This window comes from Syngnathus scovelli, chromosome 2 (assembly GCF_024217435.2).
Source record: "Syngnathus scovelli strain Florida chromosome 2, RoL_Ssco_1.2, whole genome shotgun sequence".
In the NCBI taxonomy this organism is placed as follows: domain Eukaryota; kingdom Metazoa; phylum Chordata; class Actinopteri; order Syngnathiformes; family Syngnathidae; genus Syngnathus; species Syngnathus scovelli.
The window spans coordinates 17,500,382-18,077,097 of record NC_090848.1 but is presented as its reverse complement, the minus strand read 5'-3'; the positions used below and the strand labels follow the sequence as shown (position 1 = coordinate 18,077,097).

Genomic DNA, 576,716 nt, shown 5'->3' with positions numbered 1-576,716 from the left:
TCAATTAATTCAACTCACTTGTTTATCTAGTTATCAGTACTAATAATCAGCGTTTTAGTATCAGTATTATATTACATTAAGCCAGTAATGGTGTAATATAACGAGTTACGACTTAAGATAATGGCCGCATGGATTCAGTGTATTACATAAAGATGCAAAATATTATTGTGTGGTCTTTATTGCTTGCTCTGTTTAGGGTCTGCCAATGCTGCTTTTCCTGCACGAGGCAAACGTCCCAAAATAGGCATTACACCACTTGTGAATTATGAAACATACATTGATTTTTACTAAGTTATAATGAAGTTGCCAGAAGTGTGCCCTGCAGTGACAGCAGTAAGTTCACTTCATCAATAAAATACCCTGAATATTCATAAACTAGAACGGCCTCAAATGCTTTAACGTTGTTTTTGTCCCTTGTATGCAATACATAATGGAAAGCTCTTATTAGTTGTTTGTATTCAAAAGGCATTATTTTGGGCTTATGTACACACACCCAGAGGACATGTTTAAGGTGATCCCAAATGTGGTGTTAAAGCAAATGACATTTTGGACCATAGTGTACATTATTTTTAATGTACTGAGAAGCAAGAAAATAAAGTTTGCCATGCTCAAAAAAGTAGGACAAGCAATTTAATTCTAAATTTGATTACTACGACAACTACAGAGTGCATTTGCATTGACATAAACTGAGAGCAAATATGACTTTAGGAGGTGATGGAGACTTAAAAATGAATACAGCAATTAAAAATATGTTGTGTTAAAAAGCCTTACTGGACAAATATAGCTTCAATCTGATTTCTACTGAAGAAGGCAAGCAACCACAACAGAACAACAATGCAGAACAGACATACTTGATTAAGACAATAATAAAATAGCAAAAGCCCGAAGGAATGTGAATAAAAGTGTTTGTTGGGTGGATGACAAAAGATTGTGGAAAGAAAGAACAGACATCAGAAATGAAAACATGACCCACTTGGAAAAGATAATCAAGTAGTGGGTATGTTGACTGGACCACAAATACAAAAACTGTTTTCATGTTCCTAGGGGGAGGGGGGGGACACATCCGTTACGAATTATTGCTGCAGTTTATATAATCTGTAGAGTTCACCTGTAAGGATATTTATGTTTATGCAAACGTCCAAGCACAGCTCAGCCCACAAAGCTCAATAACTATGGATACATTTCAAATACATCTTTGTTTACTAGCTGGAAATATGTTAAGTGGTTGTCAAACGTGAGACAACAACATCAATTTACTATGTTCTTTAGTTCCGACGCAACATGACACAGTTTGGGATTTGGGATTGGTTTAGACATGAGCTGGAAAATAGTTCCATTCCACAATTACACGGTGCTTAGTGTTGTTCTGTTTGCGTCACTGTTGCACTGTTGCCGATTTTCGCATTAAAATACTTTAATTTCAGATCTTATCATTGTTACATGATACTGTCATTGTTTCGCTAGCTTCACATTAGTTGCCCATAATGACAACAGAAAAGTTCCCCCTTGGATTCCACTTTTTGTTAAAAATAAGAAAAATACATAGATTATTCCTCTCAATACTAATTTGCTGAAAAAGACATGCTCTGGCCAGATTTACAATGACGTGTTCTAAGCTTCACCTTCACACCTTGACATTTTTGCAAAGTATAATTAACAATCGACTGTAGTGTTTTTCTGTTTTTCTTTAGTATCTGTACCCTATCTGCAGTAAGTTAACTTTTTTCTCAGACCAGAAAGAATATATGCCTGTGGTTATTTTTAAATCATCTCCATATTTTCTTCCATCCATCCATTTTTTGAACCGCTTAGTCCCCATGGGGGTCGCGGGCGTGCTGGAGCCTATCCCAGCCGTCACCGGGCAGTAGGCGGGGGACACCCTGAACTGGTTGCCAGCCAATCGCAGGGCACACAGAGACAGACAACCAATCGCACTCACACTCACACGTAGGGACAATTTGGAGTCTTCAATCGGCCTACCAAGCATGTTTTCGGAATGTGGGAGGAAACCGGAGTGCCCGGAGAAAACCCACGCGGGCCCGGGGAGAACATGCAAACTCCACACAGGGAGGGCCAGAGGTGGAATCGAACCCGCACCCTCCTAGCTGTGAGGCGGACGTGCTATCCAGTGCGCCAACGAGCCGCCCCATATTTTCTTTTGTTTGTTATTTAAAGGTTAATACTATACCACTGATGCTAATTTGCTTTTGCATTTAATAACAATTTATTATACTGTATTTAAGCATTCAAATAACAGACAATTGTAAGTGCAAACACATTTTGTGTAGTAAAATTCCTGTCGGAGTCAATGAATGTCTTGAATGAAGCACACCTGCACTTTTTTTTAGAACTGTTCGCTATCCAAACTGTACACCACAGTGAGGATAGAATAGCAATGCCGATGTTCATGTGGTATCAGTGTCATAGTATCATATCATTTTGATTAATATGCTTACAAGTACAGATGTATGTCTCGTACCATATCAGTGGATCCCTGTTTCGAGACAATATAGTGCTGAAAACGTGTGAATAATTTGTGTCAACATGTTGTCACTGGAAATGGGCAGCTGGCTTCTAAATATTGAAATTCATCCAAGGGGAAAATTAGACGTGTAATTTTGTTAATCATCTTATTCTACTTTGATTGACATTAATGTGATTCTTTTAGCTGGGCCTCAGTGTTCATCTCGCCCTCTCCACCAACACCAGCTGAAACCTCCATGCACCAAAGGACAGCACACATTGTCTCTAACTTTGCTATTTCTTGCAGCGAGAAAAAAAGAGGTGGCAGCTCCTCTGACCAGCCGAGCTCTGTCGGTATAATTGGGGGTTGTGTCGGTAGTGGGGATGTTGGACTTTAATTGGACAGCAGCCAAGAACTTGTGTGGATGGTTGTGTAAGTATTTTCCCCACCAATCTCAATTATTCCCCTGCTGCAAAAGCTCCTTGCCATCAGAACTTACACAAAACAACATTCATTTCTGCCTGAAACCTGTGTGTCTGCATGTGTGTGTGTGTGTGTGTGTGTGTGTGTGTGTGTGTGTATGTGTTTGTGAGAGTGTGTGAGAGTGTATGTGTGTTTAAATTTTGGAGTAGGCATTGAATCTAATGAGATGCAGTCATGCTTGTGTGTCAACGTGTCCATATGTTGAATTAGTAAGTGATTGAACTCCATAAGCATCCAGATAAGATGTTACCATCTTGATTCTGGAGACCTCCAATCCATATTTGATACAGATATACCAGTAGACTGTTCCTGCTACCATGTACCGACCACCAGCCTCTTAACACCCAGCTGTGATATGCTTCACCGTTTCTGGGGCTTCTGTGCCCAGCCTACACCTGGGATCCTGTATCATGTGGTAGATAGACCCCAGCCATCACTGATCTTGTGTTTAGTGCCTGTTCTTGTGATGCCATGATGAGCACCTTGTCTTTCAGTACAGCCTTTTCAAGCCACTGGGTACATCATATGTATACATCATATGTTTTCTCAAAGTCAACCAACTTCTTCAATTTGTCGGTGGTACGTGCAGGGGCTTGTCTTTCCATGACAGTTCATCTGGCTCCGTCTCCTTACTAGGCTTCTGTTGCCTGAGGCATTCACTAAGCGGGTCGTTCCCAGAGGCCATCATCTTGATGTATTCTTGCAGGGCTGTTGTTTCCTCCAAGATGGTGGCCATGACGCTCACTAGCCCACGGCCCCCCCTCTTTGTGCTTTGTGTGCTGCCTCAGGATGCTGGACAGGGTGGACCACTCTGCAATATAAGGTTTCATGTCTTGACATCAGTGGCTTTCATCTCTTCCAGAGGCCAGGATATTATGCCAGCTGGCTATCTGATAACTAGCAGGTCAAAGGTGTTCGACTGGATCCTGTTTTTGCCATTCAGCTGATGATTCAGCATCTGCCTCTAAGTAGTATTTAGCTGTGACCGCCCTTTGAGCTGCCACCTCATGGCGGCTAGCCACCTGTGGAATTCCAAGGGGCTTGAATCCTGATCCAGGCGAATCCTAAGATCCAGCTAGATCCTTAGGCTATATGCCTCGGATGAGTGATTACATTAGTGTCATACCGGAGCCTGGTCAACAAGGTCCATGGCAGGTGTTGGGGAACTAAAACTCGATGGGAGACATTCATAGATATAATGCCCCAAGTGAGCTGGGATAGGCTCTGCTGCATCCGTGACCTCAATGAGGATTAAGCAGAGCAGATAATGGATGGCTATTGTAAAACATTTATGATTTTTTAATATTTCATTTTCGTCTTACTCAAGATGACTCAGCGGCTCCCTCTAAAGGCAAGCCAGACAAAGTACAGTGTATGGATGATCGGAAGTTGCTTTGTTATAATACAGTTCATTTGAGTAGATTAATAATTAAATTTAAATATTCGTTCCCACTCTTATGTAACACCATTGATTTCAGTGTGTGACTGTGTTGTACATTATGTGTTTGGAGCCAATACCCTTACTCTGCCCCTTATCCCTCAAGATAAAGAAATACCTAAGACTTGTTTGGCCAGAACACTTTTCAGTGTGAATATTTGGATATAAGGGATTTCAATCAGCATTTGTCCCCTTGCAAATGTTTAGCAGTAACTAGCTATTACCACCATGGACAGTTTTTTTTTCTATGGTAAAGTCTAACCTTAACAATGAAAGATAAAAAAAAGGACCTTTACTTGAACTAATTTACAAAAGTTTACAGCTATTAAGCACTCTAAGTGCCACATTGCAAAGATTGCCAATGTCAGCTGGGATCAGCTCCAGCTTCCAACATCCTGAGGCGAGCTTGTGATGTATGAGAGCGTTTTTCTTTATTGCACACCAACAAGCCTTAACCGCCTTTTCATAATACTTCTACATCTTTTTTTTCTTTAGCGATGCTTTAAAAATAACTTAGTATTTATTAGTTTGTGACCGTTGCCATTATGGTCTTCATTTGACAATATGCTCTTCGTCATCTGACATGCTATCATAGATGAGGGGTAATGCTCACATATAGACACTGCACACGATCATTGATTTGTCTGATGCAGTAATTAAGGTACATACGTCACTTTTATAAATGTTCTGGCAATAGAGTTCATATGTCAAGCGTTAGTTGTAAGTAAAATATTAACACTGTTAAACTTGCAAATTTGCACAGATAATGAAGATGATTGTGAATGGTCCTTCCAAAGACTCCCTTGTCCCTCAAAGGGTGTAGCGCTTTTGGAAGTGACTTGTAAATACTGAATGTATGAAGTGTGGATGTGTTGCTCGTGTACTGTGTTGAATGGAAAAAGAACATGTTGAACCATGAAAACATTTTTATTTTCTTTATGTGGCCTAATGAATACCTGACAAACGCCCACCCCCCAAAAAATAAGAGTAAGATATCACCATCCACCTGAAAAGCACCTCTGGGAGATATTCTGAGTTGAGATGAGAACCCAAAACCTTTAAATACAAACCCTTAAAAATAACTTTTCTCCCAGTTAGAGTACACTTTATGGACAAAACTTTGTCCTCATGACATCATTTTGACCTTATATTACCGACGGCGTCCAATTTTCAAATTTGAAGTATGAAGCTGACATTTGCACTTAATTGGGTCTTCTTGTGTAGCTTGGACTCCTCACAGTTTTCCAGGCGGATGGTTTAAGGGTATGAAGAGTAGCCACCAAAACGTAAAGTGTTAAGTGTGACACGGATGAGTACACATACTTAGAAAAAGCTAACAACGCCATAAGCTCAATTGTTATCCCACAGCATCCTTGGCTCACCTCACACATCCCTGTATTTAAAACACTGTTTAATGATGCATAGCAATTCCTTTAAGCTATTTAAGACTGGTGTATCCTTGATAGGGATGAATGAATAGAGTTTTTTCCTGGTAGTAAGAATACGTGACAGGTAATTAGTGAACTGGATGACAACTATGAAGGAAAAAAAAACAGCAGAAAAGAAAAAACAGGATCCACTTACAAATGCACCACATGGCGTTCAACATTGCAGTTCAGAGAAAATGAAAGAGATGGGGAGGGATGGAGGGAGACTACTTAATTCACATTTTATTGCTGGATTAAAACATACATTTTCCTCTTTAATTTATGAAGCCAAACGACGGGAAGCTAAAAAGAGGATTGCTAATTTAAGACCTCATTTGACACACCAAGAGTTTCCTCATTTAAAGCCTTAACTTAGGGCCCAACCGGTACTTATGAGGGAGCAAACAAGATTATTCAAGTACTCCATTAATGCATTCATTTGCATTTGTGAACACACAGGAAGCAATCTCGTTGCAGTACTTCAGTTATAGGATCCGCAAACCATACGCTGGTGGGAGCCATCCCCAAAGATCAGGTGGACCCAGTGGAACCCCCTTTCGCCACAGCATTCATTTAACACCCAGTTTAGACATTTGATAGGAAATGATTTTGTGTATGGCTACCCTTTTTGGGAGGATGTTTGGAATATCAAAGTTAACCTCACTAATGCATATTTTTATATAGCTGAAGAAAATACCCAAGCCAGACAGGACGTCGGGCGTCGGCATATGAGGTAGATTCGGTATATTTCCAAATAAAATGGTTCTGCAAACTCAATTTTTTTGTTCACAAAACATTACATACGCACAACATACAGACCTCCCATTTCAGCTAACTACAAAGCACAACTGGTATGAATTGCACCGCAACACTTTTTTTTTTTTACAATCAGTGGGAATTTACAGTCAGCAATACTTGCTGGTTAACCTGAATTAACCCCAGTGGTAAATGCCGCTGACACTCTGCACATGGAAAATGATTGCTGTTGTTTTTGTTTCTGGCAGTATTAGGCAGAGACAGACCATTTCCATCTATTCTAGGCACCCTTGAGGGTGTAATAGGATTTGAGCGTAGTGGAGCAAAAGTGGTGGGTGGGTTGGTTACTCTCTATCTTCATCCTTCTTAACCTTTCCTTGATCACTTTAAACTCTTTTACACTAAAAATTCACACCGATGATTAAAAACTTTTTAAGTTTTTCACTAGGAGAAAACTCTAACAAACCCAGAGCAGATATTCAAATTTCAAACTTAAGAACTTTGAGAGAAACGTTTTAACAAATATTCCACTGTATTGTGTCAAGCTTGTGGCGAAATTGATGACCCAAGTATAGGTAAGCGAACCAGGAATGCAAATGTAGGTAGCTTACTTAAAAAGGAAAGAAAAAGGCAAAACAAAATAGTGATAATCAAAAATACAAAATCAACAAACGTAAGCAAAAACTAGCAAAACGGCTGTGAACATGGAATGATAAACAAATAGTAGCAAGACTGGAACAAACAAAGGAACAATAGGGAAAAATAAAATGAACATTTCTAATCATAAACCAAATCAACTAAGACCATGACAGTACTGCCTCACAACCAATATTTGTTTTGTGAAGTAAATGTTAGGAGATACAACTACTCTCGAATATGCTCCCTCTCTACACATACTACATAAAATTAAATTGAACTAGTGTGACTTGTGTTTGCAGCACACTTGGATTTGAGTATAGTTCCAAATGTGATCTGGTCCACTTCACGGCAACAGAAGCAGACAGGCTTTTCTGGCATGTAAAGGGGAACAAACTCTTTAGCACTCATACTGGTATCACATCCCTTATGGAGACAACTCGAGAGGACAGAGCAAAAGGCGATGGGCTCGTCTGCCATGCCGCCAGGGATCTGCAGCACGTGTGCCTGTTTAATTTACACTACATATGTCTTCATGCAGCAGGGCTCTCTCTCCAAGTAATTTTCAAACTTGACTCCAAGCTTATAACAGCAGCCAAGGCTGTTATAAGGCTTGTGGCTCAGGGAATACAAACAGAGGGCTTATCGGCCGGCCACTGCCATCCGGCCACTTCTCTCGTAAGGCTGGCCAGGGACAGAAAACGTCAAGGCCCCTTCTACAGCCACTTTAGTGTTTGTTTTATTCACAGCCATAAGTGTTGCAAGAAAAAGTTGCTCGATTTTGCCCTCTTCAGTATGTGCTTTTATACCAAATGATAGCAACTCCTTGTTGCCCCATTTGTATAGCCCTTTCTTTATTTTTTTATCTTTCTAATTCTTTTTAATGATCATATTAGAAAACAGAGCAACAGTGTTCCTTCAAAATGTCTCTGTCTTGATGGCCAGCAATTATTTTAATTTCAACTTTTCAGTCTATTCTGCATGCTTCTGACTGAAAGTTCCATTTTCCTCAAAAATGTTCTACCAATTGTCAAGGCATTGCAGACAAAGTAAGCATCATGTTGGTTCCAGGTGATTTTTAGAAATTAGCAACAGTAAATTAAGGGGAGTGAGACAATTAGAAAGTGACATGATGCGTGGTTCTAAAAGCTAATGATACATTTTAATTACCTTAATTTTCTTCTCTAATTTAATAGGAGGAATCACACAGACCCTTTTACCACAAGTTTATTGAACGCTATTTTGAACACCCACAAGTTACCAATAACGGCTCCCGCTGAAATATTGTCCATATTCCGTTTACTCAGGTAGAATTTTGGAAATATTGAACTGTAAATTATTCGTTAAAAGGTCAGAGCACTGTCACCTTCACCACAATGGCTATTGACCTTCCCCTGGTGAGCTCAAACTTTAAATCCTGTAAGACCTTTCAGTCCCACTAGGAACCAAAGGGGCCCCACCTGCACATACTGGCAGCAACTACTAAACCAACTGCAAAACTTTTCAAAGCCATCCATTCCTACCTTGCCTTTTCTTTGATTTCAAAGTTAACGTGTAATACAGGTCGGCCTGTTCATTATTTACTCTGTATAAATTAAGGTCAGATCCAATTGATTAAACACATCCAACTCAGCACGTTGCCCTTTAGATGCATGTCCGCTCTGGGCTGAACGATATTTATTAGACGAGTTTACGGGTCCGCCGTCAAGCTTGTGGCAAAAGGCAGGGAGGAAAATAGAGTGATGAAAGCAAGCAGAGGAGGCAGTCTAAGAGTCAGTCGACAGCTGTTCAATCTGGATGATTAAATCAGCAACTTGTGCTACAAAAATGTGCACGAGGAGGCTGGGAATGTTTTGAGAATTGGTTTTGGGAATAAAGGCTCCTTATCGTGCTTTAAATCATCTCAAGCCCGAGGACTGGGTTGACTAGTTTTTCTGGTATTTTACAAGTGACATAAGCAGAACATGCACAAGACAAATATTATATGACTTCGGACAAGATGACAATGTGCATTTACATACTGCCACCCCCACCCGTCGTCATATCACCTTGTATATTGTGCTTAAAGCCAAAGGTAACTGGGTCTACGAATTTTAAATAAAATCAATAGGGGACAGCCTGCACAGTTGGCATATCACCTTGGGAATACACAGGTAGTGTGTGGGTGTAGTACCGTAATTTCCCGACTATAAGCCGTGACTTTTTTCCAAAATTTTGGACCCTGCGGTTTATAGTCAGGTGCGGCTTATATAAGATTTTTTTCGTGATTTTTGTGATGACTTGATCACTTTTACTCTTAACACTATTATATACAGTAAAAGGTACAAAACAAACTGACAAAAAAACTCGTTTTCAAATCAGACGAGTAAAAACTGGTCAAATATTAAAAAAAAAAGTTATTATTAAAAGTGAAGACAATTTGCAATTCTAGTAATGACACACGAATTTGATGCACAATTTGTCTTCGCGGGCCACATAGAATGATGTATCTGGCCCCCGGGCCTTGAGTTTGACACCTGTGCTCTAAACTCTTTCTCTTACTCTGCCATGTGACTCAGAGATTACACAAAGCAGTGGCGCTGTTTGGACCATCTGTATTGTATTAAAACCCAATCAATCAGCGTTTGAATTCAATTCTTCTGACATTTTGCTCACCAAAAACAAGTTGTAATGAATGTGAACTTTTAATGCATTTTATTCAGAAGGTTACTTTGAACCTTAAACGGCGGCGTGGCGTACTTATGGATTTTTACGGCCTCCGGCCTCCAGGGGGCGCTCTAGCAGGAAGCAAGAGCAAGACAGGCGAAGAAGAGATAATGCGCCGAAGAAGACGTGCTAGTTTGTGTTTACATTTCGCGCATCACGCAGAACGCGATCAAGACGGACATTACTGAAAGGAAGCTTTTATACACAAACCGCCATTATGGGGGACAAAAGAAATGCATATGATGCCGGTTTTAAGTTAAAGGCAGTCGATGTTGATGACATTGTGTTGCAGCACCCTTTTCTTTATTTCGTGGTCCCGTCTACTGTGGAGCTATACGTGTCGCTCGCTAGTTTAATGTAATTTAGCGCTTCGTGCATGAAACAGATTAGCATGAACAGACCCTCTTCACACTCGAAGAAATGCATAAAACCGACGACGAAAGAGAGACTGAGAAAGTGTGAGGCGAAGGATATCTAACGCTATTCCAATCGGACACTAAGGAGGAAGACTTCAATAGTTTCAGTGCACAGGAGGAAGATGAAGACGGCTCTTTTTTTAGCTTTACTGGTATGTTTTTTTTAACCAGCCCTGTTAGTGCTGTGCTACCGTGTTGCTGCTGTTTTGCTGCTGTGTTACCGCCGCGTCTCAGTGACTTTGCTCTGTTACTTCCGTGTTGCTGCGGTATTACTGCCGCGTCACAGGCAGTGTTTGGAAAGAAATGTTAAGGTATGTTATTAAAGCTTTAAAAAAAACTTTGTGTCCAGTCTTTCTTTGCTAATAACTCGCGTGCACACTTCCGCGTTGCTGCGGTACTACTGCTGCGTCACAGGCAATGTTTAGAAAGACATGTTCAAGTATGTTATTAAAACGTTAAAAAGGCTTTCTATGTACTGTCTTTCTTTGTAAAAAACTCGTGTGCACGTGCAGCTTATAGTCCGGTGAGGCTTATGTTAGAAAAAAACTGAAATATCCCTGAATTTTAGCTGGTGCGGCTTATAATCCGGTGCGGTTTATAGTCCGGCAATTACGGTAAGTCATTTGAAATGTTGTATAATGTGTTGACAGAAGAGTGAAATGAGCAGCCACTGCCCTGGTCACAGTTGAATACCCCATTAAAGTCCAGTCACAGATAGAGAATTTGCAGCAAGGAAGGACAGATGAACTACCAAAATTACTGTGCAAGTAAAGAAGCAAAGATGACAAGCTCCATTACTGACATACTTAAGTGCCTGACATTAAAGTTTTTTTAAGAGAGCCGTCGGCTCTGAGGAAGACTGTCAGCAGGTAGCACCTTAAAAATCTTTGATTGTCTGAACAAACGAATTTGCTTACATGATCACAAAGACATGATGAATCTCATCGAAATAACAGCTAAGATATCTTCAGGATTTTACTCCGGAACAGTGAAATATTTCCTCCATTTGTTACCCTCAAATAAGTTATATCCCATCAATTACCATGCATTGACAGCGAGGGCTCACCCACAACACTATTTTTTCCTCATTCTGTATGGATCTAAACGTGGAATAATGTATAGAGTAATGTATTATACTCATATTGATTTGTTCATCTGTTCAATTTTGAGGTGTTGAGGGAATGTTCTCATCGTTGAGCTGGAGCTTGAGGGTGATTTCATGCACAGTGACTGTAAGCTTTGGCAACTATATCAAAGAGTTCCTGAATGGGAGATGCATAATACTGATTTTCTCATCTTACACAGTGTAGGATCAATTGGAACCTCTTAAAGCTTCTTACTAATGCCAGTGCCTTGAGGTTTTAATCTGCAATTATTATAGGGTGTATATTTTTAGTATGTTACATCCGCAGTATATTGTACATCAATGAACTAACCTTGAAGTCCTGTTGATGTTATGCTGGCTTTAGAGAATAGGCTCTCTTTTGTTGCCATGGTGATGCCAGATGACCCAAATTACTGGTGAGCCCCCATCCTAACATTACTTAGCACAGACTTGTGTGCACTGCTATTAAACTTTGCCACAAACTAAATTTCCATTCCAAGTAGTCAGAACTAGGCTCAATCTCATCTTTTCCCTTTTCCCTAGAAACGCGCGCTAACCAGGTGACAACAACATTGGCGATCAAAAGGAAAAAGGCTTTTTTTTTTTTTTTTTTTTCCAAACCTTTGTCTTTGTTGCTGAGATGGGAATGAGATTGGGCCCAAATCACTTAACTTGACCTCTTTGTGTTTTGCTGTTCTCTTAGCTTTTTGTGAGTTTTATATTTTATTTTATTTTATTTTATTTTATTTCATTGTTCGGTGTGGCTGGGGCTTACACACGTAGAGTCATGTTACCACAAAAATCATCTTCTGCTGCATGCACACTTGCCCACATCATAAATGCACAATAGTTAAAAAAGATGAAGAAGATATACATTAAAGCCTAGTATTAAGAGAATTGTTTTGGTTCAAATAACAGTATACTAGACCATAACATGTGTTACATGTTCAGAATGAAATTAGTTTATAGGGTCCCTTTACTATTCATGTTCTTAATAGAGACTGTAATAATATCAAACTCTCACAAGTCTCATGCGGATCCTTAGAGCAGCTGCTTTGTTCAGCACGAGCTTGTGAATTCTGTTTTTGCATGCCAGTTAAGTTTTACTACGATGTTTGACTCATGCTACTTCAGCACTTATGGCTCAACGTTTCACCATAGATTCCCAAAACACACGACTCATTACCCATGGCACCATTCGTCTTCGAATTGGAAAGTTATGACTTAAACCTGCAAACATCTCAAGGCCGTTAACTATACAACCGGATCCTGTGTGGCAGTCCAATGTGAAAAAAAAAATCGGATGCACGATTCATTTAAGATCAATGGACGGAGGAAGTGAAAGAGTTCTTAACACATAAATACTGTTCAAAATTGAGACTTAAAAAAATACAATCTGGAATGTTGTGTAAGGACATAGTACAGTGTACCAATGGACCTTTTCTGTGGAAAGGTCAGATAGCATAAAAGTCTCCTGTCAATTTGCTACAAGTTACAGTGATGCCATGTGAAAAATAACCTCTGTTATTAAATGTGTGGTAATATCGGTTTGCCACCATTGCGGTGTGTATACAACCCATTGAGGGACTGATGATTTTAAAATCCTTATTAAATGATTGTGGTTTGTCCCAAAAAGCATTCCCAAAGAAACGTAAAACTGGGTCAACCAACAGTGAGTGGATATGTGCAACAACCACAGAGATTTGAAATATCCAGTTTAGTATAGAGCAAGGTTTCCATTTCACTAAGACGGATGAAAAATATGAAGACACACTCCAAAATAGATTTTGGTACGGGGTAATGCAGGATTTAAGTGAAAAGTAGTCCTAATTTTGAGGAACACAATACTACAACTAACACTTTTAAATCTTTGCGTGGGTGGACTAGATGGTTGAGGCAGCCCCTGTAAAAGCAGAAACCACCAAAGTGGAGCTGAATTGCTGAATGCATTTTGTTCCTTCGTCATTATTTTTGGATACAAGAACCCTGCCACAAATTGAGTTTGGTGTTATGATGTAAAGCCTAAGGTATTAGTAGAAAGTGATTGTTTCACATACTTTCTCAGAGTTTTTGCATTTCCCTTTTTTTGCTAGGAGGTACGTATACCTTCAGTTTGATCACTCCGCACAGCATAGCACAGTCACTTTGTCAATGATGAAAAGAGCAAGTGAACCATCAGATGGCTGGGGAAACTTTAAGCTATCACCTCCAATGAGTTGCTGTGTTGAATTCACAGTGAGCAACTTGATCATGACTATGAGATGCATATTGCAATGCTCAATGGCAGATTTCCAGACATTCAACCTCTGTCTCAAGTCACTGTATTAAGACTTTACCGTTCACATTGTCGCTACATTTTACAGAAGAGAAATAAACCATTCACTTTCACACTCAAAGGTGGAGCACACCTGAAGTGTCAATCACAGCACTGACGGATGCAGACTGAAAATTATACATTCAATAGATGGAGACTTGTGTTTGAACATTTCTAAAGACCATGGACCCCCACCCCTTGCTGTACCACAACGTGCAGGGCATTTGTTTCTTACTTTTAAAAAACAGGAGCAATCAAATATTTGGTGAAATGAAGGGATGTTTATTACTGCCACGAAGCACCAGTAAGAGATCATGTGTTTACGATCGGAGGTTTATTTATCTGTTTGTTTGCGGGCAGTATAAAGCCATAATGACTTGGCGGGCAAAAGCATGGGCCAATGAAGAAACCATTCAATTTTTATGCAGACCTGATAGCAGATCTGCAATTTCGACTCAAGGCCATGCTGAATAGCAGGAAAGAGAAACAAAAGCTAAATGAGATGAATTTGGCATAACACAGCGAGAGGCCTTATGTGATGGGCGGCATCACTTCAATCCATCTTCATGGTCATTAGTCAAACAAGTGACAAATAAAGATGTACTGTAAATGAAATGACTAAAGACGAGGCAAATACCAATGCATATATAATGGCAGACGTACAATGCTAGCATCACTCTTGTAATGCCACTCTGCATTTGAAAAAGGAAATTGCAATGCCAACACGACTGCACACCCTGATTAGAAGTCGAGTGCCGACCTTTGCCAATGTACAAAGAATGCGGTCTGTAAGTCAAAACGCAACGATTTATTCAAATTGTTATGCTATTTATTAAAGTGAAAATATAAGAACAAATTAAGATCCTCAAGCAGCGTTATGAACAAAGCAAACATAGTATTTCACACATCAGAATCAATGTAGTGCAATCACTTGAAATGTGGAGATGGGAGGTACAGCACTCGAGGTCAAAGGCTATTTTCAACTTTTAACGTTACATTATACGTTATATAGCGTTACATAGTGAGTTTATAGTCACATTTGATTGCATTTTGGGGGTGCGATATATTGAGATGCTCGTTACTAAAGAGTATGGTGAATGCAAAATCTGAAAAGGTGCTCTTATATATAATCTTATATAAGCCGCGCCTAACTATAAGCCGCAGAGTTCAAAATTTTGGAAAAAGGTCGCAGCTTATACACCGGAAATTACGGTAGCTGTTGTAGGTTTTTATTCATCCCACTGTTCACATAACCGCTGCTGTCTTTCAACCATATGTGGCACATATATGATTAAGACTAATCAGTAGTTCAACAATTTAGGTTAACTGTCTCTCTTGGATGCAACAGTGAATCAAACGTGAGAAAGAAGCGATGTTTCCTCAAATGCCGTTATGGAACTCCAGAGAGTTTGGTTCAGCACAACATTTGATATCTGAGGTCCGGATTATCCCTTTAGATTGATATATTTGTAAAATCTACTGGAGACTGAGCTGTTCTTATCAGAGAGCAATATAAGGAGAACAGACGAATACCGGAATATGGAAAAACATCAAATGGCATGGCACTGAGTCTCCTTTGTTCTTCAGCATCATCAACAACTTGTGAGAGGGTGTTCTCTAATTCTCCAATAAAATAGGAGTAGTTAAAAAAAACTTGTTTTGTTTTCAAATAAAAGCAACATTTCAAAAGAGACAATGCTCTTTCTTTGGCCATCCAAATTAAATGCATAGGCTAATCCTGCAATGAACATGATGAAAACCTGCCTCAATACCCGAAAAAGAGTACGCCTGAAACGACACCCCTTCCTTCACTTCATTTGAAGCTTGACTGACCCCAGCTACTCTACTAAGCAGACAAACACACACACACACGCACACACGCACACACGCACACACACGCACACGCACGCACGCACGCACACACACGCGCACACACACACACACACTTGTACGACGGCCGAGGGAGGCAGATGGGGCTCAGAGGAGAGAAAATGAATGGCATGTGAGAGAGTGGAAAACATCTGAAAGACACTTAGAAAGAGGCTGAAGGAGGCATCACGGGGGCGGTATGTGAGACTAAAACAGCATGAAAACGCTACATTAGCTCCCTCTCTCCCACTACTGGTGGAGGCAGTAGCCTCCACAATTTGCAACTCTAATGGTAATGTGGTGATGAGAGCTAATGGATACCGTCATAGGAAATTAAAAGGATTCAACTCCTGCAGTTCCCCTCTAGCCCCATCCCCCTTTTTCATGTTCTTGATTGATAGTCGAGCAGACGTTGCTCTACATTTAGATGTAATCAGGACTGTCTTATCAGAACAGATGAAAGGCCTCTATTCCGGGGTTCAATCCATTTATACGCCACATATGATCCAGCCACTTCATCTATCAGTGACACATCTCAGCCCCACTATTGTTGGAAAGTGACACCCTTCTATAACTGAAATTCTCACATGCCTGGAATATGATATACAGTACTGTATGTACTATCCAATATTTTTATGTACTGTACAATAGAGGTTAATGTTTGGCCGATTGATTTTGTCATTAGCATGTTAATAAATCCTTCCGTTGTGGTACAATGGCAGTAATTACTTTTTAGTGCTCTGATTCCTATATGTGGACTTGACTGCCTTTTTATTATTATTGTTATTATTATTATTATTGTTAGTTTTTTAGGGAATTTATTTCCAATATTACATCCCATTATAGTGGACAACTAGAGTTTAATGAATCTGAAGCAAATTGGACAAGGAAAAAGTAATTAAACTATTGACTAAAACCTCTGGAATCATTCAGGAAACAAGCTATATTTTACTCACTGTAGTTGTGAAGTGTCTTTAATTTTGTTTTTAACGCATTGTAAAAGGATGATGCTGAAGAATTTTGTTAACATAAAAAACAAGGTTGGAAGCGGTGAATGTACAATTCATATGCAGATTAAGCAGTGTATTTTTATTCTTAGTTTGCAGTTCTTAGAACAAATGGTAACTAAATTAGAAAAGCAAAATCTGCACACGTGAGTCGTCACCTTATCGTGGTGGAGGGGTTTGCGTGCCCTTATGATCCTAGGAGCCATGTTGTCGGGGGCTTCATGCCCCTGGTAGGCCAGACAAAGCACGGCTCACAGAAGCCCCTTATGACGATTGAAATAAATGGACTTCGTTTTCCCTCGCCCGGACGCGGGTCACCGGGGCCTCCCTCTGGAGCCAGGCCTGGAGGCGGGGCTCGAAGGCGAGCGTCTGGTGGCCGGGCCTTCGCCCATGGGGCCCGGCCGGGCATAGCCCGAAAAGGAAACGTGGGTCCCCCTTCCCATGGGCTCACCACCTGTGGGAGGGGCCAAAGGGGTCGGGTGCAATGTGTGCTGGGCGGCAGCCAAAGGCAGGGACCTTGGCGGTCTGATCCCCGGCTGCAGAAGCTGGCTCTTGGGACATGGAATGTCACCTCTCTGGCTGGAAAGGAGCCCGAGCTGGTGTGCGAGGCAGAAAAATTCCGACTAGATATAGTCGGACTAGCCTCCACGCACAGTTTGGGTTCCGGTACAAGCCCTCTCGAGAGGGGCTGGACTCTCTTCCACTCTGGAGTTGCCCACGGTGAGAGGCGTCGAGCAGGTGTGGGTATACTTATTGCCCCCCGGCTGGGCGCCTGCACATTGGGGTTCACCCCGGTGAACGAGAGGGTAGCCTCCCTCCGCCTTCGGGTGGGGGGACGGGTCCTGACTGTTGTTTGTGTCTATGCACCAAACAGCAGCTCAGAGTACCCACCCTTCTTGGGGTCCCTGGAGGAAGTGCTGGAGAGCGCTCCTTCTGGGGACTCCATCGTTCTACTGGGTGACTTCAATGCTCACGTGGGCAATGACAGTGAGACCTGGAAGGGCGTGATTGGGAGGAACGGCCCCCCCGATCTGAACCCGAGCGGTGTTCTATTGTTGGACTTCTGTGCTCGACATGGATTTTCAATAATGAACACCATGTTCAAGCATAAGGGTGTCCATGTGTGCACTTGGCACCAGGACACCCTAGGCCGCAGTTCGATGATCGACTTTGTAGTCGTGTCATCGGATTTGCGGCCGCATGTTTTGGACACTCGGGTGAAGAGAGGGGCGGAGCTGTCAACTGATCACCACCTGGTGGTGGGTTGGCTCCGATGGTGGGGGAAGATGCCGGTCCGACCTGGCAGACCCAAACGCTCTGTGAGGGTCTGCTGGGAACGTCTGGCAGAATCTCCTGTCAGGAAGAGTTTCAACTCCCACCTCCGGCAGAGCTTTTCCCACGTCCCGGGGGAGGCGGGGGACATTGAGTCTGAGTGGACCATGTTCCGCGCCTCCATTGTTGAGGCGGCCGACCGGAGCTGTGGCCGTAAGGTCGTTGGTGCCTGTCGTGGCGGCAATCCCCGAACCGCTGGTGGACACCGGCGGTAAGGGATGCCGTCAAGCTGAAGAAGGAGTCCTATCGGGCCGTTTTGGCCTGCGGGACTCCGGAGGCAGCTGACAGGTACCGGATGGCCAAGCGGAACGCGGCTTCGGCGGTTGCTGAGGCAAAAACCCGGGCGTGGGAGGAGTTCGGTGAGGCCATGGAGAATGACTTTCGGACGGCTTCGAGGAAATTCTGGTCCACCATCCGGCGTCTCAGGAGGGGGAAGCAGTGCAACGTCAACACTGTTTACAGTGGGGATGGCGTGCTGCTGACCTCGACTCGGGACGTCGTGAGTCGGTGGGGAGAATACTTCGAAGACCTCCTCAATTCCACCTACACGCCTTCCATTGAGGAAGCAGGGCCTGGAGACTCTGAGGCGGATTCTCCAATCTCTGGGGTCGAAGTCACTGAGGTAGTTAAAAAACTCCTCGGTGGCAAGGCCCCGGGGGTGGATGAGATCCGCCCGGAGTTCTTAAAGGCTCTGGATGTTGTGGGGCTGTCATGGCTGACACGCCTCTACAACGTTGCGTGGACATCGGGGACAGTGCCTCTGGATTGGCAGACTGGGGTGGTGGTTCCCCTCTTTAAGAAGGGGGACCGGAGGGTGTGTTCCAATTACAGGGGAATCACACTCCTCAGCCTCCCTGGTAAGGTCTATTCAGGGGTGCTGGAGAGGAGGGTCCGTCGGGAGGTCGAACCTCGGATTCAGGAGGAGCAGTGTGGCTTTCGTCCTGGCCGTGGAACAGTGGACCAGCTCTACACCCTCGGCAGGATCCTCGAGGGTGCATGGGAGTTCGCCCAACCAGTCCACATGTGTTTTGTGGACTTGGAGAAGGCGTTCGCAGCCGAGTGTGAAGCGGTCGGGATGAAGGTCAGCACCTCCAAATCCGAGTCCATGGTCCTCGATCGGAAAAGGGTGGAATGCCCTCTCCGGATCGGGGATGAGATCCTGCCCCAAGTGGAGGAGTTCAAGTATCTTGGAGTCTTGTTCACGAGTGAGGGGAGGATGGAGCGTGAGATCGACAGGCGGATCGGTGCAGCGTCGGCAGTACTGCGGACCCTGTACCGGTCCGTTGTGGTGAAGAGAGAGCTGAGCCAAAAGGCAAAGCTCTCAATTTACCGGTCGATTTACGCTCCTGCCCTCACCTATGGTCACGAGCTATGGGTCGTGACCGAAAGAACGAGATCTCGGATACAAGCGGCCGAAATGAGTTTTCTCCGCAGGATGTCCGGGCTCTCCCTTAGAGATAGGGTGAGAAGCTCGGTCATCCGGGAGAGACTCGGAGTAGAGTCGCTACTCCTCCACGTTGAGAGGAGCCAGATGAGGTGGCTCGGGCATCTTATCAGGATGCCTCCTGGACGCCTCCCTGGGGAGGTGTTCCGGGCATGTCCCACCGGTAGGAGACCCCAGTGACGACCCAGGACGCGCTGGAGAGACTATGTCTCTCAGCTGGCCTGGGAACGCCTTGGGATCCCCCGGGATGAGCTGGATGAAGTGGCTGGGGAGAGGGAAGTCTGGGAGTCCCTCCTAAAGCTGCTGCCCCCGCGACCCGACCCCGGATAAGCGGAAGAAGATGGATGGATGGATGGATGGAAATCTGCACATTATTTTTTACTTCATACAAGAAATATGCATGATTTATTTTATAAACTTACAAAAATTGCATTTGCTGTTACACACCCGTTGCCATGGCCGGAACATGGGAGGTGGTGCCCACTCATCAAGATGCCACTTGAGTCAGAGGTCTCTTAAAATTAAATGGTTTTTAAAATGTAATGGTTATTCTATTTTTCCATAGTAAATATTTTCCAATAAGAAATACTAATGTTAAATTTGACATTAACTATAAAGCAACAATGTTGTGATTTTTGTTTGATTGGCGCTCAGTCTAATCTGAAAGGGCTTTGCTGAGAGTAATGTTAGGTCAGCAAATTTACATGATGAATATTTAAGTGGTCCTTTTCATGCCTTACATCACAGTGGATGTGGCCATTATGTCCAACATCAATTTGACAAATTGTATTCGTACAATGGTGTTAGAATGACATAATATAATAAAAATTAATGGTTCAGTATTAATGCCATGAGTCCTGGCTTCATGATACACCTTCATAGAGCAAATTAATGCGGCATCTTCTAAGAACTCTTCACTTTGCCACATCCAGCATGTTTGTGTCATTGACATTTGCTTGGGCGCTAAAGACAGGGTCTATGCATTATGCAGCATTAATGTTGTTTCCAGTAACACTTACTGCCAATGCCACAAAGAACACTATCCAATACTAGTGATTGTGTACAACAGGGATGTCAAGCTCTGGTTCTCAAGGACCGCTGACCTGCATGTTTTTCCATGTCTCCCTGATTCAAACAATGAACTCATCAGCAAGCACTGAATAATTATGATAACTGTCCTCATTATTTGAGTAGGTGTGTTGCAGCGAGGAGATGTGGAAAATCGGTAGAAAAGGATCAAGTTTGGACACCCTTACAGTATAGTATAGAATCATCAAAAACATAGAGGAAAACACATACTGTCTGTAGGATAATAATAATAATTAGACACCCCACACACATTTCCTGTGCTACCCTTAAGACTGAGGTCTGATGATGGATCTGCATAACATGCAAGAATAGGGACTGTCACTGTTGGGTGCACCAGTCTACAGTTTTATCAATGTCATGTTTGTCAAGAAAGTCAGCCCTGAAACATTTCATAGTTCCTAGTTCTGATTTTGTACTGAGCATTTACTAAATAATCTGAAAATTAATAAATTAAGTTATTATAAAGTAGAGAAGGCACTGGTTTAGCACATCCGCCTCACAGTTCCGAGAGTGCGGGTATGATTCCACCTCCGGCCCTCCCTGTGTGGCGTTTGCATGTTCTCCCGTGCCTGCGTGGGTTTTCTTCCGGGCACTCCGGTTTCCTTCCACATCACAAAAACATCCAGGATAGCTGATTGAGCACTCCAAATTGCCCATAGGTGTGAGTGCTAGTGTGGATGGTTGTTCGTCTCTGTGTGCCCTGCGATTGGCTGGCAACTGGTTCAGGGTGTCCCCAGCCTACTGCCCGATGACTGCTGGGATAGGCTCCAGTGAGCCTGCGAGCGCCGTGCGGACAAACGGTACAGAAAATTGATGGATGGATAAAGCAGAGAGTTGATGGATAAATAATTAAACCTGATAGTGTCTAAACTGGCACCAGGTTATTCTGCATATCTAAAGTAAGTGAAACATGAATACAACACAAATAAACAATGCTTATGTTGGAGATCTTGGCTGCCGTCCACATTTGCAAAGTTAATTTTTTTCACAGGTGTTGGGATTTCACATTCGCTTAAGGGCTTTGGTGTTCTGTGTGCCGGCCGCAAAAGTGTTCATCCTGAAGTTGTGATTTAAGCTGCCAACACCTTGTAATTACGCCAAGAAAATAAAGGAAATGGGCCAACATTATTATCACTAAACAATGAATGAACTCATCATGTAAATTTCACAATAGTGAGTGAAAAGTAGCTGGCACAGAGTTGAGTTGATAATTCTACTTGGCATAAATGAGCAAATAGCAAACTCTTTTATTGGCACAATTGCATACTTTTACTGTGTATCCTGTTGGCAAAAAAAAAGGACCTCCATGCACCAAATTTCAGGAAAATTCTGCTTAAATTGCATCGATTTGGATTTACAAAATGTGTACATTGAGTCTAACTGAATCAAATCGTTCTACTTTAAAATAGAGGAATATATTTATTGAATCGTCTTTTATCGGCGAGCTATATATTGCCACATTTACAATACTCTATTGACAAGTTCATTAATTCTTTTGAAATGACAGACTCATTGCGTCACCCTCTCGAACTGAGCCATATTGAATCAAATCGCATTGCCATTGAATCTAACCAAATGGAATCGTTCCAACGACCTTAAATCATATCATAGCCCATGTATCAAATTATGTATCAAAGCTTATTTTATTGAAGAGGCGCACCATTAGTCAGTACCAATGTGAATGTGCGCTTCTGTGTGCAGTGTTGCTTGTCAGTCATGTTTAGCACTATTTCCCACAGTCCATCTATCCATCCGTCCATCCATCCCTGCCTCCCTCCATCCACCTACTTTCTTAAAGATCCGGGGTAAGGTTGTGGAGCCAACAGCTCGAGCAGCCCAGACTCCTGATATTATTCTCCCCACCTATTCACATTGTCCTGAGTCAAGGTCAGCAGCTCTGTCGAGTCGCTGATTATTGGACCAGACCTTACTTACGGAACTGCTCCCATGCCTTATTTTTGGCTTGGTAACAGCCAAAGCTGTGTTCCACTTGGCCAGCCGGTACCTACTATGGAGGATCCAACAGGCCAAAAAGGCTTGATAGGACTCCTTCAGCTTGATTGCATCCCTGATCACTGTGTGAGGTGATGGCCACCACGGCTGGAAATGACCACCTTAGGGTCGCAGCTCCAGTTGGCCTCCTCAGACTCAGCTTTCTCTCAGAGGTGGGAGTTGAAACACCTTCTGACAGAAGACACTCTGCAAGATTCCTAGATTATGTTTGAGTCTGCCGGGTCAGACTGGCATCGTCCCCTGAATACTTATTTAATGAAAACTGCTTTTCAAACACCTGTGTGGTTGTGGACCAAGTGGAAAAAGCCATCTTTGTAACAAATGCACTCATTAAAGTGGGGTTTATGTTCCTTATAGAAAACCAATAACGCTGTGCATTGGGCAATGCACCGAGCGCAGAGTTCATAAAATCCTTATAGCGTTCAGTGATTTAGAGTTTTTATTAACCTTTATTTACTGGGTAGGAAATCCTAGATCGTGGTTGAAAACCTCACACGACAGGGGCCCAATTGTACTAAATGCAAGATGGCATGCTAAAATATAAAATGTAGAACAAATGTGATAGGACCAACTTTGTAAACAAGAATCATAATACGAATATTGAATCGGTTAAAAAAAATCTGTTGGAAAAATCAAAGTAGTGAATTGTATATTGATTTCTTTTGACTTTAAGCTGTTTCATTCCAAAATATGTTGATGACCATATACTTGTAGTTACTGAGGAGATGACATTTTACTTCATAGAATACAATATGAGAGCAGGAAAATGAACATGCAGTATGTTTTTCACAAATGATTTTGTTTTAAAAAAAAAAAAAAAAAAAAAGAACATTTCGTAAAATTAATTAATGGAGCTGTCAACCACATTCAGCGTCTTTAAAGAATGTTATTAAAGTGATTAATTTTAAATGAAGCAAGAAATTAAACGGGCCTTTCATCCTTTTTAAGGCTTCAGTAAACAAAAAAAGATAAATTCATACACAGAAATAAGCGGCTAAATCCAGTATGTCACAAACAATATTACATTATTTGTGGAAATAAACAAATGAAATACAAAAAATTAAGTGATTGCATTTATTCAATACAAGCGGATGTTCCAATGGATTTTTTTTTAGATTCACATTCATACTGCACATTCATCATAGAAGGACAATTCCGTATTGATTGGCATTCCAGTAGATTTAAAGGCTTTGAGCGGTCATCTGGGATCCAAAAGCAACTCTGAAATGACTCAATGATTCATCGGTGCATTAACCTGCAGGCTGGCTATCATTGACACTCACTATAGTCCAGAATCAACAAGCAGACCTCACATATTCCCACAGGTTTGCTGTGAAGATGGATGGGGTTATGTAAATGGGGCTTCCACTGGTGAGGTAAGTCAAAGGTTATTTTGTACTTCTACTCAGGGGAGGTCCTCCTTCTACAACCATGCGCATTGTGATATGGGAAAACAAAAAAAAAAGGAAGCACTACAAATGCCTGCGCTGTATACAAAGTGGACATTACCGTGAACAAATACAACCTTTTGTACTAATATGATCAAATCACAATGACAGTTGTTTAAAATGAAAGTAATTTTTTGCATAATGGATTCCCACTCCGTGATTAATGCATCATTGCGGGTGACCGGGATTAACTTGAATTTTCCAGTCATGCATTGCCTTCAATTTCCCTGCAGAGATGGTGCACCCTCTCACCCACACAGTACCCTCAATCCGTTCATTTTCTATACTGCTTGTCCCCATGGGGGTCACGAGCATGCTGCAGCCTATCCCAGCAGTCATTGGGCAGTAAGTCCAAAGCCAATGAAAACCTCATGTTTAATCACGCTTTTCAGTTTAACATTGGATTTCATACATGAAATTCCCTCATTTAACATCATGGAGGGCATTTGTACACTCAGAATCTCTGCTTTATACAATTTATCCATTTTTCCATGTATGAAGATCTCTCTCTTTTCAAAAAACACACTATATAAAATACTCAGAATCTCTGCTTTGTACAATTTTTACAATGTTTTTTTCTTTTTCCATGTATCGAGTTTTCTCTCTTTTAAAAAAACACAAAGCTACTAAACTTCTTATTTTCTAACTTTGCTCCCATACTTTACTGTAATTTGCTGTCAGCATCTTTTCTCTGACTTCCTTGAACACTATTTTTCCATTAGTAAAAAAGACAAAAGACTTGCCGCTGTTGAAGAGTTGGACTGCCTGCAAACTCTACACAGCATGGGAGCAAGGACGTAAGCATTTGCTATACATACATTATGAATCAAATTGAAGTACTCACCATGAATTCAAGACTCATGCTGGTAAGTACACAAAAACAAACTGAATGAGAACTATCACCAAAAAATAGAAGAACTAAGAGTATATCTACACCACGTGTTTTAATAAAAAATGTATAACTACGTTTTATGTATTTGTTGGAATTTAGGTCCACAGGCAAACAGTCATCAGTCATTTAAAAAACAAAAATCAATAATTCAACATTAAAAATCCAAACTGAGAATGAAAACAAGCTTTGTAATTGTCTCTGGTGAGCAGCTGTTTAGCTCTCATTTCGTTGCTCCAACAATACAGATAACTCGGGGGGAGGGGGGGGTAGCAAAGTAAAGATCATCATAAGTGATTACTTTATTGACATTATCTTGTTTTCTTTTGTGGTGGAGCAATAAATGTTTGTTTTTACACGTTTGTCATTTAGCGCGTCATTTAACTTCATAGTCTTTGTGTCATATATATTTTATTCAATTGGCATTCAGGATTATAAGGTTTCATTCCATTCTACAAAGTAACACTTATCTTTACGGCTGCCATTTCAAATTCATTATCAAGTGTCTCGCAAGCCTTGCAATCTTCTCTTAATGGCCAGCTTGTGTGGGAAGTAAATTGTGGTGGCTTATTGTGTGACCCTGAGTCTCCAGTTACATCTCGAGGTTATTGACTGCACCCACGGACAACTTTGAATCAATACAAAGGAGTGCAAAAGTCATTGCATTTTCATTGATCATTTGAAGCAACGACTCTGAGGCGAAACTTCAGCGGATGACCCGTTTTAATGATCGGCACAATGTTCGACAATACTATTTGTGTAGCTGTGCAAACATTTACAATTGCCTTACTCCCATCTCCATTATTATTTTAAACTTTAGGCTTATCCTCTCATTACTGAAGTGATATTGATTCGACTGTAAGAAAAATACGCCACCCATATTTGGATTTTTCCAAACGAGGACACACATTGTTGCAATGTGGAGGTGTCATAATTAACCGATGAATCGACATCTAATCAATTATCAAATAAATCAACGATTTTAATAATCAAGAACTCAAAATTCTGTTTTCACCCTCTCAAGAGTAAAATTATTCACTGATTTGTGTAGCAGACTATTAATGATTATCCTGAATAGTGCAATGAATATGTAGCCTGTACAAAAAATTGCTGGAAATCTGCCCGTGTTGCTGCTCTGGTTCCCGGGCTCCAGGAACTGGCCCACTCATCGGAAACAAAGAGGAGACAGATGCTGCATTCAGGCAGTGCTCACGCCTTCCTCTTACCTCCTTGATCCATATTCACAATATGCAGATTTTTTAGTTGCTTTAATGTAGGCTGGTCCATTAGTAGTGCAACAAAAAGAACTTGTGCATACTGCTCTGTCAATTTATAAAAGCATTTTGTTGTACCAGAAAGTCAACATGGGCATTTATAGCATTTCCCTTCATGGCTTATGCATTTTGGTGACCATCATTGCTGCCAGCATTTTGATGGTCACATCGTCATACAAGAATTATGAAGTCAAGAGCAAAAGTTTCTGTAGTGGGTGTGTAGCAGCTTGTTGCATTGCTTCCAAGGCTTGTTTAGGTAATAAATAATCCAGAGTAACAAGGCCTGAAGATGAATTACTGCAGCAGATGCTTTCATTTTTCTTCCTTGGCCAGGGTCAATAAAAAAGACCCTCGTGGCTATATTTCAATGACGGCATTCTTGCAAAAAAGGATGCGATTGAGGAAATGAGGATCAGCCGTACCGATGATAGGTGAATGAACACGCTCATTCACGTTTCTTTTTATCCCTGCCTCCTGATGTTACGCTTGTCTTCTATATTGAATGTTTGCTTCTTGACTCTTTGGAACAGATTGCACCCCATGTTTACAGATTAGCTAAAATACATGTTTCTTGTTATACTGATTGAGTAGGACTTTCAAATAGGTGGCACGGTGGCGCACTGGTTACCTCGCCTCAGAGTTCAGAGGTGTGGCGTTTGATTCCGGCTCTGGTCTTCCTGTGTGGTGTTTGAATGTTTTCTCCAGTCCTGGATTGGTTTCATTGGGGTGCTGCGGTTTCCTCCCACATTCCAAAAATATCCTTGGTAGGTTCATTAAGCGTTCTAAATTGTCCTGAGGTGTGATTGTGAATGTGAATGGTTGGTTGTCTGTGTGTGCCCTGTGATTGCCTGGCAACCACTTCAGGGTGTCCCCTGCCTACTGCTGCAAGTCAGCACGCCTTCGACCCTCGTGAGGATAATCGGTTCAAACAATGTATGGATAGACAGTGTTTGGCTTATTTTATTTAACTTGTGGGACTACGTGTCTAGTGGATTCTGATAGGCTGGGTTCTTTTACACTTCATATGTCATTTTGCATTAAAATTGTGCTTTGAAATTTTCCAAGCTAATAAAGAGCATCAGAGTCGTGGTGACATAACACCTTAAGTAATGGAGATTTGAACACACTATATCTATTTTTTAGTCTTTCTAAAAATGACAACTATTACAGCAGCTTACCGATTCAGCTATATTTCTGTATTATATTGCCCCGAGGTGGCCAGGGCACACACACGTCTAAGAATCAGAACAATGTCCAATGAATTGAAGCAAAAAATGTGGCATGAACTCTTTCTATTTTCTGGATTCTATTTAATCATTTTGTTAGTGTATGGTTTTATACATGGTTTGTACATTTTTAAACACATTACAGATTTTTTTGTGCTTTTGTTTAGAGGCTGCAACAGATGAATGACATTCATTTAAATGAGTAAAGTTGATTTGAAATACCAATGTTTTGACGGAATGAGGTCGAAATACAAAAAGTCCTGCCTAGCTACAAAAACAGATATGCTCAAACCTCAATGAATAAAGTACATAAGCAGGCAAGTATATTCACATATTAAATAAATAAAAGAAACATTTTAAGCATATAATTACACCTACACACCGAATCGCCCATAACCAGCACCACTCCCATGGAAGCAGACTCTCCTTCGAACCTTGAAGACTCGTCACCCATCAAACTCGGCCCACACTGGCATGTGCAGCTGATATAAGCTAACCAAAGAACCTTGAACGTTGCCTTTTCTGAATGGAGACTTTTCGCTCTTGAAGGGCCCAGCGCTGTATTGTACTTTCCTGAAAACAGAACATTTTGAACAAGAATTGTGATTGAACTCAACCAACCTGTGTAAGTCTAATTTGTGCTTTAAATCTGAAGAGATCAAATGAGCATGCAGTGAGTAAATTGGATAACAGGTGATTGGCAATGGCTTTTGCCGTGAGGCGCAGATAACGCGCTCCCTAAATTGTGGACAGAATCCAGCAATCACAAAAATTAAACTCAAGGCACCTCTTTACAGTACGCGCACGGATACGCAGATGCACAGACACACAAAGCTGTGGCACTTAGCCATTACTGGCTCTATCTCATCTCCCAGGGTTTCTTCCCTAAATTGAGGGTAATGTTCAGGTTCAGGTGACTTGCTGCACTTGACCTCTGGTGATCCATCCACTAGGCTTGAGGGGGGGAGTGAATAATGCGGTTGTTTAAAAGTGACCCAGGACACTGTGATTCATTCCCAATTGCCACCAGGAAAATAATGGTGACCAGAAACATACTAAAAAACTGCAAGCCATAAAACAGATAACACAGAGAAGAAAAAAAAAATCCATTCTAGTAGTTAATTGATTCAATTAATAATACAAGCACCGGTGTTTACACTTTTTTTTTTAACTATTTGACATACAATACCGTGTGTATGAAACTAGAATATGGACCCATGTATTGATATTACACATCATAATCCGCTACGCCTAATGGTCCGAAAAATATAATAATAGGCAACACCTTCATTGTGAGTTATAAGGCAGTATTTTTTGTGGCACAGCATGCAGGGATGCGTAAGAGAGTTATCAGAATGGGAGATCATAATGTATGAAAGCAGTGCAGTCATTATGTCTGATACTTTTTTAAAGATTATGACTAAAGTGGGAGAATGTTATTTATTCACAAATAAAGACCCATAATGAACAGACTCTTCTACTATCACTGTTCTGTAGATTGTATTTACAGTGCACAATAAAATGACGCTTGACATTTAATTAAAAGCCAATGAGCCAGTTTCATTGAGGAACATGCAGGGCAGCAGAGGGCTGACTTTGAAGACTAAGTGCATTTAATAAAAAGCTATCAAATCAATAAAATGAAAGATAAAGGGAAACAAACTGGCTGCAGGTATTACTATTGTTATTCTCATAACATTATGCTTTTAATTGTTATAATACTATGCCTGTTTCCTTACAATTTTACCTTTTTCTCCCCAAATAATCACCTTTTTTCACGTGGATGTTCCTAAAATGCTAGTAGAGACACTTTTGGTAGTGCTCGCCACTTTTTGCAGTATTCACCACTTTTTGTAGTACTCACCACTTTTTGTTTGGAACAACTGTGACCTCAATCAACATTTGACAATTCTGTTCATGTGTTTTTTGAGGTCTCAAAATAATTTTAATTTATTTCCAAACATGTAAATGCTTTGGGAACAATTGAAAGAAGATTTTTTTTAATGATTAAATATGTTTTGTAAATAATTAGGCTGTACAAAGGTTTTGCACAGAAATAATTGTCCTGGTGGAGTACATAAAATCTAATTTGTCTACCATGTCCTCCAATCAACTCCAACACATGTACTTTATGTCTGGCTTTAACAAGTCTTTCACCAAAATGGGACAGGCTCCTGGTTCCTTCTTCACTGATTTATTTTTGGATTTGCCATGCAAGAATTCCATCTGACAGTCTAGTCTGAATGTGACTCCAGACCATTACTTAACTGGTTTGACATCTGGGAGCACATTCTTGTCTCTTTTTGGCTCAATCCAACGAGGACACTCAGACGCACACAAAAATGTGTAGTTGTCCAAAAATTTGCATTATCTCTCATGGAATACCCCACAGTGTAAAGATTACTAAATCAGTATTTATTTTGGTCTACGGCCTTATGTTAAAATGAAGTATTTTTGTTTCACCTTAAAGCTGAGTTAGCGGGCTTGTTCACTCCCTGACTGATATGCAAATGTATGGGTTTTCTTGACATTTTGAACAGGGAAAGCCTTGGAGACTATAAAGTAGGAATCCTTGACTTTTCTTCATGATTTACCATGAGGCTATGGAATGTCAGCTATATCAAGAAAGTAATTAATTTTGTTGTTCTTTCCTCGCCTTTTTACACTTTACTCGTTGTGATAAAATGGTCGCATCTTTGCTTTGGGGACTTTCTTGGCAGTTGCGCTTCACAGCTTGTGACAACTACCACAATATACAAAGGACTGATAGCGCTATTCTGTTTCACCTGGTAATTCATCTTCCTGCCAACTCATAAACTGAATGATCACTGCAAACATCTGTCCAATCCTTCTTCTATGGTATGGTTTCCTCATTAGGGTCACGGGTGAGAGACAGGGTACCCCTTAATATGGTCAGCAGTCAATCGCAACCCACGTACTGTATTAGCAAACATGCTTTCCCATTCGCGCATATACAGTAGACAAGCTTAAATTCCTCCTTATGGAATGTAAGATGAATGACTCCGCAAAAAAGTACCGAAGTATTCATTGATTGTAAATGAACCTAAAAACTTTTAGATTTAGTAACTGCTAAATAAAAACATCCCAAAAATTTTATTGGACTCAAGCATCACACATTTATCTGACAAGCATCCAAAAACAACAATCCCTCTGGTAAATATTAAACATCATTACAGTTGTTTATTTTAAAATGTGAGTGGATCTGGATTTTAGAAAGCAGTTTTGTTATCGAAGCCAATCTAATCCTCGTAATATTTTTGGAGCACTCATTAGGGATGCCTGATGAAGTTTATAATCAGTATGCAGATTAGGAGCACATCAATTTGTTGACAATTCTGCCGTCATATTTTTATCCCTCAACACGACAATCATGCGAGAGAGCAAGTGAACACACCTCAGCAATACACTGTAGGGTGTGTTTTTTTTCTTTTGTTGTTTTAAGATTTATGTTTGTATGGCTGCTGAGTTGTTTTTAGCAAAAGTTTAAATTGTTTAAATGCATAAAATTACTGACGGGAAAAAAATATTCACCATATTATGTATTATGTGTCAGTGTAGACAGAATGTCCTTCCTTGCTCTCATTTCTCTCTAAAAAAGAAAAACATTGTTTACCATATTTGTGAAAACAATTATTATAACTTTCTGGGAGAGGAGGCATCTCAAAGAACCATTTATAAGTCAGTTTTTTCATAATAATATACAGTATGTCCCCTTTGATTCTCACTTTCAGTATCAAAGTGCTTCTGCTCATCACCTTACCATCCATTTTCAACACTGCTTATCCTGGTCAGGGTCACAGGAGGTGCTAGAGCCTATCACATATAGAGACGAACCATCAGACACAGCCACATCCACATACACACCGCCACTGAGTGGGAATTGAGCTCACGATGCTTGCGCACAAGTCAGGCACGTATAGCCCTACACGATCAGCGACTTACCTCAAAGTAAAATTGTTTTTCTAATAAACTTTTGCATGCAATACATTTATTCATTTATTTTTTTTGTGCGTATTGGCAAACCTCTATTTCAAATTCAATATCAAACTCAAGGAGAGAAGCATGAGTTTTTTTCGGAACTTAAATCTAAATGAAGTTTGCGACTCCACTTGAGAAAATGTGCAGAGAATAATCAGTCTTTTGGGTATTTTTAAGGCTGCAACTAATGAAGGTCATTATCAACACATTGGACTTGATACAGGCACTCTTAGAATCGTCTCTTCCGTGTATTGGAAGTGAAAAATGTTGAAAGGTTGGGGACATGTTTTGTTTCCTGTGCAGCACGTCAACCACAGTTGTGAAATGTTTTTAAGCTGGATGGGTTCTGAACTCATAGATGCACAAGCTTACAATGCCCCAGTGACACTAATGTTTCTGAAGAAAGACATCTTAACTTCTTGAGATTGCATTGACCATCTTCACAGCCAAGCAGTGATATCTCCAAATTTCTTTCCCAGATTTGTTTGCGAGTCTATGCTTTTACTCCATGATTTCTATCTTCTTTGGCACCCTAATTTCGACTCTCTGCACTCGAGGGCGTGATCCCTGTCAGGCAAGCTCAGTATGTACTCGGTGTTGAGTTATTACCATAGATTTGCCAGCTCAGCAAACATGACCAAAAAGTCAGATCAAGTCTATATCACTTTTGGGAAGTCTCATTGCCCTCAAAGCAGTGGACTTCTCTTCTTGTCAACTGTTGGTTTTTGTCCCCAAAACAGAATCTAGAACTCTCACCCCAAAGGACCTCTTCTACGCATTTTTTTTTTAAATCCATCTTTGATGAATGAACTGCATGTTTTATAGACTGTACTCGTCGTGTTCTAGTCTCTATAGTATTGCACCATATAGTACAGGATTAAAAGACAAAAGAAAAAACAGTAGGAATAAAAAAATCCCGATGCCATCAAAGACAAATATCACAACAATGTTAAAAAATTCACAAGCAGCACCATCCACAAAGATATAGCGCATAAAGAACCCACCACACAGTGAGAACTTGCTGAAAGTGTGCATGTGTGTATGTATGTATGTGAGTAAGAAATAGTTTCCAATTAGAGGTGGTTAAGAGCTCATTAACGCGGACCGATCCACCAGGGTTTTCCACAACTTGTGAGAATGCAGGTGAGGGAAAGGAGCCCATGCCAAACCCTGGGCTCAGGCTCCATCCCCATCACCCTACTCCTGATATACTCACTATCTTGCTTGCGGAAGTATCTAAACCATCTAAGTCAGCTCTCTAACTTTTGACCCAAAACATTTAACTTTGGCTGTCCCTCTGATAAACTCATCTCTGATCCTATCTATCTTGGTGACACCTAAAGAAAAACCTCCACATCTTCGTTTTCACCAGCTCTGCTTACGGTTGTTTCTTCTGAGCCACTGTCTCCAATCCACACATCATGGTTGGCCTAATCACTACTTTCCCCTCCATCATAGCAGAACCTCTTCTGTCACGCAACACTTTTCCTCCACCTTTGTGAAAATCGCTCTAATGTGACTGTAGGCTGAAGCTCAAGCTTGACTCACAGCTGTTAGACAGTCAGATGTCCCAGGAAATAAGAAAACCTCACCTTTGGCTCTCAATATCGATGCACTTTAAACTGTGTCAATGAGTGGATCCAGTGGACCTGGTACTCAGAGCTCCTGGACCCGAGAGCGCTGAACCAGATCGACCTAGCAGCAAAGCCCAGATATTCCACCCACGTACGTGTCTCACCATCCCAGCAGGCCACATTTGCACCAAAATATAATTACATTGTGCATCTTCACCCCCCCTCCCAAAAAAAATTCTAAAATTACGCTTTTCTGAGCCCACGCGGTTTAAAAACAGACCAGAACCTTCCACTTTCTGCATGCAAACATTTTTTTCTCCCCTTTCAGCGCCTTCATCTTCAGTTTGAAGGATGGCACTATAAATATTGCCACCGGTGCACAGTAATTCTTTTAGTAAGCATAAAGTTTGCATAAAGGCTGAGTCACTTAAAATGCTATGTCAAGTGACGGCACAGTATTTCATTTGCTAGGGCTAATTCACACCCTTGACTTTTTTTCTGGAGGTCAGTCACCTGAAAAAAGTAACTTATAAACGCCCTGACAATTAAGGCTGGAGGGTATGAAAAACAAAATGCGGACCGGAAATATATACTCAAATAATTATCGTCATCTTTATCAGATAAAACAGGTAATGATCACTTTAATTACGACCACTTAAAATGATTTTTGGATCTTTTAACACTAGCCCTTTCCAAAGTAAGCATCTCACAAAACTTTTACCTCACTCCTCCCCTGAGCAATCAGGGAGAGAAGGTCACACTTTTGTCTTTTCGTCTCCTCAGAAGATATTTTCGTCACTTGAGCAGAAAAATCATTAGCAATGACACCATGTCACCTCGCAAAGCTGTCAAAACCCCCTTTGGAGCGGTTGCAACCCAAAATGTCAGTCCGAGGGCAAGACCAAAAACCCAGATATGAAATAATCTTTTTGGTAAGACCTCATAACAGCATGATTGCACCGACGGTAACATTTCAGCTTTGGAGGTAATGGAATGGCGATTGGTACACAATATCTTCATAGAAAGGTTTTAAACTACTTGTTCATTCCAATAATGAAACTGCATAAAATGTAAAAGTCGTAAAGTCATTTTACTGCTCATTGCTGGGCTTTTTTATTTTTATTTTTATTTTATTTTTTTTTTACACACACATCATGATGGACATCCTTTCCTATGGTAGTATTACTAGTGGGAGATGGAATCTGTCCCAGCTGAAACACAGCCAGACAATTATTCACACTCAATTTTCTTGGTCACCAAGTGGGAACTGAACCCATTCTGAGTGAGGGAAGTGAACCACAGCAGCATCATTGACAAACACAAAGTCCATTTTAAGGCAATGAGCCATGTTGCCACAGCTATCTTGAAAATGTAACAAATAAAATTAACACTGGTATCCTTCAAAACTTTGTAGACTTAAAACGATCGTGAACAGTCTCTCAAGCAGCCTTCCTGGGCGGAGCGCATATTCTACATATAAGAATTGAGAAAAAAAAATGTTTTGTAGCAATGCACCAGCTTATTGCAGTGCATTCTAGGACATTGCATACATAATACACCATTGGCCATGTGTCAAGGGCACAGGTACCAGACTTTGAGGAATTAGGCTGATGTCATTAAGGAGGAGCCAACATGTATGAAATCTTAAGATTATGGATACCGCATTGTAGTGACATAAGTTGCTCTATTTTCAAATGAATGAAAACCATTTAATATTTACAAGTATCAACTGTACGAACTGGGTTCCAGGGAAAGTTTGCATTTGCAATACCCTTATATTCCATTGAGTCTTCCCAGTAGACAGAAGCAGATCAAACCCATCAAGGAAATTGAATCTGTTACATCCTGTGATGATGAGCTTACACTCAAAGAAGATTTGCCGAGCTGATTAGACATTTTCTATGTGTGTCTTCAACCAAGACAGCTTGCAAGCATACTTTTAATTGAAGGGAGTCACTCTCGACACTATTAAAATTAATTGCCTATAAGTCATCACTTGTTTCGAGGAGATTAAGTACTCAGTTGCAATGTCAATCAGGGCAAAACTTGTATCATGCTAACCAAATTAAAAGTCAATTTTACACCGTACACTGACAGCCATTTTACACTGTAGAAAACGAGCATGTGTGTTTTCTCCCTGTATCTTTCTTTGAAATCAGATTGAATTTCCAGTATTGAATTAGCTACTATCTTTCATGAAGTGACTGCATCTGTTATCAGCTCCGACAGTGTGATGGAGTGTGTTGCATTTCACTGGTTGCCTATTTATATGCAATCCATATGGTCACATGTGTATATGTCCACCTTGCAATCCACTCAGGGAGAGCATGCATCATTATTCTCAGCGTAAACAATGACAAACATTTGTCTGGCAAAGACACATGCACCAACAAATATGACATCTTATGTGCATTGTTAGCATTCACAGTTTGAAGGCATAAAACAGCAGATTATATGTATTTTTAAGATTAGCTCGCCACCACCTGCAAAGCACAATGGATTAGTGCTTTTATTAACCAGTTCTATACGGGGCCAATTAATTTTAAAAATGAGCTTCTTTATAGAAAGGTTCAACCGTAGTCTTTCAAAGGGTATAGAAAGATAAACTTCAAAAGGTCACTTATTCACCTTTCATCTTTGGACTTGTGTCAATATATCTGAAGAACTTTGACCCTGACAGAGCAAAGGTTGATTAACTATACCAAGAGAATAGAGTTCAAACCATAAAAGCAGCCTTGCTGCTCTGCTCACCTCGCAGGGCTTCTGGCCAAATGGTGCACTGTTGTGCACAATGGCATGTGTAACAAGGCAAACTTACCAATTAAAAGCAACTTAGCATTTATTGCATTTCAGCCGCTTGGCAATTACTGTATTTTGCTCCGCTTGCATTTTTTACAAAAGGAGCCAAAAGCAGATCCTCTTTTAAAAAAATACAATCGTTTCTATGACTCTGGGATCAATTAAGTCCTATCTTGACATGGCTAATGAGTCCCCTTGGTTGAATGTTTCTTGCTGTGTTTTCAGAATGCCAACAATTTGTTTATTTTGTAATGAATGGTTTAGAGGCAGTAGCAATTTTTTAATTGCATGTTCTAAGGTCCTCTGTTTCACCATCATGAAGCAATGGGGTTTATCAAATGGGAGTAATTTGCCTTATTTGTTTTTATTACATTGTTTCTCTTTGGCGGATCAACTGTATTAGTTTTCGGTGAAATTAGCCACTCTGGGGCTTACGGTTTCAACTTTCAGTTACATTTGCATTTATTTAATTGCAGAGCACATCAAGAGAATAAAAGAACATTTTATAATTGTATTACACCTACAAAAAAGGATTTTACACCTTACTAGCAAGGTGGGGGATGTCCCATGGAGTAAAGTAACTGAAGCGCTTCCAAAAAATGTTAAGCGTGAAGCCCTCTCACCGGCTGTTAACTAAAGTGAACCGAAAATTAGAGACTATGCTCATTAATCCCTATCTGCACACTATTGTAAAAGTATATCACCATGAAACAAATTAGGATGTGGAGCCAGAGGGTACGTTAGTTACATCATCAAGTTGACAGCACATTGGCCTATTTGAAAATCGCATAAAGAAGCACACCATAGACAAGACAAAGGAATCCTAAAAAAATAAAACTACAGTTGATGCAAGAGTAACAAGTACAAAGTCAGTTACAGTATTACTTGCAAGTTATTTATTTATTGTGTGCTAAACTTTCTGAAAAAGACTATAAAAATTGGATATTTATTTTTCTTCACTAAAGAGTCCAATATACATTTTGAATAACTGAGCTGTTACCTTTTTTTGGTTGCTTGAGTCTAGAAAAAAATGACAACTGCCCTGCCAACCCTATAATAATGTCAACATGAGACAATACCATTATGGTGCTTGTCTCTGCTGCACAATATTTCAGAAAAAAAATGAAAAATCAGTCTATGTGCCAGATGTCAGTGAAGGGTCGCAACATTGCCACCAGCTGCGTCACTCACTCTGATGCTTCTTCAGTGACAAAACAGATGACCTTTGAGCAGCTTCTCACTCACTATTTTAAAATACCATCAACCCAAGTAGTGTAATGAATTCTCTTGTCACCTACGCCTCATTCCGCCTCCCCCTTCAAAGGCTGCACTCGTGCTCGCATGGTCCTGGCTGCATCCGTTAATGCACTTTAGTAAAGCAATGAAGGGTTTGGCAGGATCAGTACATTTAGGAAATCTATTGAGGCAGCTGAGCTCAAGTGTTGGTTTTAACGCCAACTGGGGATGGCTTGATGGTAAGACATGTGGTAGAGGGCAATGTCACTGAACCGTATGATAAAGAAAACTTTTCATCGTTGTGACTGGGTAATTGATATTTGTTACTAAAGATCAACTCCAGCAGTTGCTATTGAGATCAATTAGATTTGGAATACTGTATTTGTTTGCTGATAGTATGTGTAAGTAGTGAAAATTAAGTTAAAACTTCTTTCTGCGTTTAGATCACAAGAGAGTAGAATGTTGCAGCTAACCAGTCGGTTGATGACTCGGTAGAAGCTAATGTAGCGGTCTACATTTACACTCAGTTTCCTTTCTTATTAAAGAGCACAATTTGATGGACCCACATACTGAACAACAGTCACAGAAGGTCCACATCAAAACATAAAAAGTGCTTAATAAGTAGCCTGAAGGAAAAGAACAGGCTCAAGTAATGAACAGAATATTTCCATTTCAATTATTTCTCATGAGAAGTGATGAAAATGGCACGCAAACAAGCAGTTTTTTGTGTGTGTTCTGTCTTCCTGAATTTGCAGTACATCATGCACACATTCCAGGCAAACTGCACCAGATGACACCCTGTCAGTTAAACCCCCGTCACTGCGCCTTAAGAGGACCAAGTGTATAAGCTGAAAATTGTACTGTTGTATCGCAATGGGTCATGTTGCGTAACATGTTTGTTTGGATCTAAATGTTGCACTTTTTTTTAAGCTTTAACAGGCATCTGTGGCTTTACAGCAGCCCGACTGTTAGGCTTTCCTTGCAACTGTGACAGCCCGTGCTGACTCATCTTACCTCCCCTCTCAGTTCACCAGCTTAATTCTGCATTAAATCCCCTGCAAGCTGGTGTGTCAGATTCAAGTGTCTGTCTTCTTTGCAACTGTCTTAAGGCTGCCATATTTTTGTCTCTATGGTGTATACAGATGGGTGTACCGGTAGCTATTGTGGTTTGATGGCTGAGTCATACGCAATAGCAGCATCAAAGTTCCTCCCGATGTTTCCGTGAAACCAGCTTGTTTTAGGGGCCAGCCTGATCTCATGCTCTCATTCAGCCCTTAATACTAGTGGGTCAATGGAGAATCTGACTTTTGTTACAATAACAACCTGTGGCCTGGGTCTTTCCGGGTGAGTGAACGCATATTGGCTGGCTAATGTTTTGGTGTTTCCTGAAATTGAGGTCTATTGAGATGCACACATGATATAATAGTGTCACCTCGAGTGACTGCTTATAAACCTTGGATATAATTTTCATCCAAATGTTGGTAGAACTACACGTTTTACAACTTTTGGGGTGTTCAAATTGCAAGGTATGAACTGTAAAATTTTTGGATATTCCATGGAGGTAAGTTTGCCGCCCTTATGGCAAGGATGTAGATCATAACGGTGATGATGGTCTGTTTCCTTTTGATGGCACAGTGAGGAACACGGGGCTCATTGAGAGGCAGTCAGTCCATAAAGGCTTCATTGAGTCTCTTGCATGGCAAAGACTCTCCATGGCCTCCCAAAGTGCACCTGCCACGACCAATTGAACCCATGGAGAACCAGACAGGGAGCCATATAGAGGAAAGGAGAATTGCTGAATGGGGGAGTCATTGTAGATGGAGAGGAACTTCATGTGTGACCGCCTTTGCCATTTAATAGGCATGTCCTATGACTTCCGAGACAGCTATTAAAGCCAGAGGACAGTCATTCAGACAATATGCTACTGAATAAAGGACTACTAATACAGATGCATGAGTAGAGAAACAATGCATTTCAGTTTTTTCACAAAATTGTTTCAAGTGATATAATGGGCACTTTAGGTACAATTTCCAATTATGGCGACAAGGATCATTTGGTACCAGGTCACGTGGATATAACGGCACAGAGCAGGTTGCAGACCACCACCTTTGCCAAAACAATAATGCCATAAAGTGGTGGATTATTGCAGACTATTATAACAGTTCATATGGTTAGGAGGGAAAAGAAACTGCAGAAACTGATGTTAATCAAGAGTTAATAGCCGTGGATAATGTGCCCCTCAACTTCTGTTGATGTACACAACTAAGCATGTGAGAAAAGCTTAATGATACACATCATTGCTGCTGAGATTTTTTTTCAGCCATCATCATCATCATCAGTCATCCATTTTCTTTTTCACGTGTCCTTTTTAAGGTCATGGGTGAGCTGAAGCCTATCCTAGCTGACCTTTGGTAACAGGCAATATACCCTCAGTTGGTTGCCAATGAACCTCAGGGCATATATGTAAAATAATTTCACGAACACATTATATAGATGTCTTTGTAATGGTGGAGGAAGCTGCAGTTTCCAGAGAAAACCCATGCACCCCAGTGTTTTAACAATGAGGTGGTGGCTACTTGAGGCAAAAAAACACTACCAGCATGAGGTGCTTACAGCAGAGACTAAAGATGAATAATTAGTCCAACAGCCCCATAGAACGGCTCACTGACTGTCACATTTTCAGTGATAGGAAAATGGCAAAAGATTTACAGGGTTGTTTAATTTCACATTATGATAGTAGATTTCCATAATGTCCCCTTTGAAACAAAACGTGTGACACAATTGCCAGTACTCCATTTTGGAAATGAGTGTATTTAGTTTGGAGAGAAAAGAGTGAACTCAGCATTGATGACTAATGTGCCCATCATATTCCCGTATAATGGCACCCCGGGGGCTTATTAGACCGTTTCAGTCTATATTCAAACATAATAACCCTCCATTTTGTCACTATCACGCAGACACTAGCTGTCAATCAACTGTATACCCACTTTTTCAATTAGAGTAAAAAAAAAAAAAATGGATTGAAGACAGGGCTCCACTCAAATAGATGTACAAGCATTCGACAGTGATGTGTCATTCTTCATCAGTAAAAGTCCCTATCTACCTAGTAGGTGGTGCCTACAGTGCCATAAAAAAGATAACCCAAGTAAACATAAACTGCAGTCTGTAGATTAGTTGTTTGCAACACACACACACATGCACGCACATACACACACCTCTCTCCCCAGCGCATTATTTTTCTTCTGATTTTAGTACCGTGAGAAGACGTCAGGAATTAAGAAGACATTTTGTGATGAAAATGAATTAATATTTTAGCATACCTTTTTCTCTAGAATACATTTAGTCTCATTTTTATTCGTGAACAATTACACACTGATTTAGTTAGCGTTACCGTCATGTGAGCAGCACTGTGTCTTGTCTGGTCTCCCTCACATAATAAAGTATGGTTGATGAAGACTTTTTTCAAAACTCGGAAGTTGGTTGTTATGTGTTGATGGTTTTAATGGCGGTGACCAAAAGAGGGAACCAAGTGTAAGGCAAGGATGTACGTACTCAAAAATAACTTTTGCTTTCAAATTTCTCTTCTCTTTTTCCATTCATTGTAATTGTAATGAAATCACAATTTAATGTTTTTGTATTTGTTAAAATGTACTAATTAATTGACATCTTTAATTGATTATCTTGCAATTTACATCATGGGCAGGAAGCAGTATCTTCAATGGATACAGCATGATATGGTGAAGGTCGGCGTAAATATTCCTTCTCAAACAGACCTGGTGATTAATAGGAGGACACGGGAAAGATCAGTCTAATCACACCACCCAGATGACACCGTCTGGGCTCAAAGCCCCCCTGCTGTGTGTGGATGAGTGCCCGGCTTGTGACCCAAACACCCCGAACGCCACTCCCTTTCCTCACACATACACTAGAGACTAGACACACTGATACCTTCTCATCTGTCCTGCTTACATCACCTGGTGCTGGCTCCTAAAAGTATAGCGCTATTCTAGGACCAAGGTAACAATCAACATGGCCAACATCGTTACCCTCACTTTTCCCTGTGGGTCAGACACAGAAAATAACTTTCCTTTTTCCCTGGCATCTGCAGATACCGGGCTAAATGAAGACATACAGCCCGCAGGTCCAGCGGCCTGCTCAAGGTAACCTCTGCTGTCAGTGCACATTTGCCAGCGCCGCCTGTCGAGGGGAGAGGGCACGGAAGAGTAGAAAGTAATACGCCACTGAGATAATGTGCCATGCTTGCAATATTAATTAATGATAATTCCTGCTTCATCCCAATTCATGTGCAAGACAACATTCACAATGGGGAGTTCTACACCTTGGATTACAACACGCAAACTTCATGTTTCAGACCGAGACCGGATCTCATTACTTTCCAGACATTCACGTTGTGGCATTGACAAATGAGTGCATTTTATATTACAATGATTAACTTAAACTTCTTAGATACAAGTGGAGATGAGAAAGGAGCTGTGGATTGCTATGGAGGCCCAAAGGTGAATGTGAAAAAAAATATATAATATATATATATATATATATATATATATATATATATATATATATATATATATATATATATATATATATATATATATATATATTTTTTTTTTTTTTATTCTTATTTTATTTTATTTTTTTTCACCTTTGGGCCTCCATAGCAATCCACAGCTCCTTTATATATATATATATATATATATATATATATATATATATATATATATATATATATATATAATGCGCAGAGGCATCATGTTTAATCCACAGACACTACAAGGACAATAATACAAAATATAAGGTGGCCTAAATAGATACATTTTGTCATTTACATTGATTTGGGCAGCACTGTGGAACACTGGTTTGCATGTCTGCCTCACAGTTAGGAGGGTGCAGATTCGATTCCACTTCCGGCCCTCCCTGTGTGGAGTTTACATGTTCTCCCCGTGTCCGCGTGGGTTTTCTCCAGGCGCTCAGGTTTCCTCCCACATCCCAAAAAAACATGCTTGGTAGGCCGACTGAGCACTCCAAATCGCCCCGAAGTGTGAGTGAGAGTGCGGATGATTGTTTGTCTCTGTGTGCCCTGCGATTGGCTGGCAACCAGTTCAGGGTGTCCCCCGCCTACTGCCCGATGACGGCTGGGATAGGCTCCAGCACGCCCGCGACCCCCGTGGGGACTAAGCGGTTCAGAAAATGGATGGATTACATTGATTTAATGTTCATGCTTTGTCCAACCATGTTCTCTGAAGCAGTCGAATAATCAATCAGTCACTCAATAGGCTGTTGTGTGAAGCACTAATGTGTTGGCAAATTCAGGTACTGTAGATGTCATTGACATTTTTATTATCAATAAACACAGTCCATTAGGAGAATTGACTGAGTGTGGTAATAATTAACTGTTAAAATAGACAGAAAAATCAATCATGATCAATTCTTTTCGATGATGGAAAGTGGTCAAATGTAAATTTACTCATGCACCAAAAAAGTTTCCAGGCCAAATAAGTAAAATGATGCCTAATCCAAACATTCTTTAGTCTACAATTTACCAAACATTTTTAGACCAATTTAAAAAATATAGATAATGGGAGACTACTATTTGAATTGAAGGACCGTGTGTAATTGTGTCAAACACATAAATCAAAATACATTAGCACTTATTATTTGGATGATATTGCCATGTTCTTGAAAATATGTTCGTCCTGTAATATTTTGTTCAAATTCAGTGAACACATCTCGGTACTTGTATCAAGACGCCATTCGAGAGTGGTCTTTATGTTTTCCTTTTACCCACTTGAGATAGAAGATAACAAGAACACAATCTTCCCCCCACCCACTTTTTGATTCTATCGGGGCTCATTGAAAAGAGGCAAAGATATACTTGAATGCAAAAGCTAGGAAAGGCAGGTAAAATATTTCTCTTGGGGCCAATACAGCACAATACTTACATGTTTCTGATTTAGTGACATGGCAAACAGATGCATTTCTTCTCTGGAGAAAATCAACCGTCATTATATTGGATTTTCTTTTTATTGTTGTTGTTTTTAAAAGTGTTTAAATGACAGCTTTACGACTAAATACTATACGGTGCAAACGGCTTTATATACTAGACCACTGAGAGCAGTGTTTAAAGTCCCATTGCAGGCTTTCCGCCTATAATCTCAAGTGTCTTCTTTATTAGACTGATTTTGAATTACAATGGGGCTACATTCTTGACCTGGTTACTCTAATAACCTGGTTTTGTTGAATGCGTCAAAGAATAACTGGGTTACTCTCTGATCATGAGTCATATTCATCCACTACTGTCACTGTAAATTTCCATTTCAATGTCCCTATTTATAAATCCTGATTACAATAAAGTTTGGATGCTAAAATGGAAATAATAACAGAACATAATGATTTGCAAAGAAACTAAGAAATAAAAGAGGAAGTCAGTAAGAGCTTCTGCAATAAAGTCTCCTGAATCTCAGCACCCACAAGTGACACTTTCTTACCGACAGTTCAGTCAGAAGCGAGTTTACCTTAGCTACTCTCTACAAAATGAAGTATTGACTTGAGTTATTTTTCTTTCTTTATTGGTTCCACACAATAGGACAACAATGTCGCCTTTTTTTAAATCTTTGAATGGCGGATTTAAGGATTGCGTGTGGATTAGGTCCATCATCGTTTTGGAATACAATCCACAGACATCCTTTTAAAGTAACTTAAACTGTGATATTTTTCTTGGTTACATCTGTGTGTTTTTTACAGTTCAGCTTTAAAGCAGGAAATCCCAAAATGAACTTCTATTGCACCCATCCAGGTCACACAATGATGGAGACTTAACTCATGAGAATCATTGAAAATTAAGGACAATTTATGGTGCTTTCTTGCAGGAAATCTAATGTGAAAGGGCCCCATTAAAAAGCTATCCACCTCTCGAAGCACACCCGGCACCAGCAGCCTTTCACCAATTCACTTGCGTCAAATGTAGTATGGCCGACATCAGCTTGGCGGATGGTATCACACGACTGTCAGCTGTGAACTATGCCAAGAAAGAATTACTCTACATTGATGTAAATAATTAGCTCAAGTATTAGGTGCAGGATGGTGGTGGGTTCATGCATTTTTAAACGGTTACTCAGCGTCAGGCATTCTACCGAGTTGAAGTGACAGTCAACATAGTGGAGCGGGCCTAAATGGAAGATTACACATCATCTCGACTCTCACAGAATAGCAGCCTTCCTATCCCTCCCAACCTTTTGTCTGTCCCCCCCCACATGTAAACCATTGCCTAAATGATCACCCCTACTTCCATCTCACCCCCCCTTCCCAAGGCATCTTCTTTCTGTATGACAGCAGTATGTAGCTCCTTTGGGAGCTAATTAGCAAAAAACTCAACACACACACACACACACACAGCTGCTGAAAACAAGGTATTCAATTCTCTTACTTGGTGTATTACAATAATGACAATGCTCGCAGTCTGGGGATGAAGAGAGGTGGCATACAGAGAAAGTACCTGGGCATCCTTAGGGAAGGTTGGGCAGAGAACGCTGCTTTGGTAAGCCCAAACATTAATGCACACAAGGTCCCAGGTGCCAATTTAAAATCACTTCATTTTGTCACTCAAAGGCAATGCAGCTTGTTTAATCTCATATAGCAAATGGAACTCAAAATAAAGACAACATAAAACCTAAGAATGAGCCTACTCAAAAGGAGACATATTTCAACAATCTAGGGAGAAGATGAAGTACTTTTCCTTCCCCTAAGCACTTTGTTCACTTGCAAGACCTGAGTATAGTTTGCTTTTTGCCTTTTGTTCTGCAGGTTAGTAAACAGCACCATAGGATAAGTTCTCAGCAAATTCACCCGGTGGTTATTTATCTCATACTGTTCATAATCAAGCTGCCTGGTCGTTCTGTGTGTGGTCGTTTTTTTGTCTTTTCCCCAAACCCAAATACGTCGGTCCTCAGAGTTGTTGGAGCTCAATCAAAATAGTATCAACTAGTCACACTTTGGCTACCAGGTCCTAGAGATAGGTTGTGATTGTGTTGCGTGTGAAGTTGTGCAAAAAATACTGAAACAGTTAGATATGCACATTCAAAGGTTTACAGAAAGTCGCTTTAAGTTAACCTTTAAAGGTTATCGTGGATTTTAAGTTCATGCTGAAATTAAACCCAGATGTCAAATGTCTGAAATAATCTTTTGTGACTAGTGCACATTGAGAACATTCAGACTCACCAACATGATTAAGGCGCATTGATTCAGCTTTTCATTATTAGTGTTTTTTTTAAACCCAATCAGAAAGAATGGAAATAATCCGTGCCACTGTCAAACTAACATTCCTAATGGCCGGAAAACCTTTACCAGTGTTGGATGTGGATGTTCATCTGTTCACCACCAGTTGCCCCTTTTCATGCTCACTAATAGATATCAACTGATGTCTTATATGATGTGCAAAAATGTAGATTGAACTCTGAATTAAATATAATAGTGTATAGGTTCTTGCCTCGCGTAAGGTGTTGTTAGACGACAATGTACATTAACCTGTGACATGTTCTCTTTGAAATGATTTTTCCCTAATCACTGAAGCAGAGGAAAAATACCCGAATAATAACACACTGATGGATGATACCAAGCCTCATAGTTCTTGTGCAGCCTATCATAGCTACAGTCAAGTGTCTGTGAATTAATCGGCAAGGCCCTTTGTTGCTGTGCACATGCAAATTATGTTATTAGAGTGTAGAGTGAGATGACACAGCTGCAGCTGCAAGTTTGCATTTGTAAAGGCAGTGAATATAAAGTGTACACGGCCCTTTTAGGAATGTAAGCCAGCTCTAATTCTCAATACGTCCAGCCAGCATCAGCCATCGTTTCAGGGTCAGTATACTCAGAAATGAGCGCTGGTAGGCAGATGAGTTCTTTAAGTGAGGTTTAGCGTTGTCATGGTTACAGTACAAGTCCCTGTTTGGTTCAGCTTTTTATGAACGAAAGAGATACTGAAAGAAGAAAGAGCACAAGAACATTTTGGAAAATCATTTTTAAAAATGGTGAAGGACCTTGATCCTTGGTATGGGGGGGGGGGGAGTTCAGTTGAAACCATATTCAAAAGCTTTTACATTTGTGGCTAATTTTATTTCAGCGATCATCATATTCCATTTGCGTGCAGTCAATTCTGTGAGCAGCATATTCCATTTGCGTGCGGGCTGAATGCGATATTAGTTAGCCGACTATTTTATACATGAGAAATGTGACAATTCTAAAAGCAAGTGTTTGGAGATTTGTGCCAGCACCCGACAAACACCAAGATGTATTTGTTTGTTTTTAATGGGGGCAAATAATACTATATTGTAAAATAAAAGAATACATACATTTGTTTTAACTATGTAAGTGTAATAAAGATGACTATCACATACACAGTGTGTTGAATGAGGGGGGCATGGTCGTGACTGACAGTTGCTCCATTTGCGCCAATTGACTATCTAATGGTTGGTTGTATTTTATTATTTTATTTTCATTTTGTACTTGACTGTTGCAATTTTTTTTAAAGATTTAGTTAACAAAAATTAATAACTACCAAAAGCTAATTTTGAAAAAAAAAAACGAAAAACAATATACTACAACTATTATAACTGTGCTTTATCGCAGTGGCACCTCATCTGAAGCTTACTGTTAATCCAAATTTTGGCTCATGACTCAAAGCACATAACTGGCCTCCTGCAAAATTCTAAAGTTGAGGCAATCATAAGTCATGGTACTACCACAGTATTTTAAATGTTTCTTACTACGTGGAGCAAATATAAAGTTATCGGGTACGTGAAATATATCATGCCTTCTTCAGAAACTTCTGAAAGCATCGTCTTGCAAACCCAAGATGAATAGCCCAATGATGCTAATGTGTTATTGTAAACCACTGAAGATGGATGGATGGTCACACTGAGGCATGACGAGGAAAAATGCGATAGCTCCTCTCTGAGTTTGGTGTGAAGGGACGGATGATCAAACTGTGCCAGAGCATCAAGGAGGCGGCTGAGGATAGATGACTCACATTTGTCTTTGTGGACTTAAGGAACAGAAAGGACAAACATATTTGGATGGCTTCCAAAAGACGGTGCCTTTGCAAGGAAAGGCATGTGACGACAACAAAGTTAAACCAAGCTTAGGAAACAGCAGGGTTTAAACTTTTATAAATCCTTTGGAAAAAAAAAATCAAACTTTACGCTGCTGGTTTTTAGTAGCACAATGTCAGAATCCAGAATACAAATACAAACGTGATCCACGCAGTAAAAGACAAGAGTGCACAAGTACTGGCACATGCTATCTAGTTGTGAGTTTAGTGCCTTGCTCAAGGGTTGACCGATGTTGCACTGGAGGACAGGCGGCACTGTTGTGGTCTGCAGCGCTTCACAAGATCTGCCCTCCACCTCCTGTTATATGTCTTCTAGCTTGGTTACTGCCGGCCAATGATATGAATGAAGATTTTTTTTTAATTCTTTATGACCCCCGTTGACTTTCAAGGTGTTCAAGTTTGAAATGATTAAATATATTTTCCCTACCCCCTAAAAAAAAGTGAATTTCTTAATTGTAGGTTTAAATTATCACTGTCAAAGTATCAAGAAAGTTTAACCACACAAAGTCTGAAAGGGTGCAAAAAAGCACAAAAAAATTACAACTGTTCCCTTTTTGAAGAAGTGCAACTGACATACTAGAGAAAGAACAGTAATGTGTTCATCACCACCTACTGTCTTTTTTACAGTTACAGATAATATGTCGATCATATAGATAATAGTGACCTGAATGAAGTTTTTCGATAGATACAAGCTGTTGTTTGGCTGATTTAATTTTTGTTTTGACTTTGTTTTTACAGCAAACATTTGCTGTATGATGGACATGACCTCAACTCACTTCTCAATAAGCATATATTTGAGCATATATTATTTAAAAACTGTTTAATTATTAACATTCCAATTATTTACAGTACGACATTGGTGTATAATTTCATAAAGTACAATGATATACATTGCTATATTCAAAAGAAATGCTATTTTGTTTTGCTTGAGCAGTTTAATATAAATTCCATCTTTTTTTCAATAGGGAAAAATGATTTGAGTGTTTTGAGTTGGGATAAGATACTGGAACAAATTACACTTGTATGTCAACCTTAGACAACTGCATTGCTGGATTTGAAGAGGTTCCAAGTCTGTCTGTCAAGCAGCATAAGCACACGTCTTCGGCGTTTTGGTGTGTTGTTAGTATCATGATCAACATGGTTGCCTGTGAATGCTATGTTACCTTGTGTTGCACACTGTATTACTGCATTTCTGCTATTTCTAAGTATCCTTTTTGAAATGCACCACTGAACCCAACCAGTTGCTCTTGATGCCGTATCATCAATATAAGTAATATTTATTTATAGAGCACTTTCATGGACAGTGCTCCCCAAGTGCCTGAACAGACTGGTGCAAAAATGCAGCCTGGTCAGAGATGAACTAAATACACAAAGTATAAAACTGTGTATGTAGAACCATAAGTCTGTAATACAGTGTAAGTGTAGTACTTGTGTTGGGAAAATATTTCTTTAAAAGTATACATTAAAATTATACATAGTGTATAATTCAAGGTAATTTTAACATGTTTTATTTTACTGTACGGTGTGTACAAAACCTGTAGCCCTTGAGATGAATCTGTCCCCAAGAAGCAGCTCTCACTTTCAAAAAGGTTGGTGACCCCTGTTCTACAGTGAGGTCCAATCATGCCGAGCAAAGAATGCCCTGCCTCCCTGAGTGATGTCTTCAATTTAATTAAACCGCTTCCACTTTTAAGACTGCGGATTGCACATAATAAAAATCAGATACTATACAAAATATAGCCCTATATACTGCAATTGAAAGTGCAACAAAATGTTTAGTGCTGCATTGAAATTTCCATATTCAGTCGAATAATTAATTAGAATTAATTAATTAAATAATGGTAATTATTATTAAATCCCACCAGCAAAGTAGTAACCACATATGTTTCAATCCACCTCCATGATAAGTCAACAATGCGGGGCTCCTTTGAGAGTAGATTTGATTGAACCTTTTCAGCTGTCCTGGTTCCGAATGAATGTAAACAGCCCTGTGGTGTTCACACCGCACTCACCACTTGTCAAGCATGAATCGAGACAGATAATGCATTCACACTCTCTTCCAGTGCATATGAATGAATTAACATCTTCAGGCATAAGCTCCATAAACTGCCCGAATGTTCAAACTTGGAAACCTTAGATGGGAATTATCCATACACTGGGAATTTCCAGGTTTGGCTATAACAGGGAAATGAAATGTATTTGGAAATAAGAACTAGTGACTTATAGGAGAACATTTTCTTAATATGAAAACCATTTTTGAAAACCAGTATATATTACCTCCGTGAGTCGTCACCTTATCGTGGTGGAGGGGTTTGTGTGCCCCTATGATCCTAGGAGCCATGTTGTCAGGGGCTTCATGCCCCTGGTAGGGTCACCCATGGCAAACGGGTCCGAGGTGAGGGGCCAGACAAAGCACGGCTCACAAAACCCCTTATGACGATTAAGAAAATTGGATCTAGTTTTCCGTCGCCCGGACGCCGGTCACTCGGGCCCCCCTCTGGAGCCAAGCCTGGAGGCGGGGCTCGAAGGCGGGCATCTGGTGGCCGGGCCTTCGCCCATGGGGCCCGGCCGAGCACAGCCCGAAAAGGAAACGTGGGTCCCCCTTCCCATGGGCTCACCACCTGTGGGAAGGGCCAAAGGGGTCGGGTGCAGTGTAAGATGGGCGGCGGCCAAAGGCAGGGACCTTGGCGGTCTGATCCCCGGCTGCAGAAGCTGGCTCTTGGGACATGGAATGTCACCTCTCTGGCTGGAAAGGAGCCCGAGCTGGTGTGCGAGGCAGAAAAGTTCCGACTAGACATAGTCGGACTTGCCTCCACGCACAGTTTGGGTTCCGGTACAAGCCCTCTCGAGAGGGGCTGGACTCTCTTCCACTCTGGAGTTGCCCATGGTGAGAGACGTCGAGCAGGTGTGGGTATACTTATTGCCCCCCGGCTGGGCGCCTGCACATTGGAGTTCACCCCGGTGAACGAGAGGGTAGCCTCCCTCCGCCTTCGGGTGGGGGGATGGGTCCTGACTGTTGTTTGTGTCTATGCACCAAACGGCAGCTCAGAGTACCCACCCTTTTTTGGAGTCCCTGGAGGAATCTCAGTGAGGGTTGGACTCTGCCAAGGCTGCCCTTTGTTACCGATGCTGTTCATAATTTTTATGGACAGAATTTCTAAGCGCAGCTCTACACCCTCGGCAGGATCCTCGAGGGTGCATGGGAGTTTGCCCAACCAGTCCACATGTGTTTTGTGGACTTGGAGAAGGCGTTTGACCGTGTCCCTCGGGAGGTTCTGTGGAGGGTGCTTCGGGAGTACGGGGTGCCAAGCCAACTGATAAGGGCGGTTCGGTCCCTGTATCACCGATGCCAGAGTCTGGTCCGCATTTCCGGCAGTAAGTCGGATTCGTTCCCAGTGAGGGTTGGACTCCGCCAAGGCTGCCCTTTGTCACCGATTCTGTTCATAATTTTTATGGACAGAATTTCTAGGCGCAGCCGAGGCGTTGAGGGGGTCCGGTTTGGGGACCTCAGCATCGCGTCTCTGCTTTTTGCAGACGACGTGGTGCTGTTGGCTTCTTCAGGCTGTGATCTCCAGCTCTCACTGGAGCGGTTCACAGCCGAGTGTGAGGCGGTCGGGATGAGGGTCAGCACCTCCAAATCCGAGTCCATGGTCCTCGATCGGAAAAGGGTGGAATGCCCTCTCCGGATCGGGGATGAGATCCTGCCCCAAGTGGAGGAGTTTAAGTATCTTAGGGTCTTGTTCAAGAGTGATGGGAAGATGGAGCGCGAGATCGGTGCAGCGTTGGCAGTAATGCGGACTGTGTACCGGTCCGTCATGGTAAAGAGAGAGCTGAGCCAAAAGGCAAAGCTCTCAATTTACCGGTCGATTTACGCTCCTACCCTCACCTATGGTCACGAGCCATGGGTCGTGACCGAAAGAACGAGATCCCGGATACAAGCGGCCGAAATATGTTTTCTCCGCAGGATGTCCGGGCTCTCCCTTAGAGATAGGGTGAGAAGCTCGGTCATCCGGGAGAGACTCGGAGTAGAGTCGCTACTCCTCCACGTTGAGAGGAGCCAGATGAGGTGGCTCGGGCATCTCATCAGGATGCCTCCTGGACGCCTCCCTGGGGAGGTGTTCCGGGCATGTCCCACCGGTAGAAGACCCCGGGGATGACCCAGGACGCGCTGGAGAGGCTATGTCTCTCAGCTGGCCTGGGAACGCCTTGGGATCCCCCGGGATGAGCTGGATGAAGTGGCTGGGGAGAGGGAAGTCTGGGAGTCCCTCCTGAAGCTGCTGCCGCCGCGACCCGATCCCGGATAAGCGGAAGAAGATAGATGGATGGATGGATGGATGGATGGATGGATGGATGGATGGATGGATGGATGGATGGATGGATGGATGGATGGATGGGATGGATGGATGGATGGATGGATGGATGGATGGATGGATGGATGGATATTACCTACTCTATATGTGACCCAGCAATCAAATGTTCGCATTTAAACACTTTTAAAACAGTCTTTGTGCAGCTTTGGAAGCAGACCCCCCCCCCATTAAAATATAAATATCTGTATTCAGAACAGAGAACTTCAGGGAAATTAATCTCTAGAAGTTCCAATTTATATCACAAGAAAACTGAATTATATTGAAAAATGACCAGAATCAGTGCCATTAATCACAATTTGTTGATTAGTAGGTTAAAACAAATGAAAATGACGTCTCTTTAATATATCTGCACATTCTAATTTCTTTTTCACTGCTGGCAAAGATGAAAGTGATATTTTAATGACGTATTATAAGTCCATGAATTTGCATTCCAAGAAAGAAGGAGCGATGTGGGCGGTCTGGTCTGATGGTCTAGTCCACAGCAGTGTGAGCTCTCCAGGTTCCAAGCTGATTAAGGAGAAAAAAAGATGAAAAGCTGGGAGAGCTCCTGAGATGAAAGTTGATGGCCACTGGGTGGATTGTGTGGACACCTTTCTTGGGGCATCAACTTACTACAATTGTTTTCAGTAAGGCACAACTATGAGCTCGCCTCTTAAACGGTTCAAGTTTAAACTGCAGGTGCTAGTTTTGCTTTAACTGCTGACGCAGCGGGTTGAGAGGTGGCAAAAAATAAATCCATCTCTGTGATAATTTGGAGGAAGACAGCAATGGCATGTGCTGGATTTAAAGGAATAATGATTACATTTAAATAGTCATTTTTGTATTAAGAGCACAAGTGTGTAAGGCATACCCCAGCAATCTAATTTGTGAACGGGAATCTCTCCAACCTCAGCTTCAATGGACCCAAAAACTCTGGCATTGAAACTCCCAAATCATTGTTATTCAATAGTTCATTGAGTCGCTATAGTCGGGTGATAATTAAACAACAGTCGATCAATGTAAACTGGGAAAGGCAATGGATGGTCTTAAGGTGTATGATTGGTAATTAACTTTCTCACCAACTGCCACTGGAGGAAGTGACTTTGCACCACTTCTAAGTGGTTCACTGTAATATCTATGTTAATGAAGACAGCCTACACTTCATGAAGAAAACCATGATTTAGGTGACATGGACAATATAGTCCAGAGCGTAACCTCTGGGCCTCTTGTCCAAAGTCACCTAGGTTAGAATCCAGCTCAAATTATCTACAGTAATTGTATAAAAAAATAAAGGGCATTAGGGAATGCTTCATTATTGCGGGAAAACAGAATTATTAATATAAAAAATGGATTGAGGTGTGTGACTCTATGAGCCCAAGGAAGACAGAAAATGGATTTTTCTACCCGAATCAACTCCAGAATTGTTTTTTTTTTTATCTGCACCGTTCACCAGTTGATGAGATGTCTGTGAAACACAAACATATAAGCATATAGCCCTTCACATTGTATTGAAGACAAAGGCAATACAAAAACAGACCCTCATCTATTTTGGATAATATCTGCACCTTTATGATTTGGCCAAAAAAAAAAAAAAAATATATATATATATATATATATATATATATATATATATATATATATATATATATATATATATATCAGGGCTGTGGACTCGGGCTCGGGGACTCGGACTCGGTCGGACTCGGTCATTTTTGCCGGACTCGGACTCAAGACTCGGTGCTGATTTTGACCGAGTCCACCGAGTCCGACAATAAAAAAAATACGTTCAATTTTATTTTCATCATGCTGCTGAGAATGCGCGTAGGAATACTGTCCACAGCCCTGCTTACGATCAATGCGGCCACGTTGAGTTGCACTTAGGCTAATGTTTACATTATGTACCAATGTCAAGGACGATTATGTCACCCAGCTTATATCATTGATGTGTTTCGATAGTTGTGGGGTCGTCACTAATTATTTGTGTTTAGATAAATGTCTGAGCTATAATGGTGTAATTAATGATTAAAAAATATTATCTTACATGTCCTGTGTTTCAGAATGGCTATTTAATTGGGCGAGAGTGTGTGTTTTCAAGCGTTTTGCCTCATGCCAATGGCACTCAGGGCTAAGGATGGGCTTCAATGACTATTTTTGTAAAGCCACGCATTTAATACCATGTCAAATAATATATTAGAGTGTAGGTTATGTTCCAATGTATCCACTTCTATCGGTTAAATTGTCAACCGTACATTTATGACTACGCCATGAGTGATATACGTTATGAACTAGCACAACTACAGTAGGGCAGGGAAAATGTTATCGATCCGACGTCCGACTGGAACGTCGCCTCACTTTTACATCCGCGCTCTCAGCAAGGGATCCTATATAAGCCGAACCAGCCAGTGTGAAAGCAGTTGCGTTCGTTCTGTACACTACCGTTCAAAAGTTTGGGGTCACCCAAACAATTTTGTGTTTTCCACAAAAGTCACACTTATTCACCACCAAACGTTGTGAAATGAATAGAAAATAGAGTCAAGACATTGACAAGGTTAGAAATAATGATTTGGATTTGAAATAAGATTTTTTTTACATCAAACTTTGCTTTCGTCAAAGAATCCTCCATTAGCAGCAATTACGGCATTGCAGACCTTTGGCATTCTAGCTGTTAATTTGTTGAGGTAATCTGGAGAAATTGCACCCCACGCTTCCAGAAACAGCTCCCACAAATTGGATTGGTTGGATGGGCACTTCTTGCGTACCATACGGTCAAGCTGCTCCCACAACAGCTCAATGGGGTTCAGATCTGGTGACTGCGCTGGCCACTCCATTACCGATAGAATACCAGCTGCCTGCTTCTGCTCTAAATAGTTCTCGCACAATTTGGAGGTGTGTTTGGGGTATATATATATTATATACGTATATATACGTATATATTATATATATACGTATATATATAAAATGTGACAGTGAGTTGAGGTCACATGTAGAAATGCTGCAATGACGATTTTAACAGAACAGAGAGGCTGTTGAGGTAATCACAGATTTTGAGTGCAGGGCTCAATCCTCTGCAGGGTCTGTATTGATCACAAACACGGCAGTTCTGTGAAAACAACCGAAAGGTCAAGGCGGCGGGAACACCATCTGCAAAATATGAAAATCTTAAACTTCTGTGATAGTAACGATAGAATGTGAGCTCCTCTGTTGCCTGCTGGCAATTAACATCTAGAGGGAATATGTCAAGACAACTAGAATTAATTTCACAGAGGATATATGTGTTATCGACAAAAAAAGAAACGGTGCATGCATCACGCTCTGTTAACAGTATGCAAGACTCAGCCATAGATTCCCCAGTTCGACAAGCAAAAACATGAGCACTATTTCTTCTATTTGACCGCTGCATTTAAAGTGCATGAGTTGAGTGTATATTTCTAGCATTCCCAGTTGCTGTGTTTCTTGTCAGAAGTAAATGCTGAACAGGATTAAATAAGAGTTTTTTTTGGGCTCAAAGCAGATGTGATTTTTTTCTCCCCTGCTTTAGTCTTGCAAGTTGAAAGTGGGGTCATCAGTGTTTGTGTTCAAATGCGGAAATATAGGAACATCCTTTTTGGTTTTATGGGTGATACAATACTGGGAAAGAACTGGAGAGTTCAAAATAAAAATCAGTCTATCAATCCTGCTCAGTCTTTAACAGAACATTTCTTAAGTACAGTACTTCTTGCATCTCTCGTGCTGATAGCTTATCATACATTATTGTCAGACTGTTATTTTTTTTTCTTTTCTGTTATCCTGGTTATCGCTAGATCGTACACAAAATCAAATGAAACTATCTTCTCTCATCTGACGGAAAGACACTACAGTTGGAGAGAGAGAACTTAAGCCTGAGATGACAGATTGAAGCTCGCAGCAGCTCACCCTTCTTTAACTCGGTCCTTTTATCACTGGACTTTTGATCCCCTCGACCAGCCATTCTGAGAGAAAGTAATCAAAGTTATGTGTGGACAGGAGAAGAGCATCATTGTGACGATGAGAGTAGACCGGGCTGCACAAGAGAGACGTGGGGAGGCAAATCTAGACTGTCATAAAGTCAATGTGTTCGCTTCAAAGGGAGACAAGAGCAGGTGGAGGGCAGCAGGGTTTTGGTGGGTGGAAGCTTCCTTTGTGAGAGGAGATGATAAAACCTTCGGGCGGCAGCTCGCCAACATTTAACATTCACGGGGAGGAAATCGATAGCTACAGCGGGTGAATTCTCTGTGTATCTATTGTATTGTGTATCTCAGTGAGATCAGCTTGAGGTTTCAACAGGCAACCTTTACCATTCTGGGTGTCCTCCCCAAAAAAAGACATCATCATAAATTTAAAGGAGATGTGTCTGATTCTCTAGAAGTGTGGTCCAGAAGTGTGACTTGAGAGCCAAATTATATACTTGCTCAAAACAGGGTCAACATAATACCTTCTTTAAATCAAATCTAACTGTTGTATGCCCTGAATAAATATAGTTCACTCCACAGGTGTCAAACTCAAGGCCTGGGGGCCAGATAAGGCCCACCACATCATTTAATGTGGCCCGTGAAGAATAAGACAGGTATAACAATAAGACCTGAATACAATATTTATGTTCGTGGATCACTACTGAAAACTAACTGTTCATACTCCTAAAAAACTCTACCCATCTATTTATTTGAACAGAATCCTTCTATACCACATGTGTTAAACTCAAGGCCTGGGGGCCAGATAAGGCCCGCCACATCATTTTATGTGGGCCGCGAAGACAAATTGTGTATCAAATTCGTGTGTCATTACTAGAATTGCAAATTGTCTTCACTTTTAATAATATATATTTTTTTAAATATTTGACCAGTTTTTACTCATTGATTTGAAAACGTGTTATTTGTCAGTTTGTTTTGTAGCTTTTACTCTATCGTATAATATGAGGTGCTCATACATTTATTTGGGTTGACGGTCTTAATGGCCCTCCAAAAAAAAGCCATGACTACAATGCGGCCCGTGAAAAAAACGAGTTTGACACCCCTGGTTCACTCACTCCTTCATTCACAAGAGCTTGATGAATGCTGTGGTCTCATCCATTGTGTCATAGTGTACCGAGCAGTCAAGTAAAAACAAATTAATTAATTATTTAGAAAATCATTTCATTAAGCAGCGAGACCACTTTCCAACAACATAGTGTTCTACCTTGTTTTAGTTCACCAATACATCATAATAATATTATTATTATTAATTATTATTATTATTATCCATCCATTATCTGTACCACTAGTCTGCATGGGGGTCACGGGCGTGCTGGAGCCTATCCCAACAGTAAGCGGGAGACACACTGAACTGGTTGCCAGCCAATCGCACGGCACACAGAAACGAACAACCATCCGCACTCGCACACACACCTACCTATGTGAAACTTAGCGTGTCCAATCGGCCTACCAAGCATTATTTATTTATTTATTTATTTTTGGGACGAAGAAGGAAACTGGAGGACCCGGAGAAAACTCACGCAGCCACGGGGAGAAGATGCAAAACATAACACAGAGAGGCTCGGAGGTGGAATCAAACCTGCAACCCTCTAAACTGTGAGACGAACGTGCAAACCAGTGCATTATTTTTATTATTGACACCAAGAAACTGGTTCCAAAAACAATGGTATTCTATAAGCTAAAGGAAAGTTATTTTAAGATGATGCCACAACAAATGTATGTTGTAATCCACGCTGAAAGGCAGAAAATTAAAATGTATATACACTTTGTTACAAAGCCATTATAATCATCATGTAGAACGGCTTTTGTGCATATGTAGACCTGTTTGTATACAGCATGATAGAAAACCCAAGCTCCACTGTGCACGTAAGTGGTCTATGATAAAGCTATTCTATCAGCCAGTGAGTTGGAGGTTATTGCATCCGTTCCGCATCCGTGAACACGCTGCTTAAAACCCCGGCAAAGCAGCTCTTGGGGAGGCCTGTTTGCAAGAGCTTGATTCACTTTATGGAATGTAGAATGACGTGGCCCCAAAAAGAAAGGGATACACTGACTGTTTTGCATGAATGCCTAGTATCTCTCACAGGTAATGTCACAGAAAACACGGCGAGAGACGGTGGAGATTGTGAATGTTTCAGCAAAGTTTCTGACCTGCAGTTAAAACAAGCGTCTGTATTTCTTGAGTCAATATCCGTTGTGGATGCAGGGAGGCTGATCTATGTTTAGCCATGCAAATGTGAGGATTAAAACTTCAGGCTATGCTGGAAAGCGGGATGGCGCACGCTGCTAAATTAGTCATTCTCAGAGAAATGCATTCACAGGCAAATGCGTGCATGCGGGCTCACATGAGTGAGACCCAGTTTTTTCTTTTTCTTATTTTGTTTGGTTGCGGTTTTCTGTCAAATTTTAATGTCAAACCGCTTTAGAAAAGTGTTTGATGTCAAGAATAAACTGTAAATCTACTGGCTCGCCATTTTTTGATGATACGGCAGGGTGAGTGATGTCTTCCAAATGTGACAAACATCCGCTGTCCTGGGGACAGCACCAATCTTCTTTGGCATCAATCAGCCTGAGGCACAATACTTGTCCCCAAAGCCCATTCGGGTCCTCTCATTGATGTGCTTCCCTCAAAAAGGTGAATCATTTGTTCCACCCTCAGACATTCTCTAATTGGATTGTAAATCTTCCATGATGATTAATCATACAGCCCGCTTCAGAGGTGCTAATGAGGAGCTATTTTAGCTGAATGACATCACCACCAATCACCTCTGGCCACTCCAGGCTATACGACTGAATGTATTTTCAAATGTGTCTGTCAAGGATGAGATGAATTTGATTTTAGCCCTTTTAGCTGTAAGCACTATCGAGTTCATCTCCCAACCATCTTCTACATTTTACAGACTCATTTCTACGTGACTGGGGGGTGATTAAGATAAGCGTGTGTTTTTTTTTCAGTATGGCCTTTATGTTGGATAGCCTTGTCCAATTTTAGCACTTTATGGCTATATAAATTATGGCCTCAAAGGATCAAAATCAAAGCAAATCAAGGCAACTATAGCCATTCTCTGTCAGGCATTGGTGATTCATTGTTCATGCCGAACTCTTCCATATTTAATCATTAAAGAGTTCTTAATGCTTCTTCTGTACTGTACATTTATGTAGTCTTATAAATTACTGGCCCTCAAGCTTTTTATTTTTTGCCATGGACCAGTTTAACATGAAAAAAGTGCTTCTCAGTTATTTTCTATAACACCCCTGTAGGAAGAGGGAAATATTTCACCCCACCCCAACTATAAATAATATCAATTGTCTATTGCACCACTATTTGAAACAGACTGACATTACACGACACACTTCTGAGAGCATAGCTTAGGGTAACTACCGAATATAACAGCTTTACTTAGCTCCTGGCTATGCTGTAATTTTACATAAAATGTGTGGGAATTTGAGGTACATTGCCTCACCAACAAGCCTGTCACCACTTATTGTGTAGAGCAGCCTTGGTGGGGGAGAAATACCCATCACTTTAAATCCACATACTATCTTTTTGCTATCTTGTGGGCATGCCTTATCTCTTTCTTTTATACATGGTATCATGGGACCGAGACCGGCAGTTTGACATGTATACAGACTACAAAGGCATAGGCAGACCTACCTGACTCATCAAATTCCATTTTTTTCCCAGACAGGTGTTCAATGAGCAATGTTTTGTTCAGTTTCTCTGTGCAATAGGATAACAAATGGCCCACATACTGGCACAAGGTTTTGAGAACCACTGGGTAGATAACTAAATTTACTGTCTTTTCACACTGTGATGGGACATACGTACACAATCGTGGCCACAGCAGAGCTAATTCAAGTTTCAGTCTGAAAAAATGATGTACCATGTCTGCACCATCTAATGACAGTAATTGCTTTCGATTGTATTCTGTACAGTAATTTGCCGGATGTTTTTTGGAGGGAAATTGTCGTAAGAGGGATCTGGATAAACACTAAGTTGGATTAGCCATCCCCGCCTCAACAATGGTCTTGTCTCTAAGAAGCAGAGTGAAAAGTGTGTTGCCAATCCTTAAGGTGTGTGTGGAGTGGGTGGGGGCCAGGTGGCCATCCAAAACTGGAGAAGGCAATAGTGGCAGTCTTGCCTGGCCCTCGCATACTTGCCCAAGCTGCCAGTGAGAAGCGGCCTGGGCCCTCTCCTCTATACTTAGAAACACTGGACTAGTCAACTGTACTGTCCAAGCCCTTGAGGGGTGTCAGTGTCTTTGGCAGGTGCAGGTTTGCAGGCAGGATTGATCACACCACACTAAAGTATCTCCCTGGCAGCTGTTGGCATGTGCTGTCCACCCCATTGATCCGGACTGCCTGTGTGGGAAGGGCTGCATAATTCTACTTAATGTATGAGGAACAAGGGGGTGCTGTAGGCTTGTCAAAGTCAGTGTGGACGTATCCATCTGGCTTCATTCTAATGCCGCCAAGCAATCGGTCTACAAGGACAGGGCCCAGCTTTAGGGAGTACTCATTCTGCCCGTGCAAATCTGTCAAACAGGAGAACACTATTTCTTAAAAGACCTAGACAGCATGAGTATAAAAAAAAAAAAAGAAAGAAAGAAATCAGGTTACGCTGGTTGATAGGCGTGGACACCCAAGTATATTTTCTTTGATCATAAGAAGCATGTTGATCAGGCTAATGGATGTGACTGAAATGTCTTGATTATAGTTTGTGGCAAGGTTTATGAGGAAAAAAAAAAAACAGTTCTGTGGATCTGTCAAGGTAAGTGCTGTATTTTCCAGACTATAAGCCGCTAATTTTTGCACCAGTTTTGAACCCTGTGACGTAATTCAAATTGAAACATTACAACACCTGTTATAATCCAGTGCAGCTTATATATGAACAAAACAGGATTTTCCCCTAATTTTAGCTGGTGCGGCGCATATCAAAGTCAAAATCAAAGTCAGCTTTATTGTCAATTTCTCCACATGCCAAAGACACACAAAGAAACCGAAATTTCCAGGTGGGCCTTATAGTCCAGAAAATACGGTAGTTAATATAAACAAAACTTGAAGCGCATCACTCTCTCAGGGCAACGAGTCAACTTTATAATCGTATTTACCATAACTATTCGATATGAGCTTGTCTATTTACCACTGCATATACATTCAAGTCTGAATTCTCATAATGACTAGGGTTGTATTCTCCCAGCAGCTAAATCAGAAACGTTTTGATGGAAATGCACATTAAATAAAGATTTATGTACCTTTCCTCTTGTGTGCACCAGAACCCCGTGAAGGTGAAACATCAGACTGCATGTTTTTAAGTCACTGTGACAGCCATAACCATCTGATCCACTGTGCTGATGTGCCAAAAGACCTCATACACTGGCCAGGTAAACTTTTTAGCCAACACAGATTTTTAACTACCAAACACCACTGACATAACTCAACCATGCAATAATACTGAGACCATTTTTATTTTCCTCGACACCCATCAAGGTAACTCATGACATTTCTTATTGAACAAAATCAAGCATCCCAAGAGATCATGTTGATTTTAAGACCCCACAAAAAGTACAACAAACATCCACCCATCCATCCATCTTCTTCCGGTTATCCGGGGTCGGGTCGCGGGGGCAGCAGCTTTAGGAGGGACTCCCAGACTTCCCTCTCCCCAGCCACTTCATCCAGCTCATCCCGGGGGATCCCAAGGCGTTCCCAGGCCAGCTGAGAGACATAGTCTCTCCAGTGCATCCTGGGTCGTCCCCGGGTTCTCCTACCGGTGGGACATGCCCAGAACACCTCCCCAGGGAGGCGTCCAGGACGCATCCTGATAAGATGCCCGAGCCACCTCATCTGGCTCCTCTCAACGTGGAGGAGTAGCGACTCTACTCCGAGTCTCTCCCGGGTGACCGAGCTTCTCACCCTATCTCTAAGGGAGAGCCCGGACATCCTGCAGAGAAAACTCATTTCGGCCGCTTGTATCCGGGATCTCGTTCTTTCGGTCACGACCCATAGCTCGTGACCATAGGTGAGGGTAGGAGCGTAAATCGACCGGTAAATTGAGAGCTTTGCCTTTTGGCTCAGCTCTCTCTTCACCACAACGGACCAGTACAGGGTCCGCATTACTGCCAACGCTGCACCGATCCGCCTGTCGATCTCGCGCTCCATCCTCCCCTTACTCGTGAACAAGACTCCAAGATACTTGAACTCCTCCACTTGGGGCAGGATCTCATCCCCGATCCGGAGAGGGCATTCCACCCTTTTCCGATCAAGGACCATGGACTCGGATTTGGAGGTGCTGACCCTCATCCCGACCGCTTCACACCGCGGAAGTCATTCGTCAGCCGTCCGGAAGTCATTCTCCATGGCCTCACCAAACTCCTCCCACGCCCGGGTTTTTGCCTCAGCAACTGCCGAAGCCGCGTTCCGCTTGGCCATCCGGTACCTGTCAGCTGGCTCCGGAGTCCCGCAGGCCAAAACGGCCCAATAGGACTCCTTCTTCAGCTTGACGGCATCCCTTACCGCCGGTGTTTACCAGCGGGTTCGGGGATTGCCGCCACGACAGGTACCAACGACCTTACGACCCTGGTAGGGTCACCTATGGCAAACGGGTCCTAGGTGAGGGGCCAGACAAAGCACGGCTCACAGAAGCCCCTTATGATGATTAAAATAAATGGACTTTGTTTTCCCTCGCCCGGACGCGGGTCACCAGGGCCTCCCTCTGGAGCCAGGCCTGGAGGCAGGGCTCGAAGGCGAGCGTCTGGTGGCCGGGCCTTCGCCCATGGGGCCCGGCCGGGCATAGCCCGAAAAGGAAACGTGGGTCTCCCTTCCCATGGGCTCACCACCTGTGGGAGGGGCCAAAGGGGTCGGGTGCAATGTGAGCTGGGCAGCAGCCAAAGGCAGGGACCTTGGCGGTCTGATCACCGGCTGCAGAAGCTGGCTCTTGGGACAACAAACATGTTTGGAAAAAAAGCCAATTGGGTTTGGAAATGGAATCAAAATGTAAAAAAAAAAAACCATCTGACACAGCACCATGACTTGCGCAAGACAGGAACACAAACCAATGAATTCAACAGACTCAGGTTAATCAGCCGTGTGAGACACAGCTGGTTGAGGACAAGGGCACGCAAGGAGCTGATTAGATGAATTGGATGGAGAGGTGCAGAGCTAATGACAGCAGCACAAACTAAAACTAAACAGACACAAGGAGAGCATCTTGAAAAGCAAGGAGCAAAATAAAGCCTAATGCAAAGCAATGGAATCCCCTCTGAAAATTGTCACAGTTGAGATAATAGGTCACTCCTTGAAGTCTAATTGTAGTTTTAGTTTTCATTTTTGGTAATGGTGCAATTAGCTTTGTGCAGTGGCTGAGACAGGTCACAACAATTGCAAACACTGCAACGCAACATAATTTAACCTGCAATGGAAGTGACCTGTATTGTTCATCTGGGTTCACTGCAAAATAACAATTTTTTTCAAGTCATTTTTGTGCTTTTTTTTTTTTTTAAATAACCTCAGTCATCAATTTTAATTGTATACGATGTCCATCCTGCATGTCATTCAATACCCCCAAATGAAATGGCAGAATCACCTTGATAAAGTGTTGGGCAATTCACTCTGCTTTGTCAAGGAGCCAAACCCATGATGCACCACTCCTCTTTTAAACAGACTGTCCTCACCTCCCCCCACTGATGCATCCCAGCATGCATTGTGGCATCCAAAACTTTACTTTTTATTCACAGCAGGGATGTGTTTGTTACCTTAATTTAAAAATCTAATGTTGGTTTAATTTGTTGACAGCATAATCCTAATACAGTGGATCATGTTCAGCAAGGCATGCCTTCCAGTATGATGCAGCTGTTAAAGAACCGTCACAAACCACTGCAGAAGAAACAACCACATCATGGACTGGGACAGGGGGAAAATCCTAACAGAATCTAAACTAAAGCGGTGGATCAAGGATGCCATAGAGATAAGGAAGCGAGCAAGCGGGACCATCAACAGAGACGAGGGGGCGTACACCCTATCACACACCTGGGAGTCCCTTCTCCAAAGACCCTAACCCAGCTCGACGGACTTTGACAGGTCTGCCGAGCCGGCCAATGGATAAATGACACGTCGGATGACGGCTCTGAGGAAAGACTGGAGAATCAATCGAAACTGTCAGCAGGTAACAACTTAATTTTTTTTTTTATTGTCTGAACAAAGGAATTTGCTCATATAGCTGCAAAATAGGAAAGACAAATGCATAAAGAATCAAACTTAAATGGATATTTAAGTATTTTATTTTGTGCAGTTTGTCCTGAACACTTCTCACTGGGATTCATGTCAACAAATTTATTATAGAACAAGCTCATGTTGTTTTACATTTTATTAGGAGCAACATCAGAGTACTAAATGTACAGAGGAAGAATCCAATGAGAATCGCATTTACAGTGCTTGCAAATACAGAGCTTAGTAGTACAAGAGTAACCAAATCAAAGTCACTTGGAAATTGTAATGTGTACCGATACCTACAGAAAGAAGAGGTGCGGTTTCTCAAGACAAAACAAACAAATTAAAGTTATACAACAATTAGCCGTCGCGGAGACAGACTTCTTTGTGAGTTGTGTTGTTTGTACGTGTTTGTAAATACAGGTCATAAAGTCATAGGTCTTGTACAAAAGTTCACAGAGGTACTCATGTATATATTAAACACAAATATAAAAACATTTCGATACAAAGTACAAACCTCTCATTTTTATGGCAACAACACAACTTGAGTCAAGTTTCTCATGATAACTATGAATTGTGATTGTACTTTAGAACAGTGTGTCCCTCTCAACCAAAGAAAATGTGCCTATTCAACTTCACTCTTGAAAGTATATTTAATAATTACACAGTTAAATATTTAATATATTAAATAATTATATTACAGCCCTCTTCCAATCTGATTTCAGGATCCGTCTGTGGATCGGAACATTCGTCAATGCATTCCTGATTCTATATCTGTAGTTTGGAACTGAGCTGTTAATTGGGTTGGTTGCTATCTTGATGGCTGGATTGACAGATTCTATGTGTGTCCTTCTATTCTTGGTTCCTTTTAATCATGTTGTGTATTTTGAGGCAGAATTTGTCTGAAAGGCTCTGCGAATGCAGACCTGGCGTTAAGTACTATCAATTCAACTCTCCACTTCCTGCAAGGCTGTTAGACAATTCTATTGTGTATTTTGTCTCATATATGGATTATACCATGAAACAATCTATCCAGAAAAACACCCCAGTATTTTGTCTCATATGGATTATACCATGAAACAATCTATCCAGAAAAACACCCCAGGGTTGGTTTGTTCAAAAAGCCAGTTTTTTTTTTAAGCAGCGCTCTAGTTTTGTGTGCTACTTTGGGATGCTACGTAATGAGAAGATACTATAGCACCTTAATGTGTCACGTTTTTCCATCTTTTCCCCTCTTTAGTTTAATCCAATAGTGAGGTCCGGCCTGTGGTGGAACTGCTAATTAAATCAGGGCATTGTGTTATGCACTGCCTAAAAATGTGGTTGTATTAAAAAGTACGATACTTATTGTTTTTTTGGGCAAGGGTGAAAAAGTCATGTTTGCATCAGTCTCCTTCAAGAGCCTGTTTGATACTGCAAATTGCCGCATCAGAGGCATGACTGCAGAGCCCACATTTGTTTACCTATAATTGTGGGACTGAATTTGTCAAAGCTGGATCTTGTGTTTACACAGGGGCTGCAAGTTTGCACATTTAGATAATTAGATACACGGCAAAGCCAGTGACTGTGATGGTGACAGTTGCTTCCAACACAGAGTCACGAGCAGCGAGTTTGTGAGGTGTTACTCGACTTGGCAAATTCACAAGTCAAATTCAACCCTTGATGGCTTACACACAGGACAGCCAACGGGGTTGACTTGGATGGCAAAGTTTTGAGATGAAAAATTATTGATAGGATGGATAACTGCTGACCTTAGATTTTGGGAGGAGAAAACAGGGCAAAATTAACTAAAATGGAGACAAAAAGCTCTTTTTTCACATTTTAGCAAACCAAGATAAGCATGTCTCCTCATTTCCCTGACTCAAACATTTTAGTTGTCAAATGAACCATTTCTTCGCCAAGTAATTCCTTTGGTGTTGATTGTAAAATCAATTCCATCTTACCGCAAGCGAGAACACAGTGGTGGTAATTAAAGAGAATTCATACACTGAATTTGCCCCACCATCTGCCTTGTACTCATAATCCTCTTTCTCTCAATATTGTTCACAAATCGGTCTCAATCCGTGGGAGTAGTTTATCGTCTATTTGTCATTGTAAAATTGTTTCAAGAGGAAATCGTTCTTTTATATACGTTGAATGTCTTAGATCTTTTGAGTTCTGCTGATGAAAAATGCCAGCACCTACTAAAGTGTAGTTTTGTTTAGGGTATAGATAATTGCCAACATTAATTAACACGAGTGCGATATGGCAATGCAGTGTCCCCATTTTGACCGGATTTCTTGCTGTTGGATTGATTGTGCTGAGAGGAGCTCAACTGAATGGGGAGATAAGGAAATGGAAACAATAGTCTGAAAATATCCGGTTGTTGTCACAAAGGCATGTCTAGTCTTTGGTGTCTCGTTAAGACTTTTCAGCTACTTGCCTGTTTTTTCTTTTTTGAGATCATTACTAGAATACACCAATCTAATAGGCAACAACTACAAGATACAAAGAAAAAGGCAACAAAGCACGAGTCATTTTTCTTATATATCAGTTATGATTTTTTTTTTACCCAACTAAATGTAATTCTGGAATGCCAGTTTGAGTTCCAGAAATTCTAGTCATAATGAAAACTATTTCAGAGTAAACTTGCTCAAGTTTCAAACTTTCTGGCATGGTTAAAGTGGTATCAATTTTCACCACTAAATGGGTTCGCAGTTGCCAGATACAGTGAAAGTAAGTCAGAAACAACTAAAATATGTTCACAGTCTTTCTGGGAGCCTAAACATGGTGAACATTAGTCTATGTGGCTCTGAGTACATATTTTCACAACATGTGTTTTGTGTGTGATGATTTGGGATTAGTGCAACTTGGGTTTTATGTTTGTGATTCATTGTTTTCCAGCATAACATCAACAGTAATCTTAGTACAAGTAGCCACCACTCACTGCATGGAATTGTAAACAAGCAATTTGTATCTCCACAAGGAACATAATTATCATTTCATCAGTTTTGTTTTCATTGGCAGGAGGGCAAAATCATAAGCTTTGCAATAGGGACTTCATGCAGCCATCATAGATATTTTCCAATTCGTTAAAGATGTTCATTTGAAGGTGTTACTGTGTGACAGTTACAATTTGACTTGAGTAAAACTCAAAGTTTTGCTAATATACCTATGGGTAAAAAAAATTATTCCTAATACACATATGGTGTCAACATGCTCCAATTTTACTTGCTCACTGAATGACAAGATGCCCACATGCAAGGCAGGAAAACAAATTAGTCATGCAACATGTGGTGGAGATAGCCCCTTTGACAAATAGCTGATTTGCTATTTTGAAAAAAAAAAAAAAGATAAAGATTTAACATGCTCACAGACGTGATGGTCATGTAAAGGTTGACTTGATATTTTGCATTTTCACTACGTTATGAGGGGAAAACCAGATGCATTCCGTGACAAACCAAAAGTTCTTGGTGGCACTGATAGTTTAATCAGGGGATCAAAAGTTGATGTGACGAGTTTCATCAAAAGACTGAGACTGTTTCTGCAGAAGCTTTTTGACAGGCCATCCAATATTTAAATATTTCAGTTATTTTATGAATTATTTAAGACGCACAAGACCGACCATCATATCTCTGTGACTTGCAACTCAAGAGACACACACAGAGTTTAAGATAAGGCCCAAGTTGAAATAACACAAGTTTATCCTTTGATACAATTTTCCATATCGCATCAGGCACATCTCAAATCTTGGCCTTTGGAGTCGGCTTCAATTCGTTTCATTTACACATCAAACCTATTGCCATAATTGCTGTAAATATTGTGGTAAATCACATCTTATTTGGCAAAATATGTTATAGCATAAAAGTGTGACAAATGAATGTAACACTATCTTGTACAAAAGCAATTAGTTGGCTTCCTGGCAGCTACTGTAAGTTTTGTACCATTTATTTTTCATGTGATGAAACACGGTATATCATAATTACCACGTAAATGACAGTAAGTCATTGGTTTCCCAGCCGAACATGAATACAGAAGAACCAAAGATGTCTCATCGTCACTGTTTTTCCCGGAAATTAAGTTCCAGTTTCTGATCTAATTGCAGCGTTTACAGAAGTATTACACTGGTTGTCTAAAGATATCATACATGTACTGCTTGAAAGTGCGGATAAGAAGCTTGGCACAAGGTTAGTTTTGTGTTTTGAAAGAAAGACCGTAATTACACATGTAAACAAAGACACTATCTCAGACCTAGCTTAAATTGTCCCGAAAACGGGCAAAAAAACCTCAAAAAACCCAAAACGTTACACACCTGTACACAAATAGAAGCAAATATATATAAAATACATTTACACGTGTATAATATACATTTTTTTCATCATAACTTTCTATCCATTAAGAGAACACTCTTCATTCAAAAATATATATGTTATGTCAAAGAAGCAACTCAGCAGCCTGACACACGAGTGAGGCTGAACTGGTCTATGTCATTCATGAGAGTTCGGTTTTCATGTCGGAAATGGGCAAAAAGCAGTTTTGCGCCACAGTGTTTTTTTCCCAGGCCATCTGGGTCCCTCCTTAATAGCTTGCATTTATGATGATGATCTCATGGGGGGAAACCTGTTGCAATGTATCGGAAGGAAATGACTATAAAACCATAATCACCTTGGTGACGTCCGGTGACCAATGCAGTTAAGTCCACATCTGTCAAGTGCTATCTACAGCCAAAAACATTTATAATTGCAGAAATGTATTTGTGCTTTGTACAAACCGACAGTACATACAAAAAGTCGACCCATCGGTGGCTTCCTAAAAGCACAAACATAATCCGTTCTTTCAAGGATTGTGTTTCATTGGGAACTTATTGGAGCTCAGAGGATCTCATGAGAGCCCTAGGGTGCTTTCACACTAGCACCTTTTGGTCCGTTTTGATCCATCGTGTGTTTGTATACCCCCTTGGTGAGGTTTATTTTGTCAGAAACCCAGGTGGAGACCAAATCAACTGGTGGCTTCCAAACAAACTTGGCAATAAAATCTGCTGCAGCTGACAAAATTAAATAGATATTACAGTGAGATAATGAAAAATAAATCATAGCTGAAAAGGAAGACTTGCACCCTTATCCCACTGAGTAGGCAAACATTTCTATTGGCAAAGGTCGAAAAATACGCATTAACATCAGAGTTTGTCACGCTTCATTCAAGGTCGCAAAGGTTCACCAAACAAAATGTTTGCCAACAGTTTTCGCGTTTTTGCTTGTCGCAAGGAAATTTTTGGAGTGAACGGCTCTAGCTTCTGTTTGGTGGTTATTTATGAGATTAAACGAATCGTGACAAGAATACAATATTTGCTGCCTTTGAAAACACTCGCAATTGTCGGCAGCTGAGAGGGATAAGGGCTTTGGGAAACTAGCTTTTTCATGTATAAAGTGGCTGTGTGAAAGTTAATTTATTTGCAACGGCGCATTTAAGTGAAAACGCACATACAAAAAAATCGGAATTAACTTTTTTTGATTTGGGTGACTCATGTTGACATACTTATATATATTTTTTATTTTTTTATTTTTTAAACCATGTGAAAAGACACCAAGCCGGGGGGAGGGCGAGGGGGGGGGGGGGGGGGGGATATACAAAGCACTCAACAGTTTAGGACCAGAAAAGGAGAAGTATGAAAGCCCGAAAGTATGGATCCTGAGTTACCCCTTTTTTGTATTAATTAGTCTACATGTAAAAGTGATTATTTTGTTTGTATTAGTGATATTTTATTATGTTGTGTTTCATTAGACTGGTTTTGTTTTTTCTGATTTTATAAATATTAACCAGCTTCATAGGTGGTGAAACTATTGTCTCATAAATGGAATAAACTTGGTAAAATGTCACTCAAGAGGGTTTCATCTTGTATTTGTTTTCCCATTCATAGGAATAGTCACATCCATATTAAGACTTATTCGCTTGTGAGGCTTGTTGATTGATCACTGAATCATGAACAAATATAATACTGATCTCAAAACTGCTTTTGAGGGTAATAATAAATTAGACCTGAGGCAGACAAATGTCCTGTCCAGCTGTACGCAGTTTGTTATATAGGTGTCCCTACTGAATCCATTCATACATGGGCAGCTGTGAGATATGTTGCAGCAAGGAAATGTACTTAAAAAAAAAATCAATTTTCCCAGTCATTCAAATCAGGGAATTAAATCTCAAACTTATTTCATAAGAGTGGAAAATCCAAGGGGCTTTAAATCGTTGTCAAGGGGTGCGGCAGACTTTTCTGTATAAAAAATAGCAGTTTTATTTTTAAAATGGGACTTTATATTATATTTTGTCTTCCATCTTTCCAGTTTATTAGTTTTAAATAAATATCTTCATGACCCATTTTCAAAATATTTCGTAAAACTACATATCCAAATACATTTATAGCATTTTGACATTTCTTGAAAAAAAAAAAAAAAAAAAAAACAATGTTGATACTCTCTTTGTTTAGTCCATCGGTTGTCATTACAACTTCTTTCTATCCAGGTTGTGGCACATAGTGGCATTATTGGCACATTGTTCAGAAATTGAGTTCATTTTCCACCCGCAGAAGCCTCTTTGGGTACCTTGGTCAAATGTCATACATGTATCAATGATTAGATGTACCAGTCATTTTCACAGTCTCGTCCACATATCCTGTGAATGTACCAAATACGGTATATAGTCTACGTCTTGATGATGAAATATGGGCCGGGTATGAACTGTGACTGCTCTGGATGTCATCTCTAGAAAAATAAATATCTTCACCAGTGTCCAAAGAGAGATCACACTACATTACAAAAGAAGCCGCCGCTCTGTCCATTTGGATCCTGCGGAGATGCAAAGAACAAAGTAATGAAACTTGATTAGGAGCTCGGTTTTAAAAAAAATGTCACTGCAACAACTGATTAAAACGCTTGTTCTTGTTATATACAATTTGTTAGTTGAAGTTAGTTTGTTTCTTACCCCGGCGCCCCCAAAGAATATAGTACATTATCATACATTAACTATTATTTATTAGGCACTATAATGGAAAGGCAATAGTATAGTGTGTGTGTGTGTGTGTGTGTGTGTGTGTGTGTGTACTTGTTTTTATTAGTATGGGGGGTCCGAAGACAGGGAGCCCACCAACAAAGTGGGGCCCTGTGTCGTTGTGGGGTCCAAAATCATGGACCCCACTCGGGAAACCACTCTAAAACAGCTTGAAATGCTCTAACAACATGCCTCACGAATTTTTTTCACTTACCCCTCATGGTCGCAATGTTGAGAATTGTGTGTGTGAAGTGTGTGTGCTCAGTAGCGGCCCCCCGACCATGGCAAGTGGTATTGCAAGTATACACACTACCGGAAGTGTGTGTGATTCAACCAATCAGGGCACCTCGTGATCCGAGTGTTGATTAAGAAAATAAAATGCTATTTCCTGTAGATTTAAACCAGGTAATTATTATTTTAGTAACCATAGCAGCTAAAATAATACTGTAAACATAAAATTCCTGCATTACAATTGCAATTTATCTACGTTATTTAATATTCATTACACTTGCTTTATAAAAATACGCTCATTCTATTAGGCTTATTTTAAAAACTGTCTCGTGCATTTTTCATGTTCTAAACATAAAAATAAAGGTATAAATAAATAGTAATTTATTCTTTACCATCAGTTTACATATTAGTTAAATCAGCATCTCGTGCATTTTTCATGTTCTAAACATAAAAATAAAGGTATAAATAAATAGTAATTTATTCTTTACCATCAGTTTACATATTAGTTAAATCAGCAGGTATTGCATGTGTTAGCTTCATGCGGCTAAAACCACCAGCTTAACGTCACTTCGCCACGTGTGACGCCGCCAGACTGAGACTGCTCCGCGACGAAGACACGTTGCTCATAACGAAACACAACATACACGGTGAGTAAATCAACTGCATGTAAATACTAAGTACAAGAAACTGATGTAGAAATGCTTTTTGTCCAGACCCCGAGGGGTTTATATGCAATGATTATGGCTTCGGATTCGGTATATTGTCACTCGGATGGCGTAACGTTTTCCCCTCAGACAGTCCGGCTTTTTAACTTGTTATTCATCTTAGCTTGCAGTGGTTTTAAAAACAATGGTGTAAAAGAAAACGACAGAATGTATAATTGCTCCGTGTTATATTCAGGATGATTTCGATGTGCTAATGTTTCATAATTGCTAAGCCCAGAACCGGACTCTGGCCGTAATTGCCGAAACCACTTCAAAACTCGTCAAACACGTGTGTGCTCAGTGTTATGATGTATCTGCATGTCTTCTGTATTTCTCGGTGGTTTTCTATCAGAATGCTTTCTTTAAATAACACAAGCATTCTGACGCAAATAAAACTATCCGGAAACTAGCTTATTGGCTAATTAGCTACCGCTAATCAGGATGCTACGTTCACTTTTCAAACACAAACATAATAAAAACGAGTTGGTAGCTCCTGAAAAGTATAACGAGTTATACTGGTAAAACTATTGAAATAACTTTTCTTTGGATGCAGCACCTGGTTGGAACTGTGACTAGTTAAAAGTAACAAAGCTCAGCTTCAAACCGACAAACATTTTCATTAATATATCAGTATTTTCTGAAAAATATTCTTTCTTTAATCACTCTTGTTCTGTTAGTTCTCAGGCCAGGCTTATTCCTTCAGTCTTTATACAGTGGATGATTACAAATCTTTTAAAATTAATATAGAGTGCTTGTTAAAGTTCTCTCTGCCATGTTTTGAATTATTTTTTAGAGCCAGAAATGTCCAAAAGGAAAGCAAGAAAAAAGCCTGCTGATGAAGCAGCCTTTTACATTTAATCCTCAAAGGACAAACCTGGACTAGTGGAAAGATTTATTGATGATCAAAAAGGTAATAAACTCATTTTTAGACCATTTATCCATTAAGTATATATTTATTTATTTTATAAAACAACACAAAAAACAATCAAATTCAGATTGGTTGTTGTATTTCTGTTTCTAAGCGAGAACTTAGTATTAAAATTGTAAGATAACACCACAATTATTTGGTTAAAGGTGTATCTTAAAGAAATATTTTCTCATAACCAATGGTTTTATATAAAATGTCCTTGCAGGAAGAGGCGTGTTTGCTACCCAGCACTTTGAACAAGGAGAGTTCATCTTATAATACAGGGGTCAACTTCTGTCAGCAGAAAAATGCCAAACAAGCAAGTACTCTGAAAAGGAGAGTACATTTCTCTTTGACTTTGAATGGCAGAATCATTACTGGTGGTATGTATATCCAAATATTTTCTATACAATAATTATGAACTCTAGAAAGAGACTGGAATAAAATACCCTAAATTAGTGAGTCACTCAGAAGCAATATTTCAATAACACATCAGGATTGTGGCATTAACAATTTTTTTTATTTAGTGCTATGATGTTCAAAAAGACATTGTTTCCCTCTCAACTTTTCTTTTGAAATGTTGCAAGTTTTTATTTCTGTAAGCCAACTTTTATTTTACTAAAAAACTAGTTATATGATACAAAATGTTTGATTTCTGTTTTTTCTTTCCTAGTATTGATGCATCAACAGAGGATGGCTCTCTTGGAAGATTAGTGAATGACAACCACAAGTCTCCAAACTGCACCATGAAAAAAATAGTAAATGACGAGCCCCATTTGTGCCTTTTTGCCATCAAAAACATAGAAATGGGAACTGAAATCAATTACAACTATGGTGATTCTAAATGGCCATGGCGTGAAAAAGTAAGTCAGTAAGATCAAGTATGCAAGTTGGAATATTAATTTGTTATTAAAAAAAGGAAGATTTTTGTCTCTTTTATTTGAATTACTCTCAGTATGATGTTGGTAAGTTATTTGTGGTTTTGATTCCAGGTGACAGGCTCTCAGGCTCCTGTTGACGGTGCGCTGCCTGAACCAGCCAGAACTTGGCAGGACTCTGGCCCTGATGATAACATCAAACAAGATGCCAGCCAACAGGTAACATTCAGTTAGACTTTGTTGTAAGAAATAAACTTTGTAGACCTTTTCTTGTTCTCTTAGTTTACAGCTTTTAGTTGGAAAGCTGTTCTTTAGTCAGAAGGTACCTTAAACAGCATTCAGCCAACCATTGGATCACATGGTTTTAGTGGTTCTCCTCATAGAGCCCAAACGAACCAGTGGCACACACACCTATAGAAGGATTGTTGAAACATGCGCCCATGGGTGTCCAACCAAGCCAATCATTCACACACACATAACAGATTTCTGATGGCTACTTGTGGGGCCCTCCGTATGGATCTAAAGTTGTCTTGGTTATTCCAACCAAGCCAATCATTCACACACACACAATAACAGATTTCTGATGGCTACTTGTGGGGCTCTCCGTATGGATCGAAAGTTGTCTCATGTTTTTAGATCATATTTTGGTTATGGACATTATGGAGGCTGATTATATTACAGCTATAGTTCCACACATCCTCAACAGCAAAACGACTAAAGTGTCATGCTGAAGGATGCTCCACTACATCCATAAAGATGCTGTTATAGGACCTGATTAGACATCAGGTCTGACTGGAACACTTTAGTTAGAAAAGCTTGTTTGGTTTTGGGGACTAACTTCACATGATTTAACTATACAGGTCTTGAGTCTGTCATTTGTGGTGTCTGTATGATGTTGGTAAGTTATTTGTGGTTTTAATTCCAGGTGACAGGCTCTCAGGCTCCTGTTGACGGTGCTCTGCCTGAACCAGCCAGAACTTGGCAGGACTCTGACCCTGATGATAACATCAAACAAGATGCCAGCCAACAGGTAACATTCAGTTAGACTTTGTTGTAAGAAATCAACTTTGTAGACCTTTTCTTGTTCTCTTAGTTTACAGCTTTTAGTTGGAAAGCTGTTCTTTAGTCAGAAGGTACCTTAAACAGCATTCAGCCAACCATTGGATCACACGGTTTTAGTGATTCTCCTCATAGAGCCCAAACGAACCAGTGGCACACACACCTATAGAAGGATTGTTAAAACATGCGCCCATGGGTGTCCAACCAAGCCAATCATTCACACACACAACAGATTTCTGATGGCTACTTGTGGGGCCCTCCGTATGGATCTAAAGTTGTCTTGGTTATTCCAACCAAGCCAATCATTCACACACACACAATAACAGATTTCTGATGGCTACTTGTGGGGCCCTCCGTATGGATCGAAAGTTGTCTCATGTTTTTAGATCATATTTTGGTTATGGACATTATGGAGGCTGATTATATTACAGCTATAGTTCCACACGTCCTCAACAGCAAAACGGCTAAAGTGTCATGCTGAAGGATGCTCCACTACATCCATAAAGATGCTGTTATAGGACCTGATTAAACATCAGGTCTGACTGGAACACTTTAGTTAGAAAAGCTTGTTTGGTTTTGGGGACTAACTTCACATGATTTAACTATACAGGTCTTGAGTCTGTCATTTGTGGTGTCTGTATGATGTTGGTAAGTTATTTGTGGTTTTAATTCCAGGTGACAGGCTCTCAGGCTCCTGTTGACGGTGCGCTGCCTGAACCAGCCAGAACTTGGCAGGACTCTGACCCTGATGATAACATCAAACAAGATGCCAGCCAACAGGTAACATTCAGTTAGACTTTGTTGTAAGAAATAAACTTTGTAGACCTTTTCTTGTTCTCTTAGTTTACAGCTTTTAGTTGGAAAGCTGTTCTTTAGTCAGAAGGTACCTTAAACAGCATTCAGCCAACCATTGGATCACACGGTTTTAGTGGTTCTCCTCATAGAGCCCAAACGAACCAGTGGCACACACACCTATAGAAGGATTGTTGAAACATGCGCCCATGGGTGTCCAACCAAGCCAATCATTCACACACACATAACAGATTTCTGATGGCTACTTGTGGGGCCCTCCGTATGGATCTAAAGTTGTCTTGGTTATTCCAACCAAGCCAATCATTCACACACACACAATAACAGATTTCTGATGGCTACTTGTGGGGCCCTCCGTATGGATCAAAGGTTGCCTCATGTTTTTAGATCATATTTTGGTTATGGACATTATGGAGGCTGATTATATTACAGCTATAGTTCCACACATCCTCAACAGCTAAACGGCTAAAGTGTCATGCTGAAGGATGCTCCACTACATCCATAAAGATGCTGTTATAGGACCTGATTAGACATCAGGTCTGACTGGAACACTTTAGTTAGAAAAGCTTGTTTGGTTTTGGGGACTAACTTCACATGATTTAACTATACAGGTCTTGAGTCTGTCATTTGTGGTGTCTGTATGATGTTGGTAAGTTATTTGTGGTTTTAATTCCAGGTGACAGGCTCTCAGGCTCCTGTTGACGGTGCTCTGCCTGAACCAGCCAGAACTTGGCAGGACTCTGACCCTGATGATAACATCAAACAAGATGCCAGCCAACAGGTAACATTCAGTTAGACTTTGTTGTAAGAAATCAACTTTGTAGACCTTTTCTTGTTCTCTTAGTTTACAGCTTTTAGTTGGAAAGCTGTTCTTTAGTCAGAAGGTACCTTAAACAGCATTCAGCCAACCATTGGATCACATGGTTTTAGTGATTCTCCTCATAGAGCCCAAACGAACCAGTGGCACACACACCTATAGAAGGATTGTTGAAACATGCGCCCATGGGTGTCCAACCAAGCCAATCATTCACACACACATAACAGATTTCTGATGGCTACTTGTGGGGCCCTCCGTATGGATCTAAAGTTGTCTTGGTTATTCCAACCAAGCCAATCATTCACACACACACAATAACAGATTTCTGATGGCTACTTGTGGGGCCCTCCGTATGGATCGAAAGTTGTCTTGGTTATTCCAACCAAGCCAATCATTCACACACACATAATAACAGATTTCTCATGGCTACTTGTGGGGCCCTCCGTATGAATCGAAAGTTGTCTTGGTTGTTCCAACCAAGCCAATCATTCACACACACATAATAACAGATTTCTGACAGCTACTTGTGGGGCCCTCCGTATTGACCGAAGGTTGTCTCATGTTTTTAGATCATATTTTGGTTATGGACATTATGGAGGCCGATTATATTACAGCTATAGTTCCACACATCCTCAACAGCAAAACGGCTAAAGTGTCATGCTGAAGGATGCTCCACTACATCCATAAAGATGCTGTTATAGGACCTGATTAGACATCAGGGCTGACTGGAACACTTTAGTTAGAAAAGCTTGTTTGGTTTTGGGGACTAACTTCACATGATTTAACTATACAGGTCTTGAGTCTGTCATTTGTGGTGTCTGTATGATGTTGGTAAGTTATTTGTGGTTTTAATTCAAGGTGACAGGCTCTCAGGCTCCTGTTGACGGTGCGCTGCCTGAACCAGCCAGAACTTGGCAGGACTCTGACCCTGATGATAACATCAAACAAGATGCCAGCCAACAGGTAACATTCAGTTAGACTTTGTTGTAAGAAATAAACTTTGTAGACCTTTTCTTGTTCTCTTAGTTTACAGCTTTTAGTTGGAAAGCTGTTCTTTAGTCAGAAGGTACCTTAAACAGCATTCAGCCAACCATTGGATCACACGGTTTTAGTGGTTCTCCTCATAGAGCCCAAACGAACCAGTGGGACACACACCTATAGAAGGATTGTTAAAACATGCGCCCATGGGTGTCCAACCAAGCCAATCATTCACACACACAACAGATTTCTGATGGCTACTTGTGGGGCCCTCCGTATGGATCTAAAGTTGTCTTGGTTATTCCAACCAAGCCAATCATTCACACACACACAATAACAGATTTCTGACGGCTACTTGTGGGGCCCTCCGTATGGATCGAAAGTTGTCTCATGTTTTTAGATCATATTTTGGTTATGGACATTATGGAGGCTGATTATATTACAGCTATAGTTCCACACATCCTCAACAGCTAAACGGCTAAAGTGTCATGCTGAAGGATGCTCCACTACATCCATAAAGATGCTGTTATAGGACCTGATTAGACATCAGGTCTGACTGGAACACTTTAGTTAGAAAAGCTTGTTTGGTTTTGGTGACTAACTTCACATGATTTAACTATACAGGTCTTGAGTCTGTCATTTGTGGTGTCTGTATGATGTTGGTAAGTTATTTGTGGTTTTAATTCCAGGTGACAGGCTCTCAGGCTCCTGTTGACGGTGCTCTGCCTGAACCAGCCAGAACTTGGCAGGACTCTGACCCTGATGATAACATCAAACAAGATGCCAGCCAACAGGTAACATTCAGTTAGACTTTGTTGTAAGAAATAAACTTTGTAGACCTTTTCTTGTTCTCTTAGTTTACAGCTTTTAGTTGGAAAGCTGTTCTTTAGTCAGAAGGTACCTTAAACAGCATTCAGCCAACCATTGGATCACACGGTTTTAGTGGTTCTCCTCATAGAGCCCAAACGAACCAGTGGCACACACACCTATACATGGATATTTGAAACATGCGCCCATGGGTGTCCAACCAAGCCAATCATTCACACACACATAACAGATTTCTGATGGCTACTTGTGGGGCCCTCCGTATGGATCGAAAGTTGTCTTGGTTATTCCAACCAAGCCAATCATTCACATACACATAATAACAGATTTCTCATGGCTACTTGTGGGGCCCTCCGTATGGATCGAAAGTTGTCTTGGTTATTCCAACCAAGCCAATCATTCACACACACATAATAACAGATTTCTGAAAGCTACTTGTGGGGCCCTCCGTATTGATCGAAGGTTGTCTCATGTTTTTAGATCATATTTTGGTTATGGACATTATGGAGGCTGATTATATTACAGCTATAGTTCCACACATCCTCAACAGTTAAACGGCTAAAGTGTCATGCTCAAGGATGCTCCACTACATCCATAAAGATGCTGTTATAGGACCTGATTAGACATCCAGAACTGACTGTAACACTTTAGTTAGAAAAGCTTGTTTGGTTTCGGGGACTAACTTCACATGATTTAACTATACAGGTCTTGAGTCTGTCATTTGTGGTGTCTGTATGATGTTGGTAAGTTATTTGTGGTTTTAATTCCAGGTGACAGGCTCTCAGGCTCCCGTTGATGGTGCGCTGCCTGAACCAGCCAGAACTTGGCAGGACTCTGACCCTGATAATAACATCAAACAAGATGCCAGCCAACAGGTAACATTCAGTTAGACTTTGTTGTAAGAAATAAACTTTGTAGACCTTTTCTTGTTCTCTTAGTTTACAGCTTTTAGTTGGAAAGCTGTTCTTTAGTCAGAAGGTACCTTAAACAGCATTCAGCCAACCATTGGATCACACGGTTTTAGTGGTTCTCCTCATAGAGCCCAAACGAACCAGTGGCACACACACCTATAGATGGATATTTGAAACATGCGCCCATGGGTGTCCAACCAAGCCAATCATTCACACACACATAAAAGATTTCTGATGGCTACTTGTGGGGCCCTCCGCATGGATCGAAAGTTGTCTTGGTTATTCCAACCAAGCCAATCATTCACACACACATAATAACAGATTTCTGATGGCTACTTGTGGGGCCCTCCGTATGGATCTAAAGTTGTCTTGGTTATTCCAACCAAGCCAATCATTCACACACACATAATAACAGATTTCTGATAGCTACTTGTGGGGCCCTCCGTATGGATCGAAGGTTGTCTCATGTTTTTAGATCATATTTTGGTTATGGACATTATGGAGGCTGATTATATTACAGCTATAGTTCCACACATCCTCAACAGTTAAACGGCTAAAGTGTCATGCTCAAGGATGCTCCACTACATCCATAAAGATGCTGTTATAGGACCTGATTAGACATCCAGAACTGACTGGAACACTTTAGTTAGAAAAGCTTGTTTGGTTTTGGGGACTAACTTCACATGATTTAACTATACAGGTCTTGAGTCTGTCATTTGTGGTGTCTGTATGATGTTGGTAAGTTATTTGTGGTTTTAATTCCAGGTGACAGGCTCTCAGGCTCCTGTTGATGGTGCGCTGCCTGAATCAGCCAGAACTTGGCAGGACTCTGACCCTGATGATAACATCAAACAAGATGCCAGCCAACAGGTAACATTCAGTTAGACTTTGTTGTAAGAAATAAACTTTGTAGACCTTTTCTTGTTCTCTTAGTTTACAGCTTTTAGTTGGAAAGCTGTTCTTTAGTCAGAATGTACCTTAAACAGCATTCAGCCAACCATTGGATCACACGGTTTTAGTGGTTCTCCTCATAGAGCCCAAACGAACCAGTGGCACACACACCTATAGATGGATTGTTGAAACATGCGCCCATGGGTGTCCAACCAAGCCAATCATTCACACACACATAACAGATTTGTGATGGCTACTTGTGGGGCCCTCCGTATGGATCTAAAGTTGTCTTGGTTATTCCAACCAAGCCAATCATTCACACTCACATAATAACAGATTTCTGATGGCTACTTGTGGGGCCCTCCGTATGGATCGAAGGTTGTCTCATGTTTTTAGATCATATTTTGGTTATGGACATTATGGAGGCTGATTATATTACAGCTATAGTTCCACACATCCTCAACAGCTAAACGGCTAAAGTGTCATGCTGAAGGATGCTCCACTACATCCATAAAGATGCTGTTATAGGACCTGATTAGACATCCAGAACTGACTGGAACACTTTAGTTAGAAAAGCTTGTTTGGTTTCGGGGACTAACTTCACATGATTTAACTATACAGGTCTTGAGTCTGTCATTTGTGGTGTCTGTATGATGTTGGTAAGTTATTTGTGGTTTTAATTCCAGGTGACAGGCTCTCAGGCTCCTGTTGATGGTGCGCTGCCTGAACCAGCCAGAACTTGGCAGGACTCTGACCCTGATGATAACATCAAACAAGATGCCAGCCAACGGGTAACATTCAGTGCGACTTTGTTGTAAGAAATAAACTTTGTAGACCTTTTCTTGTTCTCTTAGTTTACAGCTTTTAGTTGGAAAGCTGTTCTTTAGTCAGAAGGTACCTTAAACAGCATTCAGCCAACCATTGGATCACACGGTTTTAGTGGTTCTCCTCATAGAGCCCAAACGAACCAGTGGCACACACACCTATAGATGGATTGTTGAAACATGCGCCCATGGGTGTCCAACCAAGCCAATCATTCACACACACATAACAGATTTCTGATGGCTACTTGTGGGGCCCTCCGTATGGATCTAAGGTTGTCATGGTTATTCCAACCAAGCCAATCATTCACACACACATAACAGATTTCTGAAATATGGTTTCTTGTGGCTTCTTTGTTGTAAATTTTGGAGCCTTTTCCATGTTTTATATGTAAAATTTCCTGTGATATAAGGTTTTGGCATATTTCAGAGGATGTGTACAGCACCGGTCGTCTACCAGTTAAGATATTGGACAGAAATTTTAATTATTTTGAGCAAAGAAATTCTAGTCTTTATATTAATACAGCATATAAGAGTAGCTTGCAGAAACTAACAACACATTTCTTTTAATTCCCTCCATAGAGCTATCAATTATCAAAGGAGTTTCTCAAAGTGGACTACTCAGACAGTGATGATACTGACAATGATTCCCAAAAGGACTGCTCTGTACCTCTGCAAATCAATCTGCTCAAAACAAGAGTATATTAAATTTGACCAAGCATTCTTATACAGGTGCAGTTAATTTTTGTTTTAGAATATTGCTATACTGTGTTTTTTTTCTGTACTTAAAAATCATCATTTCAGATGGGCTGATCCCAGAAGTGATAGAAGTGACCTCTTGTACCTCCGCATCTCGTGGCCCAAGTAATGAAAACTCTGCCAAAAAGGGAGGTGAGTTTAGAGTAATCCTTTTCAATATATAACTTTATCACAGTTGCTTTTAAATTGCCCAATTGTTACTACTGTATCAGTATCTAATTATCCTCACATATGCTGCTTACTAAGATTTAGATGACCCAAGCAAGATATATTAAACACCACTTGACTTTTTTTCTTAGACATGTAAGGTCTAAACTTTTGAATTTTGTCATAAAATGAAAATTGACCCATCCTTTCTCATGTGAGTTACAGGTCATTGCTAACCTTGATTATATGTGAGATGTTTGTTTACATCTATTTTTAAATAGAGGTAATGTATACATGACACATTTACCTCAAAAGAGAGAAAGAAAAATTGCTCTAGATTAACCTATTAGTGAATATGCAAATTCACACATTGTCACACCAAGGCAGATACCATTCTTATACAGCTTGCATTTAATTTTTTACACACTATATATTTCCAAATTTACTTTTATCATCTTTGTTTGTCCATGTGTAGCACGTTATCAAAGCAAATTCCCCATACATGTAAAACACTGTCTGAAAAAAGTTTTTCTCTGATTTTTATTTTTTATTTTCCCTGATTTTGCAACAACTTGTATCTGTTCTTAATGGTTTTGTCAGAGAAATGGTGCATCCCAATGTGCTGCCATGGTGGAGTTTGACTGCCTGTGCAACCTCTGTAGGGTCCAGGAATTGCTTCATCTACCAGCAGTGACATTCTGGTCAAATGCAAAACTGCTTAAAAGTAATCAAGAAAATGAGAGACCTCTTTCCCCCACCACCAAAACTGGGGGCATTCTAATGTTACCCTTTTGTGCATCTATTTTTAATTTTGTTAATATCAAAACAGCTGACACTGAAGACCACCTAGCAACTTAAATGACCGGATTAATATCTCAGATATTAACTGATTTACTTATGTCTATTGTAGGCTCATCACTGTTGACAAAGATAGTTGACGTTATAAAATATCTCATTTGAATTATATTGTCGGATAATTGTACATAAAGTGAATGTATTCTTTATGCAATTTTGTTCTAATTAAGTTGTAAACTAAAAAGTGCTCTTCCTATGCCCTTAGGTAACGGAAAAGTTGTGAAAAGAAGCTGGACCCCAGAGGAATGTGCTGCAGTAAATAAACATTCAAGGAAGTATATATTGACAAATCAGGTTCCTGGTAAGCTTGACTGCGAGAGATGCATTGCTGCAGAACCACAAGCACCGAGCTGTTAAGTACTTTGTCAAAAAGAGAATAACCACCATGAGGAGAAAATATGAGTGAAACAGCTTCCCTTAACAGAGATAGAAACACATGGCTGGTCCTGTTTCACCATTTGTTCACTATTTGTTTGTGATTTTTTTTATGCTCCACTTCTCCTGTTCGTAAATGTTAGATTAAATAAGTTCCTTTATTCATTGGCTACATTTGTAATGTGTCCATTTAAAATTTTGACTCGACAATTATTACTTGTAAATCCTGTGTACTTTATAGTTAGCTAAAATGCAGAATTTAAATATTTTAAAATGTACCAATATGACTGAACAAATTGAAGAATATTAAGACTGTGACCAAGGAAAATGGACCAGAATCTGAATAAAGACTTCAGAATGTATTTTAGAATGCACATTTCAATGTATATCTAGTATATTTAGCCAGATGAAAGTATTAATAACACTAACAAAATTTTTAGGTTTTCTCAAATGATTAAGTCCACACAAATGCATGTTTGGGTTAGATTAGGGTTGGGGTTGAACTTGATAGATCCTCTTTATAAAGGCAGACCTAACAAGTCTTAAATCTTAACAGCAAGCTCCATAACTGGCTAAAAAAATAATGTGTGTATAGGTAGACCTCTTAAGGTTGAAATATTAAAAGCGATCCCCATAACTGACTAAAAATCTCATGTGTGTAAAGGTGGACCCCGCAAAGCCGGAATGTTAGAAACAGGCCCCAGATATGACTGAAAAACTGACATGAAAAAAAAAGTTTCAAATTGTGTTTATTGAAAGTGATTTTTAGTAACAAGATTTTTTTTGGGAGTTGCCTGATTTTTTTCATAGTTCTTGGACCACTAGAAAGGGTGGACCCCAGAACTCGGTAAATTAAGTTGGGTCCTGCAGAGGGAGGTTAACAAGGATGTGTGTGTGTGTGTGTGTGTGTGTGTGTGTGTGTGTGTGTGTGTGTGTATATATATATATATATATATATATATATATATATATATATATATATATATATATATATATATATATATATAGAGGCACTCGTTCCTTATAATCTCTGCAATATAAAGAATGAGTGCCTTTTAGGAATGTAGCAACGGGAACTGAGACTAATGTATGTCTAGGATCAAGAAGATGCTTTACTCTGCCTACACGACCTGCAGGAAATGTATTCATTTTCAAATAAGAGTCAAAGGCAAACCTAATACCTTCTCCCGGGATGACCTGCGGGACCAGAGCACTTGTTTAACTTTCACAATTTGAATTTCAAATGCTGCCCATTCAGGCGATTATTAGCATGGTGTATAATGTATAAAAATGTCAAGTCTTGTGACATCGTCTCATTAGTGCTAGAAATAATCAAAAAACTATTTCGTATGATTTGTCTGTTTTACAGACAAACCATACGAAATGATGCAATTCTTGTTTTCACTCTAGCGTCTTACATATCCTGTTGTCGTCATGTTCTTAGTTTACTTGATTTGTTTTTCATGTCCCTGAAGTCAGTGTTATGTTTTCCTTGTGTTCTTATTCTTTCCTTAATCTCGGATCGTTGTTTCTAACTGTTCTTGTTAGCCATTCCCCCTTCCAATCAGCTCCCTCAGCCACTTGTGTCTTGTCCTGGTGTTCCTCGTTGCCTCTGTTTGTATTTAGCTCCCTTCTTTCTGGTCAGTCTTTGTTGGGTCAATGTCCTATGTGATGTGCATTGTGCTGTTCATGTCACGCCTGGTTATTGTATGATCCCCTTGCCATGTGCAAGTCTGTTTAGCAAGTGTTTATTTTGATACTTTGTTGTCTGTAATTTTGAGCTTCTGTTTCTTTAGCTTTTCCATAAACAACAGTGCCTTTGCCTTTTGTTTCATTTAGATTTTTTTATTTATTTTTTATTTGACCTCATCCCCACTTCCTTGCTTCCCTATACTTGGGTCCTCATTCCCCAATGCCTGACAGTTGTGGCTCCCACAAGTTACTTTAGTTTGTTCACCATTGATTTTCATTTGCAAGTTGGCATTTTTGTTGTTGCTTTCAATTAGCATACTTAGTGGTTCTGTTACTCTGCTGCCTTTGTGCAATAAAGTTCTGTTTAATTTCTCGGACTTTATTTGGCTGCTTTAGGGTTGAAGATTTGGCGTATTCGCAAATAACTATAGTTGTCATGCTTCTCTATCGACGACAAACAGCACCCCTGCTCAAGTGGTGCCAACCGTTTTACACTAATGGCATCAAGACATATTTAATCAACAATCAAGTCTATGTCATGGACAACATTCTTAATGGCTGATAATGTCAACCTCAATGTTATTGACAGGAAGAGAGAAAAAGAAGGGGCACATAAACATACAGTACATACCAAAGCATGACTTCGGGAAGCCTCTTTCTCCAAAGGGATGTGAACAAGGCCTTCAGCTTGTCAACAAGAGATCTCAAACCATTTCTCTGACACAAAGGCGACAGGAATCAGTTGTCTTTCGGAAGGTGAAGGCCTGTGAGTGAAGTATAAATGTTAGAACCTCAACCAATGATACAATGAACAGTTTGTATTGTAATGAAGTTCACTATCTATCGGCAACTGTATGGATAGGCAGTTGTCATAATAATAAAATTTGTGTAATGTGCCGCAACAACCCAACAAAAATCATGTGCACCAGCAGAACACTTTGTAGGTAGTCTGTTCAAATATTAAAGACACTTTGGACTGTTTGCACCAGATGATTTACTCTTCCCTCACTGCCAGCATAATAAATCTGTTGCGGGCTTTGGATACAATAAGTAAGTGTGACCATCTTTGCATGCCCAGCAGCTCAGATGACACAAACTGTTATCCACTCTGACAGTGAATGCTGTTAAAATGAAGAAGCTTCTCATTATGCGACACGTACAATGTTCAAGGTATAAAACTCCAAAAGGAGATTTTTACATGGTACCCCTGCCCGCCATGTTCGTCCACAAAGCAAAATGCTGTCTTTATTGGCGTGAAATGCATCAATGCTTTACCAACATTTGTGTTTTGGGATCCCCCACTGGTGAACATGTAAACATGGATTTAAGTGTTAAGTTGCAGTGGTGACTATTTTATTAAAACTGACTTGGACGTATTGCCTTGTCAAATATTACATTGTGAGCCTTCTGGGAGGAGAGGTTGACGTTTCAAAAATAATATACTTGCCTGCAATTTCTATCAGGCAGAAAAATCCCCGTAGAGCCTTCATAGCCCATTTCACCACATCTATTGGCCGACTCATTATACACAATAACAGCAGCAGCGATAGCCCCTGGTGGATTACAGTCATACAGTTGTGTGCGACTTTATGTACAAGGCATGCTGCACATCCAGCATTCTAGGGTCCTGGATTTGTGGCTCGGCAAATTTACTTTGGTTTAAATCAGTTAATTAGGATTAAAAAGTGCACCATGTAACTATTGCAGAGCAGTCGTGGCGCCTGGGGGCAAGGATTCCTCAAACATTCAGACAAGTAATGGGCCTTTTAGCCTTAAGTAGCTGGTTCAATGGTTTTCATTCGAGTGTGTTTCCATTATAGTTGACAGGAAAAAAAATAGTACAATCTTCAGTTTGCAAACACAATTGCGGTTGTTACGCTTTGTAAAGCCTGACAGTTAAATAATAATCAATATAGCCAGAGGAACCTTTAATGTCAAACATAATCTGCCCCGCGTTACGGTCGACCAATTTCACAACAGTTTTTGCCATGGAAACGAAAATAATCTGTTCCTGGTTAAAATTGTTCCGGCCATACAAAATTGTTGTCTCTATCTGTGTTTCTGGTTTAAAAGAAAATAAACGTTTTGGCACAAATAAAATAAGGTTAACTCATGACAAATAAAGAGTAATGGATGGCGAGTCATGTCACAGACCTTAGCTCCTTTTCAAAATGTATCAAACAAACAGCTGTCTAGTATATTTTTAATTGTAAACAATAGAAAGAATGAAACACTTTACAGTATTGTTATCACAAGTGTACAAATATACAGCACTTTTCCTGGTGGTTTGGAAGCTAAAACGTGCGATTTTGAGACCAAAATTTTTGATGAAATTCCAACTTGTGCAACATCAAGAATTCCATTGTAATAAATAGTACACACATTCTGTATGAAGCACATGAAATGAAATGCGTGCTGTGTCCTTGTCAAGTGTACCTGTTTCCATTGTAAGCAGACTTGTAGACGGGCGTCTGCTGGATCATCTCATCAGTGTAGATGGGCACCGCCGTCCGAACACACTCACGAGAGCACTGCAGGCTGTCATTGTAGGCAGTGAAAATATCCACCTTGCTTGGAACCCTGGCTGGGGTGAAATCTGTCAAGTTTTGGCAGCTTTCTTCCTGCTGGTGGATCTTGCGCTGATGGCTATTGTGGCGGCCATTTCCTGACTGTGCACAGCTACAAAAACACGTACCAAAGACAAGAAACCAAAATAAAATCATACCTTATGCTTGAGAATTCTACAGACATATCTGAAGAAAATTGTAAAGTTTTCTCTACATTGTTTTGTCAGACTAAAAAGAAAGGAGACTTTCCTACCAGTTTTTAAGGACGAGTGTTGTGATCAAGGCTGCGATAACCATAATGAGAGACACAGTGATAGTGATTATCTGGTGAACTGCCAAACCTAAAATACAGTCAAGAAACGAGAAGAGACAAATAAAATTAATAGTTGAAAGCCCCCCTAAATCTAATAAAAAACAGAAAATGCTCAGTGTTCTTGGTAGGGCTGGGCAATATGGCCTTATTGATATTGACTTCTCTTGAAACCAAACACAAGTTTTTAAAGATTTTAAAATAGAAATAATAATAATAGTAATAATAAAATATTTCATTTTTTAACATCAGAAAACTAAAAATATTTTCTTAATTAAAATTACTTCTTACTTTTCGTAAATTAATCACATAGTCCTACTCATCTGCTTGCTAAATTTGATATGGGCTTACTATGTATATCAAACCCTTAGTTCAAAGTCTGTGCAAGATACTGGTTGAATTTCTTTTCCCCACACTAATGTAGACGATAACCCAAACCCACAACAAAAACCGTGACGTTATGTTTTTTTTACACAAGTTCATTGTTTAATATTATAGCATTATTAACATGCCATTTGTGTGAGTGACCATGCATGAAAGTTGACTGGACACAATGATATATTGCAGCAGGTGACATGCTTCAAGAGGAGAAAGAAAAGAGCCGTCATGATGAAAAGGCCTCAGTGGGCCTTATACATCTCACCTCTCCATCAACCAGCTGTCTAGTGGGACTGATCCAAGCTAATTTGTCTTTGGAAAGCCCAAAAGGCAGTGCAGCTCAGTCATTTTGGAAAAGCCGCCTGCCGCCCGGCTGGACGGCCTCCTCTCGGATTATAAACTTCTCTGGTCCAAATCAACCTTGGATAAATGATATCTATACTTGGCAGGGGAAAGCCTTAACTTCCTGCTGCAATCAGGAGCCCTTTACCGCAGAAAAGACAGATTAACTTTTGACAAGTCATTTGCATTTCCTTCATAGCTTCTCTGGCCATGACTGACGACATGGCTGTGTCCATTTATAGAACAACATCTGTCAAAATGCTCTAAATATGGGAAAAACTGCTTTGAAAACAGCTGGAAGTGAGTGAGTTAATAAATAATGATGCTTAAATAAAATATGTTACAGTAAAAGTGTTAAGTGAAACTAAGAAGAAAAATGAAGAAAAAACAATTATGGAGCTACACGAAGAAACGGAGGAGGAAACAGAAGGACCATTTACATTGAGTATGTATTAAATCATTGTGCTGCCAGTCAGGCTGAAAAATCACTTTTGGCAGGCACCTTGCTTTAAAGGTACTACGTTTGGTGAAATTGCTGGCAAGTAAATGCGGTAGAGAAGATGATAAAGAGTACAGTAGATAAAGATGAAGGGTACAGAAGAGACCTCTGGAAAGCAAGCGATGCAGTCTCTACTAATGGCTTCCTGATCCTTTGATGTACACGACAAAGGATAGTGGTGAAATGGATTATGCCCCCTTGCTACCTAATAAAAGATCTGGAGCTTTATATAAAAATTCTGAGCCCTGTTAATAAATGTGCATGTAAAGGTAATCTGAAAATACACCAGTGCAGGTTGTATGACTGTACACACATTATCTATTAAAAAAAAAAATAACAGTGGATAAAAAAATTAAAAACTATCAACCAAGTAAAAGAAGGAAAAATGCAACAAGGGGTAGGTGGAGAATCAATACAGTAAACCCCGTATTTCACTACTTTATTTTTTTTTTTCAATTGAGGGACTTAGTAACCATTTTATTAATCGAAAAAGAAATCACCTAAAATCGCTTTCTGTCATGCCATAAGATTCCTCCCAAATGGCCAACTCCCTCCACATTAGCGGCAGAGTAGCGAGCGTGAGCTCTAGTTGCCAGGGTTGACAGGGAACAGCAATGTAATTAAATATTCCAGTGTTGGTCCGACGGGCAGTTGAGGCTCCTTGTGGATTTGACGCCAGAGAACGCAAGGCGGTAAACTTCTCAAGATGATGCAGAAATATGCCCACAGTAATGGAAGTTAACAGATGATTAGCGAGTCACAACTAACTTGTAATATTTGGAGGCCAAACTGAAGAAAAGAGAAGAGCCTTTTTGATACACTCTATATATTAAAAAAAAAAAAGTCTCTCTTTGTGTCTGGGTTTTATCCTTAACCCCTAACGTGAGCATGTGTTTATTTTTTTTTAATTTTTAACCATGTATTGTCATTTTTAGTCAGTGACGTGGCAATGACAAATCTGCTCGACCAATGAGCAACCAACAACAGTTTATGCTTGTATGCTTGGAATTTTATGTGACAAGTTACTCGAACTAGTACAAATCAGGTAAAAGGGCAATTTAAGCAATCGGTTACCGTACATGAAAATCTGTTGTGAGAACGGCTATGAATTCAAACTATCAAAGAGTGAGGATGCGGAGGCTATTTATCTGCTAAAATAAATGACGTAACAGTTGATTAATGGGATGTATACTAAATAGGAAGGGAGTGTGAAATTGCTAGGTGTCAAACAGCTTTCATTTTGTGCGTCTGCCTGGCCATCAGTGTATAATTGCACTGCAGGCAATTGGCATAGGAGACATGTGGAGCTAATGGAGACAACACCCACGCAGCTTTTGCTCATAATGCCTTTGAATCATGTGGGGAACGGCCCTTATCTGTTAAACAGCGACAAAGCTTAAAGAAATACGGCGACCTCACTACCAGCTGTGCTTCACAAAGACATATTTGATACACCCTAACCCTTTGTAACTCATCCAAGCTCACCTCTGCCAGAACCAGAAACCTTGACAGGACAGGTGAGGGGAAGACTTCCGTCAAAGGCGGACTGCTGATAGTTAGGAATTGGCAATTAACGTTGGTGTCAAAGTGTCAATCTATACTGATTTCCACTGAGCCACCAGGCAATCTAAAACACTTATTGAAGGACAGAGTGCTGAGAGAAGCAAAGTGGAGTGTGGGGCAGAGAGAAATGAGGGAAAGGTTGAAGGAGAGATCAGAAACAATTGCTCTACAATGCATCGCTCTCATTGTCAAAGGCATCCCTGAATAATTTAGTTAGTCTGGATGGAAATTTCTCAAAAGGAGGCCAAAAAGAGGAAGCTGGGGCATATTGCTACTATGGTGGCATCGCTTATAAGAGATTTGTGCATTTGCACATGTATTACATTTATTGAATATGTCACATCCTGTAAATGTTTGTTGGGAAAAAGAGGGAATTTAACAATTATTTAAAATTTTATTGCAATGGTGGAATTCTCTCTGGGTGTTGAGAACTCTGGCAGTGTTGTATCAGGCAGTATAATGCAGCCAAAAGAAATGATCAGACGTATAGTAGCATGTCATCCATCTCAAATATTCCAAATGACTATCTCCCGTCTAATAGTGGGATCAGAAATGGCCAGCATCTGCTCCTCTCTTGCTTAAGGCGAATATGTGAAGCCCTGAAGAAGTTGCTGAGCAAAGGACATACAGCATCTGCACATTCTAGTCTCTTCATGTCCTCCTGGCTGGGTGTAAATCGTGAAAAAAGGGGGTGTGCCTCACCTTGCCTCGCCTGTCAGCAGACATCAGCATTTAAGTCTAGATTAAATACCCAGGAGAAGAAGATTGATTTTTATCCACTTTCAATCGTCACTAGTGATCGCAGGCAAATGAATTGGACTGCCAGGTTTACTGATAGTAAAAGTCGTTTCTGTATTTCCATGTCTTTTCTCTGTATGCTATTTTTCAAGGGGCTTCTTTAGTTGTCTTACCACAGGTTTAAATGCTACATTTCAATGCTCAGTGAATGTGCTACTTTAAACTTTAACTCCTGAGACACTTAACATGCATTTTACATGTCCTCGCATTGCGCTCCTGCGAATACAAAATTCATTTATTGACTCTTTTCATTGACCTCACTTACTTACTCAACCTTCCAGTTACTCAGTCACCTCTACACTTTAGGCTGGGGGAGAGCACAATATATCACAAATGTCCCAGTTTGCTTTTATTTGCTTTTATATTAGTATTTAACTGGAATTTGTTGAGGGCAAAATTGTCAAAAGCGCTTTTACTGATTATGTTTTCAATCATCTCTTATAGCCTATACAATGGTGACAAAAACGCTGTGTGTGTGGTGTTGAGTGAGTTGACGGTTTAAACAACACCAACAACATCAAGAATAATTTTCATATTTTTTAGTTTCTCTCTTGTTTATAGTAGGTGTAAGTACAGTAAGTAATTTAGTGATCAGTTCTATTGTTTTCGCCCAGTTGCGTTATTTGGTGACAAAAGTGCTGTGTGTGTGGTGTTGAGTGAGTTGATGGTTTGTTGAGTTGACATTGATCTTAGTATTTGCAAAATACTACGACTATTGAATCCTTTGGTTAAGCAATGGGTTACCTTTCATGTTCTGTTTTGGCTGAGCAAGCTAGTATGAGTGGTATTGGTCTGCAAAATGGGCCATAGGGAATGTCATGTTGCGGTCATTGGATATACTGCTTTGCTCCCACTACTGTGTCAAGAAAGAGCATGAGGCTCTGAATTACATCATCCATTATCCAATGCAAGGGGGAAAAAAAAAGTCGATTTGTAGTAATGACTATATCAACAGGATGGAAGAGACAAAACGTCCATAGCAAGTTCAATTAGGATTGCCTGTGTGTATACCGAAGAGCAAGAACATTTGATGTAATGTACAGAGACGTTTCATTTTGGTAGACAACAAATCTTGACAGTGTTTTTATAGCATGCTCAGAAGATTGCGTTTCAAAGTTTATTGTATTAATACTTGATACACAGAAATGTCAACTGAAGTCTACTCCTCACCAACTACTTCAATGTCAGTGGGATGTTTTTCAGAATTAATTAGAGGACTGTGCACTAAACACCCGCACACCAAGTATATTCTCGACAAATATAAATGCACGAGATAATAACGGTCATATTATATGCATGCTTATTCACTCAGACAAAGCACGTTAATGGCTTTCATTTGTGCTGACTGCTGACGTTATTCATGAGTCAGTTTGACTCATGCAGATTATTTAGTGCAAGGGTGAGTGCACATACTGTAATCTCACAGTTACTGAGAGCCTGTCTAATTATGATAAGTACTTTTTTCCTAATCTGCAGTGACAGAAGCCTTATGTAAAGTTATAATAAGTATTTAAAAAAGTTATACAGTATACTGCAGTTACTTTGAATGTATTCAATTAAACTAATCATCTGAATCTGGGGGAAAATGTGTTTTATACGTCAACAATGTTACATTCAGCAGGGAGTGCTGTTGATGCTAAATGTGTTTAAAAAATAAAGTGCAACTTTTCTTTGTTTTTTAGTTGCAGATGCTGATTGCCAGAGATGTGAGTCACCCGGCTCACTCTTTGTTTGACCTTCTGCCCTCTGGGAAGAGGTACAGGAGCCTGCGCTCCCGCACCACCAGACTCGCCAACAGCTTCTTTCTCCAGGCTGTTAGGGCCCTGAACTCGCTACCCCCTTCTGCGTAGCGTGCGGCACTGTTGCGCTATTTTCGGGAATGTCTGCTGTACGCGCACTTGCTCCTTTTTTTTTTTCTGCTCCTCCTATTTATTTATTTATTTATTTATTTATTTATTGTTGTGTTATTTATTCATTATTTATTCAGCGCGCTTTTGTTATACTTGTTTACTTGTTTGTCTGTTGTGAGCCATGTCTTGTCACCGTGGGATAGGGGGGAACGAAATTTCGGTTTCTTTGTGTGTCTTTGGCATGTGGAGAAATTGACAATAAAGCTGACTTTGACTTTGACTTTGATAACATTGTGGTTTGAAGGAGGTGCATGATTCACATAAACACATAATATATACACACACACACACTCAGCTCTCCTGTGGAACTTTGTTTCCATCCACATTGTATTTAATCAGCCATCTTGTGCGGTTAATGGATGTGTGGTAATTATATCTTAGCTCAGGGCCACTATGAGCAGACATGTCTTAATGTGTTGGGAAAGCAAAGTAAGGTTTTCTGCAACAGTAAGGCACCTGGGCCTTGACATGCAAAGTGATTCTATTCATGTCTTCTGATGAGTCTGTCCATTGATGTAGTAACACGCACCCAATTGGAAAAATCTGACCTTTTTATTCTCCCATTATCTTTCATTTAGCAGTTGTTCACATTGTTATTATTAAATCAGACTTTTAAATCCCCTGCTAACCTCCCAATCATGAAAAAACGGAGAGATCAAAACAATGCTGACAAGACAATTGTCTTCTGGCATACAGCTGCAACACATGTTCAAATGTTGTTCAACATGACGTGTAACTACTCCATACTGAGTCGTCTTTTGGACTTGAGGGAACTGTTGATCTAATATTCCCTACAGGATAATTTTTGTATGTTAAGTACTGGAACACACACACAAACTAAAGAGCCAATAAGGATGGTGTAGAAGTGCACCAAGTTAGAATAGGTTTTAGTCTATATATCAACAAAAAAAATACCTGGCAAAAGCATTTTACCACAATCTTTTAATTTACATTGCTACCCACCAAAAAGTCAATCTGTTATTAATAATGAATCTATAATATAATACTTTTCTATCCAAAAGCAAAGAAACTATAAAGAATCTATAAACAAAAAAACTGACTTTACTAACTTTGGTGGTAGGGGTGAGTGGCACATAGAGTGAACTTTTAAAAAGCGCAAATAAATATTAGTGATGAACATTAATAAAAAATATTTCTTCCTCGCAAAGTGAAGTCATGGTTCATAATGTGATATACTGTGAGTGAAACAGTAGTACTGTACGTATGTGCATCTGTGGCAAGGTGGAGTCTCAGTCTACAATTTTCTTTCGCTATGCACCAAAATATTATCGATCCACAAAGTTAATGCAGATCATTTGTGTATTTTTTTGTTCAAGCCAAACAATGTAACTAAATAACACAAAGACAACCAGGAGGGATGAAAACAACCTCTCATCTTGTTTGGTGGAGAGAAAAATCTGAAAGCAATCCAAACAAGACTGTAATCTTTGTTCTCCGCACAATAAATCCATGCGGCAGTGATAGATGAACTGGTAACCAAATCAATGCCGATATCTTACCTGATGTATCCCCATATGGCTTTGGTGGCTTGACAGTCTCCCCAAAGCTGTTTGTGGCCTTGGTGGTGCTTAGCCTCTTGGGGTCCGGTGTAGTCACCATAATAAATGTCCTTTGGGAGAGCCTTGTACTAGTGCTAGTGGTTGCAACCACTGTGGTAGTTGAGGCCCGAGTGGGAAGGTTAACTTTGGGCTCTTGTTTACCATTCTCATCTACACTATCTGTCCCTGTGGGTCCCCAGTCAATAAACCCGGCCACTGTAGTAGTCCGGCCCTCCTGAGACTTGTCAAAGCTCTCCCATTTGAGCTGTCTTCTGGCTCTAAGGAGCAACCTTGCTTCGCCTCCTCTGTTCCTTCTGGAAAAAGCCGCTGAAGATTCCGCTATTACCGGATCACCCATCTCCTTTTCAGAGTACACCAACTGGCATTCCTTACACGGTGTCGGTCGTTTGTGCACGGGCTTACGAGGCTTTTGCACTGTAACTTTTGGCCCGATCCCTAATTTACTGTCTTGTGGCGGAGGGATAGGGCTCAAAAGCCTGCGCGCCAGAGGACTCACTGTTCTCCAGTGGATCTTGTTCGGCGTGTCCCAAACGGGCTGCAGACGAGGTCTTGAGCGAGGCACCGGCTTAGGCATGAGTTTGAGCCCCAAACCTTGACTGAGGGGGCTGCAGTCGGAGAAGTCAAAGGTCATGTGGGTCATTGCCAGCAGAATCCACACCCGGTGCCCCACACAGCTGCCTGGCCTCAAAGCAGATGGACTGCAGATAAAAGAAGACATTAAAGGAAAAAAATCATTTTAGATTCAGGCTGTGCACTACTTATTCAAACCATACAAATTTGATAAGTAAGGGGCTATGATTTCGATTAATGTCTGTATTTACCCTCCATTTAAACTCTTGGCCAAGTTTTACTCCATAACTTCTACTCAATTAAGGGGCAATAATAATGAGTTTCACTGATACCCACTTGAATTAAAAGTGTAAAGGTCAGCCAAAAGTGAATGCACAACATGAAACGATTATGGCTTTCTCCTTTTACGTTTAGAATTTGGAACTTGAATTTACAGATGCCTATGAGCCCAAGAATAATTAAAGCAACACACAAGGGTACATATCCTATGAATAATTTTCATTTCATGCCTTAGTTACTGCAGACACAACAGCATATGTTTCCCAGAGGCTAATTAAAATACTCTTAAGTGCATTGTGATGATTGATAGCACTCCTTGAGTTGCAGTAGACCGAGAACAGGACATATATCAAAGAAATCTTGACCCAAAGGGATGTTTGCATGAAGCGCCTCCATAAGACTCACTAATATTAGGAGATCATGAAACTTGCTTCCGGATATAAAGCGTGGAGAGGAAAGCACAAGTATGCTGGCTGCGAAATAATTTAGGGTGGCATTTTAATTGCGCCATAAAAGTTAACTGATGTAGTCATGACACAGCAGTGACAAGGTCGACGTACAATATTATTGACAGGTGAAGTTAGTATTTCAAGAACTTTGGCCATGACTACTGAGATCTTGGTTATCATCACACTGGAGGCGATTCCAGGGTAGAATATTGCAATGCCTGGATTTATTTTTATGGCTGTTTGCTAGGCACCTTCCTTGCCTTTGCACTGTTGCTCGTGGCTGTGGCAACAGCAAAGAGGCATAGAGAATTTATTCTGCTAAATTCAAATACAGTGGCTTCTCTGTTCATAGAAAATAACATATGATGCAGTGTTTTTTTTTTTTTAATTAACCGATGAATGGGATGAAAATAAAAAAATTTAGAATGCCCATTCCTTTATTCATTAATTCAAGTTGGCAGTGTAAAAAAAGTAATGAATTATGGAGAGGAAAAAAAGGTTACTAGCTAATTGATTGATAAGCACATTTACTCAATCAGATTGGAAAACAACAACACCCCATTTTTTAACACCTCCGGGTAACATACCCATCAAGACATAAATAGGGGGGATACCACACTGAAAGAACTGAAGAAGACTTTTGGATTGGAGATGTTTTCAACAAACAAGACCAGGCCATCTGCCTTAATAAAACACTTGCAAGCTGTCCATACCTTTGGAATTTGACCCCCCCCCCCCCCCCAACAAAAAGAATTCAACAGCCAATGTAAAAGTCTAAAATTTTGACATCCTATACTGTGAAAAATGTGCAGCACAGATGGCAGATAAAAACTGTATTAGCAATGTGAGCATACCGGATTGCTTTCTGATGGAAATGGGTTCTTTTTAAGACCACATGTTCCATCATAGCATCATTACCAACTTAAGTGAAAAGTTAAGCCTAAACAATACGTCTGGAAATCCCTTTAGTGCAGATTGTGATGTTCCCTGATTCGGAGCCCTGGGTGGGTCACAAAGAATTGTGGTAGTCTATGCTTTTTTTAATGGAGAAAAAGACAGATGGATTTTTATTTGAAAGCCACATCTGGAGCTGAACATTAAACGATTAGAAACTCTGGTGTAGTGGGGAGGATTCCTGTTCATGTTAATAGCAAGAATGGGAAGATTAGAAAAGCTTGACCTTAGCACAGAAAGTTGATTTCATACTTTGATGTAACCATTCCAAATTTCAATAGCCATACGCCTACTACTTTCATCCAATACTATAGCAGTGCCTCAATTGCAAACATTTTTAGATGTTTTTTTTCTCATTTGTTTGTTTCCCCCAGTCCCAGCTTTGCAAACACGAACAGTGAGGACTCACTAATTACCCGAACGTTCCAAGTCCTAAGCACCATGAAGCATCAAATGACCCACATAATGCCAAATGAAGCAAGGATGGTCTTCATAGTTAGGTTCACAACAAAATGCTGAACAAAATGAAGACTGAAGGATGAGTATGAATGTTTTTACTCTGTAGTTATTCAGCTTTTAGGATAAAGATTGTCCTCATAACCTTTTTTTAATGTGTGAGCATTAATCTGTTCTCTTGAGATTTGAAATGACTCAGAATGGAAGTTGAGAGCTTTGGAAATATGGGAACTGACACACTTGAGAAAATTTATTATACAGACATTCTTTTTGCTTCATTTCAGCACTTCCTCATGGATTTCATATAGATGCAGTATGATAAACTGACAGTGGTATTTTTCCGAAGAGAGAGAATTGTGGCCTGGAACTGTCAAAACAGCTGAGATTAATTGCGCAACCACCTGATGCCACTATGAACCAGCTTCCACATGTTCTGGTCTTAGTACCATTTGTCACTGCATTAAAATGTAGGTTGCTGTGAACTGGACACTATCCCAGCTAACTTTGAGGCAAAGGGCAGGGTGCAATAATATAGTGTCGATTGCAAATGTGTCAAAGAACACACCCTCTGAGTGACTGAACAGATCACTTCCTGAACTGATTCATTCTTTTCTCAGTTCATTTCCTCTGAGCGGCGCACTTTCATTCGGGAACGGAAGCTCACCATCAAGTGACGTTACTGCATTCACTGTTCTTTTGTATTCTTAAACAAATCGGGCCATACTCTTGAATGTGACACTTTAACACTGAAACAGAAACTGGTTACATAAAGTGACTTTACTGCTGTTGACCTTGTGAACCAAATTAAAAAACTAAGTCATATTTGAGCCCTTGGTCTGCTATTAGGGGACGTTCAGGTGTTTAAAACCATCCAAAATAGGAACACCCATTTGTGGGTGCAGTTGGATCATACGTATTGACTTCCATATTGACTTCTAGTGTCTAATATTACACTGATCGCTGGTGTGGAGTCATGCAAGTCTTAGTTGGAACTTGAGTTTGCAGAAGTGATGCTTCAATAGGTGGTCTTCCCATTTGAGGGGGGTGAAAAAGGCATCTCTTCTTTCATCATATTGCCTCGCATCCCAAGGCTGTCGTCGCTAGAAATGTTATCAGCATGGTCTTGACAGCCTCACCACTGAGTACACATCATTTTCTAACCCACACAGTGATTGAAAGGTCCCTTGATGAAGGTGACTCCAATCCTGTAAAAGGCAAGTGTGGTAGCAGATTTTCTGTGCTAGACAGGATTTAGACTGAATCAATGGTTCAATGGCTGCCTTGTTTTATCTCTCAGTGGGACGTTCCCGTGTCCCGTTTTGTGTTAGGTATTCAGGCCCTTGCTACATTTCCAGTGAACGAAACATAACTAGCTCTGTTATTCATGGGAGCACTAGCAATTGATAGTGCATCTACATGTGAAATCTCTCAAACACACACACACACACACATCTATAAATGTTACAAAAAAGCCACAAAGAGAAAGAGTTGCAGCTTCAGTTGAGGAAGTTTCAAACTACAGTGAGTGGTTTTCCCTGGTGGATCCAAGCAGACAGCGCAGGTGTAGAGGGAACTTTCTGAACATATTAACAGATATCTTGTTATCACAAACGTTTGTTAGATAGCAATTAGGTCAGGTTTTTTTTGGGTGCAAATTACGATTATATTTGTTCTCTGACTGTGATGGTGCACTCAAAGTTTCTGTTTTAGCGGGTGATATGTAACTTCTTAATTTGAATTCATCTGACGGATGTTTTGAAGTTCAACCAAATGTTTTAAAAACTCTCTAAGTTGCATAAAATCCTAATTTAAAACCGCTGTACGTATTAAATTACATGAGAGTGAGATCACACTCTATCGGGGCCCGACCAATAAAGTTGGATGATTTCATCAGCCAATATTACCTCTATTCAAAATAATGCTATTGGGTCAGAGATTTGTCATTTAGTAACATATCCTTACTGTCTGTAGAAACAGTGATACCATATTGAATGGATCGCGGTCAGCCCTCAAGGATCCTTTGTTTGCGTAATATTTATTTATGACAATTATCAATTTCTACACAGAAATTCTATAAAAATGTAACAATCATCTATTTCTTTGGCCTGGGAGATATTTTTCCAATTGAAAATGACTGTGTTGTATTTTATTTATAGCCAAGATTTTTTTTTTTTTTCCCAGCAAAACCTTGAAACACTGTTTTTTTAAAACGCCTCAGGGGAATGAGCGTGAGGATTATGGCTCCCTTTTAAGTCTGATACTCGAGGACATATGCCTAAGTATCTACGAAAGTTGTCTTGCTTGATTGAGCAAATTCAAAAGGTTCATAAAGAAAGACAGCATATACAGGAACCATCAAGTGATGCTGGTGAGAGCTCATAGAATGTAGTTCCATCCATTCCACTTCCCCTAATTCTGCCAGCCTCGAGGACAACTGGTTCACACAGGGGAGAAGACTTAAAATAGAGGGAGGGAGACCATGCATTTATATTACCCAAACAGAGCAACCGATTGAAAAAGAAAAGAGAGACCATGGAAGGAGCGAGGCAGCAATCTTTCCCCTCTCGTGGGGTGTGTGAAAATTCTCTGATAACATCCAGGCCAGAGAACAAGGGCACGTCCCCTTTCACAGCTCACTGTGAGGGCAGATAGGACTCCACCGGCCGGCTAAAAAAGCTGCATTTGACTGCTTCATCAAATTCTAACAATGGCCCCACGAGTGTGAATACTGAAAATATACAGGCATACCAACAGAAATATGCAGTATAGGCAGACTCGGTGTGGATGGGTGTCTGACTGACTGAATTCAATGACTGTGATGACTACTTACTTATTTTTAAAACAGTAATGACCTGTAGTGACCTGGCGTTCAATGATCAAAAAGCAACAAATGTTTCTCAGCGATGTGTGCACATTCAACTGTGTGGCCAAAAAACATCATAACTTAAAAATAAGCTGCTAGTAGTGAGTGTTTTGCTCCATGATGTTGCAGACACGTTATTTGAGTAATCATTGATTCAGAATCATGTACACCCGTGATGCAACTAAGAATCAGTTTGGTCCGACCCCGGTGGGGTGAGAACTGCACTCATGTCACCCTAATTGCTACAAGAAACGAGTCATCAACCAATAATTACAATTAATACAATACTTAACGTTTGACTGATTAATTATCATGCCCATCCTCGACAGTCAGTATAACTTGTAAATTAATTAGATTTCAGGTCAAATTGCACTAGATTGTTTCCATCACTGTGTGTTTATCACAATGGCCTTCGTGTCTGACTTCACAATGACAGCTCAATTCTCGTAAATACTACATGGCTCTGATAGTGCTATTGTTTGGTCCATCAAACAGTGCAGACATGCTGACAACCCGACATTTACTGCTGAGCCTTGACAATAAAGTGAAATCTTGTGACTGGAGTAAGCGCATATATGGACTTGTATTGTCCAGGAAATGTATACACCTTCTACTCCAGAGATCACTGCCAGGGCAGTGGAAAACTGTCAGACCATTCTAACACGTGGATATTGCTATCCATTCATTTATGCTATAATGTCAATAGTCAAATTACGAGCACATTGGAGGCAAACAGCTCTCTCTAAAAGTACATACTCCACAAACAATGGACAATAACAAACAATAAGTAATGATTAATAATGTATTCTTCTAAAATCACTCTCACTGCTGCCTCAAAAAATCCACAAACAATGGACAATAACAAATAAGTAATGATTAATAATGTATTCTTCTAAAATCACTCTAATTGTCCTGTTACGTATAGAAAACATACAGTGATATCAAGTGGAAATTATTCGGACCTTTATAAAATCGCCGTGGGAATTTATTTTCACACCGAAAGCCAGTCTGTTCACAAAATGAGGGCAAATCTCTGCCCTTGCCAACGCTATTAGTTTGGGAAAGCAGCTCTAAGGGAACGTGACCCAGAATAATCACTTTTGTCAAGAGGTGTACGCTGGCTTATACTCAGGCTTGATTAATAGTCTCTTTCTAGAAGAAAGCTACAAAGTATATAACTGATGGTATTTCATTATATTCAAATACTAATTTGAGCTTTCTAATGGGTTGGGGGAAATAATCAATTCTTAGATGCAATCAGGGGCATAGCACCAGAGTGTGGGCCCCCATACGTAATCGTCATAAAGGGCCCCACACCACAATTTGTCAACAGGAGTGGGGAGATGTGCAAAAGCTTTTTTCACATCAGTAGGGTGAAAGGTAATTGAGGGTGCTACTTGTTTTTTTTTTGTTTTTTTTACTTTGAGTCATTGCTATGAACTAACTGTGCACTTAACGATAGCATCCATCATCATCGCCTGATTGACGGCTAAAGTCACTCGGAATTTACTATCTTGTTGTTTTTGTGGGGACCAGGAGCCCATTAAGCAATTAGAAAGCATTTTTACAGAGTTTGCTGAATGGAGGGATTATGTCCTCCTTTTAAGAAAAGGATGTAAAATAAGGGAGTGAAAGGTGGTCTCCATAAAGGATAAATTGCATGAATTATATTTTTTATTCAACGGCCACGCTAAAAGAACAATCGATGGAAGCACTTTTCATGTATTTCACTTAAGATTTAAATAAAAATATTATAACTACTAGCTGAGATATTTGTGCTCCGTGGTGTGTCGTGACCTATAATACAATGTGTGACTTGGTTCAAGAAATGTTGGGAAACACAGCACTAAAGAGTTGAGCTTGGATGCACGCCCGGCCCGTTTACTACGCCTAATGTGTGTTGAAACTGAAGATATCACTTTGACTGTGCAATAGGGGAAACCAGCGTGTATAAATGCACACGCACATTCAGCCACACAAATGTCTCTGCAGTTGTGAGCTTGAATGTCAACTCGCTAATGAACAAAGCTGTTGTGTCGTTATTCACTCCCCATTGTACATTTACCGTCCACTTGCTGGCGCAGTAGAGCAAATGAAGCATTGTGACATTTCTGTCTATAAGTGAAGCAATTGGATGGAAAGCTTCAATGCTTCATTTCAACATCATTGCTAAATGTGGAACTGCGATACATTTGTAGCCTGTTGTTGATGTGGAATTTCTGACTGTGCAACCTGGGAAAACAGAACCCAGCACACAGCCACACAGGCACACAAATGTCTTTGCAGTGGTGAGCTTGAATGTCAAATCGCAAATGACCAAAATTGCTTCCTACTTCTGACAACAGAGGGGGTCACATTGGGCTGAATGTTAGCCTCAGTATACTAGGTGTGCATTTGGGAAGTAAATATCAGTTGAATGGCCTCTGTATAGGAAATATAAAATGTAAATGTAAAAAGTATCAAATATAAGTAATAATAAAAATATGTGAAAATATAAATAAGGCTGCGCAGCTGCAAGTCTAGCGGGGCAACAAGATACTTGTTACACTTGTGAAGTTGAACCTTGATTCCGAGTGAAGCCAAACAAAAGCAATTATAATGGGCATATGTGGGGTATTATAAAGAGTCTAAGGTGCGATGGATTTTGCATCGCTCTAATTACTCTCTGTACGCAAGGACTTCGCTACAGTGTGAATGACCCTCACGCTCGAAACGTTACGCAAGGCTGCAAAGTGCATGGGAACAGGGTGAAAAAGAATAACGATCCAATACGTTAAGACCATTACATTCATATCTATTTTTATTGCAGCCCAAATCTCAATTCACCTCAATTCCAGTGCAGTGGCTCAAAGATGCTGTTATCATTTACAAAGTATTTCTGTGAAATGTGGCGCATTGAGAAATGCCCAGAGAAGCCCGGTTAGTGGCAAGGTCCATGACAAATAAATCTGATCTGTTGCAGAGTCTGTATTGATCCAGTGAAAATGCAATATATAAACCGGGGGTGGGGGGCTCTGTGTTGTTAGGTTCTTCCCTCTGTAGTATGGACGTGCTTTAGCAGGAGAGACGCACACAATATGTATAGTTGACCAAAGTGAAATGACACTCATTGACTCCTGCGAGCAACATGGCGAGAAACTGGACGCTGAGATGTGAATGTGAGGGTATGACGGAACATGAATGCCAGGTTGTCACAGCCCCGAGCCCGAGTCACTGCATATGTGCTTGCTGAGTAGAAATGATCCGTCTCTGATGTCCTGCTCACTCGCATCACCCACGGTACACGCAACTGCTCTTTAATGGAAATGCTGTGGAGGTTGCAAGGCTCAGCCAACTACAACTGCAATTCAGAGAGACTGTTATTATTATCTGGAGGACTAAGTTGTGGTTTCATAAGTAATATCACGTAAAGTTGAAGTAACTGGAAAAGCTGTCAGTGGTACTTTGGCCTGACTTTGGGTCAGGAATTATGGGTTTACTTCCCATTCAGTGACGGTGTGAATATGAATCTGAATGGTTGTCTATCACTATAAGTTACTGAGACTGAGAAGTGGCCGGTTCAGGGTGTAGTCCGCGTTTACCTAATTATCTTCATGTGCGAAGCTACAATGGCTCCGTAAACAAGCATTTACAGAGATGGTGATGTCTTGCTTTGCCAAATTTTGTCTCAAAGGCAAAATGAATAAATCTTGCTTTGCTTTGAGATGCACCAATACTAAAAATCAGTATTATATCAATAATATAATTCCGCCTTTGAGATAGCTACAATTTATTTATGAGCTTGTTGAAAATGGATTTATGTACAAAACTTAATGATCCAACACCCAAAGCCACTCGGCTTTGTCATTTCTGTACAAGTTGTTTTTCCTCCACTTCACTGCTTGGCAACAGTGCGGTTTCCAGCAGGAAATCGCATGCATGTTTTGCGTTGATGCTTTTTCACAGGGACGACCAGTCCTGGTCCTTCTGCACCGGGTATTTATGACGCTGGACCTTACAGACACACAGACATCTCCGGAGGATAGAATCTGAGCAAAGCAACAGCCTATTTCACTGCAAATTAGGGTAATCATGCTCCAGAGAGGCCTTGCTAATAACCCTCATAGAAGATATTAGGGTGGCACCTAAATTACATGAATACGGGAATGTCAGTAATATGCCACCTTTACGCCTGTGAAAAATTTAACTAGCCATATCAAAAATAATTCATGTCTGACCAGTAACTGCAGAAACAGCTTTGATGAGAAATTGGAGGTAGTCTATTAGACCAATTATATTTTATTTTTTGTGTTGGAATTAAAACATATTGAACAATGAAACCGGTGAATCATTACAACAATTTCAAAGTTGTTGAGCCAAACATGTTTTTGGATAGCTGAACAGAAGTCAAACTGTGCTTTCTTTCCGAGGCAAAAGTAGCGATCGATCCTCATAATTGTGCATGGAAATGATTTTGTCAAACCTGAGGCTGAGCATCCATTCAAAGCAGCACCCAAATCATTAATTTGAGGTTACCAGCTTTCGTTTGTTCTTACGTACACCTAAACCATTTCCTATATTTAACTATGCTTTTGATGTGAAGTGCAGCGCCCACTTGAAAGGCAACTCGTGTCTCTGCCAGGGATATTTTTGCCATTGTACCATGCTGGATATTCTTTCCAGTGGCTTGGTGGGAGGAGAGCTTGGTGCGGGGAATATTAACCACAGAATAAACATGAATGCTAAGGAATGATCTTTGCTGGTAAAAAAATCAAGCTAGATTACAGGTTCCCCCCATCACTTCTATACTTGACATGTTGAGAGTTCTCATTGTCAACCAGTCTTTTTGTTTTGCATGTTTTCAATAAGGAAGAAGATTTTCTTACTATCGGCGCATAGTGATTCCTGAATGACTCCGTTCCTACCTCTCAGGATACCTTTTAAATACATGATCTGTCTTTGGCTACTGCTCGCCACCTGACTCGTACTCGTAAGAGGGAGCACATAACTCCTATCCTATTCTTTATTGGCCCCTTCATTTTAGAGTTCTTTTAAGAGTCTGTTATTTGTTTTCCAATCTTGAAATGGCCTCACCCCACCTTACTTCTCTGAGTTCCTGCCTTAGGTCAGCGTACCAGACGTTATCAGAGTTACCGAGGGCTCAGGGAAGGCTTAGACAGGGTCATGCGTTTGGAATGACCGCTAAATGTTAGGGAAGGAACCTCGTTGCCAATTCTTAATCTTTGGATTTTGACTCAATCAGCAAGAGACATGCTTTTGTTTTTAATGATATTATATTTTTCTTTATTGTTTACCTCTGCTTTTTGTCACGTCACTTATTTTTCCATGTACAGCACTATTTATGCAGCGATGGTTGTTTAAAGTGCACTTGAGTTTGATCTAATTCCAATTGCTAAATAAAAGTTTGGTAGAAGGTGATCAGGCATAGAATGCTTCATTGACAATATTTTAGATGTAATCTTTTCTTCATCTCCATGGGTGCTAATAGCAGTACTACCCTAACACCTACAACCTTTTTTTTTGTCTGTCCGAACAAGGAACTAGTAGTTTGCTTGCTTCATTGAATATGTTCGTTATTGGACATCATGTTATTGACAGCTCTCTGCCAAGTAATAAAGGAATAGTTGGATCTAATGTTGATGAAGACAAACTGGGTTACTATGACTGGCTTCACTTTGAAAGGAGTACATCCTGTGAAGTAGAAACATAATCGAAGCATTTTCATGAACTGGAAACTGGCAGATCTGCACAGCTGCACCAGCTCATACAAAACTATGGTAGGCCTATTTGCACGTTCCCTTTTACATCTCCAGCGAACACCATTTTTCCGTGAGGTCAACCTTGAGATGTTCAGTATGTCTCATGCATGCATGCAAATGATAGCTATTTGATCTGAGAACAAGTATCTCAACTGCTGGTAGGTTGCATGTATCGCATTTAAACCTGTGTTACCCAAAAGAACATAACACTTAATGAAGTGGAAATGTCTGGGATGGTCTGGTCTTCATTTGCCTCCCTTCTGTTGTTTTTTTTTTTTTTTTTTCTAGACAACAACAAAAAGCATCCATTATTGGTGTTGTTGCTTTCACCCAATTATAAGCCAGATAATTGCGCGTGTGTGGGTGCGTGTGCTCTCACAGGTGGGGAGTAGACCCAGCCTTGAGTATAAAGGGCTGCTTGCGCCGTTACATTGGCGCCCCCGAGCGTTCAGGTTATCAATTGTTCACTCAACGAGACTCCTTAAAATATAGTATGTAATAATAATAATAATAATAATAATAATAATAATAAAAATAATAATAACATAAACTGTTATTAAAATAATAATAATGATGATGATTTATGATGATGATAATAATAATAATAATAATAATAATAAGAATAATACAATAACAGCCACATCTGATTTGAAAATAGTTACGGAATATTTCTTTAAAAAGCTGTAGCTAACAAGAATGAACTGTTCTCAGTCTCTCCTATGAAGTGACGTAGTTTAAAAAGCCTTATGAGGAGAGGAGTGAAAGAAACACGGCGCACATATTCCAAATTAACCCAAACATTCAGTACGGACATGTTTACTTTGTTTATTTATGTATCTATCTATTTTTAATCTTACCTGCGTGCGACACTTCGTTTTATCCACATGTTCTCCTTCTCAAATGCCGAATCAGTCCACCGGGTATCCTCCCATTTAGATTGAACGCGTTCAATCAAAGTCGACAGTGCTTATTGCCACTCAAGTGACCGACTTTTCTCCATCTAACGGTGACGCCAACATCATTTAAGCCATATCCACTGAGGTGGCGCAAGTATAATTCCTTCAGCGACGCCTGGAAAAAAACTCTAACTTAATCTACTTGGTAATAATCTTCAGAGTAGACGGGATGAAAAAAATGTGAGGGGGTTAATGGGCGCGTGTAGGTGGGCAGGTGAACCGGAAGCCAAAAAAGGAACCCTCAAACTTTGCCTTCATTTTTTCTCAAGGCGAACAAGACTAAGAGAAAAAAAACAGAAGCTGTAGAAGGCATCTTCGTCTGCTCTCTCTCCTACATCGTAGTCAGGCTGATCAGCGTCCAGAAATGTTGACATACAGCTGGAGAGAAGTCGTGTCGAGTTAGAGGATCCAGCATCTCTAACGAGGAGGTAACATCTCTGCTTGGGGTAATATCACTGGTTGAGAGGTAGGGAAAGAAAAAAAAGGCTAGTGGGGGAAAAAAGGAGATAAGAAAGAAAGATTGTGGAGGGATGACGAAGGAGATGGTTGCGGTAGTTTGGGTGAAGTTGGAGCGAGAAAGAGAATGCGAGCGCGTCGATCAGTGGCGAAATGGAGCGAGATAGGAGGGAGGGTGTGAGAGAGACACACACACACACAGAGGGAGGGAGAGAGAGAGAAAGGCAGCTCCGTCTCCTCCCGCCGCTCGTCTTCTCTGCCGCTGACAAACGAGCTGCCTGCTGAGGCTCGCGCTTTCCTGACGTCATTTTAAAGCCGAATATGTCATGCGCCTGAGCCTGTCACGTCAACATGGTACATGAGGGACGTTTCCTGAAACCCTGGGGCCCCCAATTAAGGAGGACAATGAACACCCCTCCTAAAAAAGAAAGAACCTGCAAGATGGATAAGCAAATTGAACATTTGTCATAAATGCCTGCTAGGTAAACAAGCCTGGACCATTATTAATTAACCTTAAGGTTATCATTGCAGTATCCAAAGTAGTGCCTTTGTTTTGTTTTTGATTTTGGCCAATGTCCGCTATCTCTCGGGGCCCCCTTCAGCAATAGGCTCAATGCACGCAATATTTGTGTGTGCAGTTTAAGTCGACTTTCAGTTGGCATGTAAACGCATATATAATGAAATCAAGTGTGTTGAAACTCTAAACCGAGTCGATGCTGGACATAGCGGCAGACCAGAGTGTTGGCTGGAAGAGCTGTCTCCTTGTCTTTGAAAAGTAATCGTATGTCTGTTTTCCCACTGTTTTTACCTTAATGTACTTGACCATTATGTACCATTTACAGTTGTTGTAGCAGTAGTTAGTGGCAAGGGTTAAGGTTATTTAAGTTTTATTTTATTTATTTAAGTGTAGTTTTAAACACTTTTTTGTTTATTAAACACTTTTTTGCACATTTTTTGTGAAAGTTTTAAGGACAAGCTGACTCTCAGAAACATTCTTATTTACTAACTAACTACTTAAACACTTTTGTAAAAATTTTCACTAAAGTCTCGAAGTAAAAAAAAAAAAAACTTCCGTGATGAAGCGTAAGTCTGATATGTTGACACAGACAGTGCGGTAGGCTGAGCTTAATTGTAGTTAGAACTGCTAAGCCAATCAGCTGCAAGGACAGCTCAACTTGTTCCCATTGGCCTTTAGTGTCATTTGGTCAGACAAAGCTGCGCGCTCCAAGTGACGCCCAATGTCGCTTATTAAGGAGGATTGCACTTGCCTGACTTGTTGCCTTCTTGTATGCTTCATTCCTGCACATGGCGATGCGAATGTGTGTGAGTGTGACGTAAAAAAATTAAATAAAAAAAATCCGCGACTCACCGAATCTGTCCGCAATATTTGTTTAGAAAAAAATCCGCGATAGAGAGAGGCCGCGATAGGTGAAGCGCAAAGTAGCGAGGGATTACTGTACTCATTGTCGTCTCCTGAGTTAAACTTCAACTCACACACTGCTGTATATTTGTGTTGCACAGAGTGCATGCACATAGACTAAACATGTGCTGGCATGCAAGGACAGATGTCAAAGAAAAAGGGGCATGCAAATCGTGCCGCACCGCTTGAGTTTGGGTGAGAGGTCAGTGCCTTGCTCAAGGGCACTTTTAATAGTCATCAGGAATTTCATCTCTCTCTCTCTGATATCATTTTGTCTGCAGCAGGAGACAAACAGTGACCCTCTAATTCCACAGCCCGAATCATTCCAAATGAGCTATTGCACATTTATTTATTTATTTATTTATTTATTTATTTAGTTAGTTAGTTAGTTAGTTAGTTAGTTAGTTAGTTAGTTAGTTAGTTAGTTAGTTAGTTAGTTAGTTAGTTAGTTAGTTAGTTTAGCCTCCTCTCATAAACAACCTCTCTGTAGTTGCCAGAGGATGAAAGCAAACTCTCAAATTCTGGTTGAGTTAAAACACAATGACAGTAAAGCATAAGTAGCCAGATAATTGAATACCTACCCAGTGGCAACACTGGACACAAAAATTCCATCAAACTTAATCTTGCCCAAAAGCTTAATGTACACAGAACAGACAAGAAGTGAAAATGTCTAAATCTGATGTTATTCTCTAACTGATTATTTTTGCGTTAAGCAAAACAAATGTGGGATATGTGCTTTGGCTCAAAGCTTGAGAAACACTTTGCTAAACTATGGCATTTTTTTTTTTTTTTTTTTTTTACTCATTCACGAGGAGTGCCAGATGCCTAAAAATATTGGACCACGGTTCTTAACACTTCAATTTGTAATAAATGAGTGTCTGGAGGGCTACATGCTGGATGAGTGGTTTGCACATTAGCCTCAAATTCCAGAGGTAACTCTAGAACACGCAAAACACTAGAACATGCAATCTCCGCAAAAAGGTCTGCACCCTGACCTCCTCAAATGTCATGCAATGTCCCATTAAATTCAGCAGATGCTGCTATTTTTTTTTTTTTTCATAGTCAATAAAGAGCAGTGATGTCTCACAATGATGTAGTGCCGTTTTTCCCTTAGTGTGTCGATGTCAGCTCTCTGTTCTGACCCAGTCGGCCTACGGGAGGGCTAAACTGAGCCCTGGTAAGATCGTTAGAAAAATGTCGCCTTGTGAGATGTGACGTGACCAGGAAATAAAAGTCAGAAAAATGCTGCTCATCTAGTACATTGCTGTGTGTGGCACCCAGCTAAAATTTGATTTCAGTTGTAACAGTTTACGGCTTCGTTAGTGCAGTTTTCCTGCAAGGGCAGAACAATTTACGAGCACATCTTCATCACAGTTGTGAGGTTTTATTTCATTTCTATGTGCTTGATTACCGATTAAGACACTACAAAGTAAATCTGGACAAAAATTATGTTTATTTATATATATATACACACACACACACACACACACAAAAACTCCAAATTGTACAATAGAAGTTATAACTTCCACATGCCACCTAGAAAATTTCAAGACAGGCCCTATGTATAATTTATTAGGTTTTGTGCAAAAGCAAGGACGGACATAAGCATAAAAGTACTCAGGTTTAAAAATGCAATACATTTGGATCAAGGCTAGAGCAGTCGTAACAGCTAAAGCAGGTGTGATGCATTCACCGGTTTGACGCTTTGACCCGGAGGTTGGCAAGAGAGTCCGCCGCATTCTCTCTTGTTCTCACGCAAGAGTTGATCTTGTCATAGGTGATTTTTGTGTGCGTGTTTGTAAGGTAATGGATTCTGCCTACTGCTGACATCTTGTAGTACAGGGATGTCCAAAAGCCTCCGAGGTGACAGTTTAATGCTGCATTCATGTCACGCGGGCATATGTAGTAGAATAGGAAACCCTCCCAAGTTTAGTCCATTTCACTATAGCATTCTGTTGGTTATGATTACGAACTTCTTAAAATTCAACTCAGACGTTGCGATGCTCAGCATGATGTGATTGATCCTGATGTCTAAGTGTTCCCAAAGTCTGACATCACTACATATTCCAGGTTTTCTCCATGTTACTCTCTTTCTTGATGCGTTTTGTGTTCACTGAACTTGGCAGGCCTTTATTTTTAGCTATGGACCCACCAAAACCTGCACAAAGCCGTGACCTTTGAAGCAGCGGAGGCTTCAACCTGCGTACAAATTATTTCTTGCACTTTTGAGTCCCACACCGACATTAACGGCTGCCTCCTTCTCTCGCTGACTCAGCTTTATTGTGAGCAAACAGCCAGAAAACAAACTGTGAATATTACATTACATAATACTCATTATGTATTTATTTTAAAAGGACAAAAGTGTCCATCTGGCTTTGACATGAGGCCTATGATCAGACTGCACATCTCTCATCTGGCCCAGCAGGAAGTGAGATGCATAGTAATCAGCTGCAATTTTTTTGACCCAAAATACTGGACACAGTTGCATCTAATAAGATCAACTACCGAAAGTCATGTAAAAAATATCAGAGAAGTTTCTTTTGGGACGTTTTATATCTTTTTCAGCTCATTATTTTTTTATTGTTATACTTAAAAGCTAAAAAAATGAAGACATGCAACATCGATCTTTGGACTACGTTCCAGTGAGATGAGATGTGCTATTTTTTGTGTGTGTTTGGGGGTGGGGAGCTGTCACACACACACACACCAGATCTTCTGCAAGAGCTCCAGTCAGTCCAATTATGCTTCCAATATGAGCTTCATCCCGTCCTACCCTGAACTGAAAGGGAATGAGGGGAGCTGCTTCAAGTCGTTATTGTTCAATCCCACAATGGTGCAAACACTCCTTTCTTAACTGTGCTCATCAATGAAAATACCAAAGCAAGCAAACTTTCCATCCACACAATTGGACTGAAATTTGTGCCAAATTTGCGCTGGCCAGAAGAATAAATGTCAGGTTAGGCTTCAGTTCCCCTGTGAACCTGAACAGGATAAGCGAGAGGAGACGGATGGATGCACCAGTGGAGCCTACTCGCGTTCTCCAATTTAAAATGAACTTACTTTGGACTGTAAAGTGATGACATTTCCATTTATTTATTTTCTCCGATTATCAAAGTCACGATGGTCATAGATTTTGTCATATTAAATGCTGCTTTTTCTGAAACTGACTATTTTTAAGGGGGGGGGGGAACGCAACAACCAACCATATTACTGTAATCATTGCTTGCTTGCGTGATGAAATACATAGTAGACATTGGCACCTTTTACATTAGATGCCCTTCAGGTTTTCAATTTTCAATTTGAATTTGGTGTGGGTTGTCATACCTTTAAATATAAAACCCTCAAATAGATGCAACTTAAAGGAATTTTGTAACCAAGATAAGTAAAAATTTTGCCTTTGGGTTGAGAGTTAAAGCACTAGAATTAGAATTACAGCTTCAAATCAGGAGCTCACCAGTGACACCGAAAGCGTCATTGGTAATCATTGTTTCTGCATCTTAACCACCGATGATGGAATAACTTTTCAACTTGTATGGCTGTTGATAAGAATGTTAAAGCTGGACTTTAAAATGCCAGGTGATGTGCTAGAAAGCTGCTCACTAATGTCAAAGCCAAGTTTGTTAAACAAACTGTTTATATCATATAGTCTTTTTTGGTTCACTTTTTGTAATGGGGAACTATATTTTTGAAATTCCCCAAATTCTGAGGTTGTTTAGCAGCCTTGGAGGGTTTGCTTCATACCGATTCATTTCTGTGTGAGTATCTGCGAAGAAATACTCTCGAGCTCCACAGGAGATGAAAGCTATTATTCGCTTTCTCTCCATCACTTCCTCCTTTTCTTCCCTTCTCATTCACACTCTCTCCTCCTCTCCAATGTTTTGCCTCCATCTATTGAATGACTGGCAAAAAACGGCAGTGCAGTGCAATGTGACCAGGCTTATTTTAGCCCCAGTGACACGGTCACAGGTTGTCATGCATGTCTACGTGTGTGACGGCAACTCACTTCAGCTCACATGGACGCAAACGCAGCACGCGGTAGCAAACATCTGTTGTGTAAGTCATTAACACCCCACCATGGCAGTGCGAATTAAAAGGATGAGGGATTTGAGAAGAGCTCTGTATCTGCTAAACTCAAGTGAGTCACTCGCTGCAGAATTTTGGGTGTAGTTTGTAGTGTTAAGCAGAATCTGGTACTATAAGGGGAATAATGTGCTATACATCACTAATTATTATTATTATAAATTAGTAGTAGTCGTCATTGCAGTATTTATCAGGAGTATCACAAGTTCCCCCTCACTTTTTCAGCACCCATGCCTAATAGCGTTGCAGGCTATGTCAAATGTTACTTTTTTGTGGATATCACAGGCCACTGAAAATGGACGATGGGCTGTACTTGGCATCTAGGCCTTAGTTTGGACCCACTGTTATAAAGTCAACTTTAATAAATCTTATCCAAGATTATTATTGGAAGATTATCCCATGCAGTTTTTAGACTTGAATTCATGAATGCCTTTGATGTTGTTATGAGTAACATAACTTCTTACGCGTTTTTCTTTGTAAGGATTTTGGTGGTTAGGAATCATCCTCCTACTGCAGATGGCGTTCCCTTGTGTGGAGCAAATCAGAAAATACTTTATTTAATTGAATTTAATGTCACTGAGTAGTGTGCACGTTCTTTTCGTAAAGGGGCCTTTTCAAAGTCAAAGTCAGCTTTGTCAATTTCTCCACATGCCAAAGACACGCAAAGAAACCGAAATTTCGTTCCCCCCTATCCCACGGTGAACGAAATTTTTACGCCTTGATTGAATTAATAACTAATTAGACATCCAGATCATGAACACCATTTATTCTTATGCAGATCTAGGTGACACAGTTTGTTGACAGCTAATAAATCAGGTAATAGTATCGTTCACATTCTAGTCCAGAATAATTAGTTTAAGACCAAACTAAATTGTTGTAGATTCAACACTAAGGGCCCCAGTTTCATGGCCGATGCAAGTCAGGCACAAGGCACGATATGCACAGAGGCCGGCAAAACTTTGTTTTAGTATTTCACACAACAGCATGGCCCTGTCATTTTGCACTGGAGAAACTGATTTGCTAGAATCCATACAGGAGGTCAAAGTGCGCAAAGTATGTTTATAAGAAAGTGCAAGCAGGCCAACGTGTAAAGTTGGACAGAGGTATCATAGATCGGTGGAATGGAAACTTGGAGACTGCTTTCTACTCTGATTGCACATGTCCATCTATACCCACACACCCCTATTACACACCCCTATTTGCTCGACCTCGTGATACGCACTGCGGCTAGGGAGATGATCTGAACGATATATAATGAGGGTGATAATAAAAATAATTGTTTCTGCAATGATTCAGAGGATTCGATGCAGGCAAGGCCATCGAGGCTTTTATCGGCATGAAAATCAGGATATGCCCGTTTTGATGCTCGAGCTCAATTGCGCTGTGTATAAATATGAAGCACTAAGAGTGTCGTTTCCAGCTGGAAGCAGGAATGTTCTGTTAATCTATAACCAGAAGCCATCTTAGTATGGGGGAAAATATAAGAGATACTTCAAATTTAATATTTTTTATTCTGTGGGGAAAAGAAATCCCTGTTTTAACAGAAGCTACGGTATCTGTTATCTCTGAACTACCAATTAGAAATCTGTTGTATGCTGACAAGACAATTAAACTTTTTTTTTTTTGTATTGTAGTCCCATCTTAATTTTAAACGTGATAGTGTTGGAACATAGCAGTCGAGATGAAATCACAGCAGGCCTGCATGAGGGTACTTTTTATACTTTTGAAGCAATTCCCAACAGATTGTTTGTTATTTGATAGGGGGTGTCATACTGAGTAATGGGAACTTATTAATTTTGTATTGGGTTACAAATTTTATGATGCATAAAACGCAATTACTCAATATCTAAAAAGCTTGTAGACTACATTTCTACACGAGTCCCGTTCCACCACAACAAGCTTACTGTTTATCATTATCTCTGATACAACTCAGTCCATAAAAAGTGGATGTTGTAGCCATAGCAACAACATCAGTTTTGGATGAATATTACAGAGGCAGCTGGGCTGAATATACTACTGTAACTTGGAGGATCATTTTTTATTTTTTTACTTACAACAAGAAGTCATTGAGGAAACATAGGTCAGTTTTTTTATGAGTGACAATTTATTTCTAGCTCGAAAAAAATACAGAAGACTTCACAAAGAAAGCAAATGACATGACCACTATGTTTAATAATTAAAACTAATGTTAATTCTCTCAATTGTTAGTAAAGGAATTTAACCAAACATTGTCCTCAATGTCCGGTCTTGTTTTAATCCAGTGTGCTGACTGTACCTAAGGCAACATTTCTTTTTAAAAGGAATATTTCCATTTGAACTGTTTTAACATGTTAAAGATCCTTCCTTCTCGCTTAATATTAGAGCAGGCAATATAACCTGCATCATCTTCTGCCCACTCACTCACCTTTAAGAGACCCAGTTTTGTTGATTCAGTGACAGTTGGATAAAGTAGACTCCTTCATAATAAAGAGATTTTTTTATATTCCCCCTAGGCTGTCTCTCTTGCCTTCAAAGTCATAATGCTTGTTTTTCCTTTCATCATGTATTCCATCTGAGATGCAACTCCCTCTTGGTATAAGAAATCATATAAATATAACTAAAACCACAAATCCTGTCATCTCTTTACAAAAGACCCTTGTCAGCCCTGTTAGTTCCCGTGATTTTCTTTCATTTTATTCATGCAGTTAATAGGACGTCACCTAAATTGGGCATTCCGTCCGTCTGTTTTGAGTAGGATATATTATATAATCTAATATATATAATCTTATATATATATATATATATATATATATATATATATATATATATATATATATATATATATATATATATATATATATATATATATATATATATATATATATATATATTTATGCTTGTTATAGTTGTTTTTGGGAGTGAGTGGTAATACCATTAAAAGTTAAGATTCTACTCACCATCTTATTGTCGTCAGCCTTATTAAATTCAGTATTATTAACTTTGGTTAGCACAGGTATTATTGTACACATTTTATCCCTCTGGAGAACATGTGCACATTAGAAAATCAAAGGAATTGAATGTGACGAGTGAGCACGCAGGCACTTGGTGAAGATGAAAGCCAACCGTAAAAAGTTAGTAAGTACTATGATGATGGGTGTTGAGCCTTAAACAATCTCTCGTGGCTCTGAGGAACATTTGGAAAGTGTGAGCATTTTCATGTTTTTCACATGCTAACAGTGTTGGTGTGTGAGATTTTACTGCTTCACTTTTATTCTGAGGACAACTTTTGTTTTGATTCATTTTTTTATATATTTTTCCCAAGCCAGTTGATTCCCTCGGCCTATGAATTATTACCTCTGTCAAGTAGATTTTCTTTGCCCTGGGTTTGTTTTTGTAATATTTTTGATAAATCAACCTTTTTTTATGGAGGCTTGGCTTTCTTGCAAGAAATATACTTTTAAATTTGTGTGAGAATACCACACAATTGAGAAGGCCACAAAAATAAATCACAATAGCCATGGGCAAAATGTCAGAATTTGATCAAGTTTTACTCAGTTGCAACCAAATTAACAGTGTCAAAATCTGTAACGTGAAGGAAAGTTTAACAATTTCAGCTAAAATGCCAACAATTGTCAAACTCAGTTTACATTTAGTTTTGTTCTGCTTTGCTAGAGCACTGCCGGCAGCGCTAATGAATGCCATGCAATTACTTTTTTTGGGTAATAAAATTACTATACGTCTGTTGACATGTTGAAGTCCAGCATGTTTTCTCAATGGATAAACATTAAATCAAACACTCCTTTTCTTGCCTTTTTTTCCTTGAAACATTACTCTATTGAAAACATGTGATCACAAAACATGGTCTTTTAATTGTGGGCTTTTGTACTTGATTTTTAAAAATACTGAAAAGGCTTGAATGCACACAGCGTCCAATTTCATCCTTAAATCAATTTTTGAGCAATTTTGAGTTGGTATGAAAATGCTTGATGCACTCTTGATTGAACAACACTAATGTGCAGTGTTTTGGGAAATTAAAAGCTCAACATTACGTTTGTTGACTTCTCGGATATATCCGTTTAGAGAATTCTCAGTCCCTAAATTGGTAGTCCATATTCCATTTATCACATACAATATTTAGAAAGTTATTCAAAGCCATTTAAGGCAGCTCATTTGACATGGTTTGTGCGACATGATTTGTCTGTTAGCAAATGAATTGTGAGTAAGTGTGAGGGAGTCGGCTGTTAGAGGCCGAGCTTGGACTCACAACACTGATTAAATGTCATCCGGCTCTTTTAAACTCAGAACTCATATGTAAGAGTCCGACTGGGATCAGGATGCATAATGCATGAATATGTGTGTACCCGCTTCCTTATTGTATTCAATAATAATCCTCACGAAAGGGACTACTACCGTAATTTCTGCACTGTTAGACGCACCTAAAATTTACTCAAAAAACCACAGTGCGCCTTATAATGCAGAGCGCCTTATATATGGATCAATTGATGAATTTGTTGATCCATACTGGTTGTACACAGCGCTCTGCCAAAATGTTTCAGTACATTTTAGTACGACTAGTAAATAACAAGTTCGCATCGCTTCCCAGCATTATGGCAACCGTGGTCAGGGGGTGTCACTAAATAGCAGTTGTACCCGTGAGGCTATTTCATTACAAAATAGGCAGTTCCGTTAATGTTTTCGAGTACGTTTACGTATCAATATGCAATGGAATCATAAATAAGCAGCACCAATGTGTTAAATCAGTTCCGATCACTTTTATGGGAAGGAGTTTGAGAAACGTGATTGTTTACCGGGGGCCGTCATGACACTTTGCTGAGGCTCATGGGAGTCTGCGAGCTGGGGCTCATGGGGGTTTGCGGGTGGCTAATGCTATAATGATAGCTGCTATACGCACAAGGCTCTTCAAAATAGGCTGCTCCGTTAATGTTTCGAGTAAAGTTACGGATCGATATGGAAGGGAAACATAAGTAAGCGGTACCAATGTGTTATATCGAACTATAATCGGTTCTGATCACTTTTGTAGGAGATATTTTGAGAAACACGATTGTTTACTGAGGTGCTCATTGGTTATTGGTTATTGCGCATTTTTTTGTATATAAAGTTTGACGGAATAACTCATTGACTGGTTTATCGCGGTACAAATCAAATTAAAGAAAGTTTATGACCATAAAAAAATGAGTGGCGTTGTTGGACCAACAAGCCAAAGCATATCACTTTCAAACAGAAAGGGAGTTGGACTTTACCTCATTGACTGGGTTGACATTCCCTTTAGCACAGCATCATCCAGTGGATACATACCGCAACCCTAGTCAACCTCAGTTTGATGCGGTATAGCTTCTATTTTATGCGGCTTTTAATCCGGTGCGCCCTATATATGAAATCATTTCTAAAATAAAAAAATTCAATGAGGGTGCGCCTTATAATCCAGTGTGCCTTATAGTGCGAAAAATACGGTATGTCTATATTTTTGGGTTAGTGCCAAGGCCCACTAAGTGAGAGCTTTTTAGTTAGTAAGGAAAGGTTGTTTCAATAAATCTTCAACGTGGTTACATGCACATGTACATATGGATGGAAACCCATGAAAGTGTTTTTATGCTGCCGCTTGCTACTTCGTTCAGAAAGCCTGACACAAGAGCAAAGCAGCAGTATTGATTCGTTGATTTATGGTATTTATTTTTGGCTCCTGGGCTACCTCACACTTAAACTCAGAGCAACATTTAGTATTTGCAAACTTACTGTATCTGGAGGGTAACAATCTTTTTTTTCTTGTGCAGCAATGGTTGTCGAAGCACTACTTCCGAATGGAAACATTACTTTGTACTATGAATGAATGATGTGGGGCACAGTACTCTATGAATGCACTGATAGTTGAGGTTGCACCAATTGGAGTTTGGTGCAAAATAGGCTCCAAACATCAAACAAGCAAAAAATTTGCCAGAAAACACGACATGTCAGATTATCATACATACGTGCATGCATGGATCTGTAATGCATTTGAGTCAATCTTTTAGTGCTGTTTTACCAGAACAGTGAATTTAGATATCACCAAAATGGTTTGTTGCCATATGCTAGGTAGTTGGGATCAAAAATTAAAGTGGTTCCACGTTATAAGAATATTTTAATTATTCTACATGCAGGGATTGTTTAATTTTATATTTTTGACAAAAAATAAAACATACAGTAGATGTGTGAGGTCCGAGTTAACATGTATATTTTTTTCATATTACAGAAATTAATAGTGAGGGTTTAAAATGAAAGGACAGTGAAAAATAAAATCATCCTACACACTGTTACTTTGTGTTTTTCTTATGGTAACAGTTTGCACTCTGGGAAAAATTAAGTTCTAATATAATTGATCTTAATGATGTTTTTTTAGGGTCATGCAGACAGGGGGGTTAGTGGCTTGCACATTGGCCTCATACCGTTTTTATGCTCTTGCTATGAGTCTATTATCCCAGTGCATATTTCTCACCTCACATCAGGTTTTTTTTTTTCTTCAAAAAGCAAATTATGGAATCGACGTCAGGAGCTTAGTACTTAGGCACGTCCGGCTTGAAATGTTGCACGTTGCAATACTTCACTCCAGATCTGTGCTGTGTTTTGTCATTGGCTTGAATCACACAAAGACAGGCGGATGAATCAGTCAGATTTTGAGCTGCGTCAGCTCAGCGGTGCCCGTGGAAGAAAGAAAGTTTTGAAGTGAGGAGCTGTCCTTGAAGGAATGTTCAATTGGTGGTACTGATGGTGGTGGGCTGGATTCTAACAAAATAGCTCAGTATCCAGGAAGGAGACAACAATGGCAACTATTGATATGTAGTAAAGGGAAATGATTCGATATGACATAATGACAAAACAATAACATGATATAAATTTAAATTGTGGTAACTGATGCCTGATCATTTCCCCTAAGGCAAAACTAACCTATTGTGGCTTCCTCTATTATTATCGCTTTTAGCGCACAATATAGGAGTCACAAAGCCATTATGTTATGTATGCTTGTTGTTGACAACACCAGAGAATGCTCAAGGACGATTGACTCAACTAGCGATGTCAGTCTTGCAGAGGAGCTGTAAAGACAAGAAATTCTTGAAATAAAGTGTTGTCATTCAGGCAGCTCTAACCTGGAAGCACAGCGCGTGGGAGCACAGGAGTCATCACTATGGAAACAAGGATAACACTGACAGACTGAGGCATTCATGACTTAAACTGTGGTGCTGAGGGAACAATGGTTGATGATGGGAGGAATGTGATTGTCACCCTGTCCCGAAAATGTTGTGATCAATATGTAGACACAATTGAATCGAGGAGTAGGGTAAAAATGAAACCGTAAGATGTAAATCATTCATTATTTTAAACAAACACAGACTAAAACAAACAACCAATTTTCCCAATTTATTATTTATATTGTTTTTATATTATTATTATTATTATTATTATTATTATTATTATTATTATTATTATTATTATTATTATTATTATTATATTAAAGATGGGAGCCTCACCATGTTTAACCGGCGGCATTCTCTTGCATTCACCTGCATTGAGGTTGAGTTAATTGGCTCCAATAAATTTATGATAATTAGTTGGATTTTTTTTCCGAGTTTGACAAGGACAAATGAACAAATGATAAACTGATTCACATTGAGAGCACAATTTCATAGAAAGCGCATAGGAAAACATGTCACAAGCCAGTCCTAGTACCTGTAAGAGGGCTCCATGCAATACACAGGAGAGAAAACAGAGTGTAGCTAAGTGTAGATAAAAACATACACACACATTCACTGGCCCCACAAAACATGCATTTTACCTTATAGCTCCATCTGCTGTTTTGGGTGGGACATTTCCCCACTTGCCTTTCAGTGCAATCACAATCGGAGTCTTTCCATCAACAGCAGGCTCCAAACACCCTTCACACACACACACGCACACACACGCACGCACGCACGCACACACACACACACAGACACACACACACACATGCACGCACGCACGCACATACTTGGATCAGATCCTGTCCCTTTTTGAAACGATTTGAGGTAGATTACCCACAGTTTCCTTACAGATGATGACACCACTCACAACTGCAGCGCAGAGGTTGAATCATGACTATTGGAAACCCAGCAAAGCCAATATCACACATGGTTGATTTTGGCATTAACAAGAGCGAGGTATCTACAAAGAGCGAGGGAGGCAGCAAAGGCTTCAGATAAATGGATTAAATGTACAGAACATGGCACTGGCTCTTCCTGAATACAACCCACATGGACTAATATACTGTACACGGGCTCTTCTAGTACATGAAAGACCCATCAGTCAATTATCATGTATATTTATGCAGCACCCTCATTCAGCCAGTGCACTGCCTCTCATTTCATGAAGTCATGCTTGTACTGGAAAATAGTGGAGTGGACTTTATAGATTTCTGGCAGTGGGGAGGAGGGGCTGCACTAAACTATAAACACAAATAGCCAAATATGAGAATAAATAAACGAGATTTTACCCAGATCATTGAAAAAACTTAATTTCTATTATCTTCATTAGTTTCTTATCTTGCATTTCATGAATAAATAAAATCATTTATTTTGCTTTTTGTGCTTGCTGAAAGTATGGGGCAATGTAATGGATTGTTGTTGGGACGTTCTCTGTCGTTCTTGGGACTACAATAACTTGTTTTTACACGCTTTAAATCGACACGATCGCATAGTCTTGATCTACCGTGCAAATTAAATGTATTTATCACAAGGCTACTCCAGTAGAATGCTGTAAATCACAATACAGCTCAACAATTAATTGTTGACCAGACAACTACAGTAGTTTTCCTCTTCCCGTCAATTTATATTTGTTTTCTTTATTCAACTGTTATTTGTCCAGGTAAGGCAATAGAGAACAATTTCTCATCTTCAGTGGTCACCTCGCAGTAGAGTAAAGAGTGAGAAATTGTGCAATAAACACAATTTGACATTTGGAAGAGCCCCTTAAAGCTAATGCAGCTCACATGCTATCATGCATGTAAGCCATCAGGCAATACCACAGCACAAGCATTGTTTGTTACAGGCGGAACAATAGCGATAAATGCTTGTATCCCGCCAGCATGTTTCGAAGACCTTAATAGGTTGCACTTGCTTTCATCTGCAATTGAAAGGATTTCCCTCAACATAATAATTTGCCTTTTCTGTCCTCAGCTTTGTTGCTTCTCGTGGGTGATTCAGTTCACATTCAGCAGTCAGGATTTTGAGGGAGTACTCGGTCGGGGTTGTGTTATTTATTTGAGCTTGTCTTGCCACTCATCTCTACACCTATTTTTCTCGTTAGTACTCCCCTACGTCTGTGGGCTGTGGCACTGCCAGTGACATGAGGGTCGCAAATCCAATAAAATTCATCACAGGCTCAAATCAGATTAGTTTAATCCAGTCTTGGGCAGGAGAGAGAGCCACTTCTGTGGGAAAATAAAAGCCTTAACCTCTACCTATTCGATAATATTGATCAGACCAAGCTTTTTTCTGTTTTCTTCAAATTTTAACGGCGAAAAGCAGAAGACTTAAATTTGTGAAACTCATTTGATTCTGCCCATGTTGTGCTAATGTTCCTATCAAATAGCTTCTACATTTGGACTTGAGTCCCGGAATGAATTTTGCTTGACTATTGAGAATCCACTGTTGTCAGCGACAGAGTATTCCACTACCATCAAACTTAATTTAGGAAACGATTCTGTGTGAATGATGTGTTCCTTCCAATTCTCTGATAAGCACTCTCCCCTTGCACATCAACCTTTAACACAGACACTAGTTTAATCCACCTTTTATATATAGTTTCAAGCTTGTTTCTCTTTTTATTGCTCACTTCAAGCCCTCGCTATGGGATCTAATTAATCATGAATGTATTGATTTAAGATCAGTTGGCTCTTTATGGCTCCAATTTGTTAAGATGTTTGAGAGCCTTATAGAGCTTACCCGGAATCTTTGCCATCTTGCCATCACCTTTCAATCCGCGCTCGTGATATATTCCTCATGCTTAATGACAACTGATTTGAATGATTTATTATCTTCTTCAGTTGCACATTGTCTTAGTTTTCCTGCTGACATACAGCATAGAATACCAGAGGAGTGTGCCGCTTTCCCGATTTGAGAGCCACTTGCACTGAATACATTTGCACATATTGCTAATTGGCGGAAAACTTAACAGCGTTTGTATCACGTTTGCTTCCCAGTGGCATTTGATCATTCCTCAGCGCAAGAAAGACAAACGGTTAGATGTCATGCTGGAGACATGCAAGGACACTCGCATCGCCACCAGCAGTCAAGTAGCAGCCAGCCTGGCGTGTCCTCACATTTGTTTTGTCCTTTTTCTGTCCGCTAAATCCACTAGAAGATGACCCCGGGGCTCCCTTTGTATTTCTCTCACATGGGGTCTACTTGTCCGAATGGCAACGAACATACGGTAATGATGCCGAGACAGGGTGGACAGACAGCTGCGAGTTACAAAGCAGATGGAGTGATGTACCCTTTTCTGAGCTGAATGTCATTGGCTGGCATTTCCTACCATGCCTTGTGGGTAAGACTGCAGAAATGGCCTTAAGCAGAATGGAAAGGCCCATTTCGGTGCAGAGACGTTCATTTTGTGGTGTAGAAGGAGATTTATATAAAGAAGAGATTACAGAGATAAAAAGAAGTGTGGTCATACGGCGCCTTGGTGCAATAAACTAACAGAACTGGTAAACATTGAAATTGTCTTGCTTCCTTGCCTATACAAAAACAGGACTTACAGAAAATGAAAAAAAAGTGTGGTCATACAGCACTTTGAGACTTTCTTGGTGCAACAAACTAACAGAACTGGTAAACATTTAAATTGTTTTGCTTCGCTCCCTATACAAAAACAGATACTTCCTTGGTGCAATAAACTAACAACTGGTAAACATTAAATTGACTTGCTCCTAATTCCTGCGCGGGTTTCCCCGGGGTGCCTCGGTTTTGTCCCACATTCCAAAAACATGTATGATGGGCCCATTGAGCTCTCCAAATTTCCCGTACTAGTGAAAATGAATGGTTGTTCGTTTATATGTGCCCTGAGATTGGCTGGCAACCAGTTCAGGGTGTACCCCGCCTACAGCCCAAAAGAGTGCTGGGATAGGCTCCAGCACACTCGCGACCCTCGAGAAACGATTCAGAAGATGGATGGATGCCTTTATTAGTCGCCCCCACCACTAAATAGGGACCCCAGCTTTGGGGTCTTAGAATAAATCATGTTCTAGTCTGTTTTCTTTTATACCGAAAGGCCAAGTGGGAAGAGTGAGCTTTGCACTAACAAAATTTTTCTACGTGGAATGCTCACCAAAACACTAAATAGTGTTACCAGGAACAACTGGTGTGAGGTCCAAGCATCCCACCCCCACCCCCCTTCTTTAATTTGGAGTCTGCCGTTGGCGGTAGCAATAACTGTAGATTAGTAGTAGGGGGATTTCTCTCGGGAGAGGGACTACAGAGGAAATCGTTCCAGGCCATTCCTCGGCAAACGCTTTTCTTTCCAAATGCCGGAATGCTCCGCTTCATTGTCTTTGCAGCCCCCGTAATACCCCCAACACCACCGCTGCTGTTTTATGGCTCTTCTGAGGGACAATTTGTTTGTTGGGTCATGGTTTTATTTGTTGGTGCTCTGCGAAGGGTAGGGAAGGACATCAAATGAAAGCCATTAATCACCTCACAGGCCATAAGAGATAATTGTGAAGGGAGAGAGAGAGAAAGACATTGAAGTGTTCTGGAAAGGAGGTAAACGAGATAAATCACAAAGTGTGATGTTAAGCCTCTACATACAACTGCCTTGGCCTTCAGTCTTACTTGATTTACTTGTGCACACAAGTGAAATATGAGTTGGACCGTGGGATTGTTTGGACCAACAAATTGTGCAACTGATGAGGCTGTATTGTGTTTTAAAGGACAGAATAGAGCATTTAGGACAAATGTTTATTGAAAAACTTTGACAAACTGTTGAATAAAAAATGACAAATTAATAGTTATGATTTATTGTCTGATGCGTGAGTGTAGTATGGGTTTGTACGGTTGGCATTCCAGGGATTGATGTTGAAGAGACAAAGAAGGTACTATGTTCCCTATCTGGTGGATGCCTCAAGTGCAACTCAAATGATTTATGAAGTCATCAAGCAGCTATTCTTCTGCAACCTCTAATGAGCTAAAGATATTTACATAATTTCTCAATACAGCCGATGGCCACATCTTTTTATGTCTTTACAGTGAAATAAATGATTGATGAACACTACATATTTCAACGTCATTGCTTCAATATCGCACAATAGAACGTTAGAGTTGAGAGCTGCGTCAAATGTCAAAAACATCTATTTTAAGCAATTATATGCAATAAATGGACTTCAAAGTGGCAACCCCAGATTTATGACAATGCCACAATGGCGTGAGTCCTACGCTATTCAGAGCCCTTGCTTTTATAATAGTGTATAAAAAACATATATTTTTATGTCATGCCTTAAGAACAAACTGGACTGGACTGATCACACCCGCGCCATGTACAAAAAGGGCCAGAGTTCCCTCCACCTGCTGAGGAGACTGAGGTCCTTCGGTGTGTGCAGGGCTCTCCTCCGGACCTTCTATGACTCTGTGGTGGCCTCAGCCATCCTCTATGCTGTGGTCTGCTGAGGTGGGGGCAGTCCTGACCGGGACAGGGGGAGACTGAATAAGATGGTCAGAAGCGTGAGCTCTGTCCTGGGCTGTCCCCTGGACTCCATTGAGGTTGTGGGTGAGAGGAGGACGTTGATTAAGCTTAAATCCATCATGGACAACACCTCTCACCCCCTCCATGAGATTGTGCGGTCCCTGAGCAGCTCCTTTAGCGGCAGACTTTTGCACCCTCGGTGTAGGAAGGAACGGTTCCGCAGGTCCTTCATTCCCTCTGCTGTCAGACTTTACAACATGCGTGGCACCTGATAAAATGAATGTGTTTCGTCTCAACTAGCAGCATTTGTGTGTGTCCTTGTCTGTTATTCACCCTTTTTGGAAATTTTGCCACTTGTTTTATTCTTGCACTCGTATTATTCTTGCACTCATATGCGCTGCTGTGACAAGTGAATTTCCCCACTGTGGGATGAATAAAGTTCTATCAATCAATCAATCAATCAATCAATCGGTTTCACAGCATAATTAGAAGTCTGTAAGTGCTGCCAAACCTTTCCAACTGGATATGTAGAAATAATCTTAAAATATAACACTCTTGTGCAAAATAAGTGTCAACTGACAGTTTGCTCCGGTAGTCCTTCTTTCTCATGTTTCTCCTGTCATTCAAAATTAGACCTCAGTATTCTGTCATATTATGACACTTATATAAGTGTTTAATCATTTGTGAATGTTGACTCATTTGAGTGATGTACAGCCCATGTAGCATGTATGTACATCACTCTTGGTGTTTTTTGTTTTATGGTCCTGTTTATTAACACAAATGGAAAGAGTTGACGTATATACTATTCAGACGATGGTGCGTATCAGGATAGTATTAAAATTTGAAATCAGGAAATTGGACAAAGAATGGGTCAGTGATCTTTTTTCGTGATTAAGACTCCCAAATGACATTGTTAATTAATGCATTTTAATCTCGTACACAAACCCAAGTCTAGCAAGGAGGGCGCTTGCTCCAGCATAGCGAAATTCTTCTTGGCCTGGAACTGTCAGATGCTCAGGGCATCATGAGCAGATGCGTTGAAAGAGTGAAAAAGCCACAAGCTGTCCTTCCACCTGTCCTTCTCACCTCTTCTCACAGACTGAATGACCCATGCTGCAAAATATCTTTATACAAATGCTTGTTGACCCTCTGGTCCATGTTGGGGGGGAGGGTGGGGGTGTGTGTGTCACAGTTTAATTTGGATTTGCAATATATACTTAATGACACCAGTCATGAAACATTTCTGACACAGTATTCTGTATACTCCATATATACACATATTATTAAAGGTCTTGTGCTGTCCAGTTAAATCCCTAAACTATCGTATTTTCCGCACCATAAAGTGCTTCGGATTAAAAAGCGCAGACTCAATTTCCGGGGCTCTTCTGTACTTAATCATAGGGTGCACCACATTACAGGGCACATGCATGCCATGGTTTACGATAAACAAAAAAATGAAACGATAGCAAGACAGTAAGATCAGTTGCACTTTATTCTGCTATTTAACCATGTACTCTACTGTACTGTCCTCACGTTATTATTAATCGCAAATCCACTAAAGTCCTCATCTTCTGTAAATGTACAGATTTTGAAATTTGGGCCACCCAAAAGACGCGCTTTTGGTTTTTGAGAAAATTTAAGGCTTTTAAGTGCACCTTATGGTGCGGAAAATACTGCAGTTAATTGACGAAATGATTACATTTTATTATAAAATAAGCTACCACACTTAAAAACTTAAAATTTACTCAAACAAACACAGTGCGCCTAATAATGCAGAGCGCCTTATATATGGAACAATTGGTGAATTTGTTGATCCATACTGTTTGTACACAGCGCTCTGCCAAAATGTTTCAGTACGTTTTAGTACGACTAGTAAATTACAAGGTCGCACCGAAGGAAGCTACTACTGGTCGATCGCATGACATTTAAAAAATAAAACATTCTTCCATCGCTTGATTGATATACAGATAAGCCTGTCAGGAGGCAATCGTAGTGAACCGCACATACGCAATAGACAGTGACCACACCCCCTCACCGCAGCAAGTTTGGCTGCACATAGACAAACTCAGCACCAAAGCTAATCAACGCATTACGCATCAACGCACACACTCGCTTTTTTCTTTTAAACTAAAGAAAGTTTATGACCATCGGAAATGATTGGGGCTGCTGGACCAAGTAAGAAGCCAAACCGTATCACTTTCATACGGAAAGGGAGTTGGACTTTACCTCATTGACTGGGTTGACATTCCCTTTAGCACTGCACCATCTAGTGGATGCATACCGCAACTCTAGTCAACCCCAGTTTGATGCAGTAGCTTCTATTCTTTGCGCCTTTTAATCTGGTGCGCCCTATACGTATATGAAATCATTTCTAAAATAAAAAATTCAATGAAGGTGTGCTTTATAATCCAGTGCAGAAAATACGGTAATTGATTAGCTAAAGCCTTTCTCATTGATGACCTATTGCAAACATTCCCATGGCATTGACTATTTGCCTGCATATGCATAGGCCTCCACACCCAATGGCTTATCTCTGGTGCTATTTAACAAAACATGATTATAAAGTGTTGTTTTGCCCACATGTTGATACACTGTTTACACTGTTTTGTTCTTCCACGTGTGGGGTCTCTTACGCAAAATTGGTTACGATGTTAAAAACAGTTACCCTGCCCAACTCAAATCCTCCAAGCCTCTTGTATTCCCCCCAAACGACTCTCCATTTTTCTCCCAGTGTTTTTTAATAAAATTCCCATCTGCTGTTTTGAGAGTAACCGGAAGCTGTGATTAAATATGTTCATTAGTGTCCCTGTGTGACTGAGTACCACCATGTCATTTCTGCACAGGTCAGGGAGGCCAAGAGCAATATTCATGAAAGAATAATAGCTGGCCTATGTTCATTTAAAAGGGGGCAGACATTATGATGTGCCTACTTTTGAATAGAATAGAGATTTTCTTTAAACAACTCAAGATCAGAGAAATATTTAAGGCTACATTCACATTAAGTGGTGGACAGCCACAGAAACTCTGTTACAGACCAGCATGGGCAAAAATGGATGGTCATTGGACAATGCAGGGTGATGGGATTGTGGTGGATGACCAGGAAGATCGTAAACCCCTTCAAAACACCACGGTAGAAGACAAATTGATGAAACATTTCTCACTGGTTTAGTTTACTTAAAAAAGTTGGTAAAGTGAGTGCCTCCAGTTTTGTTTTTTTGTTTGTTTAAAGCTAAAAAAAATAGGTTTGTATGGAGACAGTTTGGACTCTAATGTTCATCCATTTCTACACCATTTGACTACAATTGATCATGGGTGAACTTGAACCTATACCATGAAAAAGGTGTTGTATTGTATTGCGATAGAGATCAGTGGAAAAAAATGTTCAGAATGTTGACCAGATGAGAGTTGCAAGTTGCAACAGTGTTACGGAGTGTTGTATTTAAAATGTACTTTTAGTTTAACGTTAACATTTTTCAACATTGCAGTTCATTCTAATTATTTCTGGGCAGATTTTTGATGAAACCATATCAGTTTTCACTCCATCTATCTCAGAGCTGCTTCAGAGTTTAACCTTTGAATGATGGCATGGACAGGAACCTAGCGGCAGCAAACGTTTAAAGCTGCCTATGGGATATATCGCCATGGTGACCTTGTTGTGCAGCAAATCATCAGAGGTTGTGGAGATGACACTTGATATTTCATTGTGACAAGAGGTCATATGATTTATTTTGTGTTTTGACTCAAACCTTATCCTAAATTTTGAGCAAAACCTCACTTTTTCTGTGAGTGACACTTTGAATCACTCCACTTTTAATCCATGTCCCCATTTGACTTAATTTCCTTGCTTCCCAATGAAGGTTAAAGCCCTGAGCAACCTGTAAACAAATTATCTGGCAGATGTTTGGGTTGAATAATCAATCAATGATGTGAGCAGAGCGAGAGGGCCATCCCGTTTAGCGGGTATGGCGTTGCCACGTCTGCACGTTTGTCCTGCATGTCTCTTTGGCAACAACTGGCCTCTCTGGAACAGCATTTTTGTTCAGGGCACAAGGATGCATTCTGTCTATTTAACATAGTTGCATAACTGAACACTTTACAGATTTGCTCATCAACGGTTTGAATTATTCACTATGGCATTAGTAAGGCTATTAATAAGGGTTTGTGCATGGCTATTTATTTTTATTTGCGTTCATCCATTCATTTTCTATAGCACTTGTCCTCATTAGAGCTGGATCCTATTCTCGCTGACTTTGGCACACTGGGAATGGTCACAAGCCAATGACAAGTCAATGGCATTTTCCCCCTAACCTTATTTTTCTTAGGTCGAATAAATTCCGAGTGCTGACCCATTCATAAAATGTACCGGTATGCACATTTGGCAGGTGTGTTCCTCCTGGTCAAAATTATCCATCCATTTTCTGACCCACTTTATCCCCATGAGGGTCGAGGGTATGCTGGAGCCTGTCCCAGCAGTCTGTGGACAGTAGGCATGGTACGCCCTGAACGGGTTGCCAGCCAATCACAGGGCACACATGGACAAATAACCATTCTCACTCGCCTATGTGTGCAGAGCAAGGCCCTGAAATTTGACGACTGGCCAATTCAGTTCCACAAGGTCAGATCTCTCCCAAACGTCTTGTGTGGGGATGAAGGTGCTACCTGAAGAGATTCATTGGTGCCCCTATTGGCTTTTATTCCACTCCTGTCACTCCCTTTCCCCTTAAACTCTGTGTATGCACATTGGGTTCCATATCTCATAAGTTTCCAATACCCCCGACGATGCTGGTGGTACTTGGAACAATTCATCGACACTTGCAGCTTTAATTAGTATTGTAATTAGTAGAGCTTACTCCCGCCAATAGTAGTCATTTAATTGAATGTGAAATGAAATAACAATAGGGATCACATTAATAAGACACTGAAGGGAACTTCGCTGATCCGTTATCTTTAATGCTTGCTACACTAGCATAAACTACCAGCCGGCTATCAATTAACTTATTTAACGAATGCCAGAAAACTCGACACTTGACTGTTGAGATAATATTCTACTGTCAGGACCTATAGACTTTTGACATAGTATTGTATTTTCTGGACTATAAGCGCTACTTTTTGCACAAGCTTTGAACCCTGCGGCGTATAGTCTAGTGCGTCCTATCTATGGATTTTTTCAGATATTTATGATATTGTATGATCTGTGCATATTCTCTTAAATATGGAAATTAAACATTAAAACACCTGCGTCTTATAATTCAATGTGGCTTATAAAGAACAAAACAGGATCTCCCACAAATTTTAGCTGGTGCGGCTTATATTCGGGTACACCTTATGGTCTAGAGATTACAGTATATGACTAGTTTTGTCTTATGAGGTGTGAAAAGTTCATGGACTAATGTCGTAAAATACATCAAACCCAAACTACGAACTATGAGTAAGCCGCACAACTGTAGCTTCAGCTTTCTGCAGCTACTGAACTTTTTTCAAAATGCTTTGATACACATATATCCTGTGTCATGTCATCTGGCAATAAGAAGTGTGACTGAGGATGTGACCAATGAGATCTAACTCAATAGAGTCATCACTGGTCATGAGTCATGGGTCTTCAAGTACAACACGCAGACAAAACTCCAGAGCCTTTGGAGGAAGAGTGCCGGTGTTGCCACGACTAAAATAAACAGGACAAGTCCAAACTCAGTGTTGATTAGGCCAGACACTCAAGTAAAATCTTCACTTAGAGATCCTGTTGCGTTTTACCTGCAAGAATAGGTGCAATACAACTCATGACTGCTTCACCATGACAACACTCCTGTTCACAATGTCCTGAGCTGCCGGCCCTCTAAAATGAGAATATCATCACTGGGCTGGATAAGGAGAGATACTGAACCCTGAGCTAGAATCGAACCCACAACTTCTGCATCGTGAGGCGGACATGCTAACAGTGCTCCACCTTGCCCCCCTATGATGAATGTATTTTTATCTATTTGTATTTGTATCTTATTTTATTTGTATACGAAACAAAAGGTATTAAATTTCCCAGTGAATTCTCTATTTTTTAATCCAAAAGTTACAAGTTTTCTGTCACTTGTCTAGAGTTGTTATATTGAGAAGACATCCAAGCATAAAGCAAAGAAACACAGAGATATTTCAAATATTGCATGGAATTCTATTGAAGATATGTCTATTTCTTTTTTGCTTTGCTCCACAGAGACTGTTGTATATCATCTTTGGAATGAAAATAGTCTGAACTAGTGGAAGCATGCTTCACAACCTCTACCTAACCCTGTTGGAATATTCATAAGCATCATTTCATTTTAGAGTCTAGGCATGTTATTAACTATTTTTCTTCAAGGGCTAATATTGTATAAAAGCTTAACAAAAGTCTGCCCATTAATACTGATGCTATGGTTAAGTACTATATTTAACAGTTTTTACAATTCTTATAAGAATCAGTAACATACAAAGTCAAAGTCAAAGTCAGCTTTATTGTCAATTTCTCCACATGCCAAAGACACACAAAGAAACCGAAATTTCGTTCCCCCCTATCCCACGGTGACAAGATATGGCCCACAATAGACAATCAAGTAAAACAAGTAAACAACAGCGTGCTGAATAAATAATGAATAAATAACACAACAAATAAATAAATAAGAGGAGCAAAAAGGAGCAAGTGAGCGTACAGGAGACATTCTAGAAAAATAGCGCAACAGTGCCGCACGCTACACAGAAGGGGGTAGCGAGTTCAGGGTCCTAACAGCCTGGAGAAAGAAGCTGTTGGCGAGTCTGGTGGTGCGGGAGCGCAGGCTCCTGTACCTCTTCCCAGAGGGCAGAAGGTCAAACAAAGAGTGAGCCGGGTGACTCACATCACTCGCAATCGAGGTTGCCTTGCGGGCGAGATGGGAGGCGTAAATGTCCTTCAGGGAGGGGAGCGAAGCACCAATAATCTTACCAGCCGTATTCACTATGCGCTGCAGGGCCTTCAAGTTCTGTTCAGTGCAGTTACCACCCCAGACAGCAATGCAACTGGTGAGGACGCTCTCAACGGTGCCACGGTAGAATGTAGACAGGACTGCCTGAGGAGCACTTGCACGCCTGAACTTCCGCAGGAAGTACAGGTGGCGCTGAGCTTTCTTTGCCAGTGACGCGGTGTTTGCGGACCAGGAGAGGTCCTCACTGATGTGCACCCCCAGGAACTTGGTGCAGCTCACCCTCTCCACCACAGCAGCGTCGATGATCAGCGGCAGGTGTTTTGTGTGACCTTTCCGGAAGTCAACAACGATTTCCTTGGTCTTGTTTACGTTCAGCAGGAGGTTGTTGTCCCTGCACCACGTGGTCAGAAGGTCAACTTCCGACCTGTACCGAGTTTTACTGTGGTAAATTCAATGTAAATTTGTAAAGAAAATCATGATAGTATTTCACTTAGTCACAATTGGGCTCTGTTCTAACCCATTTTAAACATTAGGAATTACATTTGTGTAATCTAGCTCTGAAACTGTCAGGTTTACCAAGCAGGTTGCCCACAAGGCAAGGCACAATCACTTCCCATCTGAGACAATTCAAGTTTATGCAATATTGGTTTCACCTTGAGCCCAGAAACTACAGCCATTTCTGTTATACTCTTAAGGTCAAGTCTAATGGTAGTTTTACTGTTTTAGGGTCAATCCTTCAATCACAAATTTTCTTGGTCCAACGTAGTGTTTCTTCCTTCAGTTCAAAACACATTTTTAAGTCTGCCCTTGATACACATCATAAAGCTTGAACGGTAATGTACCGGATCAGTGATGTCGGCCATTCTACCTGCATTGATTCTGTTCCCTTGCCACAGCAGAAGGATAAATGATTCCACTCTCAACAATGACAAGCACAGTGCCTGTCGTGTTTTAATAGACACCTCCTTCATCCGTGGCTTTGTCAATAGCCCACGTAAATACCCAGACAACAAATCTTTGTGTACACTCCCTGCTCGCAGCAGAAAAATAGACCAGACAGAAGGTCGTGATAATAGTCTTATCTGTCATTTTGTGCTGACTTGATCCACAATGTTGTTTCACGCAAGTCAGCGTGTTGACAGACCCTGAAATTAGTTTTGTCAAATGTTCTGCTAGTTTCGATGATTTCTCTTTTGTTATTGTGAAGGAAAAAAGAAAATCAATCGTGAAGTCAGGTAAAACTTTGACAAGAGTGAGAGGACACCTTGTCCATGCGCCAACAGCTTCCAAGTGATTAGAGAAGAGACCAAATCTAATTAGCCAATACAAATACACAGCGAGTGACTTGGTGTAAAGCTACGTGCTTCCAACCTAACAAGAGTGATCAAACAACGTCAGACAGACTGTGAAGCCCACCGTCCTTGTTTGCTTAATTAAGGAAATGTGTTTTTGTTCAAATTCAAGCTTCCAACTCTAACACAGAGATGAGACATTTAGTTTTTGCTGGGTGCATATATTACAGTTGTCAAAAGTTGAATGAAACATTTGTTTTCCAAAAAGAGTTGAGCCATTTTGAGGAAAGGAAGGTTGATTTGAACTAAGTATTATGATATATTCAGGACTATACTGTTATGTTTTTTGTTTGGTTGGTTTTGATTTGGACTTTGGTTTACATTTCTTTCTGTCAGTGTTATGTTTTCCTGGGTTTCTTTGGATGTTTCATGATATCACTGTTTCCATCTGTTCTTTTTAGCCCCACCCCTCGAGTCTTCCAATCCGCTTGCTCAGCCACTTGTGTCTTGTCCTGGTGTTCCTCATTTTCTCGTCAGTTTGTTTGTATTTAGTTCACTCATTTCTCGTCAGTCTTTATTGGGTCATTGTCCTTTGTTGTATGTGCTGTGCTTTGTGCTGTCCATGCCACACCTTGGTATTTTATTCTCATGTTTCTTGAGGCCTGCCATGACCAGTAGTGCATTGTTTTCCTGTTTTCATCTTTCTAAAGCAATAACCTGCAAAAGCAAATCAAACCTTGTTTCTGTTGTGATTCGATCACAATATGGACAGATATTCTTGACTTTAGCCTTTTTTTCATTCTTGATCGGATTCATAGCCTATTTATGCCTAATTGATAGGCAGTTGAACATCATAAAGTCCAAAGTCACTTCAGTAGTACATCTCCGATCGCACTTATTAAACTTCAAGTCTGTCCATTCTCCCACTTTACCAGTCTCACCGGGGCTCTGTCTTGGTGCCACTTCTTTTGATTAGATTTGACCGACAATTGGCTATTTGTAACTTGACCTTAACTGGTTTATTTAGCATACACCCAGCTCTCAACTCAATTTTACCCCCTCGCCCAGCTTACTGTCTACTACAAAAAATCCAGTTTTCTGAAACCCATACAGTAGTAGTCTATGTCATAGAATATTATACCAGCAGAAGCATGGTGTGAGAACTGCAGTTGAATTTTTGTAGCTTTAATAGAGCATGACAGAGGTGTTCAAAGGTTCATTCAGTAACGGAAAAAAATTCACATCAATTTAACGTAACAAATGACGAACACAGATACCCAAATTAGGTGAAAATTATCTTCACGTTGACACAATTTACTGAGGATACCAAACTGCTCAGAGTAATGCAACAACAACCACAGGCAAGCTATTAGAAAATGACAGTCCACACTAATGCAAGCAGTCTGGGGACGCAGAAATTCATTTTCTTGTTATTGAAAAATTATTCAAACGAAAAAAAACATTCATAATATGATTTCCGCGGAAAAAAATCCTCATGAATCCAATTGGAGGAGCAAGTTGATAAAAAACCTTGTCTGAACACCACGAAAAAGATGAAAGTAGCCTCTAGGGTTGTCATGTTAAGTCATTGATAGAAGACATGCCTTCATCCATGTTCCTTTGAGTTTGTTTTTAACAAGGATTTTGACAATAGATCAGGACTGTGCAAATGTGCAGGTTTCGTAACCTGTGCTAATTTTGCCATCAGCTCGCAGCGACGACCCAATTCCCATTAAAAATAATCTATCACTTTAACACTGGCAATAAAATCCAATGGGGCAAAGACAGGTACTGTGCCAGTTTTAATTTTCTCACCAACAGCTTTCAACAGATGCTCTCTGTTTATTTCTCTTCACACTTGAAGGAAAGCTTTGCCTTTCTACTGAAGTCTACTCTACTCTATTTCCCCCTCCATCCCAGCTCGCCACTTTTGTCATGTAGAGTTCTCTAATGTTGTCTGACCATGTTATGTTACTTTTATCTTGTGGGGTGAGTGGTGGTACTAGCGGAGGCATTATGATCATGACACCCAGAATGCAACTGACCTCAATGCATCATCTTGTCAGAGCTGCAGGCAGGATTAACAAACTCTGCAATAACAGATTGTTGCGGCTTTTAATTGGTGTGAAATTACTTTCTGGTGTAGTATTTGGCTTTACTGGCTATAACTGAATTTAAGAATCTGGAATGCGTGTGCTCGTGTGTCTGTAGATGAAGTGCTGTTGGTGATGGCGGCGTAGCATTTACTGTACGGTAACAGCTCCAAGTTTGAATCACAATAGTTTTCCATAGAAAAACTACCACTAGCTAGAGAAGTACAATTACATAGCACAGCCGTCTCACGGTTCTTAGGTTGGCAGTTCAAATCCAGGCCCAGTTGGAGTATTCCCGCATTCAAAGTCATATGGTAAATTGTCTCTAAAGACTCTAAATTGTCCATAAGTGTGAATGGTTGGTCTATATGTGACTAGTTCAGGGTGTACCACGTCGCTCGTCCAAAGTCAGCTGGGCCTGGCTTTAGCTGACCTACGACCCCAGTGAGAATAAGCAGGACTGGTAATATTTTTTTTTTTGTATTATTGGTTGATTTAAGCTTCATTAAGAGCGTGGGAAAAAAAGACATTGCCGATTTTAGTAGTTTTTCTTTTATCAAACAGCAACGTCAGTAACATGCGAAAGAATAATGCGCATTCACAATACACACAGCTGTTGAATGACATTTCATTCCTGAGCCAATTTTGTAGTGTGAGTTGCTCTTCAGTGGACAACACAGACAAGCTGATCCACAAGTATTCAGCTGTTGGAAAGTTGGAACTTTCAGAATCTCATCCCAATGTCTGTCTACGTCGACATTGCCTTCAATAACGCAAGGCTTTCCAATGATTGAGATACTTCCCCACACCCTACCACTGCCTTTACAAAAAGGCGTTACTCTGTCAGTGCATCAACTGACACAACAATCTCCTTGTCTTCTCCACATTCTGACCAACTTCCGAAAATAAACTCATAGGATTTTGTACAAAATTATTGTGAGGTTTCCATTTATTATTAGAAACTTCAATCATTATCAAATAATGACACTCAGTGTAAAATTCTACTTACTAATTCAAATGTTGGTTTTAGGTTGCTGAAATTGGAAACTAGTCAGCTTGATAGTTGTTAAATTAAAGTACTAAATCATAATCAGTGATGTGTGAAAACTGAAAATGTTCTTGTCATTCTTGTTTTTCACCTAAAATAATTGATAAATCAATAGTAAATAAATGAATAGAAAAAAAAAGAAATAGGAAAAAAGGAAAATAAATACAAGGATGAAAAAGACTTTACTATACTAAATATATAATACTAAAGTCTTTTGAACTCTTAATTGTTTCTGGGGAAAGCAGTTAGATAATTTAGGAATTGCTGTAGAGGTCATGTAGCGTCATAAAGCAAGGACTACAAGTTCAAAAGCCTCATCCTATAATTGAGTCGCTGTTGTCTTGTGAGAACCGATGAGTGAGGCAGTAGGGCCTCATAGATTTCTGCTGCCGTGATATTGCAACAGCCTGCAGAGACAAATAGAGCGAGACATCGGGTAGGCCACCTGGGGGTCTATGGAAAGCTTGCATGTAGAGAGACTGACTTACTTTGCACAGCATAACAACACTTAAGAGATGAGAAAACCATATGACTCTACTGAAGCAGCCAGCCTAAGAGGCCAAATGTAGGTGGTATGTAAAATCGAAGGTGTAGCAAGATATGGAACAACATGCAGTAAATCCGATCACACTGCTGATCATGCCAGGCCGGCCACACATGATGTCACATTGCAACTGCTTGTTTTCTCTATCAGTCTTTTGAATACTCTTTATCTATGTAAACAGTACAGTATGTGATTTGCAAATGAAGATTTGGCTGACTATGCGACTACTTGAGATGATGCGGAGATGTATTAAAGGTACACTTTGGTGTGCTAAAACTGTTAGCTATGACAGCCCTGTTTCCATCATTCCTGTTTTGTCTGCGATGCACTTACCATTTCTAGCATTTCAGTGCAATTTCAATGATATTTGTCATGTTAGTTGGCTACAAAGAACAATGTTTTGCAAACCAACTACTTGTTGCGTGGCAGAATTAGCGGAAAACATTCTTTGCTTCTTTGAAAAAGTAATTTTCAGATGAACACTTTGGTTTCCTCGGCAACTAAATGCTGTCATTTTATGGCACAGAAAGGACTACGAAAGGAGGCAGTGTTTTGTTTTGTTTGAATTAAAAAATGGTGAATGCAAATAAAAGGCTTTACCATGACTATCATCCAACTGTAAATAACTGAAATTGAAAGAGGAAAATCTTGATCTTGTGTCTCTTGCATCTTTTGATGTCAAATTTAATTTTTTTTTACTGCAAAAATAAATGAACAAATAAAGGGACTAGCCTCATGGTTCCAAAACGTATAAAAGGGGTGTACAAGGACGGCATAACTGTCTCTTATCTGAGGTTCTGCTGTCATTCACTCAAGTGTGAATGCCACGGAAGCACCAACTTCAGTGCAGGGGAGAGCTGACATGTAGCCGCACGGCAAATCTCTTTATCTGTAGCCAATCAAAAATAATTGCCTCCTCCTTCCAGATCAAGCCACCTATAAAAGATTCTTAAAGCACCCCAGCGGTTGGAAGCACATATTTGATTATGAATATGATGACGTTAAATAGGTGCCAGAATATCAACACCACATAAACAAAGAGGTCCACCTCCTCACACCCACTCGAGCAGGAATTCATTTATAAACATCATGAGTCAGACGAGTCGGCTTTTTATTGCTGCTCTCGCTCTGCGCATGGTCGTCCTTGGACCAGACTTTAAGCCTATCACGCCTGCAGGAGCGAGGAAGACGGAGGCCAGCTGCAATCGTCAGCAGCTGACCGCAAATGGCCAGAGAACACACTGACCAGAGGCTGTGTTCCTCCCCAGTAATTGGCTCCGTTTTAGATCTTCCTTCATTCAACAGATGTATGCTGGGGCCGTGAGCCATGGAAGCGCCAACCGTGGAGGAACGCGCCCCGTGTGCTGTGGCGTCCTTGTTTTCCGCTGCTTGATTTATTGGCAGAGCTCACCATGTTCTATACATCACGCTTGGTTTCAGCTTCATGTTTGGCGGAGCAAAAATAAAACGCTTTGGGTGAGATCGTTTTAGCAGTGATTTGCACATGAATTCAATTTCAAGAAAAAACAGCGCAGTACAAATAAATTGACTCCTGAAATATGTATCCTATAAAACATAGGGTGTCATGTTGACATTACACCTACGAGAAGTAAAAATATGAATATTCTGATGAGCTAAGTCCATCTGTTTGACAAGAAAGAGCACGGAAACAAGATAGGAGGCCCGCTCTGAAAATGAAATCTCCTAACCTTTAAACCACTGTTACATAATCTTTGTCATCACGTCGGGGACAGATGAAAAGGTGCTGCCTTTTAAATATGCGTAGAACAGAACACCACTGTTTAAAATTAGTCTGAGTCCATTATTTCCTAGCCAGCATTGGCTTCGTTTACATGAACACAGTTATTCAAATGAACACCCTGATCTGAATAAATATGCAGAATATTTTGATTGGATCAAGCCCATTCCGATCAAGATTTGTAGGTTTATGCTGATTGATGAAAACACTTTTACTGACATTTCATAACAAACCACCTTCACCATGCATGTGTGTGACATCAGTATACGTGCTTCTGGTATTCCTGGAAGCTGCCGTCTCCCTCTTGCTTCTGTTGCACATTTCCCATATACATATCATAATATTTTGTGTTCACGGTCAGTTATTTTTCTGCACAAATAGTGATGTTAGTGTCACAATTATTGATGCTATTTTTTATGGTCAAAATCCTACTGTTCTATAAGACTGTATTGCTGGACTCTGGAACTGATCCAAATACAATTGATTTCGATCCATCAATTTTCTACTGCTTATTCTTGGAGTACCACCTCAGACTGGTCTGTCAATGGTCATAGGGCATATAGCAAACAGCCTTTTACTCTCAAATCACACCAATGGACAATTTAGGATCTCCTCATAGTTTGGCTGGGCGACTTCCCCCTGCTGGCCACATGCTGCTCTTTAAGCATTTAAACTTTGCCCTTTGATTTGTGTCATTATTTCACAATTTAGGGTCACTTAGTAGTCTTGTTTATTTCTGTTATGATTATAATGGATCACTGTCAAGAGGAACCATTGCATTAGGTTCACATCTACCCATGAGTACCTAAGCATGCTGTTGTCTTAAATTATGATGTTGTATTTATTTAGTTTATGCAAGGTGACAGTTTGTCCATAATCAATCACATTACAGTAATTACATGACACATCGTTGCATGCGTAAGTGCATGAGCAATTGTGCACGGCCAACCCCCACAGAAAGGAGGGCAAAAGGACTATTGGGGTACAACATGTCAAGTGAGCTTAAGCACCGTTCAAATAGCCTAGTAGGGGTATGCCCCTTAGTGTCACTATAATAAATAATTGAACATGCAGTGAAAACATGTCAACTCAAAACACAGAACGGCCTGAGCCGATATTGCAACTCACAATTCCTCAGCTGTGAGGCAGGCATGCGAGAAACATGTGACACCTTAACAGGAAGCTATGTTTTGAAAGTCAATTAAATCAAAGTGACCTGTATTACTCAGTTGTTTGTGATGTATTGACATCCGCTTACAGGAATAAGTCCTATTCTTATAATTAAATATACCAATCCATGTTACGAGATTCATTAATTCGGGTTAACATCTTCCGGCTAAAGTTGTGAACGGGATGATGTTTTCACTGGAATATCCAGCCAATTTATAAGGTGGGCTAAGTACAGGTATTTATAGAAAAAATAGGAGATTAACAAAATTACCACATCATTTTATTGTTTGTTGCCACGATACATATCACACACTGCAATATTTTCTTTGTACATCTCTTTGAACTGTGGGAGTAAGTACCCATGGATAATATTTTTGTTAAGAGTTGGAATATTCACATTTAACATTGATTGATTTTTAATTGCATTCAGAGAGACCACAGGAATACCTTATGCAATCATGACATAATTCTGATCAAGGTACATGCTTGCTAAAAGCAAAAACAACCTTGAGGGCCTCTCTAAGGCCTGTCTGCCCCCCTGAGAAGTTTGTTTCTGTTTTGTTTGCTCTTGATAAGGACAACCAGTTTTTGCTTTGCAACTCTTCTAAAGCCCCATAAAAACCCTCATCTCAACAGAAAGCCTTTTATTTGCTAGCTTCACTTTTCAAATGTGGCCTTGTCAGCCGTGGGTGGTAATTAATTCTTTGAACATAACACACACATCAGTTCCGAAACAGCCAATAAACAGTGTACATCCAATGTTATTTCTTGACTTTAATATATAGTGTAATGACAAGCATGGATTCACCTTGGTACATTTGTCTCTTTTTCTCGGTGGGATTTGGCCTCATAACCTTGAAAATGTATGTTATATCATATCAGCATATTCCACAAGTCCTTATCGCATTATGACCCTTGTGACCGCTACAATTATGTCTACTTATAATTGCTGCAGAAAATGTAACCTTTTCTTTTAAGGGCAACACAATTTTCATTGAGAATGGTCTGGCTGGGTCAGTAAAATTTAATATTCTCCTTGATGGTCTGAATGGAAATGCTTTTCACTTATTTTACTGGTCACATACCTGTGCTATGATGTCACATGAAGAATTGAACATACCATTTTATCCACAGAGGACAGATATGTTAAGTTGCTGCAGTTTAACAGCATTAATAGTTAAGGCCATGGCCCAAGTAAGCCATTTCCAGTGTGAATATCCAAGGTCCATTCCAACATTTTTATTACCATCATTTCTCTACCAGCATATGTAATGAAAACATCTAAAGCATTTAAATATTCATGCTCCTGCTCTCACAGTGTCCTTATGTTCGTCTACATTGTTGGTCTTTTCACCGGATGTTTTCCTTCGAGAGGTGATAATCGCCTATTGCACTATTGTCACCTATTCCACAGTGCACAAAAGTCTTTATTCTCTCAGAATAGAATTTTTTTCTGGGTTCCTTGGTGTCTGTGTTTAGTTAAATATTCACGTTGCTACCAGCTTTCATTATCAAGGACCATTACACGGAATAATTTGGTAATACTGGACAAAAGTGCAATGTGTGTCTATCGGAGCCTTGATGGTTTGAACATCTTTCACTGCCGAAAAGGTCCCACAGGTTTCGCTGAATAAAAGAGGTTGTCCATTTATAGCTGATAAACAAATGGTTGGACATTTTGAGCCCCATTAAAACAAACAACATTGGGCCCCCCATCAACACTTCAATATTGTGGAACAATATGCTTTGTGGGTCTAATGGGAGAGTCGAAACATCTGGGGAGTCATTAGAAATTATTTGCAGTTTGTCTGACAGGTCTTCATTATTTTTGCATTGATGTTTTAATGCATATGTGGGATTGGGGGGGGGGGGGGGGGGTCAGAGAATGAGCAAATTGGGATTAATATACTATGGAACATTCCCCTATGAGGACCTTCAGCATTTGGTTAATTTGCAAGCACTATTGCGTGAGAAGGGATGTTGTTTGTGGCGAAACCAAAAGAGGCAACAACATAAAGCACCTTCAAAATGGTGAATGCTTCCATGAATACATCTTTCACAATAACAATCTGGTCAGAGAACAGCAAAAATCAAGGAGATTGTGATCCAGCTAAAACAAAAAGTCAACACTCCCTAAATAGGTGTAGATTACATTGAGATTTAAGTTTCCCACAATGAATTGTGGCCAGAGATTTATCACTCTGTGATTTCCTTGCATTCCCTGCATTTTTATTTTCCATCTATTTCCTCCTGCTTCAGATTCAAATTGTTGCTGTGAAAAACAGTGGGGGAAAGTTAAAATATGGAGTTGTTTTCCAGTTTTATGTTTGTACCTTGTTATTTCTACACCAGATTAAATTTCATGGATTGAGCTAGTCACCCTGATCAATCCAATTAATGACCAAACCATCACCCCTCCGTATTCTGTTATATGCTTTAGTCATCTTTACCTTCAGCAATTAAAGTTCAACTTGTTAATGCTGACTATGGTACAAGAAAAGCGCAAAGCAAAAATAATGTTATTGCTGGCTGCTTCCTCTGACTGTGTCCATTGATGTCAGATGTGAATTTGATTCATTATTCAGTGCCTTCATTTGCGTCTTACTCAACTGCAACTCTTCTCCCAAACTTCGGTACAGTATTTGGTTCAGAAAGTTGGCATTGTCTATATATGTTCTCTGATGGTGTATGATGAATTGAATGCATGATTTGGGAAAGCTACAGAGCTACGACTGCATTGCTATACATCTACCACAACTTGAACAAGGTCAGACACAAAATACATACTCATATTAATTGGTTGAGGCCACTGTCAAAAGGATATTCAGTCCTGACAACGATCGGTCACCAAACAGGCATGCAAGGAAGAGAATTTTAGTAAACAGGTTTGTTATTTAACTATTTGTGAATATGCAAATTGGGAAGGCTTGGGGAAGTCGACTGGAAACAAAATAAATACAGTAAAACCTGTGGAAATGAGATGGAGTATAATGGCAGCAGCAATGAATGAATAACAAATACACTACACGCGGCTGTGAATGGCAAACTATACAGTACATGAATAAATTCATTCTGTAAACAGACCTGAACGTGAACAGCAGAAAGAATAGTCCGTGGCATTGTATGTAGCAACAGAAAAAGGAACTATTTACTTTTACTGTTCGATGTGCATACTATGTAAAAGCAAGAGTAAATGTTAGTTTATTAAGTAAACGCAACTGTTGGCTTGTTGAGTTGTTCCCTCAATTACTGAAGTATGGGAGCATGGAAAAGCTAATGTGGAGTAAAAATTATACTAATTACCATTTTCTTATGAGTCGGGGCTCTGCCACCATCTTATGTTCCGCGTACAGTTTGACCGTAGAACATTACAAAAGTACAAAAGTTTCATTTTGGGAGAATGAGAATTTACCTAACAAAGAAAAGAATACTTGAACCAAAAGAATATTTTTGTGAAAATGATTGCCTTGCATTTTTCCACTTATAAAGAGTGTAATTAAGGTATTACAACATTAATCTGAATCATTTAATTGACAGTAAAAGTGAATTATCAGGACAACTAACTCAGTGAAGCATATTTGGTGAGTTATTTGGTGAGTTGTAGAATTTACCTAACAAAGAAAAGAATGCTTGAACCAAAAGAATATTAATGTGAAAATGACTGCCTGTTTCCACTTTTAAAGAATGTAATTAAGATGTCTACAAATTAATCAGAACCATTTAATTGACAGTAAAAGTGAAACACCAGAACACAACTAACTTAGTGAAGCACATTTGATGAGTTGTACGTAGACTGGTGCATGAACTGAGCAGGGTGCCACTGAGGCAGTCCTTCCAGGAGAGATGGCACTCAAGCAAAAAGCCATTTATCTGTTAAACACATCCTCTGGATAATTTATTGCTGTTATACATGGCACACATTCGCCGGAAACTCGGCTGCCAGGACCACTCAGGTAAATCAAAGTGACTCTTCCACTGAATGAGGTATGTAAAACCATTACAGCAAATTGCAAGAGCCAAAATGGCCCGCTGCTTCCCTTGCACTGTGTTGCGCAAACTGTGGGCGTCATGTATCACCAGAGACGCATCAGCTTTAAAGGGGGGGGGGGGGGGCAGTTGAGGCTGCTTGTCACATAGGCAGCTTTACAGTTAAGTGAGAAATCTCCAGAGGGGCCTGACTAATGGCTTCATATTGATGCACAGCCGCACGCCTTGTGTCTCTGCGACCTTTTGCCGTTAATGCTGTTTGCCATGGATGGCTGTGCGTCTTGGATGCCAAACCGTACTTATTTACATTGGATGCTCCTCCTGTGGGTTAGGGTTTTCTTTACCTGAGGCCAATTAAGGCCCTGCTGCTTTGAATTCACACACCTACTTAATTTGATATTGTCGACGTGAACTTGCAGTCGTCAGGTCATGCGAATCAAGTTGAACCAAAACTGGTCTGTTCTTGGTGGTTGTAGACTTTTTCATCTTGAATACAAAAGCATTCTTCTTTTCTCACACATTGATGTGGAGTTCTCCTATTTATGACTCTGGTGGTGTGTCCCCAGGGCGTGGTCACATAATGGCTGTTGTTGTTGCAAGGTGGCTGGTGAATTTTGCACCATTTGTCTGCTTTGTGGCAAATTGCTCCTCAGAGGCCACTTTACCCAGCGTCTGAGACAATCTTTGGGAGAGAGAGAACGTTGTTCTAAGATGACTTCAAGTAATGGTGTCACACTTGTCCTGCGTTTAGGGCGGGCCTTTCTAGTTTGGCATTGAGCAGGATCAAGAAAACAGCCATCTCTTTCTCGAACCAGCAGCCCATTCTGTCCACAATTTGTACATTATTCTCCTCAAATGAATGTGTTGTCTTTTTCCGACTCAAATGAACTACTGACTTAAAATTGATGCCCTCTAGGTTTGTAGGGGTTGCCTGGTCTCTGCGCTAATTGATTGGTTAGCATGTCTGCCTCAAAATTGAAAAGAGGTTATGGGTTCAATTCTGGCTCCATCCTACCTGTATGAAGTTTGCATGTTTTACTCGTACCTGCGTAGGTTTACTTCAGGTGCCCCGATTTCCTCCTACATTCCAAAACATGCACGATAGGCCAAAATTGTCCTGGAGTGTCTTGTCTATGTGTGCCGTGCTATTGGCTGGCAACCAGTTCAGGTAGCCCTGTGCTGCTGCCCAGAGACCGCTGTGATAGGCTCCAGCACGCCCACAACCTTCATGAGGATAAAGCGGTTCAGAAAATGGATGGATGAATGGATGGGAAGCAAAAGGTTTTCTGTCACTTTTTTCACTGTTATATTATTTTTTTCTGGTGTCGGGGATGATGGATTCGGGTTTGGGCGGGAGCGGGGATGGGGGTTCATGCCTTCCTGTCACAACCATTTTGGCTAAGTCAAGGTGGGCTGCCTTTTTGAACCAAAGTGCCCTTCAGATTGCTCCCCAAGGTTCTCCCAGAGAATACAAACCACAAGCTTCCACTCCATGAAACAATTATTTCTGCCAATCCTTTGAGATATGCCACAACAATATAGTAAATTTCAAACCTGAATGTGACTGACAGGAAGATAGAGGCTTATGCACATTGAAGTGTGTGTGACTGTGTGTGCGTGCATGCATGTCTGTTCCAGCCTCAGGACCACTTAATCGACGGATAGGAAGATGTTTTTTTTAATTTTTTTTACGAGTGGTTGCCCACATATTTAGGTCTAGGTATTTACGTAGGTTTCTTGTCAAATATGCGAGGGGGCTGCATGACAGCAGAAACCTTTATTTATATAACCTTTCTTTAACCAGGTAAAAGACCCATTGAGATCGAAATCGTTTTTTACAAGGGGGGAAAAAATTATTTCAGTTATATTGGCTTCATAGGTTTTCAGAGGCCACATGCACAAAAATGAACAAAATATATTGAAAGTAAAGTTGGCAAAGTTGTTATTCAGTGTAACAATTTAGTTTAATTAAATTAATTTACTTCACTTTCTGTGGCGGCTGCCCTATAACCTCTACTAGTGTTCAACTAAATGTAGAGGAGAATCGCTAGTTGATGGAAAGAAAACAGTATGGGTAGTTTTACTTTCGTCGTACAAGCTTGACGCATGTGGGCCAAATCTAAAGTCGTACGCGCACATTTGCAAAGCCAAATTCAAATACCATATTAGGTGTATGTCTTATAGTTATCATCTCAGATAGGTCCTCATTCTAAGGTTATTACAGCTGTCATAAGAAGGGAGAAAGGGAGTTTGCTATTTGGGAAAAGGTTTCAAGTGGACCTTGCACAAAAAAAAAATGAACTGAGAGATAGAGTCTCCAGTTGCAGCTCAATGAATCGTATCAAAGAAATTTGAAATTTTATTTATTTCAGTACTTTATTTCAAAGAACAAATGTCATACATTGTAGAGATTCAGCGACAATATTTTTCACTAGGTCAATTTATACCTAATTTCTCTTCTAAAGTGTTTTAATATGTCTCTGTATTTGGAGCCTACTGTATATGTGCCTATATGTATTTTGACTCGATCTGAAAGTATTGGTTGTATAACAAAGAATTACATTTTCATGCTTGTTTCCAAAAATATATATTTACTGAATATATATGTATGTACATATATATTATTTTATGTTTATTATAATAATAAAATAATTCAATTATTACAATGAGTACCCTCTTGAAAGGTTTAACACTCAAGCTTCTCTCTTGATTTACTGTACGGTCCCAATGCTAGGATTGAGACGTGGCGTTCTCTTACAAACATTCGTGCCGGCGGCCTGCCGAAGCCAACTTGTCGGGATGAGTCCGCACTGTGGTTCCTTTCAGCCCTGCAGTGTGTCTCTGACTGACTAATGAGGCCTTATTAATTCAGATCAGTGTGAATGATTACCTCATCAGTTCCATTCTCCAGAGAGCTCTAGCTCTCTCTTAGCTCCGCTCAATAAACGCGACATGGGACTTCAATACCGAAGCGAACCTTTAATGTGAGCAAGGTCCTTGCATGTGTGTGTGTGTGTGTGTGTGTGTGTGTGTGTGTGTGGTCCTCGTGGGATTCGGCAATGGCTTAGAATTGTTTTAGGTCAGCAGAAATGACTTGTATCCATTTTATCTTTCATGGAAAATAATCATTTTCATTCTATTTTGGAGAGGCTGCACTCCCACTTGCAGCACATCTCTAACGGTGAACACTGAACGCCCGCCCCGTCTCTGTGCAGAGACTAGTTGCCTAGCAATGAAGTCTCTGATTTTATGAGCTGTGAGGCTCACAGGCACTAGGAACCAAAGAAATCCACCAGGATTACATTTAAGGTTTTTGAACAGTCGGACCAAACTAGTTTGCATGTGCACCAGGACACTGGCTATCAAATGACAGGATTGCATTTGCAAAGCCAACAGTAACACATGACGAGAGGAAAAGCTCCCTGTTCGGCCACTGTACATCCCTCGGTGATCCAGCTGTACAGCCCGACTCTCTCATAACAGAGTTGATGAAATATTTAACGAAACTTTATCTCCAAGGGCAACTCGGGGTTTGGTGGTTTAATCGCCTTTGGATTGATTGAATTGAGAGCTTCAGTGAGATGAAATGAAGCCTCTGTTCCGTCTTGTTATTTCTCCTTCAGGATTTCATCTCGGCGGATGTTAAAATTTGAATGGTGCACTTGTTAACAATATGATGCTTGAATGTGTTGTACTCAAACAACTTGCTGTAAATGTTTGGAAGAATGAATACAAGTGAAAAACAGCAGCATTGATTTTGTATTTTATCCAAGTACCCAATGGTTATACTTAACGTCTGGTTGTCTCCTTAAACTTCACCCATCCCTTCAATATTCATGATGGTAAATGTGCTTTTCTTCATGCAAACTACACTCGTTTCTAAATAATTCAACAGCCTTTATAAGGTAGCTATCATTTTTAGTAGCCCTTGGGGTTAAAAGAAAGTGTATGTAGGAATGAAAACTGCATTTCCTATGAGGCCATTCTAGCTTTGGGCAATCAATTCTAATTAAGACTTTAGTTGCAATATTTTTGTGGAATGTATAATGCTGACACGATGCATATTTACTGTATATTTGATGCATATGTAATTATTTATTTGCGGCAACTGAGTCCTCTTAGAATACAGTCCACAAACAAGGCAAAACAAATGAAAAATAGTTTTAGGTTTTTTTCGTATGGACCACACGTTGCACCCAAAATTTCTCATACGCTAGCTAAAGTTTTTTATAATAAATACGTATATTAGCTTAAAATCACAGAGAAGTGGTCCAAGACAAAAAAATTGTTGTCTGGAGGTAAAAAATAATCAGCATTGTCTTGGATAATGGGCGGCTCGGTGGCGCACTGGGTAGCACGTCCGCCTCACAGTTAGGAGGGTGCGGGTTCGATTCCACCTCCGGCCCTCCCTGTGTGGAGTTTGCATGTTCTCCCCGGGCCCGCGTGGGTTTTCTCCGGGCACTCCGGTTTCCTCCCACATTCCAAAAACATGCTTGGTAGGCCGATTGAAGACTCCAAAATTGTCCCTAGGTGTGAGTGTGAGTGAGATTGGTTGTCTGTCTCTGTGTGCCCTGCGATTGGCTGGCAACCAGTTCAGGGTGTCCCCCGCCTACTGCCCGATGACGGCTGGGATAGGCTCCAGCGCGCCCGCGACCCCCGTGGGGACTAAGCGGTTCAGAAAATGGATGGATGGATGGATGTCTTGGATAATGGTTTAACACTGAAACAATCACCACAAGTCATAAAATCGGCAACTCAATTCTATTTTAATCTAAATGGTATGACTCTACTGCCCCGACACTCCATCCATTCATTTTCTGTACCACTTGTCCCCACGGGGGTCGCGGGCATATCCCAGCATTCATTGGACAGTTGGCAGGTGACACCCTAAACCAGGTCGCAGGGTGCACAGAGACGAACAACCATCCACACTCACACCTACGGGCTATTTGGAGTGCTCAATCAGCCTACAATGCATGTTTTTGGGATGTGGGAGGAAATCAGAGTGCCCGGAAAAAACCCAAGCAGGTACGGGGAGAACACACAGGGAGGGCCGGAGGTGGAATCGAACCCGCTGAACTGAGGCAGACGTGCTCCTTATTTTGTCTAGAGACAACTGGGCCGTCACGTGGAAAATGCTATTTCTAATTTAACAAGGTTGTTTCTGGATCATTTTGGTATTCCTGTAATTGAAAGAAAAGTTGGTGGTAGTCTTAGTCGAGAGTAAAAAAGTCAAGCTCATTATTTAAGAGAGGTGACTTTTCCAAAGTTCCATTGTAAATTGACATTAAAAGCTTCTGGTGATGATTTGAAAACATGTTCACTTGTATCTTTTTAAAGCAGGTGAGCATTGCGAAGTACTTAACTTGATTTGTCAAGAGTGTCCATCCACTCGCTCGCCTGCTTCACACAGAATGCACAATGGTGTGTGCGTGAGCAACTTGTAATACCGATGATGTACTACGTATTTGAAAATGCACTTTATGACACACACCAGAAGAGAGCGTGAGAACGTCTGCTCGGTGAAAAGAGTGTGCCGATGTTCTACTGCATTTTTAATTAATTTCTCCTTACACTTCACCCCCGCTTGCATCTCCCGAACTCTTTAACAAGAGAAGCTCTGGGAGAGACACACTGTATCGCAAAGCTTATGAAAAAGTTTGAAGATGACACTGCCACTTCCCGCTGGAGCAACTATACGCGTGTGTTCGTGTGTGTGCGCGTGTGTGTGTGTTCATATGTGTGTAAGATCATCTACAGCTCTTCTGTGAAAATCAGTGCATTAAAAGACAAAAATATGCTTGGGTGGTTTTAAAACGCAACTGTGTTGAAATTGCATTTTTTTCTCCTTCTTTTTTTACCTCGCAGGCCATGGAATTCCATTAACCGCCTGACTAACTAGATGGAGACCTTATCTGAACACAGACAATCAAAGCTTTGCATAAAATAGTAATGTGAATGTTTTATCATATCACAGACAGAGCAGACAAGAGCTTTTTCCCCATCTCACTGACAAATCCACATTCTACCTTGTACATTGGCATGAGGATTCACGCACAAACATTGTGTTTGTACCACAAAATGCACGCTGAGATGAAGCTGCAAATCTATTCACGTATCATAAAAATTTAGCCTAGATTCATTAGCAAATTGCTAATTGACCCTTTTCCCTTAAACAAAGACTGGCCAATCGTAGCACAGAACAGAGTTTCACTTGTTACAAACTGCACACAATTGTGCTCTGCAGATGAGCTGAAGTCTATACAAGGTGACCTTAGGCAAGAGGTGGGAGGCACCCTGGACTGGCTGCCAGTCAATCGCATGGCTTATATTGACAAACGATGCACACTCACAAGTCTTCAATGAGCCAAACTTCAAGGTGTTGGGAATATAGGAGGAAGCTGGAGTACAGACTCCACACAGGAAGCCGGAATTCAAACAGTACCTCGCAATGCGCAAAACCCCTTTGTCAAAGTTGTACATTTAGGTTTTGCCCATTGTCAAAAACAATCTCAGATCACATGATGCAATAGTTGCAATGGTCAAGTTGATACAAAATGAAGAACTGTATTGATTTAGATTTGTTAACTGTGTTTGGCCACCCTCTCCCAGTTTTCCTCACTGCCGATGAAAGACTGCTTTGAAGGGAAAACATTTTCTTGTTTTACTACTTTTTTAGATTGCTTTTTTTACCCTCCGTGTTCTTTCCTCCAGGGTTGGCCAGTTTGAAGGCTCAGCTTAAATTGAGTATGTAACTGTAAAATGTCATTCACTCAGCGTTGCTGACAACAACTTTAAGGAAATATTCTTGGTTTGTTGTTGATTTTTTTTGTTTTCTTTTTTGTTCTTTTTTATTGTTGTTTTTCAGCAGGCGGCATCTCATCTTCAGAGGTAGTACCCCCCTCCCCCTATACTATATTATCCCCAACCTTTGTCTGCCGGCTATAAGCAGGCCATGAAACCTGTTAAGAGCAGAGACCTTTTGGAGCTCATCCGTAATAAAATTCTACTACTTTATGGACCTTTCAAATCTTTGTTTTTATTTTGACCTTCCAGAAGTACCAGAAAACAAAAGCGATCAGGAAAAAATAAGTCAACGTAAAACAACATGAAATAATGAGAGCTCATCAGGATTTTTGAGTGGCTCATTTTAATAGAAAACATTTTGTAATTACAGCTACTACAAATCATCTTCATATGCTGACATTTCTACTTCTAATTAACATTTCATTAGTTGCGTGTTATAGTAATGTATGTAAAATAATGGTAAAGTATTCAGATAGTGATCAATATTGCAGTTGGGTATGTTGTACCCACACATGGTGGTGTGCATCTCTTCATTAAAAGACATTTCGATACATATGTCGACGAATGGTTTGCGATGCAACTCAAAGATGGTCCCATTAATAAATTGGAACGATTCGATTCGGTTCGTTTCAGTAGGATTACAAGATGAGAAGTTAGTATGATGTGATGATGAGATGAAATGAGTTTCTTGTTGTCATTTTACATACGTATGAATTGCTTTGTCTGTGGCATTTCCGTCAAATACTTATATCGCCATTAAGAGATATTTTGATATGTATCTAGATACATTTTAAAGTGGAACGATTTGCTTTGGTTCAATTCAATGCACTTAAATCTTCATACTCGCATCATTTACATCCAAAACAACTTTCCGATTGAAAATATTTATGACACCCCTGTGTGCGTGCGTGTGTGTGTGTGTGTGTTTGTGTGCGTGTGTGTGTGTGTGTGCGTGTGTGTGTGTGTGTGTGTGTGTGTGTGTGTGTGTGTGTGTGTGTGTGTGTGTGTGTGTGTGTGTGTGTGTGTGTGTGTGTGTGTGTGTGTGTGTGTGTGTGTGTGTGTGTGTGTGTGCGTACCTGCGCGTGTGTGCATAATAATAAAGTCAATTAAACTTTTTATTTTACATAAAGGACCTGAACAACCCTGAATTTGTCTTTTGTTTCTTGTTGTGATCCAAACTCTGCAAGCCAACATTTGGTATACTCTAAAAGTTCGAGCTAAACAGCCCGTGTAGCCAGATGTGCTTTGCATTCTGGGATGCAGCAGAGCATGGATTTACTTTCTTGCTTCCGCCCCAAAACATCGAACCAAAACAAGCACAATCAAGAACATTTGCACGCATGCAAAGTGTTGCCTTTTTGCTTGCATTTTTCCTCTGTGTGGAGAATAATAGAAATGATCACAATTTTTCAAAGTGGAAAAAACAACAAGAGCATTTAAAATTACAATCACAAAGCGGAATAATGCTATTGCGGATTGCATAAAATACTACATGTGGAAAATGCAGCAAATGGCAACAAGTAATCTAATAGATGCTTATCTCCCAAAGGTCAACTTTGCATTATGTAAGTTTGTGTGTGTGTTTGTGTCTTCCACGGACAATATCATGTCATGTGAGAGAGTGTGTATCAGGTTTTCACACTGCACTAGATCCTCAAGTGCAGAAAGAGTCTTACTTCCTCCCCACGCCAAAAGGCTCGGGGTGAATTGATGCGCAGAACTAGCGGCCCGTGTAAAATTGACCATGAAAGTCACTCAATTCAGATCAAAGTCAATACAACCCCCTTGCCTGTTCAATAGTTGCAGTGCATTAGAGGTTGCAAGGCGCCTTTAAGAGCCAGCCCTCTCCTCCAATCCTTAGTCAATGATCACTGACACAAAAGATGCCATTGTGTGGCAATAGATAAGATGGCGGATATGTAGATGGTTGCCTCTTAAAAAGAAGGATAGCTATAGATTGGGTATTATGCAGTTCAACCTGACATAAAGCCATATTAGCTAAGAATGGGGAGAGGGACCTACTGCTCGCCAAATAGTGAGGTCCATAGGAGTTGACAAATGATGATACCCTCTGATAAAAACAGGTGAGCGATGTGTGACAATTAAATATTTTGTTAGCCTACCCCCAATTTACCAAAAATGCGTGGCAGCCATTTCGAATCCATTTTCTCAATTGTGACAACACAATCTACGTAATTTACAATGACAGGCTTCTAATTTTATATATAAGAAACCGCTACTAGAAGGGACCAATTTATCATATATTTTAACTTTTCCCTGCTTTTTATTTTCTTAACATGATAACATTGCAATCGATAAATCTCTAGAGACCCTCACAAAGTTCTAACAATTGCATCCTGGAGGTGTGACTGACTAGCGTCTCAGCGCAATGATTGTGTTCCCTTATTCGAGCAGTGTGTATGACCTGATAATGTTGTAACAATGAGTTTAAGAGTTTGTGCAGCACCATCTATGATAGAAAGGTAAACAGACATTAAAAAAATAAATTAAAAAAAGTTCCTCAGGAAATGTATATGCGGGAGTGCCTTCCTGAGATAATGCATTAATAACTAGGGATCAACTGGGTTGGAAAATTGCAGCCTTTCGACTGCAGTGCTCAAGTAAATGAACCTTGGGAGATGGCAAAATCTCAGCTGGTGTCATATCGCTCCTAATCTTGTCACCCAGCGACCTGGAGACGGATGCAAACCATTCTTAAAGTTATCCTCACACAGGCTGGTGATTTACGAGCATTGCATTTGTATAAACAACAAGAATATTTGCTTTTGGAAGAAGTCATTTATTACAACGCTGCTGAATAAGGGAGCACAATCAGGATCTTCAATGCATCATTAAACAAAGTCGTGTTTTTTTTCATATGAATAAAATTTGGTGCAAACCTGTGGCATTTGTAAACAATTTCCAACAGTTTTCTTTCACTTGTATTATATTTTTATGCTTAGTGGCACATATTTCTTTCAAGAGTAAGAAACTTCTGATGCTTAAAAGAGACCGATGAAATGTTTCTCTTGTCAAGCTGATAAGTAGAAACAAAGCTCCCTTTAAAAATGTATCAATGATCTATAAAAAAAAAAAAAAATGTTCCCTGACAAGCTTTTTTGGAAGAAAAACAACAGACGCGCTATAAAAAAGTTATTATCGACAGCAGCATACGAATGATGGCCTTTACAAAATACAAGACTAGCATTATAGTCTGTGTTACACGTATGTAAGTATATGTACAAGTATATTCTGCTAGTCAGTGTATTTGTACAAGCTTAGATCTAGTTGCCTTAAAAAACAAAAAAAAAGTAATACCCCATTAAGTACGTCAGACATCTTTTGAGGGTAATATATTGCAATGGCCAATTAAGAAAGCTTTATAAAAAATAATGAAATAAATGAATAAGCTCCTTCCTACTACTGTTGATGCAACAAACCAAACCACGCCTGACTTCACAAGACCTCGGAGAGATTTTCCACTAATGCACATTTGCTGCACTTCACTGGCTACGATAGTGTGTGCGCATTGAACAGATCCACGTTCAGCACGGGTGACTCCATCAGAATTTGCTCAGTTTCAAGCGTGCGGGACATTAAACGGGAGGCCAGATTGATTAACGGCATTTCATTTTTCCCTCTTGCGATGCCGGGAAACCCAAGAGTGTTCTGATGTATGTCCTCTAATTAGAGAAGGCCGGCTAATGAGCCTCGTTTGGGCTTGGAAAACTAATAAGGGAAATCTAACGCAGAGGTGGCGCCTCGTGGCAATTAGATAAGTTACCAGACAAGCAGTATTTTTTCGAGCGCTATTGGGGTGCACTTGAATGTCTTCATTATCCCAGATAAATTTGGCCATCCCAGTCATCAATTGATCAAGATTGATCAGACCGAAGACACCGGCTTGTGAGAGCAAGTCGCTACATTAAACAGCGGCCTTGTTAAAGAGCACAATTACTAATCCACGTGAATACTTGAGAAACGTGTCTGATAATATAATGTGAAGGGTCGTTTTGAGAAACCTTTCTCTGTGTTTCGACTATCAGTGTAACTGGTCTATGCTATTTTTGACTCACAACGGGTGGTCATGAAAACAAATAAAAGATAACGTAAGTTAAAGCAAAAGTTTTGGAATCCACATTTCTTCACCCGATGCTGTCACAAAAGTGAAAATGTATTTTCATTTCTGCTGAGTCACAAAGGGTAAAGGCTTGTTTGTTTCTTTATAGGATCACATAAAAACACCCACAAAAGCTTAAAATGTTGGCGCAAATATGAATCAAACGTTTCTGTGCGATACACCGCTGTCCTAGCATACAAATGAGCCACAGTATTGTATACATCCAGTCATGCGTATTCTGCCGTCCATACCCCGCTGTTCAAATGTCCTGTTTTTATAAATAAAGAAATCAAACCGAGATAAATCGTTTCAAACTTTTGTTATAATTAATGTGACCTCTGACCTGTAGAACTCATTTGAGAAAAAAAAATATTCTAGAGAGGGCAACTGAGACGTTCTGGTTGCAGCTGTATGCGTACCCACTTTTAAAAGTTCAAGTTCACATTCAAAGTTATGTTAAATGTGCGTCAGCACACACCTACTCCCAATTAAAGTGTCTCTCTTTACCCCAGGTAAAATTCAGCTCTTGTATTGTCGTTTCCTGCCATTGTGTAGTCACATCTTAAGGCACAAGCTAGGTATTGCAGAGAGCCTCCATAACATCAAAGCCATCTCATTTTCAAAGGTGTCTGTCACTAGAAGGGGGAAAAGGAATTGCTAAGACATTATACTTAGCATTTAAAACACTGAAGACAGTCAACAGACAATGCAGAGAATACTGCACAACACTGACATAATTAAGAAGTGCAATCTTGAAAAAAGTGGAAAAATTCAAAATATTTAAAAAAAAATATTGATGTATTTAATCTGCAAATATGTGAACTCACAGGTGCTAAATCGTTAGTATGCAAGGGTTGGCTGTGTCTACATGCATATTCCTCATAATTTTGCCGTGTATTTGGAATGATTTGGTGGACAACAATAGTAACTCAATAATATTAAAATTTTGAATGAGCTGATTTTTTTGAAAAAATGCACCAAACAATTTTTGCACTTAATGTTGGTTTCCTGTTCAGTAGTTTTGTGTCACCCTAGCATTGTTGTTTTTATGCCCTTTGTATTTGGGAAAAAAAAAAATCAATGTCAGTTGTTATTTTGTTTCTTTCTTCACACTCTTTGTTGTTCTATAGTGCCTGATTTATACATGCTTTGAGAAGTGTATTATGAAAAGTAAATACTGAAGAGCGTGTATTTGCACGGATGCACGTATTTTGTCCATATTTAAAATGGCATTTTTGAAGTTGGCCATCCCTGGTTTGGGGTAATTTTTCGCCTGACACAATTGGGGCATAGTGAAGAGTTCCAAATACAGCTGAGTGTTTGCTCAGAATCTTTAGGCTTCTGCTAAAATGCAAAATAATATCAGAAAAAGACTACGAGACCATCTAAACTTGATCTGAACTCAATCAGAGGCGCTTCAAATGATGACTCAGGGTTGAATGTGATTGGTTAAATTCACCACACAACCACATCCGAGGTATAAGAGAATTTGAACTCTGACACTCTGGAGATAGAATTCTAAAGTAGAACAACAAAGTGTGAGCAAATGACCTTTACTTAACGAGGTACAGACCAGCGTGAGAAACAAATAGCAAAGGAAAAATTGCCATGGCAAAATGGTAGACGAGACAAATAAGATAACAGCGGAAAATTAACTAAAAGAGATAGCGGGAGCCACGGTACCAAAGTGAAGTAGAACCAAATCTCAATCATTCTGTTTCTGTTCTGATTTGCACCTCAAGCAAGGACATCAAATTCCAGACATCTTATAAGATTATCTTATAATCTTTTGGCGACAATTGGCTGGCGACCAGTTGAGGTTGTATACTGTCATCACATAAAGAAAGCTAGGATAAGATCCAACACACATGTGACCTTAGTGCGGATAGATTATCCTTTGGTCTGAGGTGTGTCAAGAATGAATTTGTCCCAATAATAGGATCAGGGGCTGACTGGGCCAACAATGATCAATATTAAATATTTACGGCCAAAAGATTTGCATGTGTGTGGGGAAAGCCTTCCCAAGTCATGAATCTGCGAACTGTGATGTGGAACGGAATTCAACAATCAAACCTTACTGAGAAACATAGCAGCAGTAAATAAAAACAAATGTGTCCTATCTGGCGTCGTTTTTTTTTTTGTTTTTTTGGGGTGGGGGGAGGGTCTGACATACTTTAAAGATTTGAAAAATCCCGACGTGTGTACCTTAGCATTAAAAGACCAAGTACAAATATGTACTCAGCAGAAACAGAATCTCAATTAAAAAAAAAAAAAAAAAAAATGCGGAAAACAGTAAAAGTAATCAGAAGAAGAGCTTAGTAACACACAGGTGAAACAACAGTTAGTACAAAGCCAGGGATCAAATAGCTAACAAACAAAAACTTGACACTGGATATTAGTCAATGAGCGAGCAAACAATAGTCCAGCATCTTTCTGGTGTTTGCTTGTTTCCCATCGCCATCTACACCAGCCCAACTGTTCGTAAAAACCAAAACACACAGCAGTAATAAAAAGCTAACAGGAACATGACAACGTCAATATTATTTTGGGGATGATTTAAAAAGCACACTAGATTAACTCTGATCCCGGCACAAGGTTGTGAGGTTTCTGACAGTAAGAGTCAACCTTGGGGTTACATTTGCTGTAATGACAGCCTCATAAAAGTCCAAGACGTCGTACATCCTGTACTGATTGCTGTAGGGCCTGCAGCAGATGGCAGTGGCGAGGGGGAAATATCATTTTCTCGGTGCTGGGTGACTCAGTACAAACTTCGAAATGTGTTTGAGCTGTAAGAAAAAAATAATAACGCATCCACTGCATCGTCCTATGAGGCGCTTCATTTCTCCATTCATTTGCTCCAGGGCACAATATTTGGAAGAAACGCTGACTTCTCCCAGAACCATTTTGTTTTGTTCATCCTCTGAGTGATCGCAATTGTTTTATAATTTCTCCACATCTGTTCTTTTTGCTGCACAGCAAGATGCTCAAGTTTTGGACATACCTTGTTTACAGATATGAAATAACTCTTTTGTTGGACTGTATGAGGTGCTTTTTGTCAACCTGTATGGGTTTTTTTAATATTAAATCACCAGAAGGACAGATATCTGCCTTTAGAAATAAAGCAGTGTGAACTAAGGCTGGTTCATATGGCCCAAAATTCACAGTTACAGTTCACAGTAAATGTAATCCTTTCATGAAAACCGTTTACATAAAGACATACAGAAAAGCATCAAAGTTATAATTGAAGTATTTCTGAATGGTTTATGTACGGAAGTCCCTATAGCAAAGCCATATTAATTTCAATGAATAAATAAATTGATTTAAAAAAAGACTTAACTCGGCTTTAAAGCACTTTTATCAAATAGATTATGAGAACATTTAACAATCTATTTTACTACATAGTGACAACAAATGCAACAATACAATACTGAATACTGCAAACTTGTATACTTTTGATTTTATGGGCATCTCGTCCCCGGCTGACATATAAAATAACATTTACTTCAATAAACATCTAGGTGATGAAGCAAAACGCCAAGGATTTTTCAAGATTTTGAGGTAGGGAGTGCATAGATCCACACTGTGCTCTGAGCCGGAGCAGAATCACATCGCAGCATTCAAAATCAAAACAAATGCAGCCCCTACTCAGATGACCTTGACACATACTAGCTGAAAGTGGAGCAAAAAAAAATCAGGATTCATGCTATTTGCTAACTGAATTTACTTTATTTCCCCAGGCGCAATGAAAATTAATCATTATTATTATTATTATTGTTGTTGTTGTATGATAATAATAATAAGACTAAGAATAATTATAGTAGTAGAAGAGACGTAGTAGTTCAGCTTTACCTTTTTGTAAACGTGTCTGCTGAATTCTCATGAGAGCATTGCCACAGTCCTACATTTGCCCAGGACACATGATGTCACAGTCCTGCCTTCTGTCGGCGGACCATCTTGAGTTTGGTGCTACGCTCCAGGGCAGATTATTTTTTATTCATTATTTAATTTTCTGCAGCTTCTCTATCACTTCCTTCACTGGCAGTGTTTTTAATCGCTGACCCTGATGGAACAATGAGAGCATAAGTAATCAATTTAAGAACGCTGCACTCGGTAATTTGAAATATTTATTAGCTGTGAAAGACAATCCAAAAAGTTTTTTTTTTTCTGTGATTGTCTCCCTGTCGATTTTTGTTGTTTTTACTTACTCTTTTACTTTACTCTTATAAAATGTCTGCGTTTGATACATTTACTGCAATAATTTTGACAATCTCAGTAGGTGTTTTAATGGTATGAACATGGTTTAAATAATTAAACCAATTTTAATATAACTCTACTATAGCATAAGGGTGCCTAATGAGGACGCTATTAACGACACAAACATTTCAAGGAATGGTGTGCAGCTGTTTAATTATATGGCCAAAGACTCACAAGGCTTGGAAAACAAAACATCCGACTGAAAGTTGTCGCTCAAATTTGAGTTTCTATTCAAATGATTGTCCTGTCTTTTGCACAGAGGGCTTGCATTTATTTGGAGTGATTTTGGTTTTGTCTTTGGTGCTTTAAAAATGTGAAAATCAGTATCAGTTGGGCAGGAAAGTTTCTGTGTTGCGTTTGGTCTCCTCCCATACTGGTTACAGATGCACACTGTGTTATGTTGTCACTTTTGATGTTTTCATTCCTTTAAATGCGACAGCGGTTACAAAACTTTTTTGCCGTTGTCGCGGTATTATTAGAACCAAAAGAAAAGACCAACAAACAATTTGAAGTATCAAAGTAGTTCACATTTCGGATGCTCAAAGCTCTCCCCCAAAAATGCTCCATGCAAGGTGCCTCAAGCTGCTGAATAAAAGATGCAGCGCAGCCAGTGGCAAACACAATGTTTTGCCGGCCCAAGGCAAATGTACACGAGGCTCTCCATATGCTTGACGACGCTCCCGCCCCCCAAAACTATCAGCCCGTCTGTTATTGCAGGAGTCTCTGCTGTGTTTCACCATTTCATCACATCTGCTTTCTGGGGTAGCAAACGGAATACGTTCTCAGTTAAGGGGCAGAAGGAGAATCTCTCCCAACGGTAATGTGTGCTACCGTTTACCCTTCGCTGACTGGGCAAAGTGCTTTTTGTCACCAACGCAGAAGACAATTTGCTATGATCATTATGAGCAACAACAACTCTCTGGACTAAGGTGTTAAAGGAAGCATATTGCACTTTTTTTGCAGTTTAAAAAGCAGTTCCCAAATGTGCTAATAACATGTAAACGATTGCTTTTTGTCCAAACACCACCAGACTTAAAAATCACAGCACACTAAAGTGAGCCAACACAAAGACACCCTAAAATGATCATTTGGATTTTCATTCTTGGAGTCAGAATGAATTACAGCTGGTGAACCACTTTAATTTTAAATAAAAGCATGAATGTCAAATAGAAAAAAATATATATTTAAAATAGGAATGTGCACTTTAACTAAAACAATACATTTTTGTAGAATAACATAAATTGAAGCAAATTTAGCCACATTATAGTCTTAAAAAAAACTTGTTTTTCACTTGGGAAACATCGCCAACTATTTGCTATGACTGCTTTTTGGCTTCCCGACATTAATGTCTAAAAATGGGCACGGAGTACAATTTTTCCTTATTTGTGTTCAAACTCATGAATACAGATTTCTCAAGCAAGTTTGGCATTGTGTTGCAGCTTGCTGGGTTTTTTTTTGCCCCCCATCACATCAAATTTACCTCAAACTCAAAATGTAATGACCAAAGGGATGGTACTTGCTCTTGGAAATTGTTCATGTATTACGTTTTAATATCAGGTTGTCAGACAAAATATGTTGTCATGAATCATTGTTTAAGGGCAATTTTGAATGAATAATTGATCATCTCGGGCTTCAATTCAGGAGACGGTGATGTGATACATCACTCTGAACAAGCTGAATAGAAAATGCTAAATATATAAGGAATGGTTCTGCAAAGCACACAAGTCAACTCGGTAACTATCAGAACCAAAACAATCCCAATTTGACACCTAGTACAATTTCATTGATATCTACCTCCTGCGGATGTCTGGTATGGATAAATAATGCATTTTTAACTGAGATCTTGAGGAGGAAAAATATAACTGTTTTGGTCTTTGGAGCAAAGCAAAAAAGTTTTGAGTGGAACGAGCAATACATTGTCACGCTCCTTCCCTTAGAGAGATATTCAACTGCCAATTGCTTCTACTGCTACATCATCAGTGTGTGAAAGAGCTCTTCCTTTCAAATCGAGGCTATGTATTCCATCATTGTGTTCGTGAGGTGTTTGAGGTGTAAAAGTAGGTTTGGTCTTCGTCGGGTTATGTCGAGTTCACACTTTCCACTTTCTGTTGTGTCGAAAAGTGGTGCAATTACTCCGCTACTGTGGTTCATTGTCATACGCTCAGTGCCAACACATTACATCCAAAACCGTCATACTACGCTACAAATTTAATAACCCTCGCTTCATGTCCTTGAAATTAACCTGCAAATACAAATGGCAAATGTGATGACGGCCCTCAAAAAATCTCTCAGCCCTCCAGCAGTATTTTGTGGTCACCAAAGAATATATACGTATTTATATTTTTTAATTACAATAGTTTTAAAGTGTTTATGTTAGTGGAACTAACATAAGAACTTCCGAACGCCTACGTTCAAAAACCAAAGGAGCAAACTTTCAATTGCACTCCTTCAAAATTAAAAAGGCACAACGCATGTACAAGTCAAGAGTGCGGGTGTTGACGTGCTTTGTTGCTTTGGCTAGACAGCAGCTCCTTGTTTGCTTCATGACAACTTTCCCAACTTAATTGGTCACAGTTCACCTTTCGTTCGACAGAGCTGCTCCCATCTGCTCACTTTCTTGTTTTGCAACAAACCTTTCTTTTCAATTTATACACTAGTGTAAAGGTCAGGCGCCATTAGAAAGTTTGGCTAACATTTTGTGATTGAAAAATTAGTAAATGAATGAAGAACACCAAGAGCGCACAGACCTCAGCCACAGCGTGAAAATCTGTTACCTGCCAGAAGACCATACAGCTTTTATTACATTTTGATCATTTTGTTACAGAAGAGATGAGCATACATTTGTAGTTATCAAACCCCCCTTCATGACCAATGAGATTTGAAGCTGTTAAATCGGGTGCGTAGGGTTGAATGAATCTGTTCCAAGACCCCATGTAACTAATTAAGAAAAGAAAAAAATTAACGATTGCCCATGGATATAGTATATACGTATATATATATATATATATATATATATATATATGTGTGTGTGTGTGTGTGTGTGTGTGTGTGTGTGTGTGTGTGTTTGTGTGTGTGTGTGTCCAGTATACACACACTTTCTCAGATGTTTAATGCATCACATCCAGAGACAATCATTTTATAAATTATCTTTGTTTGAGCTTTCGCCCTATGGTCAACAACCCCATGGCTGACCAAACAATGCACTCTGCTTTGTTTGATAATGTGGCAGACATTCACTCAATGCACGTCCATCCATGCAGATCCCTTCACTTTTTTCCATTTAGTCATGTAAATGAGGCAACAATCCAGCTCCTTAGTTGTCGACTTCATGCGGAGTGCAGTAGGCATTGTCTGATTGTTGCGAAATGTTTTTGGAGGCGAGGAATTCGCATTGTGGGAGTTACAAACAGAAGCAATCATGGCTGCGGCAGGCTGGGATTTTGTTGCCTTTTTATTTCCAGGCCTACAAAAGAGAAGAGCAGTTAAAGAGCAGGCAAATTGGAGGAGAGAATGGCAGATCAGGGCTCACAATACCCAAAGCTACCATACACTGTGTCGCACTCACAGGATGCAGGGCCCCTTTGGGTGTACTTTTGTGAACGCTCAAGATGTGTCAACGCTATGATCCAGTCAGGGCTTTTTTGATTTGCATCATATGATCATCGCATGATTGTCCCCGAGCTTAAACAGTAAGCTCGTGATAGTTTGTTGCCTTCAAAATTGACTCTGGATTCCTTTGGTAACATGTTTACTGCTTTTCCTTCATATAATGCATATAGTGATTTCACATGATGATAGTGATTTATACAGCCAAAATACACAATTTTAGGGGTCTTCTTTGCCCACTTGCCACCATTTATGAACCACTTAATATAGTTCTGTGGTTTAGCAAATTTTGCTTGTGCTACTCACAAGGTTGCACTTCTTGATGGAAACTACTCAGTTTTAAAATGAGCAAAAGACTAGCAATATGGGCTTGACAGATGTGTTTTATGGCTGCGTCCCATATTCAAGCAATAAATAGCACTGAATGTCTACTCCGTTCATCTTCAGTGGTGGAAAGCAAAAGAGTACAACAAAACAAATTTCTCTTCACTGTACTAAACTAGAGTTTTTATTTTGCTGTACTATTTTGGATAACTTTGTATTTATTTTTCATGGAAATCATATATCTGTAGTTTTGGCTCCTTGTCAAAATAGGGCTATCTCTTTTTCAAAAACAAAAACACCACAGTTGAGCTCTAATTGACAGGAAAAAAGCAGGAAAAAAGCAGGAGAAAAGCAGAAAAACAGCGACCGCAGCAACGCACCGTAGGGACGTTAACAAGGAAACAATAATGACAATCACCCAACAGAGAAGCAAGATATATATTATGTTGTTAGATCCAAAAATGATTTGTGAATGTATTCTCTTGGGACAGCCAAACAACCACTAGTTCTGTATTTCAAAAATTAGCAAATTTGAAACTGAAAACGTGGCAGAAAAGCCCATTTTTGGAGCAGACTGCTTTGTTCCTGTGGCGAGTGACATGAATATAATGTGTTTTGTTGACGGTAGAAAGTAACAAGCATCTGTTTACGTCATGACGTCCATGTGTATCATTTAATTAGGGTATTGAAATGTGTGAGTGACTGTCCGTTCAGGCATGTAAACGAGATATTACCAATGTTTTCAAAACGGGAATTTTGACCTTAACCTGAATATAATCGTAGTCAGTGTGACGTGGTTTGACCACCGAAGTTATAAAAGTGATAAGCCATTTACCAGAATTGTAATTGTTGGGTGAGCATGACAGTTTGATTGTTAATTGCAGAGTCCAATGTTGATTCGCATACCCTCCCAAACACCTGTAACTGTACCGGGTTAAGAGCCGTATTTGCATTGCAAAGCTGTGTAAACTTAATTTTGGAAAAAAAATAGCAGATAATATTATGTTACATTCAGATTAGACAAAAAAAGTCAAACATTCTCTGTGCTTTGTGCTTTTTGTCCATACATTGTGCACATTTTGTATACTGAACATGAGTAATGAGAAGGCAAACGCAGTTATCAGGCTTCACGCCAAAGCTTTTCAGTGAGGCGTCACGGCAAATTCATGCAAGTCAGTGGGGATGTGCTACTTCTCTGCTTGAGTGTGAATTCACGAAAAGCTTGACCGGGCTCTTCCACTCCTCAAGTGGCCAAGCGTGCTACCGGAGCACCTGAAGATTAATGTGGTTATAAAACCAGTTGGCCGACTTTTAAGCGTTTCACTAGATCATCTAGCGAGAGCGCGGTCATGTGCACCAGAGCAAGGCACGAGCTGGGAGAAGAGCACGGGAAACAAATCAAACACCTAACTCGGGTCTGCGCCCACCTTATCTGTCAGCTGGAAGACTTTATTTGTCTCCGGAGGGCTTTGCTAGTCAACGATAGCATGTCGACAACATTAAGAATGTGCTGCTTCTGATTTTATATTCGACATTTACTGCCCCATAAAGCAAAACTTTCAATTTATAGATGATTGGTAAGGTGGAAAGCTCATTTTCAAATGGCTCAATGATGAAATTGAATCTCACTTGCAGCTCTTATTAAACCAACAAAGGGCAAGAGCTCAAGAACAAATATATTGTCGTTTTATTGAATTATTCTATCAATCCATCACTTTGAAACATGTTTTTAATAAAGTGAAGTAGCAGAGTATTGTGTACATAAACATAAAAACAGAATGTGAAAGAAACAAATTTATAATTTGTGTGTTCAATGTTTGCCTTTACTGTGTGTTTGGTCTTGTTGCTGCATATGGGGTTTTTGAGGGAGTCATTGTCGCTGGAGAAAACCCAGGCGAGCAGAGGGAGAAGCCAACCATTAGCTCACCATGCTGCCCTAGTTGAATTCTAACATGGGGAAATAATAAGAGAATGGAGATCATTTGGCAGACATATTCCGAGGCACATGATGGCACTCTTCATCGTCCCCCAGCAGAATCCTGGAGGGTGATGTCAAGCCGTCAGGTAAATTGTATTTACGCGGACTGACTCCCTTATTGCACTGTATAAGCCTCTGGCAGTCTCTTCATCCTACTCCCCTTCCTTCCTGACATGTTCGGGCTTTGGTTAATATTGCATTATAGTAAAAATATTTCTATTGAATCTAATTAGGATACAGGTGGTAGCCCTCTGACAGACAGAGTTTTTCAGGATGTGTGTGTGTGCGTGCATGTGTGTGCATAGGTGCGTACATGTGCGTGTGTGTGTGTCTGTGTGTGTGTGTGTGTACTGGGAGAATTCTATTACTTTTAAAGTGCATTTATTTCAAAATATACTATACTGTTACCACTGGGACAGTACAGTGGTCAACTGGTTAGCACATCACCTTACAGAGCAGAGATTGTGGATTCAGATCCGGGCTTTGGTCTTGCCTGTGTGGATTTCCTCCAGGTACTCCGGTTTCCTTCCACATTCCAAAGACATGCATGGTAGACTGATTGACCAATCCACTGTGCCTGTGATTTCTCCGCAGTTCAGATGATGGATGGACAGATGAACAGTGTCATGTTTTTTGTTTGGTTGGTTTTGATTTGGACTTTGTTTTTTTTTTTATTTTTGTAGGTTTTGTTTTCCTGGGGTTCTTTGTATATCTCATTAGATCATTTTTTCAACCTGTTCTCGTTAGCCCCGCCCCTTTAGTCTTCGAATCAGCTCTCTCCGCCATTTGTCTTGTCTAGGTGTTCCTTGTTATCTCATCAGTTTGTTTGTATTTAGTTCCCTCCTTTCTCTTCAGTCTTTGTTGGATCATTGCCCATTGTCATCCGTCCTATGCGCTTTGTCCTATCTCATGCAATGCCATGCATTTTGTTTTTGTGCTCCCCAAGTCATGTTCAGGTCTTTTTTGTTGGTATTTGTTTGTTACTCTTTCATTTCTTCAGAAATGTTTTAACCAGTAGTGCCTTATTTGCTATTTTTGTTTCATTTTAAAGAAATATTTCTTGACTGAGCCACATCCCCGCATCCTTGCTTCCCGACATTTCGATCCTCTATTCCCGTTGCATGATGGATGGACAGTAAAGAGTACATTTTATTGTTTCAATATGCTGCCATTGTGTAGTCCTAGTTTAATTATGTTCTTGGGATTGGAAAATAAAAACTGAAAGAAAATATAGAAATAAGGTTGTTCAGTCACCTTGCATATGACATATCTACATCTGCGTTTGGGTTACATATGCTGAACACTATGGCACCACGCTGACCATTGTACAGTAATACCACTTTAAATGATATTAACAGCAAAGAGAAATGTTGCACCATTAAATCTAGGTTGAATTATTAGCATTTAAAATTAAGAATCCGTGCCCTGTGGTTGACTGGCAGCCAGTTCAACGTGAAGTTCACATTTTGCAAGGAGTCGGTTGAGATAAGCTCCATCTACCCGTGGGTCTGACAGGATAACTGATGCAGAGTAGATGGGAAAGATAAATCACTAAAGTTCTATGCTTGGATACATTTTTCACTGTCCCAAAAACTGGACAACAAAAACAAACAACTTGTGTCACAATTTCAAAATTTTCCACGGCTTTCTACAATTTTGATTCAGTTTGAATAGCCCGTTACAGGGGCTAGTAAAGCTGTAGGTAACAAATTGTTGAACCCTGTATCAACACCCGCTGCCGTGCATGAACTGATTCAGTAAATATTAGACAACACATACGAGCTTGAGTCATTCTTTAAGCAAAAACACAATAACATTAAATTCGAAGGACAGCAGGTGTGCGGCATCCAATTAGTAGAAGCAACATGAAGCGCGAGCGACTGCGGAATACTAAATGTCCAAAACACTCAATGGAGGCTAACTGCAGTCTCTGAGAGATATATTCCTATTGAGAAATTTTACATATTCTGTGTAGAAAACGCTTGCATGCTGTGGTTTTGTTTGAAGTAATAAGGATTTCTAGCCCCCCAAGAACTTGAGCTCGAAAGCTTAAGGTTACTGGTGACTTAACAGTGTACAGCAACATAATAATAAAAGATTCAATTATTGTTGATGGAAACAATGTCCTGCAGCATCATAATGTTGATTTATTCCTAACAATAATTAATGGAAACTTTTATTGATTAAAAAATTGTTTTGTTGTTGTTGGTTTCAAAGTTTGCATTGTAAGCTGCTTTCTGTTTCCTCAATTACGCACCACTCGCAAGTCTGTCACCTTAAGTTTACCTCTTGATAAGACTTATACTCAAAGTTTCCTAAGGCTTTCTCCCAGAAATCTCAGTTCAACACAGTATTAAATATTTCTCTTATGTTGGTCTTATAAGTTTGCAAAAACAATTGCACAACAAAATTGTTATACTGCCGATCCCTCTTCGACTCCTTTTGACTGTCTCTATCTCTATCCTCGTGCGAGGTACTGATTGAAAGTCTGACTGCCGGCAGTGTCGGTGAGTTTGCACCATCCTTTTATAGCCTCAATTATATTGATGCGTCTCCCCATCTTTTTCTTTCAATCCCCAAAGCGTTAAGTAGGCGAATACAATTATTTGTTGAGAAACAAGGGATCATCAAAAAAGGATTCTGTCTGGATTAAGTAATCTTTTAGCTGTGAGGCACATACGACAGCATATCATGTCATAGAAAGATTCACATTGTAAACTCAAGCTGCATATAGGTACACTATGTTGTCAGTGTATAGAAAGCCAATGACAGACTAGTGCAGGCTAAGCCTCTTTGCTTGTTATCCAAAGCCAATAATTTGTTGGAACATAGTTTGTCATGTCTGCATATGCAGTACATAAGAGCCATGCGGGCCAGATGTGACAGTGGTTGTCTGTGTAGAGACCTGAAACAGTGAGAGATAGAAGGTGAAGCCCACTACTAGTACTCTGCATTTTTGCATTTTACTGCTGGCAAATATCTGCAGGGAGTCTGCCTTCAAAGCATTGTTTTCCAGCACACACCTGCATCAAAGTGTGTCTGTCAATTTGGATTTGAATGTCATGATTTCAGCGCAGAATCATCATAGCAACTTTGTGCACTCCCTCCATGCGTTGTCACGTTAAAGAAATACAAGCATAGATCACAAGGGCTCTCCAGTCCATTAGTCGTCATTTTGTTTCCAGTGAGCTTTGATGCTTGTCTACAGCTTTGGATGAACAAAGGGCATCCATAGTGGTAGCACACATTAGGAATGAAAATCATGTTTTGAGTATGGCGTGAAAAAAAATTGCTCATATTCAGGTAAAGCACGGCACACCCATGAAGCAAGGCCAGCTCTGAGCATTTTCCTTCCATTTCAGTCAAAGTCAGAATAAGCTCAATTCTTAGATATCTGTGGACGATTCTGAGCGATCTGATGGCGTTGGCTCTACTAAGATGGTTTTCTTTTGTTTTCCTCTATGGTTATTTACATTTGGCCATGATAATTGAGTGTTAAGCATTTAGTCTGTGCTGTGAAATTGTTGAGGAAACTGGGCTACTTTATAATGGAGTGTATCGATACAACTGACTAATCCATGTCTAAGGATCCTTAGACTATGGATTCAGTCAGTTGATAGTTTGCTGAGTTTGCTAAAATTATCAAGTAAATACAATCTAGTGATTGCTTTTTAATTTACACAAAAGCGACAATACTTCTTCCAAGTTCCGTATTTGAAGTTGTCATTAATTAATTGACCTGTTACGTTATTGCTTTGCTCTGTTTTTGTCAGGCAGGGGACAAGACGGAGGACTCGGATGCAGAGTCGTTTCTTTCTGGGATTTATTCCAGCAAGCACACTGAGCAAAAGTACAAATCAAATCGCCTCTTGCGAGGGAAAACACGTGGCAAAAAGTACAAACAAAAGGTGTCGCACTGAGGCGAGTCAAAAGGCTAAAAGTACAAATCAAAATGCCTCTTACGAGGGAAAACACGGAGCAAAAAGTACCAACTAAAGGAGTCGCACTGGGGCGAGACAAAAAGGCGATGGAGACCAAGGCACAAACAAAAGCGTCGCTCGGTGGCGAGACAAAAAGGAGGGTTCTTACAGAGAGTTCGGACATCAAGGGATCGCTGGTGGTCGGGACGAGGCAAGACACACTGGCACAAGACAAGGGGAAGACACGGACTAAATACACACAAAAGGGCGGGGACACAGGTGATGACAATTAGTGTCGATTACGCAGGTGCACACAATCGGGATCAGGGAAGACAAGACAACCAAACACCGAGGAAGGAAACACGAACTGAAACGGAAAGGATGACAAAATAAAACCGGAAGTAAAGTTAAGACAATTGACGAGACAAAAAACTGAAAAAATAAACGCGACCGCATGACAGTTTTGTTTTTACAAAATGGTGCAGCATAGTTGAACATGTGACATGTGAATATGCCTCACCGATATGGGTACTGGGATTGAATCTGAGCTTTGACCTTTCTTTCTGTATACATATATATATATTCATATACACGTATATAAACAGTGACCCCTGAACTTATTGTAATGCTTAAGTTGTCTAATTCTTATGAAACTTGGTGACACCAAGGGCTATATGGTACAATAACAAATATCCTAATTTGTAAAATATGTTTATTCCCTGAATGGAGTCTGTTCGCCTAGCTACTAACCCACTTCCTGAAATAGATCGGCTCTATTCACTCTCTGAAGTGTTCCAAAGAGAGAGAAAAAAGCCCTTCTGGCTTCCCATGTCCTACATAATGTAATTATTGAAACCAAAACAAGAAAAAGACACCAATCTTTACATCATCATCGTCATCACAATCACTTCTGTCATCGTCAGCCAAGCATTCAATAATCCAAATCGAGCTGTCAAGCTGTCAATGTACAAAAATGCATTGAAGTGTATAACTATAATGGTAGAAGACAGTGATATCTGTTTTTATCCATTGTGTTCATCTTCAGCAGGCACATTAACCCAAACAGAACTAATGATGCCTTTTCTTGTATTTCTGAGCTCTGCTCAGGATGGCAGATCAACTTCAACTCTGCTGAATAACCTTTCTCATGCAACATAGTGCAGTTGCTCTCATTGTTTTTTGCGTGGAGGCGGCACTTCATCGCCAAGTCTCTGAAATATATATTATATATCTAATTGATTGGTAATGATCATTTGATTAAGATATAATAGTTGAAAAATAACACAAAAATAACATTGAGATAATACCAAGTGTAAATAAAGATTATTTCAATCCCAGGTTGGTTTCACAGTCAAACACACAGGTACAACGTAATAACTTTCCCTTTACAAGATGATTATACCCCAAACTGCTCTTTAATACGCCAATCTGGCTGTGAATACTTGTGGAACAGATGTTGCCGTGAGGAAGCTCATCCAACGCATTATGGGCCAAATATTCTCTCAGGAAATATTACAAGAAAACATAGCGAGTCAATTTAAGTGTGGCTGCACTTTTTGTTGGATTCTGCTGCTTCCTTCAACCCCAAAAGAGCTGTGTTAGCTTTTGACACTTTGAACCTTCTGAATTAAAGCAGATGAACAAAGGAGAACAAAAAAAGGGGGTGGATTAGGGTAAGACCTTCACAACCAGCAGGTAAGAAAGGACAGGTGCCCATCTTACTTCCAGGTTTGCAAAAGAGCCACCAAAACAACTCCCATTTTATAAGAACTTAGTTCACCATTGTGCCAATGATATGTAGATGCATGTCATTATGATAAAGAGCTTTTAAGACATTTCTTTTCAACATATAGCTGAATGTTACATAAATAGGCTTTTAAGACAATGGCAAATTACAGATGTGTTTTGTTGAGAAACTCATCATTTTCTTCTCACACTGATCCACATGCTCTTGACTTTATTTAAAAAAAGAATCAAATTTATTGTTTCATGTTACATTAAGGGTTCCATTATCAAATTGGCAAGACAAATTCTCATGACTTCTGTAACGTGATCATGTCCGTCGCGTCCTCCAATTAGATTGCTTTGTGAGACAGATATGTTTTCGCTAGCATTGGTAGACTACGGCTCTGCCAGAAAATTTTCACCGATACGAAGCATTCGCGTGCATACCGCTGGTGTTGTGGCTATTGCACGACAGTAGTTTGTGCACATGCATCATAGCATATGCTCCTCAATTTAGACCAGGGGTGTCAAACTCATTTTTTTCACGGGCCGCATTGTAGTCATAGCTTCTTTCGGAAGGCCATTATGACCGTCAACCCAAATAAATGTATGAGCACCTCATATTAAATACAGTAAAAGCTATAAAACAAACTGGCAAATAACTCGTTTTCAAATCAGACGAGTAAAAACTGGTCAAATATTTAAAAAATATATATCTATTATTAAAAGTGAAGACAATTTGCAATTCTAGTAATGACACATGAATTTGATGCACAATTTGTCTTCATGGATAAACCACATAAAATGATGTGGCGGGCCATATGTGGCACCTGGGCCTTGAGTTTGACACCTGTGATTTAGACTCTACGCCGGTATTGAATTCCAAATGCAGGAAGGGTACTGAAGTCGGTCAAAGAGGGAACGATAATGGCTCGAGGTGAAAGAAGAGCTTTTCATGTCTTATCTTACGTATATTGCAGCATGTCGCTAGTACAGCTCATTGGCTCGGCCATTAACAGGCCCCTCACTTTCCATCTGTGTTGTGTTCATTGATCAAATCAGCCCGCTCGGTCACACTTGTGCCCATACAGAAGGGGTTCACTCCTTAAGCCATTACATCATGTATTAGTTTTTTCATTTCATTGTACAACCGTGACTTGAGATACGAGATTTATTCATTCACACCATACATGTAACCCATAAAAACTATAGTTCCTTGTCGAAATGAAAGTAAATAGCATTAATCTGTTCAAGCATCCTAAAAAACATGCATGCTCTTCTGTTTCATTTTATTTTACTGTTGTTTGCCTGACCAATGACTAATCCAGAATAGTCTAAAAACACCAGGGAATGGTAGTAGTTACAATATCTTACTCACAGTTCTATGCTTCAGCCTTCCCATTTGGATTTTGCATGTGTATGTTCTTCCACTCACATTCCAACATCTTACATGTTAAGTGAACTAGAGACTCCAGCTTACCAGTGATCCTAATAGGTACAAGGGGTAGAGCTAATGCATTGATATTATCACCATTCTAGAGTCTACAATATCTCAGATGGATTAGGCTTGTAGTTTACCTTTGACCCTAACGAATACAAGCATTGATGAAAATGGATGTATATTGTAATCAAAGTAAAGTAACTGCTTAATGATGAGTCCAATTATGCAAAGTAATCAATATTGTAACACAATCATGTCTATTAAGTCAAGAAAGGCCAGCCAGGGGATAAGCAGAGTGACAAATCTCTACAAATCTCTCTACAAAGCTGTTATCCTGCAACAGAATGGTCTCTAACAGGTGTTTCAAGATGTATTTGCTCTTGTTGTTTCTCTTATGAGCCAGAGCTGTGAAGCAGAAAGTCCTGTCAGACTGGCATTGTTATGCTGAGCCAGAAGTCAGTCAGAAAGAGACTAAATCCCTGGGACTAGTACGGAACAATCTTCCAGAGACACTGAAATTGAAGAAGAAGCACACTGAGGGGAATCTGAGCAATTTTCAAAATACACAACGGACATACTGATTAGAACAAGAAACAACCCAAGGCTTTTGCATCCTCACACTATGGCGTTGCACAGTGTTGTCCAAGTCCTCTTTTTTGCCAACTTGACAATGACACCTGCCAGCCAGCTAAATGTGGGTGCAGTGGTGAGGAACACAGCTCCACCCACCGGCCAATTTTTTTTACCTTGAATTGTATGTTTTTATTTAATTGTAGTGCGAAAAATGCAACAAAGTCATTAATTGATTATTTATTGCTGACTGGCTTGTTTCGACACGGAAGATGATTTATTTGGCACTTGGAGAGTCGCAGTTTGAGCTACACAGTTGCTAGCTCTGAGGACCAAAGAAAGGATAACTATCAGCATCTCTGTTGAGTACAATGGATTGTGTTTAAATATTGATAGTAAACCACTCTGACTTATATTGTAGTGTGACGGTTTGGAATTGTGTGAAAGAAGAAAAAGCGTTAACTGTGCTTCATACTTTAGTTGTGATATCCATTCATTCCAAATATGCCAAATGCCTCTCTCACTCTGTTGTATTGCAATTTGGTAAATTATTTTCTAAAACTGTGACATGTGACCATAATGGAGAAATGGTGTTTCCATTGAAGGCTCAACGGAATGAGGTTCCACTAGTAAGTACTGGAAACTACAAAAACTTCATTTGGTGAAAACCCCTATCTGACCATGTGTTATTCAGTTTTTTGGAACGCTTATTCAATAACATTGCTTGCCCATTTGGCTCAACAAGGCTGTGGGCTTCTGCTGGTTAAAAAAAAATTGTGAGCTGCCAACACTTTTTGAACAGGACAGAATTGGGACATGGGCATCTCACTGCAAAGCCATCAGTAGGCATATGGTTCAAACAATACTTGAGCTAATTTCACATATGTGTTTATTCAGAGCAGTCTCTTCACTGTCCTTATTAAGCGATCGCGTCAGACGGCTGACTGTTTCCTCTTTAGGACTGGTCTTCCGACATGGCCTGGGCTCCATGACCACAGGCCCTGTTGTAAATTGGAAATGAATGACATGGCAGCTCTCCCAGCTCAGAGAAAACTAGGGGATGGCAAAGGAGGCAACCAATTAATATTTCAACAAGAAATCCTCTGTGGCCTGGGATTGACTGCCTCAACTGCTGCTGTTGTGTGCCTTTTCATTGTATATCCCTATTAACAGAGAAAGTGTCAGTTCTCTCGCAACAGCTGCCATGAGAGAAGGAAGGTGCTTTCCAAATATGTTCATGGCAGGATCTAATTTAGAATTGTGTACAGAGTTATGGAGTTATGATACTAACTTCAAGTGAGTGACACAATTCTGATATTTTGCTCTCTATATATAGTGACTCCATTCTGATTAAGTATGGAGAGGGGAAAAAACATGCATGATATATAACTTCCTTAGCTATACCCCATCAATGCAAGCCTGACATCAGATTAGTGATTTATCCACTGTCATGTCCCCAAACGACACAAATAATTTCATCACAAACTTATATTAATCTATGACTGAAAAAACAGGTCATCGATTATTTTCATGTCTTATTTTTGTATATTGACCTTAAATAAATCTAAATTATAAAAAATAATAGCTGACCGGGCGGGGCCAATGAAGTAAACAAAAAAAAACAGAAAAATCAGTTTAGAATTCAGTGTTCATTCACAATGTACATTTTAATATGTACTTTTGGAGGCAAGCTTCAGTGTAGTTAAGGTAAATGTAATATAGAATATAGCTTGTAGCTTACCTCACTACAATTTTCAAGTAGCTTGCCAGCACTGAAAATGTGCCACACGTCACTAAGCAGCTCTTTGGTGGATCAGACGATAAATGACAGAAGAAACATGACGTATGACGTAGGCAATTGTTGTGTATTTCACTCCACATTGTATTATTTTAACAAACGATTGGGTGCTTAAATGCTGTGCACTCATCCATCCAAAGAAGCAGCGATTAGAAGACAATTAGTACACCCTGAATTGGTTGCCAGTACATATAAATCACTTTAGTAATTTGTTGAAATCAACCAATGCTTGTTGGTTGTTTTTTGTTTTTTCCAACAAAAACACAACATTCACTAATCATCGATGCATCCGTTTTCTATAGCGCTTATCCTCATTAGCGTGTGAGCCAATCATAGGGCACATAAAGACAAGCAAGCATTTAATGCTCACGTTCACACCAATGGACAATGGACAGTCTTCAATGAATTGACATGCATTTTGTTGGAATGGAGACAGGATGAGGGGCAAACAGTAAAAAAAAAAAAAAAAAAAAACGGCTAAGAATCAAACCCAATACACTACAGTAAATTTCAACCATTTAAATTCTTCACATCAGAATATTTCCTATTCAGCTGAGATGCTCCCAGGTCTGTCTTTAATGTATGTTAAAAAATATAGTATATTTCTGTATCATATGGCAAAATAAACCACACTTTCTGGAGGCACAGAGGAAGCACTTGAAGGCATCATCACTCTCTTCATGTGAACAGACAGATGTGAGCTTGTGAACGTCAATTTTTGTAACTTTTTTTTTTTTTAAACCATGCACACTGGAGTCGCAGGGTTTCAGTTTCCATGCGATCCTCCTCTCACTCTATCTATGTAGGGCAGCCTGTGGATCAGCTGACATCCCCATCCTCCCACATGCCCACACAATCTTGTTAAAGCATGCAGTTAATCTGAAGAGGAAAAGGCTTCTCTTTGCTACCAAGTCGTTCTTTCATCATGCCATTGTGTTTCTTTCATCACGTTGTCACAAAAGATTTCATGTTTGTCCTAAACCCAGGTGTTGGGATGACTTTTCCCTTCATCATGGCTCCCTATGATGCCCCTTTTCCCCAACGGGAGTGTCACTTGGATCAAGACTTTGCGCGGCAGTTCAACATTTTTACCTCAAAACGCACTGGCACAAGTTGCCACTTAAAAAGACACACACAAAAAACATTGCAAGAGCGTTATGAGTGGCAGAAAAACAAGAAGATCCCCCGCTTGATTACTACAGCTTGGAGGCACACAGTTTGACCTAACTTTGGGTTGTTATACAAAAAAAAAAAAAAAAACATTTGTTTGGTTTTATAAAAGAAGGAACTGTGTTGGGCAAAACCACTTCCTGGGTCGGTCCAATTTTCAACCACAATTAGGTTGTTTGGAGGTGAAGCCTGAAAATGGCAAACTACATATGATTGCCAGACAAGTATAAAGCATATGGGGGGGGGGGGGGGGGGGGGGGGTACAGCCCAGTGGACTAACGGTTAGCACATCATCATCACAGATCTCACGTATGGGGTCTGATTGTCTGCTCCGTCCTTCCTGTTTGGAGTAGAGTCCAAGTCAAGCACAGCAACCTGACGGCATATTTTTACTGTATGGTGCAGGGTTTGTAAGTTCAATTAGATCCAAGGCAACAATTTGAGTAAATACAGCAAGAAACTTAAAGTAACTCGGATTTATCTGAAAATTTTGTCCGAGAAAATATTTTCACTGATATATTGTTGTGGTTCAGATTGTTGAATGTGAATTTTCACAGTAAGAATGCATGACAAAAATCTCTGCATGCTAATTAAAGGTCTAGCCATTGTTTTTGTGGAATAGACTAACGGGAATATTTTCTACCGCCACTACATTTGGAAGCCCATTTGTGGTGTTCTTGAGGAAGCAGTTAGAAGACGGTGCTCACTCAATTTTGTTTTGAGGGGGAACATTCACTCATGTGTTCTGCTTCTTTATTTCCTCCTACCTCATTGAGAGAATCGCTTCCTCCATCATTTTGCGTGTTGGGGTGAAGTGCAGCAATTTGATACAGAAGGATGCGGGGCAGCAGCCGAGGGGCTGTGTGACGACTGACGACTCACGGCTGCTGCCGTTCTTCATACACACCCCGCGGAGGGAAAGAAGACAGGTGTGAGTGCCATCCATAAACGTAGGAGGGCTACATCCAGACCCTCATTTGAAAGGAGAGGCATTGTCTGCTAAGAGGAGGCGGAAGGTTGTGCTGCAACCATTTATCCCCATGCAAGAGTGGCTCAAACACTTATCTGTCCTTGTAGGCTCTTAGCCATCGCCTCCTGCTTTCTTTTATGAGCTGCAGAGGAATTCTTCCAAAGCACATTTCATTCCAACCCTCAAAAAATAAAAAGAGACCAAATCACAGCGAACTTGAATACCTCTCCCACATAATCGCAAGTGGGCCTTTTCAGACATCATAAAAATGCATGGAGCACTCAAATGGGCTGATCGGGCTCAGGGGAAATGAGAATCTTTAAAAATGAAGCAGACTTCATTCTCATAGCACTTGTTACAGGAGCGTCTTCAGGCTGTTGATTACAACAATTCGTTGCCTGAAGGTGCTTAAATCTTTCAGCTGCAGTTGTCACATCACCGGCACTTTCTTATGCTTTGTAGCATCACGCAATAGGCAGTTCAGGTTCAAACAGCTTTGCTCCCTTGATTCTAACTTCTCGCTTTTGATATGTTTCGTTGTCTTGGCAACACTGCCATCTCATGGCGATGGAAATAACAACCTGCGCTCTCCCGCATCTTTCTTGAACGTTCAACACCAATCTTATTACGTGCCACTCAACAGAGCCTAAAGTGCTAATCGGGCTAAATAAACCGATGGATAATAAACCTTGGAGGTCTACACTTGATACGTCTCCCTTGTTTTTATCATCATCTGTCCAATCTGGCATGAAGGTAATGGGATAGTGTAAAGAGTTAGGTCTTAATATAATTTGTGAAGAAACTATGTTTGTGGTTGCTCAGCATATACTATATTATATATTATATAATATATTATATCATATTACCGTATTGGCTCGAATATAAGACGGTGATTTTTGCATTGAAATAAGACTGAAAAAGTGGGAGTCGTCTTACATTCGTGATCTAGACATTATACCCATTCACCACGCTAGATGGCGCCAGATATCTTTAAAGCGAATGCTGAACTTAACTCTCCAGGCTAAAGCGAACCACTGTAACGAAGTATAAAAATAAAAATAGCGGTAGCAGTTTGCATTATTGGATTGCAACATTTTTCCTTATTCAGATTTGTTTCAAGAATACAGTTACAGTTAGACTTCACTTTGATGGGCAATGCAGTTATTGCAATTTTGTAGTTTTATCACAGTAGATTGATTTATTTACATTTCAAAAACCAGAAGCCATTCATTTACAAATGTGATTGCACTTTAGTTAACATATTTAAATGTTCATTTATTAAGATGTGATAGACCATTTTTGCATGATTTGAATGAGGCAAAATTACATGCTTTTTCTCTCGAATATATTGTTATAATCATTTGTTTCAGATTCACTGTAATTATTTTCTGTATAAAATTAAATTTGGTGTTCAAAGTATTTTTTCAAACAAGTCTTGAAAAAGAGGGGCTCGTCTTATAATCAGGGTCGTCTTATATTCGGGCCAATACGGTATATCATATTATATTATTATAATGACACACTTTTGACACTTCTTGAATATCCAAAGCTGCCACGTCAATTCCAACAGAGCCATTGAGAAAATAAACTCCAGAATACCGCATGAAAGAAAGTAATAAAACCATCCTAGAAGAATGGAGATCATTTTTCCCCAGACCCCAATGTGCATTTATTCTTCTATTTAATAACACATTTGCGGCAATTAATCTACCTGCTCGCTAATGCTGTTGCTCGGCCAAATGTGGCTGAGTGAGGGTGGAGGTTCAAGAAAGTACTTTTGAGGTAGCACACCTACCAATGACGCATGTATCCCTTTGAAATTGTGGATCCTCTCTGAAAAATTGTTTTTAGTGTGCTCTTGCATGACCCAAATGGAGGAGAACCATTGGGGAGACCCTAAAAGAGGAGGTTGATTTTGTAATTATCGCATGATTTCAACATTTGCCCAGAATACTTTGGAGGCAGTAAAAAATTGTCATTGTAAAAAATAAATAAATAAATCCAAGAGATGTCTTTATAAATGTCGAACACTAAGTATAACGCATTGGTTGGATTTAACAGCTTAAAAAAATGGTCTGTCGTAACATTCCTTGGACAGAAACCAATATCAAGATCAACTTGTATTGTGGTCAGAAGAGGAACATAGAAAAGAGAGGAGCAAGTGATCTACATGATCCAAAGCAAACCACATCATGTGTCAAAAACATTAGGGAGGTAGCTTAATATTTAGCACATGGTCACGTATGCTGAATGAACAGGCTCACTGCTGTGGCTACGTGGTGTGACTGCTGTTAGTAACATTGTAAATGTCGGTCTGCTCACAAGTGTTACGAAAATTATTAGAGACTGCAACATAGTAGACTTAAAACTCTGAAGGGCAAGAGTCACGCAATACACAATAGAGAGGGCCATTTTTCCCTCTGAAAGTATCCTCTTTCAGACGGGCAATTATTCTCATCATAAATGCAAATCCCACTTGACAGTGCACAAAGCCTTTTGCATGAGGAGAGAACTTCAAAGTAATACTCCCAAAAAAAGCGGGAGGTCTGCAGAAAGCTTGTGCGTCGAAGAACGTTCAGCTTTTCGATGAGCAGGTGTGGGACACTAAACACTCATCCTTGAGAAGCTTGCATCATGGAGGTCAGCCTCGGTTTATTTTTACTCAAGACAAATCCCCTCGTTACCCCACACACAAAAAAGTACAGTAAGAAAAATTGCTGGTGAACAGTATTGCCAGTGACCTTAAACATTTATTTAGTTACTTTACTGATTACTTGGTTCAAAAGTAACTTCATTTTTTATGATTATTTTACTTAAATAGTAATTGAGTTAGATTATAAGTTATTTAATACTCAGAGTCTGCTGAACATAATATTACATTACACAATAATTACTTACTACATCCTGCTTAACATAAAATGATTTTGACACTTAAGTGGATGTGTATTGTTAAATTTAAAAATTGTTTTTATAGGAAAATGAAATATTTGACATAAATATCTTTAGAAAATGTATTTTAATTTTTTTTTTAAATGTCATTTAGCATGAATGGTCTACTGGTTTTTAAGTAAAACAAATGAAAAGACAGCCTTTCTTTACTGGATTTCACATAAATACATTAATACCCAATTGGGATTTTTGGGTTAGATTTTTTTTGTACTTGTTCATATAATGTGAACAGACATGAGGCAGCATGTGCGAGAAGAGCTTGCTGTTTATTTAATTCTTGTCCATTCTTTCTCATTGCTAAACTCTAGCAGATGCTTTAATCTGTGGTAGTGAAAGGTGGCGTTCTCTGGAAGGCCGACGTTCTAGCTGACGAATAGTTTAGCATATCGTTTGCAAAAGAAACTGCATAAGACATAACAGTTTGTTCACACATTAGCTAAATATTCATTTCATGTACGGCTGAGAATTAGGCTTTTTCAGTTTGATGGCATTTTGTGAAACAATTAAACTTACAAAATGGCCAGCGAATGACAGACTAGCACATGTGAAAGGAAGCAGAATTGCAAAATTATATGCAACTGCCTCGCTCATTTAGCCTTGTACGCAAAAGGCTGCCCTTATACATTACGACCGCACTTTAGCAGTGCAGAAACATATTTACTGTTAATTATCCAACATGATGATGGGATCGGAGCTTCAAGGAAATGGAAACCGTGCGGCGAACAGAATCCATAATGATGACTTCATGATGATGTAAGACATGTCAGCCTTTGAATAACTCAAAATGATCAGGGCAAAGGCCTTGTCATGATGTGTATTATTTAGTACTTGAAATTACTTTGATTTAGGCTTTTGAAAATCCCCCACATGTGATCATGGTATAAAGAGTCAACTGTCACATATTTTGTTTCACATGAATAATAATTTTAGTTCTTCAGTAGTCACACAATCCAAACTATCTAAAAGACACACACTGTTGGGTATAGTTTGTGTCAGCATCTTTTTTGACAGTTTTGCACAGGCACACACACTGAGACCAGTGGCCAAAGAAGTCCTTTAATGGTGAGGAAAATGACAGAACTGGAGGGAGACCCTCCAGACATTTTCAAAACAAAAAATTTAATTTGGAAGGAAACCTGTGGTGCTCCACAACAAGGATAAGGTGCGAGAGGGCCTGACAGCTATGGCGATGAAAGAGAATAAGAGAGTTATCAGCCATGCAAAATAGTGGGAACACCTCATCTTGTTGTCCTTATTCGAGGAGTGCTACGATTACACATGGCCTACTTCAAACTCGAACTTGCGGGTCTAAGCGAACAACAGTTTGCAGGATATACTGTGTGTGTGTGCGTGTGTGTGCGTGCGTATGTGTGTGTTCGGGGAAGGGTCACTACTGCAGGGTGATGCACTCATTAAAGCTGTCCAGGACCATGTGACCTTGCATACTTGCATTCCGTGTCTGTTTAGATTTGAAGGTCCCATCTGTCCTTAAGTCGCATTTGCCATTTTCATTGGCTGAAACAAGTCATTCCCTCTAAAGTTATTTTCCTGTTCCCTGCAGCGTGTTTCAGCTGCATAAGACTGCCAACATTAATGTGGCACAGATCCAGCAGTATCGTATATATACAGTCCATCCTGGACAGAAGCCATCAGCATCCATGATTTTCTTCCCTTTTACATGGTATACGCTACCCAGTAGATCACATTGACCACGGCAAAGGTGAAAGGAAACACGGCCCTGGCATAGATGTCAATAGTGTCGGCGTCAATGGGCTTGCAAACGCACTTGGAACAACACTTTTTCTTCTCTTCCTCACTCTCTCTCATCTGTCTGGACCTCCTCCTAGACTCGAACTCCTCGAAGACAGCCTCCCCAGGGATCTCGTTGCTGGAACGCTGCGTGCGGCTGTGGCGGTTAGAAATGACCACGCCCTGGTTCATACCGGTGACGGACAGGGAGAACAGAACCATGGCCTGTTTGCCATTCTTCACGATGGACTGCAAGGACACAAGGAGAGGTTTGTAAGCAATCGCTAAAGAAAAAAATAGTCTGAATTATAGCTATTAATAATCCCTCGGGAATCATGAAATGTGTATTTCAACTAGAATTCTAAGAGAAAAAATCCCCCATAATTGCACAAAACTTTTATTTGTTGTTGTTTTGCTCTTCTTAATATCAAAGTGAAAATGAAAACATTCAGTTTATGAAGGAGACAGAGGAAAAACATTCTCCAGAATAAAAGTGAATGTGTTAACTTAAAAGTCGAATTGAATGAAAGTTGTGCATTTTTAGACAGTGGGTTTCTGATGCCAGTCAACAAAAAGTTTATACCTCTATATTGATATAATTTAAAAAAAAAACATATTTGTATTGGTTACCTTTTTTACCTCTACGAAAAGGCTAAAATTGCATGTGATCTTATTAGATCATGCCATTTTAAACCTTGTGAGGTGTCCTTGGAGTGTGTGTATGGCGAAGGTTGGCGTTTTAGCCCAGTGAGAGGAACAGAATGATAAAATGTCCATTACGCCCTGTCTTTTATATATTCCCTTCATATGCTATGGAATTCCATAGCTGTGCCCAAGGTCAGTACTATCGATGTTCGTCAGCTCTGTGGTTCAAAAGCCAGCGCAGGTCTGTGTTGGGAAGGCCTACTCATTACTCACAACATCGCCCACAGCAGTTAACGGCTGAGAGACCAAACCAGAACGTAACGGATTCCTCACCTCTGAGCCGAGCTTGTTGGCCTTCACCTTGGCTTTCTCTTTGAGTCTGTAGTCGGCATTGTAATGAGCGAAGGCGTACTCGATTAGAGCCGCAAAGACAAAGACGTAGCAGATCCAGAAGTAAACGTCCAGGGCCTTGATGGCTGACGCGCGAGGCAGAGAGGAGCGGGCGCTCACCATCAGGGTGGTCATAGTGAGAACGGTCGTGATACCTGTTGGGACACACGTGTCACGTCGATGCTTACGAAGATGGGACTGAGTTTCTGGATATGAGACTTTTTGACAAGTTTGGAATTTCAATACATGTTTAGGTTATCTGCTGTGAGCCATCTAAAGTCGAGTCAATTTGAGAAACATTTTGCTTTACACTATAATTACTTATTTCATCTTGACTATAATTAGTTTGTATTTCATCTCGGTTTTTTTTAATTCAGCTAGTTTTTGGGTGGTTTTATTAGTTTCTGTTAGTTTTATTTTAATGCTTCATTTTAGTTTGGTTTTTAAATTAAGGTTAAGGTTTCATCGTAGACTTTTAAATTAGGCTAAAGGTTTCAAACTTGGGTTAGGCTTTCAAAGAAGGGTTTCAAACTATGGTTACAATTTAAAGTTGGGTTCCAAAGGTTAAGGTTTCAAATTAGGGCTTCAAACTGTGGTTTTATTTCAAAGTAGGGTTCCAAACTCAGGTTAGTGTTTCAAAGCAAGGGTGTCTAGTGGGTGGGGCCAAGAGTGCAGCATCTGGGGCAGACTGGATGAAGGGCAGCCTGCTGTGATCAATGTGACAGAGTTAGTAAAACTCGATCTGCCCCCAACCCCAGTGACAAATTATGTTTCGAGGAGCATCAAAATTGGCCTGCCACCCTGGTCATCCACTGTGTTATGCACACCACTACATAGATGATGTCATGGCACATTTTAGGACACCAAACTAGTTGCAACTGAATCAGCAGTGCCTCTGCTGATTGCCACCAAGAAGTGTGCATATTTTTTTCTATACAAGTGTTCGATTCAAGTCATCAACAGTCATTCTCCAGAATGGGGTTCTCAGTGAATTGTTGAATAAAACATTAATGATAACTAAATCATTGTGTAAATCCTTAAACCTACCAGTAAATTATTGATTAATTCTTATTTTATTTTTTTGACTTGTCCAATACCAACCTAAGGACACGCGAGCAGGGACTGCTGATTGGCTGATCCAAAAGGACACCCAGGACATGGCAACCAGCAATATGGAGGGCATGTATGACTGGATGATGTACACCCCTCGGTTACGTCTCAGCTCGAAGCGAAGGCTGAGCCTTGGAAATCTTCCCGCTAAGAAGAAAAGGACAACCAGTGAGTGGTTAATTGCTTTTTTTTAAAGAGTGTAATTATCAATTATGAACACGTCTTGTGAATTGAAATTCAGCTGTTCTTCAGACATGATGATCTTGGGGAATTTTCTTTCTTGCCGTTTGTGTGAGTTAGTGGAGTTGAAGCTTTACATTGTTAGACATTAACAAGAGTTGTCGACGGCAACATGCATGCTATTCACTGTTGCTCCTATCATCTCCTAATCCTTCCGTGTGGCTCAGCACCAAGAAAGCCCTCATGCATTCCTTCTGTGCATAGAATATAACCACAGAAGGGGACTCAATCAAAAGAATATCTTGCTTCAAAAGGAGGAAGTCACAGCACAGCACTACACAATGCACTTTAAAACAAGAGATTTGACTAAAAGGAAAACTCACCAGATTTGAAATTCAGCATCTCTGTGACAAACCGATAGTCTGTGATGGTAAACTGTGAGAGTTCCAGTTTGTCCAGGCCGTGAATATGCCTTTGGCTTTCCGACCAGTGGTACACAATGTCCTCTGAGGAGTAACCATCTAAAACAGAAGAAAATATAAATACAGTTTAGGCTATTTCCAGGCCAAGTGATAAATGCAAAACGTTCAACCAAAGTTAAGCATGGATTACATGAATGTGGGGTCTACCAATCCAATATTCAGGGTTTTTTAGCCTTCAGTCTGAAATTGTGATGTTTTTTTTAAACGAGTACCACAACTAAGCCACACACACCCTTCAACAACCTAAACCATAGTTGATTCATACCTTGCTTCTCCCGCACCACCCGTGAAAAATTATATAAAATAAGAAAAATAATAATAATATTCAAAATTAAGCCATGAAATAAATGCAGACTATAGTTTATCTGATTAAGATGTCTAAAACTGCTTTTCCACTGTAACCCAATGGCATGGCTCCGTCCTGTGTGGTTGCTTTTCCATTACATTTTTTCATTGTATAGAATCTATACAATGAAAAAATGTATAGACATGACACGTGTCTTATATTGTATGCTAGGTGCTTGGCCGTTCTGGAACCTGTGTACAGGAAGAGTATCTCAAATGAAAAAATAAAGCATTGAATGTGCAGCTTACAGCTTTCCAGGTCAAGCATGCACTCTTGTTCATCCATGGGATACTTTGTCAGGTCCATGTCACAAGCCACTGTTGAGGTAATTCTGGGCAGGGAGGAAACAAATCAATTAATCAATAACCTTGAAGTGTATTCATCATGCTTGTATTGTTTTTCAGGAATGTGTCAATATTTTGTATCAAATGAATGAATACCACAAGCATACAATTAGAAAATAACGGTCAGTCCATTGTCAAAAAGTATTTGATTTTCTCCACTTCTTCTGGTGCCTTGCAGGTTTTAGTAAAGATATTGAGAAATGATATGCATCTTTCATGACAGTAGTGAGGTTGTGCAATTCTGCTGCAGAGGTTGCTGGCGCTTCGAGACGAACAAGTAAAAACTTAAGAGGTTACCATAGAAACTGTGTTTATTCGGCTCTTGTGGCATGAATAATGAGGCACAGTAAGTAGGAGACATCAGCGCACTCATGTTTTCTCAAGTGTAAACATTTGAAGGCTGTATAAAAGAATGCCTCCTTTATCAACACTTGAACTGCTTTCATGGGCAACATTGCGCTCGTACCGGCTGCTGTAAAGAATGACACCATTGGGCTGCAGGCGTATCAGTTTGTTCTCCACGGTAACGTCGTGGAACCAAGCGGATTTGGCATTGACAATGAAGGTGTCGGGCAGCCAAAGCTTGTCGACGAAGCGGCTGTCCAGTCCCAGAGTTTTGTTGGTGTGGTTGTAGGACAGGCGGTCATCGTGCCAGCTCTGCCGCAGGAACACGGTCATGGTGTACTCCTGTCGAAAAATAAACCACAAGCAAGATTTTTTCAGTGCAATTCACTAAATTTTTAAGGACACATGTTGAAATGCAGGCAAATGAAACATATTATTGAGTTATTGGAGTACAATGAACCACTTGGTATTAGGGGGAAACCTATCCTTTGTCATTCTCACCTCTACCGTAAAGACGAATAAAGTGCCACTGTGAATTACGTTGATTTTTTTCAACCAAACCATGCCCAGCTCTTGTCAAGTCTTTACACAGAATTAAATAATTGTTCTCAGTGGATTTTGCACATGTTAACGTGTTTACAACAAAATCAAAGCCTGGTATGAACGTGGTTCTTCAAACAGATGTCATTTTTTTCCATACGATGGAATAAGTGATGAAACAACTCAATGTGGCAATGTGTCAAACTTGTGCAAGCTAAGAGCTTCCAAGCCCTCACAGGGATAAATCGGGCTTACGAAAATAGCAAATCTTTTCCAAGGGGTTGATATTTGCTGTGCGTATGAAGGAAATGCTCAACTCTACCATGTTGGCTTCAGAGATGTGATCGATACTGGCCACTTCGATTGCCATGGCCACGTTCACGGGTGGACCTGCGGGGGGGAGACGTGAGAAGAGAAGAGCAAACACAAACACACACATACTACTACATCGCACATCTATTTTCCTCCCACATCTCCATCACTCCTACGGTGCACAGAGATTAGGCTTCATCCAGTTGAACCATGCTAAGTGGCACATCACACCACGGGCTGTCATAAACACCACTGAGCTTTCATGGGCTCACACAGGGCAAGCTTCAGCTGGCGTTCATGCACACTCACATAAACAGTATGATTACACACTCACACACACGTGGCTGGGTTCGCACTCCGCAGTTTGCCAAATGATTAGCATAGAGCGCGCCGGCTAGGCTCGAAGGCACGAATAAGCGGGGGAGCTCAGTTATGCATAACATAGAGGCCATTTATGCTGAACATTATGGAATCATACATAGCCATTCCCCACCATTCAGCACCTTCTTTTCGGGAACTGTTTATGGCAAGTCAAACTCCATTGGCTATGCATTGCACGAGTGCTTTGGGATTATTTATAATGACGTGTTTACTAAACTGTGCTTATCAAGGTCTTAAGAGTAGAGTAGGCCTCTATAGTGTTGTGATGCTCCAATGAACTGGCAATCTTTACATTCTCAATGTGGATTCTTGCTTATAATATATACTTTGTAAAGGAAATGCAGAGATATGTTTTGAAATACAGTACATGTCGGAAGATAATTGCTAAAAAATATGCAATCCACATTTGTGGGGAAAGAGTGTTAAACTGCTTTTAACAGTTTAAGTTTTCCTGATTTTAGGGGTGTAGCTAAATCAGCACCCAATGACACGCTAGGGCATCCTGCAAGAATTGCCCCTCCCTCACTACCTAAGGAGTGACGCACCTTTGTTGGTGATTATCTGGCACTATTGTGACATGTAGTGAGTTAGCTGGCTATGTCGACACCACAAAAATGCATATTCCCTCCAGATAGACCACAGGCATGGCTGATATAGAGCCTCTCGTTGTCAGTTGTGAGTGCATGCACATCAGGCGGAGGAAGGCAGTAGAGCAAAGGGGGAAGTCTGACTTTGCTGGACCACCAGCATTTGGACCGGGGCTTCAGGCTGGCGTGGCCACTTTAGAGTGCTTCATTGTTGTCCATGAATATGAACATGCCATGAAGAGAAAGCGAAAGACCAAGTTTGAAAAATAAATAAGTACACAAAAGTCAGGCGTTACAGCTGGGTGCAGACAGATGTGGCTACTGATATTGGCTCATTGAGGATGTTCGAGGGTGGTGTTGCCACAGAGTACTTTGGTGATAGTTTGTCTTGTTTACAGGTAGCATTGTTAGCCCACACCAATTTATCCCATACATGGGTGACTGCAAATTCCCGTACATGTCCAAAGACCAATGAAGAATTGTGGAAGGGAATGGAAACAATGGCCAAGCAGATACGCTGAGAATGTAGGGCCAAGCCCTGACCTGTAACCCGCTGGGAAAGAGAGGCTGGCCTCACACCAGCTGGAAGAAAGACACTGAGACAAATCTAAAGCAGAAAGGTACCAACTGAACTGAGATGCCTGGAAAAGCAGTAAAGATGGCGGTGGTGGGGGTCATGGATGGGGTGTGCGATGAGATTGCCACAACAAGAGTCCAGCACAAATAATCTTTGTTATATAAATTGGCAAGATATACATTTCTCAGATTTTACTGCGGCCATAAAACTTTAAATCGCTCTCCTGAAAAATGACAAAGACGGAATTACCCAGCTGCAGTTCTCACTGGCTCAATTGGAGAATTCAATCCCCAATCACGAGAGAATATGAAGAAGAAAGAGGAACAGTTCCTATGGGAACTGCAGAGGTTCCACAGTATGAAAATGTTAGTCGGCCCTGGTCTTGTAACACATGCAGTATTCTAGAAAGATGATGCAACAAGCCTTAAACAAATAACATCTCTCTTTAAGTCACTCGCAACATCAAAATGAGAGTCACAAATGCAGAAATATGACAGCGGTGCGAGTCATGCGAAAAACTAAAATATTATTAATAACATGAGACCATATAGACGATCCTAACAACGTATCCTTGTTTCAACTGTTGGCGTTTCATTGTTGCTAGTGTGAAGTATCATGATCCAAAGCATACTGTACTTGTAAATCCATCTTTGTGAAGTTATGTATATCAAGTAAGCGACTTGAATGAGGGGAATGGCAGCACACAACAGATTTGATTCCTGAATGGTCAGAGCACTGCTTCATATTATTTTTCATGTTATTTCTTTAATTATATTACATAAAATTGCAACGTTCCATCCATCAGTCTGCATTTAGGACAGGGTGCTGCATGATGATGGTCATTGTGCACTTTTGCACAACTGAGTTAAGCTGTGAGATTGAGAAATCTATCCGTGTGGTCATTGGATGGGTCACATCTTGCAGCCATTCTTAGCAAAGTGCATTTTTCCATCCTCATCAACACTGTGTCCGGCTTTTTATTCTTATAATTATATACACCCGATACATACGCAAAGAATCTCACTAAATAATGATATATTAAAAAAAAAACACGTTAGTGTATCTAAGGTCAAGTTATGGTAAGGATGGCTGCAAATGTCAGGGGATGAAATGTGAACCAATGCCACAAGCAGTAGATCTCATACTCACCTCCTATCCCAGGGCGAAAGTTTCTGGCATAGCCCTTCATGAGCTCATCCAGATTAGGTAACCAGGATATTTCAATGTCTGTACCTACATAGTCCCCAATGTCACTCAGCATGGCCCTGAAGGAGACAAAAAAGTAAACACAGCAGTCATCATAGTCAGTCAGCTGTAAAATAGGACTCAAATATAGCTACAAATTTAATCCAAGATAAGAAAAAAAAAAGATATTATGTTTTGTTCGTTATTTTTTTGTGTGTTTTTTTTCACCCTGGTTACATTTTGAATTCAAATTCATAAAATAGTCTACACAGTTTTCCTTTTACTTTCATATTTTTCCTAAATTTGTCACTCTTTCTTATTATATTATCCATCCATTCATCTTGGGTATGGGTATGGCATCTTCCAGCAGTACAGCTGTAAAACCACTAGATGGCAGTTTTGCATTTTAAAACGGTAAGCCTGAGAAGAGCGTCGACATGTCTCCTACAAATAAATAGCACACTCTGCATCTTGTTGCACTTGACAGAATGTCAAGTCTCCTCCATCCTGCCATGAGAGGCGCATATTCCATAATGAGTTTTCACTCAATACAAAGACCTCATACCATAGACTGACTTTGATACGGGACAACTTGCAGAAAATAAATGGAAGCACACACGAGGCTGACATTCATAATGTCCATGGGCGACATTGAATGAGAAATACACGAGGCCTTGATGGAAGACAAAACATCACAGTGACCTTTGCAAAAAGTGCATAACATTTGATGAAAATCACCTTCACAGCATTGCAGCTACACGGAAGTGTGACTTTCAACTCGTATGGAGAGCAAATATTTGAAATTATTCATCCACATGAGCAGCAACTAAATGGTATTCCTGCCATCATTCCCTTAGTGAGCAGAAGCGGTATTTTTAGCTTGGCAATCACAACTGCCATGTCTGAAATAAATGGGATCATTGTGCAAATGTATTAATCACTGCGTGACTCCTGGATTGTGTTCACAAAATGATCACTTCTAAATGTGGACATGAGGCATATTCTTTTTCCTTCACAGGAGATTTTGTTGACACAACAAGGTCAAACAGGCTTCAGTTAGTCATCACATCTCGCGTACTGCAAATCGTTAATTCAATAGCATAGTTGTCTAGATGTGGTACTATTTGAACATTTATCAAATAAAAAGCAAGAAAAAAAACACAACTTCAACAAACAAATTAATTGCATCATTTAACTTTTGCCAATTACTATGAACAATACTAATTTTAACAAAGTCATTGGTATTTGAAAATGACTGGGGCAATTATGCTGTTAGGCTAATGATATATTACAGCCCATATTAGATAAGCCACATAGTTTGTCTTTGGCAGACATTTCTTCGCTCTCAAACCTCCACATGAAATGTTCCATAAATGAATTATTCACAAATAAACAAAATAATGTATGAAAATTTGAAAAAAAAAAAAAACAGCACAATTTTCACAAACTAAATTGGTACCGCTCCCTTCTTGCCTAATACAATGTGGAAAAAAGGCAAAAGTGGTGTCAAATTGGGTATGGGTATGTACTGTGATGCAATTTTGCAGAGTACAGTAGGTGGTAGTAGGTACAGTATACCCATGAATAAATTTGGAGACACTTTCTCATTTAATAGCATGAGAAACTGTTCAACTTACTGTACAGCTGTCGAAAATAGAATATGTGCTCTTCAAAGACACGTGCAGGGTTACACATTTGATTGCTCCCCAGGGGAGGAGTATTAAACATTTGCACCCCTCCATCCATGACAAACAATTCAGAGAGTCAATTTCCTCTCTTCAGCTCTTCCTCTCTCTCAAGGCCTGGATCTTCACCCGTCTCTGTGTGTCAGCCAACATCTTTGGATGAATTTGATGCGCAGCAAAAGCTTTGAGACCTAATTAGATTTAGACAGTGGCACGTCTAGTAACACACACGCAGGCCCCTGATCCTCCATTGGAGACACTCTTTAAATTTAATGGGCTTTAAGTTCAGCAGTATGCAAATGAACAAATTATCTAATTGCATTAAAAAAAACCTGCCTAGCATTTAAAACTGTACACTAAATAAGTGCACTGATGACATTGCACATGTCAGCATTAACTTTTACTCTGAGTTCAATAAAATAGGCGCATTACAAACAATGTTAATGGATTCCAATTTATCTTTTACAGGCATTTGATCTGACCCAGGTTGCTTGATGATTTAGAGCAGGTGTCACCAAAGAGTTGCTCATGGATAACAGGAGTAGCCCAGGGAACTCTTTTAAAATTAGATATTGTAATTTCCTTGGGATGGTGTGCAAGTGATCACTTGAAAATGTGAATACTGGCTGAAAATAATAGAAATGTGCTGCATATTGATATGTATCTGTTTTTAAATTGTTAGGAAAGAAAATCATAAACCTTCACCTAAATTAATTATTAATGATAACATTATTAATAACGCCATTTAACAATTAACATAACTCAAGGTATTTTAAGCAAACTTTTTTTTCAAAAGTATATCCCAAACAAGTAGCCTTTTGTGTTAATCAGTACTGAGGAAGTAGCTCTGTGCCTCAAAACAGTTGGCGACCCCTAAGTTTGAGAGACTGTGCAAAGAGGAATGGTCGAAGATCCATTTCTGTATTCTTCCATTTTGTGAAACGCCTACTGCCTTAAGTCATCCCACAAATTGCCTTAATCCAAACTATGGCAGGATCTTACATTCTGGACCTGAATTTTCCATAGCCTCCTGAGACCCATTTTTGTCCTCTGTAGAGGACATATGTGTTTCGATGTTTTTAGTCCGTATTACATACATGCTACTGTCTTAGTTTCTGTTGGCCCTTAAAGACGACATCCTAGGCTTTTCACATTTGCCACAACCAAGTCCCGTTGTCCTCTCCAAAGGACATATTGTAAAAAATAAATAAATACACTTTTTGACACATTTTTTTCGCACAGAGCAGTCTTCATCTTGACATCACGGCTACATTGGATGCGATCTAAAAGTAGCCAATGTGTGAGGGATCCTTGTGAGTGTCCAACCTACCACTATAGTATGAGAGCAACACTCGGTAGAAAAGAAATGCACCCAGCCCAAATCATCCTCAACAGGTTTGGAAAAGCATTGGAAAAGCATTGAAAAAGCATTGGAAAAGCAAATGCTGGGCAACATGTTTGCACTCTTGTACCGTATGTGGCAGCATTGTGATTTACAAAGAAGGTGCCATTTGCTAGACATAAGGAGCTACCGTATTTTCCGGACTATAAGTCGCTCCGGAGTATAAGTCGCACCAGCCATAAAATGCCCCAAAAAGTGAAAAGTGGGGCGCGATTTATTAGACAAAATCCCACACCAAAAACAGTCATGAACGAGCAACAACAGGCTAAACGATAGCAACGACAGGCTAAACGATAGCAACAACAGGCTAAACGATAGGTATGCTAACGTGACAAACACAAACAAAGAGCTGAGAACGGGCCTGACGTAACATATAGAGTGATTAAGGACAACTATTACATGAATAACATGTTTATAAAATCATCGGTGTCACTCCAATTCATTAAATCCATCGATCGTTCTTTGTCAACAATGGGTGCGCGCGGCTGAGGGCGCTTGCACTTCAAAATATTCCACAGGCCCATAAAACGATAGATAAACTATATTTCAAATAACTATAATATAAGCAATAATATTATCAAACCATCCGTGCACTTTAAATCCATCGATCAAATTCCTCGTCCTTTGTCAACATCGCCGCGCGTGCGCCCTGACGTCAACCTCGTCTTTATTCCACAGATCTAGTATATAACTATATTGTAGCGTTAACAAAGTACAAGGATAGACGTGGGTTTGGTAAACGGCTCTTTATTCAACAAAACAAACTTCCAAGCGCGTGGCGGCGTGGACTTCCAGACACGAGAGCTCCATGGCATAGGACCGGGCGTGCGTAATGGTCATGTCCGAGCCCCATGCACCGTTAGCGGACAGCCACTCGGCCGAGCGCCGGCCCCCGACTCAGTAGAGTAGGACCGGGCGTGCGTAAAAGCCATAATAGTTTTTCAAACCTTCTATGTCACTCCAAATCCTTAATTCCTTCAAACTCTTTATCCTCCGTGTTACTTAGAAATGATCACTGCTAATGATGCCGGTAGTCCTTCCGTGGGTACGTTTGTCCTTTATGTAAACAACCGCCGCGCCGTGCCACTGATGTCACTTGAAATAGTATTCCCTTGGTACATCACGGTTCTCCAAACTTTCTTTCTGCTGCTCGCTTACTGTTTTCAGCTGCATATTTTACAACTTGAAGTTTGTAACCTGCAAAATATGAGTTTCTTTTTGGTGCCATTTTTCTTAAGCCCGCCCAGTTGATGAGTCACGGCCAACGGTGAAATTTAGAGCGCCCTCATCCAGTTTCGTCTGAAAATATAATTTTTTTTAGATGTAGTTTTTTGTTTTGTTTATTTGGTTGTTTTATCAAAGTCAAAGTCTGCTTTATTGTCGATTTTTTTCATATACCAAGACACACAAAGAGATTGAAATTACGTTCCCACTATCCCTCTGTGAGATAGTACACATATGCATACAAGCAACACAAAAAAAACAAGAAGGCACAAACAATGAATAAATAAGAGTGTTGAATAAATAAACAAATAATAATAAATAATAATAAATATAAGAGGGGCAAAAATGGAGCAAGTGTACATACAGCAGACAGTGGACTTGGATATGGCGCTTTAAAGTGTCAATTGCTTTATTTGATGTTTTCTCTATTTTTTTATGTTTTGAATATGTTCAAGATAAAGATATAAAAGCATGTGAAGTGATCAACTATACTAAAAATAACATGGGAAGTGGTCAACTATACTTGTAAGTAAGTGATGTGTTAATAATCAAGTAAATAATTTTGAAAAAAAACATATAAGTCGCTCCTGAGTATAAGTCGCCCCCCCCACCCAAACTATGGAAAAAAACGCGACTTATAGTCCGGAAATTACGGTACTCTTTTTCACAACTCTATTTGCTGAATCCGATGGGTCACTGGTCTATGTGGCCCAAATGCACGCAGAATGTAGTAGCACAAAGTGAAAGATTTAATTGCCTGATCCCAACTTCAGATTTATTGGTTGCTACAGTAGCTCACGACCACCAGCGCTCAAGTAACTTTGTAGAAATGTGTCCTGCACTGTGTAAAGCAATGAAAAACTGATCAAGGCATTAAAAGCACATATAAAAATTGAGAATTTGCACATGCTTAAACCAACAGCACAATTACTCATGATCATGCACTGTACTGATTTACCATGGATGCTCTGAACGATTTCACCAGATGCTGCTTTCTACCACACTATTCCTTGCATATCCAAAAGAAACCATCTATTATTAGTTACCGACTCAGGGTGATGATTTGAAAGGTAACAGCTCAACAGCAAAAAACATCTGGGATAGAAAATGGCGGCAAAGTCCTAACTTTAGCCACAAGCAACTTTGCTGAAATGGAGGCGCAAGAAAGAGTCATTATTTTCTCGAATGAGTGGGTGGCTGTAGTGATGCAGGCAGGCTGCAACTGTAAGCGTGAGTGTCCGAGCGCAAGAGAGCTGACACACAGCGAGGTGGAAAAAGCACAGCCTACACTTTGCAATGTACTGAGAAGAAAATAATACAGTGACTAGTTGGAGAGAGAAAGAAAAAAAATGGACTGACAGTGAAGAGCCAGGGGACTGAAAACAGTGTTTTGATCAAATTCAACCAAAACCTTAGGTAGCGTTCAGCTTCAATTTAAAAGTCAACTAGACACGATATGCTATTTGAATCATTGGGGAAATTGCACCTGAAATAAATTACATCCTAAAAATGCTGCTGTTTTATTTTATTTTTTTTTGGGGGGGGCAATAAAATAATTTGCATTTGCATCCATTGGGAAAGGATGATTTGAGATTGTTTTGAGTTACGGGCGTTTTCACGGAACTAATTAAGCTCATATCGCAAGACACCACTGAACAATTGAATTGAATAATATAGCGAGCCTAGACCAATAGCATACTGTGTTACCTCCACTGAGATATTTACACATGAGAGGCTTAGTCTCTTCCATCACCTAATGTTTGACCCCTATTGGCCAGGCCCGGATGTGTGAGTGAGTCTAAGTGACATTGTAACCACTACACACGGGTGCACCTGCCCAACTCATTTGGCATTCATCTCCATAACAAACAAGTCACCTCCTTCTATGCATATGTATTATGCAAATTGTGTCATTGAGTCCATCAGCACAGAAATAAAGCAAGCTGTCGGGTCTTTGGTGCATGTGACTTAAATAAAATGTACAAATAGCACTTGTGATAAAATATGACATACATGTATGCACAGTGGATATAAAAGGTCCACACACTCCTGTTCAACTGCCAGCAAAATACATCATAACTAATCCTTTCCACCATTATTGTGCCCAACTGACTGTATAACCTGAACTCAAGTGACTTGCACATACTGCCACCACTATTCTTCACTGATCTTCTTTTGGTGATGAACAGTGCTGTGTTTGTGCCAAACATTTAGGAATTATCAAAAAATGTTCACCCTAAAATTAGAAAAACAAGTGAAATTATCCAATCGTGGTAAAATGGTCAAATTTTGTTCATTTTGTTTCAAATTCATGGTAGTCATCAATCCAGTGTTAATCCAGTGTTAATTATGTAAATGTGTATCCAGAGTTAATTATGTTAATGTTTATTTCATTCTCAAATGCTTTCCATGCAGGCTAGTACAAAGCTATTTTTACTTTTGCTTCCCATTCATACTATTGTATATGGATGTATGTATCCATGCAGTACAATGTATAACCAAAGTAACATTTTTCATGCATAGTTGTTACAGTCCCTAGCCTATTCATCAGTAATTATTTTGCCTCATTCAACGTTGCCGACTATTTTTGCTGCTGTTCACATTCACTTCCGTGTAATAGTATCTATTTATTAATGTAGACCTGCAGCCGGAAGGATGAATTCCTACGAACTCTAACAGTAAGGGAGAGAAGAAAAATCATGTGTTGATTTAATGAACGCACATCAAAATAATCCCATATGCAGTAGTTTTCTGTTGGGCTGTGTCCAACTTTTCGCACCTATTTAATGAACTCTTTACAAGCAAACAGCAAGATCTTCCACCAATCAGTTCAAATATAACAATATCTTGGAAAAATCAAATCAATGATGAACTCACCTGGTGAAAAGATTTCTTCCGACAAAGAGCAGAGCCAAAGTGCTCAGCAGGAAATTTGAGGGATCCATCTTCACGTGTGTTCAAAAGAACCGAACAAAATCAGTTTGTCCTCAGTGGAAATCGACCCCAGAGTTTTTCAAATGTTATTTAAAGGAGCGCTCCTTGTCATCCGATGATACCAGGAACAACAAAGTAAAAGTGCTTGCCTGATGCAGATGAAAACGGGAGCAATAGTCATGATTTTGATGGTGATGACGATGACACCATGCTGTCCGAGAGCGCACCGGGAAAAGACGCACTAGAGGAAAAGCGCAAAAGTCCCGCTCCAAACCGCAACGAACCGATCCGACAGCAGCGCAGTGCAGCCTCCACCTCCTGTTCTCCAGCACCAGGCTGACAGAGAGGAGGGAGAGAGAGAGAGAGAGAGAGAGAGAGAGAGAGAGAGAGAGAGAGAGAGAGAGAGAGAGACTCGCTAATCTGTTGTTCTCGCCCTGCTTGACTTGGATTATTTCAGCATTATGTAATGTTGTGATATATGGACAAATCACCCCCATTAGATCATATGGTGTCTGGTTTTGCACCATTGCAATCCTGTAGCTCACCGGATATTTATAAATGATGAATCAAGATGCAACAAAGCTGAGTGGGGAAATAAATCATCCTAATACGCTCTTTGAATTTTCATTTTATTCAGATTGTCTCCATTACCACTCTGTAAGCAATTGGATTGAAATTGCTTTTAAATTTGATTATATTGTTTGCATGTCTGTCATACAGTCGAACGGTTCTGGGTTTGAGGCCCTCCTGGATGCAGCTTGCATGGCCTACTCCAGCTTCCTCCCACATTCAGAAAACATCCATGTTAGGGAGGTAGGAGACCCTTAAATTGTCCACATTTGTGAAGATGCGTGTTTGTCTTGATGCACATGATGACAGGCTGGCGACCAGGCTACTACGTGCTGTGCGACATACAGTCAGGCTCAACTCACCCACAACTCTAATGAGGACAACCAATATAGAAAACACATGGATGGATGGCAGTGAGTCTGTTAAATAAAAAAAAAAAAAAAAAACTGTACAGCTTCAATGCTGATCAGCTAGAATGCGCTGTCAATGTCTTTTTTTCCAGTAGAGCTTCATCTGATAGTGACAGTATCTGGCATGTGTAACAAAAGATTTTGCATAGCTCACAGATTTCTCATTCTTTCTGAACCAGTCCAGACATTTTCTGCTGAATGCGGCTATAGAAATATCAGCTATGACACTGCAGAATGACATTGGGAGTGTTAGGGTGGCATTTCTGTATTAAAATGTATACCTATTTTAGATGGCACTATATGTTCTGAACTATGGTCAGGTCAGGTCTTGGTGTGTGGAGGCAGCTTCCTGAAATTGTGTCCGATCCAGCCCTTTTTTCTTCTCAGTATCTGCTTGGCCACTGGCTCCTGCCTCACTCTCCCACAATTCTTCATTCTAGATTGTGTCCTGCCATTTGATTTTGTAGCGACGCAGATGTGTGTCAAAGAATATCTGAATCTTTTGCTGCATCTGCGTTGTATTGCATTGCCTTATTAAGTACTTGAATTATCCATCCATCTTTGCATCTTCAATATCGCGTACATGTTCTCATTAGGGTGGTTGGTGCACCCCTGGATAAACCACAGTGTGCTGTCTTAATTCTAAAAGACATAAAATCCGTGGCAGTTTTGATTAAACCGGATAAAATACAAGAAGTCGCCACCAAATCAAAGTGAAAACATTTTAAACTACATGTCATGAACATCATAAAGCTACTGTCATTGTTTAGCCGTAATGCAATTTTGCTGAGTGTCGTCCTTGTTTACTTCCGCTTCCCGTGTTACTTGGAAACCACACCAAACAGGGCAAAAAAGTAAAGAGCGACGATAAGTCGAAAGAATGGACAAGTCGAGCGAGGTAACTGATCGCTAAAAATCTTGTGTTTTTTGTGACTTTTTAACTTTTGGCTCATTTGCAATTACCGTAGCGATGAACATGCACGTCATGAAAGGTTTTGATTTGCTGCTGAAAAAAAAAAAAAAAAAAAAAACTAACTTCATGCCATGTCAATGCAATATAGTTTTGCATGGGAAGCTTTATCTGGTATACTGTATCGACAGCTATCATGTCAAATCAAATGTTCTAGGTTCTTGATTTACAGGGAAATGTGGAGGAGACAGACAATGGATGTGAATGGGATATGGCGTCTGACACCTGTGAACTGACGGGCAACCAGCTTAGCTCTGATGAGGGTGGGTGTTCAACATTTTACATTTTTTTTTATGGACTGTAATATTATTTCTCGTAGAAGAACAAAATGTCAAAAACAGCTGTTAGTTTTATTTAACCACTATAATAAACATTGATGCATGAACATCTCTCAGTTCATGGTAGATTATATGCCAATGTTATTGCCAGTCATTTTTAGTTATTTTTAGCTTTTATGACATTATATTTTCATTTAATATTGTTTGTTCCTGAAGGCGATGAAGAGGATGATTTTAAGATGGATGACTTTAAGGATGAAGAAGCAGATGGGTTTCCTGATCTGGAGTGGTTAAAAGAATTGTACGAGTGCGCCATTTTTGATTTACTGTAATAATGACACAATATCTTATTAATATTCATTATTTATTATACTCATTATAATCCCTTCAGGGGAAATTTAACTCTCACGCTGTCATATATGTTGGTGTTGCACACCACACAGAGAAACCCGATCACACACATGAAGAGTCTTTAAAGATTGAGACATGATAAGTGTAAAAAGGGACACAAAATAGTGCTGTGCCTTTTGAACTAGATGTTGGAACCTTGTACAAATAATAAGGCAGCAACAGACCAGCATCTTTCACAAGAGCTAGTTTACATGTTACTTACGTGGGGCTCGACCGTTGCAAAGCCATACAGTTGTCTTAATTATTCTAAAATCACTGTAGCTCAATATTTTAATGTGCAGTTATTGCATCAAGTCTTTTGGTCAAACAAAAATGATCATTTCACACGTAACAATTTCACTTTTGTTCCCCCCACCCCCACCTGCCCGACAAAAAAAAGAGAGAATGATAGTGATGATGACCTTGCCAGTGAGCAAGGCGATTTCAAGCAGAGGACATTTTCAGAGACAGCACGGATGTTCAAGCTGAGACGGAACCTGCACCAGCTGGACAACTTCCAGAGACAGAAGGAGTGTGCGCTCCTGAAAGCCAGGTTTGGTACACACACTGATGCCTAATGCTACAGTCTGTCATTTTCTTTTGCACACTATGTTGTCCGCAGTCATGACAGCCACGTTTGCCCTAAATACTGTGTGTCGTGGGATTCTGTCTATTTTTTCCTCTGTATCCAAGTTAGTGCAAAGTTTTTTATGGTCTATCACGATATTTGTGATGGACTGTGGGGGGAAGAGGCACTAGAGCTGGATTCATCAACTGGCAGCCCGCAGAGTCTTCCAAAATGGCTTGTGACTAGATTTTATATTTATGAGGACTGAACAGAAAAATGCCTGCAGTTTTGTTGCGATGTGAAAAAATATATATAAACAATAAACATCAAATAACAATTGTAAATTTGACAGTACAACTTTTTTTTTTTTAATTTGATTTCTTTTTGAGGGTCAGGCCCCCAAGGTGGTTAAAATTCTGACCCGCTGACAAATTTGGTGACCCCTGCTATGCTCAAAGGAGCACTATGGTTCGGCTTCTGGTCTACCACAAATGACACTTGGATGGGGCCCTCATATCAAACTCTTGACACCTTTTTCATGTTCTGGCAAGGCATTTTATTAAGGATATAACTGTATTGTAAATTGTGGTATTTCAGTTTCAAAATACATAAATGTGGTCAGGTCAAGCCCACTCTCTTCTTTGTAACCCACAAATAACCTGCGGAGTAACATGTACAGTAGCAATTTGATGTTTCCACTTAGTGCACAGGTGTCAAACTCAAGGCCCGGGGGCCAGATACGGCCCACCACATCATTTTATGTGGCCCGCAAAGACTAATTGTGCATCAAATTTGTGTGTCATTACTAGAATTACAAATTGTTTTCACTTTTAATGATATCTTTTTTTTTTAATATTTGACCAGTTTTTACTAATCTGATATGAAAACGAGATATTTGTCAGTTTGTTTTGTAGCTTTTACTGTATATAATATGAGGTGCTCATACATTTATTTGGCTTGACAGTCCTAATGGCCCTCCGAAAGAAGCTATGACTACAATGCGGCCTGCGAAAAAAATGAGTTTGACACCCCTGACGTAGTGTCTTGCAAAGATAAATCTTGGAACTTTGTTTTTTTAAAGAACACCCATGCACTAAATGAGAAGCACAAGATGAAATCGTTGATAAGAGAGTTATTTTTACAATACTGTATTCATGTCCACTATATATGTCCAGGGATGGTCAAACGCGACAGGCTATGACAACGGCCAAACACATTTGCCGATCCCGTTTGCCTGCATTGTGTCAGATTGGTCTTCCAAGGTGGCCTGATTTGCGATTACCGTGGCCACTCAAAGCATAATGTAAACATACAGTAGTTACCAGCCTTTTGTGTATATGGAACATTTCTGTAGCCATGGATTTTGTCGTCTCCAACGAAGCAGTTTCCAGATAGTCTGTCATTTGGTGTCCATTTTCTTCTTTTTTTCAATGGTGCGTGAGTTGTGCTGTACCCAATGACGCTTGCTGCAGTAGCCAGCAAATGTGTCTGTCATTTTCTTTAGCACCAAAACCTTTCAAAGTCATGATGGCGCTACGATGCACTCTGATCAAACATAAGTTAAATGGAACTCAAGCACGCCCAGCTTTTAAAGCATCTGTGGCACTTGACACATGCCATGCGTCATCATTTTCTTTTCATGCAAATATCTTCTCTCTGTCACGATGTTTCTTTTTCCCAGCACCGTTTCTATATTAGACTTTTTTTTTTAATTGCAATGGCCACACATGAATCTGAAGCTTGGAATTGTTTTCTCTCTGTCAACGCTTACAAGCTGTCGGTCTCTCGTGTTTGTTTCCATTTCAAGAGAAGATCTCAGCCTCTTGCGTCAGAGCATTGAGAGTCTATTGGAGCAGCGGGATGTGTTGGAACGAGAAATAGAACATCAAGAAGCAGCAAAGAACAGGTCTGTTCATCACAAATGTTAAGATCATAGAGTTGTTAATAATATCACAGAATGAGTTGTTTTCCTTCAGCCTCTGCTAGCCACTGTTTTTCTCACACTACAGCGTGGCAGTTATTCGTTTGCGGGCTCAGCATAAGACTCTGTGTTACAAGCTGCAAAGGGAAGAAGAAATTGAGGCCCAAACCAACAATGAGCTGAGGCAACAAGAGTGAGTATCCATGGGGAAAAACATGTTTTGGCAGGGACTAACTGTAGTTGTCTGCAACCACAGATGGTGTAATAAAAATAAAGGAACCTGGCAAAATGCAGTTTGAGAATGTCCGACCACTTTGCAGTAGAGCTGTGCGAAACAAAATGAGTACCAAACCTCCCTTCAAGAGCGTATTTAGTTCAGAAGCTGTAAGAGTCAAATCAGAAATTTGATAGTTGGCTTCGTTGTCAAAGCTGTTCTGAAATTTTCTACATGATAGGAATCAGAATGTTGTGTGGTTCAGCCAAAACTTATTTTGTCATGATGGATTTGTCTTGTATGTAGATTAGAGCTCAGTGAGATTGAGCTGGAGGTTGGCAAGTTCTCCGTGTTGCGGAAGGAGGTGCAAGAAGAAGAGCGGGTCTTCAAGGTCCACAAAGCTCAGAATGCAGTCAAACGGCTACAGCAGGAGATGAACAACAGCCATACCCTGCAGCTAAAGATTCAACATCTCAAAAAGTTTCAATCTTTCTTGTTTTGGCTTGATACATTTGAATGCAGCTTAGTGTTTTGCATGCAGCCTTTAGAAATCATCTTGGTATACGAACTGTATGACTCTTTCCCGTGCAGTGCTACCTTAATTTGCAAATTTAATTTGTTTTGTGATCACGTGCGTAACTCAAATTACTCATATCAAATTAGTTTTCCACATTAACATAAATTAAAATACCATTAAATGTTGCAATCCCCCTCAGTAACATTTTTTGGATAAGTGGCTGAGATAATGGTTGGATGGATGTTTTCTTTTAATAAGGCAAAATAGCACAGTAGTGCAAAATTACAATGTCGAAACATACTAAAACCTTAAAAGATAATGTAAATAAAATAGTTGGCTTTATAAAATGTATTAGGTCACTCACACATTGTAGTATTTGTATATCATTCCTGTGTTTGTGCAGTCGACTTAATGGTACATCGTCACGTTTCTTTTTTTTTTTTTCGACTCTATCTTAATTCATATTTTTGCTAGCACTACAAAAACAATAGACCAAGTGGCAGCTCAAAAGGTGAAAAAAACGCAAGTTTGGCCAAATGTAAGTCAAGGCACCGCTGTACTTAAGGGAGAAGACTATTGGCTTAAAATAAAATGCAATTGCAGTGTAATAAAACAACTTTCAAAAGGAGGATCATTGTTGTAGACACTGAAAAGGTGTGCTCTCTGCGTGTGATCCCATGTGCTGAAAGGAAAAATGCTGACATCATGGAGAAAACGGTAACTCTGAGCCAGAAGGAAAATGAAGATGTCCAGGCAAACCGCAAAGTAGGGGCCAAGTACTTGAGGAAAACTGTCTTAAGGTAATAACAAATGATTGCACTCAGACAAGTATAAAAGTGGCTTTAATTTTACATTGCAAGAACAAACGTTCTGTGACACACATACTGATAAATCCGCTAATGATTAATTGTGAATTTTGTCCCTGAATCTTGTTGATCGAAAGTTATAGAAACAACCCACAAATCCCACTTCTGTAAGCAAGGGCACTTTTTGTGTTGTAATTGTATTACCCTTGTGATTGTCCTCTTCATTTAGAATGCAACAGCAAGAAGCTGAGAGAGAGCAGAAGAAGAGAGAGTCAATGCAAAAGAGAATACAGGCTGTCAAGTTACTGAAGTCCAACATTGAAGCAACCCAAGTAAGCAGAAATCTCTTCACTGCCAATACAGCATATTCAATTTGGAAAATGGTAATATACACAATCTTGTGTAAATATATTCTGTTAGAAACACAAATCATGCCTCAACTGTCATTGTATATTACTCTGAGCAAAGAAGCAGTTCGCAGTTTGCAAGATGCTGTGTTGACCATTCTGAACTCTCCCTGTAATGATGCAAAATAGCGTACATCAATTTGAATTTTGATTCAGTGCAACCATGGCAACAATTGAAGTGTATCCTTGCAAAGAGTTAAAATCAACTAAAGTAAATAAAACACCATTTTGAGGTGTTTTAGCTGCCTTTTTATGGATGGTGCAAGCCACAAGTATAATGTGGCCACACAGACTCCCATTCTTGTTTAAAAAGCACATTTGTTGAATGTTCAACAGTCAGTCATGGAAGGCTGGTCGACTTTTGATTTGTTTAAAGTTCACAACATTTGTTTGGTCGTTTAGTCCAAAGTCCAAACTGGCACTACAAATGATAAAACATTCATACACTATATAAAGCTTAAAATGAATCCACTCACATTCTGGCCGCGCGACAAATAGTTGTAGAATTTACAGAAAAAAATGGGAGTGATATTTTTGGTTCTATGATTATCGAAACTCTTACTGTATTCGCTGTTTCCGGAACCTTTCTTTGGCGGCATCACAAAAACATATGCACAAGATTTCAATGAGAATTTGTGCAACTGTAATTTTTGGGCAACTATTGAACGCACTAGCGTATTTTCTACTCCTGCCAAATAGCATAATCGTACACACAACGTACATACCGTATGCTTCCATATCTGGTCACCATATGAGTTCTTATGAGCCGCAATGTCCCACAATTTGGTACATTAAATTGTGGACCTGGTTTGCTTTCGTCAAAGTATTTAAAATATATGCAATCATTTCTCCCTGCATTTTGTTTTCTTGGATAAAATGTCAACATTTGCCTATACTAGATGGTTGTATAAAAGTTTTTAAAGTTTGCACGCATGTACTAGGTTGTTGTAGTGTTGCCTCATGAGGCCCATGTTTTTTCTTCAGGAAAACCTGCGGGTCAGACAGAGCCGAGCCAAAGCAAACGCCTTGAAGAAAGAACGGCAAGAGAAGCGTCTGAAAGAAACGCTACAGGCCCAAGGCATCAACAGCACCAGGCACATATACCAACAGAAACGAGACGAGGAGATGAAACGAAAGCAAGAGTGAGTCCTCCCCTGTCCCCGGCGTATTCTCTTGAGAATTTAGAAGGTAATTTCATGAAAAGCTACAATGTTACATTTGAGCTTTTTCAGGCCGACACAAAAAAGGAGAATTGTTTTGATGAGAATTTGATTTTATGCGAGTTACAGCAAACACAAAATGCAACTAAATTAGCATAAGAACAGGCAGCTTCTTCTCTCTTCTCCTATGCTCTCTGCTGCTTTCCCACATGCATGTCCTCCACTCCCACTCCACGGAGCAGTGTGTAGGTGTTTTCGCTCGCTGTGTACCGAGGTATACATGACCCCATTTCTGTACAATCCTGTGCTGCTCTTAGAGAATTCAAGGAGAGACAGACGACGAGGAAAGTCGAGATTGTGGACAAGCTTCTTGAGGAGCAGCTGGTGAAGAATAGAAAAGCACAAAAGGCACCTTTGCCAAAAACCAAAACAGGTCACAAGATCCTTTCCCCAGGCAAGATACGCGAGAAGCTTCTGCGTTACCTGGATTCCGTACACCCATCAGGCACAGAGAGAGAGACAAAAGTGGGTGGATCTCGTGCGTGATGCTATTTGTGTAAAATGACTGTAAGGAGACTGATCACGTGTGTTACTCATCAGTTAAGAAACTTGAGTGCTAGCGGCTCTTCATCAGATTCGGACTACCAGGAAGATATCATCCAAAAGGAAATGCAGCACCTGAGCCTTCCCGACAGCCTGGAGGAGCCCGAGTTCTGTGGGCTGTGGGATCAAAACTTCAAGGTGAAACAAAAGGCCTTGCGAGAGTCCACACAAAATGCAAACATGAAAACCTCATTAATCATTTTCTGAAAAGCTGCATAGCATTTTTTATGTAAATCACAAAATGATCCTACCGTTTATTCCACACGTTTAATTGGAATGGTGTACACTACAAGTTTACCTGTGTTGCCCTTAATCACGCAAGAATCTTAGAGCTTCACAGGCCCACAGTTCACACTGCTCAACAACACAAGTCTAAACCTCTACATTAGGATGTTGTGGTAGAAGTGCCGTTTTGCGTTCATCGTGTTAATTAAGTATACAATCCTGACTTTGCGTTGGAGAATCATTTTCTATTTCGGTTGTTAAAGTAGTCCTAATCTTGTGGCCAGTCAGCATATAATGAAGTTGAACGAGAGTGTGATGCTTTGCTCCAAGACAGCTCCGTGGCACTTACTGCAGTGTGTCTTCTTGCTCACTGCTACCGAGGTGCGTTGGCTCTCGAGCTCATCCAGCAGCCCACACATGAAATGTAGGGCGACAGGCATCACTTCTCATTGTGCTGGTGCCTCTGATGCCTCGGAGCGAGCCAGAGTGCAGCTCCGAGGCCTGGGCATGTGACAAGTGAAGTGTGAGTGATCTAACGGACCTGATTCGTGCCCTCATCAAAAGCTCCATAGTTATCAACCGATAATAGATGAGCACAGAAATTTGAGCATACTCGTGGATTGATGAATTACTGTCAGGCAAATGACACAACAAAATTACAGTATAGAAGATAAAATGACGCGTTTTGGCATCCGTTTAGTATCCACTTACAGTAGATAGCAAAAGTCCACACTCCCCTCTTTAAATGTCAGGTGTTTGTCACAGAAATAGACCAAAAACTATAATGACCTGTGCAACTCAATTGAAAACAAATGAAATATCTTCAAGTGGGCAAGGAAAAATAAACAACTGAGATAATGTAGCTGTGTTCAGATTTCAGGTTGATTTATTAATGACCACGCAACGAGTTGGTGGAATTTTTTTCAGTACAGCATGACATGCTCACGTCTCTGTCAGTCATATTAATGGTGGGAAATATTTTGAAATGAGTTTTCAATTTTATTTTTTTTTTTAATCACAAAAAAATGGCATTTGAACAGTGTTGTGTAGACTTTCTAACCAGTGTAACGCAGATTGTGTTTTATAAGGCTTAAGGACCTTTTAGCTTCAAGTGGGCTCTTTGTGTGTGAAAAACAAATTATTTCATGTCTCTGATGTCGTTTTTCTATTGAACCGTCAAGTAGTGAAGGTCATGTAATTCATCACATTCAACTATTCAGTGTATTAACTTTGAAATCTGCTCCTATAGTTGAAAAATAAAAACAATAAACGTTCAACCAGCAAGTGCTTTGTTTATTTTAAGCAGCTTTTTTTATTTAATGCCAATGACCTTTGATTTCATTATGTTATAGGGTTTATACAGTATTTATGATTCCATCATTAATTCCATCCTTGTGTGCTTACAGCCCCCCTTGAATGAGAAGGCAAGGCTGACGCCAACAGATGTGAAACAAGAACATGCAGTGGTCTGCCCAAAGGTCAACACAACTCCCAAAAAAGTTGGTGGAAAACAGATAAAAGGGCCTTCATTCACGAGTAAGCCAGAAGTCATCCTATTCAAGGTATGGGACCAATTGTGGTGGCTATTTATAAAGCTTTTTAAGTCTAATACTTTTGATCTTTTAATGTCTATTTTAGGACTTTGAAGTGGGGGAAACCTATAAAAAGAAAGTAGTCCTGACTAACATCAGCTATATTACTAATCACTGCAAGTTTCTTGGGATCTCTGCTCAACTACAGGATTTTATTATGATCAAGTAAGTAACCGGGGGCAGAATCCAAAGAGTCCAGTCCAAGACTCATTGCCAGTTTCATTTTATTCATTTGAAAGATTGCGTACGTCATGTAAAGCACAACACTTCTGGGAAGCTGCTGGGTTTGTATTTGTATTTATTTATTTATTTATTTATTTATTTATTTATTTATTTATTTATTTATTTATTTATTGCCCCATAGCAAACTGCCATCATAAAAACGTTAATCACAACACCATTTTTTTGTAGGGTACACTAACCTCTGTTAACAGACAAAATTGTCAAAACAATGAATCTTTCAATGGTAAATATGGTAATGACGTTTGCTAATGACAACATTTTAAATCTATAATCCGTTTTAAAAAAGTACTGTTAAGTACTGTTACTTAATAAGAGTTCATTGTGGATACTATCAATGGACAAATCAGTCTTTTTAGGTTGTTTATAAAGGCAACACCTTGTTGTGTGTTTAAAGGTCAAGACATTTGACCATGCATGCCGCAAATTTGCCTGATTCGTTTAGCGTTTTTTCCCAAGCATTGTTTGTGTTCAATGTCCATATCATACGACCCCCACAAGGAATAACAGTAGGTATAGACAGGTACAATTGAACATGATCATATCCAAAAACTTTGGCTTACAAATATTTGAATGCTTCGCCGCAGACATGCCACAAAGTACTTATCGTAACACAATGCATTCACTGACAGTGTTGTCAAAGCATCTTCCAAACAATTTTGTGGGCTGAAGAGTATTCATTATCACTTGGAAACATCTGCATATGTACCGCGATTTGCCACAAGCTCTTGTCATTATAACAACGCAGTGGACGTGAGAGGCAAGCCTGTCCTCCCACGTACGGATAGCAGCTCACATCACGAAGCTTAAAGCCCCTCAACTGCTGTGAGTCAAGTCTACTTCACTCCCGGTCTGTTCGGGGTGCACCAGAAATGTATCGTTCACCAGGATTCTAACTGCATGTGACATTTCCATCAGCGTACACACCCACAAACTTTGATTTGATTTCTTTTTGCCTCATAGCACAGGATCTTCCGAGCTCAGAATGATCTTCTGTCAACATTGTCTGAACTTATAAGTTATCGCACTCGTATCGTAACTCACTCGATTGTTTCATTGGCTGAAGGGTGTCGGTAAACTGCACATTCTAGCCCTTAATCCCTTAGACTGTGTTACTAAATTGTGCTGCTTGTTTACACTTTAATTAAACTTGATAAACAATGTACAAGCCTTTCCATATCAAGAGGGAATGATGGGAGACACAGAGAGACAGAGAGAGAGACAGACCGGCCCATCTTCCCTGTACACCCCCTGAGTTTCTAAAAATTAACCAGCCGCACCCCCTTCCGTGGTCAGCGTGGGTGCATTTGTGCCATAATGCCAGAATCAGCTCTTCCTTGACTTTTCACCACTAAAAATGTTACAAACCTAGACTTACATACACATACTTGCGCATGCCTACATGTATGTGTGCTGAGCAACATGCATTGAGCAGGTTGGTATCATGCTGTTGCAATACATATGCTCTCCTGTATGGCCTCATTTGCAGCGCTTTATATAGTGCTGTGGTAGGCTTTTTCCAATTTTGTCTCATTCAGCGTTTAATCCCCAGTGAACTGTTCTATTTTACTTTGTACCCCTCTTCTCACATCATGTCTTGGAACTAGAACAGAAGAATGACACAAAATGAGAATTGCCCAAAAAGAATGAGAGAGGAATTGTGATGAAACTGTGCCATTTCAAGTTAGCATCAGAGTGCTCATGCCAGGTGGAATACTTTCATACACTTCCAGGTCACTGTGGTCAACGGTGCCGACAGCTTTGAGTTCTTCACCTGACAATTTGAGTTATTTTGAACGCAATAAAAGTGCAACCCAGATCAGAATCAATTAGAATATGTAACCTTTGCTGATTATGCTTGTAACTTTAAATAGATGGAGCTAGAATTATCTGTTTCTTCTGCCTGGCATATAAATCGTTTTGTTTCATATTCATCAGCGCTGTGTCTGAGAGGGCAAAAGGTTTCAGTGTTCCTTTGGGCCGCTGAAAGTTGGCTGAAAACTTGCTAAAATATGCATATGCTGCTTTCTGAATCTTTTGTTTCCTTCCATATCACAACTGTTGTTAGCAGGAACTGAGAAGCGGGTTCACTTATGACCTCTGCTCTGTGTTAAGATCATAGACACTATGTACTGTACTCTCAGAAGGTTTATAGCATATTGATATTTTATCTAATACTCTTGTTCTTTTATTGATTGGAAAATACAGGCATCTTATGTTATGGATTTCTTTTTGGATGTTTGCACTGCAGCACACTGACTTCCCATTTTATAAAGAATACACCACAGAAATCCACTGAAAACACATTACAGTAAAAATGATCTTGCATTTAAAAATCATGAAGCACTTCATTGTTCACTAACTTGAATATTGTTCTACAGCTTTCAACCTCCTGGTCCTTTATCGACTGGGATGTCCTGTGAAATGCACATTACTTTCCACCCTTCGGTCAGTAACAGCTATGCCTTTTTTTTTTTTTTTTTTTTTTTTTTACTAAACTGCAGGTCAAAGCCACACATTATACCCAACTTATCTCACTGCAACGGTTCCCTCTGAATAGGTTAAAGCGTCACCTTCTTGCTCTCTGACCCTTTTAGATCAATGAAGACCTTGAAGGAGAGGTTGACTTTGCCTCAGCAGCAGGTCGCTTCTCTGTGCCTGTCAGATGCACCATCAAGAGATGTGATGTAAGTAGTCGGCTGGCTCAAGCCCTCAGGCTGGCTGTTGGTTCTGAGTTGCAGTAAACGTCCATTCCTTGGTCATCCTAATGCAACGGAAAGAAACAATATAAAAATGCAATTTTATGCTATGCTTGAATATGCATTCTCATTTTTTATTTACATAAATTATGTTCAACATATCTTTTAAAGCATAGTTCAATTCGGCAAATTCGCTGCAGCCATTGTAATGCTACAGTCCATGCAACCTAGCTATGCTATACAGGTCTCATATTGACCAACTGGTTAATATGCATTTTGGCAAGTTGATGCTTTTTACTTATTTTACCGTCTTTATCCCCAGTTGGAGGTCGACAACCAGTTTATTGACTTTGGTTCACATGTAGTGGGCCAAATTATTTCACGGACTATCACTTTGACCAACAAGGGCGCCCTCGCAACCCGCTTTAGCCTGGATACTACAAAGCCTGTTCCAGAAATTCACCAGGTCCAGATGCCATCCCATCGCTCGGCCGACACACAGCAGGTCGGACAGACAGTAAAATATGGTCTTTCATTAATGTTGGAAAAGTAGCAAACTGTTGTCAAATCTATTATGAAGTCAATGTAAAAGTGTGGTGATGGCTGGACAGGACACGTCCACAGTCAGCACAACATGTGCTGATCTGAGCCAGACTTCTGGATCCATGATCACCAGGGAAGTGCACAGTATGGAACATGTTTTGACCAGGTCTACTGTAACCCAGCAATCTCAACGAGGTAAATTGGATGCATAAACAAATTTGTGATTATTAGGATCCTATTCTTATTTTGGACAAGGAAATAGGAGTCATAAACCAAGTGCTTGCGTTTTTGTGTTTTGTGGAAAACTCCAACAAATTTAAAGTTCCTCTATATATGGTATAAGTTTAAACAGACTTGTGTCTATTAATTGAAAATGCATTTAAAATTTAAAGGGTATAAGAGTAACCGCTTCGATAGCCATCCAGCAAGTCCGCAGCGTTCACGCCCACAACAGCTCAACCACTGGTTTCTTATGTGTTTGTGTAAATACCCAAAGAAAGAAAACTGCATTAGAAATAGGGCCCTGTATTTTTTAAGTCCTTTTTCTATGTTGGTGTAGCCCTGAGCAGAATGATGCTGACTCGAGAAATTGTGCCATCATGTCATCTATTTGCTCAACTTTCCTTAGCATTGATTGAGGTATCTCCTGAAGCAGGTTTAGTACTCCAAGAACCAAAAAATCTTTGCATTCCCGTGTCGGCAGAATCACGGGTTTCAAGTCCAGCTCCAAGAGCTGCTCCTGTGTCTTCCAGCATGCTCCCCCAGATCCCGGAGGGCCTGTCTGACGCCTGTGACATACGTATAGGCAACGTAAGTATTATAGTGTATTTACGCGTATGTCAGTGGTATGAGTAGAAATGACTGTTAGGTACATCACGTTATATTTGTAAATAGCACTCGGATTGGCTGGAGACCAGTCCTCAAATAAAGCATTGTACATTTTTTGATTGAGGTATGATATGATGTGAATGATGACACTAAGGTGTCATCCTTGTAGGGCTGATGATCAATGAGTGTGAGCCTGTCCAAATCTTGTTCCGAGCACTTGTGTGTTATGTAACGTGTAGCCTGTGCAACGTTCTTGAGTTGTTTGGGGTTCATTACAGCTCTGTGGCCGGGGCCATTGGCGCAAGACCTCTGCATTTGTTATGGTTGTGCATTATTGCATGTGCTTGCGTGCCAGCCCCTCAGTCATCATCATCTTGACTGATACTTGCACGTAACCCATTTGGAGGCCGTGCTGTATAATGACAGATAATACATCACGCTATCCCGGCTTCATATTAATGGCTTGATATTGTAGCTTGAATGGCTTACATCTCTCATTTTTTTCCATCATCGCCTTCATGCTTTGTTGCTGTTGGCATGTGTGTCAATTTAAGTGGCTCAGCTGAGTGAATTTGATGGATACGATATTGCTAAATGAAGTATCGGTTCTGTTTCCAAAAGTGAAATGATGTGAAATCATCATGATGTATTTTATTCTCGGTTACATTACCATGGTTAACGCAGAATGTTTTTTTTTCTATTTTCTATTTCAGGTAAGAGAAGGAGATATTGGACCTTTTGAAAGTGTTAAACTAGAGATAATATTCTCCCCGACTGTTCCTGGAGAAGTCAAATTGGACCTCTACATCAAGTTTTCAGATCCAACAAGCTTCCCAGTAAGAAAATAATGTTCATCATAATCTGTTATAGGATGATTTGTTTGTCTACCAGATGGGAACTGAACACACGCTGGCTCCAACAGATCGCCATCCTGGTGAAGGGTGAGGGAGCAGGCCTCCCAGTGTGGGTGGTGGAGCCGAATATTGACATGAAGATCTGCATGTTTGACCGCCTTTATCAAGAGGTTGTCACACTCCAAAGCAGGTAGATCCTCTCACTATAGATGATGCACTTGCTTACAGAAAGTCAAATCTATTTTTTTTTTATACCAAAAGTGTGTACAGCTGTACTGTAACTCACTAGTGGCGATACATTAATACAGTACTGTATAATACATGTACACATTATGTTTATGATGAATTAATCAAATACAACGCTAGAATCAAACATTTTGCATCTTGTAATGTATTAATGTTCAACCGACACAATAACTAGCTCAAGCCATAAATACATCAGAGATACAGTATGCCTCAGTAATATGATAGTTGGCCTTGTTGTCAGATTGATTTACAGCCCATATACATTTAAATACAAATTAACGCTGATATTTTACCTACCTTGCTTGAGAAGAGAGCACATGCACAAACGGTATGGAAATGTAATTCGTTATAGTGATGTCTCACTCTGACATCTGTCGTGACATTTAGAGACACCTTGTTGCCACAATGCTGTTAATCTAGCTAATTAGTGTTTCCTTTTGTTCAAATGATATGTCCTAGTCTGCAGCTTTTTTTTGTCCTGCATATGCTAAGGTCTGTGTACTGTTTATATAATTAATGCACAAACTATTATTACTTGAGAATGTACATTTTGATCAAGATATATAATTAATGCACAAACTATTATTACTTGAGAGTGTACATTTTGATCAAGAATGTTTTCAGTAATTGAAATGAATGGAACAAAGTTTAGGTTTCTATATTATTATTATTGTTATGTGAATGTCAATGTGAAAAGTTGTTTTTTATTTGTGCCCCACAATGGGCTGTCGTCTATATATAACCTGTATAACCTGCCTCTTGCCCAAAAGTCAGCTGGGATAGGCTCCACCGCACCCGTGACCCCTTGTGAAAACAAGTGGTTTAAAAAATGCAGGAGTGGGTAATTTGTAATCGACTCTGAACACGCATATAAGTGTCAAATACAACTTCACATACCATTTGTAGTATACGATTGTATACTATGGCAAGACGTTAATTTTATGGCACAGAAAAATTAGTTTTCAAAATCCCTTTAAAGTTACAATCTGGCTTTTCCAACAAACCAACATAAAAGACGTTTGACTCCCAAATTCAAGAAATGTAATATGTCATTAAAATAAATGAGATGAGAACTGATTTACCATAAATGAAGACTAATATCATATGGATTATATATGAGATTACAGGCACAGCAGGGAGAGATAGTAACAGGAGTAGGCGTGTGGTCCACTGCCTATACAGTCATTGTGACACATCATGTGGGAGAGCAAGCGCATGGGTGGGGGGTTGTTTTATGATAACTGCCTTCTGGTGCGACATGTGACAACATGACAATGACAACAGCCTCAGTGTGGACCACATCTATTAAAGCAAACCACCAAATATGTCACTCAAATTCCAGCAGTTTGGGCGAAAACGTGTCTTGACAGTTTTTCGGGGGGTGGACAGAGCTGTCTGCTGGCATCTCAACATTTGCTATCATGCCTGTTGAGATGATGGGCAGATATCACGCAGAATTGTTCATTACTATTTTCCAATAGTTGCCTCAGCTCTAATAGATGCTCTGCCGCAGTTAGTTATTGTGGTGTGTTTTCCATTTAAACAAACATGCCTCCTTTTCAGTTCTTCAGGAAAGTAGAGTAACATTTGGTACCAGCTGCAATTAGCTTTAGTATAGCCGCATTTTCATCAGCTTGTACAGTTCTATTTGGTATGCTTCAGTGGGTGAGTTTCCACAGAAATAAATACATGGGGTATTTTAAATCCCAGTTTGACATCATTGCAGCACGACCAGTGAATTAGACGAAAAATAAATTGTCTTTGAGGGCTCACTCCATCTCTGCAACCACACAACGTTTTTAACACCCGATAGCAGTGCAGGTTGTGTCAATTTTTGCATTTGTAGCTGGCTGTAGTTGGACATTTCTGCTTTTGGACATGGAGAAATTAATGCATCAATCTGCTTGTTTTTAAGCAAATGGAAGCACAGTGGTACATTTTTTCAAATCCTTGCTATCAGAGGTGGGCATCGAGTGGGTTTTTCTTGTCGCCGGAATCGTCACTAATCGACAGGCCAATTATTAATCTTACTACAAATACCCACTTTATGCTTTATGACTCAAGTTGAATTAAAGTCAGTTAACAACACTACGTATAATGCTTCACAACCTAGCATATGGTGCTAGTTGGTTGCCTTGACAACAGAAATCTTCAGTCTTTATTTTTGTCTAATATGTATTGTATGTTATATGTATACAAATCTTGATGGTTGTTGTTTTCTGTTAAATCTTTTATTATCTTTGATTTATCTACTATTGGTTTATAATGCGTACACGGTATGTTATATTTTGTTTGTTTATTTAGTTCTTCCATCCATCCATCAATCCATGGATAGATGGATATTTAGTTCTTGAGTCAAAACAGATGATTGCAAATATTGATTGTAAATTCTACGAAATATCTTTTCGCTTTCATAGTGTTCCGTAATGTACGAGCAATGAAACAATTGTGAACTTTGAGGCACCCTTGAATGTGTAGATTAGACCTTGGCCAGATTAATGACAGAAACGTATTATCCCTCCACAGTGAGTCCTCTTTCAATATGTGCGACCTATGAGTGAGGAACTGTCATGGCATGAACCTCTTGCTCAGCGTTATCCAATCAAAGCGATCAAAACAAGAAAGTTAGTCGTTTTGTCTTTCCTCAATATTCTTAAAGTGTGAGCGGGGGGGCTGGGTGTCTTTGAAAATTCTCATGGTGGAAAGCCGTTTGTATAGCAAGCTCTCACTGAGACTTGTCACCACATGCACAACCATCTGTTGGAGCTCCTGGAAACTAGGTGACCTAATTGGTATGAACCTCGGGTGCACATCTCATTATGAGGTAATTTCAGCTGAAGACATGCAACAGAATATGAAGGAAAAAGGAAATGGATTTTAATGTGAGTGGGTTTGTGCTTGTGTCTGCATCAGAAATTGCCTCATACTGAGATGTGTGTTGAAATTGTATTCCATTTAGCAAAGCACTATACCAGGTATAGGCAAACTACGGCCCGCGGGCCACATCCGGCCCACGGGACCGTTTAATCCGGCCCGCCAACCCCAAATAAATTGTATTATTAAACATTTTTTTTGGGGTCATTTTGCCTGCAATGACTGCGTTTCCCAAGTAGCTGGGGAACCACTCGCCTGCGCATTTACTGCCGGAAGCCGTGTCAGAAAGCTCGGTGCACACTCACAAGTGCGTGTACGTACTCAGTAGTACGGAAATGGCGCACTCGCGCTCTATTTGTATCAGTGCCGAATTTAGAGCGTGGGCTGTGACGACAGCATTCTTGTAATTTGCGCGCCGAGCTTTCGGATACAGTTTTACGCTAAAGCCACCCACAAACCTTCCCCTGGAATCCTTCCATTAAAATGAGTCGCCCAAGGAAAAGCAAGGTGGACACTGAGTGCCGAGTGTTTAAAAAGAGTGGCCAATTTGGCTCGACGTACGCGACGTGACGTTCAGCCACATGAACATCAACATCAACCCGTCACAGATCTAGGTAAACGGACCAACACCTCGGATCTCTCCTAAGAATTGCCACAACCAATTTTACTCCAGACTATGACACACTAGCAAAAAAAGGGAGACCAACAACACTGTTCCCACTGAAAATGAAGGGGAGGCTTTCAAGTTTGTTGTAAAAAAATGCATTTTGAATATGATCTGTACAAATAGCAGGGATTGAAACTAGCGACCATTCTCATTTTCAAACAATGCAGGATGCTCAAGGACATTGATCCACCACCTATTTGTGACTAATCTTAACCTGTAAAGTTCTTAAGGCTTACTTTAAGGAAGTGTTTCCCGTTTCCTCACCTCTGTTACCAGGTGTTTGTGAGTTAAAACTCTGCTCTGACTTTCAGATACCCCTCACCGTGTTGACGTTTTGATTACTTTATTTGGATGTATGCTTTCACCAATTCTTCAAGATGATATATTTGGTCAGAATGTTTGCCGTTTGATGTGATCTCATAAGATAAACATCTTTCATTAATCTGACCTGCAGGCACTGAAATGATGGAGACTGTTATTCATAATAACAGTGTCGTATTTTATGAGAATCACTGATAGCAGTTTTTTAGGGATTTTTTTTTTTTTAATGCTGTTAATAAATGCATTTGTTTTCAAAAAACTTTTTTTGAATATCCATGCTTTACTACCTACTAAAGGCCAAAACCTTTTATGCAATGACCTTTACAGGTCGTTTATATTACTTCACACAAACACTACATCCATCTGCTCCTGGTTCGGCCCCCCGGTCAAAATTTAGAACCCAATTCGGCCCGCAAGTCAAAATGCTTGCCCACCTCTGCACTATACACTACCATTCAAAGGACATCTCAATGTCGCCAGGTAAGTCATATTTGTAGTGTAACTGTATGTGATGTATTTCAGATGGAGTTTTCCTTGAACCAAAGGTTAATTTGCCTTAAAGGTTACCTGTCCAATGCCCATACTATTTATGGGAAAATAACCTTTAAAGATCTGGTTGTTTAAAATGAATAGCAGCAGAAGTAGTGTAACATATCTTAAACACCTGTGAATCCATCACATCAGCAGCTATACCTGTCCTTTTCATAACACTGTTTGACACATGATGTGGTACGCTTTGGATCATTAGATCTATTTGTTCATCTCCATAACTTGTGCATAAATCATAATATACTTCGAAAACATGTGTTTGCGAAAATGCTTGGGGCTGATGTGTTTCTTTTTTTTACTTAATATCATATACAATACATATATACCGTATTTTCCGGACTATAAGTCGCTCCGGAGTATAAGTCGCACCAGCCATAAAATGCCCCAAAAAGTGAAAAAAAAAAAAACATATATAAGTCGCTCCGAAGTATAAGTTGCATTTTGGGGGGCAATTTATTCGACAAAATCCCACACCAAAAACAGTCATGAATGAGCAACAACTGGCTAAACGATAGGTATGCTAACGTGACAAACACCAACAAAGAGCTGAGAACGGGCCTGACGTAACATATAGAGTGATTAAGGACAACTATTACACGAATAACATGTTTATAAAACCATCGGTGTCACAACAATTCATTAAATCCATAGATCGTCCGATACGATAGCAACAGGCTAAACGATAGGTATGCTAACGTGACAAACACAAACGAGGAGCTGAGAACGGGCATGACGTAACATATAGAGTGATTTAGGACAACTATTACATGAATAACATGTTTATAAAACCATCGGTGTCACTCCAATTCATTAAATTTATCGATCGTTTGATACCATAGCAACAGTCTAAACGATAGGTATGCTAACGTGACAAACACAAACGAAGAGCTGAGAATGGGCCTGACGTAACATATAGAGTTATTAAAGAAAACGATTAAATGAATAACACGCTTATAAAATTATCGGTGTCACTCCAATTCATTAAATCCATCGATCGTTCTTTGTCAACAATGGGTGCGTGCGGCTGAGGGCGCTTGCACTTCAAAACATTCCACAGGCTCATATAACGATAGATAAACTATATTTCAAATAACTGTAATATAAGCAATAATATTATCAAACCATCCGTGCACTTTAAATCCATTAAATCCATCGATCAAATTCCTCGTCCTTTGTCAACATCGCCGCGCGTGCGCCCTGACGTCACCTCGTCTTTATTCCACAGATCTAGTATATAACTATATTGTAGCGTTAACAAAGTACAAGGATCGACGTGGGTTTGGTAAACGGCTCTTTATCAAACAAAACAAACTTCCAAGCGTGTGGCGGCGTGGACGTCCAGACACGAGAGCTCCATGGCATAGGACCGGGCGTACGTAATGGCCATGTCCGAGCCCCATGCACCGTTCGCGGACAGTCACTCGGCCGAGCGCCGGCCCCCGACTCAGTAGAGTAGGACCGGGCGTGCGTAAAAGCCATAATAGTTTTTCAAACTTTCTATGTCACTCCAAATCCTTAATTACTTCAAACTCTTTGTCCTCCGTGTCACTTAGAAATGATCACCGCTAATGATGCCGGTAGTCCTTACGTGGGTACGTTCGTCCTTTATGTAAACAACCGCCGCGCGGCGCCGTGCCACTGACGTCACTTGAAATAGTAATCTCTTGGTACATCACGGTTCTCCAAACTTTCTTTCTACTGCTCGATTACTGTTTTCAGCTGCATATTTTACAACTTGTAGTTTGTAACCTGCAAAATATTAGTTTCTTTTTGGTGCCATTTTTCTTAAGCCCACCCAGTTGATGAGTCACGGCCAAAGGTGAAATTTAGAGCGCCCTCATCCAGTTTCGTCTGAAAATATAATTTTTTTCAGATGTAGTTTTTTGTTTTGTTTATTTGGTTGTTTTATCAAAGTCAAAGTCTGCTTTATTGTCGATTGTTTTCATATATCAAGACACACATAGAGATTGAAATTACGTTCCCACTATCCCTCTGTGAGATAGTACACATATGCATACAAGCAACACAAAAAAAAAACAAGAAGGCACAAACAATGAATAAATAAGAGTGTTGAATAAATGATAAATAAACAGATAATAATAAATAATAATAATAAATATAAGAGGAGCAAAAATGGAGCAAGTGTACATACAGCAGGCAGTGGACTTGGATACGGTGCTTTAAAGTGTTAATTACTTTATTTGATGTTTTCTCATTTTTTATGTTTTGAATATGTTCAAGATAAAGATATAAAAGCATGTGAAGTGATCAACTATACTAAAAATAACATGGGAAGTGGTCAACTATACTTGTAAGTAAGTGATGTCTTAATGATCAAGTACAATTTTTTGAAAAAAAACATATAAGTCGCTCCTGAGTATAAGTCGCCCCCCCCCATCCAAACTATGATAAAAAACGCGACTTATAGTCCGGAAATTACGGTAGTACATTATCTTTCAGTTGTCAGGCCTATGTTAATCATCTGTGTGTTTTCCGTGTTAGCACCAGCACAGCCTTGAAGCTTACTTTTGACCTGTGGCCGGAGATGAGGAAACACATGGAGATCATACCAAGGACAGGCTTTCTCCAGGCTCAGTCAAGCTTCACTGCTCACCTCAAGTTTGTGCCAAGGTATGACATATGCAGTCATAATGGAATCACTGGAGCGGCGATCGTCACATTTTCATTTTATTCCAAAGCGGTTAATCAAAGTCAAAGTCAAAGTCAGCTTTATTGTCAATTTCTGCACATGCCAAAGACACACAAAGAAACCGAAATTTCGTTCCCCGCTGTCCCACGGTGACAAGACATGGCCCACAATAGACAATCAAGTAAACAAGTAAACAACAGCGTGCTGAATAAATAATGAATAAATAACAAAACAAATAAATAAGAGGAGCAAAAAGGAGCAAGTGAGCGTACAGCAGACATTCCAGAAAATAGCGCAACAGCGCCACACGCTACGCAGAAGGGGGTAGCGAGTTCAGGGTCCTAACAGCCTGGAGAAAGAAGCTGTTGGTGAGTCTTGTGGTGCGGGAGCGCAGGCTCCTGTACTTCTTCCCAGAGGGCAGAAGGTCAAACAAAGACTGAGCTGGGTGACTCACATCACTCGCAATCGTGGTTGCCTTGCGGGCGAGATGGGAGGCGTAAATGTCCTTCAGGGAGGGGAGCGAAGCACCAATAACCTTACCAGCCGTATTCACTATGCGCTGCAGGGCCTTCAAGTTCTGTTCAGTGCAGCTACCACCCCAGACAGCGATGCAACTGGTGAGGACGCTCTCAATGGTGCCACGGTAGAATGTAGACAGGACTGCCTGAGGAGCACATGCACGCCTGAGCTTCCGCAGGAAGTACAGGCGGCGCTGAGCTTTCTTTGCCAGTGACGCGGTGTTTGCGGACCAGGAGAGGTCCTCACTGATGTGCACCCCCAGGAACTTGGTGCAGCTCACCCTCTCCACCACAGCACCGTCGATGATCAGCGGGAGGTGTTTTGTGTGACCCTTGCGGAAGTCAACAACGATTTCCTTGGTCTTGTCTACGTTCAGCAGGAGGTTGTTGTCCCTGCACCACGTGGTCAGAAGGTCAACTTCCGACCTGTACCGAGTCTCGTCGCCCTTCGTGATGAGACCCACCAGAGTCGTGTCATCAGCAAACTTCACTATGCGGTTGTCACTGTAGGTCGCAGTGCAGTCATGCGTCAGCAGGGTGAAGAGCAATGGACTGAGCACGCAGCCCTGGGGGGCCCCCGTGCTCAGCGTGATGCTGGCGGAGATTTTGTCGCCAACGCGCACCACCTGAGGCCTCTGACAGAGGAAGTCCAGTAGCCAGTTGCAGAGGGCGGTACTGAGGCCCAGCTCGTCGAGTTTGCAGATGAGTCACTGCGGCACAATGGTGTTGAAGGCAGAGCTGAAGTCCACAAACAGCAACCTCACATATGAGTCCTTTCTCTCCAGGTGGGTGAGGGCCGAGTGGAGGGCAGAGCAGATGGCATCCTCAGAGGACCGTTTGGCACGGTACGCAAACTGGAAAGGGTCAATGGTGGGGGGGAGAACGGATTTGATGTGCTCCATGACAAGCCGCTCAAAGCACTTCATGATGATGAGCGTCAGTGCCACGGGGCGGTAGTCATTGAAGCAGGACGGTGCAGGTTTCTTCGGCCCAGGAACGATGGTGGCAGCCTTGAAACACGAGGGGACGATGGCCTGCTGCAGGGAAACGTTAAAAATGTCCGCGAAGACACCCGACAGCTCTCCACCGCAGTCCTTCAGCGCTCGACCCGGGATGTTGTCAGGGCTCGCCGCCTTACGGGTGTCAATAGTGGCAAGCGCCCTCCTCACTCCGTCGGCAGAGAGGCGCAGGGGCTGCTCGTGTGGGGGGGTGGGAGTGGTCTTCAGCGGGCAAGTGCTGTTCTGAGCGTCGAAACGAGCAAAAAAGCGGTTAAGATCGTTCAGCAGACGGACGTCGCCCTCACAGCTCCTCGGCGCGGGCTTGTAGTCCGTGATGGTCTGAATGCCCTGCCAAAGGCTCCGTGCGTCCTTGCTGTCCTTGAAGTGGGTGGAGACCTTGCACGAGAACGCCTTTTTCGCTTCTTTGATGCCCCAGGACAGGTCGGCTCTCGCTGTCCTCAAGCAGGCCTCATACTCCTCTACGTCCGTCCGATCGTTGTAGGTGGCCGCCTGCTTAAACAAGTCCCAGTCAGTGGTGTCGAAGCAGTCACAAAGTGCATCGGAGGCACCCTCAGGCCACACCCGAACCCGTCTCCGAACCGGCCTGGATGCCTTTACCAATTGTCTGTATGCGGGCAAAAGCAAAACGGTGAGATGGTCAGAAAGCCCAAGATGGGGGAGGGGGGTGGCTTTGAAAGCTCCCTTATGCGCAGAGTAGACCAGGTCCAGGAAGCTGTCTCCACGTGTCGGAAAAGTAACATGCTGGTGAAGCCTCGGGAAAACAGACTTCAGGTTGGCATGATTAAAGTCTCCAGCGAAGATGGTGAAACCGTCAGGGTGCGCTGTCTGTTGTTCACTGACAGCCTGGTACAGTTCACCAAGCGCCGCGATCCTGTCGCCTTCGATGTTGGAAGGCGGGATGTATACCCCGACTAGCAGAATCGCGGTAAATTCCCTCGGCAGGTAAAAAGGACGGCACTTGATGATCACAAACTCCGCAAGTGGCGAGCAGTGCTTACATACCACCACAGAGTCCCGGCACCCATCTTCTCGGATGTAGACGCATATTCCACCTCCTCGCGACTTTCCCCCTCGTACAATGGCACGGTCCGCCTGATAGCACGTTATCCACGAGTCTGGAATTTTGTATTGTTAACCTTTTCTGAAAATTTGGAGAAAAGGACTTGCACACATGCCGTGACCCAGTCGCAATAGGCTGTGATTTCAAAGAAGTCCATTTATTAAAAGGCACATTTAGCGCTACTAATCACACACGAAAAGATTTGAGCGCAGTAGTGAATGCCAAAAGATCGACCAGGAGACCTCAAGGGCAAGAGAGATGCATACACTATGTAGGCGTTTGTTTTCGTCTTCCCACCCTCTTTTTCTTCGTATCTTAACATCCTTAATGTATTGACAGCTAAGAAGTTACGGATTATGATGACAATATGCCAAATTATATTCCAATGACAGAGTTAGGGGCTTTTCCAGAGCAGCGAGGTGGGAGGGGAAAGTGGGAGAAATGGCAGTAATCTACTTTAGTGAATCAGCAGAGGTTTTAATGTGAGGATTAGAGTGCGAGTCGTGCTGCTGGTGCTGTATGCGCGAAGTTGAGCACAAGCCTCGACCTCCACCCCCTCCTTACTCCCTCTGTCCTCTGTTTGCTTCTGAACTGCTCGCTGTGGCTTCTCCCATTCTCTCACACAGAATTGTATTTTCTTAGCCTTTCACCTCTGTGCTAACAATTAATTCCCTTTTTTCTCCTTAATTTGTTTTTCTTATTCTCCACAATAGCTCTCCCTTGCAGTTCAATCAAAGCTTCCCTTTTTACTCTTTTAGCAAATCTGATCTCATATTGAAAAGATCAATCTTTTCTGAAATTTTTTTTCTATATGTGAATAAAGACACTCCCAAATAAGTAAATCACTCAAATCACTCAACTATTTTCTGAAGAAGTGTTGACAAAACAAAACATGCATATAGTTGAATTCTAGAGGTATTTTGTTAGCCATATTAGTCTAAATCATATTGCAATGTTTTAGGGGAAACAACAACAAAAATTGACCACACATTTGTTTTTTGTTTTTTTAAATTCATAATATTGTATTGATATTTTAACTAAAATGTAAAATCAAAAATGTAAAACTTCAGCCAGATGGGGTGAAAGGAATGCTTTGTTGTCTTGAGATTAGTTCATTGACTTTGGCATTGAAGAATATTCCTTGTCTTTGGCTTTCAAAATGTCTTCAGTTGCTTTGGTCGTTGTTACTTTAGTCATTGACCAAATACGAATGGACCTTCTGATATCTGCTTCGTATTCATGACAATACTCAGACACCATGGTCATAATGAGCCTATCCCAGTTTACTTCAGATGAAAGGTAGATTACACCATTGACTTGTACCCAGTCAATTACAGGGCATGTACAGACAGAGACAGACAATTAGTGTTACAGTTGTAAACAGAAAATAGATTCAACTCGACAATTCAGACTAAAATAATACATTCTCAGATTTTTAGTCAATTTAAATTTTGGTCTATTTAAGAGTATGAACATGACTAAAACAGAAAAAAAAACTTCAAATAACAGCATGACACAAAGACTAGAATAAAATTAAGACTAAAATATGCCGCCAGAAACAACTCTTCAGTCAACCGTACACACTCGCATTTTCAGTGAATGGTAAAGTACCACTACACCAGCAGTCCCCACCACGCAATACAAATTATGGAAGGGAAAAATGACTAGCGTATCAGCTTTCTGGCATGCGTCATCTGTGGCCTGCTTCTGTGCATATATTTGGAAGGTTGCTTTTGTGGTATTTTATTCAAAATTAAACTGCCAAGCTTTCCTACCCATAGGCATGTTTGAATTTCAAACCCTTGCTCTTCATTGCTTTCACTCATAGTCTTCTTTTTCTCTCTTTCACGCACACGCGCAGGCACACACACTTATTCAGTGCTGTTAAATCTAGAACCAAGAATGACTCATAGCTTTCCTGCAGGTTCTTCCTCTGCTTCCTGTCCACAGTTTTACTTCAGCCTACCCACCAGGTTTCCTTCACTGCATCCCTCTTTTCTTCCACATTTATTAATCACCATCCAATACGCGCCTCCCATATCCACCCCCACCTGTAAATCCATGGTATTGTTCCATATTCTCCATAATCCCTCTCCATAATATCAAGATTAACGGTTAATTTGCTAGTGACCCTGGTCATGGTATTAGAATGATTTTTCATTGAAACATACACAGAAGAAAGAATAATTTTAATGGTTTCACTCAAGTGATGAATGACCAACAGACCTATTAACACTGGTGAACAAATTTGAGCAGAAAACGAAAACTAAAGTTTGCTGATGCAGTGCCTTTACTTAACACGTGTTAAAAGTCTTTATTTAAATGACACTCTTATTGGAGAAGGATACTGAAAATTGTAGAAAAGGTTCACCCAGCACAGAATCAAGCTCCTCCAAATGCCATCTCCGTCCTCAGATTTCGGAGGAGCCAGTCTCTGTTGGCGTTAACCCGATGGCAAAGTCATTGGAAATGTATCCCTTGAATCAGCGGTTTTAGGCTTAATCTCGGAAGAGTGTCCTACAGCTGTGGTTCCATCTGATAAAAGGGAGATTACAAGGATGATTTCCTGCAGATTTGCTGCAACAGATTACGTGAAGGGCACGGTCAGGCCTGCCATTGCAAAGTCCAATGCTGCGTCCACCATTAGTAGTACTTTTAAGGAACAAATGTGAGCAAACACACTTGCCTATCGTTTGGCAGCTACCTTGTGAGGTCACATTGTGTTTTGTTTATCCGTCTGTTCAAAGTCAAATATCGCTAAGCTTCTTAATCCGTGTTGCACTCTTTTTATAATCACTTTTTAACAGTGAAGCCAAATCCGAGCCAGGGTCCATGCTGCAGTGGGATGTCATTGTATGTACATGGGCAGGCACAGCGCTCGGTACTCGCAAATATGTCGGAAACGTACTTACTAGTCAAAAGAATTTACTCCACATTGGCTTGCGCTTCCATAAACCACAAACATAATTTGTGCATCACACTGTGGATAATCTGGCCACATGGAAAAAGAATACATCGATCTGAAAAGGACGCTGACAAATCAAACTTCATCCATCTACAGAATTCTCCAGAGCATATGGGCCCGACGACATCCCGCCAAGCTTTTCCACTCGGGCCTGCCAAGCTAATTCAAGAGTGACTCTCCAGCAGCGATTCTATTAGCAAGCAGCAGCAGAGTGCTTCCTTAAATACACCCTGTGCACTCATTGGTCAGGCTACAGCGACTCATTTTCATCACTCCCCTTTGTTAATGCCAGCGTTTCATTTAGACATTTTAGGAAGTGATTGATTTTCTTGCTCCTAACCATAGATTCGTAGAGTAGAACCACACATTTTAAACTGTAATATTCATGCCTGTCCTCATGTTGCCTGTCCTCAAACCCTGAATATGACAGCTTTCCTGATGACAAGGCTTGCCTGTAAAGCATTTGGCGAAGAAACCAACTGACATCTGGAGCATTAGCTCTCAAACCTTCATCCTAAATTAAGAGAACGAGTGGAAAACAGGAGGAGGCAGGTTGTTGAAAGAGCAGCCAGCTTCATAAGAGAAAAAGTGAGAGGCGTAAGATCTATATTTGGAACTGGATTTGACATTTGAACACATGATTGCGATGATTTGCAGCTCCCTTTTACATCCATGTTAAATCGACGCTTACATTCATTAAGCAAGTAGCTCTTGGCTGTGAGGGATATTGAGGGACTGGAGTTTTACATGTGCACCACTAGTGGGTCTCTTTGAATCATATTTATGTCTCCCATCACCATGGCTACAACCTACAGCAGTGTGGAGGCGTGCTCTGCGTCTCTCTCCTGCTTTCCCTGGCGAGCTGATCCCACAGTTGTGGGTTAAAGTAAAATAATGGGTCTTCTGGGTCTGAATCCTTATCTTACTTTGAAAAGCACGGTCGCTTGTGGCTTTTAACTTTTGTCATCAGACATGACCCAAACTGATGGCTGTGTTGTACCTTTTTTCATAAACGTAAAGAAAATATGATGTATGTATGTATGTATGGATGGATGTATGGATGTATGTATGTATGTATGTATGTATGGATGTATGGATGTATGGATGGATGGATGGATGGATGGATGGATGGATGGATGGATGGATGGATGGATGGATGGATGGACGGACGGACGGACGGACGGACGGACGGACGGACGGACGGACGGACGGGCGGGCGGGCGGGCGGGCGGGCGGGCGGGCGGGCGGGCGGGCGGGCGGGCGGGCGGGCGGGCGGACGGACGGACGGGCGGATGGATGGATCGATGGATGGATCGATGGATGGATCCTTGCAATGCTCACTGAGTTTTGCAAAATATGATGAATATATTTACTCTCTTCTTGTCTCCCAGAAACACCTTACCCCAAGATGCTGGCAAGTATTTTGACAGTGCGACTGGCGTATTGGAGGTTCCAATGACAGTGCAGGTTGCTGGGCAGGTTTGTGTTATACGTACTGGATGCATGGTCTGTTTTAAGTCTCCATGTGATTCTGGAAACATCTTTGCCTTATCCCAAACAGAAGCTGAGCCATAGGGGGTTGTAACCTATTTAGCTTGTTAGCTAAAATTATCTCATACCCCCAAGGCCCAGTTGATTCATGGGTGGTAACAAGCCAAGCATAAAGGTTGTCCTACATTGTCTAAAGGAAACTGTCTCAACTGAAGCCTGGATTCTAAAATCCAGTGAAGGTGCTTAAATATTGGTATAGCACTGTGTCCAGTCGTGTTTTTCTTCTAGCCAAATTGTTGCCTCCTTCCTTTTTTCTCTGGCCATTATTGCCTCTCCCTGCACGGACACGGATGGGAGGCAAAGCCCTGACAAGGAGCCAAAGACAAGGCCAGGATGTTCCTGTGGTGCACCAAATGTGTTGCCTACAAGCCCTAAGCTTCTGGCACTAAAACATGCACACACAAACAAACGCACATCCATTTTTTTAAGGTCACGAGCCAGTATAGCCTCCAGCATTTCGTATCTGATATTTGTAAAATAAGATGGACATTAGGATTGGTGGAATATGATTTCTATGCCAAGACTTTGGTGACATAATGGCAAGACATGATGATTCGTATTCCTGTTTTGCCACCACTTAAATACACGACGTCCACGCGAATGAAAACACCACACCTCAAGTGGGCGCCTCCCAGACGTCTTCACCAGAGCACACACTACTTGGAGTTCATGCTATGTTTTTTTTTTTTTTTTTTTATCACTCATGCAAAAAGATCTCTCTCCAGATTGCTTAAATGATCCCAGGGAGAAATTTGTCAAGACTATAGTGGAGTGGGTGGATGTGAGGGGGGGGAGGCATTAGTGTTAGTACAACCAAAGAGTTTCCAGACAAAAACAATAATGGCTGATATCTAGCCTTCAGTGAGGGACTGTACTACCAAATATTAGAATGCATATTTGTTTATCTAGTAACGCAAATGATTTAGGTGCAAAATCTCTTATATTACAATTATATGAACAACATCATACTGCTATAGTGCTTGCCATTCTAAGTAATAGAGGCTTAGCACTATTTGAGAAGGATAAAAAATATATACTGTATGAAGAAATACGGTATATCCCCCAAAAAAACGTAAAATATTGAAATCACGACACGCTTGTTAAGGTGTCTTAATACTTTCTATAATGTATGCATGTTACTGATGTCAGATGAATTTCAAAAGCGGTTAGAGTTTAAAACAGTTAATGTTGATGTTTTTAGGTGCAGCCTGTCATTTACACGGTCCAAGCCATTGTGACTTCGTCCGACTTGAAGTTTGGCCAGAGTGAGGTGGATTTTGGCTATTGTTCTATCTACCAGTCATTCAAAAGCAGTGTACACCTGACCAACATGTCACTTCTACCTCAAGAGTTTGGTTTTGTTGGCCTGCCAGAGGTGAGACCTGTGATGCCCAATCAATGTTCTATAATGTGATGTGGATAAAGATCCAATTTTACTTTGTAATTGGTCTGAAAATTATTTAGGGCCACAACCTACGATTACAACGGAAGAACATGTTTTTATTTCTGTCCCTTTATTCAAAAACAGAACCATAATTTATGTTGTCTGCACTAATAATTTGAAATAATTATGATTCAGTTACTGTTTTGGTTTGTAACATTTAGGAAACTTGTTGAATATGCTGACAATTGGTTTGCCAAGTAAATGCAAAAGTTTTATTTTGATTCACTTGATTCACTACTTTGATGGAGAATCTAAATTGTTAACAAGCTGAAATCCAAAGAATGTGGAAAAATTTGAATTTAAAACAGTTTCGAAATGATTGCTCAATTAATCCAAAAGTACAAAAAGACTTTTGCGCACTTTATATTCTGCTCACTCTACAGTTTGTTGACGTTCAACCTAATGATGGCTTCGGCACGCTTCTCCCGCAAGAAACACTGGAGATTGATATCATTTTTAGCGCTAGCAAAGCAAAAGAGTACCGTTTCCATCTGAGCTGCAAATCAGGAATCAACAGGTGACCTTGTAGCCCTCTATTGTAATGTCACCAAATGGATGATTAAATTCTATCTATTTGTAATTGTCTTCAGAGTTTTTCCCCTAGCTTGCCGTGCCATGGGTGTCTGCCCTACGTTGGCGCTCTCCCACTCCCTGGTGCAGTTTGGACCCACGGCAGTTGGCGACCAGTCCACCGCTCTCCTTTACCTCACCTATAACCAAACTGTCCCAAACCAGTCTAAACAACGACCCTCTGCTGGGGCCTTGCTGTTTTCCTTCACCCCACCTCAAGACTCAAGCATCAGTATCACTCCTGCTGCAGGACGCCTGCTACCTGGCAAGGTGAGAAGAGGAGCACCTCGTACAACTTCAGGCTGACATTTAACGGGCAATTTTTATGCAATAAGATATCAGTACTTGGACCTGATTCAGTGGTGACATATTTTCTGCTTGCAATTTATAGCGTTTGTGTGTGTGTGCTTGTGCAGTCATCTGAATTTCACTTTTCATTTCTGTTATTCTTGCACCACATAGTTTTCTCTCTTTTTAAATTTAATTATGTCAATAAGCTAATAGAATTTCAAAAACAGATACACGCACATGCTCAAATTAGTACGCCACAAGGATGCTGCTAGGTCATTGGGTATGACTCTTCTTTGGGGTTAGGACTCCCTCTACTGGAAATGTGACAGAAGTGAACATCTTTCTCAAAATACAGGCAGAACACAACACCTGCCTCACAGTTCTGAGGTTCGGGTTTCCAATCAAAGCTCAAGACTTCCTGCGGCGTCTGTATGCGCTTTAGTTTGTTACCAGCTTCACACCCCAAAGTCAGCTTGGATAGTTTGTTACCAGCTTCACACCCCAAAGTCAGCTTGGATAGGCTACACCTCACCCATGACAATAAGGAAGGACGTGCTGTAGAAAATGGAGTTTCAAAATATATGTGCCAACATATTATTTGGCAAAAAATAAATATTTGTAATCATGCAACAATATTAACCAGTGTTTGTCTTCTTGTTCCTTTATTCCAGAGGTGTTTGGTCCTGGTCACATTTAATCCCAAACTTGAAGACCGCAATATCAAGGAAGAGGCTTTGCGTCTCCTCAGAGCCAAGCAGACCAATGAAGCAGACATTAAAAAATTACTTGAAGAAGAGGTGCAAGTTCACTCGCATGTGCTACGCAAACCTCATTGATATTTGGTTCACTTCAATGTCAATAATGTAATTTATATTACTGATGTTTCAAAAGGCTAAACGGGAGGTGGAGCCCAGCAAAGGGAATAAACTGTCCAAGAGCAGCAAATTATCAAAATTTTCTGCCAAAACTGCAAGCCCAATATACACGTCACCGACCGACAGCATCGATGCAGGGTAAGAGTGTCTTCTACCAAAGTACGTTCAATTAATTATTTTTAAAAGAACCATCTTACACATCTGGGAAGTGCTTGGCCAAGTCTACAACTTGGTCACGTTGTCAAAATAGGCCCTACAATTTGAGGGTCTAAATTGGCTGTAATTCATAAATTCATAAAGCTCACCATAAGTCAATCTCATCTTCCTTGATATATTTGTGCTGAAATTTATTTTCCTAGAGGTCAGAGGTTTGAGGAAGCTAGGGCATCTCTGCTGCACTCCTTCACCTCACGCTACAGTGAGTACACCATCCCGTGTTTTGTGTCAGATGGTGACCCTCCCGAGGAGGACAGGCAAGCTCAGCCAACGTGGAGGTAAAAATAAAGAAATAGCGTCCAAAGTTTGTGACATCGCCAAGCATTTTACAAGTAACGCTTTTATATCTCCCATCCAACATGTCTACAGTCCTCTCAATACAGTCTACTTAAAGCTCCAGTGCCCTGCTATACAGCCCCCTCTAGTGGTGGTATCCAGCAATATTAGAAATTATGCCTTGGATTTCCAGCAAGTGGCAGTAGGTGAGGACAAAATGCCCATGTGTCAGGCCTATGTAGAGTTGTGCACTAAACTTCATTCATGCTTTTCGGCCTCTGATTTTTAGGAGAGAGAGTGACGAAAAAGTTTTCGGTCAAGAACATTTCGGCGGAATCTCTAGAGGTAGCTTTTCATGGTCAACCAATGAATATGATTTTTCTAAATGATACTTTACACAGTTTTATGATTTATATCCTTCTAACAGACACTCAAAAAAGTGTATTATCATTAATATCAGTAGCAGTATTAGTAGTATTACGTATATATTCAACACACCAGACTTTGTACGTAAAAAGAAATATGAAATCCTTATGACAGATATGTATTTTTTTATTATTATTATTTAGATTTGTGGCTACTGACTAAATATGCATATTTTTCAGAAATAGTATCATCAATCTTAAACTCCTGGTGTTGAGACCTAAACACTGTTATCATGTCACCACAATTCTGTGCTTGTTTTCAAGTTGAGGTCATCATTGCTGGATATATATGGACCCTTTTTACTTCTTAACGCTCTCAGAGGGATAGGACCCGGAGAGCAACACACCTTGGTGTTGGCCTTCTGTCCTACGTTGGAGAAAAAGGTGCCACATTTAAATTAGAGCTGCTCATTGCTGGGTCAGTCATTTGCACAGTTGATTAACGTGAATTAAGCACAGTTGTCTCTCTATGGAATGATTTATATGTTGAGCCGAATCTAATATAGTCCCCTGATTGTTAGTACTGTGAGATTTTGGAAGTGCGTTGTCAGAAGATGACCCTGGCTGTGACTCTGCGTGGGGAGGGCGTGGTGCCGGCCATCACCTCCTCCCACCCTGGAGGGCTCTTGGACTTTGATTATGTGCTGGAGAAGGAGAGCACCTCACATGTCCTGAAGGTGAGCCAGCATATTTACATCAGCACAAACTGAATTTCCATTTTGGTGGTCATAAAATAAACATGTGAAACTGAAATGGGTTACTCTTTCAATGGTCTTGCCAGTAATGTCTAAGCAAATGGTATTCTGGATATGTTGGTTACTTTTGATGTTTGCATTGCATAGTCTGCATAACAACTTTGAATGCCGCAACTGTTAAGGTTTTGTGTCTGTCGCCGTGACAACTTGTAGCTCCAGAACAGCTCAGCTGTTGCAGTGGGATTTAAGGCGATGTTGTACAGCCTTTCGCCCTCCAAGACTCAGGGTGCTGATGAAGGCGTGGCCCTCCTCTTGGGTGGTTACACGGACTCCAAGATCCAGCCTGTTGTAGGTAAGTAGGTCAGTAGGTAGCATGCGGAAGACAGATGAAGAAGCTAAAGGTTGTGCATGGAAACTGGTATACACAATCGCATACTGACATTCAGTTTTTCTGCGTGAAATTACTTCATAAGACAAAGAAGTAATAGTTTTCTTGTAAATGTGAATCTGGTGTAATTGTGGTCGACAAACGTGGTAATCACGTGTTTTACCATCAGCCTTCTGTATCAGTAAAATGAGCAGATATAGCAGTGCTAAACGCGGTAGTATAAATATACATTGTATATGCTGTGATAAGTTGAAAGACAGCCAGCAGCAATGGTAAAAACATGCATTTTGTTGGACTATGTGCAGGAACGCAGAACCACAATGGGCTTAGTGTTTTCAGTGTTCTGCCAGTGGAAGGAAGCATTGCCGCGAGACAAAGCCAGGACGTTGTAGTCACATTTCACCCTGATCACCCTTCCGTCAACTATTCTGATCAACTCACCATTGAGCTTGTCAATAAGGTCTGTAAAAGCAACACACAAAGGCCACAAGATCAGTTTGAAGGGAGAAATCTTAACTGTAACTACCATGTGTAACCTAAATATGATGTATTTTTAAACATACCATATTAGCAGCTAAGCATTTGCTAATTCACCTATTTAAATGTATTTTTGGTCTCTATGGGTTGCTTATTCACCGAAACCTCCACTTATTTCCTTTTTTGTTTTCCATGTTTTTAAAGACAATTATAGTGGCTATCAATTAATAGCAGATTTTCGCTGTGTGGTGAGGTGGACCACTTAATTTTTTTCGTCTTAGCTTAAAATCCAGTGAATTATTTCATGAATAAAGTGACTAGTTGTTTACTATTTAATTCACATGCTGGTGTCCATATGTGGTTCTGAATTATTTTTGAAAAATGATACAACATAATTATGCATTACAAATTATTTAGTATACCCTCAAGCTACGGCTCTTGGATCCCTGGGGGTCCTGTGTGCTCCATTTTGAGAACCCTGGCATTTTGATAGTTTGCACCGAATAAACCAAACTAAGTGTGGTTCTGTTTCTGTCTGCCAGAGAAAATTATGCGTACTGGATCTGAAAGGCGCAGCGTCGTCCCACAATATGTATCTGTGTGGAGGAGATCCACTGACAGTTCCTATTGAATCCCTTCTTCCGCCACTAATTACCAGTCAAACTCAGCTCGAAGGTATATATACGTAATCACCTGCTTTCATCTCTGCTGTTCTCAGCCTGTAATTATAAAATACATTAGGGGGCATATTCTCCCTTTTGCGCTTAAGTCAAATTGTTGGCACTCTTTCAAGGTGCCGCAATTCTTCCATCCAGACTTCTAATACACCTTATCTGACCTTGCAAATATAAGTTCGACCACCAAAAAGGCATGATTCGGTGAAGGATAAGGTTTGACCTAGTTTTCCGATTGTGGAGTTTTCATGTGAAGTGAATTAAGTAAAGCTTCATTTGGAAAGTAGTCAGCCATTAAATGTGAAAATGAGCACTTATACTGACCTTTACCAGTGTGCATAGCTCATCAACAAGCTACTTTTTTGTGTTTTTGCATTAGCTTTTTAATAAATTCAATACAGTCCTGTACTATGAATTTAATAAGAATACTGTGCTCATAACTGAACGCCTAAGAGAAGGTACAAGTTGAGTGTTGACCAGGTTGCTAAGCAACACAATGCGCGCATAAATAACAATCTAAATACAAAAAAAAAAAACGATATTACAATGATTGTCACTGTATTTGTGATCAGCGTTCAGTCAGGTAAATGCTCCTCACATCTGCAAAAAAAAAAAATCATCAGCTCGCGCCAATCCTTTTCCCCCACCAATTTCTAAGATAATACGGCTGTCATTGTAATATAGTAGGGACACATTTTCAGCACAGCAGCACACTTTTTCCGACTCAAACAGGAGAATTTGCCCCGAAACGATTAATGGTGTCCATGGACATTCTACTCTCTGGATAGCAACGGAATGATGTTTCACAGCAAGCCTCATAAAGGAGACAAAGACATTGTTCATGCAAATTGTATATGCAAATACCACAATTGATGTTTATTGTAGCAGCTGGTATATTCTTTAGTTGTCATAACGCAACTTCGGGGAAAGGTAACATTTCATGCTCTTCCTCACCAGGACAGTCAGAGGACACGGAAATCCCTGTACTAGTCACCCTGCGGGCCAGCTACAGCATGGGGACCATCAGACCCGCAGTTAGAGAGCTGGAAGTAGGCTGCATACGGGCCACTAAGAAGGTAATGAGGCTGATATGAAACTTTTAAAAATGTATTGTGTTATAAAGAGCCTTTACGATTGTCCTCACTGTTGTAATTGTTCTACTGTGTGTTATTATCCTGATGGAGCAGCATTTAAGGGATACATCAAAACGTTTTAAAAGTTAAATAATTATTATGATCATGGAATATTGACAGGCAAAATGCAAATCTTCCGATATGACAGAGGTGTGAAATCCTGGCCAGAAAGTAAACCCTGCCGGGTTTTGGCTTTAGCTACAGATGCTTCTACTCAACCATCCTGCTCTTGAGTAGAAAGAAGCACCTGTGCCAAAAAAGAAATGACACCTGTGGCTAAACCCAAACTCTGGCACAAAAGAGGATTTTCATTTTGGCTTTAGATACAATAAGCCAATGCATTGATTGTATCCTGATTGCTTATTTGGATCAACTCATTCAGGGGAGTGAATTTAACTGGGACAACATGGCATCCCTGCAGCAGAAGGGCTTCGATGTGGATCCCCACAAAGGCAATGTAGAGGCAGGCACCAGGCGCACCATCAAGATCACCTGGACCCCACAGAGTGGACACAAGGTAAGACATTTTTCACATTTTGCTTCTGTGTTATGTAGTACAAAGACAAAAAAGGGGGGTGGTGTCAACAAATGAAACGTGATCATCCAACAGCAAAGTGAAGTTAATACAATTCCAAATCTTTGCTGCAGATTCAGCAAAATTGTGTAGTAATGATATAAACAATTTGTGTTTCAGCCTAATGAAGTGGTGAAGATGTGTGCGCCTCTCGCATTAAAAGGTGATGAAACGAGTGTGTACAGCGTCACTCTCTTGGCTTTAGTCTCCACTCATGTGGACTGATTCCTTGGATTTTTTTTTTTTTCCAAAGAAGTAGCTCGGTTTTCAAAGGCGAAGCGAAAGTCAGAACAGCGGTAAACCACAATATGTTGCCCAACTTGTGTTTTTACACCAGAAATTGGAAACAAATCTTGATACCATGGAGTGTCATCTTACACAACTGTAGATTGAAACAAAAATAATAAACATTAAGAAATCATTGTAAATGTTGAAGTAGCTCTTCTGTTGGATACGATCATGTGCACAACCTTTAGAACAATTTAGTCACAGCAGACATCACAAGTTGCTATGTTTTGTTTTTTTTTTGTTTTTTTTACAAATGTGTAGGAAATTCCTGACGCTGCACCTTTATCTAGATCCATTATTAAAAAAAAAAAAAAAAAACTTCCTTTGTACCAAGTAATGGCTTCTTAGAAATCAGTTAAGTACCGTAATTTCCGGTGTATAAGCCGCACCGGTGTATAAGCCGCACCAGCTAAAAGTCGGGAATACTTTAATTTTTTTCTTACATAAGCCGCACCGGACTATAAGCCGCACGTGCACACACGTTTTTTTGCAACGAAAGACAGTACACAGAAAACGTTTTAATAACATACTTTAACATGTCTTTCTAACCATTGCCTGTGACGCAGCAGTAGTACCGCAGCAACACGGAAGTGTGCACGCGAGTTATTAACAAAGAAATACTGGACACAGAAAGCTTTTTTGAAAGTTTTAATAACATACGTACCTTAACATTTCTTTCCAAAAGTTTTCAATTCTTTTTCAATTTCAATTTTTTGTATTCATTTTTATATTTTATATTTATTTATTTTATATTTTGATAGTTTTGGAAAAAAATGAAATGAAAGAAATGTCAGGCAGACGGATACTAAGTCTTTAATGGGTTAACCTGTATGCCTATTGGTTGATCGACATATCAGTCCAGCAAGTGCCGAGCTTTTTAAAACTTTTTGGGTGTAGATAAGCGCTTCTTAAGTCTTCTGCAACACCTACGTATGTAGGGACATTTTTATTTTATTTTTCGAGTAACTGGTTACAAAGTGGTCGAACTAAAATAACAAAGTTGTTGGTTTTTTTTTTATGGGGAGGGGGGGGGGGGGGGGAGTGCCATCACAAAGCCCTTATCTCAATCCTATTGACAAAAACCATAATTGGCCCCAATGAATTCCACAAAGCCATCACAAAATGCCCCTCTGGTTTATACATGTGAACAGCAGATGTCAGCAATGGCTCAGAGGAGTCCACTGACCTCTGTTGCCTCTTCTCAGATACATGTAGTAAGCAGTTATCACAGATTGTAGGAGATTATTCTAAAGCAGATTAATGCACTCCAACCTGCCTATAAAAGGCAAGGTCATTATGAGCTTAGCCTCGTGTAATGTCAATGGCTTTTACGAAGCGTGTGCAACATCATATTAGACAAATACTGGCGGCGTTATTTCGCCACTTTTTCTAATCTAATCTTTGCAGTGATCTCTTATCGCTAATGCTAAGCGATGATGCTACTTATTACCTCTGACTGTATGTTGAACACCCACTGGATTAATATTAGAAAATTCATATGCAATGAATCATAGGCATGTACAATAGTCCATTTATGGGGAAGCTGAAACCTTTCGCACCCCTAAAATGAATCCAAGTACAATAATCCCCCCTTTAACGCGGTGCTTTTGTTCCAGACAACCCCAGCAGTAAGTGAAATCCACAATAAAGAAATACCCTAGTATTGATACAAACACATATAAACATCCATCCATCCATCCATCCATCCATCCATCCATCCATCCATCCATCCATCCATCCATCCATCCATCCATCCATCCATCCATCCATCTTCTTCCGCTTATCTGGGGTCGGGTCGCGGGGGCAGCAGCTTCAGGAGGGACTCCCAGACTTCCCTCTCCCCAGCCACTTCATCCAGCTCATCCCGGGGATCCCAAGGCGTTCCCAGGCCAGCTGAGAGACATAGTCTCTCCAGCGTGTCCTTGGTCGTCCCCGGGGTCTCCTACTGGTGGGACATGCCCGGAACACCTCCCCAGGGAGGCTTCCAGGAGGCATCCTGATGAGATGCCCGAGCCACCTCATCTGGCTCTTCTCAACGTGGAGGAGTAGTGACTCTACTCCGAGTCTCTCGTATGACCGAGCTTCTCACCCTATCTCTAAGGGAGAGCACGGACATCCTGCGGAGAAAACTCATTTCGGCCTCTTGTATCCGGGATCTCGTTCTTTCGGTCACGACCCATAGCTCGTGACCATAGGTGAGGGTAGGAGCGTAAATCAACCGGTAAATCGAGAGCTTTGCCTTTTGGCTCAGCTCTCTCTTTACCACGACGGACCGGTAAAGAGTCCGCATTACTGCCGATGCTGCACCGAGCCGCCTGTCGATCTCGCGCTCCATCCTCCCCTCACTCGTGAACAAGACCCCAAGATACTTAAACTCCTCCACTTGGGGCAGGATTTCATCCCCGATCCGGAGAGGGCATTCCACCCTTTTCCGATCAAGGACCATGGACTCGAATTTGGAGGTGCTGACCCTCATCCCGACCGCTTCACACTTGGCTGCGAACGGCTCCAGTGAGAGCTGGAAATCACGGCCTGAAGAAGCCAACAGCACCACGTCGTCTGCAAAAAGCAGAGACGCAATGCTGAGGTCCCCAAACCGGACCCCCTCAACGCCTCGGCTGCGCCTAGAAATTCTGTCCATAAAAATTATTAACAGAAGCCAAACAAAAGCCACACTGCTCCTCCTGAATCCGAGGTTCGACCTCCTGACAGACCTCCTCTCCAGCACCCCTGAATAGACCTTACCAGGGAGGCTGAGGAGTGTGATTCCCCTGTAATTGGAACACACTCTCCGGTCTCCCTTCTTAAAGAGGGGAACCACCAACCCAGTCTGCCAATCCAGAGGTACTGTCCCCGATGTCCACGCAATGTTGTAGAGGCGTGTCAGCCATGACAGCCCCACAGCATCCAGAGCCCTTAAGAACTCCGGGCGGATCTCATCCACCCCTGGGGCCTTGCCACCAAGGAGTTTTTTAACTACCTCAGTGACTTCGACACCAGAGATTGGAGAGTCCGCCTCAGAGTCCCCAGGCCCTGCTTCCACAATGGAAGGCGTGTAGGTGGAATTGAGGAGGTCTTCGAAGTATTCTCCCCACCGACTCACGACGTCCCGAGTCGAGATCAGCAGCACACCATCCCCACTGTAAACAGTATTGACGTTGCACTACTTCCCCCTCCTGAGACGCCAGATGGTGGACCAGAATTTCCTCGAAGCCGTCCGGAAGTCATTCTCCATGGCCTCACCAAACTCCTCCCACGCCCGGGTTTTTGCCTCAGCAACTGCCGAAGCCGCGTTCCGCTTGGCCATCCGGTACCTGTCAGCTGCCTCCGGAGTCCCGCAGGTCAAAACGGCCCGATAGGACTCCTTCTTCAGCTTGACGGCATCCCTTACCACCGGTGTCCACCAGCGGGTTCGGGGATTGCCGCCACGACAGGCACCAACGACCTTACGGTCACAGCTCCGGTCGGCCGCCTCAACAATGGAGGCGCGGAACATGGTCCACTCGGACTCAATGTCCCCCGCCTCCCCCGGGACGTGGGAAAAGCTCTGCCGGAAGTGGGCGTTGAAGCTCTTCCCGACAGGGGATTCTTCCAGACGTTCCCAGCAGACCCTCACAGAGCGTTTGGGTCTGCCAGGTCGAACCGGCATCTTCCCCCACCATCGGAGCCAACCCACCACCAGGTGGTGATTAGTTGACAGCTCCGCCCCTCTCTTCGCCCGAGTGTCAAACATGCGGCCGCATATCCGATGACACAACTACAAAGTCGATCATCGAACTGCGGTCCAGGGTGTCCTGGTGCCAAGTGCACACATGGACACCCTTATGTTTGAGCATGGTGTTCATTATAGAAAATCCGTGTCGAGCACAGAAGTCCAATAATAGAACACCGCTTGGGTTCAGATCGGGGGGGGCCGTTCCTCCCAATCACGCCCTTCCAGGTCTCACTGTCATTGCCCACGTGAGCATTGAAGTCAACCAGTAGAACGATGGAGTCCCCAGAAGGAGCGCTCTCCAGCACTTCCTCCAGGGACTCCAAGAAGGGTGGGTACTCTGAGCTGCCGTTTGGTGCATAGACACAAACAACAGTCAAGACCCGTCCCCCCCCACCCGAAGGCGGAGGGAGGCTACCCTCTCGTTCACCGGGGTGAACCCCAATGTGCAGGCGCCCAACCGGGGGGCAATAAGTATACCCACACCTGCTCGACGCCTCTCACCGTGGGCAACTCCAGAGTGGAAGAAAGTCCAGCCCCTCTCGAGAGGGCTTGTACCGGAACCCAAACTGTGCATGGAGGCAAGTCCGACTATGTCTAGGCGGAACTTTTCTGCCTCGCACACCAGCTCGGGCTCCTTTCCAGCCAGAGAAGTGACATTCCATGTCACAAGAGCCAGCTTCTGCAGCCGGGGATCAGACCGCCAAGGTCCCTACCTTTGGCCACCGCCCAGCTTACACTGCACCCGACCCCTTTGGCCCCTCCCACAGGTAGTGAGCCCATGGGAAGGGCGACCCACGTTTCCTTTTCGGGCTGTGCCCGGCCAGGCCCCATGGGTGAAGGCCCGGCCACCAGACGCTCGCCTTCGAGCCCCGCCTCCAGGCCTGGCTCCAGAGGGGCGCCCCGGTGACCTGAGTTCGGGCGAGGGAAAACGCAATCCATTTATGTTATTCATCATAAGGGGCTTGTGAGCCGTGCTTTGTCCGGCCCCTCACCTAGGACCCGTTTGCCATGGGGGACCCTACCAAGGGCATGAAGTCCCAGACAACATGGCTCCTAGGATCATAGGGGCACGCAAACCCCTCCACCACGATAAGGTGACGACTCACGGAGGGGACATTTAAACATATAATTTATAATCATGCATATAATTTTTCATGGCTCAGCTTCAGTAAATTGATGAGCCATGATCTTTTGAGAACTGAGACCTGGCAACTGTGATGTCATTTTAAGTCAACAGCAGGTGGCAGAATGGCCGCCTCCTGAGATGGATAAAAACAGGTGGATTTTTCTGCTTAACTCATATACCACAAACACAATATTAATAAGAAAACCATGTTTGGACTAGTGAGGACATACAACATATGATTGGAAAAAAAATGTGGGGATTGACTTCCCCCTTTAATCTCAGCAATGTGGGTTAGCCACCAAGTATGACGCTCTCAAGGCATTGACGTTTGTTGGCGAAACAGTTCTGAAGGCATCATTGGCTCATTGGAGAGCAGCTCGTAGCAGATTTTTCTTTGTGTGTGGTAATATAACCTGTCGCCGTGGTAACCAGTGGTTGGGGGTCCACTGATTTACTTATTTTAACTATTCCTGTAAATGTAGTTTAAAAGGCCTGGTTGATGCGGTTGGTATTTGAGAGACAAGACCCAAACATGCCACCATATGGAAAAATGCCCACATCAACTCAACTCACCTTCAGCAAAGACATGTTCAATTTACCCAAAGCCGGCCATGGTTTAATAACACTTGTATTGTACTAGGTGCATGCGTGTGCTCAGCATACTGCCTGTATTATAAGGATTACTATTGCATGTGTGAGTGCATGCATGTTTTTTAAATGGTCAAATGTGGGGTTTTTTCCTTCCTTTGCATTCGGCTCATCAAAAGCGTCAATTCTGACGATAAACTTTTCCCCTGAGTGGCCTGAACCCCAGCTTAAGCAGCTTCACAACACATGCATGTAGACTGGGGGGAGCGTATCCAGGGGCAACTAAATCTCAGCAGCAGTTACCTCGGCCAGATGACTCCCAATGGAAACTCACACCCAGGGACTCTGCATGACAAGCAAACACACACTGGGTTAGTGTTTCCAACTCGTGGTTTGATCAGGGATTTGATTAGAAGGTGCTTATGTGCACACAATGCTCGATAAATTAGTGGTTAGCACAAAACAAGCTTCCATGGTTATACATTCACACTATTATGACAAGGTACTTCAGCTTTTCCATTAACCTTGCACATTTTAGACTATTACTGCAGTTATGGAAGATTTTTACTTTGTCATTGTTAAAAGCTATAATCTATCAATGGATGCAAAATAAAGTGCAAGGCACATTTGGGAACAGTAAAGACATTTTAGACAAAGCCTGCAAGAACCACAAACAAAGTGCAAAGAAAGGGCGATACCACCCAAATCAGCCAAATCTCAGGTGAGCTGGATCCTATCCCAGGTATGCTATCCCCTGGACTGGTTGCCAGCCCTTAGCAGGACACTTATAATCAAACCACTCTTCACACTAGAGCACAATTTAGTCTCCAATTAACCTAAAATGCATGTTTTGAGAATGTGCCAAATCATAACAACTCCCCAACATGTTAACATGACAATATTCATCTAAAATTACATCACAAGACTCCAATTCTCACAATTCAAGCACTGGGCTTTGGCACAACTTTACTCACTAGACATCCGAACCAGAGTCGGTCCAACTTGAGTTGCTGTCCTCCATTGGACTAAGACACACCCGAAAGACAACATCTTCCCAAGTACCGCTTTCAACTCAGTATGCAGTATTAACTCTCCTGGGAGCACTATAGGTCAAAATGACTCAGGGGTCTCTGTCTCCATTCTACAAACATGCGCAGGAAGTAAAAACGAACACCGAAGCAGAATTTTCGGATTCGAATGTTATAATGGCATTTTAAAATAAAGTAGCAGATTTAATCTGATTTATTATTTGCTCACTCATGTTTATGACACACTTGTTTGGTAGAGTTTTGTAAAGTTGCCATAGTGTTTAAAGAAGTAAATTAAGTAAAAGTGTTTAAAGCCAAGGCATTTATGTCTCATACATCTGATATTATTCATTGTAATACAGATTAACGTCTCGCAAATATATTGATTGCTCACATTTTAAATCGCAATTAAAATTTAGAGGGGAAAAAAAATCACAAAAATGTAAGTCATTCATCAATACTGCCTCCCAACCTTTCTATGTATCGTTAAATGTATGCCACACAATCTGTTTTGGCTTGCAAATGAGATAGTACTGGAAGTTACGGTTGTTGCGGTCATGTAAATCAGATAGCTGACCCTTTTCTCCACCATATCACATTGACAAACAAATCATGAGAGGAAGCAACACATACAAAAACAAAAAAAACATTCAAACTGCACGGAATGGCCAGAGTTATGTACAATTTTAGTGTAGCAGTGCTAATCACACTAATGTGTAGAAAAAATTACAGACCTGCATGTCCATCTGAATGGTGAGATACGCTCTTACTGAACTGAAATGCCAGAGAAATTGATAACGCTGGATACGTACCACTGCACATAATAGCCTAATATCATGCAAGTGCCATTGCTTTTCTATTCATAAAGTGATAAATTGAATAATTGGATTTAGTTTATACCAAAATACAACTTTTCTAGTTGCTCTTAATTAACAGAGGTTTTTTTTTCATTTAGTATTGTTTAATTATTAAATGCAACCAAACCGCATAGACAACAATTGAGCCAGTATTGCACAAGAGCGAGGGATGTTGTTCTCACCAGCCTTTTTGAAAGTTGAGAGCAACTTCTTGTTGGCTACTGATTACATACAAATGGATACCAGTTTCTGGTTCGACTGCATTTCAATGACATGTTTTGTACACGACTAGTGATGCAATTTACACTGGCTCAAAATGATTAACCATTATCAAAAAGATACCATTTTGATTATCAATTAGTTGTTAATCTAATTTACCAAGATCAAATCAAATGTAAAATAACTGAATTTTGACACGTCTGATTATTGAGAAAATATGCAACAGTAAGTAGCGTTAGGGGAACAGGCAGAGCCAATTATGTAATGAAGTGTGCAGTTTGTGTATGCTATACTGTACAGCATATTATTTGAGGGGTACTTGTATTTAAAAAAGATTGTTGTAGTTACATAGAGTAGGCAAAAAGTAGGCATTTCCTTATTTAAGAAAGAAACAAGGGAGGGACATTAGGAACCTGAATCTTGGCTGGAAACAGTATGACTATACAAGATGAAAAAATGTTAAATGGACCTAATGATAAGACGTGAAGTTGTAATGCAATGATTTTGGGCCACCCTGTCTGACAGGATTAACCAAAGATAGTAGTATTTCCTGATTTCTTGAAGTGGTCGCCGACCCTTGGCCCGTACGATGTGACGCCTCCTGAGCGTGGGGTTTCCCGGAGCTGAGTGCAGGGTTACCGCGCCCATCTCTGCTGTTTGATGGCCGCAGGAAGAAGCCACTGAGATCTTGACGCCGAGGAAGTAAAGAGGGACGACGACGCCGTAGGACGAGGGGATCTCTTTGGCCGTGAAGGTGGAATTTTGTGGAGGCTCTGGAGAGCACTCACGTGGGACTCAGAAGGCCTATCTCGGGGCGAAACACCACCTCGCATCTGCTCTACTGTGCCGGTGTGTCCCCCCTCCTCCTCGGCGGGTCAAAACTGTGTTCGGGGAGTGCCGCTCTTCGCTAGCTTCACTGAGCTAAATCCGAGCGCTTGGCTGGAGAGAGGAGAGACGAGCTTACTTGTTTCCAGCTAATGTGATTCTAAGCGCTGATTTCATTTGAAAGCAGGTAAGGATATTTTTTCTACCCATACTCGATGTAATCCATATATGTTTCAGCTAAAACAAGAGGTTAAAACTATGTTGGTTAGTTGATTACCTAGCTAGTTAGTTTATTTGGTTGTCGTTAGCCTGCCACTCGCCAACCAGGACAGTATAGCAAGGAAATAGTAGATTGTAATTGGGACATTAGTCTAGATTTTTAATTAAATGTACCCATCTCAAGTGGCCACTATGCGCTACTGTTAAAACAGATGATTAGGTAAGAGTTTGCAATGTTAACGAGTTCCGCTAGCTGCCCACTAACTTGACCCTTTTAAGACAATTTTCCTGTACACCACGGGGACTAGTTTAAAGTGCAAATTCCTATCCCAGTTGTTGCCAACAAGTCGAGATGTCGGCCCATATTTTCCATGTCTACGTTAAATCCCAAACTCGTCCACGTATCGTATGGTAATGTTTTCCCCTTGAAACTTGAAAACTGTAAGATTACGGATGCAACTTCTGGCATTTGCGAAACACTTTTAAAAAATACTGAATTTGTGTTTCCTTCCTGTCGTGCTGCAAATCGTAGCATCATGCATGAATTGAGTCTAAAAATGGCTTCTTCGCCAACCCGAACCACCGCCGACACCACCCCCTGTTTTCTCTAGCGAGTCCAAGCAAGTTAGCCCAGCGGTGGCCGCAGCCTGGCGTGGCTCTCATGGGTGTGTTTCGCTCGATCGTGTCATATTTAGGCCAGATTTTGGGGGGTGTTTTTGGGAACGGTGTTTGTTTAAACCTGGAGGGCGTCGCTAATATTTGCTCCGCTTAGATTATTTGCGTGAAGCGTTATTTGCGTAGTGTTGTGGCCGGAGGATATTCGTCAAATTCGTCTTTTTTCTTTCTTAGTTCAGTGGTCCCTTGCAAAACCGATCTGAAGGTGCTATTAGAGCAGTTTTTACTGTTAAGATAAACGGCGACCAGGCTTTACGGGGATACCACTTCATACTAGCTTAATTAGCCTATGGCAACATTGTTGACTCGAGCCAAAATCACACGAGTTAAAATTTAAACCCTGGGCCCTGATGTGTAAAATGTTTTTCCATTTTAGGTCGTGATTGCTCTTCACTTTGTAATGTAGAGAAAATTAGTCTAATTGGCTCTGTGCAATCCTGTTATCTCGACCTCGGATGTGTTGCGGGGCGAGCTGTTAGCATCTCCACCGGCCATGTCCCATACCCGGCCGACTCATGCTTTCTATCGTTCACCGTGACATAGAATCCGATCGAATGCTATTTCTCTTGACGATAAAACACCATTGTGGCCTCGTTTGCATGATATTAGGAGGTTAATGTGCCTAGCAAGTTAAGGGGCTAGTCGGACGTGTTGCTGAGTCGTGCGCCTCCCCCTAACTAAGGGGCAACAAGATGCCGCTCTGAGCAACTTCCCGTCGGGCTGCGTCGAGCTGGAAACTCGCGAACGTTTTGTCGATTTCATTTTTGTGTGCATTTTTTTCTTGTCTTCTAATAATCGTCAGAATTTTGTCGGTGGTGCTTCATTTGGGCAGTGTGTCCCCTCCCTCCACCGCCCCCAATGAATGGGTTCCTGTACTGAGGGCCCGTGTAGCTGCACTCAACAAGATGGCGTTCAAAGCCTTCCTCATCAGCGCCTTTTCTCCTACTAGTAGTCAGCTGCCGAGCGTCGGAGGGCCTGTAGGTGGGACCTGCTAGCCTCCAATAAAACAGTTGTTTAGAAAATATCCCGTTTTAATTTTATCAAGTATGTTTTCAGAAACATGTTTCCTGGCGTCAGATGTAGGACAACATGGTGGGGGAATTGACTGAGCATGAATAGCAGTGAGAATTGCAAATCCATTTCTGGTTGGACAGTATGTGTGTCAACATAACTATTTGTAATTTGTGGCCTTTTTGTTGTTCTATTAACAATTCATTTTACCAAACCTCAGATGGGATCCAAGATCCATTCCTTTTTGGAACGATTTGCATTGCCAAAGTGGCCCCATTAAAAAAAAAAAAAAAACTTTAAGAAAAGGACCGACAAGAATTTGAGTAACAATTCAACATAATTAATTGCTGTGCTGAACTTAACCAATCTCATTTTGTTTGAAACAGAACACTCTTTCTAGCCTGTTAGCATTATTTTTTGCATATGTGGGGTCATGAACATGCACTGAACACAAAGAGGCTGGATGCCTGTTCATGAATTCACTGCGCTAGCATATTTGAACTTCAAATCCAGTTTTGTTACTCCCTTACTGATTCAGAGTGAGGAAAAAGCGCACCATATGCTTCCGCTTAATGTCCCGACAAGCACTTTCTAACATTATCTTTTACTTTAGGAGGCATTCTTTTTTTTTTGCTACATTCAGAACGCAGTTGAAATGTCACTTGGTCCTGCGTTTCTTGCATAACTTTGATTACGGAAGAGGAACGTAGCTGCTTCATCTATACAATGCCACAACAGAAGAGAAGGGGCTCCCCCTTCTCTGACACAAATAAAATAATGTCATCTCCAGTCAATCAAGTGGCCTGGTGTTTCGCTAAAACGTTGCCCAATTCTCAATACTATTGCTATCCTGGGTCAACATCTTCTTGTGGCTTAATGACTTTTTCTACTTGTATTTGTCAGGAGGTTGTCTTTCATGGGTGTTTAGTGTTTATTATGGCAAGCGTCACCGCAACATTCCGTTTTGTTATTTTAGCTAGTATTATTAGCCATTTGCGCAAGGGGGGTCTTTTGTTTAAAAGAAGGAAAAAAAAAGGATTTTCATATTGTGTATTTTTAATCTTCAAGTGCTAGATAGAAATGGGATTATATTCTTAGTCTGTGTTCCACTCTGTGGGATTATATATGGCTTTGGTCGGTTAATCGTTCAGATTTTTTTCCCCTAACGACATTCTGTTTCTAGCTATATTTAATGGTTTGTTTATTCTTATTTTTAAAAAATCTGGAGTATACAATCATGGAATAAGGCACCAACTTGGTTTGTTTTTATCATCCTGTTGTGGTAGGATGCTTTTGTGTATATTAAAACTGGTGACAGAAATGGTGATTATTTTAATCATAATTTTTTTTTTTATCTGCGACAGACCTTACATATAAAGCTAGATAATCAGACATTTAACAGTTTTGGCCAAGTTGTTTGTGTTTTGCTCAGATAATCTCAATACAGAACACCACACATCTAAAGATTGTTCTATCACCCATCTAGAATCCAGTTTTAGTGCTCTATGTTTGACAAATGCATTGCACTCCTAGCCAAGGAAACTTGAAAATCAGACTGTCACAGCACTCTCCCTTGGCCAACTTGCTGTCATGGATGAAATTTGTAATATTTTCATTTCCTAATTATAACAACAATAAAATATAGTGTCACATTCATATTGATCACAATTTAGGCTGCTATGTTGGTACGGCTTTTGATAACCATTCCAGTTTATCTCATGGACCCTTTGGAAAATGAATCTTCTGTCTCCTATCTAAAGTGAATGAATCACACAGGAAGTGATAAAGATGACAATGAACCAAGAAGTAGTGATGACAAGGCAAAATAAAGTGGGGGTATGCAACACTGGTGGTTATGGAGTGAAACTAATCTCTTCTTTTAGCAGCCGGATCGTGGCAAAGACCAGTGGAATTTTGAAGTACACCATGCTGACAGAGTGTTAAAAATAATGTAATCTCCTACGGTGCACACCACTTTGTCACTATTAAGGGTGTTTCGATCCGATACTCATATGGCTGCTGTATACTACAATTGTGTGGACTTGATCGACAATGGAGTACAGTACAAATTGATAAGCAGGATGACAGATTGGCTACTAATTGGTGCAGCTAAAATAGCAATTAGGGATCAACCGATGTGGGGTTTTCTATTGCCGATGCTGATATTTAGAGTTCAGGGTCAACCGATGACCAATATGAGGTGCAGATTTTTTGGCCGATTGTTAGGGCCGATGTCTCAAAATTATGTGCTTTATTTGCACACTAAAATGCTACACTAATAACAAGTGGGTGCCCAACATTTCTAAACTTAAAATCATCATTTATTGAACACCGATCAATAAATTGACCAAGTATGAAATATATAAAACAGGTAATATTAAAAAGGACAATCATTTACATGAAATATTTTTTTCAAGTTTGTTAGAACAAGTATAGTTTACGAAATACGTTAAGAACAAACTTGAATATTCCAAAAGTTTAGTCTCGAAGTCCTTAACTAAGGCAGCCAGCAACAGCATATTCCTCCGCACCAATTAACACGGGGCTGCCCACGGACGTTCCTGACTTTAAATCAGCGCTACTAAACACGGATATCGGCCGATGAATTAAGTAATAGCGAATATTGGCCCGATGTATCGGTAGCAATGCAAGCATCTTTCACACATAATTTTATTTCTATGCGTACATTACTGTAAAAAGTATGAAGTAATCAAAGCAAAGTGTTATCACCCCCATAATTTTATAGATTGTTAGCCAGCCCACAGTGCTTAGATAGGTGAAGTAAGCCTCTATCTGTTACATAGCACAAGTGATCTGAGTGCGCCATTTGCTTTTACGCACACACACACATGCAATAAGTATGTCTCCATCTTTTAAGTCCGTGATTGCTTTTTAGTTGGAGAGTCAACCGGCACTTTTGATACATATGTCCCCACCCCAAAGACAATGAGATAATTTTGAAGGAAGATGCATGCATCCTAATATTGTCATTTTCCTTCAGATTTGATGAAATTGATGGCAATTTCCAGGATTACTGTTACCTTGAAATAAGGCTAGTATCGGTACTCACCCGCCCCTACTTTACTAGCACTCACACCCCACCCCATTGCTTTGCTTGGAGTGCTCTGCTGCGTTGAGACTTGTGTCGTGTAGTGACATTACGGAGAGCCAAAATGAATTTGCATGTTTGGAGTTGCTCAGTCTGAGATGCATCCTGTCCAAATCGGATTTAAAATCATATCCCGAATGTGGTTTCGATTCAAATGCAAAAATGGCATTTTATGTGCTTGGTGATTGTTCAGATTATTTAAAAAAGTCAATTTCAATCTGGTTGGGCTAAATATCTGATTTTGGCTGGCAGTCGGAACGAGGCCAAAATGTATTGGTTATATTTATCTACACTGTACTCAGTCTAGTCAGTGCTAATGGCCTCGTGAAATATTTCCCAAATCAATCAACTTCTGCTGCCAACTTTATCCATGTAAGTTCTGCTGTAATCAGACATTATCAGCATCACATTACCACAATGATGGACTCGACACAAAAATTCGGCTTGTCCTTAAACACTTGTGGTTTATTTTTTACTCAAAAACCGTTTAAGCTCGGAAGTAACACAGCACTAATAGGGTTTGATTAAATAAAACATACCGGTAAAAGTCACTGAGACGTGGCGGTAACACAGCAGCAACACGGTAGCACAGCACTAACAGGGCTGGTAAAAGTAAAAAAAAGAGCTTCATCGTCTTCATCTTCCTCCTGTGCACTGAAACCGTCGAAGTTTTCCTCCTCAATTTCCGATTGGAATAGTGTTAGATATCCTTCGCCACACACTTTCTCAGTATCTTTCGTCGTCGATTTTATCCATTTCTTCTAGCATTTTCCATGATGAGGGTCTGTTCATGCTAATCTTATTCATGCATGAAGCGCTAAATTACATTAACCTAGCGAGCGACACGTATAGCTCCAGAGTAGACGGGATATTTGTTATTTGTCAGTTTGTTTTGTAGCTTTTACTGTATATAATAGTGTTAAGATTAAAAGTGATCAAGTCAACACAAAAATCACGAAAAAAATCTTATATAAGCCACATCTGACTATAAGCCGCAGGGTTCAAAGTTTTGGAAAAAAGTCGCGGCTTATACACCGGAAATTACAGTAATAGAATAAACGTCAGGGAAATTAATGTGTTATCATTGCAGCAGGTCGAGGGATTTTTGTGAAATGAAATGAACATAGCTCAAGCTGGAATTCCCTTACCTGTCAAATTATTGCACAATAATTTTACACTATGATATGCGTCCAAACAACAAGCTGTGTGTTGCCAGGGATGTCAGACTGACTTGATGATGATTTTATAAAATGCCCATGAGCAAATATCCTTCAGTACTTTTCTCTACTACCCCTAGTCCCTTGTAGCAGCATTCTTTGTGACCTGGTTCCTTTTCAGCCACATTTGACATGCACCACTTCCTAAAAGCACTTAGAGGGACTTTCACCCAACAACCAGGAGGAAGAGGAGGATAAAAGACACATGCGCAAAGGGTTCAAATCTTTTGTCACTCTAAAGTGCCATTAGTGATGGCCCCTTCTTGGTATGAATCTCAAATGACTTCCACATCCCTTTACATAAATTATTTATCCAAACCTTTTAGCTTTGGTTTATACTTAGCATCTTGCTATCAGTCATCCTTTATTGACTCTCGACTTGACCATAATTACAACTCTACTGGTCGCTTTAAACTATGTGACGATTCTCTGCATCGTGTGTAATTTTTACACAACTGGTCAATTTAGTTTCTGCGCATCATTTGCACAGCTGTCGTTGTTCAGTATGACAGTACTAATGGTATCCTTACATTACGTTAAGTACCTCCACCTTTGTGTCACATCTTGTTACTGCCATACTAGTTTGCCTCATACTACAGGAGAAAAAATATCCTTGTTTTTTTTTCCCCCACATACTTGGCAAATGAAGACAATTCTGATTCTGTTGGCACAAGACAATGGCCTAATCTACATCAGACGACTTAATTCGGGTGAATGATCAGCCTCTGCTCACGTCACACTCGCGGGGAGTTTCCTGTGTGCAACCCATCGAGGTCTGATGTCTGCTGGCTGGTTGGTTGTTTGGATGGTGGTTTGACAAGCACTGTCCGGCCAAATTCTTATTAGTTCAGCAATCGCTGATGTCAGTTTCACGGGTTGAAAATGACTTTGAATTAAACCATTGTTATGGGTGCGGGAGACATAATTAGACTGTAAAATTGAGATGTATTTTTCTTCACAAATATAACAGTCTTAATTAAAGTCATAGGCATGAGAGCATCTGCCCCACCGTTTTCACAGTTTTGATCTCTTCAACCGACAGGAGAGACCAATGCATTGGCTGGTGCTGGCAGCCCAGCCAACATTTGGATGGCAATCGGGATTAAAATTGTGACCCAACGATTCTGAGTGACGAGCTTGTCTGGATTGATATGTGCTACCAGTCAACTGGCCTATGTGCGTCGTCGCACCAGCGCAACCCGGTCATGATGCTGAGCAACGCAGCTGAATCCCCTTTTTCATCTTGTCTTATTCAATGCCAATTAGCGTGTTGCCACATTTCATTATTTGGTCTGATTTAACGTTGTGTTACGGACCAGTCAGTGCACTGTAGCCCATTAAATTAATCTAGAGATAATGGACACTTTTTTTTTTCTTTTGCCCCAGTGACCAATCAATCGGATGGTCAAAAATATTGACGACTGAAAGTCGACAAATAATTGGGGGGTTGACTACAGCCCTAAACCTCTGTGGCATGTTTTCAGCTCCATGTTTGGCTGTTGACATCAGTTCTTCCGTCAGGATGTATCCTGTGACCTGGTAATGTCATACAGTATGATTCTTTGAAGCCTGGATGAGCACAGCCAAGCATTTTTGGAGTAAGAGAAACCACCGTGTGCTTGTATACTCTTATCGCCACATCCGCTGAATGTTTTGACAAAGGAAACAGAAAAATGGGGGAAACGCCTGTTTCATGATGCTCCGTCCTCAAGATTGCGGCACCTTGTAAACATCATTCCAGGAAGAAACTGCAGTTAGCTGCTGACATACTTCTGGCAAAGATCATCTGCAATCAGCACTCAGCACTGGTGTAAGGATTTGTATGCAGTCTAGATTTATTTTTTATTTTTTTCAAACTGGTAGACTAGGGCTTGGGTGCACCCCTAAAAACAAGGTATAAGGAATTTGGTACTTTCATCGGATGGGAGGCATGGGAACTGAAGTTGGTACTTAATTTGGTACCGACAGATTAGGGTCAGTACTACAGAGAATGGATTGATGTCAAATTAAAAGTTTGTGGCCAAAATGTAGTGAGAGCTATGTACCGTATCGGCTGCATTCAAGTGAATAATTAGATTCCTTTTATTGCAGTGAAAATATTTGATAGTGACACCCCTAACGATGCAATTTGTTTTTTTCTTTAAATAAGGTCATTTATAACTGACATATTGGCCACTGGTGAATGTGGGAAATATTTTACCACGCCACTCCTTATTTCACCTCATCATTAGCGAGGCAGTGTATGTGGAGTGTCCACCCTAGGACCGGTCCCTATTCCCTGCTAATAGCAAATATATTTGTTAATGAATTATTTGACAAATAATGAGTTCACCTCGACAAGGCGAAGAACATTTAATAAAGCTGTGTTGGAATTGTGATTTGTCTTTTATGAATGTATGTACTAACCTGCATTCTTTTGGTGCCCATTTTGAACCCACTCTGCATATATACGATGCATTACACTTATTTGCGCAGCCGGGGCTTAAATTGAGGTTTCGACTCTCGCCTTCTTTCCTCGCATTAGTTTAATCTGGCCCTGTCCTTCATCTTGATTCTTCTGCCTCGATCCTCTTTTGCATCGGAGACGGTCATTGCTCACCCCTTATGTCATCATAGAGAAGCCGCTTGTGAACCCCCAAATGTGCTGTCTGCACACCACTCGTATGAAGAAATGCACCTGAAAAGAATACCCTTTACTCTTTTAATGGCTGCTTGAAAGGTGTTATTCTTTATATGTACTAGTTAAGCAGGATTGTCAGTTTTTATGGATGCTTAAAAGGTGTTATTCTTTATATGTACTAGTTAAGATGGATTGTAACATATTCAGTAGAGGTGTAACAAAAATTATTTGAGTTGGAAAATCGGTTTTGGTCAAAAGGATGTTGGTGCATCGACGTGAATAGAGTGGTTCTATTTTAAAATAGGGTATCGAAGTATGTCTCAAATAATTTTGTAATGGAGAGATGTAACAGAGATAAATGACAAATTTACGGTAGCCGACTGACAAGGTCATTCATATTGTAAAATGACAAACTCATTGCAACATACCTTTGTAAACTTAACTGTACCACATTGTATCATAATCCTGCTGAATCAATTCCAATTTAAAATAAACATTCCTTGACTCGTGTTGCACCACGTGTCTTTTACTGGGGAGGCACACACCCATATTATCCAAAGGGGGGGAGGAGGGGGGGGGGGGTCATAATTAGGTTACCGTAGTAGATTCAGCTTTATTTTTTTTATTTTTTTTTGTGTGATAAGGAGAGAGATGTACGTGGTCTGTTCTGTAGTTATGAGAAATGCCGATATGTTCCTGTGTGCATGGCACTTCCTCCCTACTCGTTACTATGCTGTGCACGAGATGTCGTTACTGATAGGGGTGGCTGGAAAATGTGAAGTCTGCTTCCCTCCATCCCTCCCCTCTTTCTCTTCCCCTCCCCCTCTACCTCTAAAAATAGCAGGCAGAAAGAGAAGGCACTGAAGTCAATGCATTTTCTATTCGGCTGCTACAGTGTGGCCTCAACACCAGCAAAAGTCCTCAGTCACGCCTTAATTCTGATATCAGTTATTGACATTATTTGATCATTTTGAAACATGAAAACTGCATGTCCAGTTCCGGTCCTTGAGGTCCTTTATCTTTTTTTAAAATGTACCCCGTATGTATATTGTCCCTTTGAAGTGTGATGGGTTTCTGTTGCACACAATAAGTGGTATAGAATAAATAAATGGCAAAAAGCTCAGAAACACATCAGTAGGTTATTCACCTGTAACTCCAACAGTAGGTTTGATGTTCTTGTTAGGGCTGTCAAACACAATCGAATAGTTTTAAAAACAATTTTCGCAACTCATGGTGAAACGATACACGGCAAAATATTGAATCGTTTGGTTCGCTCTGCACGGTACAAAACGCCCTAATGGACCGCGGTACTTCCTTTACACGCATACATTTACCGGCCACCGTGTATGTTTATGTGCCTGTGCAAGCAATTGAGAAGCAATCCCTCGGTCAGGTTATGTCCAATCTCTGTTGTGCTTGGGCTGGCACTCATGCTCTTGTAACCGTAGAAGGGTCTGTGGGGCCATGGTTGCCAGGGCCGCATATCATCAGTTGGTTTGGGCTTCTTGTTTAGAAAAACCACTTATAAATATTTGTAATCGTACGTTGTTTCACTTGGTTGTTCCCAAGGTACACCCACTATTTTGACCCTTTTCTGCTCCCAAATCCAGGAGAGACCCTTAAAGCCATGTTTCTCATTCTCAAAGTTGCAACAACACATAGAGAAGTCTGTTTCCGAGACCAATCGCTGTCATGGTTTCATAAAATGAAAATGCGAAACATGCATTCAAAATACAAACAGGAACTAACCTAAGTAAAAAGTTGCAAATAATTTGTGAAGAAATATGAGTCAATATGATGTCACACTACGGCACTCCAATTGAACAAATATCGTATCACATTTCACCTATTGAATAATCGTCCACTGAACTCTTTTATCTTTTCTATTTTTATCTTCAATTGAACTTCAACCTTTATCTCCTCAATATATAAGAGGAGAATTAGCCTGTGATGACATCTTTCAGCGGGAAGATTAGCGTAGGTAGTTAAGGCGCCTTGCCGAGATGTAGACCCAACACTGACCAATCAGTTGACTGGTAGCTGGAGGCTTGTTCACTCAAGGAGGTGTTCCGTTAGAACTCATCAACACTACCTGGAAAGCAGTACAGAGAAACTTTGAGGTAGGATCAGCTAATGTTTGTTTTTTGCCAAATAATTTGACCGTTTGAGTGTTGGAGTTGTCAAGGTAATCTCAAAAATTGACTTTTTGTCGCCTTTTATATATTGGTTCATCCTTGAGCTAGTTTTCAACTTGGATGAGCAAGGTGAATAAACAGTTTCTCTTGCATTCGTTGTGGTTGGGTCTATTGAAAGCTGTAGTTTATCGCTGTCCCCACTGTTTGCATTCTACTTTTTAATATGACTTGTATGTATGGAAAGTGAAGGTGTTGATGCTAAGAGCCTCAACCCAAGGATTGGGGTCAACTGGATAGCCACTGCTGTTCAGATCATCAGCAGGTTTTGTCTTAATCGGATTTGGATTGAGGAGCTGAATCAACTGTGTCCCAGGATTACAGGAATGACATTGGAGGATAGTTGAGAGTCTTGAGGCCAGAGCAGCAACATTTTCAGCAGCTGCCTCTCACCAATCGGTGAGCACCGGTGTTTTACCTGTAGTTCTGCAAAAGCCAAAGTAGTATTGCAGTGGTGTAGCCTTCTGTTTTTCTAAATAGTTGGATCCTTGCCTGCTTTTGGTGACCTTTTGTTGGGTAATGTTAAGTCCTATGTTTTTGTTGTTTGTTGAAATAATTTCTTACTGTCGTAGTGTTAAGGGCTTTCAGCTATCTTGTGTTTTGCTGTTATGAAGACAAATGCATTTAATGTAAATCTCAAAATTAAGTTTGGAGTGTCTGCCTAGTGCCTGTTACTAGGTAATCGTTTCAAGATGGTAAGAGCTGTCTTGAAATTGTTTGCCTGGTGTGACTCTGCAACTTTAACTCCTCCAGACTGGATTTGGGACGCATCCTCTGATGAATTTGCACAAAGTTTGCACTTCCTATTCCAGTAGTGTTACTGCACAGCCACATTACAACTTTTAAAGTTACTAACTACTACAATCTTGTCACCCCCAGATCAGAAAGAATCTAGGCGGCGGAGCGAAGCACACCATTAGCAGAGGAAAATGAGTGAACTGGATCAGCTACGACAGGAGGCTGAGCAGCTGAAGAACCAGATCCGAGTAAGTCAATTGCAACCCGCCATCAGGTTTTTGCTTTACAGGATTTATTTTTTTTTTTAACTTTTTTAAGTAGTATTAAAAGCTGTTTAATGTAAATTAGATTAGACAGCACAATGGAGCACTGGTTAGCACGTCCACCTTACAGTGCAGTGACTGTGGGTTCCATTCAGGGGTCCGGCTTTCTCGTGTAGAGTTTGCATGTTTTCCTTGTGCCTACGTGGCTTTGCCAAGGGTGCTTAAATTTCCTCCCGCATTCTAAAAAAATGATGCATGGTAGGTTAATTGAGCACTCTATAATTGACCTTATGTATGTATATGAGAGTGAATGGTTGTTCGTTTATATGTGCCCTGCAATTTGCTGGCCACCAACTCAGGGTGCTTTTTTTCCCCACATCCTTTGAACTAAGACCCTGCATCTTAAACAATGATGTGGCTAATATATGCATTTTTACAGGATAACAAGCTTCCTGCTGCCAATACATTTAAGGGCCAATTCCAATTCTACACCTTCCTTTTGAACCCAGAGCTCTCGATTGTGCGCATTGACAAGAATAAAAGTGTTCCGATTCTCAGAGGGCTTTGTCTCGCATCAGAAAGTGGTGACAGCTCCTAGATACATCCTGCGAGTGAGCGAGGTACATTCTGATGTGGGATGAAGCCCTTTCATGTGATGTCACAAAAGATCATAATAAAATAATAATAATAACAATAATAAAATAAAAAAAACCTTCCATCCCCAATGTTTACAGTGTGCCTGAGGTGAGAGCATTGGGGGAACATTGTTGCACACACAAAAAACACAGGTTTGGACAACCCCAATAATCCCAGTCCCAATAATTCTTCACTTTATGAGGATGGATACCAGCAAATCAGGAGAGTGCATAATACATGAACACGGAGAAAAAAACTGCTTTTGAACAGTAATTTTGAGGGGGTAACATGGTTTATTTTTTTAAAACTTGGTCCTTGTAATGTCATTTTCTGTAAATATCCCATGTCGCAACATGGACGCCTGTGGGTTATAAATCAAGTGTGACCTATTCATGTAAGGATTATTTTCTTTTTTCAATTTAGTGCTTGCACCTCATATTAAGGTGCACTAAACAGTAAATAACTTGCAGTACAACTTGTAGCGTAGGTTACAAATATAGAAACAATTGTCTTCCTTAATTCAAATGTACTTGTGTTGTGTTTCAGGATGCCAGGAAAGCGTGTGCTGATGCTACCCTGTCTCAGGTAATGAAATGTCTTTCTCAAATTATTGTGTAAAACTGCTGTATTTTCTGTACCTGAAGGCGCTCCGGTTCAAAAGGTCAGTTGCGGAGGCTATTTCTGTACTTAACCCATACATACGGCGCATTGCATTATACATGCGAAAACATAAGGTATCCAAAAAGTGAGTTGGGCTGTATTTTATTCTACTGTTTAACAATGTACGCGTTACTCACATTATTTTGATGAATCTTCATCCACAAATCCATCCTTATCTTCTGTATCCAAATTGAACTCATGACTGCACTATTTTCACAACCGATCCGCTGGTGCCATTTTTGGGGCTCATTTGCCAAACATAATAGTTTGCACATACTGGCAGTATACCTCGGCACGGTGGAACTGAGTACGTACTCTAAGTATTAATTAATTAATGTTCTCTGATTGGTTTAGCGCTCCAGCGTACGTCAAGTCAAAGTCTGCTTTATTGTCAATTTCTTCACATGCCAAGACACACAAAGAGATCGAAATTACGTTCCCACTATCCCACGGTGACAAGACATAGTTCACGATGTACATACAAGTAAACAACACAAGAAAACAAAACAAGAAGGCACAAACAATGAATAAATAAGAGTGATTGTGACGTATTGGATGTCCCTGTGTTGGCAGGAAATGTTCCGGCAGTCAATCAAGCAGAGCACTTACCAAAGTCACACAACATTTACAGATTTTGGAATTGGGTGCACTCAAAATTAAAGAAAATTAAAGGCTATTAATGCACCTTGTGCTGTGGAAAATACAGTAGTCAAGATATTTTATTTAATAAATGCCTTTCACATTGATTTACTCTGAAACACAGTAGTGTTTTTAACTGTTATGGTGATATGTTGCTTTTTAGTAAAAATGTCTCCTCTTAATCCCATCTAGATCACAGCTAACATTGACCCCGTTGGCCGAATTCAGATGCGCACTCGCCGGACACTGAGGGGGCATCTGGCTAAAATCTATGCCATGCACTGGGGCACCGATTCAAGGTACTCTTCAGTTGCAGTCAGTCCATTAACTAAATATTTCATGCCATCGACCCATCCCCTTGCCTAAATGCAGGAAGTAGATGTAAAAGCTTACTTGAATGTCTTTTTGCTGAGTGTTTCTCCTTGGGGCTCTTGTCAAGTCCTAGAATTACACAATAGCTCCAGCTTGCATCCACAAGCTCTCCTCTATTTTTAACATCTGCCCAAAGCCATCGTCGATTAGATTAACATAAACCAAGTGTTCTAGCAAGTCAACTGTAATGTATTTGAACAGTATAATCCTTGGTGTTTTTGTTGAATGCTTATTGGACATGCATTAATCACACCCCTCTAGAGTGTGTCTTGTGTTGTGGGTCCTGTTTATGGTTTTGGTGTTGGGCATGTGGGTAGGGAAACTACCCAAGATGGTGGCGAGGTAGGTCATTGAGCTTCATTGAACTGTATTTCTTACTTATAAATAAACTTTTGCGTAGATTGTTTCACAGCCCCATGACGGGAACTAAACAAAATACTGTTACCCCACCATCGTAGCAGTCTAAATTCCATGAGAAAGTGTCAGCTTTCCTCTGATTCATCTACTAACGTTTGCCTGAAGGCTTTGGTATTTATTAGCCTACCAGCTGAGATTTAGACTCCAAGAAAAAGGGTCACATGTTTTGACCCAGCATCTCGATTGTGTCCGCCTTTTAGCCCCTTGGACACAAAATGGTGAAGTTGGATGTCTGCGAACATTGTTAACCATACAAACGTCTAAAAAATTGTGGTTTAAAAATAAATGTTTTGAGCAACATAGTTATATTGGCAGCAGCTAGGTTAGCGTTTCTGCCCCACAGTTCTGAGGTCCAGGTTGAAATCTCAATCTCTCTTGAGCCATATTTCCGTCCCAAGTGTCATATTATAATCGGGGCCTTAACAAAAAGACCATTGCCGTAAAAGCTCTATGTATTGATGTCTGTTCCGGCAGCAGCCTGCCTGCATCGTACATGTTAGTTTTAAGGTAACAAAAAACAAACTTTAATCTCCATGATCCCCTGTCATACACTAACCTATTTCCTGAACTGGTTATTGTTCTGGTCCAATTTTAAATCTATCTGCTTGTGGTGTTCCTTTTGCTGATTAGCACAAAGCTAACCGGTCAGCTCACTCGGGGCATCCAACAAGTGATGGAATTCCCTTTAATTGCTGAAGTTACTGTGTCAAAGGCTCATACTCCTATTCGCTACATTAGTAGGAGGAAAGATTTCTTTGGAGTAAGCAAATGTTTGCCTCAAATGCTATTTCCTACACAAGTTGACAGATGAGAAGGGCTACTAACAGTTGCCATGCAAAAACAAAATGTTAGTTCCAGTGACATCACGCATCTCATTCAAGTCTACAAAATTCTAAATCGATAAGCCACGCCCAATCAAATGAGTGAACAAATTACGACTTATTCGTGCACAGCACTACAGAAATAGCTCATGTCACATGTAAACAGTTGACCACAGATCTCCAGTTGGAATGAGATCGAAATCACAAAAAGGTCTCTGTAAACCCATCTATTGTTGAGCATGTTCCTTTTTGTGTGTGCCATAGTATTGTATTTTCCGCACCATAAATCGCTTCGAGTTAAAAGGCGCAGACTAAATTGCGGGGTCTATTTTGTATTTAATCCACACATAGGGCGCACCGCATTATAGGGCGCATGCATGTCATGACTTATCGTAAACGAAAAAAATCGTCATGGGAGCAAGACAGTGAGTTTGGTTGTACTTTATTCTACTGTTTAACCACACAAAAGGCGCACCTTCGGTTTTTGAGAAAATTAAAGGCTTTTCAGTGCCCCTTATGGTGTGGAAATACGGTAGTTAAGATTAGCAGGCTCCCAGTGGGCCTTGATGTACTTTGCTCACTGCTTCTCCTGCTCCTTTGTGCATTGGAGCTGTCACTGTAGTTACTTGTTGGATTCACCTGCCCAACAGAGCTCAGCCCCAGTCACCCAGAGCTTTCCATTTTTGTTCAAAGAAAACGTCTATGTATCCATTTCCCAGAAAAAGAAAAAAAATATCCTAAATAGTAATTCCAGAAGACTTATGCAGCGCTTTATATACACTATACGTTGCACAAAACGTTTTGAAAAGCCACGCATTCAGTTATTAGAAAATGTAGTGTAATTCTCAGATTGCAGCCATTACTTTCCAACTATGGGTTATTGTTGTCTTTTATTATTTAGTTTTTTTGTTCCAAATGGGTCAACTTAAGTAGAATCTCACGTTGCATTGTGGCCAACGGTAGAAACTGGGTCGGTTATTATTGCACACATTGGTGTTGTAAATGGTCCTTGTGGCTGCCGGCAAGACGAAGAAAGGAAGTAGAAGGCGAATAAGAACATAGTGCTCGAGTTTGTGTTTAGATAATCAAAATTTAATGCCCAAGACCTACTCTGTTTGTACTACCACCGATTTGTGTACAGTACTAACCACTTTTTTTTTTTCCTCAGTTATAAAGAAAGTGAGTGACAAAATTCTAAATAATTTAAACTATATTTACTCCTCTCCTCTTAGGCTTTTGGTCAGTGCATCCCAGGATGGAAAACTCATTATTTGGGACAGCTACACCACGAACAAGGTAAATTAGTCAACTGTATATCATTGTCAATGGCCTGAGTGCCTGTTATTTTGGAAGCGAATAGATATGGAGAAAAGGTGTTTTTCCATAACCTGTGAAAATGTATGGTCATCACATTTTTAACCTAAATTGACATTTACTTGTGCAAAGGGTATTAATAAAGTGAGGAAGGACTGCTTGTATTAAAACGAATTAAGTAAATTTGGTATGTTCACATTTTGACGTTAAACATAAACTGAGGGGGAACGTGACTACTATAATTATTGATAAGACATCAAATGCACATAAAGCATTTGGGATTTCATGTCTACCAGTCGAGAATCACTGTACTTAAGGCCACGTGCCCAATTTCAGAGTCTTTTTTTCTTTATCCAAGAAGCATTTCCTCTAATATTGTTCCCTCAAAATGGTAAACATTGAAACATATGTCATTGTATGCTCTATAACATTCAATATTGTCCCTCTCTTCAGGTCCACGCCATCCCGCTGCGCTCCTCTTGGGTGATGACGTGCGCCTACGCCCCTTCTGGCAACTATGTCGCATGTGGTGGCTTGGACAACATCTGCTCCATCTACAACCTGAAGACCCGTGAGGGAAATGTGCGTGTTAGCCGTGAGCTGGCTGGGCACACAGGTAGGCTGCACACCAGATTGATTTGCTTAATCTCCATTCACCACAGCCTTGCAAAATCCAATTTACTACTCTTTACATTGTCAAAATTCCTCTTGGAAATTTTGTTGAGGGATCCTAAGACTCAATTACCGTATTTTCTACACCATAAGGCACACTTAAAAGCCTTTAATTTTCTCAAAAACCGAAGGTGCACCTTTTTATAAGGTGCATGTTTTGTGTGGACCGAATTCCAAAGTCTTTAAATGTTGTGTGGCTGCCACCACAGGGGACGTAATATGTAGACCCAATGAACCAATCAGAGAACATTACGTTGTACGTAAAATACATAGACCGGGGCGGTAAACCAATCAGAGAACTGTACGTAATACTTAAAGTATGTACCTCTACTGCGATTGATAAATGAATATTATCGGTGTGTGCAAAGCAAACAGCATAAGGACCCTCTAAAATGACATTGATAAAGAGACATGCCTACGAGGCACAATTCAAGCTTGCCGAAGAGCAAGGTGACAACGACGAGACAATGACAGCCCGCAACTTGGCATGTTTATTGTCGAGAAGATGAGGACTTCAGATTTGCGTATTAATATCAATTTACCAGTACATGATTAGATAGTAGAATAAAGTACAACCGAACTCAGTCTTGCTTCCGTGACGTTTTCCTTCGTTTACTGTCAGTCATGACATACATGTGCCCTATAATGCGGTGCGCCCTGTGTGGATTAAGTACAGAATAGTCCCTGCAATTGAGTATGCGCTTTATAACCCAAAGCGCCTTATGGTGTGGAAAATACTGTAAAAGAAGTCAAGAATAGAGGGCAAAAGGTCCCATGTCTGTGTCATGCGGACACTTCCAGTGCAGTTTTTTTTCTCCGTATACACATTGACCAAGTGTTCAGTCATAATTTAGCTATCTTGGTTGATTTTCACATCAGGGATATTCTAATCCTACGGTCTAATGAGTGTTGTGCAGTAGTTGAACATACGTATTGTAGCTATACAGCCTTTACCAATGAAAGTTTTGTGCTTGAAGGCAAGAATTCATCTGATCAGTGTCACATGACACAGGAAGTGTCAGCATTTATGTTCTTGTTCCTTCACCGTAGGGAGGGAAGTACAATCTTGATTAACTTAAGAAGAATAAAGGAAGCAAGATTTATTTTTCACTTAAATGTTTTTATCAGTAATAAACACTGGGTCTTGTCACTGATGGTGCAGTTTTAGGATGCGGAGCGTTCACCGCCCTCAGCCTGGGTTCGATTCCCGGTCAGGGAACCATATGCAGCCATAGACGGGGCACATGTCAGTGTCTCCCCTGCGCTGGTCCAAAGCCCGGGTAAATGCAGAGGGTTGCGTCAGGAGGGGCATCCGGCGTAAAAACTGTGCCAAACGCTTCTCATGCGAATTATCTGGACAAAAACGGGTGTTTCGCTGTGGTGACCCCTTCGGGGAAAAAGCCGAAAGGAGCCACAAACACTGGGTCTTGATGCTGTTGTTACCAGGTTACCTGTCGTGCTGTCGCTTCCTGGATGACAACCAGATTGTCACCAGCTCTGGAGACACCACCTGGTGAGTTCTTACATTGCACCCAATGCAGCTTGCACATTAACTTCTGCCTCAAGCATGATAGAACACACTTTACACTTCTTAACTCTATTAGTGATCTGGGTTTGGGTTTTTTATTCAACACTATGGAATTCAGATTATTAACTTTTTGTAGTATTTGTCTCATTTAATCTTATTTTTAATGTCATTTTGTCTCTACTTTGCAGTTACATTGCTGATTGTAGTTGACCGCTCCGATTCAGGACTAAATGTTGGCCTCACTTTGGCGCTTACAATCTCTTTTGCCTTCTTGCAGCTGATTAGATTGACTCGGCCATTTTCCTTATTTTGATTATGTCCCTCTCGCTTCATTTTAGCGCTTTGTGGGACATTGAGACTGGACAGCAGACAACTACATTTGCTGGCCACACCGGTGATGTCATGAGCCTCTCTCTGGCACCCGACACGAGGCTGTTTGTGTCTGGGGCCTGCGATGCCTCAGCCAAACTCTGGGACATCAGAGAAGGAATGTGCCGGCAGACCTTCACTGGCCATGAGTCTGACATCAATGCCATTTGCGTAAGGCTCCCTTACTTATACATATTATTCACACACTAAAGATCGCCATGATAATTTGAGTCTTGGCCACTGGCTTAGCGGCGGTTCAAAATGTGTGAGCCTCAGAACCCGATACATGCTCACACCAGTCACATTACAGCATGTCCATTCATTACTCTCGCCCAATGAATGTGTGTGCGTGTGTGTGTGTGTGTGTGTGTGGGGGGGGGGGGGGGGGGGGGGGGGTAGAGTTACCAGCTGTTGTATTTTCCGATTGTCGGGTCTGAGTCAGATTAGACAGAATTGCGCAATGTGCGGTGGCCCAAATTGTTCTTTGAAATTTTCTGAATCACCATTCTCCTAACAGTGCCTCCAATAATCTACATTGCTAACAATCAACACTTTATTTGAAAATGACAATTGCCAATGTCTGCAGTTCTTCCCCAATGGCAATGCCTTTGCCACGGGCTCAGACGATGCCACCTGCCGGCTGTTTGACCTGCGTGCCGACCAGGAGCTGATGGTGTACTCACATGACAACATTATCTGTGGTATCACCTCTGTGGCTTTCTCCAAGAGTGGCCGCCTACTGTTGGCTGGCTACGATGACTTCAATTGCAATGTCTGGGACACCTTAAAGGCTGATCGTGCAGGTAAACTTTGCTTGATGTGGTGCATGTTGCCATGTTACTGACTTTTTTTTATATAGCTAGCTTGGTGGATGTTCAGTGGACCCCTGCATACTTGCAGTTGAGCACCCTCAAGTATACGCATAAATCTCCGGCTATTTTTGAGTTTCCTTGGCATGGCAAAAAAAAAAAAATGTAAGTTGCGAGTGTGTAAGAGCAAGGGAACGATGAGAAACGTTCGCGTCTTTGTACACAGGTGATTCTTCTTATTGTTACTGATTGTTTCAATATCCGTTACTTAGAGTTATAAGTAGTGGAAATTTCATTGCGAGATTTGTTAGTGCGTCAAGTGCGTTTTGCAATCGTGGATTGTCATCTTGAATAACTTGGGTCACACGTAGGCTGAGTTACCACTGTGTTAGAGACTGAATTTTTTTGTGTTGATTTTCTTATTTCAAAGGTGACCTATCAAGATGTTAGGCCTTCTCTGCCAGGCAGTACTTGTTGATTGCTAAATACTTTGTTGATTGATTTTCATTGTTTCTTCTCAAACATTTGTTGTTTTAAATTTAGACAAATAATTTGTCACATTTGTTTAATATAGCATTAGTGTGCAATGACATAACTTGAACGTTAGTTTTCCATTTTCTAGTTAAAACACCAGATATTGCCTGCAACAGCTGATGAGCATAGGAAGGCATGCATACGTTACACCTATTGATCACTATGTGGTCACTTCAAACACACACCTGTGTGTTTTGTGGCTATTTTTAGCGCAATTTTGACTGTAGAGTGTGGAACCTTAAAGGTTAACAATATTACATTCTGGATTGTTTCTACTACAATTGGAATACACCATAGGATATAGAATCAGACAATTTATTTTTTCCATCATTAAATCTTGAATATTAAAGCCCTAAATTAAATTTGAAGACCTCTGGGGAAGTGTAGTGTGAGATAGAAAAATCTTGCCTCATTTCCCCAAAATATTTATTCACACCTCTTGCATGGCTCATCTGTAGATATGAGATGATGAAAAGATGAGCCGATACACACGGGACCACATTCACTAGGTTCTGCGTGCTGCTGCCATCTCTTCTGCGCATGCGGGTCTCACACTCTTTTAAATGCATGGCTGAGGTATTGACAGATACTTATAACCGAAGACTCAAACTTGACCAGGCCATCTCTAATTATTTACATAGCTGCAGATGAGTTGGGTGTGCTTTTCTTGAGTCTTCACTGTGTCCACAGGCGTCCTGGCTGGTCATGATAACCGGGTGAGCTGCTTGGGTGTGACTGACGATGGCATGGCAGTGGCAACAGGGTCCTGGGATAGCTTCCTCAAGATCTGGAACTAGAGTCTGAAGGTATGAAAAGGTTCCAGGATGTTCACATTGTGGCTTTTTTCACATCAGGCAGAGAATGGCTCAGGGGGCTCGTGCCATTCTGTAATCCAACCCATTGACCATTTACATTCAAGAGTCCACAAATATGATAATAGTTTCATTCATGCAGCTGTCCCCCCCCTAAAATGTCTTCAGTGTTGCTGTTTTTAATCCATTTAGCATTTAAATAATTGATTAAAGGATTTCTTGTAAAAAATATAATATTGGTAAAATAAGCCATGACATTTTCTAAATTAAATAGGTTGATTAATGATGATTCACTTAATTGTAATGATGTGATTAAAAATGAAAATGCATTAACTTAACAAAATAGGCTATTTTTTTTATTCCCACTTCCATCTATTGCTGACCTGGCCCATATGGCACATTTGATTAGGTTTATTGCATTCATTTGACCATTTTTTATAAAATGTGTTGGTTAAAATATTGTTTTATTTATCTAATAAAATAATTGGCTAACTAATTTCTTGTAAATAAAATGAAATAAAAACATTAAATAATTATAATTAGTCATTAAAATTAGATTTATATACGTAACACCCCCCAATTTTCCAAATGGCCCAAATTTGATTCCTAACTCCAAAACTAACTATAAAGGGGTTCCTAAATTAAAACCGGTCATCTTCTATATTGTAAAATGAGTGGGAGCTATGTTTTGTGCGGAGCAGAGGTGATTACTCTGCAGTGATGCTGAAGGAATTGTGTTGCGTCTCACGTTCAGGAATTGCTGTCATTGATAATCTGGGGAATTTTGATGGCCTGTGTTTTCACGCTCTCCCACTAATTGTGGCTGCTTTAACTAGCAACCGTCGCAAAGTACATTGTGGTCGTATCACTCTATTTGAGCATCAAGCCTTTTGTTGAGTAATTCTATCTGCAACTAACAGTGGTTTGTTCATTTGCAGATTATATCCGGACTCCAAAATTGCGTGGAAGACCATTCCAACATCACAATGTTTAATTGTATTGCATATCCAATCTTTTCAAAACATGATACTGACTCAAAACACCCAAAAAACTAGTAAGGGCAAAAATCTCTCTCTCTTTCTCCTCTTTAAAAGAGCACAATTGTCTGTCAATCATTCAGCTCTAACTGTGCAGGTCAAGGAATTTGGTTGTCTCTGAATGAACGAATGGAAAAGTTGTTCATTCCACTCATGACCACAGCTTGAGTGAAGATTATTACACGACAGCGATTTAACGCTTCATAGCGTCTAGGCCATCTTTCAATTTTTTTCCCCCCCTTCATCTCTGTCGAAGTAGATCTTTAGCTTGTCTGTTGAGGATCAAATGAGGATCAAATCTTTTTTTTTTTTTTTTTTTTTTTGCTAATCTTTACATGTTTGATAGAATGTTTTAATTTGAAGATATCCTTGGGAATTCAGCTTTATCCCACAGGAGAACAAAGCGAGAGAATTTTGCTTCAACAGGGAGTCCTCAAGCCACTTCTGGCCCTGCTGTATATTTAGACCCATGAAATCTTTCTTTCCCCCCTCAATGTAGTCCGCAAATCTTTGTTTGCACAAAAATGTAAACTTTGCATATATAGAAATATTGTCAAAAAAAAAAAAAAAACTAACCAAGCACATGCTGTTATAAATGAATGCTCGTTTTTCAAATGCAAAAACCACAAAAAAGAAACAAAACCATTTAACAATTCTTGAACCTCTTTTTTTTTCTTTTTTTTTTTTGGTCTCGCGTCAGTCTAGACTAATGAAATGAAGATTAACCTATTTGATCATAATCCAGCCAATCCTTTCTATATTTTATTTTGTTTCCCCTCCTGTAGTTTTGTGTTGCTGTGGTTGGGACCAGGGAATATGGTCGGGTAGGGAGTTGCTCCATTTTAGCCAAACTGCGTTCCAGAACTTTCTCGAACAGGTGCCCATTCTTTGCTTGGAAATGCAGTTACTACTCTGTGAATGACATGTTGTATAAATCAATGTTTGAAAATAATATTGAAACTTTTTAAGTTAAAAACTAAAAAAAAAAGATTTTGGTTGTCTGCAATGGGTGGGTTATCTCTTAGAATCGCATGCTGTAGAATTGCTTAAAGGTGCATAATATGGAATTAAGTCCTTTGATGTTTTCTTTAAGAAAAGAACCTGTTGAATATAGAAATACAATGGTATTTATTTTTCTTTCCCCCCAGTTTTGACTTCCTTTGTTTTTGCTACTCCGTGCATACCATAATACAACTAAAATGTCAAAGCTATGCACACGAGAAGCAAACTCTGCATTATTAAAGGTTGCTTAGTCCATACTTGGGAGGGATTACAAAAATTATTTAGATCCAAATGTAAATTGTACACACTTGCATAAATACATTTAATCACCTAAACATACCAATGGGGCAAATTTTCATTCCTTCTGTAGCAAACAAAATTCACAAAGGTTTTTTTCTGTTCTTTAATAATAAAATAAAAAAATTGCAGCATCTGGATGACAGACTTTTTTGTTCACTTGTAAATTTAAGACGCTCTTCCTTTTAGCAGTAGTGCCATTGTTTTTTTTCTCTGCAACAGTCTGTACAAAAAGATGTGCTGTGATTGTGTGTTAGGCCTGGAGTTGGCAAAAAAATTAAAACTGAATTTAAAAAAAGGCAACATTAAATACCTTTGCTTTTCTCTCATTCTCAATCAAATAACCATAGAGCTCTGCACCCCTTCTATTCCCTTTTCACCATTTGTATTTCATTTTCAAGTCAGTCAGTGTACAACCGAAAGCTGGATGCAAGATAGAAACTATATTAAAATGTACTGTTATTTAAGATGTAATAAAAAGCAGTTTGAGATGACATACTGTGTTGAGTGTGATTCACTTAGTGGTTCCCACTGAAGCTAGAATGTTACAGGCAGGTTGGTTTTCCTTGTAATTATGTTCACGATAAATAAACAATTTCTTATTCACTGTTCTAGCCCGCTGGCTTGCATTCTTATTTTTCATTACTTGGTGATTTGTAGCATCTGAACATGTTGACTGTGCATTGTCTTCCGATGTGTAACTGTGACACTTAATTGCTTCTTGCTGCTCGGTTTCAAATATTTTTGTTCAAGTTCCAGAGTATAAATCAACTTTTCGACCTGCCTCATAACCCCTGTTGAACCTGCTGACTTCGGATCTCGGTCGCCATCTGATGGATAGAGTGTGAAATGACGACCTGCGGCCGATTGTACCCAGTGGAGTCCATGCACCAGTCACATGAACTCTATGCTCAAGTTTAACGAGATCACGTCCCAAAAATGCTTGTTCCGTTTAGTAATGTTGGAATTAATGAACACAGTAATAAGTTTACAACAAAGTTCAAATATATAGGCTGAATTATAAAAATTGTGTGAATTATACAATTTACAATAAGGTGATTTACCTTTACCACATTTGGAATCCATTTGAATTACCGACTGCGTCACGAATGTACGCTACCTGATTGGTCTGTGCCTACCCGGAAGTGGTGACTGTTGATAGTTGACGAAGTTAAGATGGTGAATTGGTAATGACCATTGAGCGAGGGTCAAACTCTACGACGGTGAAGTAAGATCCGCATTTGTGTCGCCGACTGGAACATCGTGAGGACAAGCTAAACTCAGGTAATAGAGTGCAAGCTGTTAGTTTTTGCACTGTATGTCAACGGTATTTTGCAAAATAGCTTCGTGGTAGCATTGTTAGCGCTACGGCAGTTGGATCGGTCATCATTCAGTCACTTGTTGCTCATCGCTCAAATCTGAGTAGGTCTCATGATCAACACTAAGGCTTCACCCCCAAATTGCTTATTTATTCAAGCAATTATATGTTTGAGCAGTGTCAAAGTATTTTAAGCAATATAACTAGCGTACGTCACAACAGAGCTGCCTGAGCCGCACTTACATAATGTAGAAGATCTGGAGATATATGTAACTTTGTTCATCCAACGACAGCGACATAATATAGTCCCTTCGTGTGGAACTACGTATTTTTTAAGCGTATGGCCATTATTTTCTTATTTTTGTCAAGCTTAAATCGCTAACCCAGCCAATGAAGTACCACAAAGGTGAACATATATTGCACCCCATGATAGCTCATTTTTGGTTGAGGTTTTGCAAATTATTGCGGTTTATTAGCGCTTTGTGGTACGTAATTGATGCTTCGATGAAAAGTTGACTCCATCTTAAAGTGTTAGACTATGAATGATGAATGTATCCCGTTGGATATTGAGATGGACGGTGGAGAAGAGGTGCGAGTGAAAGCGGCTCCTTACTGCTGGTCTGCGCGTGATGGAGGGAATATTACTGGGCGCCTGGCCCGGCGCAGCAAGAAGACCCGCAGCCTGAGCACTTCCTCAGCCACCAGCTCGTCTGAGTACAAGTAAGTCCCATTTCAAATGCCTTTACCATCACTCTAATTATTGGTGTGTTTTTAATACGGCGGAGAGTATGAGGGGGCGTGGTCAGGTTGAGGTTACAAACTTATGGCCGAGCATTGTCCCTCAGCATTTCCTGGTAAAGTGCAGAATTCATGGTTCCATCAATCGCAGCAAGTTGTTCAAGTCCCGAATAAGTCTAGCAGCCCCACTAAATCACACTACCACCATGTTTAACAGTTGGTACGATGTTCTTTTTCCAAAATGTTGTATTGCCTTTACAGCAGATCTCACGAGAAGCACACCCCTCAAAACCTTTCCTGTTTGTCTTTTTAGGGGAGGGGGTTCAGAAGTCTGTACTATTGGTCTGCAGTGGTTTTTACATTGGAACGCTAATCATGAACACTGATCTTCTCTGAGGCAAGAGAGGCCAGCAGTTCTTGTCTAGGGTCCCTTGTGACCTTGATGAATTGTCGCTGGTCGGGTCATTTTGTAACAGGCCACTCCTGGGAAAGTTCAGTACGGCTCAATGTTTTTTTTCCATTCATGTTTAATAGTTCTCACCTTTGTAAGCATTATAGGATATTTTGGCCAAATTTATTTCGTTGGATGATTCTATTTCAGTGGTTTCTTGATGGAACAGATATCAGAGTAATTAGGCTTGGGTGTGGTCAGTGACAAAAATAACAGCAGACTTTTATTTCATTAATATTCATTAAGAGGCAGGGCAAGTATTTTTTTCACACAGCAACTGGTAGTGCTGAATGTTTTGGGTTTTTCTTTAAACATTTAAAACCCTTGAGTTATCTTTGCCTGACATTTTCTAGAAGAAATCCTCATCAATAAAGTGTTTACTTGAGTTACCTTTGCATGATATTTTCTAGAATAAATTCTCACCAATAAAGTGGGGAAAGTATGTAAAAAAAGGAAGCTCAGTGGCCTAGTAGTAGAGTGTCCGCCCTGAGACTGGAAGGTTGTGGGTTCAAACCCCGGCCGGGTCATACCAAAGACTATAAAAATGGGACCCATTGCCTCCCTGCTTGGCACTAAGCATTAAGGGTTGGAATTGGGGGGTTAGATCACCAAATGATTCCCGGGCGCGGCACCGCTGCTGCCCACTGCTCCCTTCGGGGATGGGTTAAATGCAGAGACAAATTTCACCGCACCCAGTTGTGTGTGTGACAATCATTGGGACTTTAACTTTTAACTTTAAGAATTTAAAAATAAGCCAAGTGTACTATTTCATCGCACTGTAGGGTGGCATCATGAGGAAAGAGCATTATGTAGAAATATTGAAGCAACATGTCAAGACATTAGCCAGGAAGTTGAAACCTGACCGCAAATGGGTTCTTCCAAACTGACAAAGACTTGAGGCATGCTGCCTACCTGGTTAGAAAGAATAACAAAGGCAACATTTTAGAGTGGCTATAAAGCAGCCTACAAACTTGGCTCAGTTACATCATTTCTGGGAGGGGGACCTACCAGAATTCCTGCCAACTTCTTAAGGGCTATGGTACCAAATACTAATTCAATGTATTTAAATTTCTAACTTTAAAGAGAGCCGTGAAAAATGTTATTCTGTTATTATTAAATTATTTTATCATTATTAAATCAAAATAATGTTGGTAATATTATTGCATCTACAACAGGGATTTTAATCTGTCTGATTTCATATCAGACATTGAGGGGGGGAAGCATATGTTTTAAGTGTATGTAAATTTCTGCTTTCAAGACTGCCGTCCTCAGGTGAGATATTTAATGATGACGGAAGGGAGTGGTACAGATACACAACTAGAGCAGCAGCTTCCCTGTCAGACCCTTTTTTGTCTTTCATTTGTGGTATTTTCAAAAACACAAGTGACTGAGCTCAATTGCATCACATTGCATAAATTCCCATGTAGTCATCGACATTTGTTCACCATCAATGTTGCAAAATCTATCTGGGTGTGCTTTAGCAACTCCAATGGGATTTTTCTGTGTAGGAAGTGAAATTGAAAGACATTGTTTTCCTATGTTGTCAACGTCCAGCTGAATTGTTCCATCTTTTACTGTATACTTGAATAACTTAATGTTGACATTTTGTCAATATCCACCCTTTCTCAGTGACACTCATCTGTGGGATATGACAACATTGTTATAGTGTTTTAGAAGCGTGCGTGTGGGTGTAGGTGTGTACGTGTGTGTGTGCGTGTGTGTGCGTGTGCGTGCGTGTGTGTGTGTGTGTGTGTGTGTGTGTGTGTATGTATATGTGTGTATATATATATATATATATATATATATATATATATATATATATATATATATATATATATATATATATGTATATGTATATGTATATGTATATATATGTATATGTATATATATGTATATGTATATATATGTATATGTATATATATATATATATATATATATATATATATATATATATATATATATACACACACACACTTGACATTTTCTTTGTAAAGGTAGAATTTCATACAGCTATGATTATTGTATAACACAATAATGTTGTGGCTATCTCGTGTATAATCAGGTCCACATTTCATGCAATCTAACATTTTCCCATCATTCAACTCTTATTCTTCCCACCTTGTCAAAAATGTTGTAAAACAAAATATTTTGTAGACTATGCGTTAAGCAAAAGTGAAATCTTTTGCTTCGTTTCAACCTTTTGGTTAAATATATTTTCGGTCATAAGATCTCAAAAAGAGTAGTGGCAAACTTAAGGAACTCAAGCTGATTGAGCCATAGTTTCCTCTTGGCTGAGCAATGTTATGCTAAAAAAATCCACTAGATATCACTGTATCTCAACTCAAATTATATATAGCGCTGCTGTATTTGCATGCTTCTTCAGCCCCATAATAACCCCCACTGTGAAAGAACAAATAGGATTGTCTTTTGTGATGCAGCATTCACTTTGTCATTTTCATGTTTTTTAATGCTTCTTTGACCTTCCATAAAAGACAGATAGCTTGTGCTTTCTTCCTATACCGCAGGTCCAACCAAGTCTTTATATTTGATTCTTTCAAGATAATCGTATTGTCTGATGCTCTTTGTTTTCCCTTCAGGAGGACCCAGTCTCTACATGGACCAAGCCCTGTGACTACATTTGGCCCAAAGGCATGCATGCTACAGAATCCACACACAGTAATGTAAGTACAGCAGGGCATTATTGTAACATTTGAATTTAGCTGGCCTATCCTAACTATGTACCCTGACATGTGACAACAGCAGACATAAGGCATGGCTGGTTGAGTTCAATCTCAGTGTTGATTGAATAGTTGAGTAGTTTTTTATTTACCTTCCACCGTTTGTGAATGTGGAAATGGTTGCGTCTGTTACAGAGAAATTACAATATGCTGAAAATCCTTCTATGTCTTCCATGTAAATATTTGTTAATGCTACTGCTCAATTACGACAATACAAACTGTTTGTGTGGCAGTTTTGGCTGTGACTGGTTCAAATTACAGTTTTAATCTAGTTCTTTTTCTGGTCCAAGATTATGGCTATTTTCAGAAAAAAATGTTTTATTCTCAGAAGGTTACAAGAATAGATTTGTAGTATCCAACAATTCTTTTGTAATAAATAATATATTGTACGTACGATTAGGTATTTTTTTTCTCAGTGGTTAAGCTCTAATAGTGATGCTTGTATTGCAATGTCTAAAACTAGTAATATTTATCACAAAACCACTCAGAATGTTTGGAAAACTCTAAGCACAAACACTGCTTTGCACTGAATTTGCAATTTTGTAACTGCCCAACACTCATTTTGCAGACTTGTAAACACACTCCTCGCAAAAACAAGACACATGCACGCATTAGTATTCTATTCTGCGACTGTCTGGCCACACTTTCACAGGACAAAACTAATTAATCAGTGCAATCAGTCTGAGCAGTAGAAATAAGCCACAGGTTAACTGTCAGTGTGGAGGACAACCGAGGGAAGGCAGTTAGAGGGAGACCTCAGAAGAACTATTCTTGAGCGAGAAATCTGGACGTTACAATGGAAATGTTTGCAGAACTATGCTAAACAACAATGACGTCAACCTGTCATAACCCTATCTTGTACACAGAGAAAGCAAATGCGTGATATGTTATTCATTCTTACCATTAGTGTGTAGTTGGCACAATGTGTGCTTGCTAATTTGGTACCATTTGTTTATTGTTAGCAAAAAATAAAAATTAAAAATGTATTCGACAAACTCCAACACCAAGAACAGACATGAACGAGCAACAACAGGCTAAGCCAGAGGTGCTCAAACATTTTCAGCTCGCGAGCTACTTTTGAAATGACCAAGTCACAAAGATCTACCCACTAAAAAAAAATAATTTATTTTATATATATATATATATATATATATATATATATATGACCGTATTGGGCACCCCTGGGCGAAGCGATAGGTATGCTAACATAACATAAACACAAACGAAGAGCTGAGAATGGGCCTGACCTAACATTCAGAGTTATTCAAATAACTATTACATAAATAACACATTTATAAAACCATCTGTGTCACTCCAATTCATGAAATCCATCGATCGTCCTTTATGTCAACAATGCCGGTCGAGTGTGCGCCGCTGACGGCGCTTGCACTTCAAGATATTCCACAAGCCCATATAATGATATATAAATTAAATATCAAATAACTATTATATAAGCAATAATATTATCAAACCATCTGTGTCACTCCAAATCATTAAATCCATCGATCAAATTCCTCATCCTTTGTCAACAACGCCGCGCGTGCGCCGCTGACGTCGGCCTCGTCGTTATTCCACAGATCGAGTATATAACTATATTGTAGCGTTAACAAAGTACCAGGAAAGATGTGGGTTTGGTAAACGGCTCTTTATTTAACAAAACAAGAGTTCAACGAGCCAACAACTGCTGAACTGTAACGATAAAAATATATACAAGTTGCTACACGAAATAAAATACATCAAATAACTATAACATAAATAGTTCACCGCCACACGGCCTCAAGCACCGGCGTCGACTTCCAGGCGTGTGGCGGCGTGGACTTCCATCCCCGGAGGTGGCACTTCCAGCCACGGAGGTGGCTGGGACCTACGGAGAGTAGAACTGGGCGTGCAGAGGATCAGTGTCCGAGCCCCATCCACCGTCCCTGAACAGCCACCCGGCCAAGCGCCGGCCCCCGACTTCCATCCACGGGGTTGAAAGACAGCTCCGTAGAGTAGGACCGGGCGTGCGTAAAAGCCATGTCCGAGCCCATCCACCGTCCCCGGACAGCCACCCGGCCGAGCGCCGGCCCCCGACTTCCATCCACGGAGGTGAAAGAGAGCTCCGTAGAGTAGGACCAGGCGTGCGTAAAAGCTATAACAGTTTTTCAAACCTTCTGTGTCCCTCCAAATCATTAAATCCTTCAAACTCTTCATCCTCCGTGTCACTTACAAACAAAGCTGCTAATGATGCCAGTTATATGTGGGGCCCTTCGTCATCTTCGTCATCCCATGATCGAATCTTTGTCCTGTATGTAAATAACCGCCGCACCGCACCGCTGACGTCACTTGAAGTTCAAATTACAGTAATCCCTTGCACAACCTTGCGGTTTCACTTTTTTGTTGGTTTTTTTTTTAATTTTGAAAATTTGTGAAAAAATTCACATACAAGTTGCTCCTCAGTATAAATCACTCCCTCATCCAAACTATAGAAAAAAAAAAAAAACGCGACTTATAGTCCGAAAAATACGGTATATATATATATTTTTTAACTAGTCAAACATTTCTCGCAGGGCTAAATTATTATTCAGTACAATGTTTTAAAATCGTTTTCATACTCAGTATTGCACCAGTCAAGTTCATGAAGCATTGTTCACTTCGCCAAACTGGAAATGATAAACCCTTGTTGACTCTCTAAGGAAGGGGTGCGGTTGTGATACTGGCAATACTGTATGTCACCTCTTTATTATTTTTTGACCATTACTTTGTGCTCCAGCATTCATCTTGGTTGCTTTCACCTCCTTCCCACACTCCTTGTTGACCCTACGAAAGGGCTGCGGTTGAGATTCTGGCAATTCTGCAGGTCGCCTCTTTATTGTTTTTTGACCATCACTTTGTGCTCCAGCATTCATCTTGGTTCCTTTGATCTCCTGCCCACACCCTAAAGTGAATTTCAATAATGTGCCCATCATCAGTGGAATGAAATCTTTTGACTGCTTTGTTCTTTTATCATTGTCTCTGCTTTATATGCAAGATAATGCCAAGTTCCACAGCGGTTGTGAGCATGACCTCACCTGTTTTCATACAAACCATTTGCAGGTGTATTGTCCTTTCTCCAGTACAATAGGCTCGCAAATATAACCCTAACCCACCCAAATCACCCTTCAAAAATGTTTTTTTTTTTTGTTTTTTTTGTCTCTACTCATGTATATGCAATATAATGCTCCTCCAGTTAGCTGGTACCCATGCCCAAAAATTTAACGATGATCTTCTCATTACTTTGGCACTCATTTGCAAGATAACGGGTAGTCAGTGATTGATGCAACATGTTGATTCATCCTTTCGCCTCCCCCCACAGCTCTATGTAGAAGTCCATCTTGATTTTTTTGCATGATTTCTTTTAGGGGGGGACATTTATACTCACGGAATTACGGTATTCAGAAATCCTATGTGACGGAATCAATTTTAAAAAGATCTCCCACTTTGATTTTATTAATTTGAAACTTGATGTTGCATAATCTCGTGATGTAGAAAACGCCATCAGCAGGTCATGTAGCTGCAAGTTTGTGGTTTTGGAAATATTTAGTAATACCTCTTGAAAAGTTTAAAGCCTTCAGCGGCAAATATAATTTACAACAAGCGCAGACTTCTCAGTTATGGTCTGCTTCCACTGTTGCGTTTCTACCGCACAAAAGCACGCACACGCCTTGACTGATGATTTCACCTGACCTACTTTGATGACAGCACGAAGCACATAACATTTGTTGTTTCTGTGGAGTGGTGACAAGCCATTTCCAACTCCATTTCTTACCATGAATATCAAACATTTGTATAACATGAAAGGTACATTTAAATGTTACAAACAATGGTTAAATGCAAAGTGGGCAAGTGCAATAATAAACTCCAAAAATACGTCATAAGGTAATTTTGTGTAATTTACTTCCTCCTGCCGGGAGGTGGTCTTAAACCTTTCCATCTTTAACTAGAGCATAAAGTAGAACCTATTGTCTCTTTGTTTCATTTGTTTTGAAACGCTCTTGCACACATTAGACCTGTCGGGAACTGTTCTTCCTGTTTGAAAGCGGCGTATCATTACAGTGAATGAAGCCCTTCTGGGCAAAAGCAGTCTTCAACTGAGCTCTGTTAAACACACCTGTTGAAAAATAAATGAATGTAGACTTCCCTGAAATGGGTGTGGCCAGCAGAGAGCTGAGTGGGCTTGGCTGAGAGGAAGCTTAAAACAAGCGAGAAGTTTGATTCAGCAAGAGAACGCACTCGAAGGGTTTAGTGTTAAGTCCTCACTGGGACAAATATAGCACTTGTGAGTCTAGCTCGTAAGGTTGTTTGCTGCGCCCTGCCCCCCGACACACCCCCTCTTCGCACACGCAGAGGCCCTCACAGTGGACAGAGGCTCATCTCGGCTTCAAGGATGTTTTTGCCGTTCTAAGAGATCCCCATTCCCCAGCTTTGTCTGTAGACTGAAGTGACTTCCAAGCGTGTCACATGTGTACAGCCATGAAGGTGGTACTTCAGGAGTCAGCGGGCAGTAAGAAGAACAAAGTATGGAAATGGTGAGAGGACTATTTAAGCATCTTTGCTGTGTCAGTATATGCAGGCTGAGTGAAAGATTAACCCTTGCAGTGGTGAGTGAGGAATATCCAACTCGGTACTGTCTGGTTTTGCTTGCTGAAGCGGGGCTTGTATTGAGGTGTTCAATGAGGAGCTTGATGAATGGATCATAGGTTATCTCTGTTTGAGGTCCTGATATTTGAAATTGCGGCAGTTTACAGATGTCAGCGTTTGATTGGGTTTCAATGCAATCTGGCTGTTTTAAATCATGTGGAGGTTCACTACCAACAGTTGCTGCATTACATTTAAGGACTGGCATAATCATTTATCTATGTTACTAATTGAAGACGAATTTGAATTTTGGGGTTTTGATCGCATCGTGATGCAATTGAAAATCAAGATGTGCTAAGTAGTGGCAACAGCAGAGCCGCTGTTGATCCCGTCCGTCTCAAAAGGTTTGTGATAAAAGTAATATGACTTTACCAATGTGATTTGTTGCATAGCATTTCATTTTTAATGATGAACCAATTATTGTGGAGAGTGGTGTGATCCATTCTTCCATCCATACGGTCCTTAAACTTTGCACCATAACTTTTTATATGCCACACATACAGTACACCATTATTTATATAGTGCTTTCACAACAGCTGTTGCTTTACAGAGCATACAGTATAACATAACATAACACAACAAAATAAATCACAAACATTGATGATAATAATACAACTATAACAAATATTCCTACCTAGATCAATCAGTCTCATTTCACCAGTGGATCAGAGGCGTCATGACCACAGAGTGCATGACGTCGCACAGGTCTGCTGCAAGTTTGAAAAGTAAACAATAAGCTGTAGCGTCCATTGATCCTGTATTGATTTTATCCACTTTTTTATTTTATTTTATCCAAATTGAATTCCGTTTCTCTTAACACATGCACCTTGAGATTGCCAATGCCCCGGAAATCTGTAATGCATGAACTCTGTTAATTATGGCAACTGCCAGTGGGCGCTAGAAGTATAGAGTGGACCATTAGAAACTCAAGGGTTGGCAGCCATGAATTCTCATATTATTATTATTCCCCCCCTCATTTCTTTAAAAAATATATTTTTCTATTTCACCCCCCTGCCTCATTGTTGCATTTCAATGGGTATCAATTATATGCAAGTATTCACTATTCCCAGGTCGACCCAGTCCATATCCTCCCGTGGATACTGAGGGTACACTGTATAGCATAGGTGTCAAACTCAAGGCCTGGAATCCAGATATGGCCTGCCACATCATTTTATGTGGCCCGCGAAGTCAAATTTTGCATCGACTTCATGTGTCAATACAAAAATTGCAAATTGTCTTCACTTTTTAGAGATATTGCTCAATTTCTATCACCATGCATCTTTTTAAAATACTTGAGCAGTTTTTACTTGTTTCAAAACTTGTTATCAGTTTGTTGTGTAGCCTGTAGCCTACTGTATATCATGTATAGCAATGACAGTCATAATGGCCCTCCGAAGGAAACTATGATTATAATGCGGCCCGTGACAAAAAAAAGAGTATGACACCCTTGCGCAATGTGGCAGAAGGTTAAAATGAGTACGAAATTTACTAATATTAAAAATATGAAATTAATATTTAAATACATAAATAAACATAAATGACTGCATTTTTTAATTGATTACTTATTTCCATTGGTCAATGAAGGGAAGTTATGTAACTGCTACTGTATATCGTAATAAAGTTCCCCAACTCATGTTTTGTAGTTGTTAAACTTCTGCATTCGAAAGTGCCTGCACCATCGAGGGGTTGGGGTGGAGAATGAATCAGTTCTTCTTTTGAGGGAAAACAATATTTAAAAAAATCTTTCCCTGCAAAGTCCATGCTTAACATAAAATTAATATGAATCACCATTGACACATGATCAATATCAATAGAAAATGCCTCTGATAAAATGTTTGATATAAACTAAACAGAATCAGAACGCAAACCCATGTGAATGTTGTTGAATGGTGGCATTAAGAGTTTGTCACTCTTCTTAGATTATAAAAAATCTAGCTATTTAAGTTTTGAAATGGGTCGAATTGACCCTCAACATGAATGAATTAAGAGAAACTTTAGCTGTTAGAATCTTCTAAAGCATCCTGATTCATGACTAATACAGTTTGCACGCATGCGTTCCCACAGCTCTCATAACAATTTTTAATTTTTTTCTGTATTGAGCCCCAAGCCAACATTCTTTTCACACTTCACGTCGAGTTCACGTCGAAGTGAGGACGATTTGGGCTGGGTCCTTCATTGAAGGACCACTAAGCAAGTAAACACCAACAACTGCTCTAACCCCATTTTAAATACTGTATCTGAACAGAATTTAATGTATCCAAAAACATCATTATCCAGCAATCTGAGATTTTTCTTTTGTTTATCCATCTGTTCATCTGTCCATTTTTCGTTCTCCTTGTCTTTATTGAGGTCACGGGTGAGCTGGAGCCTGTCCCATTTGATTTTGGGTGTGAGCCAGGATTTGTCAGCACAGTCATAGCATATGTAAAATCAAAAAACAACCCTCTCATTGATTTTGCTAGTCAGGTTTAATTGGATATGAGCCCACTAGCTTCCACATGTGACTAGCCCAAATGTCACAGTGGCGTGCAGAAACTAATGTGCAACAGCTCAAATGGCCTTGAGCTAAGAAAAAAAGGCACGTGTTAGGTGAAAGTATGAGATCTGTTTAATTTAAGCTTTCAAATGTTAAAATATTAATCACATAAGGCCAAGTTGCTTGTTGACTTTGAGTTTGTGGAGGCCTTATTTCAGTTGCCCAAAATATTTGGCTTGATGTTCAGTGAATGTATATTTTTTTGATGCTCCTAGCAAAATCATAAAGAAAACCAAGAATTCTTTGTGTACCATTTGCATACACTAATTAAAAAAACACGGATGTTGATCCATCCATCCATCCATCCATCCATCCATCCATCCATCCATCCATCCATCCATCCATCCATCCATCCATCCATCCATCCATCCATCCATCCATCCATCCATGGAGCAGAAGGGCAAAAGCTCGCTTGATTTTGGTTTTCCAAAATCCAAATCACAAATAGTGTTTGGTCTTTTACATTTATTTTATCAAATTATGCATCTGCAAACTCAACAAATGACACACATTAGATTTTTAAAATACTGTTTGCATTTGGAGGTTTGTTTAAAAACTTAAAATTTAGGCTGAGTACTATTTGCATACACTAATTAAAAAAACACGGATGTTGATCCATCCATCCATCCATCCATCCATCCATCCAACCATCCATCCATCCATCCATCCATCCATCCATCCATCCATCCATCCATCCATCCATCCATCCATCCATCCATTATATCCATCCATTATATCCATTATATATCATCCTTCTTCCGCTTATCCGGGGTCGGGTCGCGGGGGCAGGAGCTCTAGGAGGAACCCCCAGACTTCCCTCTCCCCAGTCACTTCGTCCAGCTCATCCCAAGGCGTTCCCAGGCCAGCTGAGACATACTCTCTCCAGCGTGTCCTGGGTCATCCACGGGGTCTCCTGATGGTAGGACATGCCCGGAACACCTCCCAAGGGAGGCATCCAGGAGGCATCCTGGTGAGATGCCCGAGCCACCTTATCTGGCTCCTCTCAATGTAGAGGAACAGCGGCTCTAAAACTGAAAAAACATTTGCATAATAATTTGAAACGTGGTGTTCCCACAGATCTTTTTTCCAACATTTTATCCCAAAATTGTAATAAAAAATGAATTCCTATTTGCTTTGTGTAATCATCTTCTTTCTAATTCATATGCTGTCACTATGCCCTGTCTTTGGTTGTGTCATGCCCAAAATATCTGTCAATTGCTGTCAAGTGTTTGCAAAAGGGTGAAGCCCAGCAGACGGCGCATGAGATTCTACTGCAGACCTTAAGCCTAATAGGATCGCGGCCACACAATGCTGTTTGCATACGCTTCAGCTCCTTAAGAGGCCTTACATCAGCCTAAGAGGCCAGGCTCATGTGTTGTTAAAGGTTTTGTTTACATGTTTACCAGGCACATTCAAGATCCCGCCACCCAACGGCTGACTTGGAACACGCCCCCCAAGAGTGTCCTCGTCATCAAGAAGATCCGAGACGCGTCCCTGCTTCAGCCTTTCAAGGAGCTCTGCATATTCCTCACTGAGGTGTGGCAGAGAGGTGGATGCTGAACAGTTGGCACTGGTGTTATGCACATGTTAAATGGCTCCTCTTGTGTCTCTGTTTTTGTGTTTTAGGTTAAAAACATGGTTGTTTATGTAGAACAGAAAGTTTTGGACGACCCAGCTATTTCTGGCGATGACAACTTTAAGACCCTTACAAAGAATTTCTGCACTTTCAGAGAAGGTATGAAGACCTTAAACAACTCTTAAATAATGGAGCGAGCCACAATTTTTCATCAGCGTGGCTGGGTGGCCACATAGCACCATGTACTTCCAAACCTAAAGATGTATCATGAAAAGATGTTTTTAATAAGGACAAAACATGTGTGTCTTATTTTGTTTTACCAATATACAGAAGGCTATTATATTATTATACTTACATATTCATCCATCCATTTTCTGAACCGCTTAGTCCCCACGGGGGTCGCGGGCGTGCTGGAGCCTATCCCAGCCGTCATCGGGCAGTAGGCGGGGGACACCCTGAACCGGTTGCCAGCCAATCGCAGGGCACACAGAGACAAACAACCATTCGCACTCGCACTCACACCTAGGGACAATTTGGAGTGATCAATCGGCCTACCAAGCATGTTTTTGGGATGTGGGAGGAAACCGGAGTGCCCGGAGAAAACCCACGCGGGCTCGGGGAGAACATGCAAACTCCGCACAGGGAGGGCCGGAGGTGGAATCGAACCCGCACCCTCCTAACTGTGAGGTGGACGTGCTACCCAGTGTGCCACCGAGCCGCCTGTATATATCAATATATCAGTATAATATGTAATACTTACATATTATACTGATATATTGTACTTATTATATATGTATACTTATTATACTTATATAACAGTCCCATGCACTTCAAAGGAAAAGTCAACCAGCAATAACTAATATCAACTTCACAATTCTGATAAATGTATGCATAAAATTATGTCCCTTTTGTTGCGTAGACACCACCCTTAATAAATTTTTAAAATGTTTAAGCGTGTAATATTAATTGAGCTATAACACTGCATGGCTAACCTGTTTTGTATATGTTACCGTGTGTGCGTGTGCGTGCGTGTGCGTGCGTGCGTGCGTGTGCGTATGTGCGCGTGTGTGATCGCGCGCGCGTCACTTATTAATAGTGTACCTTTGTGTTTCATAGAGCTTGACGACATCTCCAACCGTGTGGACTTCATCATCTGTCTTGGTGGAGACGGAACTTTGCTCTACGCGTCTTCGCTTTTTCAGGTACATGTCTTACTGTGTGTATTATCACAGTCAGTTTTGTGAAGCCCAATTCTTCAATCTTTTATGCATTATCATCGCCATGCAGGAGAGCGTTCCACCAGTGATGGCCTTCCATCTGGGCTCCCTTGGCTTCCTGACACCTTTCAAGTTTGACGCCTATCAATCTCAGGTCACTCAAGTTATTGAAGGTATCATATGCTGCTCCAACAAACAGCTTTAGAGACAGGCTGAAAAACACTGTCATTTCTAAAATAAGCACTGTTTTAGGTAATGCAGCCATAGTGCTAAGAAGTCGCTTGAAAGTGCGCGTGCACCGGGATAGGGAAAAGGGTGTTATTCTGACCAATGGCGAAATGGACGTTGGCCGCAAAGCCACAAACTATCAGGTAATGTCAGCACTGCTCATTGCACACCGCTCTTCTGCACAACCATAGACACGATACATTACAAGCTCAAATCCAACTTGTTTACATACCTGGAATCCAAAGCTGCTAGAGCAGTTCTTCCCCTTGATAACATCAAGTCAGCTCTTTGCATGACACCTGTCCGTTTGAGTTGAGCAGCTCAACATTATCAACCAGCAGGTATATTTGGTTTGATTTAAAACGGTACCAAGCAAGAGTAATAAGTAATCTCAGATGTGCTTCCTTGAGAGTGATCGGAAAATTGTCTGATACAGTGAGTATTGACTGATAGAATCATCCAAAACAGTTTACAACATGATCTGATAAGATTTGACAGACGGTTGTGTTATGGGAGTTATGTTTATTTTTAATTTATTTCCATTGACAATTATTGTGTTCATTTAGTCTTTAATTACATTCCATTCTATCAAGGTGCAGTACTACAGTTCAGTACTGCAGCTGAACTTGCTGTTCACGCTTTTCCATTAACAAAAGCACATTACGCCTGAAGGTATTTTTTGTGTTCCAAATGTATCAATCTAATGCCAGAGGACTAACGTTAAGCATGAACACAGACAATTAAAAAAATGAAATGCGTGCACATGCTGACTTTATCTTATCCCAGGCGTGAGGTATGGTATACGAGCCACACACAGCCCACACCCTATTCTGTAATTCGGCCTGCATTTTCAAGAATCCAGTAGTAATTGTTGCAGGTTTTTTTTTTTTTTTTTTTTTTAGCAGTTGTATTCAATGATTTATTGAAATTATTCATGAATACGGGAATCTCCATTTTGCTGCGAGGGTCTGTTTTCTTGCTGCCCCCATTCTACCCTTAAATGGGTTGTTGTAGTTTCCCACAGCACCTTTTTCTAAGTGGAAAGCTAATGAGCAGAGCTGAGTTGCAGTGGAAGTGTGACTTTTGAAATAAATGCACATGTTGTGGCAGCCTCACCAAAAGCCATTTTGAGCTAGTAGACGCTGACATTTTGAGCTAGTACACGCTGACATGAGGTACAGATGTGAAATGTCATGGCACGCTGTCCCTCTACATGTTTGAGGTGTTGAATGAGGTGGTAGTGGACAGAGGCCCCTCCTCCTACATCTCCAACGTGGACCTTTTCCTGGATGGCCACCTTATCACCACCGTGCAGGGAGATGGTGAGCAAGCACATAATTTGTCTCCCACACAGAATTTGGCCTTTGTTCATACCTCTTCACTTATGTTAGACTTAACAAGGGTGTGTGTTTTCGTGACGCTGTAAAGTCTGCTCAATGTACTTTTTATCTTGAGACACCGGTATTTCAAAACATTTCCGAGCTGCAACACGGTGCAATGACACATTTCATCATCCCTAAAGTCTGTATAAACTTCATTTCACATCTCAAATATCACTGTTTGTCTGCTATATGATATATTTAACTGGAATTGCTGATCCAAACAACCAATGATTTATAAAGGAAAATCTTGAAAATGATTTGGGGTGCCCAAACCTTTGCATATGAATGTAAATGACTCATAATCAAACATCAATAATCACATAATCAAAAGACAACACTACTATGTGTAAAACCCTGCAAAGAAGTAGTAATTGTTATTTTTAGGTTAGACTCAAATAGAAAAAGTATTGAATTAATTAGAAGAATTTTAATGTGGAGGACTGACAGGGCCACAATTAAAAATAAATAAATAGGCCACTAAAAGTTTAGTTAAAAATATCATTAATTAAACCAATGTTTCAATTATTAGTAATTAGATAGGGAATAAAACAAGTCAATGTGTCATTAGTTAAATTAGCATTGATTGTATGTACGAATATGTACATATTTAATTATTTGTCTGTTTAATTAATTATGATCATGGTCCTGTGTTGCAATATTTCATGATTTTATTTTATTTGTCAAACACATCCATCAAAGTTTGATATACACGCTATCTGTCAAAATTCTTCAATAGGTGAATTATTCAATAAACAAACAAAACTTCCTTTACAACTTCAGTCTAGCTGCAAGAAATTGTAAATATAGTAAAAAAATTAAACCATAATAGCGGAGTGGGATTTGAAACCGTAACCCTAAGAAATAAAGAAACACCTTCAGCTCAGCAGCATTGCCGCTACGCTGTAGGAGGCTCAAATCAAGAAGTGCAAATATGTTCTTGGAAAGTTCCCCAGCAAAGGCACGTTAATCGTTCAACATATAGGCCCATGCCAACTGGCTCCTCGTAACAATCACGTTGTTTTAAAGGTCACACCTGACACACCCTTGGACTCATAACCGCCGAAATCAATGATAACAAGAACAAGTTTGCATATATGTATTTAACAAAAAAATGATGTCAAACAGAAGCATTAACATGTTGAAGCAAAATTATATTTCCAGCGGGGTGACAGCTCGTACATATATACTGACAGACCAGTGCAATCTTTGCAAAATTGTTGACAAATGAAAATATATACGCATGTTGCTGAAGTGATGTTTGTCTAGTCGATTAGTCCATGTGCTGCTCCATGTCATTAGGAATGGGTTGAAAATGCAATCAGACGGACAAATAGCAATGCATGGAGCTGATTACAAAATTGCTTCAAACAGGTTAATGCGTCTGACATGCAGTCGTTTTACAAGTCACGTAAAGCATGTAGTCATGTTTTCAATTCAATCCATTTTGGATGATAGGTTTTCGTGGGGGTTGGATGCCTGCACTTAGATCTTTGTTGATTTCCCTCCAAAGAGTGGTTAACGTATGTTTCAAGTGTGTGTGTGAGGGGTAAAGTATATAATGTGGCTGTTGTGTCTATAATGTAAACAGTAAACAGGGTTTTTTGTAAATGGATGTCGAAGTAGTAAAAAGAAACTATCACCAGTTCTTAAAAATTTACTTCTGCATTGCAAAGTCTCCTAACAGTCATGTTTGACTAAATGAAAGTTTTTATTTGATCAAAGTGGCTCAACAAAGTCTTATATTAGTCTTGAACCTGCAATGCTACATTTCTTGTTCCCATAGGCGTGATCGTGTCCACGCCTACGGGCAGTACAGCGTATGCCGTGGCTGCAGGGGCCTCCATGATTCACCCCAACGTTCCAGCTATTATGATCACTCCCATCTGCCCGCACTCCCTTTCTTTCAGACCCATCGTGGTGCCTGCCGGAGTGGAGTTGAAAGTACGTACACAATTGACTCAAGCCAATTGCGAGATTTTTTTAAGTGGACATGAGCACACGCAATACAACTTGCTAGCCAAAGTATAGTTACGTCCACTAAATTTATTCAAATAAAATACATATTAGATTAAATAATGGGTTAATAGAGATATTGTAAAATGTAGGTTCAAGTGTTTCTTTAAAAAAAAAAAAAAAAAAAAAATTCATGTGACGTGTGTCATTTCCTAGATAATGCTGTCACATGATGCCAGAAACACAGCATGGGTGTCATTCGACGGAAGACGGCGACAGGAGATCTGTCACGGAGATAGGTGGGTCTGTGTACAGACACCATTTGGAATTGGAAGTGGAACTAGCTTTGCACTCAAATGCGCTAATCCAATCTGAACATTCAAAGCACCTCTTCTTTTGTGTAACTCCCACGATGTCAATTACCTGCTTTGATTTGTTGCATAATCATTGTACAAATTCACAGTGTTGCTTCACAAGGAAGTCTGTCAGTCTCATGTGACCTCGGAATCTCTTTCTTTGTTTTTCTCATTGCTGCAGTATTGCCATCACAACTTCCTGCTTCCCCGTTCCTTGTATCTGCTTCCGCAACCCGGTCAACGACTGGTTCGAGAGCCTGGCCCAGTGTTTGCACTGGAACGTGAGAAAAAAGCAGAACTACCTCAGCTCAGAAGACGATGAGTTCTGAGACTCCGACTTTTTGTTTTAACGTCACCTTTCTCTCTTTAACATTTTTTAAACGGTAGTAGGTCTTGAGCATTATTGAAAAACTTCTTACTGTAAGACCAGCACCAGTTCTGTATCGTATTAGAATGGGAAGTCAGATGTTTGATAAATGCAAAGATGTTCCATTCTAAAGATGTAAGAATGGACTTGAATCGTTGACTGTTGGCACGGGATCATTTTCTTTGTCCTCCCAAAGCGCCAAATCAAGTTTCTGGGATGTTCTTGTGCTAATATGCACAACCTCAAAGGTTATTATTATGATACCACTAAGAACGGGTGTTTTTCTTTTTTTTAACCTACTACTTGGTTAGAAACTATACGTTTTCTTTCAAGGTGAGGGCGTTGCACCTTCGTGGCCAAATCTCGTTTATATCCTTCATGTGTGAGACAATATTGCACACAGTGCCTTACACTAATGATTAATGGTGGAAAATGTGAAAACAATACTTCTCCATTTTCATATCATGGCTATTTTTGCGGGGGTAACAAAACGACAACAAAAACAATCATACCAATGTATTTTGACAGTAGCCAACCACAATTGTAGTTGCAGCCTATTTTATATGATAAATTCAATTTGTTTGTTTTGACCTGTAAGCCATAGTGAAAGTATCTGTTTGGCCGAACCCAAGATACTTTCTCTTGTCAGCATTCCGTGTGACTGTTAGTTTAGAATGAAAAGACAAGCAGAGGACCAATTGAGCTATCAAACTCAAAAGTACGTACTGGATATATGTGCCGCTTTAATAAAATGTATTTTGTAACATGTTTTTCAATAACCCGTTTACACTGTATCAAAGGGGGAAATAAATCTGGTACTTTTTTTTTTTTTTTTAATTTTTCAATCTGGTATAGAAAAAAGATAGATGTTTTTGTATACACTTTTCCAAATATAGTTCAGATGAAGGAAAACAAGGTTAATTTTTAGCAATTCAGGACGCAAAAAACACCTGAAAAGTCTTTTGGCCTCAAAGATTGCACAGCACTGGACTGCTAGTCTGCTACTCTTGTTTCTATTAATAAATGTTAAGAGTGTGACTTTTTGTTGAGATATTCAGGTTCTCAACTCACCTCTTCCTATCCATGTTTGGGACAATACTGTGTCTAAAATGGCGACCGTTTTTAGCAAACCCCAATCTTCTGGGTCAAAATAATTCACCCAATCTGCTCAAAATCCACGCTTACCTTGCGAGTGGGTTAGGAAAAAAGCTCAACATCTTTTGGGGTGTGTATTCTTTTTTAAATTGGCAATAATTAAATGGTCGCAAATCAACAAGTGCCATTTCTGCATGTGAAAAGTAACAGCATTTAAGTAAGAGCAAAGTCAGAATTTGTAAAAGTTATGTGTGAATACCAAGTTTGTATGTGATTTGTGTTAGGACGGTGATTTACCAAGTTAGAAGAATTAATATACAACACAATTGCTCTTCAATTGTTTACATTTTTTTAATGATCACTTCTTCCACATTCCTAGGAAACCACAATGTCTTATCGGCGCTGAGGTTTTCATATGTTGAACTCCTTAGCGGGCAACCTGGTCTCAGGAGGAGGTGTCAGTTGTTTAAAAAATAAAAAATAATAAAAAATTGAATATTCTTTGGCCAAGACAATATTAAACGGATCTGGATCATTTATCCAACTTAGCCTATCGGGAAGTGTATAAGTCCAGTCAGTAATTATCAAAAAACATGTCCAGGACGACACACCTGGTTAAACCAGCGTAGTGAAACCAGCGTAGTGAATTGAAGTCAAGTCATTCCTTCCCTCAAGGAAGGAATGTATGCAGGCTTGTCAATTAAAAAAGGTGTGTGCTCCTCATGTTTCCAGGAAGTTTTTTTTTTTTTTTTTGTAGTGCACAAATTGCATTCCTTTGTTAGGTGTGACTTATCCTCAGTGAGGAGCTGTGGGCAGTAACATAGCTGTTAAGACAGCTCCATAAATCATCTATCTGTGTGAACACCATGATTAAAACCATAAAAAGAAAAATCCCCAATTTACTCTTGGCCTACATTCTGAAAAATTCTGATGTGTATCGACTGGATCACTACATAGACATGCTTAAGGAGTTTCATCTCCGAACAAATCCAACAGTGGAGGCGACTGGATCGGGATTACTGAGTATTCCCCGCTTCACAGTACCAATTACTACTTTCCTGTTGGCTATTGCATCAATTTTTGACTCAGTGGCACAATGTTGTTGTTGTTTTTTAAATACATATTGCCCAGTCGCTATCTTGAGCACTTACTGTACATTATGTTGAGCAGCAAGCCGGGCATTTCCTCTCCATTAATTTGAAGTTAACCCCCCAGTTTTCCAAAAATAACACAATTGGGCAGTTTTGTTGTTCAGTTCTTTGTTGAAGAACAGCAAGTTGCAAAATGTACACTGAGCAGTTAGATATGTGTATTCAAAAGTTTATTGAAGGTTAAATTGAGTTCACTTGCAAAGGTTATAATGCATTTTTATGTTTATTGTAAACATTCACGAAAAACCCAAATTTTTGTGTGTAATTCATGAGCAATATTATAATTATCGCAGTCCCTGGGCCTGCAGGTCTAACAGAAGCCGCACGCACAGAACATAATTTTGTCAAGCGGAAAAGGTCGTGAAATGGTCTCACACATACACACAGTGAAGTAGTCAAAGATTTTAAATCTTGACAAGGTTTCATGTAGTGACATCCAACAGATGACCCTACCCCAGGTATGGGCAAACTACGGCCCGCGGGCCACATCCGGCCCACGGGACCGTTTAATCCAGCCCGCCAACCCTAAATAAATTGTATTATTAAACATTTTTTGGGGTCATTTTGCCTGCAATGACTGCGTTTCCCCAGTAGATGGGGAACCACTCGCCTGCGCATTTACTACCGGAAGCCGTGTCAGAAAGCTCGGTGCACACTCACAAGTGCGTGTACGTACTCAGTAGTACGGAAATGGCGCACTCGCGCTCTATTAGTATCAGTGCCGAATTTAGAGCGTGGGCTGTGACGACAGCATTCTTGTAATTTGCGCGCCGAGCTTTCGGATACAGTTTTACGCTAAAGCCACCCACAAACCTTTCCCTGGAATCCTTCCATTAAAATGAGTCGCCCAAGGAAAACCTAACCTGAAAAGCGATTCTCATCGTCAAACTGTCACACCCTTGACAAGAGAATATAGACACCTTGAGTAATTTGCATGTCAAGTTTGTGGCTCACGCACGGTTGAAATGCTCACTTTGACAAAAACACACTCATGGAACGATGGCAACTTCCTGTTTACGTGTTTAGAGTTCTAAATGTGTCTGTGCAGAACATGAACAAGTTAAATCAACAGCCTTCCATCCATTTCACACTGACTCCTCATTAAGGTCACGCGTGTTCCTTTTCTGTCAAAAACAATTGCTGTCTTCTACAAACACCACCTTCAATACCTCTGACAACATAGAAATTGTATCAATATACAAAATAAATAGTTGAGGGCCCAACATTGATGCCGATTCTGTCCGTACAGAAACATAACCGACTTATTCTTCTATAAATATATATTGCATTCCGGTTTTGCTGATGCCATGACAAAGATGATTATTGACCCCATTATTGAATCTATGGTGGACCCTTCATTCGGCTCATCGTTCCACCTTGAGAGACTGCGATTGTGCTTTTTTGCCCGTAGATGGCAATGTTTTCCACAATTTTGCATAGGTAAAGACTTTCTCATCCGTTAATCTAGTTTTGAAAAATGAGACGCTTTTATGAAAAATCTCATTCTTAAAAAATATATATATGAATAGATAAATTGGGTGGTGGTTTAAAAGTTTCACCACTGTTTGACCTTTTTTTTCCCTAGATTACATCTGCTAAATTTCTCACCTGCACATAGCACACCACCCGAGAAATAAGACCCAAACATTTTTGAAAACATGATTGACAAAAAATGGAATAAGAAATTAAGAAGTCTGTTAATTTAGTTAGTTATCCATTCATCCATGAGCCGTACATGCAAACTCTACACACGGTGGAATCGAACCCACAACATATGAACTGTGAGGCGAACATGTTAACCAGTGCAGCACCGTACCATTAGTTAAATGTATACATGTAAACCCCATAAACTGTAGCAGAAAGTACAAATTTGTAGAGAAGGGTCAGAAATTCAGATGGGTGGATGGATGGACGGACGGAAGGATGAACTATTGTGTCTTGAAATCCACGATAGACATTGAACGCATCGTGAGCTGAAGCTGAGACAGCTTGGTCAAGTTTACCTAATACAGAAATATGCGAATGTATTGAGAAAATAAAAGCTTATATTGATGAAACTATGTCTAACAAAAGAGGAAAATAGATTATAAACAATTGAATGCCACATCTACAATTACAGTTAAATTATGGTCCCAATTTCTTTAGAAATCACGTTAAATAAAAGGTTTGACGCTCAATGTTTTATTTTGAAGGCGTACTGCAGTTGCCTTAAAAAAATACACTTGACACTGTTATCCGCCACGTCCAAAAGTCAAGCGCGCTGATAGGAGTCTTTGAGACACATTACAAAATGTTTGCCTGCAGTGACTGTTGCTTCACATTCACACTATTACCTTGAAAGCATTTCATATCCGCACCTTTGAGCCCTACGAGCAAGACGCTCGCTAATGTCAATGTGCAACTTCCTGCTTGGATTGCCCTTTGCGTTGTGCTGTTGGGCCATCGGGTGAAAACAATAACGGAGCGGTTGGTGTGCATGGTAAGGTTGTGTTCTCTCCCTCCTTGTTTAATAACGTGCCTTTGTCCCTCTATACGGTTTATTGTTCTCGTGCACTCTGAACTCACTGGCTTGGAATTGATGTTTGCAACGTTAGACTGCAGCATCTCTGTTGTTGCAATTAAGGGGCAGAGTCGATGTAAATACATGGTAGAAAATGTGCTATGAGGTACGTATATGTTGAGATGTGACGTGGCTGTAGTAATGTAATGTCACACTGAAGCGCTGTGGGTTTTTGTTGCTCCCGTTATCGCACATGTGTCAAACTCAAGGCCCGGGGGGCAGATACGGCCCGCCACATCATTTTATGTGGCCCGCGAAGACACATTGTGCATCAAATTCGTGTGTCATTACTAGAATTGCAAATTGTCTTCACTTTTAAAAATTTGTTTTTAATATTTGACCAGTCTGATTTGAAAACGAGTTATTTGTCAGTTTTGTAGCTTATACTGTATATAATGAGGTGCTCATACATTTATTTGGGTTGACAGTCATAATGGCCCTCTGAAAGAAAATATGACTACCATGCAGCCCGCGAAAAAAATGAGTTTGACACCCAGGCTTTATCATGTCAAGTGTGTCACGATATACAATAAATATACACCCATAAAAATAATAAATGTGTCCATCCATTCATCTGTCAGTTTTCCGAACCGCATTAGTCTCACGAGGGCCGTGGCATTGGTTGCGCCTATCCAGCTGACTTCGGGCAGTAGGCGGGGGACACTCTGAACTGGTCGCCAGCCAATCGCAGGGCAGATGCGATATCCCATCGTGGATACAGTTACATTAACCTTCAGTCATTGTTCATAAAATGTAAGCATAAAACTAATACTTATGCATTGTGGATGACCAACTTGTCAGTGCGCTCGTTATTGCTGTAGGCACTTGTCCAATACTTTGTCCAGTCCACTATACTTCTGGTTAATGTTTGTTTAATTTTGACATGAACTTGGCATAAAAGCCAACGAAATCGTCTTTGCATTTGAAATAATATATGTCCTTTGATTTCTTGATGAAGTAAAAAGCCTTACAACTATCCATAACCAAATAGACAAAACAAAAAACACCCGTCGGAGATTCTTTCTCTGTATAATCAGTTAAATCTGTGCTCGTAGAAACCCCAATTGTAACCTACCTGGCTACATCCAACTCTATTCAACAGCTTTAATGTGCTACAAATGTAATGCATTACAGGAATTTTACTTTTACTCTACACGGTGCCAACTATATAATCCAGACGTTCTTCTATAACAGTGTTTGCCAACCTTTTTTCATTCACGGCTTACCTTTTCATTGGAAAAAAATCTCGAGGCACACCGCCAACAAAAATCTGTTCAGTGTTACACCAGCTTCTGTATTAAAATCAGTTATATTACAACAAAAGACGTAAAGTCCTATTCCTATATATGTATGAAGAGTCGAATAATTGAATAAAAATAAATACTAAATATTGTTTTAATTGTATTTCTTTTTTTAAATGAAAGTGAGTTTTTTAAAACTGTTTTAGTGTAAGGAATAAACTATTGAAAGTGATTGTGATTAAAATCCAAAAGAATCAACATGTTTACCGTTTTAGACTAGCGCTATAAATATTACGACAATAAGAACAATGTCACATCTAAAGACGCTTTGCTGTTGTGACAGCAGCTGAGTGGCTATCACAGTCGAGGTGTCTCAACTTGACTGTGTATTTTATGTTGGTCAAAAATTAACAAGCCAGGTTCTCTGGTTGAATTGCATGCTCTGATTTCCATCGGACCACAAACACACCACAGCCGTCATAGTGTCTGTCACTGTTAGCAAAAGCACACAACAACACACACTTAAAATGAATATGTCCCGATGCAATACAATCAGACCGACACAACATGAAATCTCAAGATTCTCCGATTCTCCACGCATGCACGATGAGCCAGTGGCTGACCAGGCCTTGCGCGAACTGAGCAGTGGTTTGGCCATCCTGTTTACAATGCGCTGCGTAATTAATATTGGACAAACCCACGGCACAGCTGAACATCTCTCACGGCACACCAGTGTGCCGCGGCACAGTGGTTGGGAAACACTGTTCTATACTGTAAAAAGCCATAATCAACTATCACTTCAAAGCCGAGACACAGCAGGCGTTCACCGTCTTCTCTGTTCTGTGGTGCAGGTGCTGCAGGCATCGAGGCCAGAATGTCTTCAATGCAAGATGAAGCACAGAACATGATGTGACTGATTGGAAGATGCCTTAGTCATACAGTCATTATTTCAGAACATTCATCTCCCGGTTCCCAGCCCCTCCCATCCTGAGGGGGCCTGGGCAACAGGGGCAATGCTGGGCACCAGGCAGAAAAGCAGCAGGCAATCACTGTGGCGCTTTCTGTTCCCACTTCACATTCGTCAGGAGCGAGTGGTGTTGGCCCGCAGTGAGAGCCTACCCAGTGACCAGGTGCTGAAGGTCATCGTCACGGAGACCACGGTGATCAAGGCCGGCTCGGGGGCCTTTAACCGTCGCTCACTCACCTACCTGGCCCTCTGGTACTTCTTCAGCTTCTGCAACCTCTTCCTCAACAAATACATCCTCTCCCTGCTGGAGGGGCAGCCGAGCATGCTGGGTAAGGGTGGCTCACATCCTGTGGAACCTCCAAGTTTGAATGCAATCTGTTCTAGGAAACGGGTCTACTGCATGCTTGTAATTCGCCACCATGGACTTACCAATTCGCAATTTTTTTTTTTTTTTTTTTAAATCTTTTTTTTTTTTTTTTTTTTTTTTTTTTAATGGGGGAGCCAATCAGTGTTTTTCATGTAAACTGGTGGAATATCTGGGTTTTTTTTTCCTCCAAAAATGTTGGTGGGTAAAAAGAATAACAGATCATATTTTTATTCTTCTTCAATGCATTTATAATGGGCATCAATTAGGTGTGGATTTTTTCCTATTCTCCTGCAGGCACAAAATAGATGGCACAAGATTGTGTAAAAACTACTTTTGTGGAAATGAAACTCATTTCAGCATAATTCCTTGGCATCGGGATACCACAAGCAATATCTTAATTGCTTTGACCCAAGAAATGTTATAAAAAAAAGCCATTGGAGAAATGAAAAATAATTTAATAGGGATTCCCCCTTGCCCTTCTCTGTATTGTAATTATTTTGTCAGAGTTCTCTTGAGTTTTGTGTTAAACGCTAGCAGTAAATTAATTTTTATTCTAACAATATAAAATTTTTATACATATGTTGGTCTTAAGCTAAAAAATAAGCAAAAGAACCATTCATTACTGTAAAAGACAGTTTCTCTACTTCACTTTGACTTGCAGTCTTTAAAGCATTCACTATGACTTTTAAGAAATTGCAGCCTTTGGGATGTGAAAATTTTACTCTGCTACATTACAGTAAGGATTTGAATTTAATGATGTTCAGGCCTATCTATCCATTTGTCTTTCACTGTTTCCCCATGGCTCTTTACTTTTTGTGGCCAGGTGCGGTTCAAATGCTCTCCACCACCATCATTGGCTTCCTGAAGATGTTTGTGCCCTGCTGCTTGTACCAGCACAAGGCCAGGAATGAATACCCTCCTAACTTCGTCATGATCATGCTCTTCGTTGGATTGATGAGGTGACTTCATGAAGCAAAACGATGTCGAGAGGACGGAGCTCCTCCAATTGCAAAATCTTTGTTCTAAAGTTCAAGAGAAAACTTGGTTTTATTTTAGTTAATTAAAAGATGAACAGCCTTGTGCAGTGTTTCCCAACTTATACACATAGATTCAATCGGCTATTTTACATTTGAAAAATCCTGTGCTACGTGACCAAATAAAAATGTCAACAACAACAAAATTTCATACTCGATGTTAGAGTTTTGCACACTCCAACTTATTTTGCAAGAACCAAACAGGAGACAAATAAGTCCTTTTAACCACCTGCAGGTGGAGAGTCCATTCGTCGCTGTGTGTACAGCGATGATCGAATGCAGTCTGACTCAGGCCTCTTGCAGGAGCATTTTATTGAGAGAAACAGAGCGGGGTTGAGAGTGGGGGTCTGAGTAGACAAATGGGGCCGAAGCCCCTGGCCTGCTGATCAAAGCACAGCAGGGGGTCTTTCACGATGTTGTGTGAACAAAACAACTTTGATTGCTTCCTCTGCAGCTAGTCAATCAGTTCAAAAGATCTTAGCACTTTGTTCTACTACTTTTGTTAAGACAGGACAAGCGAGTTTAATTATTACTAATCTATCAACCCTAACACTCAAGTAATGATTGTTAGGGTTTTCCAGGTTATCTTTATCGTAGGATTATGTTGAAATGTAACCTGTAATAATTACCCTCGCCTGTCCTGTCTTAACAAAAGTAGTAGAACAAAGTGCTAAGATCTTTTGAACTGATTGACTAGCTGCAGAGGAAGCAATCAAAGTTGTTTTGTTTACACAACATTGAGGGACCCCCTGCTGTGCTTTGATCAGCCAGGGGCTTCGGCCATTTGTCTACTCTGACCCCGACTCTCACCCCCACTCTGTTCCTCCTAATAAATATGCCCTTGCAGGAAGGAGACTTTTCAGACTTCATTCGATAATCGCTGTTCAGACAGCGACGAATGGACTCTCCACCTGCAGGTGTCTAAAAGAACTTGCTTGTCTCCTGTTTGGTTCTTGCAAAATAAGTTGGAGTGAGCAAATCTCTAACAATGATGATCTCATTTCTCTCATCATCATCATCATCATCGTTTTAAAGTCCGTTTTCCAGGCGCCGCTGGGTTGGACTGGGTTCTTGATATGGCTTTCTTCCACCGGGAACGGTCCATGGCCATCTTGTGGTTGATGCCGAGTGCCTTCATGTCGGCTGACACGGTCGTCTGCCAGGTCTTTTTAGGTCGGCCAAAAAGCTCTGTACCAGCAATTTGGCTAGACCTGTTTATTTGAACCCAGAGGTGCTAAACAGGTTCTTGCAAGAAGCCATGACTCATTCTGTTGTGTGAATGGCAATTGACAGATGCAAAGGTCAATTGTGCTATCTGCAATCTTGTGGCACCAGAGAGAAGCTTAATAATAAGCTTAAGAAAACCACCTTTACCAGCGGCACTGATAATTATGGAAGGTGGAGTCGACGAACAATTACTCACAGTCACACGTGTGGCAATCGGTTATGGAAGAGTATTAGGGCCAGTGAAGAAGAAAAAAAGGGGGTGACAGGATTCTGACTTTTTTTCCTCCGAATTCTGACTTTAAAGTGAGAATTCCCACTTTAAAGTCAGAATTCTGACACAAAAACAAACACAACAAATTAAAAACATACAATTTCACTTGGTTTTACTGTTTACCTGAATTTGTACGTGTCACCACTGAGTAGTTTAAACTTCAGCTTCAACTTGCTCGGCTTCTCCGCCACACTCTCCACCAACACCATGGACTGGTATGGTAACAGTGCTGTCGATCCACCACTGACTGTGTCAGAATTCTGATTTTAAAGTCAGTGTGAATTCTCACTGTAAAGTCAGAATTCTGAGAAAAAAGTCAGAATCCTGTCACCCCACTTTTTTTTTTTTTCTTCACTGGCCCTAATCCTCTTTCATAGTACATCCACAATTTGGGGCATCTGCTGCAATAGATGACCTGCCGCAGGGGCATTGTCCACTTGAATAAATAAATGGCTCACATCAAATGGAGCCTTCTATCCATGGTTCCGCAACTACGTCTTGATTCATTCGGCCTTTCCAATGCTGGTCTGTACGTGAGGAGCACATAAAGTCTTGGTTTCAATTTGGATTGAATCATGTTACACTGGGAATATTCATATGATCCAATTGTCTACAGTGAAATCTTTGTAGTGGCTGGCCTGATTTAGCACAAGCCAAAGATGAGTAAAAGTTGTGGAGGGAATATCGTAGAAGAAGCTTCATGTCACTCGTTCAGCCTCGTCTTTAGAGTCTTTGTGCCTGTTTTACAGGTTCACCACTGTGGTCTTGGGCTTGGTCAGCCTGAAGAATGTGGCTGTATCTTTTGCAGAGACAGTGAAAAGCTCTGCACCCATTTTTACTGTCATCATGTCCAGGTTGATTCTTGGAGAGTACACAGGTGGGTCATTTTCATATGCTGGATCAATAAGGATTCCATGCACCACTGAATTTTCCTTTAAAAATCAATTTATTTCACTGATTATGAGTATTGTGTACTGACCCTCCCCTAATTTTAATACAGGCTTGTGGGTGAACCTCTCCCTGTTTCCCGTCATGGCGGGACTGGCGCTCTGCACTGCCACAGAAATCAGCTTCAACTTGCTCGGCTTCTCCGCCGCACTCTCCACCAACATCATGGACTGGTATGGTAACATTGCTGTCAATCCACAACGCCTCACCAAAACCGCTCAACCCTTTTCCTCCCATCTCAGTTTACAGAACGTCTTCTCCAAGAAACTACTCAGTGGTGACACTTACAAATTCAGGTAAACAGCAAAACCAAGTGAAATGATATGTTTTTAATTTTTTGTGTTTGTTTTTGTGATGTGTCAGCCCTCCAGAATTGCAGTTTTACACCAGTGCGGCAGCAATCATCATGCTCATCCCGGCCTGGATTTTCCTCTTGGTAGGTCAACTCGTGAATTGGTCGTAAACTGATATGATATACAGGTAGTTTAGCAACCGTACAGTATGTAGTCACACTCTTGTGTACAGCACTTGAAAAAATCCTGACCACCCAGCAGCATCAATTGCTTAAATGTGAACTCTTTCAATATAAGTCAGCTCTCAAGATTGTACCAATTTTTGACTTGAGTGCAGAATTTTCAAGATCGTACCATTGTTGACTTGAGTGCAGAATTTGCACTTTTTTACACACCTAATGTGAGACCGCTTCATTGACAAAACTTTTTTGTTCTGTTCATGATTGCAAGTAAATGAGTAATCAATTATGTAATTAATCAATCATTATTTTGCGTAATTGATAAATTATTTTAGATACTTTTTAAAATTAAACATTCTTCAAATCATTGGAATTCCAGTTTCTCAACAGCAAATATTCTTAGATTTTTCTAGTCGTCCATGAAAGCAGACTGATTATCTTTTTGTTAAATGAAGATGAAACATTTGCTTTTGCATTGTAAAATAGTGATCAACATTTTTGCCTATTTTACGACATGTTAGGGACCACACAAGTAACTAAATCAGAATTAATTCATGTTTCGACATTTTCTGCTCTGTCAAGTTGAAGAAATGACCTGGTTTTGAATAAAAGAATGGAAGTTAAAACATGATGTTGTTTCATCAGATTTATAGACAAAATAGACAGATTTATCGATTGCAACAAATAATAGTTACAGTACAAAGAGGATTTGATATTTCAATCACAAAATTCTAATTCACATTACTTTTCCTCTTTTTTTCCCCCTCCACAGTAAATGAGGAAAATGCATGCGTCACTAATATTCCAAATTAAATAAACAATGATTGTCGACAAACTCCTTAGGATCAAAAATCAATAAATATGAATGCCATCCTCATTCCCCAAGAAGAAATTTGTCCTGACACTTATCTTTATTTTCAGGAAACGCCAGTAACTGAGAAGAGTGGACAAACCTTCACCTTCAGTCGGGACATCATCATGTTGCTGCTCTTCAATGGCGGCATGTTTCACCTGCAGAGTGTCACTGCCTACGCTCTTATGGGACGCATTTCTCCGGTTACTTTCAGGTACAATGCGTTCTCGTTCCTATTACTCACGTCATGCCCTGGGATCATGTAATTTTACCCTCCCGCCTTCTCAAATGTACGACTCTTGGACACCTTCGTAGAAACAAATCTACACACAAACCGCGTTGAAGGGGAACGCAGCTACAAACATTTCTTAATATCTTGTATGTGCCCCCTCTAGCCTAAACACAGCATTCTGTTCAATATTGCGTTTGTAGAATACGAGTTAGGCAGCAAAATTCTGTTATTTTTACACATCTCAGCGGCGGTCATTTTGCCACTTACTGTCGACCGAAAATGACATCACAGTTGCCAGGTAGCATCCACAACCAATCAAGACTCAGCTTCAGAAAACTGGTGAGCCGTGATTGGTTTGACCTGACAACTGTGATGTCATTTTTTGTCGACAGCAAGTAGCAAAATGGCTACAGCAAGCGGTGGATAAACCAGGTGGTTTTGCCTGTTTCATTCACAAAAACATTAATCAGAACATTGTGTTTCAACTGGCTAGGGAAAGAAAGAAAATTACAAAGCAATTTTGGCGGTTGACTTCCCCTTTACAGTTTTCAAACAATATTTTTTTTCCGCTCCCCATATTTCACATTTTTGTACCCCAGCCAAGTCAACTGTTTTGACATCCTTGGCCACCACGTGAAAAGCTTGTATTTTGTCATACAAGGGTTCCTGTGGATAATTTAAAGTGTTAAAAGGCACTGAAACCATGAATCTAAAAAGCAAGGACTTAAATCAGTCCTTCAAAAGTCTTAACGTGTATTTTTAATATATACAAGTAATGTTTTCTGATTCCACATAGTCTCAAATCAAAGTAAATTAACATTCTCCTAACTGAATTGAGCTCTTGTGGTGTGTGCTGAGGTTTTGTGCAAATTTAGCCATCAAAATTTGTAGCACCATCTGAGGAGCAAGTGTTCCACTGAGCTCACGAATCTCTCATGTCTTCCTTTCTTCAGCGTCGCAAGTACCGTGAAGCACGCCGTGTCTGTGTGGCTGAGCGTCATCGTGTTCAGCAATCAGATCACCATGCTCAGCGCCACCGGCACCGTCCTCGTGTTTGTGGGGGTTTTCCTTTACAACAAAGCCAGGCAGGCCCAGCGGCACCACCTGCAGGCCATGGCTGCTCAGCAGAATCACAAACTACCACCACAGAATCAGAAAATCCAACAAGGACCACAGCCTCACTAAAGTCTTCACATTTGAACACTTGCTCAATCATGGCTTAAAATTATCGGCTGGATGCTTTTGTTGCCACACACACATTCCAGTAATGGAGGACAATAATACGAATAATACTTTTCAGGTGTGTTCAAGTAGAGAAAGAAACTCTTGTTTGAAAGGTAAAAGAAAGCCTTTACTACTCCTGTGGAACATTTATTGGCGGTTAGCAACACTCAAGCATTTGACAAAATGAGAAGCTCAGGGTGTCCTTCAGCTTTTTTGGAGGAAGTAAGCTCCTTGTAAGCATTTTTTTTTTTTTGTCTTACATCTCGATTCCAGACTGCTCGCAAATCTCATCTGTTCAAGCGGCTGTAAATGTACGCCAGAGCTTTGACAGGAGCACATAGGCTTAGCAACACTGTGCGATCAGGCTCCGAAGGATTCTCCGGCCAAATTATAGATTTAGCCAACTTGATGCATTTTTTAGCTGCATCTTAAAAATATGATGGACTAATTACTGCATTCCAGGAATGCTCGTCCTCAGTCGTGATCAAAATCATTCCCAGTGCATGCTGTGATTGAAGCACCTCAGAGACGTCAAACAGCTTAAAGATGCTGAATGATTCAATGTATTTACATAGCCTCCCCAGTTTTTAAAAAGCTGTGGTAAAAGCACGGCAAAATCTTCCCGCAAGACATTTTACTTTTGTCTCATGCATCAAAATACACAATATTTTAGCAAAAGTAGCTGAAAACCAGGCCATTGAACTTGCTAGGATTTACTATAATAAACTTTTCTTGAATGAAGGAAGGTAGCTCTCAATCTGCAGCTGTAACAACCTCCACTTTTCTTGGGAAATGTTGCAAAAAGTGTGAATGTCTGTCAGAATTGTTCGTTTTTCGTCTGTGATCTTAAATTTCACTGACCTTGGGTGGACCATTTTTGAATTTGTTCTTCCCAAAGTTGTTGGATAGCAAAAGTATCTGCCCCCGCCTCTCGCTCAAAGTTAAAGCTAACCTGCAATCATAGCGATAAGCTCTACAGAAACTAAATGGATGCTTCCCCAAAGCGTACATACATACTACCTGAATTTCCGTACTAAATTCACCCCTACAATGCCTTTATAAACGTCAATACTTGAGTCACATTGGACCTTCCTTTAAGCTGTTCTCACTCAGTTGAAAGCATGCAAGTGTGCAAAAGGTCAACAACGTGCTAATACTCAAATTGTATTCGCGAGTGCATGTAAGTTGAAAGAAAGAATTGCACATGTCAGAGAGCTATCAAGCGGGAAAGATACATGTACATCTAATGGCTTGGTTTTTCCCTTTCAGAAATGCATCATTGTCACATTGGCCTCTATTTAAACCATTACCAAGATTGACTCTCGCAATTGTCTTTTCTCATTCTTTGAGTGCTGCACCAAAAATGTAATGTCTCTGAGAGGTAATTGTTTGTTTTACATTTCCATGTTGCAGTGCCTCAGCAAGCAGATTATTTTTTTTTTTTTACTGCTTGTATTTTTTTTTAAGACTACACATTTGTCTGTTTCAATTAAATTCCTTCTCAGGTGTCCCCCCTACCCCGACCCAAATAAGCCTGGAACAATTTTAATCTTAAATGGTGCTTGGAAGCAAATGCTCCAAATGTGGTGTTTTCATGTCAATTGTTAAAGCTTCAGAAATGGCAATTGTTGCGTGTGTTTATCTGGATGTGTGGAAATCAGACAGGGAGGAGGTGTAGGACTCTGAGCCAAAAGGTGGGTTTAAAGTGCCGATTCAGTGTGCGCTAAAATTCACATCAGTTGGCACGTAAGTGTAGCCTGTTCAAAAAAAGAAAAAGTCAGGTAATACTTTTTACTTTATGGTGCATCAAGTGTATCTAAATGCTTGTGATCTATATGGGCATGTGGGTCCTAAAGACTCATTAGACAATGCGGGCCTTTAAAGTCCGCCTATTTATCAAAAATTGTCAACAAAATTGTCAACTCTTTTACTCAAATCACCTGGCTTGTTTGGGAAAATGTGTGCAAAGTTTTAGTCTGCCTCTTGGAGGCTGCAGGTGTGCTCAATATTTTGTTGGCATACGTCTTATCGTCTCCGACATGGCCACTTGTCATTCGCCATTCAAGGGTGCCTTAGATAAATGTCAGCATTGTTAATTCTTTGCACACCAGACTACCATAACACGGTACTCACCACAGAAGCTTAAAGGGTTAAAGTGAGCCCAACATTGACACTTGTATGATGGGATGGTAATAAAAAAATTCTAGCAATGTCTCTATTTTTTTAAAAGTGAAGACCGTTTGTAATTTTAGCAATGATTAAAAAAAAAGGTGAGCAGTGATATAAAAGTTGAGTAACACTTCACAACTGAAGGGGGAGCCCAAATGCCTATTTTCGTAGGACAAAACTATTTACAGGACTTCTATATGGCAAACTGTAAAAGAAGTGCAAAATGCTCTTACTAAATGCCTTAATTTTGCATCAACTCATGAATTTATTTATAGCAACAATTGTTTTATCGCATCAACACCGTTTGTATAATTTATTTTATTGTGAGTCTGTTGCTTTCGGCTGCAGCATTCAGCGGACCCGCAAAATGTTTGTTTTTTTACATTATTCATATCCTTAATGCGATCCTATATTTGCAGACTAGAGGTCAGATAGAAAACAATGTTATGATTGAGTTGGCATTATTATTATTTTGTTTGTTTAACCCTCACCCTAAACGGTTGCACTAACCCACCTAACCCTGACCTGAACCCTCAAGCCCTAACCTTAAACCATAAACCTGACCCTAACCGCCTAACCCCTAACTCAAACACCAATCCTAACTCTAACCCCTGACCTGTAACCACCAAACCCCATTACCCTTGAACACTAACCTTTAAACCTCACCCTAACCGCAAATCCCTAAACTTATACCCCTAACACTAAATTTTAACCTGAACCCTACTAACCCTCACCCTCCTAACCCTAATACCTAACCCTACCCCTACCCTATTCTTAATCCTAATTGTAACCCTACCCTATTCTTAACCCTAACCCTATTCCCCTAACTCTAGCCCCTAACCCTATTTTGAAACCCTAAACCTAGTTTGAAGCCCTAACCTTATTTTAATACCCTATTTAGAATTCCTAGTTTGAAACCCTAACTCTGGTTTGATACTCTACAATGAAACCCTAAACTTAGTGTGAAACCCTAACCCTGGTTTGAAACTCTACAATGAAACCCTAACCCTGTTGTGAAACCCTACTTTGAAAACATAACCCGAGTTTAATACTTCGAAACCCTAACCCTAGTTTGAAACCCTACAACGAAACCCTAATCTTAGTGTGAAACCCTTCATTGAAAACCTAACCCTAGTTTAATATCCTATTTCAAGACTATAATTTGAAACCCTTACCCAAGTTTGAAACTAGGGTTGTCATTTTTGTCTCGTTTTTGTCGTGGGCCGCATCGTATTAATAGTTTCCTTCTGAAGGCCATTATGACTTTCAACCCAAAGAAATGTATGAACGTCTCATATTATATACTGTATAGGTTACACAACAAACTGATTAATAACTAGTTTTGAGATCAGAGACTAGTAAAAACTGTACATTTTTATATTGACACATAAAGTTGATGCACAATTGCTCTTTGCGGGCCAAATATAATTACACTGCAGGCCAAATTTGGCCCACAAGCTAGGGTTTGAACCCCCTGCCCTACAACAAAACCCTAACTCTAGTTTGAAACCCTACTTAAAAACTCAAACCCAAGTTTAATACCCTACTTTTAATTCTTAAACCTAGTTTGGAACCCTAACCCTGATTTTAAATGCAACAACAAAACCCTAACCCTAATTTAAAACTCTACTTTGAGGCCATAAAGTGAAGTTGTTGATGGCACTGTGTATGCCTGTTATGATTGTGCACTGATGGTAATGCTGAAACATTTTTGTTAGCTCCCTTGGGTAAAACGTTGGGGTGGGGATGGGTGGCTGATGGTGGAGGTTGTTGTTGGAAGGAGTGCAGGGTGTAAGTAGGAAGGCTGAAATCAGTGTTCCCATAGAAACCATTGTATTTCCCTCCCCTGTGATTGGTGCTGCCGTCTTGTGCAAGTATCTGCTATTTCTGTAATGCAACAAGGCCCCAGACACGAGTGTAGTCACAGGACACACACGCACGCACACACATAGACACACACTTTCAAATGTCGTTTCCTGTTTTGCCTTAACCCTATTAAGGACCATACATTTCGTTATACTGAACTACTGTATATGTTAGCAGCATAGAAGTTGTTAGCATTTTATTTCATCAATGGATTGCTTCACATGACATCATGCACTTCTGGATATGGCAGCAGCCGGCAGATGGAGGTTGTGTCTTTTTCAGCAATCAGCAAAGCTGCTCTCATTCCAACCAGATAGTCAGTCCATTCTTTAACACTTTGTTCAAGACAAATTTTGACACCTGCGTGTTCCATATTGTACATGCTCCATGTTCAATATGTTATACATATAGTATATATGTATACCTTTTAGATCAGTACTTCATAACACAAATTTATTAAATGAATATCTTAAGTTGGTTTGGGCCAACTGTCGTCATGGCATTATATTGAAAATACAAAGAAATCAGAAATATGGGATTCTTTCATTACAGAAATGGCAGCTGACTGTACCTCCATGCTAAACACTATATAACCTAGGCTAATGTTTGGGTAAGTTAATGCTGAAGTGAGAGATGTTTAAATTGTGTAGGGAATAGGGATCATTGTTTATGATGGCTACTTTGTCATTATGTCGTACCATCGCCTCTGCATTCAAAGTTTCTGTATACACTGGCGGATTTCCAGCTTTAATTTTAGCACAACTAAAGGGATTGGAAAATGTATGAAACAGCTGATGTGGTTTAATAGGGCAAAACTATCAAACATGAGTCAGTCTAGTGTCCCCGTTTTAAGCCTAGCGTATTCTTACAATCTATACTACAACTATCTAGTATGAAATTCCAGGCCAATATGTAATACCCCTATCAATCTGCCATAGTAGTATGTACTCAGGCTGCTTTCTTTCTACGTATTTGTTGGTGTACTAATTGCTGGCATTTTTAGAAATTCTCATTTGCAATTGTGTGTGACTACAGGGCAGAATTAGAAATCATTATTAATGAATCACCAAACCAGTACAAGTTATTTGTAATTTATATGTGAATGTCCCTTTTTTGTTCATTGTGTATTGTTTGTCTTATTTAATAGCCAATTTAAAATGGAGAGGAAGAAGAAGCAATGATGAGAAAATCAGACATTGTATAATATAGCATTAGGACCCAGTGGAGAGTTGTGAGGTTGGGTGCTGTCTGCCCACCCATCCTGCTTCTCAGCTCTGCATGCTGCTGCAGTTGCCCTAGGCGCCTACTGAAGCCACTACATGTGCGTGCGTGCGTGTGTGCACGTGTGCGTGCATGTGAGTGCGTGCGTGCTGCGCGCGTGCATGTTTGGAAGGATTGGGCGGGCGGTCACTGCTAGAGGGGGAGGGTTTGAGTAGCAGGCAATGACAAGATGAAAGGGACCAGGTGCGGAGGAGACACAGGAGTATCACACTCTACCTCTTCTTCGACCCTTCCATCCATCCCTCCCTCAACCTCTCAACACACTGCACCCAACATCCACATCTCCTGTACAACTGGTCTGTGTGTGTGTGTGCGTGTGTGTGTGTGTGTGCGTGCATGCGTGCGTGCGTGTGTGTGTGCATGACAGTGTGTTGTTGAGAGAGTCATCGAAACAGGTCAGCGTTCCTCCAGCAGAGTATGAATCTGCACAGGACTGAGCAGCTCTTTTCTGGCAGAGGTATGTTACACACTTACTGTATTATCACACACAAACACACCTACACTCACATGCGTACTTTCTCTGTTAATTTTTTATGCGTGTGTAAGTGTGTTTGCATGAGTGTGTGTGTTTTTGTGTGTGTGTTATGAGAGATGAGGGTGCAAGAAATATTTAGGTCAGTACTAAAATGCAGTGCAAGATGATCATATGAAGGCTTCACATTTCATGTGTACAATCCAGTTTGTGTGTCAGTTGTCCAAACTTAGTCGAAGTGGACGAAAAGAACCAGCTCGTTTTCACCTCGTAGTGTCGTGGAATATCAGGTCATATGGTTTCCCATTCGAACTCTATTGAGTCTGGGAGAAAATGTTTGGATTACCGCTGAGTCTTATTGGTGTACACAGATGGGCAATGTATTTAAGTTAAGCAAGGGAGATGTAGGTGTTGGGACCACCACAAACGCCACCAGAAGCACCTTAATGGCTTGGCATGAAGTTGACAAGTGTGAGGAGCTGCTTGAAATCCTCAGTCACTGTGGTCTAAAAATGCTTTCATTAAGTTTGCGATTTTGGTGAAATCTGTTCTTTTGTTAAGTCATAATTGTGTCCCTTTATGACTGTCAGCAGACACAGAAATGCACAGAAAGTGAACACCTTAACACTCAATGAAATACGTTCCATGTCCATTTTAATTCTGTCATCCCTTAATAATCATATATTGTACCAGTATGCAGTGATCCACTACTTCATAGTGACATGCGACCAAAAAGTGCAACAATGTTATGTTGAGTGATGCATGCTGTGTTGGCGCTAACACCCCGAGCAAGATGTCTGTGTGTATTTTGACAACATGGTCTGAAAAAAGAAGCCGAAAACAATCAATACTAATGCGAGCGACTAAGGCTCTCCGGAGAGTCATTCTGTCTTTTGTGTGCACGGTGAGATGTTGTTTATACTTCGTTTAATTAGGCTGAAGGTGACTGTAACCTTTTGACCTATTATTATTGTGACGTGAGCTGTGTATACATGTGGGCAGGAAAAGAGCAGGCGCCTCGCTAGTATGTCGGATGGAAAAACGGGTACATGCAGGTGTGCCGCATATGGAAATGTACCAGAGTCTTGGTGCTCGTTTCACAACTTTTACGCCCCGTGCAAATTTGTGACCGTAAACACAGCTCAGTGGGGAGGTTGCGCAAATAGGTACTCCCTTTCGAATGTTTGCACTCTTTTTGCAAGACTATCAATAGGGTCATATCTTGAAACATATCAAATCACTTCAATTGCTGGAGAGCACACAGACAATCTTTCAGATGGGCAAGAGGGGAAAATGAGGATGACTCAAAGAGTCATTGACTGAACGGATTCTTCAGAACAACAAGTATTTCTACTGTGCATCATTAAAGTGAGGAAGCCCAAATTCCCATGACTGCTGCTGGGATTTTTATAGTGGAACGGATGTTACATTCTATAATTGTGAACTAGTGATGTTTTCCTTTATTTTGCACAGTAATGTCCTGTAGAAAATTACATCTTAATATTTGCTTCCATAATGTTTTCTGGAGTTTTCCGTCCATCGACTTTTTTGTACTACTTATCCTCATTATCACGAGTGACTAGTGACTATGCCAGATGCCTTTGGGCCACCCGGGACTGGTTGTCGTGTAGAAAAACAACCATTTGCATAGGCATTTAAATCCATGGACCGTTTAGACCAGGGGTGTCAAACTCGTTTATTTTTGTGGGCCATATCGTAGTTATGGTTTCCCTCGTGGGGCTATTCGCTCATATTATCGCATACACACAACATAATCCAGTGGAAAAAAAAGTTTAACAAATTTCTAATTTATTTTGGAAGAGAGGTTTTAACAAAAAAAAAACATTGCAATATTTCACTGTTTTTAAAAGTTTTGGTATCTTAATAAAAAACATTGAGTTGACAGGGGTGGGGAATCGAACCCTTGATCTCAGGTGTTCGAGCGAAGCGACAAAGCCACTCGGCAAGTGTGGCGAGATTGTCATTTTTTTATTACATTCCGCGCGCGTTCGGTAAGTACAAAACAGTACAGCCGCCCAAACCCTACCAGGTCGTAATAGCCGACTGATTAGTGACACCGACCCGTAAGAAGTCGGTTCGATCCCAGGCGTGAACACGTTTCATAATGTCCTTTCACAACTGCTCGCTTCGTACATGCATATAAGTGTACGCATATGCAAACAAGGTTGGGGACAACTGATCTATACTATTCGTGAGCTGCTCCATAAAACCATATATGTACCGTGCCTTTCATGCAACACGTACAAGGGTTCCATAGTGTAGTGATTAGTTCTGTGGACTCTCAACCCAGCGACCTGAGTTCTAATCCCAGTGGAACCAATAATATTTTATCATGGAAAAAATTAGGTTTAGGGCTTGGGATAGGGTTAGGTTTAGAGCGAGGGTTGGGGTTAGAGCTACGGTTAGGGTTAGAGCTAGGGCTAGGGTTAGGGTTAGAGCTAGGGTTAGGGTTAGCGATAGGGTTAGGGTTAGAGCTAGGGTTAGGGTTAGATATAGGGTTAGGGTTAGAGCTAGGGTTAGGGGTTAGGGGTTAGAGCTTGGGTTAGGGCTAGGGTTAGGGTTAGGTTTATGAAGTTAGGGTTAGGGGTTAGGGTTAGGGCTGGGGTTAGGGCTAGGGTTAGACTAGGGTTAGGGTTAGAGCTAGGGTTAGGGTTAGCGATAGGGTTAGGGTTAGAGCTAGGGTTAGGGTTAGATATAGGGTTAGGGTTAGAGCTAGGGTTAGGGGTTAGGGGTTAGAGCTTGGGTTAGGGCTAGGGTTAGTGTTAGGTTTATGAAGTTAGGGTTAGGGGTTAGGGCTGGGGTTAGGGCTAGGGTTAGACTAGGGTTAGGGTTAGAGCTAGGGTTAGGGTTAAGGTTAGAGGTAGGGTTACGGTTAAGGTTAATGTTCTAATTTATTTTGGAAGAGTGGTTTTAATAAAAAAATACATTGTAATATTTCACTGTTATTAAAAGTTTTGGTATCTTAATAAGAAACATTGAGTTGACACACATGAGTTGCCTTTGCGGGCCACATAAAATAATGTGGGGGGCTGGATCTGGCCCCCGGGCCTTGAGTTTGATACCAGCGGTTTAGACCCTTCGGTCAACCTAACATGCATGTTTTTTTAATCAGCTTCTTTGTCAGGACTAACAAAATATGTGGAATTTTATGCAAGTGGACAAATTAGTGATGATTCACATTAGGATTGTTTGGTCCTTGGTAGAACTAAATTTAACTTAATTTAGTTTAACTTAATGTAAATTCAATCAGTGATCTAGTTATTGAATGTTTGTTGTTGTGACGTCTCGTCCCCGGTTGTTTTATTATGTGCATATTGTCTTAGTTTCTGTCCGTCTGCCTGTGTGCTTGCCCCTCCCCTCCTGTGTGGCCATGATTAGTGAGATCATTCTCACCTGCCTCTTGTTACCTGTCGTGTATTTAAGTCCAGTCTGCCCCTCACTCCCGTCGGATCATTGTTGTCGTCACGTCTGTTGTCGGCATGTCTTCACGTCCGTAGTCTTCTTGTCTCACTTCCCAGTCAGTCCAGTTATTGTTTTGTTAAGTTGTGTCAGTTTCCCTTTTGAGTTTGCTCAATAAACCCTGGTCCAAGCTGCATTTTGTCGCCCTGCTCCATTCGTTCCATGACAGTTGTTGTGACTTTCAGCTCACAGGTTGCCACAGCGAGTTAGTTGCATGATTTTCTTAGCACAGTTTATAACCGCGCTAAAATGGCTGAGCTTCTCTTCTTTTGTCGTGACATTCATTTTGGCCGCTTGCATCCATAATTTTTGGTCATGCTATTGTCTTCATTTCTATTATTCTTCTTATTTTGAGTGAATGAATGTTTAGGTCACAAATATCAACCCTTGCACATCTCCTACACTGCATCTTCTATGTAATTGAAAATGTGTGTTTTCTTTCAGCTCTACCCAGATAACCCTTTTGAGTGGAATATCCCAGTGGCTCCATCTTCAGGGAAGCGGGGCATCCTGTCGAGACCTTTGGTGCTCCGGCTGCCATGACAGAATCAACTTCCTGCGCTTCTCTGTGGTACCCTACGGCAGGGGAGGATGGGTGATGGGCCCGTGATACTCAGCGGACTCTCTCCTCCTCATCCCAAACTCTCATGGAAAACCTTGTCACAGCGAGTGCCTCCTGCAACACTTCCATCCTGGAACTCTCCTCGGTTGCCCTCTCACCACAAGCAAACGCTTCCAACGTGAGCCAAGCCGGACTAGATGTGAAACAGTCTTTAACTCTCTGTGCCATGCTAATCATGGACATCCTGGCTGTGGTGGGGAACCTTGCCGTGATGGTCATCATAAGCAAAACACCACATCTGCGCAAATTCGCCTTTGTGTTCCATCTGTGCTTGGTGGACCTGCTGGCAGCGCTGGTGTTGATGCCTCTCGGAATGGTGCCCGATCGCGTGTTGGCCGATGAGGTGATCTGTCGAAGCTACTTCTGCTTGAGCGTTTGCCTGGTGAGCGCGGCCATCCTCACCATCTGTGCCATCAACGTGGAGCGCTACTACTATGTCGTGTACCCCATGCGCCACGAGGTGAAGATGACGGTCAGGGTGGTGGTGATGGTATTGGTGGGGGTCTGGATTAAAGCCTTTGTCATGTCATTGCTGCCTTTCCTTGGGTGGTTGCTCCAAGGAAACCAGGCTGTGCCCTCGAGTCCGCTGTCCATCCCTGGTCAGGCACACTGCTCCCTCCACTGGGCAGGAGGCAGAACCACACGTCTGATCTTCATGGTCTTTTTCACATTCATCTATTTCCTGTGTCCTATGTTAATTATTCTGGTGGTCTACTGCAACATGTTCAAGGTGGCCCGAGTGGCAGCCATGCAGCACGGCCCACTCCCTACTTGGATGGACACGCCCCGGCAACGCTCTGAATCCGCCAGCAGCCACTCTACTATGGCCGTCAGCCTCGGAGGAACTTGCTCCCGCAACACTCCTCATAGGACCTTCAGTGGTGGGAAGGCCGCCGTGGTTCTGGTGGCGGTGGGAGGCCAGTTCCTCTGCTGCTGGCTGCCATACTTCTCTTTCCATCTCTATTTGGCTGTGGTTTCTACCTCATCTGCCTCGCTGGCCCAGCTGGAGGATGTGGTTACGTGGATTGGCTATTTCTGCTTCACCTCCAACCCCTTTTTCTATGGCTGCCTCAATCGTCAGATTCGGGAGGAGCTCGGCCGCCACCTGGCCTGCCTTTTCAAGCGGGCTGGATCCGGTCAGGGAGAACAGCTGCCCAGCCGTGAGGCCTCCATCGAGGAGAACTTCATGCAGTTCCTTCAGGGCACGGCGTGCAATCTGGAGCCGTGTAACGCTCACAGCCGAGTGCGTCAAGAGGAGACGGAACATGAAGGCCTACAGGAGTCTTCTGCTCTGCGGAACACGCCAGCTGACTTCCACATCCCAGGGCAAATTCTTGAAGAAACCTCAGAGTTGATACAACATCAAAAACTGAACAATCAACTCCATGCACTGGGAAATTCCAAAACTGTACCAGAGATTTAGCTGCCCCACCCATATGATCTAATAATCGAGTGAAAGACTTCATTTTAATTGATGCACCAATTGTCCATCTATATCTTGAATTTGAAAAAAAAAAATGTTTTCACTAAAGAGGGGTTTGGTGAATGCACATATGAAACTGGTGGGGTTAGGTACCTCCAACAAGGTTAAGAACCACTGATCTACATTTAGTTATGCAAAATCTTTATGAGAAAATGGGAAGAAATTCCGTGGAAAATCATTGCTAAATACAATAGATCATGCGGGTCTTCTTCTCCCACACTCAATGTCCTTACTTGTTTAAGAGAGAAACTGCGGTTTGCTGTTTTGTGAGTGATGTCGGTGTGTATTTATAATGGTCTCCCTTGATTTGTTGTTCCAATGTTTATCCTTTATATCTGCCTTGTGATTATCATCTCACCAAAATAATTCCACAGTGAGACTTGTGATCTTGCACCCTCCGTCCCCTCAGACAAACAGTGTTTTAGCGCTAAGTCAGAAAAATGTCTCCTCCTGTGCAATAAATGCCAGAGGTCACCAACTTGGTGCTCACGGGCACTAGGTAGCCCACAATGACCACATGAGTAGCTGCCGGCCTGTTCTAAACACAGCTCACCAATAATAGGACATAGGATGGTTGTCAATGTGATCATTTGAAGTTGTGAACACTTGAAGAGATTTATAAAATCAAAGTTTTGTACATTGATGTTCATCTGTTTCCAAATTTATGTAAGCAATCGTTAATGGGATCAGCGTCTTCACATAAATGAATATATAATTCATTATTAATAATAGTCAGGGATGCAACGATATCCAAACATTACAATAAGATGTTACAATATGAACCTCAGAAAGTTGTAGGCTATTGTAGGAGAAAAATATTTTGAAAAACAAAGCTAATATTGGGTTTTTGAGCAGAAATAGGCTTGGCCAGTTCTTTTATTGTCATGTGATCCTCAGCGGCGCCACGTAACATGATCTATATAGGGGAGTTCACAAGGCTGTTTTTGGACAGAGATGTGCTGCTTTAAGATTGTAAAACGAAGATGACAGTATTGTGGCAACTTTAACATCACTCTTGTTGTTACATTACTAGTAATAATAGCATGCAGTATAATAATAACATTATTCAAGGTAATTTGAGCAAAGTTGTTATTCTGGTAGCACATATCAAATTGCTAGCCCTTCATGTTAATCAGTCGCCAAGGTGTGGCTGTCTTTTCCAAATAAGGTTGGGGACCCCTAATCTAATACTCAGGCTTGTTATCGGATTGTAAAGAACTGTAACTATTGCTCAGTGCATTACGTGTCTGTTCCCATGCAGTTTTTTTTTTTTTTTTTTTTTTGCTGTAGCATCCCAGTCACAAGCATATGTTGCGATTCGAGTACAGCATACAAAAGCAGTATATTGGATTGTGGCCGTTTGGTTTCAGTCGGACTTTACTTACTGTCTTTCTTACTGTGTAATACAGTGCTGCATGTTGACAGGTACACAGGAGCATAAGAGCGCTTCTGTGTTTGTGATTGACACAAGCCACAGTGTTGTGGCTACATAAACGTGCCGTTGTGACAATGCATACACATTTGTGAGCCTTTGGCCTCATTTAGCTTGCCAAATAGAAGTCTCGCATCTCAGGTGGAATACACAAACACTTTCTACAAGTTGGGACTGATTCCAAAGAAAATGACATGATACGCAATCTGTTTATATATTGTGTTCTCTAAGCTCATTCTTTATGTTGCCTAAGTCTATAATGGACAACTAACTAGCTTGATCACAAGACTAGTGACTCAAGACCAACAGAACATTTCACACACTGCTGAAAGTCAGAGCCAAAAAACTGGCCACTTTGTTACAGGGAGACATGATGAAAGAAACAGTCACTTGATTTTGTTATTGTTGCACAAGACAAAACTCACTGCCAGCTGCAAAGTTCTACAATTTTCATGTGGTTTTATTTATAACTCATACTGGTTTGTGGCTTTAATTTGCCTTAGCTTTTTTTTTTTTTTTTTGATAATCTCAGTCTAACTTCCAACATCTCAGTTCAATCGATGTAATGTCGCATAAATTCGTGGTTATGATGAAGCCACTCTATCTCAGCATTTTTTGTTTGTGCCAAAACGTTTTTTTTTTCTGTATTCTGTTTATGTCAGACCTATAAAAACGATTAATCTCATTCTTTTTTTAGTTGACTGTTTTCCCCTTTTTAAGATTTTGTTGGTATCGGAGGGAGTTTGGCATGGTTAAAACCACGTAAGATTTAGGGCTCTATATTTGTTGACAGCGTAGATGCACTTGCGCAGAATCGGCGCATCTTGATTTACGTGCTGGTGCAAGCCTCGTTTAGGGAATTTGGCAGATGGCTCTGCGCCATACTGGGCGGGTTGAAGGCGTTTTCTTTGACACGCCCTCGGTGCGCCACAATTTGGTGGCTGAGCGTAAAGCAACCTTTACACCTGCTGAAACCAACCAATTCATTCAACACATTATTATCCATTGGCTGCGTTCACGCCCACAATGGCACAAACTTCACGTTTCTAACTGCGCGTGTTTGCAAAAATACCAAACTAAAGTAGACCTCACCCGTGTGAATATCAGGAATGTTTTGGAAAAGTGGGTAATAGTCGGAAGAGCCCCACGCAAGCACAGAGAGAATGTGGTAACACACAAGTGGGCCAGAATTGAAGGTCACATCATAACTGTGAGTCAGATGTGCTAACCACTATTCGACCCTGCCACACGTTAAACTTTTTAATTTCAAATGCTGGTAAAATAAAAGCAGACTACCTGGAAAATCTGTCTTGCCAATTTGATTGATATTTAATGTCTCCATCCATCCATTCAGAATCTGTGTTGCAGTTGTGCGTAAATCCGCTAAGAGGTGCTGTCACATCACAAAAACTCGACCCGTCATCCTGACTGGGTCATTTAAATAGTTAAAAACAGACGTTTTATCTATTTTAGCCAAACTTTTGTATGCTACTTTATATTAGGTTTTCAAATGACCCCGTGTGGCAGTTTTCACAAAACGCACCGGACAGTCAGGCAGTGCTGTTTGCTTTGAACTATTTAGCCTACATTTCCCATCAAGCCGATAGGGAGGGCCCGTTTTTTTTCCTTTTTTTCGCCTTTCAGATTACATCTGGATCAGCTGGAAGAGGGCGCGACTGCACAGCAGCAGCCACTGTAACTTTCAAGGCGAAAGTATGCTCTTTTTTTAATCCTTATTCATTCCAAAAGCGTTTGTAAATATTTTAGAGTTTGTGATCAAAATTGCAGGGAAAAAAAAAAACCTTGCTCGGCACTGTTAGAAATTGCTCGTTATTTCAAATATTTTTGAAAAACACCCCATTAGAACGCGTTTCCCCTCTTTCTCTTGGGGGACACTTGTGGCTGACACGGTTGGAGTTGAGCATCAGACTAAAGCTCGAACAGCGCACCAACGCCTCTCTGGACTTCACACAGTTCGGCATCTTTCCGCACGACCCATGAGCCGCTGAAAAAAAGCCCAAGACGACGATATCGGGAAAGTAGTTTGGAAGTCACAATGGGGTGTACCATCAGCGCCGAAGACAAAGCTGCGATGGAGAGGAGCAAGATGATCGATAAAAACCTGCGAGAAGACAGGGAGAAGTTGTTGAGAGAAGTGAAGTTTCTTTTGCTCGGTAAGTAACGTTTTGTCCTTTGGGCTTTGAACTCACCACGCCTTGGCCGACGGACTGGTGTCCAGTGCGCAAATTGAACTCGGGCGTTTGAATGAGGTTTAATCAAAGTGTGTTGCTTGCAGCAAATTTATCCTCGTTTATTGCGTTTTGGAGGCGTAAGCCAGATGTTCTTGGCGACATGTGCGGTAGAAGTAGGCCATAAAGAACTGCAGTCACATCTGCACTGGATCCTTCTGGGTCAAAAGTTTCCTAAATTGCACATCCAGCGGTGTCTTGACTTTCGGGTTTTATTAGTTCCTTGTAACTCCTTATACTGGAATAAAAAGCCAAATATCGCTACCAAATTGTCATTGACGCGTAATGAATTCGACTGCCCCCCAGACACACACACACCGAGTTAGACACAATAAGAATTATGTTTTTACTGCAGAAATTTGTATTGCATTGTATAAAAGCTATTAAAACATACAAGAAAATACAAAGAAATAAACTGGCTTCATAATGTGTAATTACTATATGTACAGAACAATTTGTGAGTTGGCGGTGTCCCTTTAATAGGTGTGGCCTAGTGAGTGTTCAGGAGCGTGAGTTGAGAATTTACACGAGAAGTTGCAACTGTTCTCATTTTGTATGTGTATTTTACTGGTTTTCTTACCGTAGAAACAGCTGGAAGTGCATCAATGTCTGTAGCTTCCCATGCCCACATGTGAGAGTAGTGCATCAATGCCTGTAGCTTCCCATGCCCACGTGTGAGGGTATTACAGTATCTGCTCCCCTTTTCTTTACTGTATTTGAGTAGTCAACAATTTTGCTGCCAACACAAAGCAAAAAAAAAAAAAAAAAATCTTCCAATTGATGACTCTAAAGGCATGTTGTAGGCATTGTATTTTTTTTCTCTTTTTTTTTAATTAAAATGCGTGGTTGTAGACAATCGTACTAGTTTTGATCAGAGTCAAAGTAAAATTTGTAAATTTGTATGGTTTGTTGGTATGTCTTTAACAATTTACCTTTTTGACTTGAATGTAGCATGTAGTCTTAAAGATCATTCAGATCCATGATATAGTATGTGATGCCCTGGCTTGGTCCGCCTATGAAGTGTCCATATTAAGATGTACACACACTGACACTGTCAGTGAGGATCACACAATCATGCAGAATTAGTTGGATGGTACTGTTCTCAGTACATTGGCATTTGTCAATGCTTTGTCTTTAAACAGAAATGTTCTGAAACCAGCTTTCCCAAATAAACCAGAAGTGACCTCTTTTTGGTTCCATGAGTATGTTAGTTGGAAGTTGGTTCCGCTTATTGTCTACAGTTCTTCACAATCTGGGCCTCAGAAACAAACTGTGCACAAGGGTCAAGGACTTACTAATTTATTTCTTTTAATAGTCAAACTGGGCTCACATCTATCACTGCAAAGTTGTGTGCTGGGTCTGTTACGCTACTCTATTTATACAACTGTAGCCACATCCATCTGTCAGATATACAAATAATATTTACTGACGTCACTGCTCTGGTAGACAGATCTACGATATCACTAAATCCAGCCGCCCATTTAGCGATGTGGCTGAACTAGAATTACCTACAAATTAATCACATTCAGCGAGTGACCCTCGTCTACCTGGCGACTGAACTCTGCAGACACACCAACAATGGGCAAAAAAAAGTGATTGTTTGGATTGGGAAATAATGTTGTTTAGCGCCACATATACTGTATTATTTTGGTGAACCACAAACAACATAGGAAGTTCAAAGAAAAAAAATGGATTGCCCTGGCCGCTCTAGCGACAGTATATTTCTGTCAGCAGAGAACACGATCAAGGAAAGGATGAGAAGAAAGGAGAGTGGATATATGAGAGGCTGCTGTCATTGATAGCCCCATCCATTGACCGCACTCTTGCTTCCAATTCGACGGCAGAAAGTCTCTCCACACTTTTTTAACCACCTGTATGAACATGAAAATAGACATATAGTTAAGTATGGCTTTTAAAAATATGTATTCACAATACATTCATTAACATTATTGACAGCAGCAAGTTGGATCTCTCTCGGTTCCCTGCATGTATATTTTGTTATGAATGAGCCTGTGCCATTTTCATCCATCCATCTTCTTCATCCGCTTGTCCCCACGGGGGTCGCGGGCATGCTGTAGCCTATCACAGCAGTCATCGGGCAGTAGGCGGGGGACACCCTGAACCGGTTGCCAGCCAATCGTAGGGCACACAGAGACCAACAACCATTCGCACTCACACCTAGGGACAATTTGGAGTGCTCAATCAGCCTACCAAGCATGTTTTGGGGATGTGGGAGGAAACCAGAGTGCCCGGAGAAAACCCCATGCAAACTCCACACAGTGAGGGTCGGAGGTGGAACCGAACCCGCACCCTCCTAACTGTGAGGCGCTCGTGCTAACCAGTGTGCCACCGAGCCGCCCCTGTGCCATTTTAATTATGATTATTGTAATAAAATAATATCTGTGCATTTGCTATTTAGTTGTGATTCCAGTTTGTTATCAAAACTAAACTAATCGCAGAGGGTCAGTAACCCATGAAAACTCATTGCAGGACCCTTGGCCACTGTACAATGCCATATAATCGTTGAGTCCCTCCATGTGCGGCTGGCTAAGTGTGACACTCCGGTATTGGAAAGTAAACAATATGACTCTCATGTCAAGGCAAATAAAGTTGTTGCGCATGAAGACACAAAGAGTTACAGTAGTCAGGGATGTAAGCAATCATCTAGGCAGGTGCTAAGATAAGCAGATACATAGGCAGGTAAAGTGTGACAGGTTGGCAAGCACAACAAATCAGCTGGTGGGCCAAAAATGCAAATTGCAACATTGCAATTGTGCTTTTTTTTTTTTATACTTTATATTCAGGACAGGAGATTTTGTGCCACTTCATATAGAGCAATCATTTTAGCAAGTACTGCTGAAAACAGACCTGCATTGAGTGACCTTTCTGGAGGAGAGGCTCTGTAACATGATCTCTTGCAAACTAATGGGAATATGCTACTTCTATCTGCAGCGTATATAAAAGTCTACACACCACTGTTAAAATCCCACTTAAAAAAATTGAATTAAAAATGTCTATTTTTCTTCTGATTTCATTTGGGGTTTTTTTTTTTCAATTGAGATTTATAGGATGTAGGTCACATTGTTGGTGAAAATAGTGTTAATGCTATTTCCTGTTTGATTTTTTTCACATCATAAAAACCTAGAATTTAAGTTGGGGTGTTTGTATATCCACTGAGCAATGAATAACTGCACACTCCGTTAGAATGCATGACGGTGAGCAGCCATGCACGCTAAGAAAAATCAAACCTCAAATTGCTTCCACATGAAAATCATTTTTTAATTTTTTTATTTTTTTATTTCTCATGAAAATACATTTGCGACTGCTTCGCTGTTACCTTGACTTAGTTTATTTACGGGTACAATGTTGAGAGCTCTCACTGTATGCTTGTGAACACAATGTTGAGGAGTGAGTTTTGGATGGTGAAAAACCAAAGAGGGCCACAGGGGTTGCCGCACCAAACCACAAAGCTGGAACGATACCACATCACACCAATGAAAATGTCCTTGTTAGACCACAAACAGCGATTCAACCCCGCCCAAAAAAATTCTCCCAAATTCTTGTTAAATGAGCCTTGGTAGTTATTCTTGCATCCGTTTGGCCGGTTGTGAATAGATGTGTCAAGTTGGCCTGGCAGGAGGCCATGTTTGATAATCACCTCAAAATGCAGCGAATGGGACGGAACGAGACACAGGGTTCAATGCATTTTGCCTCATTTTTGGGGTTTAACATTGCAAACATTAACTGAAGTTCTAGCGAATGGCATTTACTAGTATGAAGTACTTTACTGCAAATCTTGAAAATAAAACCTCACCCTGTGCTGAACATGTTTTAATTAATAAGAGCACGTGTTTCTCTTCAAAGAGTCCGTCCCATCTTGAGGTGACAATGACATCCAAATAAAAGCATTTATGCAGAACTTTTTACTCTAACACTTGGCCAAGACAAGTGATTGAACTTGTGGATCGAAGCAAAACCTTTTTTTTTTCCCCAAAACTTGATGATCAATAAAAACGTTCTTGTTCAGTCTTTCTGTGCAATGCTGTGCCAAATGGCCTATTTGGTACTGCAGCCTGGTGCTTGAGGGCCACTGACCTAGTCGACATAGCAATGCAGATTACTTGAAAAGTTTGGATTTTTTTGTTTCTCCTGTTGGCAGACAGACTTCATTCATAGGACTCAATGGTAACTCTCCCCGAAGGCTGATGGAAATATTGGGGTATGTCAGTCACACCCACTAAGCTGTTTAAATGGCAAAAAGGACGTAACCAACAGGGTGCTGGAAAAAATGAAGTCAGACAGACGCACATAAATTGAGCCAAAAACAGCACTATATTGATTGGGGAATTTTATTTATACACACAACACAACTCTGAATTAAATATTTATATGCACACGAATTCCGCTCTACCCTCATATAGGGTGCCAGTAAAGAATCGTGATAGTGCTGCATGGCTCCCTGTACAGTTGTGAGTTGTAATTCAAGATGAATCAAGGTCATGGTATGGAGTGTCCAACAATGAGACTGTGGTGGATCACATAGCTGACTTTTGTCCAGGTGGTGTGGGATATCAGAATGTCAATAGATATAATGAATGAATAAGAACTATTTGTTTGTATTTCTAACTTCCAGTAAGCGCCCTGCTTTTATGCGGGATAATTTGGGAACCCACAAGTATTTATTTATTTATTTATTATATACGCTTATGGATAATTTGGGCGGCTCGGTGGGGCACTGGGTAGCACGTCCGCCTCACAGTTAGGAGGGTGCGGGTTCGATTCCACCTCCGGCCCTCCCTGTGTGGAGTTTGCATGTTCTCCCCGGGCCCGCGTGGGTTTTCTCCGGGCACTCCGGTTTCCTCCCACATTCCAAAAACATGCTTGGTCGGCCGATTGAAGACTCCAAATTGTCCCTAGGTGTGAGTGTGAGTGCGATTGGTTGTCTGTCTCTGTGTGCCCTGCGATTGGCTGGCAACCAATTCGGGGTGTCCCCCGCCTACTGCCCGATGACGGTTGGGATAGGCTCCAGCACGCCCGCGACCCCCGTGGGGACTAAGCGGTTCAGAAAATGGATGGATGGATAATTTGAATTTTGGAGGAAGATGCAAACTCCTCATAGGATGTCCTGAGCCTTAAAGCTGTGAGACAAACTTACTAGCCACTAGTCACCACAATGATAATATAACAATATAAGCATGCAAATTTCACTTACCTAATTTTTATCATAAAGACCCATTACAATAGTAAATGTGTGTTTTGTGCAGGTTTACACGGAGATCATAGTGGGTTTTTTTTTCTCTCCTCTTCTCTCTGGTCAGATATCTGTTATCCTCCCGCCAGTGGAAGCAAAATGCTCAGTCAGCCAGATGCATCCTGTGTAGCTTAGTGTTGAAATTCTGTAAAGGTTTGTTTTGGGAAGTGATTCTCTCACCATTCATTGCAACACCCCTCATGTCTAAATCACTTGCGTAAACCGACTTCCGTCGTTGACTTGAATACCAGACAAAGTATGTCACTGCAGCGCTGAAGCAACTTAGTACATTCTGACTGTAGATGAAACCTTCAGGCTCCATTCAAATGGAGTTGTTGTTTTTATTTAAAGAAGTCACATGATCTTTACAGTAATGCAAATATGCATATTGCATAAGATGTAACTTGGGCGCAAGCAGAATAAGTTCCATGGCTATGATCTAATATGATTGCTGCTTATCTCATTCCCAGGTGCTGGTGAATCAGGGAAAAGCACACTAGTCAAGCAGATGAAGTAAGCATGAGACACACACACAAGTTGTTTTTTTGTTTTGAGCCTTGTTGTCTGTGGCAACAAACAGAGTTCATCTATGTGGAAACGAGAACGCAGACTCATTTTGATGCACCCGGGCAAAGCAAAAAGCCCCACATTTTGCAGAACATATGAAACAAAGGCCACCAAGGCCAGTCATAGCTTGGCAAGACATGAATAGAGTCCCCCGGTTCCCACATTAGACACGCTGCATGCGCACAAGAGCGCAAATTCCAGCTCTAATGACAGCTTTCATCAAACGTTGCTGATCACTAACATGTCCCACTTGAGCAGGAGCCATTCTTCACCGTTTAAAATATTTATACAGCCTGAAAGCTTTTTTTTATTGCTAGGATCATTCACGAAGATGGCTACTCAGAGGAGGAATGCAGTCAGTACAAAGTTGTGGTGTACAGCAACACGATCCAGTCCATCATGGCCATCATCCGGGCAATGGGGCGCTTAAAGATAGACTTTGGCGATGAGTCCCGGGCGGTGAGCTAACAACACCGAGAACCTTTGAACGTGCATGTTGTGAGCTGTATATGACGCAAAGGAATGCGTGTGTTCTCAGGACGATGCCCGACAGCTGTTTGCGCTCGCCAGCTCGGCAGAGGAGGGAGTCATGTCGGCGGAGCTCAGCGGCGTGATCCGGCGGCTGTGGGCCGACAGCGGCGTTCGCGCCTGCTTCGACCGATCGCGAGAGTATCAGCTCAACGACTCCGCTGCATAGTGAGAGCCATCGACCAGTTTGATTGGTTTCCACTGAACTGTGCTCACACCTCTTGCACTCTGGAAGGCAGGAATGAAACAGACATAAGGAAATATTTTAGTCTGGCTGCGTCTACTCAACCTTGATTTTTATTTCGCACGTTCTATATTCCACGGGAATACTCAATGGTTTACAGTGGCATCTTATCTATCCTTCTGTAGCTTTAATGCAACGTTCCATATCGCCAACTTTTAATAAGAGTAGCGTACCTTCTTCATTGGTGCAGTGTTTCCACTTGAACCAAAAGGAGGCAAGACGTGTCTTGTTTTAAAGGTCGCTGTGAGCGCTTGTTCCTCGCTTGATTGCATTCCTCAGCAAGAAGAGGGAAGCAACACCTACAGCCATGTTGCTGTAACGTAGCAATTTGTTGTGCGTATGCTGTAAAGACAGCATGACTTGAAGCATTCTCAAACTCATGTTGATTGCAAAATGTTGCATTTTGGAAGTGTTTTAACATGGCAATAATGTGCTAATTTCCTCATAGTTATTGTTGCCCACTTAGATTGTTCTCATGGTATCCCCTATCCTGCTCACATCCAGCCACACAGCATATGTGCTTGGTGTTTGATGTGCTTCCATTTTCATTTCTTCTTTACGATCACTGGTGAGCTCAGCCAATCTCAGATGATTTTGGGCGGCTGGTGGGGGACTACAGCCCGGTTGCCAGTCAATTGCGGGGCACATCCAGTAATCCCCCACTGATTGTTGGTTCACTATTCATCAATAGTGCACTATCAAAAGCCCACCAAAATGTTGCAAGATGCCCCAAAGCCCTGCCCAAAAGGACAGTAATTGGTGTCACGTGTACGTTGAAAGTGATACATCTTCATGGAGAGACAAGCTTTGTACAGTTTGACAGGGAGGAGCTGCAGGATGTTTAGCCTCTTTAACGGTATTACAGTTGAGGACTTTACAATGTTTAGTAATATTTTCCTCAACAGGTAATAAAGGTTTAATGATTGCAACATTTTGAACTTAGCTTTTCAGTTATTTCCTATGGGTGTAATGGATTTGCCCGAGGTCTATTAGCACCAGCACCTCACAACCAATCATTTTCCAGCTCAGAGGTTGAGCTGTAATCAAGTATTGGAAACCTGCTGACAAAAGTGCCCAAAACACAAATTCAGTTGCGTTTCTGAGCGGTTTTGGCCACCGGGAAGACCTGACCTTGCAGTGAAAGACATGCGCTTTGTTTTGAAAACAGGCAACTGGTCATGGCTCTCCTGTGCATTTTGTCTCCACACAGCGAGACAAGAAGGATCAGTAGAGTCGGTCTGTTCTCACTCATCTCATAAAGAGCCAGTGTTTAACGACCACCCAAATATGAGCCCATATTTAGTAGCAGTCTTTGGAACCCATGCGCATGGAACAAAATCTTCCCTTCTCTCACATCTTTGGAAACATTTTAATGCAATTTTGTTTAAAGTGACATTAGTTAGCAGTTTGACTTCAATCATCATTGTCTACTAAGAGCTAAATCAAGGTGTATCATATTAGCGGATATGTCCTAACATATGTTGTGTACGTGTATCCCAGCTGGACTTGCAATGTGATTAAATCACCTAAATGCCCTTTAACTTGCATATTTCTTGTGCTGCAGCTACCTGAACGATTTTGAAAGGCTCTGTCAGCCAAACTACATCCCAACCCAGCAGGATGTGCTGCGGACGCGCGTTAAGACCACAGGGATCGTGGAAACTCACTTCACCTTTAAAGATCTCTACTTTAAGTGAGTAAGAGCTCCAGGCACACAAATGGCCATTAAAAAATTGTCTACCGTACACAAGAGAGTTTGAATCTCAGCTTCCATCTTCGCTCTCTTCTTGCCAGGCATACGTTGTGAGATGATTGATCCTATATTTGATTAAATGAAAACTGCAGACAGAGATGAAATATATAGACCCTTATCACATGATTGTTTTTACGGACAAGAAATGACTTCTTCTTTTCTTTCCTTTGTCTTATGAAATATTTTTGTGTTTCTGACTTATGCAATTTGCTTGTGTCAGAGCACATTTTAAGCCTGTGTGTAATTTCATTTTAATGTATTCCATGGCATTTTTATTAACAGAAAAAGAAATGATTTTCTTAAAAAAAAGGATGCTCGTATTCAAAAATGCATGGCTTTAATGGTATTGGAAAATAAATGATATTTATGCAGCCTTGGTTTCTTTGTGTCCAGGATGTTTGATGTGGGAGGTCAGCGCTCGGAGAGGAAGAAGTGGATTCATTGCTTTGAGGAAGTCACAGCCATAATTTTTTGTGTTGCTCTCAATGACTACGATCTGGTCTTGGCTGAGGATGAGGAGATGGTTTGTTAGTTTTCTAGTTTCTTTCCCCATCTGGGATGCAAACCCATGTTGCCATGTAAGAGGTGTTGCTCGCTTTTTCCCCTCAGAACCGCATGCATGAAAGCATGAAGCTGTTTGACTCTATCTGCAACAACAAATGGTTCACAGACACCTCCATCATCCTCTTCCTCAACAAGAAGGACCTGTTTGAACAGAAGATCAGCAAGAGTCCACTCACAATCTGCTACCCGGAGTACACAGGTAGGTTGAAGAGGTCAACTTTTGTGTCAAGTCAAGTTGCTTTATACAGACATAATATGTTGTGAGCAGTGTATCCAGATTAGCCATTACTCTTTTAGAAATTAAAGGCTTACACTTGATTGAAATTTGCCAATTAGATTTTCTCGGGCGTTAACCCCAGAAGAACCCTTATCTGCCTGTCAGAGCACACAAATAGGCACAAGACATTTTTAATTATGTTCTACAGTAAAAAATGAGATTTATTGCAATTTGACCCAAATTTATAAGGTCTGAAACTGTATTCTCAAACAAATTTTAATCTACATTTGGTTCCTACTGTGCATTTATTATACCGCTGCTGACTCCGTATTTAACCAGGCAAATTCCATTAACGTTGTCAAGCAGAAAAAAATTCGGTTACAAGTGAAGGTTCCTTCAGATCGTTTTCTTAAATGTATTGATCACAGCGAGTTGTAAGATGTTGAACGTGGCCGACCAGCGTATCCCGTTAAGCTGATGATGCTCCCCTCATGGAGTTTGTTGATATTACACCCATGTGAACACAAACAAAAACACCAGCATAACACAGCGGTATTTCAGACACAACTCTAAACAATTTAATGGGATCTGCTTTATCGTTTCCCTCTCGTGGTGATGTTCTCGTATGTGATAGAATGTACACCCATTTATAGTTCACTGTGATTTTTGTTTAAACCACCCTGCTGCTGTTTTTCCAATTAGTACTACTTTATTTTATGTGTGTGTGAAGGTGAGAACTCATACGAGGAGGCGGCAATGTACATCCAGAGCCAGTTTGAAGACTTAAATAAACAAAAGGACTGGAAGGAGATCTACACCCACTTCACTTGTGCCACAGATACCGAGCACGTGCAGTTTGTGTTTGATGTAGTCACTGATTTCATCAAAATTAACCTGTTGGATCCACCACCAAATCGAACCGAAAACTTACTGATGATGCTGAACTAGAATTCCCTACAAATTAGTAATCACAATCAGTGAGTGACCCTCGTACACTTGGCGACTGAACTTTACACAAACACCGAAAAAGGGCAACAAAAAAGCTGTGATTGTTTTTATTGGGGAACAATGTTTTTTGGCGCCACATATAGTACTGGTGTTTTGGTGAACCACAAACAAGATAGTAGGATTTTCAAAGAAAAAAATGGATTGCCCTGGCCAGTCTAGCTACAGTATTTTTCTCTGTCAGCAAAGAACACAATCAAGGAAAGGACGAGAAGAAAGGAGAGTGCATATATGAGAGGCTGCTGGCAATGATAACCCCATCCATTGACCGCACTCTTGCTTCCAATTCGGCGGCAGAAAGTCTCTCCGCAATTCGCTTTTTAGCCACCTGTATATATGAAAATAGACATATAGTTAAGTATGGCTTTTAAAAACATCTATTTACAATACATTCATATACAGCAGGGGTGTCAAACTCATTTTTGTCACGGGCCGCATTGGAGTCATACTTTCCCTTGGAGGGCCCTTATGATTGTCAACGTTTTCTATATACACACTATAGGCTACAAAACAAAGTGATGAAGAACTAGTTTTGAAATCAGTGACTAGAAAAAACGGTTCAAATATTTTAAAAAGACGAATTACAAGCAATATCGCTATTTTTTTTTTTTTTTAAAGTGAATACAATTTGTAATCTTATTAATGACACAAATTTGATGCAAAATCTGTCTTCGCGGGCCACATAATATGATATGGCGGGCCACATCTGGTCCCCGGGCCTTGCGTTTGACACCTATGATATACAGTATTGAATGACTTGGCCGCAGCGATCTGGAGTTCTCTTGGTACTCTGCATGTGGGTTTTTTTTTGTTATGAATGGGCCTGTGATATAACCTTCCATTTTAATTATGATTATTGTTATAAAATAATATCTGTGCATTTGCTATTGTGATTCCAGTTTGTAATCAAAACTAAACTAATCGCAGAGGGTCAGTAACCCATGAAAACTCATTACAGGACCCTTGGTCACTGTAGGATGCCATATAATCATTGAGTCTCTCCATGTGCAGCTGCCTAAGTTTGACATCATGGTATTGGAAAGTAAACAATATGACTCAAATAAAGTGAAGTGAAGCTTCCTTCAGTTCGTTTTCTTAAATGTATTGATTACATGGAGTTGTAAGATCTTGAATGTGTCCGACCAGCGTATCCCGTTGAGCTGATAATACTACTCTCATAGAGTTTGTTGATATTACACCCATGTGAACACAAATTAAACAACAGCATAACACAGCGGTATTTCAGACTTAACTCTAAACAATTTAATGGGATCTGCTTTATCGTTTCTCTCTCGTGATGATGTTCTCGTTGTACGTGATAGAATGTACACCCATTTATAGTTCATTGTGATTTTTGTTTAAAGTACTCTGCTGCTGTTTTTACAATTAGCACTACTTTATTGTTTTGTGTGTGTGTGTGTCAAGGTGAAAACTCATACGAGGAGGCGGCAATGTACATCCAGAGCCAGTTTGAAGACTTAAATAAACAAAAGGGCAGCAAGGAGATCTACACCCACTTCACTTGTGCCACGGATACCAAGAACGTGCAGTTTGTGTTTGATGTAGTTACTGATGTCATCATCAAAATCAACCTGACGGATATCGGGCTCTACTGAAGCTGTAAAGGTCAGAGCAGCACTGACTTCACATCTAACATGTCTGCTTGGTATCAAGGAGATTGTGCATGTTCACTTTTTTAGCTGGACTGATATTACTATGAATATTATGGCATATTGTGGAATCTTCATTTGGTTCTGGTAATGCAAAGAGAGATGACCTCTCTATGTGCACGAAAATGAAAATATCGATCCAATTACTACCATCCATTACCCATAGCACTTGTCCTTATTAACAGGATACATTATGAATAACCATAATATTCCATATGTATGAGTCAGTTTATAGTTGCTGACATCTCTTGTTTTACACAATGGTTTATCTCTTAATTTGCTACAACGCTCCTCATGTTTTACATGTACGTTAGTGTGACTTCCAGTATTGCAACAGCCTCAGATCACAGGATGTGTGACAAACGCTATCGCAGTCTGATGTTGGAATGTTGGAGATGACGCAGAATGGAAAAATGCGAGGCAAGCAGACAGGGCTGTAAATAAATGCAATACTAATATTAACAAGAGGCACAGCAACTGGCGGGCAAAACTGAACAAAATGAATGAGGAAATAAATATGTTGGCATGGGGGCGAGTATGCGACGGCTTCTGAATGTTGTCAGGCAGCCATGGTTTTATGTTTACATTCCACCCAAATATGTTGAGGTCAAACCGCGGACGCTCCAAGTGAAATGTTTACTACTTCCGAGCTGTCTGGAAATCACCATTACAATCTGTGTCACCAGGCAACTTTGCAATCATTGTATGTGCTGACATGTTGACATTAATGAACATGAAAGCCACCTTTGAAATTTTCATTTTATAATTGTTTTATATGCGTTCACGAAAATCCATTAGTACACCATCAAATAGTACAGCTCAATCTTCACTTTTTATGGAATACTATACATTATTTAATCTATCGTGCTTTTTCGCGTATCCTTAAAGACACACCTGGAAAACCTTTACTGTATTGAGACAACTTGCTAAGTAATGGAGCTGTTATGTTAATTGGATAAGAAAAAAAATTAGCTGCATACATTTAAAAAAATGAAGACTTTGATGACATATCTTTTTCTGCTGATGTGTGTTGCGTTGGTTTGAGTGACACATTCCATTATGGCTGAAAACATTGGGAGAAAAAATATCAAAAAGATGACTTAGGAGTTATGCAGCTTACGATTTGTTTCTTTCGATGGATAAAAGGTTTTAGTCACAGGGTTGCATCCATGCATGTTAAGACTTGCGAGCCAAAATCTATGTATAATGTATTTTAACAAACACAAGAAAATGATGTAAAACTTGTTTGTTATTTCTTAAACTAATGTCATGTTTGTTGCAGGCGTCACAAGGGGGACTCTGGTCAACTTGGCTGCTATCTTATCTTCAAGAGTTGCAGTGCAGGTTTTTACAAACGGACTAAGCCTGTGCTGTGTGAACCAACTGTTGCATCCGCCTTTGTGAGGACTTGCATCGTGATACCTTTCAGTCTCGGCTGAGTTTTTGCTGGAATGAAGAGATTGGTAAGATCGGCCAGCGAAGCGATCCCTGTGAGTTCTTGTGGGTCTTTGCATCCAGCGCAGGTAATGCCAGCGTTGCATACCTTACAGTATGTCACTTTTTCACACTTAAACAGCTGATGTGTTAATTATTTGGATCATAGAGCTGTTATTTTGAAACTGGCTCACAGTATTGCTTTGGAATATATGAATGACATAAGTTATGTAGAGGACTTATTTTTTCGCATAGGTTCTGGGTTTACTTAGCATTCAGTCTAACATATCCCACAGCGGCACAATCATTTTACTATACTGAATTACATCATTGCACTTGCGTGCATAAAGGGAGATTATGCAATTTCTTGGCTAATGATTTTCACTTAGGATGTTCGGCACTGAAGCCATTTTCCCCAAAATGATGCAAAGAGTTCATTTTTGTTTCATAGCTACCACCTCATACTAAGGCAGCCTTTATTATTTCCCCCATGTCCTGTTCAAAGAAGTCCTATCGGTTATTTTTCCCATTTAGAATTTGCATGTCTTTGCTCTGCATTTATATTGGCTCATTTTAACAGCGTTAATCGAGAGGGGAAAAAAGCTGTCCTCGCTTTGTTTTGTTTTAAATGAAAACCTCCCACCAAACGGCCGATGTCTACCTTGAAGACTTAGAACGGCTATTTTCAAACAAAGCACTGAACGTTGCAATATAAATGGGAAACGGTATTTATAGGGACACGTTTGAAGCATGTTGACCCAATGCCCGTGAAGTCCAAAACGACATAAACGTCAACAACTGTAAAAACAGCAACGAATGGAAACTAATACATGTAAATAGTGCTAAGGCAACACATATGCACGTGAATAAACAATCAGGAATGTGCTGACTGCAACAAATATCTTTAACTACTGTGTTGGGAACAAATGATCCTTAAGAAATCTTATCCATACCAGACGTTAGCCTATTTATAGTGCCTCTGACCCCATTTACACTTTTGTTGCGAATGTGCTTCGCTCAGTGGATATACACGCTTCGGTTTCACCTTTTATAAATGATGGGGGTGGGTTGTTTCACTTTGCTTCATTTGTTCCACTGAACAAAAATGATACATGAATGTTGAATTGAATAAATATGTTTCCTTTGATGGTGTCTATAGTCCACCGTGTTTTGTTGCTATACGGTGGAAGGCTGAATGTTGGCTATATATTATAAAAATATCTCATTGTTTACATACATGTACAGCCCAAATCTCTCCAAGACTGTCAATAATGCTAATTCCAGTGCATTGTAGCCAATGAATGCTGACAGTAAAAACAAAAAACACAGTTCACAGAGATGCGTGATGCAGCTTTAATTCATGCCTCTACATTTTATAAGAAAGGACAAACTGTAAATGTTCATTCCCTTTTTAGTAATAAAGCGACACCCTTCTATATTGCTTGCCTTTTTCTTTCGCTCTCTCGTGTATATATATACAATATATGTAACATATACATTATCGTTCAAAACAAGTATGAATTAACTTCTCTTATGTACAATGTTTGTCTAACTTGTTTGCCCAACAGAAATGTATTTTTCTCTTTATAGGTCAGTTGTATAGAAAGCATCAGCACTATTTTAAATCATATACAATTTGGTTTGTAATCTGGACATTCTGCAAACACGGGGAATAATTTCTGATATTTGCTCTGCAACATCTTACGATTATATCAAGACCACCGACTACAATACTCAAAAACGATGCAATGATGCTACACAAAAACATTACTTTTTTAACTCTGGATTCACTGACTTTCGTTCAAAATAACTTAATCAAGCTCACGGGGGATGGGCAAGGGAAGCAATTGTTTCTTCTTCAAATACCAGCTGCTGCTGGGGTTTTTTTTCACAACCGAAGAACCAGTAAAAACTTGAATGTCCGTTAAGTAGGGCGTCTCGACCCAGTTGGACATGAGCTGTGTAGCAGGAAGAATGTGAGATTGGACAGAGTCACTTGGCATGAACACAACGAATAGAGAGGATCCTTGCTGCTCCATTGGTAAACATCTCAGTTAGTGCCAGTATGTGAGGGACAAAGTGAAGTTCTGCAGAGAGAAAACAAAGCAGAATTCAAAGTTGCTGCAGTGGTACATTTGCTCAAGTATACGAAATCAAATGTCTTGAATCGCCTGTTCGTGAACCCGCCAAGTTTCAAATTGATACAAATTGTGAATGGAGGGCCGATTGGCATCTTGTGTGAAGATGGAGGCCATGGCTTGCTTAATTTTTGATGTTCCACAATTAAAATACAAAACTGCAAGCATGTGAACACTGGTGAGGGCGATAATTAAGAAAAACAAACATGCTTCACTGATTTATTGTGCTAATGCTACGTCGTCTTCTTTTTTATTTGAATGCCCTGTAAACATATTTCATTGCTTTCTCGTTCCTAAGTCAAACATTAGCAAATTGATTCAGACGTTAAAATCACATGGCGTGACCTGCTTTCTGATAATCTTTCTCATCGGTTATGAATGTCCACTTTCATTTGGATACAAGACTCAGACTGCATTGTGTGCGTCATGTCACGTTTGGGTCCTGGCATACCTACGACTTTGGGACTGCTTAGAAGAGACCGCAGTCCTTAAGGTTTTCCTTGATAATGATGTCTGTGACGGCATTGAACACAATCTCAACGTTCTTTGTGTCTGTGGCACAGGTCAAGTGGGAGTAGATTTCTTTCACGCCCTTCTTCATGTTCAGCTCCTCAAACTGCGCCTTGATGTAGTTGCTGGCATCGTCGTACGTATTCGGACCTACAACACACAAACGTTTCATTCATTGATTTTTGCATTGATTCAGACACAAAGCTGTCTGGTACTTTTAAGTAACAATGTGTAAGAGAGTGACTGTCCTATTGATACCGCTGGACCAGCCAGGACACCTGACCTAAGTCAATTGTTGCGATGTCTATTTTTAAAAGGGGGGGCTAAAACTGTAATTTAAATTGGAACAACTTTATAGTAAATACTGTTGGGGACAGTCTTCTTTTTTCGACTGCTCCCGTTAATGGTCGCCCCAGCAGACCAATTGTTTCCAACTCACTCTGTCTTCTGTATCTTCCTCTGTCCCACCAATCACCTGCATGTCCTCCCTCACCACATCCATAAACTTCCTCTTTAGCCTCCTTCTTCTTCTCCTCCCTGGTGGCTCCATCCTCAGCATCCTTCTCCCTATGGTCCAGCCTCAGCACATGTCCAAACCATCTGAATCTGACTTGACCTCCAGACTGTCCCACCTGAACTATACTGTTGATCGGTGGTGAGCCATGAGATGTTTGTGTTTGCGCCTTGGCTGGGACACAACCAACTAAAATGTACTCAGTGTGTGTACAAACTGCTGGACACCAAAATAATCAGACATAAAGCCATGAAGAAGCTTTTTGAATTTGAATTCATATTTGTTTTTACCATCATAGTCTGGGAAGCAGATGCTCAGGTGGACCTTCTTGATCTTATCCTCGAAAAGATCCTTCTTGTTGAGAAACAGTACGATGGAGGTCAGCGCAAAGAACCTGTGGTTGCAGATACTGTTGAATAGATGGAGAGACTCGTGCATTCGGTTCTGAAAGTCAAAGTTAAAGAGCATCAGTCACTGTTTTTTTAAGGTCCTTCTTCACAGCTTGTGGGCCAACTTACCACTTCGTCGTCCTCTACCAGCACCATGTCGTAAGCACTAAGGGCGCCACAAAAAATGATGCATGTCACGCCCTCGAAACAGTGGATCCACTTCTTTCTCTCGGACCTCTGGCCTCCCACATCAAACATTCTGCGCGCCAAAGAGGCTATTAGCGTTTGGCTTCTGAAAAGCGGAAGGACGGTTTTCTCACCTGAAGTGCAGCTCTTTGCAGGAGAACTGTTCCTCAATGATACCAGTTGTCTTGACTCGAGATCGCAGCACATCCTGCTCGGTGGGGAGGTAGTCTGGTTTGCAGATTCTGTCCATTTCGTTGAGGTAGCTAAAGGATAGATACCAACAGCTCACAGTCGCTCCTATGCAAAGCTTGCATCTGTTTGCTTTTCAAGAGCTAAAGACGCAGACTCACTAGCCGGCCGAATCGTTGAGTTGGTACTCGGCGGCTCTCTCGAAGCCAGCCTGCACGCCGGAGTCCTTCCACAGCTTCTGAATGACATCAGCCAGCTCGGCGGGCATTGTGCCTTCCTCGATGGAGTCGGACAGGTTCTGCAGCTTCTGTGCGTTCTCCTGCAGGTTTTAGAAAAGGAAAATCCCGTCAGAACCAAAACACCTATGCGAGTTGGGGAAGCTCTAAAGTGGAAGTGGTCAAATGCAGAGTTTGACCTCAATATTTTGAAACAACAAAACACAATCTAAATTCACATTGGATTCAGTTTGTAATCTGTTGTATGGGGAACTTGTTTGTAAATACAAACAAATAAGAGGGCAATCAGCATCCCATATTGGATTTTGCTCTGTAACGTAAAGCCCATGTGGTCTTAGTGTCATCGAGACCTGTGCAGAAGGAGCGCCAAAATCAATCCCCAGCATCTCCATGCCTCTGATGATAGCCAGAGCAGATTGCAGGATGTTGCCGTAGATGATGGCTCTGAATTCCAATTGTTCCTCTTTTGTGTAACCACCTTGATGTAAAATCCTGTACACAAGGTGGAACAGAAACAGTTTGAAAGCAAATCACATCCATTCCGTCCCAAGCAATGGAATAACACTGGCTATAGTCGATGTAAAAAAACAAAATTTCACATTCACACTGTTTTCAAACAACAGTGGTGCCAAAGTGGATATTTGACATATTGAGCAACAACAAACCAATACGATTGCAAAAACCTCATGGCCCACTATGACTGTTTAGTGCTGACACAATACAATTTATTTTATGTTGACTTACTTCATTTGCTTGACAATGGTGCTTTTGCCTGACTCGCCAGCACCTGCAACAAGAGCATAATGTTTAGCAGATGCTGTTTCTCGTCAGCGTGGACACTGTTTGGCCCATAAACGGCAGAAGAATGTCTTTTTGAGCAACTTAAGGGAATAGTTTTACCAAAATTGACTAGAAAGCTTTCTTTGCTGTCTACTTGGTAACACAAGGACACACGTCTCAAAATTAGACGGCAAAACGGCTCATAGGCAGTGTTTACTAAACAATTCACACATTAAAGACACAGTCACGCCACATTCTTAACCCTTTTTAAAGAGAGCCTGGTGAATTGTTTAAATTTGTTGTATGTGCAGACTGTCAGACAAGGCATGTTGGCGTTTGAAGGTGCATTGCTTGGATGGACGAATGTGACTGCTGCAAAGTAGGTGAAAGTCTAACAGAGGTTCATTTTTTTTGTCATCTGAGGGATCAGCAGAGACCTCCGCAAGTGGATCTGCTCTAAAGCTGTTAGTTAATTGGATTGGCGTATCGCTGCTGTACTGTGATTCATTTAGACCAAAGGCTGTGATCTTTTAAGCACCAACGCCCTTACATAAGAACCGAAACGTCTTTGCAGCTAATTTGTGCACCCTTCTCACACTAGACGTGCTTCTCTGATATCCCAGTAAGAATATTTACATCTAATTGGACGCTTGCAAACACAAATTGATTGGCAGATTGTTCTTGTTTCAGTGTTGATTAATCTGCTGGATTTGCAGACTCAACTCACTGTTGCTGTTTAATCTCTTTCATCCACTCACTGGAGTGCCCAGGTGTCACCTTTCCATTAACATTATGTGAAGTTTTATGCAGGAACAAGCCTGCCCCCCCAAAGAAACGCTTCTTTCATTTGGCTAAGTAGTAAGTAGTTGTGACAGGCTCTTTTTCATAAGTATAAAGCCAGCCTGGATCACAATCTTTCTACACTATGAGGAGTTTTTGTACAGCAGCGTTGCCTCTGACTCAAATCAATGTTTTCGTAATCCTTAAAGAATCCTTAAAAGCCTTCTGTTGGTAAACCCATCAAAGAAATGTATTTTTTGACATTTGCTTCCAGCTTGCAGGTGGACTTCTCTGCTGTTTCCTTCTGTCGGAAAATGTCATTCAGAGAGATGAGATCTGAAAAGCAATCGCTTTGTCCACCTGCGTGAGGGATCCTGGTGAGCCTTCAGGTGGTCACTTACCAAGCAGCAGAAGCTTGACCGTTTTCGAGTCCTTGTCGGCATCCTCTTGAAGTTGCTTTTCCAACTCCTTGGACTTTTTGTCTTCGGCACTCGCTCCAGCGCCCATTCTTTCTGCCTCCTCACACTCAAGATCCTCAAGGAAAGAAATTTTGACGGCCCTCTGTGAGCTGTTGCAGAGAATCCTGGTGTTGCACTAATCGTGCCAAAAGGAGATTTCCGAGAGGAAGGAGATTGGAAGGAAGGGAGGTGCTTGAGCTTTGGTATCTTGGCTGGCGAGTAGATGATGGGACAGCAGCTCTTGACAAGTAGAGGGACAGACAGAGAGAGTCTTTAATTCCCTCTTCTTAAACCCTTTAGCCCGCTTCCTGATTGGCCAATCAGTCCAATTATCTTAATGAATGTAAATGCTGTCAACTCAGAGGAGACGAGAGTATAAACACTCACTTGTAGTGAGTTGCAGGTTTTATTCTGGATTGTAACAAACCATCCAATTTATTATTATTATTTGTCAATAAACTGAGTGTAACAGAAAGCAAAGAATGCGCTACATATTTTATGCACATTAGTATGTGTTCTATATTTGCAGCTTCAGCACACTGATGATATAATTTGCAGAGCACCTCAATCGGTGAAAAAAAAAATCAAGTTTGAAAATATTTGTAACGATTGTAGGTGTCTTTGAGATGAATTGCATTCGCTTCCTGTTGTACTCTTGACTCCGGTCACATGGACGAGCAAGGAGAGCAGCATTAAAGTCTCCTAAACTCCTTACAGTTAAGACGTTTAAATCTCAGGTGGTGCGGTGACTGCTAAATAGAGCAACTGCCGCCGTACCGCGTTATTTGGTTGGATGTGAACGCTTGGATGACCTAAATGCGTGCGCTATAGGTTACATAATCCCTCTGCAAATCAATGTGTGTTTTATGGCGAGGGGGAGAGATGTTATGAGGTGAAGATGAATGTGGCTGTGGCAACAGGCCCTCCATAAGATAGGCGTCAGTCCATCAAGTTCCAGCTGTGCATGTGGGCCATCTTGACATGCTGTTGGTAGTTAGATACAGACAGAGAAGCAGTATATTTTGGGCCACAAATGACGCCAGAAGCCTTTGTGGCATTTAGTCTCCTAAAGTGAAAGAACTGTTGCATTTGGCGCGAGGATTTCATTGAAGTGGTCAATATGGATTTGGACAGATTTACATTTGAAGAGAAGACCAGAGAACGACAAGAAAATCATTTATAAAAAAGTAAAGAAAGAAATAAACATCGCTTATCCTCATTAGAATCATGGGTGAGCTGAAGACTATCTCAATTGACTTTGGGTGAGAAGCAGGATACACACAAGTTAAAATCTTTTTAAATTCTGTTTTAGCAGTTGAATGATTACTGCTAATGAAAACCTCCAAATTGCCCTCTCACGGAATTAGAACGTAATAAAAGAAACAATATGAATCAAATTTAATATTAAAATTATGTTTGAATTGATGTGGCTCGGTGGAACGCTGGTTAGCATGATCACCTCACAGTTAGGAGGCTGCGGGTTCGATTCCACCTCCGGCCCTCCCTGTGCGGAGTTTGCATGTTCTCCCCGAGCCCGCGTGGGTTTTCTCCGGGCACTCCGGTTTCCTCCCACATCCCAAAAACATGCTTGGTAGGCCGATTGTCCCGAGGTGTGAGTGTGAGTGTGAATGGTTGTTCGACTTTGTGTGCCCTGCGATTGGCTGGCAACCGGTTCAGGGTGACCCCCGCCTATTGACCGATGACCGCTGGGAAAGGCGCCAGCACGCCCGCGACCCCCGTGGGGATAAGCGGTACAGAAAATGGATGGACGGACGGATGGATGGATGTTTGAATTTTCCTTCTTGAACATATATTTGTAAGTGTTTAATGAATCTGTTGTGAATGTGAATGAATGCTTGTTGGTCTCTATAAGTTATTCCCAAACTATCACAATTAGCGATCATCAGGTGTGCTCTGATAAATTATCCAATTTTACTTTATTGGTCTGGAAATTATGATTTACTGCAAATCGGGAATCTTGTTCATCTACTACAATGCCAGTGACTGCAGGGACAGCCAGAACAATAAATGTTCCTCCAGCAGAGGGCAGAAAATATATTTCACCCATGAGTCACCAACTCTGGTCCTCGAGAGCCTCTATCCTGCATCTTTTAGATGTTTTCCTGATGGGGCAGGCCGCTTGTGGCCTGGACACTACAAAACGGGCAAACTACGGTGGCACATCGAGTGACGCCGACCAATCCCATTAGCCCGGGGATGGCATAGCCCCGCTTTGTGCTCAGTCTCTGCGGTTCTGATCTGTTGACAAGATTACTCAGAGAGCCTCGGCTCAAGCACAGAGGCTGAGGATTAACACTTGACATTTTGGTTTGCGGGTTACAATCTTCAATGCATTCATTTTAAACGTCAAATTGGTAAGGATGTGTCGAGTGGTCAAACTGCTTAAAGGGCATAACCACATGGAGCCCAGCGCGTAAACTGTAGACCATAGGTGTCAAACCCAAGGCCCGGGGGCCAGATACGACCTGTCACATCGTTTTAGGTGGCCCACAAAGACAAATTTTGCATCATTACTTTGTGTCATTACTAAATTACAAATTGTCTTCTTTTTAAAAAAAATAGACATATTGCTTGTTATTTTTATTACCATTCGTCTTTTTAAGAAATTTGAACAGTTTTTACTAGTCCCTGATTTCAAAACTAGTTTTTCATCAGTTTGCTTTGTAGCCTATACTATATATAGAAGGCGCTGACAATCATAATGGCCCTCCGAAGGAAACTAAGACTATGATGCGGCCCTTGACAAAAATGAGTTTGACACCCCTGCTGTAGACAGTAAAGAGTTGAGGGAAAGTAGGTGTCTCTTCTTCCATTTGTGATACTTCATTGAGGTTGGACTCCACTTGGTTCCACCCACTGAGGAGCTCAGCTAGATTTCCCCCATGTTAATCTTTTAGTCTGGCAAAGAGAGAGGTGTTGTACTCTCACTGATGACGCATGGACATGCTCGCTGATGCCATGTTGTCACGTTTACATGTGGCAGCTGCAGTGGCACCTTCAGTCAGCCCTTAATCACCATTAAAAATCACACATGGGCTTCTGAGTGGTGTTATATTGTATCTATTTTTAGCTTGCCATTGCGCTCAAATTAAGTTGTTGTTAATTGCTAATGTTGTGCAGCAGTAACACAAAACTTCCTAGCTTCAGCTGGAAAGCAGTTAAATGTCAGGAAAAGCCTACGAGAAAAAAATCAGATGCACTTTATTGGTGGCAGGTGTGTGCTGGCTCGATCTCATTTACGTTCGAATAGGAAATAATAAAATCAAAAGCAAAAATGTCTTTCATTACAAGTATGCTCAGGTTCCCGTGGTATTTAGTATGTTACAACATATGGTTGCACTCCTGAGAGCGGTTCCTATTTTCCCCTCTGCTGCATATTTCAACCAAACAAGCAAATTGCATTGACTTAACAGGTCGTGGAATAGACAGATGACTGTGTTTCCAAGGTCAGTTTCAATGGCGCTTGTACTGCTTGTGCTGCTGCCGCAGAGGGATTAGCCGCACAGACAGATTATCTGTAGGGGGAAGGGGAGTGAGGGTGCTTTCATGTAAGGAAACACTTCATTAACTTCTTGTTTGTCTGCTCATGTTTCACACAACATCTTACTTGCAGGATGTCATTGCTCAAACCTTTCAAGAAGTTTCACTTGCTCCTATTTTAGATGCAAGAAGAGAATGCAATACAAATTCAAGTAGTCTTATTTACATGTGATAAATTCATTGTGTCAATACTGCACAGTATCACGTCCCTTGTTAAAGGTTCACCATCTAAAGATGCAAAACCGCAGGCTACTGACTACAGACTATTTTTGAATGTGATTAAATGACTGAACACTGGATTCATATGCCTTTGTTTGAGACAATTTATCTATATGTAATACAATAATGATATTTGGTTTTAGATATCATGATGGTTTTGAATGTAATCCACGGCATAGAACAGAAATATAATTCTGCTGCAGTCTTCAGACAGTTATTTCTCATTTCCACAAGAGGGCGCTGGCTCATTTCTGAACATGGTTGATGTAAAACGACCCAGAGTGGAATTTCTATGTATCCATGCGTGCAAATTATTTGGAACAATTTTGTCTCTTTCTGAAACACATAATATGGATTTCTCAGGTGACTGTATGTAAATATACCTGTAACATTATTACTCTACAACAGGAAAACAGGCCGTTTTATAGCCTGAAGTATGTGCTACCAGAAACAATCATATATTGAATAAAATATAGAACAAGTATTTATTTTTTATGGGTTGTGGGTTTCGTAACAGTTCACATGAGGCTTTATTTGTTTTTCGATGTGCATTTGGGGGGACGTTTTATATGTGTGTAAATTTCTCATCCCTATTCAGGGATTAAATGTTTTATTGAGAAGTAATTTTATAATTCTGGAAATTATTTTGTCATGATACCATATCAACTCTCGATCAAAATAAATCAGCTGCTGTATGGATTTTATACCGTTTTTGTTTGTCAGTTAGTTACTTTGTTTGTTTCTTAAATTGAAAAAGAATCCAAGTTCAAAGCCCACACACAATGTCTTTTCCAAAATCAGAACTTTCCACTCCCTTGATTTACCCACGCAGACTTTTGGTTGCCATGGCAACAGTGCAGCCAGGAGGCGTATGCTGCTGAGTGCGTAGATCATTTGTATTCTCTGAGCGCACGTGCATGTTTGCATGTGCTGAATGATAGAAGGTGTGTGTGTGTGTGTGTGGGGGGGGGGGGGGGGGGGGGGCACGCATCTCCCTGTTACACCCCCAACCTCCATCAATGCTGCAGCTCCAGCGCTGATGTCTTCTTAAGGGCGGGACCAGATTTTCTGCAGAGGGATACCCTGCAGTTTCACACTGTACAATACCTGGCTCCCAAGAGCGTATGCACACACTCACACGCGCAAAAGTAGACTGCACTTGAGCCCCCCCAAGCATTCAGCATCAGTACAATACGTATCTCATCTGTTTTTCTCTCGCTCTCTTTCTCTCTCGACCCCTGTCTCCCTGTCTCTCCATAGACGCTGACAACCTCCGCAGCTCTGACTCATTCAGTTCTCCATACAAGTGGAAGCACAGGAACTGGCAGCATGTCCTCCAACGTGCCCCCCGGGGCAGCCAAAAACAAGCCCCACTCTCCCTTCAGGAAGCGAGGAAGCCTGCAATACACAACCAATACAGGTGAGGGACATCTTCGCGTGATTGAGAGCTTACTATAGTATTTTGTGTCATTGTAGTAGCGCCACGGAGACAGTGAAGCACTTTGAAATATGGACAGAACATAACCTGTTGATTGGCTGCGAGGCAAATCAACAAAACCGCAGCTCTCATTTAATTGAACTCTTCTGTGTTCAACTCGGGGACATTACATGCAAACATCCATATTCATGACATGAATGCTGAAATTATGTCTGTTTGAAAGTCTCTCCTTACTGTGTTTTCGGTTCATGGTTTGCTTTCCTATGCCGTTGTAGAGCTGCAGGATGTTACTTGTGGTATACACTTTTCTAATAAGTGCAACACTAACAACACTGCTGCAAAACAGTTTCATGTGTCCTGCAGGGAAATCTGCACAGAATTTGATCCCCAGCATGAATGAGTGGATTATCCCTCCTGTGTGATGCAGTGTAGTACGACCGTCTCTGGTCAGTCAAAACGTAGAAATTAATTTGAATGTTTAATGGGTCCTTGTCCTGTTTTGCAACATGTCCTCTACCACTGCCCGCTGGCTTATCTTTATTCAATTATAAATGGCTTGTATAATGAGGGCTTGATCTAATACCTGGGTTATTTCAATTAGTTTCACCAGAGAGTCATGTTTCCAAATTTATGAGGAGCTCTGAGTTTGATGCAGTGCAGTTGCGCCACTGCAACCACAATAATAAACATACTGTGAAATGAATATCTCACTTATAGTGTCAAACTAATCTGAATATCAGAACTGTTTTTCAAGTCAGAATATTTGAGATAGGTCTTGTATTGGATATTGTTATCGTGTGAAATTGCGCATGATGATCCAGCTGGGCTGTAGCGGATTGCTGACTTCTCCTACTGGGCTAACGCAGACAAACGTGCTTGATATTTGGCCAACATAGTCAAGGCAACAGATTAGATTTCGGGGCATTCAACGTTTCTGCTGTCATTTCTCTCATTTTGTAAAGGCTGTATTGAGAATCATTCCACATGAGTACACAAAGGTGACGCAACAACAGATTTTTAGCCTATTCAAGGCTATTTTGGAGCATATTGTGTATGTATTGAATACCAAGTAGCAAAATTGTGGTATGGTGAATTAATGGTTACTACATTTGCCTCAGAGTTCTGAGGTGTGAGGCTCGAATCCCAACTGCAGCCTTCCTGTGTGGGTTTTAGGTTTTTGCTATTCCCTTTGTGCTTGTGCGGTTTTCCACCTGCTTCCTCCCACATTCAAAACCATGTTTAAGATCAAGTGAAGACCTAATTGTCCTTAGCAACCAATGTACCCAACCACTCGCCCAAAGTCAGCTGGTAGAATCTCCAGCTCAACACCAACCCTAATGGGGACAAGTGGTGTAGAAAATGGATGGAAGATATGGCTAAAGGTTAATCTATTTTTGTATGTCAATGATGATCAAAGTCAAAGTCAGCTTTATTGTCAATTTCTTCACATGCCAAAGACACACAAAGAAACTGAAATTTCGTTCCCCCCTATCCCACAGTGAGAAGACATGGCACACAATAGACAATCAAGTAAACAACAGCGTGCTGAATAAATAATGAATAAATTACACAACAAATAAATAAGAGGAGCAAAAAGGAGCAAGTGAGCATACAGCAGACATTCCAAAAAATAGCGCAAAAGTGCAGCACGCTACGCAGAAGGGGGTAGCGAGTTCAGGGTCCTAACAGCCTGGAGAATGAAGCTGTTGGCGAGTCTGGTGGTGCGGGAGCGCTGGCTCCTGTACCTCTTCCCAGAGGGCAGAAGGTCAAACAAAGACTGAGCTGGGTGACTCACATCACTCACAATCGTGGTTGCCTTGTTACCCATGAGTGTTACCCATGAGACAAAGAATCAATGTAATGTGATGTCAGAGAAGTTTGTAATTAATGTTCATAGCCATGTTGTGTGTATAAACTCTTGTGTCAATTGCACAGCCTCTTGCCACCATACAACCACTATCATGACTGCTTTATTTATACAGCACATTTCATACACAGGGCAACTCAGCGTGTGTGTGTGCGCGAGTGTGTGTCTGTGTGCGTGTGCGTGCATGTGCGTGTGCGTGCGTGTGTGTGTGTGTGCGTGCGTGTGTGTGTGTGTGTGTGTGTGTGTGTGTGTGTGCGTGCGTGCGTGCGTGCGTGCGTGCGTGCGTGCGTGCGTGCGTGCGTGCGTGCGTGTGTGTGTGTGTGTGTGTGTGTGTGTGTGTGTGTGTGTGTGTGCGTGTGTAATTGTGACAGGGAAAATAATGAATAATAGATCCCTGTCATTCACTCCTGTGACACAATCTCCATGACTAATATGGCATTCTAGTGATTGACTGTGTGGTTGGTCTCCCACCCACCATTGTCTTTCCTGACACGCCCTCATGTTGCACTACAGTTTATCTGCTACTGTTGTTGGTCATCCAACGTCTCTTCTGTTCGACGCCTCATGAATTTGGACCCTGTTGCCATCGCAGCCATCCATTTGTCTCGCTGGCGCTCTCATCTGGTGTTTGTCCATATGTGTGTGCGACTTTAAGTCCCGTCATCCTGCAAAACGACTTGATTTGGTGTGAAAAGGTACTATTTGTGACCATTACTAATCTCTCAATGATCAGTGGCTTTCTAATCATTTAGTTAGCCATGAACTTACATCAACTTCAAATCACACAAATCTATTTTATAATCGTTTTATAATTTCATAAAATTAATGTATTGAATGAACTAGCAGATTGATTGATTGATTGATTGATTGATTGATTGATTGATTGGATGATTGATTGATTGATTGATTGATTGATTGATTGATTGATTGATTGATTGATTGATTGATTGATTGATTGATTGATTGATTGATTGATTGATTGATTGATTGATCTATCGACTGATTGATTTGATCAGCGTAAGACAAACATGTATTTCAAAAAATACAAATTATCCAAGAGCCAACACCAATTTCATCACCTCATATTGAAATCAAGCCATAAAAAGAAACTTTTTTTTTTTCTTTTTAAACAAAGACAAAGTCAACCCAAATTTGGAATAGTCATAAACGTATACAGAATTTATTGAATACTTGAAGTTGAAACTTTTTTTCAAAAGACATAATTGAAGGACACCTTTTAAGGTACATTTTATATGTACACCTTTAACAGAGACGCAGCTTTGCTTTATGTCAGCCTTTGTCTGACATTTTTTTGACATTGTATTTGGCAGCTCCACTTATATCATAACAAGTATCTCTGTTTTCAAACAGTTGTTTATAGTAATACAGTAAATAATTATGTACTTTCTACGTTATTTGCACAGTTTGGCATTTGGCTAATTTCAAATTACAGGTTGTCCTCAACTTAAAAACATTCGACTTACATTTTACATTTGTAGATAGGAACAAAACACTGGCATAGTTAGAAGCGGGGTCACAGGACCACTGTCCCCCTATGAAAGATGCTTGGGCCCCTCAGGTGCCAGGCCAGATTTTTGGGTATTTTATAATTTTATTCTGGGGGTTAAAATCAGGGGATGTAGAGAATAATAGTCAACTGTGGGCATGTGAAACCCTTTGATACAAACAGCAGACATGCTGTTTGGACCTGTAGCCAGACTTTATACAGGCGTGCCCTAGATGCTCACATTTTTGCAACCATGGTTATTATCAAGTGCAAATTTACCTTGCGTGCAGGCAGATTACAATTGTAAACCAATGTGTAATTTGTTTCACAATGATTGAGTAATATAGCGTATTGTGTTTTGTCTACATTCCACATACACAAACGGGAATGTGTGCGTCCTCAATCATAATGGGGTCATCAAAGTGCTGGCCCTTTAATTTCATCCTCGTGAGAGGACATGAGGCTCCCGTTTTATGGACAGTCCTCATTTTCTCTAACACAAAAAAAAAAAAAAGATGTTGCACTTTCTGATTGAGAAACATAGACTACACAAATATCTGGAGTACATGGCACCTTAAACTGGCAGAATTCACTGTTGGGAGGAGAGGAATAGGGAGGTGGGGGGGGATGTACTGCAGTGGACTTCCCACATCCAACGGTGATGCATGCCGTTTACCCCCCCCCCCCCCCCCCCCCCCCCCTCTGAGCTCTCCCATGGTACATTCCAGAGAGATGTCAGAGGCGTTTAAATGAGAAAGCTCAGCTCCAAAGGCAACTAGTGCAGTGACAGCTGGCCTGAACAAGGAAGGGGCACGTGAGGGGGAGTTCATGGATCTGCTGGACCACCTTTTTGTATGTATGACAGGGACAGAGCAAGAAGGAAGACTGCGGATGAATGCGTGCCTGCGTGCGTCTGTGTGTGTGTGTGTGTGTGTGTGTGTGTGTGTGTGTGTGTGTGTGTGTGTGTGTGTGTGTGTGTGTGTGTGTGTGTGTGTGTGTGTGTGTGTGTGTGTGTGTGTGTGTGTGTGTGCCATTTAGCGGGCATGCTCCATCTCTCTTTTCCTTTCTCCCTCATGTTTCTCCCTTTCTATGTTCTGGTAAATGGGCTCTGACAGGTATGCTCTGCCAGCCTTCTCCTGAGCAAAAGCACAAATCCCACTCTCCTCTATACCTGCCCTGCTTTCTATACTCTCCTCCTGCATGTCCCTTGACAGCAGTGCAGTTTTCAGCACACTAAGAAGTTTGCATGTGGATTGAATGAGCCCCCCCCCCCCAAAAAAAAAAACATACAAATAATAACTTGGTCAAAATGGTTGTCATGTAAAGAAGTTATCTTTTGTTAACATGACTTGGCTGTATATAGTTTTCCACTAGAATCCATAAGACTGATGTACATATACATCATATGACTGCAAATTGAGAGATGCTATCTAAAAGGAAAGAATAATAGTGCCTCGTCATCACTCTGCATTGTGTGTTGTAAGTTGCTGTCTGGGTTTTTTATTTGTGTTTTGAACATTTGCAGGCTTCTTTTTTATGCATTCACCAAGGACATCAGATAGTCACTGGTATTGCTTGTTGGACGTGCCTGCTTTACAACTCTCACAGGAGAGATATGTCTGTGTGTACACATTTGAGTCATAGGAATCTCGTATGGAGTAAATCCTGAGCCTACACAGTCAATATGTGCAAATCCAAAAATGGTGGAATGTGTGTATTCACTCTCATTTAACATGACTTTGAATTTTATTGGATAATTCTGAATGCAGCCACATCCCCAGTTGTTAGAGGGTGTGCACAGTTGTGCAACCACATCAATCATTTCAGTTGTGAGTTTTTACTTTAAATTGCAACAATTTTTGTTTTTTTTCCTCAAAAACCTGATATTTGAACTGGGTTGTGTAGACTTTTTGATATCCACTGTATAAATGACCTACCTGTGCATTTTACATTGAGCAGTATGTAACGCTTTGAATTGGACTATTGAAATATTCATGCAGTTGCCGCCTCTTGACAAGATGGTTTGACCTCATTTCTAGGCTTACTGGTAACAGGTGAAAAATGATATGTTGATTCTTTTCAGTCATTTGGCCACTCCTCAAGGTTGTTTGCTGCATTTTTACTCCCTGCTGCTTTTGCCCTGCTCATTTATATCAATAATAGTCCACGATGAAAAGATTATGTGGTATCAAAGTAAGTCACGCGTTAGTGTGTGGTTGTATAGAGATGAGATACTATTATGTAACCATAGATGCATCTCATCCAAATATAGCAGCCATCAGGGGATTAGCCGCGGGTCCGTTCGGCTCGGCTTCACCGCGGCCCAGCTTCGATGTCTTTGCCGCTGGTCGCAAGCTGCCCTCGACAACACTGTCCTGTGCTATCAGGGGGAACTGATATGGCCCAAGGTGACGGGTGGCAAGGATAACGTCTTGGCAGGCCATTATTTTACATAGCACAGGCACATCTGTGGCTTTGTGGCTAAGAGTGAGGCATCACTTTGTCTCCTGGCCTGCAGTAGATTGGATGGCACAGCTTTTCTTTTTCTGGAAAAACTCTTTAATGATTTTGTGCATGAACAAGTTGTGCTTTGGCACCATGTTGTAAAATGTTTCTGTCCATGAAGTATGTTGAAGTGAGGTCAAATGCCAGGTGGGGCACGAGTGACCAACATGTTAATTATATAATGTTATGAAGAGGTGTACTTATTACGATTTCATAGACAAAAGATACTATTTATGGTCAGTGAGGACAGTTGAGTGAGTGTGAAATATTTTCCTTTTCCTATAGTAAAGTCAAGTTACCCAGTACCCTGCTCTTATGATGAAAGATAAGTATTAAATAGCAAAGACTCTGCTCATGATTTTAGTTGTGTTATTCAGGCAAACGTGTTCTACATGTTGAGTAGGATGTGTTGAGACGGCGGGGCTCAGCAGAAGGTGCTGCACGACACAAGTTGCTGCGACTTTGTAGTCTCCGTTTGTCTTTATTTATTTTCACTCAGCCTTTTTAAGAAGTGTTTGTCTGTATAGCGCTGGGATTTTTTTCACTGCCATCTTTCATACTCTATAGGGCTCTTTTGAGAAAGAGCATATTGGTCTTGACTTTGATCAAATATACACTATCAAACCAGAGGGTAGACATGATTGAACGAAGCTCTTCTGCTGGCAAATGTCCATCCAAAATGTGTAATTTGATCACAAGTCTCAGTGAGATGGAACAATTACTTTCTCCTTTCCTAGTCGACCTACGTGGTGCCCGCCACCTCCTCACACCCCAGCATTCCTTGCCTGGGATCCCCGTGGCCTTAAAACAATCCATAGATCTCCGTACATCCATGGATGGCAAGTACAAAGAAATTGCCGAGGTCGGTTCTCTGCGGTAGCTGCGATAGCGTTCACGTTTGAATGAACTTCAACATCCAATATTACAGTTGTACCTGTGCTTGTGTGTCTGTGAAGGAACTGTTCTCACGCAGCCTAGCAGACAGTGAGATGCGCAGTGCTCCTTATGAATTCCCAGAGGACAGCCCCATTGAACAGCTCGAGGAGAGACGACAGCGCCTTGAGCGGCAGATCAGCCAAGATGTCAAGTGAGTGGGAAAAAAAAAAAAAAACACATGTTCAGGAAGCAAACATTGATGAATAGGGCTTTGACACCTCTTTCATGGAAAAAAGATTTTGCAATTTAGCATATCTGTCTACAACATTAATTCCCAACTATTGTGCTCCAACACAATACAGATCGTTAGGTCTGCCACAGGGAATAATGTACAACTTAATTGGTGCAAAAGATATTTACCGCAATCCTTTGTTCAGCTATCTATGCAAGCGACATATAGTGACAAGAAAACTACTTAAAAGCTTTTTCGCTACATGGCAGAAAGTCACGTACAATTAACATTGCCATTCACTGTCGCACATGCACCATGATGGTAACAGAATTCACATTTAGTCAAGCGCTGCTATCAGCCACAGCACGCCGCAGTCACTGACCATGTCAGTAACATGAATTGTTATCTTTATTGGTCTACCAAATGAAATGTCTGGTGTATGTACTGTGACCAGTGTGAGCTCAACCTCTCTGTCCACAGGTTTGAACCAGACATCTTGCTGAGAGCCAAACAGGATTTCATGAAAACAGACAGCGCCGTAGATCTCGAGTGAGTACCTTGCAATTATCCGTTCAATTACCTAATCCATGTGTTCAGGAAGAAAAAAAAGGGCATATTTTCTGTCAGATACATGAAGCAACAAAGTCAAGCGCCAGATCTGCTGGAGAGAGAATTGCTCCCCGAGAGAGAATACCAGCGGGTCACCATCTCTGGAGAGGAGAAATGTGGGGTAAGCCAAACCGTTTTTTTCCAGATATATTACATGCTCTTCATCGTCTCTTGTTCTGTTGCACCCCAATGCAGGTTCCCTTCACGGACTTGCTGGATGCTGCAAAGTGTGTGGTGAAAGCCCTGTTCATAAGGCAGAAGTATATGGGCCTGTCGTTGCAGAGCTTCTGCAGGACCACCGCCCGGTACCTGCAAGAGCTAAGCGAGAGACCGCTCGACCTGACTATCTATGAGGAAGAATTCCAAGAGGCGACGGAGGCCAGTGTCGCAGCAGGTGCGTTGTGGCACTCTACCGTTCAAGACTCTCTGGATCTTGTTCACGAGTGAGGGAAGAATGAAAAGGGGAATCGACAGGCAGATTGGCGCAGTCATGTTGATAAAGGAGCTGAGCTGAAATTTACCAGTTGATCTACATGACTGGGAAGAATAAGGTCCTACTTTAGAAATAGGGTGAGAATCCCGGTCAAATTATCTTAAATGGTCATTTATCATTATTTTTTAATTAGTCATGTATATGTCCCATTATCGTCTTTATGTAAAATGATAGTTATTATCTATAAATCAATGGTGTGTATTCCCAATGAGAAATACTGCAAGTTTTCACATAATTTGGTTAGTCAGATGTTTTGGAGTGAAGTAATCACAAGACCAAGGTTCCAGCGCATCTCGAAAATCCCATTTAGTACGGTACAGTACATTACAACTGTTGCTTTATATTGCCACAAAATGGAAGTGGACATGCCTGACCTAGTAAAACATAACTTAAAGTCACAATTTCTATTGCTCTTCGTCACAGCCTTATTTCTGATTTATCTCGAGATATTCACAACCAGGACTTTACTATCATCCTGCACATGACTCCCACATTAACACTCAACCACCATCCATCTGTTGCACACCTCCGAACAGGCCACCCAGCATGAAGGCCTTCTTACACTGAGAGATGAGTCGCATGTTTATTTCCACCTCCTTCAAACCTGCCACTTACTGTGACATTTTGTGCTCCCTCAGATGCCACAGTGCACCCACCTGTTTCTGGAACGCACCCCTACAAGAACAACGACCCGAGCAGCATGCCGCCCGACGTGGGCTACGGCTGCACGATGGTGGATGGTGTCATGCATGTGTACACATCAAGAGAGACCATGAACAAGTGAGTTATAGATGGTTCTCAGAAAATATGGTCCAACAAAATATCTTTTTTTTTCCATTCTTACATTTTGCATGTTGCTTGCAGGAGCACCGAGCTGGACCTGCCATATCCGGACCTGCAGGAGTACATTGCTGACATGAATGTCATGATGGCCCTCATCATTAATGGACCAGTGTACTTTTATTTTCCTTTTTTTGAATGCATTTTCCACCGTTGAAGTCTTTTTATTAATTCAACATGTGATATGGCATGTTCTAATTAAAATTAAAGACAGAAAGAGCATTTTTTTATCTATATTGAGATGTTAAGTATGTTACAAATGTACTATTTAAACATAATTCCATTACAACAAAAGAAAATCGCTGGTGTCCCCATGGAGCTATCTAATATTTATTTCCTCTTTCTAATAACTATTTCCATTCTTTCCCCGCAGGAAGTCCTTCTGCTACCGTCGCCTGCAGTATCTAAGCTCTAAGTTCCAGATGCACATCCTCTTGAATGAAATGAAAGAATTGGCAGCGCAGAAAAAAGTCCCGCATCGAGACTTCTACAATATCCGGAAGGTAGCGCCGTCAGGATCTAACTTTGCCAAATCCGTGTTTTCCGTCCAGGTTGTGTAATCAGCTTCCTGTTTGTATGTGTCAAGGTTGACACGCATATCCATGCCTCCTCCTGTATGAACCAAAAGCATCTTTTGCGCTTTATCAAAAGAGCCATGAAGAAGTATTCTAAGGAGATTGTGCATGTGGAGAGAGGAAAGGGTCAGACGCTCATGGAGGTATTTGAGACGATGAACCTGACTGCTTTTGACCTCAGTGTGGACACTTTGGACATGCACGCAGTAAGTCAGAAGCCTGATTATCAGAATTTTCGGTGTAGGGGATAAACGGATGGACTCACCTTTTTCTTCCACTTGCAGGATCGCAATACTTTTCATCGATTTGACAAGTTTAATGCCAAATACAATCCCATTGGTGAATCCATCCTGAGAGAGATCTTCATCAAAACGGACAATCATGTCGAAGGCAAATACTTTGGCCACATTATTAAGGTAATGATGCGCCTTCAAATGTAGCCATCAGTGCAAAGCAATGCGAACCTTCTTAGCTGCTATCATCCTGAGATCACCTGTTTTTAGAGTGTGATCATGTGACCTTCCTAACATGAGGCATGATTGAGCCCTTAGCAACTATGATGTCATTTGACAGCAAGTGGCCACCTGACAAGGATAGAAGTTAAAAGTACAGTTCAGTATCAATATTTCATTCAAGTCAAACAAAACATGGTGACCACGTTGTGTAACTGTCACTCAGGAGGTGATGGCTGACCTGGAGGAAAGCAAGTATCAGAATGTGGAGCTGAGATTGTCCGTGTACGGGCGCTCCAGAGATGAGTGGGAAAAGTTGGCAAAGTGGGCTGTCAAACACCAGGTCTACTCGGACAATGTGCGATGGCTGGTGCAAATGCCACGACTTTTGTAAGTGACACAAAGAGGTTTTACTCAGCTAACAATCTAACTCCTGGATTTGGGAGAGAGAGAGAGAGTGAAAGAGAGTGAAAGAGAGTGTGAAAGAGAGAGTGAAAAAGAGAGACAGAGAGAATGAAAAAGAGAGACAGAGAGTGAAAAAGAGAGACAGAGAAAGACAGACAGCGAGAGAGATACATGGCTGTGGAAAGATTAAAATTAAAATACTGCATGATAGGCCAAGGAAGGAAGGAAGGAAGGAGAAAATAAGCAATACTATTTTAACACAACTTTTTGTTTTCTTCCAAGTGATGTCTACCACACCAAGAAGCAGCTGTCCAACTTCCAAGAGATGCTGGAGAACATTTTCCAGCCTCTGTTTGAAGTCACAATCCACCCAGGCAAACATCCTGAGCTGCACCTCTTCCTTCAGCATGTACTGTATTATATTCATGACAATGCATTTCTCAGCCCCTCAGAGTTACATGTTATGGGTCTCTCTTGCAGGTTGTGGGTTTTGACAGTGTGGATGATGAATCCAAACCAGAGCAGCATATCTTCAACCTGGACAGCCCGCTGCCAGCCAATTGGACAGAGGAGGACAATCCACCCTACTCCTACTACCTCTACTATATGTACGCAAATATGACTGTTCTGAATCACCTGCGCAGGTATGTGGGCTCCCTGTGGCTTGTAGTACAATCCTTTGTCTTCATGCCATCTTCTCGTATCATTTTTTATCTGCACAGAATTTTTTGGGAAACAACCTTTGTATTAATGAATGTAAAATTGATATACTACCATTGAGTAATATCTCAATGGGCTGGAGCACCGCTGATATAGCCTGCGAGCTCCATTCTTTCTCCGGCATTTAGATTGTCAAGACTCCTGTAATTATCCATTCATCCATCCATCCTTCTATTATCCTAACCGCTTATCCTCACAAGCAAACAACCTCACGAACCATTCGTATTCACATGCACACAGCCACTGAGTGGGAATTGATCCCCGCTGCCCGCACACAAGTCAGGCATGAGTACCCCTACACTATCAACGACTACCAGGAAATATATTTGCATTAATTTAGCTGTTTTTCAAAATAAAAAATACTATCAAAATGCACAATATAGTTAACGTCTTAAAAATCAAATATGGATGATAATATAGCAAATATTTTTCGCAACTATTTTACATATACATATGAATTTTTTATTTTATTCTATCGAATTTATAATAAATAACAAATGCGGCCGTTGAGAAGCTCTCTTATCATTGATCTAGAGCAGTGGTTCTTAACCTGGACTGGATCGAACCCGAGGGGTTCGGTGCGTTGTTGTAAGGGGTTTGGTAGCGCCTCCGCTGTGGAAGTCACCTGATTTATCGTGCAAATTCGTGTTGACGCATATCTGAACTGGTCTCTCAAAGGCAACAGCAGAAGTCACACTGATTTGCAGGTATATAATTTGTTGTGAGTTCATGCATTGTGTAGGTTTTGTTCTTTGAACAAGGTGATGTTCAATTGTTCATGCACGGCTCATTTTGTGCACCAGTACAAAAACATGTCTATGTCTTGAATTTGAAAAAAATCACATTTTATTTTTCACTTAAGAGGTATTTGGTGAATCTGCATATGAAACTGGTGAGGTTCGGTATGTCCAAGAAGGTTAAGAACCACTGGTCTAAAGTTTTATAGCAATCATATACATGGAAGGCCTTTAAAAGATGATAAGGTATTGTTTGTTGTCGAAATCTCTTAGGCAGCTTCAGTGCAGTTCTATTCAATTCGTTCAATTCTAGACATTTTTAAATACTTGATTGATTTCCCTGTTAGGGTAGCACCATCTGGTGGACATACAGGGATTCAATGACTAATGTGAACATTTTTAGAATGTGAGAATCCACCGTGCAATATCAAAACAAATGTCCTGCCCCAATGGAAAAAAAAGAGGCACAAGACACCCTGGCCTATGACAAACCAAGTGCGGATACAAACAGACCATCAATAAAACACACTTTTAAAAGACCGATTGCCTACTCTGTATTCACTACAAACAGCGCCACCTACTGGATATGTTCCAATCCAGAAACGTGTGTTTGCCATTTGTGTTTCAATGCAGGCAGCGAGGCTTCCACAGTCTTGTACTGCGTCCACATTGTGGCGAGGCAGGCCCCATCCATCACCTGGTGTCTGGGTTCATGCTATCAGAGAACATCTCCCATGGGCTACTGCTCCGGAAGGTTTGAACCACAATATCACAAAACCCCAGAGGCAACAACCACCATTATATTTTGCCCAACCGAGTGACCATCCTGATCAAGTAAATCTAAATGGAAAAAGTGCACCTGCGATGATGTCTTATCTGTCCACAGGCTCCTGTGCTTCAATATCTGTACTATTTGGCTCAGATTGGCATCGCCATGTCGCCACTCAGCAATAACAGTCTGTTCCTTAGCTACCATCGTAACCCTCTGCCAGAGTACCTCTCCAGAGGCCTCATGGTCTCCCTGTCCACAGACGATCCTTTGCAGTTTCACTTTACTAAGGTTAGCACACAGACAGTCAACTATCAGGAACATGAGAGTTAGTGTGTGCACTTTTGTTGTAGGAGCCCCTGATGGAAGAGTACAGCATTGCTGCTCAGGTGTGGAAGCTGAGCTCTTGTGACATGTGTGAGCTGGCCAGAAACAGTGTGCTGATGAGCGGTTTTTCTCATCAGGTACCCAAGACTCTGCATTTCCAAAGTTTTGAAAAAATTGCTCTGTTGGTGTTACACAATCCTTATTGATACCCAGGTTCATTGTACTGTCTGCTATCTAGTGGAAGCCCATGGAATTGTTCTGTCTGCTATAACGCATCTACTGTAATGTGCAACGGCAACGTGGTTGGGGATCACTGCGCTATACAATTAAAACTTATTACCATTCCGGTTTAGATGAAGAGCTATTGGCTCGGCCCGGACTATGTCAAAGAAGGTCAAGAGAGCAACGACATCAGGCGCACCAACGTCCCGGACATCCGCTTGGCATATCGCTACGAGACCATGTGTGAAGAGCTCAATTTAATAACGCAGGCCATTCGTACGGACGAGCTGGACACGATTGAAGAGGAAGAGAGTCTGTGCATGGCTGCTCCACAAGCAAAGCAATGACCTATCTCCATGGAACACAAAAATAGTTAAAACGCTGTGGAAAATTCTGAAACAGTTTGTGTTTATTTCCATGAGGTGTAACTCTCCAAATATTTTATTTTATTTTTATATGATTTGTTGATGGTCATATCTTGTCAGCTTTTCTGTGTCAGCATCCAAGCTGTTATTGTCATAAACCTGACATCTCATTGCTGTTTGTTTGGTAATTATTCAGTCTTTTGTGAATATTTGAACTCCTGGCCCCGGAGACCAGATCCCCCATAATCTGGCCCTGGTCATTGCTCGTCTCCAGTGATAATGCAAGCAATCTACGAATTCATTTCTGTTCACATGTGCTGCTTGTGCGAAGATGCATGATATGTCGCTGCACTCCCAACCCTTGTACAAAGTCAACCGTTGCCAAATGGGAGTCATTTGAGGAAATGAAAGTTGGTTGAGATTCTTATGTAATATCATTCAATGTCTTAATGTCTTTGTGAGAAGTACAAGTTGCAGTTCAAGGCAATGCTTGTCTCCACCCAGGTGATGCTGCACTGTAGTTGTTTTGTGAAATATAAGTTCATGTTGCCTGTCCTGCTCTCCGTGTGTGTGTGTGTGTGTGTGTGTGTGTGTGTGTGTGTGTGTGTGCGTGCGTGCGTGCGTGCGTGCGTGCGTGCGTGCGTGTGTGTGTGTGTGTGTGTGTGTGTGCGTGTCAAAGTCTGCTTTATTGTCAATTTCTTCACATGTCAAGACACACAAAGAGATCGAAATTGCGTTTCCTACTAGCGTGTGCGTGTGTGTGTACGTGTGTGTGTGTGTGCGCGCGTGTGCGACAGTTGTAGTCAACACAGATGAACACAGTTACACACAAGGTAACACACCATTCAGCTATCAATAAATTTTATCTTATTAGCAAACATCTAACACAAATACAACATATATGAATAATTGACATATATATCAACAGAAACCTACGGACAGTGAAGGCCAACATGAACAAATGTTATAGATGGAGATGGATTGATTTATGGCTCATGATGGAGAGCAGTCAACTACCGTATTGGCCGTTATTACCGTATTGACATTAAATTTTCCCCTAAAGAATGCAATTTAATTCAAAACCACAACTCCATTGCACTCGTCTGCACTGAAACTTGAGATGAACACAAAGGCTGGGAACAAAAAGGTTTATTGAGGTCATTGAGAGATTGTATTGGGATTTACTAAAACATACAGGTAACAGGAACAGTGCATTAGAGTGACTGAGGAATATAGTTCAGAGAATGTTCATGTGTTTTTAAATGATTTTCGATAAAATATATATAAATTAAAAATAAATAAATAGATGTAATTAATATTAAATAAATAAGCAATTTAAACTAACCATCAAGCTACTGAATGATGTGGGTGCGTACGCGCGTGTGTGTGCGTTTCCAATAGAAGACAGAATGTTTCCGAGTACATTGTCTTTAACTAATACTGTATAATGATCTGCATATGAAAACACCTGGAGGCCCAAGTATAAGATAATCATCAGAAAGCCAGTCCTCGTTCCGGCGGAAACTGAGCGAGTCTTGAAAATGGCGGTGTACCTAATGGAGTGTCCAAGTGACGTCACAGCTCAAACAGCCAATCAGGAGGTGGGGGTGAGGGCGGGTGTGGCACTTTTCACTTTCACTTAAGCTTTTTCCCTATTGGCCTGTGATGCACATCACTAGTACAAAACAGTGCATTCAACCATGACCTGTCATGATGAAACAGCCAACTGGTTAGTGACATGGGCTCTTGCGCAGTATGATCTTGGTTCGATCCCAGGTGCGAAAAAGATGCTTGACTCTGTTTTATTGTGCAATTAACCCTTTATTTATTTATTTATTTATTCTTTTTTTTTAACCTCGTGTAGTGTACCTATTGAAGTGTCCATGAGGTGTACCTACACATGTTGTCATATAAAGTGTTAGAGATTTGCTCACTCCAACTTATTTTGCAAGAACCACACGGGAGACAAGCAAGTCCTTTTTGGCACCTGCAGGTGGAGAGTCCATTCGTCGCTGTGTGTGCAGTGATGATCGAATGGAGGTCTGAACTCTCCACCCTGCAAGGGCATATTTATTAAGAGAAACAGAGTGGGGGTTGAGAGTTGACAGGTTTGGTGAACCCCCGGCCTCTGGTAAGATCAGAGCAGTGTTTTACGATGTTGTGGGAAACAGAACAACTTTGATTGCTTCCTCTGCAGCTGGTCAATCAAGCAGAGGAAGCAACCACTTTATTTTACTGCGTTGTGAGAGCAAGACAAGATTGGTTAATCATTATAGTCTACATTCCAACATAATCCTACGATAAAGATAACCTGGAAAACCCTAACATAAAGCAGTTAACCAAATGTCTGATTTTTATGTTTTAATTGGCGAATATAACAACAAGGAATAAAACACCAGACAAGTTTTAACATAAATGTTTATTAAAATAATATTAATTTTAAAATTCAAATTTTAAACCAGCAATCCAATGTGAAATTGCAGTAGATATATTGGATAACAATATTTAGGCGTATATATGCATCCACGTTATTTTAAGTCAAACTCAAGATTACCCAAAGAGAAGCATAATCTCCCCGTTGTTGCATAACGGCGCATCCCTTCATGCAAGAAAAATAGCCGTTAGCTTGGAGAAAACGCGCATAAAAGAATTGGTGTTTCAGTGAGTGGTTCTTTCTTTCCTTGGCAAATCGTAAATCGACATTCTGGTTTACATAGTTCACGCCAGGAGACGCAACACATGCACTGACTGATCCGTTGCAAATCACTCACTCACTGACTCGTTCACTCCGTTTAGTTGGTGAACGGGAAATGCAATTCACGACTCGTTCGTGCGCGGAAAGTTACGTCATATTCTTCTTCGTTTTGTTTCACGGCGTGGTGGCACCAGCTTCAATGCGCATTACGACACTTAGTGGTTGAAGTCATATGAACTGAAAAAAGAACGAATCACTTTAGGAAGTGATTCGTTCACTCTCGTTCTCTGAAATAAATCAGTTTTTTTGAAAGAATCGTTCACTCACGAGCCAACACTAAACCCCGCCCACCTTATTTCTGCTGACTACCTATCGCAGTACAAAACCAGCGAACCAGGCTCTTTCGACTCACAACAACTCTCAAGCAATACAAGACACAAGCCAAAACTTAAAATCAAAACTAAATACCATGAAACTTGCTTACTGGGATATTCGTGGGGTGAGTTCTGCAGCCTGCAAAGCATTTTTCTTTTCATAATATTTTCATAACAGCTTAAAGTGTAACAATGATTGCAGACGTTAGCTAAATGGCTTGTGAATAGACTTGCGTGTCAGTACAATGAAATTACGGAGTTTCTGTAGCTCAGGCTAAAGCTAACTTGCGTGACGGACGGTCCCCGGCCAGCCTGCACACAATTCCCTCTATTCAGAGGACCACGAAAGTATTGCTAATTAGAATAATTTGCTTGTATGCAAAGTGGAAAGATTATAATTAAGTATTATGATTATGAATGTAATCCAATCGCTTTCCCTTCTAAAACATTCGCTGTGAGTAGATTCATGCGTTAAGAGTTGAATAGTTTTCCATAATCCAGCGCTGCTTCCATTCATAAAGTCACATGAAGCAATTCGTTGGTCACATGTCTATCCTTAAGGTAGAAACGTACCACGTGATTTTTTTTCCCAGCAAACCAGCTCAATTATACCGCGATAAAACATTAACTTATTCATTTTCCGTACCGCTTTGGCTTCACGAGTATCGTCGCAGCCATACTGGAGCATATCCCAGCAATCTGGGCGGTAGGGGGTTGCAGCCAATCGCAGATACGAAAGACGTGTTTATTATATAATATCCTAGCATACGGGTTTTTTTTAAATTAATGTGAATCATTTTGGGTGAAAATAGTGGGGGGGGGGGGGAGTCAATAGATGAAAATGCATTCCAATAAGTGCCTCACCTTGTAAATTTCGCTGTGTCAACTCAATGGGGTGAAAACACATAAAAGAAAAGCATGGTTCGTTTCAAATCCTATGCACAGGATTAGGAAATACAATAACTGCATGTTGGGGTGTAGTTCATCTAATCCTTTCATTCAGCAAACTGCTAAAGGACAGGCTTTAAGTGTCATCGTAAATATTGCCTCAACAAATACTTGGAATACAAAGATTCTTTCTCAGCGCACACCTGTTAATTCAAGTTTTAAAACAACTGAATCAAACAAACCCATCCTTGTGATTGCTGTCCAGCTGGCCCAGCCCATCCGCCTGCTGCTCGAGTACACTGGGACATCCTATGAGGAGAAGCTCTTTTCCTGCGGTGAAGGTAATGCGTCACACGACCAAAATCCACCGTAGGCTGTCGTGTTCATCCAAATAACTTGTATCGTCAACTTTCTACGCATGCAGCTCCCAACTATGACAAGAGTTGCTGGTTTGACATAAAACCCAAACTTGGAATGGACTTTCCCAATGTGAGTGGTGTCTGACATCATGCTTATGACCGAAACCTTTTACGATCGACGCTTCATTGCAGTTACCCTACTTGGAGGACGGCACCAAGAAAATTGTGCAGAGCAATGCCATCATGAGATACATCGCTAGAAAGAACAATTTGTGTAAGTTTCATATGTGACTATAATGGGGCACTTATGGTACAGTGGAATCTTTGAGGTTGAACACAATTTGTTGATGACACTGCTCAGCCTTCCCATTTTTTTCAAACCCTATCCCTTCTATTGTCAAACATTAACTTTTTATTAACTATACAGGTATTGTTTTTAAGTAACATTGATCCATTCCCTAGTACAGTGATTCTCAATGTGTGTGTGTGTGTGTGTGTGTGGGGGGGGGGGGGGGGGGGGGATTATTAAAAATAATCTGGATTTCTTTAAAGGATTTTTCATGAATGCTACTTTTGGAATTGCATAAATATTTCAGGAAAATTTAAATTCACAAAATGAATTTTCTATACAGTTGGCTATTGCAGTTGGATCTCTTAAAACCCCAGTTCTCTCCATACCAGGGTGGTTCAGCCCAACCTGTCCTACGGCACCGAGCATCACCGGTCAATCACTTGGAAACTGTTAAGATTAAGTTAATTATTAAAAATAATCTGGACTATGATCTCAAAAGAGGACAGTTCATGTTGATTTTTATCCAAGTTTATTTCCCTTTTTAGAGACTACTGTAAAATTGAGATCTAAAGTTTAATAATTGAGACAATGATGGCACAGCACTATTATATTATTATTATCATCCTTTCCTCCCATCTAAAAATGCTTGGCGCTAGTTAGGAGGTACTATCACAATGTCAGTCTTTAGTCAGTTACATACATAAGTGTCCAAAATGTGATCCCAGGTGGAGAGACCGAGGATGAGATGGTCCGTGTGGACATTTTGGAGAACCAGGCCATGGACTTTCGGAATGGCTTTGTGAGGTTGTGTTACACCGATTTTGTGAGTATCACTTTGCAAGTGGATATGACACAAGTCCCATAGGTCTAAATCTCCTCTAATGATTTCAGGACAAGATGAAGCCAGGGTACCTTGAGGCGCTGCCAGGTGTACTCAAGCAGTTTTCCAATTTCCTGGGAGGTCGGGAGTGGTTTGCCGGTGACAAGGTGTTTAGATTGTTTGCTCGGCAAAAAGGGTGTCTTGATTGGAATGGTGAAAATGACACTTTTTTTGCAGATTACTTTTGTGGACTTCATCATGTATGAGTTGTTGGATCAACACAGGATGTTTCATGCCAGCTGCCTGGATGACTTCAAGAACCTCAGAGACCTTCTAGATCGTTTCGAGGTGAGGGAAAAAGCCTTCTCTAAATTTCTTTTTGATTCACGGTGACAGTGAATCACTTTTTGTTTATCGCCATTGCAGGCACTCGAAAAGATTGCAGCCTACATGAAGTCCAGTAGATTCATAAAGACCCCTGTCAACAACAAGATGGCCAAATGGGGCAACAAGAAAGAGTAAATGTTCTGCGCCTTCAAAAATGCTCTATTGGCGTTCAACATGCATCCAAAATGATGATTCTACTGTTTGGGAATGGCGAAAAGATGGATTTCAAGCATTGCGAAACGGTTATACCAAGCAGATGAAACTTAAACTCATTTCTCAATTTGCAACTTTATTGACTTGTCTTCGAATAAATGTCTTGGTGTTAATAAATTCATGTGGCAACATTGTTTTTTGTTTTTCAGATCACTTTTTTTTGCTTTTTAAACTTCTAACTAGATTAATGCATACACTTAACCAGAACATACCTCACATAAGATATAGGATTCATAATGCTAAATGATTTGACCAAATTTCAGATGCTGATCAGTGGATGAAGATTGAGGCAAAAAAAAAAAAAAATCTGTGCTTAGTAGCGGGCATCATACAGGTCTGATGGTTCACTGGCAAGCTGCAGCAATAAGAAAGGATACAATAAGTGCATCTGTGCAAGTTTGTGTACATTTCTATGTCCGCCACTCACCGCGATAGATGATTTAATAGCTTGAAGTTGGAAGAAGACCTTGGCTCCTTCTTCCGGACACACAGTCCTCATCTCATCCTTGCCCATCTGCAGCAGCATTTTACCAGTCAGCATGCCGAGGCTGGCCACGGTGCTGCTCCAAAAAAGCATGACATTGTCATGGGTGCGGAAAACCACAAAGGCTTACTTTCAATCGTACCACTCACATTTTGGAGAAGCCTCTGTACTGCAGCCAGGCTCTCACCTCTGCAGGTGACGAGATTATGTCGAGTGATGGGGGGCCGCGAGGTGGCCGCTGTGCCAAGTGAATCAAACCACAGAAATTGGCAATCTCTCCTCTACAGAGTCACATGAGTGTACCATTACCTCCATGGCCAAGCCACTGCTCACAGGCTCCAGAACATTCTGAGGAACGTAGCCTCCCTCTGCATGGTTGTTACGCACAAGCCACCATTGCTTGGACCTTTGAACCACCTTGGGAAAGTCCAAGCATACAGCACTCAAATCGGGTGTGCTCAAACATTTTGAGTGCAGAAATGGTGTAATACATTGCAAAGTTGTGTTTAGAATCACTGACAATATCTGGCTCTGTGTTAACCAGCCACAGTCGACATCATCTCACCTCAACCACTTCGCCCTTCATAACAGTGAGTTCCCTGTTGTTGCGAGCCATGAAGTCATAGACAACACGCATGCGGTCGCGACCTTCATCTGTGTTGCCGTCGCGTCGTCCCGGTGGTATGCGCTGGCTGCTGCTCCTGCTCAATTGGCTGTTCTGATAAGGTAGTTGGGCAGCCTTGTGCGGGGGAGCAGATGGCCGCCAGCCGTCGTAGAACTCTGGGATGTAAGGCGGGATGTCATCATCGGGCCATCGAGACCTGTGAGGAGGACCGAATAGAGTTGGGGTTTAGAGCAGCAAAGAGAACGCAGAAGGAATAAATTCATCCATGTCACATTAGACAAGTGTTGGTGTCAAGACTTGGATGGAAAGAGCTCGCTTTTTTTGTTATTGTGTTTCCATGGCATCCATCCCTGAACCTGCGGGTGACCTCAGAAGCGAAATGCTATATTTTCCATGTGTCATGCAAACAACATCACTGCTTCAACTTTTCCCTCCCATATCAGCAGTTCACACCTCACCTCAGGGTGTGTCCCGAGATAACATATCTCTACAGGGGACTCTGTTAGGAAAGAGCTTGCCATACTTTAAAGATGAAAAATATCCAAGAGAACATTTTTGTCCAGGTCAGTGACAAAAATCTCCTCGTTCCTTACAAGGACGTTCTTCTACAGGAAAGCATGCCAAAGCTCTTGCTTCTCATCACTTTGAGGCTGCTACTTGCGTCACTGCTGTGTCACTACCTGGGGATGTTCCAACTGTCTCCCATAGACCTCCAGAGCTGGTCCTCCTCCGGGGTGACCACCTGTCTGAGCAGGCGCAGGGACGACTCCGTCAGCAGGGGGGAAACCGCGACTCGGGGCAGTTGGGAATGGTAGTGAGGCAGAATCTGTGCAGGGAACAAAGGCAATCTTTCGAGTAGTGGGAAGTATAGTTTAATTTTTTCATCCAAACAAAATTGCTTTAGTAGAGTTTTCCTCTCTCAGCTTGAGTATTTATTTTTCTGAAGGTTTTTAAATTAACTCTTGATATTTGAAAACATAGCTACGCATTTTCATACATTCATTTTCATATTTCTACTTAAGTCCAGAGTGATGAAATGTACATGTGGTTATGTATTAAGGTGACTCGCTCACTGTTGCTAAACCGCTGAAGAAAAAGTGAATGTAGTCCGAGGCGCTGGTGTTGACCAGTGTGCCATCCAGCTGGCCCTGTCGAAACAGCACACGCATGCAGTCACACATACATGCGCACACGTGTGCAGTGCAGTCAAGCCGGGGCAAAGCTGCTTACTTACCAACAGATTGAGTCCATATTTGATTTTCTGAAGACAGGAGATAAATTCCCGAGGAGGAGGCAGTTGGGCAGCTGGAGGCAAAGGAACGGGTCGAGTTGCATGCACAATCCGTCTTATGGGTCAAGAAAACTGAACGGACTTTACCTGGCCTGTCGTGGTTCTTCTTCTTGATAAACATGCCTTTCTTTTTGCTTTTGTCAATCTGCGAGGGAGTCGCAGTCCCCACAGTGAGCACCTTGCCCAAGAAGATCTCCAGATCGTTCAAAACATGGTTTAAAATCTCCTGTGGGAATGGAACGGTGAAATGCTTGCACAGCTACGACGCTTCAGTGTGCTCAAAAGTTGACATACTCATCATGGGCATGGATGGTGTTCGACTACACTATCTTAAATGACCATTTCGTTCAGTCTGGACCTACATCTTCCTCACAGTTCTGAGGTTCAAGTCTTCAGATCTTGACTTCTGCCTCCCGACATTCCAAAAACATGCTTGCTAGGTTGATCAAAGATTGACTTTTCCATAGATGTGAGTGTGGTTACTTATTTGTCTATATACTATGTGCTGAATTTGTCTCTTTTCAATTAAAGTGTCCAGATCTGTGGATGTGGTGCATGCAGTGTAGCACCAAACACAACTACAAATGTATGCCCATGATGAATATATGTAAACATGTTCCCACAACAGAATCTCCCTCTCACCGTGTTCCTCTCAACATCTGTCTGCTCGGCAACATCTGGAGTGTTGCGGGATCCACCCAGATCACGCTGGTACCCGGCTTCCCCTTGTGGGGCGTTAAAATAAGGGGGAGGAGGAAAGTCTTTGAATTAAGAAAATTTTAATCATTAGAATTTTTCTGAAAGCAGAATTTCATAAGTGTCCTTTAAGTCTACTTACCCGGTTCTTTGTGGGCCCACTCTGGCGGGGTTCTTTCTCTCTGCGCAACACGAGGTGCAGGCTGATGAAAACTTCCTGAGGCATGAAAGAGTACAACTATATTTGCAGAGAACATTCACACTCAGCGGCCACCACATTAGGCACAAGCTACCAAAATGTCTGCCATCACATTGATGTTACTCTTAAATGCTGAGTTGCATTGCAGCCCAACATCTAAGAAGGTTCTTCTAGCTTTAAGAAGCACAATCTTCTGAAATGACAGCGGCTACATCAAAATGATAGAGCAGACTGGTAACCCACTTCAGATGTTGTTATCTCACAATACACAGAGATAAACAAACTAATTACAACTCCACTACTACAATCAAAGTTTACCAGGTTCTCTGTCAGTCCACTGCGGGATAGGCCGCTCCAGCTGTGGGCTTCTGTCTGGCACAGCACGAGGGGCGGCCTGCCGGAAGCTCTCAGGAGCTTGCAGACCGAAGTTACTCCTGCAAAACAGCAAGCAGTAAATCAAGCTAGCCTCATTTGCATTTGGACTTTGTATCTGGATTTGTATCCATTGTACCGGATGAGTGGCTGCTCTCTGGGTGGCCCCACAGGACCGTTTCCCTTTTGGACAAACTTATCGAGGTCACTCTTGAGGATGTCTGCCTATTACGAAATGAAACAGATACTTTAGCTTATAATCAACATCAAAACTCATCTTTCAATGACATTACTAGACAATGGGTACACATGAATCTCAAAAGAATCTCCATGATCCAAAAGTCTTGAATGTATGAGTAGCTCCCTTGGCAAGCAGAGCAAGGTCAATGACTGCACATGGTGCCTGATGGTTGCCAGGATACAAATAAAGTGAAGCACGCATCTGCAAAGCTTTGTCCAGTTCACTGAGTTGAGGGGACGACAACAACAGTGTTGGACGAGGACTCACTGCAGTCTCCTCACACTGGAAAATGAAGACCTGGGGATTGCGCTTGCTGCGTTCCCTGGCGGTGACCAACAGCAGCGAGTCGTAAGCGCAGCTGTCCAACACAGCGTCGGTGTGCTGGATGTTGATCAGCGGTACAACCTCCAGCTCTGACTTTAAGACAAAGACCAGGGTGATAATCATTTTTGTGGACTGCCAAGGTAAACATGAAAACGTACAACATGATCTGAAAACTAGTGTAGAAAGGATGAACTCTCAGATTTATTTTTTTGGTCTTAATAGTTCTATCATCCTGCTGCACCTTTGCTTTAGGCTGGATGACGAACTGTAGTAGCAAATTAATTGGACTTCAGGAAATCGCATTCATGATCATCTGTAGCAGACTCATTTGGATGTACGGTAAAAACAGTATTAAATAAATATCATTTGCATACATGGTTTGGAATGAAACCGTTGCGGGTGCCCATAGTCGACTGAGATGGGTGTTACTAACTTTGTTCTCTCTGTCAAGGAGCAACAGGTAGCCTCCTTGCACCTCCATGACCATGTCTTGAGGCCACAGGCGACCTTTGGCGTTCAGTCGCTTGATCTTGGCCACGCAGTCGTCCACAGTGGTCAGCTGCTGGCCGTCCAGCTCGCAGGTGAGCAGGTGCTGCGAGGGGGTCAGAGCGTGAGGCAGAGGCCGAGCCCCGCATTGGCGTGCACGTCGCGGACTTTACCTCCACTCTGACGTTAAGGTTGTCTGCCTGCTTGCTCAGCACCTCCGAGTACTCCTTTCGCTGCACTTGATGCCAAATGACGAAGTTACAAGATGCACGTGGTGGAAATTTTTTTACTGTCATTATAATAGTGCGCTGTTTTGTTTTGTAGTACAGTAAGGACAAAGAGCATACTAAGAGGTGGATCTGAGATTGGATATGAAGGATTTTGGAGAATAGTTGAAATAGTGTTTTGTCATGTGTCAACATACTGTATATGGATTTGGAAGTCAGTCTGGGCAAGTTTCTCTGCGAGCTCTGAGGTGAGGATCCTCTGGAATCATCTTGTTGGAAAGCCCACCTTGACTGAGGGAGCTCTTCTCGTGAGAAACCCCTGCAACACAATTTAAGGTGTTTTTTGTTTAATACTATGTACATGTGCAGTACACTGTTGCTTGGTATGTGTTTTGAAGCAAAAATACAGTGACCCTCAACTACTGTACCAACACAAACATCCCTTTTCTCCCTACGCACTCATGCAAATATCTTTTTTACAGAAAGTTAATCCTAATATGCTAACATAACTATAGCCCTCCCCCCACCCACTTAATGCAAGCGTTCAAAGATATTCCATTGGATTTCATGACCAGGGAACTAAAATACATTAGACCATTCCACATTTCAATACAGTTTATTCTTTTTTTCTCTTTCTGCACACTCAACATTTGAAAGTGAAATTTGAATGTGTTCCGGTGTGGTCATATGTACCGGTTATCACAAGCTAATGCTGTAGCACTGTTGGTTAATGATAATCTGTGCTAACACCGCAGCTCTGCTTACCTTTGACATAATGCCTTAACTACCACCGGCTAAGCACGTTGTGTCAGTAATTGAGAATTTTAGTGTGGGGGTGGTTATGTTGATTAGTCGCACAGTTATAACCATGGGGCAGAAGCATGGAACAGCTTGCACAGATTTTCATAGATAGGAAGATAATTCTGTCAGTTTTTAACTAAAATACTTAGAACAGTTGATAGGTGGGCAGGCACTGAACTCATTGCCTCATATTTTTTGCATCATATTCCCATCAATCTATTCATCTATTCTTTCAATGAAATCATGCGAATTAACATATAGCATGAAAATGACACTGACCTTGGCGTATAAGAATAGGGGCGAGAGTTTCCCAACATTTTCTATCTTTTTAACTTTTGTGGTAAATTCTTGAACAGCACTCTCACGCCAAACCTGAAGAGGGAACACATTTGATATTATTCATAGTGTGTCAGAACATGATGGATTGTATTACATATCACAAGTACACTAAATAAGCAGTCGAGTTAATTATGAACTCTTCGATGAATGGCTGTGTTTATTTATTTGGACATGTTAAAACAAAAGACAACACGATGATAATTTTCAATCCAGCGAATGAGTTACAACATACAGTATACGACTTTAGCCATATCTAAACATAGAATATAATATGTGATTATATAATTTATACATTTATTACATAAGGTCAAATGTGGCAAGCCCCTAATGCCACAAGCTGAAAGGAAAATAAAACGCCAGGTCAAACCTACATTGATTAAACTTGGGAAAAAAATCTTTCAAATGATTGGGTACAGCATAAAGTAAAAGCATTAGTATACAATTATCAAATGCATCAAAACTCACCAATTTGTTTTTGAGCCACAAATCTACAGGACACAAACGCAACATTAAAAGACATCAAATAGATCAAGTGGAAATTCCAACATGTAAGCTTTGGGGTTTGAAATCACATTACCTGTCAGCTTTGCTCCAGTGGCATTACTCCATGAGTGGCGAACGTGTCTTCCTCACACAGCGCAAACACAAACTACTCCCATCACTTCCTGCTTGACGCAATGTGATCAAAGATCAGCAGGCTTGGCCCTTCCTTGTCAGAGGTGGAAAGCTATTTGAAGTGTTTGTTATGAGTCCAAAGGTTTCCAAACACCTGTTGTTTCCTTGCAATGGTTCAACGGTTGCCAAGACATTAGAAAACACTCATTGTTGCATAATAATTTGATGAAGTGGAAACTTAATGTGGCCATAAAATCAGTGCAAGGGCTTTGAACAGGGCAAAAAGAAAGTAACCAAAAAAGCAACAATCAGACCACTGAGGTTGCGTAAAGACAAGCATTTATTTGACTATCAGCTGATGTGGAAATACTGTACACACCCATAAGAGTGACAGAGATCGACTATAAGGGGCAATTAGTTTATTCTGTAAAAGAAAAAAATATGCCCGTCTCGTCTTGGAACAATGAGTTGGAGGATCAAGTCCCGCAGGAGACCTGAAAGTTTAGACGACAGCTTTGGCCTGAGTGGCCTTAGCCAGAGCCTTCAGGTCTGTGATGCACTTGGCGATGCTCTCCTTCTCCTGAAACACAACCAACAAGCATAGTTCAGCATGGCACTCGGCAGATTTTTATGGAGGGAAGGAAGATGAATCACTACCATCAACACTAAATGGGAAACGTTACATGTTTATTATGACAAAGTTGGCAAAATCCAGATGGGAGGCAAGCCTACCTGCTGAGGCGTGATGCTGCTGACGACGTTCTTCTCCACCCAGTTGACCATGTGCTCCTGAGCCATGCGACGCTGGAGAGCCTGCAGGGCGACCTGGAAGTCCAGACGCTTCTTCACCTCATTGGTCACCATGTGTAGCCGCTCTCTGTAGTTGGTCTCCAACAGCATGGCTACATTGTTCTGATCAGAAAGCAACACTGTAACTACACAAGCGTTGATTAGACGACCCAAGCTAAGAAGAATCTTATAGTCAAGCACGACTAAAAGACATCATTATTTTGGTGCAGTTGCAAAATTCTTTAATGTGTTCAATTCCATTCACTTCACTTCTGCTTATAACCAGCAGAGGTTGACAAAAAGTCTCAATGAAGGCCAGGTCACAAACCATCCATCGATCTATCCTACATCCAAACCGGAGGGTCACGATCCATTATCCAAACAGGAATGTTGCAGGCAGGAACTTAACCCTGCTGACTTGTGTAGCGGAGTACACCCTAAACTGCTTGTCACATATTGAGGTAGGTCCATGGAAGGCTAAATTATTTACATTTATGAACGCGAGTGTGAATGGCTGTCTGCAAGAATCTGTTGATTGGCTGGCGACCAGTCCAAGGTCAGGTGAGCTAGGCTCAAAGCACTGTAGGAAATGGATGCTTGATCTGAGGTTAGATTTGTTTCCACGGCATACTGGGAAACACCCTCTTCTGTGCCCGAAGTTCAATTAAAGCCCACATGGACAACAATTGTTAATTTACCCTCTTAGTGTCGAAGAGCATCCCTCGGCCCTCGACTCGCCACTGTTCCTTCTTCTCCTCCTCGATGGCCTGGGTCAGGGTGGACATAGCTAAATCCTTCACCTCCTGAGCTTTGGCCATTTTGTCCTAGAATCAAAAGATATTAGAGACCGAGATTACCAACAAATAATCTGGGCTTTCAGGTGAAATTTTCTCAATGAACCAAAAGTTCAACATAAAGTACTGAAAATTACCCATAAGCATTGAAAAGTTTAGAAACATTCTAGTTTACTTCACCAGCAAAGGTTAAAGTGCAGTTTTATGATCCTACTAACATTTCGGGACTTTTTACGAATCATGTACAAAGATGCCGAAATCTTGCAGTTTTACTTAAAGCAGGATTCCCTCCACATTTGCATGAGGAGCTTCAATCCAAAATGTCCACTGACCTCATTGAGTTTGTCGGCGAAAGCCGCAACAGACGGGCCGAATTTCTTGACGCCGTAGATGATGACGGCGCCAATGGAAGCAGCTGCAAATGTTTCATGATTGATGACGTAGATTTCCTTGGAGAGCAGGTAGACAATGAGGCCGGTGCCCAGCATGTAGGGTCCTAGAAGACAGGCAATACTTTCAATGCCAGATAGGAACCTGCCGTAGGAATATCTAGTGGAGATTAAAACCCTTTTTTTGTATATTGGAGGTTTATCAGCATTTTTGTAAAATATACACCAGTGTGTCTTTTTTTTCTGCAATTCAATGTGCGGCGATTATACGAATATTTGTGCCATTTGTGGGTTGGACAAGTCACTACCCCCCGCAATGAGCAGGGGTCCACTGTAATGCTTCCATATGAAGACAACTGACCTGTCACTCCAGTTTTTGGGTACAAGAGTTGGAAAAGCTCCTCTGGGATGATGCCATGACGGACTTTGCCTCCCTTCTCTGGCAGGGGGGGAACCGGGGCCAGACTCTGGGATGATGAATGCAGGGAGCGAGACGCCTGGACCAGGCTACATGGAGAAGCAAACAAAAACCAGAATAAGAGTAAGAAAAGGGGTAAAAATAATGTAAAATTATCTGTTAAGTTTTGCTGTTGTTGATGCCGTTTTACACACATACCCAGCTCCGAGGGGGCTGCTGCCTTTCAGGGCATTAGCTACAAACAAGACAACAAAACATTAGTTACTCTATGTCTTCACCAGGTAAGCCACTACAAAATGACACCAAAACCTTTATGATGATACAGTTTACTTGTATGCCCTCCACAAATTTGCCATTTGAACCTTTGAGGCAAACATGTACTCTCAATAACAAACAGCTTTAAGATATATTTTTTCTACCCCTCAATTTTTCTATTACAACATAAGACAATAACGTTCAAAAACCCACCGCACAAAAAATCAGGGGACAATAAAAGTGGGGGATTTTACAATCTGTGGTGTCAAGTTAAATACTAAAGGACAAAAGTATTGTCAAACAGTGAAATGTTCTGTCTGTAACTCATCTTTACAGTTGAAAGTGACCAAAAGAACATATTTTATTCACTATAATTGGTGGCTGGCTCCCCAATCGATCGGTCAGCCCACAAGTGTAGAGGTTGAGTTAATACTTCGACAATTCAATTTTCATTAAATTCTACAGATTGCAAGTCCTTTTCTAAGGAGATACAACTGTGAAAGATATGAACATTTACTACAAAGTGCCGTGTGTGCCACGAGGTATACTTTAACCAAACTCATGGCCGAATACTTAAAAATGATAAACGCACATAAATGTCCGAGGAGAGCATAAAGAAGATACTCGTTAGAATGAATATGGGTAAACAGACCAAGTAAAGAAGGCAGTCCCCAAGGCTGTCAAGAAAGGTGACATTTGCAGTGAAGCATTGCGCTATCACGCAACCTATTGTGTCGTCTGCTGAAAAGCAAAGCAAAAATAAACACCGCCGACAGTTTGTCAAATAACTATGTCCCGAATATGTATGCTTAGCGTTACACGTATTTATAAGTCATCCTGGCATGGGTCGTTAGCTGGTACTAGCTTGTCACTCATTCAACTCGCGGCCTTCAATTTACCCTTCAGCTTTTCCCACAATTTGCACTTATCCTTCGTCGCAGAACGCAGCCATTCTGCGTGACCTTCAAATTCTCCACGAGTTCATACCTGAAACGATAACAAGCCTGGACAGCATGCTGGATGAATGGATAGCCTAGTTGTCCGCGACACCAGGCACCGTGTTTCGGTCTCTTCGTGCCCTTCTGCAAAGAGCAGCAACAATGGCGGACAAAACGAGAACTCCCACCGAGATCTCGCGAGATCAAATACAACCTACACCTACATACAATTACCGCTAGGTGGTGCTATTTGCAAGATGTTTGACATTGACAAGTTTGTAAGGTCCAAAAACACATCATTACAAAATGTTAAACCAGTCCCTCAGATTTGACCTCAGAAATATGCAAGGGCTTACATTTGTTGTTTACCTGTTTTGTCTTTAACTTTTCTTGTAACTTAAAATAACAACAAAAAGTTTTCAGAGCTTAAAATGTGAACACAGGATCCAAAAACATATGCAGTAGGTTGTGCATAGTATTTGAATCAGAAGCTTTGGATCAGTGTCATGAAAAAAGTAAAAACAAAAGTTATGAAAGCATGACTGGAGTGAGGTGGTGGACAGAAAAGAATGCTTAGCTTTGCAGCAAAAGAAAACTAATGAAAGTCTCCCTCCCTCAAATACTGGGGTTGGTCTATCTGTAGCTAATCTTTGGGGCCACCCTGGTAATGCATCAGTTTGGCATGAGTGGCTGTTGAGATAGAGGAACATATGACGTGGTGGTCCTCTTCACTTCCTGAAAAATTCTGCTCAGTAGAAAGAGTTATGTGAGAAGGACGAGACAGCCTAAACCTCAATTTAAAGACTTGGGGGGTAGGGAAAAGATGATTTTTGAATAGCTGCATGAAGTGTTTTCCAGTCTGGATGAGATGGCGTGGTAGGTAGGCTTCTAATTGCTGCATCCTGAGATAACTTTTCTTAAACTGTGCACTTTCTTGCACATTTCACCATTCTTTACACACCAACTAGTGTCATTGTTTACCACACCACAAATATCCTCACTAGTTGCACTATCTATTGTTATAATTTGGTGTATTTACGCTAAATAAAATGGTTTTGTGGCGCTGCATTTACAATATACACATGTACAGTGCTTGTGGGTTACTTTACGTATTCAGTAGCCATATTGAATAAATACAAACACAGAGCCAAACAGATGCTAATTTCTTAGAGCCTTGGTAAAAAAGTGCAACCCCCCTGAAATATTTCAAAAACCTGATATTATTTTTTGTGGAACTATATAGCAATATTTTGTACTTTGCCAGTGTGCTACTTTTGTGTTACAAACATACATACATTTGTACTATGTACCACGTATGATTTTTCTACGCTGGTACAGAAACTTTGTCATACTATAGGAGGAACTACTTGTTGCTCCTGAGCATTTTGATCCAAGATGCTACAACCAAAATACACATGCATAAAGGTTGGGCCTCGTAGTGTAACTAGTGCAGCGCTGTAGTGTACTACAATAAGGGTTAATTGCGTGCGTATAAGACTGGGGGAAAAAACATTATTTGTATGATACTGTTATAAAGTAGATGTGCGTCGTACTGTCTTAACACGTGAGGAAGGTGAGAATATTTGAATATGGACATTAAGATGGATTCCAATGATATAGATTAAACATTAAAAAAGAAAAAGTAAAAATAAAAAAAATCACTTCGTGATGTGTAAGCGTAACGTATGTTTGTGTGTGTGCGTGTAGGCAGTGGGTTTGCTGACCCGGGTTATGGACGTGCTTTATCTCCGCGGACTCCAAGTATCATCCCCCGTGAGAGACTTTGATCGCAAAGAGGAGATCAGAGCAGAGAAACATGAGCAGCTACGAAGACGCACGAACGTGACGTCATGCCGGATTCCAACGAGAGACTACGACACAGCGCTGCTTAAACTCACACTGAAGAATAAGAGACAAGTGGAGTTCATGAAGAGGAGATCGCTGCCTCTGTTGCCCATCACCCGAAGAAACTCTTGGTTCTCGAGCATCTCCACCTGCTATTCTTCATCCTTTTCCTCTCCGTGGAACACGTCAGATTGGATTAGCCTACAAAGCAGCCTCAGTGACGGTGGGCGCCCGGACACGGACGACCGCGTGAGTGTTTACCTTTCATCACTTGACATGACAAGTACCAAAAGTCCTTAACGACAAGTCGTGTCAAAATGAATGATGCTGGTTGAAGTACAAATAGTGAGTAAACTCCTGTACTTAATAGGAAAAAAGGACGAAATCTGAAATGGTCAAAAACAACCAAAATATTATTATGTTTAACCCATTGAAACTACATGTCATCGTACTAATTCCAAAATACTAATTTAGCTGACAATAACCACTGGAAAAATAAATATTTTAGAGACTTGACAGAGAATCAGAAGCGTATGGTGTTTAGGCTCAAGACAAGAGTCACAGTCAATGTACAAAAATGATCTATAATGAGGCATGGATGGGGAATATCTTCTGCAAATCTGTTGCGTCATCATTTGTAATGCAACTGGGTTCACGATCCTCCATGTAGATTGTCTCTGTTTTTCTGCTGAAGTACCTTTAGACTCGTGTTGGCATCCACGAAAAAAGTAATCAGCCTTGTTTGACAAAGATGTATATCGTAGAAAGTACAGATATGTGTTTTCAAATGTGACACTATGATGTCTTGTATCAATATATTGATAAATATCACCCAATGTAATGATGTGAAGTGAAAGGGAGGCACTCACATCCTCTTCTTGCTTCCCCAGATGATAAAGAAGATGATGGTGCACGAAGAAGCCTCCACAGAAGTGATCAAAGTGAAAAAGAGCGCACATGAAATGGACCGTGTCAACAATGGTGGGTGGATGAATGATTCTACAGTACTGTTTGTATTGAAGTATTTGCAGTGTTGTTTTCTGATTAAATATGATTTTTTTTATCGTTTACCAAGATGCACACACTTCCCACAAAAGGATGCGAGAATCCTGTGTCCAGACAGAGTGAGTGTCATCCCTTTGATTCCGCTCTACAAAACTTACAGTGCAATGAAATAACAAAAAGTATTTACAGTTTTCTTTTAGCCTTGGCGGTCTGTATGGTCTAAATGATTTTATTTCAGATCGTCAGGTTTTTTTTGTTGCCATTCTTGCTATTCAAACTATGAGAGACCCCATTACTGCATGTCGGAAGGGACATCTCGTAAAACCTCCTGAGATCGAATGTGACTTTAGAGTAAACAAACTCAGTGGAAAAACAAGTGACAATTTTTGGTTTGTTTTTAGTAGAAAAAAAATGTCAAAAAGAAAAGGCTTGGATGGAGGGAAGTTTCATCCATCCATCCATCCATCCATCCATCCATCCCCCCAAAAATTAAAAAATATTTGTTTTTCGACTTATGCAGGTCAGGCCTTGTGACCATCGAAGAATCAGTGAGTTTACAAACAATATTTTCCTATTTTTACCAATACAGTAATACATCATAACAAATTTATACATCATAATTTATATTTTCCAGGATATTCTGCAGTTACAGAACTACATGGAGGTGAGCTCAGTTTTTGCCCCCACTATATTTTGTTGTTAAAGGTGTAAATAGAAGGACTTAAACATGTTTAGGACTTAAACTAACAAAGTTACTAATGTTTTTATGACACTACAAAAGGCAAGTATTTGAATAGGGGTGTATAGACTTTTTGCATCCGCTGTATTTCATGACACTATCAAGATGGCTTCACGACTCTAACCTCGTCTGACACCGTTCCTCTATCAAGGAGGGCCTGTTGAGGGAGATGGCCATCAAGAAGAAAGTGGAAATGCTGCAGCAGTGTTGCACACAGCTGCAGAAGACCTTGAGCACATTACGGAAGGTAAGTGCGACCATTCCTACGCAGCCTGTCACCTCAGGAAGGCCGGCTAGCTCTGTGGTTTCCTGCCTCAACTCTTGTCTCTACCGATGAGCGCAAGTTGTTAATTTTACACAGGGGGGGTGGGGGGTGGGGTAGCTTTTGGGTGGCTTTGTTTGATAAAAAACAATGTAGATCAACTGAATCAGCTAGCAGTCCATTTAAATGTACTCTGACTTGCCTTAACTTTGACTATCCATTGATTGAAATGGAAGAATTTTCATTTGACTTAAAAATTTCCTTTATGTATTTGGCCATGAAATGTCATCCTTCCACATGACCCATTTCATTTCAAGCTGCAGCATTACCGCTAGTCGTTTCCTTTCTAAACCCGCAGGCTCACGGCAATGAGGATGTGCTGAGAAACAAGATTAAGCTTCTGGAGACACAGCTGCAAGCTTGCCTTGAGGTAATTTCATAAAAATAAAAAATAAAGCACCAGAACATTTTTGAGCTTTTGACAGTGGTAACTAAGTTGACCACAATCTATAATATTATATCGGTGAAATTTGATTTGGTCAATTTCGAAAACTGGATTTCTCAATCCAAACTGTTGCCAACGGGTAACAGGTAGGTAACATTTGAACAATGAACACAATTATCCAGCCAAGCATTCAATAAAATGAAGAAAAGATTAAGAAGCTAATATACTAGAACAGATCCCTGTCCAAGCACTTATTATCAAGAGTCTGAAAATATTTGTTGGAATAATGTAGCCTCTTTTTTTCCTTAAATTTGGTTAATTAAAATGTATAATTTGTGTTGATAGTAATTTATGTCAATAAATAAATGATCTACATACTGTAAATAATTAAATAATAATGTAAGCATCTAACGTCTTTTGGTCAATTGAGTTTATTATAAATAATACAAAAAGTAATGCTGAATTATTTTGTTACGATTTAATTCAGAAAATTGCACACACACACACTCACACACACACACACGCGCGCACACACACACACATACGCACTTTCAGCGCATCAGTGGATTTGACAAAGCATGTGTATCGTTGCAGAGGTTTCCCAAGGAGGTGTCAAATAAACTGGCGCTCGAAATGAAGAAGCAGAACATAACGTTTGAAGAAGCGATTGAGAAGGTCACCCAGGGGAAAGAGGAGGAACTCAGCAAAATTGTCACACTTATGACTTTGAAGAATCCAGACATTCAATCCCAGGTACGTATATTTACGTCTTTTTCATGTGGGAGGGTAAAGAAGGAATGAAAATGGAGTTTATATTTTGTATCGGATTAGTTACAGATTTTAGCGAGTCAATTATATTCTAATAGTTTCCAATTCAGGCGGTACGGTTAGCACATTTGCCTCAGAGTTCAGGGGTTCAGGCTTCAATTGTGGCTCTTGTCTTCCTGTGTGGAGTTTGCATGTTCTCCCTGTGTGGATCTCCTCTGGGTTCTCCGGTTTTCCTCCCACATTCCAAAGACGTGTGGTGGGCCGCTTGGTGGTACTAATAGCACCCAGTTTTTCCAAACCAATGTGTCATCAGGAAGCGCTGATTACTGCAAAATCGGACGTCCTGAGGCTGCAGAACCTTTACGAGGAGCTGACTCTCACAAGTCAAAAACTTCGGCAGGAGCTGGAAGTCAGCAGTGAACGAACACGAGAGCAGGAAGTACAGCTCGAGGTTGGCACACAGACGCCTTCGTATCTGCTGTATGAGATGTCCGACATTTTAACTGACAAGTGCGGTTGTGCTCGCAGCTGTCCAGGGCCAGAGAAGCCACATTGACTGAAGAGCTGGTGTCACTGAGACAACAGAAGAATGAGCTGCTGTTCCATAAAAGCCTCCAGGAGGAATATCAACAATTTATGAAGAACCAAAAGCAAAATTTAAGTGGTAAGCCCCCCCCCCAAAAAAACACACATGCCTTTAATCTGCTCAGAGGGAAACAGACAGAAGTGGCAAATGTATTCATACGATTATTGTTCTGTATTATTGCTCTGGTTTTAGACGGCAGCGTCGAGAGACGGGACGTGAGCATTCAGAGCGCACCAGAAGAAAGAGAGACATCTCCAAAAGGGGACTGCGACGTCGAGGAGAAGCTTCATTACACTCAAGAGGAACTCCGCCTCAAAGAGAAGGAGGTGACTAGGACAAGGACAGGTTCTTTTGAATCAGTGCTAGATGTCTAAGAGCCTTGTGTGTTAGTTAGTTGTCAGGCGACTTCATGGAGGATGACATGACGGGGGCGGGCAAAGGTTGGCGCTGAAGGGCCATGTTTGATTTTTAAAATATTAACGTCTACTAGCTTAATGCTAATATTTAATGGGAAATGCCACATATAGGAATATGTATAGTGTTAGTCCTATTGGCAATCTTATAACTCTTTGAGCAAAATGCCACAGATAGGAATATGTATAGTGTCAGTCCTATTGGCAATCTTATAACTCTTTGAGCAATAGTAATAATAATGTACCTTTCGCTTGTTTGGACACCACTGATACATTACAACCATTTTTGTTTTTTTTGGGGGGGGAACACATTCATAGCATTTCCATTCATTTCAAGGGTTAAAGATGATACATGATGTGCAGAATATTAGATATTTCAAAGAGTCTAAATTGTTTGTCAATGTGAATGATTGCACAGTGCGAGGCCCTGCAGACTGAGCTGCATACCATGGAACAAGAATTTCTGTCAAGTCAGAATCGACTGTCGCAGTGCAGGGAAGAACTTGGGCAACTTGGCCACCACCACAAAAAAGCCGTAAGCTCTGTGTGTGTGTGTGTGTGTGTGTGTGTGTGTGTGCGTGTGTGTGTGTGTGTGTGTGTGTGTGTGTGTGTGTGTGTGTGCGCGCGCGTGCGTGCATGTGTGTGCGTGTGTGTTGTTCTCTGTGTGTGTGTGTGAGATTAAGGGCTATTTAAATAAATTTGACTTGACTTAAACAATGAACCGTGGCCTGGGTATTACGGCCTGTAGTATTTATCACTCAAAAGGGTTTGAATGCCTGCTTGTTTATGTGCCTTGCTATTATTTGGCTGCCATCCAATCCAAGGTTTACCCTGCCTCTTGAAAAGAAAACTCCAATGGTGGTCACAGAAATAGCTTGAATCTGACAAATGTAATAATGAATAAAAATATAATGAAAATTATCTACGAAAACTAAATTGAATTGCGGTTTGAACTAATTATTTTTATGGAAAAAAAACACAAGACAGGCCTGGGCGAAAGTAATGGTATCTCTTAAAAAGTTTGTAAATAATTTTCCCCATGTGTATCCAGAATAACTGCTGAGAGCTGAAGCATTTCTTGCCTCTTTGTGCAGATGTGGCGCGTAGCCCGATGGAGTCCGTGCTTGCTCCTCGTTCTGCTGCTGTTCCTGCTGCTGCTCCTGCTGCTGTGGGTTGTGACCGGATTTGCCATATTGCAACCGTGGCGTCCACTTTTCGGGGAGAAACTAGAAGAATTCTATTTTGACATGGGGAAACGAATAGAGAATTATTTCTTGCAAATGGTCTCCCCCAAAAATTCAGGCTGTTTTAGGCCAGTGTGACCATGTCACAGTTGGAGGAACGTCATCCTTCACTTTTCAAATGTCTAACATTTAAAGGTTTTTGTGTTAGTTGTTGATATTGTCTAGCAATGCAAATGTGTGTGATAATAAATATATATATTTTTACAATAAAAGCAATCTCTTACTTTTTGTTTTAATAGATTACTGCCATCTACTACCAACTACTATTCCCGTTTTATTATTACTGTTAAATATGTATATAAAATAATGATGATCATCATCCTACTAAAATGATGACTATAATAATATTAATAACCATAATGATCATCTATTTTAAATTGTGTGATCGGATCAGTTTACCACTTTTTCCCTGTCAGACATGTACTACAATATTCCAGCTCAGAAATTATTTAGATTGCTCTCGTCAAGTGTGAACAGCAGCTCCCGTGAAACACAGAATCTATTGTCTAATTGCACTCAAACCGACTTTTTTTTTTTTTTTTTAAAGAGACAACACACTCAAAGGTGAATTGTTTTTGTGGTCATTGTTGATTGTATGGAGGGGCTTTTAACGGTTCCAGATAAAGCTCTATTATCATCTGGCACTGACACAGCACATCCAGCACACAAATGTGCACTTTACCTGCACGTTCCGTGTCACGTATCCCACCCTGGCTGGACTTTGCTCAAAGTGGAGGTAAGAGGATGCACTGGGCCAGTGAGGAGGGCATCACGCAAAACTTTCATCTACGGGGCAATAATCAAGATGAGGACTGCGAGTCTGCTCTGTGCGGTGTGGCTGTGTATGTTCAATGTGGCTTTTTCCCTGAAGATCTGCGCTTTTAATGTTCAAAGCTTTGGAGAATCTAAGGCCAACAACAAGAAGGTTATGGGGATTCTACTGAAGGTACACATCTGAGCAACATTGTCACAAAACTGCACAGATGATTTTTGTCTGATTGTTTTCTTCCCAAGATTCTTTCCCGATGCGACTTGAGTCTCATTCAGGAAGTCCGTGACTCAAAAGGACGAGCAATACAAACTTTGGTGAAAGATCTTAACAGGTTTGTCAGACTGAAAGACTTTTAAAGAAGACAAGCAGTTTCTAACAAAATTCATGCAGAATTACACACTGCTGACTTCCCACAGATTTGACGAATCCAACTCGTATTCCTACGTAGAAAGTGAGAGGCTGGGAAGGAGAACCTACAAGGAACAGTACGTCTACATTTACAGGTAAAAACAGTTGGCAGGGTAAAAGGTCACACCGTTTGACCCCCCCCCCCCCCCCCCCCATCATCTCCACAGAAACAATGTGCTGAAAGTGAAGGAGCAGTATCAGTATGCTAAATCAGAGGCGCAGGGCACTAATGACACAAACGTCTTCTCCAGAGAGCCTTTCATCGTTCGCTTTCACTCCCCGACCACTCGTAAGATTCAGACAAGACACAGTCCTACACTACAATGCACAACATGAGTTTGAAATGGAAGAAGCCTAGAAATAAAAACACTGGCTAATGGCTTTTTCTTGGATTTTTTTGCTTTGCCATGCGATAAAAATCTTATTTTAAATCAAGCAGCAGTTTGGCAGAAAGTAAATAATCCCACCCCCTCAGGCTAATTAGTAGTACTATCTTTGTTGTTGCGTAATAACTCATTAAGGAACAGATATTTGAACCAGACTTTACAACACTCACGCATCCTCTGTGAGTAATATTAGAATATTACAGCAGTTTACTGACTTACAGTAGTTATGAAATGAATCATTTGTCAGTAGGAGTGTACTACACCGCCTCCTAGTGGCCAAACTACACCAGAAAGTGCTGCATTGAATTAATCATGCTCCACAAACTGCCAATTACATTACATTTAGTTGTGCTATTATTACTTTTTTTTTTTTTTTTTTTTTTTTTTTTAGAAAGAAAGAACATATTCCCTTGTTCGTGGTGGTGGGGTTATCTGGAACGTTTCAAAGGCACCACTGTAATATACAGCAAGGACTAATGTAATGAAGTGATGATGATGATTACATTTACCTTGTTTTTTTGGGGGGTGCTGTCTTGCTTCACTGTGGCGGGCCCAGGAAGTGGAATGAGATTGTGGAGATGGACTGAAAAAGAAAGCTGGCAGTCAGACCCAGAGTAATGAAAAAACATGCATTATACCATATATACAGTTGGTAGAATGTTTTACATCACTTATAGACAAAGCAGTGTACAGTACTTAGCAAATACATAACGGTCTGTTAACATGAAGTGATTCCATTCTTCTGTTTTAATTTCAGGGAGCTCTCTGTATTTTGAACAGGAATGAGTTATTTCAAACTAAATTCATATTTTTATACCCAAATTGGACTCAGAGTTAATCAAACAAGAATGGAATTCAACCACTAAAAGAATATTTTCTCATTAGGAATACAAGTAACTATCATTTGACATTAATCAATTCACAATAAAGTTGGTGGCTGTTTTCGTTATAACATGAACTTTTTCGGTAATGACTAATGCTGTTAATTTAAGGAATTTGTGACCTTACATTAGATATTCAGTAATTGATTTGTTACAGCGTCCATGAAACATGCTTTATTATTTTGTTCAATAACTAACAGCGAATCATCGTCACATGATGGCAATCACAGTATTTATGTTTTAGTCACGAAGGATCTCGTCTTCATTGGCCAGCACACAAGTCCCAAAAGTGCCATGAAGGAGATGGATGAGTTGTATAGTGTGTTCAAAGAAATCTACAGAAAGTGGAAAACGGAGGTGCTTTTTTTTTTTTTATTCCTAAATCTACATCCCATTTGCCTGGCATTTCTTGTACTTAATGATGTGAAACTTTCCACCGAGCCAGAATGTGATGATCTTGGGCGACCTGAACGCCGCCTGCGGCTATGTCACCATCAAGGGCTGGCGAGCTGTTCGCCTGAGAAGCGACCCAAAATTTCGGTGGCTGATCGGAGACGAGCAGGACACGACGGTCCGGGAGAAGACGCACTGTGCATACGACAGGTGGGAAATTAGTGGCACACACTGTCTTAGTCAAGTACTGACCAGCAATGGCAAGATGATTTAGGATTTGTTTGGATCTATTTTAATCCCCAATTCAGGATCATCGTCCATGGACGTGACATTATTTCCACCATAGTGCCTGGCTCTGCTCAGCCGTTCAATTTTAAAGAGGCTTTCCATCTGACAGAGGAGGAGGTAAATGTGTTTCAAACATGTTTCACAACATCAACTTTATGTATTGAGGGATTTATTGTGGGTATTGTGTTGAATATTTGGTCAGTGGAAATATTTGGGTCATTCCCAAGGTGACTTGAATGTTTGGAACGATTTAAATTTTGAACGAGACCAATGTAAATATGTCATGTTGAATGCGGTATTTGAAGGAATGATAAACAACCTGTAATGGAACTTTTCTATGATATTTGAATTACTTAGAGGTGCCTGTTTATGAAATGTTTCAACAGCTCTTTGTGCTTAAACTTTAGGCCCTAGGGGTGAGTGACCATTTCCCTGTCGAGGTCGACCTGAAGCCAAAGCACCATTACTTACTGCGCAGTGAGCTGTAGACTGAGATGTACTTGGAATCACCCGGACTTTATTTTTACCTATTCATTAATTAAAAACATTATTCAAAATGTGCCTCGATACCACCATTGACTGTATATTATTGGTTATTGCTTAATGGTGTGACTTTTGCGCCTCTGCCTTCAATTCAGCATTCAACAAACAGTATCTGAACATTAAAACTTTTGAGTGAGTTGGGGTTTTTTTGTGTGGAAAAAAAGGAGTAAAACATTTATTCTTGTCATACATCTGGTTAGGTCCTGTATTTACATTGCTGTATTTAAATTGTCCATCCCTGCGTCGATTACCCCAATCAAAAACTTGATGATTACCACAAGTAGCCACATGGCGACGCTGCGTTTAGAGTGGACCGTTTAACAAAGGGGGCGGGGCAAAACGCTGACGTTAACACTCAGGAGGTACGGTTGATTTTAAGACTCGAGCAAAAACGACGGGCGGACTTCAAAGAACTTTTACTCCCCTTGAGTTTACGCTTTAAAATTGGGGAGCAGCATAAACGCTCAAGAGATGCGATTGTTTAGTTAGTTTATTTTTTTTAATCAGGGTGAGAAAAATCCGAGGGGTACAGCGTTGGACTGAAAAGCGCTCGGACGAAAAGCGGCGAAATAAAGGAGCGCCCCAGTTTTGCGAGAGCAGCCAAGCTTATTTTTAGCAATCGAGACTATCAGATATTCAACTACACGTAAGACTGTAAATTACAGACGCAATATGTATACATTGAGCAGCAAGTCAACAGATGAGCTCCGAATCCTTCTTGATGAATACGGGATCAAGCATGGTCCTGTCGTCGGTGAGCAGTGAACCCACACGCGTGTGACAGTATCATGTTTTCAATGGGGTTATCTTCTCTGCTGTATTGTTATTCTCGCTCATAATATGCCTCTTATATTCAAGACTCCACCCGAAGTCTGTACGAGAAAAAAATTAGAGAAGCGATGGCCAAAAAGAAACGAGTTTATCCGAAAAGATCGGACAAAACCTACTACAGAGAAGAAGGTAAAACACGCACAACAGAAAAGATCAGGTCAACACTTTTAACCTGTCACATTCTGCCACCAAAAAATGTTGCATATTCATATCACCTTTATGAAACAGTTTTACGGGGACTGGAAGTAGTTGTGTTCAACCGCATAGTCGGCTAATCCAGCCATTTCAGCGGCAGTTGCAGAAATTTGGTGTGGCACAATCCTGACACGCAACATGCCCCACCCACAAACTATGCTCGAAGTAATCGACAAAATTTGTTAGGACGATTATTATTTATTTTATTTTAGTGCATTGCGCTAAATGTGAATAAAGATGGGTGGTTGGTCAACATTTGTGTGTTGGAAACAAAGTGATTGATCGACACGTTGGAAACTTTTGACACGGGGTACATGTTTCCAAGCCGCAAATATTTTGCAGAGGTCGCCATATACCTCACCTGTGCAACTCTACATAAGACCCTCAAGAGCTCGAGGGGATGAAGCATTACGTTCTACTACAAACATAAACCATCTGGATGTAGTTACCCCACTTTATAGCTCAATAATACAACGTCCATCGACTTGGGTATTGGAATGCACAAGAATATTACCATGTCAAACAGGATGCTTTTTGGTCCATCTGTAAATTGCATAGCTTATAACGTGTCATTTTTTTCATTCCGATTTCAGAGGAGGAAGTTACATATGTTTACAGTCCACCTGTAAGTAAGGCATGCATATTTGATCTCCAAAATATTTTCCTAATTGGGTGTGCTACTTTTTATTTCTGTTTATTATCAATATTTGTTTACTACAATTGTTTGTGCTGTTGTAGGCCAGAAGTCATTTGCCAGAAGACTAGTAAGTTATATTACACATTGTTTGCTGTAAAATTCATCTTAAAGGGAACATTACCAAAAATTTAAGTTAAATTGCTTAGTGATGAAATGCTTACTCCTTGAGTGAAAATATAAATGCTTCTACATCATCTTTATAAGAGCTAGCTTTTCGCTTGACTTCAGTCTCTGGGCTAGCTACTCGACAAGATGCAATGCCCTAGACCTGCCCCTACTTATCGTAACCAAAGTTACTCTGCAGTACAGGGGGCAGGGTGAGCAGTAGCTATTAACACAAGCTGTTTTAAGTGTGTTTTTTTTTAAATCATATTTTGATTTGACTACTTAGTGTGCACTGTTTTTCTACAGTAGTCGACTTTACACGAGTGCCAGACCAGAGTGGACTGAAAGGGAAGTTCAACACGAGTGAGTACTTTGTTGAAAAATGTTAGGAATTATATTTGTCCAACTCTGATGTTTGCTATGTCTATATCTATCTATCTATCTATCTATCTATCTATCTATCTATCTATCTATCTATCTATCTATCTATCTATCTATCTATCTATCTATCTATCTATCTATCTATCTATCTATCTATCTATCTATCTATCTATCTATCTATCTATCTATCTATCTATCTATCTATCTATCTATCTGTTTTTCTACAGTAGTCGACTTTACACGAGTGCCAGACCAGAGTGGACTGAAAGGGAAGTTCAACACGAGTGAGTACTTTGTTGAAAAATGTTAGCAATTATATTTGTCCAACTCTGATATTTGCTATGTCTATATCTATCTATCTATCTATCTATCTATCTATCTATCTATCTATCTATCTATCTATCTATCTATCTATCTATCTATCTATCTATCTATCTATCTATCTATCTATCTATCTATCTATCTATCTATCTATCTATCTATCTATCTATCTATCTATCTAGATGTGTCAGATAAGACACATGCTTTTGACTTTTTGGGGTCTTTGTGAACATGAAGTTACTGGCAAGTGTGTGACAAACCTCCTGTTGGTCTTTAGACGCTACACATACGACACTGCGTCGTCGCCGTACACAAGCGCCAGGCTGAGAGTCACCGAAGGAACACCCAAGAAATCTCATGAAGACATTCCCAAAGAACCTCAGTCATCCCGCTTCATCCCAGTCTGGGTCCAGTTGCTGTTCTTCCTCGTGGCAGCAGTCTTCCTCTACCTGGTCTTTGCCAACATGGAGACAAACGACTACACGAGGAAAATAGAATGATTTAAGCAAAACTATGCCCAGTTTATAGGGCTGGTGTAGTTCAAATGACATATTTTATCACGGAGTGTTTTATTTTTGTTTAATGCCCTTTTAGCATCTTGTGACCAAGAAGATTTAAAAGACAGTGGAACAGCTAAATTTAGATGTTTGCTTCATCAGTTTAGCTGCTAAACAAAAGTGCCTCAGTGGTTTTGTTACAAGTTACATGACGTTTTAATGCAAATCCATAACTACAGATATTTGTACTCTTGGATGGGTTATTTTTCTACTATTCTAATCACACGGTTTTATCTGCTGACAAAAGAATAACATTTAAAATTGAATAAATAAAGTCCAAGTTGGGGTGTTAAGTGGGACATAGTCAACTCAAACATTTTAATCAACCATGACATTTAAATGTTGATATGCAGCAATGTAAATAAAATGACAACGTAATGGTTTAAAAATACAAAAGCATTCTCTACATAAATCATTGACATTTAAATGTTGATATGCAGCAATGTAAATAAAATGACAATGTAATGGGTTTACAATACAGAAGCATTCTCTACATAAATCATTGCGCTGGAGAACCAGGTACACAATACATTTGTGGAGTTTGTCCTTAGAAGTCTGTTAATAAAACAAAATGTTAGTCACATTTTGCCACGTGCTAGTAGAAGCAGCTCAAAATACATGTGCTTTAATGCTGAATTGAGGCCGAACATTAAATTTGAACACAATGGCTGTATTTCAACCTCTCTGAAGCACATGGCTTAGATAAATATGAAGGGAAAGCATGGGCAAAATCATAACACTGGAGAACTGCTGTGTCCAACAGCTCGAAAATAAAACGAAACCCTGTTTGCCATTTTACCAACCGATTCACCTGACAGTTTTTATACAAATGATTAAAGCATTTTGCTTGCTTAGTGTTAAACCAAACAAACTAATTAGGCAACTACACTTTTGCTTAGACCATAAGCTGTAAACTGTAGTTAAAATTCAGTTACTGTATACCAGCCAACCATAACATTCTTGCACACTACTGTATAATGATCCTTATTTTTGGTGATGAATAAAACTAAGAGGTAATTTACTTGATTTAATTGGTACAAATATACCACCTTATAATGAGAAGTTTGATTCATGGAATGAACTGAGGTGACCCAAACATTCAACACATCTTGTGATGTAAACTACGACCACAATCATGATCACATCTGACAATGTCAGTCAAAAGTAACCATTCTAATTATCCAAGTGTTTGTAATGTCACGTGGCTGGTAGGTATGGGTGCTGCAGGATGATGCTGCACGATTGGAATCATGACGGAACTGCACAAACTTCCAAAATGTCACAATAATAATAGGCAACTATCAAGAGAATTGCTTGGTTGTTTAATTTCACACTTGACGGGTGGAGAGGCAGTCCAGCCATTACTAATTGCATACAAGTCAATTTTCCATAATATATGTCCTTCGAAGCTCAAGGCCCAAGTGTTTAAATTGCTAGGAAATATGCTGGTAATACAGAAAGACACAGTAATCCGAAACTTCAAACATAGAAGAGAGCTTGTAGTATCCAGACCATGAAGTGGTTGCAGGAGTGATTGCTGAGCAAGCCAACTGGCTCTCCGGTGCCACATGAATCCATCGTCGTACAATCATAGCTTGTTAATTGATAAGGCAACATAAGTGTTTTCCACACCTGTAGATGGAAACATGTTGTTAGACTTTCATCCAAGCGTGTCTTGTTTTTGTTGAACACAGCCAACAACTACACTGTATTTTAATGTTGGTCAAAATGGTGATACTTGGAGAGCGAAATATTTTGGGGGGTGAGACTTGTAAAATGTTTTGTGGACCACTTACAGGATCTGGTCTCTCGCTCCAGCTCAGAGGGATTCCTCTCCTTGTTGCACAACACCTTGGCCATAACAATAATTACGATGACAGCGATGACCAATGTCAGGCCAGACACAAGCCAGCTGATCATTACTGGACTCAGAACTGGATCTGGGTCTGAAAGTGGGAGAAATTTTTGTCACGGACATAAGAACATCCCATTTAGTGCTCAATATAAGTATTAGGGAACAAGAACTGACAGCAAACGCTGAGGCTGGCTGCAGAAAATACAAAATGTATTTGTCCCCCTAGCATTAAAATTGCTAGACTGGACAATTCCACAAATAGCTTTACTCTAATCACATCAAAAGGGGGTAAATTTGTTCATAAATATTTATCTGTCAACTGTCTAGGTCTCGTCTGTATGCTGTACCTTATCCTAAAGTGTCTTGAGATTGGGGTGCCCAAACAAAGAGGGCCAGATTTAGTGAGGTGAAAATGTGCAGGGGCTGACCTCTTATAGATATGGGCAGGGCTTGGCTCTCTCTGGAGACAAAGGTGCGTCCTCCAAGCTGGACCCGATACAGACAGTAGTAGTAACCCTCATTTGAGCTCTGGGCAACGGCGAAGGTAAAAGTGACAGAGGGGCCGAGGGCCGGCAGAGACTGGCGCACTGTTCCATTGGGGCGGATGAGTCGCAGCTGAAAGGAGCCTCCTGGGTACGGCTGTGGTGTGGAGCATGTGATGTTAAAACTGTGGCCCTTGATGACGGAACCAGCCGGGGCCTCAGAGGACGTGTTGTACCAGTGCTGGGGGGTCAGGAGTTCCACTGTGATCACACCAAAGGTGTTAAGAGCTTGTCTGTATCTCATGTACAACCCTCTTATGTTCGATTCGATGTTTTCATTGGCCAACACTAACACCTGCAGACTGTGACTTACCCACGGTGATGTTAACAGAGTTGCTTGGTGGAGAGCTGAGCATCTGAGAAGGTGAGTTGCCGCTGACCCTGTAACGACAGCTATAGCTGCCCTGCTGGAACGTCTTGATGTTGGGCAGAGTTATCTCCACCCGTGACTGACTCATCTCCGCCCTCTGCGTCACCACTGGCATGGACAGGCCATGTCTGTACAGGTGGAAGTCACGGACGTGATGACCCGGCAGGACACTGCAGCTGAACCGAGCCGCCTCCCCAGACGAGAACACATTGTGAGGTGACGACAGGGAGAGGATGGGCATGTGAAGGGTACCTGTGTGAAAAACAGAGGGGACTCACTAAACTTAGTACATTTCACTCGAGAACATTTTATTGGGGGGAATTGCGATAACGCTCTGAATCGTTTCGGGTGAGAGACTGCGACTGACCTAAAATGCCAATAAAAAGATGAATTATAACATCATAAGTAGCCAGTATACGGGGCATGACAAAGCAATGTGAATGGTTGCTTAACAAGTGTTGTAAGTAGTTAAATACTGTTATGTTTTCTTACATTGTAAAATGTACTTTATTCATATAATTATATTTACACATCTACATACACAGTGCATTTCAAGAAATTAGCATGTTGTACATAGAAATGATTTGAGCAGTTAAATTCAAAACGTGAAGCAATCACAGCTCAAAATAGTACCGTTGTATTCTATTTATTTATTTTATAGAACTTTGAAGATTGTTACTATTACGAATTTGTATAATATGCAAGTATGACTTTTTGAAGCAAGCAAGGCTGCGGCACCCGTGTTTAAATCAAGATCGTCCCACCTGAGCATTTCACCCCTGCATCATTTTCATGGGTGCAGTGGTGGTGACTATGGAGGACGACGGCACAGCGGGTCAAACTGGACTCGTGCCCCGTGCACTGAACATGCCGCAGCCAGATCTCTCCCCTGCCCGCACCAAAAGCCGCCCCGTGGACGGCTGACTCTGCCAAGCCGCAGGACAGCTCCAGGCACACCACGTCCGCCTCGCGGAGGTCCCAGCCGTGGTCGCACACCGTACCCCATTGGTTGTGTCGGAGAATCTCGACGCGGCCAGAACATTTGTTTTCCCCATCCACAAGTCTGATACGATCTGAGGACCAGAAACAACATTTACAAGGACCACGCTGCATAGCTATGAATGATGGGAGTTCCAAATCCTGGCTTACCCAAGGCGGTGACTTTGTCCCGCAGAACACCTAACAAACCTTGATGAAATGAGAAACTAAATTATCATCACGTGGACAGCAATGTCAACTGCGTTGCTGAATTTAAAAGAACTACACCCAACAAGAATAATATCCAAACAACGGAAGTAATTGTTAATTTACGCAAAACAGTGGTGTCAAGTTAAATTCCTCAACGATGAGCGGCAGCTGCAGGCCACAACATTGCGTAACTTCAGACACAAACAGCCTGGGCTAACAGCACGTTAGTCAATCTGAGCCTCGACAAGCACCCCAATAAACTTACCTGTTAGCAGAATGTAGAGGAATGTTAACATAGTTTCCCCTCACCCTTCCATCCAACAGCGGGGTCGGAACGGTGCCCGGCCGACGGCTGAGTGCTGAAAGACGCTACAAACACGCAGCATGTGCTAGCTTAGCAAGCGAAGTGAACTAATGCTGACCAAGTGGGGAGCTTTAACCTAATGCCTCGTACTATATCGCGGTAATGTCCACAAGCGATAGACATTTCCTGCTCATAAAAGCGACGCCAGTTACAGTAATGTCGAAAGTGAGACAGTCAAAATAATCTGACGTCCATATCGGAAATGTGTTGGGTCAAGAGTAGAGTTTATCCAACCTGACCGGGTGTTAATGGTTCTCAAGGCAGCCGCTAGGGGTCAGCATTTCACCGCAGTAGTTAGTGTTTTCTTAGTTGAAAACACTTAATTCTTTTAAACTTAAAAATATCTTTTTAAATTGTTAAAATTTAAAGAGACTCCAGCAAACTGAGCATTGGCAGTAATATAATACGTCTATATGTGAAAATGATGTCAGCACTAAAATGTACGCAACTTAAAGAATATTTGGTAATTCAAGGACTTTGGGGAATGCTAGAACTGGTCCGCCCGTGGAGCTGGCTCCTTGTTGTCTTTCTACTCTCAGAAGGGAGGCAAGTATTGTTTAACGGCTTGGTTTGTCACAACCTGATATCACTCAGTGTGTGAAATGATTCATTGCTAGCAAAACTCATATGCACATTTATAAATACATTTTTCTTAAAGGGCAAATCACTGAAAGGTTTTAAAATGGTCACGCTGACAACCCAAGCTGCTGTTTTCTTGGGCGTTTGGAAATTTACTCATAGTGCGCAGTGGTTCAAATTTGACCGTTTGTAAATTTAGCGTGTTGCTCGATTGCTGTTAGGAAATTCATAGTGCAGCAAAAGCTGAGTGACACAGTGTACCCTTAAGTACACAACACACCGGCGCGTTCGGAAATTAAGGGGAGTAAAGCGCACTCTCCCTCCAAACACGCCCACTCACAGAATAGCGTTCGGGCGAAATTTCCAAACGCGCCCCTTATTTCCGTTTACAGTGCGTTAATCACGAGGTAACAAATGACAGTTACCGTCGTATGACTGTTTTTCGTTTGGCTATTGCATCATTACCAATTGTTACAATTTCCAAGTTAGAACTTGTAACGCTCTAAATAGGAAACCATTTGGAAATCATTATGAGCACAGAGGCGTCTTTCGTATCAACCTCACAGTTTATAGATCTCCAAACAACATGCAGATGTTTGTACGCATAACATACGTGGAAATGACAGGATTGATAACAGCATTTTGTTAAAAGCAAATGTATCAAAAATTCAAAAGGAAAATGTGTCTGGTCAAAGTTATATCATCTTAATGACGACGTCTTTGTATGGTACACATTTTAAAGTCTACAAAAAATCACTACAAAAAAAAAACATATCAGTCTCAATGCATTTTATTGACTCACTTGTCAAATGAGCATCAACGTTGTCTTATTCGAAATAAAATGTAACCATCCTTTTTTCACAAAAAATTAAGAGGTTAGCAAGTCAATGTATTTAAAGATATATATATATATAAAAGAAAAATATGACACGGTTCTCTATAAATTTAACTTGACAAGCGTACTGTATTGTCCCAAAATTGTGTTTATTGGAAGGTGTCCAACAGCGCTACAAATAGCACTGATAGCTGAATCACTTCCCTTCATAACTACATGAGCCAACCTCTATTCTCATGTAAGCAAATTCTCTTATCACTGATAATGTAAAGGAAATTGACCTGAAATAAGAAAACACAAAATAATTTAGTTAACTTAACACAAGTAATCAGAGAAGATGGCCTTTTTTCCCCCCCACACAGGTTAGCAACTTGTTGCTGTCTTCTGATAAACAATGTGTTCTAGAGATAGCAGAACAAGTCGCTTCAAGTCCAAAATAGCAGTCTCTCGGGCACCACACTTACATGAACGTGCTGCAATTCAAACTTTTAAAGTGTGTCCGGCCATGAAGTGGCATTCAACATTTGCCGAAAAGAAAATATCCCTTTTTTCACTTGGACTCTCCCAGTAAATGGACGATGAGTTCATATGTAGACAGGACGATGGCCGTGTTGGGGATTTGCTTAATTAGCTGTGGAATGAGTCCTCTATAAAAAGCAGCGTAGCCTTCTTCCAAAGCTATTAACCTCCCGGTCTGAAAGAAATACTTGTACTTGCTGCCTTCCTCACGCAGTCTTGTCCGAATCACCTCTGTGAAGAAAAATGACAAATGATTTTGAGGCGATTTGCTGCTGGAAATAGTCGTGACAGGAGGCCTGCTTAGTACATGTGCTTGCTTACCATGTGGGTAGGCTATGCAGGACGCGCAGCCCTTTGAGAAAGCAGCTGCCATCATCAAGCGCAGGAAGTCAGACGCTCTTTTCTCATTTTCGCTGTTCGGGGAGGCCAGCTGGTGGTCGGCGAGCCGCTTTTTGAGCGTCTCATAGATGAGGAAGCAGATCATGGTCTCGGAGATTCCAGCGTAGGATGCCGTCAGGCCGCGGTAGAAGCCTCGAATGCCCTCCGTTTTGTAAACGTGGCGGGCGCATTGCAAGGCATTCATCTTTTTCTCTCCTCTGGCTCTGAAAAGTCAAACAAGTGTACTTTGATTAATCAATGGATTGTTTTATCAAAATATTTGGGACATGGAATGGGAACTCAATAAAGCACTCATTCCCAACCACTAGGCTGCAAATTTGGTGTCATGACAGATTCCATTTCACCCCCGCCCCATCTCATTTTACCAAACATAATTGACCACCTATCCATCCCAGCATCAAATACTCGTCCACTAGATGGCAGAAGGTACAATCAACCCGCATAACCTATTGCTCTTCATACAACAGCATGATTGCTTTGTGTTCAACCAAATGGGCCCACATTTCACACTCAAATATAAATAAATACACACGCAAGTACATTTTGATCATGACTTGAGTTTATATCCTTTTCATGGCGCTTTGGTTTAGTGGTGTGCCATTGTTAAAATACACACCATAAAACATGTTCAATAAAAAAGATTTGCTTCCTGTTTTTGCAAAAGAGCTCTTCAAATATTAATCTTCAGTTTATCATTCATTACAGAGCTGTCACTGTCTAAGTTTAGAGCTAAATGGATAATGAGCCGTCACAGTGTTTCGCTTTACTTTTTCTGAATTGGATGAGTACTATCTAGTGAAGGAAAAAAAAAAGCCACCCCCCCAAAAAAAATCACCATTAAACACAAGTAAATAAATACATACATTCTGCTGTGACCTTGCACCCCCCCCCCCCAATCCAAGTGTAAATATAGACTTCTGCCAATGCGTCAGACCTGTGTATTTACGGACATAGATCACAAGCTCAGAGTCACGTAGTGAAAGGCTCAAGGACAGCAAAGTGCTGTCATGCGGTCAGCGTTTGTATTGCAAATGACATTCTACACACAGACTACCTGCCTTCAAATACTCTCCTCCAGCGATTCCCTAAAGGTCACTGAAACAAGCTATGTAATATTGCAAAAAAAATCTCATGGAACACTACATGTTACAACAAATATATCTAATTTGTACATATACCAAAGTATTTATAGTATCAGCTCAATGTACTCATAAATTAACTGCACTAAACTTTTTGCATTGAATAAATATCTGGATGCACGAGTTTTTTTTCTGTCAAGTCAAGAAACAGCATGTCATTGTTCTGACTCACTATATGTCGCTGGCAAAGATAATTGAACAAAAATAAATTACTTGGGAAAAATATTAGCCCAATTAAGCCAAACTGGGTCATTTCCTTTGACACACATGTTGATCTCACATAGTACACATGAAAAATGTTGGCCCAGTTAAGCCAAACTGGCTCATTTCCTTTGACACACCTGTTGATCACTTGTAGTACACACTAAGGCCCACTGCACACTCCAAAATATGTCTCAACACAAATGAAACATCATTCAGGGTGCAGAGTTCGACAGCTAGTTTCAATGAGTGGCTAATGGTCAACCACTGGTTTCGAAATCTTAATCACCTATGAGGTGCGTCGCAAGGTTGCAGATTAACAGCCAATTTATGTTAAAAAGACTCTGCCTAGCTATCCAAATACTGTGTAGCAACTGTCATTTTTTTTAGATGGTGGTCCATTCGAGTCTGGTTGTGGTGTGCTGTGGATCTAAAATGCTGCCACTACAATCACTGGTCCACTCTATGCCAATCTAGAAGCTTCACGCATGGGCACAGAGGGCAGGTGCACTTAAGGCCATACTCACTTTTTCTCTAGCTGCATCCTGGTCTTGACCATCCAGACGGGATTCATCAGGGAGTTTGTCACAAAAGCTGAGGAACAGACAACATGGTTTTTTTTTTCTAAATCATGCTAAGACAGAAAGGAATGAACACTTGAGAATTTGCAAAATGTAGTTTGCCTTTTAATCTTGAAGAACACCAAAACATTTACTGGCCGCTGGATCACGTGCCACTGCTTTTATGTATGACATTATGCGAGAGGGCTCACCTGCGATACCAGCAGAGGACATGTGTACAGCACCACTATTGGGAACCAGCATCCCATTGAAAAGCTCTTTGGATTTGGAATATGCAGCAAAGTAAATGGCTCTGAAATAAAAAAAAAAAAAAAGGGAACAAACTGGTGAGAACTCATAGACCACAGAAAGTGTCGGAAGAATTTGCACATCAACAGAGAATCCATTCTCAAAATGCCTAATGCGCAAATGTGGGTCTATAACTTGAGGGTTCATGACACGAGTGATTGTAGAGGGAATGACAGTGGGGTCCCTGCACCTCACTTCGGGAACAGACTGACACTGCACCAGAATGGGCTGAATAAGCAGAGAGCCTCAATGGCCAAAAGAGCTGCTCTGAATGGGAGCATGTCCAAGTTGACACACAGACTAGCATAGTGGTAGCATTACATAAATGACTGATACCGCTATTCATTAGCCAGTGCGGCTAATGTGACCCCATGAGTGTATTCAGTCAGGAGTCTCAAAGTCCAATCAAATTTTTGTTAAAGACATTTGTGATAACGGTACAACACTCGGGGGGGGGGGGGGGGGGATGGGTTTGCTTGTTGACACACTTAAAGCGAAAATGTATGAAATTTATTAGAATAGAATAAACAACAGAATAGAAAGCCTTAAGTGTCATGATGCAGAAAAACAAGATGTGAAACTCCTTGTATAATAATAATTGAATTTTTTTTTTAAAAAAAAAACCTACACTCAGCAAGACAACACACAGTGCCAAGGCACACATCATATATACAGGAGCAGCAGTGCGAGAAATTAGATAAATGTAGGAAAAAAAGTGGCAGCAATGTGGAATAAGTGTTAGTGTGATTACCAGCCAAGACAGAGTTTGGAGGCTAAACAGATGAATAAATAAAATGATGACACAAGTTCTATGAGTAAATACAGAAACGTGAGTCGATATAAAGTGATGAGTAGCAGCTCAATTGACACTGAAGACAGTGTTTGCCAAACAATCAAAGGAAATGTTTTGCCATAGAAGCACCTTTGTCAGTATCAATGCTTTAGTTTGACTGTGCAAACATTTGGAAAGAAGTAAGCGCACTCAAATTATATTATACAATCATGTGAGGCCTTGTAAGAAGGATATTGGTAGCTAACTGACTATAAGAACATGAAAAGTGACACTATGACAACAGCGTCTTGTCCATATGTGCAATCAACCTTTCGGATGTGTGATATAAAGTTTTGGCTTTTGTTTTTGAGTACAAGGACATGTAAGAGTGCGTAATCAGTGACTTGTACACTAACTGGCAGGCCTCACATCATTGCCACATAGTTCAACTTTGCGCGACAAAAGACTATTATGTAAACATGGTGAGAGTTGGCTTAATATGGAAGAAACTCAAAATATGTAGTGCAGCGCTTTCTTTACCGTGAGGGAGCCACACCAACAAGATTTGGCCCCAGACCACGGAAAAGAGATCTTGGCCCCTCTTTCTCAAGGATTGATCTGGGGGGAAAAAAAAAACAAAAAAACTAAACAAGCAGTCATGCATGGACCCCTATTCTATTAATAAAATGACTATTCTAACATCCTCTTATGCTGATGAAGTCTTATATCAGAAGTACTGCCTTGAGACAGATCTAGACACACCACAAGTCACATTCAATTGGCTTACTTGCTACACACAAACCCTTTAAGGTTCTGTGACCTTCATAAGTCAGATAGCTGGGAGGTGTCAGTCTGCATTTCTGCACTTCTGTAACATACACCCTCTCTCCAAAATGCGCATTAGCCCTGTGAATTACCCTCTCACTTAGGAAACAGCTGCTTTCAAACAAGAGCCAGGTCAAAATGAAACTGATTGTTTTTTAGGTCAAAGTCACTGGCAGCCGGTTGTTTACGTATACTACTGTATGCCTTATCTGGTACACTGTAAAACACTGTCTGCCATTACAAAGACAGCACAAAGACAGAGAAGACGCAACAGTGAAAAACACATTTGAAGTATAAAAGCGCCTGACTGGAACTGGCATACTAAAGTGTGTTGCATTTACACTGTTTTATTATCTGGGTGTCTTGGGCCTCAACATTTTGAGCCTCAGTTGATAGCATACCAGACCAGTTGCAGTCCTCGTCATCTGGGTGTAATTTAACACTTCCGCCACAGCACCCCATTAAAGAAATTCCCTTGTAGTCTTTGAGCTGTTCCTTGAGGCAACATTCCATAAAAAAAACAACAACATACATATACTATAGTATTTGAGTGCCCAATGAATATGGATATGGGGGAGGACTGCCGCTATTGTGGTGTCTGGTGGAAAATGCTGGGCCCTGTCACAGCATGCTGCTGTTTAGGAAGACCGAGCAAGAGCAGGAACACAGTGCAGGACAAGATTAACAGCAGACTATGCCGCAGTTTTTACCCGGTAAGGAAAAAAACTGCATTTAAGTTGTGATATAACAGCTCCTAGAAAAAGTCATCGTGTTGACCGTACATAAGAATACAAGAAGGCATTTATTATGATATTCTGGGGTCTTCCACAGTCTTCGGAGATAAGTTGTACCGCCTATACATGCGTAGGAACAAAGTGTTCTCATCACAGAGTACAGTGCAGCATGAACTGCTGACAACATTTTACCGTAAGACTTGCAACAGCCCAGGCGTAACAGTGCCTGGTCGGATGACCCCGGTCCCAGTAAGGGTCCCAAGCTGGACTTGGAAGACGGGTCGGAGGGTAAGTCCGGAGGACTGCAGTCGTGTCTTTAACACCTCCAAGGGGCAGGTCACGATGGCTCCCACTGTACCACTACACCTGCAAAAACATATAAGGAAAAAATTGACACTACTCAGTTGCTATCTTTGAAGTACTGTTTAATTCCCAAGATGGAAACCCTGCAGTAGACCCCCCTCCCTCCCCTGAGACCAAAATATTTTTGTCACGCGACCTATGAGCATTTCTGCCAAGACCACAGCACTTTTAGTGGCTGTCCAAGGGTTAACTTGGCACTTCTGCTTTCCCTTTGGTGACACCTTTCTCTATGTTACAAGAAATGCATTATATTCCCATACTTTACAGCTGCGTTTCCTATGTGCCACAGGAGATGTAACATTGTAATGTGCTCATAACAGCTTACAGTGAGCCATCTTTGATCTGTGTCACTTTCCTTCATCGAACAAAGCTGTCACACTTATAACAATGACATCAAAAGCCGAAAGAAGCTACCTACATGAAGCCTATTCTGGAACTTGAAAGAATTATTCACTCTTAATGTGATTGCAAAGTGATATGGTCATTTTGTGTATGAAAGTCATTGATTCCCAACCGCTGTGCTGCATCTGAGGACATCAGGTGTTATTCAGCCCAGAAATGACATTCATTTACTACAAATAATGAGTCTGCGCTCAGGCCTGCAGTTTATAATGGCAAGCAAAATAATCAACTGCTCACTCAACACGTTACACTTCATCCAACAGAATAACGCAACAGCTCTGAGGTCAACAAAACAGACAACCCTTTTTAACACCGGGTAAATTTAGATGAGATAACATTGATTTCAGAGAGTCTATGTTATGATGGAATATTTAACAATTTCGATCATCCTTTCGTGTCGAATGTTGTAATTACACACGCTGCCAAAGTTGTCGTGACTTTTCAAGGGTAAAATGGCGTCATTTTAACTAACCAAGCTTTGTCAAAACCTGGCCTTAACATCATCCATCGTGTCGCTTCTAGTCACCTCGGCGATTTATTTGGTGGGGTTTCCGTTGCACTACTGGCAACAATTATCCCGATAATGTTCCTACTATCCTTAGACGTGCAAGAATCTAAACATTCTGGCAATCTGCCTCTCGTTACATAACAACAGCAGTCTACAACCCGTGCGATCTGCCGTCGTGCCTAGAACCCGGTTGCTAAACTTCAACCTTAGAAAGGCAGTTCTCTTTCATGTGGCATTTCAAGCCCAAAACGCAACATTATCAGCTCCGAACGTGACGCCGTACAGATGTAAATCGTGCCAAGCCTAGCTAGCTAATCTCCGCGATGATGTATCTATCGTGAGATATGAACGTGTTATGATGTTGCCGGGTGACTTCAAGACAAGGTTTCTGAACTCCGTGTAAAGAGTTTAAAACATGGATATTATTCGTAAGGCAGTCAGTCTGTGTGGAGAATATAGAAATAATGTATGGAGAAACACAGAGGAAACGTTAGCTCTGAATGATAATGAAATGCTAACGCGAGCTAGCTAGTGCTAACAGTTAGCACCCCGGCTAACGGTCCGGTATGCGGGCAGAAACTCTTCGCTTCTGTGAAATTGTATCCTACCGTTAAAAAAAAAAAAAAAAAACACGTCGAGAGACGTTTCGAATTTGCCCGTTTAGAAGATGTGGTATTACGCTGACTTACCCTCCAGCAAAAAGATGCAGAAGTGTGTCTTTCTGGGCCATCTTCCTACTTCTTCTTATTGGTCTTTTCTTTTCAAACAGCCACCATACTAATATTGATGTTCCTGAATAAGCTCTCTAATGCAAAGACGGACGCTTCGGTGCACAGAGCTTTCGGCTTTTTCACGTGTGGAGTGCTGGCTCGCTGTGAAACCGGCTGGGCGGAGCTGTCAGTCAGAGGCAAACCGGCTGAGGAGGCGTCGCCCATGATGACGACAGTGGGCCGGATGAGGGCGTCGTCTGTGACGTAAGCACACGTGCTCTGGACACTGCGTCTGTGACCTTTTCAAGTCGCGCTTTATTTTGGCTAAATAACGGAGGTACAAAAAGAGGACGAGGTCAATCGTGTTTGGACCCGATGTGAAATTGACACAGCGAGTGTTTAATATAATGGCTGCATATGGTGATGTTGAATATATCGTTGTTTGTTCACAAATTAGCAATGGTTCTTTCTCTTGGTGCTCCAGCTTTCCCCCACATTAGAGACTATAAACCCAGGTCCAGATAGAAAACAAGCTCATTTGCCTGCAGTTTGAGTAGAAGCATCTTTGGTTAAAGCGAAACTGTCGCAGGGGTTTTACTTCCTCGGCCTCTGTCTCTGTCCGACATTCCAAAATTGAACCCTGTGGAACAGGTTTTTAGTTAACCTAGATGTTTTTAGAATGTGAGATAAAGCCAAAGTACCTGTACAGAATCCATGCAAACACAGGGACAACATGCAAACTCCACACAGGAACGCAAGAGCTGAGATTTGATCCCTGAACCACAGAACTGTGAGCTAGTGTTACTAGTTCACGTTGGTGCCCTTAAGTTGCGGTACAGCATGAAAAAAAAACTCTGGCAGTAATTTTAACAATGACATCTATATTTTCAAATGACCTTAGACCAGGGTCCTCAGTTAGACACTTGTGAAATTTTTCAAAGTGAGGTCAGGAACAGTATAAAATGCATAATTTGGTACCAAAAACATTGATGTCACCAAGTGACACCAAATCAAAAACTTTAAAAGGCCCCAGCTCCTCACAACACTCAATAGGGTCATAAAATGTAATGATGGACAATTCTGTAATACTTCACAAGGGCCTGAAAACAGTACAGTACTTGAAAACAAAATAAAGTGTTTCTATAAGAATAAATGTAAGGAAGGTGTCTAAGTATTTAATACATCACAGAAATACCTCCAAAGTGCAACAATGGTTGTTTACTTTTTTTTGAAGGACGCAATTTAAGTTCCACTGTTGAGGGAAAAAAAGCAAAGCCCATGTCATTATGGTAATTCAGTTGCATGATATGCGATCTCTTGCTGCAATAGCACGTCCCAATGTTTACCAGTCAGATGTTTATCTACCAGCAGTTAGCCGCCTCTAGCTGTGATAAGAACTGGAAATAACAGGAGATATTGGAGGAAGAAAAACAACATGATCTTTTCTACTGGGAGAACAACAACAAAGAATGTTGGCTGGTTTGGACTCAAGTGGACACGTGACGCAGGTGAAGTGCAGTGAAATTTCAAATAGAACACAACAGGAAGGTCAGTTGAAAACAAAGTTGGTCAGCTAAATTGTATTTGCATATTTAAGAAAAATACGCTCAGCACTGCAGTGACTGAGTAACGTTGTTTGGTCTTGAGTCACAAACATCGGAGCTACTGACACCAAATGAAAGATGAACCTGTAGTATTTACAATGGCTGATGGGATACTTTGTCTAATCGTAATGACTTTTCCGCCTGTTATCAAGTGCAATGTAATTTCAATTCAGGATTTAATAAACCTCACATAATCATTAAACTGTTATGAGAGTTCAACTCAATCTCTGTATCTGTAAAACTGATACAAGAGTGAAAGGCACAACCTTAAATTTCACACCTCGAATATCTCATACTATTTCTCGTCTCAATAACTCCACCTCTTCTTTAGCACAACGCGCATCCAAATACATTTAATTTAGAATTTGCTTTAGCACACGGTGTTTCACTGCAACAGGGACATTTTGAGTCAGTTTTGTATAATTATGTCTGTTGTGATTGAAGTACCACAGTAATATTAACACTTTTTTCAGTATTTCACTATCATATTCCTAAGGTCATAATTCTTGGTATTTATAAAATATTGAATTTGAACAAATAAATCAATGCACAGATCAACAGGAAATAATCTTTAATAGCTACATAAACACATCTACATCAACAAGTACAAATAAAATACAAGCAGTCAGGAAAACAGCTGTGGCACATGGAGTGCTGACTGAAGATCAGAGAGCTGCACGACACGTTTAGATACACCAGAATCAAGAGGTGTGATATGAAGTACCGCGTGCCATTTGACAATGATGGCAGCGCAGAACCTTGATGACATCAGAGCAGCACATTGTGGATTGTCGTTCTGATTTGTCGATCATGGTGCTATAAATGTACAGTTGTGTTGACGCACAAACATGTGACTCGATATGTGCCGCTTCCATTCACACATCTCAATGAGCTGGTTTTTATTTTGTGTGCTAACCTGTGACTGTGAATGTGGGAATGACAGAAGTCAAAATTGCACTAAGAAACAAATTAAAGAAACTTTAAAAACAATGCAATCACAAAAAGAATCATTTCTTGCAGATACATGCGATGAATGATCACAGTGACATAGTTCAGAAGATTTCTGCTGATTTAGTTAGTAGTTCTAGTCAGATGCCTTGCGTGTGAGCAGGAAATACCGGGTCAATGCCGCACTACATTAGCCTCACTGGTGTGGTCAGCATCTCACTTCGGTTGTCTATCTAAAATTCATCACTTAAAAAAAAACAAAAACTGCTTTCATCCTCCATTTTTAATATCCTCAGGGACATGGATGACCTGCAGTTCATCTCGTGCTCATGTTTGCATGACACGCATAAATGCTGCCACCTTGTGGCTATTGCGCAATTGCGCCTTAGCACAAGTTTAATTTTATTGCAATTAAAATATTAAAATATTACCAAGACAGACAGTCTTGAGTTTTACATGAGCCACTGACCACTATTGGCTTGACTGTCAAGGCATATTTTGTCCTATCAGCATGTGCATAGAAACTCAGTGATTCCTGATTTCTTTTAAGTTAAGAGTACAACTGGACAAGCCATTAAAACAGGAGAAGACCCTCAAAAAAAAGTCCAGCCACTATCACAAAAGCATACTTATTGAAACATCTGTGAGCCCAACTCTGTCGAACAGGCCTCGGAAATGCTGTCAAACAAGTTTGACCAAAGAAGGATCCCAGAGAAGCACAAGAGAGAAATAAGAGAGGGACAAGGGGAGGGGTGGTATAGTTACTATTGAACTTGAAAGTGTCGTCATTGGTAGAGCAGGTAGTTCTTGAGAAAGGCCGGCAAGGGCAGCCTTGGAATTTCACTCAGACGCTCCCTTCCTAGAGCCACACGCACCGAGCGCCGACACAGGTCCATCAGAGTCAGAGGTTCAGCTGAGGAAAGAAAGGGGGGGGGGGGGGGGGGCTTGTTAGAGAATGTGATGGATCTGACAAATTAATCAAAATACGAATGTAACAATGGCAAATGGGGTCAACTTTAGTGAAGGGCTGACATCTAAACACTGCATAACACTTGACTAGACCCTCCAAAGTCTGTGCAGCAGCGGTACCTTTTGGTGGGAAATACATACCTCCAAATGTGGGAGCTTAAACCATCATGCAAGTCAGCATGTACTCAGAAACATCTTTGGGGAACATTTATGGTAGAGGACCCTTTTATAGGTGACACTCTTGCAATCAGCATGCCAATATTTTTTGTTCAGTACGCATGACTGTAAAAGCAAACATGCGACTAGGACATGTAGCAAAAGTGTGACCATCTCTGAGCTGCAAATGGATTGTATAAAAGCTGAAGACGGAGCAAATTGAGCGTAAACGCCAGCACCTTGTACTTACGGTCAAGTCCGTTGATGTACCGCATTCGTATTTCACAGTGTCCCCACACAGCGCTCACCACCGGGTACAGCTTCCTGCCTTTAAGTCCTCGGAAGGCCACCCCCAGGTAATGGCCATCCACGATGTAACCCAGCGTCCCCTCGTCCATGTCCAAGACAACTAAGAGGGAGTCCGGTATGAGGAAGGTGTCATCCGGCTCAAGGAAGGAAGGGTACGTCTTTCCAGAATGATTGCTGTCGTGGTAGAGTTTACTCCTGCACAGGTCCCAACCCCAAGACTCGCTGTTACTTCCCACCAGCGCCGTGTAGCCCACCGAGTGGAGTGGCGCGGCGCTCGTGGCCACGCCGACCACCGCGTGCGTGCCCCTCTGACGCATGGCCCAGCTGATTTCCCAAACGTGCAGTCCCCGCGTATAGCCAACGCGGCCCCGGATGGCGTCCGTGCTTTGCGCCACGGGGTGCCTGTGGAAAACCAGCTTGTTATCGTCCTTGACAAAGATGTTGAGTGAGCGGTCGTCATTGTTCCAGGAGTGCTTGACCTGGACGTCCGCGCCGGCGGGCGGCATGTCCAGCAGCAGGTCCAGTCGAGAAGGCTTGGTGTGATTTAGGGCCTGTAACTCCAGCTTCAGCGGGCTGAATGCTGGATCTCGCATATCAATGGTTTTTATACCACCTGGGACTTTTTGCCCCATACTCTGAGCATTAACGGCAGCAGCCTCGCCTTCTTCCTACTCCCCCCTCCTCAAAGTCCACTGGGGGGGTAGTCAAGCTCTGGTCGACTCCTGCAACCCAAGTAGCAGGTTTTTGCTCCTCTGTCTCTGGTTTCAGAAGGTCAAGATGTGGTTTGGGAAGCTGGGTTGAGAGGGGGGGGGGGGAAGAGAAGCAAGTTAAATCTAACCAGTTCATACACACAACAGCATTTCTAGTAGGGATGCCGCTGCACGACAGTAGAAAATTGTGATGCGCGATCGTCATTAAATATAGTGATAATCGATAGTGATATTTAACATGTACCTAGAAAAAAAAAAATATTATTCATTGAAATCTTTTTTCCATGCTACAAAATAAGCAATCTCTATGCAATATTAGTTTACTAATTGTAATTACCCTGGATGATGTTCAGCAATTGGACGTCGATGCAATTTGTTTGCGTCTGACTGGTCAAGTTCACAACAAAGCATAAAAAACGTATTGCCTCATCACCAGTTTAATATTTTTTTGTCAAAATGATCTCATTAAGCTTTTCTGAGAACCAATGTGGAAGTAATTTTCCATTGTTTTCTGAAAGTAAACTGGTGTCTGAAAGCTTTATCGATTTACTAGCACACAAAATTAAGGACAGTGACCCTGCGCACATCTGCAGCAATGTTCTAACACCACCGCCTTGTGGACTACCAACTTGAGACTTAAGTCTGTACATCTGACACAATAGTCACCTACAACGTGATGAAGATAATCTATTTTTTTTTGGATGGAATTTTAAACGTGAGTGAGGCTGGTGTGGTTTGGCTTGCTAATCATGCATCATTTATGATTTTTGGGTATGTGATTGCACAATTGGCAAATGTGCTGCTGGGAAGGCTCTAATTGAATTGTAGACAAGAGTTCATTGAGGTGGGCCTTAGCCCATCTTCTAATGCAAGTAAACAACCATTTAAGTGGGTCATGTCTCCTCAATGATTGGAAAACAGGGGGCATGAAAAAGCAAGCAACGGGTGGCCAGCATTTGAATGTAAACAATCTCTTTGAATGCCTTGTCCAGTATTCAGAAAGATTCAAACATGTTCATTTGCACACGGCTGGGGCTCGCACTTCACTATTTCTCATCCCTTGGTAAAGCACCACGTTACAACAAACAAGTAAACAGCCCCAACAGAACAAGTAAAAACCTTAAACATAAACAAGCCCGTTGAAAAATATGCCTGTGCTGGTTGATATTCCAGGGCCCCTGGTTGGTTGAGTTTGGGACTGATTAAGATGCAAGAAAAACAGCGGGATAGATTTGCTAAGCCAAGGAAACACTGCTCCGGATTCTAAAGCACAATATGGTCTGGGCCAATCAGAATGCGATTTTGTTTGCCTGCAGAGTACGTAAGGCTTTGGATTTGCAAAGTCATCCAAATTGGAATTGAACAGTTTGAAACACTTTATAAATCTGATTAACTGATAAAATAATCGACAAATTCATCGATTATTAAAACAATCATTACGTACAGCAATATTGGTGTAATTGGGAGCCACTTTGAATCCCATTATATAGATGACAATTTAATCGGCATTTGATGAAATGCAATTTGCTAATTTGACAAGTCGCTGGGAGCAGAGCGGAGGAGTTGAGAGCGAGCACGGGCAACAACAGACGAGCATCTAACATGTTTTTTTCTGCAAGGTTAAAAACGCCCACCGTTCTATCATCATCATCATCATATGCGCTGTGGTTAAGTTGTTTCGGGTCACTAACAAGTTGACTTTGCTACATGGGTGTCTGATGATTAAGCTCCCAATATCATGAATGAAAATGAAAACGGACAAAATGGCACTCCTACGCATTTCAATGACTAGGTGTCGAAGTTGCCGCCGCTTTGGATGCCTTTTGACGCACTTCTGTTTTTGAAATAGGAAAATGTTACGTCAAAAGATTTACTACATATTAGATTGTGTGATGTCCAATTTTTTTTTTTTGCGAAATTACCCCAACGTTTCATGACTGTACGTGCTACGACTAGCGTAAGCAAAACCCAGAGTGTGAAAAATAAGCAAGCAACCTAATCCTAAAAACCGTGGAAGCATTTTTGAATCGCATGGACACCACACCAATACAACCCCTACCCCCCTCCATACAATTTCACGGAGCATTCAAGTGTGTCATTTATAGGAAGCTAAGGCTATTATCTCACATACAAGTGCCAAAAAGAGATTCCATTGCATTAGCACCAATTCACCGAATTATACGCAACACTGTGGCACAAGAAGCCGCCAACCAAGTATCTCTGAGACAACTCAGACTCAGTCAATCTCCGCTATAACATTACTATCAGAAGATAATATGGTTAGCATCATTATCTTACATTGATTTGGGCTAACACTGCAGCTCTGCTGACATTTTGACTTTGCCGTGTCAGTGATTCTGTTGTTCTGGAACTTTGGCCAGCAAAGTTGCCAAACTATCAGGGAAGACGATTTATGTGAACTCACTGTTAGGTGACAACAAAAACAGGCAGAACAAGTCGCTTACAGCTACATTTGATGGGGCGGGGGGGGGGGGGGGGGGGGCTATTAAAAAAAAAAAAAATCACACATATCCATGTTGGGTAAGTAGGCAGGTCACTCCTACGAATTTTTTTTTTTTTCTCCTCCAGGAACCGTCAGATGCTCAGGGGACTGTGAGCAGGTATGTTGTCATGGTGAAGCAGCATTGAGTCATCTCAACTCTCACTTTCTTCGAATGAAGCAAGTGCAGCAGGGTGTTTTTAAGACACACCAGTATAGATGATCGTAACATTGAAGGGGAAATTTGTCATTTAGGTTTGAAAATTGAAACGTTTCTGGCACACCTCGTCGACTGAATGCGGTCTTAAACAAGCTAGCAAAAACGTGCAATGAGCAAACTTGTCATGCTAGCCAATACATGAGCTGATCATTCTTATGCGCCGTCTTGACCTACATATTTGACCCCCCCCCCCACACACACACACACACACGCACACCCACACGCAAACACCGCAAAACGTATTACCAAGAATTGCACACACACACACAAAAAAAAAAAAATCAAAAAGCTCGTGAAAATGTGGGGCCACGAAACGCATTCTAGCGTCCAAACTGGAATGGTGTAAGTGGGACTCCAACATGAGCGACCGAGACGCTCGTGCAGCTACCGCAAGAACAGCTCGTTGTAAGGCGTTGTTTTTTCTTTTTGTCTGTATTTTCAAAACAGCCCTTGCTGTCGGCTGAACGGAAGCGACGCCGTGTGCCAGATTAGCGTTCGGGTGTTGTTGAGCTGTGTTTCCGTGTCGGCTTACCTTTCCCCATCCGAGTCCGGACGACATGAATTAGATGAAGTGACGACGGCTGCTAGCTAACATATCTCGGGTCACGTGGTGAAGTGCTCCCAGCTGCTGCTGTGCTCATTAGGACCTCCCCGTCCGTCCGTCTCCGTTGCAGTCCAAGTCAGAGTCGTCAGCTCAGCACATCGCCTATAAGAGAGCACAGCTAGCTCCAGCGGTGCCGCCTTCGCGGGGATGGCTAGTTTAATATGGGTCATTCCACAATTGGAGGGCAACTTCTGTAGCAAAAATGTACACGCTTTTATTTTTTTAATGTTAAACCATACCATCAGTCGCGCTCAACCATCAACGTTTTACAAGCTGTTTTGGTTTTCATATCATATTTTGTTGTGTTATATATATATATATATATATATATATATATATATATATATATATATATATATATATATATATATATATATATATATATATATATATATATATATATATATATATACACACATACATACATACACACACACACACATACATACATACACACACACACACACACACACACACACACACACACACACACACACACACACACACACACACACACACACACACTCCAATATTTCCAGGGTTCTGTGGCAGATGCCAACATATATAAAAATATATATATAAACAATTAAATTGTTTTTTTTTATTACTACCTTACATTTTGGTATAATGCTAATTAAAATATTACAAAAATAATGCTTAATTTGGAGTTTATTCTGAAGAGTAGTTGCTATAGCCCTGTTGGCTGCTTTGGTAATATTAGTATTTTTTAAACATCAAAACCAAATTCACAGAAAAGAGCTTGAAAAGGGGAAAAATAAATGTTTAAATGTTAATATAAGAGAATTCAGTAAATTAAAATATTTATAATCTCACATTATGTGGTTAAAATGCAGCTGCTTGTTACTATACACCAGGCCAGCATGTGGTTTTCTGTGCACATGAAGCTTCGAGAAATGAATCCTTTCTCCAATCAGTTGACTGAAGTGGTTCGCTCCCTTATGAGGCTTCACCTCATTATTACTAGGACAACTTATAGGGCAGACAGGGCATTGCATTTTATTTTCTAGGCGACTTAAGAGTGAAGCGTTACATTTTCTTTTGTTTATAGTATGATACATTTAAATTTAGTAATTATGTCGCATGTTATGGCTGACTGGATGTTTGACTGAAGAGGACTCGTGAGCAGCAATTCATCATCAAACAAGCCTGTCACACTTACAGAACTTCAATTGGCCTTTTGGTAAATCATGTCCACTTTCATGCTGAAACACTGCTGCTCAGGAATATGCATCGCAGGTAATTTTCATGCGATGCAGTTTATCAAACAGAAGATGCCAACAAGATAAAGCCGAGACCCTCGGTTGAAGTGCTCAGTTCATGCACATATCTGTGGAGAATGCTAAGTATGGTGCTTTACAGGTGACCTTCAAATCATGAGATTTAAAATAACTGCCATACTCCAGGGTTGTAAACATGTGAAAAATGTAACTCATTGTGTACAAGGGTCTTACTGTGTCAGAGAACTAATAGGTTGGTCCGCTGTGTAAAAGGCAGCGCTTAAATTGGTTCAGATTCTCCATAGGAACAACTAGGACATACTGCCATCAAGTGGGTTTCCAGGAATACATTGTAAAGGTTTGACTCCATTAAGAAGCGTATAGCCTGATCGAATGTTTCTATGTGGATGAATTGAGGCTTATGTAGTCTTTTTAATTCCAAACACCTTTAAAACTTTACCAAAGGATTTCTGAATGAGAAGAAATGCGATTCTGAGCAAATTTTAAATCATCTGATTGGCTTCTCGAATGACTCCTCCCTGAGCCCATCTCCAGATGAAAAAGTCAATGTTTTAGTGCAGCAATGTGCTGAGCTCGGCGATAATCTCAGGGCCCTCCTACAACGTAGGAGGGAAAAGCAGACATGCTCACTGCCTCCGCTTCAGACATCGATTAAGCGCCCCTTCCTGGCTAGGAAAAGTGCATGCAGCGATTGTGAATGATTGCATGCAGTGTCAGTTGCTTGGCTTTTCAGTGATGCAATGCTGTCTTGACCAAATTGCTGCAGTCTTGGGCAATACACAAAGGACCTTGCTTTAAAGGTGGGATATGGAAAGTTGACTGTTTACTGAATTGTATACAAAAGAGTTGAGTCTCTGGTGTGCCTCAAGGTGTTAAATCAAACAACCAAGTAAAGCTTTTTTTTGGGGGGGGGGTCATGTCTTGTTTTCATTCTGTCATGCCTACAATATAGTGGAGGGTAACCTAAAGTTTAGTGCAATTGGAGGAAGATTCCCCAAATATTATACAACCTTTGGCGCTGTTTGACTTTAGCGGTTCTATGGTTTGATTTGCAAGGTACATAACAGTTTCCCTATACCTTTATTAAGCCAAAGCATGATAAAAAATACATTGTGGACAAATGTTATGTAGCTTCTGCCATCTAGTGAAAGAGCACCTAATTGTTCTAGCTTCCACGATAAGTCACTGGCTAGATGGATGAACATACATCACTCGCCGTGACTAATTTTACAATAAATGAAGTGTATTTGGATCGTTTCCGCTGGTAGACTTCATTGCTGTAACTCAACACAGGATATGGTCGTTTCTTCACGCCATTGCTGAGAATGCTGCTGGTGGTATGAAAAAAGTTGCTGTTGGAGGCATTTTTCCTGCAGGTGTCGTTGTACGGAGGAGAGGGCTCTGCGGATTCATGCAGTACAACAGCACTGCATGCTAACATGCATAGGCTACGGGCTATTTTCTCACATGAATGCATTACTCCAGATTTTGCTAACCTACTGACAGCAACTAATCAGGAGAGTGTGGCAAGTAGCATGGGGCTGATCACAAATAACTGGTGAGATTTACCATGATTCAGCAATCTGCAGTTTATCAAGTCAGAAAAGAGTGGTGCTGGTAAAACAGTAAAGTGCAAACCACAGTGGGGAATATGAAAAATAAAAGAGAAAAGCTGCTACTTTTTTTTTTTTTTTTGCATTAAGCGGGTTCAAGTCTGGCCCAGGGCTGCTCAAAGTCATGTCCTCCTGCAGTGAGTAGAACAAAGTGCTGCACTGCTGCAGCAAAAGCGGATGGCTCACACACACTGATCTTCGAAACGCTGGATGTGCTCTGTCAGAAGAACAGAGAGAATAGTTCAAGCTCAACGATCTTACACTTATCAGGTTAGACAGTGTGCACAGACAACTTGGTTAAAGATAAACGTTTGGACTGTAGTGCATTGCTCGTCGGTTGGATTCTGTCTTGGAGCATTGTCTCAAATGGAAAAATAAAAGAAGAATGCAAAATAAAGACAGTGTCCTCATAGTATCAGTATATACATCAAGGTACTCGTGACGGTGGCCGACACCAATATCGGCCACCCTCTTGTGGCCATTTTACGATGAGGAAGTGGAATTTGGAAATTAAAGGAATAGAAAAATTGTCATTATTTTCACATATTTAGGGTCTGTTTAATAAAATCTGTCAATGTTTTGGAGGGAATTTCATGTATCAAAAGTCCTAGTGGTATCGATACTAGGTATCAGTGACTATTAAGATAAAGTGGTATTGAATATAAGCTTAAGCCATTGCAGAGTCAAACCATCGACACAAGCGTGTTAGAGATGAGAGTCTCACGAGTGTGGCTCAAGAGTTCCAACCACGTACAATGTACTCTTAAAGGTTATACAAGGAGGAAAAAAGTTAACCACCATGAGACTCAGCATTGTTTTAGTGTTTTATGACGGTTATTGTTTTCATGTATTTTATTGTTTTACCCATCTGTTATTGACTATTTTTTATTCCTTGCACAGCACTTTGTATGCAGCAATTGTTGTTTTAAAGTGCTCTATAAATTCAGTTGAGAGCTGAGAGAGGGTTAATACGAAGTTGAGATATCATTATTCACATCATTTATGATGCACAACAAAGGCACTGAGGAGCACGTACAGTGAGAGTCAAGATGAGTTCCATCCTTTTTTTTTTTTTTTACAATTACTGTCAACTTTTCTTGCTTTGCCCTAGCGCAATTCCTGCTTGACTTGCATTAGCGCCATTCCTTTTCCACTTCAAAAGTGCTTTTGTGGGTTTTCCTCCCTAATTCCCAAAACATACATGTTAAATCTGCCGCCCACCAAGCAATGTGGCTGAAAACAAGTGAAGAAGACTAGCATGAGAAAAATTACAGTTGGTGACTCTTCTCCTCACACTGTGCTATCAAAGCACTGCCATGGAAAAATTGTGACCCATTATTAGGTTTTGAGGCTTTACATAGAAAATAAGCTTTGTGTATTATCTTTGTATTTAACCACAAAAACAAGAAAGAAGTAAATTGTCTTCAAAAAGGACAAAGGAAACAAATTAAGGGGAATATGTGCATGATGCCTTTTGGCAATAATTGCCCTACCCACAAACCCAACCCACACATGTGTCGCTTTCTAGCACACAGGTACCGATGGCTCTATAAATAGTAATTATTGTTCAAACATATATTCATATCTGTATGTGCCTTGTGATTGTTTGGCAACTAGTAGAATGCGTAGAAACCCCAACTAATCTGTGACCTTGAACAGGATAAGAAAATGGATGGATAGATGGAGTTCATCCCTCCCTTACATCAGTGTTTCCCAAACTTAGGTTCGGGGCAAAAATGGGCCGTGGATACATTTTTGGGCAGGGAGGAGGGGTGTCACAGAGTTCCATCAGGTACGGCATAATGTAATGTTGGATAAATTCTTTGATTGTGGAATTTGATTTATTTAATCCACTTTTAAGATTGCTGCTTGCAGCACTTCAGTTCTGCATGAAAAAAGTTAGTCCCACTATGCACAGTCATGGGTGAATTTTTGTTGCTAATGAAAGCATTCAAGGATACAAAACGGCATACTCTCCTTGGTGAGGTTTGCGTTTACTCTCTCTTATGGGATGGAAGAAGCCTTGTTTCAGGTGACTATCCTAACTACAGCCAAGAGCCAAAAGTGTTTGCAGGGGAGGACCAAGAGGAGGGAGGGAGGGAGGGAGGGAGGGAGAGAGAGAGTGAGAGAGAGGAGCGAGCGAGAGAGAGAGAGGAGAGGTTGACCCTGGAGGTTGCGGTCCCCTTTAAAAGTCCCATCCCGCTTGGATACGCAGAGCTCATGCAGGATCTGCTGCGGCAGTAGGGGAACACTGCTGAGCTGTGCACTTTAGGCTGCCAGCAAGCGTGCAGAGGAGAGGGAGGGAGGTGGGGGTGCTCACAGAAGGAGGAGGAGGGAAGGAGAGAGAGAGAGTGCAAACAATGTCATTTTGTACAGGAGGTAATGCTGCAGTCAACTTTGCAGCACCAAGAAGGCACATCATCACACCAAGAGGCTCGCTGAAGTTTTCCTGCTCCGTCACCGCTGATGCTGCCCGACCGACGATCGTCTGCAGGTACGCATTTCAAGACTCTCATTTGCGGTCTACTCGCCTCTCCTCCTCCATTGTACACTTTCAAAACCGGCCTTGCAGCAGCTGATAAAAGTATACAGTATGTGCATGCCTACCATCTCATCACTTTCCGCCTCTGCACCACCAGGCTGAAGTCAGCCAGCCAGCTGGACTAGTCTTTTCTTCTATCAATATTTGACACACGGTACCGGCTTGAAATAGCAACCAGAGTGTCTGCTGAGAAGGCTCGGTTAAAAAAAAAGAAAAAAGAAGAAAGCAGTGAGACGCTAAATATGATAGTTCTGCAGTTTGGAGGAGAACAATTTATGTTCTCTACTTTTTGAAGGTTTAGATTTGACAGTTTGCACTGCTAAACAGAATGCGTGCGTGCTTAAAAAGCCAATCAGAGAGTGAGCCTACAACATCCTGCATGGGACGGGGTGCAGTGGTGCAGTCATGAAGTTTAACGCTACTTTTCTGCAAAAACAGCTCACGTTGCATGTTGGAAAAAGTATTCATTTTTTTATCTAATGGCTTTGACTAGAGAAATATAATGGCCACACTAGACAAGCTGTCCTCCGAGATACCCTGTGTGGTCACGTATGACACTTCTTGTAAATCAAAACTTGTAACATCCCACTTTTTTGGAGCGGGTCCTGCCAGCTCAGAATGCCGGTCATCTCCACTTTGAGTTCACATCAGGTAATTGTGCTAAGACCTTGGAAAGAGTGGTCAGGCATCTCTTTGTGAAACACACACCTCCAAGGGGACGTCTGCTGACTGCAGCAGGATGACATGACTGAGGAAGGGAGGGGTGGGGGAGGTAGGGAGGATTTTAGGACTATTTAAAAAAAAAAATGGCCCAACGCCACATCTGGTGCCTGACATCATCTAGGAACATCTGCAATTTCCCCTGCGCATACTTCCAGCAGAGATGTCTGCAAAGGAAATCTGCCGCACTCACCTGATATTCCTTGCTCCCCCCGCCTCCACCCCCATCTCTACTTTCTAGTGTCTCTCAGAGGTAAAGTAGCCCAGCACAGCGCCTTACCAGCATGCATTGCAAGCCTACAATTCGCCTCCATTCACCTTCTCCCCCCTCCCTTGCTGAAAAAGTATGCAGCACATGCACTCATCACCATCCACCTCCTTGAGCAATATGCCTGAGTGAAGAGAGGAGGGAGAGAGCAGCAGTGCAGCAATCCTGCAATGCCCTACAGCATCAGCTGACTTCCTGCAGTGCTGACACACACGTGCACACACCACGCACGCACGCACTGCAGGTGGACTATCTCACTCTAAATGGGACCTTGCCTGAGTTTGGAGAAGAGATTTACACCCCCACACACACCAAACTCCCCCCAGCCCCCACCCTCAACACACACACGCACCTTGGGATGGTGCATTGTCCCATTCCAGCTCTTCAGTTGCGATGATGTAATCAATGCACCAAGCTTTGAACTTGCTGTGCTCCAGGTTCCTCTCCTTGCCCCCACCCCCACGCACTGTCCCATCAAATACAATAAATAAATAATAACAACAGCAAGAAAGAGTTGCCGGAATGCTCATCCGTATTTTACCCGAGTGCAAAGCGTTCACGCTTTCGTACATTCCGAAGCAAGCGTGCAACAGAAGTCAGACGTCCGCCAGTGCATTGCAGTGCAGGGCTGCATCACTGGCTCCAATAAATGAAAGCAGTGGTCTGCAGACAACTGCATCCTTTTTTTCCCCCAGCATCTATTCCATTTGCTGTCAGCATGGAAAAGACAAACCACGGTGCACAGTTTAAAAGTGCTTTCTGGGCACAAGATCAGAGACTTGGCTCTCCCATTGATAAGGTCATCAGTCTGCTGCCTGATGCAGTGGAGAGAAAGGTGCGCTCGGCCGCTTGGATGCTCAGGCAGCCAGATTGAGAGCATATTGTAGCAGGTGAGTTTTGCTGAGCTGGTTCTTGCTGCTGCAACTGGAATCTGCCTAGTGATCAACTTCCACTACAGCAGTTATGAACTGGCTTCACCCTTCCTATGAGGATGGGGGGGAGTAGTACGCAAGCAGCAGAGCGGCACTGCATAATTAGCCCTCATGGACGCTGATGAATCTGCACATCTGATCGAGGTTTTGTGTGTCAGTAGGAAAGGGGAAAAAAAAAGCATGCGAGGCACATTCGGATACATCCGCGTAATCCATATCTGTCAGTGAGTAAGCTTTAATTGCAATCGTGGGCCTCGTCTAAAATTCCTGTATTGTATGATGCGATGTAATGAATTACCATACTGCCTCATTACAGCTTTAATGAGCAATTAATTTAGCAGTATGTTAAAGAGCAAGTACAAGTAAAAGAGGTAGCTATTAAGAATGAATAAGAAAAAGAATTTTAATACAATGACCCAATTAATATTTTATTGGTCACTCATAAAATACTTTACTAACTTTTTAATTACAAAAAAAGAGTAAGATTAAATTAATTAAATTTTAGAATAGCAAGTATAACAAGCAAGGCTCGACTGTCTTACAGTTGGTACGATGTCCATGTCAGTTTGGGTTATCAAATATGATTCCATGCACTAAAAAAAGCTTTTAAATATACAGTCAGCTCCAAATTATATTTAAGTGTAAAAAGTTTACGATATAAAGACTACTTTCATTGACTGATCTGGTTTTAGCTGGAAACAAGAAGCACATTGTTAAGAGATAGCGAATAAAAGATATGAAATTAATCAAAATAGATACATTTTTAAAAGTTAGATTTTTTAATTTGTCAAAAATGTTCTACATCCAATGTTATTCACTTTCTCAATATAGGCCATTCAATGCTGTCAATGGTGCAAAATAATAATTGATATGAATAACAACAAAGAAATTATCTTTTTATTATCACTTTTTAATATTTTAGAAAAACAAGAAAAGAAACACCAAAAATGTTATCAATTAAATCATCTAGGTAGTTATGTTATTAGGCTAATGAAATGTTTTTTTTTTCAAGTATATTTACTTTTACAATAGTAATTTTACAAATCAAGTATAACACCAAAAAGTGTTTTGTTTTTCCTGCGAGTCCAAAAAATAATAAAGACAAAAAGGTCGGTTTTCTGGCCTCTACCCGTCCAAAGTTCATTATGCAGTCTTTGTGTAACACGTCATCCACCATCATATCTTTTGTTATGACATGAACGACGGGCTATCAATCATCTTATTGTCTTGTGCAACAAGAAAAAGGTTCAATCTCTGCATACAAACCAACCAAGTCAAGCAGGCTGAGTCATGCTGGGGCTTTTGGACTAACCCCCCCTCCTTCACAGCTCTGCTCCTCCCCTTCTGGTCTAGGAGCAGCCTCGTGCACCAGGCGGGCTGCTGTGCAGGAACATGCCTTGACTTGTTGCAGTGACCAAGTGCAACAGAGACAGAGAGACGCAGGTGCCTTTTGGTCAAAGCCTGCACAACACCTGAGGACAACGGCCGACTGGTACCAAAGGTGGACTGGGGAGCTGTTTTACTGCCTTGGGTGAGTGATTTAAAGTGCCCGACATATAATGTTACAGCCCTCATGTGAATGCCCGGGTTAAATGTTACTGCTAAAAGGAGCAAAGAACACAAGCGAAACTCTTCGTGATCCGAATTGGGAAATGGGACGCTAAAAGTCCTCCCTTTAATTTGCTTCAGCAAAGTACATGTAAGTTGAGCGCTGAGTTGAACTCTTGACCTGTGCTACTGCATCAGCGTCTTGACGCTAAGATGACACCTTGGAAACGTCTCTAGGTTACTTTGCTGTGCAAGCACCTTTTGTCATGGTTCTATTTGCCACTGATAAATTTTCATAAGCAGTTATGGTTTCTAGTACTAAATGGTTTTTAACGTGCTGAGTCCATACTGTCACCACTGGTCACTCACAGCTTCAGAAGATTGGGCATTGCTGCAACATTTTGAAGATAAATGACCCCAAAAAAAAACCCTATGTGCCAGTTTGCTTACGCTGCAGCCAGGCCTCATCTCTGGTCATTTTAGAATGACGCTCCACAGTCTCCACTTTACTGCAGTGGTCATTTTTCTTGCTGCCCTTATTGCGGTGACCTTCGTCATCCACCGTTGCTGTTGTTTGTTAGCCATGTCTCATTTCTGACTGATGTTCCACTTGTGTCACTGGACCTAGCAGAGAACCAGAATGCACCCTATTTCAAAATGTCTACTTTGGACTCACTACTACATCGATGCCTGAAGTCAGAACACTTGATAGGATGTGAGGTCAAAGGGTCCATATTTCTGCACATAATCGCAGACGCTTAGCGATTAGACTCGATGTGCGCTAGTCCGGTTTCTGAAGTAAAAAAATAAATAAAAATGTTAAGCCAACAACCTATAGTGTTCGGGGTTAGCGCTCTTTGTGAAGATGCCAATAATTAACAGAATGAATTGTGACGCAGGTCAATAAATATGAATGAAACCAACTTATGGAGACTTGCCTTCACAATCAAACAAAAAAGTGTGGTAAGGAAGCCAAAACCAAGCCTTCAACCAGTCAGAAGAAATTAATACACTGCACGTGACACGCTAAGCTGTGTGAATCGTGAGTGCGGTATTGCACAAGAACATGGCACTGCAGTAAATATTGATGTCATTGTTAGCTATAAGGTGATTAGATGTGTGGAATGCAATTGGATGAGGGAGCATAACTGTTGTTAGCCAACAATGAAACAACCAAGGAACAGAAAGTACAGTGTCGGAGTTAGCTTTAGCATAAAGTGCCAAATATTTGCTATGTTTTAGTCCATATGATAAGTACAACTCGCACAACTCACAAGCAGAATATTGTCGAAAGCGTCACACTGTCTGCATCCCAAATCTCTTGCGTTGATTCGTGGTCATTGTAGGAGACTTTGAGAGGTGGAGGTCAGCTTGTGGACTTTGAGTGCATATGCAGCAAACTGCAGTGCACTGTGTATTGTGACACCTTAATCGGGAGCACACAATTGACTTTTTCAGGAAATGCGTGCATTGCGGTGAAATCTTCTGCGGGATCAGACTACATGGAAGGGGGTGGGGGTGGGGGTAACCTTGACCAGGACATCACTGACTAGGTTTACATGCAGTTGGCTCACGCTATGTAGCTCAAGTAAGATATTCAATTGGATGAATGAGTTGTCCTAGTACACGTTTGAAATGCCAATGTAATCTGCGTTCTGTTACACTGCCAACAAGAAGTATAAACATGTCAGACTCTCGGGAGTCTTGATGAGATTAAGTCGTTGACACGACAGAGAGCAATTGATCATAAATATAGTGCAAATATTTCTTGGTAAAAACGTGACGAGGGTCTTATGGAGCTGACGTATGTTTTTGCCCATCAAGGCATTGAGACAGCTCAGTTCTTTTCCTCTTTCCGAGAGTGGACGCACAGAAGCCAAATGGTTGGCCTCCTCCACCACTATAGATGGCGCTGTTCCCTTTGTAGTGTTTATTAATGTTTTTTTTACAAATGGCCCTTAACCCTAGGTCTTTAACATACAAAGTAGCTGGTTTTGAACAACTACCAAGGCGAGCTCTAGCTCTGTACATGTATATTTTTCACTTCCATTACAAATGACCACCAACTATTTGAAATTGTGGTACTATTAAAAGTGAACTAGCTAACGGCAGATGCTGCATCTGTCTCGTTGAATTGCCTAACTGCGTACATGCCGCTAAACTTCTCATCACAACAACTAAAAGGTACGTTAGCACAACCATTCAATTTTGATTCATGTCATTCAGAGACAGTCTGGTCTTAGTCGGAGCAGCCTAATAATGAAATGTTTTCTGATGCTTTGTAACTGAGTGAGCCACGGGGGCCAATGTCCCTACGGACCAGTACTGCAGAACACTGCCTAGAAAATGCCTGGCAGGATGTGCGGTTAAAGAAATTCTCACCCCAAAGCTGTCAAACCATCACAGCTTTGTGCTTGTCAAAGTTACTCATTAGGATTATGCTGTCCCACACTAACTGCTTGTTTTGATCAAGGACGAACATTTAATTTGCAGTTTGATATATCCTTTTGACCGGTGTCATTGTTGTGCGACAATCAGTGTTACTTAACCCGTCAGTGGTTATAATGTTATGGCTTGTCATTGTTAATGAATGAATGAATGTTTGGGAAGGGAAAGCTGAAGCTCCGCTGATGCGAACTGTGACTATGAAGCACTGAGCTGTGGCACCGACCATTACTTAAATGTCACAAACACGAGTGGCACAAATAGAAAAAGGGTTATGGCATAATGACCCTCCAAGAAACCCTGACCACTTTTTGGTTTTTATAAACAATATAGGCTGAATGACAGGCCATGGATGTCTTGTAAGGCCTCGCTTATGTTGACATATTTCTTACATTTTTCCCTTGTGTGACAAAATTACCCGTTTGCTACAATAAATAAGGAAATATAAACTTTAGGTCAATATCACAGGAGCACTCGAACACTGTCACTTGACTTTTTGTGATCAATGCTAATCATTAGCTAATGTAATGAAAGTCGAAGTTGATTCATTAGTGACATCATTGATATTTTTTCAGCACAGTGCACAAACCAATTTCATGTAAGGACATACCTGCAGAGATACAAATAAAACTATATGATTAAAGGTACAACTCACCCATTATGCTGAATGTAGCTGTACTTAGTAAGAGTCTTGTGTATGTTTGTCTTTAACGTCGATAGCACAGCATGCTGTAATAGATAGATGATTACTTTCTTGATCCCAAGGGAAATTATTCATTGGGTTGTTGCTTACATTGAAGAAATATCTAAAGACACTAATAAACAATAAATAACATATAAATTGAATGCAAAAGATAAAAGTCAGGGCACTATTAGACAATATTGGGAGGTCATACGCTCCCATTCCTCCTAGAAGATACAACCTGATCTATTTGTGGAGCCCCCAGTGAGTGGAACCTGGAGCTTACGTAGCTCCTCTAATGGGAGAAGATGGCTCTTGTTGGTCAGTATGGTCCTCATCTTAGAGAGTGTCCTCTCCTCCAGCACTCTCTCTACTGTCCAAGCCCAAACCCACAACAGAGCCTACCTTCCTAATTAACTAATTCGCTGCCAGCCCAGTTAAAATGGATGTTTGACGTCTATAGCTGTCAATGGCAGTCAACGTGATAATTAGCTTGAGACAGAACATCATAGCAAGGCTAAAAATAAATGAAGAATTTTCCATTTAAGACTACTGGGAAAGGCTCCAGCACGCTCGCGGACCCGCGTGAGGATATGCGGTTCAGAAGATGAATGAATGTTTCTATTTAACTTGTGTTTTTATTGTTTTTGAAGATAAACATTTATTATTTCGCCATACTACTAATATTTTCATATGCTTGTATCATTCTTCTTTGTGCCATAGTGTTACAACACTGACATCAATGTTTAAACTGTGTGGAGATGCATGTTTAATTATGAATATAATTCACCTTAAGACAATAGATTTTTGGGATGAAAATGGAGCTTCACTTCACGCCATTACCCTAATTCCTTGACCTCAGCCCCCACTGGTGTGAATCTTTTAAGACTAGTGGTATTCGGACGAGCTTGCAAGGCTAAACGCTATGCTCCTCCACAATACTCAGAGTTGCCTTGTTTGTAGGCCATTTTGGTGTGCCATGGAGTGTTGTAGTTTGGTGACAGCAGCAGAGAGGCAAGTTGGAAGTACTCTGAAAATTGGTCAGTTGCGAGAAGAGATAGCCAAAAAAAAAACGTGTCTTGTTTTTGAAGCGCTGCAGGCAAATGCACCCCAGATCAGATATTTATTGCCTATATTCAGATTTTTTTTTTTTTTGTCAAATCTGACATGGGACACATATGTGGTCCTAGATTCGATACGTATTTGATGTTTTGCAATACAACCTCAGTTTGAATGAGCAGGTCGCATATATCTTACCTAAAGGTCATCCAAAATTTAAGGATCCTCCATTAGTTCTTGGTAAAGGCAAATCAAAAGCATTAGTAGAGGCTTGTCCTCTATTAAAGAGCCACGACTGTTACAGGTGGGCTGAAGATTAGAAAACAGACTGAAAGGTTTGTGGGAGGTCCAAATTTTATGCAATAACAACAGAGGACTACATGCCAAGCTGTCTTTGGCATACATTAACATTAGTTCGGATGTTCGAATCAGATAGATAATTAGATAGGATTAATACCGACCTGCTTTATGGTGATAAAGCAGGTCGGTATTAATTCGGTCATACATGACCAACACCTTGCGTAATTGTTTATGATGCAAGACGAGGTGAGAATTGTCCGAGCACCAGTCAAATGACTTTCCAGTTACACAACCAGAGATGGATCATATGATAGCAGATTCAAGCCCTATCTGCCTTCCTCCTCCCTCTCATTGTCCTTACAGCGGACGACCGCAGAGCGCTCTTTCGTGTCCATGTCCTGTCAGCAAGCGGAATCCTCGGGGAGAGGACCATATAGAACAGTCCGGCGGACAAAAATAGCACTGCAGAGATCGCGGGGAGACTTTTAACTGATACCTCTTTGCTGAACAACACTCAAGCATTTACTTTACATGAGGAGAGCAGCAATCTGAACACACCGCTACAAATTGAGGTGAATCAATCGGAGCGTTTTGATGCAAAATCATGAGTCATGACACAAAATCTATTCTTGGACTTAGAAGGGGGGGAGTTGCTTGCTCAAGTTGTGCAAACTTAAAGTGATGCTGCACAGGCATACCAGGTAAGAAGAGGAAAAGGGGGGGGGGGTCAAGAATCAATTTGGGAATAGGCTATTGATCACTTGAGCACCCATGTGTAAACTCATCACTTATCCAAGCCACAATGGTGCATTTTATCATCATTGAATTTTTTTAGAAAAAGGTATGCCTACCTGCATTGTGTCTGTTTTCACAGAGAGCACTGATCATCTTCTACTTCGAGAGCTCATCAGAGTTAAAAAAAAACCTGCCAGCTTTCATGCCACTCTCGAGGAGAACGGTGGCAGCAAGGACCAGTTGGCAGAAGGAGGCATACTGCTGGCTGCTGTGGGTGTTTCTCTGGCAGTGTCTTAGCTGGTTGTTGTGAGGAGTGAGAACGAAGCAATCAGCAAGTATACTGCCGCAGAAATTCTTTGCAATAAGAGTCCTCAGCAATGAGATTGACTAATGGAGGGGGAAACCTTAAGCTGCTTTGTATCGACCATCCCATTATGGACTAAGTTGTCACATGAAGACATAGTCGAAATAAACATGTGAGTAATGACGAACTGAATACATTCTGTTGGTTCAAAGCTTTGCGTTGTAGTTTGTGAAAAAAAAAAGTCTTCTGCTGCCATCTGATGGCTAAAAGAAGCATGAATTTAAAATGGCTATTTGCTGATGTGTGTTTTATGTCTGCCTGCCTGAAATTGATTTTCACAATAATTTCATGTAAATTCAGTCGCTTTGATTTATAAATTTGTGCTGATTATTAAGTAGTCAAAACAATTTGTCCGGTTGCTAAATCTAATAAGATCCAATTCAAGAGCTGTGTGTTAAAATTAGCGTTTACAAAATGAATAATCCTTCGATATAATTGACACAGTCCCGAAAATGTTAATTAAACACAATACCCATTAACTGTGATTGTTCCAGTGTGGTTATTTATTCTATTGTTATAACTTGATGAATAAAATAAAATGAAAAAAAAAAATTCCAGATCGGCTTTTTGTTTATTTCAGTGCACCTGAATAACTGTTGTACAATAATACACACAATCCTCTATAAATGTCTGTTTTCGTTTTTGTTTTTTTTAACAGAAGACCAACAAGAGAATAATGGGCTGATTAAGGGTAGGAAAAAAAATCTAACTATAGCAATGTTATCATTCCAACTATCATAAGACTGAGTGGTTGTCTATATAACTGGTGGTTGGCCTAGGGCAACTCTTCTACGACAGCACAGATGTTTGTCCCTAGAAAGAAAGGCAAAAAGCAACTGCAGTGCTGCAAAGTTAAGGAATGATTTGTAGTCTCGTCGGCCTGCAGCAATACCTGAATTCCAAGGAGGCCTCTACTCGATAGCTTTGTACAAAGTTGTGTTTTCCAGGGAACTATTTGGTAAAAGTTCTATTAATCACTTTCTCAACCTTTATTTAGCCGAGGTGTCCGTTTTACTTGGTGTCCGCAAACACTACCCTTCTTGATCTTGTCCCAATCTATTTAAACAATTGACTCGCTATGAAATCTGGGTCTGTCTAATTGAACACAAAGTTGATCAAGTCTCAGGAATTACCTATTCCACTGGTAACAGATTGATGCACGTTTATTGCACCTTTTGACATCTAATGGAAGAAAGAGCATTTAAGTGTTTCTTGTCATATACATTGGTAGAGGCATATAGAAAACATTATTGCCTCTAGGCTAACCCTAACCCTATAAAATTGTAAGTCAACGTGCAAAGCAAATATTCACGCTACTCATTGTCAATATATTACTGACAGATGAGTTTAAGTGCAAGGCAGAAATTTGTCTGCAACAAAAATATGGCAAGTAGCCACAGGGTAGCGCAAATTCCCAGTCAAAGCACCTTGCGCGGTCATGTACACAGATTTAAAAAATGTTATTGGAGAGTGTCTTATTCCCCTCTGATGTCTTTTATTCTCTCTAATGCATTGTGTCCACAAACAGAAGTTGTTTCTCTTTGATGGACTGTACAAATGGAATCGTTCAAGGTCCGATTCACCAATCGCGTTGATAGTCTCTTTACAGAATAATGTCCAACATTTCAGGAGACAATCATATCGGCAAGTTCGTAAATCAGACGGGCGCAACCACACCAAAAAGTAATGCCAAGAGGTTTCTAATTGTCTCAATGGCGAAATTGCTGGAATTTGAGATAAAACTGTTTTGAGTTGCAAGCACGGTCATTAAATGAATGAAATGAAACTCGTAAAATCAATGCACCACATAACTCACTAATTGCCTAGTACGCTTCTCTAAATAGGCACTGAGAACGAATATCAAACATTGAACGTCCGACCAACTTTTTCTCGCTCAGAAAAGATTGATTTTTTTTTTATTTTTCTGTACAGTATTTGGATGAAAAAAACGATTACGTGGCATTTGTGTTTTTCCACACTCTGCAGGGGAATTAGTTTTGGGATTAATAGTACGTAATCGTTTTAAATCCAATTCTGAAAATAGCCTGCAGCGTGCCACTGACCGGCTGACTGTGACCTCAGCTACAAGAGGAAGAAGAGAAGAAGGAAGAAGTTGCAGTGGGTGGGGGAAAAGGAAAACAGTTTTTTGTTATTTTTTCCCTCAAGTCTTCAAGGGAAACGGACGCATTAAGTGACGGCAGCGCGTTGTGTTGCAAACATGCACCGCGTGTAGTGAAGACGAAACGAGAAAGAAGACGATGGCAGCACACAACCACACAGTTGTGTACTTGTCTGAGCAGGTGGTTGTGTTGTGTTCATGCGCCATGTCATTTGTGGGCTCGTCGCTAATCATCGTCACTTACATTAGTTTGGCGGATTTGAGGACCACTCCGCGCAAACTGCTTCTCTTCCTCTCGGTGGCCGACTGGCTCTCCGCGCTCTCGTATGCCTACGGAGTGTGGAAAGTGTTCGACTCCGACTCGCCGGACTGCATCGCTCAAGGAGCGATATCCACCTTCGCCAACACCAGCTCCTTTTTCTGGACGGTGGCCATCGCAGTCTACTTGTATGTGCTCATCGTCCAGTCCAGTCGGAGAGCTGCAGACAGTCTGGTACTGGTCTTCCACCTGGTCAGGTAGCTAAGAGAATAAACTGTTACTGTCTCTTTAAGACGCCCCGAGGCACCTCGGGATACATAAACTACAATCTGTAAACTAAGACAGGTTCATGAAATTAATGAAGAAAACAACTTGTCATTTGTTTCCTTTATTCATTTTAGGTATATAGAAGGGGACTTTTATAAGAAAGACAAAACAAAAATCACGGAATCCCATGAAAAGATGTTCCCATAGTTTTGCTAACTTTGGACAAAAGAGTTCAAATGGGTTTTAAAACAAACAAAAAATACATGTTCGTTAAAATCACTTCAGATTGGGAGAAAATCTTTGAATTACTTTTTTTTTTTTTTTTTTTACATTTCGTTACATTGTTTAACTTCAGATTGGGAGAAAATCTTTGAATTACTTTTTATTTTATTTTTTTACATTTCATTACATTGTTTTTTTTTACATTTCATTACATTGTTCACAAAAGGTGAAAACGTTTTGATCAAGTAAGGAGTAGAAAGTCAACAAAAAAAATTAAAAACTGTTCAATGGTTGATTTCAATTTTGCAAGAATTTCTTCAAATGTGTATATTTTGTTATATAGAATTGAATCATTCTTGGTAAACTTATTATTTTATAGAATGAATGTAAATGTTTGACTTATTCAATCAAAAAGAACTTATTATTTACAATAACACAATCAACCAATTATTTAATTAGATACATTTAAGAAAAATAAGCACTGTACAAGTTAAGAAATCAGTTAAAACCAAATATGATAATGCAACAAATATTCCGGGACTCTTGGTATTGTAAACTAAATTAAACAATGGAGCAGGCTGTAAGTGGCCATATTTTATCAACCACTTATTCAGCTCTTTCCACGGGAAGAAAAAATAAATAAACACAATGTCAAGGGTAGTACTGTTCTCTTTCAATCTAGGATGCTGTAATGAACATTACAACATAGTAAATAATACCAACTGACAATCATAGGAAGCTTCTTTCATTACACGTTTAATCATGCTGCAATGTGCAACACTGAGTACTTAAAATTGCTCATTTACGTGCTGTTTATTAATATACTTTAGGAAGAGGAAGCAACTATTTGGTAGAATATAATAAGTATAATAAGTCAACAATTATGAGATTCAAAATCACATGGTCACCGCATGGTACTCTCACCACAACATCTGCAGTGAATATTCGACTTTTGTTTTTGCAAATTCTTAGGCGGGCCGTTGCATTTGGGGTGTCACAACAGAGCTATTCATCCCCTTGTATAAGCAGCACACAGCCTGCCCCTTGGCAATGGACTATTAAAAACATGTCATTCTGGCATGAAAATTTATATTCTTAGCTGGTAGAGACAAAATATCCTTGAGTTACATTTGACGTACTGACTACCACACAGTATGTGTGAAGCAAACGTTACGATAGTCTTTTCCGTGGTGTTACGTGTCGTTGGCCATTGAACCCACATGGCATTTAAAACTGAAAAACAATTTTTTTGTGTGTGATGTCATTCTTTAACACTTCTGTTTTTAACTCTTTTGTGTTATCTAGCTGGGGCGTTCCTCTGGCCATCACAATTGCAGGCGTGTGCCTCAACAAGATTGGCTACACAGCGTCAGAGGTGTCAGTTGGCTGGTGCTGGGTCAGAATCCACATCCCTGATCGTGTCCTATGGATGCTGCTGAGTGGAAAGATTTGGGAATTCTTGGCTTACCTCACCCTCCCTGTCCTATACATCCTTATCAAGAGACACATTCACACAGCGGTGAGGACCCAAGGAGAAAGTTGACGATGTAGTGTTACTCATAGAGCTGGATCATGGTATACTTGCACTGCAGAAGTACTGCAATACCTTTAAGTCAAAATCGAAACATGCTCCTAGTTTGTGTACCGGTACTTGCTTCAAGCTGTTTATGAGTCACTCCTGTAAAATATGCTATGTAGAAGGAACAAAAAGCCAGACAAGCAAAGAGAGACTCAACATCCACAATTTACAATTAGTTTAAGCACCGGTATGTTCAACCAAACTATATAATTTGTGTATGTATGTAATACTACTTTAATATAATATCCACCACCATTCACCATTTTGAATTCCTGAATATTTTGGGATTCTGAAGTTTCATGTTTTGTCATCTATGATTCCGCCATTTTTACTGAATTACATTTTTGCTATGGTATTGTTTCAGTATCGTGGTACTTTACGCTGGTATAGTATTGTAGTTAAAGTTTTGCTATTGTGACAACACTAGTTACTGATTTCCAAAAAGTCATTAATTTCCTCCTGTCTTGTATCCTTTGGTACCACACACAGCATGCAGCCCTTTCTGAGTACCGTCCCCTCTTGGCCAATAGGACGCCATCGTATTCCTTCTCCACCATGGCGGACATGAAGCTGACTCTCATCCCTCTTATCTTCATCACGTTGCGCATTTGGAGTACAATCCGCTTTATTCTGTTGCTGGCCGGATCCCCAGCAGGCCAGAACCCTGTGCTGGTCATGCTACACGTGAGTGGACATGACATTTCAATCATTTGGTTGTCATACACAATCTTATGGTCGGTTGCATGTTTATAAGATTTTTCTTGTTGTCTGTCTTCTGTGGTGGCACAACAGGGCATTGGCAACACGTCGCAGGGAGCAGCCAACTGCATCATGTTTGTGTTTTTCACCGCACCGGTCCGGATGCGCCTCTTCGCTTCTCTCTGCTGCTGCCGTGCGGGCTCATCAGAGCGGCAGAAAGCGCAAGATGACAGTCGCGAGCTGCCGCCTGAACTTCCTGTCTCAAATCAGAAAGAGGTAGAGTTCACGAGTGGCGACCACACTGACAGGTGATGCTCAGTTGTACAGAAGGTGGACTTACTTAACAGGCGTGTGGTGAGAAAAAAAGCACCTTGCATTCAAGTTGGTGTTTCTCCGAGATAAATTATTTTATCACGACTCAATTTTTAGAGTTTGTATGGATCGATTCATAATCAGTTTAATCAAGTATTTGTGGAGACGAAAAATATGTGGATGTTCTTGGCTATATTCATAGCATTGTCGCCATTTTTTAATTTAATCATTATATACTTTGAAAGAAAGCTGCACCAATAAACTCATTCAATGTTATCACGCTATAATCACCGTTCCTTTGTCTTGCCAAACAAGAAGTATTGAGATGAAAAAAAGTTAGATACAGATGAGACTCCAAAGAGGAACACAATCTGATGCAAGATAGTAGTTGGCTTGATGTCACTGGCAGTGATGTGTTTGTTTCTTTGTTCTTGCCTCACAATGTGTTACAAAGTCATTGTGCTTGATGTGTCACAGTTATTAATATGATTGCTGTTGTCAGGATGTATATGACCCATCATCACATGTCATTCTTCCTCCTTAAAATCTGAGCCTTTTATTACTGTGGAGGCTCACTTCTCCTCTGACCCCAAATGTGTCGCTTCCTAATGCTGCAAAGCATTATTGGTTACAGAGTTTCTCAACCTTTACTGAGCCATGATACATATTTTATACACTATTAAAAAAACTAATTACTCTCAAATGTTTCTTGTACACAAAACCTTTATTCTCTTTTATGAATTATACCTTCTGCCGTTTTGTGGAAGAGCCTTTAATTATTCTGCTTGTGTTTATGGGCTCATCTTGTCTCTTAATTGCAGCGCTCCTCAAAATATTGAAGGCTGCAATTTCTCAGATATATTTGGCCACATTAAAAAAAAAATCGTTCTGCACACTATTAGAGAGACAGGATTGAGACAAAATAGAATGATGGAAATAGGAAGCAGGAACTCTCCTAAGTGAACAACTAACTGGTGAACGGAAGCAGTCCTCCACATGACGACTGCCGCACATCTCATTACCGCTGGACAAAATTTGTACTTTGACACGACTAGTCACCACTAGCATACCCCAAAAAATGGAGAAGTGACGACTACGGTTAAATGCTGATGAGGATCCTTTTTTTTTTGTCCTTCAGGCCCACAATCATGTTTTGTGTTGGGTCCATTGTGTCAGCTTTGAGTCTTGGCTGACATTGAAGGCTCCATCGTGTGCAGACACCTTATGAGGGGATTTTAGTCAGTTGGCTTGCTGCCCATGTAATTCATTAAAACTAAAAGAGGCGCACACTGTGATACTATTTATAGTATTAGAAATGTCAAGGCATGCTTTTTTTACCAAATGAGATGAGCACCCTACAGCCATCTTAAGTTTACCTCATAACACCAAACTTCTTTTGCCAAATACTTTTACCAATGATATGTTCAATTCAGGATGTGGGTGACTTTAGCAGAGTTGGCCAGCCCCATGAAATGAGATTTTTTTTTGGGGTGGTGGAGGCCAGAAGTGGTTAAAAAATGACTTTGAAAGGTCTCTCTCTCAGCAAATAAGCAACTATAATTGTTTATATGATGCTGATTATATACGTATATACGCATGTATAAGAATATAAATGGAATATTCATGATAATCATGATCAGTAGAAGTAAATTATAATTTTGTCATTATTGTAGTATTTAGCAATAAGCATTCTTAATGGAAATGAAAAACAAACACACGACCGTGTAATTTAGGCGCCGATCCGGCTGTGCCGCTTTTTTAGGTTCTGTTACAATTCTTGTTTGTGTAATAGGTGTGCCTCCAGCCTATTGCGCAACAGTTGTTTAACCCATAGTAAGTGAGTGAGCACTGTCAGCAACATAAAAGCAATAAACAAATATCTGCTCTTAGCTGCCATATAGACATGTTCAAAGGGCAGAAACCACAAGTGCAGTTTACCAAAGTGCACTTTTTCTTATTGATTGACAAATGGCCACGATGGACGGAGAGGAATGTGCAAAGAAGAAAGGGGTGAGTGTCATTCATCCAAAAGAACTCCAGATTGTAATCTGGATAAAAACATTCCTACTGTATGGCTTTTGTAGAGATTAACTGTGGTCCTGGCACTGGCCACACTCATATCTACATTTGGCTCGTCCTTCCAGTATGGATACAATGTTGCTGTCATCAATTCTCCAGCTCCGGTAACCTTCCAAGAAATGCACACTTCAATGATGCTGGATTCAGGTCATGTGTTCTGTTTTGGGTCCCACTTTAGTTCATGCAGCACTTTTACAACATCACCTTCCTCGAGCGTTATGCTGAACCAATGGAGGAGAACCTGCTGACTGTGCTATGGTCTCTGTCCGTGTCTATGTACCCGCTGGGAGGCTTCTTTGGCTCTCTCATGGTGGCACCGCTGGTCAACAAATTAGGAAGGTAATCATGCATGACACGCTAGAGCACCTGTACAATGTAATGAGATCCAGTACAAAAGACCTTATGATGATAATATGTTTACAAAGGTCACCTTTCCTATTTGCTCTAATTACAACACTGCAGGGGTACCTAATGCTGTGTCTCGTAAGTGCGCATGCCACCTGTCGTGCATCGCACAATAGTGCAAACAATATTTATGTGGCCTGACAGAAAGGGTGCCCTCCTCTTCAACAACATCTTCTCCATCGTGCCCGCGTTGATGATGGGAGTCAGTGAGCTGGCCAAATCTTATGAGATCATTATCGTGGCTCGGTTCATAGTGGGCATCTGCGCAGGTCTGACATGTTGAAAATGATGAAGTCCACAGGTTTCAAATGCATCTGGAGCGTCATGCCCTTTTGCCGCAGGTCTTTCATCCAACGTGGTGCCCATGTATCTGGGCGAACTCGCTCCCAAAAACCTGAGAGGAGCCATAGGAATCGTACCGCAGCTTTTCATTACCATTGGCATCCTCTGTGCCCAAGTGCTGGGAATCAGAAACCTACTAGGCAACAGCAAAGGTTGACACCGCCACACATAGTACCAAATACAATTGTTGTGTCAAAATATACTGAAGTGTTTCTGTCTCATGGCTCTCACATCTTTCTTAATTCTACAAGTAACCTGTGTCAAAACTAACATACTTCCTGTGTTTGTTAAGGTTGGACCCTCCTGCTGGGCATTACTGCCATTCCTGCTGTGATTGAGCTCATCCTGCTGCCCTTCTTCCCGGAGAGCCCTCGGTACACACTCATCCAGAAAGGCGATGAGGCAACTGCAAAGAAAGGTGACTTGCAAATGGGAAGCCGGTTTTGACATGACAAGGGTTTCGACTCTATCTTCCCTTAGCGTTGCAGAGACTTCGTGGCATGGACGATGTGGCTGCAGAACTTTCAGAGATGTGTCTGGAAGACCAGTCGGAGAGGGTGGAGGGTCGTTTGTCAGTGCTGTCCCTGCTTGGCCAGCGCTCCCTTCGCTGGCAGATGGTCTCCATCATCATCATGAACATGGGGCAGCAGCTGTCAGGGGTGAATGCGGTGAGACCTGCTTTTTTATCCATGCAAGGCGAATTTGGGGGAGCTTCTCTCCGGTTGTTCTTTGAATTTTCAGCACAGACGAAGTCACACATAGTTATTAAGATAATCCTTGTTGCTTTGCAGTGGTGAATCTAAATTTTGATTGGCTAAAATAAGAAAGCCACTTCACCCATGGAGTCTGAAGGCATTGGGCAGATTACATTTACATGGCGTGGAAATCTGATTTGAACCCCCCCCCCCAACAAATGACTGGAAACTGTGCAGCCAAGATACTATTAAAAATAAAATATAATCATTTCATGTTAGCTTTTGGGCTAGCGGAGAAGGCGGGCCTTGACTGTACGCCACTGACAATCCAAGTCCATGACGCTTCTTGATTTGTTTGCCATTCCTGGCACCCAGGGCTTGGTCTTGTAGCAGGGGTTCACTTTCCACACATTTGTATGCCCTCTTACACTCTTGTTAATGCCAAATCCTTTTCTGACTCTTCTAGATCTACTATTATGCAGACAGCATATATGCCAGCGCAGGAGTCACAAAGAATGACATCCAGTATGTCACAGTGGGAACAGGTGCCGTAAATGTCTTCATGACCATCGCGGCTGTAGGTCCTCTCATTTTAGCTGATAGTTGTAGTTCTAAAAAAAATATTAATGGGTAATTTGTAACGCTAGGTCTTCATTGTGGAAGCCTCAGGACGACGCCTCCTACTCCTCTGTGGTTTTGGGATTTGCTCCGGCGCATGTATCCTTCTTACGGTGGCGCTCACCTTCCAGGTTTGCACAGACAATCTCAATCACTTTATTTTATGTTGCTTTGCTGCCCTCAAGTGCTCATTGTTAGAATGACTTGTTGTGATACCCACATTTCCAACTGTAGATGATTTAATTATTATTATTTTTTTTTTAAAGTGGGCCCTCAAATTTGCAACACCCAGAGTGATGTAAATTTGACTCCCTACCAATACTTTCAAAAAATAATTTCCCCATCCTATATTTTACCTTGTACCATGAATGCTAAAACTAAACATTCTTTTAAACATTGCCCTCGCAGTGAGTTAAGATAGTGTGATGGATTTAATTTTGAAAACTGACATAACAAAACTTGCTTGTGCCAATAGGAAAGTGTGACGTGGATGCCCTACGTCAGCATCACGTGTGTTATCATCTACATTAGTGGTCATGCTATTGGGCCCAGTGAGTGCAGCTAAAGACTTTTGCACTTTCTACGTGACTGATCATCCGTCTCATATGTTCCCCCTTTGACATTGGCAGGTCCTATCCCTTATGTGGTGACTACTGAGATGTTTCGGCAGTCAGCCAGGCCCGCTGCCTTCATGGTGGCAGGCTCTGTCCACTGGCTGTCAAACTTCACCGTTGGCCTGCTATTCCCTTTTATGGAGGTTAGTTGCACCACTTGAGTCTCACCCTCTATCACCACACCCGGTTAATAACATACTGTTAATAACATACTGCCAATTATAATTGCAGGCATAGCCAATGTTTTAAATGTCCAGAATGCTCTAGAATAGTGTTTGTCAAACTTTTTATTTAACATATTTGACCCAAGTGGTCCTAAAAAATGAGGCAAACGTTTTTTTTTTTATATGATTTAAAGCCATGGGTTGAAACATTGGGCAATTTAAAAAAAAAAGAGCACCTGAACACGCTATCCATGATTTAATTAAAATGTATTGCACCGAATTGTATTCAAATCCAAATATACTCAACTTAAAAGTTCAACGCAACTGAATATGCGCTGCAGTAGTTTATTCCACAGAGGACACTAGAGGGCGCATGTATCCCACTGGTGGTATTTTATTTCATGACGTCATTTCAGGTGGTGGTTGATAAATTTCTTTGGAAATGCATGTTTTGTTCATCTTTTCTTCCTTTGCATCTTTAAAAAGGATTCGTGTCCTTTTCCCCTCAGAGAGGCCTTGGCCCCTACAGCTTTGTCGTTTTTTCCTTTATTTGTCTGGCCACGCTGATCTACATCTGGCTGGTTGTCCCCGAGACCAAGAACAAGACCTTTCTTGAGATCTGCCAGATGTTTGCCAAGAGGAACAGAGTGGAGATCAAACTGGGCGATGGCAGTGCGTCACTGAAAGGGAGCAAAGAAAAGCAGCAGGAAGCCGAGAAGGTCACAGCCTTTTGAAGACACCAATAGATCTTTCACATGAGAGGAAGTCCTCGCTTTAGGGGTGTGTGGGAATTGCATCACACTGCATGTTCCTCTAGTTGTATTTTTAACAAATGTTACAGCAGTCTTTTGTAGAAGAAAACGTGAAAAAATAACCACACTACTAGAGGCATAAATAGACATTAAGTATGTAACTTTATTCCCGAAAGAAAGATGATGAATGTAAGAATGAAGCTCTCGTTGACGTTTAATACGAGGAGTGACAATAAAGAAACTGGCAGCATGGCTGACTGCTTTTGTCACCTCATCACTATTCTGCACCAGTCTCCTTCATTTTCCTCTCTCATTTGCTTCTTTTGCAGAATTTTGTGTGTATCACACACTCCCGTCATGCCTTGCCATTACTTTTGAGTCACGAATGCGGCTGCCACAGTCTCGTTTCTTTGTGATTGCCACGCCTCATATTGGTGTACATTTTATACTATTAGTGAAGCATTCAAAGCCCCCAAGTCACCATTTATGTCCTCTGCCTGATCATATCTGCTGTTATTTGCAACAACAAAAAAAACTCAGATGAATAGCCCCGTCAGAAATCTGTAGCCCCGGTTAACACCTTCAGAATTTTATTTGATATTCCACAATATAGTTGTAGATTATTTTCTCAGCCTCTATATATGCGTCAAGCCCCAGGAGAGAAAAAAAATGGAGTTGTGCCTTATGTGTTGCACTTTTTTTGAACAATGCGCTAAAATGTCACTAAAACCCCCTTCTCTATAGTCAAATGAAAATAAAATGATATGAAGGAAGTACATTGAAGTTATATATTTCAATTGAGAGATACATTTGTATGAGGAGCTATGCTTCGTCTGGGTTTTCAGTGGAAGTGAGGAGTTTCACACTAAGCCACTTTTTAGGTTTTATAGGCTACAGTACGATGCGTTTGAAAGATTAAACTGCAGCATGACAGTGTTTCAGGAGCATCTGTGCTGACTGCCCAGCTGGACCCCCCCATACAAGCTCAATTTGGTGGTACCCCAACTCAACACATTTCCCTGTGCCACACCGTCCCCCACACATGACATCTGGTCCCGAATATTTGCCGTGGTCAGCACATAGTCCCAGACGTTCACATCGGTCAACTTTCCCGCAAAGGAGTCGGTGTTGGAGATGCCCAGCAACCCGTCCTGGTTGTTGCCCAGGATGAAGACCCCGCCGGAGATGATGGTGTGACCACTTTTTAGGTAGCGTCGCTCTCCGACCATTCCGTTGACCCACAGCGTCACTCCGCCACTGTCGGACGTCCAGGTGATGCAGTAGTTGACCCAGTCTTGGGATTTGATGTTGTACGGCAGGTTAACAAACTCGTTGCCGATCCACAGGCCCATCTCCTTGGCATCTCTGTCCTCACTGATGGAGATCATCAGCTCATTGTGGACTCCGTCGCTGGCATAGGAGATGAGGTTGTGCGCGCCCTCCGTTTCGGGTACGACATGCATACAGATGGTGAACGAGTCGAGATCCATCGGATGGTCGAGGTGAACCCTGGCGTAACTACCAGAATTATCTTGAGGGAAGTTCAGCACCAGAGGAAATGAAGCTTGACGTTCTAATGAAGACAGATAAAAAAAAAAATTATAAGCGACCAGACACCTGTAATATTTCTAAGGGTAAATTTCTCAATCGTTATGAAGGTATTTGAAGAATCTCAGGGCACACCAGCAAATAAAACAAAAAGTCTCAAAAGTATCATGACTGAAATGATACATTTATACAGTAAGTCACTTTCTGTGCTGTGAACAGGAAATACATGAGCTCACCATTTTTGGTTGGATGTGAGTCATGTCGCCCACCTAAGCCGTACAGCAGTGAAGAGTTAACAAGAGTGCTTGAATTTGGATTCAGCCTTCTAGTTTGCCAAGACGTCACTCACCTGAGTACACAGTTCTTCCAAGAGATGTTATCAGGCCTTCAATTTTCAGCAGCTTGGATTCGATCTCGTCTTGTCGGCAGAAGGCTGGTGAAATGAAAGGACACGGCAACCATTTGTCTCATCTCTTTTTGAATGACCGAGTGCTCAAGTATACGGTACATAAAATACGCACATCCTTTCCCAAGTCTAGGAAGGAACGACGACTCCACCACTCGGTCATTGAGAGGCTGAGCGATGCGGTAGTCGTTCCACAGGGTCTTGTTGTCCATGTCCATTAGTGTGCTCTCCAGCTTCCTGATCTGAATGCAACAAAAACGGCAACGGAGGCACCCCGCGACTCTGGATTGAAGCTGGATTGAAAAGATTCTAAAAGATTACATTCAAATCTGCCGTTGAGCCTACCTGGTTATGCGAAAGAGTGATGGGTGTATCGAACACGGTCCAGAGGATGCTCTCGTAGCAGGGCGGTGTGGTGAGGGAGCCCTGATATCTGAAGAAATGGCTGAGGTTCTCAGGGAGCATGGAGCGCACATCCAAGCTGGAAATGGTCATGGACTGACCTGCCACGGGTCATTTAGTACACATGAGACTCAAACACGTCTCGTGTGAGGACATCCATGCATTCCTGATGATACTCACCTGCATACTTGATTTTGCCAAGGTTGGAGATGAAGTCACTGTAGTAGGTGTTCTCAAAATGACCATCCTGGGAAAAAATAGATTTTGCAGAAACATAGCAATAAAAGTTGCTTTACAGCACTGCTTGTAATCTGCATGTCCATAAACTGTGCGTGCGCATGAACCGTGACCTTTTCAACAAGAGAGTCAAGATGAAGTCTGCCTATTTTAAAAACACTGCCATTATCAGCTTGCCTTGTTTCTGTACTATAATTTTTCTAATTATTACCAACCCCTCCCCAGCCTGGGTCGGTTGGAACTCGCAAGGGATGATAAAGGCTGTGTTGCCATAGCAAAAGACACGTGAGCGCATTCTTCGGTTAACAATCTCTCTTCAACTACTTGAAATCTTATTAGGTATATGTTATCTCACATGAGCTTTTTAAGATATGTCACTATCTCATTGTCAGCAATAAGAAGCATGGCAAGACTGAGATGTGTTCATGTGCAAATGGACATTTAAAGAAGCAAAAGAATACTTATATACTTCGTAGAAAAATGCGAGTACAGCCAACCCATCTGGTTTATCTCTGGCCTCCATAAAGCTCTTGTACTTGTCTGAATTGTAGTGGACAACATGGAGCTGAAAGACAAGGAAGAACAGACACAAAAATAACAAGAGGCCATCCGTTTGAGTACACTGTATGAAATTTAGTTCATATAATTCATACAATAATTCACCCTTATGTTATTAATAAATCATTCAATTGTTAAAAAGTGACCATTTAATAAGATTTAAAAATGCAATGTAAATGTAAAAATGTTTGTATTATACAACACATTGACAATTTTTTTAATGGTATGAATGATGAGACCGTTTTTTTCCCTTTGATGGTGAGCCGGATGAACAAAGCCAGCCGGTCTTACTTTGTCCACCACTGATGCATAGGCACTGTCACTTTGACAAATTGATGTTTTTGCAGCCTGCAGGATGTTTGCGTTTCACATCACAGCACTGTCACCACTAGAGCGTGTGCTGTACAACACCGGTGTCCGCCTATCGCATCTCTTGATGGAGGTAAGCTGCATCTGAACGTTTTATTTGGTCTACCTCTGCCATGTAGCGAATTCCGTCGATGGTGTGCTCCGCTCCGCTAGCCTCCAAGTCCAAGCCACCCCAGTGCAGATGCATCTGAACGGCTGTGTATTTTCCTGGCATGCCCTTTGTGATCTTCATGGTGGGCGGCAGGTCAATTTGGACTGTTAGGAAACAACATGCTAACATGTGGGTAGTCCAAACTTTTTAACCACACCACTAACTTCCAGTCAGGTTCCATCCATTCATTAAATGGGCGATACGATATTTACAGCTGTTGAAAACATTGACAGAAAAGCGTTGCTTTCCTTTAAGAACATTTTCGATATTCGGTGCTACTTACTTACCTGAGTGTCCATTGTTGGACATGAGAAAAGTCCCTCTCTGAGCATCATATCCACTCAACTCCAGCTGCAAGATATCTGGATTGTGTCTCACACTGCGCCTTTGGATATCAATCGGGGACTGTTTCTTGCCCCCACATGCGGGGTACTTAGTTGCCCAGTGCATCTGGTCCAAAGCTCCCTCTGTGTGAAAATCAAATGTTATGGGCATTTTCTGTTATGTCACAAAGTTGCCACTTTACATCTGGAACGATTCACAAGACTACTTTTTTTCATGTAGTATGGTTAAATATGGCGTTTCATATATATTGTACATAAAATCAGCAAAAACAATAGGGGTTTATGCCTCAATTTACTTTATCTAAAGTACATTCGGAGAGTATTCATAGTGCTCATTATTTCCAGATTTTGCTGAAAATGGAATACTATAAATAATCTGTTGCCTCACAATTCCACACATACCACAGCAATGTGTGAGAAGGTTTAAATAATAATATTAATAATAACAATAATAATAAGAAGAATAATTATAATTATAATAATAATAATAGGTACACCAGGAGGGGCAGTACAAACTGTTTAATTGTTTAGATTTTATTCAATGATGCTACTGCATGTTTTTAAAAAGTACCATATTGTAGAGAGCAAATTATTTTTTTTAAATGACATTAATTTACATTGTTTTCCAGTCACAAACAATAATAAAAGTGACTCCAGTCAACTTCAGTCCAGTCTGGAATGATGCCGCTCTTTTGGCAAACGTTCCACAGAAATGTTTTTATGACATTTGGGAAGTGTTTTAAATCTTTGGGGGATGGAGTACGGGGCATAATATCTGTGATTTCCGCAGTTTGCCAAATCAACAAAGGATTCATCGCAAAGTGACTCTATATGCATACTTATGGGACGTTTGTTCCGTTTTTTTTCCCCTCCCATTGTTGATTAAAAGAGTCACAGACAGGACTTGCCCAACTTGATGTTGTTGCAACTCATCATTGTTTCTCAACAGTGTAATAAATGATTAACCATTTAGTTGCTGTGTATATTCTGTGTCCGAGGAACCATTGTTGTTGTTCTTCTTCTTTGTATTATTATTATTATTATTATTATTATTATTATTATTATTATTATTATTATTACTATTATTATCATCATCATCATTATTATTATTATCATTATTATTATGGTTGTTACTGTGTTTAATAATTTATCACAAAGAAATATGTTTTTTGTTGTTTTGGGAGTTTAAGTGGTATATAAACAAACGGCAATTATTTTTATTATGATGATGATGATGATTATTATCATCATCAAATCCACCCTCTCCAAAGCGTCTGATCTTTCAGATTTCACGCATCAGTTTTAGCCGTACGTGAAATGTAACCTGCGACTCCATGCGCCGCCCCCTCCTTCACCTTTGCGCTAAAGTGCCAAGTGTACAAAAGCTTACCTGCGTATGTCCAGTGTATGGCATCGTTAGGGAGCCCTGCGGCGAGACCGACCCAAAAAACAGCGAGCAACACGCTGTCTCCGCGCATGATTCAGTCTGGAATTGTTTAGTGCGCACGACTGTGACACCTCGAACGGAACTGCGCACCACTTTTCAAGTGAGAGGATGAAAGGGATGTGCTTGAATCACAGCAGAAAACGCCCAGAGGCAGGCCCCCCAGTGACTGCACTGCGCGCAGTAAGAGTTGAATAATCTTGTCATAATATGCATGATAACTAAGAATTATTCATTCGTTCTCCGAACCGCTTATTGTCAATAAAGATCAAAAGGGGCGAACAAAACTTTCATAATCTAGGAAAGCAATTCATTATAATAAAAGAGATACCAGACTCAGCAATTAAATTGTTAAAAAAAGTTCATCCTTTCATTCAAAGTGTTCAAATTAGAAGTTAAAGGGGTTCATTAACAAAATCTATTGAAATGTTTCAGCACCTGTCAAAAAAAGAATTGCCTTTTATGCAAACATAATTTTATTGTTGTCTAACTTGTCTGAGTCAATTCTTTCTTCATACATACCGTGTGATTGAAACTTTCAGTGAAATCTCTGGTCCCACTGCCAATCAGCAAATCTAGATGTGTGTTGAGATATGACTTTAATTTGTTCGGTGAATATAGTCAGGACTCAAAGCACGCATACGTCACACCATCTCCCCACCGTAATGAATGGAAATGCCATTAAAGGATAAAATATATATACTTGTATTTTCAGATTGTCTGTTTACATGTGTTGCTGCACCATTTGTATTCAAATATAAGCTCATTTAAGCGGGACAACACTCCCAGATAGATGCTATTCATTTGCTTGTCTCGTTTGCAATGTCAAACTGTTGCTTGCTGTAAAGTAAACTTGACAACCATTTGTTTGTAGCTGGAAAGCAGACGCAACATTCAAATTATGGCACTCTAAGCAGATCAAAACGATGATCGACAGTTGTCTCACTCAGATGCTTTTTTAAAATGTATGAATGCAAAGATGAGGCATTATTATTATTACTAAATGATTAATGAAATAACATTGTTAAAGTAGCTCAATGCCCCAATAAATCAAACAGACACAATTTGTGTTTGGCAAAGGATGTTTGTAAAAGCAACTATGGATGCAAGTCCGTTCATGCATCACGTCACTTGGTGCATACTCCTGCAGTTCTTTTTGAAGTTTCCAGTTGACTTAAAATGACAACACGAGCTAATAAATATGCACACACACACACACATACAGGAGAGCTGGCAGCAAACAGTGTGATAGCATGCTAGTTAGAGCATGTCCAATACCCTTGCCTCAGATGCCAGACTTATGAGTGTGCTGAGTAAGACATGTTCTTTTACTGTTTGGACACAATTGTTTTTTTTTTTTTAATGTTAATTAGCCTCGCAAAACACAAGCTGGGAACATTGGTGAGTGCTTTAAATGAGTGAGAGTGTAAAAATCGACATGTAACCATATGGCAAGAGTTTTAATGGCTAACTTCAGGAAACAAGTTTATGGGGCAAGCAGTAAAACCACGAGAAGTTTCTGCACTTAGCCAAGAAGGACTTGATGTAAGATGTTACATTCCAGTAACCAAAACGAGTTACCCAATGTTTGTAGCTGATCCTCCCCAAAATTCTATTGCCAAGACAACAAAATTTACATTCAGATAACAATGTTGGAAGCTGAAACACAGCAGACGCAAATCCAATCAAACAAACATACGCAACACGTTTCCACAAGTAGAAGCAAGGGCAATGAAAGGGCAACTTCAATGCTAAAGAGGTGGGCACAATTTTCCATCAGTGCTACTCAGGATTACGTGCCTCCTAACCAGATGATGTTTACTTGCAGTTTGGCAGCCGCAAATTCACATATTAGTTAATATTTAATAAACAATTACATCGCTCACTTGCTCCTTTTTGCTCCTCTTATTCATTTGTTGTGTTATTTATTCATTATTTATTCAGCACGCTGTTTACTTGATTGTCTATTGTGTGCCATGTCTTGTCACCGTGGGATAGCGGGGAACGAATTTTCGGTTTCTTTGTGTGTCTTTGGCATGTGAAGAAATTGACAATAAAGCTGACTTTGACTTTGATATAATTTGTTATGAAAATATTCAAGTCAAATGTGTATTTAATGAAATGAGACTACTTCATTTGCATTTAGGTTTTTTTGGGGGAAATGAGATGCAAAGTGGATCCTGTTACTCATCAGTGGTTTTGGGTGAGAAGCAGGCAACACCCAGGATCGGTTGTCACTCACCCTGTTTGCCCTCATAGATAAAAAAGCATTCATAATTACTTTCACAACAAAGAACAATTTAACATTTTGGGTGACACTAATGTGCATGTTTTTGAGGGAGCCGTTGTCCTCCAGCAAGCCCGGGGATTCCTTACAAAATGCCACATAGGATGGCTGGAGCTAAGCTGGAAGCTTGCTGGAACTTTAGAAGCATAACTAACACCAGCAGTCCAAAAAGGAGTAGGAAGAAAAAAAGGTTCTCAGCCCTGTATAACATAAAAAGATCGTGTAATCTTAACACTCTAAAATAAATTGATCATTTTCCTGTGTTGGTAACCTTTACACCACCCTACTCTAAAAGATTCAAATAAAAGTAATACTACAACAAAAACAAATTCCAAGAGGCTTTATATGGCCCACACATGTGTCTAAGTGTGTGCGTGTATTTTTATGTGTGGAAAGAGATTGAATTACAAAATGATCAAAGAGCGCACCTTGAGTTAAGACCCTCAATATTGCACTGGAAGCTTGTGGCCTCTGATTGAATCCAGTTGTTTTCCGGTTTTGTATAAGATTTATCGTCCAAAGAACATGGGCAAAATTTAAAGATCAATTTTGGTTTAAAAACAAAGGAATTAATTGTAGATCAGGTCAAATAGAATGAAAAAAAAAAAAACTATTTGTTAATAATAAAATAATCTATTACAAAACTATTGTGTTACGAGTTACAATTAATTATTTGTGATGTTGTGTTAATGTTTCTTGATTAAATAGAATTTTGTTAAAGCTATCAGGAAAAAAGTTGACATTTTTGTTTTATTATATTGACAAAATCAATTTACCTATTATTTTGTCCCAATTCAATCCAAAAAGATGGACTGTGACGAGAGTGTGCGTTGGAAATGCCCCGAAAGACAAAGACATGAGATGCAAGAGAATTTTGCTATACATTAGTTCAATGAGCATTCTGAGCAGTGATTTTCTAAGTATGGACGCAGGTTCCCTGCCTAATTACAGTTTAGGTGTATCCGTCCATTCTTCTTTTGCTAGTGTGCGTTGTTGAGAGCTAGCAGGTCAAATCAGAGCATAGGAGCCTTACTTGTTGTTGGCCACACGTTTCACAACACTAAAGCCGATGTGCGTTTAAGTTCAACCACAGCCTAAACTCACATCCAGGTCCTCTCAGCAGAAGGAAGAAGGAATTTTCAAGAAACAGTCAATGTTTGTGTGGATGACTTGCTCTTGCTGAGGTACCAGAAATGTAAATATGCAACGGACTGAGGGTGCCAAATGGCAAAACATCTTCTGCCACCTCCAAGCAGCTTGCCTCACTCTGTCTGTAGAAATGTATGCACAGAACCTTTTGTCAGCATGAGACAGCTGGGTCATGATTGTCCACTCACACGCCCATGCTGCCTTATGGTGATGACCGACTGTTTCACACCACTGAAGATGATCCTGACCATTTTGCAGATTGATGGCAAAAGTAGCACCTCTGCCACCACTGGGCTGATTCATAGCTGTCCATTTCTCTTCTACCGGCATCACAAATGTCCAGGATTTACTTTGTGATACAATCTCATAAATGAAAGAGCAAAACAATCTCAGGATATTTATGTTACTAGCCATGCATTCTAATATTATTACAACTTTCCATCCATTAAAGGGAAATGTGCTTTTGGGAGTTTGCAAACATATTTTTTAAGGTTGTGTTAAACTTATAATCATATTAATATCTAGTATTGGAGTGCTCGTGTGGATTGGTGGGGGGCGAAGAATGTGCAGGCAAACTGCATGAACTTGTTTTCTTGGAAGTGTTGTGTATAGGCCCAGACAGGGAGTACCGGACGAGAACACCTCAAGGTCGTTGAGGAATGAGAACAACAGCACGTCTATGTGGCTCGGGCTTCGCGGGAAAATCCAACCACCTGACCTCCGCGATAGCACCGACACGGGGAGGAGATGGCCATCGACCAATCATCTCACAATATTTTGCATGCTTTAATATTCATATTGTGTTTCTTTAAAACTGGGCAACCCGGAAGAATGTGTCGTCTTTTGGTGGTCACAAAAACGCACGAGTTTTAGTGTGAGGGACCCGGGACCCAGGCCTGTATTAGTGCGCTTTGTCAGGAATAAATAATTGGTAAATTTGGTCTAATTGATCTACTGGTCTTCTCTTTGACAGAACGAACTCGCAAAATTGTTAGGTGCGCCAGTGTGTGGATTAGGACATAGCAATTTATGTGTTAAGTGTTGATCGCAATTTGGAGTCAGATCAATAACTAGAATCCGTAACCTAACACCATCCATCTTCTTCCACTTATCCGGGGTTGGGTCACGGGGGCAGCAGCTTTAGGAGGGACTCCCAGACTTCCCTCTCCCCAGCCACTTCATCCAGCTCATCCCGGGGGGTCCCAAGGCGTTCCCAGGCCAGCTGAGAGACATAGTCTCTCCAGCGCGTCCTGGGTCGTCCCCGGGGTCTCCTACTGGTGGGACATGCCCGGAACACCTCCCCAGGGAGGCGTCCAGGAGGCATCCTGATGAGATGCCCGATCCACCTCATCTGGCTCCTCTCAACGTGGAGGAGCAGTGGCTCTACTCCGAGTCTCTCCCCGATGACCGAGCTTCTCACCTTATCTCTAAGGGAGAGCCCGGACACCCTGTGGAGGAAACTCATTTCGGCCGCTTGTATCCTGGATTTCTTTCTTTCTTTTCTCCTAATAAATATTTATTTGTTATTGTAACTACGTATATGCTTTTTTTCACAGGAAATTGGCAAGCTATTCATTCGTATGGCATTTAGTGGTACAGATGCTGGTTAGGCTGAATCGGTATTACGATTAGGAAATATATCTCTTTTCTAAGGACCTCAAAATGTTTGAGAACCACAGTTTTAAAGGAATGCGCAAAACCACCCCCTGCCAAGTAACCCCTACTTCTCTTTTCAATGTTTGCGTCACCACGAACAATTGGACTGCAGATGGCGCAGTTACACAAAAAGTCCAGGATGACAACTGCTGCAGTCAAAAAGCTTGCAGGCGTACGAGTGGAAAAACTATAGACATTTTCCAAATTTAACTTGTACTTCCAATATACTTCATTTTAATGAAGCGATTCAAACAATTTCCACTTCTGAATATCACCATTCGGACTATTACCCTTACCCAAATCCCCAAACATTCACAATTATAAAGTGGCCAAATTAAGAGCTTAATCGTATTCACGATCTTCCTCCGCATTCCCGCTTTACCATGTCAAGCTCACTAAGAAAAAAATCTTACGAATTGTTTTCGCATTCGTTAATTCACTTTTTTCTTCATTGTCATTTTCTATGCCAACATTCCTGAATGGGTGCAGACATTTTAACTCCTCCCATCCATCCCGCATTTTTTGACAGCTTAAAACAATGAATGGATGTTCCAGATAGATTTATGTAAACATACGAGAGCGGTTTCATTGGTTTTCATCCGGGTTGTTTTTGGATGCAGTTAGCACAGTGCATAGTGTGTATTTTCCAAAACGCCAGTCACTTCGTGGGAAAGGAAGTGTCAATGCCCCTCAAGCGTGACCACGAAAGACACGTGATCAACGATTGCGCCAAGGGGGAAAACAAAAAAAAAAACTCCACTGCCTCACTGCACGCCCCCATCCTGCGTCGCCTCTCTGCACGTAGCTCCTCTAGCCTGAAAAAAAAAAAAAAACTACACTTCCCATGTTTCACTAGATTAAAAATTGCTTCCGTAGATCAGCTGGTTGGTCTGTTACTGCGATACATCAGCGTGTCCGCTATATTGGATGTGGCAGATCTCCCCCCCTCAATGCCTTTGAGGTTTTTGGATTTAGTGTCCTTCTGGGTGTTGGGGCGTGTGGCGGTCATTAGAACAGGCCTCTCCCATCAGGCACGCTCTGGAGGCGTATTTATACTTATGTTCTTTGTGACGCAATGTGTATGCTAAAATTCAATCACAACTGCAATATACACGATAGGGAGGTTGCTTATGTAACAATCCATGATTGTTATGAAAATTCAATCACAACTGCAACATAGACGATAGGGAGGTTGCTTATGTAACAATCCATGATTGTTATGAAAATGTTGGCATTGTGAAAAAGATTAAGAAATCGTTTTGAGAATTTGGGGCATGATAAAATGTATCTTTGAAATTCTGAAATTTCTGAAATTGACATGGAATGTGTAAAGTTCACTAAGCACCTCACAACTGTCAGAGCAATGTAGTTACAGCAAGTTATACAAATTAGGTAAATGGGATTTTGTTTTTTATTTTGTCATGAACAATCGGGGCATGATGAAAATAGTGCTCAAAATTTCATGAACGAGCTGGAGAGTTTTACATTGTGACTGTGTTGAATTTGGACAATGTCTCCCACAACCCAAGATACTTTACTAAATTAGGGTTTGACTCGCTGGAGAAATGTAAGGGGTAATATACGCCAATTACACATCCAATATGGCGATCCCGTCAACGTAAGATTTGGCGCTAAAAGACAAATCTACGTAGATAAATTTAGGTCCGTATCATCTCACGTTCGTTACTTGCGCATCTTCCTGATTCCATCCATGGCGAACGTGCGCCCCACCTCGCAGTCGTGTCCCGCGTGACGTGGCTCCAGCCAATGGCGTGGCTCCGCGGCTCGGTTCTGCGTCGATGCGGTCCACTTATCATCGAGTCTGGCACGTCACGAACGCCTTCCCCTTGTCTGCTTTCCTGCACGACACAGCCTCAGACAGCACCGTCCTTGCACACAGTTAGGCCTGAAAGGTAACTTCAAAATCCTCTTGACGACGTCATTTGGTGTTTGCAACAGCCGTTTTGATTCAACTATCAGATTGACATTTTTCTATTGTACCATTTCTTTTCAATGTGTATTACTGCGAACGGTATTGCGTTTTCCATCATCGTCAAAGCACACTTTTAAGTGTTGCCCTTGACCATTCATTGTATGTCGTGTCGAGGACCGTGTCTGGATTCAGTTTATGCTCCTCGGTGGGCACCGTGGTGGAGTCGTTTGTATTCCGGCGACTATTTTTAAAACGATGGCATCAGCTGGCAAGGATCCCCCCCCCCCCCCCCCCCCCCCCAAGCCCCCACTTTTTTTTTTTTTTTTGAGAACTGCGGTGGGTGTCAGAAACGGGCGTCATGTTGCAAACTTCCCGCAGTCTCTTCAGTATGTTGCGGAACGTCTGAATGCAAAACATGGCAGCGTTTCGGACATTTTTAGTAGCGACACCAGTTGCTTGCCGCATTCAAACTGGCTGGGGGGCGTGTCGACCAGAATCATTTTTAAATCGTATTACTGACTGTAGCGAATTACTGTATGTTTGAGGCTTCTTTCCACAGATCATACAGTAAAAACTTCAGAAAAGACACGTACGCTCGGTATTTGGGTGTCACGTTTATTTTGCGACTTTTAAAAGCGCCTTCCTTGCGAATTCAAATACCATTGCTCTTTTAACCCAAGAAAGATTCATATCGAGCATTTATTTGTGCACTCCAAACAAGATGGTATGAATGCTGCATTGCACTTAAATCCAATGCATGATGGTTTATTTGCGGCTGCCATTTTGTGCTGCCATTTTGTTATGCTTCCTGCAATGATCATGCAGTAATCCCAAAATTATGCAAACTCGAGGAAACGATTGGGACAACACCTTATTTATTGTTGCAATGACATGATAATGACTATACAGTATTAGGCAAAGTCTTGAATGTATTTGACAAGTTAAAAGGTGTTCTCTCTTTGATTTATACTCATTGGCAGAATGAAACAGAACTATTTTTGTCACTGTTTGTTAAAGATTTTGATCTTTTGTTTTTGCTCTGGTTAGAGTGAAGAGATGATTCAGTTGTGTAATAATTCTGTCAGTAAAAAAAATGATTGAAGAAAAAGGATGGCTGCACAATTGATGTTCCCGGATATCAATACAGGGGGCCTATTTTATCACTTTTAACAAATTCTAGTGTATTTTCTAAACTTCTGGTTTGTAGTTTATAAAAAGCATAAAAAGAGAGCGCTGCAAGGGAACGCTGCATTAGCATCCCTTCATGCATTCAGAGTAGGCAGAGACGGTTTGATAAATCAATATTGGCACAGTGAACCCTTGGGCCAAAAAGTCTGGATCTGTGACTGCCATTATTCATATAAGAAACATGGGGGTTAACATGAGGAAAGTAAGATAAAATCGTGACTCTGGCTAGGCCACCTAATCAATTTAAAGATACTATTGATGTTGAGGTTTTGTGCCAATTGCATAATGTTTTTTATCCTCCATGGAATTTCGCAAACATTTTGCAATCTTTTTGGCATCCAGACTAAGCATATGTATTTAGTCAAGCCACACCTCACTATGACTCGTACATCTGCTTCTCTGAGCAGACTTCTCTCAGTGCTGACACGCATAGCCCATGGTAACGTATCGAATAGGATAGGCAAAACATTGTTTTGGCTTTTCAAATGTGATTTGTATTTATTACTATGAGATAGATAACCAGACAAGATTGTGCTGACCTCTCAACCTGTTGTTGTGTCTCCAGATCCATCGCAACCATGTCCGTCCTGAAGATTCTAGCTCGTGAAATTTTTGACTCCCGTGGCAACCCCACCGTGGAGGTTGACCTGTACACCAAGAAAGGTACTGCACACTCGAAACGGTTTATGTTGCATTGTCGTATCGTCTAAGTATCTACCTGCAGTAACGTCGAAAGTCGTGTTTAAATTTTAGAATTCACCAACCATATTCAAGCTTGTGTTAAACGGGAGTCTTCCACCATTTAAAACGCCATTTGACTGACCTCAAACTGAAGTTCAGATGTTTTAGAAGGCCTTCCCTGACATTTTTTGCTTTCTGTTTTTGTAGTCACATCTTATAGCCACAGTGGTCGATGTGATAATCGATGTATTGGAAAAATACATTTTATGAAATTGAAGATTGCAAAATCTATGTACATAAATCATCTACTACATGAGTCATGCAACAAAGAACTAATTGAATAAAGGAAACTTTCCCTTTATTCTGACCATTAGCATAAAATGTGATATGAAAAGGAACAATTGTTATCAGGAGAGTAATAAAATAACTAATAAAACGTTATTAACCTCGACGACACATTATCAGTAGGGTAAAACTAACTGTCTCACGACGTTTTTCTCGCCAAAAGCTTTAGATCATTAATCGTCAGTCTCTTAACGTGTGACACAATCTTCACAGTAAATAAATGTGGTGCACATTGAGAAATTATTATTGTGTCTGTGCTTGTAATGACAAATAGCAAACACCTACCTATGATTTGCGTCGAACAAAAACCTGATCCGCTTAATAGTTTCTTTGCAGTTTGGAAAAATTTGTTTCTAGCTCTTACCCTTTCCACTTACCAGTTTCAGATCCTCTTGGTGAGCTCAATGTTGAGCATGTGAAAATAGCTCATGTAATAGTATCACCATGGCCTCACAGTTCCGTGTCACTGTCATGATTCCTGTCTTAGAGCACAGTTACAGTAGCTTGGATGCATGAGCCAAATGTTGAAGTGAATATTTGGTTCACTGCAGCCATCTTGTATAAATGATTGTTATTACAGCTGAGTGGACATGATGATAATGCTGAGCGGATGCTACCTTGTATTTGGTTGCTAAACCACATTGAAGGTTGAAACAAAAGACTCGACTCCATGAAAAGTCCATGGAATGTCAATGAGGCAACCTGAATGACCACTGACATGGAAGGCCCTCAATACATGGCTCGCCACTTTGTTTCCCTTCTCATTTGGAATGAACGGCTGCTGAGTGCTCCCCGTTAACTGTAAACGGCTTCCTTCCCTTTTTGCTCCATTAGGGAATTCCCTTTCAAGGCAGCCATTCAGGCATCTTAGATGACGGCATGTCTATCATATGAGCCGCTTACGTAAGCAACCTCCCTATCGTGTATGTTGCAGTTGTGATTGCATTTCAGCAGCTATGCTAAGCTGTAAAGGACCAGCTCGATTAAAGAAATACACACATTGTTTCGCAAAGTTGCGCTGTTGGCTTGCATGGCTGCCCTGCCCCCTCCTCTCCAAGCATTAAATTCCGCTCATGTTGGTCTACTGGGCAAACTCAATAGATTGACATGCTTTCACAGATGCTCAGTTGATCCCCCGGCTGGCCCTGTTACATAATAGCGCAATGCAGCACAGCCAGCAGCACAATTCTCCCTTCACATGGTCCTTTTGTCTCCGCAGAGGGGATTGGCACCTTGTTGAGTCTCACCGACAAAAATCACTTTTGCATTGTACTTTGAAATGCCTCTCATAAATAACGTATGTTTGGACTTCACATTCATTTCCAGGCACTCCTTTTGGGCATGACGCAGCGCTTTTTAAGTAATGAAAACAAATATTGTCTGGACTGCCCAGGTCTTTTCAGAGCTGCAGTGCCCAGCGGTGCTTCCACAGGAATCTACGAGGCTCTGGAGCTCCGTGACAATGACAAAACTCGCTACATGGGCAAAGGTAAAAAAAAAAAAATAATAATAATTTAGACCACCTGTTGACTTCACTCCTTTCTCACAAATGTCACATTCGTATCTTATGACCACTTTTATTTCCGTCTTCCTCTTGTTAGGAGTCAAAAGAGCAGTAAAATATGTTAATGAATTCTTGGGCCCTGCATTGTGTAACCAGGTAAACAAAAGTGTGGAATAAAGGCTGTAACTAACATATTGCAAAGCGCAGAAGCATGAAGAATGGAATTTCCACGTGAAACTAACCTTGGCAGGAACTAACGGATGTTCACAGATTATTAGAAACTGCATTGTAGAAGGTTATCCATTTCAACACAATAGACCTTGTGACACAGATACCAATAGTGGAAGGAAACCGCAAAAGGCTATGGTATTGCACTTTTGGTGACACTGAATTTGGCAATACCTGCAATCTAGCCTTGTCAGTAAGGTGACGCAACTTGCTTCCACATAAGATGAAATGAAATCGCGCAGCATAGGTCGAATACCCAGTAACCCAGGAATACATCATTCTGCCTATAAATGATGTCATATTAGGAAATGGATTGGATTTTCAAGACTATAGCGTTCCGCGTCATTCATGCATATACTATGTCAATTGCTGAGGTTTTACTGGGGTTAGCTTCTTTGTTTTCCTTGTCAAAACTACTGCAAGGTCCTTATATGAGCATGTGCCGAGGTGATCTTCCTCCCATGCTCTGCATGGTCTTCCTCAGCATGGGTCAGTTATGGTCTGCTTGTCCTTTGCAGGTGTCTCAAAAGCTGTTGACAATATCAATAAAACAATTGCACCTGCACTGGTTAACAAGGTAGGACCATTTATTGTCCGACTCATACTACCTACCGCACATCACATCCTTAATAATAATTCCGTAAATGCACCGACAAGTCTTAGTGGATGCATGAGTTAGCCATTTGGTAACAGATAGATTAATTGGTTTTAAGTTTTGGGGTTTTAACCATGAAATGCTGTGACTAACCTAACTTTGTGTATGTTGCGCAATATTGACTTAGAATTAACATGGTGCCTTGCGTTTTTGAATGGAAATCTACATTAAAAAAATGTTTTACTTTTTTTTTTATATAATTTTTTTAATAAGGCGTATGTGCTGCCTCTAGCCTAAAAATTCTGATCAATATTGTGTTTGTGGAATATGAATTGAACAGACAAAATCCACCTGCTTTTATCAATCTCAGAGGGCGACCATTTTGCCACTTGCTGTCGACTGAAAATGACTTGCCAGGTCTCAACTTGTTACAGTTCACCAGTTTTCTGAAGCTGAGCCATGATTGGTTGTAACCTGAGACTTGGCAACTGTGCTGTCATTTGCAGTCGACAGCAAGTGGCAAAATGGCTGCCCGTAAAATGGATAAAGCAGGTGAATTTTTCCTGTTTAATTTATATTCCACAAACAAAACATCAATCGGAACACTGTGTTGGGCTCTACAAAACATATTACAAAGAAAATTTTGGGGTTGACTTCTCTTTAATGTGTTTATTCATAATCCAGGCTGTAAACGTTACGGACCAGGAGAAGATTGACAAGCTGATGCTGGACATGGATGGAACAGAAAATAAGTGTAAGATGCGCAGATCCTCTACTCCGTAGACCCAAACCTGCTGAAGAGAAAACAAATTGTATGTGTTTATATCTTCCCTCAGCTAAATTTGGTGCTAATGCCATCTTGGGCGTGTCCCTGGCTGTGTGCAAGGCTGGTGCAGCTGAGAAAGGGGTGCCGCTCTACCGCCACATTGCTGACCTGGCTGGAAACCAACAAGTCATCCTCCCCGTGCCTGTGAGATAAATTACTTAATCAAGAGAGGGAAAAAAATACTCTGTTTGACATCGTCTGAGTCAGTTTTTCCTAAACTTTATTGAAACCAAGTCACAAACTGTATTCTGCTCCGGGTCACGTCTTCGTTGGGTTTCCCTTTAGGCCTTCAACGTCATCAACGGCGGCTCCCACGCCGGCAACAAGTTGGCCATGCAGGAGTTCATGATCCTGCCCGTGGGTGCCAGCAGCTTCAAGGAGGCCATGCGCATTGGTGCTGAAGTCTACCATAACCTGAAGAACGTGATCAAGGAGAAATATGGCAAGGACGCCACCAATGTAGGGGACGAGGGCGGCTTCGCACCCAATATCCTGGAGAACAAGGAAGGTGAGAGGAAAGCGTTAATTACAAAGCATTTAAAAGTGGCCTGCAGGGAGCTATTTGGTTTATTATGTCACTCCTCCGCCGACTTATGGTCGCTAAATAAAGACCTCGACTGGAGTGCATTTGTTGTTAAAATGGCAAGCACCAAAAACAGTTGTAGGTCATTTGTCTGCAAATTTGTAAATCTGTATCAGGCTTGAATTCTTACGTTTTTCATTTTTATTTGAAAGCTTTGGATCTGCTCAAGAATGCCATCGCCAAGGCCGGCTACACTGACAAGATTGTCATCGGCATGGACGTGGCCGCCTCCGAGTTTTACAAGGCGGGCAAGTACGACCTGGATTTCAAGTCTCCTGATGACCCTAGCCGCTACATCTCCTCCGACAAGCTGGCTGACCTCTACAGGAGCTTCGTTAAGGACTACCCCGGTGGGTGATAGCCATGTTGTGTTCTTGTTCTCCGTCTTGTAACGGGTTTAATGCCAGCAAGGTCCAAAAAAATTGTGATGCTACAAAAGGGTCAGACAAAGAAGGGCTTTTTATGATGCATTTCTCGCATTGTTGGTCACATTACTTAATCGTCTAAGTCCGTTTTGATCATTTTCAGGAAATGACAACAAGCACAGCAAATTAAACAATAAGAGTATATTTGACGGGTAACTGAGCATCTACATAGCCAAAACAAATTGGGTTCAGGACATGAAAAATGTGTGAATTGTTTTTTTCCCTCCTTAACGTGTTAATTAAAATGTATCAATTGATAATTGGTCAACTTGTAAATAAAACAGTAAAATATATATGTTGAAGTAGCTAATTTCAATGACCATAAAATTAGAATATCAGTGTGAATTTTACTGGGTGAACCCTACCCACTGCCTTAAGACAGCTGGGATGGGACCAGCACTCCTGCAAACTTTGTTGATTCAATTAATGGATACATGGATTTATTATAAATATTAAATTTAAACTAATATTTACGCTTTTAAAAAAAAAAGAAATGTATAATTTACATAGACACTGTATTTTGTCCCCCTAAAACTTGTTCTAGGAGAGACATTTCCAAAATCCAACATAGCTCTTGATCCCCCAAGTTTTCCCACCCCCTGTATTAATCATTGCCTCCTGACCCTTCACAGTCGAGTCCATTGAGGACCCCTTTGATCAGGATGACTGGGAAGCTTGGTCCAAATTCACAGCCAGCACCGACATCCAGGTGGTGGGCGACGACCTCACCGTCACCAACCCTAAGCGCATTGCCCAGGGCGTGGCCCAAAAGTCCTGCAACTGCCTGCTGCTCAAAGTCAACCAGATTGGCTCAGTCACTGAGTCTCTGCAGGCGTACGTGTTTGCACTGCAGTCAAGTCCTGTCTTGTTGCTGGAAACAAAGCTCATGTTGTGTGTGTGTTTTTGTGTGGCAGCTGCAAGTTGGCCCAGAGCAATGGCTGGGGTGTGATGGTCAGCCATCGCTCTGGAGAGACCGAAGACACCTTCATCGCGGACCTTGTCGTCGGTCTCTGCACTGGACAGGTACTGCAGCCTTTACTAATAGTTGAAATGTAAAGATCCCACAAACAAATTAAATGGCTTAACTTGATTTTGAAAAATATACACTCCAATTGTACATGACCTTACATGACAAGCTACTGAGACTGTACTAAGAATTTGGGTTGAACTTAGCTTTGGCACCATCTTGTGGCATATAAGGGCATTTCAGAGCACAGAAATTAGGAATCAGAGTTTTTAATGTCCAATCAACTTTGGCTGTTTCCAGATCAAGACAGGCGCACCTTGCCGATCTGAGCGCCTGGCCAAGTACAACCAGCTGCTCAGGTAAGTCCACCTGAAAATCTATGATTGTGGTGGGTATCGGGGAAGCGGAGTTGTCGGCCATTCTGACAATGTCCTCACCCTTGTTCAGGATTGAAGAGGAGCTCGGCGACAAGGCCCGTTTTGCCGGCAAGAACTACAGACACCCCATCTAAGATGCACCTTCACCCTCAGGCCTCTGTGTTCATCGCTCATAATCATGATACTGAAATGCCACGCAAAGTCGCTTGCCATGTCCACCGCTGAGTCATCTGTGGCACGGTGAAGCATCAAGCCCTCCTCAAAGTATGCTTTAGCTCCTGAAAAATAACAATCCCTTCTGTGTCTGTGTCTGAAGCCTCTGTGTAGCTTCTTGTGAGTTGTAGTGAATCTTGGTGCTCTACTGTAACTTACTGTACTGTCGAGAATTAGAAAAGGGTATTAAGTGTGCAATGTGTGTCATCTGACAAAAGTCTTGTGTTGCTGTAAGCGTTGGCAGAAATATATAATAAAAAATATAGTTTGAAATGGTAATTTATGTGGCTCCTTTTTAGTTTTTCAAATGACCGATATTTTTGTACACTGATAGTCGGTAATTTTGCTGGTTGACTAATGACTAGCCTACATCCTAGTTCTTCACAGCAGATAAAAGTAAAATGTTTCAACTTGTGCATCTCCTCTCTTGTGGCTTCTCATGTCAGTCAGTGTGACAAGTTTGATGTAATCTGAGTACCACTAGGAGGCAGAAACATGAGCACAGTACTCCCTCGCGGGGATGCCATTTGTGCCTCTGAAGGCTGAGCCTTAATAGTAAGCTTCAACAGGATAAATAAAAGTCTATTCTCAAGAGGTATGGCACCATGGGGGGCGATCGTCAGCTGTGGCTTTTCACTTGCTTGAACCTTATGTCAATCTTCCTCTTTAGTTCAGACGAAATTAAGACTACTGGGATAGGATCCAGCATGCCCGCAATCCTCATGAGGATGAGCGGTACGGAGGCTGAATGAATGAATTTAATTTAGGTTTCATTGTGGGCACAAACACAATGGATAAGAATTTGCATTTGTTTTTAGATCAAATTCTCAAAGTGCGAATCTGTTGATGCAGCGTTTGGAACGTACGCCATCTAGTGATCACATATCACAGTACATTTACATTTCGAGCACAGGCCTTGGAACGTGTTTCAAATCCAAGTAGGACTAAAAATAACGTAACGACATTTTATTATGCAAATAACAGATGTATGGGATACTTCCGATTTACGTTTAAAATCCGGTTACGTCGCCGCCGCAGAAACGGGACTCCGTCGTAAGTCGAGGCCCTTCCTCGTGGTGTGTTGTGGTATTCTCCTTTTCGACCAGTGGGTGACGACATTTTACCGGCTGAACTTTGAGAGCCCCCGACTGTTCTCACCCCAACATGAAGAAGGATGCTGTCACGCTGAGTGCCTTTCACACACACCAGTCCGAGCATCCCGGCTACCATTACTCCCTCTTTGAATCCCAACTCCATCATTTATGACAGCGTTGCCCCAAACGTGGTGCGTTCACGTGCAAGGCGAGAAAAAGACACACAAGGTGGCACTGCGGTTGTCTGTAGTGGCGACCACTTGGCTAACTAACGTTGGCTAATTGCCCCCGCTGCAGCTCCGCTTTGCTTTTCTCACCGCTATTGTTTGTTGTTGCAGCCTCTCATCAAACAAATCACAGATGTTGTAGCTCAAGCTCTCCAAGGTAAGTGCCGTGAGCGCACCCTGTGAGCCTCCTTCTTTTGCTTCCGATGAGTGTTCCTGTGCAGAATGTGCCAAATGATGCGCTGCAATGTGGTTTGTTTGGAAATGTAAACTAGCTAGCCGCTCGGCTAATTTCCCTGTTAGCATGAAGACCGGGCTGATCAGTGAGCTAACACGGCTAGCCGTTTAGCAGCAGTCGCTAGTACTGGTCGGGAATGCCAGTCAGGAGCGGTGTACTGTCTGGGTGCGAACGGCTCGTTCCACACCGTTGAGCGTCTGCAAGTTCGCGGCTCTTGTTTGATCAGCATTTGTGTTTTCAACATGTACTGGAAGAGCGAGCGTGCAGCACAAGAGAGCGCTTCCCATTTGAAATGATCCTGTGTAGTGCGTGTTCGCGTGTGCGTACGTGCGCGTGCGTGCGAGCAAATGTGTTTCATGGAGTAGCCGGAGCCCATTGAGCTATTGTCAATTAGCTCATGGAAATGTTAGCTGCCAAATGCTGCTTGATTGGAGTGTGTCACACTTGCTTTAACTGGATGCAAGCTTTTAGATCAGGGCTGCTTTTATTGTTGTTGAGTTTGGTGTGAGAAGGTATAGAAAAAATAAACATGCACAGGTGCAACTTAAGGTTGCTTGGCAACAATTAGAAGTCTTTGTCTGGGAACCAGTGATGACTAACTTAAGAAGTAAGAACTTTAATGTTCTTTTTACAAGTTCAGGTTTGTGAACTTCATGCCAGCATGAAGCTATCATAATCATGAAAGGGAAGCGTGGTGGTCTGCACGATAACACGACTTTCCTCACATCTCTGAGGTTCAAGGGTTGAACCTCTGCTCTGGCCTTCCTGTTTGGAGTTTGTGTGACCTCTTCGATTTTGAGTGCAGCTTCCTTCCCATTCCCCAAATCATGTAAAGGGAGTCTACAATGAACCTTACATCAACTATTACATCTGAGAAAATTAGTTTTGAGGTTTGGTGACATAGTTAGCATTTCTGCCTTGTGCCAGGTTTGAAAAAGTTGTATCTTCTTCTATCCCCACGTTCCATAAACATGCATATGAAGATGTTAAAGTGTCCGGTGGTGTAAATGTGTGTGGATGGTTGGTTGTCTATTTCTGCCTCAGGTAGGTTGTCTTGCTCCAAGTCAGCTGGCTCACCTGCTAACGAACATGGTGATACTATTGTTAATGTCAAAAGTATATAGTTCGTGTGATTTGCGTCGAATGTTTGGAAGGATATTAAGGGCATTGATAAGACAAGGCATAGTGCCAGATTAGACTAAGCGACTTTTTCATGTTTAAATCAGATGTGTGCACAAAAGGCTTCCTCTTGTCTCTTTCAAAAATAATCAACTTCAGATGTGTTATTGGTATTCAGCTCAAGGACAGCATTGGGAATATTACATCTCAGTCATATCTTGGTTGGATTCCAAAATAAGCCCTTCTCTGTGAGCAATATTGCTTCCTTTGGGTGAATTGTGTTGTGACTAGGCTTGATACAGTGGAAGCAAACCTCCATAGTTGAACACAGTCCTACTGATTTCCTTTGTGGTACGCTACTGCAAATACCGTTTTTCAAATGACTCAAGTATCAATGTCTAAAGTTTGCCAATCAATTTTAGTAATACTATGGCCGTCTCGTCACTTTGGCAGCACACGATACTTTTGTTTATTTGTTTCCTTAGTTTGTATTTTGCCTTGTAAACACCACTCCATGATGGACAAAGCCTCATACACCACAGATGTCACGCTTCGGATTTTTTTTAATTATTATTATTTTTTATTATGTTGCAAAAACAGGAAGCGAACCGATCGTGAGCATGGCGAATATACTGCGGCCCCCTGGTAATGCGTGTGATTTACCTTCATAGATTGCCGACAACTCGCTTATTTATTTCCAGAGACACAGCCCTTCCTTCATCTTTGCAGTGACACCGGATTCTTGGTCTCGCTGCTTGTCAGATTGCTACGCTGTTAGTCTACGCTTACATGAAATTGAATTACCTGAAAGCTTAAAAGCATTGCTTGCTAAATCACCGCTATTCTCAACACTACATTATGTTTAATGCACTTAAACAACCCGATGTGGACATGTTGGGCTATTTTCCAATAGACTATACGGCTAACATCTCAAGACACTTGCCCAGGCTTGTGGCCATAAATGGTTAATGTCTGAAGGAGTTAATAAAGCAGTTGCGTGACACATTTGACAGTAATTTTTTTAGGTTATTCACAGCTCTATTATAGTGGTATTTTTTTATATACAGAACTGCAGCCAATCCCCATTATTTGACTAGTTCGTGGGTTAAAGGAGGTCAGGGTGTTTTATAGTGTTTCAAATTGAGCTCAAGCACAGCAGTGGTAAAAATGACAAGTGACACACCCCGTCCACTGAATGTTAATGTAGCCCAGCGCTTGCAGATTAATCGTAAGAGAAATAGCCTCACTTATTTCCCTTTAATGGCTAATGTGTGTTAGAGGAACACCAGCTCCCCGTGAGCAATAATATGTAGGACAGAAAAATGTAAAAGGGGGAAAAAAAAATCCATTTTCACTACAGTCTGGCACTCAGACTATTTGTAGGATGATTTGTCATTACACACACTCGGCAATTCAACATTGACACGCTGCGTTCGGGTTGCCTCTTGCTGTTTTTCACCCGCATGCCGTCACTGGATATATTTTTTTGCCTCCCATGAATGGCCAAGATGATTGGCCATTATAATGCCTGGCTGCGGTCTCCGAGCTATGTCAGGCTCTGTGGTGTAATAGAGGCATTGGTGTGGCCAAGCCTGTATTGTAAAACAGATATTGCATTTTCTGCAAGGCTATTGTGTTTCAAAGCAAGGTGACTAGCTGATATAGTGGCTTCTGTGGGCGTTTTGTTTACACTTTGAAATTATGCTGGTAGCAGAGTGAAACGTTTGCTCGTGAAAATCGACGCTGTCGACTGTCTTCAGACGTCTTCAGAACAATTGCAGTGAAGAGTGAAGCTCAAAACTCCTCATGATTGTGTTTTGTGGATTTTTAAAGCTACACATACAATGGAAAACATTTGTTCCAAATCAAAACAAAAGGAATTTATGAAGCATCTTCCATTCAAGTGATGCAAAACAATGTTTAGAGAAGACTAGAGACGCAACGATTATTCGATTAATTGACAACTAGTTGATTATCAATTTAATTGTTATTTTTGATAATCAATTCATCGTTTAAATTTGAAATTGTCTAAATGCTTGAAATTTTAGCTTCTCAGCAGTATCCGATTTCTGCAGTCCTTCATGAAAACAGATTGGTTATCTTTGTGTTGCATCATAAGATTTTTTTATACTTGGACAAAAACGATTGTTTTCTAATTTTTCTCACGTTATGACCAAAACTGTACTTTATTTTTTTTGCCTTGTCAATTTGAAACTGTCTCCTGTGTTTTATTAAGAAATGTCAACTGAAACGTGTTTTTTAAAAAAAAAAAAACGATTCATTGACAAGAATCAGCCAGATTACTTATTGAAATAATCGTTTGTAGCAACTCTACAATAGACTGTTAAAAAATATAGCAGTTCAAAAGCGTTCCAAAGTGACTCGAGTGGAAACACTTGGCGTCTCCTTGCTGCATGTTATGAAGAAAGTTCCACTGTTTTTTAATACTGCGTGTTTATTGTTTGTCAGTACCAACAAGTGGCTCACACTTCTTGTTTCTTTTTTGTTTTGTTTTGAAGGTGCTTCTTGCTACCTGTGCCAAGAGCTCAGTAATTGGCCGTAGCAAAATCCTGGCATGTGTTGTTTTAAGATTTTGGATTGACACATGCAAGCCACACTGGCAGATAGAAGGCAGAAACAACACACCCCTTCCCCGTCACTCCAACCATCACTAGCAGCCCATTTTCTCCCGGCTTATCCCAACAAGTCGGTGGAGGCGAGATACTGGATGTGTTGTGTCTTCTTTGTCAGTTTCCCTTCACCGCTCATAAAAGCTGTCTCATATCTCAGCCGAGTTTGATTGAGGCCCAGCTCTGCAGTGCCACAACGGTTGGTCCAGTCCAACCCTTTTGTGTCACCAATATGTGTATCCACAAACAGTACAGTATGTTATGACGCACACACACTCTCACTATGCATCTTATTCGATTAGAACATGGTATAATTTTTTTTGAGAGGGAAAGTTAAAATAAACAATGGAGATAATGTAGTTGCACAAGTGTGCACACCCTCTTCGAACTGGGTAGCTGGTTGTGCTCAGAATGAACCGATCGCAGACTCGCATTTAAATGGGAGTCGGCATGCACCTGCCAACGTTTCCAGTGCCTCTGATTAACCCCAAATGTGTTCTAGGAGTCTGCACAAACACAAGCTGAGAGCTTCCGCAGCAACAGAGGGAATTCATTCTTCAAAGGTATCAGGCAGGAAGATGGAGGTCCCAAAATAAAAAAAATACCAACAGGCAAAGCTGTGAAATAGAACGCCGGATATGCTGGGCTTGGCTGTAGAACAAACGTGAGTATAAACTGCTCACGTGAGGTAGTTGTACGTTCTGTTCCCATTCCAAAACTTAAGTGGCAATTCTCAATTGACAAACAAAGGCCTCGCTCATTTCAAATACATGCCTTTCTACAATAAAGTTGAGATACTACAGTAGTCTTTTTGTGTTGTTTTTAAGACTCTTATTAGCCTCATACTGCAGAGATGAGCTTTGACTTTGTCCTGTTCAAACTCGCATACAACAATTTTTGCTCAAGTGCATTGTGTGAGCGTATTTCTTTTGCGCTTAATCCACGTGAGTGATTGTGGAAAGTCCAAATGAAGCGTTGGCTAACATTTGCTTTTACAACAGTATCACCGAGTTGACACCGTCTCAGTATTTATTCAACGCATTCACGCAGATGACATACGGTTTTATAGAATCCGTGAAGCAAAGGCAAACAGTAGCGCAATTAAACTACCGTGATTAAAAAAGAACAAAAAAAAACAGTCAGCCGTTTGCCATCGCAGTCAAGGAAGAAAATGAAATGGTGTAGGATCAGCTGGCTTGCCCCTGAGGAAATGGGGAAAAGGGTGGGTGGGGGGGGTAAGATGATGAGGATCAGGAGGAGCGCTTTGCCGTTGTGTGGGTGTCAGTACTTATTAGGTAAGCGATTGCCTCATCTAATGACACGGCATGGGGCTACTAGTGCAGAAACACAAACAATGCATACCAGTGTTTTACTGCGCAGCTGCCCACTTTGCATAGACATACTTTCTAGCTAGAATATTTTCACATCTTTTCCGACGAATCCCTTTTCTCCTTCCCTGGCAGCGACACACGTTTACTCCTTGGGCAAGACAAAAGGCCTTTTTTCTCTCGGCACACTTCCTTGCTGTGGCGCAGTTGAGAGATGGAGGTGATTTAAGGCTCGCGGTACAATAGATCGGTGCGCTTTTCTCTCTGCTCTCATTGTTTCGATTGACGGCAGCAGTAGTTTTCAGCTGCAATCTATATTGGCACATAAGGCTTCATCACCTGCTCCGTTTGCCTTGCTGAGCACCAGCACAAGGGGAGCTTTTGTCCTTTTTTTGTCCCTGTAAGGTTGCCATTGGTATGTTTGACCCCGTATGAACACGAATGTTAACTCTGCCCTGTTTGTTCTAATAATCAAGCAATGACCTGGTTTAGTTGAGTGGAAGCATAAAATTTGATTGGCCCTTGGGTGGGCAATTTGGACCCCGACTGGGAAAAATATGCCTCAGAAATCTGTGATGTATCGATCGTTGTCATCTGTGACATCACAAGAGACTTCATGAAATTGACCACATAAAGCATGTTTTCATGTTTTGTGATGCCGCCACAAAAAGTGACTCGCAACGACAACCGTCGAATAGAAGTTTGAACATATTATGTAAGGACAAAGGCAGTGTACTTGGGTGACTTAAATAAGAAAGCAAAAGTCGAATTTGATTGGATTTTGAGTGCGTCGCTTTGCTGCTGGTGTCTCTCCAATTAAGGAATTCAGCGGCCTCTTCGCTTGGTCTCTCATGATAATGAGCAAAATGAAGCGCTCATTCTCATCTGTACACGCATCTCCATCCAGGCTGCTGAGTCCAATTTAGCAAAGTAAAAAAAATCAAGATGAACAGACTCTACCTGTGTGCATATTCATCATCAGATAAAATGGGTGAGTACGTTTGATGTTTCCACTCCAGTCCAACTTTATTTATGGAGTCATTTAAGAACAATTCTACTGGCCAAAGCCGAAGATGACATAACATGTAAACAAATAAAAACGCCAAGGGTATAAAATCACTCATTTAAAAAATACTAAAAAAGAATATGAAAACAACACAATAAAAAACTAAACAGCAACATCGTGTCAGACAGTTGACAATGTTATTTATCAATACTTGCTTTATGATGGCGATACCACTGTGTTACATCACCTTTCCTTTTAACAACACTCAATAAGCGTTTGGGAATTGAGGACACTAATTATTGAGGTACTTGATGTCTGGTGTTGTATTTTGCGCCTAATAATTTGCCACACGCTTTCAGAAAGATATTGCCTGACATTATTTCTTAAACCGTCGGACTTGCAGTTGGATACAAAGTCATGAGTTGCATTAATCGATTAATTGACAATTAATTAATTAGCAGATAATGTGGCAACCATTTTATTAATTTAGTCATTGAGAGCCATTGCTGAACTACTCAGCAGTAATTCTTCTCAGATTTCTGTTGAAAGCAGACTATCTGTTATTGTTTGATCAAAATAAATGCAAACACCACAGTAGTGTTTTTATTTTATTTATTTTATTCTGCTTCGTTGCGATTGCGCAGAAGGCCCAGTGTGCTTACGGATCTCTGACTTCGGATTTCATGGAGACGCCACACAAGCCAATGCTGAGTTCCCAGCTTATGTGGCTCTAAGGAAATAACCACCCGCTGCCCTCGCCCTCCCCCACGGCACTGTCCACTCTCCTCTTTGTGGCTTGCCTCGGGTATGCTCTGTCCTTGCTCACACCTTTGCCGTCTCGACCCGGCTATTGAGCGCCCCGAGCCCCCAGTTTAGTATGCTGGTACTTAAGGCCGGATCGACTGGGTTTAAGGATGAACGTGGTGTCTCTGCGCCGCAGTTCCAGCAGCCGTCACAGAGAAAATGAGTTTTGAGGATTGGGTTTAGATTTGCCAATGTAGCACTTCCACCCGGGCAGGGAGAGGGAGAGAGAGAGAGAGAGAGAGAAAGCGAATGAACAAGTGAAGCACAGCAATGCTATCAAATAGATCAATTTGTAATAAATCTGTTGCCTCAAGCTGTTGTTCAGTCCAACTCACTATAAGTTGTCTGCATCTCTCCGGCAACAAAATGTTTGTCAGGCCGGATGTGCAGAGCGCCTGCAGCTCGCTTCATCTTTTAATTGTTTTGGGTTTTTTTTTTCCTCTGAAGCTTTTGCTGCTCTCTTATCAGAGCGTTCAGTTGGGCACGAAAAAAATAACAAGTGTGATTGTAACCAATCGACGTGACCGAGAGCTGAAATGACCTACGCTACTGTCACGTTAAATCTCCCCATTATCAAATATGAGCCATTCATCAGGATGATGGAGCTATTGATTAAACTCTCAGCTGAGGTTGCTTAATGTATTCGCCAAGGGTCATTTGACAATATAAGGATGTGTTGTAGTTGCTGCTTTTATCCCCCCCTGAAAATTAAGCGAGTCCAATTTGAAGGGCTCTATTATTATGACAACGGTTTGATCAGTGCAGGTAACAAAAGAACGGACCTCTCGTGGGATCCCGCGGCTCCTCCTCCACTAGCAGCCATATGGAGCGTACTAATTGTGTTCTACGCCAGCCATTTTCACCCATCCATCAGGGACTTGTGAGAGTGCTGTAGCTATAATGTCACCAGCAGTGGGCTGGCCTTGTGAAAGAAACATTAGCAAGCAAGATGAGGAGACAGGAAGGCTATAAGCCGCACGTATCGATTGAACCGCTGAGCAAAATTTTCTGTGCCTTTTTAAAAGTGTAATTTGTATTGTATGCCTTTCCCCCTTACCCCGGCGAGCAACCTTCACTGCTGATACAATCTCATTCTAGGCATCAGGCCAGCGTATGCGTGCACTTGTACAGCTAATAAAAGGACTTCTCTCGTAATCCCTTCTTTCGGCGCACAATTTCTCCCATTAATTTGCATAGCGTTCATTCATATTCCGATGGTCCAGCCAGTTCCTCTGCCGGTGCTCATCTGTTTTGTTTAGTGACAGCAGAATTGCTGAAGTAATGGTGTGGAATGTAAATGTGACATTCTCAGTATTTGCTGAGCCCTCCAGGGTGCTGATTGGTCACAAAGTGTTTGAAGCGCTAAGTGTGACTGTGGCAAATCAGTGTACATTTTAATATAATATGCAATCATTAAAGCGGCACCTTTATGGAAATGAGATCCTCGGAAAGAGGCGCTGCTGCTGCTGCTAGAGAGGTTTTAAGAAAACACTAATGTGAAATCAAAAAGAGAGCGCTGTGTCCCTCTTGACGAGTTTCTAGTAATTATTGAAATTTATCTTTTCCGCAGCGCTGTAAATCTGCAAGATATTTCCTGTTAATAAAGCGACAGAAGCAGCCCAGGCGTTAGGCTGGGAAATAAAAGGCAATGAAGCCTCCAACATCCTCTCCCCAGCCCTGGAATGAAGCGGCACAAGCCCTAATTAACTGAGAGGATGAGCGGCTCGCCTTTTGCTAATGAAGATGCTCCTCTAGCTGCATGCTTCCAGCGCTGTCTATCTGGCTTTGGCTCGCCTCAGGTATTTTCTACCCCCTCCTGTAATATGTGTGAAATCATGGATGTGAGCTGTGCACTGATGCACAGAGAGAAGCTCTTCTGTTGCCAGGAGGTGTCGGCAGTCCTGCACAGGAAATCGGTGAGCTAGATGATGATTACCGTAGCTTATGTGCAATATATTGAGAGTGGGAGAGACAACATTGATCTCTTGTTATCGATTCCGTAGATCCTCTTCAAAATGACAATAAAGTTGTTCCTAGTGTCATCTTGGAGCACACCATTTTCAAATCAGCGGAGTAGCAAATTACTCCTGTCACCATCAGCCGCCCCAAAGCTCTCGCCGCGTTGTGTGATCATCTTGCAAGTTGAAAGTCAGGTTAAATCTCGCTTTGCTCGCTTTTGTTTGGGCTTCTGTCAGTGCCGCCACGTTGCATGCTTTGAAGCACTTCGTGTTGGTTTTGTAGCGCTGCCTCCATGTAAGCCAAAGCGCTCTGAATTTAGAGGGCAACAAAGTAGCTGTAATATGATCTGATGTAGCGCTTGTAGTGAAGGCACATGTTGTGGAGGAGGAGTGGGTCATGATTGATTGTTGGAAAACAGAGCTTGCTCGAGCTCCCACACACTATTTACCTGCAGCTTTCCTCCATTGTTTTTTTTTTTCTCCTTTCCCTCTGGCTGGCTGCGATATTCTCCCCTTGTCGCCTTTTCCCCCTCTTTGTTGTCGCAGGCAGCCCAAAAGCCCCTGGGGACAAACGGACAAATAGAAGACAGCAAAAGGTGAAGCTCTTCATCTTTCTCCCTCACCAGCACTCAGCCAGACAGGTTTCCAGGCACTCAAAAAAGCAAAACAAAAGGAGGATTCACAGTTGCTTAGCTTGAGGTATAGCACACCAGGAGGCTCATTGTCTTATTCGTCAAATGCAGAAAATATGAAGTGCTGGTTGGTTGGTAATGCAAGAGGGATCCATTTTTGTTCGGATTATGTACGTCACTCCAGGCGATGCTGTGGGATATTAGCATTTGTATCATAGAGCAGTATAGTAGATATGTCTAGAAAATCTTCTATTGTTTAATTTAGTGATGTTTGATACCACTTTTTTCAGGCTCTTACCTCAACTCTTAAGTACTCACTGAAACAAATACCAAGAAATTTATACCAGTACTTCTGATACGTAACATTGCTATTCAATTGATGTCAGATCATTTCAAATAAAGACCTGATTGTTCACATATGACAAAAGGCGGCGCAGTCATTCCACAATAAATAGTGTACTGTTCAAATGAAACACAAATACCTCAGTCTTATTTTGGATTCATGATAAATTAACAATAGTGAAAAATAAAACTGAAACCGCCCTGAGATATTTAGTCTTTGTTCAAAATAAATTGAAATGCAAAATACTACAGGTTCAATTAACTATGACACTGTGAAGTTGGAAAAGAGGTTGAAAAACTGTTCAAAAATGTATTGCACTTTTTTCACATCAAATGATGTTAAAATAGATTTTCACTTAAACTATTCATCACAAGATAACATGTTGAAAGATAAAATCTAAACAACTACAAGTGTCAGGAGGAAAAAAATGCCACGAGACAGCGCCGTTGACTAGTATCGGCACCCTTCGCAAACCTCGATACCTTGAAATAAGTCCGGTATTGTCCTGATAGAGATACTTGCCCATCCCTTGTTTGTGTCATAATTTTGAAGTGTGGGGTGCACAGTGTCTAAAAGCTAGTGGAGTATTTCTTTCAATGACATTTCTTTAGGTACGTGTTAAATACTGTATTTCAAGAATACCAGTATCGCAATATTCAACATCCATAGTACATATGACATGTTTTCCAATATTGTGCTGTCCTATTTCAGAGAACTACTGAATGGAAGAAAATAGACATATTTACAAACTTAGGGTGGACATTTCTCTGCATTTCCTATTTGGAAAATAATGATCGTGTTCATTGTTATGATTGTGGCGTGCGCAAATTGCCAAGTAGCTACGTGTCGACTCATCAGTATCCTCAAGATTATTTCTATATTCATTGTATGTAGTAGAAAGTATTTGGAATTAGTGTATTTATACCAACACCTATAGAGTTGAAAGGGGGAATCTTTGAAATGTAACACACCCACATGCTTACTTTTCTTTCTTGCCTATGAACTTGGTCAGGTTGTGGTGTAAACACCGCACTCCAGTTCCAACAGCTCATTTGCCTCTAACTTGAACGAACTTGATTAAATGCTTGCCTCATTTGGAACCATCCCAGCTGGACTCCCCCACAGGGTCCGTCTCGATCAGCTCTTGATTTTTTTAGAAATGATTAGCACCTGCTGTCGCGCAGATTTTTCCTTAAGTTGACGTCTTTGCAGATTTCACACGGGTGACTGAACTGTCGGAGAGGTTCGAGCCGCAAAGCAAACATTCTGCTCTGCACAAAGCCAGTGTTGCTCAGAAGATGGTGGCTCAATAGAATACATGCCAAAAGCAAGACTGGTGGCTGCGGTTTAAATTTCAGTCCTCTATGTGATCGCACGGCTTGGAGTCGCAGGGGATGAGAGTCCCCCACCACTGGGAACAGGGTCTCCCCCTGAGAACCAAGCAGACTTGCTTCTTTTCCCTTCCATGTTAGGCTCTGTATTTAACACTCGAGCGTTTCCATTAACAAACTGAGAGCTTGTGAAATTCCAAACATAAAACTAGACGACTTCTGACTCCCTAGAGTTTTATTTGTCTCGCCCGTGCTGCTGTAAAAAAGATGACAAGAGACAGAGGGAAAAAAACATACAAAAAAGAACACGTCCTCTATTTCCGTCTCTTTTGTCTGATTGCTTTACTCTACCTTTGGAGTGCGGCTGCTTATGTTACCTCGGCCTCGGCCACCTCGTACTTTCTGTTGCGGCGAGATAAAAAATGTGAGCCTTTCTTTGGGAGTTGATTGTAGATAAATAAACTCAGAGTGGTAGAGGTCACGGTTTGCTCTTAGATTCCGAGTATATTGTATTTGTAAGCTAATTAGCAGTAAGGGAGCTCACGGGCAATGAGGATTGAAAGGCATGCTTTAATTGTTTGTGGCATGTGAAATGAAAAACTATAATGTGTGACTAGAGGCCCCAGGTGACAGCAATCTGGTCGGCAGCTTAAGAAGAGCGTCCGAGAAATGCGTTTGCACATGTCTCCTTCTGCTTCTTCCGAGCCATAAAGCTCTTTCAGATAATTGGCCAGCAGCAATTTCTCCTCACGCTATGTGTGATCCTGTACTGAGGCCCGAAGAAAACCTTGCCGGTATCACGAGTGAATCCTGTGGTTTGAGCGTGTGTGTTTGCTTGCAGTCCTTGTTCTCTGCACAGCTCTGCAGCACCGCCTGATTTGACTTGGTAATGGGCCATTGATGAGTCTTTGGGGGGAATTGAAAAAGGCTCGCAAAGCTGTGCTGCCAAGACAGTGCATGAAATGCCACCATATGTGTTTTACATTGGAATTGACACAATTCACAATCAGATTGTAAATCAGACTGAAATGACTCCTTTTATAATTGAGCGTCAGCTCTTGTGATTCCTATGCCTGTTGTCCGCCGCGTGATGTTTGTAAGAATGATGCAGCGTGACCACACTGCACACTAGTCTACATCATTAAGTCCATCTAATGTTCACAGGCTTGAATTGAACCATGGCGACGACAGAGTGACTCTCTGGCTCTAAAGAGTGTCGCCGGTGAGAGGAAATTTTGCATTTGGCGTAGTAGAAATAGAAATCATTATCTCCCCCCTCCCTCCTTTGTTTGGGGCTGTTGAAAAGAGGACGCCGTGGTGAAAGACAGACATTTTGCAACAAGATTATAGTGAGCAAAATTAAATCAATAAGCCTATTTTACCTCACTATTCACATATTTGTCTCTTAAAGCCTATCCTCACTGAAGTAGAATGTCTTTATTGACATTGTACAACTGGTATACAACTGCATGTTTGCGATACTTGGCATATATTTGTGCTCTTTCTTTAACGCCCTAAAATGCCACAAGGTGACGCCAAAGCCCCGATTAAAGCAAAAGTAGTAAGTTACGTTCTCAAAGTAGTATGTTTAAAGTGATACAGTATGTGGTGCAAAAAATAATAAATAACCCGTAAACCATATATTTTTAAGTTAAGTTTTATAAGATGCACTTAAAATTAAATTGTGTTTTTGTATTACAGTGTTTGGTATATTTATTGCCTAAGCCAGCAATTTACATACTGGAAGGAGGCACAATTTTTCAGTCGTGACACTGTTGACCCACAGGTACGTTAATGGACAAAACATATCAATATATACAAAATTGGAATATTATTGAGGTACTGTTTAGTCTACATATCATCCCAAGTCCGCAAAAGGTTTTTAGGCTCCTCACGTTACAGTATAAGGACAACTTAGCTATGTCTGCCATATAGTGGTGAATTGTGATATTCCAACTTAAAACTACTACAGTCAATACCTGCCTACTTGGAGTTCCATAGTTGCAGATTTTTTTCGGTCTTTGTTTTATTTGGGGTGATTCAAGGAAAATAGCCCTCTATGATATTGTATTTAATAAAACTTGTAGCAACTTAATTAAAAACAATGTAAACAAACTGTGCATTACAATTAATATAGTGCGATGTCTTGTGGTGTGCCTAACTTGACCACTAGGGGGAAAGAAATTCAAGCATGAAGAGACGAACAAAGAAGACTTTCACAACTGACTAAAATAGAGTGATTTTTAGATAAGATGAAGAATCCTGTGTGTATAGTACTTACTATATTGTACTACTTACTATATATAAATGTCTTGATGCACCATTTATGTTCAAATATCGATTCTAGTCCGTCCATAGTGTTTTTATTGTGTGTTAGCATCAAGTGTGTGGTTGTTTTGAATAAACAATGTGCTCCCTGGTTTGTTTTGTTCGACAGTAAACTTCAACTGGTTTGGGGGGGGTTAAAGAGTGTTTCACCTTTTTTGTTTTTACTATCTGCTAAACTGCTGCTTGTTACGAGAGTTGAATTAAGGCCACAGCCACCATTCAAAATGTTCCCCTTAAAACAAGCAGAAAGATAATCCAAAAAACGCCCATTAACTTGAGAAATTTGTAATTTGAGAAACTTGTATCTCAAGGCGCCACAGCTACAAAAGTATCTTACATTGTATACAATTTAGGTGGTAATCACGGAGACCAAAAGTCCAAAGATTTTACGTGTTTTATCATATGATTTAGCAACACTTCTGTCATCACGAGCATGTGGAGATTTGCATCACAGTAGTAAGTACTCGTCATTAAGCGCATAACCACACAAAGCTGCCAGATGGCAGCTATCAATATCTAACATAGATACTGTAGCAATAAAGATATTGCAACACTGTTAAATAGTCCCAGTCCAATTCTGTTCCCCAACAGCAGATTGAATCCATATTTAGCAGAGCTCATAGCTGAATGAAAAGTGCTCTCGGTGCTGAGAACATAAAAGGTAGCCAAACCAGGAGTAGTAGGGGAGATAAAAGCAGCTTGCTTGAAGCACTCTGTTATTTGAAGCACATTTCTACCGCTGTTGATGAAGCCGCTAACATAATAATTTATCTCGCTGACTTTTTATCACTCAGCGCGCAGCACACACACATACATAGACACACACGCTCACTTAAAGTAGCTACACACAAACAAATATTCCTTTCGACGCCACGGGTCAGCCCCTGCTAATATGAAAGTGATTCAGAGATGAAATGCTCATCATTTTGCAGAGAGGTGCTCTGAACAAAAAAATAATAAAGGGGGTGAGGGGCAAGGACTGCCTCGCTGGGGCATCATGTCTGTGTTATCTCCTCCGCTAGTGCTGCAATTAATATTAATGTGCTTTAAAGCTCCCTCCACCACTCCCTCCCTCCCGCCCTCCCTCCCTCGTGCATGCATGTGTGCAATGCAGGGGAGGAAGAGAGCAATAAAACCAACAGGATAAAAATCCAAGTAGGATATGACAGTCGTCATGTCAGCTGTCTTTGCCGCTGGACGGATAAAGGCCAGCGTTGAATTGTGAATCTCCGTTATAGAGACAGGAAGGTAGCGCTGCGTATAGGTGTCTACTTGTAGCCTCAGCCATGGCGACGTTCCGGGCGGTGAGCGGCCTGCTTATTTAGTCGTGTTGTAATAATGCTTGACCTTTTCCCGAGTCCACCACCTGCCCTTTAGCGCCTTAGCCTCCCTTCAAATGCCCGTGTGTGCGTGTGTGTGTGTGTGTTGTGTGTGTGTGACTCAAACACACACTGGCAGGGACTAGAGGAGAAACGAGCACCTCCTTTGCAAGGAGCTTCATGGTCTGCCAACTCCTCGAGTGGATTGTTCCAAATTAGTATGCATTAGGTGGTTAGTGCAAAGCATTTAATTATGCAAGATGGCACTAAACTGTCTATGTTATGATTAGCCCAACACGTTACACCCTTAATTCTTCATTCCCCCCCCACCTCTCTGTCTCTTGGCGGGTGAGTGGGGGTGATCAGCTGGCGAAGGAGCCGAATGTGCCCTTATTTCCCTTCAGAGCATCGCTTGTATCTGCGGAATTCTCACCCTAGAAGTCTGTTTCTATTTTCTGTCTCGGTGCATCTCCGTGGCGCTCCCCGTGATATTTAGTCAAACGGTGTGGAATCAAGTGGCTTACTTGTACTGTATTTGCTCGGCCGCCTTTCATGGTAGGCAAAACACAAAATCTCGAGTGGTGGCGCCAAGGTAGAGCGTGAGCAAGGGAGGCAGTTGTGCGGCTGCCGAAGAAGCCCAGCAGCTCCCCGGAGGAGCGCATTATACAGCAAAGATATCAAACCATGAATCATTTACGCTCGTCCTCCCCTTGCCTTCTTCTACCCCTGCACGCCAGCCAGCCAGCCGGCCGGCCGTATACTTTGCCTTTCTCTCTGCATCTTTCATGAAGGATAATTGAATTTGATCAAAATTGGCGACTTTATGTATTATTGATTATAAACGTGTTGCCTTCACCATGGACAAGTTTTTTGTCGACAGTTAACAAAAAGATCAATAGCCTGTATATCGTCTGATTGTGTGATGGGTATCTTGGTGGTGAGTGTTCACACTAAAGCTGTTGTACATTCTAGTTTTGTGTGTGTGTGTGCATTTCTGTGTTTGTTTCAAAGATGCTAGTTTGTTTTAGGGTTGAGCGATAATTTAGATTTTTTTTAATAGGTAAAAAATACATGGTACGATTGTTAAGGAAGAAGCAGATTGCACTGGCCGTTGTAGCTATAATATAATACAAAGAGGTGAATGAGTGAGAAATGAGAGGGTGGATATTTGAGAAGCTCTTTGCTGTATTCATCATTGCACGTGTGCATTATAGTGACGGAGACTCTCGACACTTCACTTTTTCAGCTGTCGGTAAAAATTGAATTGTAAATACTACTTAGTATTATTGTAAAACACAATATGTATGTAGATGCTATATTGGTACAGCTTAGCGGTGGCTGGCTAGGTGTCGCTTTGTATTCAAAAACATCATTTTTGTTGTGATTCGACCTGGCCTTTTTAATCGGCTGTTATTTCCGCAACATTGCAAAAACGTTCAATGAATGACATTCGTAATCGCGGTAGAAATTAGTGGCTACTCCTGAAATTTCATAGCAGAATCCCTCAATTTGGACAACAGATCTGTCACGGTCAGGCTGCATCCCTCGGCAAGTTTTTTGAATGGGAAGTTTGTATGCTTGCATCGAGTTCTCCATCTAGTACACCTTCTGACTTTGAGTGTGGCTGCAATCTTTATCACATGTAATGACTCATCAGATGCAAACTCAATAGACTATGTGTAACCTGAGAGAAATGAATGTGACTTTTCTGTGTAAAACAGTTAAGACTTTGTCTGGAAGAAGATCAAAGCTGGAGTGATAAACTGGACAGCCGTGATGCGACACTGATGTCATGGCATCGCCAGAAACATACAAAGCGCCCTGTTAAATTGCAATGTTGTCATGACTGCTGCTCACAGCATTTGTGTGCCGCCTGGATTTTTGTGACATGCTATGCTGGCAGTATTCCGCTGGAATTCACACAGGTAGGCGGCATGTGTTCGCATTACTGCTGGTCTTGCATTTTGCAAGACATATTTGTACAACAGTGTAACATTTTATTGTGTCATACTTGGAACGTAGTACGTATGACATAACAGGCTAAGTATTTCCTTTGAAATCAATTTGTTACACGAAAAGCTGTCATATTACGTTGTTTTCCTTGTTTCTCAACCAACATGATGATGATACAGTAACCTCCAACGTGGAAACCTGAAAGATATGAGTAATGACACCTTCCCAAAATGTTAAGGAGTTTAAACTGTAAATATACATTTACAAAACACTCATATCATTTCAAACTCATCTTACAATATTACTGAAGTAAAGATGCCTTACAGATGATTTGATTTAAAAAACAAAAACACGAGAAGTGTTGGCAAAACACGTCACCTTCCTAACCTGCAAAAATAGCAACTGGCAAGACCTTTGTTTTTGTTAGCTTGATCTTTTTAATAGCCAATCAGCAGAGCAAAAACATTCACATGTGGCAAAGGCTCTCCAAAATCTCCGTTAAAGTTAATGTCTCCCCGACATATATAAATGACTACTACTATCTACTTTATTGGTGCCATTTCAGGGCATTACAGACAGCCACAAATAACTACTGAGAGACAACATTTATCTATTTATTTATAAATTGCTAAAGAAAGGTTACACACAAGCACACTCACAAATTGGCATTGACTTATAGTGTTCACCTACTTTGCGGATTACCTAAATGTAGAAGGACAGAGTGCAAATTGTGTATTGTCAAACGGCACATCCAGCATGCAGTGTGCACGTAAGGATGCTATTGTGATGTTTGTTGTGTTGTCGCCGCCGCCGCTGCTGCTGCCGCTCTGTGTTTTGTGTGAAAGGTGGATGGGGCATGAGGGTTAATGTGGTGGAAAAGAGTGATTTAGGTCAGCGGTCGTGTCTGCATCTGTCACACTGACAGGCTGGTGCTTTACAAGCCTCTGTGTGCGGTGTTGAATAAAAGAGAGCGGCAAAGACAAGGGACGAATGAGCCGACTTTGCAAATGGAAAGGAAGCGAAACCTGACTCGACTGTGATTTGTGCTTTCAGCGACAGGCGCGCCGTTACAAGCGGCCGTTTGATATAAACCTAATCAGCTTCACCTCTTTATTGAGGATCAAGACTGTTAAAGCCGCCGCAAATAAGTGAATGTCTCCCTGTCTTCTTCCGCTGGGTTATCCTTCACGCCCGTCATCGTCTCGCTCTCACTACATCTCCTTCCCCGTGCGTCTCTCTATAACCTTTCCCGTGCTTCTTCATCCGCTCACTCCCTTCATTTTTTTTCAGCTAGGAGTGCACTTGAGTTTCTGTGTAAACACCGCAATCACTGATGAGGAAAAGAGCTGACGTCTCTGCGCGGGGACTAGAGGGAGCCATTTTGTGTTACTTATCAATGCGCGTGTCTGTCTCTTTTAAGCGCAATTGACCCATCTGCGCCGATTCCTTTTGCTCAGTGTTTGCAACATTGTAAGAATGCGTCCATTTAAAATAAAAATAATAATGATTTCCACTTGATGAGACCGTGGCAGATGGTCCCTTTCCCCGGATTATCTCCCGTTTTTTCCATATGTTGACTTTCACATTTTATAATAGCTAGATAATGTTGATGAAATGAAATGATGAATGAAAAATCTGCTCTTGGCTCGCATATTTAACAGCATTTGTGAATGAGTTTGGAATGAATGAATTTGGCAAGTATATCTCTGAGCATTAAAGTAATAGACCGATGTATTTTTTTAATCAAAATTAAGTATTGAATATTTTTAAAACAGATTATTTTAGCCATTATTCCATTAATCTGATACAGTTTTATGTGTATAAAAACATTTCCCTGCTTACTGCTTATCAACCAATTATTTCTGCTTCTTTGGTATTTAATGATAAAGACAGTTGAGCAATATCACACAAGAAGGGCTGATGGTCGTTGTTTTCTAAAATACTAGCAGATGTTACAAAATGTATTATTTTGACTAAACACAAAAGATAATCAGTCTGCTTTGATGAAAGACTATAGAAATCACTTATTACTTACTTTTGAGAGACTGAAGTCAGAAAATTTGGTTAAAAATGGCTCTAAACGATTACTCGATGATGAAACTACTTGACGATTAAATTGATCATTAATTTGTTGTTAACTGATACTTTTTGATACCTCTAATCAAAACACGTGTGTTGTATAGACACTCACACATTATGCACAAATACTGTGTTAAAAAGAACAACTGCCATAAATCTATTATTATGCGAATGTAGGGCAACTGACATTGGTCAGTCGAGTAATGTGGAGGTTACCCTCTTTTATTATCTATCGTTTAATTCTGTGTTGTCAGTCACTGTCTAGTCACTGTTCGATCACTCATTTAGCAGTTAACAAACCTTTTGAGATGTGGCTGTGTCTTGTCGTTTTTACCGTTTTGATGGGATCTTGCTGTAAATATTTCTTAATCCCATCTTCATATACATGGCTTGCTGTCATGTCTGTATCAAACACATTTCACAGCGCAATCAATTCCTCGTCTTTCTTTGCTACGTTACAGCTGCTCTCTGTTTTTTTTTATTGTGAGAGCCACTGCCCTTTGGAGGTTTTAGTCGAAGCACAGCAACATATTCATCGGCAGCCCACGGCCTAATCAGACGGAGCGCAATCATTGTCAACCAATTGTGTTACTCTTGACCTCCCACATGGAGAAAGCCTGCACTGGCTCTCCAGAGTGCCACCCCAATTACTGCAGCGGTAACGGTGATAAAGAAGGCTCAAATGAAAATGGCTGATTGACGAGGACACGCAGCGCTCATAATGGGATTATAAGCAAGGTAACGGTAATAGTGTTAGTGGCCCCAGCGGCGCAGCGGGATTCTAAACACTGACCAGGTATTTTGTGATTTACCCCCATCTGCATCCTCACTCTAATGTGCATCTAAGCAGTGTCCTCATGGGGCACCTCGAGCCCAACCCCGTTGTTCGACTTCTGCTGCAGTGTCAAGGGGCGTGTGTGTTTAACAGGGCTTTTATGCTTATATGAGCCGCCAGTGACAGCCTCCCTCTCGCTCTCACTCTCGCCGTCGTTTTTCTAGTGACAGCTGTGGGATCAGAACAAAAAGCTGTCAATTTCTAAAGCAGCAGCCTGCCTTATCCTTTTCTCTCAAACTCACACACATGCGAGCGAGTGCTCTACGAATGGCACAATTAAGAGGTAACCGTGCCAAGAATCAACGCTCAAAGCCTATTTTTACATTATTTATCATCTATCTACATAAAGAGGAGAAAAGCCCTCACATATGTGCCACCTTGCCGAGGAATGATATTTGTATTCTTGAATTTCTGAAACAGTGCGGCTCTTTGTGTCAGTTCAGAGCTCCCTTTTGTTGTCTGACAACATTAACGGAGGCATAATTAATTGACCTTGGCAGCTCCAGTGGCAGGTGCCGACTTCGACATGATCCAGCGCTTCCTGTTGAGCACCCAGTGAGTTTTTTTTTTTTTTTTTTTGTACCCGCACACATTGGACTTTTGTGGATACGTGCGTGGCATACTACCTGAGGGGGCACCCACCCCAATTTGATTTTGCCTCCCCAGGCCTGCCCAGACCAATGAAGAACAGAGCTTACTGCCCCCTTCTCTACTCTCGCCGGTAATTTATGAAAGCAAATGCAAGCTTTTTCCTCGCGCCCGAACGTTTTGATTTTCGGCACTAGCAGACGCTCTCATGGTAGATAAAAGACTGACAACGTTCCATAGAACTCCACAGCACACTGCATCTGTATTTACTGCGCCACTCGGCCTGCTTCTGTGAAGGGAGGAGGAGGAGGAGAAAATGGAGGATAGGCTGCTGCATTCATGTGTCTTTACATTGACATGTTTCATCCGGGAAAGCGGCAGTGGACAGTTGGCGGAGAGTAAAACTGTCAATCAGTCCTTTTCTACACGCTAGTACAGCAACACTATATTTACTCCCATAAAAACTGGTGAAGGAAGACATTATTGCTGCTCTTGACATTTTTCACTTATTTTCTTCTTGGTCCTCATTTTAAGAGAGCAGGATGATTGTTGGTTTCTGGCTCAGATGTTTTTGCTGAGATGATAGAAAGTAATTGCCATTCATTGTTAATGTATCTCTTTTTTTCACATTTGCATTCAGTTAAGGTGCAATGATTAATTAACAACTATACTTTTGATGATGTATTGTTTAGATATTTTTTAAATTACATTTGTTCAAATTCTTGGGATTTTTAGCTTCTCAATATAGTATTAATCCAATTTCTTTAGTCTCCCATGAAAGCAGACTGATTGAATAAAATCAGACTTAGCTTGCCAACTTAGCTTTCCATGCTTTCAATTTGACTTAATGTCCTGTTTTTAAGTTATTAACCAAATCTGATTAATCGCTTAATTGGTAAAAAAAAATTGACAGATTAATTAATTATTTAAATAATAGTTAGTTGCAGCCTTAAAATGTGGGTAATATAATTATTTTCGCAAATGCTCACCTACAGCGATGATAGGTTAATGAGTATTCATAAATTATTAAAACTGAAATCTTTCATAAGTTGGACAAACATAAACAAAGCAGAAATCAACTTCTCTGACGAGGTTCACCAGGATGTCATGTTGACTTTCTCATCATTCCTTTCTGCTTGAATTAACACTGCAAGTAGTCACCTTTCTTCAGGGTCACCCACTCAATGCAGCCGACAAAAACTCATTAACCTAACTGGAGTAACGTTTGTATTGATTCTCCTGATGCACTGTAATTGCAGTATCTCGAATTTTCAGCAGCAGAACCTGTAAGGGCAAACGCAATCCTTTTCAGGGTCAAACTGTTGCCAACATATCACTACAAAAAATCAAGTGCTCCCAAGAATTGAGGAAAATATAATTGCTTCTATCAATAGTTGAAATTATAACTATGAATTGAACTGTGATCCAAACCGTAGTGATGTTTTTTCAGCTACCATAAAAAATATGACATGATTTGATCCCAAAAAAATACACCAAAAATGCACGTGCACACATAGATGATACAAAGGAGCTTCATAACTTCCCAAGCTGAACTTTGCTCCTCCCTGACTTTCAAAGATTTTAGTCTATCAGTCAAGGTTTACTTCTTCAACATGATTTCTTGACACCAATTACTAAGTACAATAAACTATGATGAACAACTCAAATGTTTCCAATTAGCCACAGCATCACTGCCCTCTTGTGGCCCTTTGGGACATTACAGCAAGCGCATTAAACCGCAGATAGGTGAGTTTTTCAGCAAAATGCTTAGGACAGGTACCGCAGGAGGAACAAACAGGTGAATTTGTGAATAGTGAACTGCAAGTAAGTTTTTATTCTAATTTTGCAGCAAGTATTAAGTAAAATGAAGTTAAACACAGTTTTTGAGTACTATATTTCACCTTGTCTCACATTTTCCCTCCTCCCCCAAGCAAAACATACATGCTAATCTATTGATGCTTACTGAATCAAGGTCTCACACGAGGCACTGACATCTTGTGCCTTTTGTACAATAGTAGATGGCGCATTTTTTCTTCCTGAAAAAATTGATGAATTCCAAATTGTACGACCTTCTCGGTGCTTTATTCATACAATCCTGGTGCAAGTGGGTATTGTTTCAAGTAACCCGCTGTCTGTCATGTTCCTGCGCCTTCATGTCGTACATAACGTAGCCTGTGGTGACAGGAAGACTAATGCATTCATAGCGCTGCCACAGTCAGCAGCATTGCTTTACCTTTGCTTAATTGAGGAGAAACTCCCCTGACGCCTGCTTAGCACTGCACCAGCTAGGCGAGCAGCTAAAGTCTAAACCTTTGGAGCTGAGGCCACCCAACCTTGACAGAGAAATAAAACAAGCCAAGACCGCTCAGGGACTACTGGGGGGGGGGTTACGGGGGATGATTTAATAATGTTGATGAGCTATTACGCCAACCTTCAGTCCCGCTCACACACTCTCTCTGTCATCGCTCTTTACATGGAGAGGTAGGCAGCCCCCGACCAACTCTGTGCCTGAAGGTGTATTCAGATGGGCCTGCTAAATATTTCAGAGCCTGAAGACAGGGTAAAAGATTTGCGAGCAAAAGCCAGAGCGCGGGGAGCAAAGAAAATCTGTGCTGAGGGTTTTGACATGTACTGTGGAGGGAGCTTAGAGAGTGTAGTCAAGGGCAGCCGGGGCAGGCTTGTGATTGGCTGACTTCAGAATGTAGTCAGGGTTGTGTGCGAAAAAGAGTCTTTGTCTGAGTACTGTAAAGCAGTGAACATACGTACTGATTTTTAACAGTTTAACCATTTTAAAACCGTGCCCCATCTCACAAATGACCGTGGGCTCTCATCGACTCTTCCTCGCCGCCATTCTTCTCTCAGTTGAGCGCTTGGTGGCATAAAGGTCAGAGTGGACATGAGTAGAGCTGTGCATATGAATTTTGGTGACGATTAGAGAACAGAAGGAGACAAAGCAAGCCAGGGAACAGTTTTACAATGCTTGCCTCCTCCCTTCTTTCATGACAGTCAGACTCGTATATGAAAAAAGTAGTTTCCACCCATAAATAATGGGCATCATAAAGATCTGATAAATGTAGTCGTAAAAAACAACAACAACGCATTAACTCACGACTGAGTTTTTCTGCGGGGGGAATTTTAATTGTTGACATCCTTTTTACATACACAAGTACCAATGTTCAGGCCGTTGAATACCTCGCCCGGTGCCGCCGGAAAATGAAAAAAATGATACAAGTACGACAGTATAGAAGCAATGCTAAAAATGGAGTGGACTATATTGCCAAACAACTAAGTTGAGTACAATTTAAGCGTATCTTCCCGTGGCAAGACTGAGCATGACAATCTTGCCTCACTGTCCTCAAGGGGCTGCTGTGAGTTTCAATGAGGTGATGAGAGGTTGGTGTCAGGACACCTGCAATGTCAGGTGCAGAGAAAGAGAAGCGATGGAGACTGGTCGGGCGAGCTAGTGGTGAGATTGCCGAGCAAAGAGAGCTTTTTGTAATTGGACAGCGCACAGGAGTCTTTGCCCCCACTGCCTCTTTTTATCCTCCAGCACCGCTTCACTCACCACTAGTTATTACCCAGCCATTATCAGCTGCTCTCCCAATGCACACCGCTGCTTTTTATTCAAAAGGCCTCACTCATACAAGGATGGTGGATTTATTTGTTGTGCAAGTAGCCGTCTCTCTTATTCATTCCACCTTGGAGTGTTTTGTTTGCTTTTTTAGACCATTTAATCATGGCTGAATACCCCACAACAACAACACGGCACCATAACCACAACTTCAGGCTTAAGACTGTACGATACGGATTTTAACATATTCACTTCATTCTGAGCGCAACATTTTTGCCAGCAGTTTGTGGGGATGTTTTTTTCCTCATTTCCAAATCATTTTATTCATAACGTTTACACGTGTTGTTGGTTTTGCCCTATTCTGCTCTGGTCGTTCCACGGTAGCACCGTGATTCGTTCTGTTGTTTTTGTCGCTTTTATGAAGATGTTGGATTGCTACAAGAGTCATTCTTGCAAATTTTCATGTGTGATTTATTATTCCACGCAGGTGTATTTGTATCTAAATTTTGGTGCGTCTTGTCTTTGTGATAAAGTCTCGTTGACGACGATATTTTGTCCTAATTTTCATTGATGACAGAAATACTAGTGTGAGCACTGCATATTTCTTTGACTTATTTTGTGAGTTATGTTCCTGGCATACCAAACAAAGTGAAAAATAAGCTGCTCAGAAATATGGAGGTACAATTTGCAGACAGTCACAAACAGCTTTTGAGGTGTTTTTTTTTTTGCAAACTAACTGTGATGCTAGAGCAGTGGTTCTTAACCTGGGTTCGATCGAACCCTAGGGGTTCGGTGAGTCGGCTTCAGGGGTTCGGCAGAGCTGGTATGTCATTCCCCCCCACTAAAGAGGGGTTCGGTGAATGCGCATATGAAACTGATGGGGTTCGGTACCTCCAAAAAGGTTAAGAACCACTGTGCTAGAGTTTGTGTAACCAATGAATTCAAAGCGGTGAACCAAAATAGATGACTCTGTCACAGGGTTGGTTACATTCTGAATGAATTTCTTGACTTCTCCAGCAAAAAAAGCAATAGCATACAAAAATAATAATAATAATGATAATAATGGACAAACATTGATGATGAAAGAGAGTCTGCTGACACACATGTTTGGATAAAAAGGGCATGAAATGGGGTTGGCCCCACGTCACCAACTTTGGCAACTTTGTCCAAATAATCTCCTCGCACGCGATATTCCATATCTCGTCTTGAAAGGGATTTGGGCTGCAACGATATCACACCTGCTATTACCTTGACATTTTCTCTGTCTGCGAGGCAGCCTGGAGTCACTCTCAGCTGCTGCGCTCGCCCCTGGATTGTTCTGCAGTACCTCAAACTGAGATGGAGTGAGGCCATTAAAGCAGTAGATCTCCTGCTCGGCAACACTCCCACAGGCGCTCTCCAAAAAACACGTATGCAACTGGGCAAACACGCATCCATGCGGCCAAGTATTCATGTCATAGCGCACATCCTCCAAGTGGGACTACCCACATACATCAAACCTGGTTGTGCTGTCAGCACATTAAAAAAAGAAAAGAAAGCCAATTGTGGGACTGCCTTTCCCCCTCCTAGATAGGGTCAGAGTTGACTTGAAATTACGGTGCCCCCATCAAAGCCAGTGATGGATTTCAACATGCACCGTGTTTACCCCTGCACATACACTTTCAGTGACAGAACACAGCACCATTTTGTAGCACCTCAAGGACCCCCCACCCCCAAACCCCCACGTATGAGCAATAGATGAGGTGGTGCCAATAAGTGAATTTGCTGTTATTTCCCCTGGCTCTTAGCTGAAGATGTCAAACCTCCGCCAGTGAGGCAGCCAAGGATGACAGGCGACAAACACGCGCGCGCGCACACACACAACACGCACACACACACAATCCCCTTTTATTCTTCTGTGTAATTTATCAAATTGCTTGGGCATGCGGTAAATGGACCCAGGTCTCATCAGAGGAGGAAAAAAATACATTAGGTCGCTTCCAATGTGATTACAGTGAATTTTAAGCATTGTATTCACATTCGCTCAAAGAATTATGTCGACGGTTTGATCGCTTTATAGTTTAACTGGCTACACTTGAGCAATTAACAAGGCTTTTGACTCGTTTACGACAACAACAAAGATGCCATGAATAGAATGTGCAAGTAGTCTTTAAACATTTTCTCCCTAATGCCCACACCAGCACACTTTTATTGTACAAGAGGCGGCATGGTTCTCACCGAGTGATTCGTCACAGCTCCTCTTTTTGTATTACAAATCACCTCTCTTCCTTTTGCACCCCGTCCTCTCTAAATCATTTCCTTACACATGTGCGGCCGCCCTCTCTTGCTGTGATTCTGATACTTCATAACAGTGGGAGGAAATTGAGCTGACCTTGAGGCTGCCGAGACCCTTTTCTAATGCTGATGTATGGGCCTACGGTCGCAGGCGGGCAGTAAGTGAGAGTCATGTTTTTATTTGCCCGGGTGCGTGGCCCCGGTGTCAGGACGCATAACAAGGTTCATTTCTCGGCCACTCAAGCTGGCTCCGTGTCACCGCAATTCCAGTCCAATAGGTACGACTTAGCCAAATGTGTCTTTGTATGCAGAGATAAGTGGCATCATGTTGCCTCGAGGATTTGGATAGCCGCTGAGGGCCACTACTTCTCAATGGTCTCAAGCATAAAGCTGCAGCAGCACTCTTAGTTTTGCTCTCTGCATTTCCCATTTGGAACATCCAAGCTTTTTGTTCCCATGGAGTAATTGCAGTGGCGCCTTGGCTCATGACTTTATTTGTTCCATGACCACACTTGTAACGCAATACACTCACATCTCAAATCATAGTAGTCTATTACCGTTATTCTCTGTCTGCCATGAATGTAAAAACAAAGCCTGAGTTGGCTTTAAAATATCTGAAATCCATATTTTAAGTCTTAAAAATGGTGTCTCATCATAAATAGAATTTTGTGATGTAAATATGGTAGGACTGATTTGAAATTTAAATCAACATCATTATGTAGTAGAATACAATTTTCAAATCACTAAGCCTGCATTGTATATATGTATGTATAGTAATGAAAAGCATGAGGAGATGAGATAGAAACATTTTGAAATCAAGTCATCAATGCTCTCATTAAGTTGCATTATTATTGGTCTTTTTTGTAGAGGATAAAGAATGCCTGTGAGTATTGTTATATATATTGTCTGTCCACATTTTGGCACCACCATTTGTGTTCAAACAGCCCTTATAACACTGAAAACAGCTCAGGGCCTCTTATATTAATAAAAAAAATAAAAATTGACTATATGCTAAACTGAAGTGAGTTGAATTTGCCGCCACCATCCAGCAAGGCGCATCTCTCAATCCAAAGCAAAAACAACGCCTGCTTCATCCCAAATTCTCAAAATATACACATTAGGTTCATTTAAGGGTGTAAACTGCTCATAGGTGTGGATGTTTTTTTTTTTTGTCTTTATGTACCATGTGTACTGAAGGGTTAAATGCAGACACAGGCCAAATATTGTGTAAGCATGTACATGGCAGAAACAATATATAGTCTTAATCTGATGGAGGAGGGCTTTGAATCATAATATCAATTCCATTCATCCTTGTCAACACTAGTAAGGATAGTGATAGTCCAAACATCAGAGAGAGAACAGCCTCGTTAATATTTGATTCATATGCTTGCATGCCATTGCCCAAGGACTACTGTTGGACTACAGATGAGATTACAGATTATTCATTTGGAAATAATACAGTGTGTTTGAACATCCTTACGTCACTGTTGTGTCTGTATATGGCATATTATCGCCACCCTTAAGACCGCCCATCTTCTTCTCATCAGTAGCACTGTGCTCATCATCGCAATCAGCTACTTTCTAACACAATCAGCCTGCTCTCAAATGACAGTCACGATTGAGAAATAGACGGGGGGCTAATGATTGAAGCCTGAGGAGGCGGACACAACTTAATATCTGTTCAATATAATGCAATCCATTACGACAGCAACCTTCAGCAAGCCCCCTCTTCCTCAGTTCTGCTATTGAGTTCTATTTGTGTATGTGGTTTCTGTTTAAAAAGTACAAAAGGTTAATTAACAGCAGTCGAAAGCACTATCAACGTAGACGTCTGCAAATCCATGTCGGCAATGTGTACGCTGTTAAACACGATGTTTTGGCTGTTACGGGTACGAATGAATGATTGGCATTCTAAGCACACTGCAGCCAAGGGACTCGATAAGTTGCTATTAAGATATGGAGGACCCTTATTAGGGACGCTTACTGAGATGTATGTAAATGAGTCTGCATTCAACATATTCAAATGAAAGTGCTTATTTTGTATCAAGATACACGACTGATGATGCGTTTATTGATTTTTACATCTTATTGTTTCATTGGCTGTGGCTTTGTATGCTCACTTATTTTAATAACCTCATTAAAGTCTCTTTACGGATTCCTCCCAGCACATAAAAATGTCAAACGTGATTTTCCCCGATTGCATAAATCACAGCGTATTATTCAAAATCAAATCTCTCTGCATGCGGCCGAAGCTAATGTGCTGTGATGTTATTACGATATGGATATTCCTCCACCCGTCTGCGCCGCAATGTTTTGTCTTCAGTCCTTCAAGCATGCATATTTAACAGAGGCACACTAGCGCGGCACAGTGTGCACGTTAATATGGTAATACAAATGCAAGGATGACTCAACGGCAGCACTGCTGCTTGCCGTGAGGACAATGGTGTCATTGTCAGGAAGGTTAAAATCAGATGTTACCCTAATTTAGACCGTGGACTTGGTGGACGTTTTCATTTCCCGAAGCTTGTTGTGTATTCTGTATTGAATATTGCATTGGCTTTGCTTCGCGCTGATGACATGTTTGGATGTGATGCATTCACAGTCTATTCTACAGCACTGACTGTATTTAAAATAGTTCAATACAGTAATAGAGAGCTACACTTTCTGGCCATTGATTTTGGCACATTGTAGGCTCAGACAGTCGATATGTTTACATGGCGTATTGAATTATTTGGTGAGTCCGACTGGACTTTAGAGATGCATGTAAACTGTAGTTTGTTGAACAACGCTGTTCCGTCACTTGACTCGGTTAATGACAACTTGCCGTGAACAGTATGGATAAAAACAGGATGAATTAAGCTCCGAAAGAATGTTTAGAATCGTTATTATTATAAAGTGACTACTAATCGAATATCAAAATAGTTGACTAATTTGACACTCAATTATTTTACAATTAATCAATTCTGGCACCTCGGCTTACATGTACAAACACTTTGTCATTTTAAACTCATTTTACAATTTTACCCTTAAAATGAGTTGTAAATGTTTCAGCTTTTTAAAAGTCACACCGAGCACAATCACACATGCGGCAAAGACTCGGACTGTTTGCCGCAACAACCCCTAGCTTAACCTGCCTACATCCAAAGCTCTTGGGTTATTTATCGAGATTAACATTGACATTCTTGACACACATTGCTACTTGCCTACTATTCGGGGCTCTGGTGCCATCTTGTGATATTTTAAAGCCTTTCATTTCAGCTAAATATGTTAAGGCTGCACCTTAATAACCGTCACTGTCATTTATAAACATGTCAGGAATGCTTGTACAAGCTACAAAATTGAATTGTTGAATCTTTATTTTGAATTCAAGATGTAAGATAATGTTGGTTAAATTAGAGCGGTAGCTTTCGGGTGCGATATGTTTAGTCGACTAATCGCAAATTGTATCCTAGTCTTTTTTGGTAGCCCTCGCCGATTAATGGCAAATAGTATCCTAGTCTTTTTTGGCAGCCCTCGAAGACAGCCAGTAATACAATTTTAAAGTGTGAGGCCAGCTGAAGTAATGGATGCTGCTCTTGTGATGTGAGCCAGCTTCCTTCCTAAGGGCTGTGGTGGTCAAGGGGGAGGGAGGATTTCAGCACGGGATTTTGGGATTGTCATGTCAAAAAGGTCTCCCTGCAGCAGAGTGAATCGCAGCATGGGTGTGTAGGTGTCTGTGCGTGTCTATGTGCGTTTGTGCGTGTGCTCCAGCTTTGAAATTCAAAGACCGAGACCATCAGACAGCTAAAGAGGGAAAGGCCAGTTTATCATTTTCATCATGTCGTTACCCTCAAAGTGCTCACATATAATCCTCATCAACTCACAGCCCCAAAGTTACATTCTTACGTAGTACGTCCTAGAATATTGAGATGTACATGTCTAAGGCCATTGACATTCTTTTCACTGACTGTTTTACGACTTGTGGGATGAGTTGTTTGTTGTAGGAATGGTGTTGCCCTGCCTCTAAACAAGATTAGCAATGTTAGTCACAAACCGGTTTTAGTACCCTCAACAACTCAGAAACCAGAGTCCTTTAACATTACATCTGACATTTTGTTGCCAATGTTTAGCTTGATAGTGTTTGTAGCTAACGTCTCATCTGGTTTATGTTGATCATGTTTGATCTTTGCGTAACCTAATGTATTATTTTTGGATGTTATAAGCTGTGAATTTCCCCGCTGTGGGAAATAAAGTCTTGGCCCTGTAGTGTTTGATGGCCATGATGTCTGTCACAGTGGAAATCCCAGTGTTGCCAAAGGGTTGCAAAATCAATGTGGACTATTCATATACGGTTCTAATCCTCGGATTTACTACCGTTTAATCTGTAGTTATGGCAGGGCGCTGGCGTTTTTAATGCCATCAAACAGATGTCTCTGCTCAGCCATCCAAGTTAGGTTGCACCTGGTGGCCATCAAACCTTGGCACCATGGAGGCAAATTTCTTCCTTCCCCTTCAGGTAGTAATTATCACAACAGGAATAGAAGTACAACAGTCTTGCATTTAAAGTAGACGTGTGAGGGGAAAAAAAGCTTCCGGCTAGAAGTATTCTCAATGATAGTTGACATTGTCAAGCATTCATTTAACAATAACATTAGTTACCTGAAAGCAAAGAAAGTAGCCTCTTAAGTGGCCGTCCATTTTCTGGCCGGCTCAACTTTACCACTTCATCAAATTCTGACGTTTCATGACTCAGAGTGAACAACAGTCACTTAATAATTCATTAAGTGGCTAATTTAATCACAGGCCACTTTGGGCACATACGTGGAATGGTTAGATGGAAAAGTAGCTTAGTAACAAATTAGCTTCTAGCTCAACTAAGTGGAGTCAACAAAAACATGGTCAGTGGCAAAAGAGGCCACAAGAGGCCATGAATGTTTGCCAAAAGCTAGCATAGCTCATCTGTGTTTTAACACCTTGTCTTGAAAGATGATCTATTGTGGGTCCATTTTCAGCCCATTGGTTTTGGCAACTAGGCTGAAACAAGATCACTTTGATGACAATGAAAAAGGCCGTACGCCCTTAAAGTATTTATTTTTCTCACAAGAATCAGATTTTGTTAAATGTCAGGGATGATCAAGTTATCAGTGAGCCTTTTGTTTTTAAAGGTAATGTAAAATGAAGTGTACCAGCAGAGGCCCTATTGATTGTATAACTATTTTGCTGCCTAAAGATGATGTCATCGATGTGAAGTTGAACTACCTGCCCATCCACGCTAGTCCAACTCCCCCCACCACTGGCATTGAAATAGATGTTAGTCTCGCACAATTTCTTTTTTTTGTTTGACATGTGTGTCTCTAGTTTTGATTGTCTGTGATTCATCAATTTGCAAATTGCATGCCCATTTCGAGTCAGTGCCAACATCCGAAATGCTTCTCATGGTTGTTCGTACTTGTGTTGTTTTTTCTCTTCGGCTCTGTCAAATATCAGTCCAATTCACACTTGGCATGTGCTGCAGAGATTGCAGAGAGAAGCGTGATCTTTTTTTTATTCCCAGGCATACTTGCAAATTTAAAAGCGAGAGGACTATTCATTGGGAGTGTATTTCAGGAGACGTGTTGCATCAGAAGTGGAGCATGAATAATATCAAACAGGAGCATTTTGCACTTGCAAATATCCAGGGATTTCGGCCTTGTTTTCTTCAAGCTTTGCAGTCAATAAATAATTGGATAAGAGGAACCACAGCAAAGATAAAATGTCAAGCATGAATCTACTAATATTCATGAGCACAGGTGCAAATAGTTACTATATAAATATTGGGGTTGCTTGTCTTCCATTGGAGGGAATCCGTTGATTTGCAGAGCATTGATGGCAGATTATTATCATAACGCAGGATTTCTCAATGCATGCTTCTTAATGATCGGCAGTTCGATGAGAGGGTTAATTGAGACAATTACTGTGCACCCTTCCATGCAGATGTGTCTTCTGTCTGTGCAATGTGAAACTGCTTGCATTGAAATGTTGCAGATTGATGCGTGTCTTTGGTTTAAATGCAGACAACGTCTCAGCTTGGGGATGCCGAATGTGAAATGTCAACGTTATTGAACAGGTGCTGCGAGGCAGGCAGTGCTGTGATGTTTTTATTTCCAAGCTCTTGTCGAGTGAGGCGCAGAAGAGAGGGCTCAAGGGATAATAGGGGGGGGGGGGGGGGGGGGGGGTTGTTCAGGGGTGTGCGTGCATGTGTGTGTTTTCATTCTGTGTGTAGTGGCTGAGTGCCGAGATGTGCACTTATTGAGTCATGGGAAATGATCACCGGTTCTGAATAAATTGTCCTCCTCGATGATGTTAACCGTGATTTCTATTATTTATTATTTGCACGTCCATGTCCATGCAGTGTGCTTCCAAAAATCGTACAACGAGCCGTTGTCACCTGGTTTGTGCCATTTTTTGCATCATTCATGTATTTTCCCGCCTGTCCCTCCCCCTGTCCTCTGTGTGTCCGTTTCCCGTCAGTGTTTTTCTTGCAGATTGTCGTTTTGTCAATACTTGTTGAGAGCCGGTGAGCTTGGAGGTGAATGCAGTCAAGGTTAGTCAACAACACCTCATGACACGCTAGAGCGCTGACTAACACTGCACCTCCCCAAAGAAATGTTTCCATTCTTGCCCGGTGGACCTTTTGTTACCTTTCTCTACCTGTCCTTGATGCTCTCATCCATGTTACTCCCCGTCATCATCATCATCTCCTATTTTCTCCCTGCCATTTCTGCTGCTGCCTTCACGATCAATGGAAATGTACTGGCTCAAGCTTTGTGTCTGAATGGATTAACTCATATTTCATAGCCTTACACACACTGTGCCAGGCCCTGTCACTCACAGCGGGTGTCTTTGTCATGAGCATTTCATGTTAAGGTTTTATGTCCAGTGATATTTAGTTTTTGCCCTGGCCATTTAAAAATAATCAAACCAAAAAAATAATAAGGCTTATTTGGTTGGCTTAACACATACTCGAAAAGCACCTCTTCTGATACCGATTCCCTGAGTAATCAATGGGATAATGGACTACAAAATGATTCATTTGTGACAATACTAATATAGACAAACTCCTTACACTTGTGGCACTTTTCTTCAGTGGTAAGATTTATTTAATGTTCGCTCGTTAAATGTTAAACACTGGACTCGAGCATAGCCAAGTAGCGAGCGACTTAATGAGTTTAGTTCTTGCCCTCCTGCTGCTGATGTGTTCATGAGCCTCTCTCTCACTTCCCGTGGCATCCGTCTTTCTCCTCCATCCGTCCTCTATATTCTGTGTGCTGATTTAAGGAGCTCACGCTGCGCCAAGCCTCTTCTGTCTATTCCCCGCTGCTCCTATTACATTGACTGTTAGCATGCAGCATGTTAGGTTACTGCGTGCCTCAACACTGTTACTCTATCTTCCCCATCTATCCCTCTCAAACTCTCTTCCCTCCTTTCTTGCTCACTCACGCACACAAACACACAGTAAATGTTAAATTCTTCATGCATCATGCAAAATATGTTCATCCGCACAAGCAATTTGCAGTTTCCGCTTCACCATTTCAGAATAACATAATGTCAAAACATACCTGCAGGATATCTCTAGTGTGTGTGTGTGTGTTTGTGTGTTTGTGTGTGTATAATGCATATATGTTCCATTTATTTAGTCCAAAGTGTAAGTCCTAAAAGGAGGCTTATCACAAATGATGGTGAACATAATGTGCTTTGAATTTGAAAACACATTTCAAGACTAAAGATGGACACTTAATCATTAACTTTCTTGTTTTTCTACATTTCTTGGTGTGTTAAGTACTAGCACAAAATTATGTGAGAGCAGCAAATAAGTAAAGTTCTAGCAAATAGCTGACTGTTCCACAGAAAATAAAATGGGTTAATGGTGGACTACAAATAAGCTTGGGGTTCACTGTAGTCTGGCTAATGAACAAGCTTTGCAATGTCCTACCTTTCACCCTTCCCTCTGTTTTGCAGCTTAGAAAAAAGCATTCCCGAGGGAATAGATTTGTCATTTCTCGCAGAGCTGCTGCCTGGCAATTTTTTTGGGTGAGGGGGTTTGTTCTCCCACAGCGGAGTGGTTATTTTGAACACTGCAGGGGTTGGAGGGCCAAAGCACAGCTAAGTGGCTCCTCTTGACCTCGGCACTGATATCCAAACTGTCTGCTCAGACAAATTTTACATGATCGCTCCTCCGAAAAATAGTTTTATCTGGTAACGCGGGCTTCAAAGAGAGCTGCCTTTGTGCCGTCACTCCGAATAACACATTAGTTTCTCCTTGCTGACACACTGACTGCACACTCGCCTTCCAGATTACTTCTGTCTGTTATTTGTCATGCCAGATGGTGTTGGGGGGGGGGGCACATGAGCTAGTAAAAGGGTCTTGAATGATTTGAAATCCTGTTCCTCTAACCTATAAAAGCTGTGCATATTCCACTTACCACTATCTGTAAACTCTAGAGCCGAATCACTCATGCTATGAGCAGCTGAGTATGACTGGCATGGAATAATTGATTTTGAAATAAGTACTGCTGGCTTGGGAGTCATTCAAGTATACTGTTACACTTTGACCAGCAAGAACATTATGAGATTGCATGTTCTCATCGTGCCTGCGTGGGTTCACGCCCACATTCTAAAAACTACTCGAAATTGTCCTTAGGTGTGATTGTGAGTGTGTATGGTTGTTTGTCTTTGTGTGCCCTGCGATTGGCTGGCAACCAGTTCAGGGTGTACCCCGCCTACTGCTCGATGACCGCTGGGGTAGGTTCCAGCCGTGACCCCTGATGGATGGATGGATGGATGGATGGATGGATGGATGGATGGATGGATGGATGGATGGACGGACGGACGGACGGACGGACGGACGGACGGACGGACGGTTGGATGGATTGGGATGGGTGCGTGGGTTGGTGGATGGATGGATGGATGAGTGGATGGATGGATGGATGGATGGATGGATGGATGGATGGATGGATGGATGGATGGATGGATGGATGGATGGATGGAAGCAAGCAAGCAAGCAAGCACAATATATCTAACAGATGTTTTGGCTTTATAGACAGAGTAATGTTCATTTCTGATTAAAATGGTTAAAAAGGGTTTAATTTGGCTAAATGTCAATTGAACTATTTGGTGGTGTCCTACGTGATACTGAAAGCTCGTAATATAGTTTTGTAGCCAAGTCGTAAGACATCTTTCATTGCAAACGTCAACCGCAAAACAAAATTTGTGGAACATTCTTCTGCCAATGTCAATCAAAGATAAACATTATCTTTGCGAAGGGAGAGTAGTTGGATGGGATCTCATATTGGACAAGTGGTCGTAATGTTGTGATTGGTAGGTAATCTCTACACACCCCTGCCCTTTTTTTTTCCATTCTTTTTCTTTGCGCTGCCACGAGGCTGCAGGTGTACTCTTTGTCCATAGGGTGGCAGTGTAGAGAGGCTCACGAGCAAACTGAGCAGGATGAGCTTGCACCATGCAGGAAACACACTACACAACCACCCTTTTTCTTTGTTGCTTCCCTGATCTTGCACTAGATTGCTACGCTCACGTGACACCCCAACACCGTTTCAGCCAGCACTAATCCACTCCTGGTTAAGTGTCAGGCCCATGTATTGTTTGGTTGTTTTATATAGTCCACAAAAGGATTTTTCTCTCTCTCTCTCTCTCTCTCTCTCTCTCTCTCTCTCTCTCTCTCTCTCTCTCTCTCTCTCTCTCTCTCTCTCTCTCTCTCTCTCTCTCGCTCTCTGAAATACACAGTCCATTCCTTACAGACTGTTGTGTGTGTAGACTTGGTGACCTGAACTGCTCCTTTTTATTCCAATGAATGGGGTCCAGTGTTGCTTGCAGAATCAGACACACGGACTGTCCATGTGAGAACATAGAAAGCCTGTGCAAAAAGCAGGATGTGTAAAGACGCTCTGTGAACAAAAGTATCTGAAAGGTTTTATAAAGTTTTCATCTTCAAATTATTTGATGTTATGGTGTTTTATGTGGGTACAGTATTGCAATGCATATATTCTCAAAGCATTTAGTTATTATTATTATTTAGTTGGTCTTTTATTAATAGTACAAAAATATTATTGTGTTGAAATTCGGTAAAGGAAGTGATCCCCTTTTTTTGCGGTATTGGCCGCTTTCTTGTTGCTGTGAATGTAAAAAAAAATGTTGAGAATTGCCTAAATTGATAGTTTAAACCACAACTGTCCCACAAACTTTGATCCAAAACATTTCAATATGTAGTACACTATATCCCACCACCATTGCGGGGGGATACGTAAATCATACGTTCCAGAACACCCATGGCATATTCTTATAGCATTTACGGCAGTTGATTTTTTTTCCAAAACAATAACAATTCGCCGATAGTAAAATATTTCAATGTAAAGCACAGTTTTCAATTTGTGTTTTGTTATGTTGGGTTGACTGTCGTGTCCATGTAAGATTATGTTTACTACTGGCGACGTAGGAGGGAAAAAAAGTACAAACGTGAGTCGTCCCTCTTCTGAACTGCATCCATATGGAATAAGACTTACCATCATTCGCATTCACCAAAATGGCTCTTGTGATCGACTTTCCCTCTCATGAGTAACTCAGCACAGACGAGACATATGTATTTTGCGAGTGTCTTTCTTTCCCTTAGTGTTTGCAAGACTGCCAAATGGGAGTGTGAATAGCTTTGTAAACAAGATACGTGTGTGAGCCGAGACCTCGCGCTGATCGCCTGAAGGGAAATACCGTTCCTTGGCTTTACTTGCCATTTCACTGCTAATGCTCATAAATTAACATTCTGTCATGGTTATACGCTGTCTCTCCGGATGCCTTCCAGTGGACATCTTGATTATCGCTCAGTCTTTTGTCTCCCCCTCGATAAGACCACTAGGACATACTCGCATATCCATGCCCATGACACTGCCATAGTTAGTTGTGTAATTTCCTTGAGTTTCAAGGAGATTGGAAAGCGTTTTTTGTTTTAACTGTTTCCCCTTTTCTCAACTACCCTGAGGCGATCAGTGTTTTAATTAGTGGCGTAAGATCCTATTTTCCTCATTTAATTCTCGATCCACAAGGACTACCAGGGCCTTTTTTAAAATGCTTGCCGAGGACGGATTGAAAACTGTAAGTTGAAGCAGTCACACGGCCTTTGTTCTTTAAGGGTAGAATATGTGCGGTTGAGATAGTCTGCTTTAAGAGCTCCATCTGGAAAAGCTCTCTTTAACTTTCTAATGTAAGCAAGTCACTCTGTCCAATGGTGAAATTGCCCTCGCATGCGTATTATGTTCCGGCGTCATTGTTACATTGCAAAGATTTAGTCATGTGTTAAAGTCCTCCTCAAGTGCACCACCTTCCGCCATAAAGCAAACCTTGCGCTCAGTTTACAAGTCTGTTCCTTTTAGTCAAAGCACCCCCCCCCCCCCCTAACTTGTTGGCTCATCCCTGGTGAATGTATTAAATGAAGTTACAAGATAGGAGTACTTAAGAGACCGGGGCCTCTGAGGTTTCTCTCAAGCTTGGCTCACTCATCCATGTCTGTTTTTTTTCCCCCCCTCTTGTTTCGACTATGGGCTCACTTATTTGTGTTTCTGAGGTCTTGCTTGGCCTCTGAGTGGGTTGTTGTGCGATCAGGCTAAAACAAACAGTGCGTGTGCCTGTGTGTGTTGATTGTGCCCGCCACAGCTTTTGTTAAGTATTTATTTTTAATGAGTGCAAGTGGGGACAGATTTCTATGAAGTAATGTAACCGAGGTGGGAGGGGAATGCATTTTTGGCCTTTGATCAGTAACTGAATAAATCAGAGTAGCTCATGTTTCAATATGTTTCATCAACGGAGATATGACGGTATCTTATCGATAGCTTATGTTCCAATATATTTTATCAACGGTGATATGATGATAAAGGCACCAGCTCAATTTGGAGAATTGTGGAGCAGCCAAATGTTAAAAACATGATGTAATCATGTTGAGCATTTTTTGGTGCCGCCTGGATTGAAAGTAGTGTAGGAGGAGGTGCTCATGGGAGGCAAAAAGGGATTGTGATGGATTGTTTGAAAATTGAATAGAAATGAATAGACACAGTCAGCTTCTCAGATACATGCTTAGGCCTGTAGAATGTGGGACTGCTTCGCTTGTAACTGCACCGGTTGTCTCCTTTCATTATCGGTTAATGGTGCCCAACTTGACAGAGCCTTGTGATAAACAGAGGGGCTGTGAAATCCTGGAGGTGGAGTTCTCGTGGGCCCGATAATGGGATCTCATCCACCAGGGGAGGGGAACTGGCGCCCGTCAGCCCATATCCAGCTTTGCTCAGCAAAGCCGTGTCGGAGGATTTTTTGCCGCTCCTTCTCCTCTCCCGGGCCAACGTAAAGATGAGCCGGCCGGCACCACCCAGTGTTAGGTAGCGTCGCGTTTTAGATTAGCTTAGTGTAAGTGCTGCTGTGAAGAGAGAGATTTTATTAGATGGTGTGTCATTGTGTAACAACATCCTGTCTGTGCATGCAGTGATTCAACTATGGAATTGAGCCCAACAGAGTAGCATAGAGAACGTGTGTTTCTTTGTTAGGAAGTGACTCAAAGAGTGCAAAGCAAAAGAAATGGTCAAATTTGACCGAAGCTACCAGACTTTTTTCCCCTCTTGTTAGTTGTTTTATTTAATTTTTAACTTTAATTAAATTGATTAAATTAATTTTAATTTTGGTTTTATTTAAATTTGAGCTTTAATTAATTTAATAATCTTTCTTATTTAAAATAGGTGAAAAAAAATAATGACTGTCAACAGCATTATTATTACTGAAACGAAATACGTTTGTGTCATGATTGTGTGACGGGTTCATTCGCCTGACTCCATGCAGACAGCGTGGGTTGAGTGTAAACCTTTTCTGTCTTCACATTTGTCCCGTGCTTGACTCTAGACCAGTCCAAGGTGTAGTCCGTTTTTGACACTAAGTCACCTGGGACACGTCGCGTTGCCTGCAACCCTAACCTGGGAAAGCGGTGCACAGAAAGGATAGATAGATGAGAGGACATTTTCCAAATGTATGTACAGGAGGTGTTCAATTGCATTGGCTCGACTACAAGTTCCAAAAGCGCTTGATCTCTGTTAAACAAAACATGGCCTGTTTCATTTGAGAACCGTAAGTGGTGTTTTTCCAAATGAACGAAATATGTAGAATGTAGAATGTAGAAGGGAAGTATGACTTACCACCAGAGCGGCGGGTAGAGCTGGAAGAGGTTGCATATAAGAGAAACCACCACCACCCCCGCCCCCTTGCCTCTATTGAAAAGGAGACGGCGCACATGCTTTGTAGGACAATGAAGGACCCCCCCCCCCCCCCAATGCACACACACACACAGACACGCACACATGAGAACACACCACCTTCAACTCAATTTCTATTGATCCCCACTGCCTGTCTCTCCTGCTCATGTTTGGCTTCTGTGCAAAAAGAGCCCATCGCGCTGACTATTTGCTTTGGTTAATTGGATTCTGACAGTGATCCAATATCGTGTTTTAGACAATGAAAATGTGTCAAACCACCTGCTCAATGAAATGGAAATACTGCTGTTGTTTCATAACTTAGCGCAGCCCTGCTGTTTTACCAACACTTGGGTAGGGCTGGATTGGATTGAGCTGTTTTTGTGGAGACAAAGCAAATTGTCATTTTAGCACTAAAATCCCCGTGAATACATTTGACGAGAGGCGCTCTGTAATTGTTACAATGGGACCATTTGTAATATTGTAAATGGACTAATCACGTGATTCTCCCTGCCCATTTTTTAATGGGCAGGGTAACTAATTAATTCATTATCCCAAAATGCAAATGAGCTCTCCAAGCCTGAACAGCATCCATTTGCTTCTCGCTGCCGGCGTATCTTCCCACTCAAACAGGGGTGGGGGAACATTTGTGCACATTTTATTTTTAAAACAAACTGATAGGCCAGGTCAGACGTAGATTTATTTATGTATTTATTCATTGTACTTGAATTTACAGTCTATCGTCTATATGAAAAAATATATTTCACTTCAAATCCCGCAAAGCAGATCTCGTTGACCAGCCTATGCAAACATGCATGTACGGTGCCAATGTCGTCCCCCTCCTCTTGCGCCATCAATCAAACTGCCATTGTCTTGCCCTTGGTTATTATTTTAAATCTGCTCCACGATTTGGTTTCAACATATTTTGGTTTGAGTGGTGTCAAGTTGAGAGGTGATGTGATCCGAGTGTTGACGAGCGCCGTGTTCACAATCGTTCACTCATTCCCTACTCCCTAATCTTCTTTATCTTATTTCTACATAGCAGACCACATAATTCACTCCTTAGTGAAATGCAAAATAGAATTAAAAATAAAATTTTGAACATTACCTGTGCGTGCCTTTATTTGGCCATTGTCTAAGTCAATCAACATCAGCTTATACATGATGACAAAATATTGTTTCAAGTTGATCTCATCCAACCATTTTCTGCTCATCCTCACTAGGGTCACACGTAAGTGGAGCCTATCCCAGCTGACTTACTGTGAGTGAAGGGGGAACCCTGAATTAATCACAAGATAATTGCAGGGCACATAGTGGATATGCAAACATTTATTGTCACTCACCTCCACACCTATAGTTAATATAGAGCCTTTGATCAAAATATTTAATATCTATCTATATATTTTTCCTTTAGTGGCTTCTGTCGCCTCTTGATCAACTGACCAAATTAAGAGTTTACAACTCACAGTGTATCTATCACTCTTTATCTACTGGTGGTGTGATTTCACAATATGATTGCCTGGAAGTTTGTCAAACATTACAGCAGCATTAAAAACTTCCCATGGTGGAACAATAAAGGCCAAAAATATGTTTTCCCCCGGGCATGTTCTGTGATGATTTTGTTACTCCATACAGCAAAACTATTCACTTTGCGTCCCGTGAGCCACATGTGGCCCAGGACCAACTACAGAGTGAACCAGCCTGTGGGTCCAGCCTGCCTGAATTAATTGCATTCAAGAGATGTAGAGGGTATCTCAGTTCGCAAGATTTAAAAAAATTCTACAGTTTTTGATACCAAGAATATCCGTTTCAACTTTGAAACGTAAAATTAACAATGAAAACGCTTGACTCACTAACGTGTATGGGCCGGCTACATTTCTTGGTTTCAATATTTGAGACAAATGAATTTGAATTCAATAGTTTCTGCCATACAAATTCCTGGCGTAAAACACAGGCGTGACCTCCACAAACCTTCCCTTGTGGGCCACCGTACTTCCCATTAATGCAAACGCGCATGCGCGGTGCCTAAAACCCCTCAATCAACCTACCACTTACCACCGTCTTGCCCATGAGAATTATTTTAAATCCGCTCCACTCTCTTTTTGTGTCTCGTGTTGAGTTGAAAGGTGATTGTGTCTAAGCGAAGACTAGGTCAGCCATGTGTATGCGTCTGTTGAACAGCTGAGGGGGGAGGAAGGGGGGGGGGGGGGGTATAAGGACTGTGTGTGTGTTTGCGCGCGTGTGCGCGCGCATAAAGAAGTGAAGCACGAGAGGAGGGAGAAGGAGGGGGGGAGGGGGGCGTGTGTGCATGTAAGAGTGTGTGTGGAAAAAAAGGAAGCGGAGCCTGTAAACGGCGAACTCACCGCTTTCCTCTCGCACCCCAAGCAACCAGCAGCTACGGGTTACTTTTTGTTCCCCCCCGCCCCCTTCTCGTCGTCGATGAAAGAGCGAGTCGGAATACTTCGAACCGGGCTGGGGGGGAGGAGGTGCCGCCGAACCCCGCTCTCGCTCGTCTCAGCCCAGCTCGCCTCGTTGCCTTCGGACGTAGGAGCGAGGTGAAGCTGTCTTTTGTTGAAACAAGTGCCGCTCGCCTCAGCTCCCTTTGCTCATGGCCAGTGGGGATTTATTAATGTAAGGGATAAAAAAAAAAAAAGTCTGCTTTGTGCGTGTGTCTGGATTTGGTGCGGCGAGTTGGTTGGGTCATCCCGGGCGAGGATTTAAAGAACTTGTTTGCACCGAGACTCTTCAAGAATCAGCAGACTGGCGGGTGAGTAGTTGAACGTTGGTTTTGTGTGTGTGTATGTGTGTGTGTGTGTGTGTGTGTGTGTGTGGGGGGGGGGGGGTGCTTCTGAAGGAGGTGGGCCGCCAGCGTGTGTGTGGAATGAGAACTATCCGATGACTAAATCCAAGTGGCATTTAAATCCCGCACCTAAGTTATTGTCTTTATTACGGGTGCAGCGAGTGCGTGTGTGACATGATCTGTTGTGAGTAAAATGAAAGTTGGTTTCAGTTGTAAAACTTGGCTGCAGTTCTGATCAGAGGATGCTTTTGCAAGGGGGGGAAAACCACAAGTAAGTATCTCTTTCCACAGTTCCAATACTAGAGCGGGATTTCCCCAAGTTTAACCGATTTAGCTGTGGGATTGCAACTGTCATAATAGAAAGTCGGTGACTGTTATGAAAGGACTGTGCCTGTAAATGGTGTGTACCATTTGAAAACTGTTGAAGGGCCACCAGATTAACTTGACTTCCCCCTTCAGCACCCCGGAGGCTATGAACTCTGGCCCTGCACATGCAGGTCTCACTGTGGGGGTGAAAAGAAGAGGGGTTGTGCCTGTTGCTGGGGGGTGGGCGCTTAGTTGGTGGGATGTGTGTATTAAGGGGGGCAGATGAGGATTTGAAAGCAGACCAAATTATTTGTCTGAAAGGAAGCTTATCTAATGTTTTCCAGTCTATGAGAACGAGAAGTTTGTGTGTGAACGCACTGGAATCAAAATTGGTCATAGTGAGGATTCATGTGACAGCAGTCAGATGTCATAGCCGCAGCAGGGCTTGTGGCCACATAAGCACAAAGAAGAAATAACTCAAAACAAGCTGGGTAGTGATTGCCTCCACTCGCTGCCATTGTAAAAACAATTTCTCCCCCCCTCGTTGAATGTTTCGCCCAACTCAGATGTTGCATTGCTAATTATGAGGCGCTAATCTCTAACGTGCCTGCCTGGCTTCTTGTATTCCCCCCACACACACACACACACACTACCGCTGAAGATGAGCGACCTCTCGTTTAATGATTCAGATGTGATTAATCTCCTGGTGTTAGGAGACGCAGTGTGGGCTCGCTTTGTAGATAACGACATGTTATTTGAATGTAAAGGACGTTTAAGCGCTCAAAAACGGTCTGACTAGTAAAGGGCAGCCTGTGTTATAAAAGTCGTAGAGGAATGTAGCTGTGTGGCATTGTATAAACACCAGGTGCAGTTCTGGTTAAACATTTGACTGAGGCTGACTTAGAACCGCGTCACATTGACATTGTTTCATCAGACTTTCTTCCCATATCGTCAATATGGCGCAACTGCTCGACACGATAGCTGGGATTATCTGATTTATTCAGAATTTACGCACAGTGGCTGTATCACAAGTGATACGATGTTACCACAGATCGCTTTGTTCCTGTTTTATCCAATCCCAATTAAAAAACAATTGTTCCGCCTCTCAATTTGTTTTTGCTGCAAAAAAAAGACCTTTATACTTGAATGAGTGTTTTCCAAAAACTCTTGTGCTTTATTCAACTATTGGCACTAATGTAGGTGAGCAAATGAAATGTTTAATCAGGAGATTGGCTCCCTTCTGTTCATAGTTGTGTGAATGGGCTCAAAGAGCAGATGCATTCCCTCCTTACAATTTGAAACAGATTCTTCCCGTCTCCTCTTATCTATTTAGTTTCACGACTTGCAGACAGGTTGAAACAGGAAGTGGTCTTCCCTGTTAAGAATATAGCAGGAGCAAAACCACACCATTATACCGCTTATATTACTTTCTAATGTTATGTTTGAAATGTAGCACTGGTGTGCCCTTTGATCCTGGTCTGAATCCTCTCGGTGCGGTGGGTGTTCATGTAAAGTAAGGGAGGTGAAGTAGCAGAGTGAGTCAGCGCTGCACAAACAGCACTTATAGCAGGGAGCTGGTAAACATTCAACTCACACACTGGCACATGTTTGAATGTCACCTCTGAGGAATCTGACATCTGTATCAAAGAGACTGTTTCCGAGCATGGACAGGAGAGAAAGAGGGGGAGACGGGCCGCTTAGAGGCAGATGAATGTTTGACAGAGAACTGGAAAAATATTATTGAATGTGTTCACACAATGGCCCTGCTGGGATTGCACCACACTGTGTTCGCTGGCCCTTTTTCCTTCCTGTGACAGGACGATGGCAGCTGCTGGCTGGTACAAGAAGAAGAAAAATATCTAGAGGTTGTCTTCATTTTTTTTTTCTCATCGCGAATGATGTAATACACAAAGAATTAGAGGAAAGAGTTGTAAATGATGCAATGGTGACATGCCTCTCATTTTCTTTCTAATATCCAAGGTCCTCTGGGATCTACTTTTTTTCCCCCCTCATTTTGTTAATACCTTGGATGGCTATATTTCAATTACATATAAATGACCCAATTGTTACAGTAGTCGTTGATGTGAATGAGAAAAAAAATGCTTTGCCTCACGGGGGAAAAAACAGAACAATTAAAACCATTTGTAATATACTGGTTAGATAAATATCTCTTAATTACTCCCGTCTGTTTGGCTGTGTGAATGCTGCTTGGTTACACACACGCACACACACATAACCCCCTGTCACCCTCCCACTTTTGACCTCAACAATGCAGGATTTGCACGAGCTGCCTCATCATAAAGAGAGGCAGAAAATCAATGAGAAGCCTTGGCTTCCATGCCATTGTTGCCATCATTGCCATCCCCCTACAAGAAGCCAGACATGCTTGTATGAGGGACTCAGGGCTTTTACACGCCACTGTTTGGAACTAAACAAAACATATGAAGAATTGCTTTCATTTTGGTAGTTTGTTTACGTGACAGTTACAAACATTTGAAAGCGATAGCAGCTCCAAAGACGGGTCCAGTTAAGGTGTGCATCAGTGCATGATATAATTGATAATAAAAATAACAATTGCCACTTACGTCAATGCTGAACTAGCATTTTTATTCATTGGCTATACAAGTGAACGATCCATTTCAGCTGGGCTGGTGAGTTAATGTATTCTAGTCATTGTCTCAAGAGAAATTCCATTTACACAGCCGTATATTTTGGTAGCGCGCCGCAATGAAAAGCAGATTACAGCTAAACGTCATCGCAACAGCAATCAGGAAGTAAACCAGTTTTGACTAGTTTTAAATGTTCTTGGCCGCAGCGGCATCTTGGACCCTGCTATCATGTCCATTTGTGTCATGTAACTTTACAGATATCACCTATACACTGAGAGAGGTTATTCAAAAGCCTTTTTACGAATGTGAGTAGTGTTTTGCTGCAACATAGAGCTGCTCTGTTGTGAAGCAAACACTAATCACAGTTATTTTGGTAAGAACTGAAACCACAATGGTAAATCCTCGCAGGTTGCGGTTCTCCAGTGAGCCAAGTCCATACTTGCCACATATTTGATATAGCACACATGAAAGGGCGCTAAGGAGGCATTACTTTCTGCCGGGTGAATACAGAACTCGAGCATGATGAAGAAGTGGCGTTGTGCTTTGATTGTTCATAAAAAATTCCATCTAATTTGTTGTATGCACAGTGGAAAGGCCGATATGTTTAATTAACATAAATCCCCTGAGCCACGAATGAGTGAGAAATTGGCATAATTGAAAACAGGTCCTATCTTCTTTCCTCCCCTCTGTGTGCGCACATCCTTGAAGCAGCTCAGCTCATCGGAGGGCACTTTCACACATGTTAAGTGTGTGCGTGCGTGTGTGTGTGAGAGAGCGAGTGAGCGAGCGAGCGAGAAGGAGAGAGAGAGAGAGAGACATCTGGCTCTGTTAAAGCCAGTACGCAGTCATAAAGTGGAATGGCGATCCCCACGGGGCTACCTGCGCTACCTGAACACAGTCGTACGGAGCCTCCTTGTCCCTGCCTATTGACATCCCATCTGACAGCGGCTCTGTGGTGTCAACACTCAGGCTTGACTTTACAATCACGAGAGATAAAGCAACAGTATATTCATTGTCAGGGCACTAAAGCAGCTATCGTTAAGACTTTAATGTGTGTTTTTATGGAGCGCTCCCAATTGTCCGCAATTTAATCCCTCAAAGAAGCATCCAGTCGCCCTTCGGGAGGTTCTCCGACAAACATGTTTTTCCACACTCTCCACTTTCCTGTACCCACCTCCTGATTCCTGAGCAATTGTTACAAAATATGATCATCAAATAAGCGCAGCGAGGAAGCAAGCGTCCACGCTGAGCATCCGTATCCTATTTTAGCGAGTAAACATTTAATGCGTTTAAATGTATCACCGCTTTATTTATGCATAGAATCTGCTGTTAACTCTGAATTATACATTAGCCCATGAATAATGCATCTGTGCCATCCCGTAATGATTACTCGCCAGGCAACGAATGGTAATATTTGCTGATACATTTAGCCATTGATCTTGCTTGTGTTTAACCAAGCTGATAGAAATGATGTAGCTCTATTTTGTCTTGAGGGAAGGGGGACTTTTTTTTTTTTAAAGGAGATAATCAAAAGCAAGCTAATTGCTGTTTTCATTTAGCGATGTCTTTTGGAAATGACAAGTAACCTCTTAGGGATGGAAACAAAATGGATGTAGCCTTTCAGAGCACGCACACACATTTGCTCTCAATCTCATATTTCGAGATGTCATTTCTTCCATCATTACAAAGCTCTCTGAAAGGCCCACACTTTCTCCTGGCTGCTCTTAAGATGAGTTATTCATCCCAAGATTTCAACAGATCAATGTCCAATTACAGTTTTGTCTTTACTAGCTTGTAGCCGTTCCAGGATGGAGTGTGTTTGTTTAAACTGCGCAGTCTAGACTTTGTCTGCTGGACTGGTAATTTAACCTCTCCTTCGAAAAGGTTCTTTTGATACCCGTCTTTATTGGCGGTGGACTTAACAGCTGCGCCGAGCAAGATTATTGGCACATTATCCGCATACTGCTGTGAGTCTCTCATTGCCTTAGTCGTGATACACGTGCGTACACACATGCACACACAAACACACACTACCCGTTACCCGTTACAAATATATTGCTTGACCAAACTGTGAAAAGAATGACTTGTTGCCATTTGATTAGGCGTGAGGGTGATTTTGCTTTTCATTTGTCACCCTGGCAACGTAAATTGGAAAACACGACGGCAGCCTCCTTTCTATTTCACATCTAGAAGACTCTTCTCAAAGCCGCAATAAATGGCTTTGTCACTCGTTTGCACTTGTCAACTTGTACCTGCAAAAAATCCAACATTCAGTTGCTGTGTGGGAGTGATAGACTCCATCCAAACTACCTCTAGTTTCCACTTGAGCAAAATGACAGGCAAAAGGAAATAAGACTTAACACATAAGCGACAAATGCTATTTTAAGGCACTTTTGTTTACATTGACCAGGGTGAGGTAACGCTTATTTTAAATCTCCGTGAAGTTGAAAAATTGTATCTCAATACATGTGGTGCAATATATTCAAGGGCGGTAAATTTTTAAATGTTACAGTTCGATTTGGTTTGTTTTTGTTACACATTCCTACTAACTGGCTAATTGGACACTGTAGTGCTAACAATAACAATTAACCGGCAATTATGCTGCATAACCGCTATAAACAATCATGCTCAACTTCTTCACATCAGGACGTCAGTTAGTGCTTTTAGCTGCCCAAATTAAACTGAAATGGTGCAAAACAGTTAACGCTATCTCAAAGTAATGATTTGCTAGAATCATGGAACTGTATCAATTGGATGGCTGCCAATATTCTAACCACTAATAATGAATGATTAAGGCATATAGCAGTCTGTTCCGTGGACCCGGTCATAATGAGAGCACCTTACAGGGATCACCAGTGGCCTTGTTCCTGCAAAAATAATGAGGTAGACACTCTGAGCTGCCCCAGGCTGCATGTCAGGGGCTGATCTCTCTCTGAACCGGCAAATCATCGAATGTTTTTTTTTCTAATGCTAAAAAGACAGGCTAATGGCTTTTCTTGATGTGTGTGTGTGTATGCAAGAGTGCTTACAGCATTGCTAGCGTTCATTCACAAGCTCATCTAATTGGGTTGATTGTCAAGCAGAGAGAGCGAGAGTGCGTTTTGGGGGAGGGGGTGAGCAATTTTCAGGAAGCGGTGACTGCACAATCCAAATATGTAAACAAGAAATGAAAAGATTTGAAATCACTATGTCGATACCACCAGCGTGTTTCCGTTGGTGGCTATAGTTTTTGAAAAAGGAAATAGCCAAGCTTTGCCTTGACATGCGCATTTAAAACATGTAAACCACACGCGGAAAATGGGAGCGCTTGAGTAAATCATTCACTGTGACCGTGCGCCATAAAACAAAGAGAGGGGAGAGTTAAAGGCAACAGATGCTCACATGGTTTGATTGTGCTTATTGGAGCATGACCTCTCCAGTCTAAACAGTAGACAATGACGCTGTGTCTGGCTAATACTCTGCCACTCATCTGCTCTCCAGAGGCATTTGCTGTCTTTCGTTTCTGTTCATGTTTATGCATTTATCTAGGGATCTTGCATCTTTTCTATCGTTTTTTTTTTTTACAATTTTTTGTTTTGTTTTTGCCCATGCTTGCGGCACATTTACAAGCTTCGGAATATAATGAAGTCCCCCACCCTCCCCCATTACTTGGGGATAGAGACAGAGCCAGGCTGTGATTTCTGCAAATAAATGACCCCCCCCCTCCTACCACCGCCGCCGCCAAGATGATGCCATTTGTTGTAGGAGATTGTTAATAATTACCAATATTAAACGTTTAGCCTGTAAACAAATACTCCTTAAACACTTTAAAGGCATTTCATACACTTAGTTTTTAAACATTGCTGTACTGTGCAGGAGAGGGCTGAGCAATTAATCATATTCAAATTGACATTGCAATCTAATACAATTGCAGGCTGCAATTTGAAAAAAATAAAAAACGCTTCATTTTAGTTGGCTTTTTCATTTTTTGTATATTTTCTTCATTTATTAATATAGTGGCTGGATGAGTTCAGTGTTTAACAAGTGCAGTCGACATGTTTACATATTGTTTCATGAAACAGATTTGTTAGCATTATCGTTGGAATCTGATTGACTGATTATCTGACATACTGAATTACGTTTACACCACTCAAGTCTTCATCACGAACGCTTAAAAGACTGCTTGTCAAAGCGTCAACAACTCTCATCAAAGTAGTTAAATAAACCGCCCTTCATATTAATTCATGGTCCATTTGCCTTTATTTTAGCATAAGCCGTAAGACCAAAACAATGATGATACTCTTTATTGTAATGCAGGTTCAATTACTGATTGTGATTGTTACAATATACAGGTGAAGATAATCTTGAAAAAAATAATCTCACATGAAATGGCAATGTTTTTAAAAATAGTTCAATCCCAGAACCATCATAGAGCAAATGACACATTCTCTCACCAGTCTCTGCATTGCTTTTTCCATGGAGTGAAGTCATGGCCTCCCACAGTCTCCACTTCCTCACTTCAATAGCATGTTAGAAAAAAAATGAAAACAATCTACATTCTAGAGGAAGCTGGTTTTTAAATTCTTGTTCTCCAAGTACCGGGCTACCAGTATAAAGAGGTGGAATGGACTATTTAGAGATAAATATATATTGCAGCAACTAGGTTCCTTTGTGTGTTGATGTTTTATCTTCCTGTAGGAGGAGAGGCTTTAAGGAACCATATGCTGTTCTGTTCATTTGAGTGCTCATTGCTCAAGTGTGTTTTATGAACTTATTGCTGTTGCTGGCGCGTGTGTTAACTGTGAGAAGATCGAGATAGACTAGCAAGCTGAAAGTCATGTTTAACAACTGTAACTTCAGATAGAAGATTGTGAGTCCCTGGTAGGGGAAGGGGAAGTGCTGATAAATGTGGGTTTCGTTCTGACACAAAAAAATGCGAATGGGTGAATTTGCGTTTCCTCAAGTGCGAAAGCGTGGGGGTTGACTGTTCTCACCTTTAGACAATACAACTTGTAATGTTTTTGCAGATTTGATTAAGTGAGCGACTCTAGTTGCATAAATGACAAAGCCGGCCAACAGTAACACGACTATGACCGTGTGGAATGACTACATTTGCTAGACAAAGACCGGGTCTGAAGCAGGCCAGTTTGCCCACATGCCTTTCTGAAGGCCAACGTCTAACGTTGGGGCAGTGATGTGTGGCCATGCTCCACCAAGCGCCACACTTGACTTCATCTTGACATGGGACAGTTTGAAGTGATAAAACCCTGATCTGGCGTGAGATTCCACTGCGGGGTGTGAACTAAGGCTGAATAACAATAGCTGCATCCAACCAGCTTGACTCATCGGCCGATTAGTTCAACAAATGAAAGAAAAAGGCACAATGGTGCTGGCAATTATTTTAAACAGGAAATGTGAATGACTTGACAGTTTTTTGAAAATACCCATTCGACAGACTCCAGTGTGCTTATCTACGCAGGACTAGCAATTGATTAGTCGGGCAAATGAGTAGAGGTCTGTTATTTTACTCCAGTTTTTGGGAACGAGTCTAAAGATCATGTTAACACCCACTCATGAGCAGTGCAGTTTGCAAACATGCGCTTCTCAGGGTTAGTGTGAGTCATGGCGAGACCGGACACCTGTGTCCTGGAGATCTGGACTGGCCACGGTCCCCCCAGGCCCCCACCCCACCTGCCCACCCCCCCGCCTCTTGGTGCTCGCGCATTACACCACTTGCTCCGGTGCACCCCGCCACCCCACCACAGAGGCTTATCTTGCTAGCATAACAAAGCTAACAAAGAGGATTGAAAGCAATAGGATACACAACATAACTCCTCGTCCAAACGGGGGCCTTTGTTCAGAGATCATTGGAGAGGACATCATAACGAGGGAGGAGTTGTAGTACCAGCCGGGCTTTTCATCCTCAAACGCTCGGCATGTTGTTGCTGAAGGAGATCCCTTTCCTGATAAGGCTTCACAGAAAGGTATTCCTCTGGGACCGGGTTGTTGAGGGATTTCTGCAGTTCTACCGTGTGCTGATTAAAGGAACACTTGTAGATAAGCCCTTTTAAAAACAGACCATTGTTGTGTGCGGCGTGAAGGGAAGACACATGATTTGGATTTTGTAATGGTTCTCACCTTGGCGTGATCTGCCACTCTGCTAGGATAAATAATTAATGACAACATTGGGGGGCTGAAATAGAGCTTTTACATACTAGTGCTGAGAAATGGACCGTCTATTTAGAGCCCATACTTTCCCATAAGGCCACAGCATTAGTAGATACTCCAGCTCAAGGTTATTAGTGTGTGTGTGTTTCATTCTTGAATCCTCCATGAAATACATGCCCTTTGTGTACGTGTGTGTGTGTCTCGCACAGGTTAATATACATGGATACTGTTGTGGCACATGTCACTTGAACTAGAGGTGGAACAGCATTTGCCCTTCACTTCCTTGGATTTGCGCCGTTTGCACCGCTCGCCCTCTGGGCTTTTGTCTCACGTTGTTTATTTTTCCATAAAAATGGAGTTCATCATTGGTAAGAGGTTGTTGTGGTGGTGTGTAATCTTTTTGCATCTTTGGACTGGATCACGATGAAGGTTAACGGGGCTCGGGCTTGTATGGATTCAGCCTTCCTGTTTACTGTTTACATTGCACGATTGCAACTACTACACCTTTCATGTTCCCCTCTTTCGGGTCACACCGCGGCTCTTATTCTTTTTCACTGAAGCTTCCATGCAGCTTCCAACCTGCCCTGTGAGTGGTGTGCATTAACATCTTAGATATCCGTGTAGGAAATAGCTGGGTAAACATGACGCAGTTCTTGAAGCACTTCCCATTCCTGGATACCAGCAGCCCCTTTTCAGCCTGCACAAATGAGCGCCAAGATCAGTAAAGCTCTTCGTGTGAAAACGTTTTGGATCAGGATTGGCTCATCACAGATTGTCCGCACACATATTTAAAGGAAACAAAAATGATATCAAGGCAGGCCCGTGTCCTGTTGCTTGTATTTCCAGCTGCTCAGATTTCCACGGACACATCAATTAGGAGGCATTTCCTACTCGTGCTTGGTTTGCCCTGCTGAGTAGCAAGCGAGGAGATGGAAGCGGGGAACTGCTGCGTAAAGTGATCCAGCCAGTTTTGCTGACTGAAGCAGAACGTCGTGCTTTCTTCTGCTCCAGCAGAACCACCGGCATCATAAATAAGCTAAGAGCATGTTTTTAGAGAGATAAACTGTGTTGGCTTTGATAGCGAGCAGAAAGGAAGGGTTTGGACCCTTTGTTTGAGAAAGCGAAAGGCAGACTCTTTAGTGCCCCCCTGTCCCTCACATTAATTATCATTTAATGGTAAGGAAATAAGAGCGGGTCACATTATGAGGCATAATTATTCATTGCAGCTTTTGCCCTCACTGAACTACCCCTCCCCTCTTGTGCTCAGTGAGGAAAGCGGCGGGCCTGTCAATTGAATATCCCCCCCCCCCCAGCTTTTCAAAAGAGAGGACAGGAGGGAGCAGGGTTAAGGGCGCCATTTGCCCCTGTGATATATGAGGAGCGACAGCAATGTACGTTAGGTGCATCTGAAAGAAAGACAGAAGGTCAAGGTGCATTACACTCCGGCCATTTACGAGCCCAACGCACAGGCTGACCCCGCACTGCAAATACAGTCATGTTTGCGCGTGTGTGTCCATGTGCGTCAATGGCCTACACATTTTAAGATTGAAACGTGTGTCAACAAAGATGAATGCGCCACTGTAGTGAATGTGCGCTCTGTGGCTTTTTGTACGCTTGCAGATGCAGCGAGGAAACTGTTTGAACATTGACCGTAGCTCCACAAAACCGGCTTTTGCCCTCGGAGATGGCAGAAGTAGTTGAAGCACATTTTCTGTCCATAAGCGTAGCCGTGACGTGCGCTAAACATGTCACTCGCTTGACATTACAGTCGAAGCTCTGACGTTCATTTCGGGTCACTGGTCAACCTCCAAATTCTTCAGATTTTGAAAGCACCCCATAAATAAATAATGTAAATAGATAATTTATTTCGGTACTGGCAGCGATAGAAGGATTTGGGGTGAGGGCATTCAAATTCAAAGGTTCCAAAGTATTTTGTACTTGACATGTACATCGAATGTTGTGTAATTGCTTCAGCGCTAAGGCAGGACTGAAAATCTTTGCGAAAATGTTCAAGGTTACTTAACGTTTTCACTGTCATTTATTAGCTGTCATTTATGGTCCGGTGAGAGAAAGAGAAGCCAGAAGAAAAGACTGCTGTGGTCAAAGCCCAACATTAACATTCCAGAAATATCTGAGGCTTATTCACAGCCTCTCTCATGCTCTGCCGCCACTTTTTGAAAGCGTCAGGACTGAAGTCAGCTGTGTTGTAGCCTCATTGGACTGTCCACAGTAGAGGATGTAATGAGTAATCTTAACCATAAACATGCCTCGCTCGTGTGCGTGTGCGTGTGTGTGTGCTCGGAGAGAAACAAGACAGGTGCCATCAGATCAACTGAGTCTCAATATCGCACTCAAAGGGCTCGAGTCTAATCTGTCGATGATCTGCACGCTGTAGTGTTGCACTGCGAAGCTGATTGTTCTTGGCTCCCTCTGGTCATGTTTTAGAAAAATAATTGCCTGTTACAGCTTCTGTGTGTTTTCAAGTGAAGAGCTAAACATTCGCTTGCGCTGCAGGTTGTAAATCACGCATGCCGTGCCTCCTTCAAACATTTTTTTTTTTTTTTTTAAATTAACTAGCCTACCTATATGTATGTAGGTGGCCTGTGTCTTTGTGGCTTAGTACTAAAATGGCACTGCTGCTGTAAGAGGCCCAGTCGTGAAGGCTACATGTTTTATGAGCTCTCCTCAAAGGATATGAAGCACTGAGCTCAGATCCTGCTTGTTCCAGCAGTGTTTTCATCACTCTTGGCCACTTCCCAGACTATTTTTTTTTTATGTGTGTGCAGTGAGGAAGTAAAAGCACATCCGGCAAAAGAGAGTATACCTCGCCAGTTGATAGCCGGGCTTTATAAATGGGGACTATTTGCACACTGCGGTCACAATGAGGAGATTCATGATTTTCTCCTCATGAGCATTTCAGAGGGCACACTCCTCATTGTCGGGGATCAGCGGCCACCACGGCTGAGATGGTGGGTGTCGAAGCTGAACACAGTGAATATTGCACTCTCCCCACCCACTGCTTTCGGGAGCCATTCTTTTCATTGCGCAAGCAAACTGTCAAACCGGGAAGGTTGGCTGACAGCGTCTTGCTGTGTCTCGTCCGCCATGATTTGTGAGTCATATCTCTGGTTGCGGCAATGCTGTTGCGCTAACATAAAGGCTATCAGCCAATGAACATGTTTGGAAGATGGATCTTTTCTTGTATTGTTTTGAAAGGGTTACGGTCGGTTGGTTTATGAAAACAGACTTCTCTAATTAGAGGTAATATCATCCTATGGTGCTGCTGAATAGGGCGTTTGTCCCTCGGCCACTCCCAACCATCTGCTCAACAATTGTGTGCAAAATTTCCCCTCATTGTAGCTCGCTAATATCTGTTTGGGAATGCTTTAATGCACCGACCTACTAATTTTGTTTCTAGGCGATGTTAGCCAAGACACCCTTCAGTGTCCCCAGTGCTGCCAGTCTCAAGCCTCCGAGCTGTCTCATCTGTCACGTCACTCTGGGTGCTAGCTGGAGGATGTAGGGCAGCCTCATGAATACATTCCTTCCCCTCCTCACCACGCCCATTTAGGCGACCAGTTGTATTTGAACTCATGGATAAGATCATTAAAAAGACAATCGGATCGGAGAGAGAAAAGCTGGGCTGTTTGATTGCTCAATATCAGGAAGTGGCTTGTGTGTGAGTGTTGCAATATTAAAACCTCCACAAAACCAAAATATTTTTTCTCCTCCACCTGATTGATTAAATGTCACATTGACATTTTCTATTCTAGTTTGAGCAATATTCCATATTACACTTGTGTTTAGTTATGGTACTCTAGATATTTATGACCACTTTTTGATTCACTACACTTAACTCATTCAGTGCCATTGACGGTTATAGACGTCAAAGATATTAACTGGGTTGGCTGTGAATGAGTTAAGCACATTTTGCATGTGTCCCCTGTATCACTGGACATCGCACGACCCTCGTTACGTCTTTGAAAAAGAAACGTCCTTGCCGAACGGCCATCCCAAAGAACCGGAGAGAAACTCAATTAAGAGTCACATTCATGATAACGCCACTCGCCACCACATGCCTCACATTCTGCGCTTTTCTCTTATCAATGGCCCTGGCAGAGAGGCCCTTCATTGCTCTCGAGAGTGTCTCATTGAGAGAAAAAAGGGGGAGAGGTTAGCATGCCTGCAACCTTGGCATTTCCCTCCGGAGCCTCCTGAAAATATGATTCCTCATGAAAACCCCCTGAGCGACTCGACTGGCCTCACGCTCGCAGCGCATGAAAAAGTGACAACCACGATTGGGGCTGCTGGCATAATGGACATCTTGGGACAGCACCATTGTGCCAGCCACTCTCCATTGGCGAACTTGTGGCAAACACACGCACATACACCCCAGTAAGTGGAAAAGGGTTTAGTCTTCTTGGAGAGATGGAAGAGCAGCTTAAACCCTGTGGTGCACACAGTCTGATCCTTATCAACGTGAGGTGGAAAGCACTCGACTGCAGCTACTTCTCTAATATATTGCAACACATGTATCACATTTCACACACACCGATAAGGCGCGCTTTATGAATAGTCTCGTATTAATCGTTTTACAGGTAGACTCCTTCTTTGCTTCGTTTCCTCTCGTAAGAGGTTACTTTTTTTCATCACTATTTCATTTATCACCACGATTGAGTTTCGCTTTCTTTTTTTCCGTGTGATGAAACATTTAGCAGAAGAATAACATTTTGAGAAGTGGCCGTAGCACTGATTAGGGTGCTTATGGGGAGCCATTTAATAGAATTTTTGAAAAGGTTTGGAGAATCTCTCATTGAATGTCCTGATGTCAGCGTAATAGGGAGGCAAAATTGCTGCTTAGAGACGCTTCCATAGCCGATGCCATGTGCGTTGCTATAATGCTCTACGCTTAGTGCCGATCCATGAAATTTAGGCCGAACAATCGCAGGCAAATTTCATAGCAAACTAAAACAAGGATCTCTTGAGAATAAAGCGAGATGTGATTACACAAGGTAAGACAAAGGCGCTGAGTGCAAGGCCCACAATGAATCCCCGGTGAAGTGCCCTACACTGTACCTCCAGCTGAGCCTTTTATTGTGCGCTTGTCTCTCGGTGGCTCGGATGACGGCTCAGATTATATCGCACTCACTGAGTAATGGATTGGAGCTGACAAAAACCCGCTGCATTTCCACAACATTCCAGCCAGGATCCGCTCACTGCCGAGGATCTGCTCGGTTGATCGGGATTAATTGGAGCTACCCCCATTGTTAATAACCCCTGAGTATCTTCACGCTAGCATTGTTCCTCTCTAATCTCTATTCACGGGAGTATTGTGTTCTATCCCCTTGCAAAGCTGCCTGTAAATCCTTGCCAATCACATTTTGCTACTTCATAGTTGTGCAAATGAATATTCCAGAAGGATGGTAGACATTTGCTCCCACAACCAAGTGCTTTGCAAATTTCTCTAAAAGGTTACTCAAGCTAAAAACGAGCGCTGACAATATTGCTCAGGCTTACGCAGGCTTTGGTAAAAATATCATCAAAATGAGTTAATGACAGCGAGTAAATGAATAAAACATGGCTTTGTTTCAAGGATGCGCAGGCGGGCGGGAGAAGCTGGAGGATGGGTGGCAGTGTTTTGTAACATGAACCTCATGTGTGGCCATTGTGTGTGTGTGAGGGGGGGTGATGTTTTAATCGAGCCGCAGACTGTCTCAGGGCAAAGGTCACATCTGAAAAGACTCGGTGAAGAGAGAAATGTATTTGAGCCCGTGCCCGGCTGGCTGCTACCCCTTTGACTTTATTGCACTAATGTAAATGGTGGATTAGGCATCGTTGGCTGGGGAGGGGACCCTCTCTTAACTCCTCTCCAGCCACTGTCTCCCCCTCCCTCTCTTTTCCATTAAGACAGCTGGTATCTTTCAAAGGGTCCTGGCCCCGTGATTGATGTGTAATAGCTCCAAGACTCACCTGCCCCCAACCCCCCAAAAAGAGAAAGCACTTTGTTTCTCGGCGAGTGGGCATAGAGGTTCCTCGCCCGCCGTTTGCGTGTCTCCCTCCTGCTCTTTCAACCGTACGACTTGAGAGCAACTCACCTCGGCTGCGGCCTGCTTCAAACTGCTCTTTTTGAGCGACTTCACACTCCAGCTTCTGATGAGCAATGCTTTTAAAGCACCTTTCGAAATACTGCAAACTAAACAGTTTTCCTTCATTGAGGATGCCATGAGCTCCGTAAAACTTGGATTGTTTCAAAGTCAATCCAGATGAAAACTAGATTGTAGATATTTAGTGAGCCCGCAACTTCAAAGTGGAATGACCTAGCCTTCAAATCGTTACGTTGTCGGTTTCATAGAAAGAGGCTTATGTTTCTAATTAGAGAGAAGAGGTGCTTAGCTCACGCACTGATTCTGACGGCCTCCAGGATTAGAGCTGTGCTATCAAATACAGCAGTCATCAGTGTTTTCATGTTCCTCACACCTCACAAGACAAGCTTCTGGATATGGACACTTCAGGGGGGCCCAGGGGTAGTTTCGAAGGTGCCTCGCACACGCACGGAACTCTCCCGAGCCCTTGAATATCGTGGGCGCATTAATGTGTCCCCCGTGCGTACAACAGGCTTGGCAACCCAGCGGTCGCCGTGGTAACTCATCATTAGGTGATTAATGGGGCTGTGACGAGGCTGCGGTTTAATCAAGCCCGGTGTTTGCGAGCGAGCCGACAACAGGAGCAGCTGCCCTGTCAGTTGGTGTCTGCTCACAAAGTGACAGCACCCGCTGCTTAGGAGCATGGTCGTCACCAAACACCTCTCTTGTGTATGTACTGTGTGTGTGTGTGTGCGTATGTTTCACATTTTGCAAGTCCTGCTGTAAATGCTGGCTTCCTCACAGATTGCTGCCATTCCTGACTCTCCACTCTGCTACCTCAGCCATGGTAACACAGCTTGCCTTATCCGCGTGGCAATGTAATGACTATTTCCTGTTAATTTGTTACTGTGGAGTTAGCCAGGGCAACGCGGGCGTTAAGTGTTGATGCTGCTTTCAAGTGTAGTAAGAATTTTGTGCGCACAACGGGCTTCTTCAACTTTGCCCACTCGGAGGCTTTCATTATGCTACCAAAAAGGACATTTTTGGAATAGCTGGAAATGCCCCATATCCTTACCCGCCCGATTGCTGCATTCTTCCCTCCAGACCTGTCATTTGACATTAACACAGCGGTGCTTGTGGCGAAGGACTTGGATGGAGGCGCGGTCCAGTAGAGTCCACACACGTACATAGCAAACAAGAGTGTCATTACAGATGGTTTGCAGAGAAGCTGGCCAGCAAACTGTCAGTGAGCTCCATGCCGTTCGCTCTTGTGCTGTTTATGCTGAAAAGCCCCCCTGACACATTTATTGGCTGCTAGCCTCATCCTCCGTGTTTTGTTTTAGTTATTCAGCCATGACCTCCATTTAATATGTTCTGACTTTCTTTTCAACATCCTTTTACTGTGTACACATCGTAATGCCTTGTCAAGAGAAGGCAAGTGGTTTAGCAGGAAGCTAGAAGGTTCTGGCCGTTTGATAAAGCTGCTCTCACAAGTGTTAATGATTGCGGAGGATGCTGCCAAGAATTACCGTTGCTAGCCTGCCTCCCCAGCCGCCCAGCCTCTTGGAGCAATCTTGTATTGCCCATGAACAAACTATTAACCTCTGTCCAGCAAAGATGATGCTCACTCTTATTTTCTTCTACCTCTTTTTGTTCCCCCCCCTTTCTCTCCAGCTTTTCTGAAACACTGGGGTTGTTGGTGTGGCCAAATTTTCCCTGGATTTGACCAGTAAATTCAGAAGACTGAAGCCCAGGCTCACAGTCTACCTTTCACGGAGGCCCAGCCGTGAGAGGACTGAGGAAGGCACGTGGCGGATCATGACGGCTGACAAAGAGAAGGAGCGGGAGAAAGAGCGGGACAGAGACAGAGATCGGGACAGGGACAAGAGGGAGTCTGGGAAGTCCCGCCGGCAAGACGGAGAACGGGGCGAGAGCGAGAGCTCCAGGCCCAGGCGCAGTTGCACGCTGGAGGGCGGCGCCAAGAACTATGCAGAGAGCGAACACAGCGAGGACGAGGACAACGACAACGGCAGCACGGGCGGAGGCAGCGGCACGGCCGAGGAGGCCGGCAAGAAGGGCAAGAAGAAGATGCCCAAGAAGAAGTCCCGCTACGAGCGCACAGAGAATGGAGAAATCACGTCCTTCATCACGGAAGACGATGTTGTTTACAGACCAGGAGGTAAGTCCTTGTCCCGTCTAATCTAATTAACAGCCGGGCAAATGCAGTAAGCCCAGTCAGTCCCCATTCATCAAAGTCCCATTAGAAAGATCATCTCACACATCCCGAGTAACAATGCGTGTGGTTTCTTTCGACCTCCCCCCATTGTTGTTGATACACTCGCTTTGGAAAAACCAACTAATAAATGTGTGCCCTTTACAATTTGCTCCTTCCAGATTGCAACTACTACCTCAGGCTAAAGGCCAGTGCATCATGCAATCAATTCCAAGTTGACCCTCTCTGTGCTTTTTGTCTCAGGCTGAGTCAATAAAGCAAAGTGGTACTTCAATAGATGTGATAGTGGCGGCGGTCACAATAATGACTTTATACAAACGTGATTGAACTCACTGGAAAGTCTGCCTTCCGCTCCCCAGACCAAAAGGTGTTTTAATGTTGAATAGATTGGACAAAATCACCAACCAGTTAAAAGTCTCCCGTAATGTTCCTGTTGAAGCAGTTGTTGAACGCTCGCTCACGTGTTTGTTGCGCTAGAAATTTCCCTTGTCTCATATCTGTTGTGTCGTGCCTATTTAACTGCAAGCAAAAAGGTCAAGTGGTGGGCTGTTTGCATATTAAACAGAAAGATAAAGCAACTTAGAGCCTTGTGTTAGACAGTCCTCGTTATCACATTGCTGCGCAATCACACAGTCCCCCCCCCCCCCATGAACTGCAAAAAGGGATGGACTAATGCTGTAAAACGGCCCGCCATGATGACTGTTAGCTGAATGCTCTCTCCTCTGTTATCAATACAGATCCTTAAACCACCACTCGCTGAAAACAAATCCGGCCATTGCTCTCTTTTCTCGTCTCTGTCTAATAATCGGCACAGGCTCCACCGAAGCCCACCCCCCCACGTTTAATAGACAGCGCACCAAGGCTTTGTCTCATAATTCAACCATGCGGATGGTGGGGGCGGGTAAAGGAGATTGACAAAGAAAAAAAACGTAAGCAGTCAGTCACATCAATGAAACATTCAAAAGGCACATAAACAAAGTTGAGCGTCTCAGTGGATTAGCCCTGACGAATATTTATATTTCCACATCTGAGCGAACAACGGAGCCGGTGCCCGCTTGATGGGGAATATTTATGTTTCCTGTCTTCTTCTTCTTCAATTAGTTTGACAGGTCGAGAGCTGCCTGGTTGTCACAACCTTGCCCCCTCCCTCCCTCCCTCCCTCCCCTGCTTCCTCCACACTCCAGTTGCTCGGCTGTGTTCGATCAGGGATGAGCCGCTACACTAGTATGCAATTTACCACCTATTGTCAACACAGAAGATCTTCCACCTCGGTAACTGACCTCCTGCTGTCTCCTTTGCTTATTGTTCAAGTGATAAGCCCCGTGTGTGAGTGCAGTGTGTTTTCCTCCTCCTGCTCGCCAGCAACCTTCTTGCAATCAGATTTGATGTGCGCAGCTTAGGCAGGCACAAAGCCTGCAATGGATTATGCTTCACTAAATGTTAAATCCCTTTATAGCCGTCTAGTGACACACAATATGTAAAACTGACCACCCTTGGTGAGGGATTTGCACCGCCTCTTACCCGGGTAGGAGAGGGACTGGGATGAGAGGAACAAAACAAAAATGGCTATACACGAAACAACCCCAAATGGGGTTTTAATTGCTTCCTTATCACTAGGCCTACAAGTACACATTTGTGTCATCACATAAGGTGAGCTCGTATTGAAATAATTTTAGTCCCAAATAGTCCCAATCTCCAGCCACCAGCACAGCTTAGCCTCTCTATCCCTGTGAGATGGGTTCGGGCGGCTTAGAGCTGACTGCATGTTAAAGGGTGGAAGATGTGCGGTCTGCCGCTAGGTGTTAGCCGCAGTTTAAAATGATGGAGGTGTGCATGAGGAGGTGTCCTGTGCTGGTTGTATCCAAGTCCCATTCTGTGCAAGCAGACAGACCTAATCAATCTGTGCCCTGTGGCTTAGCCCCATCTCCTATAGGCACCTCCAGGAGCTGCAAAAAAAAAAAAAAAATCAGTTTATTGATCCTCTCTGGAGATTATACAAACAGCCATGAGGGAGATTAGTGATACAGTACTGTAGTACACAGAGGCACACAGGTGCAAAAACAAAAAAGGCACACAGAAAGCTAGTTGTGAAAATTCACAAGTACCCGACATCACATAGTATGGACAATGCGTTTCTTTTGAAACGGTCACACTGGTGCTGTCCTATCTCTGACAAACACCCGCCTGCTGTGGTGACACACACACACACAAACACACACATATAGCGGAACTGTTTGGTGCTGCAGGTGGCAGGCCGCCATAGCATGCCTCCTTCCTTCCGAACTCACTCCCTTTCGGCCGCTTTGTTAAAAATGGCGAGCACTAATGGAAACCACCTGCCCTCCCCATCTCACTCGGCACTTCTTCCTCCCCCTCGTGTGTATGTCACACAACATGGCTGCCACAGCGGTGCTAGGTGGATTTGCTTTGGCTCGGATGAAGACAATGGATTTGATTTTGTAAAATCTCCCCAGAGAGAGTCAGATTAGTGTAGTAGCAGCACCTTTGTGTGTGTCAGTGAGATTGCAAGCTCACCAGAAGCAAAGCACCTTGTGTGTGTGCACGGCTGTTTCGGCGAGTTGTTGAGGTGGACGGACAGCTGGCGCTTTTTGCCGCAACTGCTATGCAAGTCAGGAGTGTCTGTCTCCGTGTGTGTCGCTCCATGTGTCATGTGCACACACATTAAGCTGTGCGCCATGAGTGTGTTTGACACACGGTGCTGTATAAGCAGGCCTCCCTTCCTTTTCTACCCCTCCTTTTCTCGCTTCTACTCAGGACCAACTGTTAGCGGTAACGAACAGCATGTGCCACCAATGAGTTACATCTATTAGGAATGTAAGACTCATTATGTGAGTGGAGTCATTTTTGTTTCACAACTTGTAATTTATCAACGTCATCTTAATCACTTCATGTATGTAGTATGTAAAAATAAAAAAAAAAAACATTGAATTTAATAGACCTAAAATGGCAACATTCCATTGTTACTGTTTTGTTGTACCCCAATTGGACATTGCGCAATCTAATTCTAACAGAAACAAGAAATGTTGATCTTTTTTCAGTGCTGACCAAACAATCGATACAATATTTACTCCTGAGTATGGATTCCTCTTGAAAAGCCAGTAGTGTGTGGTTCAGTATGTGAAGGGCCACTTTTTCAGTAGCTAGGACACCGTTTGGGCTTCGAGCCAGATATGCGCAGCACATCTCGAGTCAAGCTGTTGATTAGCTCGCTTTTTCTTTTTTCAGTCGGGCTAACAAGGGGGCCAAGCCCTTCAAGTCATCTTGTATTGAAACAAAACAGTGTGTAGCTTGTCCCTAAACTGCATAGATCTATTTTTAAAAGCCTGGTCTTCTCTCCCACGTCTCCCCATGCTGTAGACTCAGGGGGGAAAGAGCTTTTTAGTGAAACTCAACCACCTGCCGCCCGCTAAATGAGAAAGTGTGGGTTTGCTGACCGGAAAAAGGGGGGTGGGGGGTGTCAAAGAGCCTCTGTTCTCCCTTAGGAGCTCAGTCAGCTGTAGGCAAGGGGGCTGACAATTTGGCCTGCTAGGTATTTCCCACTGCTTTTCCAGTCCGGACAAGGCAGAACTGTTGGGCAGGTGCTAAGGGAGAGAGTTGAGAAATCAAGTGTCTGTGCCCCTCCAGGCCTTCATTACGTGCCAAGCTACCCCGTTGGGCTAACCCAGCAGGAAGTGGCAGCCTTGGAGTTTAGAAACACATCCTTTTTGCCGGGTTTCTGCCTGCTGTCCAGACGAAATATTTGTCATGTGAACAAAAGCATGCTCGGTGTTTCGGTGAAGATTTTGATTCATGGTGTTGCTGACAACCACAAATCAACAATGAGATTTGATTGATTGATTGATTGAGTTATTTTTTTATTTTTATTTTTTCATTTTTTTATTTTTTTATTTTTTATTTTACTCGCCCTTGGGCTCCACTTTAATCTCCATTAACGTGATGAACGGGGCAAATAAAAGATTGTACAAGCAGTTTATATAAATTGGAACAGTATTGTTTTTAATTAATATTTTAACTGTAATGCTCTTTTCAGTTTTTAACGCCACTTTGCACAATATATAAATGAATAGAATTTAAAGAACAGCATGAATACAAGACAGCAGAGAAGGCAAAGTGTTTCTTAACAGAGATCAACTTGGTTCAAATGGCTGAATGTGAATACGCTACAGCACAACCAGACACATATTATTTATTACTAAAAAGCAGGTGATTCACCATGGCAACGACAGACACTTCTCTCCTTATGAAGATGGTGTACACTAAATCTAACATTTGGAAGCTGTTATTTTTTCTTTTTTTCCAGGAAACCTTCCTGCATAGTCTTCCTCATCAGTCTGTCTTCCTCACTGGATTTTGGTTTTTTTTTTTTGCCTGTGGGTCCCCTTACACCCCTGTGGTTCCCTTATTGCATTCCTTTTGCAATTTAATTTTGGGATCAGTGCACTCCAGGGAGATAGACATTTGAACATTAGTTGGCAGACATAGTATTCCCAGATACACTTTTGTCCCATGTGCTGTTTTTATGTGCCATTGTCACACCATTTTCTATTAAGCATCGAAACATTCCTCATCTTTATAGGGTGTTAACACTCGATACGTTTGGAAAAGCTAGCCAGTGTCAATGCTAAGTTTAAGTTCACACTGCAGGCAAATGTCACCATCACATTGAATATGTAAACGCGAATGCTTACACACACAAAAATTCCACACAAAAATCCGACTTGAGCTTTAAGACCTCACAGTGTGAACCAAGACCAAATGTGCGGGGAAAAAATGGACCAAATATAATTTGGTGCCTTTCAAATCACAAGTGCTATCATAGCCTGGGTAACCGCCAAGCTCCAGCTTGTTTTTGATATTGTGATGAATTATTTAGGCAGTTGACTTCTGGAAAAAGGTCAGACGAGACCCAACACCATTTTTTTATCCTAAATATGTTGTTCATTGCATACGTTCAATAAGTATTGACATGTTACTGTTACACGTCTTTTATTATTATTTATTTCATTGCAGTTTTTCTGTTGGTGTTGCCTCGCTACAAGAAACCTAATCTTGTCTCGCCCCTCCCCTTCCCTTCCCCTCTCCTGGAACATTGCAGCAAATTAAACAGCATCTTATTTGCTCTGTAACAGAGAGAGTTGGACACAGCTCTTTAGCTGAGACGAGGTGTGTTTTAGATTAGCTACGCTTGGCAGCCATAAGAGAAAGGCTGGCTGAACAATGAGCCAGGCAGAAGAAATTCTTGCATGTGCGGCAAATAATGCATCGAATATCCTGACATCTGATCTCAGGCAGGAGTGACAATGTGATTAGAGAAGCCCGTGATTATTTATCTCCCCGTTTTGAAAGACACAACTTTGTTAACGTCGAATGGTGTGCTAGTCAGCAGTTTTATTGTAGGGTGGAGGCAAGTGAAAGAAACCAAACGAATGGCTCCTGAGCACTTGACTACAAAGTCCCTGCTGTGGTTCCCCCGTCCGTCTCCAGCACACACTTCAACCCCCCAAAATTAAAGTGAAAGACCAAGCAAGCCCTCCCCCTCATGTGTAGACTCCCACCCACCACAGCTCAAACCCAATGCCCCCTTCCTTCCTTTTCTGCTTATAGCACAGATGTGTGGAAAAAAAGCTTCTTTTTTTTTTTCTTTCATCTATGTTGAAATAGGACAAACATGTTTTGGAGGTCGCAGAGGGAATGAATTTACAAGATGCTTTTGACATTCAAACTGGGCTCGAACGCTGTGAATGAATCAGATCGTAACTACTCCACCACCATGGCAGTTTCCCCATCTTCTCCACTCTCAGTGTCTGTTGTTTGTGTCTGTTGATGTGATCTCGTCGCGAGACATCTGATCTGGTCCCTCTAAATAAATGTGCGGCTGGGGTGAAGGGACACTAACCCCTAATTCCCCCGATTTGACTCCTCACTTACATGTCAGTCGCTCAGATTAGTCTCTTTTGTTCTCCGCTCTCCGAGTCGCTGCATCTCTCCCCTCCCTCCCTTCATCTTGCTCGTTTGGCCGCCTCTCTCAACATGCTCAGACACTGTGTCACTCACAGATCGCACGGGAGTACTGATGGATATTTTCATTCATGCTATCTTGTAAATGACTTCCTGTGATGGTGAAGAAATGGGAGCAAAAGGAGAGAGCTTTTGGGGGAAGACGACAGGAGGGCGGCATTGAGAGAGATATAATGCATCGCTCAGAGCCAGCCAGGGTGATAACTGCCTCCTCCCCCACCACCCCCCACTTCCAAACACCTCATTCCCCCCTTAGCAGATAACAAGCCCACCCTGGGGTTACAAACACACACACACACACACACACACACACACACACACACACACACACACACACACACACACACACACACACACACACACACACACACGCACACACAGCCTCAAAACAAAGCCAGTGATGTCACAAGAGCTCTTATATATAGACAGGCGCACCTCTACAAATGGGCTCTTGGCTGTAAAGGCCATTAAATATCTTTTGCCACCTCCTTCTTTTCCTTTTGCAAGCAGTAAGATAAACCACAGCCAGATCAATAACGCAGCTGACACAAACATATAAATAACAGAGATCGCATGTCAGAGAAAATGCTTGCCGCACACCTTTTTTTGACAGGGAGCTCGGAGCAGCATGTTTTAATGACACGAGTACAATGTGACTGACTGTAGCCTATTAAAATGTTGCCTCACGCATGGGTGTGTGGATGCAATCTTAAACCCAGGGAACAAATAGCTTGCCGTATGGTCAAATTGACTTTGTTTACAGTCAGAATCTTGCTATGAATTAGGATTAGATTCATCATGGAACGACATCTCATTTTGTTGAAAAGACGTCTAAAGGAGGACATGATGATGTTGCGGTAGATTAATACAGACCTGCAGTGGAGCGCAACTAGCTTTTGTCCACTTCAACGGTGGTGGAGCACAAAACATTTAGATTGAGAAAACAAATAATTAATCTATGAGTCATATGTAGTCACATCCCATCCATAATAAAGACATCTGCTTTTTGACTTGTGCACATTTTTGTGCGGTGCAAAGACTACACCAGGTGGAGCAGCAGCCATTAGCCCCCCTCCTCAATTGATTCTTCTCTGTTCTTTTCTCAAGTGGCTTGCTGTATTTTGTCGGCTGCGGTGTGAATGTTTTTGTTCCATGGAGGGGAGGGGCGGCTGCGGTTCATGACCCGGCTACACCACCAAGCCCGCCCGCTAGCCCACCTCCTTGCAACACTTTGTGATAGAACTGCTTTTTACATTTGTGAGGGTTGTTTCATTTGGCAAAGCATGTGGATTCCCTTCTTTAAGTAAACCGGACCCACTGGATATATCTACAATGTAAAACTTTTGCCAAACCAGGTTACACTAGGCGGGTGGGGGGTGGAGGTCAGGGTTAACTCCAGGATTGTGCCCTGATTTATAAATGGAGTGGAACAATGGCATAATTCCCCTTGGGCGTAATGTTTGCTTTGCAATAGCAACCTCGTAGTGCTCCAAAAGTCCTTAATCCTATTACCCGCATTCCAATTGAATTTGCCTCAGTGAGGGGGGAAAAAAAATGTCTTTTCAACCGAGGTAACAACACTCCAAATAATTTCTGACTGAGCTTGCTTGGCTGCATCAAAGTATAAATGCCTCGGGAAATGGGAACTTCTTCACGCTAACACACTTGTATGTTTTCTTACAGATTGTGTGTACATTGAGAGTCGCCGGCCCAACACTCCTTACTTCATTTGTAGCATTCAAGAGTTCAAACTGGTGAGTAGTTTAATCGCCTCCTGTCTGTCTTCTTTTTGTGTGCTCGCACTTAGGCTCCGAGGTGCTGGAGCGTGGTGTCATTACCAAAATCCAGCCAAAAGAGGCCGCATGTTGACTTGTGCAAACTGTGAACCAGTTGAACTTTGCGTCAGGTGGAGGTGCATTAATGCTGGAAATGTGAACAAACGTGTTTGTCAGCGTATTGACTAAATTAATTTGAGACCTCTAATTCTCATTGAATTTTGTTTCCAATTAAACTGCCCACTTGACCCTTTTGCCAAATAGTAGCTTATTTGTCTGTTAAAATCATGCTTAGTCAATTTCTTGTCAGCCGACGACTCCTTCTCATTCAATGTAATGGACAGAGCTGCGTTACGTCTCCAAAGGCGGTGGCGGCGGCGGCTTGTACACTTGCTTCTGTCAGTGAGCTTTAGTTGTCTTTTAGTAGATTGGTTGTTTCAACACGCCATTGAGGCCTTGTTTAGTGTTGGCTCACCCCCAGGGGAGCCAAATAATGGCTAGCAAAAGCCAGGGTGATGATGAGAGGTCAGATGAGAGGTCAGCTGAGAGGCCATGCGCATACACACGCACACACACACGCACACACAAACACACACACGCACACACTGGCTTTGCAAATGTATTGCTATGGATGTGCATCCGTGTGTGTTATGTATTCATATGTGCTATGTGTGAACATTTATGACTATGAAGGTCAGTTTTATGTGGATGGCTTTTTTTTTTTTTTTTTTTTCTCTCTTTCTTTAAAGACCCTAATCCTGGCCACAGAGCAGTTTGGCCCTCAAAAGTCCATGGTACAGTTCACTACCTTGACCAAGAGTGCCAGCAGAAACCTAGACGCAACAGAAATTATTGTCTAGAAAAAGAAAAAAAAAACGACTCCTCCAGCTGACGGCTCTCTCACTCTCTGGCTCGCTTCACATGTGTGTCTCATGACCCCCCCCCATGTCCACCTGTAATTAATGAACAGCCATCTGCATGCATTTATCTGTTTGAGCTGACCATATCTTGCTACAACAAGAAGCCACGCTGGCTTTTCCAAAAGTTTTTTATTTTTTTAGGTCTGCTCGGCTGGCTCCAAATCACAAAAGGCTGACTACAAAACGGCTTTGAAAAATCTCTGTTTACTCGGCCAAATAAAATAGTCTTCGGAGGATAATATTAGATCATTTAAGTAGTAATTGTACATTCTCACTTTCAAAGCTAAAATGTACCCCTGAGCACAAAAGCGGGCCAGACCATTTTCTCAAGGGTTCGCTCACATGTTGCTCTGTTGTTGTGCTTGAAATGTTTGTATTTCCACCTTTTTCCACCACATATTGAAAAGAGTAGACCGCAAGCTACTTGGAGATGAGCTCTCAAAGGCATCAACGCAATTTATTTCCCATCTTGTCATTCCTCCCGCATCTCTCTCTGGCTTCCAATTCTTTTCAAGCAGCGCTAAGCATTGATTGACATGGCCGCACCCCTTCTGCGCGAGGCTGAGCTTTGAAGGCGCAGTCGAGGAGAAGGACATTTTATTACCCCCCAAACTAAACAACCTTATCAGTATCCCTTGCCCTCTGCCTTTCCACATCTCTCCATCCAATCCTGGAACGGTCCCACGCGTGTATTTTAGCTAATGACCTGTGAATCCAATTAGTGTGTAGAAATGCCGAAAGCAGCCATCACTCTCTGGCTTGCTGTCTTGTGGATTGAAGCCTGTCCCTTTTCTTTTTCACTCGGGGGATATTTTCTACTTTGATATGATTCACTGGCTTGTCATTCCATGTTACTCACACACTTAAACACAAGCAGAGCAGACTGCCAACAGAAGCATATCCAAATATAAATCCTGCAACGTAGGGCAATCATCTTCCCTTGTTTGTTTAGTCACCGGCTGCCACTGCAGTGCTAACAGCAAGCTCTCTGACACATTGATCAATTTGTACAGCCCTCATTTTACGCTCTTCCTACTAAAATGTCTGCACGGAAAGAGCAGCCTCTAGTTGGAGGAGATCTGATTCATCTCATTCATCCATTAGGAAGGTAGAAGAAATTGGAATACCGTGTTATCTATGCATATTAGAGGTGCAACAATTAATTGATTAATTGGCGGCAACTATAATTATGAAATTAATCAATTATTATTTTCTGATAATCTATGAATCATTTAGATTCCTTTTTTAAAGTTAAAACTATCTGAATTTATTTGTTATTTTTCTGGACTGTTGATTTGAAATTATATCCTTTTTGATTAAATTGAAGGAAATTTAAACACGTATTTTTTGTACGACTCAGTGATTAATTGACACAATATTTAACAGATAATCTATTATTAAAATAATTACTTACAGCCCCAATGTATATTAACTCAATTTGATGGGTTTAGTAATTGATAAATTCATTAATTCATCATAGTAATGTTGGATGTGTGGAATTGGTTATAATTGCATCTTGAAGCATTTGAGACAAGTGCAATAATTGTCTGCAACCAGCAGAGGCACTATTTATTCAGTCTAAACTAGCTGACCTGAGTGCAATTTAAAATGTCCATTGAGAGAATATAATAAGCAAAAATATCCCCCTTTTATCTTGCTGATGATTAATAACAGTGTTGCGATAGAGGACGAGAAGCACTCAATATCTCCTCAAGGACAGTAATGCCCATTAACGCCCTCAAGTAAGACTACCGGAAACCCCAAGTACCACAGCCTTTTTTTTTTTTCTTCTTTTTTTTTTTGCACAAAACACTTTTGAATGTGCAAATATGGTGTATCTGTCAACACACATACACATAGACCCTCCACGCTGCGATGGTGAAAATTTGATTGCTGGTAACAACAATTGTACCAAACATGCTTGTGTAATTAAACAGGGGAAGAGAGGCTGTGTGTGGGCGTATGCATTGGCATACTTCCCCTGTTCCTGGAGGGAGAAACACTGCAATCGCTTCATAAGATAGAGAGGGCGGGGTACAAGGATGCTGGGAGAAAGGATGTGGGGAAGGGACAAGGGGGGGCAGCCAGGATTGAACACAGCTGACTTGGCCAATAACAGCAAATTAGGTTAGATACAAGCAGAGGAGTTGCTGGGGGTGGGGGTCAATGAGTGCTGAGGACGTGGACACAATGACTAGAACATTGGATGGGAGGAGGTAGATGAGTGACGGTAGATAAAGAGGAATGAGGAAGGTGTGTGTATGGGGGGGGGGTAGGAAGAGACAGATGAGATTGAGAGAGAAATTGAGACTGACGAGACAATTGAGGTAGAGGGAGAAGGATGCTCAACTGGAAGATAAGGTGGCGCATTGTTCAGCGTTCTGACTTATTGTCTTCGCATGGGCTGTGTGCATATGCATGATTAAATCAGGCGACTACACTTTAGATTAGTAGCATGACAAGTCTGAACATATCCAAACACCCCAGAAGGCTGAGCACATTAAATTGATCAAATATAGATTGTATATAAATAAATGATTTAAAAAAAAAAAGATTGTGCCACATGCTGTTGGTTGAAACTAGTCCTGAAAGTTGACCTTGCTAGCCACATTGGTTTCACTCTAAGCGTGTGTACGTAACTGTCTTACATGATCTGTTTTTATTAGTCTTTGGTGAGTAACTGGATTATTAATCATCAATGACTCGATTGAATTTATTTTTGTTTACAATTAAATGTTTTTAATAGGATGGGACATAATTATCAATTTAAAGTATCTCCTAACAAATGTAAGGTATTGAAAAATGTATTCCTAAAATCATTTTGAATAGTCATTTCATTGGACAACTTTCAGAGTAAACTGCAACATCCGTGTGTTTGTGATTAGTTTTGTGTGGCTATAAAAGCAAAGCACTTCCTCTACGCACAGATGATTGCACAATCCTGTGTTTTTACATCTTTATCTTCATGTTTGATGAAGATGCAAACATTTAATTGTTGCCGTAATGGAATTCAAAGTGCTGTTGATTAGCGAAGCGATGATGTCCTTTTGTTAATTAGGTTGGCAACTGCGGCCTCTATGTATGACTCAGTGCAGTCGTCTTATCGCAACCTTTATGGATCCATTTTATCTTTGTTTGAAGTGCCCTGCGATGCATGTCGCATGAAAGGCAAAATGTCGCATTGTCGTTGCATTTCTTTCACCAAATATTCTCTTCCATTGACACGATGGCAAGGGATTCACTTGACAGGCATCACTTGTCACTCCCGAGGGCTGCGTTCCCTGTTTTTTATCTCCCACCATCGCCCACTGAACATTTTGAAACGCAATTATGGATCAGTGAGCACCACCATCAGTCGTACTTCTTGTTAATATTTATCAAGTGGAACAGCAGCCGCCGCCTTCTCTTGAGGAAGGGGCGCCACAGTCATTAAGTGCAATCGTCTCTGTGCGAGAGAGAGCGCGAATCGTCAAGCTTCTCTTTTAATTCCCCGGTCCACTCAGCTGCTGTAAGTGAGCTGCTACATTTCACATTTGGAGCTTCTGCCTTTCTCACTCGTGTGCGTGTGTGTGTGTGTATGCAGAGCTGTCTTCAAATGTCTGCTTGTAGCCGCACTCTCTGAGAGGAAGCAGCTTTGACAAGGGCATCTCGCCTATGTAGACATGGCCAGCCAGCTGAGCCTGCTGCAAGCTGTTTGATTGAGGCATTCTGCCTTTAATGTTCTTCGCTGAGCAGCGGCGGCAGCAGCCTTAAAGCAATACAAGCATACGGCAACAGCTACCGACCATTCGTTGTCGCTTAACTTCAAAAGGAAAACTGGACGAAAAAATGGTTGTAGCCATTACCTGTCAAAGGCTACGGCAGGTTAACGCTTCAAGTTTTTTTTTCCCTTTATAATCAACTCTTTGACAAACAGTCCCCCTTTTATTAGCTGTGACTAGGCCCTGGGAGCAAAGCATGTTATTTTCCACGAGCCGAGACTTTCTCCATTATGACACTTATGATTAATGCCCCTGTGTGAGGTAAGCAATGCACCAGTTGTGCATGCTTTTTCCTCTTGATATTTCATTGAGATGAAGCCATTAATGGTGCTCTTGTAATAACACCGGGTCATTTAGCGGAGGCGATGTTTCTCGGCATCATGTGCCAAAGCACACACATGCTGCAAGCTCGGTGCCTTTTCCACATCCAATGAAGCAACTCGCGTATTGTATCGCTTAGACAGCTACAGGCTCTGCCTCTTTGGGAAGAAGATTGTTGATTGATTGTTCACAAGAGCACCGTGATGAATAAATAAAGCGATACAAATGGCAAGGTTGAGATGAGCAACACAGCTCAGCCACAGTAGATTAAAAAGGTGCTTGAGAATAAAACACATTGTTCTTATTACATCTTCTCGCAATTTGTTTTTACCCTTACTGCCCTCCATTTGTGTTAAGTGCTGCTATGGAAACAAGTTGCCCACCCAGTCATATCATTTCCAGAGTATTAGCGTGGTGATTGCCTTTTCCAAATATGGTTGCGGTGTTGCCTTCCTTCCAAGGGGGGGGTCGGTCTCTTTGAGGCCAGTGGGCATTTCATAAGGCTTTTTAAAAAGCCGAATCAATAGCCACCGCTGATAAATTATTCAGTTGTGAAGGTTCCTGCTTGTGCTGGCACCTTGTAGTTTTCTTCAGCCCTATCATTTACATTGCATATTTATCAAGTACTAAACATGTCAAAATGTTTATAGAATGACAACAATTGGCACCGCTTCTTTCCACGTCAGAGGTGTGAATGTCCCACGATGTATTGTTGACACGTCTGATGTGGATGAATGTTCTTTGTGTGCTAACTAACAAAGGTACATGCGTATGAAACAAGAACACAACCATCTTGGAGATCTGCACGTGTCAAACGAGGCAGCAAAAACAAACTCCAAAATTAGTTTCTTGTGACTTTTTTCCTACCCCGAGCAGCAATTTTACTGTCGTCATAACCCTTGTGTGTTTTTGCAACGCTCGAGCCAAAATCGTTTTTCATGTGCTGTCATATCTTCCTCCACCACAGACATGCCTACGTGTTTGTGAGTTCTCAATCGGATTCCTTATACAGCTGTAAATTAATTTACTGTTTTATTCTGTCCTATTTTTTGGCTTCATTCTATTGTATTCTTTGGATGATCTCTTGGTGGCCTTGCATGGCCACCAAAAGCTGCGTGTAGTAACCAGACACTAAACACATTTGCGTGGATTGGTCAAGCTTTAATTGGATTGGCCTCTGCTCTAAAAACAGTCAGCTAATTTTACACCACGTCCTTGTCTTCACCCACTTCACATTTCTCCATTCCACTCTTCCTCTCCTCTGCATTCACAACCCATCTCCTCCTCCTCTGCGGGTTTTCAGCTCAACTCAGAGTAATTTGCAGCTTGCCCAGTGTGTGTCGTGCCAATAAAAAAGACTGAGATACAACAGAAGAGAAGGTGGCTATAGCTGTGGAAACAAAGATTTACTGTGGTATCGTATTCAAACTAGCCTCCCCCACCCACACACACACACACATACTTTTTTCTCAACCCCCATTGAAGAACACATGGTGCACAGTTCCCCCGGTAGAAAGAGCAAAGGAAGGAAACGGCAGACTGGATAAGAGGAAATTTCAGAGATAGCTGTGAGCTCTGAGGAATGTCCACACTTGGTAGCCGTGAACCAGGCCGGCCGGCCAGCCAGCCAGCCAGCATCCAAAGCACCAGCATCTCTGGCGGCTCCCCAGAGCACGCTCTTGACATTCTATACGTGTGCTACAGCTTGACTCGCAGCTATTTTGTGTCCTCGGCACCTCTGAAATGCTTGTTGATCTAAAGCAGCTGACTCACATGGTGCCTTGATCATGAAAGTAATAGCAGTCAGTTTGAAATCTCTTTAAAAGTCTCCTTTTCATGCCTCGCACAGTCTACACAGTGTATTCAAGCAACGCTTTGCAAAACCAAGAGAGCTTTTATCTGATATGTCATAAAGATTTATACGCTGCGGCTGGCCAATAAGCGATAAACAGGCAACGACAAGCGCTGAATCCTGAAGCTTGACACTCAAATATGGCTCTTTAGTTCATAAAATGCGGCAATATCCTCAACAGACACCCATGACACCTAGCAACATTTCAAAGACTGCAACCTTCATATTTGCCACTCGTCTCTTTTGGGGATTCACCAAATATAGAATGGAATTTCCTTGGATACAAAGGATTCTATGTTCTCAGTTGAGGCCGTTGTATTTTCATCCTCAGTGTTTGCGATTGTGTGCTTTTTAAGGTTCAGTCTAAATTGTGTTTGCCCGTCAGTCGCTTCACTCCCTGTGGATTATCTTCATCAAGAGTATCACATGTCCTCCTCATATGTGCACATTTTGAGTCTCACTCATTTTCAGAATGAGTCGGTCCTTCGAGTTAAATCTGATTAAAAAAAAAAAAAAAGACGTGTTGTCAAGGGTATCAAAGTACAAAATGGTTGCCATCATAATATTGTTAGCTGTACAGGTACATTTTTGTAAACATGATTAAAATTCTTGTTAAAAAAAAATGCTTTTCCAATTGTGGACTAAACATGTTGGTGGATTTTGACACAAGTACCAGTTGATTGCTGCTGTTAAGTAACGTTAAATCTTTGTAAGATAGAGAATACATTTTCTGGCATCAAAGGGACGAGCTTTGCTATCTTCTCTGTAGCTGCACTCATTTCTGTTCCTGTCACGCTCATAAAAGAATGTACTCAACAGCTTGTTTGTAGACAGGGATGCCTTTGTTCCAACAGGCAGTTACGGCTTTTGTACAGAACAGAGGGAGGTAAAAATGCAGCATTTTGCCTATTGTTAAATTTTCTCGACGACAACACGAAATAGCCTTTTCAAACAGCTGTCAATTTGCTCCGTTTTTATTCAATGACATCGGTCTTTCACTTCGCTGAAGTTGACTGTGAGCTCACGGTTAGCTTTAATCTGTTTAGCTACATGACCCGTTTGTGGGCTGAATAACGGTTTGTGGGTTTCACATGGTTTGCGCTTTCCATACCTTATGGCATTCTTGACCTTATTCCACATGGCTTCCCCAGACGTCCCTTTTATCCCTCTCTTCTGCTGTCTGGTCTGCGTGATGAATCTTTTGCTTCAAGGCATTTTGAGTAGAGTGGACCATTTACTTGCAGTGGCTCGGCATGGAGGCTTTAAAAGTCCTTACATCAGGTATTACTGATTGGCTTGATTTATCTAGTATATTATGTGATTGTAAAGGAGTAGCCAAAGTGATTGATGTGGTCTACTAGTGCATTTTGTATAGGGGGTGTTCTGTCATTTCAGGCCCCCTGCACGGGAATTCATAGCTTGTATGTTTTTATTGTGTAACCTAGTGGTGACTGTAGATGACTGATTTATTTTTTCCCTGCTTTTGACTGTGCTGAATTTGACTTTTTTTTTGTATGACCAATTTGATAAATGACGTGTTTGTTGTCTGCTTCGTATGATATTTGTGTCTGTTTCCTTTGTAAGACCCTTAGTTTCAGGCACTATAGCATAATTAGAGATGGATTGTTTTTATTGTCAGATAAGATAATTAAAATAATCGCTTTGAGCTGCTCTAAGACGTTACATCACAAGCAGTAAACGTGCTAATTGAACAGCGAAAGGCACAGGAGGAAAACATTGACGACCGCTATTGATTCAGCTCACACATTGACTTTGCTCAACCTGTTTTGCAAGAACTTTTCTTACCTCAAGCACTTACCCGGAGCACACCTTAATATTAAATCTAATAGCAGCGGTGTGTGTTATCCTTAAGGGAATGGAAATAATAGCTATGCGCATTGTAAAATGGCTGTCAGGATTACAACAGCAACTGGCCATAATTAGGTGCAAATATTTTGCTGCTGCAGTAAAATGCCACCTAAATGCCAAGCAAGGGATGATCTTGCCCACACTGAGTTGTACGTTCATTAGCTAAAACTGCAAACCGCATGTTCACTGTATGTGCTAATGTGGGTTGAGATGCAGCAATGCACTCACTATACCATGCGGGGAAAAGATTGTCCCAGGACAAATTGAGCATTTTCAAATGTGCTCTAGCGTCATCAAAACACCAATTAAATGTCTTTAGTAACAATGCTAAACCACCTTACGGAATGTATGCCAAACCATACAACCAAGAGACTGTTTTTTTTCCCCTTTAGTACGTTCCCCCATTTCTGGTGGGTAGTTTATTTAGCTCTGCAATAGGCTGCTGGCACAGATTAGGTCATTGAAGCATGTCAAATCTCCCTCAATGGGTACCCAGTTTACACAGGCTGTTGAAATCCTTTGTCTTTCTTTTGCCTTTATGCCTGTGACATTTGCTCGTTTGCTGCTCCACATAACTAGCTTGACCGGAGAGGGCTGGATGCTTGGTTTGAGCTGGTTGGTGAGTGCTGCACTGCACACCCATATAAGGAGCGTGTATCTGCTTAGCGTGGCTCTGCACAGAATCACAAGGTGTCTGAAGCCCACCTGTCAAGTCCCGCCACAGCCATCTTTAGCACCAGCTTCATAAAAAAAAACAAAGAAAAACCCACAAGAGCCCATTTGGTTGTATGCCAGCATGTCAACATGCTAGGGTATTTATTATGTTTATATGGAATGCTAAGCTTGAAGTCGCTGCATACCTGGAATGAAAAGAAACTGTGTTTTCACAGGCTGCTGCAACAGCCACTTAGCTTCATAGCCTCCAGAGTAAAGCACAGCTCCAAATACCTCACCAAAGATTGTCGCGCGCATGTGCACGCGCGCCTGAGAAGCAGCGTTTGTGTGTGGGCGTGCGTGTGCGTGAGCCGCGTGTGTAATCACTCCTAGCTAGCGGCCTTGAAGGTAGAGGGGGAAATCAATGCAGTGGGTTATGAAGAGAAGAGAGAAAGGAGGGAGAAGGCTGATCAATATCATAGCAGCAGGGTGGGGTAATATCCACTTCATGCGGGGATTGAGGGGGGCTACGCATGAGGAGACCAGAGGGGGCACAGGGAGGGATATGGTAAACGTATGCAAATCTCTGTAGCGCCGGTAAACAAGAGGCTTTGTGTCAATCACCAGCTGAAGCGGCACATTTTGAGCATTCTCTTCCATCCCATCGCCGCGGGAGGATCGGAGGATTTGTTTGTTTGGCTGCCGCTCCCCCATTGGTCCCGCCCTGCCACGGGGGCGGGCGTGGATGGACAGCGCTAACGTATAGGCTGCCAGGGAAATGATGTTCAGAGGGCCGTCGATAGCCCCGCCCGCCCCATTGGATTCTGCAGGCTGTTAGGCAAATTTCTTTTACGCAGCCAAACTATTACTAGCACGCAATGTCAAATCACCTTATCGGCCAGCAGCCAAGGATAGCCTCTGCCAAAAAAATAAATAAAAAGGAAATAAGCCACCTAAGTTCACACACACGCACGACATATAGCTCGTAGCTCTTTTTTCATCCTTCATCCGGCTGGTGTTTGGTTCTCGGTGGTTGCTTTACAGGCTTCTGCGTGATCCGGTGAACCCGTGTCTCCTTTCAAAGCTGGGAGGCAGGATGTGACAGGGAACAACTCACTGCTGTAAATGGACGCTTCCTTTGCGGCTGCTTGGAAGTCCCCTCCAAAGCCCATGCATCAGCCACTTTATGTGAGGTGATGCTGTTTTTTGGAGGGTTTTTTTTCCTTCCTTATAATAAGTGCCTCCGTGTGTTTGATATGCTTGTTCATCTTCTGTTTTCTTGCCTCAAGCACGCTTTCACAGCTAATTACTGACCCGGCCTCTGATACAACACATAGCGCTGACATTGTGGACAGACACAGACATAAAGAAAAACACCATTACAGCAACAGCTCTTCTTGTCTTTTCATTCCTTTCTTTTTTTTCCCCTTTTTTTGCCTCCTTCTCACTGCAGATAAACAGCCATCCTCTCTCTTCCCTGACAGAGTGAGCTGAGGCGAGTAATTCCCCCATTGACACTAAAATGCTTTACCTCCCCTACCTGACAAAACAAATGCAGTCATCGTCGCCGTGTATGGGTGCTCCAAATCTGCCTTTTGATTTACACACACTTCTTGTATTGTCTGGCCTGAAGTGTGTTGTTCAACCTCTTTGTCTTTGGTTCTTGACGGAACTATGTTATTCATTGTTCTCTCAAGGTATATATATCTTTTCCCCACTTTTTATTTTAATACAGTGAGCCCCATATAAAGTAAGCTAATAACGTACACTTGGATTTTCATTTCAATTAGTCTCCCATGGTCATGAAGTCGTGAGCCACTTTTATCCAAGTCAAACCAAGCGTAGTATTATTTTTGATTTAAAGACAGCTTGTGAAACACTTTTCAACGTGACTGCATTCAAGTACATTCAACGGCAATTTTTGGAACGCTTCACAGTATTAGGGAACTGTAGATACAATTTCTAACAAATGCAAATTTATGACAGTTTTTAGGCTACTAGTTGTGATTATATTTCACCAACTTACTTTTGAATGGATAGTAGTAATGGCTAATAGTTTATTTAATTCACATTATTGGTGTTAAATGTGGAATTGATTCATCACAATCCCTTCTCGCCACAATGCACTAAGCTTTGTGGCATTGGTCGTCTTTCATTTCGTTAAAGATTTAATAGTTAAAAAATAGTGCAAGAACGATTTCGTTTGACATTGGTCGTTTACACTGCCCATTTTGTCACCCTTATCTGCAATGATGTCACCCCATTTGTCATTCTTCCTTGCATGTGACTTTTGCAAAAGAAAATAAAGAGTCAATATGATAATTTTAGCGCTTTGCTGGTCACAGATTGTATTTCTAATGTCACGCCCATGATGATGTGACAAGAAGGCAACTGTTTTTTTGTTTTTTTTTTGTGTCAGTCTAGACTGAGAATCATGTGTTTCACATCTTTTGAGCACTGGCCGTGCCTTGTTATTGCAGCTGGCTTGTCTACAATAAATCTCTTGTTGCAGCACAGCAGGAGACTGCTCAATGCTTTTGTGCACGTGTGTGTGTGCGAGCGTGTGCGCGCGTGTTGTTTTCATGCTACTCGACAGTATTTCATTTGCCCTGAGTAGCTGTTTGAATTTGTGTGCCGTGGCTGTAGGGACATAACAGTACACACACACGCACGCACATCCACTACTTAATTTGCATCTATGCTGATGCTATCATTGCATGCAGATTGTCCATTTGCATGCATGTATTTGCATAATATTGCGCAAAGCAAACGTGCGTGATGGACCACCTACTGCTCAGTGCTTGGCAGCGTACATGACGTATTATTGATAAGGACAGGTGTCATCGGTGGAGACGGACTGATAGGCAAGGTCACCTTCAGGCGCGCAGATAGGGAGGGAGGCAGAGAGATGGATATCGACAGAAGCCGGATAAAACAATACAATCGCTACTGCTTGAGCTGTTCTAAGCCTCGTGGGATGCGGTCTGTCCGGTTTTAGGCTTGAAGATGTGGTGTGTTGTTTTTTTTTTTGCATGCCTTCCCTCTCACTTCATAAAGTGCCAGCCCTGCATCACCATTCTCCTGGGCGTGTTTGCTCCTTCACAGACATCTTTGGATGTTTGTCTCTGAGCGTGCATGCGCAAATAAGTACTGCTGCATATTCGATGAATGACAAATATTCATATTAGCTTGATGAGCACGCATAGAGTTGCACAGATAGATTTAAGGCGGTCCACAAAGGTTTTTGGTTAGAAACCGGTGTTTTGGATGAAACAAAGGGTTTGTCACAGAAGACAATATTATGAGTGTGGCTCTTGAAAGACCCATCAAAATGCTCTAAAATGGTTGGCAAATTGAGCAATTCTACTTTGAAAATGGCTGTAAATTGAGAATTCTCCAAATTGTATGCAATTTGCACTTTTGTTGATGTAGCAAGCAACTTTAGTGGGAAACCTAAGTGCACAGTATGTGTTTATAGCGTGCATGTACGTATGTGTGTGCGTGCGCTAAATCGGGTAGGGCGGTGTCAATTAGCGCAGGCTTCAGCAAGCTTTCTCATTTCCTGTCTTCCATTACTGCTCACGGTCAGCCCACAACTCTTTTTCTGCCATGCTCTGCCCAGAAGGCTAAACACACACGCATACACATGCTCACACGCACACACACACCCGAGGTTTGGATTAGTCAGCCGGGCAAGTGTCCATTATGTCCACACACATCTACACAAAGCCTGATATTCATATCCTCCTGACGTGACTCTGTGCCCTCCCCCCACCTCATTTGTCCAGACAGTACAGTACAAGTGAGACGTCTCATTAGCTTTTCAGGCTATGCTATTATGCTAATTAGGCAAAGCTAAAACAATAGATTGCAGGAAATAAAACACGTTGAGCCACTTGGCAGCACCAAAACGTGTGTTGTTTATAAAATGTCGGCCTTCCTCTCTTTTTATTTTTATTTTTGTTGCGTGGGGGTGGGGGTCTGACTCATTGGTATTGCCTTGAGACCAGGCAAGTCTCTGGTCCCAATTGTAGATCCCAGGCTTGAACGCACGCACACACACACACACACATGCAGAAAGGCAGGTATCAAAGCGAGTTTGCTTTGAAGCCTCTAAATGAAAGGCTGTAGGCAGAAATGACAATGTTTTCTGGCAGGCTGTAACTCTGTGTCTGGCTGAGCGGCAGGGCTTGAGAAATAAAGTCAGTATTATGATCTGAGCACCAGATATGAGCTCCCCTAACTGCCTCCATCTGTCCTCACACAGCCCGCGTTTGAAGTCTCACTTGGATCTGCATTCTCGTCAATAGCCTTGTTCTTTTTGTGTGAGGACTAAATCACTCGTCGGTGCTTTGTCTCGCTCTTCTGAAGATAATCATCATTATGAGTGATTGTGTTGTTTTTTAAATCTTCTCTCCCTTTGCGTCGAATAACATTTGTCGTGAACATTTTGCTGGAGTCAAAGACAAATATTTTTGTTGGACTCGAGGTTAGTGAGCTCCGTCCTCACCCCTGTGCTCAGTGGGGGCAGGGTAGTATGGTCAACATCATCCGTTTTCATATTATTTTTTGCCATGGATATAGTCGTTCCCTCTGGGGCTTTTTTGAAACACTTTAAATCACTTTAAAAGAGTGTGTGGGCCTGCCCACAAAGGGCCCCTTTTTGGCCCATACATTCAAACCGGACCTCCGATATCGTATACGTGTCAGACTCTAAAGTCTATATTTATGTAGACGTTATTTATAGAAACTATAATATGACTACAAGTAGAAAAAAGCCAATGTGCAACACACATTACACAATGTTACTGATTTTTCAACTCCTAATAAATCATTTTTGTTTCCCCTCCCACGTGGTTTATTTGAATTGCGCTTTTCATGGTATTGTATATTATATTATTATTTGCTGCTGCAACTACTACTACCCCCCCCCCCCCCCCCCCTCCCCTCCAGTACTCCTCTTGCTAGCAAGGTCTGTTTTGAAGTCATTATATCACATTACTCGGTAAAGTTCCAAGTACAAACTCCAAAATGCCGACTGTAAAAAAACTGAACTGAATGCTGCCATTTGGCGGAAAGGAGGATTAAGTCAGTCTGTCAGATTAGCAAGTGATGTCATTTGTTTGCTACCCGCAGCCTTGAGCCAGCATGGCATCGAGGGATTCTTATTATACTGTATGTACACTGTCAAGCTGCAGGAATGGAAGAAAACACTATGTATGTATCTATAGATGTGTGGGAAACTGATTTATACCTGCCTGTTCCTTCCATAGTTGTTTTTGAATGTAAGGTTGGCATGGGCGCTGCCGTTCAAAGACAAACCGACACACACACACACACACACACACACACACACAGACACAGGCAGATAAGGGGAGAGCAAATTTGCCCACTTTGAAGCATTCATCTAATGTGGAGCTGTGCTGACAGATGGGCCCGGCGCGTTCAAAGCAGAGCTCACCCATTCGATATCCAAACAGGTCAAGCCGAAGGGATGCAGGGGGAAAGGCGCCCCTGTGCAGGCTAGGAGCAAAGGTTCCGTCAGAACCGCCACCACAGCTGGGACTCACCCCCGCCCCCATCTACCCTTCCCACACACGCCGAGACTATATTTGCTCTTTTTGCGAGCCAGGCAAAGCAGACTGCGCAGTTACCCTTCCCAAACATTGTAATCAGCATTTGTTTAGTGTTTATTAAATGTACTGAAGACGCTCGAGGGCCCGGTTGTCCTTCCTTCGTCCCAGTGGCCGAGTGCACGATGTGAAGCCCATACTGAGTGGGGGTGCACGGAATCCTGCCGCTGCTGCCTTTGACAACCTGATTTAGAGGTGCTTTCTTTTACCTCTGACACACAGTTTCAGCCTGCCTTCGTCTACTGCGGGCTTGGGAGAGGAGAAGTGATGCTTATCCTGAAAGCCTGTTATTTGTGTGTGTGTGTGTATCCGTGCGCGCGTGTGTTCGCTCACTGCAAGCTGGCATTTCTTTCTAAGCCCCTCTCCTTTGTCAATCATCGAGATGTTGAAGGTTGCATGAGCACAGCAGATCCCGTCTACCTCTCCGGTTTATGTTCACGCACACAATAAAATACTGTTTGGAAGTGTGTGTCGTCCAGATGGAAACGCTTATTGAGTGCTGGTGTGCTGGCACATCTCTCTGCCTCACAAAAAAGAGGGAGTAAATAGAGGAGAGCGAGACGTAAAATCAAGAAGAAGTGGAAATCCTTTCCAATAGGATTCCACCATATTTGTGTGTGTTGTTGCTAGTGCATGTGTGAACACCCCCCACCCCGACCCCCCTTACCCTAATCTTATCATGTTAGAGTGGAAGATTAGTCCTCCCTGATCTCATCTCTGCCTCCAAATTCCACAATCAGCCTTTTGTTTTTGGGTCGTATTGGCTCTCCCCTTGCGGCAAGGGAGCTAAAACACTCCTTCCTACGTACCCACCCCCAAAAGCTTGTCCTCTGTGCCATTTTGAGTCTCTGCCTGTCAATGTCACACGGCTACCAGCACTGATTGACTATGCTGCGGCCCACCCCTGCCCCCGGGGGTGCTGCCTCACTAAGCTTCTAACTAAAGTGAACAGTTAGACATTCCTCGCTAACGATGAGCGGCTGCTGTCCGTTTATCTGCATGTGTTGCAGATCTGTCTTTTCTTCTTTACCTTTGGCTGCCAGTTCCTGAAGGAAGTCATAGATCCTGCTTGCTAATGTCACCGATGGAGGAGGCGGGCGGTCGGTCGGCCGGGCGGGTCACTAACAGAGTTAACAGAGGAAGAAGAGAGTGTTTGAAAAGCAGAGAAAATAAACAGAGGTTTCCTGTTAATGAGGCGCACTGGGGGCCTGGCGTGTGGGAGCAAGAGGCTCTGGTTTTGTTTAAAAGCAAAGTGCTCTTGTGACAGTGTGCAGCAGGAATGGCGGGCACGAGGTTTGCAGGTTACAGGTTGTCACAATGTTCCCTCCCACCCTCGCTTGCTTGCTCAGCAATAACTTTATTGGAAAGGCTGCCGTGAACAGATGTTAGGTAAAGACCTACACGGAAGAGTATTAGCCTCTCTGCTGGCTCTGCAATGAAAAGCACTCTATTGATTTCAGACTATGAGTGGAAACATGGAATTAATCTCACTCTTGTGCCCCCCCCCTCCCTCTTTTTTTTCTTAGGACACGCCCTTAAATAACGCGTGCATTTTCCTTCTTCCGTCTTAGCTTTGCATTGTGATGTGTGTAGACTGGGCCCCCAGCTATAGCGGTGACTGCACACACATGCAGCCACACAAAGAGAACTGCTCACCCATGATGGATTCAAGGGGCCAGGCACACTGAAGCCACCGAGAGGGAGAATTAACTGACTCGCATAATGACCGTCTTGTTTCGGAGCACCACATGAAAGCCTCCATCAGCTTTTTTATTCATAAAGATCAACTTTGTATTTGTCTTAGGGGAATATTTCCAAAGTATTCCTTGTGTAAGCGTTACATCCCTCCCTCCTTTGCTGGCTTTCTGAGCGTGGCCAAGAATGCCACAGGCCAAGATGAGCCCATAAAGGGAGGGGGGAGCGCCATTGTGTTCAAGCCTAAAGCATGACTCTCAGATTTATATCTCCACACTCAATGAAGGGCTCGCCTTGTACCCTTGAGACTTTCAGTAAAGCAGAGGGACACTTGTATTTATAAGTCTGCCCCCCCCACCTTAATCCAAGTCTCCGCCTACGCCTCTTTCTTTACCTTTTTTCATTTCTACCTCTCAGCACTGGCTTTGTTTTTAGGCCCCTCGGCTTGTGAGCAGCATTCCCAGGGTTGAGGGCTCAGGAGGAGGCAGGGCAGCGCCATGTTTAGCCTCTGGCGGGACGTACCGAGATGGCCGCCGTCGTCATACGGGGCTTTGATTTGCTCCGCAGTCGACCGGGAAGCGCTCCTTGTAGTTCATGGCGGCACTTTTTTTTCTTTTGTCTGTTTTCTGTAATGGATGCAATAAAATCCGGGTCAATCCAAGTAATACTTTTATCACGACTCTTAGCTGTTCAACACCCCCTTTAATTTACACTCCACGTTTTTATCGCCACATACTTTATAGTATTGTGATAATTGAAAGCCATGCTTCTCTCCCACATCCACTCCATATGTGGCACTCTCTCCTCTTCATCTCTCTTCCACTGTTGCCCAAGAGGGCTTAGCGCCACTCTGAGCTTCCAAACAGCTATCTTGGATATCTATTTTGGACACTTCATGGCAAGGGGAAACATTTTACCCTTGTCTTTGCGATGCTCCTCTTCAAATTGTTTTTTTTTTTTATCATGCACCTTTCTGTTTACGTATCCACATCTGGTGCTTTTTCAGGCATAAAATGAAATGTTCACCAAGCAAACGGGGAGCGTTCACAGTCGTATTCATTATGTATAAGCACTGGATAACGGCTTGTTTTTCTGTGCCCGTTCGAACGTCCAAAAGGCAATCATGCCTATAAAGTCGATAGACACTGAGGAGATCGGGTGGGTGGGCAAACTGCTTGACGGGGGGAGGGGGGAGCTCATGACGTCACTGCGCAGATTTCTTCACACTCGGCTGAGGTTCTGTCTCAGTCCATTAGTGTAGCGCTCTGTCGAGTCCGAGTGTGTGGTTGGTTATGTGTGAATACTGACAGTCACCCAGAGGAGTCAATGCAGCTGACTGAGTGCATAGCAGCTGCTGTTTAACACGTCCAGGCTCACTTCCTCCACCCTGCTCAAGGTTGAGGAGAAGAAAATGGAGTGGAGGACTGGAATGAGAACGATTAAGTGGGGAAGGAGGGAGTTGGGGTGGAATGGGAAAAGCAGAGGTGGGCTTGAGGGCGATTTGCTTGGCTCTGCCTCCTCCCCAGTGACATAACTGAACAATGTACTCGAAATATCTTAACTCTGACCTCATGTTCCCCTCCATACAGATAGGATAAGACAGAAAGGGGACACTCACACTTCACTCATTTCCTTCTTTTCTCTGGTGCTGATAAGTGGTTGTTTAATGCACACCAGATAGTGTCACAGCCTAGCAGTGCCTGTAAATGTTCCGTCAAAACGACAGTGATGCTCACTTGAGTTTATGTGAAGGCACAATAATAACAGTAAAAAAAATCATAACATGAAATGGAAACAGTATTTTACCCTTTTCATGCCTCACCGCAATTTCTCCCCACCCTCCTCCTTTTCTTTTGACTCGCAATGATGCGAGGCTCTCTTCTCACCGCTGTGCCTCCACCTGCTGGTTATGTAAGAAAGTACAAGACTTCTATCAACTGCACTTTATAACAAGACCAGTAGGTGGTAGTCCATTGGTCTTAAATTCACAAAATGATGTAAGAATTGCTCAAACAAATCATTACTTTGTTCATTGAGGGTAAAATGAACCCCATTTGGTTCTGACAATAACTTTTCCAACCTATCATTAAATGACTTGCAACCCCTTTTCAATTGAAGTCTCCCTGCTTGCCACGTCAGCATCAGCCCATGTGAATCCGACTCAATCCACAGCATCAATGTTGACAGAGGGTCAGATGGTGACGCTATGATCAAACAAAATGTTTTCTCTCTCTGTGTTGCAGAGTAAACGGGACCATCTGCTGATGAATGTGAAATGGTACTACCGCCAATCAGAAGTGCCCGACTCTGTCTACCAGCACCTGGTGCAGGATCGCAACAATGAGAATGGTGAGCCTACACACTGTTACACTAGTATCCCTCCAAAACACACACACACACACACACACACACACACACGCCTCTGTTCTCCAGATGTGCAAGGGTTACAGGAAGGAGCTGCAGATTATATTTCAAACAGAAAGCATGGCCCAGTGTCCTGGGCAGAGGAGCTAAATCAGTGGTGCTCCACTGTTCCCCTGGTAACGCTCCTTCAGGCTACACAACAGTGCTGTCAAGTGTTAATAACCTGCAGTGCCATGAGGCCCTTGAGCGTACACACGCGCCGCAACACCAGTCACTCTCACTGTGATCGACTTGACCAGGAGCAAATACAAACCCTGTTTTCAACATTCTCAACAAAAGGGTGACAAGGATGGACTAACTGAGGCCCTAGGCACAAAAAGCCAGATGATTTCATCTCTGTACATGAGCGGTCGAACAAACAATCTTGAAAAAATAAAATAGTGATAGTGATAAGAATGTGTGGCTTTTTTCAAATCCCTGTTCAATTTATACTCACCAGCCATTCTAGTTTGTATTACTTGCCCCTCTGAGCGTTTCTATTTCAACTCAGTGTTTTAAAAATAAGCTAATGTCAACAACACCTTTTTACAAGCTGCTCACCTGTTGACAAATCCTATTAGCGGCACCCCGGTCCGGTGACTGCGCTGTGCTCAGTTTACCCTCCAGAATGCAAACACCTCTAAATATACTAAACTGTCCCAGAGCTGAGGTGAAATGGACCAACCAGCATAGTTCAGAGTAAACGGGGTCAAAGGCAAGGCTCATGCCAGCAACCAAACTCATATTTTGGAGTCATCCACAGCATGTTAGACGTATCAGCATGGCGTTATGGCGTCCGTCCACACTGCGTCCTTGCAGTGGGGACTATGGATGATTAGGATTAATGTCATAAGGTCGTACTACAATGGTCTCAGCATGTCACAACAACTCAGCTCATTCATCAAAGTCAGTCTCTATACTGCTGATGGTCTTCAGCACCCGGGCTCATTTAAGGACTGCACATGATGTCCTTTCTTCAGGGGGACAAACTTTATTGGCTTTATTGAATTATGGGGCATATTATTGACCTCTTTAAATGCACTTACAACTCGCAATATATAGAAAGATTTTGCTGATTATGTTAATTAAATATATGCGACATGTTTGCCTCTCCATGCTGAGCAGATAACATCCTCCTTTTTTTTTCTTTTTTTTTTTTTCTAGACTCCGGACGTGAGCTGGTTATCACAGACCCAGTGGTCAGGAGTCGAGAGCTCTTCATCTCTGACTATGTGGACACTTATCATGCTGCTGCTCTCAGGTACGCGCAAACGCTCCCGTATCTCGGCATGATTGCCGCACTCGCATACTCAATGTTATCTCTTGAAAAAATTGAAACTGCCGCAAATGCAATTCCCAAAACAAAAACTTTGGATTGCGTTTTGAACTAAACATGACTACAAATTACAATGGGAACGTCCAAGATAAATCACAGTGGTTTGGCATTGTGAAACGACGGCAGAAAGTAATCTAGGACTTCGGATTTGGTATTCATTGTATGAAGCAGTCACATATCATGCAGTTTGCAATACATGTTGGCGAAGCCTCCATGCATTCATACTGAATAATAAACACAGACGATGAACCCCGGTTATTCTGCATCTTTGTCTTCAGCATACTCCACACACAGCAGTGCAAACAGACACTGGCTGTGTCTTTTCATTCTGAATGGGAAAAGTAATGCCTTCATGAAAAGATGAATTCCTTGGTTTTAAATATGATGTGTGTTCATTCTGTCCAATCATCCACGCCCCTCCCACTACTTTTTTCCCCCTTAAGTAAAACCATCTGTGTGTGCACGTCTTCCAGAAACCACTGATTTCAGGGCAAATTAGCTGCGACTTGTCCTACATAGAGCACCCTTTGATTTCACTTCTACTACAGGCTTTATATAAATGAGATGGCATTCCAGTGGGACGCTCTATTGCAGCATATCTCTAAAGATGCAGTGCCCTTTAATTTTCTTCATGGAGCCAGTGTGTGATTGATGTCTGTGCAAGACAGCTTATCTTCACAATTATGCCCGTGTTGTCTGTGGTCGACACTGGGGTGGGTGTTGCTGCACAAATAGTACCAAGATGTTGGTGCAAGGAGCAAGACGTCATCGCACACAGTGTTTCGCAAGACTGGTTGCGGTGTTCCACTGCTAATTTATTTACTTGGGTACAGTACATCCCAAGACTGGCTGATTTGCTTTGAATTAGGCAGGCTTTAAAACACACGAGACCTCCCGCAAACTCACGGTTCAGCACACGCAGATTCGCAGATTGTTTTTTTTTTTTTTTTTCCCTTCCTTCAATATTTAAAAAATAAAATAAAATCGGTTCAGCACATATCACCCATTGGCTGCTGGGATAGGCACCAGCAGCACACCTGCAACCCTTGTGAGGATAAAACGGTTCAGACAATTTATGATTTTTTTTTTTTTTTTTTTAATTTTGAATAGTTGTTGTATTCACCATTTTGTGTGTGTGTGTGTGTGTGTGTGTGTGTGTATGTGCGTGCACATGTGCGTGTGTGTGCGTGCGTGCGCGCGCGCATGCGTATATACATATTTACATATATACATAATATACTATATGTATGCAGTGTCTATCCTCTGCAATGTTATCTGATAGTGTTTCTCTACTCTTCCTCAGGGGGAAATGCAACATTTCACATTTCTCCGACATTTTTGCTGCCAGGGAGTTCAAAGCCCGCATTGACTCCTTTTTCTATATCCTTGGATATAACCCCGAGACCAGGTGAGGAGCTTTCCTTTTCCCTATTAATAACCACCCTTGAAATAGCAAATAGCTCAAATGGAGCAGAATATATATGATTTACAAATTTTTGTAGGTTCATAATCCTTCGTTATGTATTAAAATATGGATGACAGCTAGAGTTGGCCATTGCAAAAGTTTTCCGATTCCAATTCTTCCAGGCATTAAAAATAAAAAAAGTTGGTATGGTTTAAATTATGGCTGTCCAAATGACAGCCATCCATTTCTTAGCTCCCCGGATCATAGACTAAGATAAAATTTGACCCGGCCCATGTCATTTGTCTGCACTAGGTGGCAAAGCCGTAGAAAATAAATTTGTTTGCGTCTCTCTTCTTTGGTTTCAACTACACACAGTAGGGGCACACCAGACTCTTCAAAAATCATTGACTGTTTGCTTTTTTTGATTACTTAGCTATTATTTTAACTGCAGAGTACATATAAAAGTAAAGATTACACATTGTTATTGTATTGTATAGTGTGTGTATGTATATATATATTATTGATTGATTGATTGATTGATTGATTGATTGATTGATTGATTGATTGATTATCGAGCAGTAGGAGAGTATTAAAAGTCACATGCTAATTCAAAGAAGTCCAAATGCATTTATTATTTTTATTCAAATAAACAGTGCTGTTGTTTCACTCCCAATATGTAACATTCACAAATTGCACACAGGGCCTGGGGCCATAGAAACAATGTTCAATAAAAACAAATAAAATGTAGAACTAACTACACCACTCCAGCTCTACCATTTGTGGAAATAAATGTCTCACTCAAACAGACGCTTTTCTTCAAATACACACATCATATTGCTGGGAGTCGGGATAATAAATGCTCCTGCCATTATTTGAATAAATACAATGCACACAAAAATATCACAAGCCTGTTTACGGTGTGAAAAACATACAAAATTCAACACATAAACAGAAATAAAGATGGCGCAAATAAGGTTTTAGACTGTTTGAGACAACACAAAACTGAGCCGTCTGCATGGATGCTGTGACTGTCATAAACATTTCGTTTGTGAACCTTTTTGTTCGTGAACAGAGGTTCTTCAGTAGAGAAAAATGGCCCCATCTGCTGGTCATGCTGGACACTGCCCTCCTTGCCGCTAATGTAGAGGCGTCCGTGTTTGTTATTACAGTCGAGTATCATTCTTTCACATTTTGGGGCTTGTCACGTGTTGCACCGACGGTTGTCCGCTCGGTGAGGGTTGCCAATTGGAGGCACCCGCTCTCCGAGCTTTGTTCGTTCTTGTTCTGCCTCAGTCATCTTCTCTTCTCTCCCCTCCCTTCACTTCCTCTGCTCCACATGCTTGGTATTCCGAGCGTCGCTTCTGCAGCCTCGCAATTGCACCCGTGTTTATAATGGCGCATGCACACGGGGTGGGGGGACTGGGGGTTCGTGGGTGGAGAGGGGCACCGATTTCCGTCTCGTGCGTGCGCGTGTCTGCGCCTCTGGTTGGCCGTCCGCCGCTGCGAGGTCGCGGCACATGCTCAGTGGCGTCCCCGTAAACAGCGAGGCGAGCTGGCGGCGCCGTTCTTGCTTGCGTGCGTGCGTACGTGCTGGCGCTCGCAGGCTGCGGAGGTCACGGCACAAACTCAGTGCGTGCCTCTCCATTTTGAGCTCCCACGCACATATAGGTGCGAGCGTGGTAGCGTTGCACACACGCAGTGTCACCCGCTAAAGAGGGCTCCATGTCCGACATGGACGACTTGTTCAGCCCGCGGAGGTAGGTGCGCGCTCTCCTCGAGCTCTCAGCAGCCCTGCTAATGTAGACTCCGCTTTTTCTTTTTTAAAAAAATCTGTTGTCCGCTTGCTTCGCTGTCATTGTGCGTTCTTGCTCGCGTTACCGTAGAATCACACCTGTGATAACGTGTTTGTTGCTCGCTCGCCCAGGCAGGCAGGCAGGGGGGCATGCATGCGTTTACGCGACGGTCTAACATGCCGCGGAGGGTAGTGTGGTTCCATTTTGCAGCTCCTGTTTACAATCGGTTTTCATGGCGCTCAGCAGGCTGCACACAAAGCTCGACATCATCCACGCGTGGCGCCTGTCAAAACCATTCGAATTGGCTCTTCTCTTGTTTTTACTGCGCTGCAATTATGTCAGTGTGCCACACAGTCGCGCTGCTATTGGGTGAAATTGATCAAGGGGGCGGGGCTGCGCTTGATTACGTGCACACACAATTGTCATGTTTGGATTTGAAACGCCTGTCATTAACAGCTGAGCTTGTTCCACGTACGTAGTTTATTAGATTGCGGCTCAACGCTGTGTATTTTAAGAAAAAAATAAATGCCATTGGATCTTGTTTATTTAAACAATGCAACCAGTTTGTGCATCACCTAATGTGACCTGTAAAGTAAAATAATGTTCAATTAAAATGATATTAATAATTTATGAATTAATGAAAAATGTGTGTGGGAGATGTACCCAGTGCTAATTCAAGCCATCTAATTCCATACTAATACAGTAAACCCCATCCTAGTTGTGGATTACTATCCCCAATCACCTTTTAATCACCCCCAAAAGCCCGGAGCCGATCGTTACCTGAAAAACTTGCACTTTATTTTTTGTGCACTTTGTAATGCTCTAACATGCCACACAATAGTGATGTTTCCATCCAAATGCTTCAGAATTCTTATGCCAGTTTAGTGAAAATGTGCTAAACATACATGCAATTTATGCCCATTTCCATTTGTTGTCATTTTGCGAATACTGAAAGGAGATGAGACTATGCCATGAGTGATGTCATATGAGAGCGTCTCTCTGAAACAATAAACTCGCCCAAGTGACAACAAACGTGATCATGGACAGATTGACCTTTCAGTGTTTGGAAGATTACTCAATTGTGCCAGCATTCATCCCATACTGAGCCGTCATAAAAAAAGAGATTGGAAAAAAGAAGAGGAAGAAAAAAAAATCCAGAAATATTTCCATTTCTTCATTCCCCCAAACCTTAATCGTCCGTCACTATTTTTTTGTGATTACAATTTTTATGTGTAATGCAACATCTGGTCAAAATGTGCAATGTGGTATCTGCTCCTTTTGTTTATTCACAATACCTTGTTCCATAGCCAAAGTTTGCATTTTCCTTTTGTGAAAAATCCACCCCCTCCAAGCACAAAAAAATATTTTTGTGAATTTCAATTTTTTTTTGCGACTTCAAGCATTTCCATTCAGGTTTATTTGTTTTGAAAATATCAAATAAAAATAAGTGGATGAAAACCCCATTTAATCTAAGAAAAAGATATATATATTTTTGTCAAAATAGTAGACATTGCATAATTTTCCATGGCACACCTGATGATCTCTCATAGCACACTAATGTGCCAGGGCACACTTGTTAGAAATCGCTGCTCTACAGTAGGTAGTATCTGGTGGTAAAGTATCTGGTTTGTCCTAAAAATCATTTTGAAAATATTTTTGCACACACCAAGCAGCAGCAGACAGTCCTGAAATTGCTGTAGAAGGAATGTCCTAAGCTGCTGAAAGCATGTCTCGCTTACAGGTTCAATTCACTGTCCTGTTTGTCACTGTGAGGAACAGCAGGCCTGCTGAAAAGAATGTTGGATCAAATAAGAACCTGTCTGCTGGATCTAAAGCTTGCATGCAGCAGTACCGTAAAGACACTAGCAGGCCTCTCATGTTTCAGCCAAGCCCTGATGATGGAGTGCGAGCTTCTCGGGGTGCAAATCACACTGACACATTCTGGGCTGCCCTGCGCACGGCTCTCTGAAAATCAGCGCTGTTACCTAGGCAACCGAAGGAAAAGGCTTTTCAAAAGGAACAGCTAGTCATTTTCTTTAATCCACTGCAGCTGGAGATTCGGAACACTATTATTAAAGTGCAGTTGCTATGGCTACCGACGTTTGTACCAGCAGCCGTTGCAGAGGCCCTTGTAGAAACCCCCCATCCGAACCCCAGACTCGGTTTTATGGATGCATTCCCAATATCAAGCCTACAAATGTGTTGTGGTCCTTCTCATTGTGTTGGTACATTTAAGAGTTGTTTGAGTTTTGCAGTAAAGCACAGACTCATTCATCAAGTACAATGCATGCTGCGTTCTTTCAGCTAACTGAAAGGCTTCCAAGTAGATAATGTATGTCGTTTCAATCGGCTCTCTTTTGTCTCCTCAGGCGGCTCAACAGCACTCAGGGGGAAATCCGGGTGGGCCCCAGTCACCAAGTAAGTCAATGCGCCTAACAGAAGTGCGTAAGCTACCTTTCCATTGGAAAATGTCAAAACTTCAATATCTCGGGCATTATACAGCTAAAATATACTTTCCGTGAATCTAATTAAAAGGCATACAAAATATCAGGCATAGCCTATTCAACAACCCTCAACATAAGTGATAGGCTATAACCTATTTAGTGCAAAATATACCTGTAAGACATTTCACTGCGAGTGCAAATAAGGTAAAACATTTTTTTTATTACGATTGCTCCCTATGGGAAAAAAAGAGAAAAGAAAAAAAATCCTCCCACTAAGCAGCAGAAACGGGACAATCCAGAAATCCAGATGGTAGCAGCAGACCAATATTTCTTGGCATTGTCTGCGGAGCCCAGGAGATGCTTGAAATTAACAGAATTATTTCAAATAGTATTAGACTTAGGTTCCTCCAAATTCTGATTATGAATACATTAAAACAAAAGAAATGGAAAATTAATAAAAATATCTTTTAAAATCTTGAGATGCTTGTGGGGGGGGGCAAATTCTTGTCATTTCAACAAAAATGCATCATTTGGCCAAGGTTTGAGTTGTTTTGAGCTTTGGTGATTTTATCATTTAACACAGGGGTATCAAACTCATTTTTTTCGCGGGCCGCATTGTTGTCATAGCTTATTTCGGAGGGCCATTATGACTGTCAACCCAAATAAATGTATGAGCACCTCATATTATATACAGTAAAAGCTACAAAACAAACTGACAAATAACTTGTTTTCAAATCAGACGAGTAAAAACTGGTCAAATATTTAAAATTTATATACTATGTTATTAAAAGTGAAGACAATTTGCAATTCTAGTAGTGACACACGAATTTGATGCACAATTTGTTTTCGCGGGCCACATAAAATGATGTGGCGGGCCGTATCTGGCCCCCGGGCCTTGAGTTGGACACCTGTGGTTTAACACAATTGATCAATTTGAAATAATAAAAACAATACTATAGTAATATCTGCCTCCTGAAGAGTAGTTATATTCTGTTATATTATAATGATATTATTATGCTTGGTGCACAGAAGGACCCACTTAATAAAGTTGCCGCATCTGCGTCTCATTGTGCCCGCCGTCCTCTTGTACGTCGCCGCCCTCGATTTGGCACGCAGACTGAAATGTTGATGACGGGTTGGAAAGCTGATATTTTCTTCAAGCCTGCCTGCTATTTTAGTGTGACACCATCCGTTCTTCTCCTAATTAGGCCAAGCTTCCAGAGCTGCAGCCTTTCCCCTCCTCTGGTGGCCAGGCCGTGACGGAGAACGAGGAGCTGGTCTGGATGCCAGGGGTCAACGACTGTGACCTTCTTATGTACCTCAGAGCTGCGAGGTGAGCCTGAGTCTCATTCCTCAGGGTCACCTGAGGATGTTTGATTATACAATGTAAACTTCTTATATTTTTTTAAGTTACACAAATCAAATTTCATTTTATTTCACTTTATTATGATTTATTTTCACTAGCCCCTGAGAGACAATATTTGTCGCTCAAGGCACATTGCAACGCTTCATTCATATTGACCATTTGCCTCATCCGCAGGAGCATGGCCGCCTTTGCAGGGATGTGTGACGGAGGCTCAACAGAGGATGGATGTCTTGCAGCCTCTCGAGATGACACTACATTAAACGCACTCAACACTGTAAGGACAATCATTCTAAACACTGGGTTTCATGTAGGTAGTGAAAAAGGCCGTCGTAAAGTTTGAATCACCACGAGTCCACTCATTACAGATGTGCTTCAGTGATGGGAATAATACGGCCCCCGAGCCAGTAGAGCAGCCCTCGTGTAGTAAACTCTCCCTTGGGGGCTTCTTAACACCTCAGCTGTAATGAGAGATGTGTCTGTCACTCTGAATTTAAATCTAGAGGTATAAAATCCTATGGAGGAGATGAGAGGAGTCATAAACAGGGCATTTGTATTCCAACTCTATAAACCGGCGCATTAACGGAGCCGGCTGGTCATTGTCTGTCAACCTTCCTCTGAGGATTTGCAATTCCAATGAGTTGTACATATTTTTTCCTCCGAGGAATAGCCTTACTAATGTCTATTTTTCAGCCAGTTTAACGTGACACCAGGCTCAACGCTGCATTGCGACTTCCTTTGTCTCTGTGTTGTTTGGCATCTCGGCTTTTCCTTTCATGATCAACCTGAGGTTTCTGAGACTTTCCATTCTTTGATATATACTTTGTAGTCTGTAATAATGTAGGAACGCAATAAAAGACACACACACACAAACAGATGAGAGGAATGCTTCCACTGGGACTTAAATTGCAAAAGGCACAGGAAATACCATAAATAAAGCAAACAACTCAGGAGAAAAAGGTACTCCCAGAAACCTTTTTTTAGATCAAGAAAAAAAAATGCTGATTAAAAATAATGACAGGATGTAATCAATTTGTAAGCAAGCAGGGTCTTAAAATTTTACACTCTTCACAATAAAAGTCTGCTACATTTAATTGCATACGTTTGTTTTTTAATTGTTTGTTTTTTTACCTGTTTCCCACAGCTTCACGAGAGCAGCTATGATGCCGGCAAAGCTCTCCAGCGCCTGGTGAAGAAACCAGTGCCAAAGTTGATAGAGAAGTGCTGGTCCGAGGATGAAGTGGTAAGAGAAGCACAGCGGCCATTTGGCAACACATGCTTGCGATGCTTAAAGTGAATTCTTGAAGGGATGCTTGTCTATTCAGCTTGTTCTCACTGTTGGGTGTTATTGTTGCATTGCATGTTGAGCAGCTGGCAAAGACAAGTTCATGCCTGTGGAGGGCGCTGTTGAGATCAAGTTGAAGCGGTGCTTTTGGCCCTAGTCCCCAGACATCAGGCAAAGCACTTCCCAGCTCCTCCCACCCTTAAGAGCAGCTGCATCCGGTTTATCACCCACAGAATAAATCTTTAGGGTAGCTGGCTGGAAAGGGTACAGGCTCAGAGCTGGTAATCCTATCACCTATTTGAATTTAGATGTGCTTTTCGAGACAGCTGTTCAAGGAATGAAATAAGAAAATGGCGGATAGGAAGCAAAGGGACAACATGCTGCAAAGATGCCCCCTTCTTTGTTCTTTTAGTGAAGCACAGTCACCGCATTGCTTCTGTGGGGTCTTTTTTTCCGTTTTTTTTTTTTTAAGCTTGGCCTCTTTTTCTTTAGTTTTGTGTCTAGCGGCTCAGATGCAGTGCGAGCGAAGCAGTATTCTTTTGTGCCTAATTGAGCACGATGGGCAAATTTTTAAAAAGCCAAGCTGACAGCAGGTATTTCAGTCAGCCATCCTTATGTTGGCCCAGTTAGGAGTTCTTGTTATGCTTTCACACTTGCAGACAGGCACCAGGATAAACTGCGACGGAAACACGCAGGATTGTTGACACTCCATCGGGTGCTAATCGTCTGCACTTGTAGTATCTGCGTGTCGTATGGAGACAGGCCATTTATACAACAACTTGAGGGCAATTGGATATCCAGTAGGTCCTGGCGATCTGCTCACCAGTTGTGCGTTTTCAGCCTCGTGACCTCGAGGGACACGCGTCAATTTCAGTTTAGCCCACGGTAACAACCCCAGCATCTCCTCATTCATTTATCACCGGCCGTGCCTTCCTTTTACATGGCTTCTCCTCCAGGTTGAGCTTGGTTATCCTTCCCTGCGCTTCCTCCCCACCCCCCTCCTCTGTACTTATGAGAGATGTGAATACTAGTGACAGCGGGTGCCGCTGGAATGATAGCAGTGGCCTGTCTCCAAGGTCACTTGTCAGCCTCCCTCCCCTCCTCCACTTTGACTTGCCTTGCCCTCACACTTCTCTCAGGCAGCAGCTGCTGACACATAATCTTGGACCGCCACATATCTGACCGTCATTTCTGCACAGAGTATATGTCATCATGAGTAGACTTGGATAGATTGATGTTCTACCAGTATTCTAACTAAAAATTACATTATCAGGCACCGTGGACAATTGGTGGGCTACCACCAGCCATTTTCACACTGTATTCCCAGTCAATTAAGGCATCAAAAGCTAAACAGGGCCTTTATCTCTTCCACACATCGAAACAGGACATGGGCGTGTTCATAAGATGTTGTGGCTTGAACCTTTAGGATAATTAGATAGGTGGCTCCATCAGCGCAAATGCAACACCTGCTTTCAGCACTAAAGTGCATGTATTTTTGGAAAAAATAATTTAAAATAAAAAAAACACTCTGAAATTCAATTAAAACTAAAGGTGCTATGATTAATCAATTAATTAAAAACTAATTGATTATTAAATTAATCCACAATGAATTTTGATAATCCATTAATGGTTTAGATACCTATTTTGATTTAAAATGGTCCAAATCTAAGAATTTCAGTTTGTTAACAGTAAGTATTCTCTGATTGCTGTCATTCTTCATGAAAGCAGACTGATTATCTTTGTATTGAATCAAAACATTTGAGTGTACTTTAGAAAACAGTGATCAACATTAAACATGAACTAAATCAAAAATTAAATAACAATTCTGTACTATTGTCCTGTTTTTGAATTGAAATTACAAAGTAAAAGACATTTGTCCAATTAATTGACAAAATATTCAATAGATTAATTAATTTGTATTAATTAGTCAATTAATCAATCAAACAAAATCAGACAAAACTGAAAATGAACTAAATTCCAAAACTATTTTAACCCTCTTGTGACATAACATCTTTCTAATTTAAAAACTCGCCAGAAGGCATTGCGACTCAGCAGACCAGTCAAATTGTAGCCTATGCAATTAGTAGCAAATTGTGTTTTGTCAAATGGAACTAATGGAATCAATGAATCGTTCAGGCTTATTAGAGAAGTACTTGAAAATTTAAAAAAAAAAAAATTGCTTGTACTATGTCCTAGAATAAGGCTCCTTGACATTGTCATGCATATTGCATGTCAAAGAAAACAACCTGCATTTTTGCTGGAATGGACATCTTGCCATAATGAAAAATCATTCAGTACCCACCATTGTCAGACCCTTTTTTTTAAGTCTTGAAAAAAATACAAGCAAGTACCTGGCATTGAACGTGCAGCGTCTGAAAAGACTTATATGTCTTTGGGAGTGAAGGAGTTGTTAATGTTTTGAAACATTTCCTTTGTTTTGCCATCACACCAAAATGTTGCTGTTGTAAGCCTAATACAATGAAAGCTCACTTGATGCGTGCCAATAATGCCAACAACAGGCGCTGCCATGTAAACAAAACAGCAGTTGCAGCAGTCTGTGGCTGTGTCAGAGATCTATGACTGCGGTGGGGCTGTAGGTCTATATTCCTCAGCCAGCCGCATTGTGCCACGGCTTATCTCCGCCTGCGTCTTCAGCTGATGGATGCCCCGAGCTGGCTGCCAACAGTGCTGAGGTGGGAGGCAGACTTTAAATGAGGTGCCTTTTGTGTGGTCTACAGAGGGAGCTCTACGTGTACATATATGTACGGTATAAGTACGTACCAGTACCCTCTCATGATTTTTAGGGGACATAAATAACTTTGGCTGTGAGCTAGTAGTCCCTTTTGTACTGATGTTTTGAATTTCTATCATGGTATCGTTTCACTACAGGCATCAAGGTACTTCATGCCGGTGTAGTATTCAAGTCAATATTCTGGTATCATCCCACCACTTGTGCACAAACTGAGCCATACAAAGGTGACAAACAATGTTCACTCTGAAAATTACATATGAAATATCTTAACCAGCTAAAAGGCATTTATTTGACGAAAGGGTAAAATTGTGGTCATGTTGGTACTTCTTGTTATACAAGAGCCAATCATATTAAAAATAGCGGTGCTTCTTGGCTTTGGGTGGCCATGTACCATGGCCCCCTGGCTCCCTAGGTTTATACACTTCCAGCTCAGCAAGCTTGACATTTAACAAGTCGTCTATAATGGATCCATAATGCATGAAAGGGGTTTTGTTGGGCAAGGCCGGACTTGCAATAGTGTTCTCGCAAAATACCAGTCATAATGTAATGCAATCGTGATACAGCTTAGTGATGATTATGTACACGTTATCCAAACCAGTTTTACAACTTCCAGCAATGAACTAAAAACCAGGAAGTGCGCACATGCAACAAAGACTTATTGAGTTTTTTCTATGTTCCCTCTCCACCTCACAATGGAGAGGGGAAACTTGGGGCGGGCCAAAAGCGGCAGCTCTCTAGACCTGTTTCTGCACAGCGGCTGGCCATTTGGTAGCACTCCCAGCCTTAACCCCCCTCCCTCCCTCCCTCTTCCTCTCCCTCTCCCTCACCCTCATTCTCCGTCTCCAGCAAACCCCTCCTCCGTTACTGTGTTGCCCAGCAACGGAGGACTGGAGCAATAGGAGCAGGGGCAGAGTGATTCAGGGAGCAGATTGGTGGATGATTTATTAGCTGGGCTGGAGAGCAGTGAGCTGAAATGGAGTCTTAAACTGGAGCCGACATGTAGAGAGGGAGGAGGGAGCCAGCAAGAGAAAGAAAATTGAAGTGAAGAGGAGCAAGGGGGAGCCCATGACAGATTGTGTAAATTATATAGTTGGGAACATAATTAAGGTGACATAATTAGGACAGACATAGAAACCGAATTGAACCTCAAGGCTATAGGAGGCATTACATGGAAATACATCAAAACTTATTCCAAGTAGGCTATTGAAATATCAAGGAATTATTTTCGATAGGATATTCAAATAGCAGGGAATTCTCTATTCCTTAGTCACTATTTTCTGGTTTAATATTTTGCCATTGCATGTTTAAAATCCTTAAGGTTTTTGTTGACAAATGGTCAATATTCTTTTGCCTTTATTTGTCATACTCAATGGCTAAATGTCAGCATGAGTTGCTTGTACTTGTGTGTTGCTAACCTCAGCCCTCGGGGTGTGGTTGGAGGCAATAAAGCTTGGCCTGAGTATGTCAGTTGGAGATAGCGCCACCTGCTGGTTAATCGGATACTACACCTTCAGTGTGTTTAGTGCAAATTATACCTCCGCCTCAGTCCTGCGATGTTTTTTGTGGGGGGTGGGCTGTTTTGTTATTTACCTTTTCCTTTCTTGCTACACGTACAGACTCCTTGCTTGTTTGCTTGAACGAAATGAACACATTCTCTATATTTTGCCTTTTTATGAATGATGACATTCTTTCCTAAAAGAGAGTTGTTGTTGTTGTTGTTTGTAGCAGATTTGATGTCTTGTAAACTTGGCTTTTGTTCCCCACGCCAGCCGGTAAACAGTATGTTGGTTACATAACATACAGTATGCTTCATGGAAAATGAACTGCTAAGACTTTGGAAAAATCTGTGTCAGGTTTTCCCTCTTGCTTGTCTCCTCCTTCCATGTCCGAGACCTGTGCCCTCCACACGTCGCATATCATCCTGCTCGGGATTGTTGACTTCCTTCTATATGTGCGTCAACATCATGTAAAATGACACTATATCTAATGGCATGGGTATTTGTGTGCAGTGTGCAAGACATGGTGTGAAGTATGAACATCTTGGAATGATGGCTTTTCCCGACACAGTATGCAATTCCACTCCAGGTTTTCCCCCTTGCTGCAAACCAGAGGCTCTCTTGCAGAAAGATCACATGTAAAGCCTTCCCCTTTGTAGTGGAAGAGCGAGTGTGACAAGCTATTCCTTGCTTGTAAACCAAAAAAACAAGAGGGGAAAATAGCGCTATACCATCGCAAATTGTGGATTTATCCTTTGATTCTTTCTTTTCCCTCGGCTGGATTTAGAGGTTTGCGCTTGTCCGTCCGGACTTTTGCCTGCTTTTAGTTGGAGTTACTTGGTGGAAACGGGGGGCTCGCCTCTGGAACAAGAAAGTAAATCTGGTGCTTGTCTGCTTCACTGGTTATGAATGTTTTCAGCCTCTGCTTTTTATGGCTTGCAGTTTGTGCCTCTTAAAGGAGAAGAGATGTATTTGGCAGTGTTTTTTTTTTGTAAACATTTCTTATTCAGCTGACGTTCGCTTTGCAGACCTTGCCAAAACATCTTAAGTGTCACCTTCTGTCATCTGTCAATTTCATCAAGGTCTGTTTGTCTATCTCAAATGTTTAAAAAAAAAAAAAAAAAAAGGGGGGGGGGGGACTGGTTGTGTGTCAGGTTTATTTTGGGGAGGAAGTTTTAGTGTAGTCTTTGAACTTCACTTTTGTGATCAACATGTCCTCCCGGTGTGTCTGTTGTTTTACATCTGCCCCGCACATAATCTCTTTTGCCCTACTTGTCATTTCCTGACTTTTATTCTGACACGACTATGTTTTCTGGCACCACAATTTAAATCGCTTCTGCAAGCTTTCTATTTATATGCTGGTTGTTGGGCCACATTTTGAGTGAAATGAAATAATGCATCTTGCAGTGTTGTTGAATCATAAATACTAATAGTGGTCTTGTTTGTAAAATTTGCAGAAACGCTTCATTAAAGGCTTGAGACAGTTCGGCAAAAACTTCTTCAGGATCCGGAAGGAGCTCCTGCCTAACAAAGAAACGGTACAGTTGCTTATTTTCTTCTCCTTTTTCAATCTACTTTTTCCAAGTTTTATGTTACTATCTGGATGATTGAACAAGTAACACTGCCCCCACCATAAAAAAATCATTAAAAGTGCTGGCCAAAAATATCTTATAAGCACACGGTAGAAAATGTGACACACCCGCCACCCCCATGAAAAGATTAAAAATTGAAATGAAATTAATCTGCATTAGCAAGTTGTGCAGCTGTGGTATGCGTCACTGCGTTTATTGCATTTGTCATGGCTAAAGAGCAAACATGTACCACCTGTAAGTGGAAAGCTTTAATGGGTTCAATTGGGAATCTAATCACATTACATTGGGAGAGTTTATTCAGTGCAGTATTTTAGAGACCTCTGACTGGTACTTTAAAAGAAGGTAGTTCCAGGTTCCATTGAATTCTAATGGCTGCACAAGCAAGTACTCTTTTTTTCGACTTCCTCTTAAATTATCATTTTTTTCTATAATTATTTTTATGCAGTAATGTTTGTCGTAATATATTAAGTGTTATTTGTGGCTTGTATCCATAACTTTGTCAAATAACCAATTAGACTCACCAGAATTAAGGACTTAAGAGTTCATTGTTATGAAAAAGCTATTTGAAGGCAACAAATCCAAAAAGTAGTTTTGTTGCTGTCCACTGGCTGGGGAGATGCGCAATTGTGTGCACTCAACCTACAGCGTGTTAATCATCCCAGACTGACTATGTCACCAGTATAATGGCACAACTGGGTCAAATCTAAAGCAGAGCACAATTAACACGTACAAGTGTGACTACGCTAAAAACAAAACATGGCCTCTCACGCGCAAACGTTGTCCTTTTGGGTTTATTCTTTAAAGTACTTGATTTTGTTTACTATATGATATGTGAATGCTCATGTTGCTCCAAGCTTGTACTCTTTTGACTTGGGGTTGGGGGCGATTATTACTTTTCATAACTTTAGACTCCTAGTCAGGCAAACTTTGTTGTTCCTGTGAGGAACAAAATCCAAAGTGTGTGGCATTCTTACAGTGTTCATTTTCTTCTCAGCTGGGAACTGACTATGCCATCTCTACGTCTCATACCTATGTTGTATCTTTGCCCCAAGAACTGTTCAGTGGGATCTTCTAGGTTTGGCAAATTTGTTTGCTCTCAAGCCACAGTTCATTTTCAATTTAGTAAAATGGGCCAGATTATTCATAGAAAATGTATATGTAAGTATGTAACGTATTTATAGGAATTTATTGCTGTTATTTTTGCTTTAACGCCACATTTTTTAGTTATCAAAGCCCAGTTTGGATTTCTTGAATGGATACAGTTTGTCACCAAAACCTTGTTAAATTATTTCTAAAATACATGCCTGGTCCAGTTGATTGGCTAGAAAGAAGGTTTTAGTGCAATTCAACCTGGAGGGGAGTCATCTTGGCAGGAGAAGTAATAGACCTCCTCCAGGTTCGAGGTCTGCCACGGCCACACGGCAGGGGAAGATTAATTTTCCCTGTGCAAATGGAAAATAAACTGCCCTTTAAATGCATTTTAAAAAGAAAAAAAAAGGGAGAAAATGACAGAGCAGTGTAGTGTAACAGCGAGCAGTGAAAGCTTAGAAGGCTGGGCGTTAGCTCACGGTCGACTTTGAGCAGCCTGACTTGTCGCACACAGAGGCAAACTGCTTATGACTGAACTTGTGCTGATCGAAGCGAGTGCCATTTAATACCCGTAGGAAAGCTCTTATTTCCTTCTACCGCTAAAACACGAGCCCAACAGTAATTCTGGATGTTGCCACTATTTGCACACATACATTTGTGTTACTGCAAGACAAAACAAAAACATTGCATCATGTTGTTTTACTTGAGACAAGATTGAACTTTAGTGGAGAGCATAAAGACCCTCGGAGGCTTTAGGGTTCCGCTACTCTGTCTGTTCCTACGTTTAAACACTATTAGCCAAGACGACGTAGAATGTTTAGTGTGGCTCAAACAGTCTGGGCTGAGGGCAGAGCACCCGGCGCTGTGTAAACATACCAGGCCTGACTAACACTCAGGAATGCTTCATATAAAATCACAAAAAGGCCCAGAGGGGGAAGTGGGTGTGACGTCTGACCGGCCTTGCTGCCACCATTTCCTTCAGTCCGGAGTGGACGTCAGAGGGAACAAGCTCGCTGCTGCCAGTGTTTAGATACGTTTAAATAAGTCAACATGCAAAAACAGCAGATCGAAATAAGTGTCATTGGAGTTTTTTTTTTTTCCTTCCCTCCCCCTTTTTTGTAGATAAAAATGACAGGAGTAAGGGAACATCAGCAGTTTCGATGAATTTAAGTTCCGTTTGCTGTTCAGCTCGGTGGACAAATTCAAATAGAACCATTCAGATGTCGAATCATTCTCACCAAAGACTGAATGTTACTATATCAGCGTTCCATGTTTAGTATGCATGTTACTAAACATAAACAAATATCTAAACTGTTGAATTCAACAAATCTCTTCTTTTAATAGGGCCAATGAGATGATGGATCAGATATTGTATGTGGAGAATTAGGTACTAATACCTGAGTTCAGACAGGTGGTTGTCAATTAAATATTGTGACTTGCACAGCTTCAATACAGCAATACACATCTTGAGATTATTATAGTACTGTAATTTTCGGACTATAAATCGCGTTTTTTTTTCATAGTTTGGGAGGGGGGGGGCGACTTATAATAAGGAGCAAATTATGTTTTTTTTTTTTTCAAAAATGTTCCCCCAAAAAAAGGGAAACCGCGATAAACGAACCGCGATGTAGCAAGGGATTACTGTAATTTGAATTTTAAGTGACGTCAGCAGCCCGACGCGGCGTGGCGCGGCGGTTGTTTACAAAAAGGACAAAGATTGATCACGGGATGACGAAGGGACAGTGGATGGGGCTCGGACATGGCGTTTACGCACTCCCGGTCCTACTCTACGGAGCTCTCTTTCACCTCCGTGGATGGAAGTCGTGGGCTGGCGCTCGGCCAGGTGGCTGTCCGGGGACGGTGGATGGGGCTCGGACATGGCTTTTACGCACGCCCGGTCCTATTCTATGGAGCTCTCTTCCACTTCCGTGGCTGGAAGTCCACACCGCCACACGCCTGGAAATTTGTTTTGTTAAATAAAGAGCCGTTTACCAAACCCACGTCTTTCCTTGTACTTTGTTAACGCTACAATCTAGTTATATACTAGATCTGTGGAATAACGACGAGGCTGACGTCAGGGCGCACGCGCGGCGTTGTTGACAAAGGACGAGGAATTTGATCGATGGATTTAATGATTTAGAGTGCACAGATGGTTTGATAATATTATTGCTTATATAATAGTTATTTGATATATAATTTATATATCATTATATGGGCCTGTGGAATATTTTGAAGTGCAAGTGCCGTCAGCGGCGCGCACCCATTGTTGACAAAGGACGATCGATGGATTTAATGAATTGGAGTGACACAGATGCTTTTATAATCGTGTTATTTATGTAATAGTTTTTTTTTAACAACTCTGAATGTTACGTCAGGCCCGTTGTCAGCTCTTTGTTTGTGTTTCTGTCACGTTAGCATACCTATCGTTTAGCCTGTTGTTGCTCGTAGATGTCTGTTCTTGGTGTTGGATTTTGTCTAATAAATTGCCCCCCAAAATGCGACTTATACTCCGGAGCGACTTGTATATGGTTTTTTTTTTTCACTTTTTTGGGCATTTTATGGCTGATGCAACTTGTACTCCGGAGCGACTTTTAGTCCAAAAATTACGGTAATTCCAAATTGTCACTTTGCATTTCTTTCATTTTTATATATTTTGTAATCGCCTTGAGTCTGTTGGTTGACTGTTATGTTGCAATCTTAGAGCCCCAGTAGTCTAAACAGTGAACCATTAAAAAAAAATTCTGAGCGTCACCTTATTGGTGCTCAGGTAGGCCAGAAAGTGTGGAATCGCTATTTCTTCAAAGAAAAGAGAGCACTGCAGCCCTCGGGGTCGTGTCATTAACAAAATGTCCAACAGGAAAAAACTGTTCTCAACTCAACCTCAAAGCAGATGTTTGCCCTCGTCCAATCTGTTCAAACGTCAAATGAAATTAATTGTCAAGTCCTTAGATCAGCAGCCAGAACCTTGGGCATGAGCTTGATTTATAAATACTTGGGTTGAAACCCTAATTAAAGCAGCTACAAACGACAGACGCCCGGGCCAGTTAGCGGCAGCTGTCACAAGTGGCACAGAACGGCATCCGTGTCGTGCAAATGATCTAACTCATCCGGGCAGTGGAATGGCTGTGGGCTGGTAGCTTTCGCCCGTGATCGTATTGATGTTCTATTAACTGACAAGAGGCAAAAGCCCCTCTTTCTGCCTGAAAGACAGCTATAGTTCCCTTTATAATTGCGTTCTTTGCTCGCCTTCATGTTGTGTTTTTTTGGGAACAGGCTTATCAGCACAACAGGCTCAAGCCTGCAGCAAAATAAAAAAAAAAAAAAAAGACTCTTGTTGTCATCCAATCTGCTTTCATTGGGAAAAGCGCTTACAGCAGGAAAAACACGAGTGCTGATTCTTCAGCTTGTGCATCCCTGACCTATGAAAGCAGAGCTTATTCAGTCATTCTCCCGCTGAAAAGCTCCGCACAGCGGGGAAGGCTTGTCTATTTAACTGCCTTTCACATGCACGCTGCTCTGCCAACCAAGGTTTTTGCTATTCACTTGATACCCTCTGAAAACTACGAGGCTTAAACTCGAGTACAAAACGTGGCTACAGTATTTTAGTTAATAGTTAAATTATTTGTATGAGTGTGCTGCAGGCACTTTTGAATCATGATACCATCCATCCATTTTCTATACTGCTTTGTCCCCACGAGGGTCGCGGGCGTGCTGGAGCCTATCCCAGCAGTCATCGGGCAGTAGGCGGGGGACACCCTGAACTGGTTGCCAGCCAATCGCAGGGCACACAGAGACCAACAACCATTCGCACTCACACCTAGGGACAATTTGGGGTGGTCATTCGGCCTACCAAGCATGTTTTTGGGATGGCAATTATGGGAATTTGAGCTACAAACAGAAGGAACAGTAGTTATACAGTGCCTAAACACCTGTTGGTACTTCTTAATGCACATTCTACACACACGCTTTTCTATAGTACGTATTGGCTCTGATAACGTCCCGGCCCAGATGGCCTGCAAATTAATCAATAGGGTTTCAGTTAAGAGAAGCAGTAAGGTATAGCCCGGTACGACCACAATTAATCGGACAAGAAAGCACATATATATTTGTGGAACTATAGCTGGATTTAGTTTTTTGTGGTACACACTATTTCAAAGTTCCGTTCACTGAAATGGCAAAAAGCACACAAATGTTGTTGTACCTCATTTTAACAATCTTCCCTTTTTGTACCAAATGCAGGTTTAAAAGTGGAGTACAGTAAAACCTCCGCTATCTATATAATTGACGCGCCCCCAAAAATGTATTTATTGCCATGATATAGTATTTTAGCTCACGTTTACCTAGCTGCTACAACTATTACCACGTCCGGAAATATTTCTTGGATTCTCACCTTGGTGAAACAAAGTAAACTGTAGTGCTTGGTGCCACATCAATAAAGCTGGAAGAGTGCCAGTTTCGCCTGCACTAATGATGTTTACACAGCTCGCCATCAGTCACCGTAACCCAGAAATAGTGGTGAAGGCAATTTGTCTGCGCGCTCAGATGCCGACATGTAGTGCAAATATTTTTTATTTTCCGAGCGCCGTTTTGGAAAAGGTTGTGGTCGGATTGTGTGCTTGATTGTCCATTGTTATCCACTGCTGGCTTTTTACTCCTCCTCCTTCTCGGCTGTCCCACACACTCGGCCCTCCCCCTCCCTGTGCGCTTTTCTGTTTGCTCTTTCTTCCCGTGCTCCTGCCAGTAACGGCCTTAACCGTTTGGCTTCCTGTCAAAGCAGGGGCCTTTTGTGGCTCTGTCACAAATCTGCCAGGAAAAACAGAAACCATCTGTTCAGGCCTTAGCCGAAGCAGCGACGAGGGTGTAAATGCACAAATTTAGCCGTGGCCCTCAGTCGTGCCCGTGCGCTCGGAACCTTCGAGCGTTCCCACTTGGCCTTGCGACCGGTAATCAGCCTATAGATGAATGGAACCTCATCAAGTCTAATAGTCAAAAACAAGAGATTTTTTATGTCAGCGTCATTTAACATGGTGTGATTCACCCCTTGATGCAAATGCTTCTTTAAATACTTTTTGTGTGAGTCATCCCCATCACTCCTATTCCATTTGCAATCCAAGCCCTTGCTCAGTTTCTCAGCCCTGTCTTTACGGAGTGGAAACATTGGCACACTTGAATCCCGTACTCCTTGAATATGTCACACATCTGTTTATTTGAAGGCAACCATTTTAAGTGGCAATAAACGAATGGAATGGAAGCTCTGAGTGTCGTGTTAGACGAGTAAGCCCTTTCTATGTAGGATAATCCACCGACCAGAAAGCTCCTGCAGATGGGAAGCGCTGTAAAAGGCCTCATAATGCCGAGCTTATGTTGTCACTATGTCATGTTCTGCCGAGTGGCAGCACACTCTGTACCGTGCTGGTCTTATTTAGTGGACGGGCGTGGGGAATTATAGCCCAGCAAGCCAAGGCCACTGGATTGCTATTCTTTCTGCTTACCCATATACCAATGTAATGTTTTTGTTGCCTGAAAAAGATGTCTGTTACACTATTTTAGCATACACACATTTAGTATCCAGCAGCCTTTCAATCTGGGCAGCTGTTAATTCCCATTCAAGGGCTCAAGTTCATGCCCAGTGCAATAGTTCTCGACACGGTGTGAATGATGAAGCAGCGTGACCTTGCCCCTTTGTTTGCCAAGCTGTTGTTGAAGCCTTGTAGCTGTCGGCCTCCAGCAAGGAGGCAGAAAGGCACAGCCGAGAAGAGTCGTTATGGCGCGTGCGCACGCCGCCGCTCGACACTTTTGATCTGCACATTTCAATTAGATGTCACATCAGGACGCCTGCCTTCCTTCCCTCACTTAGCACCTGAGCCCTGTCTGCCCCATGCAGCTGGCCATATTGAAGTTAAAGGAGCCTAGAAAATCACTGCTAACTTGTTTCTACTTGGTTACCACATGCACAAATGCAATGCTGGCCAAAGAGGAGGGATAAATAGACGAGAAGGTTTTGTCGTACAGCTCAACATCCTTTTGTCGTACAGCTCAACATTCATTTCAAGCAGCCTTGTCTTTCCATTTCCATCAGTATCATCTATACCGGATCCAGCTTGCAAAAAGTAGCTTTGAGCTAGGAGAACTTTATAGTCTCTACTTTCTTGTAAACAGAGCAGCAGCAAGTGTTTGCAACGTGCCTGAGAAAAGAAAGTCCTCTTGGCATTGTTAAGTATAAATTTGGCTGCTGTGAGAGGAGATCTTATTAAACTAGCCTAAGTCCACTAAGTGAGTAATCATTTTCTGCCAATCAAAGCAGCCGTTGAGAAAGCGTGAATTCACTCTCTCGCGTCTGCTACTCATAACATGGAACGGCATGTAATGAGCAACCACTGACCAATCTCCCCCCCCAATGAATTCTCACAATAAACAAGACATCAGCTTGCTCTCAGTAGTAGTAGTAGTAGTAGTAGTAGTAGTAGTAGTAGTATATTTCACTACTTTCACATTTCACAAAATAGGAATTTAGATGCATTGTTTTTCTTCATTCTTATAGTAAACATTTTCCGATAGCCTGTTTTTAATAGATAAAATATAGTGATGCTATACTATTGATGCACCCAAGAATCTATGCCTTTGCAAATCTTAAGTTTCCTCATTCGGCATTAAACCTTTGGAACGTTGTCGTTATTTTAGATGGCAAATGGAAAAACATTTGTGGACTTACAATTCAGCCTGCAACCAAACAACGGCTCCATGAATTTGTAATTGTGGGAGGGGGCGTCTTGAGTCAAGTGGGAAAATAGCTCGAGACGCACAGGCAACATGCTTGTTTTACGATCTGCAGTTAATATATCCAGGCGGTGCTTTATTATCCATGATTGCAAGTGTTAATGTTTCATTTGGGTATTGAGTTCCTGATGGACCTTTCTACAGGCTGGATTTATTTGCTTGCGAGATGGCCCGGCCGAATGTTTGATTAAAGTTCAATTGACTTTTCCAGTGAAGGGGCGAGGAGCCATTTCACTCCCTATTTGTAGCTCCAAAGCGCTGCCTGACATGTTCTTTTGTTCCCATTCAAAGTGCTGCCACCCAGGCAGCCAGCAGCGCACTGATCCTAATATGCTCGCATTCACTCAGCCTTCTCGGCTAATCCGTGAACAGACAGGGCCACGGCACAAACATGCCCAAGCCAGCCACAAATCCTGGCATGGACTGAACTGCTGCGGTTCCTCACATTGACAATTGTGTATTCTTCATACATAAGTGTTGTTTGTTTTGTTTTGTTCGCCATCTTGACGCTACTTGTATTCTATTTCAGGGTGAGCTGATTACCTTCTACTACTATTGGAAGAAGACCCCAGAGGCGGCCAGCTGTCGAGCCCATCGCAGACATCGCCGCCAACCTGTTTTTCGGCGCATCAAGACACGAACGGCTTCGACTCCTGTCAATACGCCTTCCCGTCCGCCCTCTAGTGAATTTTGTACGTATTTTAGACCCTCTAACAGGCACACACGCGGGTGTGTGGCCACAGACCTCGTATGCGCCGGTGATAGGTATACAATGTGTGCTATCCTCTCGTCTTTCAGTGGACCTCAGTTCAGCCAGTGAAGATGACTTTGACAGCGAGGACAGTGAACAGGAGCTGAAGGGCTACGCCTGCCGCCACTGCTTCACGACAAGTAAGCCGCCGCCGCCGTCATTCATTTATTGGTACTTGCCGGGAAGGCGTCGGCTTCGCACCGCTTACCGCCGCGCTGTAAGACAGATGGGCATCAGATGAAGTTGAGACTAATTTGATCAAATCAGACATGAGGCCAAAGCTCAAACGCTCACCACCTCATTATCCATCGCCTCTCGACTCGCAGCTGGCTCCCGTTTGATCGCACGCAGATTAACGCTGCCACAATGAGGGTTCCCACTAAGTCGATCTCCGCAGCTTTACAGATCTCATTAGTATTGTCATTACTGACAATTTGTCACGTCTTTGTCTTGTTTATGCTTCACGCTGCTGTTATTTTTTTTTCCCACTCCTTCAGCTTCCAAGGACTGGCACCACGGAGGAAGAGAGAACATCTTGCTGTGCACAGACTGCCGCATTCACTTCAAGAAGTACGGAGAGCTGCCTCCCATCGAGAAGCCTGTGGACCCACCACCATTTATGTTCAAACCTGTCAAAGAGGAAGAGGATGGGCTCAGCGGCAAGCATAGCATGAGGACCAGACGGAACCGAGGCTCGGTGCGTCATCTTAAGCCAACTTAACATACTTTGTCTGAAAGTGTTATTCGTTTTAGCTCTCCGACATGAGGTTCATATGATCCACTTGTTGTCAATAGATGTCAACACTACGTAGTGGTCGTAAGAAGCAAACAGCCAGTCCCGATGGCCGAGCCTCGCCTATCAATGAGGATCTGCGCTCCAGCGGCCGTACTTCGCCCAGTGCTGCAAGTACTGACAGCACCGACAGCAAGACGGACACCATGAAGAAGCCCAGCAAGGTAAATGTGGAGCAGACAGCCTTCAACTTGTTTCTTGAATATTTAATCATGCCTGTCCATCTGTGGCCCCAACAGAAGATTAAAGAAGAGGCTCCTTCACCCATGAAGAGTGCCAAACGGCAGAGAGAGAAGGGAGCTTCGGACACAGAGGAACCCGAGCGGGCCTGTGCCAAAAAGTCCAAAACACAAGTGAGTTGCGCTAGTTGTTTGTCTCATCCGTATGTGCATGAACCTCTGGGGCTCATGATTCTCTATTTCCTCCTCCTCCTCAGGAGCTCAGTCGACCAGACTCCCCCTCCGAGTGTGAGGGAGAAGGTGAGGGCGAGGGTGAGAGCTCCGATGGACGCAGTATCAATGAGGAGCTCAGCAGCGATCCTAAGGACATTGACCAGGACAACCGTAGCTCTTCTCCAAGCATCCCCAGTCCCCGCGACAATGAGAGTGACTCGGACTCTTCTGCCCAGCAACAGCAGCTCTTGCAGAGCCAGCACCCTCCGGTCATCCAGTGTCAGCCAAGCACCTCATCAGCTGCTCCCCCTGCACCGCCACCGCCTCCTCCCGCAGCCTCGGCCCCTTCACTGCCCCCACAGGTCTCCCCTACGGCGGCCTCCGCCTCTCTGCCACCTCAAGCGGGCCCCATGGCTCTCATTCAGTCGGGAGCCTCCCTCCATCCTCAAAGGCTCCCCTCTCCGCATTCACCACTGACTCAAGCCCCACCTCCAGGTCCCCCGGTGCCACCGCCGTCATTACCCGGCTCGCATCACAGCCCCATGCCGCATCCGCTGCAGCCCGGCCCCCCGCACATGCCTCACCCTCACTCGCTGCCTGCCCAGGGCTTCCCTGTCAGTCAGTCTCAGGTCCCGCCCCCGCCAATCTCAGGCCAGTCGCAGCCAAGGCCGCACACCCCGCCCTCTCAGTCGTCTTCTCACAGCGGAGGACAGCCTCCCCGGGAGCAGCCACTTCCACCTGCCCCAATGTCAATGCCTCACATCAAGCCCCCACCGACAACACCTATCTCCCAGATCCCCACCCCACAGTCCCACAAACACGCGCCGCACGTGTCGGCACCTCCATTCCCGCAGATGCCTTCCAACCTGCCACCGCCTCCCGCCCTCAAGCCCCTCAGCTCGCTATCCACCCACCACCCTCCGTCGGCGCACCCGCCTCCGCTTCAGCTCATGCCTCAGGGGCAGCAGCTTCAGCCTCCCCCAGCGCAGCCTCCGGTTCTCACCCAGTCCCAAAGCCTCCCTCCATCATCCAGCCACCAGCCTCCTTCAGCTCCTCCACTGCCGCCCTCTGTGGGGGCGTCGCACCCCAATGGGCCGCCACAGCTGCCCTTCTCCCCTCATCCTTACAGCACAGTTCTACCTCCAACTGGCCCCTCCGCGTCCTCATCAAACTCTATGCCGGGCTTGCAACCTGTGTCTTCCTCCGTCCCACCCTCCTCTATCTCCATGCCGCTCCCTGCGTCCGTCGCTTGTAGCGGCTTGGGCACGGGGCTCCCGCCCGTTCACATCAAAGAGGAGCCGCTGGACGAGACGGAAGAGCCTGAGAGCCCCCCGCCCCCACAGAGAAGTCCTTCCCCCGAGCCCACCGTCGTCAACACGCCAAGCCATGCCAGCCAGTCTGCACGGTATGCTTTCCTCTCCACTCCAATGCAGATTTTGATACGATATGTTGCATCGCACAAGCTCAGATTTTTTTATATTACTTTGGCAATGACTCGGAACGTGTGCGACAGCAGTTAGTCTTCAGAATTTACTGTTCTTCAACCTCAGTCATTTTGAGCCACAATTGGCTGCTGGCTGGAAATTATGTAAGAGGAGCAGGAAGATCATTTCCGTTGGAATGTTAGTTTGTATTTTTTGTCCTTGAGTGCTTCTGAAACTGCCAGGCAAATGAATGCGAATAGACGCAATCGTTCAGAGTGGAATATTTTATTTGAACGCAAGTAAAGCTGTTTATTTGTATTTTGGTGGTGTGCCAACGAGGATAAACTTGATGAACAAAACAACACAATCAACGTTATGGATTGACCAGCGGGGATTGAGGTGGGCTAGTTCTGTCACTGCTCCTAATCTTGATTTTATTTCCTTTTGTTTGTGAACACAGGTTCTACAAGCATCTGGACCGCGGTTACAACTCATGCGCAAGGACCGATTTCTACTTCACTCCTTTGGCCTCGTCCAAACTGGCCAAGAAACGAGAGGAAGCTGTGGAGAAGGCCAAGAGAGAAGCAGAGCAGAAAGTGCGGGAAGAGAAGGAAAGAGAGAAAGAGAGGGAAAAGGAACGGGAGAGAGAGCGGGAACGAGAAAAGGAGGCTGAGCGAGCAGCGGTGAGTTGGCGTGCTTGTTTTACTTTGGGGCCATTTCCTTGTGAACGCTTTCGAAACACGGATGCTCTCGCCTCACAGAAAGCCTCCTCTTCGGCCCACGAGAGCAGAATGGGCGAACCGCAGATGGCCGGGCCCGCCCACATGCGTCCCCCCTTTGACGGACCCCCCACCACTATTGCAGCCGTGCCTCCGTACATCGGGCCCGACACCCCTGCCCTGCGCACCCTGAGCGAATACGCCCGCCCTCACGTCATGTCCCCCACCAATCGAAACCACCCCTTCTTTGTGTCCCTCAACCCCGCAGACCCACTGCTGGCCTACCACATGCCCGGCCTCTACAACGCCGACCCGGCCATGCGGGAGCGCGAGTTGCGAGAGCGAGAGATGCGCGAGCGAGAGATTCGCGAGCGGGAGCTGCGGGAAAGGATGAAGCCCGGTTTTGAGGTCAAACCTCCCGAAATGGACACGCTCCACCCTTCCACAAACCCCATGGAGCACTTTGCCCGGCACGGGGCCATCACGTTGCCTCCCATGGCCGGCCCTCACCCTTTCGCTTCTTTCCACCCGGGCTTGAACCCGTTGGAGCGTGAGCGGCTGGCCCAAAACCTACAGCTGCGGCAGGACATGAGCTACCCGGAGAGGCTGGCGGCGGAGAGACTCCACGCTGAGAGGATGGCCACCGTGGCCAATGACCCCATCGCCAGGCTCCAGATGTTCAACGTCACGCCGCACCACCACCAGCACTCGCACATCCACTCCCATCTGCACCTGCACCAGCAAGACCCCCTTCACCAAGGTAAATTAAAGTCCTGCTTATACACAAACATTACACCCCATTCTCAAAGTATTTTCAAAGCTTTTTCTTTTGGCCTAAACTTTTAAATGCACAACTAAATCCGTTGACTGTTTCATTAACTTTGCGCACAACTCGCTGTTCTCCAGCTCCATAACTTCGACAAAATTCACAACAGATATTTCATTCATCAAAAGTTTCAAAAACATCCAACTGGAGTTTGGAGTATTGAGGTCAAATTTAGATCCCCGTAAAGGTCCCAGGTCTCCTCATTTGACACTGATTCGCAATGTAAAATATTCCTCACGACATCTTCTCAATGAATGGGTTAATTCATGTTCTAGCTAGATTTACTGTATATTAATGTTGGTTATTATAGTCACGACATTGACATTGTTTCAGATAAAATTTACATCACTCATATTTTCATTGACCTCTTTTATTATGACTTATTGCAAAGTCTGCTCGGTTCAAAAATTATAAACTAATTATCATAGTTTGTGATTTACAAACAAAATCAGAAAAATGTGTATTCCAAGCAGTGAAAATCACTACAAGAGATAATGATAGACCTAAGGAGTTGTATGGAACATATTTGTTGTCATACTAGAATGTTTTAGCTTGACTTTGCACTGCTTTTCTGTACAGTAACAATAAGAGGCAAAACAAAGTAATGGCAATGAATAACTATTTGTGACTTTGTATGTTGAATTCCCATGTTACCTTGAACGTAAGGCTCTGACACCCAGCAGGTGGTGGTGAATGTCTTGTGTGTCCTCCAGGTTCGGGGGCCCACCCCCTGGCCGTAGATCCCCTGGCAGCCGGACCGCACCTGGCTCGCTTCCCTTACCCGCCCGGCGCCATCCCCAACCCACTCCTTGGACAGCCGCCGCACGAACACGAGATGCTACGCCACCCGGTCTTCGGTAGGCAACTCTTAACCCCTCATTAGGGTACAATCAAAGAAGCCTAACTCGCTGACCCAACTCATTCAAAACTAAACAAATGCACCTTTCATCAAAAAAAAGAATTTCCTGCAATTTTGCAAGCCTAAGTAAGGCTCGCATGTAGCCAATTCATCAATCAGGATGTGGAAATGTTCGTTGCGCGCAGGAGCTCCGTATCCGCGGGACCTGCCCCCGCCCATGTCGGCAGCCCACCAGCTGCAGGCCATGCACGCCCAGTCGGCCGAGCTCCAGAGGCTGGCCATGGAGCAGCAGTGGCTCCACGGCCACCATCACATGCACGGAGGTCCGCTGCCCGGCCAGGAGGACTACTACAGGTCAGGCCAGAAGCAATTGTAGATTCTTTTCTGCACAATCACTCTGTCTCACACGTCTCGTGCCTTTTATTTTTGTCCTTCAGCCGACTGAAGAAAGAGAGTGACAAGCAGTTGTAACGTGTTGAGGGAGCTGGCAGGAAGCTGAAGAATGCAAAAAGGCCAAGTGGATCCTATGCTTTATATTTTTATCCCCCCCCCCCCCCAAGACATTTCTTTGGTATATAGCCAGTAAACGTGACACAACATTCTGAAGACTCCTGCATGACAAGCTTCCCTGACATCTTTGTGTAGGTGCTAGAACAAGAAGACACACTGTGCTTATCCAAAAAACAATGTGGCCGCTTATGGAAAATAACAAGTGCTATCTTAAATTCAACATTTATTTTAATACGTCGTTGTTGTTTTTTTTAAATCATTTTAAAAAGAGCTACCGCATGGAGTTTTTTTTTTTTTTCCTTTTTTGGAATTTGTAAATAGTATATATAAACATATGATGATTATAATTATTATTATTATTACTAGGTGTGGACAAACCAGTTGTTTCAACCTCCGCTGCAGTTGTGTTGATGCATTATCCCTTGTTTCAGAGGGGAGCACCATGGCATTATTCTTCTTATGATTTGAGCCATTTGAATTGTGACCTTGGTCTGACATTGCCGTGTTAGATTTAGTCCCAAGTAGCCCATGTGATGGTCCCCGCCCCGACCCAAAACCTGTCACACCCACTCATCACGCACACACACACACACACACACCAGCTTTTTCAGAATGTGTCAACGCGGCATGTTGACCTTGAGACTTGAAACACTTGAAGCTTCAATTCATCCATGATGACAACTACAACGGACATTTGCACTGACATTTATTTTTATCCTCTCCCACCATTGTCATTTAAGCCCAATACATCAACTAATATAAAATGACCTTTTTCTCAACAGTTTGGACAGTGCCAGAAGTCTCTTTTTTTTATGCTAGGTGAATTTTATACATCACAGGAGCCCCGTAGGACTTTTAACGGTGGCGTCCTCTCCCGTCATGTTCACTGTGCTCTGCCAACATGCGACCATCAGGAAGCGTACGTGTGCGTATGATTGTATGTATGCTTATGATCGTGTGTGATTGTGTGCGTGCGTGTGTGTGTCTCACACTATTGTGCGCTTCAAGTTTTCCAACTCGATGCACGAAGACTGTTTAACTTGTCATGGATTTCAACAAAACTGTGGCTTATTCGTTTTTTATGATTTTCTTTTTGCCAAATGAAGAAACTGTACTCTCATTTAAATGACCATGTCATAGTTCCTCGGAGCACTATTTTTATGTTTTGCAAGCGGAAAGTCTTCTGACCTTCTCTTACTGACGCACTCTTCATCCTCCCGTCCTTTCCCAAGCGTCCTTTGCCTTTCCCGCCCTGTTTTTGTGTCTCCAAACCTTTGGTGTCCAGTGTTGTCAATGGTTTAGCTTCTCGTTTCAAAGCGGCAGCAGCAGAATGTCCGTTCTGACTGCCGAGATTTCTATATATACTGGTATCTTGAAGCTTATTGTATATATGAGTAGTCGCCATGGGATGACACAATGTAAACAAAAAGTAGAAAGAATAAGACAAATTGTGAGTCCTGTGTTCTCTCCATTTGAGTATTTTGTAATTTTTTTGAAAAATTTGTGGAATTAAAATAAACTTCTAAGTTACACCACAATTTATGACTCAAATTTGAATTGGTGACATATTACTAGTGAGGGTAACAACAATATCTATATTTTCTACTAAGAGTTGGATCTTATGACTGACTTTGGATGACAAGGAGGGGTTGCCAATCACATTAATTCTCCAATTTCAAATTCCCTGTTTGGCATGCACAAACTTGGTCAATAAAGCTCATTCTGATGACTGTAAAGAAATTTTAGGGTTGACTTAAAGTCAAACACTAGGCGCCATACCCCATAAGGCACCCCAACTGTGTGTGTGCGTGTGGCATAGTTCCACTATATGACTGATGTGTTTTATTTCATTATGTTTCCATATTTGTTTTTTGTATTTTTGTTCATTAAAAAACATTTTAGGGGTGTTTTGTTGGAGGGGCTGGAACAGATTGACAACATTTCAATTCATTAATAAGCTTGGTCACAGAACAGAGTCAAGTGATTAAGTCACCACTCACTGTACAATGAAACTATTTGGAGCGTAACAAGCTGAAGTTTCTTTACGATTCTTTCACTGAGTCTCTTCTGATTATACCCCATTTAACACCTGAATATTAAATTCTTTGCTCCATGGGGAACTTATTGGAATGCGGATCAAGAATGTCTCGTTTTCGCCTTCCTTCACAAGGCCTGAGCTTTTGAAAATGAGCTCTCGACAGCAGGTAGCAAATCTGCGAGCTGGATATTACGCCGCAGTGGCATAACAACGTCTAAACCGTGCTAAGCTGAAAGAAACTTTCTTGATATCACGACGGGGAGTGATGAACTCGCAATCTAATGCTACCCGCCGCCATGGCAGCCTTTTTTTGGCTCTGACTGTACTCCTGCTCTGAAATGCCTTTCCTCAAGCAAATGGAGGCTGGCTGTTCTGTCCTCGCAGTGAGGTGCTGCTTGCTGTTACTGCCGCCGCCTCACTTCCCCGTGATTAGACAACACAACGTCAGGGCCAAGCGCTGGCTGGTTGAATAATTCATCTCCCCTCCTCCTCTTCCACGTTGCGGATGGAGCGACTGTGACTCGTGTCAAGTCAAATCCCTCTCATGACACTGTGTGTACCCCTCAGGCGGTCGTGCAGGGATACATCAACTCAAACACACACACTCACACAAAATGTACCAGTTGTGTCTGAACCGGAGTATCATCCCGCCGTTTTTCCCACATTGTGTGCTACTCGGAAAAGCCGCTGTGTTCTTTCAGCAGGTAGCAGTCGCCATGTTTCTCAAACCGTGTTGTTGACACAGAGGAAACGTGCCTCTGCTGTTTTTCTGAGCTAGATGACAACACAACACGCTTTAGAGAGGCTCACTGCTGATTTCCAGGTCGGCCTATTTAGACTGTTTCTCACCTAGATTGGAGCAGCTGCTTTTGCAAACTCGGGAACGTAGTGGTTATGTGAACCGTCGCTTTGTTAAGTGAGTGCCTCTGTGGTAATGTGATGCTCGCAAGTCAAGGTAATTAAACAAATACAAATTGCAGGGACACTAAAACACATTAATGTGCCTTTTTTCCTGGAATGGGGCTAGTTTGTGCATTTCAGCAGCCCTGCTAGGAGGAAACGAGCATTTATATTTCTAGCAAAAGTTTGACGTGATGATTTCCTGTAAAGTGATAACTACACAGGGGAAGTTGCAGGATGGTAAAATACTTAAATTGCTAGCTTGCACTCTGGCGCACATTCCCTTATAAATCTGTGTCTGCTCTATTGTAGCCATGGAAACATACGTCATGTCCTAAAAGTAAACAACTTTTGCCCCAGAACTGAGCCAGAAGTGTCTTTGCTGGGCCTATTCTTTGTCTTCCTGCAACTCCTTCTTTAGGAGCTTCCAGCTTTGCTCTTTCAGTTCTTGCCTTCCCTTCTGCTCTTCCAGTCCTTATTTGATTTCTTTCTCTTGTTCTTCCTCCTCTCGTGCTACAGCTCATTTCTTCAAGACTGCTGAACTCCCTTCTCAGATGCATTTGTTTGATAGATAACTAGCCAGCCATTTTCATTTGCTATGACAGTCATTCTATTGCCATGTAACATTGTTCACTGTGCATGTGTTTGCGAGAACGCCTGCTATGTGTTGGGACCTGGTCTACAATTCTCATACGTCAAATAATATCTTGCTCCAGCATTCCCATCCTAGCCTGTGTCCTCACCCGTATGTCAACCGAGTGTGGTCACTAGCCCGCTTTGTGCATTCCTCACCCAGCAGACCTCACGAACTCCCACGCACTCCTCCTCCTTCCACTCCTCCTCCTCTTCCTCCTTCTCGTCTTTCTCCTCTTTCTTTCTGCTGGTTGATTTTGGAGGGAAGAGACTGCAAACGAAGCAGACAGGCTTAGTTCAATAAAGCGTAGCAGGTTGGCTTGTTGGCAGCGGGCGAGACTTGCAGGCTCCTCTTTAATGCCTTGTCATAAAACATGCAGCTGGCAGAAAGTTCACGTTCAATGAGGCGGAGTGTCCTCCTGAATGTTTGTGCACAGAGGCTCCTGCACCATGTACACCAGCGGTGTATGAAATTAGTTTTCACTCAAATGTTAAAATGTATCAACGGATACTTGAACTGAATTTGTAAACTGAGCATTATCTTTGAGTGGAGTCAGAATAGTTGATCAACTTCTATTGGGTTTTATTTGAGCGTGCAGCTGTGCAAGGAGTCAGACACCTTTCGGGGATTAACTGTCTATGCCATTGGTTGCCTTCAGTCCCACAGTCTCCCATCATACTTTGGGTGTCATACCTGCTGTGGGAGCTTCATAAAGGCCGCTTGTCATAAATCAATCAGAGCCTGTACATCTTCTCCCCCTCCACAATTTCCTCATCTCACTCAGTCTGCGGCCTGTCAGTTAGCCACCATTTTGCAATAATACTGCTGACACCTGGGGATAGGCATGGCGTGGTAGTGGGGGGCTGCAGAAGGCACAATGAGCCCCCCTCCCTAGCTTGTTTGTGTAATGGCTGCGCAGGTGTGATAGATGGCATTGCCGAAACATTTAGCCGCTGCACTGAGAGGCTGTCCGCTGTTTCTTGACTCAGATGGATTGGCCATTGTTTTTTTTTCCTCTTTACCTCCAAGTTGTAATTTAGCTCCAATGCGAGGCCATGGAGGACAGTGTGCGTGCAATGCTGCTTGATAAATCCACCACATTAAAAAGTTCTTGTGGGCACCAAAAGAAGATATTTGAATCTATTTTAGCCCTTTTAAGCACCTTTGAGCTACATTGTAAAATTTCTAACTGGTGATGGATACCCTGCCTCCCATCCAAATTCAATTGGAATACACTCAGCTCAATGTGGATGCTCATGAGTGTTAGAAACTGCATGGTTGCCAAATGACACATACAGCATAGACAAGCATTCACAATTGAGACTAGAGCAGTACAAGACCATGTACTGTAAGGCTTTTTTATGGAAAAAAAAAAAGACCATGTATAGAAAGGCTTTTTTTATTGGGAAAAAAAATACCATGTATAGTAAGGCATTTTTTTAAATGAAAGAAAACCATGTATGTTGAAGCTCTTTTTAGGATGAGAAAAAGACCACGCATGTATAGTAAGGATTTTTTTCTATGAAAAAAAAAAAAAAAAAGACAATGTATAGTAAACCTTAACCTGAACAAAAGGAGTGGAGTAAAAAAAAAAAAAAAAAAAAAAAAAGACCATGAATTGTATGACTTTCTTTAGTGAAAAAAAAGCCATGGAATGTGAGTACGGTTTGGAAAGTTAATTTTCTACACCAACTATTTCAAAGTTCAGTTCAAAAATTTTAATATGAACTTGTTGAGTTCATAGTTCATAATTGAAAATTTATTACCTAACTTTATTGTTCCAAAAATGAAAAGTTCATAGTTTTCTTCACTCAATCAGAAAAAATAAATAAAATAAATAAATTGCTGTGAGCTGTTACCCTCTGGCATTTTCTCATTGTTTTCACCCATTCCATTACCCCTAGCATCCAGGTGCTTTCACCTTACAAGAGAAAATTGCTTGAATTGTCCATCCATCTATCCATTTTCTGAACCGCTTAGTCCCCACGGGGGTCACGGGCGTGCTGGAGCCTATCCCAGCTGTCATCGGGCAGTAGGCGGGGGACATCCTGAACCGGTTGCCAGCCAATAGCAGGGCACACAGAGACAAACAACCACTCGCACTCACACCTAGGGACAATTTGGAGTGATCAATCGGCCTACCAAGCATGTTTTTGGGATGTGGGAGGAAACCGGAGTGCCCGGAGAAAACCCACGCGGGCTCGGGGAGAACATGCAAACTCCGCACAGGGAGGGCCGGAGGTGGAATCGAACCCGCACCCTCCTAACTGTGAGGCGGACGTGCTACCCAGTGCGCCACCGAGCCGCCCTTTGCTTGAATTGTCCTTTTCTTTATTGAATTGAAACAAAATCATGACTGTGGTCCAGAATGTGCAAACACAAACAATCTGCTGGAGGTGCCAGACTAAGGTTGGAAACAAAAGATGTACCAATGAAATAGCAATGTGCAAAACATTTAAAGTAACATTATATTTGCTTTAACTAACTTTTTATTTGCAGTGAATGTATTTCTTAACTTGTTTGCCCAAAGAACCCAATGTAATTGAAATCACAATACATCACATTTTGCATTATGCGTCAACTTTTGGCAGTATGTTCATTGCTCTGCAGCAGCCTGGAGGTGCTAGGAGGTGTTTCAGTTGATGGTTTATCCCCAAGCTAACCCCCCCACCACCAGACAGCTCCTGCATCCCCTCTCCCTGTAAGCCTTCCCCTCCGGTGGCTGACTGGCTGCAGATTTAATGGATTTAGCAGCTGTTGAGGAAACACAACGAGGCCTTGCGGCATATGCTCTGCTGACAACAAAGAACAGAGACACACGCGTACACACCGTAAAGTATGCTGCCACAGAAGCTATAGTTGTCCATTAAACTAACTTGCAACCCGTTTTCCTTCAGTTCCACTTTTTTTGTTCTTATGTGATACATTATTACATATGTGTTGCATTCTTATATAGTTGTGACTGCAACTATGATCAGAGGTGTACGTCTATGTGCCCTGCGATTAGCTGGCAAACCAGATCAGGGTGTCCCCCAAACTAGACACGCCCGCGACCCTCTTGAGGAGAAGTGGCTTGGAAAATGATTTAATTAATGATTCCTAACTCGAGTGCCATTGGAATTTTTAGTACGTGTATATTATAACAAATTATTGTACATAATTTACATTTATATTTTAAAATTCTAATTATATCTAACCTTATCTTCAAATTACGTACCCCAACCATTTCTTTTAAAACTGATGTGGCTCTTGACAGTAAAAGTTTGACCATGTCTTCTGTACCGAACTGCATTGATACTGGGTTTAAAATTTGGTGTATACAGCCCTCTAGTGGACGATTGCCTGATGGGAGCTCAGCATCAGCTGTCATGCGATGTTTGGATGCTTTAAGGCTTTGTTTCCCAACCCTTTTTCATTCACGGCACACCTTTTCATTCGAAAAAATCTCGAGGCACACCACCAACAAAAATCTGTTATGTGTTACACCAGCTTCTATATTAAAATCAGTTATATTACAACAAAAGACGTAAAGTTCTATTCCTATATATGTATGGAGGGTCGAATAATTGAATACAAATAAATACTAAATATTCTTTAAATTGTATTTCTTTTGTAATTGAAAGTGACAGTTTTTGAAAAAAGGTTTTAGACAGTGTAAGGAATAAACTATTGAAAGTGATTGTGATCAAAATCCAAAAGAATCAATATGGCTTTGTTTACTGTTTTAGACTAGCTCTATAAAATATTGCAACATTAAGAACAAAGTCACTTTTAAAGACGCTCTGCTGTTCTGACAGCGGCTGAGTGGCTATCACAGTCGAGGTGTCTCGACTTGACTGTGTATTTTACATTGGTGAAATATCCAAACCATTTGGGCTCCTAAAGTGATTCGTTCTTTTTTCAGTTCATATGACTTCAACCAGTAGGTGTCGGTAATGCGCACTGAAGCTGATGCCACCAAGCCGTAAATCAAAACGAAGAAGAAAATGACATAACTTCCCGTTCACAAGCGAGTCGTGAATTGCATTTCCCGTTCACCGACTGAACGGAGTGAACGAGTCAGTGAGTGAGTGATTTGCATTTCCAGTTGATCGCGTGAACGTATCAGTGAGGGAATGAATCCTGACTTTCCCGTTCGCGAACGAGTTAATTAATGGGTGAACTGCCTTCCCATGCATCAACGGATCAGTCAGTGAATGTGTTGCGTCTCTTGGCGTGAACTATGTAAGCCAGAATGTCGATTTACGATTTGCCAAGGAAAGAAAGCACCACTCACTGAAACACCACTTCTTTTATGCACGTTTTCTCCAAGCTAACGGCTAACTTTATTGCATGAAGGTATGCGCCGTTATGCAACAACGGGGAGATTATGCTTCTCTTTGGGTAATCTTGATTTTATAACACTTGTAGTAGTTTTTAAATAACGTATGTATATATACGCCTAAATATTGTCATGCAATATATCTACTGCAATTTCACATTGGATTGCTGGTTTGAAAATTACTTTTATTATTTTAATAAACATTTATGTTAAAACTTGTCTGGTGTTTTATTCCTTGTTTTTATATTCACCAATTAAAACATGAAAATCAGACATTTAGTTAACTGCTTTATATGACAACATGTCTAGGTACACCTCATGGACACTTCAATTGGTACACTACACGAGATAAAAAAAAAAGAATAAGTAAATAAAGGGTTAATTGCACAATAAAAGCACATTCAA

At 41.4% G+C, this 576,716-nt stretch overlaps 25 protein-coding genes and 5 long non-coding RNA genes across 58 annotated transcripts; 18 read left to right on the top strand and 12 right to left on the bottom strand.

The window, feature by feature from the left end:
* The first annotated feature begins 60,420 nt into the window (after positions 1-60,420).
* LOC125989019 (uncharacterized) lies at positions 60,421-97,739 on the top strand. The gene is made up of 3 exons (XR_007488578.2): positions 60,421-60,786; positions 63,197-63,566; positions 96,864-97,739. It is a non-coding gene; the product is annotated as an uncharacterized lncRNA (long non-coding RNA).
* On the bottom strand, positions 69,524-107,248 carry ajap1 (adherens junctions associated protein 1). Its single transcript, XM_049754955.2, has 6 exons — positions 106,425-107,248; positions 94,178-94,935; positions 87,111-87,198; positions 86,727-86,969; positions 84,922-85,054; positions 69,524-70,428 (listed from the first exon to the last, which is right to left on the bottom strand). The coding sequence occupies exons 1-5, from the start codon at positions 106,451-106,453 to the stop codon at positions 84,982-84,984; spliced, it is 1,191 nt and encodes a 396-aa protein (XP_049610912.1). The 5' UTR covers positions 106,454-107,248; the 3' UTR covers positions 69,524-70,428; positions 84,922-84,981.
* LOC125989004 (uncharacterized) lies at positions 70,460-78,914 on the top strand. Its single transcript, XM_049754931.2, has 10 exons — positions 70,460-72,475; positions 72,699-72,855; positions 73,146-73,335; positions 73,465-73,569; positions 74,276-74,380; positions 75,085-75,189; positions 75,896-76,000; positions 76,895-76,999; positions 77,704-77,808; positions 78,610-78,914. The coding sequence occupies exons 3-10, from the start codon at positions 73,219-73,221 to the stop codon at positions 78,727-78,729; spliced, it is 867 nt and encodes a 288-aa protein (XP_049610888.2). The 5' UTR covers positions 70,460-72,475; positions 72,699-72,855; positions 73,146-73,218; the 3' UTR covers positions 78,730-78,914.
* Positions 107,249-180,642: 73,394 nt separating the features above from the next.
* gabrd (gamma-aminobutyric acid type A receptor subunit delta) lies at positions 180,643-196,362 on the bottom strand. Of its 2 annotated transcripts, XM_049754918.1 has the most exons (10): positions 196,165-196,362; positions 195,964-196,079; positions 188,740-188,855; positions 186,056-186,123; positions 185,315-185,535; positions 184,753-184,835; positions 184,060-184,197; positions 183,488-183,643; positions 182,330-182,541; positions 180,643-181,600 (listed from the first exon to the last, which is right to left on the bottom strand). In XM_049754918.1, the coding sequence occupies exons 2-10, from the start codon at positions 196,029-196,031 to the stop codon at positions 181,277-181,279; spliced, it is 1,386 nt and encodes a 461-aa protein (XP_049610875.1). In that variant the 5' UTR covers positions 196,032-196,079; positions 196,165-196,362; the 3' UTR covers positions 180,643-181,276. The 2 variants fall into 2 exon arrangements, with proteins under 2 accessions (XP_049610875.1, XP_049610874.1); XM_049754917.1 differs by having other exon boundaries at positions 195,964-196,362.
* Positions 196,363-198,441: 2,079 nt separating this feature from the next.
* cfap74 (cilia and flagella associated protein 74) lies at positions 198,442-234,701 on the top strand. Of its 4 annotated transcripts, XM_049754890.1 has the most exons (37): positions 198,442-198,549; positions 199,039-199,191; positions 201,014-201,112; positions 201,216-201,320; positions 201,648-201,821; positions 202,548-202,658; positions 202,894-202,996; positions 204,056-204,213; positions 204,549-204,756; positions 204,832-204,972; positions 206,466-206,621; positions 206,698-206,816; positions 209,273-209,339; positions 209,489-209,578; positions 209,913-210,095; positions 210,202-210,328; positions 210,837-210,943; positions 211,675-211,797; positions 211,884-212,005; positions 218,975-219,103; positions 226,076-226,163; positions 227,437-227,610; positions 228,063-228,196; positions 228,270-228,519; positions 229,212-229,337; positions 229,432-229,553; positions 229,775-229,909; positions 230,001-230,113; positions 230,197-230,252; positions 230,597-230,716; positions 230,854-231,009; positions 231,241-231,379; positions 231,721-231,875; positions 232,435-232,567; positions 233,524-233,642; positions 234,082-234,216; positions 234,394-234,701. In XM_049754890.1, exons 1-37 carry the CDS (start codon positions 198,488-198,490, stop codon positions 234,496-234,498), a joined length of 4,797 nt encoding a protein of 1,598 aa, XP_049610847.1. In that variant the 5' UTR covers positions 198,442-198,487; the 3' UTR covers positions 234,499-234,701. The 4 variants fall into 4 exon arrangements, 3 of the variants coding, with proteins under 3 accessions (XP_049610847.1, XP_049610848.1, XP_049610850.1); XM_049754891.1 differs by lacking the exon at positions 201,648-201,821; XR_007488575.1 differs by lacking the exons at positions 232,435-232,567; positions 234,394-234,701.
* Positions 234,702-242,706: 8,005 nt separating this feature from the next.
* LOC125989014 (guanine nucleotide-binding protein G(I)/G(S)/G(T) subunit beta-1) lies at positions 242,707-267,376 on the top strand. Of its 3 annotated transcripts, none has more exons than XM_049754962.2 (11): positions 242,707-243,106; positions 254,842-254,948; positions 256,146-256,184; positions 257,091-257,197; positions 259,741-259,804; positions 260,276-260,438; positions 261,941-262,007; positions 262,361-262,562; positions 262,978-263,194; positions 264,425-264,540; positions 265,485-267,376. In XM_049754962.2, exons 2-10 carry the CDS (start codon positions 254,892-254,894, stop codon positions 264,529-264,531), a joined length of 1,023 nt encoding a protein of 340 aa, XP_049610919.1. In that variant the 5' UTR covers positions 242,707-243,106; positions 254,842-254,891; the 3' UTR covers positions 264,532-264,540; positions 265,485-267,376. The 3 variants fall into 3 exon arrangements, with proteins under 3 accessions (XP_049610919.1, XP_049610920.1, XP_049610921.1); XM_049754963.2 differs by lacking the exon at positions 242,707-243,106 and adding an exon at positions 253,830-253,890; XM_049754964.2 differs by lacking the exon at positions 242,707-243,106 and adding an exon at positions 254,456-254,478.
* Positions 267,377-268,001: 625 nt separating this feature from the next.
* nadka (NAD kinase a) lies at positions 268,002-286,530 on the top strand. Of its 2 annotated transcripts, XM_049754951.2 has the most exons (12): positions 268,002-268,166; positions 268,772-268,920; positions 271,987-272,070; positions 280,726-280,855; positions 280,946-281,054; positions 282,012-282,097; positions 282,183-282,285; positions 282,365-282,483; positions 283,563-283,662; positions 285,506-285,663; positions 285,892-285,974; positions 286,213-286,530. In XM_049754951.2, exons 2-12 carry the CDS (start codon positions 268,772-268,774, stop codon positions 286,358-286,360), a joined length of 1,269 nt encoding a protein of 422 aa, XP_049610908.1. In that variant the 5' UTR covers positions 268,002-268,166; the 3' UTR covers positions 286,361-286,530. The 2 variants fall into 2 exon arrangements, with proteins under 2 accessions (XP_049610908.1, XP_049610909.1); XM_049754952.2 differs by lacking the exons at positions 268,002-268,166; positions 268,772-268,920; positions 271,987-272,070 and adding an exon at positions 276,343-276,674.
* Positions 286,531-290,865: 4,335 nt separating this feature from the next.
* Positions 290,866-301,359, top strand: LOC125989010 (solute carrier family 35 member E2A). The gene is made up of 9 exons (XM_049754956.2): positions 290,866-291,123; positions 293,297-293,741; positions 294,603-294,738; positions 297,061-297,188; positions 297,312-297,432; positions 297,502-297,555; positions 297,623-297,695; positions 298,653-298,798; positions 299,770-301,359. Exons 2-9 carry the CDS (start codon positions 293,459-293,461, stop codon positions 299,999-300,001), a joined length of 1,173 nt encoding a protein of 390 aa, XP_049610913.1. The 5' UTR covers positions 290,866-291,123; positions 293,297-293,458; the 3' UTR covers positions 300,002-301,359.
* A 1,039-nt stretch (positions 301,360-302,398) lies between these two features.
* gpr61 (G protein-coupled receptor 61) lies at positions 302,399-312,050 on the top strand. Its single transcript, XM_049754916.1, has 2 exons — positions 302,399-305,813; positions 309,753-312,050. The coding sequence occupies exon 2, from the start codon at positions 309,956-309,958 to the stop codon at positions 311,351-311,353; it is 1,398 nt and encodes a 465-aa protein (XP_049610873.1). The 5' UTR covers positions 302,399-305,813; positions 309,753-309,955; the 3' UTR covers positions 311,354-312,050.
* Positions 312,051-314,398: 2,348 nt separating this feature from the next.
* Positions 314,399-329,763, top strand: gnai3 (guanine nucleotide binding protein (G protein), alpha inhibiting activity polypeptide 3). 4 transcript variants are annotated; one of them, XM_049754958.1, is made up of 9 exons: positions 314,399-314,558; positions 314,820-315,019; positions 320,816-320,858; positions 321,230-321,371; positions 321,451-321,608; positions 323,249-323,377; positions 323,831-323,960; positions 324,047-324,200; positions 324,949-326,303. In XM_049754958.1, the coding sequence occupies exons 2-9, from the start codon at positions 314,902-314,904 to the stop codon at positions 325,164-325,166; spliced, it is 1,092 nt and encodes a 363-aa protein (XP_049610915.1). In that variant the 5' UTR covers positions 314,399-314,558; positions 314,820-314,901; the 3' UTR covers positions 325,167-326,303. The 4 variants fall into 4 exon arrangements, with proteins under 4 accessions (XP_049610915.1, XP_049610914.1, XP_049610917.1 ...); XM_049754960.2 differs by adding an exon at positions 326,649-326,797 and having other exon boundaries at positions 314,474-315,019; positions 324,949-325,063; XM_049754959.2 differs by lacking the exon at positions 324,949-326,303 and adding exons at positions 326,649-326,849; positions 328,176-329,763 and having other exon boundaries at positions 314,476-315,019.
* LOC137839852 (uncharacterized) lies at positions 321,252-322,059 on the bottom strand. Its single transcript, XR_011086244.1, has 2 exons — positions 321,858-322,059; positions 321,252-321,668 (listed from the first exon to the last, which is right to left on the bottom strand). It is a non-coding gene; the product is annotated as an uncharacterized lncRNA (long non-coding RNA).
* Positions 329,667-334,759, bottom strand: gnat2 (guanine nucleotide binding protein (G protein), alpha transducing activity polypeptide 2). The gene is made up of 9 exons (XM_049754961.2): positions 334,451-334,759; positions 333,234-333,276; positions 332,840-332,981; positions 332,415-332,572; positions 332,199-332,327; positions 332,008-332,137; positions 331,780-331,933; positions 330,917-331,125; positions 329,667-330,414 (listed from the first exon to the last, which is right to left on the bottom strand). Exons 1-8 carry the CDS (start codon positions 334,554-334,556, stop codon positions 330,935-330,937), a joined length of 1,053 nt encoding a protein of 350 aa, XP_049610918.1. The 5' UTR covers positions 334,557-334,759; the 3' UTR covers positions 329,667-330,414; positions 330,917-330,934.
* A 4,518-nt stretch (positions 334,760-339,277) lies between these two features.
* Positions 339,278-353,780, top strand: ampd2b (adenosine monophosphate deaminase 2b). Of its 3 annotated transcripts, none has more exons than XM_049754902.2 (18): positions 339,278-339,707; positions 346,342-346,466; positions 346,561-346,691; positions 347,193-347,261; positions 347,340-347,442; positions 347,517-347,715; positions 348,453-348,594; positions 348,679-348,768; positions 349,028-349,157; positions 349,241-349,435; positions 349,514-349,645; positions 349,908-350,071; positions 350,369-350,495; positions 350,567-350,730; positions 352,177-352,297; positions 352,430-352,603; positions 352,666-352,776; positions 352,993-353,780. In XM_049754902.2, the coding sequence occupies exons 1-18, from the start codon at positions 339,617-339,619 to the stop codon at positions 353,206-353,208; spliced, it is 2,484 nt and encodes an 827-aa protein (XP_049610859.1). In that variant the 5' UTR covers positions 339,278-339,616; the 3' UTR covers positions 353,209-353,780. The 3 variants fall into 3 exon arrangements, with proteins under 3 accessions (XP_049610859.1, XP_049610860.1, XP_049610861.1); XM_049754903.2 differs by lacking the exon at positions 339,278-339,707 and adding an exon at positions 341,929-342,287; XM_049754904.2 differs by lacking the exon at positions 339,278-339,707 and adding an exon at positions 343,818-343,951.
* Positions 353,781-356,251: 2,471 nt separating this feature from the next.
* Positions 356,252-359,388, top strand: gstm.1 (glutathione S-transferase mu, tandem duplicate 1). The gene is made up of 8 exons (XM_049753367.1): positions 356,252-356,420; positions 357,449-357,524; positions 357,608-357,672; positions 357,735-357,816; positions 358,560-358,657; positions 358,726-358,821; positions 358,892-359,002; positions 359,081-359,388. The coding sequence occupies exons 1-8, from the start codon at positions 356,391-356,393 to the stop codon at positions 359,174-359,176; spliced, it is 654 nt and encodes a 217-aa protein (XP_049609324.1). The 5' UTR covers positions 356,252-356,390; the 3' UTR covers positions 359,177-359,388.
* Positions 359,311-366,128, bottom strand: eps8l3b (EPS8 signaling adaptor L3b). Of its 2 annotated transcripts, none has more exons than XM_049753362.2 (20): positions 365,917-366,128; positions 365,805-365,827; positions 365,280-365,372; positions 364,397-364,518; positions 364,146-364,210; positions 363,920-364,078; positions 363,430-363,579; positions 363,061-363,146; positions 362,868-362,983; positions 362,493-362,567; positions 362,297-362,415; positions 361,742-361,880; positions 361,598-361,668; positions 361,437-361,511; positions 361,044-361,189; positions 360,304-360,559; positions 360,048-360,155; positions 359,888-359,976; positions 359,682-359,814; positions 359,311-359,609 (listed from the first exon to the last, which is right to left on the bottom strand). In XM_049753362.2, exons 3-20 carry the CDS (start codon positions 365,315-365,317, stop codon positions 359,568-359,570), a joined length of 1,989 nt encoding a protein of 662 aa, XP_049609319.1. In that variant the 5' UTR covers positions 365,318-365,372; positions 365,805-365,827; positions 365,917-366,128; the 3' UTR covers positions 359,311-359,567. The 2 variants fall into 2 exon arrangements, with proteins under 2 accessions (XP_049609319.1, XP_049609320.1); XM_049753363.2 differs by having other exon boundaries at positions 362,297-362,379.
* A 148-nt stretch (positions 366,129-366,276) lies between these two features.
* atp5pb (ATP synthase peripheral stalk-membrane subunit b) lies at positions 366,277-369,742 on the bottom strand. Its single transcript, XM_049753366.1, has 7 exons — positions 369,587-369,742; positions 368,543-368,579; positions 368,288-368,433; positions 367,870-368,033; positions 367,442-367,567; positions 366,687-366,866; positions 366,277-366,534 (listed from the first exon to the last, which is right to left on the bottom strand). Exons 1-7 carry the CDS (start codon positions 369,612-369,614, stop codon positions 366,457-366,459), a joined length of 759 nt encoding a protein of 252 aa, XP_049609323.1. The 5' UTR covers positions 369,615-369,742; the 3' UTR covers positions 366,277-366,456.
* A 474-nt stretch (positions 369,743-370,216) lies between these two features.
* On the top strand, positions 370,217-377,080 carry traf3ip3 (TRAF3 interacting protein 3). Of its 2 annotated transcripts, none has more exons than XM_049753364.2 (14): positions 370,217-370,413; positions 371,245-371,631; positions 372,273-372,363; positions 372,458-372,506; positions 372,908-372,935; positions 373,022-373,051; positions 373,278-373,373; positions 373,747-373,818; positions 374,428-374,586; positions 374,915-375,052; positions 375,130-375,265; positions 375,380-375,513; positions 376,019-376,135; positions 376,695-377,080. In XM_049753364.2, the coding sequence occupies exons 2-14, from the start codon at positions 371,269-371,271 to the stop codon at positions 376,920-376,922; spliced, it is 1,641 nt and encodes a 546-aa protein (XP_049609321.1). In that variant the 5' UTR covers positions 370,217-370,413; positions 371,245-371,268; the 3' UTR covers positions 376,923-377,080. The 2 variants fall into 2 exon arrangements, with proteins under 2 accessions (XP_049609321.1, XP_049609322.1); XM_049753365.2 differs by having other exon boundaries at positions 370,217-370,417.
* A 362-nt stretch (positions 377,081-377,442) lies between these two features.
* dnase1l1l (deoxyribonuclease I-like 1-like) lies at positions 377,443-380,651 on the top strand. 3 transcript variants are annotated; one of them, XM_068649251.1, is made up of 9 exons: positions 377,443-377,580; positions 377,739-377,790; positions 377,859-377,947; positions 378,033-378,119; positions 378,192-378,313; positions 379,536-379,648; positions 379,737-379,894; positions 379,993-380,089; positions 380,380-380,651. In XM_068649251.1, the coding sequence occupies exons 2-9, from the start codon at positions 377,773-377,775 to the stop codon at positions 380,458-380,460; spliced, it is 765 nt and encodes a 254-aa protein (XP_068505352.1). In that variant the 5' UTR covers positions 377,443-377,580; positions 377,739-377,772; the 3' UTR covers positions 380,461-380,651. The 3 variants fall into 3 exon arrangements, with proteins under 3 accessions (XP_068505352.1, XP_049608668.1, XP_068505345.1); XM_049752711.1 differs by lacking the exon at positions 377,443-377,580 and having other exon boundaries at positions 377,587-377,790; positions 378,033-378,101; XM_068649244.1 differs by lacking the exon at positions 377,443-377,580 and having other exon boundaries at positions 377,587-377,790.
* A 220-nt stretch (positions 380,652-380,871) lies between these two features.
* Positions 380,872-383,998, top strand: si:ch211-150o23.2 (LEM_emerin domain-containing protein). Of its 3 annotated transcripts, none has more exons than XM_049752714.2 (7): positions 380,872-381,269; positions 381,374-381,475; positions 382,135-382,166; positions 382,280-382,305; positions 382,650-382,706; positions 382,955-383,008; positions 383,323-383,998. In XM_049752714.2, the coding sequence occupies exons 1-7, from the start codon at positions 381,188-381,190 to the stop codon at positions 383,543-383,545; spliced, it is 576 nt and encodes a 191-aa protein (XP_049608671.1). In that variant the 5' UTR covers positions 380,872-381,187; the 3' UTR covers positions 383,546-383,998. The 3 variants fall into 3 exon arrangements, with proteins under 3 accessions (XP_049608671.1, XP_049608672.1, XP_049608670.1); XM_049752713.2 differs by having other exon boundaries at positions 380,874-381,269; positions 382,952-383,008; XM_049752715.2 differs by lacking the exon at positions 382,650-382,706 and having other exon boundaries at positions 382,952-383,008.
* On the bottom strand, positions 383,892-388,202 carry si:ch211-150o23.3 (uncharacterized). 2 transcript variants are annotated; one of them, XM_049752708.2, is made up of 7 exons: positions 387,823-388,202; positions 387,519-387,557; positions 387,134-387,442; positions 386,313-386,621; positions 385,886-386,200; positions 385,399-385,548; positions 383,892-385,234 (listed from the first exon to the last, which is right to left on the bottom strand). In XM_049752708.2, the coding sequence occupies exons 1-7, from the start codon at positions 387,851-387,853 to the stop codon at positions 385,191-385,193; spliced, it is 1,197 nt and encodes a 398-aa protein (XP_049608665.1). In that variant the 5' UTR covers positions 387,854-388,202; the 3' UTR covers positions 383,892-385,190. The 2 variants fall into 2 exon arrangements, with proteins under 2 accessions (XP_049608665.1, XP_049608666.1); XM_049752709.2 differs by lacking the exon at positions 387,519-387,557.
* An 845-nt stretch (positions 388,203-389,047) lies between these two features.
* slc25a33 (solute carrier family 25 member 33) lies at positions 389,048-396,982 on the bottom strand. Its single transcript, XM_049752710.2, has 7 exons — positions 396,756-396,982; positions 394,986-395,159; positions 393,775-393,852; positions 392,366-392,466; positions 392,121-392,187; positions 390,176-390,456; positions 389,048-390,085 (listed from the first exon to the last, which is right to left on the bottom strand). Exons 1-7 carry the CDS (start codon positions 396,794-396,796, stop codon positions 389,886-389,888), a joined length of 942 nt encoding a protein of 313 aa, XP_049608667.1. The 5' UTR covers positions 396,797-396,982; the 3' UTR covers positions 389,048-389,885.
* Positions 396,983-398,934: 1,952 nt separating this feature from the next.
* On the bottom strand, positions 398,935-404,910 carry spsb1 (splA/ryanodine receptor domain and SOCS box containing 1). The gene is made up of 3 exons (XM_049752712.2): positions 404,725-404,910; positions 400,704-401,554; positions 398,935-400,241 (listed from the first exon to the last, which is right to left on the bottom strand). Exons 2-3 carry the CDS (start codon positions 401,392-401,394, stop codon positions 400,114-400,116), a joined length of 819 nt encoding a protein of 272 aa, XP_049608669.1. The 5' UTR covers positions 401,395-401,554; positions 404,725-404,910; the 3' UTR covers positions 398,935-400,113.
* A 5,067-nt stretch (positions 404,911-409,977) lies between these two features.
* Positions 409,978-419,742, top strand: LOC125988199 (uncharacterized). Of its 2 annotated transcripts, XR_011086198.1 has the most exons (4): positions 409,978-410,162; positions 413,484-413,661; positions 418,528-418,736; positions 419,039-419,742. It is a non-coding gene; the product is annotated as an uncharacterized lncRNA (long non-coding RNA). The 2 variants fall into 2 exon arrangements; XR_007488243.2 differs by having other exon boundaries at positions 418,528-419,742.
* Positions 413,770-419,149, bottom strand: LOC125988198 (uncharacterized). Its single transcript, XR_011086197.1, has 2 exons — positions 419,016-419,149; positions 413,770-416,852 (listed from the first exon to the last, which is right to left on the bottom strand). It is a non-coding gene; the product is annotated as an uncharacterized lncRNA (long non-coding RNA).
* A 1,602-nt stretch (positions 419,743-421,344) lies between the features above and the next one.
* On the top strand, positions 421,345-425,423 carry gpr157 (G protein-coupled receptor 157). Its single transcript, XM_049753081.2, has 4 exons — positions 421,345-421,898; positions 423,436-423,649; positions 424,199-424,393; positions 424,502-425,423. Exons 1-4 carry the CDS (start codon positions 421,522-421,524, stop codon positions 424,718-424,720), a joined length of 1,005 nt encoding a protein of 334 aa, XP_049609038.1. The 5' UTR covers positions 421,345-421,521; the 3' UTR covers positions 424,721-425,423.
* Positions 425,424-425,529: 106 nt separating this feature from the next.
* slc2a5 (solute carrier family 2 member 5) lies at positions 425,530-430,669 on the top strand. Of its 2 annotated transcripts, XM_049753079.2 has the most exons (12): positions 425,530-426,730; positions 426,805-426,903; positions 426,978-427,138; positions 427,349-427,473; positions 427,546-427,698; positions 427,839-427,964; positions 428,027-428,214; positions 428,708-428,818; positions 428,889-428,990; positions 429,335-429,410; positions 429,489-429,616; positions 430,147-430,669. In XM_049753079.2, exons 1-12 carry the CDS (start codon positions 426,689-426,691, stop codon positions 430,369-430,371), a joined length of 1,536 nt encoding a protein of 511 aa, XP_049609036.1. In that variant the 5' UTR covers positions 425,530-426,688; the 3' UTR covers positions 430,372-430,669. The 2 variants fall into 2 exon arrangements, with proteins under 2 accessions (XP_049609036.1, XP_049609037.1); XM_049753080.2 differs by lacking the exons at positions 425,530-426,730; positions 426,805-426,903; positions 427,349-427,473 and having other exon boundaries at positions 426,992-427,138.
* On the bottom strand, positions 430,533-435,964 carry ca6 (carbonic anhydrase VI). Its single transcript, XM_049753077.2, has 10 exons — positions 435,795-435,964; positions 434,348-434,527; positions 434,016-434,164; positions 433,452-433,547; positions 432,926-432,992; positions 432,689-432,846; positions 432,459-432,585; positions 432,287-432,370; positions 432,174-432,206; positions 430,533-431,962 (listed from the first exon to the last, which is right to left on the bottom strand). The coding sequence occupies exons 1-10, from the start codon at positions 435,880-435,882 to the stop codon at positions 431,328-431,330; spliced, it is 1,617 nt and encodes a 538-aa protein (XP_049609034.1). The 5' UTR covers positions 435,883-435,964; the 3' UTR covers positions 430,533-431,327.
* A 6,721-nt stretch (positions 435,965-442,685) lies between these two features.
* eno1a (enolase 1a, (alpha)) lies at positions 442,686-451,084 on the top strand. Of its 2 annotated transcripts, none has more exons than XM_049755388.1 (12): positions 442,686-442,853; positions 444,627-444,724; positions 446,481-446,576; positions 447,338-447,396; positions 448,099-448,168; positions 448,251-448,384; positions 448,526-448,748; positions 448,976-449,173; positions 449,881-450,082; positions 450,163-450,271; positions 450,516-450,574; positions 450,663-451,084. In XM_049755388.1, exons 1-12 carry the CDS (start codon positions 442,708-442,710, stop codon positions 450,724-450,726), a joined length of 1,458 nt encoding a protein of 485 aa, XP_049611345.1. In that variant the 5' UTR covers positions 442,686-442,707; the 3' UTR covers positions 450,727-451,084. The 2 variants fall into 2 exon arrangements, with proteins under 2 accessions (XP_049611345.1, XP_049611346.1); XM_049755389.1 differs by lacking the exon at positions 447,338-447,396 and adding an exon at positions 446,689-446,747.
* A 943-nt stretch (positions 451,085-452,027) lies between these two features.
* On the top strand, positions 452,028-569,956 carry rerea (arginine-glutamic acid dipeptide (RE) repeats a). 7 transcript variants are annotated; one of them, XM_049755383.2, is made up of 22 exons: positions 452,028-452,283; positions 511,332-511,836; positions 519,613-519,683; positions 538,653-538,758; positions 539,977-540,073; positions 541,452-541,556; positions 545,716-545,764; positions 546,999-547,123; positions 547,331-547,430; positions 548,298-548,396; positions 554,144-554,224; positions 562,674-562,836; positions 562,943-563,035; positions 563,393-563,592; positions 563,691-563,852; positions 563,928-564,041; positions 564,125-565,485; positions 565,965-566,187; positions 566,266-566,983; positions 567,733-567,906; positions 568,094-568,262; positions 568,346-569,956. In XM_049755383.2, the coding sequence occupies exons 2-22, from the start codon at positions 511,476-511,478 to the stop codon at positions 568,377-568,379; spliced, it is 4,605 nt and encodes a 1,534-aa protein (XP_049611340.1). In that variant the 5' UTR covers positions 452,028-452,283; positions 511,332-511,475; the 3' UTR covers positions 568,380-569,956. The 7 variants fall into 7 exon arrangements, with proteins under 7 accessions (XP_049611340.1, XP_049611341.1, XP_049611338.1 ...); XM_049755384.1 differs by lacking the exon at positions 452,028-452,283 and adding an exon at positions 485,000-485,021; XM_049755381.2 differs by lacking the exon at positions 452,028-452,283 and adding an exon at positions 494,059-494,479.
* On the bottom strand, positions 486,797-493,947 carry LOC125989250 (uncharacterized). The gene is made up of 3 exons (XR_007488634.2): positions 491,659-493,947; positions 491,331-491,439; positions 486,797-490,892 (listed from the first exon to the last, which is right to left on the bottom strand). It is a non-coding gene; the product is annotated as an uncharacterized lncRNA (long non-coding RNA).
* Positions 569,957-576,716: the final 6,760 nt, after the last annotated feature.

Bases quoted from the DNA above. Each gene is read 5' to 3' on its own strand.
- ajap1 (XM_049754955.2), bottom strand. From the start codon at position 106,453: ATGTGGATAAAACGAAGTGTCGCACGCAG. The intron at 86,970-87,110 runs GTAGGAAAGTCT...GTGTTTTTGTAG, and splicing joins ACACTCGTCCTTAAAAACTG to CTGTGCACAGTCAGGAAATG. The intron at 85,055-86,726 runs GTACACTTGACA...CTTCACTCACAG, and splicing joins TCTGCTTACAATGGAAACAG to GCCTTCACCTTCCGAAAGAC.
- eno1a (XM_049755388.1), top strand. From the start codon at position 442,708: ATGGCGTGGCTCCGCGGCTCGGTTCTGCGTCGATGCGGTCCACTTATC. The intron at 449,174-449,880 runs GTGGGTGATAGC...GACCCTTCACAG, and splicing joins CTTCGTTAAGGACTACCCCG to TCGAGTCCATTGAGGACCCC. The intron at 450,083-450,162 runs GTACGTGTTTGC...TTTGTGTGGCAG, and splicing joins GTCACTGAGTCTCTGCAGGC to CTGCAAGTTGGCCCAGAGCA.
- cfap74 (XM_049754890.1), top strand. From the start codon at position 198,488: ATGGATGACTTTAAGGATGAAGAAGCAGATGGGTTTCCTGATCTGGAG. The intron at 199,192-201,013 runs GTTTGGTACACA...TTCCATTTCAAG, and splicing joins TGTGCGCTCCTGAAAGCCAG to AGAAGATCTCAGCCTCTTGC. The intron at 210,096-210,201 runs GTCGGACAGACA...ATGGCTGGACAG, and splicing joins GCTCGGCCGACACACAGCAG to GACACGTCCACAGTCAGCAC.
- si:ch211-150o23.2 (XM_049752713.2), top strand. From the start codon at position 381,188: ATGTATACATTGAGCAGCAAGTCAACAGATGAGCTCCGAATCCTTCTT. The intron at 382,167-382,279 runs GTAAGTAAGGCA...GTGCTGTTGTAG, and splicing joins CATATGTTTACAGTCCACCT to GCCAGAAGTCATTTGCCAGA. The intron at 382,306-382,649 runs GTAAGTTATATT...GTTTTTCTACAG, and splicing joins AGTCATTTGCCAGAAGACTA to TAGTCGACTTTACACGAGTG.
- rerea (XM_049755383.2), top strand. From the start codon at position 511,476: ATGACGGCTGACAAAGAGAAGGAGCGGGAGAAAGAGCGGGACAGAGAC. The intron at 566,188-566,265 runs GTGAGTTGGCGT...CTCGCCTCACAG, and splicing joins AGGAGGCTGAGCGAGCAGCG to AAAGCCTCCTCTTCGGCCCA. The intron at 567,907-568,093 runs GTAGGCAACTCT...CGTTGCGCGCAG, and splicing joins GCTACGCCACCCGGTCTTCG to GAGCTCCGTATCCGCGGGAC.
- slc25a33 (XM_049752710.2), bottom strand. From the start codon at position 396,796: ATGGCCCAGAAAGACACACTTCTGCATCTTTTTGCTGGAGG. The intron at 395,160-396,755 runs GTAAGTCAGCGT...ATGTTTTTGCAG, and splicing joins CTGCATCTTTTTGCTGGAGG to GTGTAGTGGTACAGTGGGAG. The intron at 392,467-393,774 runs GTAAAGAAAGCG...TTTTTATTTCAG, and splicing joins GTTGGTGTGGCTCCCTCACG to AGCCATTTACTTTGCTGCAT.
- dnase1l1l (XM_068649244.1), top strand. From the start codon at position 377,650: ATGAGGACTGCGAGTCTGCTCTGTGCGGTGTGGCTGTGTATGTTCAAT. The intron at 379,895-379,992 runs GTGGGAAATTAG...TCCCCAATTCAG, and splicing joins ACGCACTGTGCATACGACAG to GATCATCGTCCATGGACGTG. The intron at 380,090-380,379 runs GTAAATGTGTTT...CTTAAACTTTAG, and splicing joins TCCATCTGACAGAGGAGGAG to GCCCTAGGGGTGAGTGACCA.
- LOC125989010 (XM_049754956.2), top strand. From the start codon at position 293,459: ATGCTGGGCACCAGGCAGAAAAGCAGCAGGCAATCACTGTGGCGCTTT. The intron at 293,742-294,602 runs GTAAGGGTGGCT...TTTTGTGGCCAG, and splicing joins GGGGCAGCCGAGCATGCTGG to GTGCGGTTCAAATGCTCTCC. The intron at 297,433-297,501 runs GTATGGTAACAT...CTCCCATCTCAG, and splicing joins TCCACCAACATCATGGACTG to TTTACAGAACGTCTTCTCCA.
- gpr61 (XM_049754916.1), top strand. From the start codon at position 309,956: ATGGAAAACCTTGTCACAGCGAGTGCCTCCTGCAACACTTCCATCCTG.
- nadka (XM_049754951.2), top strand. From the start codon at position 268,772: ATGGACGGTGGAGAAGAGGTGCGAGTGAAAGCGGCTCCTTACTGCTGG. The intron at 282,098-282,182 runs GTACATGTCTTA...ATCGCCATGCAG, and splicing joins ACGCGTCTTCGCTTTTTCAG to GAGAGCGTTCCACCAGTGAT. The intron at 283,663-285,505 runs GTGAGCAAGCAC...TTGTTCCCATAG, and splicing joins CACCACCGTGCAGGGAGATG to GCGTGATCGTGTCCACGCCT.
- gnat2 (XM_049754961.2), bottom strand. From the start codon at position 334,556: ATGGGCGCTGGAGCGAGTGCCGAAGACAAAAAGTCCAAGGAGTTGGAA. The intron at 333,277-334,450 runs GTAAGTGACCAC...CTCTTGTTGCAG, and splicing joins GGTCAAGCTTCTGCTGCTTG to GTGCTGGCGAGTCAGGCAAA. The intron at 332,982-333,233 runs GTAAGTCAACAT...CCTTGTGTACAG, and splicing joins ACCATTGTCAAGCAAATGAA to GATTTTACATCAAGGTGGTT.
- ca6 (XM_049753077.2), bottom strand. From the start codon at position 435,882: ATGCGCGGAGACAGCGTGTTGCTCGCTGTTTTTTGGGTCGGTCTCGCC. The intron at 432,847-432,925 runs GTGAGTATCATC...GACCCGTGGCAG, and splicing joins TGGCAAAATCAAGTATGCAG to GTCAGTCCATGACCATTTCC. The intron at 431,963-432,173 runs GTGAGCTCATGT...TGTCTTCATTAG, and splicing joins CTCACATCCAACCAAAAATG to AACGTCAAGCTTCATTTCCT.
- si:ch211-150o23.3 (XM_049752708.2), bottom strand. From the start codon at position 387,853: ATGTTAACATTCCTCTACATTCTGCTAACAG. The intron at 386,622-387,133 runs GTGGGACGATCT...TTTTTCACACAG, and splicing joins TGCAGGGGTGAAATGCTCAG to GTACCCTTCACATGCCCATC. The intron at 385,549-385,885 runs GTCAGCCCCTGC...TCCCACTTTCAG, and splicing joins CCTGCCCATATCTATAAGAG to ACCCAGATCCAGTTCTGAGT.
- atp5pb (XM_049753366.1), bottom strand. From the start codon at position 369,614: ATGCTGTCCAGGCTTGTTATCGTTTCAG. The intron at 366,867-367,441 runs GTAAATTAACAA...CTTTCTGATCAG, and splicing joins TGCTCTTCGACACTAAGAGG to AACAATGTAGCCATGCTGTT. The intron at 366,535-366,686 runs GTAGGCTTGCCT...GTTGTGTTTCAG, and splicing joins GCAGCATCACGCCTCAGCAG to GAGAAGGAGAGCATCGCCAA.
- slc2a5 (XM_049753079.2), top strand. From the start codon at position 426,689: ATGGCCACGATGGACGGAGAGGAATGTGCAAAGAAGAAAGGG. The intron at 426,904-426,977 runs GTAACCTTCCAA...GTCCCACTTTAG, and splicing joins TCATCAATTCTCCAGCTCCG to TTCATGCAGCACTTTTACAA. The intron at 428,819-428,888 runs GTAGGTCCTCTC...TTGTAACGCTAG, and splicing joins TCTTCATGACCATCGCGGCT to GTCTTCATTGTGGAAGCCTC.
- eps8l3b (XM_049753362.2), bottom strand. From the start codon at position 365,317: ATGTTGGGAAACTCTCGCCCCTATTCTTATACGCCAAG. The intron at 363,147-363,429 runs GTGAGTCCTCGT...ATTTCGTAATAG, and splicing joins TCCAGTGTGAGGAGACTGCA to GCAGACATCCTCAAGAGTGA. The intron at 361,512-361,597 runs GTAAGTAAGCAG...CTGTTTCGACAG, and splicing joins AATATGGACTCAATCTGTTG to GGCCAGCTGGATGGCACACT.
- LOC125989004 (XM_049754931.2), top strand. From the start codon at position 73,219: ATGAAAAAAATAGTAAATGACGAGCCCCATTTGTGCCTTTTTGCCATC. The intron at 73,336-73,464 runs GTAAGTCAGTAA...TTTTGATTCCAG, and splicing joins AATGGCCATGGCGTGAAAAA to GTGACAGGCTCTCAGGCTCC. The intron at 77,809-78,609 runs GTAACATTCAGT...TTTTAATTCCAG, and splicing joins AACAAGATGCCAGCCAACAG to GTGACAGGCTCTCAGGCTCC.
- gabrd (XM_049754917.1), bottom strand. From the start codon at position 196,031: ATGGATCCCTCAAATTTCCTGCTGAGCACTTTGGCTCTGCTCTTTGTC. The intron at 186,124-188,739 runs GTGAGTATGAGA...TCCCCCCCGCAG, and splicing joins CTTTCGCCCTGGGATAGGAG to GTCCACCCGTGAACGTGGCC. The intron at 181,601-182,329 runs GTGAGGAATCCG...GTGTCCTTGCAG, and splicing joins CCAACAAGCTCGGCTCAGAG to TCCATCGTGAAGAATGGCAA.
- spsb1 (XM_049752712.2), bottom strand. From the start codon at position 401,394: ATGGGGCAAAAAGTCCCAGGTGGTATAAAAACCATTGATATGCGAGAT. The intron at 400,242-400,703 runs GTAAGTACAAGG...TTCTTTCCTCAG, and splicing joins GTACATCAACGGACTTGACC to CTGAACCTCTGACTCTGATG.
- ampd2b (XM_049754902.2), top strand. From the start codon at position 339,617: ATGTCCTCCAACGTGCCCCCCGGGGCAGCCAAAAACAAGCCCCACTCT. The intron at 350,731-352,176 runs GTATGTGGGCTC...GTTTCAATGCAG, and splicing joins GTTCTGAATCACCTGCGCAG to GCAGCGAGGCTTCCACAGTC. The intron at 352,298-352,429 runs GTTTGAACCACA...ATCTGTCCACAG, and splicing joins ATGGGCTACTGCTCCGGAAG to GCTCCTGTGCTTCAATATCT.
- LOC125989014 (XM_049754962.2), top strand. From the start codon at position 254,892: ATGAGTGAACTGGATCAGCTACGACAGGAGGCTGAGCAGCTGAAGAAC. The intron at 262,563-262,977 runs GTAAGGCTCCCT...CAATGTCTGCAG, and splicing joins CTGACATCAATGCCATTTGC to TTCTTCCCCAATGGCAATGC. The intron at 263,195-264,424 runs GTAAACTTTGCT...CTGTGTCCACAG, and splicing joins CTTAAAGGCTGATCGTGCAG to GCGTCCTGGCTGGTCATGAT.
- gpr157 (XM_049753081.2), top strand. From the start codon at position 421,522: ATGGCAGCACACAACCACACAGTTGTGTACTTGTCTGAGCAGGTGGTT. The intron at 423,650-424,198 runs GTGAGGACCCAA...TACCACACACAG, and splicing joins AGAGACACATTCACACAGCG to CATGCAGCCCTTTCTGAGTA. The intron at 424,394-424,501 runs GTGAGTGGACAT...GTGGCACAACAG, and splicing joins CTGTGCTGGTCATGCTACAC to GGCATTGGCAACACGTCGCA.
- gnai3 (XM_049754958.1), top strand. From the start codon at position 314,902: ATGGGGTGTACCATCAGCGCCGAAGACAAAGCTGCGATGGAGAGGAGC. The intron at 320,859-321,229 runs GTAAGCATGAGA...TTTTATTGCTAG, and splicing joins ACACTAGTCAAGCAGATGAA to GATCATTCACGAAGATGGCT. The intron at 324,201-324,948 runs GTAGGTTGAAGA...GTGTGTGTGAAG, and splicing joins CTGCTACCCGGAGTACACAG to GTGAGAACTCATACGAGGAG.
- gstm.1 (XM_049753367.1), top strand. From the start codon at position 356,391: ATGAAACTTGCTTACTGGGATATTCGTGGG. The intron at 357,525-357,607 runs GTAATGCGTCAC...CTACGCATGCAG, and splicing joins GCTCTTTTCCTGCGGTGAAG to CTCCCAACTATGACAAGAGT. The intron at 359,003-359,080 runs GTGAGGGAAAAA...TCGCCATTGCAG, and splicing joins ACCTTCTAGATCGTTTCGAG to GCACTCGAAAAGATTGCAGC.
- traf3ip3 (XM_049753364.2), top strand. From the start codon at position 371,269: ATGGACGTGCTTTATCTCCGCGGACTCCAAGTATCATCCCCCGTGAGA. The intron at 372,936-373,021 runs GTGAGTTTACAA...TATATTTTCCAG, and splicing joins TTGTGACCATCGAAGAATCA to GATATTCTGCAGTTACAGAA. The intron at 375,514-376,018 runs GTGACTAGGACA...ATGATTGCACAG, and splicing joins TCCGCCTCAAAGAGAAGGAG to TGCGAGGCCCTGCAGACTGA.